Source organism: Anolis carolinensis, chromosome 3 (assembly GCF_035594765.1).
Source record: "Anolis carolinensis isolate JA03-04 chromosome 3, rAnoCar3.1.pri, whole genome shotgun sequence".
Lineage (NCBI taxonomy): Eukaryota > Metazoa > Chordata > Lepidosauria > Squamata > Dactyloidae > Anolis > Anolis carolinensis.
This window is the reverse complement of record NC_085843.1, coordinates 8,723,911-9,272,733: the sequence shown is the minus strand read 5'-3', so window position 1 is coordinate 9,272,733 and position 548,823 is coordinate 8,723,911. Positions and strand designations below refer to the sequence as shown.

At 41.7% G+C, this 548,823-nt stretch overlaps 4 protein-coding genes across 9 annotated transcripts; all 4 read right to left on the bottom strand.

Annotated features, from left to right (window-relative positions):
* Window positions 1–66,747: 66,747 nt before the first annotated feature.
* Window positions 66,748–69,792, bottom strand: LOC134297291 (inverted formin-2-like). The gene is made up of 2 exons (XM_062974340.1): window positions 69,760–69,792; window positions 66,748–69,337 (listed from the first exon to the last, which is right to left on the bottom strand). Exons 1-2 carry the CDS (start codon window positions 69,790–69,792, stop codon window positions 68,015–68,017), a joined length of 1,356 nt encoding a protein of 451 aa, XP_062830410.1. The 3' UTR covers window positions 66,748–68,014.
* Window positions 69,793–71,248: 1,456 nt separating this feature from the next.
* Window positions 71,249–161,871, bottom strand: relt (RELT TNF receptor). 4 transcript variants are annotated; one of them, XM_062974489.1, is made up of 12 exons: window positions 161,664–161,871; window positions 157,869–158,002; window positions 110,006–110,076; window positions 101,443–101,556; window positions 98,355–98,533; window positions 93,219–93,304; window positions 89,912–90,169; window positions 83,884–83,964; window positions 81,615–81,696; window positions 81,033–81,281; window positions 77,700–77,880; window positions 71,249–73,475 (listed from the first exon to the last, which is right to left on the bottom strand). In XM_062974489.1, exons 2-12 carry the CDS (start codon window positions 157,909–157,911, stop codon window positions 73,464–73,466), a joined length of 1,356 nt encoding a protein of 451 aa, XP_062830559.1. In that variant the 5' UTR covers window positions 157,912–158,002; window positions 161,664–161,871; the 3' UTR covers window positions 71,249–73,463. The 4 variants fall into 4 exon arrangements, with proteins under 4 accessions (XP_062830559.1, XP_062830561.1, XP_062830558.1 ...); XM_062974491.1 differs by lacking the exon at window positions 157,869–158,002 and having other exon boundaries at window positions 161,664–161,868; XM_062974488.1 differs by lacking the exons at window positions 157,869–158,002; window positions 161,664–161,871 and adding an exon at window positions 141,807–145,639.
* Window positions 161,872–172,992: 11,121 nt separating this feature from the next.
* arhgef17 (Rho guanine nucleotide exchange factor 17) lies at window positions 172,993–435,203 on the bottom strand. 2 transcript variants are annotated; one of them, XM_062974485.1, is made up of 22 exons: window positions 430,396–435,203; window positions 260,977–261,054; window positions 242,192–242,374; window positions 233,074–233,190; window positions 230,575–230,667; window positions 220,174–220,350; window positions 218,950–219,045; window positions 217,168–217,218; window positions 211,430–211,539; window positions 210,696–210,781; window positions 207,994–208,112; window positions 204,769–204,982; window positions 204,493–204,566; window positions 201,554–201,747; window positions 199,944–200,197; window positions 196,002–196,251; window positions 195,181–195,267; window positions 187,252–187,319; window positions 185,718–185,866; window positions 184,232–184,406; window positions 181,674–181,931; window positions 172,993–179,684 (listed from the first exon to the last, which is right to left on the bottom strand). In XM_062974485.1, the coding sequence occupies exons 1-22, from the start codon at window positions 434,461–434,463 to the stop codon at window positions 179,509–179,511; spliced, it is 7,077 nt and encodes a 2,358-aa protein (XP_062830555.1). In that variant the 5' UTR covers window positions 434,464–435,203; the 3' UTR covers window positions 172,993–179,508. The 2 variants fall into 2 exon arrangements, with proteins under 2 accessions (XP_062830555.1, XP_062830557.1); XM_062974487.1 differs by lacking the exon at window positions 218,950–219,045 and having other exon boundaries at window positions 430,396–435,202.
* A 9,657-nt stretch (window positions 435,204–444,860) lies between these two features.
* p2ry6 (pyrimidinergic receptor P2Y6) lies at window positions 444,861–526,367 on the bottom strand. 2 transcript variants are annotated; one of them, XM_008117764.3, is made up of 2 exons: window positions 526,278–526,367; window positions 444,861–450,324 (listed from the first exon to the last, which is right to left on the bottom strand). In XM_008117764.3, exon 2 carries the CDS (start codon window positions 450,277–450,279, stop codon window positions 449,287–449,289), a length of 993 nt encoding a protein of 330 aa, XP_008115971.1. In that variant the 5' UTR covers window positions 450,280–450,324; window positions 526,278–526,367; the 3' UTR covers window positions 444,861–449,286. The 2 variants fall into 2 exon arrangements, with proteins under 2 accessions (XP_008115971.1, XP_008115972.1); XM_008117765.3 differs by lacking the exon at window positions 526,278–526,367 and adding an exon at window positions 464,662–465,450.
* Between the last annotated feature and the right edge of the window lie 22,456 nt (window positions 526,368–548,823).

Sequence of the window (548,823 nt, the reverse complement as noted above, 5' to 3'; positions counted from 1 at the left end):
CTCCAGAAAGTTCTGAGGAGAGAAGCTAGTTTGGAGTAAACAAGTTAGGTCACTGATATCACTCGTGCCAAAATAGGTGTGAAAGTGAGGTGAAGACCACCAGCAATTGGCCAATTTTAGATAAGCCAAGATATATATTCTTTGTTCACTGCGGCCATTTGTTTATACAGACCTTTGTGTGTGTGTGTGGCTGTTTTGCCTTATCATAGCTGTGATAACAATAAATACTTTGCTTTTGTACTCTCACGAGACAGGGTTTTCTGCCTGATTGCCTCCTGGGCCAGAATCCTTTGAGGTAATTGTCTTACAAAAGCACTCCTGAAAGAAGGCCATCCAGCCTCTGCTTAAAATCCCCCAGAGAAGGAGACTCCATCAGACCCCCAGGCAGCATATTTCATTGTCTAATAGCTCTTACTTTCACAAAGTTCTTCCTAATGTTAGGTTTTTTTTTCCCCCCCATGTCAGGAGTAACTCGTGAAACTGCAAATTGCTTCTGGTGTGAGAGAATTGGCCGTCTGCAAGGACATTGCCCAGGGGATGCCCGGATGTTTGATGTTTTACCATCCTCGTAAGAGGCTTCTCTCATGTCCCTGCATGGGGAGCTAGAGCTGACAGACGGGAGCTCACCCCGCTCCCTGGATTCGAACCGCTTCAGCCAGCAGTCCTGCTGGCACAAGGGTTTAGCTATATGCACAGATGTCTATTATATACAGTAAAAAGGAAAAAAGGAAAAGTATGGTATATAATCTATCTATCTATATACAGTAGAGTCTCACTTATCCAACATAAATGGGCCGGCAGAATGTTAGATAAGCGAATATGTTGGATAATAAGGAGGCATTAAGGAAAAGCCTATTAAACATCAAATTAGGTTATGATTTTACAAATGAAGCACCAAAACATCATGTTAGACAACAAATTTGGCAGAAAAAGTAGTTCAATACGCAGTAATGCTATGTAGTAATTACTGTATTTATGAATTTAGCACCAAAATATCACAATATATTGAAAACATTGACTACAAAAATGCATTGGATAATCCAGAACGTTGGATAAGCGAGTGTTGGATAAGTGAGACTCTACTGTATATATATAAAAGAGTGATGGAATCCTGGCGACCGACAAAACAACAAAACTAAACACCCCACATCCTCGAAAATTGACAGCACAACCTCTCATCCATGCCTCTAGGTTGATACAACAAAAAGAAAAGAAAAATAAAGTCCTAATTAGAGGGAGAGGAATAATTGTTTTTATCCAATTGCTGCCAGTTATTTATTTATTTATTTATTTATTTACAGTATTTATATTCCGCCCTTCTCACCCCGAAGGGGACTCAGGGCGGATCACATTATAACACACATAGGGCAAACATTCAATGCCCATAAACACATCAAACAGAGACTGAGAGACACACACGCAGAGGCAAGTTAACCTTCTTCTGAGGGGATGTTCGATTCTGGCCACAGGGGGGAGCAGCTGCTTCATCATCCACACTGAAGGCACTTCCTCATTCCAGGTCGTAAATTAGTTAATCTTGCCTCCCCACTTTATAAGTGGTACCTTATCTCCTACTTGATAGATGCAACTATCTTTCGGGTTGCTAGGTCAGCAACGAGCAGGGGCTATTTTTTATTTTTAATTGACGGGTGCTCACCCCGCCACGGGCTGGCCTCGAACTCATGACCTCATGGTCAGAGTGATTTAAGGCAGCTGCTCAACAGCTGCGCCACAGCCCGGCCCCTTAGAAGGCTAAGCTCTGCCCACTTGGTCTCCTAGCAACCCACTCAGCCCAGGGGACAGGCAAAGTTAGGCCTCACTTAGGCCTCTTCCACACTGCCTATAAAATACAGACACCACCAGACAAGCCACAGCAACGCGTGGCCGAGCACAGCTAATATAATATAAAGTAAGTTATGTTATAGTTATATACTTCTATAGTGATATAGTCACTTATATATTAGGATTGTAGTATCAGTTTATATATCCCAACTGTACAGGTAAATACATATGGGCTTAACCCATTGCGCCAATGGAGGCTCCAATGTTTAGATGGAATTAGTTTTTCTGGAGTTTGAATCCATTGCTTGCTGTCCTAGTTTCAAGAAAGAACAAACTGGATATATTTAAAATCCAGCAGCCCAAGATACATTAAATATTGCTTGGCAATGCTTTTTCCTTGCAGGCCTTCGAATTGTTAAGGAATTATTATGTTTATTATACAGGTTGCATAGGACTTATCCCAAATGCTTGGGACCCAGGTGTGTTTTGTATTTCAGATTTTTTTGGATTTTGGAACGCTGCATGTCCATCTACCTAAAAAGACATCTTAGATATAGAATCTGAGACTAAAGAACAAATTCCATTATGTTGTATAGACATATTATGCACACAGGATTTTGTACACAATCTACAGTATTTAATAATTTTGTGCATGAAGCAAAGTTTGTGCGCATTGAACCACCAGAAAACAAAGACCGAGGCTGTTAGGAATGGTGGGAGTTGAAGTCCAAAACACCTGGAGGGCCCAAGTTTGCCCATGCCTGATCTGCACTGTTTTCATTGATTTATGATATTGCCCAGTGATTGCCCCCATGGTGCAGCTTGGGGAAGACTGTTTTCGTACATCTCAGGGCAATGCACACCCCAGCATTGCAAACAGATACATTGCAAACGGCTATCAAGAGCAGCATCGCGAGGCAGGCTTTAAATAATGCAACAGTGATTTCCATTCCCTTCATTTTGTTTACCAAACAACTCCTGATACTAGAAGGACAGAAGGGGAATCCACGATAGAGACAGAGCTGGAACTAAACCCTGGGTAGTTTACTTTTTAAGAGCACCACCATAATTTGTGTACAAAACCAACCCAAATGATAGTATTTTAATGTGATATTTCCCCAATTAAGGATAGGTAGGTAAAGGTAAAGGTTAAGTCCAATCGTGTCCGACTCTGGGGGTTGGTGCTCATCTCCATTTTTAAGCCAAAGAATCGGCGTTGTCCATAGACACCTCCAAGGTAATGTGGCCGGCATGACTACATGGTGTAGTCCCGCCAGAGCGGTACCTATTGATCTACTCACATTTGCATGTTTTCGAACTGCTAGGTTGGCAGAAGCTGGTGCTAACAGCAGGCGCTCACTCCACTCCCCGGATTTGAACCTGCAACCTTTCGGTCTGCAAATTCAGCAGCTCAGCGCTTTAACACACTACGCCACAAGGGGCTCCTAAATTAAGGATAAAGACCCTTGAAAACTAAGACACATGAACGCAGTTAATAATGAGGAAGAACATATAAGCTCCGAGTTTGCTTTTGCCTGAGATGGAATGATTCTGCCTTCTCCTCTTCTCCTTTTGCAATTTTCAACTCAACATCTCACCGAGCTGTGGCTCAGCTGGTTAGTAGCCAGCAGTAATAAATCACTACTGACCGAGAGGTCATGAATTCAAAGCCAGTCTGGGTCAGGGTAAGCTCCTGACCATTAATAGTCCAGCGTGCTGTTGACTTATGCAGCCGAAAGAGAGTTGCATCTGTCAAGTAGGAATGTAGGTACCGCTTATGCAGGGAGGCTAATTTAACTAATTTACGACACCATAAAAAAATCTCCAACAGTGTGCAGAAGATAAGGAAGTACTCCATCAAGGACTCGGTGTCATAGTGGATGATGAAGCAGCAGCTCCCACTGTGGCCGGAATCGAACATACCCTCATGAAGCCAGAAGCTGGAATGTTAAATTGCCTCTCTGTCTGCCTATATGTGGTTCTCTATATATGTCATTTGTCTAATGGCGTTGAATGTTTGCCATGTATATGTACATTGTGATCCGCCCTGACTCCCCTTTGGGGAAAGAAGGGCAGAATATAAATATTGCAAATAAATAAATAAATCTGTGCTGCCTTACAATGCGCTTTAACTGCACTGAACTGCATTATAAGAGTCTACACTGACCACATATTGCAGTTTCAGACTGCATTATATGGCAGTGTAGATAAGGGGCCTCAATTTTCAGCCGCTGAGGACAAAGTTGGAAAGTTGGAATAAAAACTTGGATGTATTAAAAGCTGCTGAAAAAGTGGGTTGATAGAGGAATAATTGGAACTGTCCACTTGATGTGTTGTCAAAGGCTTTCATGGCTGGAATCATAGGGTTGTTGTGTGTTTTCTGGGCTGTATGGCCATGTTCCAGAAGTATTCTCTCCTGACATTTCGCCCACATCTATGGCAGGTATCCTCAGAGGTTGTGAGGTATCTTGGAAAAAATAAGCAAGGAAGGTTTATATACCTGTGGAAGGTCCAGGGTGGGAGACAGAACTCTTGCCTGTTGGAGGCTAGTGTGAATGTTGTAATTAATCACCTTGATTAGCATTAATGGCCTTGCCAGCTTCATATCCTAGCCAGGTTCGAATCCCACCCGGGGAGAGTGTGGATGAGCTCCCTCTATCAGCCCCAGCTCCATGCGGGGACATGAGAGAAGCCTCCCACAAGGATGGTAAAACATCAAAACATCCAGGCGTCCCCTGGGCAACGTCCTTGCAGACGGCCAATTCTCTCACTCCAGAAGCAACTCCGGTTGCTCCTGACATGAAAAAAAAAAATCCTGGCTTCTTCCTGCCTTTGTTTGGAGGTGTTAGCTGGCCCTGATTGATTCATGTCTGGAATTCCTCTGTTTTCAGAGTGTTGTTCCTTATTTATTGTTCTGTCCAATTGTTGTTTTGAATACCAACTATTAGGCTTGTGCATTTGCTGCGGATGTTCTCGGAAGTTGGATCTAATTCGGAAGTTTAGCACTTTCGAAGACAGTTTCCAAAACTGCCCCTGTCCAGTTCCCTACACAGATCATCCACGAAGGCAACCAGGGCTGTTTCAGTTCCATGTCCCAGCCTAAAGCCAAACTGCAACAGATCCAGATAATTTGTTTCCTGCAAGAACACCTGGAATTGTGAGGTCACCACACGTTCCATGACTTTGCTCAAAAAGGGGAGATTGGAAACTGGCCGAAAGTTGTTCAACTGAGTGGAGTCCAGTGATGGTTTCTTCAACAGCGAATTTATTGCAGCTTCTTTTAAGCTGGCTGGAATCTTGCCAAACCCCCTCTGGCCTCTTTTACCAGCCAGGATGGGCAAGGCTCTAGAATGCATGTGATCGGTCTTGTTTCTTCAAGGATCTTATCCTCATCCTCAAACTGCACCAACTGAAATGAATCCATCAAAACCAGACAACCATCCTCAGAGGCTGTCGTTAATATGATGTCCAGGTTGGAGCAGATCAGAGCGACTCTGTCCACAAAGAACCAAGCAAATGCTTCACAGCAAGCTGCCGAATGGTCTCACCATCCAAAACAATGCTCTGACCATTCAAAACAGGTCCACTGGACGGTTCCTTGTGGACGCAATATTAGCGGCAAAGAGAGAGAGAGAGATTTTTTGTAGTGTCTATTGCCATGCTGTATGCTCTCAGAAGGCACACAGCTATGTTCAGCCTGACTCCTTGCGCCTTGAATGCCAAACGTGCTCTAGTATTTCTCTCTTGCTCTTTCTTTTTCAGGCAGCGAAGAAAGGAGAGCTTCGTCTTTTGTGTTCCAGCACACTCTTCTGGTAGTATGTACAAATGCCAATCTCACATTACCAATTGTTAAAGACAATGGCCAAGGTAGTGACACACACTGCCAGGAAGATTAGTTTTAAATTATGAATTTTAAGCTCTTACGCTTTGGAATGGCACATACTTTCTAAACTGATGTTATGCATTTGAATTGGTTATTTGTTTCTAACTAATGTTACATGTGGTGTTTTAGGGCCCTTTCAGACAGGCTCTATATCCCAGGAACGGACCCCAGGTTTTCTGCTTTAAACCAGATTGTATGAGTCCGCACTGCCAGGTAATCGGGGATAAAGAGAAAACCTGGGATTAGATATCCTGGGATATAGGGCCTGTCTGGAAGGACCCTTAATCTGTCATTGTTATTCTTTTCAATGCATGGGGAAAACAGGTATTGTTTTATTGTATGACACAGCAAACAAGATAGATATGCTGGATTTTGTTTCACAAAGTAATAATAATAATAATAATAATAATAATAATAATAATAATAATAATAAAACTTTATTTATACCCTGCCACCATCTCCCCGTGGGGACTCGGGGCGGCTCAAGTCGAACACTTCCCAAGTGTCTAGGACTGTGTGATGTATTTTCGGATGATGCTACAGATCCCAGTAGAGTGGCCTTTTGCAGCTGGCAGATCGTAATTTTGTCAATGCCTATTGTTTCCAAATGCAGGCTGAGATCTTTTGGCACGGCACCCAGTGTGCCCACCACCACTGGGACCACCTGTACTGGTTTCTGCCAGAGTCTTTGAAGTTCAATCTTGAGGTCCTGATAGCGGCTGAGTTTTTCCTGTTGTTTTTCGTCAATGCGACTGTCACCTGGGATGGCAACATCAATTATCCAAACCTTTCTCTTTTCCACGACTGTGATGTCTGGTGTGTTGTGTTCCAGAACTTTGTCAGTCTGGATTCGGAAGTTCCACAGTATCTTTGCGTGCTCATTTTCCAATACTTTTGCAGGTTTGTGATCCCACCAGTTCTTTACTGCTGGCAAGTGGTACTTGAGGCATAAGTTCCAATGAATCATTTGGGCCACATTTGTGCCTCTGTTTGTAGTCTGTCTGTGCAATTTTCTTACAGCAGCTGAGGATATGATCAATGGTTTCCTTACACAGTCTGCATTTTGGGTCATCAGCTGACTTTTCGATCTTGGCCTTAATTGCCTTTGTTCTGATGGCTTGCTCCTGGGCTGAAAGGATCGGGCCTTCTGTCTCCTTCTTCAGGGTCCCATTTGTGAACCAGAGCCAGGTCTTCTCCTTATCAGCTTTTCCTTCAATTTTGTCAAGGAACTTTCCATGCAATGTTTTGTTGTGCCAGCTGTCAGCTCTAGTTTGTAGTGCACTTTTCTTGTACTAGTTTTTTTGTCTGCTGTGCTTTGAGGAGTTTCTGATTTTTGACTTCAAACAAAGCAGGTTCTTCACTTTGCTTTACATATTCTGCCAGGGCATGTTCTCCTTCTTTGACTGCTTGTTTTACTTGTAAGAGTCCTCTACCCCCTGATCTTCTAGGCAGATATAGCCGGTCAACATCACTGTGAGGGTGCAGTGAATGATGAATGGTCATGAGTTTTCTTGTTTTTCTGTCCAAATTGTCCAGTTCTGCCTGTGTCTAGTTTATAATGCCAGCAGTATATCTTATGAGAGGTATGGCCCAGGTGTTTATGGCCTTGATGGTGTTGCCTCCATTGAGCTTTATTATTATTATTATTATTATTATTATTATTATTATTAGATTATGATCTGAAACTGGGAAAACTGGGTTCACCATTTAACTAAACTATAACTACGTTATCAAACAGTTCTATACAAGCCATGATAGATTAACAATCTACCGGCATCTCAATTTAAGGCCACAAAAATGTAATGTATTTTTTAAAGAACAAGGAGTCAAAATTGTGCCAGATTAGGACTGAATATTGTTACACATGGGTATGCTGCTTAAGAGGTTCACAAATCCTACTCTAGCTCATAGACAAGATTCAAGAGACATTTGCATCTAAGAGCACTTTCACACTGTGCAATTATAGTACCATGATTCCTCTTTAATGGCCATGACTCTATCTTAAGGAAACTTGGGAGTGGATTGTTTCATAGGTTATTTAGATTTCCTAATGTCTTCTAAACTGCAAAGAGTCAATGGCATACACCATTGCAGTTAAAGAGCAACCATAGGGTTATGACATATGAAATGCTTTAACTTCTGTAGTTTGTGTAATCACCATCCAAGCTTCAAACTGGTTCCAGGATTAACTATGTAATCATTATGTAATCACAGCAAAAACATGGTCTTTGGTACCAGTTTAAAACTGATTTGAGTGGTCAGTATAGATGTGCCCTAAGACATGGAGCAACAGAATCAAACTACAGGGAATGAAATTCCATCTAATTAAGAAGAACTTTCTGATGGGAAGAGCGGTCCAACAGTGGAAGATGCTGCCTGGAAGTGTGATGGAAGTTCTTTCTCTGGAAGTTTAAAATCAGAGACTGGGTAATCATCTGTCAGGAGGGGTTAGATTATGTATTCCTGCATGGAATTTCATTGGAGAGGCAGAATTCTTATTTTGAGCCTCATTTTGCTCTTCCTGTAGCTGCACACCATGGGTATTTAAAGTTTCTTTCAGCTGCAAGTGATGTCCTCATATATCTTAGAGATGACTTGAATGCAAAAAGGAAACTTGCAATTTATTTAATGTAGGCCATTGGTTTGCTGCAAAGAAATGTGCAATGAAATTGTATTGGCTACAGCAAGGCACAAACTTTTTTTAAAAAAATTATTTGTATAAAGACATCACTGGCACCAAATCACTGAAATCACCTTGAAATGTTTCCCAACATTTTCCGTCCTCAAGCTATAAGGAACTATGGGTCCCCTTGCAGGGTATCTATGGGTGCATCTACACCATAAAATTAATGCAGTTTAACTATCATGATTCACTGCTACGGAACTTGGGAGTTGTAGTTTGGTGAGGCACCAACACACTTGGGCAGGGAGAGTCAATGATGCTTTAAAACTACAAGTGACATTGGATCATGTCCATTAAAGTAGCATCAAACTGCATTAATTCTGCAGTGTAGATGTACCCTATATAGAAATCAAGTATCTTAGTGTGATTTGTGAGTGTTAGAGCTAGGATAAGTAACTCAAAATGTTTGGAAAATGTCTGAAAAACTAGATCCTTTGAGTGCTGAGGGACGTCAACTAGACAATAATGTTCACAATTTGGGATCTATTCTGCACTAAATTCCCATGCATAAAATATAAGCATATGTGTAAGTGAACCGGTTTTCTGCACAGAAAATATTTCTGCACAAAAAATATTTTGTCTCTGCAGATAATGCTGACTTTTGGCCATAAGTGTCAAACCTCAAAGTCTTCCAAACTTTTGGCTGTGAGAATTGTTAAAATCACTTATTCTTTCCATGGAGAAAGAATTACATCCTTTATGGATGCTGAAACTCTAGCTTTTGTGACCCAGAGAGCCGTGTTGACAGGGGATGGTGCTGGCAAACAATTGAGCTGCCCTCTTTCTTGGCAACGGCTGTAAATAGCTGGCATTCCAATCTCCCTGGTGGCACAGAAAGGTCCGCTGAACCAAGAGAAGCAACAGACTGGCTCTATTTTGTGCTGTTGAACCCAGGAGTGATTTTGTGAGTTTATAATACCTTAAAAGCACCAGATTCTGCCTGATCTTGGAAGCTAAGCTGAGTCAGTTCTGGTTAGTGCTTGGATGTGGCCACCAATGAATACAAGGTGCAGTACAGTAGGCTATTTTGCAGAAGTAAGAAGTGACAAAATCACCACTGAGGATTCCTTACCTAGTTCCTTTGAAATGAATGGGGTTGCTAAGTCAACATGATACATGAGAGCACATAAACACATATGTACCTTACTAGCATATATTATTGTTATTGTTTTTTCATTATTACTTTATTGTATGACCGAGCAAACATGATAGATATGCTGGATTTCGTTTCACAAAATCACAAGTCAAACACTTCCCAAGTGTCTAGGACTGTGTGATGTATTTTTATTATTATTATTATTATTATTATTATTATTATTATTATTATTATTATTATTATTTTATTATGACACAGCAAACAAGATAGATATGCTGGATTTCATATCACAAAATCACAAGTCGAACACTTCCCAAGTGTCTAGGACTGTGTGATGTATTTTCGGATGATGCGTGCAGATCCCAGCAGGGTGGCCTTTTGCAATTGGAAGATCGTAATTTTGTCAATGTCTATTGTTTCCAAATGCCGGCTCAGATCTTTTGGCATGGCACCCAGTGTGCCGATCACCACCGGGACCACCTGCATTGGTTTCTGCCAGAGTCTTTGAAGTTCAATCTTGAGGTCCTGATAGCGGCTGAGTTTTTCCTGTTGTTTTTCGTCAATGCGACTGTCACCTGGGATGGCGACATCAATGATCCAAACCTTTTTCTTTTCCACATCTGTGATGTCTGGTGTGTTGTGTTCCAGAACTTTGTCAGTCTGGATTCGGAAGTCCCACAGTATTTTTGCATGTTCATTTTCCACGACCTTTGCAGGTTTGTGATCTCACCAGTTCTTTACTGCTGGGAGGTGGTACTTGAGGCATAAGTTCCAATGAATCATTTGGGCCACATAGTTGTGCCTCTGTTTGTAGTTTGTCTGTGCAATTTTCTTACAGCAGCTGAGGATATGATCAATGGTTTCGTCAGTTTCCTTGTACAGTCTGCATTTTGAGTCATCAGCTGATTTTTCGATCTTGGCCTGAATTGCCTTTGTCCTGATGTCTTGCTCCTGGGCTGCAAGGATCAGGCCTTCTGTCTCCTTCTTCAGGGTCCCATTTGTGAACCAGAGCCAGGTCTTCTCCTTATCAGCTTTTCCTTCAATTTTGTCAAGGAACTTTCCATGCAATATTTTGTTGTGCCAGCTGTCAGCTCTAGTTTGTAGTGTGGTTTTCTTGTACTGATTTTTTGTCTGCTGTAATTATTATTATTATTATTTATTTATTTATTTTCCATTATTATTATTATTATTATTATTATTATTATTATTATTATTATTATATTACAAGATTAGTACACAGCAAACAAGATCACTATGTTGGCTGTTGTTGGACACTTCCCAAGTGTCTAGAACTAAGTAATGTATTGGCGAATAATGCATGCAGATCCTAGTAGGGTGGCCTTTTGCAGCTGACAGATGGTAATTTTGTCTGCACTGATTGTTTTTAAGTGCTGGCCAAGGTCTTTAGGCAGTGCACCTACTGTGCCGATCACCACTGGGACCACCATTACTGGCTTGTGCCAGAGTCTTTGCAGTTCTATCTTTAAATCCTCATATCATGTCAGCTTTTCCAGTTGCTTCTCGTTGATTCTGCTGTCACCTGGGATTGCAAGATCGATGATCCATACTTTGTTTTTGTCCATGATTGTGAAGTCAGGAATATTGTGCTCCAAAACTCTGTCAGTCTGAATTCGGAAGTCCCAGAGTAGTTTGACATGATCATTTTCTGTAACCTTTTCAGGTTTGTGATCCCACCAATTTTTGTTGCAGGCAGATGATATTGTGGCACAAGTTCCAATGGATCATCTGAGCAATGGTGTTATGCCGCTGCTTGTAGTCCATCCACCAGATCTTCTTGCAGCAGCTGACGATGTGATCCATCATTTCATCTGCTTCCTTGCAGAGCCTGTACTTGGGATCTGTCCTGGACTTTTCAATTCTGGCTTTGATGGTCTTTGTTCTAATGGCTTGCTCTTGGGTTGCAAGAATCAGGCCCTGGGTCTCCTTTTTCAAAGTTCCATTTGTGAGCCAATTCCATGTTTTTTCCTTGTCAATTTTGCATTGTATTTTTATGGCATTCACTCTTTGTCTTTTGCAATTTAAGCAGTTTTCTATTATTGATTTCCATCACCCTGGACTCTCCACAGATATATATTTTTTTCCTTTACTTACCTAGTTTATCCATACATCACAACCTCTGAAGATGCCTGCCATAGATGTGGGCGAAACGTCAGGAGAGAATACTTCTGGAACATGGCCACACAGCCCGAAAGACATACAACAACCCTGATTTCCATCAATGTTGGTTCTTGACTGTCTTTCCCATAATCTGCCAGTGCAGGTTTCTCTTCTTCTACCGTTTGTTTCACTTGCAGAAGCCCTCTTTCTGCCTCCTGATTTCCTGGGCAGGTAAAATCTGTCAACATCACTACGTGGGTGTAACGAGTAGCGAATTGTCATCGGTTTTCTTGTTGATGTTGTTGTTGTTGTTGTATTATTATTATTATTATTATTATTATTATTATTATTATTATTATTATTATTATTATTATTATTGACTTTCCAATGGTTCAATGTAGACAAGCTTTGTTTCATACCCAAAATGATTAACAATCGTGTGAATGAAATTACCTGTAGGCTGTGCTTATAAGATGCATATGAAACATACATGAATTTCATGTTTAGAAATGGGTCCTATCTTCAAGATATCTCATTATGTGTGTTGGCCTTTGTTGTCTTTTCCACCTCTATAATTCTATGATCATGTACAGATATGTACAGGATGTATCCAACATCCAAAAAACCCCCAAATACCACGCATTTTGATCCTAAGCATTTCAGAGAACAAACACACAACCTGAACCAACAAAGCTGAACTAAAATCCTTCTTCCGCCCATTTCAATTTCTCTTTGTTCAATGCTCCATGCATCTTCTCCTACCATCTTGGCTTCCACTGAACAATCACAGTTCCTGTGGAGTATTAATTACACCATAAATTCATTTGAAGGCAAGGAATTAGACACTGAGTGCCATTAAAATGCCAAATGTCCCAACTGCCGCAGTTAATGAGCGGAGGAGCAGTGATTCACGTTTCAATCTATATGCAAATAGACCATCCAGTTGGCATTCAGAAGAGTTCGTTGTGATTGCAGTTGGGAAGGATTTCAGGTTCATATATCCATCCCAGATGAGATAGAAATGGAGGACAGCTTGATTTACAAGGGAGAAATTGCCACCAAAGCAATTATGCTTGGAGGTCTGATGGCCTGGATTCACCTCCATCTAAATGCATGGTGAGCCTGGTATTGTCTCATGATGGAAAAGGGAATCTGTACCATTTCGTGTGATTCAAGGGTTCCCCAAAATGTTTACACAGCAGGATATAGGCCAGTCATTGGATCCTAGATACTTAGGGATTTGTAGTTTTGTGGCAGAAAAGGCTAAAATGGCCCGGGCTGTGGCGCAGGCGGGAGAGCAAGCCAGCTGCAATTAACTGCAATGAATCACTCTGACAAGGAGGTCATGAGTTCGAGGCCCGCTCGGAGCCTATGTTTGTTTGTCTTTGTTCTATGTTAAAAGGCATTGAATGTTTGCCTATATGTGTAATGTGATCCGCCCTGAGTCCCCTTCGGGGTGAGAAGGGCGGAATATAAATGCTGTAAATAAAATAATAAATAAATAAAGACCTTATAAAACTACAACTCCCATGATTCCATAACAGTTATATGGTGTCAAGCTGCAGTGTAGATGGACCCTTGGATGAATTAAGACTCTATGTTTAGAAATATTGTATCTTTGCATAAATATGGACAAATTGCACGATTTTATATTCTCCTACATCCCATTTTTTCTAATTCTGCCCCTTTCACATTTATACAGATATTTGTACATTTTTTGGAAAGTCCTGAATGAAGTTTGCAACCATCTGCACCAGCCAAATGCAATAGGTACAGCAATTCTGCCTATGCAACACAAAGAGGACAATAATATACTACATGCCTGCCATGAAGTTGTGGGGAACCCTCATAGACAACAACAGGGAGAAAAACAACAAAGGTGAAGCCCTTATTTAGCACCATACCTATCACTGAATGCACAAGGATCCAAAGCCAAACCTTTAAGAATTAATGCACTGAAAGCCCTTTATTTGGATGGGTAAATACGTCAACATCCATTCATTAAAAAAATTCAACTTCAAGCTACATAAAGCTTCAAAGCCGAACTCTTAAGCATCAAGCCCTGAAAGTCTCTTTGTTTGGACAGGTGAGTGCATTAACATCTATTCAATTTCTTTTAAAAAGTAACCTTAAGCCACATATGGATTTGAAAACAAACTTAATGTAAATTAATCTCTGGAAGCCTTTTATTTATATAGGAAAGTGTGTGGATTTTGATTACTTATCTAGGGGGAAAAACAGTTTAGCTTCTGTCATTTCACCTATGAAGAAAATTGTAAATTTGCTATGGTTCCAATACTTGAAACAACAAAAACAGGAAAACAATTCAACCACAATGGTGTCACTGAAAGCAGGATTCTGAAAACTGTGGTTGGTAGTTTTTTGGAGCTTGACCGAAGGGAGCCTTCTTTGCTGGTCTCGTCTACCGGTATCTACTCTTCAAAATTATACCATTTATGGTTCCACTTTAAGTATCATACTTCCATCCTTTGGAATCGTGGGATTTGTAATCCAGGGAGGGATATTTAGAACTCTCTGCCAGAGAGTCATTAAATGATTGTGAGCTTTGCATGAACAGGTGTGACTCTGAATAGCTTCACTCTAGTCTCTCATCGGATTGCAAAAAGGAATTGCTATTCCATTTGTCTGATCTTGAGTGTGACAGAGAGGTCATGTGTGGGGTGCAAAATTGAGCCTGGTTGTAATTTTTCCGTTTTTCAAAACAACATTATTTACATCATTCCCTTGTTCTCCCGCCTTCTTTGTTTGTGCAGAAAAGGGGTTGCCATGACCAATTTGCAAGACACTAAAGATGACACGCCTGGCTCGCCACCGCCTGATACTGCACAACAATATCTGCTTTTCTCTGAATTTAGAAAGCAGAAGAGGAACTGGACATGACAGTTTTCTCGTTCCCTCCCTCCTTTGTGGCATGCCATGAAAACCACTAACACAAGGGTAATACAGTAGAGTCTCACTTATCCAACATAAACGGGCCGGCAGAATGTTGGATTTTACAATTGCATTATTTTACAAATTAAGTACCAAGACATCATGTTATACAACAAATTTGACAGAAAAAGTAGTTCAATACGCAGTAATGCTATGTAGTAATTACTATATTTACAAATTTAGCACCAAAATATCACGATGTATTGAAAACATTGACTACAAAAATGCATTGGATAATCCAGAACGTTGGATAAGCGAGCCTCTACTGTATTACCATATTCATTGTTCAAGGAGTGGGTTGCTGTGCATTTCCCAGGCTGTATGACCATGTTCCAGAAGCATTCTCTCCTGACATTCCGCCCACATCTATGGCAGGCATCCTCAGAGGTTATAAAGTCTGTTGTAAACTAGGTAAGTGGGCTTTGTATATTTGTGGAATGTCCAGGGTGGGAGAAAAAACCTCTTGTCTGTTTGAGGTAAGTGTGAATGTTGCAATTGGCCACCTTGATTAGCATTGAATAGCCTTGCAGCTTCAATGCCTGGCTGTTTCCTGCCAGGATGCCTGCCATAGATGTGGGTGAAACGTCAGGAGAGAATGCTTCTGGAACATAGCCATACAGCCTGGAAAACTCACAGCAACCCAGTGTTTCTAGCCATGAAAGCCTCCAACAACACATTGTTCAAGGAGTTTGGAGATGATGTACACAGGAATTTCTCCCATCTTCCCAATACTAATCCATGTTATGGGATAACCTAAGCCAAAAGTCAATTCAACATCATTGTGAAAGTGACATATACTTTATAAACATATTCTTTATCACTGAAAAAAGCTATTGCCCCAATAACTTTACAAGTAATAATTATCCTACATAATCCCCAGAGCTTGGAAAGTACCCTTGAAAAAGTAATTTGTTTGCATTTCTCCTAACAGTGTTTGGAAAGTATAATAATAATAATAATAATAATAATAATAAGAAGAAGAAGAAGAAGAAGAAGAAGTATTAGTTCTGGAACACAACACACCAGACATCATAGTTGTGGGGGGAAAAAAGGTTTGGATCATTGATGTCGCCATCCCAGGTGACAGTCGCATTGACGAAAAACAACAGGAAAAAGTCAGCCGCTATCAGGACCTCAAGATTGAACTTCAAAGACTCTGGCAGAAACCAGTGCAGGTGGTCCCAGTGGTGATGGGCACACTGGGTACCATGCTAAAAGATCTCAGCCGGCATTTGGAAACAATAGACATTGACAAAATTACGATCTGCCAACTGCAAAAGGCCACCTTACTGGGATCTGCGCGCATCATCCGAAAATACATCACACAGTCCTAGACACTGGGGAAGTGTTCGACTTGTGATTTTATGATACGAAATCCAGCATGTCTATCTTGTTTGCTGTGTCATACAATGTCGTTGTGTCAATAGTAATAAAATCTCAACTACATAAAACCCTATGGAAGGCATTGCTGAATAGTGAATCTAGGTTAATGTGTATTTTAAATGACTTTCTTTGTATTTTGCTTTAAAAGGCATTGAATTACTGTCACATTGTCAAGCCGCCCTGAGTTGCTTACGGGGCGAGAAGGGCGGGGTAAAAGTATAGTAAATAAATAAAACAAATAAAATAGGTCAGGCATGGGCAAACTTTGGCCCTCCAGGTGTTTTGTACTTCAACTTCCACAATTCCTAACAGCCAGTAGGGAGTTGAAGTCCAAAACAACTGGAGGGCTGAAGTTTTCCCATGCCTGGTCTAGATAAATCGCATTGATTCAAAGAGGTTTTTGTTGTTGTTATATTTATTTATGCTGGAAAATGCCAGCATTCTCTCTTACCTGCCTCTGCTGCTGTTAGAGAAAATTGGGGTTTAGATAGGATGAAATTTTCTACATCTCAAACCCTTCTGTTTTTCTCATCTAAAGTCTCTGTATTTGCTCTTCCTATCCATTGAAATGCATGGTCATATATACCTTTAGTGTATCCAGCTAACTAGAATGGATCCTACATTTTGCTAATTTGACTATTCACAGACTATTGGCTGCAAACTCTGCAATTGCCCTATGCGATTTTAATAGGAATGGCAAGCTTCACAAGAGAAAGGAATACTATGAATGTGTAACAAGTGTCATGATCCAGGGCTCTCCTGGTATCTAGGGCTTATCAAACACAAGATAAGCCAAAACCATATTTATGTATTGAATCTTTAAAAAAAAATTTATTCAGGTTTTCATAAGTGTATACATCTAAGGTAGTCAGGAATGGTGAGAAGAGGGTATTTGTGTATCAAATCTTGAGTCTTTCATGGTTTGGCCAACATAACAGAATTGTAGCACACAGCCAGAGTAACGACAAACACAAGTCAAAGTGAAAAGTCCAATTAATGCAGACAAGCTGAGTCCTATGGAGTCAGGTCAAGAATAAGAACAAACAATAGCCAAGGCAGAAGTACAGTAGTCAGATGCCAGGAATTCACTTATCAAAGTTCATAAAACTAAACCAAAGTCAGAGTTGCGAAGTCAAGCCAGATCGTCAGGGATACAAACTCAAGCCCAAGTCCATCAATCAAGCCAGAAAGTCAGTCCACAATTCAGAGTCAAGTATACAACAGAATCCAGAACTGGATTAAAAGGATCAAGGTCAGAATGCAGAATTCAGAGGCAGCAGAGCCAAGATCCAAGACAAGAGTATGAAGGTACGACAGTATCTGCTACCAAAGAGCTATCTCTTCCAGACCCCTTTTTATCATGAGGTCTCAGATGCAAGCCTTCACAGATCATCCCAGAAGCCTATGGTGCTTTCTTTGAGGAGGTGGTCAGATTGACCCCTTCCAAGCTTGCTACAATAGAGAAGAGTCATTTTCTGCTGCAGATCTTCCCCTAGAAGCAGCCAAGCCAGGCTGTGCAAATTGATGGCCATGATACTGAGGCTTGTAAACACCTATGAAAAATGGCATATAGAGAAATCGAATGCCGAAGTGGAGGGAGTCAGCAATCAATTGGGCAGGCAGGGAAAGAAAGGGGCACCTGGTTCCTCCCTTCCTACCTTGCAACAGAAGCATTGGCAACGGTAATCCATGCAACAGTCACCACTAGGCTGGATTATTGTAACGCCTTATATGCCGGCCTTCCAAAGACAAGAACCCAGAAGATCCAAATGGTCCAAAATGCGGCGGCCAGGCTGCTTGCGGGATCATCTATAATTACACTGATTCTGAAACAACTGCATTGGCTACCAATAGAACATCGGATCTCTTACAAGATACTGATCCTGACATTTAAAGATCGAAATGGCCAAGGACCATTATATCTTAGGGACCGCCTCATTCCTTTTTTCCATCCGTGGTCACCTCGATCCTCCCAGGAAAATCTCCTATACGTACCGGGCCCTAGGGAGGTACACCTGGAAGCTACAAGGCGTAGAGCCTTTTCGACCGATGCTCCAATTCTGTGGAACTCATGGCCTCCATATGTTAGAGCAATATCGGAGTTGCGACCTTTTGGAAAAGCGCTCAAGACTTGGCTGTTTGGTTGTGCATTTAAGTAAATCAGATCTAATTTGCCAAATAGTCACTGTTGAATGTTTTTATGTTGAATGTTTTTATATTGTGGAGTGATATTTTAAATTGTAAGTCGCTCGGAGCACTCTGGTGGAGAGTAATTAAGAAAAAAGGGAAGTGAAGTGAAACAGACATGTATGGCACAAAGAGCCAGGGACTGGCCAGCAATTGAATGCTGGAAGTGAAGAAGCATCAACGTTTGTTCGTATTTAGAGAGCAATTAAGGATAGAGGGAACCCTGTGGTGTACACCTGCTAAGCAATTCAAGGATTCAAGGATTTTGGCTTCTTGCCTGGATATCGAGGTCACTTCTCTCTTCTTCCCAAAAGTCTTTGGTGTCCTTTTAACCCTTGGTTTGAGAAGGGAGCACCATGAGGCTTCCTTGCTTCAAGATGCCTTACATATAGACACGAGAGTCAGCATTAGGGACTCTTCCATTAAAGATAGGTTACTTTCTTTTGTCTGTGAGATGTACTACCTGCAACAACAACAACAACAACAACAACAACAACAACAACAACAAACTTTCAGGTTTTCTGGCATTGTATATTTCTGCCACTTCTGTGACTGTTCATTTGTATTTTGATTCCGTAGCCCACTTGTCGATGGATGTCCAGAATCAGCAGCATCCATCATGATCCTTTTTATCCTGGGCAACAACCGAGCCAGTATAGACTTCGTTTTGGTTTGATTCTCCATAATGCTAATGGAGCTCTTAGTTCTGCTCCTCAGCTGAGGCCCTGCCAGAGTCCAACCAACTACCGCCAGCACAGCCCTCAGTCATCATTGGAGCAGTTAACCCCCCCCCCCCACCACCACCACGTCAAGGTGGCACCAGACATCACAGTTGTGGAAAAGAAAAAGGTTTGGATTATTGATGTTGCCATCCCAGGTGACAGTCGCATTGACGAAAAACAACAGGAAAAACTCAGCCGCTATCAGGACCTCAAGTTTGAACTTCAAAGACTCTGGCAGAAACCAGTGCAGGTGGTCCCGGTGGTGATGGGCACATTGGGTGCTGTGCCAAAAGATCTCAGCCGGCATTTGGAAACAATAGACATTGACAAAATTACGATCTGTCAACTGCAAAAGGCCACCCTACTGGGATCTGCGTGCATCATCCTAAAATATATCACACAGTCCTAGACACTTGGCAAGTGTTCGACTTGTGATTTTGTGAAACGAAATCCAGCATATCTATCTTGTTTGCTGTGTCATACAATAAAATAATAAACTTTATTTATACCCTGCTCCATCTCCCAAAGGACTCAGGGCGTCTTACACTGGGACAAGCCCAAAACAATATTACATTAATAAAAACAATAACACAATAAAATCACAGTATAATAACACATCTTATAAAAAAAAAACTTAAAACATAGACGGTAAATCCCAATCAGTAGTCAAATGGACATGGGCCATTTTACGGGGAAATGGAAACCTGAAAGTGCCTATTCTTTGGTGACTAGGGATGGGAGCGAACTAAAGGTAATAAAGTGCATGGAATGGCCAAAGCATAGCTCAAGCGCATGGACAATTTATTATCAGTTACGAAATGGCACCTGTGAACATCCCCGTTTTCAGATAAATTGAAGCTTTCGCCTTTATTAAACCTTTCCCATGTATCCTGCATATTTTCTCTGCTATTTCCTATCATAAGCTTAGTGTAAATTAGGCATGGGCAAACTTCGGCTGTTTAGGAATGCTCTGAGTTGAAGTCCAAAACACCAGGAGGGCCAAAGTTTGCCCATGCCTGGTGTAGATGCACTCTCAGCCACTACTATTCCACTTCTAATTCTCTTCATCCATGCTTCATTTTCCAGTCAACAAGAAGGTGAGTTAAAAATGAAGCCTTTACCTTTATCTAAGCTTTTCGTTAGCTAATTAAGATGCAGACTCCACGTGCACACGTAAAAATAAATTAGTAAACTTTTCTATGTGTGTAAACTGAAATTGCCTTTTTTCCATTTTCGAGAAGGGAATGTGAGATGGAAGCATGTTTAAATCCTGCTCTGCAGAAAGGATCCTGATTCCTAACAGTTTCAGCTTTCCTATTTCCTCTCTCTACGAGGGCCAGCTAACACCCTGGGAAACTCCCAACAATTTATATCCCACCTCAAAGCAGCTTATGCAAGTTGAAACAGGTACACAGCTAAGACGTTTACATTGTACCAAAGTTAAAATACGTGTTAAGATAGCAACAAAACTAAAAGCAATTAAAAACAAACCATTTAAAAAGAACAAATATACACAGCAAAGCACATGAAAGGTTTTCAAGAGCCTGCAGAAACAAAAAAACGATTTGTAGGTTGCTGTGAGTTGTCTGGGCTGTTTTCTGGCCATGTTCCAGAAGCATTCTCTCCTGCCGTTTCACTCACATCTATGGCAGGCATCCTCAGAGGTTGTGAGGTCATCATGGACAGGATTTCACCTGTCTATGATGAACCAGCAAGGAAGATACCAACCTGCTTTAACTTGGATAGCTCAATGCTCATGGGAATGGTAGTTTCACAAGACGTTTAGCCTTCTTTGCCAAAGCGTACTGACACTTCCCTAAACTACAAATCCCAGTATTCCATATCATTGAGCCATGGCAGTTAAAGCAGAATCAAACTGTATTAATTCCACAGTGTAGATGCACCCAAGAAAGTGGTTCTAAAGTCTGGAAACATCCACCACAACAAATACTTTAATTTATTTGTGTATTTGTTTATTTACCATACTTGTATTCCACCATACATACATACATGGCAGGCAACTAACTTTCGCCAGTTGCTTGAGAGTGATTGCTATACATACATACATACAGTACATACATTACAGGCAATAAATTTCTGCCAGTTGCTTGAGAGTTCCGGTTAACTGAGAGTTTACCCCTTTCAGAGTGATTGCTACACACACATACAGGGCAGGCAATAAACTTTTGCTGGTTACTTGAATGTTCTGGTTAACTGAGAGCTTACCCCTTTCAGAGTGATTGATTGCTATATATATTGATTGCTATACACACACACACACACACACACACACACACACCACATACACACACACACATACATATGACATTATAGGCAATAAAATTTTGCCGGTTGCTTGAGAGTCCCAGTTAACTGAGAGCTTACCCCTTTCAGAGTGATTGCTATACATACATACATACATACATACATACATACATACATTACAGGCAATAAACTTTTGCCAGTTGCTTGAGAGTTCCGGTTAACTGAGAGTTTACCCCTTTCAGAGTGATTGCTACACACACACACACACAGGGCAGGCAATAAACTTTTGCTGGTTACTTGAATGTTCTGGTTAACTGAGAGCTTACCCCTTTCAGAGTGATTGATTGCTATACAGTATATATATATATATACATACACATACACACACACACACACACACACACACACCACATACACACACACATACATATGACATTATAGGCAATAAAATTTTGCCGGTTGCTTGAGAGTCCCGGTTAACTGAGAGCTTACCCCTTTCAGAGTGATTGCTATACATACATACATACATACATACATTACGGGCAATAAACTTTTGCCAGTTGCTTGAGAGTTCCGGTTAACTGAGAGTTTACCCCTTTCAGAGTGATTGCTACACACACACACAGGGCAGGCAATAAACTTTTGCTGATTATTTGAGCATTCTGGTTAACTGAGAGCTTACCCCTTTCAGAGTGATTGATTGCTATACAGTATATATACACACACACACACACACACCACACACACACACACACACACACATATGACATTATAGGCAATAAATTTTTGCTGGTTGCTTGAGAGTCCCGGTTAACTGAGAGTTTATCCCTTTAAGATTGATTGTTATATATATATATATATATATATATATATATATATATATATATATAGCAATCAATCTCTCTCTCTCTCTCTCTCTCTATATATATATATATATATAATTATATATTATATTTTACATGTAATATTACTAATAATATTACAATATATTGATACAGTACAATATAGTAATTTATTACCAGTGTTGTACTATGCTAATATAATATTGTATTTAAATTTAATTTGTAAGCCGCTCTGAGTCCCCTTCGGGGTGAGAAGGGTGGCATATAAATGTAGTATATATATATATATATATATATATATATATATATATACACATACATATATATATATATATATATATATATATATATATATATAGAGCGCGCGCACGCACAGGCAATAAACTTTTACCAGTTCTGGTTAACTGAGAGTTTACTCTTTTCCAATATATATATATATTCTGCATTTCATGATGTCGAACATACAAACGCTGTTCGTTAATCCTCTGAACACACTCCAGTGATTCCCTTTAAGCCAATCAAGGGCTAAGACCGATGGGTTCAAGACGCATATTGTCAAGAAATAAAGAGTTGGTCCAAAACAACCTGGATAAATCTACCTCTTTGTTTAGAACTTAGACATATTTTCCAACCAACGTTTCAAAATGAGAAAAGGATCGGCAACCTACCTGCCGTAGAATCACCATGGCTCCTATGTAAACACATCAGTGGACCTAAATATGGAAAAGAAGCAAACAGTCAGGGACAATCGGTCGATTTCTCGGACTCCGGAGAAGAAGGCGGCCAGTGAGGAAAGGTCGCTTTGCGGAAGGCATGATCCCAACCCCGGCGCTCAACGCCTGGCTGTTACAAATGTCATGGCTATTCAGCCATTCCTTCTAGACAGTGAGCGATAATCCTCTAATGTATCCAGGTTAATACCCACAGGGCCAGGCTTTAGACACAGCAGCCCCCCTGCAGCGGCCAGCACGTGTTCTCCCCATGAATCATCCTGGACAAAACCAAAGGCATGGCCGGCAAAAGGCTACATTTGGACAAAAAAAAAGAACAATAAGTGGGTAACAGCAGGGCACATACATTGGGACTTTGCAGAAGCATTGCAAGAAAGGGCACCGGGAATCTGGAGTCCTACAAGACTCACCGCTATAGAAAAAAGAAACCCTTCCATTAAAAACTTATTTCTTATCCAAAGCTTATGGAATATTCATCTGAATACTCTTTTGGAATGCATACATATTTTCACTTGTATTGCATTTATTTATTTACTGTATATACTCAAGTATAAGCCTAGTTATTCAGCCCTTTTTTAAAGACTGAAAATGCCCCCTTCGGCTTATACTCGGGTGAGGGTCCTGGTTGGCTTATATTTGGGTCAGCTTATACTCGAGAATATATGGTACATTTATTATTTTTCTCTATTATTATTGGTATAATAATAATAATAAAACTTTATTTATACCCCGCCACCATCTCCCCGTGGGGACTCGGGGCGGCTCACAATGTTACAAAAGTAACAGCGCAAATACATTAACAGTATACAAAGTTTAAAACACAAGAAGATGATAAAACAGAAGTTAAAACAAAGGTTTATACAACAGTAATAATATCAAACAACCACATTTATTATTTTACTCTATTAATTATTATTACAGTAGAGTCTCACTTATCCAACATAAACGGGCCGGCAGAATGTTTGATAAGCAAATATGTTGGATAATAAGGAGGGATTAAGGAAAAGCCTATTAAACATAAAATAGCTTATGATTTTACAAATTAAGCACCAAAACATCATGTTATACAACAAATTTGACAGAAAAAGTAGTTCATTACACATTAATGCTATGTTGTAATTACTGTATTTACGAATTTAGCACTAAAATATCACAATGCATTGAAAACATTGACTACAAAAATGCGTTGGATAATCCAGAACATTGGATAAGTGAGTGTTGGATAAGTGAGACTCTACTGTATTACATTTATTATTTTATTATATTTTTTATTATTATTATTATTAATACATTTATTATTTCACTCTGATCTTATTATTATTATTATTATTGCATTTATTATTTTACTCTATTTATTATTACATATATTATTTTACTCTATTATTTATTATTATTATTACATGTATTATTTTACTCTATTATTATTAAAAGGATGCATAAGCACATTTACATTGAAGAAGATGAGAATAATGATTTGATCAGATTTGGACAGTCTTATCTTAAATTTGGGCTTTATATAAATATTCAAAAACATTTATCCTACTGATGCCTCAATTAATGTAATTTTATTAGAATCTATTTTTATTTCTGAAATTTACCACCCTCGGCTTATACTGGAGTCAATGTTTTCCCAGTTTTTTTGTGGTAAAATTAGGTGCCTTGGCTTATATTTGGGTCGGCTTATACTCGAGTATATACAGTAAGTACCCTCATTTGGATGGCCTCTGATATCTGAAGGTTGTCTAATGCACCTGTTTTATAAGGGAAGATGGTTTCTATATTTTAGTTTCTACCAAGAGTCAGTTCACCAAATCAAACCTTGAGGTAATTGAAATTTTTCCCCCATTTTCGCTGGTTATTCCCCCTCCCATTTCATAAAGGAAGGTTGCTTCCATGACAAGGACATGGTGGGGGGAATAAGAGGAAAACGGGGGGAATGGTTTTACTACTTCAACCCACTCTCCATCCCCACAACATGGACTATCCCTCTCTCTCTAGTGCCCCCTTGTGGCCTCCGCCCAGATGATGGAACAGGACCCACAATTCTTATAGAGAAAAAATATCATTATTTTCTGTATAGAAAACAACAGCTGAAAAATGGCAAAGAACTCTCAATACCTCAGGCTGATGAGACAAATGTGGGAAACCAATCCTGTTTCACTGGCAACCTAGAAAGGGTACACATTTTGCAGCACTCTTCTAGAATGTGTACTGGACACATCATAAAAGAAAATGGGTTCCTGTCAGGACCCTGGCTGCAGAGCACCAATAACCTTACACAAGAGGCCAGTCTCTAAATAATATCTTTATTAAAGAAATATATAAAATCAATAAAAACAAGTGAAGAATATAGTTCAGAAGCAGACCTTTCAGATAAGGTCAAATATAGTCCAGAAATGTATTGTCCAATATAAGATATTAGAGTTCAAAGTTTTAATCCACTTGACCGAAACACACACTTTGCCAAGCAATAGTGTGGGGAAATAACAGAGTCTTTAAAGTCCAATGAAGCTTGACAACAAGGCTGGAAATAAACTTGATTCTCGACTAGATCCGTGACTGGAGGCAAGACGAACATGAAGCATGAAACAGAGTCTGTGGTAAGACCGTGAGACAGGGCAAGGCTTGAAGCTTGATCCGGGAAGCAAGGAACGGGGATTACGAAGTCCACACACGATCTCTCTCCTCAAGCTGATCAATTGACTCCGCAAAGTATCCCTCGCGCCAAACACCTATATTGGGTCTCGTTTTCCCGCCAACAGAACTCTTTCCCTAGAGAACGAGAAGCGAAACCCAACTCTGTCCAGATGCAAGACTCCTTAGAATTTCCCAAGGGAAGCAGGCCTAATCAGCCATTTGTTTGGCAGCGATTCTCAGGCTTCTGCAATTAGCCTCCCTGACTCCCCTATCTTTAGAATAATTTTCCCTCCTGGAAAACGGGGGGGGGGGGGGGGGGGGAGTTCTGCCCAAGGCCTGTTTGGCTGAATTCTTGAGGGCAAACATCAACATCCTGCAGGTGAAGAGACTCCGGCTCTTGCTGAACTGGCGAAAACCCCATGTTTTCCTCTTCATCTGCCACAATAGTACTAGGAACAGGACTACAAGGCCCATGAGTCATCACAGTTCCCTGGAACTACAAAGACAAGTGTCCACTGTTACAGTGATACAGAAATTGTTTTAGATGTCATTAAATCTATATTTAGTTCAATGCATCAATATGACTGAATAAAAGTAAAGGTAAAGGTTTCCCCTGACGTTAAGTCCAGTTATGTCTGACTCTGGGTGTTGATGCTCATCTCCATTTCTAAGCCGAAGAGCCGGTGTTGTCCATAGACACCTCCAAGGTCATGTGGCCAGCATGACTGCATGGAGCGCCCTTACCTTCCCGCCAGAGCGGTACCTATTGATCTACTCACATTGGCATGTTTTCGAACTGCTAGGTTGGCAGGAGCTGGAGCTAACAGCGGCCGCTCACGCCGATACAAAAAAGCATTGCTATACAATAAAACAAAGGACTGTTACATTCACAATAAAAAGAATATTTTTCTCCTGAAAGATGAATTGACTCCCCTTCTCAAAAACAATAATTGTTCTTTACTGGGAAGTAGTAGACTCTAAATGCACGAATCGACTCATCTTCTTATATATACAGTAGAGTCTCACTTATCCAACATTCTGGATTATCCAACGCATTTTTGTAGTCAATGTTTTCAATACATCATGATATTTTGGTGTTAAATTTGTAAATACTGTAAGTACTACATAGTATTACTGCATATTGAACTACTTTTTCTGTCAAATTTGTTGTATAACATGATGTTTTGTGCTTAATTTGCAAAATCATAACTTAATTTGATGTTTAATAGGCTTTTCCTCAATGTTTCCTTATTATCCAACATATTCGCTTATCCAACATTCTGCCGGCCCGTTTATGTTGGGTAAGTGAGACTCTACTGTAATTGTTCTTATTTCTTTACTATGGATAGTAGACTCCAAAACCACAACCGGTTTCAAGTCAAGAGAGTCTTCATCAGGTGGATTGTAGCTTATTCTTTAAGTTGTTTTTCTGAGTCTACTGTACACATTATGCCAGTATAACCTCTTTTGCACAACCCAAACTATGCTATGTTTGTATTTACATAAATACAATAACATAAATACCATAAAAGCATCAGGTCCTGCTTGATCTTGGAAGCTAAGCAGGGTCAGCCATGGTTAGTTCTTGGATGGGGGTCTGCCAACAAATACTAGATAAGCTATATTTGAAAACTAATCTTGGAAGTGGACTGGGTAGATGAAGTTGGAAAGAAATTTAGAAACTTGTGTGCAGAGTCCCGGGAACACCAAAGCCATGCCCCTTCTCTGTTAGTAGCAAGACTTGGCATTTTTACTGAGTAATCTCTCCCAATTTGGCTCTCCACATTCCTCGTCTGCTGATTTAAAATCCCATGACCCGTCGGGCTGCCAACTAATCCACAGACGCACCGGCCTGCATGGGATGCTAATTCATCCATTTATTAACAATTAATTCACGCAAATTCAAAGCATACCTTCTCTGTCAGGCTCAGTGCCTTATCTCTTCTCTTCAAGGAGTTTTTTTTTCTTCAAAACAGCAAATCTATCAAAAGACTACTGATGGAATCCTACCTAAGCATTGAGTTCTACATAACACTGGAAAAACTTTGCTATGTGGTGAATTCTGGCATTTATCCCAATCCTCACTTACCAACCAACAGCTATATAGGGATCATGAATACATAGCAGTTGCAATGTGTAACTATACAGAAGTCCTAGTGCTACTCTATTCTGCTCAGACCTCACCGGAAATAACTTGTGTCCAGTCCTGGGCAAAGCAATTGGAGAAGGAAATGGACAAGATAGAAGGTGTCCAGAGAAGGGCCACCAAAATGGCCAAAGCTCTGGAAATGATGAAGACCTGGCCCCAAATCCACCAATATCCTCCAGTTAGGACAGAAGAGTACATGTTTTCTAGTTTTTGGAGATAAGAAAATGGGAAGAGAGAGAAAGGAGACCTCAATCCCATTCGCTTTCCTGTTCCTATCCTTCCATGTGACTGGATTCAGCCATTCCACCAGTTTGGTTTTCTCCCACCCTGGCATAGGGCACTAGCTGACATGCTGGCAAATACAGAAATTTGTGAACAATCACATTGTCAAATGTTTAACCCATAAATATGGAAAGTTAGCTGACTGTGGTTCGTTATTTGAAAGATAGGACTGTCTGCTGTGTAACACGATTTTTGTTCCTGGGTTAGAAATGTCATTTCCTAATTGGTTCTATCATAAAAATATCGGAAAAGATTATTAAACGGCAAAAACAAGCACTTCCTCCAACACATTTTGCTGTGGTCTTTCAATGAATATCTCATAGAGTCTCAACCAATTCAACCTAGTTGGTGGCAGCCACAAAAACAAAGTTTCTGTAGTATAACAACTACTTTCAAAGTAAATACAGTAGAGTCTCACTCATCCAACATAAATGGGCTGGCAGAATGTTGGATAAGCGAATATGTTGGATAATAAGTAGGGATTAAGGAAAAGCCTATTAAACATTAAATTAGGTTATGATTTTACAAATTAAGCACCAAAACATCATGTTATACAACAAATTTGACAGAAAAAAGTAGTTCAATACGCAGTAATGGTATGTAGTAATTACTGTATTTACAAATTTAGCACCAAAATATCACGATGTATTGAAAACCTTGACTACAAAAATGTGCTGGATAATCCAGAATGTTGGATAAGTGAGACTCTACTGTAACACACAATTAAACAGGAAATAACACTTTCAAACCAGGAACAGATTTTCTTTTTCAAATTTTGTTACATAGTGTTAATGAAACCTTTCAAAACACTAGCATGAGCTTTTATGACAGAATTGTATTTGATGGTTGACTGATATTATTAACTAATATAATACATTTGTTTTATATTATATTTTGCTTTTATCTTTTTATATTGTGAATTGTATGTATGTTGTTTTTATTTGATTATGCTGTCCGGGCTCTGCCCCATGTAAGCAGCCCCGAGTCCCTATTATTTATTGGGACTTTTAGCTTTGGGGACTATAATTCCCATAATCCCCAAGATTGGGGGTTGTGAGGATTGTAGTAGAAAACAATTCTGAGTTCTTTTTTGAAGATATAAGTACAGTAGAGTTCTGGTTATCTGACTTTCCGCTTATCCGATACACCGTATTATCCGACACACCAGCTTCTCGCCCCTCCCCATGGGTGCCCAGTGCTTGGAGAGGCCTGCTGCACATTGCTGTTTTTCTAGGCAGCAACACGCAGCAGCGTGGAGAGGCTTGGATAATAGGGTTTTATTATTATAGGGTTTCCCTATTATCCAACAGTTTCAGTTATCCGACATTCGGCCCGCCCCTTTATGTGTTGTGACTCAGCTGGAGTCTCAGAGTGACTTTGATGGGGATTGTGGGATTCAGGTTCCAGATGTTCAAGATGATGGGATTCAGATTCAAGATGACTCTGATGGGAATTATGGGATTCAGGTTCAGAGTGTCCCTGCTGTGAGAGATGAGGAGCAGGAAGGCATTCCCACAGCAGAGAATGGTGTTGATGATACTGGAGATGATACTGAGGCTAGCCAGGTGCAAAGGGAAGATAGCTCCCAGTTAGATAGCATCCAGACAGAGGCTGCTGCTAACGAGCTGTCTGGCCTTGATGAAACGGCATTTCTAGATCGAGCTGGCCATTTGGAATTCCGGGTTCACAGGAGTGTCAGAATAGCAAACAAGAGAGAGGTCGAAGGCCAAAGGAATGCGTTCATGCTGAAAATAGTAAAAGGGTGTGCTGAGAGAGAAACATTTGTCAAAAGCAACGTCTCGTTCGGAGTCAAGAAGAAATCTCTTGCTTTCCTGGATTATCTTGCAGCTTTGTGTATTCAAGTTCATGGGACTTTGTCATGCACTGATGGAACCTTGTTTTATGCCTAATGTTTTCTTGGATTATTCTTTATAGTCTTGGTTTTGCAACAATCTTTTGGAACTTTACTTTTGCTTTTAAGAACTATTTATTTCTTTCTCACCCCGAGTTTTAACTTAGTGTACATGTGGCCCGCCCTTGTTTTTATTGTTCTTCTGATTTTGCGTTGTAATGTATATTTTCATTTATTGTATTGTTCAATGTGTTATGATTTGTTGTTCTTTTTATATTCTGTTATATTGTATTGTTCTGGGCCATGTAAGCCGCCCAAGTCCCCGTTGGGGAGATGGTGGTTGGGTATAAATGGAGTTTTATTATTATCAACACAACAACGTTGTATGGCACAGCAAACAAGATAGATATGCTGGATTTCGTTTCGCAAAACCACAAGTCAAACACTTCCCAAGTGTCTAGGACTGTGTGATGTATTTTCTGATGATGTGTGCAGATCCCAGTAGGGTGGCCTTTTGCAGTTGGCAGATGGTGATTTTGTCAATGTCTATTGTTTCCAAATGCCGGCTGAGATCTTTTGGCACGGCACCCAGTGTGCCCATCACCACCGGGACCACCTGCACTGGTTTCTGCCAGAGTCTTTGAAGTTCAATCTTGAGGTCCTGATAGCGGCTGAGTTTTTCCTGTTGTTTTTCATCTATGCGACTGTCACCTGGGATGGCAACATCAATGATCCAAACCTTTTTCTTTTCCACAACTGTAATGTCTGGTGTGTTGTGTTCCAGAACTTTGTCAGTCTGGATTCGGAAGTCCCACAGTATCTTTGCGTGCTCATTTTCCAATACTTTTGCAGGTTTGTGATCCCACCAGTTCTTTGCTGCTGGGTGGTGATACTTGAGGCATAAGTTCCAATGAATCATTTGGGCCACATAGTTGTGCCTCTGTTTGTAGTCTGTCTGTGCAATTTTCTTACAGCAGCTGAGGATATGATCAATGGTTTCGTCGGTTTCCTTGCACAGTCTGCATTTTGGGTCATCAGCTGATTTTTCGATCTTGGCCTTAATTGCATTTGTTCTGATGGCTTGCTCCTGGGCTGCAAGGATCAGGCCTTCTGTCTCCTTCTTCAGGGTCCCAGGTCTCCTTCTTCAGGGTCCCACTATTATTATTATTTCCTGTTTCCTAATAAACTACAAAAGACTACAACTTGTGTACAGCCTGGTGTATTTAGCAAGGTGAAGCTAACCTGAGGTGCGACATTACTGCGACTGCTGTCAATTCATTTAATCAAGCTATTCTGCAAGATGCGTCATTCTCTTCTAAATTGCATTGTTAACTTAAATATTTCCATCTGGCATTTTGTCCTAGCCTTCTGCAGCTTTCTTGATGCTTTAGGAAGCCTCACTTTCTTCATTTTTAAAAATAAAAATTCCCTTCTGATCCCTGAGCCAAGAATTTCTCATAGAACCTCTGCCAGGAAAGCATAATTGTAACTGTACAATGGAAGACTTCAGTTTGGGATTCCAGACTCTCAGCCAGCCATGCCCTTTTCTCAGGTCTTCTATTCTATCCTTTGGTTTTCCTTTTTCCAATTTGCATATAACATTTCATGGCTGTGGAGCATTAGGCAGGTTGTAGATAGATTCCACCAAACGTTTGCATCTTAACTGTAACCAAAACCCTACACTGTGTTTGCATAATGTAGATGAGAGAGAATATTTTAAATCACATCTGTGGATAACCAAATCCTGCAAAAAAATAAAACCCACAAATGGCAATGGAAACACTATGATAACTGTGGAAGGTGAAAGAGAGAAAAATGAGAAAGTTTTCAAGTTCTACAGAACTTTGGTAAGACTAGACGGTTTAAAGGGGAAAAAAAACAAAGCGGCCAAAACTTTATTAAAAAATAATTGTCTAGATGTCATTGAGGTCTGCAATTAAAATAAATCCCAAAATAGGATTAGGGCACTTGATGAGTCAGGGAGCTTATGCACATATCATATGACTTTGAGGAAAGCCCACGGCGAAGGGCAATATGATTACTATTTTGTACACCACCAACACTCAAGACTTGGCATGGGCAAACTTTGGCCTTCCAGGTGTTTTGGACTTCAACTCCCACAATTCCTAGCAGCCTTCCGGCTGCTAGGAATTGTGGGAGTTGAAGTCCAAAACACCTGGAAGGCCAAAGTTTGGCTATGCTGCACTAGACACTGTATTGAGTTAATAATTCTCTTTTTAATGTGAGAAAACAACTCTTAGGACTCTCTATGTACTCCAGTGCGACTTTATGTCAACTTCCACTGGAAGACCTTCAAATGCCTAGAGAAGTTTTCTCCTTAAGAATCTCTCAGTCCTCCAGCGGGAATGTAAGGTCAACTTCCATATAAATCAAAACTCCAAATAATTTCAGGGTAGTTTCTCTAGTATGGAGGGATGGGTTTAGCTTCTTTGTCCTTTGACTGCAAATCACTTGGAGAAGAGACAGAGACTTTCATATATGCTGATGATCATGCCATCACCACCCAAGCAGGGAGCTTTGAAATGGTTGAGCAGAAGCTCTAGGTGCTCTTAATGCCTATTACAGGGAAAACCAGCTATTTCCTAATCCATCTAAAATGCAGACATATGCTTTTGACCTTAAGAACAGACAAGCTTCTCAAGCTCTGAGGATTACCTGGGAAGGAATCCCACTGGAGCATTGCAGCACATCAAAATACCTGGGAGTCACTCTGGATCGTGTTCTGACTTATAATATCAAGCAAAAAGTGGGTGCTAGAAACAATATCATATGAAAGCTGACTGGCACAACCTGGGGATCACGACCAGATACAGTGAAGACATCTGCCCTTGCGCTTTTCTACTCTGCTGCTGCGTGCACATACCCAGTGTGGAACACATCTCACCACGTTAAAATAGTGGATGTGGCTCTAAATGAGACATGCCACATTATCACAGGATGACTACACCCATCACCACTGGAGAAATTATACTGTTTAGCCAGTACTGCACCACCTGACATCTGCCCGGAAATAGCAGCCAACAATTAAAGGACCAAGGCAGTGACATCTCCAGCCCATCCCCTGTTCGGATATCAGCAAGCACACCAGTACCTTAAATCAAGAAATAGCTTTCTAAGATCTACAGAGATACTCGTAGGAACACTTCAACAAGCAAGAGTCCAAAAGTGGCAGGCTAAAACCTGGAACCTCAACCCATGGCTGATACCGAACGAGAGACTTCCTTCTGAGCACAGAAGACTTGGAAGGCGCTGAACAGGCTGCGCTCTGGCGCCATGAGATGCAGAGTCAACCTTAAGAAATGAGGCTACAAAGTGGTCCACAATATGTGAGTGTGGAGAAGAGCAAACCACAGACCACCTGTTACAATGCAGTCTGAGCCCTGCTATGTGCATAATGGAAAACCTTCTTATAGCCACAACAGAGGCACTCCAAGGGGCCAGCTGCTTGTCAAAGGTCATTTAGTATAATGCCAAGTTTTTAACTTTGTTTGTGTTTTTAAATTCTTTATAACTGTATCCCCAATTCGCTTCTGACATGATAAATAAATTAACTGCTTTACTAACTATACAATGTTCCCTTTTTTGTGCTTTTCCAACGGCCAGGGGCTGCAGAAGCAGAAGGTATTACATCCCTATTACGCACCTGTAATAAAGTATGAATTTTTGAGTTTACAGATGTTATGTTTAATTGTGTGTTTCTGTTTTAAAAGGGTCAGTATTTCAGTTATTGCATCTCTGCACTCAGGAGTTGGTTGCAATGGAGAAGTAGGAGGAGCCAACTGCCATTTTGTTGGAGAAGTGCAGGTTAAAAAAAAACAGTCTGTGCTCTGATGAGGCACAGAAAAGACTGATCCTAGGTTGAAGGGATCAGGGAAGCTCAATTGCTTATTTTGAGTCAGTTTAAAATAAGTTTGGTGACTTATTTAATGCAGTCTGTGTCCTGATAAGGAACAGAGAATCTGTGATTGCATATCACAGGGTGACTGTGGATTAAAAGCAGCAGAGAAAGAAGTTTTAAATACTTTAAGTAAACAAAATGACATTTTAGGAAGTTTGAATCACCTCATTCTAATATTGTAACTGTTAATCAAAGTGCCTCTAAAGAGAAACAATATTGTAACCATTAAGCTCTGTGCCTGAATAAACTTGTTATTGTTCCTCAAACATCTAAACCTCTGTCACATATACTATGGACTGAGTTGTGTTACCATCTAAGTGAATAAGAAGAAGAAAGAGAAACAAAATTTAAAAAATTGGTGGCTGAATCTTTCCAAAGTGGTGCCAAGCGTTAATAATCCCCTTTGCATTGGTGGCAGCCTTATAAAGACTTTACTAATTGGTGGCAGCGTTTAATAAAACATCGTTACATTGGTGGCAGCGGTGGGATTAAAGGATTCCCCCCTGCCTGAAAGAGCCTTAGAGTTCGTAGCTCTTCACAGCACCTATTCCCTATCAGAATAGTAGTAGTAGTTATAGTAGTAATTTTGATTTTACATCCGCCTGTCCTCTAGGCCTGAGTCAGGGCACCAAACAGTTCTCCTTTCTAGGAAATACTGCCTTTCCCTTTTCTCTGTGCTCTAACTTGTTTATTTTCCCTTTTTTAAATTTCTTAATGGCGAGTCATTTGTAAGTCAGATGTTTGTAACTCGGGGACTGTCTTGTCCTGAAATGAAACCCTGTCTGTTTTGCAAAACGATCTTTACTTTGTTTCCCAGGACAGCGTAGACACTGTAGCCTTCGGAGGTGTGGGAACAAAAGGAAACCACCTGTCTTTGGGGGCCTTGCCCTATCCCTTTGCAAGCAACCTGTATTGAATTCCTCAGCTGCCATATAAAGAGCTAGACCAAAAGCCGAGAGCAAACGGAGAAGGCCAGGCAATTCATATTGCCCTTTTGTCTGCCGCATAATGAGAGACAAAAGTTAGGAGAGGCTGCATTGTGCTTTCTTGGAGAGGGTTAAAAAATTGATGCGCATTCCCTGATAGTCCAGAAATCTCATCAAACATTTATCATATCTGCATGCAGATGACACAACATCAAGAAGGGCTGCAATCATTTTGGAGCAATGGCTAAAAATCCCTTAAATCATCAGACAGGCCCTTTATTTATCCCAGGATCTGATCCCAGGTTTCCTGCTTTAAACTGGATTATACAAGTCCAGTGCGATCTGGGATATAGGGCCTGTCTGGAAGGGCCCTGAGTTAGAATGTGGGACAGAATGCAACCGGATAAACTTTTGCATGGAACAAAGAAAATTATTGCAGTATAGTTATTGCTGCATGCCTTCAGGTCATTTCTTACTTACGCTAAACCTGAAGCACAGGATTTTCTGGGGCTGAGAATATGTGACTTTCCCAGGGTCACACATGGACTTTCATGGCTGAACAGGGATTTGAACCCTCTAGGTTCGCTAAGTCCTACAATACAATTTTATAACTTCCAGGGAGGTCGTCTATAGAATTGCGTTTAGTAAAAGGTAAAGGTTTCCCCTGACATTAAGTCCAGTCGTGTCCGACTCTGGGGGTTGGTGCTCATCTCCATTTCTAAGCCGAAGAGCCGGCATTGTCCATAGACACCTCCAAGATCATGTGGCCGGCATGACTGCATGGAGCACCGTTACCTTCCCGCCGGAGCGGTACCTATTGATCTATTCACATTGGCATGTTTTTGAATTTCTAGGTTGGCAGAAGCTGGAGCTAACAGCGGGCACTCACTCTGCTCCCCGGATTCAAACCTGCGACCTTTCAGTTTGCAAGTTCAGCAGCTTAGTGCTTTAACACACTGCACCACCAGGGGCTCAGAGAATTGTGTTTAGATCCTAGCAAATTTCTAGAGATGTATTGAGTACAGGTAAAAGAACCTGTGGATATAGATTCTGTGATGATGGGGGTCTTACTGTACTGTCCAGAACTATAATCTTCGAGAGTTCTTGGAGAACGGGAGAAGTCCCAGCAGATTGGAGGAGGGCAAATGTGGTCCCTATCTTCAAGAAGGGAAAAAAGAACGACCCAAACAATTACCGTCCGGTCAGCCTCACATCAATACCAGGCAAAATTCTGGAAAAGATCATCAAGGAAGTGGTCTGCAAACACTTAGAAACAAATGCGGTCATTGCTAATAGTCAACACGGATTTACCAAAAACAAGTCATGCCAGACTAATCTGATCTCTTTTTTCGATAGAGTTACGAGTTGGGTCGATACAGGGAATGCTGTGGATGTAGCGTACCTGGATTTCAGTAAGGCCTTCGACAAAGTCCCCCACGACCTTCTGGCAAACAAACTAGTAAAATGTGGGCTAGACAAAACTACGGTTAGGTGGATCTGTAATTGGCTAAGCGAACGAACCCAAAGGGTGCTCACCAATGCGTCGTCTTCATCATGGAAAGAAGTGACAAGTGGAGTGCCGCAGGGCTCCGTCCTGGGCCCGGTTCTGTTCAACATCTTTATTAACGACTTAGACGAAGGGTTAGAAGGCACGATCATCAAGTTTGCAGACGACACCAAACTGGGAGGGATAGCCAACACTCCAGAAGACAAGAGCAGAATCCAAAATGATCTTAATAGACTAGGGAAATGGGCCGAAACTAACAAAATGAAGTTCAACAGGGACAAATGCAAGATACTCCACTTCGGCAGAAAAAATGGAATGCAAAGATACAGAATGGGGGACAATGCCTGGCTTGACAGCAGTGTGTGCAAAAAAGACCTTGGAGTCCTCGTGGACAACAAGTTAAACATGAGCCAACAATGTGATGCGGCAGCTAAAAAAGCCAATGGGATTCTGGCCTGCATCAATAGGGAAATAGCGTCTAGATCCAGGGAAGTTATGCTCCCCCTCTATTCTGCCTTGGTCAGACCACACCTGGAATACTGTGTCCAATTTTGGGCACCACAGTTGAAGGGAGATGTTGACAAGCTGGAAAGCGTCCAGAGGAGGGCGACTAAAATGATTAAGGGTCCAGAGAACAAGCCCTATGAGGAGCGGCTTAAAGAGCTGGGCATGTTTAGCCTGCAGAAGAGAAGGCTGAGAGGAGACATGATAGCCATGTACAAATACGTGAAGCCATAGGGAGGAGGGAGCAAGCTTGTTTTCTGCTGCCCTACAGACTAGAACACGGAAGAATGGCTTCAAACTACAGGAAAGGAGATTCCACCTGAACATCAGGAAGAACTTCCTGACTGTGAGAACTGTTCGGCAGTGGAACTCTCTCCCCCGGACTGTGGTGGAGGCTCCTTCCTTGGAAGCTTTTAAGCAGAGGCAGGATGGCCATCTGTCGGGGGTGCTTTGAATGTGATTTCCTGCTTCTTAGCGGGGGGTTGGACTGGATGGCCCATGAGGTCTCTTCCAACTCTACTATTCTATGATTCTATGATTCTATGATTCTATGTAACCAGAAATGATTTTTCTCTCTTTCACCAGCCTCCAGTTTTCATTTCGGTTGCCAAACCTTTATTTCTATATGTCTTTAACATGCTGGAAGCTAGCTAATGAGGCAGGCTTATAGGCTTCTATGTTTTCTGATAGATTTGCTATTCATAGGTAAAGATTTTCCCCTGACATGAAGTCTTGGTCGTGTCCAACTCTGCGGGTTGATGCTCATCTCCATTTCTAAGCCGAAGAGATGGCGTTGTGCATAGACATCTCCAATTGTCATGTGGCTGGCATGACTGCATGGAGCGCTGTTACCTTCCAGCCAGAGCAGTACCTATTGATCTACTCACATTTGCATGTTTTCGAACTGCTGGTTTGGCAGAAGAAGGGGCTAACAGCAGGAGCTCACCCCACTCCCTAGATTCGAATTGCTGACCTTTCCCTAAGCAAGTTCAGCAGCTCAGCGGTTTAACCTGCTGCTCCACCGGGGACTCCCTTTGCTATTCATACCTACTCAATAAGAGATTCTGGAGGCAACTACCATTTATCTTGCCTGTTTCAGGCTGGCACATATAGCTGCAGCAGTATATAATCCTATTCCAGCTGAAAATTTGATTCCATTATTTAATACAGATACAGGATACTAAAAGTCTGTATTTCCCCAGTTTTGTTTGCCACCTTCTAGTGCTTTTTAACCAGGACAAAAGATAAGGAAGAAAGGGGTTTGATGGACACAAAAAGGCTTGGTAAAAATCCAAACTTGGGACATTACTGCATGGAAACTGCTATCTCGCAGCATTCCCACAACATGGGATAGAGCTAAACTCACAGCAACCCAGTATTGCACATTGTTGTCACTAAAGATAATGGTCCTACTTCTGTGTCTGTGTCCTTGTATTCCTGAAACTCCGCAAGAAGTGTGATATATCTTCTCAAGCAAGACATCGCAGGAGATTTCTTCTGTGAAAAAATGAACTGTTTTATAAAACTTAGATGTCCAGTCATTTCTAGTTTTGAAATCAAGAAGCGCCAGATGTATTTATCCAAGGCAGATGGTGTCGGCACCCAGACTCACTGATTTTGCCCCGTGCTCTGTTGCCGTATGAAGGTGTCACCTTTCATGAACTCAACGTTCATTTCATCAGATGAGCGAAATGATATCCTCAATTGTCAAGAATACATCCGGATAAGAGTACAGCGGGTGGGAGGGAATATGTTGTGGGTTTAATATGGCAAATACTTGTAGTAGGTTGTGGGTGGGATTTGGAGGGGGATGTTTAGCTTTTGATGTAATTTTAATTGTATATTTAACTTTTATATCTGTGACACAAATATTTAACTGTTTTTTCTAAATTTCTGTATATGCCTCTTTTTAAAAATTGTATTGGGTTGCATAGTTTGAATAATAAATAAATAAATAAATAAATAAAATAGTGTTGTTGTTAGGTGCCTTGAGTCCCTATGGAAAGGAGCCGCAGTAGCACAATGAGCTGCTGACCTGAAGGTTGCTGGTTTGAAGTCGCGAGATGGGTGAGCTCCCATCTGTCAGCTCTAGCTTGCGGGGACATGAGAGAAGCCTCCCAGCAGGATGGTACCACATCTGGGTGTCCCTTGGGCAATGTCTCTATAGACAGCCAATTTTCTCACACCCGAAGCAACTTGCAGTATATTCCTGATTTGAATCTGTGAGACGGGGTGAGCTCCTGTCTGTCAGCTCTAGCTTGCGGGGACATGAGAGAAGCCTCCCAGCAGGATGGTACCACATCTGGGTGTCCCCTGGGCAACATCTCTGTAGACGGCCAATTTTCTCACACCCGAAGCAACTTGCAGTATATTCCTGATTTGAATCTGTGAGACAGGGTGAGCTCCTGTCCGTCAGCTCTAGCTTGCGGGGACATGAGAGAAGCCTCCCAGCAGGATGGTACCACATCTGGGTGTCCCCTGGGCAACATCTCTGTAGACGGCCAATTTTCTCACACCCGAAGCAACTTGCAGTATATTCCTGATTTGAATCTGTGAGACAGGGTGAGCTCCTGTCCGTCAGCTCTAGCTTGTGGGGACATGAGAGAAGCCTCCCAGCAGGATGGTACCACATCTGGGTGTCCCCTGGGCAACATCTCTGTAGACGGCCAATTTTCTCACACCCGAAGCAACTTGCAGTATATTCCTGATTTGAATCTGTGAGATGGGGTGAGCTCCTGTCTGTCAGCTCTAGCTTGCAGGGACATGAGAGAAGCCTCCCAGCAGGATGGTAACACATCTGGGCGTCCCCTGGGCAACATCTCTGTAGATGGCCAATTCTCTCACACCAGGAGCAACTTGCAAGTCGCTTCTGACACAATTCTTTAAAGTCCCTATGGAGAGCAAGGCAGAATAGAAATAGAAAGAAGAAGAGGAGAAGGAAGAGAAAGAAGAAGAGGAGGAAGAAGAAAAGGAGGAAGAAAAGGAGGACATAGTAGCTGTAGTACAGACTATATCAATTCTGTTATCACTTATAGCCAAGATAATAGGGGCCAGGCTGTGGCACAGGCTGGCTAGCAGCCAGCTGCAATAAATCACTCTGACCAAGAGATCATGAGTTCGAGGCCAGAACCATGTCAGGGTGAGCACCCGACAATTAAAAATAAAATATAGCCCCTGCTCATTTCTGACCTAAGCAACCCGAAAGATAGTTGAATCTATCAAGTAGGAAAATTAGGTACCACTTATATGTGGGGAGGCTAATTTAATTTATTTATTCCAGCCGCTGTTGGAATGAGGAAGTTGCCGTCGCAGTGGATGATGAAGCAGCTGCTCCCCTTGTGGCTGGAATCAAGCATACCCTCAAGAAGCTGGAAGCTGGAGAAGGTTTAAATTACCTCTGCGTCTGTCTCTGTCTCTGTTCTATGTTATATGGCATTGAATGTTTGCCTTATTATGTGTACAATGTGATCTGCCCTGAGTCCCCTTCGGGGTGAGAAGGGCGGAATATAAATACTGTAAATAAATAAATAATATAATATAATATAATATAATATAATATAATAATTATTTTGTTTTTGCACCCCGCCTCCATCTCCCCGAAGGATTCGGGGCGGCTTACATAGGGCCAAGCCCGAACGCCACCATTTAAAATGTAATACATTAAAATGTATAACAACCATATAAGACAAAATAAAACAGCAACATTATTTATTTATTTATTTATTTATTTATTTACAGCATTTATATTCCACCCTTCTCACCCTGAAGGGGACTCAGGGCGGATCACATTACACATATAAGGCAAACATTCAATGCCTTTTAACATAGAACAAAGACAAGACAAACATGGGCTCCGAGCAGGCCTCGAACTCATGACCTCCTGGTCAGAGTGATTCATTATAACAATATGTAAAAAGGCATCGAACTAACAAGCAGTAACAATTTCACTTTATCATCATGGGTGGGTGGACTAGCGCAACAATAATTTAAAGGATAGGCTAACAAGTAAAGTGCATAGTTCATATGGCAGCGGTGAGGATAAGAGCTTTAACTCTTTGCGGAAAGTGGACAGGGAGGGTGCTAACCTAATCTGTGGGTAATGCACAGATATCTATAACAACAAATAATAACAATGTATGTGCATATACTCTTATTTAAGTCACAAGTAATGTAACACGGATCTGTTTTCTACAACTCTGCCTGAGAGTAAGTTACCTCAAACTATATTATTTATAAAGAAATTACTTCCAGAGTAACAAAAGTAAAAGTACAAATTTCATATCATGATCCCACAGAGGGTATAATGTTCAAAGAGTAAAAAACAGACATAAAGAGACAACCAAGTCTATATTTTCCCTGGAGTTGCGTGAAATCTGGAGTCAAAGTCAATTGTTGTACACCCGAAGAAGTGATAATTTTTTTTTCGTGTCAGGAGCAACCTGAGTTGTTTCTGGAGTGAGAGAATTGGCCGTCTGCAAGGACGTTGCCCAGGGGATGCCCGGATGTTTTGATGTTTTACCATCCTTGTGGGAGACTTCTCTCACGTCCCCGCATGGAGCTGGAGCTGATAGAGGGAGCTCATCCGCGCTCTCCCCGGGTGGGATTCGAACCTGGCAGCCTTCAGGTCAGCAACCCAACCTTCAAGTCACAAGGTTTTTATCCCCTAGGCCACCGGAGGCTCCAAAGTGATAATGAAACAAGGGGAACAAACCGGGGGACCTTGTTGTCTGTCAGTTCTTGGCGTTGCAAATCAAACAAAGAATTCCTTGGGATATAGTTGTTATCTTGGAGGCTGAATTTCTTGACAACAATTGACTTTCTTGCTAAGTATTGTTCAGAAAGGATTCCCTGAGGTTAAAAGAGTGTGAGTTACCCAAGTTCACCCAATGTCTTTCTGAGTAAGGTTTCCCAGAGTCTGACACCAATCTGGCTCAATACCTCATGCAATGAGATTGCAAGTAAAATGAGATGCTTACTTACAACGCAGAACTGTGCTCTACTTCTGGGAGCATCCCAATTGCAACCTAATAGGAATCTCACTCAAGGAGTCTTTACAGACGAATATCTGTTTTTGTCACGTACTGGTTGCACACACACATTCTGGCTTAATTGCATGCAAAACCTATGCAGAAGTAATACAAGCTTTCCTGCTCAGGTGTTATTAAGGGTGAGAATACGTTTCTTCTAACTTAAGTGGGACGTATTCTGGGAATGTTTACAATGTGCCACATCTGTTTGCAGAACAAAGTGCAAATCAAGAATGGCGCAGGTAAAATGTGCCGATGTTCAGCAGATACCTGAGAAACCTGCAATCTGGAAAGAACGGATCCTTAGCTGGATTCATCAACAGCTTCTCTCCATTTCATCTGGAGGCAGGGAAGAAATACCGTATATACTCGAGTATAAGCCAACCCGAATATAAGCCGAGGAACCTAATTTTACCACCAAAACTGGGAAAACTTATTGACTCGAGTATAAGATGAGGGTGGGAAATGCAGCAGCTACGGGTCAAATTCAAAAATAAAAATAGATATTAATAAAATTGCATTATTCGAGGCATCAGTAGGTTAAATGTTTTTAAATATTTATATAAAACTGTAATTTAAGATAATAATAAGACTTTAATAAGATAGGACTGTCCAACTCTGAATACCTATATACTCAAGTATAAGCCGACCTGAATAGAAGCTGGCCAGGACCCTCACTCGAGTATAAGCCGAGGGGAGCTTTTTCAGCCCTAAAAAAGGGCTGGAAAACTAGGCCTATACTCTAGTATATACAGTACATTTGCCAGGGGCAGAGTGAGACATGGCAGCCTCTCTTCATTGCCATGGCAACTAAAGTGAGATCAAACTGCATTAATTCCATAGTGTAGGTGCACCTCAGTAGGATTTATGAAAACCAGCACTTCACGAATCTCCTTGGAGATGAACAGAAAATACTATGCATACCCATTTTGGTAAAAGGATCGACGATATCAGTTTAATTCCTACATGGTGGGACCAATGATAACTTCTTTCACCTTTTGAAGCTGGTGATTTCTTTGATCCCTTCCCCAGTTGCCCCATAAACAAAGGAAGGTCCTTATCTCTCTCTTTGCAAGGGGGTCAAGCATTTGGTTTCTACCTTGATCTCTTCCCCCTCTTTCCTGGGCTGGATTGCCATTACTCAAATGGACTTTTTGGCTGCATTGAGCAACGGGGGATTATGTCCCAAATCAAATTATGTCCTCAAGTTACATAGCACCTCTTAACAGACCACCTCTGAGTTTCTCCTGGCCTTTCAGCCGGCAGGCATTAAAATTTCATCAAGCGTTGAAAACGATTGCTTATGCTCTTCTGGTGAAGGAGACAGTGTAGGCTCTCTTGGATCCATCTGAAAATTTATTCTATAAACTTTTTCTCATATTTAGCACTAGGTTACAGGTTGAGCATCCCTTATCTGAAAAAATCCTTTTGGAAAACGGAAATCTCCATAACCTTTTGGAGATTTTATGATCTTTGGAAAGGCATGACCTAGTTAGAAGTCATAACTCTTTGGAAAAATGATACCATAACCTTTTGGTCAAAAGCATGACCTCTTCAGAGTCAGAACTGTTGAGGATTGTGGATGATAGATGGAAGTTCTTACATGTGTCCATGAGCCCAGAGATACCCTGCAGAATGATGCACTACTCAGCTTTGCAGAACAAATAACACAGGAACTTTGACTGAATTCAAAAGATCAACAGAACGATGGTATTTACAATAGTCTCTCTGATTGCTTACAGAAAACAGCAATTATAGGCAAATCCTTTCTTAGTCCATGAATCTGCTTCAGAGAAGATCAACAGCAAACAAGGCCCCAGAAATAGTCAGGCCTCTCTGAGTACAGAGCCATCTTTTCAGCCAGTACTCAGTAGACTCACACACAGAGAGAGAAACCTGTTCAAACTGGTTCTCCAGCAGCAGGATAGAAACAGTTACAAAAGAATTCCCAGGTTCTTGCAAACGCAGCCAATCAGCTCTATGCATTTGATTTTCCAGTTAACACACATATAGTATCTTTGCAAACCATGACAAGAACCTTTTGGAAAATGGCATTCATGCAAGGCAACTAGGTTTCTCAGCTGTTAAACTGATGTATCTGGATATGTCTTTGAACGGTTAGGAACAAAGATATGCCAATTCACAGAACACACAAACACATATCTCAGAGTTTCAGAAGTGTTATTTTAGTTGCCCAAAACATCGACTCTCCCTTAAAATAGATTTGCCTTTAAATCATACTCTTAAGAGACAAAAAAGCAGATTTCTTTAAAAGTAACATAGTTGGTTTACTCACAAACTTCATGTATTCAGCATACAGGTACTTTGCTTATCGGTCCAGTTACAGATAGAATATGATGTAGTTTCTCTGTGTAGGTAACATAGGACATCTTTCTTAGAATCAACAGTCCATAATCTAAAGCATCTCTCTGTTCTGAGAGTCTAATAGAGTCTCTGTCTAGTCTGAAAATCTAATGTCTTCAGCTTCTACTGAAGTCTCTAAGCATACATATTCTACAGCCTTCCAAACTGCACTGTTTCTAAAAATGGAGTCTGAATCCTGGACAAGCCCAGATCTGATCACATGGTCTGCAGCTCCTCCCACAGCATGGAGTTATAGAAAATTGCAAACCAATATACACATATACAATACAGTAAGCAATCTGAATTATATACATAACAAACAACTAGTGGAGGCTTGAAGAAGGTTGCTATTTCCAACAAATCTGAAATCCATAATTGCCCGCAAATGTGGTTGAAATAGTGAGTGACACCTTTGCCTTCTGGTAGTTATACAAACTTTGCTCCATACACACAAATATTAATGTTTATAAAATGATCTTCAGGCTCTGTGAGCAACAAGGTATATATGAAACTTAAATGAAGTTCATGTTTAGACATTATGTACATATTTGCCAATACAGGCAGTCTCCGAGTAACGAGTTTAGTCTTAAGTTAAATTTGTATGTAAGTTAGAACAGGTACATTTTTAAAGTGTAACATATACTGTATATACTCGAGTATAAGCCTAGTTTTTCAGCCTTTTTTTTAAGACTGAAAAAGCCCCCCTCGGCTTATACTCGGGTGAGGGTCCTGGTTGGCTTATATTTGGGTCAGCTTATACTCAAGAATATATGGTACATTTATTATTTTTCTCTATTATTATTGGTGTTATTACATTTATTATTTTTCTCTATTATTGTTGCTACTATTACATTTATTTTACTCTATTATTATTATTATTATTATTAATAATAATACATTTATTATTTCACTCTGATCTTATTATTATTATTGCATTTATTATTTTACTCTATTTATTATTACTTGTATTATTTTCCTGTATTTGTTGTTGTTATTATTACATGTATTATTTTACTTTATTATTATTAAAATGATACATAAGCACATTGAAGAAGATGGGAATAATGATTTGATCAGAGTTGGACAGTCTTATCTTAAATTTGAGCTTTATGTAAATTATTCAAAAACATTTAACCTACTGATGCCTCAATTAATGTAATTTTATTGGTATCTATTTTTATTTCTGAAATTTCCCACCCTTGGTTTATACTGGAGTCAATGTTTTCCCAGTTTTTTTGTGGTAAAATTAGGTGCCTTGGCTTATATTCGGGTCGGCTTATACTCAAGTATATACGGTATATATGCTTTGGATAGTATAGGGAAGGGTTAACACCACTGTGATGTTTGCAGTGCTGTCCATGTTCCTGCTCAGAAGATTTCACCTCACTTTCTGCTCCTGTGAAAATTGGATTTTGAAAAATTTGGCTGGTTGTGGAAACAAGGATTGGTGATAAAGCTCCATTCGAGACACCCTTTCCCATGATAAATCTGAAATCCAAAGTACTTTTGGTCCCAAACATTTTGGATAAGGGATGCTCCACCTGTCCTCCCTCCTTCCCATACATATGTGTGTATATGGTCAACCCACTCTATCCACAGATTCAGCTATCCGTTGTTTAACCATTCCAAGAGGCAGATCTTGATTTTGCCATTCTATATATATAAAAGAGTGATGGCATCACGGCAATTCACAAAACAACAAAAGTACAGGCCCCCCAACCTCAAAATTTGACAACACAACCCATCATCCACGCCTCAAGGTTGATACAACAAAAAGAAAAGAAAAATAAAGTCCTAATTAGAGGGAGAGCAATAATTTTTTTTATCCAATTGCTGCCAGTTTAGAGGGCTAATCTCTGCCCACTTGGTTGCCTAGCAACTAGCCAAGGGAAAGCCAGGTTTCAGTTAGGGGACAGGCAGATTTAGGCCTCACTGAGTCTTCTTCCACAGATTATCTAATTTGCACTGGATTATATGGCAGTGTAGACTCATGGCCCTTCCACACAGCTATATAACCCATTTATAATCTTATATTATCTGCTTTGCACTGGATTATCTTGACTCCACACTGCCATATAATCCACTTCAGTGTGCATTTCATACATCGTGATATTTTGGTGCTAAATTCATAAATCCAGTAATTTCTACATAGAATTACTGCGTATTGAACTACTTTTTCTTCCAAATTTGTTATCTAACATGATGTTTTGGTCCTTAATTTGTGAAATCATAACTTAATTTGATGTTTAATAGGCTTATCCTTAATCCCTCCTTATTATCCAACATATTCGCTTATCCAACATTCTGCCGGCCCGTTTATGTTGGATAAGTGAGACTCTACTGTACTGTATTTACAAATTTACCACTAAAATATCACAAGGAATTTAAAACACTGACTACAAAAACATTGATTATGAAAAGGCAGACTGCGTTGGATAATCCAGAACATTGTATAAGCGAATGTTGGATACGTGAGATTCTTCTTTAATATGAAATAATTACTGGGATAGAATAATGCAGAACAATATAATCTCTAAAACCAGGACAGTAAATAAACAGGGGAATTCCAACACAGGAAACAATCAGGGCCAGCTAACACCTCCCAACAAAGTATTTCCATCATCAAAGTCTGGCAAATCCTCTGTTTTCTCAGGGCCACAGACAGTAGAAGCACATAAAATATCGCAAACAACACCACTCTGAAAACAAGGGAATTCCAGACAGGAAACAATCAGGGCCAGCTAACACCTCCCAACAAAAAATTCACTCAGGGAGGAAACAGCCAGGCTTTAAAGCTGCAAGGCCATTACATCCTAACCATTTTTCCTAATTGCAGCATTCATACTTGCCTCCAACAAACAAAAAAAACCAATCAGAAATATTGTATATTGTATATTCACAACCTTTAGGAAATAATATCCCCTGATGGCGCAGCGTGTTAAAGCGCTGAGCTGCTGAACTTCTGGACCGAAAGGCCACAGGTTTGAATTGGGGGAGCGGAGAGAGCCCCCACTGTTAGCTCCAACTTCTGCCAACCCAGAAGTTCGAAAACATGCAAATGTGAGTGCATCAATAGGTACTGCTCCGGCGGGAAGGTAACGCCGCTCCATGTAGTCATCCCACATGACCTTGGAGGAGTCTACGGACAACGCCGGCTCTTCGGCTTAGAAATGGAGATGAGCACCAACCCCCAGAGTCAGACACGACTGGACTTAATGTCTGGGGAAAACCTTTACCCTTGACCTTAACTACCACCAATTCCTCAATACTTTATTTCCCAGACCACCAGACTTCGCCACAGCAACGCGTGGCCGGGCACAGCTAGTTCTATATATATAAAAGGAGAATGGCATCGCTCCACCGGACAAAACAACAAAACTAAAGGCCCCCCAACCTAGAAAATTGACAACACAACCCCTCATCCACGTCTCTACGTTCTTACAAACAAACTACACATCCCTAACCTCCATGGGGCCAAAAAAAACCACAAAACAGGAATGCAGCCCTTTGTGACCCACCTTGATTGACACTAAACAGCCTTGCAGCTTCAAAGCCAGGCTGCCTCCTCGGCCACAGCAAAAACGAACAAACAAACAAAAAAACACCACTTCAGTGTGAATTTTAAACCATTGTGTAGAAGGGGCCTCATATAATCCTGTTCCAGGCAAATCATATAACATTATCAATATAATGTATAATAATTACTGTGCTCTAATAACAATACACAACAATATAATCAGGACACTAAATAAACAACAACACTCAGAACACAGAGGAATTCCACACAGGAAACAACCAGGCCCAGCTAACACCTCCCAACAAAGGATTCCCTCACGCAGGAAGCAGCCAGGCTTGGAAGCTACAAGACCATTCAATGCTAAACAACTTAAATAATCACACCCAGCTAACACGTCCCAGTAAAGGATTCTTCCAAGTACTAACCAGGCAGACCTTGAAGCTGCATGCCTATTCAATGCTAATCAAGGAGATCCATGGCAACACCTGCCTCAACCAGACAACAGTTCTTTCTACCACACTGCACGTTATTCCACACATATATCAACCCCTTTGTGGCCCACCTTGATTAACACTGAACAGCCTTGCAGCTTCAAAGCCAGACTTTGGAAACCACGAGGCTACTCCATCTCATTCAACCTGGCCTAGCAAGTATACCCTATGTAGAAAACGGCCAGGCTTTCAAGCAGCGAGGCTATTCACTGCAATTCCAATTGGCCACAGCAACGCGTGGCAGGGCACAGCTAGTTTCATATAAGGTTTGTAGAGCTGGAATGTGTCCACAGAAGGGCAACCAAGCTCTGAAATGATTGAGGGAGCTGGATGTACCTAACTTGGAGAAGAGAAGACTGAGAGGTGAAATATCTTCTGCAAGAACCTGGAGATCTTTTCTATCTTCTCTCATCATAGCTTTGCTAATCTAATAGGTCAAACCCAGTCCAGAAACTATAGGATGCTGCAGATTCAAATTCCAGCATTCACATTCCCAGCTTGTGAGAACTGGAAGTCAATTCCCACCTTTGCTTTATGGGCCAACTGGGCTTTGGTCGATATTCAAGTCACCTGGCCTCATGGTTCATAACAAACCTATGGTCTATTCTATGGAGATTATAGGTGCTACTGTTGTTCATCAAAGGAAATAATCAAGATCAAGAGCAGGAAATGTTCTAGTTTTCTTTAAAATCAAGAAGAGAGACCAAGAAGCAAAAGAACTAGAAGGTTCCTTCTCTCCCGCCCCCATTTCCTTTTTTGTCTGCGAAAGCCAGTCGCTGCCGCTCTAGAAAAAGGCTTTGAAAGTGGATGAACTAAACAGGCTTTCTTTCACACTAGACTAATCCCTTCCATGGTAACGGCCGGCCGCAAAGTCACAAGTTAGTAAGCACGAGCTGGAGAGGACCATGTAGACAGGCAGAAGCTTTAGAGCAAGTGAGAGAGAACAGGTTCTTTTTTCAGAGCCAGATTGATTTGTGGAACTCACCGCCACAAGGGACGGGCTTTCAGGCCTTTGGTCATTGTGGTCACCCTCCTCTATTTGCCAGCAGGCCAAAGAGCTACTTGAAGCAAAATATCCCCACTGACATGAAAGCGAGCATTACAAGATGGCTGCATTACAAGAAGGTTTCCATATGGCTGTTGGCCTGAGATTTCTCTAATTTTTCACCACAGTTACTTAATATCTCTTTGTATCATAAAACTGGCCCTGATCTGTTGCTTTCATCTTTCATAGAATCCTAGAGCTGGAAGAGACCTCATGGGCCATCCAGTTCAATCCCCTGCCAAGAAGCAGGAAAACCACATTCAAAGCACCCCTGACAGATGGCCATCTAGCCTCTGCTTAAAAGCCTCCACCACACTCCAGGGCAGAGAGTTCCACTGCTGAACAGCTCTCACAGTGAGGAAGTTCTTCTTAATGTTCAGGAGGAATCTTCTTTTAAAAAGTATGTTTGGATCTTATCATATTGAAGGGACCATAAGCCAGAAAATAGTAAACTTTTGCCTATGTAGCTTTGCCTCTGCATATGCCCCTTCCTTCCTGTGAGCTGGTGCCTTTCTCCAGAAAGTTCCAAAGCTCAGAGTAAACAAGTTAGGTCATTGGTATCACTTATGCCAAGTGGGTGTGGAAGGTGAGAAAGACTCTCAGCCATTGGTCAATTTTAGATAAGTCAAAGGTATATATTCTTTGTTTGCTACGACATGTTTTTGCGACGGCCATTTTCATGGTACAGCCCTCTGGGGTATGTATGGCTGTTGCCTTCTCACAGCTGTGGTGAAAATAAACTTTGCTTTTTGCATCTCTCATGAGACTGGGTTTTCTGCCTGATTTCCGTCCTGAGCGAATAATGCACAATATCTATAATAATGCAAAGCAAAATGTATGTGTATATACACACTTGAAAACTCCCAAAAATTATAATACAAATCAAGATTCTACAACTCTATATTAGAGTACTTCTCATCAAAAAATGGTTTTCAAAGTATCATCAACAATGGTACAATTTCTATGAATTTCAATAATTCTTGGCATTGCAAATCAAACGAAGAATTCCTTTGAACTTAAAAACTATTATTTTGGAGACTGAAAATCTTTACTTCAACTGATATTGGTCTAAGATTCCACGCAACTCCAGGAACAATATGGACTTGGTTGTCTCTTTATGTTCTTCAATAGTATACTGTGTTAAGATTATGACATGGAAATTGTACCATTGTTGATGATACTTTGAAAACCATTTTTTGATGAGAAGTACTCTAATATAGAGTTGTAGAATCTTGATTTGTATTATAATTTTTGGGAGTTTTCAAGTGTGTATATACACATACATTTTGCTCTGATTTCCCTCCTGAGCCAGGACCCTTTGAAGGTAATTGTCTTACAATACGTCAGCAATGCATCTTCTGCTGGCCTTCTCCAAGGTATCAATGCTGTCTACTTTAGTGGGAGCTATTGGGAGACATCTTTTTATTAGAAGCTGTCCTTCATTTGAAGGATTTCTAGTCCAACTCTGGTTTAAATGCAAGGATTCCTGCAAAATAGAAACATAGCAACCTTGAAGATGCCTACCATCATCTTACCAGCATCTTATCAGCATCTTACTTATGTCTTACCAGCATCTGGGCCAAACAACAGCTTCCACTGTGCTGATCAGCCCAAAGAAATAGGGGTGGTGCTGGGCTCTGTCTGTATTGGAATCAGGTTGAATCAGATCTGAACCTGCTTTCCAGAAAGCCACAAAGCCCTGGGATACTCCAAAGTTTCCAGCAAACCATTAGGGAGATCTCCCCATCGGTAATGCTAGTCCATCAGACCTACTCTTGATCTCCAGAGCAGAGGTTACAAGCGAGCCATTTCGTGTCTTGGCCTCCTTACGGCACAGGCCAGACGGGCAGCAAGGAATTACACTGCTGTGATTCCTGTGTAATTCACGCTTCTGCAAACAAAGTCACAGCCAAGATCTGATACTGGGTGGTGTGCAAAGCTACATTACTGAAGAACAGAGGCTTATGGTAGCTAACTGAACCACAGGGTTGATTGCAACAGCATAAAGAATCCCAAGCCATTGTTTGAGGTGCTGAGCTTGTTCGGAATAAGGTCGAAGAGGGATACTTGGGATGGTCCATGCCATCGTATTCTCTGTTTATGTGTATGGTTGTAAAAGCTTAACAGCGATAGGAAGAAAATCAATGTCTTTGAGATGCAGGGATGGAAAGTTCTATGGATACAATGGACTTCCAAAAAAGACAAAAGAATGAGCAAATCGAGCCTGAACTCTCCCTAGAAGCCAAACGGAAACGATTGTAGTTCGGCCACAACATAGAATCATAGAATCATAGAATAGTAGAGTTGGAAGAGACCTCATGGGCCATCCAGTCCAACCTGAGAAGACAGGACTCAATAAAAAAGGTAATAATGCTTGGTAAAGTGGAGGGCAATAGGCAAAGTAGAAGATAGTATCCCAGATAGATGTGGACTCAACCAGCCCTAAATCTGCAAGAGCCTCGCAGGGTTGTTGAAGAGAAGGTGACTTTGAGGTCTCTCATTGATAGGATTTCCATAAGTCAAAGTTGCCTTGAAGACAGTGAACATGAACAACAACCTGAGACTCGAAGGGGATGCCGCTAAAGATGTTGTTGTGCTTCTCCATAGTCTGGAAATCGCACACTTTCATCCTCAACGACATGGCAAGCAGGAATGCAATGCTTAGCAATTCATTCATCGTTAGTAAGCAACAGACATATAGTAGTAGAATTCTTCTCCTGCTTTTAGCTACAAGTTCTATTTCATTTGTATACTGTAGAATGGACCTCCAGTGTCCACAGATTCTGTACCCAAGGATTCAACCATTTACAGCTTGAAAATATTTCCCTCTCCAAATAAATAAATACATCCCAAATGTAAAGCTTGATTTTGATACTGTGTTTCCCCGAAAATAAGACAGTGTCTTATATTAATTTTTGCTCCCAAAGATGCGCTAGGTCTTATTTTCAGGGGATGTCTTAGTTTTCCATGAAGAAGAATTCACATTTATTGTTGAACCAAAAAAATGAACATTTGTTATATACTGTACAGTAGTTTTCATCACAAACCAGCCTAACCAGACAAACTGTGAATCCTATCAAGAATTTCTTGTTACTACCAATATTTCCATGTACAACACTCTATGGTACGTGCATTTACCAATCCTGCATGCTCTGGTGTTCTGTTCATTAGGCATGCTTCCAAACAAAAACTTTGCTACGTCTTACTTTCGGGGGAGGCCTTATATTTAGCAATTCAGCAAAACCTCTACTAAGTCTTATTTTCTGGGGATGTCTTATTTTCGGGGAAACAGGGTATAAGGGAAACCATTTTCTCTGCCATTGTAAAGAATGGGACCTGAGCATCCACAGATGTTGGTAATTATGGGAAGTCCTAGAACCAGAACCCAAGGGATACTGAACCATGTCTGTTGGGCAAAAAAAATGTCTTTGTTTGCTGGTGTAAAAAGGGAACTATCTAGTTTCTAGTAGCAGGTAGTTCCTCAGATTGGGAGCAAATTATATTTCCCTTGTCCTGTTATGATGATGGGACCGAAAGAAAATAATCTCCTGGGGATCTTAAGACTTGGGTAGTTTTAGACAGTGAAATATAGTATTTCAGATAGTCTGGGCAGTTTTGGACAGTGAAATATAATATTTCAGATAGCCTGGTTCTTCTTCACTAGGCCATAACTAGTGACCTACAATTCACCTCTTATAAAAAAGTGAAGAGGATAAAACACTTTAAAAGAATTTGCATCAGCCTCTTATCCCTTCTCATAGAAAAGGATGCAATTTTGGATAAATCCTGCAAGATACCTATTATTCTTTCAAAACAGGAGGCTTGCACTTTAGCTTCCAAACTTTCTAACTACCGTATATTTGAACACAAGCACCTTTAGGGAATTGATCTACAAAAATCACATCCAATTAATTTGACAAAGGTGTAGTTAACATGACAACTGCACAAATTACAAGAGAATTTGTAATGTACAGAGAATGCAGGTTGAGTATCCCTAATCCAAAATCCTTCGGACAAATATTTGGAGTATTTTCATCTATATAGCTATTTTGGAGATGAGATCCAAGAGTAGACATGAAATTCATATACAGAGAGCCTGAAGGTCAGTTTATGCGCACTATTTTTAATAATACTGTCTATGAAACAAACTTTGTGAACATTGCAAAGGTGTCATTCTCTCAGCCACCCAGGTGGACAGTTTTGGAGCATTTTAGATTTCCGTATAAGGGATATTCAACCAAGGAAGCATAATATCTTTGTAAAACTATTGGTAAACTTCAGTAGGCTATGTTTGCCAGCAAAGGCATCTACAGTCAGGTCTCCATATCTACAGATTCAGTCATCCATGGCTGCAAAATATTCCACCCTCTCAAAAATTAAAAAAAAAATCCAAACAGCAAACTTTGATTTTACTATTTTATATGAGACGACCATTTTACTGTCATTGTATACAACAGAACTTCAGAACCTATGGATTTAAGAAGCCTGGGAAGTCTTGGAACTGAATCCCAGAGAATACAAATGGCCCATTATATTCTATATATGCAAAACTATTCTGTTCTGTTATTTTCTTTTGGACAAAACCCCCCTGAGAAACAAAAGCACACTCCCTTCTCAGTCAACAAACAAATTATAACTTGGAAAGAGCAACAAGGGATGCTCTCAGCCAGGCTTTGGGAACAAGGCAAAGCACGGAGCTTGCCACAAAATAGCAGCACTGGCCCTAAGAAGCTTTAGAGCAAATCCAGATGAATTAAAAGGAAAATCCAAGCAACCTGGACTGCATTGTCGAAGGCTTTCATGGCCGGAATCACAGGGTTGTTGTGTGTTTTCCAGTCTGTATGGCCATGTTCCAGAACGTCAGGAGAGAATACTTCTGGAATATGGCCATACAGCCCTGAAAACACACAACAAACCTGTACTGCTCTTGCACAAGCTTTGCTTCTGTCTTACCTTTCTGATGCAGGGAACCCTCCTCTCCAAGGCCACACAGTTGACAGATAGAAATCTCTAATGGTTTTTAAAGCAAGAGCTGTCTTGAATGGACATGGCCCAGTGGAGAACTGGGTGCATTGCTCAGAGGTCCACTTGTTCCTCTCCACCAGCCTGCCTTCGCTCCCTCTCCCCCTTCCTTCCCATTTGTTTGCTGCCCAGAGCTGCTTTGCCCACAGTACCTGATTCACTTCAATAGCCGCCCATTCATACCCGCTGATCCTGCTTACAGAGGGGAGGAGCAGCCGAGAGATTACAGCGCAAACAGAAAAAGAGAGCAAGAACTGAGCTGGACAAGGCGGCTTCTCCCTCCTGCCTTCATTATTTCACAAATGGAAACCAGGGCACTGTCATGGGCAGGCAACACCTGAGTGTGGTCAAGATGGCCAGATGAACAGGTGTATATTTGTTGTACAGACTTGCATACAATGTTTTCTTTCAAACTGAAGGCAGTGCAGGATTGTTGCAACCAGGCTGGTACTTATTTGCTCATCTGGGCGTCTCCTGGGCAACGTCCTTGCAGATGGCCAGTTCTTTTACACCAGAAGCGACTTGGAGTTTCTCAAGTCACTTTTGACACAATCTATATATATAAAAGGGTAATGAAATTTCGGCCTAGGACAAAACAACAAAGCTACACATCCCAGAAACACTAAACTTGGCAGCACAACCCCTCATCCATGCCTCTACGTTCATACAACAAAAAGAAAAGAAAAATAAAGTCCTAATTAGAGGGAGAGGAATAATTGCTTTCATTCAATTGCTGCCAGTTAGAAGGCTAAGCTCCGTCCACTTGGTCTCCTAGCAACCCACTCAGCCCAGGGGACAGGCAGAGTTAGGCCTCACTTAAGCCTCTTCCACACTACCTATAAAATACAGATTATCTGATTTTAACTGGATTATATGGCAGTGTAGACTCAAGGCTCTTCCACACAGCTATGTAACCCATTTATAATTTTATATTATCTGCTTTCAGCTGGATTATCTTGACTCCACACTGCCGTATAATCCACTTCAGTGTGCATTTTATCCAGTTGTGTAGAAGGGGGCTCATAGAAGGGCTTAATGTCAGGGGAAAACCTTTACCCTTTACCTTAACTAACATCAATTCCTCAATACTTTATTTCCCATACCACCATACTTTGCCACAGCAACGCGTGGCCGGGCACAGCTAGTCTATATATATAAAAGGGTAATGAAATTTCGGCCTAGGACAAAAGAACAAAACTACACATCCCAGAAACACTGAACTTGGCAGCACAACCCCTCATCCATGCCTCTACGTTCATACAACAAAAAGCTCCAGCTACTCCAGAAAATGGCCAGGCTTTGAGGCTGGAAGGCTATTCTCTGCTATATTCACCTGGCCAACAAAGGATTCCCATAAGCCACAGCAACGCGTGGCCGGGCAAAGCTTATATATGGTGCAGCAGGTTGCTTTTGCCTTAACTTACTAGGAAAGGCCAGATTCAGTGTCTCCTCTTTCCTTCATCCTGATGAAATAATAATAATAATAATAATAATAATAATAATAATAATAATAATAATAGTAATAATAATAATAATATCTCCTCTGTCCTGCTGAAAACATCATCATCATCATTATCATCATCAACAACAACAAGAATAACAACAACAACACTATTTTTGTTCCTGGGCATTTATTTTATTTGTAACTCTAAAATGCTTATAGCCACTCTTTGTTTCTTTGGCCTAATCCCATAGTGTATAAAACCTGTATCTCTAAGGAGAAAAAGTGTTAAGTTTGGAAATTTGTAAGTACTTTGAAATGTGTTTTTAATATGTGATGTTTAATGGATATATTTGTAGCATATGTTGATGCATAGGAGCCTCCGGTGGCACAGTGTGTTAAAGCACTGAGCTGCTGAACCTGCAGACTGAAAGGTTGCAGGTTTGAATCCGGGGAGTGGAGTGAGCGCCCACTGTTAGCTCCAGCTTCTGCCAACCTAGCAGTTCGAAAACATGCAGATGTGAGTAGATCAATAGGTACCGCTCTGGCGGGAAGGTAACAGTGCTCCATGCAGTCATGTTGGCCACATGACCTGGAGATGTCTACGGACAACGCCGGCTCTTCGACTTAGAAATGGAGATGAGCACCAATCCCCAGAGTCGGACACAACTGGAATTAATGTCAGGGAAAACCTTTACCTTTACCTATGTTGATGTATATAATAATTTCAGACCACCAGAAGAAGGCCTGGAGAAAAGCTGAAACCGGTCGTGGTGCGGCTGATTCATATTCAACTCGGCACAAGAACACACTACGCCAATACTATTTCAAAGTGATTGTACAAAATCCATACAATATTGTTTGTGATTACTGTGAATTCGAACAGTATAACTAGTTTAATATTCAAATTATTCACTGAACTTGTTTATTTTCTATTTTGTATATAAGTAGGCTATTTGTGTCGAGTTTACCATTTATTTTATTAATCATGTCAGAAGTGAATTGAGGATACAGTTACAGTATAATGTATTTAAAAACACAAAGTTAAAAACTTTTATACTAGATTTCCTTTGAAATCTTGGAGTGCCTCTGGTGTTGCTGTGAGACGGTCCTCCATTGTGCATGTGGCAGGGCTCAGACTGCATTGTAGTAAGTGGTCCATGCCTTGGTCTTCTCCACACTCACATGTTGTGGACTCCACTTTGTGGCCCCAATTCCTAATATTGGCTCTGTATCTCGTGGTGGCCGAGCGCAGTCTGTTCAGCGCCTTTCTAGTTGCCCAGTCTTTTTTTTTTTAATAGTGATTTTTATTGTGATATATAAGGAATGTATACAGTGAAAGCGAGGAAAACATTAGTGAAGGATTAGAGAGGTTAAAGTACAAGATGAAAACCAAGGATTGAACAAGTAAGAGAGATAGTTCAACAAAATAATAATAATGATAAAAAACAGAAAAAATAAATAAAAATAAGAAAAAGGACTTCCCATTGTTGTCTTGAGATCTATGGTCGTAATTTTCTTTTTCAGTAGTCTTTTCCAGTCTTGCCATCTTAATGTCATAGAAGTATTTCAAACGTTGGATGTCTATTATTAATGTGTATCCTTCTTTTCAAATAAAGTCTTTAAAACCTGACCAGTCTGTTGTTTCCTTTTTATCTTGTAACTTTTGTGTTAGGCTGTCCATTTGGATTATATCAAAAAGCTTTAAGAACCAATCTTCTATAGTGGGAACATTTTTTTGTTTCCAAACTCTAGTTGCCCAGTCTTTTGTGTGCCCAGGAGGGAGTTTCTTATCTGGTCTCAGCCACTGATTGAGGTTCTGGGTTTTAACCTGCCACTTTTGGACTCTGGCTTGCTGAGGTGTTCCTGCAAGTATCTCTGCAGATCTTAGGAAGCTGTTTCTTGATTTAAGTCGTTGGCATGCTGGTTGATATCTGAACAGGGGATGGGCCAGAGATGTCAATGCCTTGGTCCTTTCATTACAGGCTGCTACTGCCCAATGGATATCAGGTGGTGCAATACTGGCTAAATAGTATAATTTCTCCAGCAATGTGGGGTGTAGACATCCTGTGATAATGCGGCATGTCTCATTAAATGCCACATCCACTGTTTTAACATGGTGAGATGTATTCAACACTGGGCATGCATATTTAGCAGCAGAGTAGCAAAGCACAAGGGCAGATGTCTTTACTGTGTCTGGTTGTGAACCCCAGGTTGTGCCAGTCAGCTTTCGTATGATATTATTTCTAGCACCCACTCTTTGCTTCATAGTCAAGCAGTGTTTCTTTTAAGTCAGAGGACGGTCCAGAGTGACTCCCAAGTGTTTTGGTGTGCTGCAATGCTTCACTGGGATCCCTTCCCAGGCAATCCTCAGAGCTCAAGATACTTGTCTGTTCTTAAGATGAAAAGCACATGTCTGTGTGTTTTAGATGGGTTAGGAATCAGCTGGTTTTCTCTGCAATAGGCAGTAGGAGCACCTAAAGCTTTCGTGAGTACCTGGGTTATAAGTGTCATTTCCTAATTGGTTCTATCATAAAAGCATTGAAAAAAGTTTATTAAACTGCCACAACTTTGTATTTGTGGTCAGAACATCCTGCAGCACATTTTGCTCTAGTTTTTCAAGGAATATCTCATCAAGTCTCAACCAATTCCACACACTTCGCGGCAGCCACAAAAACAAAGTTTCTGGAATATAACTACCACTTTCAAAGTAAGTACCACACAATTAAACAGAAAGTAACACTTTCAAATTAGGAACAGGAGTTTTTTCAAATTTTTCTTATATAGTGTTTCCTCTCCATCCTGCTGAATAATAATAATAATAATAATAATATAACCTCCTCTCCATTCTGATCAAAACCACAACAATATCCCCCTCCGTCCTGCTAAAGTAATAATACTGATAATAATAGTAATAATAACTGGGATCTGTGGCATCATCCGAAAATACATCACACAGTCCTAGACACTTGGGAAGTGTTCGACTTGTGGTTTCGTGATATGAAATCCAGCATATCTATCTTGTTTGCTGTGTCATAAAATAAAGTAATAGTAGTAGTAATAGTAGTAATAATAGTTAACTGATTATAAGCCACCCTCCCTCCATTGTAGGGGTTCCAATTAATGTTGCCTTTGATTCATGGGTTTCTCTGAATTTCCCTGCACTCAACTGTTGACATGATATTTGTAGTTTCAGAAGGGAAACCCACTCTTGCTATTGTACTTTGAGAAACTTAGTGCACTTTGTGACATGGAGTAAGACATAGGCTGGAATACTTTGGACAGTTGAGGTTCTGAAGCTGTCCATCATTCATTGCAATCCCATATATTGTACCGCAAAATGTCAAAAAGATTGCATTACGAAGCTGCACTCAAAAGGAAAGTAACTAAATGTGCAGAAGAACATGGTAATAGAGCTGCTAATTGACATTTTAACGTAAGTGAGGCAAATGTTTTGTCATTAGAATAAAAACACATTTGAATCCATTGCTCTATTGTGTCCTAGTCTCTGGAACAATATATTTGGAACACAGATACTGTATCTGTAACTAAGGTACACATAGTATTATTTTGTGTAAGTAATAAATAAATAATAATAAACTTTATTTTTATATCCCGCCCCATCTCCCCGGAGGGATTCGGGGCGGCTCACAACAGGGACAAGTCATGAGAACATTACTTTGATTATGTTGCATTCAGTTATGTATTGATTTAATGTTAATACAGTGCAATAATAGGCGTGCTATGGCATATATAAGAGGGTTATACAGAAAGTAGATTACGTTTTGGAATTAAAAATGAACAAAGTATGGGAGAAAACATTTACCATATGCAGTTGAAAGCCACACCCAAATACCACTTCTCAACATAGTCGCCATTCAAATCTAGGCATTTATCATAGCGATGAAGGAGCTTGGCAACTCCTTGCCCACAAAACTCTGCTGCTTGCGTCCTCAACCAGCCGGTAACCCGTTACCACAGCTGCGCATTGACGAGCGTGGGGGAAAGTTGAGCGCGGGGATTTTGCTGTTTCATGGGGATGCCTGGCCCCACACGGCAGGTCGCACAAGTGAAGTTCTGGAGTCTTTTGGGTGGGAGTTGTTTCCTCAACCGCCATGTAGTCCGGGCCTTGCACCGAGTGACTACCACTTGTTTCCAACAATGATGCATAGCTGCGGGAAGGGGTGATCGGCTGGTTGAGGACGCAAGCGGCAGAGTTTTGTGGGGAAGGAGTTGCCAAACTCATTCATCGCTATGATAAGTGCCTAGATTTGAATGGCGACTATGTTGAGAAGTGGTATTTGGGTGTGGCTTTCAACTGCATATGGTAAATGTTTTCTCCTATACTTTGTTCATTTTTAATTCCAAAACGTAATCTACTTTCTGGATAACCCTTGTATTTTATGTATTTTATGTGGCACAGCTGGTTAGTAGCCAGTTGCAATAAATCACTACTGACCAAGAGGTCATGAGTTCGAAGCCCGGATCGGGTTAAGCCCCCGACCATTAAATAGCCCGGCTTGCTGTTTACCTAAACAGCCCGAAAGACAGTTGCATCTGTCAACTAGGAAATTTAGGTACGCTTTATGCGGGAGGCTAATTTAACTAATTTACAACACCATGAAACTGCCAGCAGCATGGGGAAAGGAATGAGGAAGTACAGCACTCGGTGTCACTTGTGGACAGTGAAGCAACAGCTCCCCCTGTGGCCGGAATCGAGCATACCCTCATGAAGCTGGAGATGTTAAAATTGTCTCTGTGTGTGTCTATACTGTATGTTGTTCGTCTGATGGAATTGAATGTTTGCCATATATATGTTCATTGTGATCCGCCCGAGTCCCCTTTGGGGTGAGAAAGAAGGGCAGAATAGAAATACTGTAAATAAGTAAATAAGTAAATAATAAACTCAGGGAAACCTACAATTCGTTGTTATTTTTCTCCTGATTTATCGCTCTTAAAAAGAGACCCAAAGTGGCTAACAATAAAAGCAATGCAATATATAACTTAAAGCCTTTAAAATGGTTGTTGTTGTTGTCAAAGTGGATTAATTTTAGTGTAAATCAGGCATGAGCAAACGTCTGCCCTTTCTGTTGCTGTGGTGTGGTCCTCAAGCACGGCTCCGTAAGCATCAACCCTGACTGCAAGAGAGCATGCCATTCAAATGAACAACAGCACAAGTGTGATGAGACACATTTCAAGGCATGGCTCTTGTGCATCCTTTGACTTTGCAGCATTCATCACAGGTCTCCTTGGTCTTTTCTCAGAGAGGCTGCAATGCCTTCTTGGCCCAGGAGAGGGCACCAAATCCCCACCTATTAAAAACATTTATCCCAAATTCCTCTTGATGCAAAGTCTGACCAACCGATGACAAATCCTCATGTGCCTTTGCAGTCATCAAAGTGGGTCATAAAAGATGCAGGATACAACTGATGGCCCGGCCTTTTGTTAGAAGAACATGAGGAATTATTTTATTTTATATGCAGCTAGAGTTGCATCTGCACTGCAGCGTTACTGCAGTTTGATACCACTTGTAATTGTTATGGCTCCATGCCATGGAATCCTGGGATTTTGTAGTTTTGGTTTGGCAAGGCTACAGCACTTATTGGCAGGGATGGCCTTGGGAAACTACAAATCCCAGGATTCCCTAAAGTGGCGTCACACCACATTCATTCCACAATGTAGATGCACCCCTAGTCCTTGCCAAACTGCAAATCCCAGGATTTCATAAGCCACATTAGTGAGAAAGCGGAATTGTTGTTGTTGTTGTTGTTGTTGTTGCTATTATTATTATTATTATTATTATTATTATTATCATTATCATTATTATCATTACTACAGTAGAGTCTCACTTATCTAACATTCTGGATTATCCAACGCATTTTTATAGTCAGTTTTCAATATATCGTGATATTTTGGTGCTAAATTCATAAATACAATAATTACTACATAGCATCACTGCGTATTGAACTACTTTTTCTGTCAAATTTGTTGTATAACATGATGTTTTGGTGCTTAATTTGTAAAATCATAACCTAATTTGATGTGTAATAGGCTTTTCTTTAAGCCCTCCTTATTATCCAACATATTTGCTTATCCAACGTTCTACCTACCCATTTATGTTGGATAAGTGAGACTCTACTGTATTATTATTATCCCACTTTATCTCTCTAAAAAAGAGGTTCATCATTGAACCAACAGACTATAAATAGAAATCATGATCACCTTTAAGTAAATATTATTAATCATATTAATTATATTGGCTAATTAATTACCATATATACTCGAGTTTAAGCCGACCCGAATATAAGCCAAGGCACCTAATTTTACCACAAAAAAACTGGGAAAACATTGACTCCAGTATAAGCCGAGGGTGGTAAATTTCAGAAATAAAAATAGAGATACCAATAAAATTACATTAATTGAGGCATCAGTAGGTTAAATGTTTTTGGATCTTTACATCAAACTGTAATTTAAGATATGACTGTTCAACTCTGATTAAACCATTATTTTCATCTTCTTCAGTGCAAATGTGCTTATGTATCTTTTTAATAACAATAGAGTGAAATAATAAATGTAATAATAATAATAATAAATGCAGTAAAATAATAAATGTAATAATAAATAGAGTAAAATAATAAATGTATTAATAATTATAAAAATAGAGTAAAATAAATGTAAAAGTAACAACAATAGTAGAGTAAAATAATAAATGTAATAATAATACTTAACAGAGTAAAATAATAAATGTAACAATACCAATAATAATAGAGAAAAATAATAAATATACCATATATACTTGAGTATAAGCCGACCTGAATATAAGCCCATCAGGACCCTCACCCGAGTATAAGCCGAGGGGGGGTTTTTTCAGTCCTAAAAAAAGGCTGAAAAACTAGGCTTATACTCGAGTATATACAGTATATAGTTATCAGAACAATTTGACACAATTATTTCTTAATATTGAGTTATACAATTACAGTATAGTTATCCTCAAAGAGGATACTATTATTTAATAAGAAATCCTATTAAATATACAATGGGTTTATGGTACATATATCACTACTTAACCATAAAATCTGTTAATTATGCCTGTTTCTTATTCAGTATTGCATAATTGAAACATAATAATGCTTTGTCTTCCTTTAAGGAGAGCAGTTCAATTACATAAGTTTTGTACAGTTAATGGGTCTGCTCTAGTCAAGATAAACCCACTGAATCCCAGTCATTATTATTATTATTATTATTATTATTATTATTATTATTATTATTATTATTATTATTATTATTTAAACAGAAGATTAATGGCCACCTGTTGGGGGTGCTTTGATTGTGCTTTTCCTGCAATGGCAGGGGGTTGGACTAGATGGCCCATGTGGTATCTTCCAATATTCTATTATTACTGTTATTTATTTATTTATTTATTTATTTATTTATTTATTATTATTAATTATACCCCTCTTCTTCTCTCCAAAAAAGAGACTCAAAGCATAATAAAGAGGGCTTGGACTAGGAGTAGGAGTATTAGAGGGTTGGACTTTAGCACAGCAGGTTGTTTAATATACTAGTGGTTTTATTTTGTGTTGCACTGTGTTTATTTTATGTGTTTTTTGTGTTACATATGGCACCTTGTGCCATATGTAATCCGCCCCGAGTCCCTTCGGGGAGATGGAGGAAGGGTACAAAAAGAAAGTTATTATTATTATTATTATTATTATTATTATTATTATTATTATTATTATTATTATTAACCACCAGCTTCATTAAATCTTGCCATTCAAAAGATTGACTGTTCGAAGCCTGGGTCAGGGTGAGCTCCTGGCCTTTAGCCCAGCTTCCGCCTACCTAGTGCTTCAAAAGCAAAATGTGAATAGATAAATAGGTACTGCTTAAAAGTGGGGAAGAATGTAAAGTCACCCATAAGAAAGTGCCAGAAAAATGCTTTCGGATTTGATCAAAGGAGGAAGTTTATGAACAAGGTTCTTCAGCAGGGAAATGGAGCGACAACACTCACCCGTGGCCAGAACCGAGCACAAGCCTTCAAGATGCCGAAGATGGGAAAATCCTATATATATACCACTATCTATGTACAATTGTCTTGTTAATGTATAAACGGCATTGGATGTTTGCCACATATATATGTTATATGATCTGTCTTGAGTCCTCTTCGGGGTGACAAGGGCAGAATATAAATACTATAAATTTCACAAAAGACTCTTAGACTAGGATTATCAGACCTTGTAAAGCTCTCACAATTCCGTAGCATTGAACCATGGTACTTAAAGTGGTGCCAAACTGCATTAATTCTACAGTATAGATGTACACTGTCTCTCTAGACATGTTTCTATCTATCAGCTCTTCTTCCCCCCCCCCCCCCTTTAAAGGGAGTTGTAGAGTTTTAAAAGAAGATTCTGGTTTTGAATGGGCCGTGTTCCTGACTTTCACAGCTGGCCTTGCCAAAAAGTTAACTCAGTGAAAGCTTATAAACAAGATGGCAAGAGACAGAGAGAGTGAGAGAGAGTCCTTATAGTTTATTCCCTTTGGGACTGACCTAGATTTCTATTTAAAAATCCAGGAGCGGCCTAGAAAGCTGGACATAAACAACACGTTTGTCTGTACGTAACTCTTATAGAATCATAGAATAGTAGAGTTGGAAGAGATCTCATGGGCCATCCAGTCCAACCCCCTGCCAAGAAGCAGGAAATCGCATTCAAAGCACCCCTGACAGATGGCCATCCAGCCTCTGCTTAAAAGCCTCCAAAGAAGGAGCCTCCACCACAGCCCGGGGGAGAGAGTTCCACTGTCGAACAGCCCTTCTCACAGTGAGGAAGTTCTTCCTGATGTTCAGGTGGAATCTCCTTTCCTGTAGTTTGAAGCCATTGTTCCGTGTCCTAGTCTGCAGGGCAGCAGAAAACAAGCTTGCTTCCTCCTCCCTATGACTTCCCTTCACGTATTTGTACATGGCTATCATGTCTCCTCTCAGCCTTCTCTTCTGCAGGCTAAACATGTCCAGCTCTTTAAGCCGCTCCTCATAGGGCTTGTTCTCCAGACCCTTTATCATTTTAGTTGCCCTCCTCTGGACACATTCCAGCTTGTCAACATCTCCCTTCAATTGTGGTGCCCAGAATTGGACACAGTATTCCAGGTGTGGCCTGACCATGGCAGAATAGAGGGGGAGCAGGACTTCCTTAACCTTACCTTTGGTAGGATATAAAAAGTTGGATGATAGTTGGCCATATCTGCAGCAAAAGGAAGGGGCCTGAGCCTGTTAGGAATGCTGGGAGTTGGAGTCCAAAACACCTGGAGGGAGGGTCCAAGTTGGCCCATGCCTGGTTTATAGTATTTATTTATTTATTTACAGTATTTATATTCCGCCCTTCTCACCCCAAAGAGGACTCAGGGCGGATTACAATGAACACATATATGGCAAACATTCAATGCCAACAGACAAACATACATTAGACAGACTCAGAGGCATTTTTAACATTTTTCCAGCTTCACGATTCCGGCCACAGGGGGAGCTGTTGCTTCACCATCCAGTAGTGGCTGTACTTCCGCATTCCTTTCCTCGTGTTTTGCTGGCAGTTTTATGGTGTTGTAAATTAGCCTCCCACATAAAGCTTCCCTAAATTTCCCTAATTGACAGGTGCAACTGTCTTTCGGGGCTGCAAAGGTCAATAGCAAGCCCGGGCTATTAATGGTCGGAGGCTTAACCCGACCCGGGCTTCGAACTCATGACCTCTCGGTCAGTAGTGATTTATAGCAGCTGGTTACTAGCCAGCTGCTCCACAGTCCGGCCCCCAGTATGCAGTAGTATGGTTCTCCACCAAATGCAGGTGTGTTGCAAAGGTATGTGCATAATATAGGTCTTGTGTTGATAGATGAGCTTTGCCTTCCTGCATATAGATTCCCATCAGAAGCTTTGGCTTTCCTCTCCTTCTCAAGGTCGCTTTGAAGACAGCATTGGTCAGGCGGCAACGAGGAAGGAGATGCCCAGGAGGGACGAGTGCCAGGCAAAGGAGCAAAGCATGGAGGCTAAATATACACAGTGCCACTCAGCAAGAAGTAAGTGAAGGTCCCCTTCGTCTCCTGGCTCCGCTGGGGAAACGGTGACGCAAGGCGAGGAGGAGATGCACAACTCCTTCTTCCTCTGTTGCTGCTGGAAGGATAAGGTCCTAGAGTCGTCAGAGTTCCCAGTTGGGTCCTAGAGTCCCAGAAGACACAATTAAAGTACTCCTTACAGATGGCCATCTGTTAGGGATTCTTCTTCTTCAAAAGAGGAAGGGGAGCAGGAAAGAGTTCATGTGCTGCACCTCAGAATAGTTCACCTTGCTATAGATATCCAGTCAGACACAAAAGGCAGTCTTTTATAGTTTTATTAAGCAAAACAATAATATAAATCAAAGCAGGCAGTTGAAAAAGGTTGCAAGGAAAGAGTCAATAAGAATCCAAATACATCATAAGTCAGGAAAGGTCCATAAGTCCATAAAAGTCAGCAAAACTAATAATCCATGAGGCAAGGCAATAGTCAATAATAATAATCCATGAAGCAAGGCAGTAGATCCCCAGAACCAAAGGCCCAAAAGCACAAAGATCCAAGAACTCTCTTCTTAGGCGTGAAACTAGAACATCCACACAGATGAAGCCAGGATTTGCTTTGACAAAGAGCTATCTGCAAAACACACATTTAAAAGCAACCCAGAAAGGCATTCCTTTTCCCAGAACTGGCCTCTTTCTTTCCCGCCAGTCTCTCACTTCTTCGGACCTGAGAACCCCTCCAAGATAGACGGTCCTCCCAAGATAAATCAATGCTTATACTATTGTTATCTTGCACCTGAGATGGAGCTGAGCTCTCCCACTCATTAACAAGGACTTGAGAATTCTCTTGCTCATTATTTCCCATGGGAATGTCAGCCTGTCTGTTATCTATAGTTTCTGGGGTCAACAGTTCATTCTGCTTAAACTGCAATTCTCCAGCCTGCATTTCTAAGCCATCAACTTCTGACACTGCTGGCTCTTGAATCTGAAATCCAAAATCCCCTTCCTCATCTTGACTCTGGCTAGCCTGTGGCTGAGTCACAACATCATGAATCTGAGGGTGAGTTGGAATCTGAGGAGGAGACTTTGCAAGTACCCACTTTTCAGGAGAGGCGAAAGGAAACAGAGCTAGAATAGCTGCCAGAAATGCAGCTGAGTAATTAGAAACTGCCCTAGCAGCTGTGAGGAGACTCAGGACTATAAAGCAGAAGCAGGTGCAGACAGCTCTTGCTGGTAACAAACTGACTCTAATGCCTTTGCTCCCCGTGCGCCTGCTCCGAGCCTGCATCTGGATTTATTGCTGTTTCTTTGTCTATATAAATAAAGTATTATTATTATTATTATTATTATTATTATTATTATTATTATTATTATGAAGTAAGACTGCTATTTGATTTGGGAGTTTACCAGAGACTAAGAACTGTGCTTGCCCTATGACTTCCTTGCTTCCTTTTGTATTATTCCACCAAGTGTGCTGTACTTTATGTTTTGCTGAAGTAAAACAGCTTTCATTTACTTACCACAGTGTTTTAAGGCTGTTCTTGAAAGGCAAAACAGGACACCATCCAGCCTCTGCTTACACACCTCCAAAGGAGGAGACTCCTCCTGATTTCCCCAGAAAAAGCAGATTCCACTCTTCCCATCACAAAGGTCTTCCTAATTTGAATCTATTTTCCTGTAGTTGGAAGTCATTGCTCTGTGTCTCTGGACCAGCAAAAACCAAGCTTGTCCCCTCCTTAAAGTCAAATATTTCAACCTGGCTCTCATGTCCTCGTCTCTCAGCCTTCTCTTCTCCAAGCTAAACATATTCAGCTCTCCAGACTTCTCTTTAGAGTGATTAATGGCTTCCAGACCTTTGATCCCTTTGGTCTTCCTTCTCTGGACACCTTCTATCTTGTCCATCTCCTCTTGAAATTACTTTGCCCAGAACTGGGCACAGGTTATGACTCCAGGTCAGGTTTGACCAAAGCAGAACAAAGTATGACTATGACTTTCCTTTATTCAGACACTATAGTCCTATTATTGCAGCTAGAATCACATTGGCCTTTTCAGCTGCTGCATCACAATGTTAACATGTTGAGTTTGTGGTCTGCTAAAACTCCTAGATCCTTTTCATATGGATTGTTGCCAAGGCAGGTGCCGTGTTGCTAGTCATACCTAAAGCCAACCCGATCCATTGACTCTATGGGATCTACTTTTGTGTTCAATAATCCATTTACTTTTTCAGGGAGTAATCAATAGGATTCCAACTTGCACTCAGTGAGGAATAATGAGGATTGCACAAACTCCGTCCCTTCCCAATTAGGCTCAGGTCAAAGCAAACTGCTGCAGCCTTTCCTAGTTCTCATGCTCTTCCTAACAGAAGATAATAACAGTTGCCATCTTGTTCACACATGTCTTTATCTTCATTTGTTAAGTGTTGGAAGGTCTGTTCTGTGAAACGTGGGATTCCTCTTTTCCTATCACTTTTCTGAACATGTCGGCCATCCTATTGCTGGGGAAAACGTTCTCTGCCATTGTGTGCTTGGATCAACTTTCCCTAACCTTATGCTGTCTGGATCGTTTGGACTGCAACTCCCATAATCCCCTAACCCTCATAGCAATTCCTTTACAAACCCCATGGAGAGAGTAGAACTGAGCTTTGGGTCTCAGTCAGAAGATAAAAGCAGAAGAAGAGGAGGAGAAAGAAGAAAAGGAAGAGGAGGAAGATGAAGAAGAAAAGGAGGTGGAGGAGGAAGAAGAAGATGAAGAGGAGGAGGGAGAAGAGGAATAGAAATCGAATAAGTGGAAGAGGAGGAGGAAAAAGAAGCCAAAAAAGAGGAAGAAGATGATGATGAAGAGGAGAAAGAAGAAGAGGGGGAGGAGGAAGAAAAGGAGGAAGATGAAGAAGAGGAAGAAGAGGAGGTGGAAGAAGAAGAAGAGGGGTAGGAGGAAGAAGAGAAAGATGAAGAGGAGGAGGATGAAGAAGAGGAGAAAAGAAGAAGGAAAAAAGATGAAGAGGAGGAAGAGGAAGAAGAGGAGGAAGAAGAAAGGAGTGAGGAAGAAGAGGAAGATGAAGAGGAGGAGGAAGAAGAGGAAGTAGAGGAGGCGGAAGAAGAAGATGTAAAAGATGAGGAGGAGGATGAAGAGGAAGAGGAGGAAGAAGAAGAAGGGGAGGAGGAAGAAGAGAAAGAGGAAGAAGAGGATGAAGAAGAGGAGAAAGGAAGAAGGAAAAAGTTGAAGAGGAGGAAGAGGAAGAAGAGGAGGAAGAAGGGAATGAGGAAGAAGAGGAGGAGGAAGAGGAGGAGGAAGAGGAAGAAGAGGAAGTAGAGGAAGCGGAAGAAGAAGATGTAAAAGATGAGGAGGATGAAGAGGAAGAGGAAGAAGAGGAGAAAGGAAGAAGGAGAAAAGATGACAAGGAGGAGGAGGAAGATGATGAAGAAGGAGAGGAGGAGGAGGAGGAGGAGGAGGAAGAAGAAGAAGAAGAAGGGAATGAGGAAGAAGAGGAGGAGGAAGAGGAGGAGGAAGAGGAAGAAGAGGAAGTAGAGGAAGCGGAAGAAGAAGATGTAAAAGATGAGGAGGATGAAGAGGAAGAGGAAGAAGAGGAGAAAGGAAGAAGGAGAAAAGATGACAAGGAGGAGGAGGAAGATGATGAAGAAGAAGAGGAGGAGAGGAGGAGGAGGAGGAGGAGGAGGAAGAAGAAGAAGAAGAAGAAGAAGAAGAAGAAGAAGAAGAAGAAGAAGAAGAAGAAGAAGAAGAAGAAGAAGAAGAAGAAGGGAATGAGGAAGAACAGGAAGATGAAGAGGAGGATGATGAAGAAGATAAGGAGGAAGAAGAGGAGGAGGAAGAGGAAGAGGAAGAAGAAGAAGAGGAGGTAGAAAAAGAGGAGGGGAAAGAAGAAGAAAAGTTAATGGTGGGTTTTGTGGAAAGGCAATGCTGTGGGTATACATGCAAAGCAGCCAACAAATGGCTTGTAAGGCAAAGGGGGCAAAGGTGCTAGTCCTCAAGGAGAGCCCACACTTTTCCTACTTAATGCTTTCCCAGTCATTTGGATCTGATCCCATCAAAGCCGACATAAAGAACTCAGCCATGTTGGCTGGGGATCCTTGGAGCTGCGGTTCAAAAATAAACTTTTCTGCAGCCTTGCCAAATGATTTAATACATTTCTTTTCCTTTTTGAATGTGATGCAAGAGCAGGGAGGATTCAAGTTTATAAGAGGGGAAAGCGAGGGATAAGCCGCGTCAGGGATTAATATCATTGCTGCAGGTTGAGCTTCCTTCATCCAGAAATCCAAAATGCTCTGAAATCTGAAATTGTCCACATAGCTGGCTCTGATAGTGAATGCTTTCCCTTTCTTGTGGTTTAGAGTGCACACACTTTGTTCCAAAATGATTACAGTTATTGTGTATAAAACTACCTTCATATAAAACAGGCTGCTGCGTGCCTCCATGTCCTTATGCCAAAGCAACAGGATAATAATAATAATAATAATGTTTATTTGTATCCCGCCACCATCTCCTCCGGAGGGGACTCGGGGCGGCTCACAGAAATATCAAATACAAAAGAATAACAATATACAATACATCAATAAACAATAACATGCACCAATTGTAATATTTGCACATTAACCAAAAATATTAATATATTAATAACCACTTATTAAAAACATAGAATTTAAAAACAGTGAGGTTGTAATAGTAGATTAGCAAAGGATGAATGAGGAGGGCCTGAGCAAGCGGCCCCATGCCTTGGGGACCGCATTTGGCCCCTGGGCCTGATCTAGACACTAGACTTCTATTGATCCAGGCCAAAATCCCATTGGCTTTTTAGTCGCTGCTTAACATTGTTGGCTCTTGTTCCCTTCCTCCCCATGAGGACTCCAAGATCGTTTTCACACATACTGCTGTTGAGTCAGGCACTGTCCCCCATTCTGTATCTTTGCATTTCATTTTTTCTGCTGAAGTAGAGTATTTTGCATTTGTCCCTGCTGAAGTTCATTTTGATAGTTTTGGTGAATCATCTCTCTAATCTGTGAATTCTGCTCCTGTCTTCTGGAGTCTTGGCTCTCCCTCCCAATGTGGCCCCGCCTGCAAACTTGTTGATCATGCCTTCTAACCCTTCATCAAAGTCATTAATGAAGATCCTGAACAGGGGCCGGGCTGTGGCGCAGGCTTGTTAGCAGCCAGCTGCAATAAATCACTCTGACCAAGAGGTCATGAGTTCGGGACCAGCTGTGTTGGGGTGAGCACCTGACAATTAAAAATAAAATATAACCCCTGCTCGTTGCAGACCTATGCAAACCAAAAGATAGTTGCATCTATCAAGTAGGAAATTTAGGTACCACTTATATGTGGGGAGGCTAATTTATGACACCATAAAAATAATCCAGCCCCCGTTGGAATGAGGAAGTGCCGTCGCAGTGGATGATGAAGCAGCTGCTCCCCCTGTGGCCAGAATCAAGCATTCCCTCAGGAAGCTGGAAGCCGGAGAAGGTTTAAATTGCCTCTGCGTCTGTCTCTGTCTCTGTTCTATGTTATATGGCATTGAATGTTTGCCTTATATTTGTACAATGTGATCCGCCCTGAGTCCCCTTTGGGGTGAGAAGGGCGGAATATAGATACTGTAAATAAATAAACAAACAAACAAACAGAACCGGGCTCAGGATGGAACCAGTACCTTTCTTTGGGAACAAGTGTCCTGGGGCTTCCTTTTGAAACTTATGTGCCTTTCATACTTTCACAAAGAAACAGTAAACCAGCCAATATATAATATATAACATATTTTTCCAATATACTTCACAACCTCAGAGAATGCCTGCCATAGATTGGGCGAAACATCAGGAGAGAATACTTCTGGAACATGGCCATACAGCCCGGAAAATGCACAACAACCCAGTAAACCAGTCCTTTTGTTTTCCAGATTGCTTTTATTGATCAATAAATACAGAAACCAAAACCAACAGACTGAGAAAGCCACCCGAGGACGGCTCCTTGAAGTAATGTCCAACAGCAACAACAACAAAATCCCAACCCCAACAGAACACAATAAATGGTCAGTAATAAATAAATAACACAAAGGAGCAAAAGCCAGGTGGGAAGGAGAGAGCCCCCCGCCCCGCTTTGCCCACATAAATAACACTTGATGTAGAAAATAACAATAATACCGAGACAAAAACGCTGCGTCGGCAGACAGGGTGGGTTAAGACCACTGTAATTACAGGCTGCTCTTGGTGTAAACAAAGTGGGGAGAGGAAAGAGTTGGCATCGTTAGCCTTCCAAATGCCAATGAGATACCACGTTATGGTCCTAGAAAGCTGATCTCTGTCATGGCTAAGACGTGCCAGAAGTCTACACTGATTCCTACCAATTCCTAGTAACTGGGACTAGCAGATTCCTTCTTAGTAGAGAAGCCAGTCAACCCCTTTCAAGTCCTTCCTACAAAGCCTATTTTCCTTGGTCCTGTGGTTGTATTCCCCTTGTGTTCTAGTCTGAACTTTAAAGGAACTGTTCAGGTTACTAAATATCCCACCCACTAGCACCAGCCACCGTTCATTCCTTTATGTAGTGTTTTACCAAGCTGTTGGAAATAAAGATTAGAATAGAATCCAGGTTGCTCAAATATATGGCGAAGAGGAAGTGTTAAAACCATGTCTCCCAAAATCCCAAGAGGCTTGCAGGACTTCACGTCATTAACACCAACATGGGGAATGGTGGATCTGCCAGAGGTTGCTGGATTTCAAGTCCCAGCAGCCACGGCCAGCATGGCCAACAGGGAAGGACAATGGGGTTTGTAACCCAAGTCGTTTGAGAGGCCAGATAGCCCAACACTTTTGGATGAAGGTATCCAAACATATGTTTCTTGAGGAAGCTTTGGAGTTCCTTCGCTGAAGGTTTTGGAAACAGAGGCTCAATGACTGACGTCTCATACAATGGCAGCGAGAGGGCTGGACTAGATGACCTTTGAGGTCCTCCCCAATTCTAGGGCTCTCTGAGCTCATCTATGGACAAACTAGAGATCAGCCCTTCTTATGAACGTTTTCAGAGGCACGTGGATACTTTGAAGAGGACATGGAGTACTCTCAGGAGAGCATCAAATCCTGTTCTTCCAAACTGTATCCAAATTCTGAGCTGGCCTGCTCTTCCTAGAATCAGAGTCAGAAGAGATCCCCAAAGGCCATCCAATCCAACCCCTTTCTGTATTCAGGAAAAGCACAATCAAAGCACTCCGGACAGATGGACATCCAGCCTCTGCTTGAAAGCCTCCAGAGAAAGAGACTCCCAACTTAGTTGGAGATGCTTCCCCTTAAGCAATGTTTGCTATTGTGACTCACTCTGACCTTCCTCGGCCACTCATGTTTCACCTGTGAATTTTTTGGAAAGTATACTATCTGGATCCTAGACCCTAGCTATAGAGAAAAAGTAGATCATCGAAAGTACAGAGGTCCCTTTCAAACATTTAATCTACAAACCCAAACATTAAAACCAAACACAAGGGTGAGATCTGGGTCTGCGTATTATGCTGACGCCCATAGAAAAAGAAATAAGCTCCCTCTCCTCTTCTTCCCTTCTGTAGAAAAAAGCTACCTGGCCTGGCTGGCGCTACTAAGAGAATATACCATGCCATAAAAGCATAGAGTTGGAAGAGACCCCCTAGGGCCATCCGGTCTGACCTTCCCTCGGCCAGGCAGGAAGACACAATCCAAAACCCTCCCGACAGATGGCCATCCAGCCATGTAAACAAAAACCTGTGCCAAGTGGTCCTCCAATTTGGCAACTCAAGGTCCCCTTTTCCCCTCCCAACCCCATCCATCCATCCATCCATCCCACCACCCCATTTCAGTCCTTTCTCCAAGAAGGCGTTTAAAAGGTCTTTGCAATGCCAAGGGTGTCCTCCGGAGCTTGGCTCTCCAGCTGGCACGGGTGGCGTTAACAAGGGCGAGGCTTCGGGGGGCCAGCCCCACAAGGCGATCCCCCCCTTGGAAGCGGGGAAGGGGAAAATAAATCGAGGGCTCGTCCTTCACCTCCCACGATGCCCACGGTGGGGCCATGTCTCTGGTGGGCTCTTTGGCCTGGCACCTCCAATTGATCCGCTGTTCCGTCGTTCTGCCTCGGTCCGGCGGAGTCAGATGATGACCTACGGGTCGGAAGAGAAAAACGGTTTAGGGAGATAGGGAAGATTACTATGGAATACGATAACTGCAACGAGAATCATTTATGCTCAGATGGAAGGAACCAGTGATCCCAGTGCAAGGAGCCAGTGACCTTAATGCTAGAAACCGGTGATCCCAGTGCAAAGAACCTGTTATCCCAATGTAAGGATCCAGTTATCACAATGCAAGGAACCGGTGATCCCAATTCAAGGAGCAAGTGATCCCAGTGCAAAGAACCAGTGATCCTAATGCAAGGAAGCAGAAATCACAATGCAAGGAACCAGTGATCCCAATGCAAGGAATCGGTTATCCCAGTGGAAGGAACCTCTGATTGCAATGCAAAGAACTAGTGTTCCCGATGCTAGGAGGCTGTTTATCCAGTTCAAGGAACCAGTGATCCCAATTGAAGGAGTCAGTAATCTCAATGCAAGAAAGCAATGATCCCAATGCAAGGAACCAGTGATCCCAATGCAAGGAACTAATTATCTCAATGCAAGGAACCAGTGATCCCAGTGCAAGGAACCAGTGATCCCAATGCAAGAAACTAATTATCTCAATGCAAAGAACCAGTGATCCCAGTGCAAGGAACCAGTGATCCCAGTGCAAGGAACCAGTGATCCCAATGCAAGGAACTAATTATCTCAATGCAAGGAACCAGTGATCCCAATGCAAGGATCTAATTATCTCAATGCAAGGAACAAGTGATCCCAGTGCAAGGAACCAGTGATCCCAATACAAGGAACTAATTATCCCAATGCAAGAAATCAGTGATCCCAGTGCAAGGAACCAGTGATCCCAATGCAAGGAATCAGTGATCCCAACGCAAGAAGAATGACTGACTAAGATCTGCAAAGTAGCTAAGATGGACAAACTGATGACACTGATTAGGGGCAGATCTATGACCAGCTTCAAGAAAGACTGGGATTTGTGGATTACCTTTTCACAGCAACAATGAGGGCAAATTTCAACTCTTGGACTTATGAATTAGAGGCTGTTAGGAACTGTGGGAGTTGCAGTCCAAAACACCCAGAGGGCTGAAGTTTGCCCATACCTGGTGTAGATGCACCCTAAGTGCCTTTCAGGCTTGAGAGAAATAAAGTTGGTAGTCTATGTCTCTCTGCAAGGAGCCGAAAGAGGCCGTGCACATCCCCAAACAACGTCACATCTGCAAAGCTGAGTCCACTTTGGCCACAGCACTGTTTTTAGATTTGCCACCTTGCATTGCACCTCCATAAAAGGACAAAGAGCAAGCCCAGAATCCCAGGGAAAGCCCAGAAGGGCCGTATCCTTCAAAGTCCCAGAATAAAAGATGCAACAAAGAAATGACCCAGCACCCCAAAGCAACATCCGATCCATCAGCAGAGCCTTCATCCCGGGGAAAGCAGACAACCGGAAATCAACAAACAAAAGAATTACCTTCAGATAACCAGCTTACTCTCACCAACTCTAACAATGAATGGGCTGTCCTGGGGAAAAGGAGGGATTGCATCAGGTTGTGATCAAAAGAAGGGAAGTGTCCAGATCCAGAGAAGTCATGGCTCCACTCTCTTCAACTTTGGCTAAACTTTACCTGGAATAATCCTTTGCCTGGCATCATGATTCAAGACTGATATTGACCAGCTGGAAGGTGTCCAGAGAAGGGTGACCAAAATGGTCAAACCATGAATCCTTCTGAGGAACAGCTTAAGGAGCTGGACGTGTTTAGCTTGGAGAAGAGGAGGTTGAGAGGAGACTGATAGACAGGTTTCAATACTTGAACGGATGTCACATTGCGGAGGGAGCAAGCCTGTTTTCTGCTGCTCTGGAGACTGGGACACAATGGAGCAATGGATTCAAAATTCAGGAAAAGAGATTCCAACTAAACATTGAGAAGAACTGCCTGACAGTAAGAGCTGTTTGATGGTGGAATATATGGCCATGGAATCTGGTGAAATGCAGAAGCAAAATAGCCATCAGTCAGGAGGGCTTAGATAGTGGATTCCTGCCTAGCAGAAAGAGCTTGGCCCTTAGGGTCTCTTCCAGCTACAGGATTCCATGAGAAGTCCGTCATCAAAGAATGATAGGGAGCCAGCAGCCCTGAACAGGAGATGGGACCCCTTGAGATAATCTAAACCAGCATTTCTCAACCTGGGGGTCAGGAACCCTGGGGGGTTGCTAAAGACCAGTATTTTCTGTTAGCCATGTGGGTTATGTGTGGGAAGTTTGGCCCAATTCTATCACTGGTGGGGTTCAAGGCTCTTTGATTGTAGGTGAACTATAAATCCCAGCAACTACAACTCCCAAACATCAAGGTCTATTTTCCCCAAACTCCACCAGTGTTCAAATTTGGGCATATTTAACATTCGTGCCAAGTGTGGTCCAAATCCATCATTGTTTGAGTCCACAGTGCTCTCTGGATGTAGGTGAACTACAACTCCAAAACTTAAAGTCAGTGCTCTCCAGACCCTTCCAGTATTTCCTGTTGGTTGTGGGAGTTTAGTGTGCCAAGTTTGTTTCAATTCCATTGTTGGTGGAGTTCAGATTGCTCTTTGATTGTAGGTGAACTATAAATCCCATCAACTACAACTCCCAAATGACAAAATCAATCCCTCCAATCCCACCAGTATTCAAATTTGGGTATACTGTATTGGGTATTTGTGCCAAGTTTGAAATACATCCTGCATATCAGATATCTACATGACGATTCATAAGGTAAAGGTAAAGGTTTCCCCTGTCATTAAGTCCAGTCGTGTCTGACTCTGGGGGTTGGTGCTCATCTCCATTTCTAAGCCAAAGAGCCGGCGTTGTCCGTAGACACCTCCAAGGTCATGTGGCCGGCATGACTGCATGGAGTGCCCTTACCTTCCCGCCGGAGCGGTACCTATTGATCTACTCACATTTGCATGTTTTCGAACTGCTAGGTTGGCAGGAGCTGGGGCTAACAGCGGGTGATCACTCCGCTCCCCAGGTTTGAACCTGGGACCTTTCGGTCTGCAAGTTCAGCAGCTCAGTGCTTTAACACACTGAGCCACCGGAGGCTCCACTATTCATAACTGTAACAAAATTATAGTTATGAAGTAGCAACAAAAATAATTTTATCGTTGGGGTCACCACAACATGAGGCACTGTATTAAGAGGTTGTGGAATTAGGAAGGTTGAGAACCACTGTATTAAAGGGTTAGTAAAAGTTCAGTCATAGAAAACACTGGCTATCCAGTCTGGGTGAAAAGAGCCACAGCATTGTGTAGCTTTTGCGATTTGTGCTGGGGAAAGCATTTAATTTCATTTTGCAATAGTACAATGACAATAAAGCTATTCTATTCTACCGTGTTTCCCTGAAAATAAAACAGTGTCTTATATTAATTTTTGCTCCCAAAGATGTGTTAGGTCTTATTTTTAGGGAATGTCTTATTTTTCCATGAAGAAGAATTCACATTTCTTATATACTGTACAGTAGTTGTAATCATAAACCAGCATAACCAGACAAACTCTGAATCCTATCAAGACTTTCTTGTTACTACCATTATTTCCATGTACAACAATCTATGGTACGTTCATTTACCAATCCTGCATGCTCTGATGTTCTGCTCAGCAGACATGCTTCCAAACAAAAACTTTGCTAGGTCTTACTTTCAGGGGAGGCCTTATATTTAGCAATTCAGCAAAATCTCTACTAGGACTTATTTTCTGGGGATGTCTTATTTTCGGGGAAACAGGTTACTTCATAGACTCCTAAGATTGGAACAGATCTCCCCAAGGTCCATCCTGTGCAACTCCCTTTTGTGAGGAAAAGCGGCACAACCCAAGCCCTCCCAGCAGATGGCCATCCATCTGTTTCGAAACCTTTAGAGAGACTCTGCTGGTCTACTTCTCAATTCCACTGCTGAACAGCAACTATTGTCAGGAAGTTCTTCCTAATGTTTAGGAGGAATCTCTCCATCGTGTCCCAATCTTTGGAGCAACAAAAAACAAGCTTAGCTCCTCCTCAATGTGAAATCCTTCTGATGGCTTTGCTCAATCTAGACCAAGAATGGGCCAACTTCGGCCCTCCCTCCAGGTGTTTTGGACTTCAACTTTTGAAGTCCAAAACACCTGGAGGGAGGGCCGAAGTTGGCCCATGCCTGGTCTAGACAGTATATCCCTATTGATGCATCCTAGAATTGCATAGGCTGTTTGTGCTGCTGCATCACATTGCTGTCTACTCCGACTCCTCAACCTCTTTCAATTACCTCTTGCTGGCCGTCCTCCGTCGTCAGCCATCTGGGCTTCCCTCCGCTGCCGACCAGTGGCTTTTGCTCTGGAGCGAGGCAGGCGTAGAGTTGCTCGGTCGGTCCTTCTCCCACGCTCTCCGAGATGCTTTTCACTTCGGGAGGGTTAGGCTTCTGCTCGGGGATGCGAGCCACACGGAACCTAGCCCAAAAAAGGAGAAAACAATGACATATTGATGAATAGATGGAGGAAGACCATCTTTCAGCCCCACCTGCACAACTTTAAAGAAAAATGTGATCTTTCCCTCCACATTTCAGGTAGTTTTGCCTTGGATGGTCCACTCAGTCATAGTTTGGTGCAAGCATCTCACAGGATTGCTCAGAGATCTAGAAAATGCCTATAAAAGACATATTTCTCTAATGTGGGTAAATGAAAGCAGTCAATGGATATCAATGGATATCCATTGTATTTCTTTTATTATTATTTTATTATTTTTATTTATTATTTTTATTATTATTTTATTATTGTATTTCTTTGGAGATACAGTCATTAATTAATCAGCCCCAGGGGTTTTTTAATAATATATCCTGTATTTATTATGGTCTTACCTTTTATGTGTTTTTAATGTATTTTTTTATCCTGTATTGTTGTTTTAATTGATATATTGCATTACTGTTTTATCTGTTTTATATTGTGATCGTATTATGTTGCTTATATTTTGTCCTTATGTTGTTTGGGCCTCTGCCCCATGTAAGCCGCCCCGAGTCCCCACAGGGAGATGGTGGTGGGGTATAAATAAAGTTTTTATTATTATTATTATTACAGTAGAGTCTCACTTATCCAACGTTCTGGATTATCCAACGCATTTTTGTAGTCAATGTTTTCAATACATTGTGCTATTTTGGTGCTAAATTCCTAAATACAGTAATTACTACATAGCATTACTGCATATTGAACTAACTTTTCTGTCAGATTTGTTGTTAAACATGATGTTTTGGTGCTTAATTTGTAAAATCACAACCTAATTTGATGTGTAATAGGCATTTCCTTAATCCCTACTTATTATCCAACATATTCGCTTATCCAACGTTCTGCCGGCCCATTTATATTGGATAAGTGAGACTCTACTGTATTATTATTATTATTATTATTATTATTATTATTATTATTATTATTTCCAAAGTGTACACATTATAACATCACAATTGGTACATAAAGCCACCAATGAACAGTAGTAATTTTACACCTTCTAATAATGATAAAACATATACTATTTGAAAGAAAACTTCCTCACTCTACACCGGGTCTTATAATATTTTGTCTTATCAAAGCTCTTTACAAGCAGTACACACACACACATATATGCAACATTTACGTAAAGTATACAAAGGTGACCTAATTGTATAACATTTACCACAACCTTACTCTCCTTTCTGTCAATATATTTTTAATCACTCAACGCCATTATGGACCAGTCCATTTTACCTATATTCTGCAAAAGGCTTTCAATTATTTTGAAAACATTGTGTTGTTTTATTTTTAAGGAGACAAGTTATTATTTATTTATTTATTTCTATCCCACTTTTCTCCCAAATCGGGACTCAAAGCGTTGGGTATTGATAGACAAAGTGTAATACATTCCATTCTATCTCCCAAGGGGATTCAGGACGGATTACAGAACACATACGGCAAACATTAAATGCTGTTATACAGTTAATAAGGACAGACAGTACTTAGACAATACATAGAGGCAAAGGCTTTCCCCATCTATTGCATTTCCGGCATCTGGAGGCTGTGCTTGACTCTGGCCACAGGGGGTGCTGTTGCTCCATCTTCTATGCCAAGGAGTTTTGTCATCATTAGATGTCCTCGGGATCAATTACCTTATGGATGCCTTTTATAACTGCCACAGTTTTTAAAGCAGTACCTATTTATCTACCTACCTTTCTGCTTTAGATCTGCTAGGTGGGCAGAGAGCTGAGGCTGATTGGGGGGGGGGGGGTGCTCACCCTGACCCAGGCTTGAATTGCTGACCTTTCGATAGGCAAGATTTTCTGCAGCTTAAAGATTTAAACTACTGAGCTAGGTCTGTTGCAAAGTTTACTAATTTGGTCAACCATTCACTTGCAGATGGAATAATACCTTTTTCCCAGTGTTTGGCAAATTGTTTATGCCAAACACTGGATTTTGAAAGAAAACCATATTATCCTTATTGGCATATGTAATGCATCTTGCCTACCTTACACGGTTGGTGAGTGGCTTGCCTTGCAGGGCTGGTGTGTGGCCATTTGCAGGCCTTGTTTGCAAAAGCTCAGCAGAGCAAAGGGGAGGAGTGATAAGGTAGCCATTACTGTAGGTGCAGTCTGATTGACTGATGCAGCTGAGGGGAGTTGCTTAGCAACTGGAGATGGGCGGAGCCAAAGTGAGAATTGGAACTAGGCAGTCAGGAGAATTCAGTTGGAGTTTGGAATTCAGTCAGAGAGTTGGAGTTTGAAATGTGAAGATAGAGATATAGTTTTGGGAACTGTGTTTTAAAAGTAAGCCTCTTTGAGGAATATAGTTAAAAGCCTTCAGGAAAGGAAGGGCTGAGAACTATATTGTAACTCTATAGTCTGGAGTGTTGGTGTTAAATCCCAGGAGAAGTGAATTTAAAAGTTGAAATTGTCCTGTTTGTATTTCCTGAGTGAAGGAACATATTTTCACAGAATCCAAGTTATACAACCATCATTTGTAAGAGAAAAGCCTAAACCTTTAATCAAACCACTACGCATCTTTACTGTTCAATATTATTGAAACCGCTATGCTTCTTTACTGTTCAAATACAAATAAACAACAACTACTTGTTTTTCCTTACATAAAGTGTCTTGTGTGACTCTCTCAATATCCTAACATTGGTGTCAGTATTAGTAGAGGTAGCGAGTTTGAATCCTCTATATTTTGGTGGCAGCTGAAACCGAAGCCTTAGCAATTTTGGCAATTCTGAAAAATCCTCTAAATTCTATATTTTTGAAAGCAATCCTCTATAGCTTACATCATTCGCCACTCCCAACAAAACTATCTCTGGTCAAAATGGTATATTGTGTTGCAAAATTCTTTGGATTGTTTCCTTAACAGTTGTCCAATATGCATGGGCTTGTATAGTAAAGACAAGTTTGTCTTGTATAGTAAAGCTTTGTATATATTTTTAACATCGTTTCTGACGTCTCTTCGTTCTGTGCTCCATTGACAACATACAACTGCTGCTACGCTGCGATTTACTCTGACATTTATGACAGCTCCATTTCCCATATTTATTATTGATTCTTTTGTTTTGATTCTGAACTAGAAACCTCCAAACCCACACGGAGGCTCACCTGCCGACAGAGAGGATGGTGATTTCTCCCGGTCTTCCTGCCTTACTTCCAGGTTTGACCAGTTTGGTGGCAGTGCCATTGGACGTGAGGGCGGCTTCGGCCCCTGCCTCTGTGGACGGGAGCACCTCCGGCCACTTCTTCTGGCTGCACCGGGTGCAGGAGGGTCCGGAGCGGGTGGCCAAGCCTTGGACCGTGTGCAAGTGGTGCTGGTGCCGGCAGATGTGTGGGAGCTGCGGCAGGAGATGCAGCCTGAGGGCAGAGGCAGGAAGAGGACAGGGGAGAGATTAAGTGAGCTATGATTCTATGGTTCTACTCCAAAGTATCAAAGTAGTTGGCACTAGATCAGGCATGGGCAAACTTGGGCCCTCTGGGTGTTTTGGACTCCAACTCCCACCATTCCTAACAGTCTCAGGCCCCTTCCTTTTCCCCCTCAGCCGCTTAAGCGGCTGAGGGGGAAAAGGAAAGGGCCTGAGGATGTTAGGAATGGTGGGAGTTGGAGTCCAAAACACCCAAAGGGCCCAAATTTACCCATGCCTGATCTAGGAAAGGAATCTGAACAAAAATAAAATCCCAATGTCCTACTTGTTGATGGGTTTGTAGATGGGCTGTGCAATCTGCTTGCTGTGATAGTCCTTCAGCATCTCTTCCAAGACCGCGGCGTTTTCTGTTCCCGGGAAAGAAGGATGGTGGAAGTCATGGAGGGAGGATTCAGAGAAAGAATACAAACCATTAGGAAAACAAGGTCCCTACTTACACTGCCATATAATGCAGTTTCACAATGCGTATTGAGTCTATACTGCCGCATAATACAGTCCAATGCAGTTAAACTTGGAGCCTCCAGTGGCCTAGGGGATAAAAGCCTTGTGACTTGAAGGTTGGGTTGCTGACCTGAAGGCTCCCAGGTTCGAATCCCACCCGGGGAGAGCGTGGATGAGCTCCTTCTATCAGCTCCAGCTCCATGCGGGGACATGAGAGAAGCCTCCCGTAAGGATGGTAAAACATCAAAACATCCGGGCGTCTCCTGGGCAACGTCCTTGCAGACGGCCAATTCTCTCACTCCAGAAGCAACTCAGGTTGCTTCTGACACGAAAAAAAAAAAGTTAAACTGCATCCTGAAACTGCATTTTATTGCAAGTTGGAGTGTGGATCCACACAAATCTGCTTTTCAATGAGACCACTCTCCTTTTAGAAGCCTTCAGAAACCAGAAAAGAGATTCCTCCAACTAAAAATGGACTGGGTTGCTGCCTGGTGAAGAAGGATGACACAATTATGTTGCAGAAGGCTTTCCTGTCCGGAATCACTGGGTTGCTATGAATTTTCCAGGCTGTACGGCCATGTTCCAGAAGCATTCTCTCGTGACGTTTCGCCCACATCTATGGAAGGCATCCTCAGAGGCTGTGAGGTCTGTGAGAAACTAGGCAAATGAGGTTTATATATCTGTGAATATAATGTCCAAGGTGGGAGAAAGAACTCTTGTCTGTTTGAGGCAAGTGAGAATGTTGCAATTGGCCAGCTTGATTAGCACTGAATGGACCACTCCAACAACCATCATGTCAGACTACACAGAGAAGCCACTGAAATTCAGAAGAAAGGAGGAAACCATGAAAATGAACACAATCTGTATACCAGTATTTAAAACACTCCAAAATCAGGACAGTAAATAAAGAACAACACTCAGAAAATAGGAATTCCAGGCATGAAACAATCAAGGCCAGCTAACACCTCCCAACAAAGGATTCCCCCAGGCAGGAATCAGCCAGACTTTAAAGCTGCGAGGCTATTCAGTGCTATTCAAGGTGGCCAATTGCAATGTTCACACTTGCTTCCAACAGACAAGAGTTCTTTCTCCCACCCTGGACATTATTCCACAGATATATAAACCCCACTCGTCTAGTTTCCAATAGACCTCACAACCTCTGAGGATGCCTGCCATAGGTGTGGGCAAAACATCAGGAGAAAATGCTTCTGGAACATGGCCAGACAGCCTGGAAAACTCACAGCAACCCAGTGATTCCAGCCATGAAAACCTTCGACGACACATAAAAATGGACTTCTCATCACATTCCGTTTAGGAGAATACATCTTACCTTCCATATCCACGGATTCTGCATCACAGATTAAATAACACTATGTAACACGATTTTTGTTACTGGATTATAAATGTCATTTCCTAATAGGTTCTATCATAAAAACATGGAAAAAGTTTATTGAGCTTTAAAAAATTTGTTTTTGAGGGAGAGACATCCTGCAGCACATTTTGCTCTAGTTGTTCAATGAATATCTGATAGAGTCTCAACCAATGCAACCTAGTTTGTGGCAGCCACAAAAACAAAGTTTCTGGAGTAAAACAACTACAGTAGAGTCTCCCTTATCCAAACTAAATGGGCCGACAGAAGCTTGGATAAGCTTGGATAATAAGGAGGGATTAAGGAAAAGCCTATTCAACATCAAATTAGGTTATGATTTTATAAATTAAGCACCAAAACTTCATGTTATACAACAAATTTGACAGAAAAAGTAGTTCAATACGCAGTAATGTTATGTTGTAATTACTGTATTACGAATTTAGCACCAAAATATCACAATATATTGAAAACATTGACTACAAAAATGGCTTGGATTATCCAGAGGCTTGGATAAGCAAGGCTTGGATAAGTGAGACTACTGTATTTTCAAAGTAGGAACTGCACAATTAAACAGGAAATAACACTTTCAAACCAGGAACAGAACATTTTTCAAATTTGGTTACATACCGTAGTATAAACCATGGCTTGAAAATATTTCCCCTACCAAAAACAATTCCCTAAAAGCAAACCTTGATTTTGCCATTCTATATAATAGAAAACTCACCTTTTTTCTCCGTGATCAGACGCACCAAGACCCCAATGGTGTCTTCATTGGCATCTTCGATCCTGTACGCATTATTGCTCCCTGGAAGAGACAATAATTAAAATTGAAACACAATAAAAATTGCTCTGTTTTGCAAAGTTAACCAACTTACTTTATTTATTCATGAAAATGCTACGTTTCTCTGGAATCTCTTTGAAACAGCAATGTCTTTTGGCATCATTAAAAAGCTTTAGTTTTCTGGAAGCTCGGTCCTTTGGCCAAAGTTGGCTTCGGGCCGAGGACAGTTCATCCCGAAGTGATCCTATTGTATTGCCAAAGTACAGGGAGTGCTGTTCATATTTATTTATTTATTTATTTACAGTATTTATATTCCGCCCTTCTCACCCCGAAGGGGACTCAGGGTGGATCATATTATATACATATAGGGCAAACATATACACATATACACATAGAACCGAGACAGAGACAGACACAGAGGCAATTTAGCCTTCTCCTGAGGGGATGTTCGATTCTGGCCACGGGGAGAACAGCTGCTTCATCATACACTGTGACGGCACTTCCTCATTCCAACGTCGTAAATTAGTTAAATTTGCCTCCCCACTTTATAAGTGGTACCTAATTTCCTACTTGATAGATGCAACTATCTTTTGAGTTGCTAGGTCAGCAACGAGCAGGGGCTATATTTTATTTTTAATTGACGGGTGCTCACCCCGCCATGGGCTGGCCTCGAACTCATGACCTCATGATCAGAGTGATTTATTGCAGCAGGCTGCTCACCAGCCTGCGCCACAGCCCATATTCATGTAGGGTGTCTAAAGATGTTAGTAAAAATAATTAGACCTTAAAAAAACTGGGTCGACTTATCCAAGCATTAATGTAAAGGTAACGGCGCTCCATGCAGTCATGCCGGCCACATGACCTTGGAGGTGTCTACGGACAACGCCGGCTCTTCGGCTTAGAAATGGAAATGAGCACCAACCCCCCAGAGTCAGACATGACTGGACTTAACGTCAGGGGAAACCTTTACCTTTACCTAATGTAAATGCTATTATTTATTTGTTTATTTACAGTATTTATACCCCACCCTTCTCATCCTGAAGGGGACTCAGAGCTGCTTACAGAACATACATACGGCAAACATTCAATGCCAATGATTATACAATTAGCAAGGACAGATAAACAGAAGTAAAAGCTGTTTTTCTCATCTTATTTCTGGCATCTTGGAGACTGTGCTCAACTCTGGACACAGGGTAGTGCTGTCACTCCATCTTCCCTGCCAAGGAGCTTTCATCCCAATCAATGTCCTTAAATACACTTTTAATTAGGTAAAGGTTTTCCCTTGACATTAAGTCCAGTCAGTCCGACTCTGAGGTTTGGTGCTCATCTCCATTTCTAAGCCAAAGAGCCGCGTTATCCGTAGACACCTCCAAGGTCATGTGCATAGCGCGCCATTACCTTCCTGCCAGAGCGGTACCTATTGATCTACTCACATTTGCATGTTTTCGAACTGCTAGGTTGGCATAAGCTAGGGCTGACAGCAGAAGCTCGCTCCGCTCCTTGGGTTTGAACCTGGCAACCTTCCAGTCAGCAAGTTCAGCAGTTCAGTGGTTTAACCCACTGCACCACGGGGGCTCCACTGTGCCTTTTATTACCTCTCCACTAAAAGTGGTACCTATTTATCTACTCGCATTTCTGCTTTTAACCGACTAGGTGGGCAGGTGAACTGGAGCTGACTTTGGCCCTCCAGGTGTTTTGGACTTCAACTCCCATCATTCCTAACAGCCTCAGGCCCCTTCCTTTCCCCACTCAGCCGCTTAAGCGGCTGAGTGGGGAAAGGAAAGGGCCTGAGGCTGTTAGGAATGGTGGGAGTTGAAGTCCAAAACACCTGGAGGGAGGGCCCAAGGAACAGAGGATCACATCTGCTTTGATCCTCGGATGAAACTAGCTCTCAAAGGAAGACTAAAGGGAATTTTCCCTTCCCCGACTGAAAAGCTGACGTTTCCTGCTTTGCACAGAAAGATCCTAAAAATATACCAGAAACACAGGAAGAACTGCTGAAGAAGTAGTAAAGGCTCAGGCACCTGGCGCTTCCTTTGCCCCTTCCTGAGCTACAAAGGGGATACAATTACACACAAGCTTCCCGTCCGCACTGGGACCAGAATGGTGCCAAATCTGCCAACCTCTTTCCCTCTCCGAGTGCTGGTGGAAACAAAACTTTTCCCACAAAGGCAATGCAATGCTTCTCTTCAAATGACATCATGGTCATCAACTTGAAAGTGTGGAAATTCACCCGTCACTTTCAAATCTCTATTTTGCAAAGGTTGGCATTCTCTTCCTCCCTCTGCGGCAACCAAAGCTTTGGAGCACATTTAGTTTCTTTTGCGCCCTCCATCTACTGTGGAGGAGAGCAAAGGCACAAAACAATGCAGTGAGTATTTCCCTTGTAGATGTTAAGGTAAAGGTTTTCCCCTGACATTAAGTCCAGTCGTGTCTGACTCTGGGGGTTGGGTGCTTATCTTCATTCCTAACTAAGCCGAAGAGCCGGCATTGTCCGTAGACACCTCCAAGGTCAGGTGGCCGGCATGACTGCATGGAGTGCCGTTACCTTTCCGCCGGAGTGGTACCTATTGAACTACTGACATTGGCATATTTTTGAATTGCTAGTTTGGCAGAAGCTGGGGCTAACCGTGTGAGTGTGATGACTCATGGGCCATGTAGTCCCGTTCCTAGTACTATTGTGGCAGATGAAGAGGAAAACTTGGGTTTCCCACCGTTTCTGCCAGATTTGGAGCCCTTGCACCTGCAAGATGTTTGCCCACAAGAAGTCAGCCAAACAAGTCTTGAGCAGAAATCTCCCCCATTTTCTCGCCGGGATTATTATAATCAAGATAGAAGCGCTCGGGAGTCGACTCGCCGGAGCGCCAGGATAGCTGCCAGACAATTAGCTGATTAAGTCTGTTTCCCTTGGGAAACTTTAAGGAGTCATGCATCTGGACACAGTAGGTTTCGTTTCTTGTTCCCCAGAGAAAGTGTTCCTTGGCGGGAAAACAAGATCCTATATAGGTGTTTGCCCGCAAAGGAATCCTTGCGGAGTCAATTCGTCAGCTTGAGGAGTGAGTTCGTGTGTAGACTTCGTACTCCAGTTCCCAGTTTCCCGGATCAAGTTTCCAGCCCAGCCTCGTACCATAGACTTCTATGGACCCAGTTCTTGAATTCATGTTTGCCTTGTTTCAAGTCTTGCCTTGCCTTGCGTTTTAAACCACGGACCTTGTTTCTCAGATTCAAGCCTTGTTTTCCAGTTTCATTCGGATTTACCTTAAGCCTCAAAGACTATGGACAGTTCCCCACACTATTGCTTGCTAAATAGTGTGTGTTTCAGTGAAGTGGATTATAACTTTGGACTTTAATATCACATATTGGACATTGTTTTCCTGGACTATATTTGACCTTTCCTGAAAGGTCTACTTCTGAACTATATTCTACACTTGTTTTTATTGACTTTATATATTTCCTTAATAAAGATATTAGATAGATTCTGGTCTCTGCGCATGGTTATTGGTGTTCTGCAGCTTGGGTCCTGACAGTGAGCTCACCCTGCTCCCCGGATTCGAACCACCAACCTTTCAGTCAGCAAGTTCAGCAGCTCAGCGGTTTAACTCGCTGCACCACCAGAGGCTCCTTGTAGATGTTATCAAGGCAAAAAAGAACACAAAACAGCCATCACCATACATACTGTATATACTCAAGTATAAGCCTAGTTTTTCAGACTGAAAAAGCCCCACTCGGCTTATACTCGGGTGAGGATCCTGATTGGCTTATATTTGGGTCAGCTTATACTCAAGAATATATGGTACATTTATTATTTTTCTCTATTATTGTTGCTACTATTATATTTATTTTACTCTATTTTTATTATTATTAATAATACATTTATTATTTCACTCTGATCTTATTATTATCATTGCATTTATTATTTTACTCTGTTTATTATTGCATGTATTATTTTCCTGTATTTATTATTATTATTATTATTACATGTATTATTTTACTCTATTATTATTAAAAGGATACATAAGCACATTTACATTGAAGAAGATGAGAATAATGATTTGATCAGAGTTGGACAGTCTTATCTTAAATCTGAGCTTTATGTAAATATTCAAAAACATTTTACCTACGGATGCCTCAATTAATGTAATTTTATTGGTATCTATTTTTATTTCTGAAATTTACCACCCTCAGCTTATACTGGAGTCAATGTTTTCCCAGTTTTTTGTGGTAAAATTAGGTGCCTCGGCTATATTCGGGTCGGCTTATACTCGAGTATATACGGTATATTAAATACTGATTGGGGGGCAAATTGCACAATCAATTGGAGGATATGGGGAAGTGTTGCCTAAAAATGTTGGAAATGCAACAACCGTTAGCACTGAAGAGTGCCTTGAAGCAGGCAGTAACAATAGAGTTAGAAAATCTGTCTGGCCTGTAGCATCCTCCCTCTCTTTCTACCTATCCTGATCTCTCTGTGATATAAACTCATACCCCAGGGATTTTTCTCAACTTCTCATTCTTCCCAAGTGTCTCTTCTAGATCTTCCAAGTTGTAACTTTCCTATCTTAGAATGGAGTTTCTACAAGAAAGATTTAGTTTCTTCAAGTCATTGAGGTGTTTTCTCCTTAAATCAAGATCTCCCAGCGATGAGGAGATTTCCCATCCCACCAGGATGCTGCCTTGGCTTCCAACCCCATGCCATCTTGGCTTCCCATCCCACAAGAATGCCATCTTGGTTTTCTATCCCATAAGGATGCCACCTTGGCTTCCCATTCCATAAGGATGTTGTCTTGTCTGCCATCTCACAAGAATGCTATCTTGACTTCCCTTCAACAAGGGCACCATCTCGGCTTCCCATCTCACAAGGATGCCACCTTGGCTTCCCATCCAACAAGGATACCATCTTGTTTCCCATCCCACAAGGATGCCATCTTGGTTTTCCATCCCATAAGGATGTCATCTTGGCTTCCCATCCCTCAAAGATGCCACCTTGGCTTCCCATTCCATAAGGGTGCCCTCTTGTCTTCCCATCCTGCAAGGATGCCATGTTGGCTCCCCATCCCACACAGATGCCCTCTTAACTTCTCATCCCATAAGGATGTCATCTTGTTTGCCAATTCACAAGAATGCTATATTGACTTCCCTTCAACAAGACCACATTTTGACTTCCCATCCCAGAAGGAGGCCATCTTGGCTTTCCATCCCACAAGGATACCATCTTGTTTCCCATCCCACAAGGATGACATCTTGGTTTTCCATCCCATAAGGATGTCATCTTAGCTTCCCATTGAGGAGGAGGCCACCTTGGCTTCCCATCCCACAAAGATGCCACCTTGGCTTCCCATCCCACAAAGATGCCACCTTGGCTTTCCATCCCACAAGGATACTGCCTTGTTTCCCGTCCCACAAGGATGCCATCTTAACTTCTCCTCCCACACTAATGTCATCTTGACTTCCCATCCCATAATGATGCCATCTTGGCTTCCCATCCCATAAGGATGCTACCTTGGTTTCCCATCCCACAAGGATACCGTCTTGTTTCCCGTCCCACAAGAATGACATCTTGGTTTTCCATCCCATAAGGATGTCATCTTAGTTTCCCACCCCACAAGGATGCCACCTTGGCTTCCTATCCAACAAGGATACCATCATGTTTCCCATCCCACAAAGATACCATCTTGGTTTTCCATCCCACAAGGATATCATCTTGTTTCCTGTCCCACAAGGATGCCATCTTGGCCTTCCATCCCACAAGGATACCGTCTTGTTTCCCGTCCCACAAGGATGCCATCTTAACTTCTCCTCCCACACTAATGTCATCTTGACTTCCCATCCCATAATGATGCCATCTTGGCTTCCCATCCCATAAGGATGCTACCTTGGTTTCCCATCCCACAAGGATACCGTCTTGTTTCCCGTCCCACAAGGGTGCCATCTTGGCTTCCCATTCCACCAAGGTGCCCTCTTTCTTGCTCACCATTCCGCTCGGACTTGGCTCCCTCCTCATCGGCGTCCTTATTGGCAGTGCAGTGGTACCCCCTTTTCATCAGCAGATTGCAGAAAAGGATGCCCAAGAGGCCCATCACGCAGAAGACAGGGACGATGGCCAGGACAGCATACTGTGTGGCGCTCTCCTCTGCCTTCCCGTCCCGGGTCCCGTTCCCTGGCATCTTCTCTTCCCGCCGCTGTACGGACTCTGCGTTGCGGGCAAGGCGCGTCAGCCATTTCTTGGACCCTGAGATTTGGGAGACAGAAGGGTTATTCACACATGAGCCAGGCTTTTGGAAGGATGGCATCTTCCCATATGAGCCACACAAACCCTTTCCAACCAGTTGAATGTTTTTTAGTGCATTTTTAGTCTCCTTGTGGAGAAAAAAGTGGAGTATGAATAATAGAGATGTGCATGAATTTTTTTCTTCATTTCCTTCGTTCTATCATTTTGTTTCGACTGTTTGTCTACACAAAACGAATGAGGACATTTTTGTACGAAACGATAGACATGATAATGAAAGCCGCAGCCATCATGCTTGCTTTCGTTTTCCTTTCGTACTGATAGAGAGCTGCATTCCATTACAGCTGATGTGTACCAATGGGTGTTAATAGTAATATTCATATTAATAAAAATAGCTACTCTGGGACTCTAAGCTGAGCCTGGAAAAGGAAAGCCTCCGCATTACATCTGATCTGTGCCTGCCAAATGGGTGTTAAGGAAAGCCCTGGTTTTCCTTTTTTGTTGTGACTCAGCAGCAGTTCCAGAGTGAAGATGAGGAAGGGGATTTTGGATTACAGATGCAGGTGTCAGATGATGGGATTTAAGATGAGTTTCAGGATGATGCTGTGGGGAATTACGGAATTCAGACACAGGCTGGTTCAGAAGTGCAGCCTGTTGATGAGCTCCAGATGTAGCCTGTCACGGATGAGAACCAAGGAAACATTCCCATGGGAAATAATGGGCTTGATCAGGCTCAGGTGCGAGATAATGGTAATTAGGAGTTTGGCCTTGATGCTCAGGGCGAGTCTGAAGGCCCGTTGCTCTCTTGGGCTGATTGTTTACAATGGAAAGGAATGCCACAGCGAAGTCTTAGATTAGCTGGTAAAAGGGAGGCCAGTGAAGGGGAAAAGAATGCATTTTTGGGTTGCTTTTAAAACAGTGTGTTGAAGGGCAAATCTTTGTCAAAGCAAATTCTCGCTTCATCAGGGAGGATGGCCTATGTCTTCATGCTACTCCTGCTTTGGATATACTCTTGTTCATGAATCCTTGTAACCTTTGGATTTGTGTATCTTTGGGAATGGACTATTGCTTCTTGTCTATGGATTATAGGATTTACTGACTCTATTTTGAGACTACTTTTGGAACTATATTTCTGCCTGCTTTGATACTATATATATTCTTCTTTTGCTCAATAAAATTACAAAAGACTATCTACTGTGTGCTGCCTGGTGTCTTCAGCAAGGCGAACTAGTCTGAGGTGCGACATTTTCCCCCTTTCCCACCCCTTGCTTCTACAGGGGAAAAAAAGATGATTTGGGCAATGGGAGGAATGAAGAATGGATTGGAGAAGGATACCTTTCCTCCCTTGAATGGAAAGACTGTGAATCACAATAGTACTCTGGGGAAGTCACAAATGTTTTAAAAATTGGTGGGCTAAAAAGGGTCGAAATGCCCTCAGTGTGTGGCGATTTTCACCCCTCTAGCCCAAAAACCGAGCCGGGAAGGGGGGGGGGAAGCCTCGCAAGCCCTCCCATTGCAGCCAATTTTCGTTTTTTTTCGTTAGCCAGATGAAAATTTGTGTTGTCTAGGCAACCCATTATCGTTAGCGGGACATGAATACGAAAATGAGACGACACGAATGAAACTAGACAAAACGAACAGCAATTCCACACGAACGCACAACACTAATGAATACAGTAGAGTCTCACTTATCCAACATTCTGGATTATCCAACGCATTTTTGTAGTCAATGTTTTCAATATATCATGATATTTTGGTGCTAAATTCATAAATACAGTAATTATAACATAGCATTAATGCGTAATGAACTACTTTTTCTGTCAAATTTGTTGTATAACATGATGTTTTGGTGCTTAATTTGTAAAATCATAACCTATTTTGATGTTTAATAGGCTTTTTCTTAATCTCTCTTTATTATCCAACATATTCACTTATCCAGCATTCTGCCAGCCCGTTTATGTTGGATAAGTGAGACTCTACTGTAATAATAATAATAATAATAATAATAATAATAATAATAATAATAATAATAATAATATAAAACTGGAAGATGTTTCCTGAGACTCAAATCAGCCAGTCTCTTGACAGCAAATCCTGCTTCTTGTTGTTTTTCCCTTTTGCATTTAAGACAGAGATTATTTCTATGATTGGTTGATTAAGCATTCATTTTAATTGCCCTTCCCAAAAGTGCCTGACTGTGCTCAGAGGAGGCCCAATGTGAGTCAGTCCCAAATGAGCCAAATTTAGGGATTAAAAGCATAAACAGGATTAACAGCCCCAATAATAAGATCCCTCCCTACAAATATTCTCATTGCAACAGCTCTGTGAGTAGGCGCAGAATTCTTCTATTCCATCTTTTGAGTTCCCAAATCTTGAGCTTGAAAGGTTCCTTTTGGAGTAATTTATTTCTTTTCATTATTCAGAAGTGACCTACTGCCGTTACATAACAACTGTTGAGAAAAACAACTTGTTATGTTGCTTGTTATTATTTATCCACAATTCTCTGGTTTTGTTTTGGGGTATTTAGAAGGGAAAATATCTTGGGATTTGTAAGACGGTGGCCATAAGTTGGAAAGAACCTATTACAATATCTCTAATACTGCCTTTAAACGTAAAGCGAGATCTCAAAATTAACTTGGATCTATTCCTTGTCATAACATCAATGTAACTTCATTCTTATATTACTATGGAAAAAGATACCGGAACTTGTTAAAATAACTGACGTAAGTTGAAAAATTCCTTTTGCAATCTCTCTGCTACAGTAGCTTCTGAAAGTTAATCTGTAGGAGAATATAATTTGAAAAAATCCTGTTGTAATTTCTAATTGTGTTTAAAAAAGTAACTTCTGTAGATCAGGCATGGGCAAACTTGGGCCCTCCGGGTGTTTTGGACTTCAACTCCCACAATTCCTAACAGCCTACCGGCTGTTAGGAATTGTGGGAGTTGAAGTCCAAAACACCCGGAGGGCCCAAGTTTGCCCATGCTTGGTATAGACGCAGGAAATGATTAATAAGGGATTATTAATTAATATCTCCTCCATTTCTATCCTCACCTGGACAACCTGGGACTCCTCTGTGGGCGGATGAACAAGGCCGGCAGGTGGCACTTGGGTTTGTTTCACCTTCAGGGCTGTAATACCTGCAAAGAGGAACAAAGGAGAGAAAGACAGGTGAGTGGCTGAAGCACAAAAGAAGAATCTGAACACATCCATTCTCATTGAATGGTATAGATGTCTTCAAGTTCTCTATTATCTTATGGGTTTTCGTTAAAACTTGGAATCTCTTGACACAGTCAATACATTAATGCCAATGAAGTCCCTCTAGATTTTTGGACCACAAGTCCTCTAATTTCTCCCTACTGGCCATACTGGTTGCGGATTCGGGGAACTGAAGTCTGAAACTTCTGCAAGGTCCAAGATAGCCCATCCAATCACTTATGCCATAATAAAACCTGTTTGGCTTTAGACAGTTGGATACTTTTAATCTGCTGATATCAGCCTCTTGATTTTGTTTGCTGATTTATTATTTGGATATCTTTAAACAAAGCCTATAGGAGCCCCCCCAGTAGCACAGTGGGTTAAACCGCTAAACTGTTGAACAATGGGTTAAACTCTTGCACCGGTTGGACTGGTTGGGTTGCTGACCTGAAGGTTGCCGGTTTGAAGTCCCGGGACAGGTGAGCTCCCATCTGCCAGCTCTAGTGTGCAGGGATGAGAGACGTTTCCCAAGCAGGATGGTAACACATCCAGGCATCCCCTGGGCAACGTCTCTGTAGACAGCCAATTCTCTCACACCCGAAGCAACTTGCAGTATATTCCTGATTTGAATCTGTGAGACGGGGTGAGCTCCCGTCTGTCAGCTATAGCTTGTGGGGACATGAGGGAAGCCTCCCAGCAGGATGGTAAGACATCCGGGCGTCCCCTGGGCAACGTCTTTGTAGACGGCCAATTCTCTCACACCAGAAGCAACTTGCAGTATGTTCCTGGTTCGAATCCAAGAGGCGGGGTGAGTTCCTGTCTGTCAGCTCTAGCTTGTGGGGACATGAGAGAAGCCTCCCAGCAGGATGGTAACACATCCGGGCATCCCCTGGACAACGTCTCTGCAGATGGCCAATTCTCTCACACCCGAAGCAACTTGCAGTATGTTCCTGGTTCAAATCTGTGAGACGGGGTGAGCTCCCGTCTGTCACCTATAGCTTGTGGGGACATGAGAGAAGCCTCCCAAGCAGGATGGTAACACATCCAGGCATCCCCTGGGCAACGTCTCTGTAGACAGCCAATTCTCTCACACCCGAAGCAACTTGCAGTATATTCCTGATTTGAATCTGTGAGACGGGGTGAGCTCCCGTCTGTCAGCTATAGCTTGCGGGGACATGAGAGAAGCCTCCCAAGCAGGATGGTAACACATACAGGCATCCCCTGGGCAATGTCTCTGTAGACGGCCAATTCTCTCACACCCGAAGCAACTTGCAGTATATTCCTGATTTGAATCTGTGAGACGGGGTGAGCTCCCGTCTGTCAGCTATAGCTTGCGGGGACATGAGAGAAGCCTCCCAAGCAGGATGGTAACACATCCAGGCGTCCCCTGGGCAATGTCTCTATAGACGGCCAATTCTCTCACACCCGAAGCAACTTGCAGTATATTCCTGATTTGAATCTGTGAGACGGGGTGAGCTCCCGTCTGTCAGCTATAGCTTGCGGGGACATGAGAGAAGCCTCCCAAGCAGGATGGTAACACATCCAGGCGTCCCCTGGGCAATGTCTCTATAGACGGCCAATTCTCTCACACCCGAAGCAACTTGCAGTATATTCCTGATTTGAATCTGTGAGACGGGGTGAGCTCCCGTCTGTCAGCTATAGCTTGTGGGGACATGAGAGAAGCCTCCCAAGCAGGATGGTAACACATCCAGGCATCCCCTGGGCAACGTCTCTGTAGACAGCCAATTCTCTCACACCTGAAGCAACTTGCAGTATATTCCTGATTTGAATCTGTGAGATGGGGTGAGCTCCCGTCTGTCAGCTCTAGCTTGTGGGGACATGAGAGAAGCCTCCCAGCAGGATGGTAACACATCCGGGTGTCCCCTGGACAATGTCTTTGTAGACAACCAATTCTCTCACACCAGAAGCGACTTGCAGTAGGTTCTCAAGTCGCTTCTGACACGATAAAAAACTACCCATAGATCAAAAATATTTCAAATTTTGCCATTTTATATAAGGGGTGGCATTGTATTATGCCAATGTATATAAAAGGATTGAGAGACTCTGGATTTTGGTCTCCAAGACAATCAAACCCCAGGGGATACCAAGGGCCCACTGTAGGTAGGTAGGTAGGTAGGTAGGAAGGAAGGAAGGAAGGAAGGAAGGAAGGAAGGAAGGAAGGAAGGAAGAACACAACACAAAGAAGGGAGGAAGGAGGGGAAAAATTGTGCTCATCATGTTGTCAAAGGTTTGCAATACAATATTTTGGAGGTGGAATTGGAGAGAGAGCATTTCTGCCCGTAATGCAGAGTCTGACACTTCGGGAAGGAGCAAAGTGTCCCGTTGTTCACCTTTGCCAAACCAGTGTGGGGAATTCGCATGAGTCAGGCTGACTGGCTCTTGACTCAGCAACGGAGCCCAATGGGACTAAGGGCTGGCACAGTCTCTCTCTTCCTCTTTCTGGAGCGCAAAAGTTTGGTGGAGTTCGGCCAAAAGTTCATTGTGACTCATTGCAACCCTTCCCACCTTTTCTTTCCCCACCAGTTTCCTCTCCAGAAGTTGAGATTCCGGCTGTTCCGGGTGTGCGGAAGTTACGCAATTCACAGAGCCTTTGTTTTTTATAACTTGTCACTGAACCGATTCGTTGCCATCACTTTGGATGGGTTCAAAACCAGTTGTCGGACAACAACTCCAGCATTCTGACCCTTTAGCTAGGGTCATTCATAGTATGAATGGCTGTTTGCATTCATACTATTACAAATCCTAACCCTATTGCTTTTTGGTCAAGGATACATGGATGCACAGCTGGGCTGTGGCGCAGGCTGGTGAGCAGCCAGCTGCAATAAATCACTCTGACCAAGAGATCATGAGTTCGAGGCTAGCCTGTGGTGGGTGAGCACCCAACAATTAAAAAAAAATAGCCCCTGCTCATTGCTGACCTAGCAACCCGAAAGATAGTTGCATCTATCAAGTAGGAAATTAAGGTACCACTTATAAAGTGGGGAGGCTAATTTAACTAATTTACGACTCCATAAAAATCACCCAGCCTCCGTTGGAATGAGGAAGTGCCGTCGCAGTGGATGATGAAGCAGCTGCTCCCCCTGTGGCCGGAATCAAACATTCCCTCAGGAGAAGGTTTAAATTGCCTCTGCGTCTGTCTCTGTCTTTGTTCTATGTGTATACGGCATTGAATGTTTGCCTTATATGTATACAATGTGATCCGCCCTGAGTCCCCTTCGGGGTGAGAAGGGCGGAATATAAATACTGTAAACAAACAAATAAATAAATAAATAAATAAGCAGGAACAAATACAATACATTTTCCGTACCTTCAGCAAACACATTCCTAGATTTCACATAGCAGGAGGAACAGGGCAATGGCAATGAGAAGGGGCTGTGGCAGCTGCTCTTACTACAGGTCTGGGCTGAATGCAAGGTGAGACTTTACAAGTCCCTCCTCCCATTTCTAAATGCTTGCCTACAGATTTAACTTACTACAATGATAATAATGGCACACATTGCTGGAAGTGACGAAGCATCCAGTCTTGCATATAGAGCAATTAGGGACAGAAGGAACTATGTGGTGTGGGGATGACTCTCTTATTTCTCATTTCTGTTTCCTAGATCTATGTAACTTTTAAAGGTCACTTCCCCCTTCTTCCCATGTGGCCGGCATGGCTGCATGGAGCGCTGTTACCTTCCCGCTCACATTTGCATGTTTTCAAACTGCTAGGTTGGTAGAAGCTGGAGCTAACAGCAGGTGCTCACTCCGCTCCCCGGATTCGAACCTGGGACCATTCAGTCTGCAAGTTCAGCAGCTCAGTGCTTTAACACACTGCGCCACCAAGGGCTTCTGTAATTCCTAACATAGATATTGCAAAATTCCTAACTTAGGAATTGTGGGAGTTGAAGTCCAAAACATCTGGAGGGATGTTCAGGTTTAAATCTGGTTTAATCTAATTCAGTCTCTAGTCTTAAATCTGGTTAGGTAATATAGTTTCTGGTTTTCAATACAGTCCTATCGTCGTCTTGATAATAATCTCAAAATCTGTTGTAGTGTTGTCCAAGGTGAAATCATTCAAAGCAAAATAAAATGCAGAATAAACAAAGTGGATTTACTCAATGGTGGAAAAAGTTCACTGGTAGGTCCCAGGGCTTGTATGGTCGATTACATTCCTTAATGGTGAAACGAATTCACTGGTGGGTACCGGAGATTGTGTGGTCGATTATGACTGGTTTCCCGGGTATATGTCCAGTTTCGGTATATAAGAAGTGTGTGTTAATAACATAACTTACCTTATATTATATTATATAATACTAGCCTTGCCCGGCCACGCGTTGCTGTGGCGAAGTATGAGGGCCTGTATAAAATGCACACTGTGGATTATATGGCAGTGTGGAGTCCAGATAATCCAGTTCAAAGCAGATAATATAAGATTATAAATGGGTTATATAGCTGTGTGGAAGGGCCTTGAGTCTACACTGCCATATAATCCAGTTAAAATCAGATTATCTGTATTTTCTAGCGGGTATGGAATAGGCCTAAGTGAGGCCTAACTCTGCCTGTCCCCTGGGCTGAGTGGGTTGCTAGGAGACCAAGTGGGCGGAGCTTAGCCTTCTAACTGGCAGCAACTGGATAAAAACAATTATTCCTCTCCCTCTAATTAGGACTTTGTTTTTCTTTTCTTTTTGTTGTATGAACGTAGAGGCATGGATGAGGGGTTGTGCTGCCAAGTTTAGTGTTTCTGGGATGTGTAGTTTTGTTGGTTTGTCCTAGGCCGAAATTTCATTACCCTTTTATATATAGAGATAATATATATTTCCTTTTTTGCTGTATATAATAGACATCTGGGCGTTTTGCTATAGCCAAGTACAACCTAACTTCCGGTGCTACTAGACTTGATTCCATGTCTAGTGGACATGCAGAGTAATGACGTCTTAACCCTAGTGCAGTTGAGAACGGAGAAAGGAAACAATAAGCCGTGTTAGTTACCCTGGCATACAGTCCCCACACAAGGTGTCCACCGCAGCCGTTCCGGGGCTGACCTGGACCCTCTTCTTGCTCTCGCAGTGGGAATGCGGCCAGCAGAAGTCCAGCCCGAAGCCTGGAGAGAAGGAGCCCGCCGGGCAAGGCTTGCAGACCATCCCCAGACCGGCCCCAGAGCCACATTTCTGTGGGGAGAATCAAGGAGAAGGTTAGTCAGGATGGATCACACATGCCAGAGGATGTTTTTGAAATGTTTACAGGTATGGGCATGTTGCAAATGCAGCAATACATCGAGATCCACTAGAACACCTTCTGGCTCTATTGTCATCACTATTAAACAATGAAAGCAGTTTTCAATACAGAGACTTACACATGTAGATGCCAGTTTGGGTGTATATTGGGATTGGAGACTGCATATAGCTTGCATAATTCTTTTCTTAAAATTTTAAAAGGAAAAGCAGGGAGAATTAGCTATGTTTGGCACTGAAACCGTGTACTTGGTCCTGGGAAATCTGATTCAGGTAGAACGCAATTCTGCCTCTGGAAACTCCTTGAAAGTATGGCTCACAAATTGTCTAAAGCAGTTTCCCATCAATAAGGGCTAGAAACTTGATTTGAAACAAAGAAATGTGGAAAGAAAGATTATTTGAAAAGTGACTTCTTTATTATCATTACTTTGCTTCAAATTTTGCGATATCTACAGCTTAGCTATATAAGGAAAGGGGTTTATACTTGACATACATGGTGCTTTTCATATTAACAGTGGAGTGAATCCACATAGGACTTTAGTCTGAACTTTAATTACTGTATATACTCGAGTATAAGCCTAGTTTTTCAGCCCTTTTTTAAAGACTGGAAAAGCCCCCCTTGGCTTATACTTGGGTGAGGGTCCTGGTTGGCTTATATTTGGGTCAGCTTATACTCGAGAATATATGGTACATTTATTATTTTTCTCTATTATTATTGGTATTATTACATTTATTATTTTTCTCTATTGTTGCTATTACTACATTTATTTTACTCTATTTTTATTATTAATAATACATTTATTATTTCACTCTGATCTTATTATTATTATTGCATTTATTATTTTACTCTATATATTATTACATGTATTATTTTCCTGTATTTATTATTATTATTATTATTATTATTACATGTATTATTTTACTCTATTATTATTAAAAGGATACATAAGCACATTTACATTGAAGAAGATGAGAATAATGATTTGATCAGAGTTGGACAGTCTTATCTTAAATTTGAGCTTTATGTAAATATTTATGTAAATCATCTGATGGATGATTGGTATATATATTTGGTGTTGCATTGTTTTAAATCTTATATATTGTATTTTATTATGTTATTTAATTATTTTAACTGTTTTATTCTTATTTTATTGTATTATGATGTACTGGTAGTGATCCTACCAGTTGTGTAAGCCGCCCTGAGTCCCCTCGGGGAGAAGGGCGGGGTAGAAATATTGGAAATAAAAAAATAAATAAATAAATATTCAAAAACATTTAACCTACTGATGCCTCAATTAATGTAATTTTATTGGTATCTATTTTTATTTCTGAAATTTACCACCCTCGGCTTATACTGGAGTCAATGTTTTCCCAGTTTTTTGTGGTAAAATTAGGTGCCTCGGCTTATATTCGGGTATATACGGGTAAGCTATTTATAGAGCTCAACCTGGGGTGCTATCTAGACTACCGAATTGATGCAGTTTGACACCACTTGGTCTGTCATGGCTCAATGTTATGGGATCATGGGAGTTATCGTTTTGCAAAGTCTTCCACCAATGAGTGCTGGTGTCTCAACCAAACTACAACTCCCAGGATTCCATAGCATTGAGTCGTGGCAGCTAAAGAGGGGTCAAACTGCATTAATTCTAGAATATAGATGTGCCTTAGAAGATTTGGAAAAAAAATCTGTTCCTGGTTTGAAAGTATTATTTCCTGTTTAATTGTGCAGTACTTACTTTGGGAGTAGTAATTACTGTATATACTCGAGTATAAGCCTAGTTTCGGCTTATACTCAAGTGAGGGTCCTGGCCGGCTTCTATTCAGGTCGGCTTATACTTGAGTATATAGATATTCAGAGTTGGACAGTCTTATCTTATTAAAGTCTTATTATTATCTTAAATTACAGTTTTATATAAATATTCAAAAACATTTAACCTACTGATGCCTCAAATACAACAGAGTCTCACTTATCCAACACTCGCTTATCCAACGTTCTGGATTATCCAACACATTTTTGTAGTCAATGTTTTCAATACATCGTGATATTTTGGTGCTAAATTAATAAATACAGTAATTACTAAACATCATTACTGTGTATTGAACCAATTTTTCTGTAAAATTTGTTGTATAATATGATGTTTTGGTGCTTAATTTGTAAAATCATAACCTAATTTGATGTTTAATAGGCTTTTCCTTAATCTCTCCTTATTATCCAACATATTCGCTTATCCAACATTCTGCTGGCCCGTTTACATTGGATAAGCGAGACTCTACTGTAATGCCATTTTATTAATATCTATTTTTATTTTTTAATTTGACCCGTAGCTGCTGCATTTCCCACCCTCGTCTTATACTCAAGTCAATAAGTTTTCCCAGTTTTTGTGGTAAAATTAGGTTCCTCGGCTTATATTCGGGTTGGCTTATACTCGAGTATATACGGTATACTGAAGAAACTTTGTTTTTGTGGCTGCCACAAACTAGGTTGGATTAGTTGAGACTCAATGATGAGATATTCATTGAAAAACTAGAGCCAAATGTGTTATAGCAGGATGTCCCTCCCGCAAGAACAAAGTTTGTGCAGTTTAATATACTTTGCCTATGTATTTATGATAGAGCCAATTAGGAAATGACATTAATAACTCAGGAACAAAAATTGTGTTATATAATGTAATCAATCCTGATTTGCCTTGGAGACAGATTGGCAGCAGTGTTGGTGCCTCCAAGAGCACAGAGTTGATCCATCACTTATATGCATAACCCACAAGGTGGGTCTCTTGGAGAGATAAAGCAGACTACTACTAACAACAACAACAACATCTAGAATTGTTACAGGTCAGTTTGCTTACTCTATCTGGCTCCTCTCCCGGCGGACATCCTTCGCAAGGGACGCAGTGGCCTTTGACGTTTTGGTACTCTTCTGCTCCGCAGCCTTGTGCCCAAGTCCCATTCCAGCAAAAGGCCTGAGACAAGGAAAAAATAGGATTTCAAAATTTGACCTTTTTTGTTGCTTTTATGCTGTTTGAAAAAAGAAGGAACATTGCAATCCATTTGGATCTCCACGACAATCTGTTGGAACTTGGAGTGGAGGTTGGATCCAATGAGTCATGGGTGGCAATATGCCTGGATTTTCATATTTTTTTGGAATGCAGATCCAGCAAGTAAATGCACAATTGCAGGATGATGGCAACTGCAGTCCTGCTTTATCTACAGATCGCTTGCCCTTGCTTTAGATCAGGCATGGGCCAACTTGGGCCTTCCAGGTGTTTTGGACTCCAACTCCCACCATTCCTAACAGCCTCAGGCCCTTTCCTTTCCCCCCTCAGCCGCGGCTGAGGGGGGAAAGGAAGGGGCCTGAGGCTGTTAGGAATGGTGGGAGTTGGAGTCCAAAACACCTGGAGGGCCCAAGTTGGCCCATGCCTGCCTTAGATGGAGTTGACCATGTACCATGTTAGTGCCTTTGCCTTTAAGACTGTGCCTTTGCCTTTGGAACCAGAATACTGTAAATGTTTGCTGCAAATTACAGCTCAGCCGACCATAAAACCCAAACATCCCATTCTGTGACTCAGTTAACAAATACACACTGGAAAAATGCCTTTGTGGGGGACGCAGAGGCCTAAAAACAGAGTTTTCTCCTTAAAGTGGTGAAACCAAATCACTTGCTTCCTTATCATTCATGTCACAGGCTAAAAGACTCTGGAGACCTTTATTCACATCTATGGAATAGAAGGGGTTTGTAGTTTTACAAGACCCTTGGCTTTCCCTGCCTAAGAGCAATGGTGCCTCACCAAACTACAAATCCCAGGACTCCAAAGCATTTTGAGCAATGGCAGTTAAAGCCACGTCAAACTGCATTAATTCTACAGTTCATTTAATTTCTACCAGGACCGGGCTGTGGCGCAGCCGGTTAACTGCCAGATGCAATAAATCACTACTGGCCAAGAGGTCATGAGATCGAAGCCCGGTCGTACTGCGCTCCAGACCATTTAATAGCCTAGCTTGCTGTTGACCTAAGCAGCTCGAAAGACATCTGTCAAGTAGAAAATCTAGGTACCGCTTTATGTGGGGAGGCTAATTTAACTAATTTACGACACCATAAAAACTTCCAGCAGTGTGTGGAAAGGAATGAGGAAGTATTCCATCAAGGACTTGGTGTCACAAGTGGTCGATGAAGCGGCAGCTCCCCTGGTGGCCGGAATCGAGCATACCCTCATGAGGCCGGAAGCTGGAAAATATTAAATTGCCTCTGTGTCTGTCTATATGTCATATGTCTAATGGCACTGAATGTTTGCCATGTATACGTGCATTGTGATCCGCCGTGAGTCCCCTTTGGGGTGAGGGGACTCACAATATAAATACAATATAAATATAAATACTGCAATATAAATACTGCAAATAAATTAATAAGTTTTGGCTGTTAGAAACTGTGGGAGTTGAAGTCCAAAATACCTGGAAGGCTAAAGTTTTCCCATGCCTGATATAGAGTATACATGAAACATGAATGAATGTTGTGTTCATCACCAAGATATTCCATTATGTACTTTTACACATATATTCATATCCCAAAATCCAAAACATTTCTGGTCCCAAACATTTTGGGACAAGGGATTCCCAACTTGTACCATCATGCCTGACTGAATTATATGTTATAGGGTTATATTCATATCCACAGACAGGGTGGGTCAATACCAGAGATGAATTAAAGGGCTGGAGAAAATGTTTGGCATCCTTTTGCTGCTGTATTAAAAAAAAACCACTGAAATATTGACTTGAAATAAAGCGGCACCTGTCACGGTCACTTAAACGCCAGGCCAGCTGAGATTGACCTTACTCATAGTTAGTGGAAATAAGCCAACTTTAAACCACAACTGACCAGGAATGCATCTGCACTGCTGAATGTCATGCACAGTGACAAAAAGTGTCCTCTTTGTAATATGGCCATTACAATTGATGGAAAATATAGATATTCATACATATTGTATGCACATTAGAAGCACTGAAATATAGAAAAATCAGACTCTCTCTGTGTTAGATTCTTAGGGATGCAAAAGCTGGCAGGACAGGGAAAATGCTGAGACATGCCCTTATATGCCCTATGTATGTAGAAAAGGTAAAATGAGCTTTCTATGATGTGTAAAGTGACGTAGTGATGATGATACGTATGCAGAAGCATTTATTTACATTATTATTTATTTACAGTATTTATATTCCGCCCTTCTCACCCTGAAGGGGACTCAGGGTGGATCACAATGTACATATACATAGCAAACATTCAGTGCAACACACACAAAGACACAGAAGCTATTTAACATTTTCCAGCTTCCGGCTTCATGAGGGTATGCTCAATTCTGGCCACAGGGGGAGCTGCCGCTTCATCATCCACTGTGACACCAAGTCCTTGATGGAGTACTTTCTCATCTTCCAGCATTTTTATGGTGACATAAATTAGTTAAATTAGCCTCCCTGCATAAGCCGTCCCTAAATTTTCCTACTTGACAGATGCAACTGTCTTTCAGGTTGCTTAGGTAAACAATGGGCTGGGCTATTTAACTAGGCTATTTAATGGTCGGGCACTCAACACGATTGGGCTTCGAACTCATGACCTCTCGGTCAGTAGTGATTTATTGCAGCTGGCTACTAACCAGTTGCACCACAGCCTGGCCCAAAGTATGTTCTTTGTATGTCTGTATTTTGAAAATGTATAAATAGAGGAGAACAGCTCTTTGTCCTCCCTCTAGTAACTTTTGGAGTAATCTACACTAGAGTCAGTTCCAGCTGGTTTTCCTTAAAATAAACCATTTCCTTTTTAAAGGATTTCTTTTGGTATTATTTCTCCTATTGCCCACAACACAATTGCTGCCTGCTTAGGACTCCTTCTTTAAAAACAAAAGCGTTAGGATACTAAAGCTTCCAGCAATTGAAAGGAAAGCCTTGGGGTGCATCTATGCTGCACAATGAATCAACTTTAATTGCTTTGGTTCAATGCTATAGAGTCATGTAGCTGTAGTTTGATAAGACTTCAAGCATTCTCTGCCAAAGAGTGCTAATGCCTTACATAAACTACAATTCCCAGGATTGTATAGCAATGAGCCATGGCCATTAAATGAGAGGTGGGTCCTCTAAATTGGAGCTCCACATGCAGCCCTTTGGTTTTGGCTCAGCACGAAGGCTCAGCTGTGTTCCAGAAGTCTTATTCAATTGCCAAGAAATGGGAAGAACTGTCTCAAACCCACACTGTCTCAAACATTCACACTGGCCTCCAACTGATAAAGAGTTCTTCTCTCACCCTGGACTTTCCACAGATATATATAAACCTTCCTTGCTTAGTTTCTCCATACCTCACAACCTCTGAGGATGCCTGTCATAGATGTGGGCGAAACGTCAGGAGAGAATACTTCTGGAACAAGGCCATACAGCCCGGAAAACATACAACAATCCTGTCTCAAACCCAGTTGAATATTACAAAGCAACAGCTTTGTGCGATGACCATATCTTTGGCGATCAAAACTGTTATTTTTAGACCACAGCAAGTCCTACCATTACGGCTCTCTTGGCTTTCCCCTAAGATTTCTTCCCCTTCGTTGGCTGGGATTTCATTTGCCACGTGTTTTATTTTATTTATTTTGGGGGGAGAAGGAACGAGAGAAGATTTTAGCTCCGCCGGTCCGAAGTGATATTTAAGTGCAATGATGTTCATATTGCCACACTGGGGGAAAAAAGTAATCCTTCTCTCTTGGGTTCGTTTAAGGTTACCATCCCCGCCTGTAATTTCCAAACCGTTTGCCAAGAAACGTTTCCGAACAAGGAGATAACAGAGGGAGCCCTGAGGAAGATTTAAACACTTCTGCAGGCAGAAAGGAGATGCCGGCAAAGAACCCAATGTATGATTTGCATGATTGTTTGGGGGAATGGATGCTTGCAATGCGTCTGTGTTAATGACCGAGCAGTGATGCAGAGCCACAGTTTATAGAGTTGGGACATAGAGGGATTTTAAAGAGCGGAGACAATAATAATGGTCCGGGCTTCAGAACAGCAGATTAAACCACCAGCTGCAGTAAATCTTGTCAATCAAAAGGTTGACAGTTTGAAGCTCGGGTCAGGGTGAGCTCCTGGCCTTTAACCCAGCTTCTGTCTACCTAGTAGTTCGAAAGCAAAATGAGATTAGATAAATAGGTACTGCTTAAAAGTGGGGAGGTATTAAAGCACCCATAAGGAAATGCCAGAAAAATGCTGGCAATTCGATCAAGAAAGAAGTTTACGAATAAAGCTCTTCGGCAGGAAGATGGAGCGACAGCACCCCAACGCTGCTGGATCCGAACACAAGCCTCCAAGATGCTGAAGATGGGAAAAGCCTATACACACACACACATACACACACACACACAGTCTTGTGAGTGTGTAAACGGCACTGAAGGTTTGCTGCACATGTATGTTCTTTGATCCACCCTAAGTCCCCTTCAAGGTGAGAAGGGCAGAATATAAATGCTGTAAATAACTAAATAAATATAGGATGAGCATTCCTTATCTGGGGTAATAATCCTAAATAATCCAAAATTGTTAACATGGATGGACGGATGTACAGTAGAATTGCAGTCCTTCAACAAGGAAATTGCAAAGGAATCATAGAGATGGAAGAGACCCCCAAGGCCATCTAGTCCAACCATCTGACAGGCAGGAAAACACAACCAAAGCCCTCCTGACAAATGGCCACCCAGCCTTTGTTTAAAAATCCTCAGCCTTCTTTTCTCCAAGAAAAGCTAACTAAGCCACTTCTCAGAAGGCTTGGTTTGCAAACCTTTGATCCTTTTGGTGGCCCTTCTCTGGACCCTTTTCCATCTTGTCCGTATTCCTCTTGAATGGCTTTGCCCACAACTGGATACAGCGTTATTCCAGGTAAAGAGGTCTGACCAAAGCAGAAGAGAAGGGGACTAGGACTTCCCTTGATCTATCTAGACCAGGAATGAGCAAACTTGGGCCCTCCAGGTGTTTTAGACTTCAACTCCTACAATTCCTAACAGCCTACCGGAACATCTGGAGGGCCCAAGTTTGCCCATGCCTGGTCTATAGCCATATCTATCTATATCTTCAATAACTGTGACCCCCACCCAATGATGAACCTGGATCAAACTTGGCACACTGAACTCCCATGATCAACTTGAACATACTGGAGCGGTTTGAAGGGAAGTCACCTTAATTTTAGGGAGTAGTATTTCACCTATATAGAGGATTGGCTTTTAAAAATATATAATTTAGAGGATTTTTCAAATTGCCAAAAATTGCAAAGGCTTTTGTTTCAGCTGCCACCAACAATATGGTGCATTTGAACACACTACTTCTACTAAGGCTGCCACCAATGTTATATTCAGGAACCTCCTCTGTAATTAGGACATTGAGAGAGTCACACGAGACACTTCATGTGACGACAACCAGAAGTTGTTGTTTTTTCATATTTGAGCAGTAAAGAAGCGTTTTCAGTAATAGTAAAGATGCGTAGTGGTTTTCAATAACAAGTTAGGCTTTTCTCTTATAAAGGAAGGTTTTATAACCTGGATTCTGTGTAAATGTGTTCCTTCACCAAGGACAATTTAAACTTTTAAATTCACTTCTCCTGGGATTTAACACCAAAAAATAGTCACAAAATAGTTCTCAGCCCTTCCTTTCTTGAAGGCATTTAACTATATTCCTCAAAGAGGCTTCCTTTTCAAAACACAGTTCCCAAAACTACTCTATCTTCACGTTTCAAACTTCAACCCTAAAGTGAAAAAGAATTCTTTGGCTGCCTAGCTCTAACTGTCACTTTAGCTCCGTGGATCTCCAGTTACTAAGCAACCTACTCATTTGCATCAGCCAATCAGACGGCACTCACTATAATGGCTTCCTGATCACTCCTCGCCCTTGCTCTGCTGAGGTTTTGCAAGCAAGCCCTGCAAGGTGGGACACTCACCAACGCTGTAAGGTAGGCAAGATCCGTAACAACCTACATCCAGATAAACTGTGACCTCAACTGACAATGGACAATGGACAAACTTGGAACACAGAACTCCCATGATCAACTGGAGCAGTTTTGGGGAAACTGACCTTGATTTTTGGGAGTTGTGGTTCTCCTAAATCCAGAGACATTGTGATCCCCACCGACAATAGACTTGGACCAAACCTGGCACACAGAACCCCCATGACCAACTGAACATACTGGAGGGGTTTGAAGGGACTGACCCACCATAGTGGGAATTGTAGTTTATCCTGAGCACACTAAACCCAACTGATGGAACAGACTTGCCACACATGCTCAACATGATCAAATTTAAGTACTGATGGAGTTTGAGGGGGCTAATGTGAGTTGTAGTTCACCCACAACCTTATGCATTTTCTTAATGCATAAAATGCAAAATAATATGGCTTTGTCAAAAATCCAGGCAACGCCAGGTTCCCAAGCTAGTATATATAGAAAAATACAGGTATGTATGTTTGTTTGCTTGTTTGTTGTTATTACAAAGGTTCCTCCGTGGCTTGATGGATCTGGACCAAACTTGGCACACAGACCCTTCATGATCCAACTTAAAAGAATTGAGCAGTTTCAGCCACACAAGACACCTAATTTTGGAACAATGGCAATATACAGATAGAAAGGATTCGCAATTGGCCTAAAGTTAAGACTGACTTCCCACCTTAAAGACACAAGATGAAAGTATCATTGTCGTCCTGCTAACTTATCTTATTCTGTTTCATATTTTGATGTTTTTCTTACTCTTTTGTATGTTTTTAATTGGTTAAAATATTATCTGATTTTAGTTCAGCCCTAAGGAGAGGCAGCAATAATAATAATAATAATAATAATAAGAAGAAGAAGAAGAAGAAGAAGAAGTAGTAGTAGTAGTAGTAGTTTTTGGGTTGCTCTGATTTTTCCAGGCTGTATGGCCATGTTCCAGAAGCATTCTCTCCTGAAATTTTGCCCACATCTATGTCAGGCATCCTCAGATGTTGTGAGGTCTGTTTGGAAACTAGACAAGGGAGGTTTATATATCTGTGGAATAACGTCCAGGGTGGGAGAAAGAACTCTTGTCTGTTTGGGGTAAGTGTGAATGTTGCAATTGGCCACCTTGTTTAGCATTTACTGACATTACAGCTTCAAAGCCTGGCTGCTTCCTGCCTGGAGGAATCCTTTGTTGGAAAGTGTTAGCTGGCCCTGATTGTTTCCTGTCTGAAAACACTCAGAAGACAGGGGAATTCCAGTTTTTGTTTTATTTAAATTTTACAAACCAGGAGAAATCTTTGATGAACTTCAAGAAAGACTGGGATTTGTCTATTCCTTTTTCACATCAAAGATGGGGGCAGATTTCAGTGGTTTTTGGGCTGGACTGTTATTAAAAGCAGATGTGTGGTCATATGGAAATCAACAGAAAATGAGTTAAGAGGTTCACTGAATACTGTAGTTTTTGAAGTTATATGCATGTTAGTGTAGCCATGTATTAGGTTACTGTATTTTTTTGAGATTTTGTTTTGTGAAACATCATAGTGGCTACTTGGATAGCTGCTTAGTTTTAGTAATATACTGTTGCATATCAGCCACTGCACTTTCTAATTTTATGTATTAAAACACTCATTGTTAACTTCAAATTATCATCATCATCACCACCACCACCACCATGAATAGTCCCATTAGAAAATGCATACTCGGGGCTAAACCGGACCCATAACCTCATGTTTCATAAATGTTTCAGTACTCAGTTTATCAGCACAGATTAATTATTCCATCCATGCATGAAAAATACACTCCTTTGAATATAGTATTCTGGTTTTCCATTGGCCATCTCTCCTTCTGAGATGGGTTTTCTATCTCTATATTGCCCTCCTGTGGCTGCATCTCAGCTCTGCACATATACATACCCATTTATTCATTTATGTGGCCCTAGCCCCAAAACAGAGTGGATATTTCAACTGAAACACCACCAGTATTTTAAGTTGGACAATGAAGGATATACATGCCAACTTTGGCCGAGATCCATTGAGTCATGTAGGAGCCTTTGAGATACAAGCTTACAAACATATTTTCACATACATACATATCTGTTTACTTATTTACATGGTCCTAGCCCCAAAACAGGGTTGATTTTTCAACTGAAACCCCACCAGTATTTTAAGTTGGGCATGGAAGAATATATGTGCCAAGTTTGGCTGAGATCCATCAAGCCATGTAGGAACCTTTGGGGTACAAACATATATATGTAGATACAGATATAAATCTGCTTTGTGTATGGTCTTTGATTTTTTTATTATTTTTCCTTTACTTTTAAATTAGTCTTTAAAATTGCAAACCAATACAAATTGTTGAGGGATGAGCTATATAGGATAGAAAACAACCAGGGTAAAAAAGTCATAGATTTTTCCTTATTTAATAAGAAAATTTATACTTACTATTAAGAGGCCAATGATGGAATAGAAATTCAGAGTCTTCTTCATCTTGCAGCAGTCCAATTTCAAAGCAGCTGGAAAGATGGGGAAAAAAAGAAGTTGCCTTATTAGCGACGGAGGTTCAGCTAACCTGGCATCTCTCATGAAAACTCTACTTCCATTGAGTCTCTGCTTTTTAATGATCTGCCTCTCCTTCCATCCCACAGACGTTCCAGCAAGAGCACTGTTTATTTCTGCAAATTGCAGCCAATTGCAGAGGAAACCTATCATCTATGATTAAGTCCAAGAGAAAGGATATGAAGAGGAACACAAAGGCTTCCTCTCCAGTGGGAGGCATCCCGTTTCCCCTTCTGTGTTTATTTATATGGGGTCGGATGCTGTCGGAAATCACATAAAGTGTTGGATATTGTCCACGCTTCTTCCGACTTTGAAAACACAACAACAATAGGTCCTCGGCCGGAACAAGGAACGTAAGAAACCAAACTTCATGGCTATGGATAGGAAATGGTATTCCTTTCTAATGTTATGAGCCACTTTGTGCCTTGATTGAGATATAGAAGAGGTGTGTGTGTATACACACACACACACAAATACACACACACACACACACATATATAAACACACATACATACATACATACACACACACACACACACTGCAAGTCCTTTTGGGGAGAGAGGGTGGAATACAAATAAAGTTTATTATTATTATTATTATTATTATTATTATTATTATTATTATTATTCTGGTGTGAGAGAATCAGCCGTCTGCAAAGACTGCCCAGGGGATGCCAGAATGTGTTACTATCCTACGGGGAAGCTTCTCTCATGTGCCATCACCACTCAAGCATGGAGCTTTGAAATGATTGAACAGAAGCTTTAGGTGCTCTTACTGCCTATTACAGGGAAAACCAGCTAATCCTAATCCATCTAAGATGCAGACATGTGCTTTTCATCTCAAGGACAGACCAGCATCTCAAGCCCTGAGGATTACCTGGGAAGGAATCCCACTGGAGCATTGCAGCACACAAAAATACGTGGGAGTCACTCTGGATCATGCTCTGACTTACAAGAAGCACTGCTTGAATATCAAGCAAAAAGTGGACGCTAGAAATAATATCATATGAAATTTGATTGGCACAATCTGGGGATCACAACCAGACACAGTGAAGACATCTACCCTTGCTACTCTACTCAGGGCCGTAGCCAGAAAAAAATTTCGGGAGGGGTTTTGAAAATTTCGGGGGGGGGGGGGGGTTGACCCCTAGCACACACCCCTCCCTGCTACAAACCTGTCAATATCTGCTTGAGATAGTGCCTGGAGGGACTCTTAATGCTTTGCATCTCATAGATTTAGCATGGGGATTTGGTTAACCAGTTAAAATTCATGAGTAAACCAGGGTTTTTTTTATAACCTGAAAAATTTCGGGGGGGGGGGGGTTGAACCCCTAAAACCGCCCCCTCGCTACAGGCCTGACTCTACTGTTGAGTATGCATGCCCAGTGTGAAATACATCACACCACGTTAAAACAGTGGATGTGGCTCTTAATGAGCCTCATTATCACAGGATGTCTACGCCCTGCACCGCTGGAGAAATTATACTGCTTAGCTGGTATTGCACCCCCTGACATCCATCGGGAACTAGCAACCAGTAATGAAAGGACCAAAGCATGGGCAAAGCACGGCACATCCTCTGTTCAGATATCAGCCAGCAAGCCAATGCCTTGAATCAAGAAACAGCTTCCTAAGATCCACAGAGACACTTGCAGGAACACCTCAGCAAGCAAGAGTTCAAAAGTGGCAGGCTAAAACCTGGAACCTCAATCAGTGGCTGAAACTGGATGAGAAACTCCCTTCGGGGCATACAGAGGACTGGGTGACTTGGAAGGCGCTGAACAGGCTGTGCTCTGGCACCATGAGATGCAGAGCCAACCTTAAGAAATGGGGCCACAAAGTGGAGTCCACAACATGTGAGTGTGGAGAAGAGCAAACCACAGACAATGCAGCTTGAGCCCTGCCACATGCACAATGGAGGACCTTCTTACAGCGACACCAGAGGCACTCCAAGTGGCCAGCTTCTGGTCAAAGGAAATCTAGTATCATGCCAAGTTGTTAACTTTGTGGTTTTTCTACACATTATAAGTACATTCTCAATTCGCTTCTGACATGATAAATAAATAAATCATTCTCCCCAATGGGGACTCAAAGTGGCCTGATATAAAAGCATTAGTATACAATTGAAAACATACAAACATACAAACATTAGGAGCCCCAGTGGCGAAGTGTGTTAAAGCGCTGAGCTGCTGAACTTGCAGACCGAAAGGTCCCAGGTTCAAATCCCTGGAGCGGAGTGAGCGCCCGCTGTTAGCTCTAGCTTCTCCCAACTTAGCAGTTCGAAAACATGCCAATGTGAGTAGATCAATAGGTACCGCTCCGGCGGGAAGGTAAGGGCACTCCATGCAGTCATGCCGGCCACATGACCTTGGAGGTGTCTACGGACAACGCCGGCTCTTTGGCTTAGAAATGGAGATGAGCACCAACCCCCAGAGTCAGTCATGACTGGACTTAACATCAGGGGAAACCTTTACCTTTACCTTATACAAACATTAAAACAGAATTAAACACAAACAGCATTAAAAATTCACAGTTAAAATCCATCAAAAATATATATTCAAAGACAGCAAAAAGGGCAGAACACCCTTGCAGAATATGGCCCTTTCCCATCAATTTGCCTAGTTTCCTTTAAAAAAAAGAAGAAAAATCATGTCTCCTTCAAAATACTATCTGCATCAAACCAGATAAATAAACAGGTGGGAATGGCTTGGCTCAGATGTCAATAGAGTAGTGTATCCATTCTGGGTTTAAGTCCAAACTTCGTGAAATTATTTTGCAGATTAAATAGCTGTCAGGTTCTATGTCGGAGAAGTGAGCAAACCTTTCCAGATTTTAGTCTGAACTTTAACGGAGCTCTATTGTTTGCTGAGCTCATTTTGAGAACTGTGCGCCATTAAAACGAACCAAAGCCATTGCAGCAGTTGTAAAGCCTGACCCAAGGGAGGCTAATGAAATGCTGGAGATTCAATTATCTCGATCGATTAGTCCCTTGGAGAGTCCCAATCCATCACGCTCCTAACGCCACTGCCTTGGATGTGCAACCTTGGAGGAGGGCCAAGTGCTGGCTTTCTTTCCTGTTACACCTTGGCATCAGCTTTGTGTTTCAATCAAGAGATAAAAGTAGGATAGATATACACAATAAAGGATTTAGAGTCTCTCTAGAGCAGGCATGGGCAAACTTTGGCCCTCCAAGTGTTTTGGACTTCAACTCCCACAATTCCTAACAGCCTACTGTGAATGCTGAATATAGAATCATAGAGTTGGAAGAGACCACATGGGCCATCCAGTCCAACCCCCTGCCAAGAAGCAGGAAAATCACATTCAAAGCACCCCTGACAGATGGCCATCCAGCCTCTGGTTGGATGCAATACAGTATCCTTTTTGTTTTTGTATCCAATGTAGCTATATCATCTGTGTGTCTACCTTCTTTCTCTGTGGACTTCGGGAGGCTTCAAAGCCCAACAATCATCCAATCCAACTGAATACATCCGGCTCAAAATCTTATTTTTTCAAAACTCCAAAAGGTATGACTTTAGAACTAGCCTTCTCCTGCAAAACAACAAAAAATAGCCCCCCAAAATTGCCAGAAGAAACTTCCTTTTCTTATAATAGTGGTTCTCAACCTTCCTAATGCCACAACACCTTAATACAGTTCCTCATGATGTGGTGACCCCCAACCATCAAATTATTTTCATTGCTACTTCATTAACTGTAATTTTGCTACTGTTATAAATTGTAATGTAAACATCTGGTATGCAGAATGTATGTTCAAACTTGGCACAAATTTGGCACAACCAAATTTGAATACTGGTAGTTCACCTACAATCAAAGAGCATTCTGAACTCCACCAATGATGGAATTGAACCAAACTTGGCACGCAGAACTCCCTTGACCAACAGAAAACACCAGAAGGAATTGGTGAGCATTGACCTTGAGTTTTGGAGTTGTAGTTCACATACAGCCAGAGAGAACGGTGGGCTCCAAACAATAATGTATCTGGACCAAACTTGGCACTGAATATTCAATATACCCAAATTTGAACACTGGTGGAGTTTGGGGGAAATAGATCTTGACATTTGGGAGTTGTAGTTGCTGTGATTTATAGTTCACCTACAATCCAAGAGCCCTGTGAATTCCACTAATGATAAAATTGGGCCAAACTTCCCACACAGAACCCCCATGGCCAACAGAAAATACTGGAGGGATTCATCTTTCAAAGCCGGAATATGGAGCGACTTTAAAAGTCCTTGGAGAAACCCAAGGCTGTTTTCTGGCTCCTTGGCCAGCTGGCAAAGCCAATCTTGTCTTCTCTGCCTTCAAGGTGTTTCAGAAAAACAGGGCTTGCTGAATCCTCTCCTTATACTGAGAAAGTGATCATTTAAGTGACATTATAAGTTTCTGCTCAGTGGCCTTATTGCTCAGGGTATTTTTGAAGCATTCTTAATGGGATTTTTAAAGTAGGATTACCAAGGAAATAGAGAGAGAAGGAAGGAAAAAATGACAAAGATATTCACAGGGTATGAACATGGATTTGGCATGTACTGTTTCCTGTTTTGGGAAGAAGGTGGTATATCAATCAAGGCGACGAGGATGATGCACTGCAACATGTGCAAAAAACATGATTTGCAGAACACAAAGGACCAGTGGAAACGAAATCAAGACAAAATGGTCAGGCATGATGTTGGAAAAATCAAGCGTTATCTCTCATGGTCCCTCTTCGTCAGTCTTAGAGTAATTGGGAATTTTAGATAATATAATAATAGGAAAGTCGAGTGGATGAGGAACATAAAGACGAATCTCTCAGCTGTTAATAATTCTGTGCAAAAGACCCAAGAAAAAGCATAATACATGAGACGGTTAAAATACCCAATAAGCAGACTCCGTCCAGCCAGGAGACCCAGGAGAATTGGTCCTTTTCCAGCTAGTGGTTCCTAACAGCCTTGAGCTTTAATTACTTTCTGCAACCTCAGCAAATCGGATGCAAATGGCTCCAAATTAATTACACTTCCAGCACTCATTGAGAAGGAGAAATTCAGGAACAGAGGGCAAATCACTCTGTAAAATGCATCTTGGAGATGTGACCCAAGTTTAAATATGACTTTCATTCATGTTTCGTATATGCCTTATATACATAGCTTTAGGGTAATGTTATAAATTATTATTATTATTATTATTATTATTATTATTATTATTATTAATTTTGTATTGCTTGATTTATTCCCAGGGCCCTTGATGGCACAGCGGGTTAAAGCACTGAGTTGTGGAACGTGCGGACTGAAAGGTCATAGGTTCGAATCCGGGCAGCAGAGTGAGCTTCCGCTGTTAGCCCCAGCTTCAGCCAACCTATTTATTTATTTATTTATTTATTTATTTATTTATTTATTACAATATTTATATCCCGCCCTTCTCACCCAACAGGGGACTCAGGGCGGCTTACAATAAAACTAGCAGTTTAAAAACATGCAAATGTGAGTAGATCAATAGGTACCACTCCAGCAAGAAGGTAACGGCACTCCATGCAGTCATGCCTGCCACATGACCTTGGAGGTGTCTAAGGACAACGCTTGCTCTTTAGATTAGAAATGGAGATGAGCACCAACTCCCCATGTCGGACACAATTAGACATAATGTCAGGGGAAAACCTTTAACCTAACCTTTTTATTCCCTTATTATTTATTGGGAAACAAAGGTGTCACTCCAAACTTCTGGAGTATTTTGGACTTCAAATAAGGGATGTTCGATTTGGATCAAATTCCTTTGTTAGCCAACACTAGAATCCCCCATTTACAGTCACATCTAAGCATTTCAAATTCATTGTGCTGAAAATGACATTTTTTTAAAAAAAGCAGAGAGTGGAACAACTCTGCTGAACTACAACTCCCAGCTAGCATGCTGGATGGATAAATCTGGGATTTGCAGTCCATCAGGGTAACTATTAAAGCAACAATGATGCCAAGATTTTTTTATTTAGGCAGGCTAGTAGACTACCCACTGAGTGCTATACTTTTATTCTCTTCATATTTTGAATGCCTATAAATGTTTTTAATGAGCACTATTTTAAATGGAATAGTTTACTGTACATCCTTAGTATCTGATGCTTATTTTAATTAATGCTGTAAGCTGCCCTTAGAGCAGGCTTGGGCAAACTTGTGCCCTCCAGGTGTTTTGGACTCTAACTCACACAATTCCGAACAGCTGGTAGGCTGTCAGGAATTATGGGAGTTGGAGTTCAAAACACCTGGAGGGCCCAAGTTTGCCCAAGCCTGCTCCAGAGAGAGAGAGAGAGAGAAAGAGAGAAAGGAAGAAAGAGCAGAGCAACCCCCTGGGATGTTGTTACTTTGCCATCAACACACCTGGCCTCTCCCAGCAGAACACAATCTAAGGAAAGAACAGGGCCTCGCCAGGGACCTCTGTCAGAAGGCTGCTCCTGGACTCACCACAGATGCCTTTAATTAGGCCAGAACCAGCAAAGCTCCTCATTAGTCCCTTGTCGGGATAAAGCTCTTCTTTGCAAGCCGGGAAGAGAGTCCTTACTTCACCTGTGCAGGAATGGCTTCCTTGCCAAGAATGCAAAGAATATTTCCTTCTTCATTGAGATGGGAGGGCAAGGAAAGGACACTAGTTTTAAACTCCCCTCCATTCTTTAAACTCCATCTGTGTCCTAGACTTTGCATTGATTCCTTGGAACTCTGACCAGAGTTTTGGCAGTTCGAAGCTGCGAGTCGGGGTGAGCTTCCTCTGTCAGACCTAGCTTCTGCCAACCTAGCCGTTCGAAAGCATGCAATGCAAGTAGATCAATAGGTACTGCCTTGGTGGGAAAGTAAAAGAGCGCCACATGCAGACATGCCAGCAACAAAATTGGAGATGTGTGTGGACAACAGGCTCCTCAGCATGGAAAAATGGAACAAGAGCACCTCCCCATGGCCGGAGTTGAGTATTGCCTACAGACGGTGGAGGTGAAAGGGGAAGGTCTTCACCTTTGTCTGTGTATTATATGTCGTTGTTGTTCACTGTGTAAAAGGCATTGAATGTTTCCTTTATATGTCTATACTATAATCCATTCTGAATTCCTCCGGGGAGATAAAGCAGAGTATAAATAAAGTGTATCCCACACCTCGGTTTAGTATCTAAAAATGTATCCACTTTGCAAAGCTAGAAGTGGATTCCCACCCGTTTCCATTCTGGGTGCACAATGGGGAGTTACACATGAATGCAACCCTTGTGATCAAAGGCAATGTTCTGCAGCTTAATGATTAAGGGTCTGGAGAACAAGCCCTATGAGGAGTGGCTTAAAGAGCTGGGCATGTTTAGCCTGCAAAAGAGAAGGCTGAGAGGAGACATGATAGCCATGTACAAATACGTGAAGGGAAGTCATAGGGAGGAGGGAGCAAGCTTGTTTTCTGCTGCCCTGCAGACTAGGACGCGGAACAATGGCTTCAAACTACAGGAAAGGAGATTCCACCTGAATAGTAGGAAGAACTTCCTTACTGTGAGGGCTGTTCGACAGTGGAACTCTCTCCCCCGGGCTGTAGTGGAGGCTCCTCCTTTGGAGGCTTTTAAGCAGAGGCTGGATGGCCATATGTCAGGGGTGCTTTGAATGTGATTTCCTGCTTCTTAGCAGGGGGTTGGACTGGATAGCCCATGAGGTCTCTTCCAACTCTACTATTCTATGATTCTATGAATGCATACCCCAATGCAAAACTGATTTAAAGTTTATTAAAGAAATGAGTGTTCTATAGAAAAAAGCTATTTCAAAAATACATTCCAAGGTACACATAACAGCTCAAAGCAACTGTACATCTAAAGCAAAGGATTCTAAAGTCATTCCAAAATGTTTCCAATAGTAATAGTTCCATAACACTGAGAATAAAGCCAAAGTCCTCAAAAGTTAAACAGAACTGTATCCAAATGAGATTCCTCAAACACAAACAGAAAAACATGACATGAAACCAAGGCAAGCATCTCCCACCGTGGAGTTCAAGGAAAAGGCGACTTTCTCCTGAAAATACAATGTTACAATACCTTAAGAAACCATTTTTTCCCCATGGAGACACTATCTGTCTGACACCTGGAATCCCTCTGTTTATTTTTCAAATGCTGCGAAAACTGTAATTGCCTCTGCTTGGCACTATCTTGTCGTAATTGAAGGCACTCAGTTATGAGCAACAAGCCAGTGTCTTCCATCTCCCTTACTTTCATCTCAGGGTCAGGAAAAGTCTCTGGCAGAGTCTCATGGGAAACATTCTTGCTAAGATCCAATCTGTCTGTAAGGCAATTCCCATCATCCAGGGAAGAACTACTTTCTTCCTGTGGCACAACAGAATCAGCTGGCTCCAATTCAGGAACACAAGGTCTCACAAAAGGGTCTCCTACCTTCTCAAACCAGGGATCAACAGACAGCAAACACAATGACACCTCATGGAAATGACACCAGCCTAATGGAAAAGTAGAAAGAGGCCTCATGACTTGATAGATGGTCTGAAAATGTAATGTTTATCTATAGAGCCTACTCTTAGAAGAACTAATGTATGAACCATATGTTGAGAGGGTTAAATGTGTTATGTAGAAATGACCATGCATGTAACTTTGCCTTATAACTGAGGTAACCAGGAATGTATAAAAGTGGGGGATTTCCTTTGTTCTTGGCTCTGCTCTCTTTTGGAAAAAGGTTTCCTAGCAGGGTCTGTCAGCTGGTAAATAAAAACCGTGTTACTTTTCAAGCATCAAGAAAGGGTCTCGGTTGGTTTCTCTCATCATCCCACATCAAGATAAGAAACATCCCTCCATTTCTGCGGGGGAGCTTTCCCATACATAAATCACCAACACTGAACATGAGTCAACGGTGTGATGCAGCAGCTAAAAAAAGCCAATGTGATTCTAGACTGCTTCCATAGGATTATAGTGTCTTCATCATAGTCCCTGGCAGAAGGGGGTTGGACTTGGGATCTCTTGTGTTTCTATATCATTCTATTCAACTCCCTGAATCCTCAGTCAACAGGCCTCACTTCCAGAAGTTGTAATCCCCAAAGGTCAATTCAAGAGGGAGGAATACTTCAACACACACACAATAGACTGCTCCAATGAGCCCCTTTCCCCCATTCGATGCCCAGCTGTGGCATTTCTCAATCCGCCCCTCTGCGCTTGTTTCTTTGCCATTCAAAGCCAAGGGAGGAAACACAGACAGCTCTTTTGTTGTGTCCGCAGGAGGCAAAGTGCGTGCCAATGGGGAATGTGTGGGTTCCCCCACCCCATTGTTCCCAAGCAAGAAAGTCTCCCTTGTCAGAAAGACGACCGAAAAAACGTCAACAGGGATCGGCACATTATTGGAACGAAGCCAGAACACATGCAGTGGAGATCCCTGTTCCTTCTAATGGATGTATAGGGAAACAGTGCTCAGAAGCATAGTGGATTTAACACCTCTTAAATAGAATGTGTATATTGAAATATATAAGCTCTGTGTAATGTTAAGGGGACAAAAATGATAGTCATAGTGATACATAGCAAACTTTGTTCTACATTACTAACTTACTAACAGACTATCTTGAATGTTTAGATTCCTAAGGTAATACGTTGATTAAGATAAAGATTTAAAAGAAACTTGTAAACTTTTCCCCCTTGTATGTGTGGGGAAAAATTGGAAATCTCTCTCTCTCTCATATATATATATATATATATATATATATATATATATATATATATATATATATCCACAAACACACACACACACACACACACACATATATATCTATATCTATATATATGAGAGAGATTTCCATCGCCGGCTCTTTGGCTTCGAAATGGAGATGAGCACCAACCCCCAGAGTCATTCACAACTGGACTTAACATCAGGGGAAAACCTTTACCTTATCCATTCACACACACACATATACATGTGTGTGTGTGTGTGTGTGTGTGTGTGTGTGTGTGAGTGAGTGATAGTGGACCCTTGGTATCCACTTGGGTTTGGTCCTGGGACTTACGTGGATATCAAAATCCCATTATATACAATGGCATAATATAGAACATGGCAAAATCAAGATTTGGGATTTCATTTAAATATGTATGGTTGAGTTCGTGGATACAGAATCCATGGATATGGAGGTCCAATTGCCTTGGGAAGAGGGAAAAGAAATCTGTTCCATGGAAACAACTAAAGCCCCAGTCATCATCATCATCATCATCATCATCATCATCATCATTATTTGATACACAACAAGATGAATACACTGCATCACACATCGGACACTTCCCAAGTGTTTAGGACTATGTGATGTATTCGCGAATAATGTGTGCAGACCCAAGTAAGGTGGCTTTTTGCAGCTGACAGATGGTAATTTTGTCAGCGCTGATTGTGTTTAAGTGCAGGGCAAGGTCTTTAGGCACTGCACCCAGTGTGCCGATCACCACTGGGACCACCTTTACTGGCTTGTGCCAGAATCTTTGCAGTTCGATCTTTAGATCCTCGTATCGCATCAGCTTTTCCAGCTGCTTCTTGTCAATTGTGCCGTCATCTGGGATTGCAACATCGATGATCCATAACACGATAATGAGGTCAGGAGTACTGTGCTCCAAAACTCTGTCTAAATTCGGAGGTCCCAGAGTAGTTTGACGTGTTCATTTTCTGTAACTTTTTCAGGCTTGTGATTATTACTATTGCTACTACTAGTAGTAATATTCCTATCATCATCATCCGAGTCTTTCCCCAAAATTGGGACTCTGTGGGTGCATCTGCTTTATAGAATGTATGCAGCCTGACATCACTTTAGGTGCCATGGCTCAATGCTATGAAATCTTGGGAGTTGTAGTTTCAGGGGTTCTTTCGCCTTCTCTGCCAAAGATTGCCAGGTCCTCTCCAAACCACAATCCTTGCATGCATTTTCCTTCACACAGTCACCAACCACTACGGTTGTGCCAATTGCCAGCTTGGCACTGGTGATCCATCGACACAGACGGTTCCTCCCAGAAAGCAACTACTCATCATTGCAGAAGAAGGGGAGAAAACCTGCTGACTTGTCAAAAGTAGGTTATTTTAGTGGAGCAGCCTGAAACATACGAAACACTTCACCCTATCTGTTTCAGCATACAAAAAATCCTAATTCTTCTCAAAAGATGTTGCATCTTAGCCCGAAAGAGCTTCATCATCCTTCATCTTAGCCATTATTTTCTATATGACAGCTTGGCATGGAAAGGCATTTTAGCATCATAGAGTTGGAAGGGAGGCACCCAACCCACACACACCTCTTCTAAATGCAGGAACAACAATCAAAGCCCTCCTGACAGATGAACATCCAGCCTCTGCTTAAAAGTCTCCAGAGAAGAAGATGCTACCGAACTCCCAGGCACCACATTGCAACAGCTCTTAAGGTCATGAAGTTCTTCCTAATGTTTAAGTGGAATGGAGATTGGAAAAACTTTAAGAGGAATCTCTTTCCCTGCAATTTGAATGCTTTGCTCCGCTGTGTCTTAGTCTCCATGGCTGTCAAGTCCCCACTCAACCTTCTCTTCTCCAAGCTAAACATACCCAGTTCCTTAGGTCTGTCCTCACTGGGATACATAGTTTCCAAATCTTGGACTATTTTGGTCGCCCTTCTCTGGACAGATTCCACCTTGTCCATACCCTTCTTGAATTTTGGTGCCCAGAACTGGACTTAGGAATATTTCAGGTGAGGTGTGATCAAAGTAGAAGAGAGTGGAACTATGACTTCTCTCAGTCCAGACACAAGACTGCTATTGACACTGCCTAGAATCACATTGGCTTTTTTAGCCGCAGCACCACCCTGTTGACTCACGTTTAGCTTGTGCTCTACTAAGAGTCTTAGATCCCCTTCACATGGACTGTTTTCAAGCCAAGTGTCTAAGTCGTACCTTACTGTTTTTTCTGCTGAAGTGTCCTACCTTAGATTTCTCCCGATTGAAATCCATTTTGTTAGTCTAGTCTTAGTTTTTGTTAGTCTTAATCTATTAAGACCATTTCGGATCCTGACCCTGTCCTTTGAGGTAGAATATAATAGCTTTATTCTCATTGTACATTGTACAATGAGATCAAATGCCTTCCGCTTCATACATCACAAAAACAACACACTCCCTCCGCCACTTCACAGCCCCCAATGTCACATCAGTGCGAAGCCATGGAGTTCAACATAGCCACAGCTCTAGGATAAAAGTTCTCACAGTCTGTTTGTCCTTGTCTTTGTCACCCTGTACTGTCTGCCAGATGGTAATAATTCAAAAATATATATGTTGGAATTCTGGTCTGTTCTTTCCATAGCCCACTATGAGCTCCTTGGCCTTATTGATGTTTGGAATCAAGCTATTGTCTCTGCACCACAACCGATCCACCTCATCCCGACAGGCAGACTCATCACCTTCAGAGATATCATCTGCAAATTTGGTAATGATATTGCTATGATGGACAGAAGTGCACTGATATGTGCAAAGAGTATAAAGCAGAGGACTCAAGACACAGCCCTATGGCATCCCAGTGTTGAGCGTGAGAGCTGACAAGGTAGGATTACCTAATCTAACATCCAGACAAAAAGTCCATCATCCAGAAACAGATTGAATATGGTATTAGCCATTGCTTCCCATTTGGTGTCATCTGCAGATAAGTATCAAATTACTTCTATTCTACATTCAAAGTCATTGACAAAGATGTTGAATATAGCCCTGGAAGATTGTGGACAGAACCTTCTTTATGGTCCAGGATAAATGCGCACAGACCTACAAACCACACTAAACACCTTTGCAGAAGCATATGAGAAGCTCGGCCTCTCACTGAACATCGAGAAAACCAAAGGGCTCTTCCAACAAGCACCAGCTAACCCCTTTGCAATGCCAGGAATACAGCTTAATGGTGTAACATTAGAAAATGTTGACCATTTCCGCTACCTTGGCAGCCACCTCTCCACAAAAGTCAACATCGACACTGAAATACAACACCGCCAGAGCTCTGCGAGTGCAGCATTTTTCCATATGAAGCAGAGAGTGTTTGATGATCGGGACATCCGTAGAGATATCAAGATGCCCTGGCCCTTGAGCGCTCTAATTGGAGGTCAGCTGTGACCAGCAGTGCTGCAGAGTTCGAAGAGGCACGAATGGAGAGCTTAAGGGAGAAACGTGCCAAGAGGAAGACCCGGCAAGCCAACCCTGACCGAGACCGCCTTCCACCTGGAAACCGATGTCCTCACTGCGGGAGAACATGCAGATCAAGAATAGGTTTCTTCAGCCATCTACGGATCCATCCCCAAGATAGTGAAGACGGAGGATCATCATTCTTGAACTATGTAAGTCCAGGATAAAAAACCCAAAGGGTGCATGTATCTAATGCAGTGGTTCCCAACCTTTGGTCCTCCAGGTGTTTTGGACTTCAACTCCCACAATTCCTAACAGCTGGTAAGCTGTTAGGAATTGTGGGAGTTGATATCCAAAACACATTGAGGACCAAAAGTTGGGAACCACTGCATTAGATACATGCACCTTTGGTTTCGTCCAGGGAACCAATTCCCAAACCACGTAACATTAGCATTGTCCAGGCCAGATGTTGTTCACTCCTTTGAGAGAATATCAAGGCCTTCTGAAATCAATGCATGTTATATCCACAACACTGGAAGGCAACAGGGCAGCACCGCTTGTTGCAGAGAAAGGAAGGGAATACAGGGCCATTGCTATGCTGTTTGGCGACATCAGGCCCCTTGGTGCTGACTTGCGCAGAAGCACAGCTGTGCCGCCGAAAGGGACCTCGTGTTCCAGTCAAGTAACTGAGATTTCTAGTAAAGCAGAACTAATGATTGCAGGCGGCTGCTAGAAAACAGGCTCCAACAGCCTGACAGGGGAATATTTTATCCTTATTTGCTTAGCACTTCTATTTATATCCCACCCATACATACTTCTTTAAAAACATAACACCCAGGATGGATAACGGGTGCATCCATGATGTGCCACTGCACAAGCATTTTGTCTCTCTAATATTTGTTATGGATCAGAATAATATATCTTGGCAGCAGAGCAACTGCATCGATTTCTCCTAATAAATCAACCAAGCTGCATTCAGATCTCTAAGGGAATTTATCTAAGAGAGATTTAATATGCCTATTGGCTTGTCTTTTGCAAAAGAAAAACACAAACAATAAGGACTTGAGTAATCTGTCTTCATGTGGATAAAGATCCGGTGGTTTTTTCTCCTCTTAATTATACTATGTTTATCATCTTGTATTATCATTATTACTATCCCACTTGCATCTCTTAACAAGACTCAAATAATTACTGTGTTGCTCCTTGCTCTGTTTTTCTATTGTATCATTCGGCATTGTGTTTGTATGATGGATGTCTCACATTCTGAAAATAAATACAATACAATCAGCCAGTGTTTTTCTCTGAACCCGATACGCAAACACATAAAGATATATTCACATACAAACAGAGAGAGAGAGAGAGAGAGATTCTAACAATGTAATGAATCTGCAACAAAGACTATGAGTCATTAATGCCTTGCTGAACAAGTAGATCCAGAAACTAACCTGGCACCAAATTGACTGTGAGGTTGGCACCAACTTAGGGTGCAGCTGCACTGCAGAGTTAATGAAGTTTGATACCACTTGCACTGCTATGGCTCAATGCTATGGAGTCAAAGGAGATGCAGTTTTACAATGTCTTAAACCTTCTCTCCCCAGGACTGCTGCTGCTTCACCAAAGTACAACTCTCAGGATTCCATAAGATTGAACCATCACACAAAGTAGAGAGGGGCCGGGCTTAGCACAGCTTGCTAAACATCCGTGCTGCAGAAAAATCCTGCAGATTGAAAGATCAGCAGTTCGAGCCCGGGCAGGGTGAGTACTGGCCGTTAGCCCCAGCTCACCTGCCCACCCAGCAGGTCGAAAGCAGGAATGCGAGTAGATAAATAGGTACCGCTTTTAGCGGGGAGGTAATAAAGGCGCACTTAAGGACATCAATCGGGAGGAAGGCTCTTCGACATGGAAGATGGAGCGACAGCACCCCTCTGGGCTGGAGTCGAGCACAGCCTCCAAGATGCCAGAAATTAGATAGGAAAAACTGCCTTTACCTCTATTTCTGTTGTCTCTCCTTGATAATATAATCAGCATTGAATGTTTGCCATATGTGTGTTCTATAAGTCGCTCTGAGTCCCCTTCGGGGTGAGAAGGGCAGGATATAAATACTGTAAATAAAATAAAGTGATGTCAAACTGCATTCATTCAATAGAGTAGATGCTGTCAGAAATATTAAAAATTAATGAGGTATTTTTAATTACAAAAATGTGGGTCTAGAACTGAAAGGGCTAAATGGGTGCAATGACTACCAAAGCTACCATTAGAACATCAGATCTCTTACAAGATACTGATCCTGACATTTAGAGCTTGAAATGGCCAAGGACCATTATATCTTAGGGACCACCTCATTCCTTTTTTTCCATCAGTGGTCACCTCCCAAGAAAATCTCCTATACGTATCGGGCCCAAGGGAGGTACACCTGGAAGCTACAAGGCGTAGAGCCATTTCGACCGATGCTCCAATTCTGTGGAACTCATTGCCTCCATATGTCAGAGCAATGTCGGAGTTGCGACCTTTTGTAAAAGCGCTCAAGACTTGGCTGTTTGGTTGTGCATTTAAGTAAATCAGATCTAATTTGCCAAATAGTCATTGTTGAATGTTTTTATGTTGAATGTTTTTATGTTGAATGTTTTTATGTTGAATGTTTTTTATATTGTGGAATGATATTTAAATTGTAAGTCGCTCGGAGCACTCTGGTGGAGAGCGACTAATTAAGAAATAAAGTAAAGTGAAGTGAAGAAGTGAAAGCTGCCGTTCAATATAAGCAGGTGTGCCTGTAGCTGAGTAGGCTTCAGTGTGGTAGGCCTCAGTGTGAGAGAGGCCTCAGTATGGTAGGCCTCAGTGGGAGAAGGCCTCAGTGTAAGGCGGCCTAGTTTGAGAAGCTTCAGTGAGAGAAGCCCTAGGTTGAAAGCTTCATGTGTGAAGCTCTGGTGTGAAAGCTGCTGTGTGTGAAGCTATCAGTGAAGCTCCTGTCTAAGTTAGTGTGAGAGGAGGCTCTGTGAGAGCGAAGCTGTTTATCTGCATCAGAGAGAAGCCCAGCATGGAAGCAAAGGACATATAAAAAACTTGATTTCTATTGTGGAAACTTTGTTTTTGTAAACAGTGTAACCATATTTTTTTGTTACAAAGAAAAGCCCCCAAAGGAAGAGATAACATTGGTCTGTGTGTTTGTGTTCTTTTTATCACTTTTGGCTACTGGTGCTGGGTCACGCTGCTGCTAATAATTTACTCTGCTATACATTTATAGAGAGGGTCTTTTGTTAATAAACCCACTCGCCCAACAGATGCAACCTATGACAGTGTCACTCTAGGTTTGCCAGAAATAATGTGGAAGTGCACCACGGCCACCACAACACTGAAAGGAAAGACCACAACGACACACTGGGCATAGTTTTTGGGATTATACTTTCATCCTTTTTTTCAGATGTGGCATACTTTGAGCGTAAACATGGATTTTCGGGTTGATCTTTTAATGCTTCACTGTATCTCCGCATAGTAGTCATTCCACTACAATACTTTTCATTGCATTAGTTTGTAACCTAATGGGAGGTTCTGATAAGTTTTTGGCAAAGTTACTTTCATGAAATACATACAATTTCCACAGTCCCCATAACAGTCATTGTTATAAGACAGACAGGCAGACAGACAGAAAGGAAAAGGAGGTGAAGAGAAATGTTCAAGATTCCTACTCCATAGAGAATATAGTTGCTAGGTCAGGAATATATAGGCCACGAAACTTCATAATCAAGGCATGAGCCTTAAACACCAGACCTAGTTGTCTTCATTTTGCACACACTTTCATTTATATCTTGCTTTTCCCATTAACTCTGTACAACATACATGTGGGAAAATATGGGTTTGCTCGAACTGGTTTTGGCGAGTTCACGAAGCAGAAAATAGGATGGCTTCACTCAGCGATGCAAACAGAGAAGGTTAGCATGTGTAACAGTGTTTTTTAAAAGCACTTTCTTGCTTTTAACCTAGTTATGTATACAGTATGTGCACATCTAATAAAACTGTCTTCTTTGTTGCATGGATAGAGGAGAAGCACTACAAAAATAGAGTTTATTTCATGGCTATAATCCTTCAGACTTCTAGAAAGGAGAAAAAGAAGGATTGTCTATTCATAGAGGCAGAAACAGCATTGTTATTTCTTGCAGTTGGGCGAAGAAAAGACAATTGTCCATGAATACATGGGGGACGAAGAGTCAACCCACTCATGCTGAGAAATTTTCCCAGAGAGATTGTCTTTTAGAAAAAGGAGGGATGACAAAGAGTTTCCATTGCAGTCATTTCAGTCAAATGGTTGGCAAACACGTCCTCGGTTGTGGGTTTCAATCTTTATAAGGAAATTGCCATTCCAGAAGGGCCTGATTTGGCACCCCAAAAATGCATTTGTTGATTAGGGAATTTCTGAGGCCACATTGTTATGGTAGATTCTTAGAAAACACAACAAACCTTACTTTAAGTGGGAAAAGAAAAATACAGATTTATTTCAACTGGCCGGGCCTCCAAGTAGATCACTCCAACACAATTTCCTGAAGACCCCGTACAGCCTTTGAACAAAGCATTTATACTGTTGGCATATATTCAAGGCATTCCAAGGCACTACATAGTTTTCATTGGTACAGAAACATCAGCCGAGGTGATGCGAGCAAGATGAAGTATAAAAAGGACCCCACTTCTTTGTATGTACTGTTCATTCCCTGATCACATGGCACACTGTACTGTCTCAAACAACATCATGCAACTGAAAATGTCTGTATGCTGTTACTGACCCCTTCACTCCCCCCTTTGATGCTCCAACTCCTGCCGGAGGAAGCATCACCCTTGTTTGGAAAACATTGCAACTAGAGCTCTCCTCTCATGGTCCTGAGCAATAAAGTGATTCACAGTATTTTGAAGGAATTTAACAAAAATAGGTGAGCAGCACAATGCTATCACTAAGCAATCCCAAGAAGCAGAACAACAGAAAGAGGTCTTTTATCCATTGAATGGAGGGCAACCAGCCAGTTAACCAATAAAAAAGGGGGAACTTGTCCCTTCAGTATTGTGCTCTATCGTCTTTTGCAAACTTAACAGTCCATTTATTATTTTATTTATTTACAGCATTTATATTCCACTTTTCTCACCCCGAAGGGGACTCAGGGCGGATCACATTACACACATCAGGCAAACATTCAATGCCTTTTTAACATAGGACAAAGACAAACAACAAACATAGCTCTGAGCGGGCCTCGAACTTATGACCTCCTGGTCAGTGATTCATTGCTCTCCCGTCTGCGCCACAGCCTCGGGCTATCCTCCACAGAGGTTTCCTCCAGTTAGGGCCAGGCAGTCCAAATTGAATACAGTGTACTCAGGGTACGGTTGGGCCATCATGGTGCTATTTAGAGTACTAATAGACACATAAGTGGGAGTATAACTACCATGTTAATAGAAATAGTCACTACATGCCATATAGTTTCTCGCGGGCGAAAATGTCTGTATGATCTTACTGAACCCGTCAACATGAAGGAGGAGCATTGAAGGAGACATCATTTTTAGGTCACAAAAACAAGAGAGACATGCACACATAGAAATGACATATAGGATCTTTGTCACAGTTCCCCAAAGACACTCATGAAGCTGGACACGAAGCAGCTTATTTAGCACTTGGTTATGTCCTCTGGCCAGCAGAAGCCTTGAGACAGCCTCCAAGGGCCAAAATCAGAAGCCAAGTGACAGGCAGCAAAGTGACGAAAACATGAGAAAAGGCTGTGAGATGCTTAAAGGAGGAAATGGAAGCACATGATGGAGATCATTGGACCCAAATTGGAGCTGGTTTTCATCTCCAATTGCAACTTTTTCAAGGACAGACTTGGTAAAGACACCCTGGGCCAGTCCAGTGTGGAAACACAGAATCCTAGAGTTCAAAGGGAGCACAAGGATCATCTAGTCGAACCCAAAAGGTGCTTCCCAATGGCTCTCTGTCATCCTGGAAAGAAGGGCCTTTAAGAAGGTTTAGCCCTGGGCCTTTCAGGGCTATTCAGCGTCTTTATGACTGGGATGATGGAATAGAAGGCATGCAGATAAGATTTGCAGATGGGACCAAATTGAGAGGGGATAGCTAAGGAGACTCTGCAGCCTATTCCAACTGCATCCAGCAGTAAAGGCTAAAAAGCAGCAGTGTTTTTTAGCCTATTTTGAAACACACATCCGCAGCCAGCCGCTCCATAAAGAACCAATTACAAAATGCAAAACGTACCTTGCTGACAAACCCTCCCAGCCTGGTTTCTCCCCAGCAGTCAGTCATTCTTACCTACTATACTGCAATGACTCATTTCCCCGTCTTCCTCAATTCATTTTCTCTCTATCTCTTCATGCAGCCTCATCAAACGTGTGCCAACAGACCTGACTTTCATGGTTCTTTTGTTCTAGATTCCTAATCCTCTGCATGCTTTTAATGTTCTGTGCTCCTGAATGTCTATTGCAATATACCCACACCATGAGGAACACGTGACCTGATTTGACGGGAAGAATCTCAGTCAGTCCTTTGCAATCCCACTTTTTAAAAGACCCAGTTTCTTTCTCCTCCTCCCACATTCCCCCTTCAGCAGCCTTCCATTGCTGCAAACTGGGTTCAATGACAAAAACAGCCCAGTTCATTCAGTAGTGGGAGGAATCATACTCCTCCCAGTTGGATGAGACAAAAGCAATCTGCCACAACATCTCCTCCCTTTTGGCCTCTTGACCACACACTGATGGTGCTCGGCCACTCGTGCCTACTTTTCATAGGTTTGTGTATATGTGAATGGCAAAACTATGCATTAGAATGACATTTTAATAATAATAATAATAATAATAATAATAATAATAATAATAATAATAAATGATAATGATAATAATAATAATAATAATAATAATAATAATAATAATAATAATAATAATATACTGTATTTATATTCTGCTCTATCCCCCCCACCCCATGGGGGCTCAAGACGGATTACAGAACACATATATGGCAAGCATTCAATAACATTACACAACTAACAAGGACAGACAATACACAACAGAGGTAAAGGCATTTCCCATTTTATTTCCGACATCCTGGAGGCTGCACTCAATTTTGGCCTCCCATGGAGGGGTGCTGTCACTCCATCCTCCATGCTGAGGAGCTTTGCTCCAGATTGACGTCCTTAAGGGCGCCTTTATTATCTCCCAGCTAAAAGTAGTATCTATTTATCTACTCGCAATTCTGCTTTCGACCTGCCTAGTGAGCTGGGGCCAACAGTGGGTGCTCACCCCAATTCAGGCTCAAACTGTTGACCTTTCGATTGGCAGGATTTTCTACAGTTAGTGGTTTAGCCCACTGTGCTAAGCCCAGCCCCTGAAAGTATTACAAAATACTCAATCTAATGTTCATTTCATGTGCATGCTCCACTTTTTGAGTGTATTTTATGCACATCCCAATACAAATATTCCACATCATGCAAACAATTCCAACTGCTTCCATAGAGGAACTGAGAGATGCCTAAGACACAAACAAGATTCCAGCATAACATGGGGATTGGGAGCTGTTTCCGGTCAGGAAATGAATATCTCCAATTTAGATCTACATTTGGATTCTTTCTGATGGCGGAAGAGTATTCCTCGGCACCTTGGGCCCTTCCTAATATCACCTATATACCCAACAGGTCATAATTTGTCCTGGGTAATCTGTGATATATCCTAAATATTACATTGTCTTGAGAATTAGGAATTAAGTGCCAGGGATAGAGACAACAGAGCCCATTGTCCATTAATGCAAGTTGGCATCACTTTAACTTCCATCGATCAGTTCTATGCGATCATGGAAGTTGTAGTTTCTCAGGGCCTTTCACCTTTTCTGCCCAAGTGTCCTGCTGCCACATGAAACTACAACTCTCAAGATTCCATAGTACTCAGCCATTACCATTAAAGTGGAGTTCAACTACATCAATTCTACAGAGTAGATGCATTCTTAACACTGGCAGAGGGTGAAAACACGTGATATATATATATATATATATATATATATATATAGAGAGAGAGAGAGAGAGAGAGAGAGAGAGAGAGAGAGAGAGAGAGAGAGGAGAGAGAGAGAGAGAGATTTTCAACAAATTACCAGATTAACAGCCACTGCTGGGAAATAATGAACATTTCTGAGTCAGAGACGGTTTGGTTGTCAAGCGGGCTTGAATTCCCCTGAGGAGATCATTAACTCTCCTATGCTGAGGGTTTAAGCCTTTATAAGGGATTTATTTTTAAACTTTAGGCAAGAAAAGGAGACGACACTTTTCCACCCTTCCCAGCAGGTTTTCTGAAATAAAGCATGCAGAACTCAACTATCTCCATTGCTCTTCACACAAATACATGCACAGGTTCCGAGAAGGAGAGCACAAACTGGAAAGACAGACATATGGAGGTCTTTGAATGGCTTCTTTGCTCCCTTCTTCTTGCTCTAACTTTCAGGACAAAAGGAATTGTGCAGGATTGGACCCTGTTGACTGAAAGAGATTCCACCTCAACATTAGGCAGAACTTCCTGATGCGAATCTCTGTTCAACAGTATGCGGATGACCTAATGGTGATATTAACTAACCCTTTAATACTGTGATTCTCAACCTTCCTAATGCCGCAAACCCTTAATACGGTTCCTCATGTTGTGGTGACCCCCAACCATCAAATTATTTTTGTTGTTACTTCATAACTGTGATTTTGCTACCGTTATGAATCGTAATGTAAATATCTGATATGCAGGATGTATTTTCATTGCTACAAACTGAACATAATTAAAGCATAATGATTAATCATAAAAACAACACATTTGGGAGAGTAGGGATGTTAAGGATGGATGGGAGTTTTTCAAAAGTGAAATACTCAAGGCGCAAATGCAAACAGTGCCAACAAAGAAGAAAATAAGACAAGTGCAAAGAAGCCAGAATGGATGTCCAAAGAACTTCTAACTGAGCTAAAGCTCAAAAGTGACATGCACAAGAAGTGGAAAAGGGGAGAAATCACCAAAGAAGAATTCAAACGTATAGCCAACACCTGTAGGGAAAAGGTTCGCAAGGCTAAAGCGCAAAATGAGCTCAGGCTTGCCAGGGACATAAAAAACAACAAAAAAGGCTTTTTTGCTTACGTTGGTAGAAAAAGGAAGAAAAAGGAGGCGATAGGGCCTCTGTGAGGAGAAGATGGGGTGATGGTGACAGGGGACAGGGAAAAGGCAGAACTACTTAATGCCTTCTTTGCCTCGGTCTTCTCACAAAAAGAAAGCCATCTTCAACCTCAGCAACATGGAATGGACGAATGATTGGGGGAAATCCAACCCCAAATAGGGAAACAAGTTGTCCAGGAACACCTGGCCACTCTAAACGAATTCAAGTCCCCAGGGCCAGATCAGCTACACCCAAGAGTACTGAAGGAACTAGCGGAAGTTATTTCAGAACCACTGGCAATTATCTTCGAGAGTTCTTGGAGAACGGGAGAAGTCCCAGCAGATTGGAGGAGGGCGAATGTGGTCCCTATCTTCAAGAAGGGAAAAAAGAACGACCCAAACAATTACCGTCTGGTCAGCCTCACATCAATACCAGGCAAAATTCTGGAAAAGATCATTAAGGAAGTGGTCTGCGAACACTTAGAAACAAATGTGGTCATTGCTAATAGTCAACACGGATTTACCAAAAACAAGTCATGCCAGACTAATCTGATCTCTTTTTTCAATAGAGTTACAAGTTGGGTCGATACAGGGAATGCTGTGGATGTAGCGTACCTGGATTTCAGTAAGGCCTTCGACAAAGTCCCCCACGACCTTCTGGCAAACAAACTAGTAAAATGTGGGCTAGACAAAACTACGGTTAGGTGGATCTGTAATTGGCTAAGCGAACGAACCCAAAGGGTGCTCACCAATGCATCATCTTCATCATGGAAAGAAGTGACAAGTGGAGTGCCGCAGGGCTCCGTCCTGGGCCCGGTTCTGTTCAACATCTTTATTAACGACTTAGACGAAGGGTTAGAAGGCACGATCATCAAGTTTGCAGACGACACAAAACTGGGAGGGATAGCTAACACTCCAGAAGACAGGAGCAGAATTCAAAACGATCTTGACAGACTAGAGAGATGGGCCGAAACTAACAAAATGAAGTTCAACAGGGACAAATGCAAGATACTTCATTTCGGCAGAAAAAATGGAAATCAAAGATACAGAATGGGGGACGATGCCTGGCTTGACAGCAGTGTGTGCGAAAAAGACCTTGGAGTCCTTGTGGACAACAAGTTAAACATGAGCCAACAATGTGATGCGGCTGCTAAAAAAGCCAATGGGATTCTGGCCTGCATCAATAGGGGAATAGCGTCTAGATCCAGGGAAGTTATGCTCCCCCTCTATTCTGCCTTGGTCAGACCACACCTGGAATCACACTGTGTCCAATTTTGGGCACCACAGTTGAAGGGAGATGTTGACAAGCTGGAAAGCGTCCAGAGGAGGGCAACTAAAATGATTAAGGGTCTGGAGAACAAGCCCTATGAGGAGCGGCTTAAAGAGCTGGGCATGTTTAGCCTGCAGAAGAGAAGGCTGAGAGGAGATGTGATAGCCATGTACAAATACGTGAAGGGAAGTCATAGGGAGGAGAGAACAAGCTTGTTTTCTGCTGCCCTGCAGACTAGGACACGGAACAATGGCTTCAAACTACAGGAAAGGAGATTCCACTTGAACATCAGGAAGAACTTCCTCACAGTGAGGGCTGTTCGACAGTGGAACTCTCTCCCCGGGGCCGTGGTGGAGGCTCCTTCTTTGGAGGCTTTTAAGCAGAGGCTGGATGGCCATCTGTCGGGGGTGCTTTGAATGAGATTTCCTGCTTCTTAGCAGGGGGTTGGACTGGATGGCCCATGTGGTCTCTTCCAACTCTACTATTCTATGATTCTATGATTCTATGAGTATGGACAACCGATGATGCGATCTGCAGTACCTTCAATTGATTAAGTTCTGACTTCCACAAACTACTGAGACCTCCACCAATGACAGAGATGAATAGATGATATAGAAATATTTCATTATTTACTATGTGTATACACAATACCCTGTTTCCCCGAAAATAAGACATCCCCTGAAAATAAGACCTAGTAGAGGTTTGCTGAATTGCTAAATATAAGATCTCTCCCGAAAGTAACACCTAGCAAAGTTTTTGTTTGGAAGCATGTCCATCGAGCAGAACACCAGAGCATGCAAGATCAGTAAATATGCATACCATAGATTGATGTACATGGAAATAATGGTAGTAGCAAGCAATTCTTGATAGGATTTCACAGTTTGTCTGGTCATACTAGTTTGTGATGACAACTACTGTACAGTATATAATAAATGTTCATTTTTTGTTCAACAATAAATGTGAATTCTTCTTCATGGAAAAATAAGACATCCCCTGAAAATAAGACTTAGCACATCTTTGGGAGCAAAAATTAATATAAGACACTGGGTTGTTGTATGTCTTTTGGGCTGTGTGGCCATGTTCCAGAAGTATTCTCTCCTGATGTTTCGCCCACATCTATGGCAGGCATCCTCAGAGGTTGTGAGGTATGGATAAACTAAGTAAGGAAAGGAAAGAATATATATCTGTGTAGAGTCCAGGATGCCCCCAGGCAAGAGACAAAACATTTCCAATGCTAATTAGGGTGATTAACTGAAACATTAATGCTGGCTCCCAGTGACAAAGGACTCTTGCTACACCCTGGACTCTACACAGATATATATTCTTTCCTTTCCTTACTTAATTTATCCATACCTCACAACCTCTGAGGATGCCTGCCATAGATGTGGGCGAAACGTCAGGAGAGAATACTTCTGGAACATGGCCACACAGCCCGAAAGACATACAACAACCCTGTGATCCCGGCCATGAAAGCCTTCGACAACACAATATAAGACACTGTCGTATTTTCAGGGAAACGTGTTAGCTGTGTATTTCCTATTCACAAATTATGTTGTTATGTATCTGATAAAAATATTTTTAAATATATCTGTTCAATAGTGGAATATGTTGCCATTGAGTTGGGCAGAAATCTCCTTCTCTGGAGGCTTTTAAGCAGAGGATGGATGGCCACCTATCTGGATGGCTTGAATTGTGTGTCCTTGCTATGACAGAACCGGGTTGCACTTAATGGCCCTTGTGATCTCTTCCAAGTCTATGATTCAAAAACACCCATGATTCAGGTACATGGAACAAGAAAATACTTGTGATCCAGGTACATGGAATGACTAAAATGAGTCAAAGCTTTCTGATCTAGCAGGGGGGTTTCCCTTTGAAAGAATGAGGGGAGGAAAGAAACCTTTTCTCTCTCTCTCTGCCCCAGGGAGATACTACATCTCTTTTCCTCTTCCTGGCACAGCCCTCTTTCCTCTTGTGTGGCCACATTCCTGGGCCTGGTTTGAGACATAATGGAGCTTCGGAGGCCCAGCGACAAGGCTTTGAATCAGCAAGGTTCTTGCAAGCCTTTGAGGCATTATCGTCTCCTCCGCCTCCACCTCAATTCCCATGGAAATGTGACCCATGAACTGATTCAACCAGAGAAGTCAGCCATAGCAGGGCAAGTGATGAACCCAATAGTATAGGAAAACACAGAAATGCTGGACCACTCCCACAACCACCATGTCAGACTACACAGAGAAGCCACTGAAATCCACAAGAAGCACGTGGACAATTTCAACAGAAAGGAGGAAACCATGAAAATGGACAAAATCTGGTTACCAGTATTAAAAAACATCAGAATTAAAGCAGTAAATAAAGAACACCACTCAGAAACAGGAGAACTCCAGATAGCAAACAACCAAGTGCAAGTCAATACCTCCCAAACAGAGGCAACAACAGCCAGGTTACCTCAATGCAAATACCCCACTGGTTGACTTTGCAGCTATAAGGCTACTCAATGTTAATCAAGCTTTTTAATTGCAACATTCACACTTGCTTCAAACAGACAAGGGTTATTTCTCCCACCCTGGACATTATTCCTGTTGGGAATGGATGAGCCGTTAAGCTCTAATCACCCTCTTAATGAGGTAAATTCCCATTAAAATAGCAGAGTAAAAATTGCAGCGGTGAGACTTACGCAGTGTGAGTTTTAGAAGGCCTCTGTGTCTTCAGGAAGGCAAAGGGATGCAAAGTTAGCTTTAAAGTTAAAAAGCATTTATTGAGGTAAAAAGAATTCCATTGGTGGATAGAAAAGGTTTGGACCTAACTATCTAATCTATCCTGTTCTAATACACATAGACGGATCAAAATAACAAAGCTCTAGATAGCTACATCTTGACTAATAGAGGACAGAGGTGCGTCCTCTCTGGAACAAAGCAGGAAGCTGGAATGGCAACCAAGCCTCGTGGGTCGCTTCTTCTCTAGGGCCATAAATATTCCAAAGGCCAAATTGGGGAAGTTACGTCAAAGTCTTAGGACAGATCACATTTTTAGAAACATCAAAGGGTGGGCTGACCAAATAGGACGAGAAGCAGGAAACAATGGTGAGCCTATTTAGGCATGCTTTGGAAACGGGGAAAGGATTCACTCAATCTAACTCTATCATCTATCTGACTACATTTAGACTCGAGTAGTCCAGGATGAATCCCAACAATTCCACAGGCATGTATACACTCCACTTCCCTCACTACAACAGAACTTCTGAAGATGTCATTAGCCACAAATGCAAGCAAAACATCAAGAGAGACCGCTACCGGAACATGGCCATACAGCCCTAAAAACTCACCGCAACCCAATTCACCCATCTTCTCAAGAACCTCATTGCCAGGACCACACTTGTTTGAAGCTGCACATCTCCAAGAGAACAGACCCATTGTCCTCTATGTGCTTCCCTTTCTCTGAGCACAACCTCTATTGAGGATGGAAATGAGATGCATGACCCCTCATTGAGACTGAAAATGAGGACTAGGTTTGAGCATCTCTTATCCAGAACCTGAAATGCTCCAAAATTGCCCACAGGGGTGGCTGAGATAGTGATACCTTTGCTTTCTAATAGGTGCAAAGTATGCAAACTTTGCTTCATCCACAAAATGATTCCATGTATCGTGCCCAACATTACCTCCAGGTCGTGTTTCTAAGGGGTATTTCGATGATTTTGGTGTTTAGATCTGGATTACATCTCCAAGATATCTCATAATGTATATGTATCCAAAGGCATTCCAAAATCATTCCGGTCCCAAGCATTTGGATAAGGGAGACACAATCTCTAAAGGATTCTAGCTACCAAAGAACTAGTTACTTGTAATTAATTACTATCCCATCTTCCCAAATCATGTAGGGTCTTTTTGATGACTGCTCCTAGACTGTAAAGCGTCTTTCCAGTGGAGAATTGGCTGGATTCCTGCTTTGACTTTCTCATCAGCAAGTTAGGAGAATTGTATGAACTCATTATCTTGCCACCTGTCAACTAAGGCGGAGATTTCCATCAAGAAATCATTCTTAAAAGGAAAGGCTCAAAAGCATCTACATTGTCTCTTCCCATATGAGATATTAAGCTTATGCATTCTGGCCTTAAGTGAGGGAAGATCCAATTCAAGCCTTAACAAGGCAGATGGTGTCCTGGGGGAAGGGCTAAAACAGCTCTGGGTACATTCATCCCTCTTTGTATTACCCTGTCTCCATATTTTTGCTCCGTATAGCAACTGTATTTTTTAGAGGCAAAAAAATCTTAATTGTGGGACATGCCAATGATTAGAATTGATTCTGCTGACCTCCAGATGGATAGTTTGTCTGCCTCTATATGACTCGTTCAGTTACCATTATATGAGAAGGGTATGCCTAAGTATTTAAAGCTCTGACATGTGTCTCCATCCAGTTGCCATTTATGTTTCTGTTTCCTCTTGAAGAATACCATCACTTTGGTTTTAGAATGATTAATTCTCAACTTCTTTTGGTCATGAATTCTACTTGGTGTCCTCAAGAGTCTCCTAAGTCCTATTTGTGTAGTTGACAGGAGGACCATATCGTCAGCATATAATAAGACTTGAATTCTCCTGATGGTGGGAAGTGATCAGGGGGAGCTAAGTTAGGCCACGAGATTGTTCAGGTAGAAATTGAACAGAAAAGGTGCCAGCAAACAACGTTGTCTAACTCCTCTTCTTGTTTCAATGTTGTTTGAGAGCTTAGCTGACAGACCTAATCATACTCTTAGGTCTGTCCCCGAATATAACTGGTGCAATAATGACAACAGTCATCTATCCACATTAGTCTTTGCCCACAAACGCGGTCTATCAATTGAGTCAAAGGCCAAGGTAAAATCTATCAGCATCCCTTTGGTTTCTTCAGACTGTTTTGGATTAAGTCTATTGGTCAATTGTGCTTCTGCCTTATTGAAGTTCTGGCTGTTCCTCTGCAATAATACTATTCTCCTCTGCCCAGCTATGTAATTTATTTAACAAAAACCTATCATAGCATCTACATTGTAGAATTAATGCAGTTTGACATCAGTTTAACCACTATGACTCCTATGGAACCCTGGGAGTTGTAGTTTGGTGAGGCACCAACACTCTTTCGTCGAGAAAGTTAAACGGCAAGTCCCATGAATCCATAGCTTTGAGACATGATTGTTAACGTATCAAAACTGTATTAATTTTACAATGTAGATGGCTCCCTTGGAAAGGCAGCAATGAAGACCCTTTGACATGTTCTTGTTTTTGTGCCTTCAAGTCATTTTTGACCTGAGATGACAGTGTTTCAGATTAATGCCAAACTGCATTAATCCCACCATGCAGATGCATGCCTAGCGTAGCAATGCTAATTTTTGAGCAGATGCCCAGAATTCCTTTTCTGTTTTGCTTGAATTTGACACCCGCATGAAGACAAAAAAAATTCACCATTAGAAAAAGGGAGATGTTTCAGCCCACCCAGTTAAGAAATGCTGCAAAAGAAAACCTTAATTTAATTTAAACGGAGACAGGGACGGTAACTTAAGACGCCCAAATGGCTGGAGCACATGAAATAAAAATAGGTCATGCTCAGCCCTGAATATGTTCCGTATTTTTGCTCCATTTCCCAATTTTGCTATTAGTAGGAGTAGTAGGAATAATTAAACAGTATCTTGCATCTATCCTTAGATAGGTAGCAGGGTGGTTTACAGGCATGTAAAAATAGCGAGGAACTTGAAACATTATTCCTTCAAGAACATTATGTGACCCACCCCTTGTGCAAAATACTCCAATATCCAAAAATGTCCACAGGAAAGGCTGAGAGAGTGGCACCTTTGCTTTCATGTGATCTAATGAATGCAAACTTTGTTTTGGGGATAAAAATATTACGAATATTGGATAAAATTACTTTCAGGTTATGTGAATACAGTATGGAATGCAAGGTAATAATTTTCCTTTTTAGTTGTAGATCCCATCTGCAAAATATCTTATTATATACATAGATGCAAGTGTTCCAAAATTCAAGCTCTAAAAACACTTACAGTACCAGGCAATTCAGATAAGGGTTGTTCACCCCTGGGTGCCTCTACACTGGAAAATTATTGCAGTTTGACACCACTTTCACTGCTATGGCTCAGTGCTATGGAAGAATTGGAGTTATAGTTTGGAGTGGCACTCTCTGGGAGAGAAGGCTAAAGGCCCTGTAAAACTACAACTCTCAGGATTCCATAGCAGTGAACCAGGGCAGTTAAAGTGGAATCAAACTGCATTAATTCTACAGTGTAGATGTAACCATGGACCATGTAACCATGTAACCATATGACAAGAAAAAGAGGGGGGGGGGGAAACCTGCCATTCTTGTCAAAGCCAACTGATGAGAAAGAGGAAACTATGGAAACTAGTCTCAACCTTCCACCTCCCCATTCAAGGTAATGAGTTTATCTGTTTCCCATCTTGCCAATTATGAAGGCCAACAGGGCTGAAAGAGAAGCTATAGATTAGTGTAATAATCAGTCTATCAATTACCATATATACTCAAGTATAAGCCGACCCGAATATAAGCTGATTTTACCACAAAACAACTGGGAAAACATTGAATCCAGTATAAGCCGAGAGTGGTAAATTCCAGAAATAAAAATAGATACCAATAAAATTATATTAATTGAGGCATCAGTAGGATAAATGTTTTTGAATATTTACATAAAGCTCTAATTTAAGATAAGATTGTCCAACTCTGATTAAATCATTATTCTCATCTTCTTCAATGTAAATGTGCTTATGCATTCTTTTAATAATAATAGAGTAAAATAATACATATTATTATTATTATTATTATTATTATTATTATTATTATTATTACAGGAAAATAATACATGTAGTAATAAATAGAGTAAAATAATAAATGTAATAATAATAAGATCAGAGTGAAATAATAAATGTATTATTAATAATAATAAAAATAGAGTAAAATAAATGTAATAATAGCAACAATAGAGAAAAATAATAAATGAAATAATACCAATAATAATAGAGAAAAATAATAAATGTACTATATATTCTCAAGTATAAGCTGACCCAAATATAAGCCAACCAGGACCCTCACCTGAGTATAAGCAGAGAGGGGGATTTTTCAGTCTTAAAAAAAGGGCTGAAAGACTAGGCTTATATTCGAGTACAGTAGAGTCTCACTTATCCAAGCTAAACAAACCGGCAGAAGCTTGGATAAGAGAATGTTTTGGATAATAAGGAGGGATTAAGGAAAAGCCTATTAAACATCAAAGTAGGTTATGATTTTACAAATTCAGCACCAAAACATCATGTTATACAACAAAATTGACAGAAAAAGTAGTTCAATGCACAGTGATGTTATGTTGCAATTACTGTATTTACGAACTTAGCACCAAAGTATCACGATATATTGAAAACATATTGAAACTACAAAAATGGCTTGGATAATCCAGAAACTTGGATAAGCGAGGCTTGGATAAATGAGACTCTACTGTATATACAGTACTTAAAAGCCTATGGAAAGTAACCTTAATCTTTCCTTTCCTAAGTTAAGAGAAGTTGTCTATCAGCTATAGATTAGTGCTCAAAGTTAATCAATCAATACAGTAGAGTCTCACTTATCCAAGCCTCGCTTATCCAAGCCTCTGGATTATCCAAGCCATTTTTGTAGTCAATGTTTTCAATATATCATGATATTTTGGTGCTAAATTCGTAAAAACAGTAATTACAACATAACATTACTGCATATTGAACTACATTTTCTGTCAATTTTGTTGTACAACATGATGTTTTGGTGCTGAATTTGTAAAATCATAACCTAATTTGATGTTTAATAAGCTTTTCCTTAATCCCTCCTTATTATCCAAGATATTCGCTTATCCAAGCTTCTGCTGGCCCGTTTAGCTTGGATAAGTGAGACTCTACTGTATATCTTAAAAGTCTATGCAAACTGACCTCCCAAGTCAAGAAAAGGACTCTATCAGTTACATCAGTGCTAAAAACCAATCAATCTTTTTCTAAAAGTCTATGGAAGCTGACCTCAATCTTTTCACTCCCAAGTCAAGAAAATGGGTCAGTCAGTTCCCTCTCTTGCCTAACTCCATGGCTAAAAGAGAAGCACAGACAGAAATACCCAAGGCTACGCTTCTATCTAGAAAACACAGCTGTCCTGGTCAGCAGCTGTGCAAAGAAATGAGTCCAGATTTATTTACTTGCTTGACTAAGACCTCCCGCTGCATCGCATGTGGCTCCCGTCCAAAGTGCTCTCATAAGAGCGCATAGTATTCATTGTTCTCCTCGGCACAGGTTTCTTTTGTTTGCTGGGCGAGGGACCCCCTTCCCTGGTTCTGACCCTTCTCTGAAGCATCTTTGTTGCCAGGACGAGGAAGCAGATGAGGCACACGCAGAAGGGGGGAAGGCGCACGCTGGCGTAGACGTGAGCCACATCATCGGGCGCATCCTTTTGCCAGAAGAGTGCCCAAGTAGGTCACACGGACGCACGCTGTCATGACAGAGAAAAACAGGGCGGCTGCGAGGAAGGATGAGCAACGTTAGCAATCGGGGAGCGAGTGCGAATCCAGGCCTCTTGATTGCAAGGCATGGCTTGAACACATCAATGTGTGCATTGACCACCTCTGGACCGTGGAAGCTGGGCATTAAGTTGCACTGGAGCTTTCTAATTTTTCCATGTCGGTGATATGCTTTTTAAGGCCTCTCTGTAGGAGGGTGAATGGCCATCCTGGGGCCATGCTTTGATTGTGTTGATCCTGGTTGAAAGGGGTTGGACTAAATGCCCTCTGGGGGTCTCTTCCAGTGGATTCTCCTTCATTGGAGATGGATGTTTGTCGAGATGACTTTGACTGGGCCTTCGCTACTTATAATGTGCACTTTGCTAATCTACCATGACAACTTCACTGTTTTTAATTCTATGTTTTTAGTAAGTGTGTTTCTTTCTTTTCTTTTTCTTTTTTTGTTTAAATATTTAATGTTTAAATATTATAATTGGTGTATGTTATTAGGAGCCCCCGTGGCCTGGTGGATAAAAGCCTTGTGACTTGAAGGTTGGGTTGCTGACCTGAAGGCTGCCAGGTTTGAATCCCACCCGGGGAGAGCGCGGATGAGCTCCCTCTATCAGCTCCAGCTCCATGCGGGGACATGAGAGAAGCCTCCCACAAGGATGGTAAAAAATTCAAAAAACATCCAGGCATCCCCTGGGTAACGTCCTTGCAGATGGCCAATTCTCTCACACCAGAAGCAACTCAGGTTGCTCCTGACATGAAAAAAATAAAAAAGGTGCATGTTATTGTTTATTGATGTACTGTACATTGTTTTGTTTTGGTATAGCTACTCACTGACAAAGCAGCAGGTTGGATTAGATGACCTTAACGCCCCTTTCAATTGTATGATTTTAACATCTTGATTTAAAATACAAAATCCAGAAAAGTTACTTTATAGTGTCCCATTTCTAAATTAGACGTGGGAACACTTAGCCCTCCCTGTTTTGGACTACAAATCCCATAATCCTCTTCCCTTGCCTGCATGGTGTAAGGGATGATGGGGATCAGAACACAGAACATTTGGAGAATTGAGAGCTACCTTGCTTCATGACTTTTCTCCCATAACTCCTCAATTTAGCTCATCAAAATATTCTTCAATGTTTTGACTTAGGCAATGGGCGTGCAATGTGGAAAGGACTGATGATGGGTGCCAGGCTAAGCCAAGTGTGCCAATGCCCATGTGCATAATCTGGATATTTCCAGTTTGCATAACCCAAGTCCGCCATCCACTCTGGTATTCTGGGCTCTGCTTTGAATACAGTTCAGCCATCGCTGTAAATGGCATGAAATTCAAAGAGAAGTCAGAAAACCCTGATGTTACTGAGGTTCGCTGTTTACATTCTGTCCAGCATAGCCCGGGCTGTGGCGCAGGCTGGTGAGCAGCCAGCTGCAGCCAGCTGCTACAAATCACTCTGACCAAGAGGTCATGAGTTCGAGGCCAGCTTGGAGCCTATGTTTGTCTTGTCTTTGTTCTATGTCAAAGGCATTGAATGTTTGCCTTATATGTGTAATATGATCCGCCCTGAGTCCCCTTCGGGGTGAGAAGGGCGAAATATAAATACTGTAAATAAATAAAATAGATAGTTTTAGTGGAAGTAAACACATAAAGTCTGCCCTGGATTTGAGTTCAAACTTCAGAGGATATAGGATGCATCCACACTGCAGAATTAATGCAGTTTGATCTGTTTTAAACTGACACGGCACAATGCTATAGGACACAAAAGTGTGAAGTTGGAAAAGTTCATTGGGGGAACTATGGAATTGGTTCTTTAAACATCAAAGTTTGGGGTTTGGAAAGTTTTTTAGAGGGACCCAAACTCCCCAAAATCCTCTGCTCAAGGATGCTGGGAGTTGCAAAAACTGTCTGCTTCTGAATGATGTATGCTGAGAAACCCAGCTAAGGACAGACTTCAGGAAGAAATTGCACAAACCCTCCTGTTCTTCAATCTATTCATTAGCCCGTGTTGCTTCCTTTCCGGAGGAAATGAGCCCTCCTTGCCCCCTTAAACAACAAAATCAAATTGCAGGTGCTGGAGGGGAGAAAAAGGAGCAGACAATATATTACAGACCATAATTTGGGCAAATTGCAAGTCTCAACGGCTCCAATTACACAGGGCTTTGCATTTCTCAAAGAGACTGCAAAGGGCAAGGAAGGGGGAGAGGCGGGGAGACACCTGTAAGGTTCAAAACCCTTTCGAGAAGGAGATATAAATAGATTGTGCGTTGCAATAAGCACCTGGGGAGAGGCAGGAGTCAGCTTTTTTGGGACAGAAAAGAGACAGGTTAGAGTCGTACAGCATTTGCTTTGGGCATAGCTCCCAATTTGACTGTAATAGTTAGGGTACATTTGAAAAAACAAAGCTGAGATTGAGAGAGCGGAGTGCAACTTTATGCTTGAGTTGTTATATTGAGGTTGTGCATAAGCTCCTTGTTAGTAAATGGTGAAACTGCACGAGCAATACATGTCAGTATAGGGTTTCATATGAGGTGAAACATTGCTTATAGTTCAAACCATGTGTTAAGTAATGCATTAGTTAATACATAGAGTTGTGATGTATTTCTAGAGTGTAACTTTAGGAGGTTCCTGTGTAAGCCAGATAAAGAAGAATAGATAAGATTGGAGCGTGCTCCTTGTGGTGTGCTCTGATGTGATTGGCGTGATTGATGATGCTCTGATATATATAGTGTATAGTTGCAATAAAGTTAAGTGCCGCTTCGATAGCTGAACTAAGGAGTCCAGTGTCGTTGGTGCTTTTCAGGCAGATGCTTGAAAGGTTGAAGCCGATTGAGATCAGAGAGAGGTAATTTATCTCAATCCAACCAACAATACACACCACACTAGCAATGCACAGGATTCAGCTATATGCCCTTTGTGCATTTCATAGAATCACATCATTGGAAGGAACCCAAGGGCCATCCAGTCTAACCTCAATCAGATATTACTTGTTACATGAAATTTCCTTCCTGAATTGCTCAGAACTGGACATGGCCTTATTCCTGGTGAGATCTATACAGCAGGCATGGGCAAACCTGGGCCCTCCAGGTGTTTTGGACTTCAACTCCCACCATTCCTAACAGCCTACCAGAAAAAGAAAATGAAGATGGTACTTAACCCCACAAAAACTATCCAAAATCTATTAAAAAAAACCCCTCCAACAAATGTTGGAAATGCGGGGAGCATGAAGGTACATATTACCATTGTTGGTGGACCTGTGGGAGAGCCAAAGAGTTTTGGAAAGAAATTCACCAAAGAACACAAAAGATTTTGTCAATCAAGATCAGCCTAGACCCGAAGTTCTTCCTATTAGGGATGCTGGGCTTAGAAGATAGGAATAAATAAATTTTATTTAATTATTTAACAACGGCCGTGAGAATAACCTACGCAAAAGAATGGAGGATGAAAAATAGACCAGATATAAATTTCTGGTTTAATAAAATCTTGGAAATTATGAACATGGATAAATTAACATATTTATTATCAAACACTCAGGGCAAACCAAAAAAACAGACAGATTGGGAACAGATTAAAAATTATTTAAGAAATGAAAAATGTAAAGTTATAATATAATATATGTGCAGTAATATTCAATAATATAAAAATTGTTTAGCTGAGTAAGAGGGGCAATAAGACTGTCTCAGAAGAAAGGATGAAGAAGCGATGCAGGAATAAGATAGGAGATAGAAGGGTATTGGAAGTACCAAGAAAATAATATAAGGAACACCATATAATAGATGGAAGTCAAATTTAATATATGTGTATATTGGTTATGTAATTATGTTTTTTTTTAATGTATTTTTTTCCTCTTTTTTTTCCTTTCTCTTCTCTTTCGCTTTTCTCTCTCCTTTCTTTCTTGCGGGTTAGATCAGTTCGGGGTTTTTTTTTGGGGGGGGATGTATTTACTTTTTGTTGAACCTTCGTCATGTCATTGTAAATTACATTATTATAAAAGTTTGCAATAAAATTTTACTTTAAAAAAAGAAAAGAAAAAGAAAATGACGGACAAGTGCCATTTCTGTAAACTCTTGTATGTTATTCACTTAACAGCTATGGGTCCATGGATCGTAATAAAGCTATGTATGTATGTATGTATGTAAAAAAGTGCCATTTCTAGATGTCCTGGTCATCCGCAAACCCAATCAACAATTGGGCCACACAGTTTGCAGAAAACCCACACACACATACCGTAGATAGATACCTACATAAAAACTCCAACCATCACCCGAGTCAAAAAAGAAGTACAATCAAAGCCTTGGCAGACCGTGCAAAAGGAATCTGTGAAGCCTATCTACTCCAAGGGGAACTGAACCACCCCAACTGGGCTCTACAGGACAATGGAGACTCCACCATGGACATCAGAAGAGCTGCAAGGCCAAGAACAAGCCATGAGAGTCAAGACAAAGATCCACCCAGAGGAAAAGGGTTCTTGCCATACATCAAGGGAACCACGGACTGCAAAGAGAAGGTGATAGAGAAACACAACCTGCAAACTATCTACAGACCCACCATGAAAATCCAACAAATTCTACGTTCAGCATAGGACAAGAAGGATCCTCTCATCTCTGCAGGAGTCTACCCTATACCCTGATGCTGTGGACAAGTCTACATAGCAACCACCAAGTACAGCATTGCCCAGACACAAATCAAGGAACATGAAAGGCACTGCAGACTCACTCAACCAGAGAAGTCAGCCATAGCAGAGCACTTGATGAACCAACCTGGGCACAGCATATTATCTGAGAACACAGAAATGCTGGCCCACTCTCACAAGCACCATGTAAGACGACACAGAGAAGCCACTGAAATCCACAAGAAGCAGGTAGACAATTTCAGCAGAAAGGAGTAAACCATGAAAATGAACAAAATCTTGCTACCAGTATTTAAAAAAAAAAACTCTAAAATCAGGACAGTAAATAAAGAACAACACTCAGAGGACAAGGGAATTCCATACAAGAAACAATCAGGGTCAGCTAGGTAAAGGTAAAGGTTTCCCCTGACGTTAAGTCCAGTCGTGTCCAACTCTGGAGGTTGGTGTTCATCTCCATTTCTAAGCCGTTGTCCGTAGACACCTCCAAGGTCATGTGGTGGGCATGACTGCAAGGAACGCCGTTACCTTCCCGCCGGAGCAGTACCTATTGATCTACTCACATTTGCATGTTTTCAAACTGCTAGGTTGGCAGAAGCTGGAGCTAACAGCAGGAGCTCACTCCGCTCCCCGGATTTGAACCTGGGACTTTTCGGTCTGCAAGTTCAGCAGCTCAGCGCTTTAACACACTGCGCCACCAGAGGCTCCCAGGGTCAGCTAATAGCTCTCAAAAAAGGATTCCCCCAGACAGGAAGCTGTCAGGCTATTCAATGCTGATTGAGCTGGCCAACTGCAATATTCACTTGCCTCGGGCAGACAAGTGAACATTCCTCAGATATATAAACCCCACTTGTCTAGTTTCCAACAGACCTCTCAACCTCTGAGGATGCCTGCCATAGATGTGGGTGAAATGTCAGGAGAGGATGCTTCTGGAACATGGCCATACAGCCCAGAAATCTCACAGCAACCCAGCCTACCAGCTGTTAGGAATTGTGGGAGTTGAAGTCCAAAATACCTGGAGGACCCAAGTTTGCTCATGTGTGTTTTCAGGAAACTCTCCCTTTGGCTGCAGTGTTGCTCTAGGTGAGATGGTATCTCCTGGTTTATCTGCAATGCAGCACCAGCCGCTCTGCCTGCTGCTGCCTCCTCCTCCTCCTCCAAGTCTTGGATACAAAGCAATTCTCTTGTCACCCATTTGTCCTTGAAGAGTCCATTTAAGCACATTCAGAGTTGTTGTCTTTTTGCCATTCTTATTACATTAGATTAGTTCTTCTTTCTCTGCCAGTCCCAAATGTCACCTGGGTTGTTTGGTTGTTAGGGGCATCTTTAGAAAGGGCTTTTACATGCACTACTTTGGGATCTAGCACAGAGCTAGGAAAGGTTTCCAATTTGAGATGGATATGGACAACCTGGAAGGGCTTTGGTTGCGTGTTCCTGCATGGCAGAAGGAGGCTGGACTAGATGGCCTTTGGGATCCCTTCCAGGCTTATCTTTGTATGAGTCTACAACAGGGGTCCCAAAACTAAGGCCTGGGGGCCGGATGCGGCCCTCCAAGGTCATTTACCTGACCCCTGTCCTAAACTTTAGACTTAGAGTTGACCTAAGTCTAACTGGTCTTTGGAGGTCTTTTTGCCTACCTATGGTCTTATGAGATCGTCTAGATCAGGGGTCCCCAAACTTTTTAAAAAGGGGGCCAGTTCATGATCCTTTGGACCGTTGGAGGGCCAGACTATAGTTGGCCACCGAGCAATAATAATAATAATTATAATTATAATTATAATAATAGACCCTTGGGCCATTGAGTCCAACCCCCTTCTGCCTTTGTGCACCGAAAGCACAAGCAAAGCACCCTTGACAGATGGCCTCCCAGCCTCAATGTCAATAGTAATAACAACAACAACAACAACAACAACAATAATAATAATAATAATAATAGGGTTGGAAGAGACCCCTTGGGCCATTTAGTCCAACCCCTTTCTGCCTTTGTGCACCAAAAGCACAAGCAAAGCACCCCTGACAGATGGCCACCCAGCCTCAATGTTAATAATAATAATAATAATAATAATAATAATAATAATAATAATAATAATAATAAGGGTTGTAAGAGAAAAAGAGACCCCTTGGGTCATTTAGCCCAACCCCCTTCTACCCTTGTGCTGTGGGGGCCGGATAAATGGCTTCGATGGGCCGCATCCGGCCCCCGGGCCTTAGTTTGGGGACCCCTGGTCTAGATGGTCTTTGAAGGTCCCTGTGCTTAGCTACGGCCTTATGAGACAATCTGGATGACTTTTGGAGGTCACTTTCCTTACCTATGGTCCTATGAGACTATCTAGATGGTCTTTGAGGGTCCCTTTCCTTACCTATGGTCTTATGAGACCGTCTAGATGGTCTTTGGAGGTCTCTTTGCTTACCTATGGTCTTATGAGATCGACTAGATCAGGGGTCCCCAAACTAATCTTAATTTTGGACTATTTCATCATAGTCCGGTCCCCAACAGTCTGAGGGACTGTGAATCGGCCCTCCATTTAAAAAGTTTGAGGACCCCTGGTCTACAACATGCAAGGCTGTCATCCTTAGGTTTTCTACTTCTTGGGAGGACTGTCTTTACAGCAGTCTTTCCAGGCGTTATTATTATAATATTTATTTATACCCTGCTTTATTTTTTCTGAAGGAGACTCAAGGCGGCATTGAATCCAAGCCTTTCCCGGAGCAAGAAGTTCGGAACAGCCTGAGTTGCCTTTCCTGCAACCACCATCCCAGCCAGTTAGTGAGGATTACACAAGTGAGAAGATAGGCAGATGCAAATGAGAGATTCAAGGCAGGAGACGGGTCCAGAACGAAAGTCAAAACAAAGGTTGTAGTGGGATTGTGCAAAAGGAAACGGATGTCACTCCCAGATCAAGTCACTGCAGGCTTTGCTAAAGACTCACCATACTTTCGAATCACAAGGACATGACTACTGGGAAATCCTGTAATTGGAAACAATTCACTGGTTTAAAAAGTCCAGGTGTTGGACTACAACTCCCATCATGCTGTCCAGAACAATGGGAGTTGTAATCCAACATGTTCCAAGAAAGTTGCTATAGAAGTAACTCATGAAGTAGGAATCCCATGGTCCTTGTTAGACTGCAGTATAGTCCACGGTGAGGAATGATGGGATCTGTAGTCCAGCAATGCCAGGAGGGATCAGATTTTCTACCCATCTAGTCACTAATTTCCATCATTGTTTTTCGTCATATATCACAGGCAGACAGAGAGATTTGGTTTCTCCCCAAACTATGCAGGGACTACAAGTCCCAGCTGCTTTAGCCAAGATAAGCAATGAGGATGAATGCTGGGATATGAAGTCCAAAAAATGCAAGGAGTGAATGAGTCCCACTCTTCCTCTACTACAGTATATTGTCTTTCTACCATGAGAAACTTCCCCTCTTTTTAAGCCAAAAAATACATAAACAAATAAATCCCTGCACATAGAAATCTAGTGAGTAAGGGAATGTTCATATGCTAGCTTACTGCGAGTAAAGATGTTGGTCTCTTTCTATCTTTATGAAATCCTAAAGCAAACCTATTTCATAGCTTTATTTTTGCTTCCACACTACAGTGATAAATCTATTCATCCTAGTGATTATAATAAGGATGATGATTGTAAGATCACTGTAACCGAGTTTGCATTTTCTCAGTGCATAATTTGGATTCTTGGAGAGGGCGGGAAGCTCTGACACATTTTCTCCATATGCTTTTGCAACGTGTTTCCAGGAAGAGAAAGGCATTGCAGGCCCTGTAATTTGGCGGCTTGCAAAACTAAGCGTTTCTTCCCAAAACCACTTCACAAAAGCCTTTTCTCCCCACCAACATCCCTTCGGATACAGCCTCTCATTTGCTCAATTTCTCACTTTGTGCCAGACAGCCGAGGCTGCAGAAGGAACCAACAGAATGGTGTTAACTACACTGTAGAATGAGTGCAGTTGGACACTGTTTTAACTGTCGTGGCTGAAGACTTTGGAATCCTGGGAGCTATAGTTTTACAAGGACTTTAGGCTTATTGGCTGGTGCATTACCAAACTCTAATTCTCACGATTCCATAGCATTGAGTCATGGCAGTTATAGGGACGTGAAACTGCATTCATTCTACAATGTAGAGGTAGACTGGCTGTTGTTGCCTGGAGGCACCCTCTGTTTGGGAGGTGTTAACTGGCACTTGAGTGTTTGCTGTCTGGAATTCCCCTGTTTCTGAGTGGTGTTCGTTATTAATGCCTTGATTCTGATGGTTTTTTTAATACTGGTAGCCAGATTTTGTTCTATTGGGCATACACCCTCACTAATGGACTTTGCAGCTTCATGGCTACTCAATGCTATTCAAACTGATAATTGCAACATTCACACTTGCTTTAAACAGACAATGGTTCTTTCTCCCACCTGGACATTATTACATACACACACACATATATACACACTCCATTTGCCTCACCTCCAACAGACTTCTGAGAAGGCTTGCCACAAGTGCAGGCAAAACATCAGGAGAGGATGCTGCTAGAACATGGCTATACAGCCCAAAACACTCACAGCAACCCAGTGATTCCGGCCATGAAAGGCTTTGACAGCACATTAGAAATAACTTCCTAATACAGTAGAGTCTCACTTATCCAACGTTCTGGATTATCCAACACATTTTTGTAGTCAATGTTTTCAATAATCGTGATATTTTGGTGCTAAATTCATAAATACATAGCATTACTGCATATCGAACTAATTTTTTTTGTCAAATGTTGGATAACATGATGTTTTGGTGCTTAATTTGTAAAATCATAACCTAATTTGATGTTTAATAGGCTTTTCCTTAATCCCTGCTTATTGTCCAACATATTCGCTTATCCAACATTCTGCCGGCCCATTTATGTTGGATAAGTGAGACTCTACTGTAGTAAGAACTGTTCAACAGTGGAATATGCTGCTGCCTGGGATTCCAGTGGAGTCTCCTCTGGAGGTTTTTAAGCAGAGGCTGGATATGAATATACATGAATACATATGTATTCTTATTTTGCACATACTCAGGTCCTTGTTCCAAATTTGTTAGCAGCGGCCACAGGTAGAAGGAAACCTGTATTTAGCCAAATTCTCCCCAGAAACATTAGTTATAACCTTATTGGTTGGGTCTGAAGAGTCCCATTCAATCCACTGTTGAATGTTGTGTTGGTATAAAACAAGAATTAAGGATTCAGCTGTTTGTTGATCTATTTTAATGAGGCTGATCAGCTCCATTTGGACAATAGCTGACATCTCCCCATAGCTTGCATTGTTTGCTAAGCTCTGTCGTGGATGTTTTGCTAGAAATGCTGTAACTGCAAAACGATGTGCTCGGATATTATGGCTGCACCCAGTGCCAGACGCTGAGAACATCCTCTTAAACAACAAACAAACTCTGACAACACTCTGTATAAGTCACATCGATTCAGATAAGGGTTATTATGTATACATTAGATATATTGCTCATGCACACTTCGTCTTTGTTTGCATATCTCTGAAGCTCTCTAAAATGCTCATGCTTGGAATTAGCTACTCATTGAGGATTGAAGACTTGGTGACACAAGAGGCGTGTGCAGTCCAAGGATGAAACCCAACAGATTGGAATAAAAACAGCATTGGGTCAGGGATGTCACATTCATTTTTATTATGGGCCACGGCAGTCTTATTATGGTTGCTTTCAAAGTACAATTGAATCCATGGATGGAGATTCCATGGATACAGAGGACCAACCTTTGTGGAGTTGTAGATATAAATAAATAGAAGCTTTACCACTGCTTCTGAACCAAAGCATACCCTGCAGTATAATAAAGTGTCACTCAGGTTTGTGTAACAAGTAACAGTAACTTGACTTCAGTTCAAAAGATCAAATATGGCAACAATATATACAGCAGTCTCTCTCAATTCTTACAGAGAACAGAAGGAATAAACAGTCCTTTTAAACAGTTTTTAAATATGCCTCATTTGCCTTAGAATTAATCAGGCTTCGAAGAGTTGGGAGCCATTTCCTTCCTGACTGTTTCCAGTCAACACTTTCTTCACTCTCTGAGGTGAGAATGGCAGTTAAAACTGTTTCTCTCAGCAGCAAGCCAGAAGCAGTAGCCAATCAGAATTCTGGCTCTTGACTGGCTCAGCCAATCAGCTGCCGACACATGCCTTTCCAGTCAACCCATTACATCATAGTGTCTTTTACAAATCCCCACACATCTATCTATCTATCTATCTATCTATCTATCTATCTATCTATCTATTTATATATACACACACAAATATATATATATATATATATATATATATATATGTATATGTAATGAAATTTCGGCCTAGGACAAAACAACAAAACTACACATCCCACAAACACTAAACTTGGCAGCACAACCCCTCATCCATGCCTCTACGTTCATACAACAAAAAGAAAAGAAAAATAAAGTCCTAATTAGAGGGAGAGGAAGAATTGTTTTTATCCAATTGCTGCCAGTTAGAAGGCTAAGCTCCGCCCACTTGATCTCCTAGCAACCCACTCAGCCCAGCGGACAGGCAGACTTAGGCCTCACAAATGAGAGTAGATGAATAGGTACTGCTCCGGCGGGAAGGTAACGGCGCTCCATGTAGTCAAGCCACATGACCTTGGAGGAGTCTATGGACAATGCCAGCTCTTCGGCTTAGAAATGGAGATGAGCACCAACCCCCAGAATCAGACACGACTGGACTTAATTTCAGGGGGAAATCTTTACCCTTTATCTTAACTACCACCAATTCCTCAATACTTTATTTCCCATATCACCATACTTCGCCACAACAACGCGTGGCTGGGCACAGCTAGTGTGTGTGTGTGTGTGTGCGTGTGTGTGTGTGTGTGTATATATATATATATATATACATACATATATATATATATATATATATATATATATATATATATATATATATATATATATTGCTCTTAGTTTTTACCCAGTTAGAGTCCACAGATGATATTTAATGACAACTCCTAATCCTTTTGATGATCCACCATGCAGACTGGGGATAATGAGAATTGCAACCCACTTGTGGCTTTGAGGTTGTTTAAAGGAGAAAGGACATTTCAACTTCAGGCATCATATCCAGAAGCCTTGTACCTCAATTCAAGCTTCACTGTTCTTGATGAAAGAGAACAAACTGCAGCCTTCCAGGTCACAACTCCCACCAGCTTTGGATCACAACTCCCATCAGTTCTAGTCATCATGTCTAATGATGAAGAAGACAGGAGTCGTAGTCCAGCTTCTGGAGGGCCAATAAAATGATATGGTAGGTCAGTTTGACACATGTGGGTTTGGTGGATCCTTCGGACAAAGTTTATTTATTTATCATGTCAGAAGCGAATTGATATAAATCGAGCTCCACGATAAAGACGCATTTAGTGAGCACAGAGCATTTTGTCCTCCATCTCTGAAGCCAAGACAAAGCAGTGGATAAAGCTGATAACAGGAGTCAGTATGGGCAGAAGTAGCCAGAAGGTGTGGACGCTGTTGAGATGGTTGAGCAATGATCAAACTAATACCCATGCCAATATGAAGGCAGAGCAGATAGCGCATCAACTTCTGAAGAATGGGAAACCCAACCTTGACACCAAACTAGGAAGGAAACCACTAGTCAGACAACAAGAAAATGAGAACAACAACCTTTATGAACCTTTAACATTTACTGAATTGGAAACGGCTCTCAATAAATGTAAAAAAGGCAAAGCAGCTGGCCTGGATGGAACAAATTAAGAACTTTGGCCCAAAAGCAAGGTGCTGGCTGCTGAAGCTGATGAACAACTGCATTACATCCTGTCAGATTCCAAAAATCTGGAGGAAAGCAAGAGTCATAGCCATCTTGAAACCAGGCAAAGACTGTAATGATCCAAAAAGATATAAACCAATCTCCTTGTTGTGCCATCTTTACAAGGTTCTAGAGAGACTTATTTTGCATAGAATTATGGAAAACATGTATCATTCCACAGCAAGGTGAACAAAATTATTGTTTGTTGTCTATTTTCCCTCCTGCTCAGATTCAGGACTCATTCTGGCTCTTTCACTTGGAAAATACAACAGGGCTGATATCTCAGTCCTATCCAACAGTTAGGACATAGGTAAATATAACTATTCAATGGGTCGACTCATTACAGAATCGAAAGAGACCAAAGGGCCACCCACTCCAAACCCTTGCCATGCAAATTCCTCTGTGAGTATTCCTTGCCTTAGAAAACTAAGAAACTCACGAGATTGCCTTAAGTCAACAGCAATAACATGATACAGACTGGGTTGCATATAAGTTGGCCTCAGAGGGATGGTAGAACTAGAATTCCCATCTCCCAGGGCCTGGGTAAATATCTGAAGGGATGTCATGTAGGACCGGGCTGTGGCGCAGGCTGGAAAGCAAGCCAGCTGCAACAAATCAACAAATCACTCTGACCAAGAGGTCATGAGTTCGAGGCCAGCCCGGTCTCTGCGTCTTGTCTCTGTCTCTGTTCTATGTCATGGCATTGAATGTTTGCCTTTCTGTGTGCAATGTGATCCGCCCTGAGTCCCCTTCGAGGTGAGAAGGGCGGAATATAAATGCTGTAAATAATAAATAAATAATAATAAATGTAGAAGATGAAACCTAGAGACCAAGGGATTCAAATGAGAAGGAAAGAGATCCCACCTAAAACTTAGGAAGAACTTGCTGACTGTCAGAGCTGCTCAATAGCAGGACAGATTTCGTCGCAGGATGATGGGCTCTATCTTTGGAAATCTTTAAAGTAGATACGGGATGGGCATTGTTTAGTTGTGTATAGTTGGCCCTCCGTATCCACGGATTCCGCATCCACGGATTCAACCATCAAAAGGAGATTGGATCAGATGTCTTTAGAGTACAGATGCCTAATGTCTCAGCCTTAGTTTCAGGTTCTTTCCGAAATCCCTTTCCTAGTGATGTATAGAGACAGAAGAGGCCTGCGAGAGTCTCCTTCACACCCGGCTGCCCTCATAAGCGCCTATTTGAGTCTGCACAGTTTCACTCTGTCACCATGCAAAGCGGCTACTTCCAGCTCGTTGCTAAAAATACCAAGCCGCATGGACAAAAAAGCGCAACCCCAGAAATATTAACACAGTCACAGGCTTCGGCTGTCAAGTTGCCCACATCCCTCCCCAATAAAGCTCCAGCGTTTTAAATAACTGTGCAGCAGCGAGGCCAAATGCAGCAGAGGAGAAGAAAATAAACAAACCCACAGCTTTCTCCCTGTAGTCTGTGTATCCCAACGAAAACCCTGTCAATTGTGTAACAAATGCAGTTTGATACCACTTTAAGTGCCATGACTCAATGTGATATGCAATGCTAGGGTCTGTAGTTTGGTAAAGCACCTGCACCCTTTGGCCGAGAAGGCTAAAGACCTTGTAAAACTACAGCTTCCAGGATTCCATAGCATTGAGCCATGGTAGTTCAAGTGTTGCCAAACTGCATTAATTCTACAGTGTAGAGTCAGCATGGATTCTTATAGACTACAACTCTGATTTGATTCCCTACTTGGCTACAGAAACCCACTGGATGACTTTAGGTGAGTCACACTCTCTCAGCTTCAGAAGAAAGCAATGGCAAATCATACCAACAACAATATCAACAACAGCAGCAACAATAATAACACTGTCAGTGCCGTAAGCATGAATTTTAAACTCTCACCCCATTCAGCTCCCACAGACCACTGTGACCCCCACCAATAACAGACCTGGACCAAACTTGGCACACAAACTCCCCATGACCCACTTTATGTCCTGGTGTGGTTTTGGGGAGGATGGACCATGGATAATGGGATTTTCAGTACCTTCATCCACATCCAGAGACTACTGCAACCCCCACAAATGAAGGACCTGGACCAAACTTGGCACACAGACTCCCCATGACCCACTTTATGTCCTGGTGTGGTTTTGGGGAGGATGGACCACGGATGATGGGATTCACAGTACCTTCGCTCACTTCCAGAGACCACTGCAATCCCCACAAATGACAGACCTAGACCAAACTTGGCACACAGACTCCTCATGACCCACTTTATGTCCTGGTGTGGTTTTGGGGAGGATGGACCACGGATGATGGGATTTTCAGTACCTTCATCCACATCCAGAGACTACTGAAACTCCAACAAATGACGGACCTGGACCAAACTTGGCACACAGACTCCTCATGACCCACTTTAAGTCCTGGTGTGGTTTTGGGGAGGATGGACCATGGATGATGGGATTTTCAGTATATTCATCCACATCTAGAGACTACTGCGACCCCCACAAATGACGGACCTAGACCAAACTTGGCACACAGACTCTCCATAACGTACTTTACTTCTTTGTGAGTTTTGGGAGAGGATGAACCACGGAAACTTGGCACACAGATCCAACATGGCCAACTCTGAATATTGGCAGGGTTTGGGGATGATTGCCCTGGGAATCTGGGAGTTGTGGTTATCCCTTATCCAGAGAGCACTAAACCCAGCCAACGACAGATCTGGACCAAACTTAAGTGATATTATCTAACATCCCAAAACAAACCTTCTTCTAATAACCCAGGCATCACCAGGTTTCTAAAATAGTATAAATATAGTGGAACTATCTTTTAATATCTGCATTTTATATAATAATTATGTATTTCTAGCTATGTTGTAACCTGCCACGAGGAGAGGTGGGTTTGGCCCCACTTTAACTTCCCTGGCCCAGTGCTATGGCATCCTAGGAGTTATAGTTTGCTGAGGCACCAACACTTAACAAGAGGAAGACCATGACATCAAAGTGGTGTCAAACTGCATTAATTCTACACTGTAGATACACCTGTAGAATTCTATCCCTCTTCTTTCCATGTTATTTCATACCCTGGAACTCTGAGGGTTATCTGTATTAATTTCCACAAATAATTGAAATAGTAATATTGAACTCTTGTGATACCCCCCCCCCCCCAATGAACAAAGGATTCCCCCAGACAGGAAGCAGCCAGACTTTGAAGCTGCAAGGCCATTCAATGCTAATCAAGGTGGCCAACTGCAAAATTCACACTTGCCTCAGTCAGACAAGAGTTCTTTCTCCCACCCTGGACATTATTCCACAGATATATAAACTCCACTTGCCTAGTTTCCAACAGACCTCGCAACCTCCGAGGATGCCTGCCATAGATGTGGACGAAACATCAGGAGAGAATGCTTCCAGAACATGGCAGTACACTTGCCTAGTTTCCAACAGACCTCACCACCTCTGCGGATGCCTGCCATAGATGTGGGATAAACATCAGGAGAAAATTCTTCTGGAACATGTCCATAACAGCCCGAAAAACTCACAGCAACCCAGTGATTCCAGCCATGAAACCCTTCCACAACACAACTCTTGCACTTTTGTCCATCACGCAGTGAAGAACCCAGCAAATGTTTGTGGGGTGAACCATGCACGACCCATACTTTCGTTTGCATTTTTTAATAAAAATGTTAGATAAATGCATGAAAGAGAATGTACTGATTTATATGGCACACGCATCGTGCATCAGGAGGAATATTTTAACACAGAGGAGGCAATCCTGGGCCTTTTGTGTTTCGAAAGCGTTGTCATAAATCTCACTTGATGTTCTCAAGTACAGCAGCTGAATATAAATGACACATTATGGGAATGCTGGTGCTCTTCTATGAATTCTGAAACTTTGCATTTCCAGGTACTAAATGATGAGCTTAAGCGGCTGAGGGGGAAAAGGAAAGGGCCTGAGGCTGTTAGGAATGGTGGGAGTTGGAGTCCAAAACACCCGGAGGGCCCAAGTTTGCCCAGGTCTAGTCTTTGTTGTGTATACAGAATTTTACGATATCCAATCCAACACAAGGGAAATGTCATTAATGCAGTTTGGCACCACTTTGATGACCAGGACTCAATGCTATGGGGTCCTGGGAGTTGTAGTTTTACAAGATCTACAGCCCATGAGTGCTTGGGGGGTGGATGGGTTGTGGGAGTGCGAATCCATAAAAACAAACCTTCCTTGAACACAAAATGGCATCAAAATCATAATGAGAGTTGGAAGGGGGCTCCTAAAGGTCATTTAGACCAACCTCTGTGTATCATTCCTTTACCTGGTATTCCTTCTCTCTCTATCTGTGTATCTACCTCTCTCTCTCTCTCTTTCTCTCTCTCTCTCTCTCTATCTATCTATCTATCTGTGTATCTTGCTCTCTCTACCTCTATCTCCCTCTCACTCTATCTGTCTATCTGTCTGCCTGTCTGTCTACCTATCTATCTATCTGTGTATCTTGCTCTATCTACCTCTTTCTTTCTCTATCTATTTGTATATCTATCTCTTCATCTCTCGATCTCTCTATCTCTCTATCTGTGTATCTATCTATCTATCTATCTATCTATCTGTGTATCTTGCTCTCTCTACCTCTATCTCACTCTATCTATCTATCTATCTATCTATCTATCTATCTATCTATCTATCTATCTATCTATCTATCTATCTGTGTATCTTGCTCTCTCTACCTCTATCTCCCTCTCACTCTATCTGTCTATCTATCTATCTATCTATCTATCTATCTATCTATCTATCTATCTATCTATCTGTGTATCTTGCTCTCTCTACCTCTATCTCCCTATCTATCTATCTATCTATCTATCTATCTATCTATCTATCTATCTATCTATCTGTATCTTGCTCTCTCTACCTCTATCTCCCTCTCACTCTATCTGTCTATCTATCTGTCTGTCTATCTATCTATCTATCTATCTATCTATCTATCTATCTATCTATCTATCTGTCTGTGTATCTTGCTCTCTCTACCTCTATCTCCCTCTCACTCTGTCTATCTATCTATCTATCTATCTATCTATCTATCTATCTATCTATCTATCTATCTATCTATCTGTGTATCTTGCTCTCTCTACCTCTATCTCCCTCTCACTCTATCTATCTATCTATCTATCTATCTATCTATCTGTGTATCTTGCTCTCTCTACCTCTATCTCCCTCTCACTCTATCTATCTATCTCTCTCTCTCTCTCTCTATCTATCTATCTATCTATCTGTGTATCTGTGTATCTTGCTCTCTATCTCTATCTACCTCTTTCTTTCTCTATTTGTATATATATCTCTTCATCTCTCTCTCTCTCTCTATCTATCTCTATATCTGTCTGTCTATCTATCTATCTATCTTCCTCTCTATCTATCTATCTATCTATCTATCTCTATCTGTGTATCTATCTCTAACTCTCTCTCTTTCTTTATCTATTTGTATATCTATCTCTTCATCTCTCTATCTCTCTATCTCTATATCTGTCTGTCTGTCTATCTATCTATCTATCTATCTATCTATCTATCTATCTCTCTCTCTCTCTCTCTCTTTCTCTTTCTCTCTATTTATCTATCTGTCTCTCTCTATCTGTGTATCTATCTCTAACTCTCTCTCTTTCTCTCTCTATCTGTAGATAGATAGAGATAGTAGAGTCTCACTTATCCAACATAAACGGGCCGGCAGAACGTTGGATAAGCGAATATCTTGGATAATAAGGAGGGGGAAATTAAGGAAAAGCCTATTAAACATCAAATTAGTTTATGATTTTACAAATTACGCACCAAAACATCATGTTAGACAACAAATTTGACAGAAAATGTAGTTCAATACGCAGTAATGTTATGTTGTAATTACTTTAATTACGAATTTAGCACCAAAATATCACCATGTATTGAAAACATTGACTACAAAAATGCGTTGGATAATCCAGAACGTTGGATAAACGAATGTTGGATAAGTGAGACTCTACTGTCTATATATCTCTCTTTCTTTCTCTCTATTTATCTATCTGTCTCTCTTTATCTGTGTATCTATCTCTAGCTCTCTCTTTTTCTCTCTTTATCTATCTCTCTGTATATATCTCTCGCCATCTCTCTGTCTCTCTATCTGTGTATCTCTCTCTCCTGTCTCTCTATTTAACTATCTCTATCTATCTATCTATCTATCTATCTATCTATCTATCTATCTATCTCTTTCACTCTTTCTATCTCTCCCTCTCAATCTATCTCTCTATCTACATCTCTCTCTCTCTCTCTATCTATCTGTATATCTGTCTGTCTGTCTATCTATCTATCTATCTATCTATCTATTGATGCCATTCTACACACTCTGTGTCTCATATTTCCAAGTACTAAACTGGAGATGGACAGTTTGGTCCAGAGGGGTGTGAGTGTTATTAGACTAGGGGTGCATCTACACTGCAGATTTGATGCAGTTTAATACAATGTGAGTATTACTGGACTGATGCTGTTTAATACCAAGATTGAACGTGATGGGAGTTCTGGGAGCTGCAGTTTTGCAAAACCTTAATTTTTTTCTTAATTTATTTTCTTGATTTTTTCCTTGCCTCTTCAAACTACAACTCCCAGGATCTCCTAGCATTGAGCCATAGGCCTTCATTTGGAGGGCATTTACAGCCAAGGTGCCCTTAAATCCCTATTAGAAGGGTAAGGGGAAAAGAAGGCTTCCAAAAGGGGTAAAATTTGCATAAATAAACAGGAAAGGCTACCTAGAATACAATGGGCAAGGCACTGAGGCAGAACACGCATCTTGCACGCATTCACACGTACACGGAGTACACGTGTCTAACTAAATCTGCCCAAAAACCAAAGATGCATCTTCCCCCTCCTTTATGCCCTCAATCCCTACTTTTGGTTTACGTATTAGAGTAGACCCATTGACTATATAGAACTTACACGCGTGTAAAATACTTTTAATTCACCCATTAGAGTACAAACATTGACCCAATGGGGTTTACTCGAGTGTAAATCTCCCCAATCCTATATTAGGGGGGAAAATAACTGGATATAACAAATAATCTCACCATTCTAAGGCAATTTTGAGTTAAAACAGAGCTAAAATTATATTAGATGGAGTCCTTACCTGGCAAAAAGAAACAGGATCTGGTGCCCAGGTATACCCCAAACGCGTTCTCTATAAAGGATCCTCAAAATCCGGCTGGAAAATCACTGATATGGGAGTAATTCATTAATTTTTTCTCGCTCTGCTTTCTCTTCTCCTTCCAGAATGAATGAATGAAGCCATCAGCGCCGGTGGGAAAAAAAGTAGCAGCTGGCTGCGGAAGCCACGCCCCTTCGAAGGCGCATCACAATGGAGTCGGTCACGCCCACTTCTGCGCGTCACGCCTCGGCCACGCCCACATTCCAAAATTCGGACCCGCCTTCATTGATTTCAGTAGACTTTAAGGACAGTGAATGGAGAGAAGAGTTCAGCTCCCTAGCGGCACCTAGCGGTGCATGCTTGAATTGCAGGTTTTTAGAATTAGAAGAGTAAGATTATTATGGAGGGATTTTGAATCCCAAGTAATAAAAATAATAAAAACATTATATATTATATTACATTATATTACATTATAGTACTGGTATATTATATTATATTATATTATATTATATTATATTATATTATATTATATTGTATTACATTAATTATATTATAGTACTGGTATATTATATTATATTATATTATATTATATTATATTATATTATATTATATTATATTATATTATATTATATTATATTATATTATATTATATTATATTATATTATATTATATTATATGCTGAACACTGTCTGGCTGGGGGTTTCTGGAAATGGTAGTTTATTCATTTATTTATATCCTGCTTTATCTCTCCATATGGAGGCTCAAAATGGCTCACAATCAAATTACATTACAAATTAAAAAATACAATAATAAAACAATATTTCATTGTATATTATCACCAGTATTACATTTAACGTATCATTATTATATTACAATATTATTATTGTATTACAATATTATTATTGTATCTTTAGTAGTCTATTGCATTACATTATATTATTATTAATATTAATATTATATGTATATATATTATATTATTAACATTGCACAGTATTAGTACAGTAGAGTCTCACTTATCCAAGCCTCGCTTATCCAAGCTTCTGGATAATCCAAGCCATTTTTGTAGTCAATGTTTTCAATATATCATGATATTTTGGTGCTAAATTCTTAAATACAGTCATTACAACATAACATTACTGCATATTGAACTACTTTTTCTGTCAAATTTGTTGTATGACATGATGTTTTGGTGCTTAATTTGTAAAATCATAACCTAATTTGATGTTTAATAGGCTTTTCCTTAATCCCTCCTTATTATCCAAGATATTCGCTTATCCAAGCTTCTGCCGGCCCGTTTAGCTTGGATAAGTGAGACTCTACTGTATTGGTATATTATTATATATTATCAGTAGTATTATATATGACATATTAGGTTCATTATATTACAATGTTATTATATATTATTATATTGTATTATTATTAGTATAGTATGATATTATAAATAATATTGTATATATATATATATAATATATCATTAACATAGCACAATGTTAGTATTATATATTATGATATTGTACTATACCACTATACTGCAATATGATTAGTAATATTGCATGTAATATATAATATAAGGTAAAAAGGTAAAGGTTTTTCCCTGACATTAAGTCTAGTTGTGTCAAACTCTGGGGGTTGGTGCTCATCTCAATTTCTAAGCCGAAGAGCCGGCGTTGTCTGTAGACACCTCCAAGGTCATATGGCCGGCATGATTGCATGGAGCGCCATTACCTTTCCGCCAAAGCGATACCTATTGATCTACTCACATTTGCATGTTTTCTAACTGCTAGGTTGGCAGAAGCTGCAGCTAACATCAGGTGCTCACTCCGCTCTCCAGATTCGAACCTGCGACCTTTCAGTCCGCAAGTTCAGCTTTAACACGCTGTGCCACCGGGGGCTCAATATATAATATATGATTATTATATTATTATATTGTACTATATTATATAAACTTCACCAAGCTTGGAAGGACTGCCAATTAATATAAGGTGCTGTAAGGTGTATTTCAGAAAAAGGAATAGGCTTAAGAAAACCCTTTGAAATTCATGGGGTCACCATTCATTTACCAAGCAAACTGAAGGTACATTTTTAAAGGGCTATCATGTATTACAGTAGAGTCTCACTTATCCAAGCTAAACGGGCCGGCAGAAGCTTGGATAAGCAAATATCTTGGATAATAAGGAGGGATAAAGGAAAAGCCTATTAAACATCAAATTAGGTTATGATTTTACAAATTAAGCACCAAAACATCATGTCATACAACAAATTTGACAGAAAAAGCAGTTCAATACACAGTAATGTTATGTTGTAATTACTGTATTTACGAATTTAGCACCAAAATATCACGATATATTGAAAACATTGACTACAAAAATGGCTTGGATAATCCAGAAAATTGGATAAGCGAGGCTTGGATAAGTGAGACTCTACTGTACTTATTTATTCAAGTATCTCCCAAAAATCTTTCTATCATCATCATCATCATCATCATCATCATCATCATCATCATCATCGCTTTTCTATCTTGAGAGAGTCTAGATATTTGCACTGATCAAACTTTACTCATTATTTAGAATTATTATTATTATTATTGACACAACAATGTTATATGACACAACAAACAAGATGTATATGCTGGATTTCGTATCACAAAATCACAAGTCGAACACTTCCCAAGTGTTTAGGACTGTGTGATGTATTTTCGAATGATGTGTGCAGATCCCAGCAGGGTGGCCTTTTGCAGTTGACAGATGGTGATTTTCTCAGTGTGTATTATTATTATTATTATTATTATTATTATTATTATTATTATTAAAAGATATGTAATATACCATCGAAATATTAAAACCTAAAGATTATAAACATTAAAATAAAATTAAACCTAAAGAAGTCAGAGGCATGAAGAAAAAGATTGGTTTCAAATGTATTTGGGTTAGCTATATTGTATTTATGCTACATACAATATAGAGTAGTGTATCTATAGTATATACCAGGGGTCCCCAAACTTTTGAAGCAGAGGGCCGGTCCACAATCCTTCAGACTGTTGAGGGGCCGAATTATCATTTGAAAAAAACAAAACAAATTCCTATGCATACTGCACATGTCTTATTTGTAGTGCAACAACAACAACAACGAAAAAACAATACAATATTTAAAAATGAAAACAATTTTAACCAACATAAACCTATCAGGATTTCAATGGAAAGTGTGGGCCTGCTACTGGCCAATGAGATAGTCAAGTTAATTAGGATTGTTGTTGTTGTTGTGTGCCTTCAAGTCATGTCAGACTTTGGCCGAGCCTAAGTCTAAAATTTATTATTTATTTACTGCATTTATTTACTACATTTATATCCCACCCTTCTCACCCCGAAGGGGACTCAGAGCAGCTGTATGTACATACAATATATTATATTATTAGCATAACACAATATTAGCATTATATATTACTATATTGAACTATACCACTATACTATTATATAATATGTAATATATAACATACAATTAATATTAATATATGGTATTACTATTAGTATTATATTGTATAACATAATATTATTATCAACATTATATGTATATACAATATATTATATTATTAAAACTGATATAAAAATATTATATTATAAAACTGAGGGCGGGGGCCAGGTAAATGACCTTGGAGGGCCGCATCCGGCCCCCGGGCCTAAGTTTGGGGACCCCTGGTATATACTATAATATAGCATATATAATAAATACATAATTAAATATATTAAAAGATATTATTATTACTTAGCCTGCGTTTTACCTGTGAATTTTTGTTATATGTATTTTAATAGTGTTGTACCTAGGTAATAAATTATTATATTTATTATTATTATTATTATTATTATTATTATTATTATTGACACAACGACATTGTATGACACAGCAAACAAGATAGATATGCTGGATTATTATTATTATTATTATTATTATTATTATTATTATTATTATTATTATTATTTGTGCCATGCCTTTTTCTCCTTAACCCTAACCCCCCACCCCATTAACAATAAAGCCAACTTCCTCGATTGTCTCCACTTGCTCAGTTCACAAACATGTTTGCCACCCGTCCGTTATCTAACCACTAAGCCCAGGTCCATAACAAAAAAACACAGCAAAAGGTAAGCAGACACGCAGAGGAGGCAACAGCATAAACAAACCTCAGGATATTAAGGCAAAACAACAGCAACACAAAGGCACCAGACAAAGAGGCTGGGCTCTTAATGGCCGAACCCACAATGGTTTGTGTCTCAAGTCCCTTCTGAGTCAGCAACCTGGCCAGTCCTCCATTGTTTGAGAGTGAGATGCTTTTGAAAATAAACATCCTTTGCCCAAACTTTTATTAACCCAGTTTGGGTATGTATCGTAAAATCTCGCTCTCTGGTTGCATCTACATTGTGGAATTGATACAGTTTGATACCACTTGAACTGCCTTGCCTCAATGCTATGCAGCAGGTACGGGCCAACTTTGGCCCTCCAGGTATTTTGGACTTCAACTCCCACCATTCTTAACAGCATATGTAGTTCGCACGTGCCAAAGGCTTTTTGGCCCGCGATGTCATTGGATGTGGCCCACAAGGCTTTCAATGCCAGGGAAACGTAGTCATGTTTAGACAGTCTTGTAATGACAGACAGCCCTTTGAAGGCAACCATAAGGCTGATGTTGCCCTCAGTTAAAATGTATTTGACATTTTGCGATAGATAGATAGATAGATAGATAGATAGATAGATAGATAGATAGATGGCCATCTGTCGGGTGTGCTTTGAATGAGATTTTCCTGCTTCTTGCAGAGGGTTGGATTGGATGGCCCGTGAGGTCTCTTCCAACTCTACGATTCTATGACTCTATGATAGATAGATAGATAATAGATAAATAGATAGAGATGATAGATAGATAGGAATAGATATTAGAAAGATAGATAGATAGATAGATAGATAGATAGATAGATAGATAGATAGAGATAGATGTTAGAAAGATAGATGATAGATAGATGACAGACAGACAGACAGACAGACAGACAGACAGATAGATGGATAGATGGATAGCGATAGATGTTAGAAAGATAGATGATAGATAGATATAGATGACAGATAGATAGAGATAGATAGATAGATAGATAGATAGATAGATAGATAGATAGACAGATAGATAGCAATAGATGTTAGAAAGATAGATGATAGATAGATATAGATAACAGATAGAGCTAGATGATGGATAGATAGATAGCAATAGATATTAGAAAGGTAGATGATAGATAGATGATAGATAGCGATAGATGTTAGAAAGATAGATGATAAATAGATGACACATAGATAGATAGATAGATAGATAGATAGATAGATAGATAGATAGATAATAGATAGATAGCGATAGATGACAGATAGATAGATAGATAGATAGATAGATAGATAGATAGATAGATAGATAGATAGATAGATCAGGGGTCCCCAAACTTTTTAAACAGGGGGCCAATTCACGGTCCCTCAGACCGTTGGAGGGCCGAACTATAGTGTTTTTTTTAAACTATGAACAAATTCCTATGCACACTGCACATATCTTATTATGAAGTAAAAAAAACAAACAAAAGGGAACAAATACAGCCTCAATGTTAATCATCATCATCATCATCATCATCATCATCATCATCATCATCAAAATAATAAAGAGGGTTGGAAGAGACCCCTTGGGCCATCTAGTCCAAATCCCTTTTGCTTTTGTGCAACAAAACATAATCAAAGCACTCCTGACAGTCACTCAATAATAATAATAATAATAATGGGATCTGCGCACATCATCCGAAAATACATGACACAGTCCTAGACACATGGGAAGTGCTCGACTTGTGATTTTGTGATACGAAATCCAACATATCTATCTTGTTTGCTGTGTCATAATATAATAATAATAATAATAATAATAATAATACATCACACAGTCCTAGACACTTGGGAAGTGTTCGACTTGTGATTTTGTGATATGAAATCCAACATATCTATCTTGTTTGCTGTGTCATACAATGATAGTAATAATGATAGTCGAGGAAGGAGTGCACGGCGGCAGCGGCGGGAAAGGAGCGCGCAGGGCGAGCGAGGAGGCAGGGAAGGTGAGTGGCTTTCTCTCCTCGCTCGCCCCGCGCACTCCTCCCTCGACAGCAGCGGCGGCGGGAAAGGAGTGCGCGGGGCGAGCGAGGCGAGAAAGGCACTCAACTTCCCTGCCTCCTCGCTCGCCCTGCATGCTCTTTCCTCGGCGGCAGTGGCAGCAGAAAAGGTGCACGTGGGGCGAGGGAGAAGGGAAAGGGCTTTTCCTCTTTCTCCTTGCCACACACACCTTAATTGGCAGAGGAGGAGGGAGCTACCGCCCCGTGGGCCGGATAAATAGCTCCGACGGGCCGCATGTGGCCCGCGGGCCGTAGTTCGGGGACCCCTGTGATAGATAGATAGCGATAGATGTTAGAAATATAGATAGATAGATAGAGATAGATAGATAGATGACAGATAGATAGAGATGATAGTTAGTTAGTTAGTTAGATAGATAGATAGATAGCAATAGATGTTAGATAGATAGATAATAGATAGATAGATAGATAGATAGATAGATAGATAGATAGATAGATAGATAGATTAGATAGATAGCTTCTTGTGTTGCCAAAGGCTTTCATGGCCGGGATCACTGGGTTGCTGTGAATTTTTTGGGCTGTGTGGCCATGTTCCAGTAGCATTCTCTCCTGACATTTTGCCTGCATCTGTGGCTAATGGCATCTTCAGAGATCCTGTTGGCAGTAAAGCAAGTGGAGTGTATAAAGCAAGTGTGAATGTTGCAATTGGCAAGCTTGATTAGCATTGAGTAGCCTTGCAGCTGCAAAGCCAATCAGTGAGGGTATCTGCATTTGAGGTAGCCTGACTTTTGTTGCCTGGAGGCATCATCTGTGTACTGTTTTGGACAAATCTTCATAGGGACCACCAAACACAACGCAAAGAACATGAAAGTCACTGCAGACTACCTCAGACAGAGAAGTCAGCCATAGCAGAGCACTTGATGAACCAACCTGGATACAGAGTATTATTTGAAAACACAGGAATGCTGGACCACTCTAACAACCACTATGTCAGACTCAATGCTATTCAACATTGCTAATCGCAACATTCACACCTGCTTCAAACAGACAAGGGTTCTCACTGTGTATGACAGAGCTGTTCAGCAGTGGAACTTTCTGCCTTGGAGTGTGGCGGAGGCTCCGTTGGAGGCTTTGAAGCAGAGGCTGGATGGCCATCTGTCGGGGATGCCTTGAATGTGATTTTCCTGCTTCTTGGCAGAATGGGGTTGGACTGGATGGCCTGTGAGGTCTCTTCCAACTCTATGATTCTATGATACTATCCCACAGATATGTATACAGTCCACTTGCTTCACTGCCAACAGAACTCTGAAGATGTTAGCCACAGATGCAGGCAAAACATCAGGAGAGAATGCTGCTGGAATGTAGCCGTACAACCCAAAAAACTCACAGCAACCCAGATAGTCCCATACGTTCCAATATAGAAATGTGGTTCTTTCAATAAGTCTTTTGTAACTTTTCAGGCTTGACTATGTACCGTATATACCCGAGTATAAGCCGACCCGAATATAAGCTGAGGCACCTACCACAAAAAAAAAACTGGGAAAACATTGACTCCAGTATAAGCCGACGGTGGTAAATTTCAGAAATAAAAATAGATACCAATAACATTACATTAATTGAGGCATCAGTAGGTTAAATGTTTTTGACCCAAATATAAGCCAACCAGGACCCTCACCCGAATATAAGCTGAGGGGGACTTTTTCAGTCTTAAAAAAGAGGCTGAAAAACTAGGTTTATACCCGAGTATATACAGTAATTTGTAAGCCATTCTGAGTCTCCTTCGGGGTGAGAAAGGCAGGATATAAATGTAGTAAATAAATAAATAAATTTTAGACTTAGGCTCGCCAAAGTCTGAAATGACTTGAGGACACACAACAACAATCCTAATTAACTTGACTATCTCATTGGCCAGGAGCAGGCCCAAACTTCCCATTGAAATCCTGATAAATGTATGTTGGTTAATTTTTAAAAAAAATATTGTATTGTTCTTTCATGGTTGTTGTTTTTGTTGTTTTACATTACAAATAAGAGATGTGCAGTGTGCATAGGAATTTGTTCATATTTGTTTTCCAAATGATCATTCGGCCCCCTCTGCTTAAAACGTTTCAGGACCCCTGACATAGACTGTTTTCAAGCCCATCCTCGATCTGTACATTTCATTTCTATTGCCAAAGTGTTGTGATGGACCTTTCTCCCAGTTGAAGTTCATTTTTGTCCGTTTTGGCATGGCTCTCTAATCTGTTTGGATTCCAATCCTGGGTCTTCCTGGGATTTCCTTTTACTCTGGACTTTAGGATGAATCAGGGCTGTGAAGGAGGGCCGTTGTTTTGTTTCCGAGCGCCTTTGCTTGTCAACAGAAAGCAGAGCTATCCCACAAACACCAAACAATTAGGCTCAATGCTGGGCATCAACATCCCTCCAGACGAGGCTATTACTACTTTGCCAAGTTGTTTTCGCCCTTGGCCGTGGTGCCGGGAACAAAGGTGTTTTTGTTCATTCGAAGCTGTTGACAGGTTTAATATGCCAATGGCAGGCTTTATTATTATTATTTTTAATGGGTAAATAGATACCTGGACAGACATGCCTGCTGCTTGAGAAAGCGGTTTTGTGCAAAACACTTGCCAACTTTGCAAACTGGCATTTAGCTGGCAGACTGGCATCATTAGATTCTTGCTGCGGGAGGATTGCTTGTTTTGCCAGATGGATATATGGTTGCTTCTGTTCGTTGCCAAATCAGGGAAACACCAGTAAGTTGCAATAATAATCTCTACACATAATAAAAGTGAAAATATGTATGTATGTGTATGGCTGGGGTGTCACTTACACAAACAAGCTCCCACTTCCACAATTAGCTATAGCTCCCACTACTTAGGAGACACCAATGGCCCTCCTTCCAATGACATTGCAGGTTATAGTGAGCGCCGTGAACATGTCCAAGAGTCCTGCCAATGTCCTCCACAAACACCATCCTACCCACCACCCAAGTTGAAGGCTTTCATTCAGGGACAATTTCCTCCTAGATTTTGTTTTTCCTCCACCACAGGCATCCCAGTGTTTCCGACTTTCTCAATTGTTGTGGAATTTGCATGACCCCGCCCACTGCCTCTCCCATAACCCTTTCCTATTCTTTTCTATGGCACACAGCAAACAGAGGACTTGATCAGCAACTGAACATACTAGAGAGGTTTGGGGAGAATATACCATGATTTATAGGAGTTGCAGGGACTGGGATCTTCTGCCAACCTAGCAGTTAGAAAACATGCAAATGTGAGTAGATCAATAGGTATCGCTTTGGCGGAAAGGTAATGGTGCTCCATGCAATCATGCCAGCCACATGACCTTGGAGGTGTCTACGGACAACGCTGGCTCTTTGGCTTAGAAATGGAGATGAGCACCAACCCCCAGAGTCAGACATGACTGGACTTAACGTCAGGGGAAACCTTTACCTTTACCTAGGTCAATGATGGGCAACCTTTTGCGCTTGGTGTGTCAAAATTCACCAAAAAACCTAGCATGACTTGGGTGGTGAGTCACTTCGAGAAAAAATTTCACAATGTATATAGTTTAAATAACAAAAATATATAATTGTAATATATAACTGTATTTAATAAATGAAAAACTATTTACTACCATTATTTCCATGTACAACAATCCTCTTGCAGTTTCCACGCTGATTTCTCTCGGTTGTAGTTTCAATGTAATCATGAATAATGAATAATATAATAATAATATAATAGTAATAATATAATAATTTACTACAATAATAATATAATAATAGAATGAGATATATATAAATGTGCATAATTCCCATGGAGTAAACAACAAAACCACTGGACCAAATCACACCAAATTTGGCCACAAAAGGCATTAGTCATCCAATCAATCTGCATGCGGCAGCGTGTCAGCAAAAATGGCTAGGCATGTCAGTGCTGACACGTGTGTCATAGGTTGGCCATCACTGACCTAGGGACTGGGATGTATAATTCACCTGAAATCCAAGAGCACTCTGAACTCCACCAACGATGGATTTGGAACTAACCTGGCACACAGAACCCCTACAACCAACAAAAAATACTGGAGGTTTTTGGAGGAATTTATACGAGTTGTGGTTCACCTACATCCAGAGCGCACTATGAACCCAAACAATGATGGATCTGGACCAAACTTGGCATGCAGACCCGATATGCCTGGACATTTTGTAGTTGTAGGGACTAGGATGTATAGTTCACCTGCAATCAATGAGCACTCTGAACTCCAGCAAAAATGGAATTGGACCAAACTTGGCACACAGAGCCATGACCAGCAAAAAATACTGGAGGTCTTTGGGGAAAATTCACCTTGATTTAGAGGAGTTGTAGTTCACCTACATCTAGAGAGCACTGTGAACCAAAACTGATGGATCTGGAGCAAACTTGGCACACAGACCTGATATGTCGAAATTGGATTACTGGAGGGATTTGGGAGGAACTGAACTTCCTTTCTGGGAGTTGTAGTTCACCCATAACCAGGGAAACTGTGACCTCCACCAATAATGGACCTGGACCAAACTTGGCACGCAGAATCCGCATGACTAACTCAACTTACTGAAGGGGTTTGAGGGGACTGACTCACCATAGTGGGAGTTGCAGTTTACCCTACAGCCAGAGAGCATACTGAACCTGACCGATGATGCATCCAGAGTAAACTTCATCACAAACTTTAAGATGGAGTTTTTTGGGGTTAACCTGACATGATGTGAGTTGTAGTTCACCCACAATTGCATTTTGTACAAGTAAAAATGGCTTTTTGAAATAACCCAGGCAATGCCGGGGACCCAAGCTAGTAATACAGTAGAGTCTCACTTATCCAACACTCGCTTATCCAACATTCTGGATTATCCAACACATTTTTGTAGTCAATGTTTTCAATATATCGTGATATTTTGGTGCTAAATTCGTAAAGACAGTCATTACTACATAGCATTACTGCCTATTGAACTACTTTTTCTGTCAAATTTGTTGTATAACATGATGTTTCGGTGCTTAATTTGTAAAATCATAACGTAATTTGATGTTTAATAGGCTTTTCCTTAATCCCTCCTTATTATCCAACATATTCGCTTATCCAACGTTCTGCCGGCCCGTTTATGTTGAATAAGTGAGACTCTACTGTAATAATAAAATACAAAACACACAGAAAAAAAGTCCGGATTCTGACACCAGTGATTTTTAATGACTAAGAACCCACAGTGACGGAAAAAAATAAAAAAATCAAACACAACCCCAGGAATCATCATTGTAACATTTCCCTGGAATTGGCAAAAATTTTGGCAAAGGAATGCACTTTTTTGTTTTGCTTTTCTCCTTCTTCGTCCCTGTTTCTCGTCTTTAATGCAACGTTTAATAGTTATTATAACTTAAGCGGTGAGGGGCACCCTCGCCGGTGTGCCCTTGATACCTTAAACAAGTATATAAAAATATGCCATTAAATTCATATCGACAATCAAAAGGACTCAAGGGCGTTATGTACAGAGGAAAGCGATATATACCAATATGTACAGAAAGCCGTCGGCGGCCAAGGAGGTCAGTTGAAGCCCAAAGGGGAGAAAGAGAGTCAGACTTTAGAGATTGGCTAGGTCTTTTTGCCAAGACAGTCATATATTCGGAATAACTTCCATCATTACATCAGCGGCTGGTATTTGTTGACGAAGTCGGAGACGCATTTGACATTCATATCTTGGCTTCCGTTTGGGGTCAGGTTTCAATTCTCTTTGCAACATGCAGAGGATGAGTAAGACCTCTGAGCATGCGCAGAGTGCTTTCTCATCATGTTTTCAGAAGGGAAAAAAAATAACCCAACTCATTCCTATAAATAGGATGAAGGAGCGGACCTTGTGATGCTGGGTCAGCAGCTATTTGTTGACGATGTTGAAAATGCATTACATGAAGTTCATATCTTGGCCTCCGTTCCGCATCAGGTTTTAATTCTGGGATCTATACAACATCGTGACTATAAATAAGGCCTCTGAACATGCACAGAGTGCTTTCTCGTCACCTCTTGATACTCTGTGATACTTTTCTCCAAACGGCTCAACAGCCTGGCAAAAGAGACAACCCATTTATTCTGATTTGGATCCAGGTAAAGTATAATTAGGCAGGGCAACGTATGCAACGGGGAAATTAATAAGTGTTACGTGCACCCAAAAGATCTTTGATTTCTTCATCCAATGGATGTTTCTCTATATAATATATTATCTATATTCATCAAAACACCCTGAAGGCACCAGATCCCATCTGGTCTCCAATGCTAAGCCGGGCCAGGCCTGGTTTGGATTTGGATGGGAGACCGCCAAGGAATCCCAGGTGCTGTAAGCTCCATTTCAGATGAAGAAACTGGCAAAACCCCACCTTGCCATAATAAAAACCCTGTAAAATTCATGGAGCCACCATATAAGCCAGGCATGGGTAAACTTCGGGCCCTCCAGGTGTTTTGGACTACAACTCCCACAATTCCTAACAGCCTACCGGCTGTTAGGAATTGTGGGAGTTGTAGTCCAAAACACCTGGAGGGCCGGAAGTTTGCCCATGTCCGATATAAACAAACTGGTGACTTGAAGGCACACATACATACACATGCAAACGCCAGGTATTTTGGGAATACGAATCTCACACGAAATCCAGGCCAAGAGGTATACTTTCATGAACTATTTCTCTGCTCTAATACTGTGATTACGAATCTAAATCCACTAAAGAATTCTAAGCAAAACTACACATCCCAAGATCCCATAGGACAGTATCAAATGGCTCTAATTATGTGGTGCATGCACAACTGTTGTAACGATCTCTAAACACACATTCCTTCTGTGGGTTCCCAGCATTAGACTGCAAACCAAATGTGCATCTACACTGTAGAATTAATGCAGTTTGATGCCACTTGAACTGCTGGGGATCAATGTTACGCAATCCTGGGAGTTATAGTTTGACAAGGACTTTATTTAGCCTTTCTTTGCCCAAGAGTGCCATTTCCTCACCAAACAACAAATCCCAGGATTCCATAGCATTGAGCCATAGCAGTTAAAAGCGGCATCGAACTGCATTAATTCTATAGTGTAGATGCACCCCAGGAAAGTTCTAGCTAAAATAAAAGTGCTGCCAGGCTCCCTCCTCCCTTTCCTTTGGTACTGCAATAAATTCACTTTTTGGAGAAAAAAAAATGGTTTTCAGCATCAAGTCACTTCTAACTTGGCATACCCTGTTTGTAGCAATTTCCTTCCCAATAAAGTGAGAAGAGAGCATTTGGATTTAAATAGATTTAAATAGATCTCTCACCTGCTTCTTCTGTAGAAGAGTCTCATGGGTATGGACCCAAAGTTAATTTTTCTAAGCTCCACTGACATCATCCCTCCAGATCTAATGGTTACTTTACCATTGTATTTTTTTCCATAGAGACCTTATTGAGTAGACACTGGGACTTCCTTTTGAAAGTACAGGAGGGTAGATTTCAATTGAGAATCACAAGGAACCTTTTGAAATGGGGCATGAAAGGTTTCCTGAACAGGTGGCAAGGTCTCCTTCTCAAGACATCTCCAAAAATAGTCGGGATAAGTATGGAGTGTGGTGGAGGCTCCTTTTTTGAAGGCCTTTAAGCAAAGGCTGGATGTCCATCTGTTGGGGGTGCTTTGTGTTGTGACTCAGCCTTTGTGTGACTCTGATGAGGATTCTGGGATGCAGTTTCAAGATGATGGGATTCAGGTTCAGGATGAATTTCAAGATGACTCTGATGGAAATTATGGGATTCAGGTGCAGAGTGTTCCTGCTGTGGGAGATGAGGAGCAGGGAGGCTTTCCCATGGGAAGAAAAGATGTTGTTACTGATGATGGTTTTCAGGTGCAAGAAGCAGAAAGGGAGAGCGGTTCCTAGCCTCAGCCTGATAATACTAACGAGCCCTGTGGCCTTGAAAGCGATGAGGCCACGTCTCTAGATCGGGCTAGTCATTTGGAATTTCCTGAGTTGCGCAGAAGTCTCAGAATAGCAAATAAGCGGGAGGGCAAAGAAATGCCTTCATGTTATGCTATTAAAACAGTCTGCTGAGAGGGAAATCTTCGTCAAAGCAATTTCCTCGCTTGAATCAAGAACCAAGTCTGCTCTCCTGTATTATCTTGTAGCCTGGATGTATTCTCGTTTCTGGGACTTTGGCTTCTTTTGAAAGGACCTTGTTTCATGGCTAATGTTTCTATGGATTTGTTTTTTCCAGCCTTGTTTTTGTAACTATCTTTTGGAACCGAACTTTTACCTTTTATGAACTATCTTTTCCCTATTTCCTAATAAACTACAAAAGACTACGTTCTGTGTGCAGCCTGGTGTCTTTAGCAAGGTGAAGCTAACCTGAGGTGCAGCACTTTGAATGTGATTTTCCTATTTCTTGGCAGGCGGTCGAACTAGTTAGCCCACGAGGTCTCTTCCAGCTCTTTGATTATATGATTCGAACTCAGGATCCTGCATTGAACAGAGATTTGGATGGCCTTTGGAGGTCCCTTACAGCTTCTGTAGTCTATGAATGAACTCAAATAATTTGCATTTTGGGGGTGGAGATGGAGACTCTAAGAGAGCTGTGCTGCAGGAGGAAACAAGGATAAACAAAGTCAGAAGTTCCTGAAGTAAGGGAGAACTGGTGGAACATGGAAGAATGGTGATGGGTAGGACAGTTTAATGAAGAACAGCTGGGAAACCTGGAGGAATGTGCGAAGAGAAGATGAGACCGAGGAAAAATGTTTGGTATCTGACTGCCTGACATTGTTCGTTTAGTAATGGAGTCCCTGTTTTTGTTGGAGCCGCTGAATATAGCTGCTAGTTTTCCAAAGCTTTTCTAGGCTGCGTCAAGATGCAAGCCAAGGGCTTTCAGGTTCCCCTGCTGAGGAAAAAATTCACGGAGACAGAGACCTTACCACCTCTTCAGGAAATTAGTTGTACCCACATTTTGACTGCAATTATCAGCATTCCCAGCCAGCACAGTCAATGGTAAGTGCTAATTGGAAGTTGCAGTTGTGTGCTAACACTTCTTCTCTTGACATAGACACCATGACATTTGTCAATCTGTTCAAATTGTTAGCACTAGGCAACAAGATGCATCTCTCCCCTACTTTTTATTTTCAGAATCCAAAGGACTGTCATGTTTAATTGAGGTCAGATCCATCCCCGTATTTTCCAAGTGGAAACCCTATTCAAAACAAAATGAAAGCAAAAGTGTCTTGCTCTCATTGTTTCGGAGATTTGCTTGAAAACTAGGGATAGTAGAAGTAATTTAAAAGAATGGAAATAAGGATGCCATCAGTAAGGGCTAATCAGGGATTTTGTTTTATAGTTCATGGAAATACTTTCAGAAAAATGAAGTGTGCATCAAGGACAACCATGAGGAAAGTTACATTCAAATGAAGACCATTTACACAATGGATGAGAACTTCTGGTCTAGGCAGAGTGCTTTGTGAGCCGCCCCGAGTCCTCTGGGAGATGGTGGTGGGGTATAAATAAAGTTTATTATTAGATAATAAACTTGGGTTGTCTGACAATTTGGGAAGATGGAAGCAGCCCACCCAACATGCAAGATCCTCCTCAACTAGCAAATGGTACAAGAAAGACTTCTTGCAAGAGAAGAGGTTGGCTAGCGAACCCACCGACTTGATTTCTAGAGACCAGAAGCCCATTAACCATATGATCCTATTCACAATAACCTGGGAGTAAACATCACTAAAGCTGAGACTACCTACAGAGCAAATCTGAATAGATTTGGGATTGCTAGATATCTATTGATGGATAAGAACCAAGTCTACCTTGCCCAGCAAAACTGGCAGCCTTCCGTTGACTAGCAGGGATTAAGCTAATCCCCAAAATGGGATCCCCAAGGAATGTGACTTAGTTTCCCTTCATCTCTTATAATAGAAATGCTTTCACCTTAATCCCCATGCTCAGAAGCAACCTATGACATCAATGGTGATCTCATTTCAGTTTGTGATAGGAAGATACTTCTTCATGTGAACTTGCTGTCTTTCTGCTTTTCAGTGGACCAATTTCTTTGTTCATACCAGGGAAAGGCAAACCCAATGAGCTCCTTTCTCTGTTCCCAACTTTCCTGAAAGTCCTCTCTTTCAATTTGGAAAAAATAGGTAAATTAGGCGCGACTAACAGTCCCCTCTTTGGCAGGGTGATTTGTACAGCCAAGAAGGTGGGACGTCTCCGCAGCCGTTTCGAAGCAAGGCAACCCCATACCAGCCACTGGCAGTGGGTTTTTAAGACGAGAAAACATAAATACTGTACAAGGAGACTCAAAGGACAGATTTCCACCCACATCCTGGGACAACACGGAGCGTGGCAATCCTGCTGACCAAAGAGGCCTAAAGAAAAGCATCATGGTGAGGACTTGGCCTCAGGAAGCATGTGCTGAAAGTTGTTGCAAATCTGCTCAATATTGCACAATTCCTCTGTCTAGAGACCCTCATTTTTGTCTTTTTCACAGAATCCAAAAAAGTAAGCTTCCTTCCACCCACAACTTTTTTTGCCCTACATGCTCACACACACCATACATACATACATGCACACACCAATGATCCAGAAGCCATTTTGGCCGGTGAATGTCATCAGCGTCACGATATGATACTGCCTACATACAGAACCGTCTTTAATATCAATGTGTGGTAACAACCCCTGCGCTCAACACGCACACACAGCTATTTGTGATAAAAGGTCCACAACCTTTCTCCAGCACCCTGCTGTTCATTTGCTCCAAAATGGTACAAAACCATCTCCTCCCCTTTCGGCACAATTCCTCACCCCAGTCAACAATAAATAAAGGTTATTTATACATATATTTTAAAAAGACACACACACACACACATACACACATACACCCCCAAGTTGTCCATATGCTGGTGACATGGGGGCAAATCCATTAGGTTTGTTGAGACGACGGTGCAGCTGATTCTTGTGAGGATTATTATGAAGGTCACTGTGTGCTTTCTGGAATACAATGGTGACACTGAGCTGAGTTTTCGACATCCGTATCCGGTTGGGAAGTGCAAGGGTCAGGAAAAATAATGGTAAATGTTCCTACTTATATTGGGAAAAGACTGCAGTGGAGTCTCGTTTATCTCGTTTATCTCTGAGGATCAAAGTGGAGATGGCAAAATACCTAAACGCTCCTGGGTTTGGTTTGGGGGTTCCTTACCAAGCAATACACACAAAGCAGTCAATCCCATCCAAAGGAAGGCTGGGGTCCTGCACTGTTCTCTCTCTCTCTCTTAATCTAGGTTTGTATTTATATTGGGAATAGCTTGCTGTGGAAGTCTTGTTTGTACAAGCCAACTTCTGGACTCTGAGGACCAAAATGGAGATACCGAAACACCCAAATGCTCCTGGCAATCCACACAAAGCAGTCGATCCTGTCCTAAGCAAGGCTTGTTGTCTCCCTCTCTTCCGGAGTGCCTAGTTGATGCCCACCTGTGCTTTCCAGACAGGTGACCATAGCAGTGGGTGCAGGGCGTGCATGATGGAGGCGAGAGAAGAGGCTGTACAGCATCCGTCTCAAAAGGTCTCACTCCTCCCGTGCGGTGGATCCAGGAGACATTCAAGACGGACGGTGAGACACGGCCGAGAGAGCGGTGGACAGCAAGGACGGACGGGACTGGAGCGTTCCCCTTCTCTCCCTTTCCCCCCCTGGGAGCAACTCCCTCAGACCCTCCAGAGGAGGAGGTGGTTCGTGCTGTCGTCCCGGCCCACCGTCTCGCTGCTGTTGGTGAGCCTGAAGTCCTCGTAGCCATCTCCACCGCTGATCACCAGCATCTTGGACTTGGATGGCCGGTGCCTCACTGAGTCCCGCTTCTCCAAGTCGTTGGACTTTTCTGTACCTGGGCAGCAGAAGGACAGCAAAGGGCTAGTGTTATTTTGTGCATTAGACTAATCTATGCTTGGAGCTACATAAGCAAAGCATATATAATTTGCAGGTAAATACTTAAGAGTATCAGAGAGCTAACATGATGTAGAGGTTTGCCACTGTACCACGGAAGACTTGTTAACCTTATTCCTCGCCCTTAGTCTGAAGATTGAAGTACCAACTATACCGCTCCAGAACATCGAACATGTTTTAATTGTTTTAAAATTGTTGTTGTTGTATGCTTTTTCTTGATGTATTTATTGCTGTGTTTGGATTTGTTTTTACTGTTGTATTTTTATATTGTTTGGGCATGGTCCCTTTGTAAGCCGCCCCGAGTCCCCTTGGAGAGATGGGGCGGCATATAAGAATAAATTATTACAGTAGAGTCTCACTTATCCAAGCCTTGCTTATCCAAGCCTCTGGATAATCCAAGCCATTTTTATAGTCAATGTTTTCAATATATCGTGATATTTTGGTGCTAAATTCGTAAATATAGTAATTACAACATAACATTACTGCATATTGAACTACTTTTTCTGTCAAATTTGTTGTATAACATGATGTTTTGGTGCTTAATTTGTAAAATCATAACCTAATTGGATGTTTAATAGGCTTTTCCTTAATCCCTCATTATCCAAGATATTCGCTTATCCAAGGTTCTGCCGGCCTGTTTAACTTGGATAAGTTTAGCTTGGATATTATTATTATTATTATTATTATTATTATTATTATTATTATTATTATTATAATATTATGACACAGCAAACAAGATAGACATGCTGGATTTTGTATCACAAAATCACAAGTCGAACACTTCCCAAGTGTATAGGACTGTGTGATGTATTTTCGGATGATACGTGCAGATCCCAGTAGGGTGGCCTTTTGCAGTTGGCAGATCGTGATTTTGTCAATGTCTATTGTTTCCAAATGCCGGCTGAGATCTTTTGGAACAGCACCCAAGGTGCCGATCACCACCGGGACCATCTGCACTGGTTTCTGCCAGAGTATTTGAAGTTCAATCTTGAGGTCCTGATAGTCTTTGATCATGTGGATTATATGTCAGTGTAGAAGGAACCTGAGAGTCATTATTATTATTATTATTATTATTATTATTATTATTATTATTATTATTACAGTTGTGGAAAAGAAAAAGGTTTGGATCATTGATGTCACCATCCCAGGTGACAGTTGCATTGACGAAAAACAACAGGAAAAACTCAGCCGCTATCAGGACCTCAAGATTGAACTTCAAAGACTCTGGCAGAAACCAGTACAGGTGGTCCCAGTGGTGATGGGCACATTGGGTGCAGTGCCAAAAGATCTCAGCTGGCATTTGGAAACAATAGACATTGACAAAATTACGATCTGCCCACTGCAAAAGGCCACCCGACTGGGATCTGCACGCATCATCCAAAAATACATCACACAGTCTTAGACACTTGGGAAGTGTTCGACTTGTGATTTTGTGATACGAAATCGAACATATCTATCTTGTTTGCTGTGTCATAATAATAATAATAATAATAATAATAATAATAATAATAATAATAATAATAATGATAATTTTCATCTGCTTTGAACAGCATTATGAGTCTATACTGCCATATAATACAGTTCAAAGCAGATAATCTAGATTTTATATGGCAGTGTAGAAGGTGCCTCAGTTACCCCATGGAACCCATTGGGATTGGCTTCCTATCTCCTGATATCTATGAAGTCCCAACTTTTCAAGTTCTTTACATCACCTGTAAAGAGATTTCTGAACCTTCTGCTCCCCATACTAAGCTCAAAAAGTATGAACACTGTGCAGGATTCACCCAAAAAGGGAATCTGATCAGAAACAAAACTTCCCAGCCAACCAAAGCCTGCCTTAACATTTAATCCAACTCTAATCCAAACCCGAGAATGCAACACCTACCACTTTCTGTCGTCCCCTGTCCATGTCTTTTCTATGCCAACCTACCTGGATCTCTTGGCAAAGGAAAGAGGACATCGAAGCCTTCGGGCAGTTCGATGGACGTGAGGAAGCGGACGTGCCCTGTGTGCCCTTGGGAAAGGCCCACAGGCAACGGAGGAGTCTTCAAGGAGGCAGCATTGGCGGTGATGGAAAGCGTCAGCACCACTCCGGCACTGGTGCCAATCCAGAGAAGGTCCTTGCAGGCCAAGAGGGCAGTGATGCGCAAGCAGGCGGCCTTGTGCTGGCGAATGATGGCATCCGATCCTGTGATCCGAAAGAGGAGAGAATGCTGACTGCCTGCATCCTCGCATAGTTTTATATTATACCATATGGCTTTGCTTATACCCTGCTTTCTCTCCAAAACTGACACTCAAAGAGGATGATTAAATGAAAATACACTCTTATTTGGGAATCCAAAAACCTCCAAATCCAGAATCTTTTTGCCATCAGCTATTGGATTATGTCCTCAAGGTGGCAGCTAATTTATCTCTTGGATCCTCTATCTCTCATTTGTCTCTTGGAGCCTCTGTTTCTTATTTGTCTCTTGAATTCCCTCCTCTCATTTGTCTCTCAGATCCTCTGTCTCTCATTTGTGTTTCAGATCTTCTGTCTCTCATTAGTCTCTTGGAACCTCTGTTTCTTATTTGTCTCTCGGATCCCCTTCTCTCATTTGTCTCTCAGATCCTCTGTCTCTCCTTTGTCTCTATGATCCTCTGTCTCTCATTTGTGTTTCAGATCTTCTGTCTCTCATTTGTCTCTTGGAGCCTCTGTCTCTCATTTGTCTCTTGGAGCCTCTGTCTCTCATTTGTCTCTTGGAGCCTCTGTCTCTCATTTGTCTCTTGGAGCCTCTGATTCTTATTTGTCTCTCGGATCCCCTTCTCTCATTTGTCTCTCAGATCCTCTGTCTCTCATTTGTCTCTTGGAGCCTCTGTCTCTCATTTGTGTTTCAGATCTTCTGTCTCTCATTAGTCTCTCGGATCCCCTTCTCTCATTTGTCTCTCAGATCCTCTGTCTCTCATTTGTGTTTCAGATCTTCTGTCTCTCATTTGTGTTTCAGATCTTCTGTCTCTCATTTGTCTCTTGGAGCCTCTGTCTCTCATTTGTCTCTTGGAGCCTCTGATTCTTATTTGTCTCTCGGATCTTCTGTCTCTCATTTGTCTCTCAGATCCTCTGCTTCTCATTTGTGTCTCAGATCCTCTGTCTCTCATTTGTCTCTAAGATCCTCAGTCTCTCTCAATTCTTGTGTTGAGACTGAGATCTGAGAGATGAACAATTTATTTATTATTTATTTCTATCATTTCTATCCCGCCCTTCTCACCCGAGGGGACTCAGGGCGGCTTACAAACAGGAGTCCTGCTGTTGCTACCTTGAAGTTGGTGGCAAAAAAGTTTTTGTTTTGGAGGTTTTCAGATATTGGACTGTGGGAAAAAGGAAATTCATCCTGTATGGGGAAGTCTTACACCGTGGCTGAATTGTTAACTGCAGGAGACCATCTATAGCAAGCATGGGCAAACTGTGGCCCTCCAGCTGTTTTGGACTTGAACTTCCACAATTCCTAACCGCCTTCCAGCTGTTAGGAATTGTGGGAGTTGTAGTCCAAGACACCTGGAGTGCCGAAGTTTGCCCATACAGCCTTATAATGTGGCTAAAATGAAGTCAAATTTAGGGAGAGAGGGGAGACTTAAAATGATTCCAATGTTGAATTAATGCCATTGTCCTTTGGCACTCAAAAGGGATGACAACAAAAATTGTATTAAGAATAATAATGATTAAAGCAACGCGCTTATGTAAAATTTCTACGTCAGTGCTCTTAATATAGCAAATGGCATCACCTCTCCTGGGACAGTTCAGAAGGTGACATGTCACAATGTCCAAGGAATGCTACATCACAATTTTATTTTATTCGGAGTATCATCTTGAAGCCTCTCCCAGCATTGTGTCCTTTGATGTCTGTCTTCTTGATTCTTTTCAGAGTATCAATCCTGTGCTCAACTTTCCCCAAAGACACAAGAAGCTCAACCAAGATAAGAAAGGTCAATCCAAAGTGGGTCAGTCTGGATCAAAGATGCCCAAAGATGACTAGGGGTGTGTTTACACTGTAGAATTAATAGTTTCACACCAATTTAATTTCCATGGCCCAATGCTATGGACTCCTGGAAATTGTAGTTTGGTGAGACACAAGCACGTTTTGGCAGAGAAGACTAAAGATCTTGTAAAACTACAACTCCCAGGAGTTCATAGCATTGAGCTATGACAGTTAAAAGTGGTGTCAAAGCACATTATAATTCTGTGTAGATGCACCCTTAGTGGGGATTAGAACCCAAGTCACCTTGACTTATTCTTGGCACTTTATTCAGTGTAGACTAACTCCAACATTATTCTGAATGTGTAAGAGAGCTCCAGAAGAGAAGAGTTTTTTTTAATAAAAGTATCACATTAGAGTTGAACTCAGGGTAGTTTATTTGAATGCAAAAAAGAATTCCTAGTGTTATATTAAGATCTGAACTTAGTTTGTTTTCATGCAGAAGAATCCCTGCTGGTGATGGTAATGTTCTGGTCCTTACCTGCCAGCATCTTGTGGACCGGCGGAGTGATGTCCACTTCAGCCAACTGGTCATAGCTGGACGGGTGGTACAGCCTCACCTGAGCGCTGCCTTGGAGCGTGACCCAGACCCCGACGCTGGAGCTGACCAGGCAGGTGACACTGCGGTTGCTGTCCTGCCCAACCTGGAAGGTGTGCTGTGGAAGAAGAAGGAACCAAGATGAAGCTTTTTAGCAGAGCCAAGCCAGAAACAAGACGGCTGGTTCTTTAGGGAAAGCATGGGCAAACTTCGACTCTCCAGGTATCTTGGATTTCAACTCCCACAATTCCTAACTGCCAGTAGACTGTTAGGAATTGTGGGAATTGAAGTCCAAAACACCTGGAGGGAGGGCTAAAGTTTGCCCATGCCTGTTCTATAGAGATTATTTTATTGTATGACACAGCAAACAAGATAGATATGCTGGATTTCGTATCGGACACTTCCCAAGTGTCTAGGACTGTGTGATGTATTTTCGGATGATGCGAGCAGATCCCAGTAGGGTGGCCTTTTGGAGTTGGCAGGTCGTAATTTTGTCAATGTCTATTGTTTCCAAATGCCGGCTGAGATCTTTTGGCACGTCACCCAGTGTGCCGATCACCACCGGGACCACCTGCACTGGTTTCTACCAGAGTCTTTGAAGTTCAATCTTGAGGTCCTGATAGCGGCTGAGTTTTTCCTGTTGTTTTTCATCAACGCGACTGTCCCCTGGTATGGCAACATCAATAATCCAATTTTTTTCTTTTCCACAACTGTGATGTCTGGTGTGTTGTGTTCCAGAACTTTGTCAGTCTGGATTCAGAAGTCCCACAGTATCTTTGCGTGTTCATTTTCCAATACTTTTGCAGGTTTGTGATCCCACCAGTTCTTTACTGCAGGGAGGTGGTACTTGAGGCATAAGTTCCAATGAATCATTTGGGCCACATAGTTGTGCCTCTGTTTGTAGTCTGTCTGTGCGATTTTATTACAGCAGCTGAGGATATGATCAATGGTTTCGTCAGCTTCCTTGCAGAGCCTGCATTTTGGGTCATCAGCTGATTTTTCGATCTTGGCCTTAATTGCCTTTGTTCTGATGGCTTGCTCCTGGGCTGCAAGGATCAGGCCTTCTGTCTCCTTCTTCAGGGTCCCATTCGTGAGCCAGAGCCAGGTCTTCTCCTTGTCAGCTTTTCTTTCAATTTTGTCAAGGAACTTTCCATGCAAAGTTTTGCTGTGCCAGCTGTCAGCTCTAGTTTGTAGTAGTAGTAGTAGTAGTAGTAGTAGTAGTAGTAGTTGTTGTTGTTATTATTATTATTATTATTATTATTATTATTATTATTATTATTATTATTATTATTATTATTTGAGCTATGGATGGCAAAGGGAAGGACTGACACCCCTCTGGTGTTTGTTTTGCTGTCTGTGCCCCTGTTCAGAAGGACAGTCTGTATAAGAAAGTGGGTTTGACCTAGGAGCTGCCAGCCTTCCGTCCTACCTCCTGCTGCAGGATGGATGTGTTGAGGATGATGACTCTGTTCTGGCATCCGCACCACAGCTTCCCACTCACAGCCACCATCTTGGTCACGGGACTCCCGGGAGAGCCCAGCGAGAGGGACTTGGAGTTCTGAGCATCCCAAAAACGCCCTGCAACAGAGATGGGATGAAGGTGAGAGATGGATGTAAACAAGGAATCACCATGCCATCCCTATCATTGTATTCCCAATCTTAAGGTAAAGGTAAAGGTTTACCCTGACGTTAAGTCCAGTCGTGACCAACTCTGGGGCTTGGTGCTCATCTCCATTTCTAAGCCGAAGAGCCGGCGTTGTCCATAGACATCTCCAGGTCATGTGGCCATAGGCATGACTGCATGGAGCACCGTTACCTTCCCGTCGGAGCGGTACCTATTGATCTACTCACATTTGCTTGTTTTCGAACTGCTAGGTTGGCAGGAGCTGGGGCTAACAGCGGGCACTCATTCCGCTCCTGGGATTTGAACCTGGGACCTTTTGGTCCACAAGTTCAGCAGCTCAGCGGTTTAACTCACTGCGCCACCACGGGTCCCTTATTCCCAGCCTTAGAAACATAGAATAATAAAGATGGAAGAGACCATATGGGCCATCCAGTCCAACTGCTTGCCATGCAGGAAAAGCATAATCAAAGCATCCCTGACAGATGGCCATCCAGTCTCTGTTTAAATGCCTCCAAGGAAGGAACTTCCATCACACTCTGAGGCGTAGAGTTCCACTGCGGAACAATTCTTTTTACAATGTGTCGTTGAAGGCTTTCATGGTCAGGATCACTGGGTTGCCGTGAGTTTTTCGGGCTGTATCATCATCATCATCATCATCATCATCATCATCATCATCATCATCATCTATTTACTTTTCTCCCACTTTTCTCCCATGAATGGGACTCAAAGTGGCGTAGAACATGTATGACCATGTTCCAGCTGCATTCTCTCCTGATGTTTTGCCTGCATCTGTGGCTGGCATCTTCAGAGGTCTGTTGGCAATGAAACAAGTGGAGTATATATATCTGTGGAATAATGTCCAGGGTGGGAGAAAGAACCCTTATCTGTTTGAAGCAAGTGTGAATGCTGAAATTAGCAAGCTTGAATAGCATTGAGGAGCCATGAAGCTGCAAAGTCAATCAGTGAGGGAATCTGCATAGAGGTAGCATTCCCATGTTTGGGAGGTGTTAACTGGCTGCTCAATGCTATTAAAGCTTGCTAAAGGCAACATTTACACTTTCCTTAAACAGACAAGGGTTCTTTCTCCCACCTTAGGCATTATTCCACAGATATATATACTCTCCACTTGCCTCACCTCCAACAGACCTCTGAAGATGCCAGCCACAGATGCAGGTGAAACATCAGGAGAGAAGGCAGCTGGAACATGGCCATACAGCTTGAAAAGCTCTTCTTGCAGCCAGGAAGGTCTTCCTAATGTTCAGACAGACTCTCCTTTCTTGTCATTTGAACATATGGCTCCCTTGAGTCCTTTAATCAACTTTACAGTCAAATATTTTACCTGCTTCTCTTTGGTAGGCGATGAGCTCTCCATTGGCCAGAGACACAAACACCTGGTTATCAAGGTACCTGCGGGGAAAGAGATAGCTTTGTGATATCAGTTGGAATGAGCAAAGTGACACTAGACGTTGTTGGGGGAGAAACTGGAATAAGGGCTTCATTGACAATGTCACAATTCCCAAAGTGTTTTCCTACTTCTCCAAAAAGTCAGTATCTGGGAAAAAACAAGGTTGAAAAGATTCATACTTGTCCTGAAAATCAAAAAGTGGGGATCTAAACCTTATCTTATTGCTTTTGCATGTAAAAATGAAATATTTCAATACATTATTTCCCTATTGGGTGGCATTATAAAACCACTAGCTGTGCCCGGCCATGCGTTGCTGTGGTAAAGTCTGGTGGTATGGGAAATAAAGTATTGAGGAATTGGTGGTAGGTAAGGTAAAGGGTAAAGGTTTTCCCCTGACAATAAGTCCAGTCGTGTCTGACTCTGGGGGTTGGTGCTCATCTTGAGTCTACACTGCCATATAATCCAGTTGAAATCAGAAAATCTGTATTTTATAGGCAGTGTGGAAGAGGCCTGATTGAAGTGGCCCTGGGCTGAGTGGGTTGCTAGGAGACCAAGTGGGTGGAACTTAGCCTTCTAACTGACAGCAGACCAAGTGGATGGAGCTTAGCCTTCTAACTTTATGTTTCTTTTCTTTTTTGTTGTATGAACGTAGAGGCATAGATGAGGGGTTGTGTGATGACCCATGGGCCTTGTAGTCCTGCTCATGACATTGTGATGCCTGATGAAGAAGAAAACTTGGGTTTTTTACCTTCCCAGTCAGAACTGGATTCTTCCCAGACAGATTCTTCCCAGCCAGATCTGGGAACCTTGCACCTGCAAGAGGATTATGTTCCAGAAGTATGTCAAACAAATACTGAGGCTACATCTCCAGTGTTTTCTCGCCATGAGTTTTGTAAACAACAGAGAGGCTTGGAAGCAGCCTCGCGCAGGAGTGCGAGAATAATTGCTAAGAATTTGCCAATTAAGCCTACTTTCCATGAGAATCTTTAAGGAGTCAAACATCTGGTCTCAGAGATTAGCTTTCGTTTCTGGTTCCCAGAGAACTGCTCTCGGCGGGAAAGTTAGACTCTTTATAGGTGTTTTACCCGCGGAGTAGCTTTGCGGAGTCAATTCGTCAGCCTCCGGAGCGAGTTGTGTCTGGACAGCGCGCTCCGTTTCTAGCCTCGTTCCTGCTCAAGCCTTGCCTTGGTTCCAGCCTTCGCTCCTGTTTCCCAGCCTTTGTTTACCAACGGACCTTGCCTTGTTTTCCCAGGACTAAACCTTGCCTTGTTTCACGGATTTTACCAAGTTATTCCACGGACCTTGTTCTTGTTCCTCGTTACCTTGTTCCACGTTTCAAGCCTTGTTTCAAGTATCAAGTTATTTCCTAGCCTTGCTCAAGTTCATGGACTAAAGGACCTTGTCATCTCCCCTCACTTTGCCTGGCAAAGTGAGTGTTTCGGTTATTGGATTACAACTTTGGACCTTAATATTTCATATTGGACATTGTTTCTTTGGGCTAATTTTGACCTTCCCTGAAAGGTCTACTTCTGGACTAACTTTTTCATTTGCTTTTACTAACTTTATATATTTCCTTAATAAAGATATTAGATAGAATCTGGCCTCTGCGTATGGTTATTGGTGCTCTGTAGCCTGGGTCGTGACAGTTTGACTCCGCCAGCCTAAGCACCAATTAACCTCGGCCAGAATGTCTACCGGAGTCGTACCTGGGCCGAGCGGCCAGCCGATTACCTACACCATCGACAAGGAAGAGGTGGACCGAATCCGTGATAAGCTCAATGCACAGGATGGAGAAATAAAGGGTTTGAAGGAACGCGGAATCCGTCTTCCGGCCATGGCGTTGCCAACCAAGTTTACTGGAGAAGCTTCTAAGGTTCATGTTTTCCGTCGCCAATGCCAAGCTTATCTAGAGGCCCGTGATGCCGAGTTTCCCCAGGAAGACATCAAGGTGGCGTGGATTTACAGTCTCCTAGACGGGCCAGCGGCTAACTGGGCGACGGCTCTGTTCGACCAAGCCTCCCCACATCTAAGGTCAGCGCAACATTTCTTGGACCACCTTAAGGCGACCTGGGGAATCGAGGACAATTTGGAGGCAGCCGGGCACAAACTCCGCCGCCTCTTCCAAGGAGACAGACCCATGTCTCAGTACATAGCCGAGTTCCGAGTGCTGGCCCACAACACCGGCTGGAACGATGTTGCCCTCAGAGGACAATTTCGGGAGGGTCTCAACATTGAAATGCTGGAGGAAATCTCCAAGGTGGGTCCTCCCCAAACGCTGGAAGCACTCATCGATCAATGTTTACGAGCTGAAGTCATGATTGCCAACAGGAAGCAGTGGGTACGAGGCCAGAGCGGTAGAGCTGGGGCAAAACCCCCCGCTCCCGCCAGCGTTCAGCCGCGTCCAGTGTGGAGACCCCCACCACCATCCCCATACCCCAGAGGGAGCGAGGAGGTGCCGATGCAGTTGGGCAATGTGCGTCCCAGATTAGATGCCGCCGAGAAGGCCCGCCGCCAACGCCTAAATCTCTGTTGGTATTGCGGGAATGGGGGCCACTTCGCCAGAGAGTGCCCAGCCAAAGGGAAGCCCGCCGCCCGTCTTGCGGCGGCGTCCTCCACGGAGACGAAGACGTCTGAGGCGGCTGGCACACAGCCGGCGGGGGAAGCCAACGACCGGGCGTAGAGAGGCTCGCCAACCCGGTCAAGAAACCCATTCAAGAGCCGCCAACCGGGGTCCTGTTCCTTCTAGTGGTCACCTTATGGTCAGCAAAAAAGGGACCCGTCATGATCCACGCCATGATAGACTCAGGAGCTACCAACAATTTCATTGATAGAGAGTATGCCGACTCTCTGGGATTACAATATCATGACTTCAAGAATGCCCGTGTGGTGCAAGCCATCGATGGCCGCCCTCTCAAGACGGGCCCCGTAAGCCAGTGGTCGGAACCCACCAGGATGTGGATAAGGGAACATATGGAAGAGATTTCCTTCTTTGTTACTGAGGTTCCCCATTTCCCTGTGATTTTGGGGATTCCATGGCTGACACTTCACGACCCAAGCATCTCCTGGTCCAACAGAGAACTGCAGTTTGCTTCAAAGTACTGCCAAAACCATTGCCTCGTAGCCAAGGTCTGCCATGCCACAGACACCGAGCCCATTATCACCTTGCCAAAGAAGTACTCCGAGTATTGGGATGTATTCAATGAAAAAGAAGCCGAAAAATTACCCCCACATAGACCTTATGACTGTGCCATTGACTTGGTGGAGGGGGCCCCGATCCCGCGAGGGCATCTCTACTCCCTGACTGAACCAGAGCAAGAAGCTCTCAGGGAATTCATAGAGACAAACCTTCGCAAGGGATTCATCAGACCCTCTCAATCCCCAGCCGCCTCCCCAGTGATGTTTGTGAAGAAGAAGTCAGGGGAATTACGCTTGGTGGTGGACTACAGAGCATTGAATAATATCACCAAGCGGAACAGCTATCCCCTGCCCTTAATCTCGGATCTACTAGACCGACTTCGAGGAGCCAAGGTTTACACCAAGCTGGATCTTCGGGGAGCTTACAACTTAGTTCGCATCAGAGAAGGGGACGAGTGGAAGACCGCCTTCCAGACTAAATTCGGATTATTCGAGTCCCGAGTTATGAATTATGGATTATGCGGAGCTCCCGCAACGTTCTAGCATTTTGTCAATGACATTTTCCAGGACTATCTAGATAGGTTCTTGATAATCTACCTGGACGATTTTTTGGTGTTTTCTAGATCACAATCAGAACATGAGAACCACGTCAAAATGGTGTTGCAACGATTGCGGGATCATGGACTTTATGCCAAGCTAGAAAAATGCGCTTTTGATCTACAAGAGGTAGATTTCCTTGGATACCGTATCTCGCCTCTAGGGCTCTCCATGGATCCAGCCAAGGTTTCAGCAGTATTGGAATGGCGGGCGCCAACTAACAAGAAGGAGGTGCAGCGATTCTTGGGGTTCGCGAACTATTACCGTAAGTTCATTCCAGATTTTGCCCGCTGGTCTGACCCAATCACTAGCTGCATCCGTGGAAAGCAGCCCTTCCGCTGGACTGATCAAGCAGAGAAAGGGTTCCAGCAACTAAAGAAATTATTCACATCCCAGCCAATCCTTCAGCATCCAGATCCTGAAACCCTTTTTGTGGTGCAAGCGGACGCCTCTGATGTGGCAATTGGGGCTGTGCTCCTACAACCGGTGGGAGATCACCTTCATCCTTGTGCCTATTATTCTCGTCAACTAACCGCACCAGAGAGAAACTATACCATTTGGGAAAAAGAACTATTAGCCATAAAGGCAGCTTTTGAAACTTGGAGACATTGGCTAGAAGGGGCCAAATTTCCCATTGAAGTCCACACTGATCATCGGAATCTAGAACATCTAAGAACTGCCCGCAAGCTAAATCAGAGGCAGCAACGTTGGGCTTTATTCTTTGAACGTTTCAACTTCCAGATTCATTATGTGACCCCAGCCCAAACCAAGCAAGCAGACGCCCTGTCACGTAAACCGGAATACGCTGCAGGACGCAAGGAGACCTTTGAATCCCAACTACTACAACCCGAGAACTTTGCCACGCTCACAGTGGGGAACACCAAATCCACTCCCATTGATTCAACTCCCTCTACTCCAGGGCCCATCTGTGCTCAAGAAATCAGGGCTAGTCAGCAAGCAGATGCCTGGGCGCAGGATCAACTTCGTCAAGGTCTGCATTTTCCCTTTTCGCTTAAAGATGGACTGCTTTGCTATAGAAATCATGTTTATATCCCACCCGGACCGGGCAGGGAAAAAGCACTTCGTCTGTGTCATGACTGCAAACCAGCAGGGCATTTCGGACTATTTAAAACCATGCATTTGATCCTAAGAGATTTCTGGTGGCCCAAGATCCGCAAGGATGTGGAAAAATATGTTAACACCTGCCCAGTATGCCAGCGCTCCAAGATAAGAAGGGAGAAGCCCTCAGGGCTTCTACACCCCCTTCCTAACCCATCTCGCCCATGGGAAATAATTTCTGCGGATTTTATCACTGACTTACCACCTTCCTGTGGATTCACCACGATCCTAGTGGTGGTGGACCTTTTCACCAAGTTAGCCCATTTCATTCCCTGTGAAGGTCTTCCCACAGCCCAAGAGACTGCAGATTTATTCCTCCAACATGTTTTCAGACTACATGGATTGCCCAAGAGTTTGGTCACAGACCGTGGATCCCAATTCACCTCTCGTTTCTGGAAGGCACTACAAAAACTATTGGGCATAGACTCTCGTTTATCTTCAGCTCATCATCCCCAAACGGATGGGCAAACGGAGCGCACCAATGCCACTTTGGAACAGTACCTTCGCTGTTATGTAAACTACCAACAGGACAATTGGGCTTCTCTGTTACCACTGTCGGAATTTGCCTACAACAATGGAGTCCAGGCTTCTACAAAAGAAACGCCGTTCTTTGCAAACTACGGCTTCCATCCACGTTTCTTTCCCCCTGTCATTGAAACTTCAGAAGTTCCCGCAGCAGAAGATTGGCTGCAGGAACTCACAGCGGTGCAACAACTTTTGCTCCAGCAACTGGAACAAGCCAAGGAGGACTATAAACGTCACGCGGACAAACATCGCCAGCCGGGCCCCGAAATCAAGGTAGGAGATCGGGTTTTTCTGTCCACTCGCTTTTTGCCCTCCCATCGCCCTTGCCGGAAGTTAGATGCCCGTTTCATTGGCCCCTATCCAGTGGTGGCGCAACTTAACCCCGTGACTTTCAAACTCCAACTTCCGCGCTCAATGCGCATTCACCCAGTGTTTCACCGCTCCCTGCTCCTTCCGGCGGATGGTGTGCGGCCAGATGTAGACCGGCCGGCCCCCGTCCCTATTTTGGTGGATGGGGAGGACGAGTTCGAGGTTCAGGACATTTTGGATTCTCGCTTTCACCGCCGCCGCCTGCAATATCTCATTGACTGGGTGGGTTTTGGCCCTGAGGAACGCTCTTGGGAAGACGCTTCCACAGTTCACGCTCCTGATCTAACCCGTCGCTTCCATCAGACCTATCCCGCCAAGCCACGACCTCGCGCCTCGGGGAGAGAGTCCCAGTTTGGGAGGGGGCTTGAGGAGGGGGATAGTGTGATGACCCATGGGCCTTGTAGTCCTGCTCATGACATTGTGATGCCTGATGAAGAAGAAAACTTGGGTTTTTTACCTTCCCAGTCAGAACTGGATTCTTCCCAGACAGATTCTTCCCAGCCAGATCTGGGAACCTTGCACCTGCAAGAGGATTATGTTCCAGAAGTATGTCAAACAAATACTGAGGCTACATCTCCAGTGTTTTCTCGCCATGAGTTTTGTAAACAACAGAGAGGCTTGGAAGCAGCCTCGCGCAGGAGTGCGAGAATAATTGCTAAGAATTTGCCAATTAAGCCTACTTTCCATGAGAATCTTTAAGGAGTCAAACATCTGGTCTCAGAGATTAGCTTTCGTTTCTGGTTCCCAGAGAACTGCTCTCGGCGGGAAAGTTAGACTCTATATAGGTGTTTTCCCCGCGGAGTAACTTTGCGGAGTCAATTTGTCAGCCTCCGGAGCGAGTTGTGTCTGGACAGCGCGCTCCGTCTCTAGCCTCGTTCCTGCTCAAGCCTTGCCTTGTTTCCAGCCTTCGCTCCTGTTTCCCAGCCTTTGTTTACCAACGGACCTTGCCTTGTTTTCCCAGGACTAAACCTTGCCTTGTTTCACGGATTTTACCAAGTTATTCCACGGACCTTGTTCTTGTTCCTCGTTACCTTGTTCCACGTTTCAAGCCTTGTTTCAAGTATCAAGTTATTTCCTAGCCTTGCTCAAGTTCATGGACTAAAGGACCTTGTCATCTCCCCTCACTTTGCCTGGCAAAGTGAGTGTTTCGGTTATTGGATTACAACTTTGGACCTTAATATTTCATATTGGACATTGTTTCTTTGGACTAATTTTGACCTTCCCTGAAAGGTCTACTTCTGGACTAACTTTTACATTTGCTTTTACTAACTTTATATATTTCCTTAATAAAGATATTAGATAGAATCTGGCCTCTGCGTATGGTTATTGGTGCTCTGTAGCCTGGGTCGTGACAGGTTGTGCTGCCAAGTTTAGTGTTTCTGGGATGTGTAGTTTTGTTGTTTTGTCCTAGGCTGAAATTTTATTACCCTTTTATATATATAGATTGATATGTTTTTGGATGACTTTATTTTACTTTGGGGTTTTTATGTGGGTGATGCTGTCCACATGACCTTGGAGACGTCTACGGACAATGCTGGCTCTTCGGCTTAGAAATGGAGAAAAGCACCAACCTGAGTTGGACACGACTAGACAATGTCAGGGAAAAACCTTTACCTTTACCTTATGTATGTGAAAGAAATATTTTGTGGATTTTTTGGAGTGCAAAATCTCCAACTCCCATGATTTTTGGGAGAGGCCAAAAGTTCCAAATTACTAACATTATCATGGCCTTTTTGAAATGGAAGTGTTTTTCCCTACCCCTTTTAATGGGGTATTTCCATTGTGTGAAGAGACATGGAAATGTGAAAATATTATCCATATCTCTACTGTAAAACAGGCACTGGATTCCTCTGGAAAGGAAATTCATTATGTTTGCCTTTCACTTGCCTGCTAACCTATGGTGCACAATTTTCTATATTTTCCCTTATGTGTCTTGGTTTTACTAGTAAATGGTAGAGCAAGGATCACAGTCTTTCATCCTATATATTTTCAGCCACATGGACTGGAAACCGGCTTTCAAACAACAATGAAAGTCCATGTTCTCCTGAAGCTGGATTCTATGTCCAATGCTACTTTTTTTCCAATTCGGAGTAATCCCAAATGTAGTTTGACACTTACAGGATACATGTCACAGAGGCTGAATGCTGCATCTTCATGCTGTTCTTCCTGTTGCGGATATTATCTGAAGACTGGTAGACGTGGATGCTGAAACCCAAAGGGAAGGAAGGAAGACGTGAGATCCCTTAAATGGTTCAAAGACAATGAACAGAGACTAAGTACTGTGCCAAATTAACAAAGTAACACATTTTTCGTTACTTTTTTCGTTAAGTAATTCAGCAAGTGAGGCTTATTTCTCCATCATTTTTAGAGCTATTGTGATGAAACTTGCTACAATTGTACCACACATTTTCCACTGTTAGCCCACCATGTTTCAGAATGTTAGGCTCATCCGCTAATTTTTGGGGAACACTTTTGGATTTTTTTTACAATTTTTTTTTTTAAAAAAAACAAATGACAAGAACCATCTACTTGAATTTTATATATAGATAAACAGGGCCAGGCTTTAGCCAGCAGATTAAACCACCACCTGCCGTAAATCTTGTCAATCAAAAGGTTGACAGTTCAAAGCCCGGGTCCAGGTGAGCTCCTGGCCTTTAGCCCAGCTTCTGCCTACCTAATGGTTCGAAGGCAAGATGTGAATAGATAAATAGGTATGGCTTAAAAGTGGGGAGGTATTTTAAGACATACAGTAGGAAATACAGTAGAATTTCGGTTATCCAACTTCCGCTTATCTGACACATTGTATTATCTGATGCATTTCCCTTTTTCTGCCTAAGTGCCAGTTCAGTGAGTATACCATTTTGTTTTTGCTATTTACACAAAAGTTATTCCTCGGGCACTGAGGTCTGACAAGACACCAAGGGGCAATGTCCACCCACCATCCATCTTCGGTGCCCAGCCACATGGAGCTCTGATAGGCCTCGGGGTCGGTGCTCAGCAGGTCCTCCAGGCTTCCTCTGGTGAAGGACCCTCGGCTCGACCGCCGCATCGCCCGGCCGTCCATGGGGCTCTCACTGTTCCGGTTCTGGGCACAAGCGGAGCTGAGAGGAAGGAAGGCTCCGGGATCTTGCTCTTCTTCGGAGCTGGTGGTTTCCGCTGTTGCATCTTTAGAGCTTGGGATCTCCTCGTCTGGCAAACAAAAGGAGAGGCACACATCAGTTGGGCTTGGTTTTCAGCATCATGAAAGTGCCATAGTTGGGAATATTCCGCCCCATGTTGAGCCAGAAACACATTGGAACTTATGGAATGGCATTTATACTGCACTAGCTTTGCCTGGCCACGGGTTGCTGTGGCTTAAGTGGAATAGCAGTGAATAGCCTTTTAGCCTGACTGAATTAAAAGAAAATAATTTTTTAAAAGTAGGAAAAGGGGAAAGCTCCCCTTCACCCTTTTCTTCTCTGCCTCGTTCGCCTCCACACTCTGGAGGACTTGCCTGATGTGGTTGAGTAGGCCTAATGTCCTCTTCCCTCGCATTACACAATCCGCCTGCCCCGGCCAGTGCAGTAACGGTTTTCAAAGTTCGGTTGGGATGCACATGCTACTGCCTGTCAGTGACGTAGGTATTCCAAGGGTGGTGGCTCCCCCACACATGCGCAGAGAGCAGTATTAGTTTTTTTTAGTGTTTTGAGTGACTTCCCAATTGAATGGTTTTTGTTTTTTGATGTCTAAACACAGTCCGGATGACCATGTCTTTTGTGGCCAAATTTCGTGTGTTTTGGTTGTTTAGTTTTGCTGTTTACTTTAAAGCAGAAATAGTCAGAACATTTATTTATATATACAGTAGAGTCTCACTAATCCAAGCCTCACTTATCCAAGCCTCTGGATTATCCAAGCCATTTTTGTAGTCAATGTTTTCAATATATCATGATATTTTGGTGCTAAATTCATAAATACAGTAGTTACAACATGATTACTGTGTATTGAACTACTTTTTCTGTCAAATTTGTTGTATAACATGATGTTTTGGTGCTTAATTTGTAAAATCATAACCTAATTTGATGTTTAATAGGCTTTTCCTTAATCCCTCCTTATTATCCAAGATATTCGCTTATCCAAGCTTCTGCCGGCCTGTTTAGCTTGGATAAGTGAGACTCTACTGTATAGATTTACTTGAAACTAATGCTCACCTTTTTTGGCTGACTGACCTCGCCAAAACTGGGATGCGCATTAGGTTTGCGTCACATAGCAGCAGGAAACATTTGTTTTGGTTTCAGGGTTTTGAAAATTGAGGTGCACATTGTATTCATTGGCACATTAAACTTGAGTAAATATGGGTATTTATGAGAACCAGGGGTTTGATTTTGGACTCTCTTTTATACGCAAAGCAAACTTCGGAATCTGGAACATCACCAATTCAGGTGACATTCTGGACCACATTGTGAGGCATTGGGAATATGTGCATCTCAGCCAGCAGTTATTTCCTTCCCAAAATTGTTACTCCCCTTTTCTGAAATTTTCAGCCCAAACTCTTGGAACAAGAATTCCTTCACTGTGAGGCATGTTTTGGGAACTTTGACAGGAGTGTGGTTTGCCTTATACCTATCAGTCTCTAGCCAGATTTCCCAGAATTTACACTTTTGGTCAGTCAAGTTTCCAAAAATGCAAAGATGGGTTTCATCTTAGATCCACAGCTGCATTCTTTGTTTTCCTCTTATATCTTTATGTCTGATGGATTCATCTTTAGAACATATATACAGTGTTCCCTCACTACTTCACAGTTCACTTTTCATGGATTCGCTGTTTCACAGTCTTTCAATAAACTCTAAAAGACTATTATAAATAATAAAAATTACAATTTACAGCTTAAGGAAGGGAGGAAGGAGAAGCCGAAGGGAGAGAAAAGGTGCCCAAGCAGCAACAGGAGGAGAAGGAGGCGATTTATCAACACACAATTGGTTGATAAAGACTTAAAATAGTGTATAACTACTAAAATAATGTATAAATATTAAATAAACATAGTGTCCCTACTTCGCAGATTTTCACTTATTATGAGTGGTCCTGGAACGTAATCCCCACGATAAATGAGGGAACACTGTAGAGCATTTTAGCATCCAGCCTGTAACAACGTCTACATTGGTATGTTAACTATATGGTGAATAGATCTTGGAAAATTTAGTTTTTGAGACCTCAGTTCCCAAAAGGCTACAGTTAAGTGTTTGAAAGGATTATTAGCTGACAGCAGTCTACAACCTATGGTCCGTGGACCACCAGCGGTACCCAAGAATTAAAACATGGTCCGTGGCCTCACCGTTACTACACCATTGCAATGAGAGTGACTGGTCTCGCAAAACCCCTCTTATAGTGCCGAGGCAACAGGGATGTTAGGAGGGGAGAGGCTGACTACCCACAAAAGGCACAACAAGCCTCCTGACTGTTGCTTCTCCTCCTCCTCCCTCCCCCTGAACGGAGCCATTCCATGTGTCGCCTGGAAGTGTCTTCATTTTGAGGCCTGTTCCTGGGTTATTTGTGATGCAGATTCAGAAAATTGCATTGGATAGACCACGTCAGCGCTAGATTATTAAATATGGTTTTCTGTGGGCGAGCAGATGGCGACTACTTGATGGTATAGGGTTTGTATCAGAAACTTGAGCTGATGTGGTCTATCCGATGCAATTTTCTAAATCTGCAACCCAATTAACCAAACCAAATCTAAAGTTGACCAAAAACTGATTTGTAACCCTTTTGGTACTAATGTTGGAGAGTGGTCCCTGGTCAAAGTGGTTAAGTGGTCCCTGGTCAAAAAAAGGTTGGGAACCACTGGTCTACAGCTAATATAGAATTATGTTAGCATTATTTTATCTTCTTCTCTTTTAAGATGGTTGCTACATGACATGCTTCTCTCTTCTCTGTGTCTCAACCAAAGAGATAAAAGCAGGATATCAATACATTTAGTAATAACAATAATATTTTCTCTTAATAAGTTGTAATTTTAAGTGGAATCTCGATGGTATGTTTTAGACTGCCTTTGGTGTTTCACTGCGTCTGTTTGCGGTAATCTAAACTGCACACCAACTTGCTCCATTTTGACACCTTATTCAAAAACGAAAGATAAAATAAATAATAATATTTGGTCACAATATTCTACTGTGTATAGAAGGTGTCAAATAATTCTGCGTAAAATACAACAGTTACTCTTAACCTGGCAAGCTGAATAAGCAACAGCAGCTACTGAGTAAACCATTCTTGAACATTTACAGCTTATCCATAAATGTTTAGTTTCTTAGGAACTAAAAGCTAATTACAGCATGTGTTTAAACATTTTTACCCTGACTTCCTAAATATTCCGGACTCCAAGACCTGCTGCTTTTCTGGTCAATAGAAACATATGATACTTCCAGTACTAACAATGTACGTTTTTAATATATTGCAACATCCTCAGTTTAAAAAAAAAAACTGGGTTGCTTCAGCTTTTAAAAAACTAAACATGTAACTGTTTAGGTTGTAAAAACGGAGGCAAACCAGGCTTTTTTTAAAAAAAATAAGGAATTTCTACTGGACACTTCTGGAGGCTTTTATTTGGACAAGAGAGGCATTTTTGGCATTGCATGCAGTTTCTGGAGAAAATGGGAGATAGTGAAGGGATATTATCACCACGCAGAAAGAAATAAAACAAAAAATTAGACCCAGAATATCTTCTGTTGCATATTGTTGTTCTGAATGATTCAGATTTGGGTCTGGAATAGGGAGGTATTTGGCCACAAATGACAAAGCTTTCTGAATTGTGGGAGTTGAAGTCCAAAACACCTGGAGGGCCGAAGTTGGCCCATGCTTGGTATAGTGGGAAAAGTGGCATATACATCAAGGGATGGACTGGGACTCACTTCCAAAGCTGGAGGAGATGGTGGAGTGGCTGGCTTGGCTCTGGAGGGTCCCGGAGGGGCTGGGCGAGGACTCGTCATCGGTGTCATCGCTGTCAAAAGGCACCAGGTCCCGATTGGTGCTGTCCATCGGCTCTGAAAGCTCCAAGGAAGACCCCGAGATGGAGATATGCAGGCATTGCTGAGGTCCAGGCTCCTCTAGGTTCGCCGTCTGGACCGGTTCTGAGGACGGACTGGTCAGAGATGTGGGACGCTCTCTGGGGTCAAAATAAAGGAAGAATAATAGAATAATAGAGTTGGAAGAGATCACATGGGCCAGCTAGTCCAACCCACTTCTGTCAAGCAGGAAAAGCACCATCAAAATACCCTTGACAGATGGTCATCCAGCCGCTGTATGAAAGCTTCCAAGGAAAACAGTCATAACACAAGTGTGGGGCCAGATCCCACAACAAGAAGCAAGAGTAGAAGGAAATAACTATATATATGTAGGTAAAGCTAAAGGTTTTCCCCTGACATTAAGTCCAGTCGTGACCGACTCTGGGGGTTGGTGCTCATCTCCATTTCTAAGCCAAAGAGCTGGCGTTGTCCGTAGACACCTCCAAGGTCATGTGGCCACTGGCATGACTGCATGGAGTGCCGTTACCTTCCCGTCGGAGCAGTACCTATTGATCTATTCACATTTGCATGTTTTCGAACTGCAAGGTTGGCAGGAGCTGGAGCTAACAGCGGGCACTCATTCCGCTCCAGAGATTTGAACCTGGAACCCTTCAGTCTGGAAGTTCAGCAGCTCAGTGCTTTAACACACTGCGCCACCACCAGTGGCCTATATATATATATATATATATATATATATATATATATATATATATATATACTACTCTTTTCAGCAATTTAAGTATTGGCATGCAATTTGTAAAGACAATAATTTTCCAATGTGTCACTAATATAGCACCAATATACTGATCAAAACTAGCTCTCACTGCCTTTACCATCAAATATAACACGATGTAAGTAAGTAAGGAAGTAAAATTTTATTTCTACCCAGCCCTATCTCCCTATGCAGACTCAGGGTGGTTCACAACATAAAAAGCAAACATTCAATGCAGTTTTTTTATTGTGTCAGAAGCGAACATACTGCAAGTCACTTCTGGTGTGAGAGAATCTACAGAGATGTTGCCCAGGCTGTTAGGAATTGTGGGAGTTGAAGTCCAAAACACCCGGAGGGCCCAAGTTTGCCCATGCCTGGTGTATATGCACTATTCTAAATGAAATCATATCAGCAAGAATTAATCAGTCAAATATATTCCTTGGGATCTACCTGCTCCCACATTGCTACTCAGTCAGGTATGAAGTGGCTGGGCAGATCAGGGGGTGCATCTCCACTGTAGAATTAATGCAGTCTGATACCACTTGAACTTCTATATCTCAATCCTATGGAATAATGGGAGTTGTAGTTACACAAGGGCTTTCACCTTCTCTGCCAAAGAGAGCTGGTGCTGCGCCAAACTACAATTCCAGTATTCTGTGGCATTGAGGCATGGCTACTCCAAGTGGTGTCGAACTGCATTAATTCCCAGGGATCTGCAGTCTCGAAAAGCATCTCCTTTCCCCACCTGTATGTCCTCTTGAGTCCTGGCACGGAGGCGATGCAGAGGATCCTGGCAGAGCAGACGGCAATGCAGGTCTCGACGATGGGCTCCTTCCGGATGCTGAGGAGGCAGACCTGCCCCACGTAGCCGTCGCTGTTGCAGACCCAGACTTCGTAGGCATTTTCAGGGCTGCTGTGGCTGGGAGAGGCACAGGAGAACTGCAGGAGAGAACAGAAGAAGAAGGGTCAGGTTCAAAACATCTTCTGCTGCTTTAAAGACTAGGTGTTGTAGCTCAGCAAGTGGCTGGGGATTTTTCTGATTTCTCTGACATGTCAGAGGACGAGGGATTTGATGGATTTCAAAGTGAAGAGTCTGTCAGTGTTAGGAGAGAATTACAGCTAGATGAGACCAATGTTTTGGATTCCACAGAGGAAAGTGATAGTCCCAGGTCACTTGCAAAACAGCCCTTGCTTGATAGGGAGTTTTCACAAGAAGCTAGATTAGGCTTGAGAATGGAGGGAGTGAAAAATTGACTAATTAGATGTTCTGAGAGACTCCATGAGAAGATCTTGAAGCCTATGTGCATTCAACAGGATCTCATGGCTACTTGATAGGGCTTAAATTAACGGGTGTGGGCTTCATGCCTTTCAAGGGAGACAACATTGCAAAAGAGATGGCTCTCCTGTCTCTGCTCTCAAGTTCAGATTTATGTTTGAAGTACTGCTGTGGATTTTGGTTCTCTTGAGTTTATGTACTTTGACATTTTTGGATTACTGCTATTTTGTATTCCCTATTCTGCTGATCCCTTTTGGAATTGCCCTTTCCCCCTTTTTACCTGCTTTCTTCAATAAATATTTTTAGATATGACTACTGGACCCAGTGTGGTGTTGGGTGAAAAGGTGTTATCTGTGCTAGAGTGCAACACTAAGAAACAATGGAGAAATATTTCCAGGCTACAGGCAATCTCCAAGTTACAGACGAGATTGGTTCTGGAGATCTGTGATGCCTCAGGCACCTTTGGCCCCTGACCCTGTGGCCATTACTGACCAGGACGAAGAAGACTTGGGTTTTTTCCCACGTCAGCAAGATTCAGCTCCTTTCCATATGCCTTCTGTTGACATCTCCGAGCCAGAGCCAATTAAGGATGCCCTTGAAGCAGTGCCGGCTCTCCCAGATTCTCCTGAAGGGTTAGTGTTTGATCGCAGGGCTTTTTTGAAAACAGAGAGATCGCAGAGACAAAGCTTGAGGAGAAGCGCCAGATTAGCGGAGCGTGGTGACAATGGCTAAGCCCAGTTCTCTTGGAAAGAATTTGGGAGTCAGACACCTGGCACGGTGACTATGACAAGCTCAGTTCTCCTGGGAAGTTTTAGGGAGTCAGGCACCTGGTTTGAGAGAGCTTATGAACTTTGTGCTGGGAACTTTATTTGCTTTAATAAAGATATTATATTGTTATTGGCCTCTGTGTTGGTTTTCAGTGCTCTTGCTGCCTAGGGGTGTAACAATATCTGTTATTAAGCTGAATCTGTATGCAGGTCGTAACGGGGACATTTTTAAAGTGAAACTCCAGCCAAATATCTATCTATCTATCTTTGGATAGCATAGATAAGGGTAAATAAACAATCTTTGTTGTCTGTGTCCCTGTTCAGAAGATTCCACCTCACTTTCTGTCTATGTGAGAATTGGATTTTGAAAAATTTGGCTTGTGGAGACACCATTTCCCCATGATAATAACTCTTCCCTTCTTTTCGAGGGGAATATTCCTCACACTTCCTGTTGTCTCTCCCCTGTTCTTAATTATGAATCATTTGTAAGTTGGATGTCTATAACACAGGTACTGCCTACACACAAAAAGAGATTCCATTTAAACATTAGGGAAAATGTCCTGACAGTCAGAGCTGTTTGACAGTGGAATATGCTGTCTGGGAGTCCAATGAAGTTTCTTTCTCTTGAGGTTTTCAAGCAGAGGCTGGATGGATATCTATGGGTAGGGCTTTAATTGTGTCTTCCTTGCTGGAGGAGGGTTGGACTGGATACTTCCAGGTGTTCTGGACTGCAACTCCCACAACTCCAATAGGTACGGGATATAAATAAAACGTTGTTGTTGTTGTTGTTGTTGTTGCAGTTAGCCCTCCATGATTGCGTGTTTACCTTTTGTGGATTTGATTTTATTAATATGTTCTCTCTTTAAGAAATCTCTAGATCCTCCAGCAGAAATTGGCCCTGGAGAGTCTAGAGATTCCTCGAGAAAATACTGTGCTACATTAAATTAAATTTGCCTTTATTTGCTTGTGTTTAAATATTTATATCTAGTCAAAACAGAGTTCATGGGATGGCATAGCATAGTATTAAGCTTATTTTTAATGGCAGAAAAGGTACAACTGGATGCAAAAGAGAACTTAAATGTGCATCTGTATTGCAGAATTGTTGCAGTTTGACACCACCTTAACTACAATGGCTCAATGCAATGGAATCCTGAGAGTTGTAGTTTGGTCAGGCACTGGCAATCTCTGGCAGAGAAGGAAAAATATCTTTAGAAAGTACAACAGTTCCAGTGTTAAGACATGGCAGTAAAAGCAGGGTCAAACTGTATTAATTCTACAATGCAGATGTACCCTTTGGTGTTTGCAAAACACCAACAGTAAGGCTGGTTCTACACTGACCACATAATGTCATTTAAGCTGCACTGAATTGTAGTATGTCATCAGTGAAGATCAATATAATGTAATTTAATGCAGTTCAAACAGCATTATATGGTCAGTGAAGAAGTTTGATATACTTTTAAAATACTCATCTAAGAAAATATTGATGGTTCCAACAGGCTTCATTTCAAGTGCAATGGAGTTAAATGGCAAAGTGCCATGTGGGTAGCGGACAACGGGAACAAATGTTTTGCTCAGTGCTGAATTAGCAACTAAAAACAAACAACTGACTATGTGAACAGGATTGGGAAAAAGGAGACCTACTTGCATCCCGCTCCTTGTCTTCATGATGGGAATGGCCTTCAGGAACTCGGGGTCCAGGCAGTTTTTGTTGGAAGCTGGTTAGGGAAAACAACAAACAAACAAGCAAGAAAGTCAAGTTTTAATAATGGTGATAATAATTCCTTTTAAACTTCTGCACTTGCAGTGGAAGTTGATTATAGAACAGGCATGGGCAAACTTTGGCCCTCCGGGACTCCAACTCTCACAAACCCAAAACGACATCCGAAGTTTCACACACCCCTACTCCAAATGGGCTACCTAGTTTCTTCTTGGTGTCCTCAAAGGCCTGCTCGAAGGAGTGTCGGGCGTCTGGGTTGGGGAACTCGAAGATGTAGGACTCGGTGCTGTCCGCCTTGGTGGCCGTCAGCTCCATCTTGTTCGGCGGGAAGGACATGGTGAAGGACAGCGACTGCTTCTCGGCCAGCTCCCGGTGGATGGACGCCATCAGGTCCTTCAGCACGTCGTCCAGGCCCTGTGGATTGTGCAAGCAGATAGGCATTGTCAGAGGGGAGACATATGGGTGTTGTTGCTATCAAGCAGGCCTGGGCCAACTTCGGACCTCCAGCTGTCTGGGAATTCAACTAAATGTGTTGTCGAAAGCTTTCATGGCCAGAATCGCTGGGTTGTTATTCATTTTCCAGGCTTTATGGCCATGTTCCAGAAGCATTCTCTCCTAACGTTTCGCCCACATTAATTTTTTTTTAATTTATTTACAGTATTTATATTCCGCCCTTCTCACCCCGAAGGGGACTCAGGGCGGATTACAATGAACACATATGTGGCAAACATTCAATGCCAACAGACAAACAATATACAGTATATACAGACACAGAGGCATTTAACATTTTTTCAGCTTCACCGGGAAGCTGTTGCTTCACCGTCCACTAGTGGCTGTACTTCCTCATTCCTTTCCTCGTGTTTTGCTGGCAGTTTTATGGTGCTGTAAATTAGTCAAATTAGCCTCCCATATAAAGCGTACCTAATTTTCCCTACTTGACAGATGCAACTGTCTTTCGGGGCTGCATAGGTCAACAGCAAGCCGGGCTATTTAATGGTCGGGGGCTTAACCCGACCCGGGCTTTTGAACTCATGACCTCTCGGTCAGTAGTGATTTATTGCAGCTGGTTACTAGCCAGCTGCGCCACAGCCCGGAAGGCATCCTCAGAGATTGTGAGGTATATTGGAAAACTAAGCAAGGGAGGTTTATATATCTGTAGAAAGTCCAGGGTGGGAGAAAGAACTCTAGTCTGTTGGAGGCAAGCATGAATGTTGTAATTAGTCACCTTGATTAATGGCCTTGGAAACTTCATTCCTGCCTGGGGGAATCCTTTGTTTGGAGGTGTTAGCTACCCCTGATTGATTCATGTCTGTAATTCCTCTGTTTTCAGAGTGTTGATCTTTATTTACTGTCCTGATTTTAGAGCTTTTTAATATTGATAGCCATATTTTAGTTCATTGTATAATAGTGTAACAGCATCAATTGCCACTTGTAAGCCGCCCTAAGTCCCTTCGGGTGAGAAGGGCGGGGTATAAATAATTGAAATAAATAAATAAATTTTTTTTGTTCATTTTCATGGTTTCCAGCCTTCTGTTGAAATTTTCCACATTTGTGGATTTCAATGGCTTTTCTGTGTAGTCTGACATGATAGTTGTTAGAGTGGCCCAGCTTTTCAGTGTTCTCAAATAATATTCTTCAACTAAAGCTGCAAATTCACCCAGTGAGGATATCTGCACAGAGGTAGCCTGGACTCTGTTGCCTGGAGGCATCCTCTGTTGGGAGGTGTTAACTGCCCCTTGATTATTAGTTGACAAGACAATAAATTAAGAACACCACTTAGAAACAGGGGAACTCCAGACAGCCAACTATCAAGTGCCACCTCTGTTGCCTCCAGGCAACAGAGGCCAGGCTATTTCTATGCATATACCGTCAATGAATGACTTTGCAACTTCATGGTTACTCATGCTATTCAAGCTTGGGAACTGCAATATTCACACTTGCTTTAAACAGACAAGGGTTCTTTCTCCCACCTGGAAATTCCACAGATATATATACACTCCACTTACTTCACTGACAACATAACCTCTGAGGATGCTATTAGCCACAGATGCAGGTGAAACATCAGAAGAGAATGCTGCTGGGACATGGCCACACAGCCCGAAAAACTCACAGCAACCCAGTGATTCCAGCCAGGAAAGCCATCAACAACTCACTGAACATTTATATGGAGAGTTTTAAAACTTGAGACCACTCTTTACAAAAAAATACAGGCCACTAAGGACAATAATACACTTTTGGTGAGTCAGAGGAAGCTCCACAGAGATGGGGATCTGAATATGATTTTAACTCAATTGTTTTTAATACTAATGATATCTAATTCTGTTTTAATATTTGCATTTATTGATTTATTTATTTACCCCATTAATACCCCGCCCTTCTCCACCCTGAAGGGGACTCAAGGAGGCTAACACGTGGCAACTATTCAATGCCTCAACACATACATAAAATTTAAAATAAATTAAAATTAATACATATTAACAGTTAAAAAACAATACATTCAACATTTGAATTGTATTGACATGCTTTTAATTAATGTAAGCTTCTTTGAATCTCCTTTGTGGAGAGAATAAGCGAGACATAAATAAACATAATAATAATAATAATAATAATAATAATAATAATAATAATAATAATAATAATAATAATAATAATAATGTTGTTGGAGGCTTTCATAGCCAGAAGCACTAGGTTGCTGTGAGTTTTTTGGGCTTCATGGCCCTGTTTCAGAAGCATTATCTCCTGATGTTTTGCCTGCATCTGTGGCTGGCATCCTCAGAGGTTCACAGATGCAGGAGAGAATGCTGCTAGAACATAGCCATACAGCCCAAAAAACTCACAGTAACCCAATTATTATAATAATAATTTGGAAGGAGATTTCACAATCCAGAATTGCTTTCCATGTTCACCAGATTAGCTCTCCAAGGTTGGTGGAATATGTCAAGTGCTGGGCGACACTTGATGGATGTGAGGTGGATATATTGAGACACTTACGGCCGTCTGTCTCAATTCTCCCCTCCATTTGGCAACTCAGCATCTGCTTAGTAGCACGAACAAATAGGACTGCATAGCTGTCTGCCGATCCCAGCGGTAATTAGCCTTTATTTACAGGTATATACACAAATAGCTCGGACACATGTTCTAGCAGAAAGATTAATGGCAACTAAAAGAACTCTTATCAGTAAAGAATAGCGCCTCCCAAATTCCATTGTCTGTGACACATTTCCTTCTAGCAGGCAAAAGCGGAAGTCACATTCCTTTACCCTCTAGGCAGTAAATCATTGCTCTATGCAATTAACTACTTCTGTCCTGGATCGCTTACCGAAGCAAACACACACTTACATTGAAACAATGAGTTAAACATTTCACTATATTAGCCATTACTCTGACAGGTTACATAAGAGGGTGTCAGCTGAAGATATTCTTACCTGATGGGGAAAACTGAGTGTTTCGGAAAGCTTGCTGACTTGGCCGAGGGTGCTGAGGTCTTCATCCAAACGGCAAATGGCCTTCTGGATGCTTTCGCGGTTGGTGGACTGAGAAGCCCCTAAAGCCAGGCAGAAACCACAGAGATGCATCAGACAAAAGGAGTCTTGCAAGTTAGTAAGCTATGTTTTACTGCAAATACAAATAATGCTGTATTTTTTGCAAGGGAAGTTTGTGAAACACCAAAAATCTGTTTAGTTTTGAAATATAAAATCCATATGCCCCTCCTTTTTAAATTTTGTAAGTGTTTTGAAAAATTTGGAAGGGGAAATTTTGTTTTGAATCTGAAATTCCAAAATTATTTCATTTTGTTATTCTGCCCATTCATGGCAATAGGAAAACTTCCCGGGCTCACTTCTCTTTCATTTTTACAGCTATCAGGAGGAAACTTGCTACACTTGTAGGACACATTTATGACTGTAAGCCACCCAAGTTTCAGAAAGTTTTGCTCATCCACTGATTTTTGGGAAATTTGTAAAGTTTTAAAGAAACTACAGGAGCTATCCTGTTGAATTTCTCTACACTGACACAACATAACCAGGGCATCGTTTTCCCATTGTTTCAGAAAGATTCACACATCCACTGATTTTTAGGAAATTTTTAAAGTTTTTACAAATATCTTTTTAAAAACAACGACAGGAGCTATGCTCTTGAATTTTTCTACACTGACACAACATAACGAGGGCACAATCCCTCTGAAGTTTCAGAAGTACTTACACATCCACTGAATTTTAGGTTTTTATTTTATTTTAAGCAATTTAATCACCTTGAGAAAATCACACTCTCTCAGCTTCAGGGAATGTTGGGCTTTCAAATTTTTTACAACTTTCTGGATGAAAGATTATTTGATTTTTAATTTTATGATTTGTTTCAATTATAGCCTTTTGAGTTGGGTTGGACTACATGCCCTTAAGGGGTCCCTTTAAGGGAAACTTTAGAGGCTCGTTCCTCCACCATTTTTATGGCTATCGGGATGAAACTTGGGACACTTGTTTTGATTTTAATGATTGTGTTTTGGGCATTAAATTTTTGCCAACTTCTGTAAGCCGCCTTAAGTTCCTTCAGGTGAGAAAGGCGAGGTAAAAATGCTGTAAATAAAAATAACAATAAAACTTGTAGGACACATTTACACCTGTAAGTTTGCCAAGTTTCATGAAGTTTCACTCCTCCACTGATTTTTGGAAATTTTAAAAAGTTTTTACAAATAACATTTTTATAAAAAACTACAGAAGGGATCTCTTTGATTTTCTGGGCAATGAGACAATATATTTAGGGACAATATATTCCACCTAAGTTTCAGAACATTTTGCTCATGCACTGATTTTTTAGATTTTTTTTTTAAAAAAATTCTCTCCTAGATTAAGTTATTTGGAACAGAAGGCTTGATTAAAATGTTTTAATTTGGGTCAGAATGAAGACAATGCCCATGCCAATCGGCCTACCAAAGGGAGTTCATTTGCAACTACAATGCTTGTTTCTGTGATGTCCCATGGGCCATGGAGTCCTGATCCCAGTGCCATTGTGGCTGATGAGGAGGAAAACGGGATTTTTGCCGGCTCAGCAAGAGCCGGAATCTTTCCAGATGCCTGTTGTTGATGTTTCTACCCGAGAGCCCATTACGGAAGACCTTGACCAGGCCTTTCCCACAGCCTCCCCTCCTTTTCCCAGGAAACAGTCCTATGCGGCGGGCAGGAGCGAGAAAGAGCAGGTTCGGAGGAGCTTGAGAATAGCAGCTAAACAAGACGCTAATTAGCCATGTTCCCCTGGGAAATTCTAGGGAGGAACGCATCTGGAGGGAGATGTGTTTCATTCTCCTTTCCCTTGGGAAAGGAAGCTGGACACCTGCTTTGCAGAGAAATGAAACCGGGATAAAAGTGCTGGACACGGAGAATTCCGTGCGGAGTCAACAGATCAACTTCGGGAGTGATTTCGAGGTTCCAGACAAGTGCGGACTTCGCAAAGTCCGCAACTCCAGTTCCTTGCCTTGCCTTGTCTAGCCAAGTATTCAAGAACTATCTTGCCTTGTTTCCAGCCTTGGACCTTGCTTCTAGTATCAAGCCTTGTTTCTAGTTTGCCGTGGACTTACTTTGAACTTTGGAAAGATTTTGGACGTTCCCCCACTCTATTGCTTGTAAATAGAGTCTGTTTCGGTTTGGATTTACAACTTTGGACTCTAATATAAAATATTGGACAATATAACTTTGGACTATTTCTGACCTTTCCTGAAAGGTCTTATACTGGACTATATTTCTTACTTGTTTTTATTATTCTTACATATTTCCTTAATAAAGATATTAGATAGTTTTTGGCCTCCGTGTGTCAGTTCTTAGTGCTCTCGTTGCCCTGGGCGTGACAGTGTCATAGCTAAAAAGGCTCTGTCCCATGTTCTCACACAATATATTACTCTTACTGATGGGACACAGAGGAGGCTTTCTGCAGCAGGTGTCTGTTCTCACATAAACATATGTAAGGAAAGACGTTTTCCTTCATGTATCCAAAGCAATTCAATTATGCAAGCGACATCCTTCCAAGGTGCAAGTTTGACACTTGGGCTATGAATTGCCATGACCAGTTTAGACAGATCTTAATTTGAGCTGGCATATCAACTATTTGATTGATAACAACAGTAGGAACAGCAACAAACCTTTCACAATGTCGACATCTTCCAAGGGTAACTTCCAGAGCAATTTGTACTTGCTGGCTGTGTCTATCACACTGGCGGCTGTGTAACTGGAGAGAAAATAAGACAAACAAAAATTGAGACATTGTGGATTGCAATATTCAATGGGACCACTAGGTGGCCAAGTTGACACACTTTTAGAAGGGAAATGCATGCTGCAAATACAGTAGAGTCTCACTTATCCAACATAAACGGGCCGGCAGAACGTTGGATAAGCGAATATGTTGGATAATAAGGAGAGATTAAGGAAAAGCCTATTAAACATCAAATTAGGTTATGATTTTACAAATTAAGCACCAAAACATCATGTTATACAACAAGTTTGATAGAAAAAGTAGTTCAATACGCAGTAATGTTATATTGTAATTATTGTATTTACGAATTTAGCACCAAAATATCATGATATATTGAAAACATTGACTACAAAAATGCGTTGGATAATCCAGAACGTTGGATAAGCGAGTGTTGGATAAGTGAGACTCTACTGTAATAACAAAGACTGGATGAATATTGAAGACAGTCAAAACAGAAAGTGCAAAAATTGGTTTACAGCTAGGCTTCATTTAGCGCAGGCATGGGCAAACTTGGGCCCTCCGGTAGGCTGTTAGGAATTGTGGGAGTTGAAGTCCAAAACACCCGGAGGGCCCAAGTTTGCTCATGCCTGGTTTAGATTATGGGTTTTGTAATAGTTCACTTACAGACTCATGGAGCTTCGGCGCAGGGACCCTGACTTGCGCTTCAAAGTGGTGCAGACCAAAAGGTCTGTGAAGAGGAAAAGGGAACGGTCTTTCTTTCCACCGATGGCTTTCTGCAACGAGACAGAGACACCGTCAACAAACAAAAATTATCATCATCATCATCATTATCTGTATAAGGGTGAACTACAACTCCCAGAGCAAGAAGTGAGTGAAGCTACTTGGTCCATCCTCCCCCAATCTGCCCCAGGACAGAAAGGGGTTTATGGTGGTTCTGTGTGCCAATTTTGGTCCAGTTCCGTCACTGGTGAGCGTCACAGTGACCTGTGGAAGTCGTAGCGATTGAAAGTACTACAAATCCCATCACCCATGGTCCATCGTCCCGCGAATGGCACCAGGATGTAAAGTGGGTCATGGGGGTTAAGCGTGTCAAGTTTGGGCCAGGTCCATCGTTCCTGGTGATCACAGCGGCTTGTGTTAGTGGTGGCCAATCAGAAAGCTGCCACATACACACATACAAACATACCCCGCCCGCCCGCCACATACAAACATTGACTTTTATTATATAGATAGATATCCTGTTTTTTCTTCCATATCCGACAGTTACCCTTGTACTTGTACCACTTCTCTCTCAATAATAATTTGAATCATTTCACCCTATTATGGCACCTCGGTCGAATGAGCAACCTCCCTTCGTTGTGGAAACCCATTGCATAATACGTAGCTGGATTCCCTGCCACTGGGGAGCTGCGCCTGCTAAGGAACGCCACTCGCTCATTACCCCGTTGTATAATTAAGGTAATAAACCTTGCTCGTCACCCTGGGGAGTATTCCCTTTATTTAAATAGATCCAAATTAAACACACTTAATTCTACTAAGAATCCACACAAGGGATGGGAAGGAGGGGAGCATTAGGGGGAAACGTGTGTTTTTAAAACGGCAGCAAGATTATAGCACTTTGAACTGCTTTAATTGTCACAAAACACTGCCATATAATCCAGTATCAGAATATATATATATTATCTGCTTTGAACTGGATTATATGGCAGTGTAGACTCCTATAATCCAGTTCAGAGCAGATAATATTGATTCAGAAACTGGATTATATGCTAATGTATGAATCATATGGCAATGTAGACTCCTATAATCCAGTTCAAAGCAGATAATATGGATTCAGAAACTGGATTATACGGTAGTGTAGTTCCAGCTTTAGCCTCAGAGGAAGGCAATGGGAAGCCTCTTCTCAACAAGTCTTGCCAGGAAAAATATGTGATATGGTTGCCTTACGGTTGCCATTGGTGGGAAATGACTTGAAGATACCTAACAACAACAACAACAACAACAACAACAACAACAACAACAACAGAAGCAGCAACACCATCACTACCCTCTGCAAGAAAATTCATGTAATCACTTTCTAACCATGATGTATAGGAGTAGTTCCAACTAGCCAAATCATGAATATAGATAATACAAGAACTCTTTCTCCTCTACATTAGATGAACAGATAGATAGATCAGTAATTAAGGCAATTAAGTCTTGCCAGGAAAAATATGTGATATGGTTGTCTTATGGTTGTCATTGGTGGGGAATGACTTGAAGGTACACAACAACAACAACAGAAGCAGCAACAAGATCACTACTCTCTGCAAGAAAATTCATGAAATGACAAACGCCAAGATTCCATAGGATGGACCTATGGCAGTTAAAGTGCTATCAAACTGTTATAATGGTCTGTCTGTCTACTGATCTATCAATCGGTTCATCTAACTGTAGAAGAGAAAGAGTAGAAATATTCATGATTTGGCTAGTTGGAACTAACCTATAACTCCCTATAAAAATGGTTAGAAAGTCTTAGATATAGAATATAGCCATATATATATATATATACACACACATATACATATAGGTAAAGATAAAGGTTTTCCCCTGACATTATGTCCAACTCTGGGGGTTGGTGCTCATCTCCATTTCTAAGCAGAAGAGCCGGTGTTGTCGGTAGACGTCTCCAAGGTCATGTGGCCAGCATGACTGCATGGAGCGCAATTACCTTCCCACCAGAGCGGTACCTATTGATCTACTCACATTTGCATGTTTTCGAACTGCTAGGTTGGCAGAAGCTGGGGCTAACAGTGGGTGCTCACTCCTCTCCCCGGATTCGAACCTGCAACCTTTCGGTCCACAAGTTCAGCAGCTCAGCACTTTAACATGCTGCGCCACTGGGGGCCCCACATACACATATAGATACAGTAGAGTCTCACTTATCCAACACTCGCTTATCCAACGTTCTGGATTATCCAACGCATTTTTGTAGTCAATGTTTTCAACACATCGTGATATTTTGGTGCTAAATTCGTAAATACAGTAATTACTACATAGCATTATTGTGTATTGAACTACTTTTTCTGTCAAATGTGTTGTTCAACATGATGTTTTGGTGCTTAATTTGTAAAATCATAACCTAATTTGATGTTTAATAGGCTTTTCCTTAATCCCTCCTTATTATCCAACATATTCGCTTATCCAACGTTCTGCCAGCCCGTTTATGTTGGATAAGTGAGACTCTACTGTACATCTATGTCTGTTTGATGCTGTGATATATATTTTGTTATTATTTTTTGCTATTCCTTTTTTGTTTGATTTCATCCCTATATATTAAATGCAGTTTTTTGTAGTATAAAATGTGTATTAATAAACATGTATTTTTTAAAAAACATTAGAATTGTGTAATGTAGCTGCACCCAAAATTATTTTCGCCAGTTTATAAAGGGACATAGACCTCCGTTTTGTGGTCTGAATTTAACCAAAGTAAACCCATTGAATTAGTGGTTTTTACTCTGGGAACTCTATTCCAAGGCTAGATCTAAACTGCCATATAATCCAGGATCTGATCCCAGATTATCTGCTTCGAACTGGATTATATAAATCTCGGGTGAGAAGGGCGGGGTATAAATGTTGTACATAAATTGTAAATAAATACATTATCAGATAATCTGGGATGGGAAACTGGATTATATGGCAGTGCAGATGGGGCTAAAGCTTGGATCTACACTGCCAGATAATCCAGTTTAAAGCAGATAACATGGATTTTATATGGCAGTGTGGAAGGGGCCTAAGTTGCACTGAATGGACAGTTATAAAATGCCTAATGCCAAGAGACAAACGAATTTCAATGCCATCCCTCAAAATCTGCAAAACTGTATTAAAAAAATAAATATGACAAAATTTATGCAGATTTACTCTATTTGTATAATTGTCAAGGATGGCAGAATTCAGTTTTTCTGCAGGCAGAACATAGAGTGACTCTGGCATGGCATTTCCTTCCTACTTCCTTTGCACAGCCAGAAATACCCATTCAGACTATGCATTTATTCAAATTATTCATTAAATATTCATCTAAGGCGTCTTTGATCACCGACTTCCCTGAGGCGACATATAGTAAATAAAGGCATAAAAACAAAAAACATTAAATAAACCATCAAAACCACTTAAAACGCCTTAAACTCTCGTATGGAAACTCTGGTCGCCACCACAGAGTACTCAAAGCACAAAAGCCAAGCCAAATTTCATGCTGGGCCCTTTCTAGCTGCCTATGATAGCTTTGCTAAGCTTTTATGGCTTTAATTATATTTTATTGTTTTACTCTATTTATGCCCTGCTGCGGCATAAAAGGGTAAAAATAAAAACACGGCTCTCTGAAAGAGTTTTGGTTTCCATCAACTACAATGTCCCAGATTTGGACAAAACAAGGAAATGGGTATTGGTTGCAAACTGTAAACAGAAGCTTCACATTTCTTCACTTGGATGTGAAAGGAAGACCACAGGATGAATCAGTATTGAAGTCAAATACAAGCCAGAACCCTTCCCTATGCTATCCAAAGCATGCATGTATGTGTATCTATATATGTATATATGTATGTTTGTATGTGTATGTATGTATGTGTATATGTGTGTGTGTGTATGTATGTGTGTGTGTGTGTGTGTGTGTGTATGTGTGTATATATATATATATATATATATATATATATACACACACACACACACACACACACATATACACACACACACACACACACACACACAGAGTAGAGTCTCACTTATCCAAGCCTCGCTTACCCAAGCCTCTGGATTATCCAAGCCATTTTTGTAGTCAAGGTTTTCAATATATCGTGATATTTTGGTGCTAAATTCGTAAATACAGTAATTACAACGTAACATTACTGCGTATTGAACTACTTTTTCTGTCAAATTTGTTGTACAACATGATGTTTTGGTGCTTAATTTGTAAAATCATAACCTAATTTGATGTTTAATAGGCTTTTCCTTAATCCCTCCTTATTATCCAAGATATTTGCTTATCCAAGCTTCTGCCGGCCCGTTTAGCTTGGATAAGTGAGACTCTACTGTGTGTGTGTGTGTGTGTGTATATGGCTGGAGTTACACTTAAAAATGCACCTGTTCCAACTTACATACAAATTCAACTTAAGAATAAACCTACAGAACCTAGTCCCAACACTAGGTACAAAGGTGACCTATAATAATATAAGGAATATTTTTATTTATTTTTATTTACAGCATTTCTCATCCTGAAGGGGATTTAGGACAGATCAAGGAACACATATTAGGCAAACATTCAATACGCTATACCCAGACAGAACAGACAACAGATAGAGGTATATAGGTATTTCCCATCTTCAGCGTCTTGGAAATTGTGCTCGATTTCGGCCACGGAGCGTGTGTGTGTGTGTGTGTGCGCGCTGTCGCTCCATCCTCCATATCAAAGAGCCCTGTTCACAGACTTCCTTCTTTTTTTGATATCCAGCATTTTTTCTGGTATTTCCTTTATGGTGCCATTAAAATACCTCCCTGCTTAAGCAGTACCTATTTATCTACTCACAGCTATTTTCAATCTGCTAAGTGGGCAGTGAACTGAGCTAATGGTCAGGTGCTCACCCCGACTTGGGCTTTGAATTGCTAACCTTACAATTTGTAAGATTTATTGCAGCTGGTGGTTAACCTGCTAGCTAAAGCCTGGCCCTAGCCAAGTTTTCTATCTTAAACAGAATTTAAGACTATTTTGAGACCATGGCTAAAGTATTTTAATATCTTGTGCCTTTTTGATTGGCTTAAACCAAGGTATTAACACAGTATGATCTTTGGAATGGGTTAGAATAACAGCGCTCCATGCAGTTATGCCTATGGCCACATGACCTTGGAGGTGTCTACGGACAACTCCGGCTCTTCAGCTTAGAAATGGAGATGGGCACCAACTCCCAGAGTCGGAGTCGACTAGACTTCATGTCAGGGGAAATCCTTAACTTTACCTTAAACCAAGGTATTAACACAGTATGATCTTTGGAATGGGTCAGAATTAAGGCTGGTGAAAGAAACATGTCAAAATAAGAACAGAAAGGGGATATTAGACTAGAGTGTGTTAAATGTGTGACTTCCTTTTAATTTCCTATCCACTGTAAAACGAAACAAAACAAAACCAGAACGGTTACATCTATCACAGGACATGACGGCTTTAGCTTGAAGAACTTTTTAAGCTTTCTTATCTCATCTGGCACAAAAGGGAGGAGTTGGTGCCTCTCATTCTATAATGCATTCACATGTCCTTTCATTTCAAGCTTGCCAACAGATCAGAAGTTATATCTCATCAACCGTCGAGATGCCTTCTGACTGGCCCCACCCTTGGTCTCTGCCAGAGATGCCCACTTTGAGAAGGGCCACAGACTTACCACTTCCACCACCATCTCCTGGCGCAGGAACCTCCGCAGCGGGGCCTGGAGCTGCAGAGAGAAGGCGTTACATCCGTTAGAGAAGTCACCAAATGCTCAAGGGAGACCAAACAACTAATGTCAAAACTGCTATGAAGAAGGCTAGATGGTGGTGCTGCAGGGACAATAATCTGGTTTGTAACATCAATAACAACAAGGAGCTTATAGTAGATTTAAGAAGGAATAGATAAGTAATTCAACTGTTGGTTATAAATGGAGATCAAGTGGAGCGGGTGGCCAGTTTTATGGTGTTAAGGAGGACCTGACCTAGGGCACTCATACTGTGGTGTTGGTTAATACAGCCCAGGAGAGATTGTATTATCTGAGACTTCTAAGGAACCAACACCTGAATTAAAAACTGCTGGTGACTTTCAACTGCTGTGCTCTAGAGAGTGGCTGAACCTACTGCATTTGCAGATTTGGTAACTGCACAGAGGCAGACAGGAAGGTGCTCCAAAGGGTCCCCACTTCTGCACAGAAAACCATTGTTTGCTCTCTTTCTCCCTTCTTTGGATGAATTTTACAGGTTCGCAGCCTTAAGAAAGCTCAGAGCATTCTTGGGGATCCATCTCACTCTGGATATTCTTTTTTTTTTTTGAATTATTGCCATCTGGCAGACAGTACAGGGTGATAAAGGCAAGGACAAATAGAATGGAAGATGGCTTTTATCCTAGAGCTGTGGCTGTGTTGAACTTCGTGGCTTCACATTGATGTGGCATTGGGGGCTGTGCAGTGGTGGCTGGAGTGTGGAGGGATGGTTGTGCTGTTTTTGTGATGTAAGCTGGGGAAGGCTTTTAATTTGGTGGTACAATGTACAAAAACAATACATTTATTCTATTATATTCTATTATTCTAAATGAGACGTTGGCTGGAGATGACCTCCAGCCAAAGCATCTCAGTCTATACAGTCAGTCCCTGAGTTATAAACATCCAACTTACAAAAGGGAGCAAGCTTGTTTTCTGCTGCCCTGCAGACTAGGACACGGAACAATGGCTTCAAACTACAGGAAAGGAGATTCCACTTGAACATCAGGAAGAACTTCCTCACTGTGAGAGCTGTTCGACAGTGGAACTCTCTCCCCGGGGCCGTGGTGGAGGCTCCTTCCTTGGAGGCTTTTAAGCAGAGGCTGGACGGCCATCTGTCGGGGGTGCTTTGAATGCGATTTCCTGCTTCTTAGCAGGGGGTTGGACTAGATGGCCCATGTGGTCTCTTCCAACTCTACTATTCTATGATTCTATGAAAAGATTTCTACTTAAGAATGGGGCTGGGACAACAGGAAGTGAGATAAATCTGCCCTTTGAAAGGAAATTAATTCTTGGGAAAAGGTGTCTCCACTGAAACATTCTCACCAATCCTTAGATTCACAAGAAGCCAAATTTTCCAAAATCCAATTATCACAGGGAGAGGGGCACAGACAGCAAAACCAACTCAACAAGGGTGTTAACTCCTTCGCTATGCTATCCAAAATGTGCATGAGCATATATATATATATATATATATATATATATATATATATATAGAGAGAGAGAGAGAGAGAGAGAGAGAGAGAGAGAGAGAGAGAGAGAGAGTTCGGAACTTGGGGACCGCTTATATATGTATTTTGGTGTATTTATTTTATGTTGATGTGCTTTGATTGTGTTGCACCCTGCCTTGAGCTGGTAGGGGAGGCAGGTAACCAATGAATAATAGTGATAACAGTCACAACAACAATGACAACAACAGCAATAATAACCATCAATCACCTGAGGATTAAGGTCTATTGGAGAGGCCTTTGTGTTCCATCGCTGGGAGAAAGACGCTTTATGAGGATATACGCATCCCTCTCCTAGAAGACCCACCTGGAACCAATACTCTTATCACTTTGCTACCAAGTCAGAACATGGCTTTTCACAAGAGTCTTTGCAGATATAATTCCTTTCCTCCAACTTATCCATGCACAATTTTATCAAATGGCTTAATATGTTCCTAGTCTGTCTTCAGAGAACTGGCATGGTGGAACGGTTTAGTATCGGACTCTGGAGGCTAGCGTTTGAAACCCTTTCTTGACCACAGAATCCCAGTAGATCACTCTGAGCAACTGACTCTCCCTTCCAAAAACCCTTTTGAAGCAATGTGTGGAGGAGGACTGGACCTCTGTGCTTGGGGGTAGGTGACCTAAAGAGGTTGATCACCCTAAAAGAGAGGTGTAAGAGTATGTCACTTTCCAATTCCTATGGAGATCCTTCTTCCTCATCTTTGACAAATCTGTTTGGGGTAAGCAACAAGGATCATACAACTTTATTGCAATAGCCCTTGGCTGTCCATCTGCTTCCTGTCAAGGTTATGGTTTTATTTAGTGAAATGTTTAATTCATTGTTGTAATGTAAGTGTGGAAATTTGCTCCGGCAAGCATTCCAGTGCTGAAGAAGTTAATTGCATAGAGCATTGATTTACTGCTAGAAGGGCAAAGGAATGAGACTTTTTTACATACATAGCAGGAAGACATGTCATAGACAATGGAATGTGGGAGGCGTTTTCTTTACTGATAATGAATGCTTTCAGTCGCTATTATGAACTGCTTGAGACAAGATGTGTTTAGTAGTTTCTCTTTATGTAAATAGTTGTAGATAATGTCAATAATAATAATAATAATAATAATAATAATAATAATAACAGGCTTGGAATTGCCGAGATTGACTGATGACAATTTACTTTTCCATGAGACTGGATAAGCATGCCATGTCTTCGGAAGGAGAGGAGTCTGAGACACAGAATAGGTATTTGTCTCAATTAACCTCTCATCATGCACTGACACTTCCAGACAAAACTCAATGGACTGATGACTAATAAAGCACTCTAGAAAACAGGTCCAGATTATCAGAATAACCACATTATCCCATATGAGACTCTTTTGAAATCTTTGGGGGAGTCCCTTCCCTTCGTCCCACCACCGTCACACATTTCCAGGCAGTTTTGGAGAAACCTACGTCTTCCATTCCCTCGATGTGGGACTCGATTTCCTGCACGATCCGGGCGTTCCTCTCCACCTCCTCCGCACTCTTCATCCCTTTGTTGATCCTCTCGGCCACCTGCTTGATGCTCCTCTGGGCTTCTAGTAAGAAGGGATGGTCAGGGTGTTCTTCTGGGGTATGTTTCAGGAGGTCCTGATGGCAGAGGAAAGGGGGAGAAAAGCCACATGTAACACGAGATTTGTTCCTGGGTTATAAATGTCATTTCATAATTGGTTCTATCATAAAACATTGAAAAAGTTTATTAAACTGCAAAAACTCTGTTTTTGTGAGAGGAACAGACTGCTATCGCACATTTTGCACTAGTTTTTCAATGAATACCTGTTGGGAATCACCCTGGACTACTCAAGTCTAAATGGAGTCAGATAGATGATAGAATTAGATTGAGGGAATCCTTTCCCTGTTTCAAAGCATGCCTAGATAGGCTTTACTGTGTTTCCCTCTATCCTGTTTATGTCACATCCCTTACTTTGAAGTTAGTAGAAATGTGACTCTCCAGGGACACTAACTTCTCATTGGTCAGAATGTCTTTTATGGCCCCAATAAACTGGACCATGAGGTTGGAACCATTTTGGTTCTCTCTTCTCCCTTTGTTCTTCAAGCTAACAACAACACCTTGCCACTCCTCCAGGCAAGATGTAACTATTTAGATGTTTGTTATTTTTCCTTTCTTATTTTTCCTAGAAACCAGTCTAGAGTAGACTAGACAGCTCCCAAGCCTTTCTATCTACAATGGAATTCTTTTTACCTGAATAAATGTTTTTGAACTTTTACTGAGACTCTGCATTCCATTGCCATCCTAAGTTGAAAGGCTTCTCTTTGCTCGCCCCGTGTAAATAACTGTTGCATTTGAAAGCTTTTGCTTTGGCTACTCTGCTGATTTTGGTGGAATCTCTCCCAGAGAGGGTTAAATTGAGTCTAACCGCTCAGAGATTACCACAACAAATGTGACATGTGAAAAGGAGGAAGGAAGGAAAGGAAGGAAGGAAGGAAGGAGAATGAGAGGAAGGAGAAAAAGAAAAACAAAAAAGAAAGAAAGGAAGAGAAATGAAAGGAGAAAGGAGATAAAGTAGTCTGACAGGGGTCTCAATGACAATGACTATGCAATTTTCCCAACAATAATCACATAGTTTTGGTAATTAGTTGGGCCATGAGCAATGGTGCTCTCTTTTGGGTATCATTTAGAACGGGCATGGGCAAACTTGGGCCCTCCAGGTGTTTTGGACTTCAACTCCCACAATTCCTAACAGCCTACCGGCTGTTAGGAATTGTGGGAGTTGAAGTCCAAAACACCTGGAGGGCCCAAGTTTTCCCATGCCTGTGTTAGAAGCTGCCTTCCATCAGAACAGTTCCAGGCAAGATCTCTGGAAGCACAAGGCAGGCAGCTGCGTGAGGCCAGCCTCTTTCCTCTAACCACCTCTCCAGGCTATTCATCACAGCGAAAGCAAATAAAACTGGCTGGTTAATTGGCCAGCAGTCAGGGAAGGATGGCTGAGCTCCCAAGTAATTGGTGGTAATTTAGTGCCAACCCGGTGGTACATGCAAACATCCATCAGGGCTGGAGGAGGCACGGAAGAGGCTTCGGAGTGGGTGGCTTGTTCCTTCTGTCGGTGCCGTTTGCAAAAGGAGGCTGCAGCAGCCAAAAAGGGTTTAAAACTCCCAGGAACCTCACCCATGGTTTAAGGCATGCTCGAATATTTTCTTGCATACTTAAGTCTCTGGGAAGAATATGTCTTTGATTAGTCATTTGGGTAGCCTCCTCTCTTCTTATATACAGAGATCGAAAGGACAAGAAATAGATAGACAGACAGACAGAAGGTCTAAAGCACTCTCTCTTTACTTGTGGGTCTAAAACACTATATACAGTAGAAAGAAGGGAAGACGAGGGGAAGGAAGAAAGGAAAGGAAGGGACAAGAAAGGAAAGAAAAAGAACTGTGGGAAGGTACTGTATATACTTGAGTATAAGTTGGGGTTTTCAGCCCTTTTTTTTACGACTGAAAAAGCCCCCCTCGGCTTATACTCGGGTGAGGGTCATGGTTGGCTTATATTTGGGTCAGCTTATACTCGAGAATATATGGTACATTTATTATTTTTCTCTATTATTGTTGATACTATTACATTTATTTTACTCCATTTTTATTATTATTAATAATACATTTATTATTTCATTCTGATCTTATTATTCTTATTGCATTTATTATTTTCCTCTATTTATTATTACAGTAGAGTCTCACTTATCCAACATAAACGGGCCAGCAGAATGTTGGATAAGCAAATATGTTGGATAATAAGGAGGGATTAAGGAAAAGCCTATCAAATTAGGTTATGATTTTACAAATTAAGCACCAAAACATCATGTTATACAACAAATTTGACAGCAAAAATAGTTCAATATGCAGTAATGCTATGTAGTAATTACTGTATTTATGAATTTAGCACCAAAATATCACGATGTTTTAAAAACATTGACTACAAAAATGCGTTGGATAATCCAGAATGTTGGATAAGCGAGTGTTGGATAAGTGAGACTCTATTGTACTTGTATTATTTTCCTGTATTATTCATTATTATTATTATTATTATTATTATTATTATTATTATTATTATTATTACATGTATTATTTTACTCTATTATTATTAAAAGGATACATAAGCACATTTACATTGAAGAAGATGAGAATAATGATTTGATCAGATCTTAAATTTGAGCTTTATGTAAATATTCAAAAACATTTAACCTACTGATGCCTCAATTAGTGTAATTTTATTTGTATCTGTTTTTATTTCTGAAATTTATCACCCTCGGCTTATACTGGAGTCAATGTTTTCCCAGCTTTTTTGTGGTAAAATCAGGTGTCTCGGCTTATATTCGGGTTGGCTTATACTTGAGTATGTACAGTATATATATATATGTGTGCGTGTGCGTGTGAAAATATGTATGTTTGTTTGCACCACAAAGGCGGTTAACTTTGGACATGGTTTTGAACCTTGTTTTATTGTTTTAATGTTGTGTGTGTATTTGTGTTTTATTAACTTTTATGATGATTTATTTTATGATTGATTGTTTATATTGCCTATTTGCTTGTTTATCATTTCATGTTGTTAGCTGCCCTGAGTCACCACGGGGAGATGGGGTGGGATACGAATAAGGTTTTGATTGATTGAAGGAAGGAAGGAAAGAAGGAAGGAAGGAAGAAAAAGGAAAGGGGAGAAGAGAAGAAAGAAAGTAATTGGGCCCCAATGGCACCCAGGTAACACCAAAAGCAGCTATATCATATTTATATTGCAAGATACATACAGAACTCAAGATACATACATACATATCACAAACTAAGAGAGCATGAGATCTAGATAAACAGCTATAGATAGAAAGACAGCACAACATATCTATCATCCATCCATCCATTCGTCAGCTGCAGATCAGCCACCAGAAGCTGATGGTTTAACTGGTATGATTTAGAGAGGATTGTGCGCTTTCCTGGGCCCTCAAGTTGGGGAAATGATGGTTCTCTCTGAGAAAAACAGCTCAGAAAGTACAGGGTGTCAAGGGCAGGCAGGAGAGTTAGAAGCAGCAACAGCAAATAAGGAATTGAGTGAGGAGCTGAGTGATAAGGAGCGTTGTCATGGAAACCCACCTGCAGCCACGGAGATCAAAAGAAGTTTACAAATCAGAGCCGAAAATAGACTGCAAAGGTTGGAGAAATTATGTGGGAAAGTTGTGGGAAAAGTTCACAGGAAACAGAATGCTTTCATGGGTGTCTATTAAACAACAAGTTGTTCACCTTAAGGTCAGTTCAGGCAACACTGCATTAGAGTGAGAAGATAAGCCTGAGTTCTCTTGTTCCTGGTCCAAGTAAAGCTTTGATTTTGGATGTAATACAGTAGAGCAGGGGTCCCCAAACTAAGGCCCGGGGGCCGGATGCGGCCCTCCGAGGTCATTTACCTGGCCCCCACCCTCAGTTTTATAATACAATATATTGTATATACATATAATATTGATAATAATATTATAATGTAATACAATATAACACTAATAATAATACCATATAATAATATTAATTATATATTCTATAATACATATAATATTGCTAATAATTACAGTATAGTGGTATAGTTCAGTATAGTAATATATAATGCTAATATTGTGCTATGCTAATAATGTAATATATTGTATGTACATATAATTTGTAAGCCACTCTGTGGTCCCCTTTGGGGTGAGAAGGCTGTGATACAAATGTAGTAAATAAATGCAGTAAATAAATGAATAATAAATAAATACATTTTAGACTTAGGCTTGCCCAAAGTCTGAAATGACTTGAAGGCACACAACAACAACAACAACAACAACAACAACAACAACAACCCTAATTAACTTGACTATCTCATTGGTCAGAAGCAGGAGCACACTTCCCATTGAAATCCTGATAAATGTATGTTGGTTAAAATTGTTTTTATTTTTAAATATTGTATTGTTCTTTCATTGTTGTTGTTGTTCTTGTTGTTGTTGTTTTTGCACTACAAATAAGACATGTGCAGTGTGCATCGGAATTTGTTTGTATTTTTTTTTTCAAATGATAATCTGGCCCCTCAACAGTCTGAAGGATTGTGGAACAGCCCTCGGCTTAAAAAGTTTGAGGACCCCTGCAGTAGAGTCTCACTTATCCAACATAAACGGGCCGGCATAACGTTGGATAAGCGAATATGTTGGATAATAAGGAAGGATTAAGGAAAAGCCTATTAAACATCAAATTAGGTAGGTAAAGGTTTTCTCCTGACGTTAAGTCCAGTTGTGACTGACTCTGGGGGTTGGTGTTCATCTCAATTTCTAAGCCGAAGAGCCGGTGTTGTCCATAGACATCTCCAAGGTCATGTGGCTGGCATGACTGCATGGAGCGCCGTTACCTTCCCGCCGGAGCAGTACCTATTGATCTACTCACATTTGCATGTTTTCGAACTGCTAGGTCAAATTACATTATGGTTTTACAAATTAAGCACCAAAACATCATGTTTTACAACAAATTTGACAGAAAAAGCAGTTCAATACACAGCAATGCTATGTAGTAATTACTGTACTTACGAATTCAGCACCAATGTATTGAAAAGATTGACTACAAAAACATTGACTACTAAAAGGCCGACTGCGTTGGATAATCCAGAAAGTTGGATAAGCGAATGTTGGATAAGTGAGATTCTACTGTATATCCTGGAAGTTTTCTATGTTTCTGTTCAGGTTTTACTAGTTATACCTTCCTGTTTGTGGACTTTTGCTATATCTGTGATTTCTGGTTGTTCCTGGACTTTGTCCTCTCAGGAACTTTATGAGATATCTGGATTATTGTTTGGTTGTTCCCTTTTGCTCAACCTTTTTGGATTATAGATTTTCCTTTCTTCTTCCTTATTTTTATATGATTTTTATATGATTTTTGCAATAAACTGTCTGCTTATATTCCCAGACTCTTGTGTGGTGGTCAAAGGTCTTCCTAGGCCTGGTGTGCAACACCTTCCATCCATCCATCCATCTTTCCATCCATTCATTTATCCATCTTGTGTGTTAAGCCCACAATTCTGGGCTCTGTCTCTTGTTCAGCAAACCTTTCTGCCTGTAAACCTCAGCCTCTTTCTCCCCCACCCCTATTTAATTTGCCCATTTTAAGAGATATTACTTCACCTACATCCCTGTTGCTTCCAATGTCAAGAATTTGGTGGTTGTTTGACATTTACTGGCAACTCTTAATATTTAAGGAGGCCTACAGGGAAATGTTAGGAGATTCTGACATTTACTGGCAACCATAAAGAAGAAGAAAGGAGGATAAAATCTACATCAGCATCCTGTTTGCAACACTGGCAGGACAGATGCTTTTTCTGGGAAGCCCGTAAAGATGGCATATGGGCATGGGACTATTGCGAATGTGCAATAGTGTAAGCTGCATCTGGACAAGAAGTTATGACCATTGGCTGCAAATACAACAAGCTGGCAATATAGTTGGCCTTTGTCATGACCCCCTAAAAGTCATGCCATAAACATCTCCATCAGTGGCATAGATGTGTTGGAGATAGAGTGAACTATAGAGCTTTGTATGTATACTATTTTGCTAGATGTTTATGTGATGGGAGTATGAGTGCCGAAGTGTGAAAAATGCATTAAAAGCATCCGACTTACAATCAGCAGAGGCACAGACAGAAAAACAAACACTGCAGGGGTGTTAGCCCTTCACTATGCTATCCAAAGCTTATATTGTGTGTGTGTGTGTGTGTGTGTGTGTGTATACATACATACATTATTTATTATTTATTTTATTTACAGTATTTATATTCCGCCCTTCTCACCCCAAAGGGGACTCAGCGTGGATCACATTACACATATAAGGCAAACATTCAATGCCTTAACATAGAACAAAGACAGAGACAAACGCAGCTCCGAGCTGGCCTCGAACTCATGACCTCCTGGTCAGAGTGATTTGTTGCAGCTGGCTACAGCTGACTGCTCACCAGCCTGCGCCATAGCCCGGGCTGTGCATACATGCATACATATGGCTGGAGTTACACTTCAAAATGTCCTGTTCCAGCTTACCGGTACATACAAATTCAGCTTAAGTACAAGCCTACAGAAATTTGTTTGTAAGTTGGGTACTGCCTATAAATCATGTAATTATTATTCATTTCTCAGTCCTGTCAACAAGCAGAGCATAGTTCAGTTTTGTTGTCTATACCAATACAGCTATCAACTGCTTGCAACTGAGACTTTGATTTGGACAGACATTGAACCTGGCACCTTTCAATACATAACAGGTTTTATTTTTGCAGATTTGATTACACTATGTAAAACTATTTTTGTTCCTGGGTTATAAATGTCATTTCCTAATTGGTTCTCTCATAAAAACATGGGAAAAGTTTATTAAACTGCAAAACCTCTGTTTCTGCAGGACATCCTGCCGCACATTTTGCTATAATTTTTCAATGAATATCTCATATAATCTCAACCAATTCAACATAGTTTGTGGCAGCCACAAAACAAAACTTTCTGGAGTAGAAGAACTACTTTCAGAGTAAACACTGCACAATTAAACAGGAAATAACACTTTCAAACCAGGAACAGATTTTTTGTTACATAGTGTTATTCTTGGTTTTCATTAATATGCACTCTTTAGAAATCTCTAGGTTCTCCAGGATGACTACTTGGTTAGTTTCCCCTATTGATTATCCCCAGAGGATCAAAAGATTTCTAGAGTTGGCTTCTCACCGTTTAAGTAATTTTTTCTAAAAAAAAAAAAAAAAGTGATTTGTGATCATTTTCTGTATATCCATGTGTTGGAAATAGCAACCTTCTTCAAGCCTCCACTAGTAACTTGTTTGTATATGATTCTGTTTTCTTACTGTATTGTATATGTATGTTTTTGTTTCCAGCTTTCCCTTTACTCTATGTTTCTTGAAGTTGTGGGAGGGGATGCAGACCACATGATCAGATCTGGGATTGCTCTGAGCTCAGATTCCATTTTAGGAGACAGAAATGAGATGCTTTGGACTTCAAACTCCATTAGAGCAAAGACGCCATGTAGACTTTGGACTGTCAAGAGCAAACCCATGTTGCTCTTAATTATAAGAAAGATGCTTTGTGTTATCTGCACAAAGAAACTACTCCAAATCCTATCTGTAACTGGATCGACAAGTTGTGTACCTGTACGCTGAATACATGAAGGTTGTGAGTAAACCAGATATGTTACTTTTAACAAAATCTACTTTATTTTTGTCTCTTGAGAGCATGGTATGAAAGCAAGATGTTTTATGGGAGAGTAGATATTTTTGGGCACTGAGAAGGACACTTATGAAACTGCTGAATATATATATATATATATATATATATATATATATATATGTTTATGCATTGACATATCTTTGTCCCTAACAGTTCAAAGACATACCTGGGTACATCAGTTTAACAGCTGAGAAACCTAGTTGCCTTGCATGAATGCTGGCAAATACCATTTTCCCAAAAAGGTTATGACTCTAACAGGTCATGCTTTTACCAAGAGGTTATGGCATCATTTTTCAATAGATTGTGACTTCTGACAAGGTCATGCTTTTCCAAAGATCATAACATCGCCAAAAGGTTATAGAGATTTCCATTTTCCAGTTTTTAAAATAGTGTTTATATTTAATTCTGTTTTAATGTTTCTATATTTGATATTTTAGATTGTGTACTAATGCTTTTATGTTTAAGCCGCTTTGAGTCCCCTTCGGGAGAGATAAAGTGGGATATAAATAAATATAACAACAACAACATACAACAATACCATATTGTATTGTAGTACATATATATCCATGAGTGATTTTACATAATCTCTGTTCCTAACAGATCAGAGACAACCAGGTTATCAATCTAATAACTGAAAGCCAAATTACCTTGTATAAATACATGTGGATGCATACCACTGAAGAGAAGATCTAACTCAGATGGGTTTTTGGCTCTTCTCTGGAAGATCATACTTTTACAAAAGGTTACAATTTTCAAATGGTTGTGAATGCCATTATTTTCCAATGGGCTATGGAGATTTTGGTTTTCCAAAAGGTTATGGTTTTTAAAGCGTCGTGCCTTTCCAAAACCATGCATGCTTATTTCCAACATATGTGTGAAAAATGACCTCATGTAGGAAAGTAATAGTCTGAATTGGTCCATTTATTTATATGTAAGAAAGAACAAAGTCATATTTTCTGTTTTGTTCCACTGACAGAAAACCAGAAAGAAATAAAGAAAGAAGCGCATTTCCACCATCAGTCTGGAAGATAATATATTGTATAATTTCTAAAAGAAAAATCTCGATAAAAAATCCAATGAATGTGAATGCCTTTGTCATCCTGACACGAGTATTCCTGTCATTTCCCACTCAGCCGGCTCAAAACTGAAGAGCTTCCAGTAAATGTTTGTTTGTTTATTGTTGAAAGCATCTCCAAGGATACATACGGTGCTCCACCAAACACACAGGTCTCTGCCCCAACCGGTTGACAATCTAGAATCCATCCGAGGGTGAGAAGCAGGGCCAAGGCAAGGATAACAAAAAAGCAATAAACCCAACTGAATTAAGACAATGTACAGTAGAGTCTCACTTATCCAAACTAAATGGGCCGGCAGAAGCTTGGATAAGCGAATATCTTGGATAAGGAGGGCTTAAGGAAAAGCCTATTAAACATCAAATTAGGTTATGATTTTACAAATTAAGCACCAAAACATCATGTCATATGACAAATTTGACAGAAAAAGCAGTTCAATACACAGTAATGTTATGTTGTAATTACTGTATTTACAAATTTAGCACCAAAATATCACAATATATTGAAAACATTGACTACAAAAATGGCTTGGATAATCCAGAAACTTGGATAAGCGAGGCTTGGATAAGTGAGACTTTACTGTATACTATAGCTGATATAATTTCTTATTTTAACAAGCAAATACCTGCTGAAACAGATTGACAGTTAGTACCTGCCGAAACAGATGCTGGTACAGTAGAGTCTCACTTATCCAACGTAAATGGGCTGGCAGAACTTTGGATAAGCGAATATGTTGGATAATAAGGAGGCCTTAAGAAAAAGCCTATTAAACATCAAATTAGGTTATGATTTTACAAATTAAGCACCAAAGCATCATGTTATACAAAAAATTTGACAGAAAAAGTAGTTCAATACACAGTAATGCTATGTTGTAATTACTTTATTTACAAAGTTAGCACCAAAATATCACGATATATTGAAAACATTGACTACAAAAATGGTTTGGATAATCCAGAAACTTGGATAAGCAAGGCTTGGATAAGTGAGACTTTACTGTATACTATAGCTGATATAATTTCTTATTTTAACAAGCAAATACCTGCTGAAACAGATTGACAGTTAGTACCTGCTGAAACAGATGCTGGTATAAGCAAAAGGCATCACAGGTATGCAAATAAAGGCTATATTGTAAGTAAACAGGCAACAGCTACAAGCTAAAGAGATGAATTGCTGCCTCAATGTGCAAAAGTGCTGCCATAGGCCTAATGCCAAAGGTAGGCTGTGAACTCAATGATGCCTGAAATGGAACATTTATTGCCTCATCAACTCCGTTTGCACAAACAGCAGCTTTGGGCATTTGTTTTCAAGACTGTAATCAAAAGCAGAGAAATATGGTGGGAGAAGGCCTTCTGCCACCATTCTGCAGGTGCAGTTAAACCTGTGGATTGGCATGCCTTCACATGCACTTATGTACACATGAGTCTGGGTTTCATTTTTTAAAATTTGTTGAGATATGTATAACAACAACAACAACAACAACTCCAGACTTACCACAAATCAACACACAAAAAAGTTTGTTGTGTTTGGCTCACCTTGACCAGGAGCTCGTAGCGTGGGATCCGCTGCACCGGCTTGATCATGAGGTCCGAGAGGGCCTGCTTCTCTTTGTTTTCCCTCATGCTTTGCTGAAGAAAGAAGAAGGAAAGGTGAGATGCAAAATGACCCCTCCGCATAAGATATAGGAGGATGTTTCACAGGCATATGAGGAAATATAGCTGAAACACCGGTTTTAACTTGCATGGTTTTCCCATAACAGTGGCTTCATGTTTATGATTGGAGTTTCCACTACTCAGCTCTGGAAAAGGACAAGACATGGCTGTGGATGATGGGAGTTGCAGTCCAACACTTTTTCCGTGCCAGGAGAAACTTGAAAAACTGCAAGTCGCTTCTGGTGTGAGAGAATTGACCATCTACAAGGACGTTGCCCAGGGGACGCCTGAATATTTGGATGTTTTACCAATGTTTTACCATGTCCCCACATGGAGCTGGAGCTGACAAAGGGAGCTCATCAGTGCTCTTCCTGGGTTGGATTCGAACCGGCAACCTTCAGGTCAGCAACCCAACCTTCAAGTCAGCAGTCTGCTGGCACATTGTGCCACCAGGGCCCATAATAATAATAATAGTACAGTAGAGTCTCACTTATCCAACATAAACGGGCCGGCAGAAGCTTGGATAAGCGAATATCTTGGATAATAAGGAGAGATTAAGGAAAAGCCTATTAAACATCAAATTAGGTTATGATTTTACAAATTAAGCACCAAAACATCATGTTATACAACAAATTTGACAGAAAAAGTAGTTCAATATGCAGTAATGCTATGTAGTAATTACTGTATTTACAAATTTAGTACCAAAATATCACGATGTATTGAAAACATTGACTACAAAAATGCGTTGGATAATCCAGAACTTTGGCTAAGCGAGTGTTGGATAAGTGAGACTCTACTGTAATACTTTATTTTTATACTCTGCCTCCATCTCCCCAAAGGGACTCGGGTCAGCTTACATGGGGCCAAGCCAGCAAACCAAAATAAAATATCATCAAGAAATACAAACATTAAAATTTAACACTCTGAACACAGTAAAAGCATAAAATGATAATCATAGTAAAAACATGGATTTGGCACCCAAGTAGAGGGGGTAAAATGAACTGGGCATTGTGCCACCGGGGGTTAGAAGAGGTGAGTAATAAACAAACATATTATTATTATTATTATTATTATTATTATTATTATTATTATTATTATTATTAGGGTGGAGCCCCCAGATGGCGTAGTGGACTAAGTGACTTGAAGGTTGGGTTGCTGACCTGAAAGCTGCCAGGTTCGAATCCCACCTGGGGAGAGTGTGGATGAGCTCCCTCTATCAGCTCCAGCTCCATGCGGGGACATGAGAGAAGCCTCCCACAAGGATGGTAAAACATCAAAAACATCCGAGCGTCCCCTGGGCAACGTCCTTGCAGACGGCCAATTCTCTCACTCCAGAAGCAACTCCGGTTGCTCCTGACACGAAAAAAAAATTATTAGGGTCAGGCTTTAGCACAGCAGGATAACCACCAGCTGTAGTCAATCTTGACAATTGAAATATTGACAGTTCGAAGCCTGGTTCAGGGTGAGCTCTTGGCCTTTAGTCTAGCTTCTGCCTACCTAGCAGTTTGAAAGCTAACTGTGAGTAGATAAATAGGTACCATTTAAAAGTGGGGAGGTATTAAGGCACCCATAAGGAAATGCCAGGAAAATGCCGGCAATTTGATCTAGGGGGAAGTTTACAAACAAAGCTCTTCTACAGGGCTGGAACTGAGGACATGCCTTCAAGATGCCGAAGATGAGAAGAGCCTATATATATCTCTATCTATGTGAAATTGTTTGTCTTGTCAATGTGTAAATGGCATTGGATGTTTGCCGTATATGTGTGTTCTGTGATCCACCCTGAGTCCCTTTCGGGGTGAGAAGGGTGGAATATAAATATTGTAAATAAAGAAACAAATTCATGATTTATTTTATTGTCTTCATTGTCTACTCTTATACAATCTCTATGATCAGTGTTGCTGGTTCTAGATGGTTTATATCCATTTTCTTATATATTGTGACAGGCATGATCAAATAGTTACCAATAGTAACAGTGAGGAAATAACTGCATTTCTGTTGATACACATAAACCAGACCTTCCTATTCCTCCCTTAGTGATTGAGAAAAGTACCAAGTAGGTACCAGTAGTCTTTGGCAGAGAAGGCTCAAGACCTTGTAAAACTACAACTCCCACAATGACATAGAAGTGATCCATGGAAGTTAAAGTGGGGTCAAACTGCATTCATTCTACAGTGTAGATCAGGCATGGGCAAACTTCGGCCCTCCGGGTGTTTTGGACTTCAACTCCCACAATTCCTAACAGCCTACCGGCTGTTAGGAATTGTGGGAGTTGAAGTCCAAAACACCCGGAGGGCTGAAGTTTGCCCATGCCTGATGTAGATGCACCATGAGTTGCCTCTTATTTTCACCAACACAGCCGGAAGAGCTGAGTTCATATCTTACCTCCAGAAACTTCATAAAGGCTGGCTTGGCTTCCTTGGCAATCCTCACAGCATCTTTGGCATTGAGAAAGTTATCTATGTAGGCAGAGTAAATGTTCACCAGGATGTCCTTGGAAAACTGGAGGAGGGAAGGAAGGAGAGAAACATTAAACAAATGTAGGCATTTCTCTCTTTGTAAGAGAAGGAAATAGAAAGTTACATCATCGGCAAGAGAGATCCCTCCCAGTCCAGGCACCTGGGAAATGACATTTACAAACCATTTAATCAGGAGGGCACAGCTTCAATAATTAGTACTGGTTTGTGTCCAAGTTTTGAACAAAAAATAAATACATCAGGCAACTACAAGTGGGGCTATTATTTACAACTCTTTAGGCCATCTCTATATATAAAAGGGTAATGAAATTTCGGCCTAGGACAAAACAACAAAATTACACATCCCAGAAACACTAAACTTGGCAGCACAACCCCTCATCCATGCCTCTACGTTCATACAACAAAAAGAAAAGAAAAATAAAGTCCTAATTAGAAGTAGAGGAATAATTGTTTTTATCCAATTGCTGCCAGTTAGAAGGCTAATCTCTGCCCAATTGGTTTCCTAGCAACCCACTCAGCCTAGGGGACAGGCAGAGTTAGGCCTCACTTAGGCCTCTTTCACACTGCCTATAAAATACAGATTATCAGATTTTAACTGGATTATATGTCGGTGTAGACTCAAGGCTCTTCCACACAGCTATATAACCCATTTATAATCTTATATTATCTGCTTGAATTGGATTATCTTGACTCCACACTGCCATATAATCCACTTCAGTGTGCATTTTATACAGCTGTGAAGAAGGGGCCTCATATAATCCAGTTCTAAGCAGATAATATAAGATTATAAATATAATATGTAATAATTTCTGTGATATAATAATGCAGAACAATATAATCTTTAAAATCAGGACAGTAAATAAAAAGCAACACTCTGAAAGCATAAGCCACAGCAACGCGTGGCCAGGCAAAGCTAGTGGTTTTATAAAATGCCTGGCTTATAAGTCCAGTTCTGCTGCTCCAAGGACTAAGACATGAAGCAAAGGAATCAAACTACAGCAAAAGAGGTTCCACATAAATTTATTTATTTATTTACAGTATTTATATTCCACCCATCTCACCCCGAAGGAGACTCAGGGCAGATCACAATGTACATATATACATATTTGAAGTGCTGCTTCTTCTTCCATTCTCAATTTACTTAATCTTTCTTTCTCTCTTTTATTTATGCCCTTCTCAATTGTGATACATTTTCCTCTGATTACTGCCTTAAAGGCATCCCAATCTATATTTTCATTCATTCCTGGGGTTCTATTCAGACGGAAATATTGAGTAGATGAAAGAAGGAAGGACTTTGAGGGTTCACAATGCCTTAGGAACAGAGTTAGAAAAAAAACTCTTCCGATATTTTTATGACCAAAAAATGTTTGGGAACTGCTGGATTAATAACAACTCCTGGATCCAGTTTCGAGGTCTGGATGGGTCTTACACTTCTCTGTAATGCGCATGTGCAGATCATCAGAGCACCCATTGCGTAATCAGTTTCACAACGCAATGCTGGTTCACACTACAGAGCACTGATGTGCATTAAGGGCTTTACAGCTGGGTTGTGTTGCAGGCTAGTAGCCAGCTACAATAAATCATTATGAGTTCGAGGCCAGCCCGTGTCGAAGTGAGCACCCGACAAAATAAAAAATAGCCCCGGGCTGTGGCGCAGGCTGGTGAGCAGCCAGCTGCAGCCAGCCGCAACAAATCTCTCTGACCAAGAGGTCGTGAGTTCGAGACCAGCTCGGAGCCTGCGTTCGTCTTTGTCTTCGTTCTGTTACGACATTGAATGTTTGTCTTATATGTGTGATGTGATCCACCCTGAGTCCCCTTCGGGGTGAGAAGGGCGGAATATAAATACTGTAAATAAATAAATAAATAAATAAATAAATAAATAAATAAATAAATAGCCCTGCTCGTTGTTGACCTAAGCAACCCGAAAGATAGTTGCATCTGTCAAGTAGGAAATTTAGGTACCACTTATATGTGGGGAGACTAATTTAACTAATTTATGACACCATAAAAATCGTCCAGCAGCGTTTGGAATGAGGAAGTTGGCATCACAGTGGATGATGAAGCAGCTGCTCCCCTTGTGGCCGGAATCGAACATACCCTCAGGAAGCTGGAGAAGATTAAATTGCCTCTGTGTGTCTCTGTCTCTATGCTCATATGGCATTGAATGTTTGCCATGTATGTGTACATTGTGATCCACCCTGAGTCCCCTTCAGGGTGAGAAGTAAGGGCGGAATATAAATACTGTAAATAAATAAATAAATAAATACATTGGAGCATCCCTCAGCTGTTAGGAATTGTGGGAGTTGAAGTCCAAAACACCGGGAGGGCCGAAGTTTGCCTATGCTTGACTGAGAGATTTCTAGAATGGTGAAATCAAAAAATCTGCAAATTATCAAACTTGCCAATATGAAACTCGCAAAAGCTGTGCTATACGGCAACCCCTCCTTTTCCGGCGAGGAGGATGTGCCTGGCATGCGAAGTGCCTCCCCCAGAAAGCCTCCTTCCTTCCTTGCTGCTTGTTGTTGTGCTCTCTGTCTCCCTGTTTTCAAGCGCCGGCATCTGTTCCGTGCCCTTTCCAAGAAAAGTACTTTCAAGGGAAAAGGGATGGGAGGGAGAAGCTGATAGATCGTGCTCACGGGCTTCTGGGGATTGATGAGAGCGAAGGAAGGCGGCCATCTCTCCAGGCGCAAGGCTCTTGGATTCGCTCCCAAGCCACCCCCGCAGATCTCCTTGGCCTGTGCGTTTGCAACGGAGGGCTGCATCATGCAACCGGAAAGCCCTTGTGTGCCGTTACAATTGTACTGTAGCATGTCGCGCGTTATGAAGATAAGAGAGCTGGGTCAAAACTAACCAAATGAACTTCCAGCAGGGAGAGATGTACAGGGCTAAACTTAAGCAGAAAAAGCAGAATGCACAAATACCTGAATTGAAAACTGTACGTATGAGTGAAAAGGATCTAGGAGTCTTAGTGTTGTGGTAATCTCTGAGTGGTTAGACTCAATTTAACCCTCTCTGGGGGAGATTCCACCAAAAATCAGCAGAGTAACAAAAGCAAAGCTTTAAAATGCAACAGTTACTTACACGGGGCGAGCAAAGAGAAGCCTTTGACCATTTAGGATTGCAATGGACTGCAGAGTCTCAATAAAAGTTCAAAAAGTATTTATTCAGGTAAAAAGAACATTGTAGATAGAAAGGCTTGGGAGCTGTCTAGTCTACTCTAGACTGGTTTCTAAGGAGAAATAAGAAAGGAAAAATAACAAACATCTAAATAGTTACATCTTGCCAGGAGAGATGGTGAGATGCTTCTTGTTAGCTAGAAGAACAAAGGGAGAAGAAGGAAGCAAAATGGTTCCAACCTCATGGTCCAGTTTATTGGGGCCATAAAAGACATTCTGACCAATGAGAAGTTAGTGTCCCTAAAGATTCACATTTCCACTAACTTCAAAGTATGGGATGTGATGTAAACAGGATAGAGTGAAACACAGTAAAGCCTTTCTAGGCATGCTTTGGAAACAGGGAAAGGATTCCCTCAATCTAACTCTATCATCTATCTAACTACATCTAGACTTGAGTAGTCCTGGATGATTCCCAACACATAGGAAACCACAAGCTGAACAAGAGTCAACAGTGTGATACAGCAGATTAAAAAGCCAAGGTGATTCTAGACTATGTCCATAGGAGAATAGTGTCAAGACTGAAGGAAGTCATAGTCCCACTCTGTTCTGCTTTGCTCAAAAATCACCTGGAATAATAACCCTATGTCCAGCTCCGGGCAAAGCAATTCAAGAGCATACACAAGCTAGAACATGTCCAGAGAAGGGCAACGAAAACGATCAAAAGTTTGGAAGCCAGGCTCTTTGCAGAGTGGTTTAGGGAGCTGCGGATGTTGAGCTTGGAGAAACAAAGGCTGAGAGAAAGGGACATGAGAGCCAGGTTTAAATATCTGAAAGGGTGTCACATTGTGGAGGACAGGACAAATTTGTTTCCAGAGACTAAGAAATGAAGCAACAGATTCAAGTTCCATGAAAATAGATTCTATCTGAACATTCCTGACAGTCAAAGCTGTTTGAGAGTGGAATATGCTGCCTAGGAGTTGAGTCTCCTTCTCTGGAGGTCTTTAAGCAGAGGCTGGATGGTCATATTGTCAGGGAATTGGTGACCCCGACTGATTGATGAGCCAGGTCTCACCTCTGTCCATCCGTCAGACCACTCTGCAAACAGCGAAAGTGGCACTGACCAAGGAGGACAACTTTGCTGTTTATATCTGCTGATCCCAGCGGCACTGAAGCTTTATTTACATTAATATATACAGTGCTAATTGACCAAAGCTGTCAGGACACATCTTGCATCTACAAGATCAAACATGGAACTTTTCCGTCTCTCTCAGAGTCTGTTCTCTGTACACTGAAGAACCTCCATTTCATTCCACACCCTGAGATGTATCTTCCTGTCATGTAGCACAAACGGAAGTCTTTTGTCATTTGCTCTTCCAGCAATCAATCAAGGCTAGCTGCAATTAACCTCTTGACTGCTGGAATGCTTGCCGGAACAAACTACATACATTTCCACAGCAACAATACATTAAACATTTCACTTCATATCACAAAAACACTAACACATATGTTGGGAGTGCTTTAGTTGTATTTCAGCATGACAGCATGGACTGGATGGCCTCTGCGGTCTCTTCTAACTATGATGGTTCCATGATGCATTGGAGGTCTTTAAACAGTGGCTATAGGGCCATCTGTCAGGAGAGCTTTGATTGTATCTTTCTGCCTGGTAGAACAGGGTTGGTCTAGATAACCCTTGTAGTCTCTTGCAACTCTAGAATTCTAAGAACTGGCTCATTATATATTACAGGCCTTTGTGTTTTCTGGAGGTTATACAGCAGGCATGGGCAAACTTTGGCCCTCCGGGTAGGCTGTTAGGAATTGTGGAAGTTAAAGTCCAAAACACCCAGAGGGCCGAAGTTTGCCCATGCCTGCTATATAGACAATGAAAGAAATGTAAACAAATGCAAAGAATCCAGCAGACATTTAAAACTTTGGTCTTCAATATATGTTTAGCATTATATTCTGGGAGATTAGTGTGCAACTCCCTAATTGGCTATGAGAACCCAATGGGTGAACTTGGGCAAGGCACACTCTCTCAGCCTTAGAAGAAGGTGATGGTGAACCTCTGGGCTGTGGTGCAGGCTGGTTAGCAGCCAGCTGCAATAAATCACTCTGACCAAGAGGTCATGAGTTCAAGGCCAGCCCGTGTCGGGGTGAGCACCTGACAATTAAAAATAAAATATAGTCCCTGCTCGTTGCTGACCTAAGCAACCCGAAAGATAGTTGCATCTATAAAGTAGGAAATTTAGGTACCACTTATATGTGGGGAGGCTAATTTACGACACCATAAAAAAAAATCACCCAGCCGCGTTGGAATGAGGAAGTGCCATCACAGTGGATGATGAAGCAGCTGCTCCCCCTGTGGCCGGAATCAAGCATATCCTCAGGAAGATGGAAGCTGGAGAAGGTTTAAATTGCCTCTGCGTCTGTCTCTGTCTCTATGTTCATATGGCATTGAATGTTTGCCTTATATGTGTACAATGTGATCCACCCTGAGTCCCCTTCGGGGTGAGAAGGGCAGAATATAAATACTGTAAATAAACAAATAAATAAATTTGGAAGAAATCTCGCTAAGAAAAGCCCAGAAGTGTCTTGAAAGCTCGCAACAATTACAGCAATGCCTCGCTGTGTACCTATGAGATACCCTTTGATTGGATTTCCTTGAAGAGCAATTTATTCTAGGAAATTAGAACATTTGGAGCAAGAAGAACAGGTGGAAGGAAAGGTTAAGAGACATACATTCGGTCGCGTGAAGTCCACGGAGGCTGCCTGGTCTCAGATGCAAACATGTGACAGAATATAAACTGGGTCAACAAATCCCCCGTTTTTCTCCTTTTCCCCCTGGTAATTACCGGCCATCATAACAGCCAGAACACGTGCATGCGAGCCAAGAAAGCCACGTTTCTACCTGAAAACACCATGGCGAAAACCCAGTGTTGCTCCCCTCCCACGTATGGCTTTTTTGAGCTGTTTGTGCAATAGATACATTGCACAGGTACAGTTCTACATGTGTTACTCTTTCACATGGCCCTCAGTCCTATCAGTGTTCCCAACTGGACGAGAGTCGTTGAATCAACTGGGTTTTACGTCCAGGACGAGTCACCATAAAAGAAGGGATTACATGCTTTTGTTCTTGAAGATGACACAATCATTATTCAGCATTGCGTTCAATTCCCCAGGATTGCGGAAACAACCACAGTGGTGTTCTCATTACACCAAAGGACAATAAGTAGGCACACTGGGAAATACATAACATTATGTAAGGAAATTTTTGTTCTGGGTTATAAATGTCATTTCTTAACTGGTTCTATTATAAAAACATGGGGAAAGTTTATTAAACTGCAGAAACTTTGTTTTTGTGGAAGGGGCATCCTGCAGCACGTTTTGCTATAGGTTTTCAATTAGTGTCTCACTGAGTTTCAACTAATTGAACCTAGTTTGTGGCAGCCACAAAACAAAGTTTCTGGAGTAGAAACAGTAGATTAAAGTCCTACACAATTAAACAGGAAATAATACTTTCAAGTCAGGAACATATTTTTTTTTTCAAATTTTGTTACACAGTGTAATCAGTTACTCAATGTTGGTACAGTAGAGTCTCATTTATCCAACACTCGCTTATCCAACATTCTGGATTATCCAACGCATTTCTGTAGTCAATGTTTTCAATATAACATTATATTTTGGTGCTAATTTTGTAGATACAGTTATTACAACATAACATTACTGCGTATTGAACTACTTTTTCTGTCAAATTTATTGTTTAACATGATGTTTTGGTGCTTAATTTGTAAAACCAACCTATTTTGATGGTTAATAGGCTTTTTCTTAATCTCTCCTTATTATCCAACATATTCGCTTATCTAACGTTCTGCTGGCCCGTTTATGTTGGATAAGTGAGACTCTACTGTATTCTGCAAAAAGAGGCAATAGCACCACCACTGAGGAAGTACATAGGTGTAGATCAGGCCTGGGCAAACTTGGGCCCTCCAGGTGTTTTGGACTTCAACTTCCACAATCGAAAGTTTGCCCAAGCCTGGTGTAGATGGATGTAGGATATCAGCTCAGATCCTTGATTGTGTGGAGTTTCAAGGGGGAAATTTATTGACCCTTTTAACTACCACAATACACAAGAGCACAAGTCAACAGGGTGATGCTGCAGATAGAAAACTCAATGTGATTCTAGTCTGCATTAATAGGGTTATAGTGTCTTGATGTAAGAAAGTAATAGTGCCAAGAAGAAAAGTGTTCAGAGAAAGGCACCCAAAATGGTTAAAGGTCTGGAAACCAAGCCCTTTAAAGAGCGACTCAGGGAATTAAGGATGTTTAAAATCTTGGAGAAAAGAAAACTGAGAGATTACTGTACATGGTAGCCATATTTAATTATCTGAAAGGAGGTCCCATTAAGGAGAAGGGGGCAGGCTTGTTTCCTGCTGCTCTGGAGACTAGGAAACAATGGAGCAATGGGTTCAAACTCTGAGAAAAAAGATCCAACCTAAATATTATGAAGAACCTCCTGACATTAAGAGCCGTTTGATAACAGAATATGCTGCTATGGGAGTCCAACAGAGTTTCCTTTTCTGGAGGTCTTTAATGCGTGACCGAATGGCCATCATTTGGGATGGCTTTACTTGTGGTTTCTTGAATGACATAAATCGGTTGGACTGGGTGGTCTTTTTGATCTATGATTATATGAATTAGTAATTCATCATTAATTTTATATTGTCCTTTGCTGATATGGTTGTATGAAAAATGTGTTTCGGCAACAAAAACCCAATTCTGGTTGCCAGCACTTCAATATGTGTATTTTCCCCCAAAAATCATTTGCCAGAACACTTTGTTATGTGCAAATGACAGGCATAAAATCGCGTTTGTGTTACGTTTATGTTATTTTAGCAATGCCGGTAGGCTCTTGGGAATTGTGGGAGTTGAAGTCCAAAACACCTGGAAGGCGAAAGTTTACGCAAGCCTACTATATACAATACTTTAATATTGCCTGAAACTCTGCTTCAGGTTGAAGAAATACTTGACAGGCGGAGGTCATGGGTTGTGGTTCATGGGTAGAAATGGGGAAATAATACAGTAGAGTCTCGCTTATCCAACCTTTGCTTATCCAACGTTCTGGATTATCCAATGCAATCTTCCTCCTACCCAGATCCACAGCTATTTCTCTAGGCAGCGAGGACTGAACTTGTTATTGATTTAACTTCCGACAATGTTGTTACTGTAAGTTCATTTTATGCAATTCTGTCTTTATTTGTAGTCTATTTGTTAGTAGTTAATGTTTTTGTAGTCAATGTTTCCAATACATTGCAATGTTTTGGTGCTAAATTCACAAATACAGTAATTACTACATAATGTTACCATGTATTGAACTGCCTTTTCCATCGATTTGTTGTAAAACATGATGTTTTGGTGCTTAATTTGTAAAATCATAATGTAATTTGATGTTTAATAGGCTTTTCCTTAATCCGTCTTTATTATCCAACATTTTCGCTTATCCAACATTCTGTTGGATAAGTGAGACTCTACTGTACTTGTATTTTAATTGTTCGATTTCATAGGTTGTATGCTATTTCCATTTCAATTTAAATGCTTTAGTCCAATGGATGCAGCCTAGAATCGCATTGGCTTTTTAAGTCGCCGCATCACACTGTTGGCTCATGTTCAGCTTGTGGTATACTAAGACTCCAAGATCCCTTTCACCTGAACTGTTTCCAAGCCAGGTCTCATCCATGCTATATCCGTGCATTTTGTTTTGTGTATGGCATTGTGCTTTCCTCCGTGTCTGAATCCATTTGCTTTGTTCTTTCCTCTCTCCTCCCTTTCCTTTTTCCACCAGCCTAGAGATATGAGCCCACGAGGCTCTTGAAAAGGCACATTGCATGCGCACGGGGTCCAGGCAGCTGTACTCACAGACTGTACCAGGATGTCTCCCACTTTCTGCTTCTCGTGCCAGTTCTGCATGCACTCCGAGATCTGATCCAGGAACTCCTCGTGATGCTCCAAAAGCTCAGGAATCTGGTCAAAGATCTCATCCACCAGAGAAGGGTCGCAGAGGATGGAGTTTTCTGGCTGCTTCAGAGGCTTCATATAGCCCTGCAAGGAGGAAAACATATACAATAAGTATTCTAGGCTTGGTAATAGCATGGGGGCTGATTTTTCTTGGTAGCATTGTTGTTTATTAATGCCTAGACCAGGCATGGGCAAGCTTGGGCCCTCCAGGTGTTTTGGACTTCAACTCCCACAATTCCTAACAGCCGGTAGGCTGTTAGGAATTGTGGGAGTTGGAGTCCAAAACACCTGGAGGGCCCAAGTTTGCCCATGCCTGGCCTAGACCATAGCTACAGATCTTGCCTTTTAAATACCAAAATACAATATACCAAATTAACATTTAGATTAGGTAACATTCAACGAGCCAAAGCATTCCCCATAGCAGTCAGCTGCAATATTAGAAATCAAATAAAAACAATGTTTTTGCCACTTGCTTGAGAGTTCAGGTTGATTGAGTTCCAGTTAATGGAGAGTCTACTGTATTTGTTGGACTTCTTAAATTGGCTTTTTTCCTTAAAGTTGTGAGCCTCTTTGAATCTCAAGCAAGAGATAAAAGCAGTATAATAATAATAATAATAATAAGAAGAAAATTGCACAGACAGACTACAAACAGAGGCACAACTATGTGGCCCAAATGATTCATTGGAACTTATGCCTCAAGTACCACCTCCCAGCAGCAAAGAACTGGTGGGATCACAAACCTGCAAAAGTATTGGAAAATGAGCACGCAAAGATACTGTGGGACTTCCGAATCCAGACTGACAAAGTTCTGGAACACAATACACCAGACATCACAGTTGTGGAAAAGAAAAAGGTTTGGATCACTGATGTCGCCGTATCAGGTGACAGTTGCATTGACGAAAAACAACAGGAAAAACTCAGCCGCTATCAGGACCTCAAGATTGAACTTCAAAGACTCTGGCAGAAACCAGTACAAGTGGTCCTGGTGGTGATCGGCACATTGGGTGCTGTGCCAAAAGATCTCAGCCGGCATTTGGAAACATTTGGAAACAATAGACATTGACAAAATCACAACCTGCCAACTGCAAAAGGCCACCCGACTGGGATCTGCACGTATTATCCGAAAATACATCACACAGTCCTAGACATTTGGGAAGTGTTCGACTTGTGATTTTGTGAAACGAAATCCAGCATATCTATCTTGTTTGCTGTGTCATAAACTAATAATAATAATAATAATAATAATAATAATAATAATAATAATAATAAATATTAATAATAATAATAATCCTTGCAGCCCAGGAGCAAGCCAACAGAACAAATGCAATTAAGGCCAAGATCGAAAAATCAGCTGATGACCCAAAATGCAGACTGTGCAAGGAAACCGACGAAACCATTGATCATATCCTCAGCTGCTGTAAGAAAATCGCACAGACAGACTACAAACAGAGGCACAACTATGTGGCCCAAATGATTCATTGGAACTTATGCCTCAAGTACCACCTCCCAGCAGCAAAGAACTGGTGGGATCACAAACCTGCAAAAGTATTGGAAAATGAGCACGCAAAGATACTGTGGGACTTCCGAATCCAGACTGACAAAGTTCTGGAACACAACACACCAGACATCACAGTTGTGGAAAAGAAAAAGGTTTGGATCATTGATGCCGCCATCCCAGGTGACAGTCGCATAGATGAAAAACAACAGGAAAAACTCAGCCGCTATCAGGACCTCAAGATTGAACTTCAAAGACTCTGGCAGAAACCAGTGCAGGTGGTCCCGGTGGTGATGGGCACACTGGGTGCCGTGCCAAAAGATCTCAGCCGGCATTTGGAAACAATAGACATTGATAAAATCACCATCTGCCAACTGCAAAAGGCCACCCTACTGGGATCTGCACACATCATCAGAAAATACATCACATAGTCCTAGACACTTGGGAAGTGTTCGACTTGTGGTTTTGCGAAACGAAATCCAGCATATCTATCTTGTTTGCTGTGCCATACAACGTCGTTGTGTTGATAATAATAATAATAATAATAATAATAATAATAATAATAATAATAGCAACATTAGCAGTCACCACAACAATATACTGAAAACTTATGTAGCTGAGCAGGAGTCAGGTGATGTTTTGAGGATGCATCTTCACTGTAGAATTAATGCAGTTTGACACAGCTTTAACTGCCCTGGATGAAGGCTATGGAACCCTAGGGTTAGGGGTGAGGCTAATATAGGCATTGCTATTTTATAAAACATGTAATAACACATCTCTAGGAATTTCTACATCTTCCAACATGACTCTGTAGTTGACATCCATCCATAGAACCACACTGGAGGACCTGGAGATTCTTGAAGAGAATACTTTTAAATCAAATCCACATATAATTAAATCTGAAAAAGTCGAAACTGCAAATGGGGAGAGATGACCGTAATTAGATGTAACCACAACAATATTTCGCATAAGACCAGCTCATTTATGCTGTACCAATAGAACTACAAGGCTAAAACTCTGTGCTATTTTTCTTTTTGGACTTTCCATTATATTTTGACTGCATTTTGACACAGAGAGGTGGGTAAGAAACAAAACAACAACAACAATAATGCTGTACCCCTCCCTTAATCTTGTGGAGAGTCAGGTAAGAAAGTAAACGTAATAACTTATAACAATAATTTTATTTTTGTACCCCGCCTCCATCTCCCCAACAGGACTTGGGGCGACTTACATACGGCACAAGGTGCCTAAAACAACGCATTAAATAAACACACAGTACAATACAAAATAAAGCCACTAGTATATAAAACAGGGGTCCTCAAACTTTTAAAGCAGAGGGCCGGTCCACAATCCTTCAGACTGTTGAGGGGCCGAATTATCATTTGGAAAAAAAAACCTGAACAAATTCCTATCCACACTGCACATATCTTATTTGTAGTGCAAAACAACAACTATAACAATGAAAGACCAATACAATATTTAAAAATGAAAATAATTTTAACCAACATAAACCTATCAGGATTTCAATAGGAAGTGTGTACCTGCTTCTGGCCAATGAGATAGTCAGGTTAATTAGGATTGTTGTTGTTGTATGTCTTCAAGTCATTTCAGACTTTGGGCGAGCCTAAGTCCAAAATTATTTATTCATTTACTACATTTATTTACTACATTTATATCCCACCCTTCTCACCCCGAAGGGAACTCAGAGCAGCTGTAGGTACATACAATCTATATATATAAAAGAATGATGGCATCAGGGCAGCGGACAAAACAACAAAACTACAGGCCCCCCAACCTCGAAATTTGACAACACAACCCATCATTCACGGCTCTAGGTTGATACAACAAAAAGAAAAGAAAAATAAAGTCCTAATTACAGGGAGAGGAATAATAGTTTTTATCCAATTGCTGCCAGTTTGAAGGCTAAGCTCCGCCCACTTGGTCTCCTAGCAACCTACTCAGCCCAGGGGACAGGCACAGTTAGGCCTCACTTAGGCCTCTTCCACAGATTATCAGATTTGAACTGGATTATATGGCAGTTTAGACTCAAGGCCCTTCCACACAGCTATATAACCCATTCAGAATCTTATATTATCTGCTTTGAACTAGATTATCTTGACTCCACACTGCCATATAATCCACTTCAGTGTGCATACTAAACATAAAGACAACCATACAACAGACATTCAATATCACCACTACCTCAACAATTTCTCACCAGCACCACCAGACACCGCCACAGCAATGCGTGGCCGGGCCCAGCTAGTATATTATATTATTAGCATAGCACAATATTAGCATTATATATTACTATACTGAACTATACCACTATACTGTAACATTATATGTAATATATAACATATAATTAATATTATTATATGGTATTATTAGTATTATATTGTATAAAATGATATTATTATCAATATCATATGTATATACAATATATTATATAATTAAAACTGATATAAAATATTATATTATAAATGAGGGCGGGGGCCAGGTAAATGACCTTGGAGGGCTGCATCCGGCCCCCGGGCCTTAGTTTGGGGACCCCTGATATAAAACAACCATTTGAACTCAGAACAGCGACCAATCACCTATAGTGTCAACTGTTATAGAAACATGGCCAACTGTAAACAAGAAGAAAGGAAAGGGATAGTGCAAGTTGTAGCTAAGGAGCACGGGCATGGGATGAAAGTACTGAGCTGTATCATAACTGCAGACCATTGGGCTGGACATTCTCTAAACATCCAAGTCTTCAATTCTCTCCAGAAGGAGGACAGGATGGGGGCCCGCCTAATCTTCCTGGGAAGATTTTTCTATTTTATTGTATTATGGTGTATCGGCATTAATTGCCAGTTTTGTAAGCAGAAATGATGGAAATAAATAAATAAACAAACAAACCTGGGCAATGTCAGATATGTATGCTAGTCTAAAAAGGTAAAAGGTTTTATTTATTTATTTATTTACTTATTTACAGTATTTATATTCCGCCCTTCTCACCCCGAAGGGGACTCAGGGCGGATTACAATGAACACATATATGGCAAACATTCAATGCCAATAGACAAACAACATTCAGTTTTAGACAGATACAGAGGCATTTTTTAACATCTTTCCAGCTTCAAGATTTCCGGCCACAGGGGGAGCTGTTGCTTCACCGTCCATTGGTGGCTGTTCTTCCTCTTCTTTTCCTCGTGAGCAGTTTTATGGTGTTGTAGATTAGTTAAATTAGCCTCCCGCATAAAGCGTCCCTAAATTTTCCCTACTTGACAGATGCAACTGTCTTTCGGGGCTGCTAGGTCAACAGCAAGCCGGGGCTATTTTTTTTTTAATGGTCGGAGGCTTAACCCGACCCAGGCTTCGAACTCATGACCTCTCGGTCAGTAGTGATTTATAGCAACTGGTTACTAGCCAGCTGCGCCACAGCCCAGCCCCATGACGTTAAGTTTTCCCCTGACGTTAAGTCCAGTCATGTCTGACTCTGGGGGTTGGTGCTCATCTCCATTTCTAAGCCGAAGAGCCAGCGTTGTCCGTAGACACCTCCAAGGTCATATGGCTGGCATGACTGCATGACGCGCTGTTACCTTCCCGCTGGAGCGGTACCTATTGATCTACTCACATTGGCATGTTTTCGAACTGCTAAGTTGGCAGAAGCTGGAGCTAACAAGTTCCGCAAGTTCAGCAGCTCAGCACTTTAACACACTTCGCCACCAGGGCTCCTGTATGCTAGTATAGCTATAGATATATAGATACAGTAGAGTCTCACTTATCCAAGCTAAACAGGCTGGCAGAAGCTTGGATAAGCGAATGTCTTGGATAATAAGGAGGGGTTAAGGAAAAGCCTATTAAACATCAAATTAGGTTATGATTTTACAAATTAAGCACCAAAACATCATGTTATACAACAAATTTGACAGAAAAATTAGTTCAATATGCAATAATGTTATGTTGTAATTACTGTATTTACAAATTTAGCACCAAAATATCATGATATATTGAAAACATTGACTACAAAAATGGCTTGGATAATCCAGAAGCTTGGATAAGCGAGGCTTGGATAAGTGAGACTCTACTGTACACGCAAACACATATGCTTATATATATAAATACAAGCCTATCTACACAATAATGCACATTCCAAAAAACACATTTTGACTGTGGAATCTAGGAATCTAGCCTTGCCAACAATATGATGTCATCACTTGGCTTCAAGCAATACTGAGCATGCCCAGAAGAGGTGGATTGTGGGAATATCTTTAGTTGCCATAGAAACCAGAAGTGATGGAGGCAGTGGGGAATGACATCTGCCAGGGAAATGGGTGGCTGAGAGGAGCAAGAACTCATTGTGTGTGGAAAGAGGGTTTAATCACCGCCATAGGCTGCTGTTTTGTTTATTTCATCCTCACTCCGTACTTTTATTTCCACTCCGCAAGTCGCAAACAAAATTATAAATACAATTAATCAAAGACACAATCAAAGCCCTCCCAACAGAAGGCCATCCAATCCAATTCCATCCTGGTATATAGGAAGGCACAATCACAGCTCTACCAACAGACGGTCATCCAGTCCAAGCCCATTCTGTTACACAGGAGGACACAATCAAAGCCTTCCCGACAGGTGGCCATCCGGTCGAATCCCATTCTGTTACACAGGAAAACACAATCAAAGCCCTCCCAGCAGATGGCCATCCAGTACAACCCCATTCTGCTATACAGGAAGACACAATCAAAGCCCTCCCAACAGATGGCCATCCAGTCCAACTCCATTCTGCTATACACGAAGATACAATCAAAGCCCTCCCGACAGACGACCATCCATTCCAACTGTGTTCTGCTATACAGGAAGACACAACCAAAGCCCTCCTGACAGATGGCCATCCAGTCCAATTCCATCCTGGTATATAGGAAGGCACAATCAAAGCCCTCCCGATAGATGACCATCCATTCCAATCCCATTCTGCTATGCAGGAAGACACAACCAAAGCCCTCCTGACAGACGGCCATCCAGTCCAACCCCAATTTCCTATGTAGGAAGATACAACCAAAGCCTTCCCGACAGATGGCCATCCATTCCAACTGTGTTCTGCTATGCAGGAAGACACAACCAAAGCCCTCCTGACAGATGGCCATCCAGTCCAACCTCATTCTTCTATACAAGAAGACACAATCAAAGCCCTCTCAAGAGATGGCCATCCAGTCCAATCCCATTCTGCTATACAGGAAGACACAACCAAAGCCCTCCTGACAGATGGCCATCCAGTCCAACCTCATTCTTCTATACAAGAAGACACAATCAAAGCCCTCTCAAGAGATGGCCATCCAGTCCAATCCCATTCTGCTATACAGGAAGACACAACCAAAGCCCTCCTGACAGATGGCCATCCAGTCCAACCTCATTCTTCTATACAAGAAGACACAATCAAAGCCCTCTCAAGAGATGGCCATCCAGTCCAATCCCATTCTGCTATACAGGAAGATGCAATCAAAGCCCTCCTGACAGATGGCCATCCAGTCCAACTCCATTCTTCTATAAAGAAAGATACAATCAAAGCCCTCCCGACAGACGACCATCCATTCCAACCCCATTCTGCTATATAGGAAGATACAATCAAAGCCTTCCCGACAGATGGCCATGCAATCGAACTCCATTCTTCTATACAAGAAGACACAACTAAAGCCCTCCTGGCAGACGGCCATCCAGTCCAACCCCGTTCTTCGATACAAGAAGACACAATCAAAGCCCTCTCAAGAGATGGCCATCCAGTCCAATCCCATTCTGCCATACAGGAAGATGCAATCAAAGCCCTCCTGGCAGATGGCCATCCAGTCCAACCCCATTCTTCTATACAAGAAGACACAATCAAAGCCCTCTCAAGAGATGGCCATCCAGTCCAATCCCATTCTGCCATACAGGAAGATACAATCAAAGCCCTCCTGACAGATGGCCATCCAGCCCAACTGCATTCTGCTATACAGGTACAATCAAAGCCCTCCTCACAGATGGCCATCCAGTCCAACCCCATTCTGCTATACAGCAAGACACAATCAATGCCTTCCCAAAAGATGGCCATTCAGCTGAACCCTATTCTGTTACACAGAAAGACACAATCAGAGCCTTCCCAACAGATGGCTATCCAGTCAAAACCCATACTACTATACAGGAAAGCACAATCAAATCCCTCCCAACAGAAGGCCAGCCTCTGTTTACAAAAGCCCAGAAAATATTCAGAGGTTTGTTACTGCTTCCCTCTCAGGCTGGATAGATGTGAAGACTGCCAGATAAATACCCTAGGGTGTGTCTGCACTTTCGTATGAATGTAGCTTGACATCACTTTGCCAGCCGTGGCTCAACAGTCTGCAATCAAAGGAGTTATAATTTTAGAAGCTCTTCAGTCCTCTCTGCCCAACAGCGCTGGTGCCTCACCAAACTATAAATCCCAGGATTTTGTAGCACTGATACATGGCAGCTAAAGTGGTTTCAAACTGGATTAATTTCATTGTGTAGATCCACCCAAAGTGAAGAAATGGGAGATCAGGGAGGAGTAATTTAAAGCAAGGTGAATGCATCTACAATTTGGAATTAATACAGTTTGATACTTCTTCAAAAGCCATGGCTCAATGATATTGAACCCTGGGAGCTGTCATTTTACAAGGTCTTTGGCATTCTGTGCCAAAGAGTTTTGGTGCTTCACCAAATTACAATTCCCATGGCTTCCTAGCACTGAGCCAAGGCAGCTAAAGTAGTGTCAAACTGCATTAATTCAACAGTACAGATGCACCCACAGTCAAAGGAAGGGATTGTTACTGTTTTTGTGGTATTATAGTGAAATGTTTAATCTATTGTGGCTGTGGAAGTGTGTGTATTCGTTCCGGCAAGCATTCCAGCAGTCAAGAGGTTAACTGCAATGAGCCCTGATTGATTGCTAGAAGGGCAAAGGACTAAGACTTCTGGTTTGTGTGCAACTGACAGGAAGATATGTCACAGACTGTGGAATGCAAGGGAGGTGCTTCAGTTCACTGATAACAGACTCAGAGAGAGACAGAGAAACTCTATGATTTGATCTTGCGGAGGCAAGATGTGTCCAGACAGCTTTGGTTATTAGCATTGTAAATTTTAGTGTAAATAAAGTCTTTAGTGCCGCTGGGTTCAGCAGATAAGATCGACTGTGCTGTCGTTCTTTGTCGGTGCCTCTTTCACCGTTGCTAAGTGGTCTGACGGATGAGCAGAAGGTGAGACCTGACTCATCAATCAGTCAGGATGCCGGTTCCCTGACAGGGATGACTAGAAGGCCATCCATTTATACTGCAGAATTATAGCAATTTGGCACCACTTTAACAGCCTATAGATTGTTGGGATTTGTAGTCCACTGAGCTCTCCAAAGAGAAGGGAAAATATCTCACTAAACCACAGATCCTAGGATTCCAAAGCATAGAGCCATGGCAGTTAATGTGGTATCAAACTGCTCTAATTTTGCAGTGTGGATAACGGTTCAGAGGTGACAACGAGCATTAGACAGTGTTCTTAGAGGTCTGAAAATGGGAAGTGCTCCTACGTGACGAAAAGCAAGTTTGCGTGGAATTAAATCACTGCCTGAGTTGACATTTCGCAACAAAATCTCTTTTTGAGGCTGCCAAAAAAACCTCACAGTTTACACCTCCTCTTTCACTTTGAAAGCAAGAGGACAATGGGATTTTAATTGGAAAGGACAAAGGGAGTGTTTCCAGTCCTTTTGCAAAGCTTAGAGAGCTCAAGGATAGGCAAGCCAATTAGGGTGTGTGCGCGTGTGTATGTGTGTGTGTGTATAAATCTTTAATTTGGCACAAGGGCATTCTTGGAAGGACTTCTGACTTCTTCGCACCCTTGAAGAAAAAAGGAGAGCTTTATTTCAAGTCATAATTGAATAATTACGGCCAAATTATCGAGGGACGTGGAGGACGTGTCGCCGAGAAGCAATCTGATTTGACTTGGCTTTTTTGCACTTGAACATTTTCCGTACCGGGTTGCTGTGAGTTTTCTGGACTGTCTGGCTATGTTCCAGAAGCATTCTCTCCTGACGTTTTGCCCACATCTATGGCAGGCATCCTCAGAGGTTGTGAGGTCTGTTGAAAACTAGGCAAGTGAGGTTTGTGTATCTGTGGAATAATGTCCACGGTGGGGGGAAAAACTGAGGCAAGTGTGAATGTTGCAATTGGCCAGCTTGATTAACACTGAATGGCCTTGCAGCTTCAAAGCCTGGCTGCTTAAGCAGCTGAGGGGGAAAAGGAAAAGCCCTGAGGCTGTTAGGAATGGTGGGAGTTGGAGTCCAAAACACCTGGAAGGCCAAAGTTTGCCCATGCCTGTTCTACAACATTGACCCACAGCATTTGAAGAGGTGCCAAACTGCATTAATTTGACAGTGTAGATGCACCTTTAGTCTCCATGCTGTAGTTAAAACTCACTCATCGGACTCTGATCCCAGTCTGTCCAAATTACTGCTCTTGGTTTAAATTCTAAATGGTTTAAATGGATTTTGCTTGTGATCCCATGATCCAGAGCTGAGTATAAATATTTTAATATGGAGAGGCAAGCGACCTTGCTGCTAGAAGTCAAGTCTATCCATCGCCTTCGCTCCATGCATTTGTCTAATCCCCAATTAAAGCCATCCATGCTGGCAGCCATTACTACGTCTTGTGGTAGCAAATCCATCCCATTTAAATATACAAAAGGTGAAATTATAGAATCATAGAACTATTCAGCTGGGAGGGAACACAAAGGCCATATAGTCTGACTCCCTGTTATGCGGGAATGCACAATTTGATGTCTATCCACCCTTTAAACAAAGACCTTCAAAGGAGAGTCCAGAATTCTTTGGAAATAGTCTCTTCCAAAGTCCAAGAGCTCTTTAAAGTCATTTCTAAAATTTACGTGGCATTTAGTCGTCTTGGTGAAGGCTTTCATGGCCAGAATCATTGTGTTGCTATTAGTTTTCCGGGCTGTATGGCCAGGATCCAGAAGCATTTTCTCCTGACATTTCGCCCACATTTATGGCGAGCATCCTCAGAAGTTGTGAGGTCTGCTGAAAACTAGGCAAGTGGGGTTTATATATCTGTGAAATGATGTCCAGGGTGGGAGAAAGAACTCTTGTCTGTTGGAGGCAAGTGTGAATGTTGCAATTGGACACCTTGATTAGCATTGAATTCCATGAAAATGAACAAAATCTGACTACCAGTATTTAAAAAACTCTAAAATCAGGACAGTAAATAAAGAACAACACTCAGAAAACAAGAGGAATTCCAGTCAGGAAACAATCAGGGCCAGCTAACACCCCCAAACAAAGGATTGTCCCAGGCAGGAAACAGCCAGGCTTTGAAGCTGCAAGCCTTTTCGATGCTAATCAAGGTGATTAATTGCAACATTCACACTTGCCTCCAATGGACAAGAGTTCTTTTTCCCCCCCAACCTGGGCATTATTCCTGCTTGAGGGAATCCTTTGTTGGGAGGTGTTGGGTGGCCCTGATGGTTTCCTGTCTGGAATTCCCAATTTTTTTTAGTGTTGTTCTTTAGTTACTGTCTTGATTTTAGAGTTTTTTTAATACTGGTAGCTAGATTTTGTTCATTTTCATAGTTTCCTCATTTCTGTTGAAATTGCAGCCAGGCTTTGAAGCTGCAAGGCCATTGAATGCTGATCAAGGTGGCCAATTGCAACATTCACACTTGCCTAAAGCAGACGATAATCTCTGGACATCATTCCACAGATACAGTATGTAAACCCCACTTGCTTAGTTTCCAACAGACCTCACAACCTCTGAGGATGCCTGCCATAGATGTGGGCGAAACGTCAGGAGAGAATGCTTCTGGAACACAGCGATATAGCCTGGAAAACTCACAGCAACCCAATTTAGTCGTTTCTTGAAACAGCCACTAGGCTGTTAGGAATTGTGGGAGTTGAAGTCCAAAATACCCGGAGGGCCAAAGTTTGCCCATGCCTGTTATAGAACTACATCTCCCAAGGCTGCATAGCATTGAGCTATGACTATTAAAGTGGTGTCAGACTGCATTAATTCTGTAGTGTAGATGCATTCCAAGGTCAGCTAAAATGAGTAGAGAAACCTTCCCTATATGGCAAGTCTGGTGGTGCTTTTCAGGCTTTTAGAAAAAGGATGAAGTTGAAGCATGCGTGATAAAATCCAAATTGAATTAAGCATGGTGTGCAAAAAATTTAAAAAAGTCTTAGAAAGAACATTTTAATCCAATCCGTGAGTAATAATCACATCTGCAAAAGATGAAACTGCAAATGTTGAGGGATGACTGTGTATTATACCACCCATCTTGACATTTTTAGATGGGAAACAGCGGGGAAGAAAGGATGGGGTGCATCTACACTGCAGAGTTAACACAGTTTGACACTTTATCTGCCACGGCTCAGTGCTATGGAATCCTGAGATCAAAATACATATAGGGAAAAATACATTTATTATGTGTTTCAATATATACGCACAATAATAGCCTCATTAAACTACAACTCCCATGACTCTCTGTATTGGTTTCCCTTCCACTCCTTTGCGGATTGTGGATTCTATTAAGGTACCGTATATACTCGAGTATAAGCCGATCTGAATATAAGCCTAATTTTACCACCAAAACTGGGAAAACTTATTGACTTGACTATAAGTCGAGGGTGGGAAATGCAGGAGCTATGGGTCAATTTCAAAAATAAAATTTCAAATTAATAAAATTGCATTATCTGAGGCATCAGTAGGTTAAATGTTTTTGAATATTTATATAAAACTATAATTTAAGATAATAATAAGACTTTAATAAGATAAGACTGTCCAACTCTGAATACCTATATACTCAAGTATAAGCCGACCTGAATAGAAGTCAGCCAGGACCCTCACTCGAGTATAAGCCGAGGGGAGCTTTTTCAGCCCTAAAAAAGGGCTGAAAAACTAGGCTTATACTCAAGTATATACAGTATATGGATAAGTTCTTGTGGGATCACTACTGGATGTATGTGTTAAAAGAAAAAGACTCACCCTGGTTACTGTGTGTTTTCTGAGCTGTATGGTCATATTCCAGAAGCATTCTCTCCTAACGTTTCGCCCATATCCTCACAACCTCTGAGGATGCCTGCCACAGATGTGGGCGAAACATCAGGAGAGAATGCTTCTGGAACATGGACATACAGCCAGAAAACACACAACAACCCTGTGATTCTGGTCATGAAAGCCTTCGATAACATATATTCACCCTGGTTAATTACAACCCACAGGCTGAGAAATTGGAGTAATTAAGGTCAGCAAGTTTTGTGGCCACTCCCAAAGGGGTATTATAACTGGGGAGTTCTTGTTGTATGTCTTTGGGCTTACCTGATCTGGTCATGTAAGTATTATTTATTGTTCTAATTGTATTATTTTACTATGTTTAATAATGTGTTAATACGTTGTTATGTAATGTTTGTGTTGTTTTTATGACTGGAAACCGCCCTGAGTCCCATCCGGGAGATAGGGTGGTATATAAATAAAGTTTTTTTTTAATTATTATTATTATTATTATTATTATTATTATTATTATTATTATTACTACTACTACTACTACTAAAGGTTTCCTCCTGGGCTTACTTGATGTAAGCTCCTGGCTTGCAGCCTATTTAATGCTGGCAAGTTCATTTTCCATGGTCGTCTCCATGAACCAGAAATGAAGATTGAAAGATGTATTTTCTGATGGAAAGCAAGGACTACACATGAGTTTGATACAGCAAAGGAACTGTGAATGTATTGTTATTAGGAAGTTTGTATTGAGATTATTGTTTTTCCATGAATTCTGCTCCATAGGAGTAAAAGTTGGGTTTTGCATGTGCATCAAAGTGGTTTGTCTCCATGTTTCTGTCTCACCTCACTTCCTTCCTGTCAGTTTTATGATACACTCAGTTGACATTTGCATGGGGCTTCGAGTATCTTCTAGTCACTTACGCCATCTTTTGACGTTAAGGTTATAAAAGAGGGGTCCTTTCCTTTGTTCCCCACTCTGTCTTGAAGAAGTTGCTGTAGAAGAAGTGATCGTCATCATTGCCATGGTTTGCAAAAGCACTGTGTTGTGTGTGTTAACTGGAAAATGAAGTGCATGAAACCGATCTGCTGAGCCTGCAAAGACCTGGGGATTGATTTGATATTGTTTCTGTTCTGCTGCTGCAGAACCAGTTTGGACAAGTTTTCAGTGCTGACTGAGTACTGAGGGAGCAGTGTACTCATAAAGGCCTTGGTATTTTGAGGCCTGTTTGCTGTTGAGAAAAGAGGAAGAAGAACCAGGACTGTATTCTTCTCTGAAGCAGATTTGTGGACTGAGAAAGGACTGTTTATGACTGGACTTCTGTAAGCAGTCAGAGGGACTATTGTAAATACTACTGTTTTGATCTCTTGGAATCAGTAAAGTTCTTGCATTTTTGTTCTGCAAACCTGAGTGGCACGTTATTGTTTTGCAGGTAACTCTGGATCACGGGCACATTTCAGAGCTTCAATTTATCATCATCAATCCGTAACAATCATTTCCAGTTAGGTAGCTTGCATGCCTAGCATGGCCTGCTTTGTTAAGGCTATGCTCAAGCTTAGCAATCTACCTTTTACTATCTATCTTTTGGATTATATCTTTTGATATCCTACAACCAAGATACTTGTATTTACATGATCTTTTACATTAGCTTTTTGTGAGTAAACTGCTTTATTACATCAACACATTGGCGTGCTATTTGTTTGATTTGGTGTACTGAATACATTCCTTTTTATGTGCATGCTGTGATCAACCATTTAGTAAGCTTAACACTGCCTGTCTCTCTTATAAAAGGCAAACTCTCCTATACTTTATACTCTGCTAATATTGTGCATGGAGCCCTCAGTGGTGCAGCGGATTAAACCGCTGAGCTGTTGACCTTGCTGACATAAAGGTTGGCGGTTCAAATCTGGGGAGCGGAGTGATCTCCTGCTATAAGCCCCAGCTGCCAACCTAGCAGTTCGAAAACATGTAAATGTGAGTAGATCAATAGGTACTGCTTCTGCAGGAAGGTAACAGCTCTTCATGTAGTCATGCCAGCCACATGACCTTGGAGGTGTCTACGGACAACGCCGGCTCTTCGGCTTAGAAATGGAGATGAGCACCAACCCCTAGAGTTGGACATGACTGGACTTAATGTCAGGGGAAAACCTTTTCCTTTACCTTAATGTTGTGCTAAAGAAAGGTTAAACGTTTTCAAAATGAATTTATTTGCATCAGGTTAAGCGACTTGAGCCCTTTCATATATTTTGCACTTACAGTAGAGTCTCACTTATCCAAGCTAAATGGGCCGACAGAAGCTTGGATAAGCGTATATCTTGGATTATAAGGACGAATTAAGGAAAAGCCTATTAAACATCAAATTAGGTTATGATTTTACAAATTAAGCACCAAAACATCATGTTATACAACAAATTTGACAGAAAAAGTAGTTCAATACACAGTAATGTTATGTTGTACTTACTGTATTTATGAATTTAGCACCAAAATATCACGATATATTGAAAGCATTGACTACAAAAATGGCTTGGATAATCCAGAAGCTTGGATAAGCGAGGCTTGGATTAGTGAGACTCTACTGTACATCTAATATGAATTTCTTCTACTTGTGTTGCTCAATTTTGAATAGGCCAATCTTCAACTTGTCTGCATGCATCATCAAATCGTAACAGATTCTGGGACTTGTAGTCCAAAAATGTAATGCAGACTGGATGGCCTCTAGGGCCCCTTCTAACTCTATGATTTTATCCAGCTTCTCCTCAGATTTAGCCACACCGTTTACAATACTGAGAGTTTTATTTTCAGCCTCTATCTAATTATCCCGTTCACGGGACTTGTGTTTTTCACGGCCGCCACTTCGAATTAATGCTTCTGCGGGGAAATGCGCCACGAACTCTAGCTGCCCAATCAGACCCCGGGATGTGAAGCACTCCAAGGGAAAGGACTGAGAACAAAGGGCATCCAAGGTCGGAGCAAGAAGAGAACAGCGAGGAGAAGCAGGAGGGGGCAGAATATGACAGGGAAATGGGAAGAAAGGAGGAAATACACAGAGCTGTGTTGCAATGGGTAAGAGTCGAGAAGGACTCTAGTGAACGACATAATATCCTGCAGACATCTTACATTTGTGTTAAATGTATGCTGCAGAAGATTTGGATGGCCATCTGTCAGGAGGGCTTTGATTGTGTCAATTCTGTCTGACAGAATGGGGTTGGACTAGATGGCCCTTGGAGTCTCTTCCAACTCTGTGATTTCATGCTTCTAACATTCAGGACCCCCCTGCATTTAAGTACCGTATATACTCAAGTAAAAGCCAACCCGAATATAAGCCGAGGCACCTAATTTTACCACAAAAACTGGGAAAACTTATTGACTCGAGTATAAGACGAGGGTGGAAAATGCAGCAGCTACGGGTCATATTCAAAAATAAAAATAGATATTAATAAAGCTGCATTATTTGAAGCATCAGTAGGTTAAATGTTTTTGAATATTTATATAAAACTGTAATTTAAGATAATAATAAGACTTTAATAAGATAAGACTGTACAACTCTGAATACCTGTATACTCAAGCATAAGCCAACCTGAATAGAAGCCGGCCAGGACCCTCACTCGAGTATAAGCCGGGCTGTGGCGCAGCTGGCTAGTAACCAGCTGCTATAAAGCACTACTGACCGAGAGGTCATGAGTTCGAAGCCCAGGTCGGGTTAAGCCTCCGACCATTAAAAAAAAAATAGCCCCGGCTTGCTGTTGACCTAGCAGCCCCGAAAGACAGTTGCATCTGTCAAGTAGGGAAAATTTAGGGACGCTTTATGCGGGAGGCTAATTTAACTAATCTACAACACCATAAAACTGCTCACGAGGAAAAAAAGAGGAAGAACAGCCACCAATGGACAGTGAAGCAACAGCTCCCCCTGTGGCCGGAATCGTGAAGCTGGAAAGATGTTAAAAAATGCCTCTGTGTCTGTCTAAAACTGAATGTTGTTTGTCTGTTGGCATTGAATGTTTGCCATATATGTGTTCATTGTAATCCGCCCTGAGTCCCCTTCTGGGTGAGAAGGGTGGAATATAAATACTGTAAATAAATAAATAAATAAATAAATAAAAATAAAATAAGCCGAGGGGAGCTTTTTCAGCCCTAAAAAAGGGCTGAAAAACTAGGCTTATACTCGAGTATATACAGTACATTCATTGGGCAGCAATGGCGCAATGGGTTAAACCCTTGTGCTGCTGAACTGCTGACCTGAAGGTTGGCAGTTCGAATCTGCAGGACAGGGTGAGCTCCCGGTGTTAGTCGAGCTCCTGCCAACCTAACAGTTCGAAAACATGCAAAGGTGAGTAGATAAATAGGTACTGCTTCAGCGAGAAAAGGCAAAAAGACGCTCCAAGCAGCCGTGCTGGCCACACGACCAGGAGGTGATAATGCAGGCTCCTTGGCTTGCCAGAGAGGAACAACACCTCCAGAATCCAGAAATGAAAGGAGAAGCCTTTGCCTTTGTAAATGTATCTCATTGTAACAAGGCACTGAATGTTTGCCTGTGTTTGTTTATATACGGTAATCCGCACTGAGTCCCCTTGGGGAGAAGGGCAGAATATAAATAAATATAAATAAAGTGCCATTATATTATTGTTACGTTGGGTATTTTTCAATATTGCTTATCCAATTTGCTGATGACGGGACCAGAATCCAAAATTAATGACAACATATCCGAAGGCTGGGCCAGAACTAACAAAATGAACTTCCACACAGCCATATAACCCAGAATATCGAGGCAGATAATCCACAATATCCGCTTTGAACTGGGTTATCTGAGTCCACACTGCCATATAATCCAGTTCAGTGTGGATTTTATAAAGCTGTGTGATGATGCGGCAGCTAAAAGGCCAATGCAATTCTAAAATGTACCCTCAGACTCCAAATTTCAAGTATTTCAATTACTTCAGACATCAACTGAGCATTGGGAGATGCAGTTTAGGCATCCAAAGGGAAGGATCAGGCAAAATGACCAAGGGAAAGCAAACATGGCTAATATCAGCATTCTAGGCATTGATTACCGTATATACTCGAGTATAAGCCAACCCAAATATAAGCTGAGGCATCTAATTTTACCACAAAAAAACTGGGAAAACATTGACTCCAGTATAAGCCGAGATACCAATAAAATTACATTAATTGAGGCATCAGTAGTTTAAATGTTTTTGAATCTTTACATCAAACTGTCATTTAAGATATGACTGTTCAACTCTGATCAAATCATTATTTTCATCTTCTTCAATGTAAATGTGCTTATGTATTCTTTTAATAATAGAGTGAAATAATAAATATAACAACACCAATAATAATAGAGAAAAATAATAAATATACCATAGATACTTGAGTATAAGCCAACCTGAATATAAGCCCACCAGGACCCTCACCCGAGTATAAGTGGAGGAGGTTTTTTTTTTTCAGTTCTAAAAAAGGGCTAAAAACTAGGCTTATACTCTCTGCAATGCTAGACATTATAGAAACTAAAGGGAAATTGCAGTTAACCCCTAGCATTTGGTAGTGTAATAACTGGTTTGATCGCAGCCCGTACAAATGAGATTTTGGATACTAAGGCCCCTTCTACGGTGCCATATAAAAATCACATTATCTGCTTTGAACTGGATTATTTGAGTCTATGATATAATATAATCCAGTTCAAAGCAGATAATTTGGAGTTTATATGGCAGTGTAGAAGGAGCCTTAGTGGACCACAAGCAACACAAGTCAACAGTGTAATGCAGCAGCCAAAAATCCAATTCTTTTCTAGGCTGCATTAAATAATGATAGTATCTGGATTAAAGGAAGTCATAGTCCCACTCTGGATTCAAATGGCAGGAAAAGAGATTATGAACATTAGGAAAAACTAGTTACAGAAGTTCGACAGTGGAATATGCCGCACTCTTTGGCAGATAAGGCTAAAGAGCTTGCAAGACGTCATGGCAGTTCAAGGGGTGTCAAACTGCATTCATTCTACAGTGTAGATGCACCTTGGAAGTCTCCCACTCATACGACAAAGTCGGTTTGGAAGCAGCTGACAAGAAGAAAGCTACCAAGAGTTGGGTTGTGTGTTTCACTGAGAGAACATTGACTCACAACATTGGATTCTTCCTCTAGCCTTTGTTCATGGAAAGTCTGCTTACCTGCATTAGGGTCCGGAGAGACTCCACGTAGGACTGTTCTGTATCCAGGAGAGTCATGATAACATGTTTCCGCATATCCTGCAAAAAAAAGAAGAAGAGACAACGGCTTGTGAGAAGCAATGTTCTGAAAAAATTACCCTGATGCATCTGTGCATAAATCACTTCAAAGAAAGTCCTCTCTCTAGGAATAGAGAGGTAAAGAATACAGGTAAATCGTAGGGAACCAAGTGGATGAATTACTAATCAGTCTTTCTTTAACAAACATTTGATACCACAGGCAAAAACTAGCATGGAAGAATTAAATACTGAAGAACAGCAGGCCCATAAGCATCAGGAAATCTATTATGCAAAACGAACAATGTGCACACATCAAAGACAGCAAACTGATCAAGTAAGCATTTCACGAGTAAATAAAAACACTTTGAATGTTTTGTCAAATACTTTTATGGCTGGAATCAATGGGTTGCTCTGTGCTTTCCAGGTTGTATGGCCATGTTCCGGAAGCATTCTCTGCTGAGGTTTTGCGCACATCTATGGTAGGCATCCTGAGAGGTTGTGAGGTCTGTAGGGAACTAGGAAAGTGAGGTTGTCTGTTTGAACTCTTGTCTGTTTGAGGCAATTGGACAGCTTGATTAGCATTGAACAGCCTCACAGCTTCAAACCCTGGCTGCTTCCTGCCTGGGGGAATCCTTTGAACGTTGACTGTTCTATTATTATTATTATTATTATTATTATTATTATTATTATTATTATTATTATTATTATTGTTATTATTATTGACACAACGACGTTGTATGACACAGCAAACAAGATAGATATGCTGGGTTTCGTTTCACAAAATCACAAGTCGAACACTTCCCAAGCGTCTAGGACTGTGTGATGTATTTTCGGATGATGCGTGCAGATCCCAGCAGGGTGGCTTTTTGCAGTTGGCAGATCGTGATTTTGTCAATGTCTATTGTTTCCAAATGCCGGCTGAGATCTTTCGGCACGGCACCCAGTGTGCCCATCACCACCGGGACCACCTGCACTGGTTTCTGCCAGAGTCTTTGCAGTTCAATCTTGAGGTCCTGATAGCGGCTGAGTTTTTCCTGTTGTTTTTCGTCAATGCGACTGTCACCTGGGATGGCAACATCAATGATCCAAACCTTGTTCTTTTCCACAACTGTGATGTCTGGTGTATTGTGTTCCAGAACTTTGTCAGTCTGGATTCGGAAGTCCCACAGTATCTTTGCGTGCTCATTTTCCAATACTTTTGCAGGTTTGTGATCCCACCAGTTCTTTGCTGCTGGCAGGTGGTACTTGAGGCATAAGTTCCAATGAATCATTTGGGCCACATAGTTGTGCCTCTGTTTGTAGTCTGTCTGTGCAATTTTCTTACAGCAGCTGAGGATATGATCAATGGTTTCATCTGTTTCCTTGCACAGTCTGCATTTTGGGTCATCAGCTGATTTTTTGATCTTGGCCTTAATTGCATTTGTCCTGATGGCTTGCTCCTGGGCTGCAAGGATCAGGCCTTCTGTCTCCTTCTTCAGGGTCCCATTTGTGATATTATTATTATTATTATTATTATTATTATTATTATTATTAAACTTTATTTGTACCCCGCTAGCATCTCCCGAAGGACTCGATGCGGCTTACAAAGGCCAAGGCCTCAACACACAATATAACAATACAAAACAAAAGGCAAATTAAAAACAATTAAAACAGTATAAACAACAAGCAATAAACAATATGCTAAAACACAGTAAAACTGGGCCGGGCCAGAGTAATGGGTACAAGATTAAAAGTGCTGATGTGACAGGTGATATATAAGGCTTATAGGGCAAGTGCAGAGTGTGATATACGATCTTAATTCTAATAAAGTGCTTATGGGACTTGGTGTTGGAGATTTCCTATTAATCTGGGAAGGCACATTGGATATAAGTAATATTGGATATAAGTAGCACATAGGTGCTACTTAAAGGCATCTTCCAAAGTAAGTAGCACATAGGTGCTACTTAAGTAGCACATAGGTGCTACTTAAAGGCATCTTCCAAATACATACACTGCAGAAGGAATGCAGTTTGACACCACTTTAATTGCCATGGTTCAATGCTATGGGATCATGAAATGTGTAGTTCGGTGCAGCACCAGCTTTCTTTGTCAAAGAAGATTAAAGACCTTTGAAACTACAACTCCCAGGATCCCATAGCATTGAGCCATGGCAATTATGATGTCGAAGTGTATTAATTCTACAGTGGATATGCAATTTTAATCTTTGCTAAATGTGTTTATATGCAGTGTAGATCCACACTCCACTTTTCCTATTACAGTAGAGTCTCACTTATCCAAGCCTCGCTTATCCAAGCCTCTGGATAATCCAAGCCATTTTTGTAGTCAATGTTTTCAATATATCATGATATTTTGGTGCTAAATTCGTAAATACAGTAATTACAACATAACATTGCTGCATATTGAACTACTTTTTCTGTCCAATTTGTTGTATAACATGAAGTTTTGGTGCTTAATTTGTAAAATCATAACCTAATTGGATGTTTAATAGGCTTTTCCTTAATCCCTCCTTATTATCCAAGATATTCACTTATCCGAGCTTCTGCTGGCCCGTTTAGCTTTGATAAGTGAGACTCTACTGTATTTCAATTCTGGTGACTGATATATCATGAATCCAAGGCTATTAGTAGGATTTCTTGCAATAGTTTGGGAGAAAAATCACTTTTCTGATTTGCCCATCAATCTGTGCAGGAGAATTTCTAGTTCGCGTCTCTTAGTTATTGGCATGACCTTGGCCTTGTCTTACTCTACTGCTGAGTATGCCTGCCCCGTCTGGCACAAATTTGCCCACACAAAGCAGGTGAAGATCGCCAGATGAGCTAGCTGGCATTGCCCCCCCCCCCCCCCCCCCCGGGTTGGAAATACAGTAGAGTCTCACTTATCCAACATTCACTTATCTAACGTTCTGGATTATCCAACATAGTCTGCCTTTTAGTAGTCAATGTTTTCAATACATTGTGATGATTAGGTACTAAATTCATAAATACAGTAATTACTACGTAGCATTACTGCATATTGAACTACTTTTTCTGTCAAGTTCATTGTTAAACATGATGTTTTGGTGCTTAATTTGTAAAATCATAACCTACTTTGATGTTTAATAGGCTTTTCCTTAATCCCTCCTTATTATCCAATGTTCTGCCGGCCCGTTTATGTTAGATAAGTGAGAATCTATTGTAGCAACCTTCCAAGCCTTTCACTATTTATTTGTTAATTTATATATTTGCTAACCTGATTTGCCATTTTGACTGTACCTCTTTGGTGTGGGAGGGGTTATAGATATGTGATTGTACTGAGCATGTTCAGACTCAGGACTCCATTTTGTATTCAGTCTGCTTTACACCTCAGTGTATTATATCTATATATATAAAAGAGTGATGGCATCATGGCGACCCACAAAACAACAAAACTACAGGCCCCCCAACCTCGAAATTTGACAACACAACCCATCATCCACGCCTCTAGGTTGATACAACAAAAAGAAAAGAAAAATAAAGTCCTAATTAGAGAGAGAGGAATAATTGCTTTTATCCAATTGCTGCCAGTTAGAAGGCTAAGCTCCTCCAACTTGGTCTCCTAGCAACCCAATAAAAAATAATAAAAAACACTAAAAATAATTAAAAACACTAAAAAATTAATACAATAAAATACTGTAATAACAGAAAATAACTAAAAATAATACAAGAAAATAATAAAATATAATAAATAAAAAGATAACTTACAATAAAATTAATTAAAAAATACAAATAACGTCAAATAAAAATTACACAACAATTTTTAACCAATACCACCACCACTTTGCCACAGCAACGCGTGGCAGGGCACAGCTAGTATAATATATAAAGAGTGATGGCATCACGGCGACTCACAAAACAACAAAAGTACAGGCCCCGCAACCTCGAAATTTGACAACACAACCCATCATCCATGCCTCCAGGTTGATACAACAAAAAGAAAAGAAAAACAAAGTCCTAATTAGAGGGAGAGCAATAATTTTTTTTTATCCAATTGCTGCCAGTTTAGAGGGCTAATCTCTGCCCACTTGGTTGCCTAGCAACCAGCCAAGGGACAGCCAGGGTTTAGTTAGGGGACAGGCTGATTTAGGCCTCACTTAGGCTTCTTCCACAGATTATCTAATTTGCACTGGATTATATGGCAGTGTAGACTCAAGGCCCTTCCACACAGCTATATAACCCATTTATAATCTTATATTATCTGCTTTGCACTGGATTATCTTGACTCCACACTGCCATATAATCCACTTCAGTGTGCATTTTATACAGCTGTGAAGAAGAGGCCTCATATCATCCAGTTCTGAGCAGATAATATAAGATTAGAAATATACAGTAGAGTCTCACTTATCCAACGTAAACAGGCCAGCAGGATAAGTGAATATGTTGGATAATAAGAAGGGATTCAGGAAAAGCCAATTAAACATCAAATTAGGTAATCGTTATACCAATTAAGCACCAAAACATCATATTATACAACAAATTTGACAGAAAAAGTAGTTCCATGCGCAGTAATGCTATGTAGTAATTACAGTAGAGTCTCACTTATCCAACACTCGCGTATCCAACGTTCTGGATTATCCAACGCATTTTTATAGTCAATGCTTTCAATATATCGTGATATTTTGGTGCGAAATTCATAAATACAGTAATTACTATATAGCATTACCGTGTACTGAACTACTTTTTCTGACAAATTCGTTGTCTAACATGGTATTTTGGTGCTTAATTTGTAAAATCATAACTTAATTTGATGTTTAATAGGGTTGTCCTTAATTCCTCATTATCCAACATATTCGCTTATCCAATGTTCTGCCGGCCCGTTTATGTTGGATAAGTGAGACTCTACTGTACTGTATTTACAAATTTACCACTAAAATATCACAATGAATTTAAAACACTGACTACAAAAACACTGATTATGAAAAGGCAGACTGCGTTGGATAATCCAGAACATTGTATAAGCGAATGTTGGATAAGTGAGATTCTTCTTTAATATGAAATAATTACTGGGATAGAATAATGCAGAACAATATAATCTCTAAAACCAGGACAGTAAATAAACAGGGGAATTCCACACAGGAAACAATCAGGGCCAGCTAACACCTCCCTACAAATAATCATCAAAGTCTGGCAAATCCTCTGTTTTCTCAGAGCCACAGACAGTAGAAGCACATAAAATATCGCAAACAACACCACTCTGAAAACAAGGGAATTCCAGACAGGAAACAATCAGGGCCAGCTAACACCTCCTAACAAAAAATTCACTCAGGGAGGAAACAGCCAGGCTTTAAAGCTGCAAGGCCATTACATCCTAATCAATTTTCCTAACTGCAGCATTCATACTCGCCTCCAACAGACAAAAAAAAAACCAATCAGAAATATTGTATATTCACAACCTTTAGGAAATAATATCCCCTGATGGCGCAGTGTGTTAGAGCGCTGAGCTGCTGAACTTCTGGACCGAAAGGCCACAGGTTTGAATTGGGGGAGCGGAGAGAGCCCCCACTGTTAGCCCCAGCTTCTGCCAACCCAGAAGTTTGAAAACATGCCAATGTGAGTAGATCAATAGGTACTGCTCCGGCGGGAAGGTAACGCCGCTCCATGCAGTCATCCCACATGACCTTGGAGGAGTCTACGGACAACGCTGGCTCTTCGGCTTAGAAATGGAGATGAGCAGCAACCCACAGACTCAGACATGACTGGACTTAACGTCAGGGGAAAACCTTGACCCTTTACCTTAACTACCATCAATTCCTCAATACTTTATTTTCCATACCACCATACTTCACCACAGCAACGCGTGGCCGGGCACAGCTAGTATATATATATAGGTAAAGAGATAAAAGTTTCCCCTGATGTTAAATCCAGTCGTGTCCTACTTTGGAGGTTGGTGCTCATCTCCATTTCTAAGCCAAAGAGCCGGCGTTGTCCGTAGACACCTCCAAGGTCATGTGGCCGAAATGACTGCATGGAACGCCGTTACCTTCCCGCTGGAGCAGTACCTATTGATCTACTCACATTGGCATGTCTTCGAACTGCTAGGTTGGCAGAAGCTGGAGCTAACAGCGGGCGCTCACTCGGCTCCCGGGATTCAAACATGTAACTTTTCGGTCTGTAAGTTCAGCAGCTCAGCGCTTTACACACTGCACCACTGAGGGCTCCCATATATATATAGATAGATAGATAGATAGAAAGATATAGATATAGATAGATATAGATATTACAATCTATGACTAGCAACAAAAAATGTACAAGTATCAAAATAGAATAGAAACATATACATTTAGGTATTAAGAAACACTGTAAATGCAAGGTTAAAACCCAGTATTGAATATGGTAGTTAAAACGGTATTAAACATTTATATACCAAGATGACAAAGGTAAATGCTGAAGTAAATATTAAAACCTTCTAAGACTGTGACAACATCTTGCGCTGACAGGCGATTGCTGCTTGCCCACGATGCCATGCTTCATGCACAGACTCAGACCTGTTTCAAGCTATAGATAATGCAGTCACTGTTGCCCGTTTTCGGTCTAAAACTATTTAGCTGCTTGTGATCCCTTTATTTGATCAGTTTTAAACTTATTTATTTATGTAATGCTTATGACACAAAATAAATGTTAAAAAAGGTATTGACAATGTTCCTTCCCTCCTTCCTTTCCCTTCCGCCTCCTACTCATTTCTTTTCCAAAAGACGCCACACGCTAATCAAATCTATCTCTTAACAGAATTGAAACATGCGACCGCAATCGATTTGCAGGGCAGGAGGAGGACCGTGAAATCGCAGCGCCGCCAGAGAGGCGGATTCTAAGAATAAACCTTTGGGAAACCAGATCGGATCTGGGGTCGACCTCCAAAGCAGAGTCCCTATGGCTCCAGCCGTATCCCATCATTCTTGCCCGACCGAGACCCAAACAAGGCCAGAGCAAAGGAATGATTGGCTATTAGACTAAGGAGGCATCTACACTAGGCATGGTGTTTTGGACTCCAACTCCCACCATTCCTGACAGCCTCAGGCATGAGGCTGTCAGGAATGGTGGGAGTTGGAGTCCAAAAACACCTGGAGGGCCTAAGTTTGCCCTTGCCTGATCTACACTGCAGTACCCATGTAGCTTGATACCATTTTCGCTGCCGTGATGCAATGCAATGCAATGTAAAGCATTTTGCAATGCAATGCAAAGATTTGCAATGCACTGCAAATGCAATGCAAAGATTTGCATTTGATGAGGCACCCTTCGCCAGAGAAGGCCAAAGACCTTGCAAAACTACAAATCCCATTATTCCACAGGTCTGAACCATGCCAGTTAAAAGTGGTGTCAAACTGCATTAGTTTGAGAGTGTAAACACACTGTCATCTCTGCTCCATTCGCCGCCTGGGTTCACATCCTCCCCCGCGACTCCCTTGAGCGTAGCCATTGTTTATCTTAGCCATTAAATCAATTAACTAGCTCTTAATTGAGTTAGTGAGTAATACAAAAATCAATTCAACCCGAGATTAATTTGGAGGGGAAAGAGCTTCACTGTTTCCCTTTCTGGCAGCGGTAAGGAGTCCAGTAAATCCGTTACAATCTGGGATGATGAGATGTACTGAACGTGGTTCGGATTTCCCTCTTTGGGACAACATCCAAGGGAGCATTGGGAAACAGCAATTCAGAGCCATGCATGGCTAATAGGAGCCGTATTGGGCAAGTCACAATCTCTCAGCAACAGAGGAAAGCCATGGTAGCAAACATCCCTTGCCCCAAAAACCCCACAATAGGTTCACTTTGGGGTTATTATAGGTCGGAAGGACTTAAAGGCACACAACAACACAACTTATGATCATAATTGGAATAAAACAACAGTTGTTATTACCGTATATACTTGAGTATAAGCCGACCCGGATATAAGCCGAGGCACCTAATTTTACCACAAAAAACTGGGAAAACATTGACTCCAGTATAAGCCAAGATACCAATAAAATTACATTAATTGAGGCATCAGTAGTTTAAATGTTTTTGAATCTTTACATCAAACTATAATTTAAGATATGACTGTTCAACTCCGATTAAATCATTATTTTCATCTTCTTCAATTTAAATGTGCTTATGTATGCTGCAGACCGAAAGGTCCCAGGTTCAAATCCCGGGAGCGGAATGAGCTCCCACTGTTAGCCCCAGTTCCTGCCAACCTAGCAGTTCGAAAACATACTAATGTGAGTAGATCAATAGGTACTGCTCTGGCAGGAAGGTAAGAGCGCTCCATGCAATCATGCCAGCCACATGACCATGGAGGTGTCTACGGACAACGCCGGCTCTTTGGCTTAGAAATAGAGATGAGCACCAACCCCCAGAGTCAGACATGACTGGACTTAATGTCAGGGGAAACCATTACCTTTACCTTATGTATCCTTTTAATAATAATAGATTGAAATAATGAATGTAATAATAATAATAATAATAATAATAATAATAATAATAATAATAATAATAATATAACTGTAAAAGTAACAACAATAATAGAGTAAAATAATAAATGTAATAATAATAATTAAAAGAGAAAATAATAAATGTAGCAATACCAATAATAATAGAGAAAAATAATAAATATACCATATACACTTGAGTATAAGCCAACCTGAATATAAGCCCACAAGGAAAGGAGGGGTTTTTTTTCAGTCCTAAAAAAGGGCTGAAAAACTAGGCTTATACTCAAGTATATACAGTACATACAGATTCCACACTATAGAATTAATGCAGTTTGGCACCACTTAAATGTACAAGGGTCAATGCTATCCTGGGAGCTGTAGTTTGGCGAGGCACAAGCACTATTTGGCAGAAAAGGCTAAAGAACTTGAAAAGCTACAACTCGTATGGCTATAAAATCCATGTCAGTTAAAGCGGTGTCAAACTGAATTAAATCTACAGTGTAGATTTGTTCCTAGAAGACCATCACAAAATAGATTCATTGGCTGTTCTGTACAATCCTACTGTGAGGCATCCCATGACACAGGCAGATCAATAGCTCAAATAACTATGTAACAAAATGTGAAAAAGTTTTTGTTCCTGGTTTGAAAGTGTTATTTCTTGTTTAATTGTGCGGTCCTTATTTTGAATGGAGTGGTTGTATTCCACTAATTTTTGTGGCTGCCACAAATATGTTGAATTGTGTTGTTAAAGGCTTTCATGGCCAGAATCACTGGGTTGGTGTGAGTTTTCCGGGGTGTCTGACCATGTTCCAGAAGCATTCTCTCCTGATGTTTCACCCACATCTATGGCAGGCATTCCCAGAGGTTGTGAGGTCTATTGGAAACTAGGAAAGTGAGGTTAATATATCTATGGAATGTCCAGGGTGGGAGAAAGAACTCTTTTCTGCTTCACAAGTTTGATGGTTGCAATTGGCCACCTTTATTAGCATTCAATGGCCTTGCAGCTTCAAAGCCTGGCTGCAATTTCAACAGAAAGGAGGAAACCATGAAAATGAACAAAATCTGGCTACCAGTATTAAAAAAACTCTAAAATCAGGATAGTAAAAAAAGAACAACACTCAGAAAACAAGGAATTCCAGGCAGGAAACAATCAGGGCCAGCTAACACCTCCAAACAAAGTATTCCTCCAGGCAGAAAGCAGACAGGCTTTGAAGCTGCAAGGCTATTAAATGCTAATCAAGCTGGCCCATTGCAACATTCACATTTTCTTAAAACAGGGAAGAGTTCTTTCTCCCACCCTGGACATTCCACAGATATATAAACCCCACTTGCCTAGTTTCCAACAGACATCACAACCTCAGAGGATGCCTGCCATAGATGTGGGCGAAACATCAGGAGAGAATGCTTCTGGGATATGGCCAGCCCGGAAAACTCACAGCAATCCTATGTTGAATTTGTTGAGACTCCATGAGATATTTGTTGAAAAGCTATAGCAAAATGTGCCGCAGGATGTCCCTTCTGCAGAAACAAAGTACAGTAGAGTCTCACTTATCCAACGTTCTGGATTATCCAACGCATTTTTGTAGTCAATGTTTTCAATATATCGTGATATTTTGGTGCTAAATTTGTAAATACAGTAATTACTACATAGCATTAATGTGTAATGAACTACTTTTTCTGTCAAATTTGTTGTATAACATGATGTTTTGGTGCCTAATTTTAAAATCATAACCTATTTTGATGTTTAATAGACTTTTCCTTAATCCCTCCTTATTATCCAACATATTTGCTTATCCAACGTTCTGCCAGCCCGTTTATGTTGGATAAGTGAGACTCTACTGTATAATAAACTTTACCCATGTTTTTATGATAGAACCAATTAAGAAATGACATTGATAATAACTCAGGAACAAATACCATGTTACACAGTGTAGTCTATGAATTTATTTTCATGGAGAGACCCGACACCTGGAATGGTCAAGGTTCTGACCTTCAGGTGACCAGCAGACCTCCGTCCTCATCCTCAGACTTTTCCATCTCCAATAATAAAGCAATTCATGCCATCTGCTGTGACTGTCCCAGCCTCATAAATAACACTGGGACACCAGCCACAATTGACACTGTTGGCCCAGAGTGGAGAACAGGGTGTTTTATTAGCAATGGCGTAAATCCCAGGCTTAAGGCCATGCGTGGAAGGGGATGACGGACGAAGGCAAGCGCCTGCCTTCTTCCATCACAATCAATCTTCCAGTGGAGGTTGAGTGTCTTTATGAAAAGGAGAGAACATGAGCCAACAGTGTGATGCGACAGCAAAAAAAAGCCAACACGATTCTAGGCTGCATTGAAAGGAATATAGTGTTGGGAAGGAGGGAAGTCCTAGTCCTACTCTCTTCTGATTTGGTCAGACCTCACCTGGAATAAATACAGTTCTGGGCAAAGCTATTCAAGAAGGATATTGATAAAGTGAAAAGTGTCCAGAGATCAGTGACAAAATTATTTTCTCGACTTGAGAAACTGCAAGTCACTTCTGGTGTGAGAGAATTGGCCATCTGCAAGGACGTTGCCCAGAAGACTCCTGGATGTTTGATTTTTTTTAACATTCTGTGAAAGGCTTCTCTCATGTCCCCACATGGAGAGCTGGAGCTGACAGAGGGAGCTCACCCACTCTCCCCGGAGTCAAACCACTGACTTGTCAGTCAGCAGTCCTGCCAGCACAAGGGTTTAAGCCATTGCACTACCAGCGGCTCCACCAAAACAGATAAAGATCTGAAAGCCAAGCCTTACAAGGAGAGTCTCAAGCCCCTTCCACACAGCTGTATAAAATCCACATTGAATCCACATTCCACACTGCCATATAACCCAGGATATCAAGGCAGATAATTCACAATATCTACTTTGAACTGGGTTATCTGAGTCCACACTGCCATATAACCCAGTTTAAAGCAGATAATGTGGGATTTTATACTGTACAACTGTATCTCTGAATCCACTGGCTAAGTCACACTCTCTCAGCCTCAGATGAAGATAAAGGCAAATTTCCTTTGACTACATCTTGACAAGAAAGCTCTGTGACAGAGTTGCCTTAAGGTTGCCCTGAGTCTGAAACGACCTGAAAGCACACAACAACAACAACAGCAACAACAACAACAACAACATTATAGTCCAGCCCCCAACAATCTAGGTTCTGAATCCACTGGCTAAGTCACACTCTCTCAGCCTCAGATGAAGACAAAGGCAAATTTCCTTTGAATACATATCGACAGGAAAACTCTGTGATAGAGTTGCCTTAAGGTCACTTTGAGTCTGAAACGACCTGAAGGCACACAACAACAACAACCTCAACAAACTATATTCCGACCCCACAACAATCTGAGGAGCTACCATTGTTTAAAAAGTTTGAGGACCCTTGACCTAAACATTGGTAGTACAGTAGAGTCTCACTTATCCAACACTCACTTAACGTTCTGGAATATCCAACGCATTTTTGTAGTCAATGTTTTCAATATATCGTGATATTTTGGTGCTGAATTAGTAAATACAGTAATTACTACATAGCATTACTGCGTATTGAACTACTTTTTCTGTCAAATTTGTTGTATAACATGATGTTTTGGTGCTTAATTTGCAAAATCATATTCTAATTTGATGTTTAATAGGCTTTTCCTTAATCCCTCCTTATTATCCAACTTATTCGCTTATCCAACGTTCTGCCGGCCCATTTATGTTGGATAAGTGAGACTCTACTATATTAACTGTTCAATAGAGGAATAGAGCGACTTCTTGGAAGTTTTTCAATAGAGGCCATCTATTAGGAGTGTTTTGATTGTGTACTTCCGAATGGCAGAATGGGGCTGGACTGGATGGCCCTTGGGGTCTCTTCCAACTCTCTATGATTCTAACACCCTCCACTTGTTTAGTTAGTGGTGATTAATTCTGGCTGATTGAGCTGTTATCATCTTCCCAAAATAGCTGTTTTCTGTGAGTTAGGTACATTTGTGCTCCTGACTAGCATCTGACGTCCTCCCCAAACAGACAATAGCAGAGGAATCTGCATCTCGCTGCTGCAATGAGCCAAGTGGGTGGAATGTATTAGTAGTGGCACCAGAGAATGACTGTCTCTTCTTTTCCTTGGTTCAAAAGTGCAGGGAGTTGCAATTGCCATGATTAAGAGCAATGCTGGGACTTCTGTGCCCATCCCCATAGATGGATGCCTGCCATAGATGTGGGCGAAACGTCAGGAGAGAATGTTTCCGGAACATGGCCATACAACCCAAAAGACGCACAGCAACCCAATGATTCCAGCCATGAAAGCCTTTGACAATACAGCTGCAGATGGAGTCATGGATCAATTGTGCGATCATTGATAGGTGAATGGCGGCGTTGCACAAATGAATATGCATCCAACATCTTCATCAATGATTTGGTTAATGGATTAGAGGGTATGGTGGCCACATTTGCAGATGACACCAAATTGGGAATGATTGCCAATACTACAGAGCGCAGGATCCGGATCCAAAAGGACATTAACAGATTAAAGAGCTGGGCCCAAAGTAGCAAAATGCATCTTGCCAGGGTGAAATGTATGGTGTGGCTACACTTCAGCAATAAAGATGAAATGCAGAGATATAGAATGGTCTTGAAAACAGTCCATGTAAAAATAACTTAAGAGTTTTAGTAGAGAATACACTGAACATGAGTCAACAGTGTGATGCTGCAGCTAAAAAAGACAATACGATTCTAGGTTGCATCTATAGTGTCTAGACAAGGCTAGTGTCTAGAGGTGGAAGGAAGTTATAGTTCTACTCCAATGTATCACAGTTTTGCTCTTTTATAACAACAACTTTGTGAATGCAGTCAACATTGATTTTAATTTTGATTTAACATACGATTTCTTCAATATTTTGCTGGTTGCATGAGACTTCCAATTGTTTGAATGCTTGAATTAACTGAGAATCTACTGTAATACAGTTGTATTATTATTATTTGATACATAACAAGATGAGTACACAGCAAACAAGATCACTATGCGGGCTGTTGTATTAGGTCAAACATCGGACACTTCCTAAGTGTCTAGGACTATGTGATGTATCAGCAAATAATGCATATTATTATTATTATTATTATTATTATTATTATTATTATTATTGACACAACGACATAGTCTGACACAGCAAACAAGATAGATATGCTGGATTTTGTATCACAAAATCACAAGTCGAACACTTCCCAAGCATTTAGGACTGTGTGATGTATTTTCGGATGATGTGCGCAGATCCCATCATCATCATCATCATCATCATCATCATCATCATCATCATCATCATCATCATCATCATCATTGTATGACACAGCAAACAAAATAGACATGCTGGATTTCGTATCACAAAATCACAAGTCGAACACTTCCCAAGTGTCTAGGACTGTGTGATGTATTTTTGGATGATGCGCGCAGATCCAGGTAGGGTGGCCTTTTGCAGTTGGCAGACTGTGATTTTGTCAATGTCTATTGTTTCCAAATGCCGGCTGAGATCTTTTGGCACGGCACCCAATGTGCCGATCACCACCGGGACCACCTGCACTGGTTTCTGCCAGAGTCTTTGAAGTTCAATCTTGAGGTCCTGATAGCGTCTGAGTTTTTCCTGTTGTTTTTCGACAATGCGACTGTCACCTGATATGGCGACATCAGTGATCCAAACCTTTTTCTTTTCTACAACTGTGATGTCTGGTGTGTTGTGTTCCAGAACTTTGTCAGTCTGGATTCGGAAGTCCCACAGTATCTTTGTGTGCTCATTCAATACTTTTGCAGGTTTGTGATCCCACCAGTTCTTTACTGCTGGAAGTTGGTACTTGAGGCATACGTTCCAATGAATCATTTGGGCTACATAGTTGTGCCTCTGTTTGTAGTCTGTCTGTGCGATTTTCTTACAGCAGCTGAGGAGATGATCCATGGTTTCGTCAGCTTCCTTGCACAGTCTGCATTTTGGGTCATCAGCTGATTTTTCGATCTTGGCCTGAATTGCCTTTGTTCTGATGGCTTGCTCCTGGGCTGCAAGGATCAGGCCTTCTGTCTCCTTCTTCAGGATCCCATTCGTGAGCCAGAGCCAGGTCTTCTCCTTATCAGCTTTTCCTTCAATTTTGTCAAGGAACTTTCCATGCAATGTTTTGTTGTGCCAGCTGTCAGCTCTAGTTTGTAGTGCGGTTTTCTTGTACTGGTTTTTTGTCTGCTGTGCTTTGAGGAGTTTCTGATTTTTGACTTCAATCAAAGCAGGTTCTTCACTTTGCTTTCCATATTCTGCCAGGGCATGTTCTTCTTCTTTGACTGCTTGTTTTACTTGCAAGAGTCCTCTGCCCCCTGATCTTCTAGGCAGATATAGCGGGTCAACATCACTGCGAGGGTGCAGTGAATGATGAATGGTGATGCGTTTTCTTGTTTTTCTGTCCAAATTGTCCAGTTCCGCCTGTGTCCAATTTATATGCCAGCAGTATATCTTATGATAGGTATGGCTCAGGTGTTTATGGCCTTGATGGTGTTGCCTCCATTGAGCTTGCTTTTGAAAATAATAATAATAATAATAATAATAATAATAATAATAATAATAATAATAATCAACTTCCACATCACACAGCTTCTGTAGGGGAATACATGGTAATCCATAGGCGTCTGGCCTAAGAGGTTGACATCCATTATGAAATGAAAACAGGCCTGTCTAGTCCGCACTCTGCTATCTTCCAGGATGACTCTATAGTCAAAGTATTATTATTAGTATTGTCAAAGTTTGGTGGAAATTGAACACAGAATCTCTCTGGAGGATCTAGGGATTCCTAGAGAGAGAACCTTCTTAATCAGAGAGCGCATAGTCAAATCTGCAGAAGTCAAATGCACAGATTGCAACAACCGACCGTAGTGAAATCAGCTCTTCCAAGGGCCCTATACTTTCTCCCTGTATCACCGCTATGGAGATCATGTTCAACAGGAAGCCTGGATCCCTTTGCAAATCATATTCTGGAGACTGCAGCATTGCCAGCTCGGATTGCCAGGTGCGCATAGAAATGCCATGGAACGATGGCACGCTGAGCACCGTTTGAGGTGGAAACACCTCCCGAGATGCATCTCTAAGGAATGAGATTTCTAGCTCAACCGCTGGAGCCAGGCAGCTGCTGGAAGGCTCCCTTAATGGCCAATTAAAGCCTTCCATGGCGGCACACTTCCCACGGGGTTAATTGGCCATAATGACGGGACTGAGTCCATTAAGGAGCACAAACCCTCAGGAAGCAGCAGCCCTGTTGCTGTTTTCAGCACTGGAAGCAGCAAAATGGAACTGGGAGTCTACCCTCTAGAATGAATGCAGCTTTGTACCACTCCCAATACTCAATGCTATGGAATAATAATGGGAATTGTGGTTTTCTGTGAGCTTTGGTGTTCCTTGACAGTTTGGAACGAAAACCACAACTCCCTAGCACTGAGCCACAACAATGAAACTGCATTCATTCTACATTGTAGATGCACTCTTGGTTTTGGATACAGCAAAAGCATGTCATTTTTAACACAATTTCACTTTGAATCATTTACAATCTTGGGTATTTAATTATATTCATTGATCATGTCTTAAGGAACACAAGGAGGCAACTTGACTTCAATGGTTCCAAACCTAGTGTTTCCATGTCATTGGACTGCATCTCCCAGAATCCTTCGGCAAGATAGAAAAGGAAGGAAAGACAAAGGGAGCAAGAGAAAGGAAAAGAAAAGAAGAGAAAAGGAAAGGAAAGGAAGGAGGAAAGAATGGAAGAAAAGAGAGGGGTCAAGAAGTAGGAGGGAAAGGTAGGAAGAAAAAGCTGCAAAGAGAATGCAAACCGGGGCAACGTTAGGTAAATATGCTAGTACAGTAGAGTCTCACTTATCCAACATAAACGGGCCGGCACAGTGTTGGATAAGCGAATATGTTGGATAATAAGGAGGCATTAAGGAAAAGCCTATTAAACATCAAATTAGGTTATGATTTTACAAATTAAGCACCAAAGTATCATGTTAGACAACAAATTTGACAGAAAAAGTAGTTCAATACGCAGTAATGCTATGTAGTAATTACTGTATTTATGAATTTAGCACCAAAATATCACGTTATATTGAAAGCATTGACTACAAAAATGCGTTGGATAATCCAGAACGTTGGATAAGCGAGTGTTGGATAAGTGAGACTCTACTGTATATACATGCATATATACATGCATGTGTGTGTGTGTATATAGTTTAATATATGCATGTTGGTATTTTTTTTTTAAAATTATGCTTTTTAAGAGATTACATTTTTCAGGTTTGGAGAACTAACTACATGTAGATATATGTATGTACAGTATATCTATATGTGTGTATGTGTGTATATGTTTGGGCATATACACACATATAGATTGTACAGTACATCTATATTTATATGTGTGTGTATATATGTGTGTATGCACGTGTGTGTGTATGCTCACACATACATATGCTCTCTCTCACACACATATATATACATAAACACATGTGTGCGCGCACACACATATATATTAAAACATGTATTGAAGTAGGCTGTATATTAGAAGACTAATCAAATGCTCCATAGATGCTAATGAGAAAGTTGAAAACCCTTGCAGCTTCAAAGCCTGGCTGTTTCCTACCTGGGGGGAATCCTGTGTTGGCAGGTGTTAGCTGGCCATGATTGTTTCTTGTCTGGAATTCCCCTGTTTTTTATTTACTGCCCTGATGAAAAGTTGAAAACCCTTGCAGCTTCAAAGCCTGGCTGCTTCCTACCTGGGAAAATCATTTGTAGGCAGGTGTTAGCTGGCCCTGACTGATTCTTGTCTGGAATCCCCCCCCCCCTTTTTTAAGTGTTGCTCTTTATTTACTGCCCTGATTTTAGAGTTTGTTTAATACTGGTAGCCAGATTGTGTTCATTTTCTTGGTTTCTTCCTTTCTGTTGAAATTGTCCACATGCTTGTGGATTTCAACATTAATTTGGAATTAAACATTAATGCATATAATTCAAGGTAACCTACATATATGTATGCATGCTGGTTTGTTATGTTAAGTTGCTTTAGGTGTATGTTACATTATGGTTATGTTATGTTGTTTTTGTTGTAATGTAACTTTGTGTCCTATATGTAAAAGGTTTTTTTGTTTGTTTTTTTCGTCTCAGGAGCAACCGGAGTTGCTTCTGGAGTGAGAGAATTGGCCGTCTGCAAGGACGTTGCCCAGGGGACGCCCAGATGTTTTTGATGTTTTGTGGGAGGCTTCTCTCATGTCCCTGCATGGAACTGGAGCTGATAGAGGGAGCTCATTGTAAAAGGTAAAGGTTTCCCCTGACATTAAGTCCAGTCGTGTCCGACTCTGGGGGTTGGTGCTCATCTCCATTTCTAAACCAAAGAGCCGGTGTTGTCCGTAGACACCTCCAAGGTCATGTGGCCGGCATGACTGCATGGAGCGCCCTTACCTTCCCACCAGAGTGGTACCTATTGATCTACTCACATTTGCATGTTTTCGAACTGCTAGGTTGGCAGGAGCTGGGGCTAACAGCGGGTGCTCATTCCGCTCCCGGGATTTGAACCTGGGACCTTTTGGTCCACAAGTTCAGCAGCTCAGCTCTTTAACACAATGTGCCATCATTTTTATTGTGACTTTATGCATATAAAGTCACAATAAAAATGATTTTTTACAAGTGGGCCTTTTGTTGCAAAGCCACATGCTTGGCCCTATTCTTAAACTGCTTGGGGAATTGTTATGTTTGGTAATCATAAGGCAATCAAGGAAATAAATCTCCGATTCGGATTCCGGAGCTGCAGGGGCTCCCCCTCCGCTTGCCGCCCCCTTGGACAGCAATGCCCACTTCCTCTCCATCCGCTGAGGTTGCAGAGATGGGGATCTTTGTGCCTCGAAAGGCTGATTAATCCTTCCTCAAAAGCCTCCCTATTTGCAGCAAAAAGAAATGCCACGGGCAGCCAAAGGCCACGGGCTAATTATATATTGTGAAGCAGACCAGATCCCTCCTTGCATTTCCCCAGATCTGATAAAACTCCTTTCATGTCCAGGCTGACCTCCAGCCACAGAGGCCAGGCAAGCTTTAGCGCTAGAAAAACACATTTTTTCTAGACCTAAAATGGGTGAATGAAGTGATGAAAAGACAGCAAAGAAGAATAGCTTTCTGTTGTTAGAACTATAGTCTTCGGATGCGTCTACATTGTAAAGCAGGCATGGGCAAACTTGGGCCCTCCGGGTGTTTTGGACTCCAACTCCCACAATTCCTAACAGCCTATCGGCTGTTAGGAATTGTGGGAGTTGGAGTCCAAAACACCCGGAGGGCCCAAGTTTGCCCATGCCTGTTATACAAGGACAGAATGTGACTTACAAAAGAGAGAGAAAATGCTAATCAAAGGCACATATGCTCAAACACACCTACACAAAGTCGGGACTAAAAATAGTAATGACCAATTTGAAGTCCTTATAAAGATATTACTTAGAAGCAAAGAATAAAAGCAAATGGAACTCCATAAATAAAAGACGCCCCTTGTGAAATAATCAGTGCTCAAAAAGCCATAAATTCTGGGACGAAAAGGTTTTCACGATTACTAAAAGATGGCAAACAAAGGAGATATCTTACCACCTTTTTGGAAGGAGATCCTAACATATAATATTTGCAACTTGGTGAGGAACCAGCTGCTCAATGGGACATCTTTTATTTATTTATTTACAGCATTTATATTCTGCCCTTCTCACCCCGAAGGGGACTCAGGGCGGATCACATTACACATATAGGCAAACATTCAATGCCTTTTTAACATTGAACAAAGACAAACAAACATAGGCTCCGAGCGGGCCTCAAACTCATGACCTCCTGGTCAGAGTGATTCATTGCAGTTAATTGCAGCTGGCTTGCTCTCCCACCTGCGCCACAGCCCGGGCCCATATCTTTTCAGATATTTAAACATGGCTCTCCAGTCCCCTTCTCTCAGGCTTCTCTTCCCCAAGATAGACATCCCCATCTCTATCAAGCTTGGCTTTCAGACCTTTGGCCACCTTTCTCTGGACACCTTTCATCTTGTCCATCTTCTTCTTGAATTGCTTTGCCCAGAACCGTACACAAGGGTATTTCAAATGCGTTCTGACCAAAGCAGAAGAGAGTAAGACTATGGCTTTTGTAGATCTGGCCATGATTCATCTTAGGATCATATTGGCTTTTATAGCTACTGCATCACACTCTTGGCTCATGTTCAGCTTGAGGTCTGCTAAGACTCCTAGATCCCTTTCCCATGGACTGTTTTCAAGCCAAGTGCCACCCATCCTATATCTGTGCATTTCATTTTCATTACCTAAACATTGACATTCATGTTGTTATCGAAGGCTTTCATGTTGTTAGTTTGGGGCCAATTCTCCAATATGTTAAAGTCATTTCAGATTCCAATCCTGCCTTATTTGTATCCCTCCCCATTTTGTTATCATTGGCACATTTGAGAAGTACAATTCTGGAAAGGGTCAACTTGACAAAGCACAAGGAATCCTATTTTTAAAAAATCCTGATGGATCATAGAGTTGGAAGAGACCACATGGACTGGATGCCCAACTCCTTGCCATGCAGGAAAAGCACAATCAAAGCACCCACAAAAGATGGGCATCCAGCCTGTGCTTATTGCATTTTATTTATTTATTTACTCTATTTATACTCCGCCTTTCTCTACCCCAAAGGGGACTCAAGGTAGCTTACATAGAAATTATTCATGCCTTAAAAACATATCGAGTCTCACTTATCCAAGCTTCACTTATCCAATGTTCTGTATTATCCAACGCAGTCTGCCTTTTAGTAGTCAATGTTTTTTGTAGTAAATGTTGCAATGTTTTGGTGCTAAATTTGTAAATATAGTAATTACTACATAACATTACTGTGTACTGAACTGCTTTTTCTGTCAATTTATTGTAAAACATGATGTTTTGGTGCTTAATTTGTAAAATCATAATGTAATTTTCGATTTTCTTAATCCCTCCTTATTACCCAAGATTTTCGCTTATCCAATGTTCTGCTGGCCCGTTTATCTAGGATAAGTGAGACTCTACTGTACAATACCAAAATTAAAATTAAATTAGAATAAAATCAGACATACAGTAGAGTCTCACTTATCCAACGTTCTGGATTATCCAACACATTTTTGTAGTCAATGTTTTCAATATATCGTGATATTTTGGCGCTAAATTCGTAAATACTGTAATTACTACATAACATTACTGTGTATTGAACTACTTTTTCTGTCAAATTTATTGTATAACACAATGTTTTGGTGCTTAATTTGTAAAATCATAACCTAATTTGATGTGTAATAGGTTTTTCCTTAATCCCTTCTTATTATCCAACATATTTGCTTATCCAACATTCTGCTGTCCCGTTTATGTTGGGTAAGTGAGACTCTAATGTATTAAACATTTAAAACATTACATTACATAAGATATCATGCCATCCATAATCATAGTCCAGGCCTTTCCATAGTCATTCCATATATTCCAGATCTGTCATTGCACTGCCTTCTTCACTAAAAGCCTGATCCCACAGCCAAAGACTCCAAGAAAGGAGCTTCCACCAGACTGAGAGGCAGAGAGTTCCACGGCTGAACAGCTCTTAAAGTCAGGAAGTTCTTCCTAATGTTCAGGTGGAATCTCCTTCCCTGTCATTTGAACCCATGGCTCCATGAGTCCTAGTCTCCAGGGCAGCAGAAAACAACCCCCTCCCTCTTCCTTATGATACTTTTTTCACATATTTATACATGGCTCTCATGTCTCCACTCAACCTTCTCTTGTAGAGGCTAAACATGCCCAGCTCTTTACAACGCTCCTCAGAGAGGTTCATGGTCTCCAGACCTTTGATCCTTATAGTCGCCTTTCTCTGGATTCCCTTCAGCTTAGAGTCAATATCTCTCTTAAATTGTAGTGACCAGAATAGGACACAGTATTCCAGGTGAGGTCTATCTAAAGAAGAATAGAGAGGCACCTTGACTTTCCTCGATCTAGACACGATACTCCTTTGGATGCAGCCCAAAACCCCATTGGCCTTTTTAGCTTTTGCATCACACTCCTGGCTCATGTTCAGTTTGTTCTCCACGAAGATGCCAAGATCTTTCTCACATGGACTGTTGTCAAGCCAGGTGTCACCCATCCTGTATTACATTACATTTTCCCCAACCTAAATGGAGTATCTTACATTTGTCTTAGATGAAGTTCCTTTTGTTAGTTTTAGCCAATCAGCTCTCTAATCTGTTGAGGTAATTTTGAATTCTGCTCCTGTCCTCTGGAGTATTAGCTCTCCCTCCTAATTTGGTCCCATCTGCAAAATTGATAAGCACGCCCTCTAAACCTTCATCCAAGTCATTAATAAAGATGTTGAACAGAACTGGGCCCAGGACCGAACCCTCTTTATGGCACTCCACTAGTCACTTCTGGTCCACGCCTTAGTTACCTCTAGATTGGACTACTGTAATGCACTCTACGTGGGGCTGCCTTTGAAGATGGCTTGGAAATTGCAGTTGGTACAAAGGTTCTTTTACTTGTAATGTATTATTACCCCTTGCATTTTTGTGCACCAGCCCTGTTCTGAAATCCTATTGCACAATTTCCTTCCCCTTGAATTTCAGTTCCCATTACTGCTCAGATTATTGGCTGTTGATGATGCTGTTTTTATGTTATTGTCTTCTTGTAATGTTGTTTATTTTATTGAGATGTGTTTTAATCTGTGTTTGGTTTTAATCTTTGTTGGATCAGGCTTGTCCCCATGTAAGCCCCCCAAGTCCCTTCAGGGAGATGGAGGCAGGATATAAAAATAAAATAATAATAATAATAATATTAATAATAATAGAATCACAGAATCATAGAGTTGGAAGAGACCTCATGGGCCATCCAGTCCAACCCCCTGCCAAGAAGCAGGGAATCACATTCAAAGCACCCCCGACAGATGGCCATCCAGCCTCTGCTTAAAAGCCTCCAAAGAAGGAGCCTCTACCATATTCCGCAGCAGAGAGTTCCACTGCTGAACAGCTCTCACAGTGAGGAAGTTCTTCCTGATATTCAGGTGGAATCTCATTTCTTTCCTGTAGTTTAAAGCCATTATTCTGCGTCCTAGTCTCCAGGGCAGCAGAAAACAAGCTTGCTCCCTCTTCCTTATGATTTGCCCTCACATATCTATACATGGCTATCATGTCCCCACTCAGCCTTCTCTTCTGCAGGCTAAACATGCCCAGCTCTTTAAGCCGCTCCTCATAGGGCTTGTTCTCCAGACCCTTGATCATTTGAGTCACCCTCCTTTGGACACATTCCAGCTTAGAGTCAACATCTCCCCTCAATTGTGGTGCCCAGAATTGGACACAGTGTGATTCCAGGTGTGGTCTGACCAAGGCGGAATAGAGGGGGAGCATGACTTCCCTGGATCTAGATACTATACTCCTATTTATGCAGGCCAAAATCCCATTGGTTTTTTTTGCTGCCGCATCACATTGTAGGCTCACGTTTAATTTGTTGTCCATGAAGACTCCAAGATCTTTTTTCACAGGTCCTGCTGTTGAGAATTGTCTCCCATTCTGTATCTTTGCATTTCATTTTTGCTGCCTAAGTGGAATATCTTGCATTTGTCCCTGTTGAACTTCATTTTGTTAGTTTCTTTATTCAATAATAATAATAATAATAATAATAATAATAATAATAATAATAATACAGATGGATCATGGCAATAATGAAAAGCAGAGGGGACAATGATTCTCCCTGCTTTTCATTATTGCCATGATCCCTCTGTATTATTATCCATTGATCCTATCCTCAGCTGTTGTAAGAAAATCGCACAGACAGACTACAAACAGAGGCACAACCATGTGACCCAAATGACCCATTGGAATTTATGCCTCAAGTACCACCTCCCAGCAGTAAAGAACTGGTGGGATCACAAACCTGCAAAATTATTTGAGAATGAGCACGCAAAGATACTGTGGGATTTCCAAATCCAGACTGACAAAGTTCTGGAACACAACACACCAGACATCACAGTTGTGGAAAAGAAAAAGGTTTGGATCACTGATGTCGCCATCCCAGGTGACAGTCGCATTGACGAAAAACAACAGGAAAAACTCAGCTGCTATCAGGACCTCAAGATTGAACTTCAAAGACTCTTGGCAGAAACCAGTGCAGGTGGTCCCGGTGGTGATAGGCAGATTGGGTGCCGTGCCAAAAGATCTCAGCCGGCATTTGGAAACAATAGATACTGACAAAATCACGATCTGCCAACTGCAAAAGGCCACCCTACTGGGATCTGCACGCATCATCCGAAAATACATCACACAGTCCTAGACACATGCGAAGTGTTCGACTTGTGATTTTGTGATACGAAATCCAGCATATCTATCTTGTTTACTGTGTCATAATAAATAATAACAATAATAATAATTATTATTTATCAGACCACTGAATTAAACATTCCTCTAGTGGCCAATGATATACTTATGGGAGGCCGCCAGCCATGCCTAATGCCCTAATGCCCACCATTTGTCCTTTAGTAACTTATAGAAGAGTTAAATAAATGAACTGAAAACCCATTGTTGGTGTTGGATGGCTGGATGCAGCATTCTCATGCTAATTTCCAGTGCGTGCTTCAAAAGCAAGGCTGTGAATCATGCCTGCCACCAGCAAAGCTAAAATTAATACATCCTTTCTCTTTGTCCTTTCTGGAATCCCTGGCCAAAGACCAAGGCCTGAGTCAGTCCCAGGAAAACGGAGCCCCGAAATGATGAGGGTTTGCCAGAAATACCAAATCCCTAGCAGAAGCAGAAAGGAATAAAACCTTGGAGCTTCATCAACAGGAATGTCAGGCCTTGTTCGCTCCCCTTTTGCAAAACAGAATTTGGGAATAATCTGATGCAAATATTCACATGGCAAATCAAGTCATTTCAGCATCACACTCAAGATTGCAATAGTCCAAAGCTTCTTTTTTCCCCCAAGTCCACAAACATCAAAACAGCAACTGAACTCAACAAGATGACTCTTTGGGCAAGAAAAATCGAAAGTACTATTGATTTGGGAGGAATTACGAAGGCAGGCGTTCTTTTGCTCCTTCTTAGAAGAGCTTTATTGGAGGTAATCATTTGAACAGGTTGTGATAACAAGAAGGTATGGAAGTAAAACAGGATCTAAAAGAAAAGGGAAATGGGTTTGTATATATATGTCCTGAAAGGCCACCATGGTGTAAATCTCAGCTCTGGGTTTAGCAAAGCAAAATCCATTTGCCCAGATAAATTCAAACAGAATCATCCCCATACCCATTTGAAAAATAGGATTTTCCTCGACCAAAGAGATAATAGAGATGTTCTAGGTCTCTGTGTGGATCACTGATTTTGTTCTGGGATCTAGTCCAAACTTTGAAAGGAGCTTTCTACAGTTCATTTACACCATGCATGGGCAAACTTGGGCTCTCTGGGTGTTTTGGACTTCAACTCCCACAATTCCTGAGGCTGTCAGGAATTGTGGGAGTTGAAGTCCAAAAACACCTGGAGGTTAAAGTGGTGTCAAACTGCATTTATTCTATGGTACAGACACACCCCATATTGCTGAAAGTACTCTGGAAGGAGATAATTATTCAGCACCTTGAACAGATCCTTGGAAGTTCAGACTAAAATCCTGAACATGTTCACCACTCCTCTGTTACAGCAGCAGTTGGTTTCCATTGCAAAGATAAATAACAACAACAAATGTATTTCCTTTCCCCAGATTGGAACTCAGAAGAATTAAAAATACTTTGTTTCATCCCATATTTGTTTTGTTTTAGATGGTGGTGGTGGTTTGGAGTTAGTTTACAATGCATTGGTGGTATAATTGGTATACTGTATTGGAAAAATTACTGCCTCTACAAATTGTATAATGATACTTATATTGCTGAAATACACACACACAGAGACACACACATACAAATATAAAATAGTTACAAAGACATTGTTACCCTTTTGTTTGTTTTTAGATGGAGACGGGTGAGGGAAGTTAGTTTTAAAGTTGATATAATTAAAGTACAGTAGAGTCTCATTTATCCAACATAAACGGGCCGGCAGAACGTTGGATAAGCGAATATGTTGGATAATAAGGAGGGATTAAGGAAAAGCCTATTAAACATTAAATTAGGTTATGATTTTAAAAATTAAGCACCAAAACCTCATGTTTAACAACAACTTTGACAGAAAAAGTAGTTCAATACGCAGTAATGCTACGTAGTAATTACTGTATTTGCGAATTTAGTACCAAAACATCACAATGTATTGAAAGCATTGACTATAAAAACATTGACGACTAAATGGCAGACTGCGTTGGATAATCCAGAATGTTGGATAAGTGAATGTTGGATAAGTGAGACTCTACTGTATTGGAAAAATAGTTTACAAATTGTATAATAGTACTTATATTGTGTATATGTGTATACACACACATATACACAAACACGCGCATGCACCCCCCACACACATATATAAAACTCTCCAATACTCATTGTTGTCTAGTTTGTTTGCTTTCATATGTGGAGGGTGATGGAAATTAGTTTTAATGGGTGCACTGGCGATATAACTGATAGATTGGAAAATTACTGACATTACAAATTGTGTAATGATACTTATATTGCTGGAAAAATACATATACACACATATACATATAATTGTCATATATGTATATATGTGTGTATGTATGTATATGTATATACACACATAGTGTGTGTGTATACATATACATACATACACACACATATACATATATGACAATTAAAATGACATTGTTAAAATCCACAAGACACACATTAAATCAAGATTAAACATCAAAAAAAATAAAATAAAACCAGATGACATCACTGAACACACAGACAAACATAAGTGCAAGAATTAGCAATAGCAGTGCTTTGTGCAAAACAGGCTTTCCATCATCACTTGTCAAATGCCCGATGAAATAGTAAAAATCTGTTTATTTGCCAACACAAAGTAGGGAGGGTGCCAGTCTAGCCTAACTGGGGAAGAAGCTCAGAGAGGAGAAGACCCCCATCTCCAATGTTTCTACCAAATGGTGAGATAGAAAAAAGGGTCTCCCGAGATCTCAAAGTATGGTTTGCATCATCAGGGAAAATGCGGTCCTTCATGTAACCTGAATGCTGCATGCTTTCGAATGCCCAGCAATCTCTCACTCATCCAGGAGAGAGCCCAACAGGTGGGCACTTGTAGCAGGAGACCCGCAAGAATGGAAAATACGACAATGCCCCCGTTTGTATGGCCTGCACGGCTGCCATTTCCCTGGGATGACAGCGATGCTCTTTCCAGCTCCAAAAGCCACCGGTGGGAAGGAGAATCCTCACCCTCCAAAACATACATGGAGGAGCCTCTCTGGACACATGTCCACCCCTGTGTGTTCTCCATGTGTCAGCAGTGCATGGAAAATGGCTGCTGTAGCTGGAAGATTCATGCCATGGGGCAGTCCTCCAAAGAATGCCATGCGACATGCCTCCCAAGAAGGAATAATACAATCACAAGAGTTGGAGAAGATCCCAAGGGCTATCCAACCCAACCATATCCTGCCATGCAGGAAGACACAATCAAAGCATTCGCCTTTGGAAAGAAGGCCAGGTATAAATAAAGTAAATACTAATAAATAAAACGGGCCCCTGGTGGCACAGTGTGTTAAAGCGCTGAGTTGCTGAACTTGCGGACCAAAAGGTCCCAGGTTCAAATCCTGGGAGCAGAATGAGCACCTGCTGTTAGCCCCAGCTCCTGCCAACCTAGCAGTTCGAAAATATGCAAATGTGAGTAGATCAATAGGTACCGCTCCGGCGGGAAGGTAACGGAGTTCCATGCAGTCATGCCGGCCACATGACCTTGGAGGTGTCTACGGACAATGCCGGCTCTTCGGCTTAGAAATGGAGATGAGCACCAACCCCCAGAGTCGGTCACGACTGGACTTAACGTCAGGGGAAACCTTTACCTTACCTTTAATAAATAAAACACTCTTGACAACTATCCAGCCTCTGCTTAGAAACTGCCAGAGAAGGAGACCTCACTGGACTCCCAGGCAGCCCATTCTGTCAAACAACTCTTCACAGTTTTTTTCCTAAGATCTCCTTTACTTCAGTTTGAATCCATGGCTTCATTGTGTCCTACTCTCTAGAGCAGCAAAGAAACATGTTTGCCCCTTCCGCAATATGACATCCTTTCAGAGATGGCTATCATGTCCCATCTCCACCTTTTCACCTCCAAGTTAAACATGCCCAGCTCCCTATCCTGTTTCTCATAGGGATTCATGGCTTCCAGAGCTTTGACCATTTTGGCCACCCTTCTCTGGACATCTCTCTGCTCGTACTTCTTGAACCGTGATGCCGAGAAAGGAACACAGTGTTATTATCCTAGAGGAGGACTATGACTTCAATTGATCTAGACCAGGGGTCCTCAAACTTTTTAAGTGGAGGGCCGATTCACAGTCTCTCAGACTGTTGAGAGGACCAGACTATGATGAAATAGTCCAAAATTAGGATTGTTGTTGTTTTGTCCCTTCAAGTCCTTTCAGACTTAGGTCAACCCTAAGTCTAAAGTTTAGGACAGAGGCCAAGTCAATGACCTTGGGGGGGGGGTGCATCCAGCCCATGGGCCTTAGTTTGGGGACCCCTAATCTAGACCATCTCATAAGACCATAGGTAAGCAAAGAGACCTCCAAAGACCATCTAGATGGTCTCATAGGACCATAGGTAAGGAAAGTGACCTCCAAAAGCCATCTAGATGGTCTCATAAGACCATAGATACATAGCTAAGTAAAGGCACCCTCAAAGCCCATCTAGACGGTCTCATATGGGCATAGCTAAGCAAAGAGACCTCCAAAGACCATCTAGAATCTAGATGATCTCATAAGGCTATAAGTAAGCAAAGAGACCTCCAAAGACCAGGTAGACTTAGGTCAACCCTAAGTCTAAAGTTTAGGACAGGGGCCAGGTAAATGACCTTGGAGGGCCGCATCTAGCCCCCGGGCCTTAGTTTGGGGACCCCTGATCTAGACCAAGTATGGGCAAACTTTAGCCCTCCAGGTGTTTTGGACTTCAACTCCCACCATTCCTAACAGCCTCAGGCTCCTTAAGCGGCTGAGGGGGAAAAGGAAAGGGCCTGAGGCTGTTAGGAATGGTGAGAGTTGAAATCCGAAACACCTGGAGGGCCAAAGTTTGCCCAAGCCTGGTCTAGACACGCTATTGATGCTGCCTAGAATTGCACTGGCATTTTCAGCTGCCACATCACACTATCTCGACTCATGTTCAACTTGTGGTTTACTAAGACTCCTAGATATACTTTCACATGTACCGTGCTCAAGCCAGGTCATGATGCCTCTCTATTTGGCTTTGCTTAGACCTCACCTAGAATACTGTGCCCAATTTTGGGAACTACAATTTAAGAGAGATATTGACAGGCTCGAAGGTGTCCAGATGAAGGCAACTGAAGTGGTCAAACGTCTAGAGACCATGAATAATCCCTATGAGGATGAAGGCAACTAAAGGTCAGACCATGAATAATCCCTATGAGGAGCGTCTTAGAGCTGGGCATGTTTAGCCTCAGAAGAGAAAGCTGAGAGGAGACATGACAGTCATGTATGAATATGTGAAAGGGTGTCGTAAGGAAGAGGGAGCAGGCTTGTTTTCTTCTGCCCTGGAAACTGGATTCAAACTACAGGGAAGGAGATTCCACCTGAACATTAGGAAGAACTTCCTGACTGTAAGAGATGTTCAACAGTGGAACTCTCTGCCTTGGAGTGTAGTGTAAGCTGCTTCCTTTGAAGCTTTTAAACAGAGGTTGGATGGCCATTTTTCAGGGGCGCTTTGATTGTTCTTTTCCTGCATGGCAGGGGGTTGGACTAATGGGTCTTCCAACTGTATGATCCTATGACTTCAATTGATAGGCACTCGAGTCCTGTGGATACAGCCTAGAATCACACTGGCCTTTTTAGCTGCCGCATTGCAATCTTGACACACTTATGTTCAAGTTGTGGTTTAGCAAGACTAGATTTCCTAAGACTTTCACATGTACTGTTTTCAAGCCAGGTGTACCCATCTGTATCTGTGCATTTCATTGACAGAACAGTGCAAGGTGCATTAAGGGAGCCTTTCTCAACCTGGAGGTCAGGACCCCAGTGGAGGTCGCAAGGGGGATGTCGGAGGGGTCACCAAAGATCATCTGAAAACACATATTTCTGATGGTCTTAGGAACCCCTTTCTCAGAGAAGGATGGATGTAGGTGAACTACAACTCCAAAACTCAAGGTCAAAGTCTACCAAACCCTTCCAGTATTTTCTGTTGGTCATGGGAGTTCTGTGTGCCAAGTTTGGTTCAATTCAATCGTTGGTGGAATTCAAAATGCTCTTTTATTGTAGGTGAAATATAAATTCCAACAACTACAACTCCCAAATGACAAAATCAATCCCTTCCCAACCCCACAAGTATTCAAATTTTGGCATATCAGATATTTGTGCCAAATTTGGTCCCGATGCATAGTTGTTTGGATTCACAGTGCTCTTCGCAGGTAGGTGAACTACATCTCCCCTAAATCACAGTAAGTTCTTCCCAAATCCCTCAAGTATTTTCTGTTGATCATGGGGGTCCTGTGTGGGAAATTTGATCCAATTCTATCATTGGTGGGGTTCAAGGGGCTCTTTGATTGTAGGTGAACTATAGATCCCAGCAATTACAACTCCAAAATGTCAAAGTCTATTTTCCTCAAATTCCACCAGTGTCCACATTTGGGCATAATGATTGAGTATTTGTGCCAAGTTTGGTCCAGATCTATCATTGTTTGAATCCACAGTGCTGTCTGGGTGTAGGTGAGCTACAACTCCAAAACACAAAGTCAATGCCCACCTAATCCTTTTTCTGGTTGTTGTATGTTTTCCGGGCTGTATGGCCATGTTCTAGAAGTATTCTCTCCTGACGTTTTGCCCTCATCTATGGCAGGCATCCTCAGAGGTTGTGAGGATGCCTGCCATAGATGTGGGCGAAACGTCAGGAGAGAATACTTCTAGAACATGGCCATACAGCCCGGAAGACATACAACAACCCTGTGATCCCGGCACTGAAAGCCTTTGACAACAAATCCTTTTTCTGTTGGTCATGGGGGTTCTGTGTGCCAAGTCTGGTGTGATTCCATCACTGGTGGAGTTCAGAATGCTCTTTGATTATAGGAGAACTATAAATCCCAGCCACTACAACTCCCAAATGACCAAAAAAAAAAAAAACAATCCCTCCCCAACCCCACCAAGTATTCATATTTGGGAGTACAGTAGAGTCTCACTTATCCAAGCCTCGCTTATCCAAGCTTCTGGATTATCCAAGCCATTTTGGTAGTCAATGTTTTCAATATATCGTGATATTTTGGTGCTAAATTCATAAATACAGTAATTACAATATAACATTACTGCATATTGAACTGCTTTTTCTGTCAAATTTGTTGTATAACATGATGTTTTGGTGCTTAATTTGTGAAATCATAACCTAATTTGATTTTTAATAGACTTTTCCTTAATCCCTCCTTATTATCCAAGATATTCGCTTATCCAAGTTTCTGCCGGGTATTGGGTATTTGCGCCAAATTTGGTCCGGCGAATGAAAATACATCCTGCGTACCAGATATTTACATGACGATTCATAACAGTAGCAAAATTACAGTTATGAAGTAGCAATGGAAAAATTTTTATGGTTGGGGGGTCACCACAACATGAGGAACTGTATTAGGAACATTGCATTAAGGGCTTCAAAATGGGATAAGCAATGCTCTTATGGATGCTGCCTAGAATCATAAGCTCCCCATGCTGCTCCTCATAGGGATTCATGTCCCTCTCAATTTTCTCTTCTCCAAGCTCAACCTCTCCGGCTTCTTAAGGCCGCTCCTCAGAGGGAGTCCTAGCTTCCAGACCCTTGACCATCTTGGTGGCCCTTCTCTGGACACCTTATTACATGCCCATAGCCATCCCCTTCCCCACCCTTCCTTTCTTCCTTCCCCCATCACCTCGGTGCCCCCATTCCGGGTGGGGCTGCTCCGGTTGCTGCTGCTATTTTTCTCCAGAGTCTCCTCCGAAGCCCCTCCGGCCGGAGACGAGGGGTGGAGGTTGGTGTCGCCGGCGTCCCCCAATTCCCGCATCTCTTCCAATGCGATGGTGAACTGGGCAAGTGTCCTGACCATTTGCAGCATACGGTCCCTGGGGTGGGTGGGCCGTCCGTCTACTCAACGGCACCGATTCACCCGAGGAAAAAAAAAATCAGGTCCAAAAAAAAGAGAAGAGGTTTCTCCCCTCTCTCTATCTACACACAATGGAAGGAGAATCTCATATATTTGTCTATCTATGCGATTTCTGAAGGGGTGTGAATAGATCTTCCTCCTCCTCCGGCTCCCTTCTCGCGGCGCTTTTGTCCTTCAGCGCCTCTCCCAGGCTCTTCTTTCCACATTGATATGCCGTATCTATATTAATAAGCAAGAGGGTGATTACTCCCTAGCAGGTGTAACGGCCCCTTTGCATCGCCGTGGCTGTTGTTGCATAGAGCAGGCGAGAGCAATCGTCGGCAGAGCCAAAAGGGAGAAAGCATCTGAGAAAGAGAGAAAAAACAGGAGACGGAGGCTGCGCATTGTCGTGGAAACGGCACACACAGTGGCACCTGCCTTGGGGACCAGATCCGGGATTCAAAGCGGAAAATGGAAAACGGCCTTTCGACCCTGGCAAATTCACAACAAGGAGAAGGGAAGAGGGAGATATGATTTCTTGCACAGCTAAAACTGCACCCAGATAATTCATTCTCTATTACAGCAATCAGCCACAGAGAAGGCTTTCTAAACCTAGCCCCTCCCAACCAGTAAGTCCCATCATCCTCATCTAGTATAGGCATCCTACTCTGACCATGCATACTGCACCCATGGGTGACATTTACGCCTTGAAAATGTTCAAGAAATTGCAAAAAGCATTAAAGCACTGAGCTGGAGACTGAAAGATCCCAGGTTCAAACCCTGGGAGCAGCGTGAGCAGCCGCTGTTAGCTCCAGCTCCTGCCAACCTAGCAGTTTGAAAACATGCCAATGTGAGTAGATCAATAGGTACTGCTCCAGCGGGAAGGTAACGGTGTTCCTTGCAGTCATGCCAGCCACATGACCTTGGAGGTGTCTACGGACAATGCTGGCTCTTCGGCTTAGAAATGGAGATGAGCACCAACTCCCAGAGTCAGACATGACTGGACTTAACGTCAGGGGAAAACCTTTACCTATAAGGGATGTTATAGATTTCATTGACATCTGAGTCAGGATTCCCAAACCAGGCCCTTGCCAATATGTGAGACTATGAAACCCATAATCACCGTCCCTCTCTCTCCATGCATCCTGCATCCAGGTATGCCATCATCTATGTCCAAAAAAAAATCTCCAAAAGCAAGCCTTGGTTTTGTCATTTTATATGAGGGATGTTACAGACTTCACTAATGTCATTGTGCCAGGCTTTCCAAACTAGATCCTTCCCAATATGTGAGACTACAAACTCCATAATTCCCATCCCTCTCTCTGCATCCAGGGATGCCACCATCTAGAGCTTGACAATATCCAAAAAATATCTCCCAAAGCAAGCCTTGCTGTGCCATTTTATATGAGGGATGTTACAGACTTCACTAATGTCATTGTGCCAGGCTTTCCAAACTAGATCCTTCCCAATATGTGAGACTACAAACTCCATAATTCCCATCCCTCTCTCTGCATCCAGGGATGCCACCATCTAGAGCTTGACAATATCCAAAAAATATCTCCCAAAGCAAGCCTTGCTGTGCCATTTTATATGAGGGATGTTACAGACTTCACTAATGTCATTGTGCCAGGCTTTCCAAACCAGGCCCTTCCCAATATGTGAGACTACAAACCCCATAATTCCCATCCCTCTTTCTCCATGCATCCTGCATCCAGGGATGCCACCATTTAGAGCTTGACGATGTCCAAAAAATATCTCTCAAAGCAAGCCTTGTTGTGTTATTTTATATGAGGGATGTTACAGACTTCACTAATGTCATTGTGCCAGGCTTTCCAAACCAGATCCTTCCCAATGTGAGACTACAAACCCCATAATTCCCATCCCTCTTTCTCCATGCATTCTGCATCCAGGGATGCCACCATCTAGACCAGGGGTCCTCAAACTTTTTAAGCAGAGGGCCGGTCTACAATCCTTCAGACTGTTGAGGGGCTGAATTATCATTTGGGGGGAAAAACCGAACAAATTCCTATGCACACTGCACATATCTTATTTGTAGTGCAAAACAACAACAACAACAACAACAATGAAAAAACAATACAATATTTAAAAATGAAAATAATTTTAACCAACATAAACCTATCAGGATTTCAGTAGGAAGTGTGGGCCTGCTTCTGGCCAATGAGATAGTCAGGTTAATTAGGATTGTTGTTGTTGTTGTGTGTCTTCAAGTCATTTCAGACTTTGGGCGAGCCTAAGTCCAAAATTATTTATTGATTCATTTACTACATTTATTTACTACATTTATATCCCACCCTTCTCACCCCAAAGGGAACTCAGAGCAGCTGTATGTACATACAATATATTATTAGCATAGCACAATATTAGCATTATACTATACTGAACTATACCACTATACTGTAATATTATATGTAATATATAACATATAATTAATATTATTATATGGTATTATTGTTAGTACAGTAGAGTCTCACTTATCCAAGCTAAACGGGCCGGTAGAAGCTTGGATAAGCGAATATCTTGGAAAATAAGGAGGGATTAAGAAAAAGCCTATTAAACATCAAATTAGGTTATGATTTTATACATTAAGCATCCAAACATCATGTTATACAACAAATTTGACAGAAAAAGTAGTTCAATACGTAGTAATGTTATGTTGTAATTACTGTATTTACGAATTTAGCACCAAAATATCACGATATATTGAAAACATTGACTACAAAAATGGCTTGGATTATCCAGAAGCTTGGATAAGTGAGGCTTGGATTAGTGAGACTCTACTGTATTATATTATATAAAATGATAATATTCTTATCAATATTATATGTATATACAATATATTATATTATTAAAACTGATATAAAAATATTATATTATAAATGAGGGCGGGGGCCAGGTAAATTACCTTGGAGGGCCGCATCCGGCCCCCGGGCCTTAGTTTGGGGACCCCTGCTCTAGCGTATACAATTCTCGCGGCAGTAATAATATAGGTGAAAAGCTTGTCTGTGTTTGTACTCCAATCAGTGTTAGTTAAGCCTAGTAGGAAGAATTCCGGTTTTAGAGGGATTTTTATTTTCAGAATTTTCTGACTGATCTCATGTATCTCTTTCCAGTAAAGTTTGGCCTTATTGCAGTTCCACCAGAGGTGGTGAAAGGTTCCTTCAAATTGGGCACATTTCCAACAGTTTCCATTCAGGTCTTTCGACATTTTGGCCAATTTGTGTGGGGTTAAATACCATTGATGGGTCATCTTAATTAGATTCTCTTTTAATTCGTAGGAGTATGTATAGTTCATTTTTCTTTTCCAAATTGTTTCCCATTCCTCTAGTGTAATCGATCTACCTATATTCCTAGCCCAATTTATCATATATTGTTTGACAACTTCCGTCTCGGTGCTCCATTCAAGTACGGTTTTGTAAATTTTTGTTACAACTTTCTTTTTCTCTTTAATTATCACATCCCAATAGGATATCTCTGTAGCGAATCCTACTTTTTATCCTTGTTGAAGTACTCCTGCAGTTGGTAGTATTGGAGCCAAGATATCTTGGTGAGGTTTGTGTTAATTTCATCGTGTGATTTCAATCTGAAGTCTTTGTTTTCTTTTCTCAGTATGTCCTTGTAGACTGGCCACATATTCCACCCCATCTCTCTTCTTTGGAACGATTCAATTGGTGAGACCCACAATGGGGTTTTGCTGTAGAATCTTGTTTTATATTTCTCCCATGTTCTCAATAGGGTGGACCGGATAAAGTGGTTTCCAAAGTTCTTCTCGGTTTTTTCCCCCCCGTACCATAGGTACGCGTGCCACCCAGCTCTAAGATCGTGACCCTCTATTGTGAGTAGTGTTTTATTTTGTAGTACGGTCCAGTCTCTGACCCATTCAAGACAGCATGCTTCTGCATATAATTCCAGGTTAGGCAGGCCCAGTCCTCCTCTACGTTTGTCATCTGTTAAAATTGTATATTTGATCCTTGGTTTTTTATTGTTCCATATGAATTTTGAAATATCCTTATTCCACTGTTGAAAGGTTCTTTTATTTCTGATTATCGGTAAATTTTGAAAAATATACAGCAGTTTGGAGAGAATGTTGGATTTTACAGCGGCTATCCTTCCTAGCAAGGAAAGTTTTAAAAATGACCAGTCAGATAGACTCTTCTTTATTTCCTTCCACTTTTTTTCGTAATTGTTTTGAAAAAGCTGGCAGTTTTTTGCGGTGATGAAGATTCCAAGGTATTTTAGTTTAGTGGTAATATCTAGACCCGTAAGTTCTTTTAATTTTTCCTTTTTTTCCTTCGAAATGTTTTTCATCAACATCTTTGATTTGTCTTTATTGATTTTGAAGCCTGAGACCCTTCCAAAGTCATCAATTTTTTGGAGCCAATTGTGGATATTATTTAAAGGGTTCTCAATTGTGCAAATTAAATCATTAGCATATGCTCTAAGTTTGAATGATTCTTTGTGAATTTTTGTACCTGTCAGCTGTGGGTCTTCTCTGATCGAGTTTAGTAATATTTCCATAGCTAAAATAAAGATCAGCGGTGAAAGGGGGCAACCCTGTCGGGATCCCTTTTCTATTTTAATTTTCTTTGACCCCTGGCCATTAATTTGTAATTTTGCCTCTTGCTTATTGTAGATGGCTTCAATTGCATTATAAAAATAATGGCCTATATCCATTTCCTTTAGGATCATTTTTAAAAAGTTCCAATCCAACTTATCAAACGCCTTCTCAGCGTCCACTGATAATATAGCTAGTTCCTTCTCATTGTGGGCTTCATAGTATTCAATGGTATTAATAATACCCCTTAAATTGTCTCTGATGTTTCGGTGTGGGAGGAAGGCTTCCTGCCTGATTTTTTTTTAATTGTTTCAGAAGCAAATTGAGAACATACTGCAAATCGCTTCTGGTGTGAGAGAATTGGCTGTCTACAGAGATATTGCCCAGGGGACGCCCGGATATGTTACCATCCTGCTGGGAGGTTTCTCTCATGTCCACACAAGCTAGAGCTGACAGACGGGAGCTCATTCCGGTACACAGATTCAAACTGGCAATCTTCAGAACAGCAACGCAACCTTCAGGTCAGCAGTCCAGCCAGCAGAAGGGTTTAAGCTTCCTGAGGGTATGCTTGATTCCGGCCACAGGGGGAGCAGCTGCTTCATCATCCCCTGCAACAGCAATTTCCTCATTCCAACGGCGGCTGGGTGATTTTTTATGGTGTCGTAAATTAGCCTCCCCACATATAAGTGGTACCTACATTTCCTACTTGATAGAAGCAACTATCTTTCGGGTTGCTTAGGTCAACAACAAGCAGGGGATATATTTTTATTTTAATTGTCGGGTGCTCACCCTGACACGGGTTGGCCTCGAACTCATGACCTCTTGGTCAGAGTGATTTATTGCAGCTGGCTGCTAACCAGCATGTGCCACAGCCCGGCTAGATCAGGTGGGAACTGCAATCCAACAGTGTCTGGAAACCTGAAGTCATGGGTACTATTTTTCCGAATCTATCCAATGCCAAGTTATTTGGCATTTCTTGATGGAAATAAATTGGAATAAACTGGGTGCAGAATTGTGAATTTGTCCAATGATATAGGTATGGACACAATGATGTAGGTGTGGGTAGAGTTGTGGATTCTTGACACCAAAACTTTGGCATTGAATTTCTCCACCTTCCGGCTCTCCAACTCCTTCACAAAAGGCAAATATATATATTTTGTATTACTAATGCCAATTTTTCTGCAGCTGGCGCTTGCCTTGCACCCACCTAAAGTGGGAGGGCAGGAGGCAGCTGCAACTGCCTGACTTACCTAATGCATGGCTCCGTCTCTTAGTTGCTACGCTACCTTGGCCCCGCGTTGGCGCAGACAGCATGAGACATGACTGCAAAGCCCTTCAGGTGCTTCCAAAAAGCCACTTATTAGCCTTTCAAGGCATCTTTTCCCGTCCCGCTCTCCAGCTGCTTTAAAAGTGGGAGAAAGCACAATTGCACCTATTCTTGGCACCGCAGATTTCAATAGTCTTTCCATTGTACCTCTGCTGCGAAAACGCCTTTAAGCTTTTAAATAAAACCCAGGCATACTCCCCAAACGCCCACGGATCTGATCTTAAATTGGGTGGAAATCAGCCTTCATTCTTTACAAGCTATTGAGGACGGAGAAGCTTAACAAACATTCATTTTTTGTGGGTCCGCTGAACAGCTGTGAAGCAGGTGAGGGCAAGCAGGACTGGCCTTGCATTCGCACTGTAGAATTAATATAGTTTGGCACTGTTTTCCAAGCCATGGCTCAATGCGATAGAATCATGGGAGTTGCAGTTTTACAAGGCCTGCTCTGCCAAAGATTCCTGGTGTTGTTAGTGGGATTAAACTGTGTTTATTCTACAGTACGGTACTGTACTGAGCTGAGCTGCTGAACTTGCAGACCAAAAAGTCCCAGGTTCAAATTCCGGGAGCGGAGTGAGCACCCGCTGTTGCTCCAGCTTCTGCCAACCTAGCAGTTTGAAAACATGCCAGTGTGAGTAGATCAATAGGTACCGCTCCAGAGTCGGTCACGACTGGACAGGGGAAAAACCTTTACCTTTTACAGTATCTTAACTAAGACACCACATCTTGCCTGATCTTGGAAGCTTATTAGGGTCAGGTCTGGTTAGGAATTGGATGGGAAACCACCAATGAAAACACCAGCATTCCATAGGAATTGAAGATTCCATAGCATTGAACCATGGCAATTAAAGTGGTTTCAAAGTGCATTAACTCTACAGTGTAGATGCACCCTTGCTTTATACAGATGGGAAAGAAGTGGTGTTTATCATTTTCTGCTATGTGAATCATTTTCTGCTATATCAATTTATTTATTTAAATCGTTTATATTCCGCCCTTCTCACCCCGAAGGGAACTCAGGGTGGAGCACCACATATATACGGCAAACATTCAATGCTGGAATATAAAATAAACCATAAATATACATAAACACTAAAATCAGTTATCTTCACATTAAAACCATCGCAAGACAGCTGCACTGTATCTGGTCAGCAGAGTGAAATTTCCTATTGCTGCCATTATTGCACTGCCCCAAAGGCTTGGTCCCACAGTGTCAGGACCCAGGCTGCAGAGCACCAATAACCATGCGCAGAGACCAGAATCTATCTAATATCTTTATTAAAGGAATATATAAAGTCAATAAAAACAAGTGTAGAATATAGTTCAGGAGTAGACCTTTCAGGAAAGGTCAAATATAGTCCAGGAAAACAATGTCCAATATGTGATATTAAAGTCCAAAGTTATAATCCACTTCACCGAAACACACACTATTTGGCAAGCAATAGTGTGGGGAACTGTCCATAGTCTTTGAGGCTTAAGGTAAATCCGAAGGAAACTGGGGAACAAGGCTTGAATCCGAGAAGCAAGGTCCGTGGTTTAAAACGCAAGACTAGGCTAGACTTGAGTCTTGGCAAGATCAAACTTAAAGCAAGGCAAACATGAATCAAGAACTGAGTCCATAGAAGTCCATGGTACAAGGCTGGGCTGGAAACTTGGTCCGGGATCTGGGAACTGGAGTACGTAGTCTACACACGATCTCACTCCTCAAGCCGACGAATTGACTCCGCAAGGACCCCCTTGCGGGCAAACACCTATATAGGATCTTGTTTTCCCGCCAAGGAACACTTTCTCTGGGGAACAAGAAACGAAACCTATACTGTGTCCAGATGCATTGACTCCTTAAAGTTTCCCAAGGGAAACAGACTTAATCAGCTAATTGTCTGGCAGCTATCCTGGCGCTCCTGCGAGTCGACTCCCGAGCGCTTCTATCTTGATTATAATAATCCCGGCGAGAAAATGGGGGAGATTTCTGCTCAAGGCTTGTTTGGCTGACTTCTTGTGGGCAAACATCTTGCAGGTGCAAGGGCTCCAAATCTGGCAGAAACGGTGGGAAACCCAAGTTTTCCTCTTCATCTGCCACAATAGTACTAGGAACGGGACTACATGGCCCATGAGTCATCACACACAGCCAGGTCATTACCATCTTTCTAAAGGACAGGAGGGAAGGGGCTGATCTAATCCCGCCAGGGAGGGAGTTCCATACCCGATGTCGCACCTCAGGCTAGCTTCACCTTGCTATATACACCAAACTGCACACAGATTGCAGTCTTTTTAGTTTATTAGAAAATAGATGACAAAAAGTTCTTAAAAAGCAAAAGTAAAGTTCCAAAAGTTGGTTACAAAATAAAGCCTTAGAGAATAATTCAGGAAATCACAAAGTTCCATTAGAGCATGACAAAGTCCCAGGAACATGAACACATAGGCTGCAAGATAATCCAGGAAAACGAGAGCTTGCTCTTGGTTGAACGAAAGTTGCTTTGACAAAGGTTGGTCTCCAAACACATTGCTTTAATACCCTTTGAAAAACATGAAAGCATTTCTCTGGCTTCTAACCTCCCTCTTGTTTACGATTCTCACACTCCTCTGAACCCTGAATTCCGCTTGATCTAAAGAGCCCATTTCATCAAGGTCAGACTGCTCGTTAGTTTGCTGAGCCTCGTTACCAGACTGAGAACTGTCCTCCTTTTCTAAGTTAATTTGCACCTGGCTAGTTTCAGTATCATCAACTTCATCCCTTGCTGTGGGAAAATGATCTTGCACACTCTATTCCTCATCTTCCAAAGCAGGGACATTTTGAACCTGAATCCCAGCAGGGACATTTTGAACTTGAATCCCATCATCCTTATCAGAGTCAATCTGAGATTCTAACTGATCCAGCTGAGTCACAACAGCCAAGGGGCAACCTCTGAGAAGGCCCTGTCTCTCGTTGCTGCCAAACGCACCTGTTACAGTGGCGGGACCAAGAGCAGGGCCTCCTTGGAAGATCTTAATCTCAGCGGTGGTTCATAGAGGGAGATATGTTTGGACAGGTAAACTGGGCCGGGGCCATTTAGGGTTTTATAGGACAAAGCCAGCACTTTGCATTGTGCTTGGTAGCAGACTGACCACCAGTGGAGCTGACACAACTTGGCAGTTGTGTGCTCCCTGTACGCCGCCTCAGTTATTAACCTGACTGCCTCTCATTGGACTATTTGAAGCTTCTGAACAGTCTTCAAAGGCAACCCCACGTAGAGCGCGTTGCAGTAGTCTATCCTAGACCGTGGCCAAATCTAACTTCCAAAGATACGGGCGCAACTGGTGCACAAGCCCCCATCTCTTCCATTCACACCAACCTATTATAGTGCTATGATCAAACTTTGCAGTTTAGGGAGGAGATCTAGAGTTTGCAGCCAGAGAGGTGTAATTCTTCGCCAAACCACAAAGACAAGGATTCCATGGGAGGACAAAGTGGAAGGATAGTGCTTATTTATACATCATGTCAGAAGCAAATTGAGAATACAGTTATAATGTATAGAAAAACCACAGAGTTAAAAACTTGGCATTATACTAAATGTCCTTTGACCAGAAGCTGGCCACTTGGAGTGCCTCTGGTGTTGCTGTGAGAAGGTCCTCCGTTGTGCATGTGGCAGGGCTCAGGTTGCGTTGTAATAGGTGGTCTGTGGTTTGCTCTTCTCCACACTCGCATGTCGCGGACTCCACTTTAGAACTCTATTTCTGCATCCCGTGGTCCCAGAAGGAAGTCTGTGCACCACTTTCCAAGTTGCCCTGTCTTCTGTGTACCCAGGAGGGAGTTTCTCATCTGGTATAAGCCATGGATTAAGGTTCCAGGTTTTAGCCTGCCTCTTTTGGACTCTCACTTGCTGAGGTATTCCTACAAGTATCTCTAAGATCTTATTAAGCTATTTCTTGATTTAAGGAAGTGGCTTGCTGGGTGATATCCAAACAGAGGATGGGCTGGAGATGTCAATGCCTTGGTCCTTTCATTGCTGGCTGCTACTTCCCAGCGGATATCAAGAAGTACAATACTGGATAAACAGTATAATTTCTCCAGTGGTGTGGGGCGTAGACATCCTGTGATGATGTGGCATGCCTCATTTAGAGCCATATTCACTGTTTTAATGTGGTGAGATGTATTCCATACTGGGCATGCGTACTCAGCAGCAGAACTTAAGAACAAGATAATGAGAACAACAATCTTCATGAACTTTTTAAATCTACCGAATTGAAAACAGCTCTCACACAGTATCTTTGCGTGCTCATTTTCCAATACTTTTGCAGGTTTGTGATCCCACCAGTTCTTTACTGCTGGGAGGTGGTGCTTGTGGCATAAGTTCCAATGAATAATTTGGGCCACATAGTTGTGCCTCTGTTTGTAGTCCGTCTGTGCGATTTTCTTACAGCAGCTGAGGATATGATCAATGGTTTTGTCAGCTTCCTTGCACAGTCTGCATTTTGGGTCATCAGCTGATTTTTCAATCTTGGCCTGAATTGCCTTTGTTCTGATGGCTTGCTCCTGGGCTGCAAGGATCAGGCCTTCTGTCTCCTTCTTCAGGGTCCCATTCGTGAGCCAGAGCCAGGTCTTTTCCTTATCAGCTTTTCCTTCAATTTTGTCAAGGAACTTTCCATGCAATGTTTTGTTGTGCCAGCTGTCAGTTCTAGTTTGTAGTGCAGTTTTCTTGTACTGATTCTTTGTCTGCTGTGCTTTGAGGAGTTTCTGATTTTTGACTTCAATCAAAGCAGGTTCTTCACTTTGCTTTACATATTCTGCCAGGGCATGTTCTTCTTCTTTGGCTGCTTGTTTTACTTGTAAGAGTCCTCTGCCCCCTGATCTTCTAGGCAGATATAGCCGGTCAACATCACTGCGAGGGTGCAGAGAACGATGAATGCTCATGAGTTTTCTTTTGTTGTTGTTGTTGTTACACTGTAGAACTAATGCAGTTTGAGAATGCCTGACTGGGCTGGCTCAATGCTGTGGAATCCTGGGAGTTTCCAAGGTCTTTCGGTCTTCATCAAACTGCAACTCCCATGCTTCCATTGCACTGAGCCATGACAGTTAAAGTGTCAAACTGCATTAACTCTACAGTGTAAATGCACCCTTTGTGCCTCTAAATGGGATATATTTGCAAGTTAACCCATAAGACACAGAAGGGAGTCCAATGGGAGGCTTCTGCTATGCTTGGGAGGGGAAGACATTTCAACCTGCACTTGTCCCCCCCTTAGAAACCCAAACCTCCTTCTGCTTAGTTAATTAATCCTCATTAGATGCTGGCAGGTTTCTATGGCAACTTGGAGTGGCAACCTCTCTTTCTGCAGATTGCTTCCAGCGCTGGTAAATTTCCTCTCCTGGAGGCTTGAAAATGGAAGAACTTATATGAGGGGGGGCATCCATACAGCATATTTAATGCAGTTTGATACCCCTTTAACTGTCATGGCTTAAGGTTGGTGTTTTAATAAGCTAGAAACCCTGGGAATCCAGAGCAATGGGCCACAGCAGTTAAAGTGGTGTTGAACTGCATTAATACCACAGTGCAGATGGATCCCTGAGTACTAGGTTATGTTATGTTTATTTAGTATTAAATCTTGGGAATTGTAGTTTGAGGCACAAAGCTTTTCTGACTGAGAATTCTCAATGCTATCCCTCTAAACCAGGCATGGGCAAACTTTGGCCCTTCGGGTGTTTTGAACTACAACTCCCACAATTCCTAACAGCCTACCGGCTGTTAGGAATTGTGGGAGTTGTAGTCCAAACACCCGGAGGGCCAAAGTTTGCCCATGCCTGCTCTAAACTGTAGCTCCCAGGATTCAATAGGATGCAGCTATGACTCTAAAAGTGGAACAACAGCACTATAGTTAGCTGTCCACATTTGCAAGTTTAGCTGCTCATACAGAACTCATTAAATCTTGAGAATTGTAGTTTGACAAGGCCTTCAGCCTCCTCTGCCAAAGGTTGCTGGTGCCTCACCAAATTACAAATCCAACAACACCACAGCACTTAGCATGAGAGTTTAAAGTGGTAGGAAACTGCTTTAATTCTACAGTGTAGATGCACCCTAATTCTGACAACTAGCACAGGACCATGGAAAACTGTCATTCCAAAAAAGTAACTTACCAAGGCTCCCAATGTTTTCAATACAGTAGAGTCTCGCTTATCCAACCTTCGCTTATCCAACGTTCTGGATTATCCAACGCAATCTGCCTCCTGCCGGGATCCACAGCTGTTTCTCTAGGCAGCAAGGACTGAACTTTTTATGGATTTAACTTCTGACAATGTTGTTACTGTGTGTTCATTTTATGCAATTCTATCTTTAGTTGTAGTCAATTTTTTTGGTTTTGTAGTCAATGTTTTCAATGCATTGTGATGTTTTGGTGCTAAATTCATAAATACAGTAATTACTACATAACGTTACTGTGTATTGAACTGAGTTTTCTGTCGATTTGTTGTAAAACATGATGTTTTGGTGCTTCAATTGTAAAATCATAATCATTGTCTTCTGACAATGTTGTTACTATATGTTCATTTTATGCAATTCTATCTTGATTTGTAGTCCATCTGTTAATAGCGCCAGTGTTTTTGTAGTCAATGTTTTCAATGCATTGTGATGTTTTGATGCTAAATTCATAAATACAGTAATTACTACATAACGTTATTGTGTATTGAACTGCTCTTTCTATCGATTTGTTGTAAAACATGATGTTTTGGTGCTTAATTTGTAAAATCATAACGTAATTTGACGTTTAATAGGCTTTTCCTTGATCCCTCCTTACTATCCAACATTTTCACTTATCCAATGTTCTGCCTGCCCATTTATGTTGAATAAGTGAGACTCTACTGTACCTTGCGTTTCCTTGGATCTCCATCAAAGGAGAAAGCAGAATATAAATAGTAGTAGTAGTAATAACAACAACAACAAAACAAATATGATGATGACAATGGCAATGATTTCATCCCCATTTCCCAGCTCATTATTTCTTAAACTAACTCCGAATCCTATTCGCTCCAGTAGGTGGAAGTAAAGGAAAAGGAATAGGAGGCAGATGGAATCCCTTACAGATACAGATGGAGTGGTTTCCTTCACACAAACAAGCAGAGAAGAGAGAAAAAGATTATGCAATGGATTTCAGAGTTGCCAATAGAGAGTAGGTGTATTGGATGACAGGATATGCATGAAGTTGCAATGGAAGGAGTATTCTGGACTGGTGCTTGGTAGAATCATACCGCTGGAAGGGGCTTTAAAGGTCACCTAGTCTCACCCTGATGTGGTTCCCTAACCCATTTCCACATCCATTCTTTTCATGCTTTTAAGGCATTTTGTATTATTTTTCAAGCACAAAAGTTGCAAAGGAGTAATGCAACCTCGGAGAGCCCTCAGTGGTGCAGCGTGTTAAAGCGCTGAGCTGCCGAACTTGCAGACCGAAAGGTCGCAGATTTGAATCCAGGTTCGAATTCGACTCCTATGACTGTTTTTTATAAATCTGTTGTATTTCTTTAAATGCGACTCATGAGTTCAATGTTACACACTGCTTTGTAGAATACCTGTGTGAGTTTCTTGGCTATTTAAACAACAGGTTAAGCCACTTAGGCTCATATTCGCAGTAGAATAAAACCTTATGCAGAGTATCTTTGATTTGAAACAGAACACTTTGTAAGTATAGGCATAATATCTTTTCATTATTTTATTTTATATCCATTCTGTGCTTAATGTATCAAGAAAACAACTTGTAAGCCACTGTATGTTCCCAATAGGTTCCACGACATCGATGAAAGACTGTATGGTTTATTGGGTACTTGCTTGAATTGTTTGAACTAAATAACAAAAGTAAGTACAGTAGAGTCCCACTTATCCAACACTTGCTTATCCAACGTTCTGGATTATCCAACGCATTTTTGTAGTCAATGTTTTCAATACATGGTGATATTTTGGTGCTAAATTCGTAAATACAGGAATTCCTACATAGCATTACTGCATATTGAACTACTTTTTCTGTCAAATGTGTTGTATAACATGATGTTTTGATGCTTAATTTGTAAAATCATAACCTAATTTGATGTTTAATAGGCTTTTCCTTAATCCCTCCTTATTACCCAACATATTCGCTTATCCAACGTTCTGCCGGCCGTTTATGTTGGATAAGTGAGATTCTACTGTAGTATGTATTAATAGCTGTTAATTGTACTAAGCCAGAAAACACTTTGTACAATTGTATTAATGTTACCCAATACTTGCAGACCCTACCACCAGATGAAGACTATAAGTAGTTAAAAACCGGTTGTGGATCAGGGTCTACTCTTCTCTGAAGAAGAAACAAGAAAATAACCAAGAAAGTTGATTACCATTCATCATACTGTGAATGCAACAGTTTGATTGGCTTTTGTAACAATTTATCTGAAATTTATATTTCTTTATTGTGTATAATACAATGTTTAATGATATTTAATACATTGTTATTATTCCATTTAGTGGCTCCATGCAGTCATGCCAGTGGCCACATGACCTTGGAGGTGTCTACGGACAACGCCGGCTCTTCGGCTTAGAAATGGAGATGAGCACCAACCCCCAGAGTCAGACATGACTGGACTTAACGTCAGGGGAAAACCTTTACCTAAGGCAACCTCTGCCCCAACTTTGCATAAGTCAAATACAAATCATAGGATTCTGTAGCATGGAGCCATAGCATTTAAAGTGCGGTGAAACTGCATTAATTTTACAGTGTAGATCCTTTGAGGTCATGGAGTTGGTTTGGAAGGCAATCTAATACTGTATATACTCAAGTATAAGCCTAGTTTTTCAGCCCTTTTTTAAGGACTGAAAAAGCCCCCCTCGACTTATACTTGGGTGAGGGTCCTGGTTGGCTTATATTTGGGTCAGCTTATACTCGAGAATATATGGTACATTTATTATTTTTCTCTATTATTATTGGTATTAATACATTTATTATTTTTCTCTATTATTGTTGCTACTATTGCATTTATTTTACTCTATTTTATTATTATTAATAATACATTAACAGTAGAGTCTCACATATCCAACATTCTGGATTATCCAACACATTTTTGTAGTCAACGTTTTCAATACATCATGATATTTTGCTGCTAAATTTGTAAATACAGTAATTACTACATAGCATTACTGCATATTGAACTACTTTTTCTGTCAAATTTGTTGTATAACATGTTTTGGTACTTAATTTGTAAAATCATAGCCTAATTTGATGTTTAATAGGCTTTTCCTTAAACCTTCCTTATTATCCAACATATTCACTTATCCAACATTCTGACAGCCCGTTTATGTTGGATAAGTGAGACTCTACTGTATTATTTCACTCTGATCTTATTATTATTATATTTATTATTTTACCCAATTTATTATTACTTGTATTATTTCCTGTATTTATTATTATTATTACATATATTATTTTACTCTATTATTATTAAAAGGATACATAAGCACATTTACATTGAAGAAGATGAGAATCATGATTTGATCAGAGCTGGACAGTCTTACCTTAAATTTGAGCTTTATGTAAATATTCAAAAACCTTTAACCTACTGAAGCCTCAATTAATATAATTTTATTGGTATCTCTTTTTATTGCTGAAATTTACCACCCTCGGCTTATACTGGAGTGGATGTTTTCCCAATTTTTTTGTGGTAAAATTAGATGCCTCTGCTTATATTTGGGTCGGCTTATACTCAAGTATATATGGTAATTCATTTTAATTCATGCAAATCATCAACCAGCACGTTAAGAAAGGTGTGGTGATACTAGAGATCCAGACATGGCAAAATTAATTTTGATTTTTTTAAAATTTCCTCTAGTAATTCAAATGTCCTGTTTTATAAGTTTGCAAATTTCCAGCAGATGGCAATATTTGCAATTTCTATCCCATTCTCTATGGCACTTCATTGCACAGGAAGGAGGCTGGGCAGAAAGCAGATAACTCCTTGTCATCACAGTTTTGCAGAGTGTGCCATCCGCTTTAACAATCTGTAGTGCTAACTCTGAAACCTTGTTACTAGTTCTGTTCCCATCTATATTGTAGGATTAATGCAGTTTGAGGATACTTGAACTGCCATGGCTCAATGCTATGGAATCCTGGTATTTGTAGTATGGTGATGCCCCAGTAGTCTTTGGCAGAGGAGGCTAAAGACTTTGCAAAACTACAGCTCCGAGGGTTTCCACAGAAGTCAAAGGGGTATAAAAGTGCATTTATTCTATAGTGCGGAAACACTTCTCTAGAGTACCAAAAAGTAACTTTTTCAGTGTTCTCACGGACCATCTTGTTTTGTAGCTGCAGATCTGCCAAACTAATGAAAACATCACGCTGCATCCTATCAGATGTACTGCAGCATCAAAGCTGTACTTTCATTTTCAAATTTGCAATACAGCCGAGTCTCCCTTATCCAACATAAACGGGTTGGATAAGCGAATATGTTAGATAATAAGGAGGGATTAAGGAAAAGCCTATTAAACATCAAATTAGGTTATGATTTTACAAATTAAGCACCAAAACATCATGTTATACAACAAATTTGACAGAAAAAGTAGTTCAATACGTAGTAATGCTATGTAGTAATTACTGTATTTACGAATTTAGCACCAAAATATCACAATGTATTGTAAACATTGACTACAAAAATGTGTTGGATAATCCAGAACGTTGGATAAGTGAGACTCTACTGTATTTCTCAATGTTCTGCTCTTTTTTAATTTATTTATAAAGTAAGGGAAACATAAATTAAGTAAATGAGTGTGGCAAGAACTTGCTCTATTAATGTTGAAATGCAGGAGTGGTGGTTAACTTGAATATGTTGTTGGAAATAGCAACCTTCTCAAGACTCCACTAGTTACATGTTGTGTATATAATTCAGATTACTTACTGTATTGTATATGTGTGTATTGGTATGCAATTTTACCTTAACTCTTTGTTGTTGGAAGGGCTACAGACCATGTGATCTGAACTGGGCTTGTTCAGGACTCAGACTCCATTTTAGAACAGTTCAGTTTAGACTTCAGTAAGAACTGTATGCTTCAGATTTCAATGCATTAACAGTACGCTGTACAGACTATGGACTGTTGATTCTAAGAATGATGCCCTGTGTTACCAAAAACAGAAACAATTTCAAATCCTATCCTGGATTGATAAGCAAAGTACCTATATGATGAATACATGAAGTTTGTGAGTAAACCAACTATGTTACTTTTAAAGAAGTCTTCTTATTTTTGTCTTTTGAGAGCATGATTTAAAGGCAAATATATTTTAAGGGAGAGTAGATGATTTGGGGCAACTAAAAATAATACTTCTGAAACTCTGCCAAATATATCAGTTTAACAACTGAGAAACCTAGTTGCCTTGCATGAATGCTGGCGAATGCCATTTTCCCAAAAAGGTTATGACTCTAACAGGTCATGCTTTTACCAAGAGGTTATGGCATCATTTTTCAATAGGTTGTGACTTCTGACAACATCATGCCTTTCCAAGGATCATAACATCTCCAAAAGGTTATGGAGATTTCCATTTTCCAATTTTTTAAATAGTATTTATTTTTAATTCTGTTTTAATGTTTGTATATTTGATATTTTAGATTGTGTTTATGTTTAAGCCGCTTCGAGTCCCCTTCGGGAGAGATAAAGTGGGGTATAAATAAATATAACAACAACATACAACAATACCATATTGTATTGTAGTACAGTAGAGTCTCAGTTATCCAAAACTTGCTTATCCAAGGTTCTGGATTATCCAAGCCATTTTGTAGTCAATGTTTTCAATATATCGTGATATTTTGGTAAATTCGTAAATACAGTAAATACAACATAACATTACTGCGTATTGAACTACTTTTTCTGTCAAATTTGTTGTATAACATGATGTTTTGGTGCTTAATTTGTAAAATCATAACCTAATTTGATGTTTAATAGGCTTTTCCTTAATCCCTCCTTATTATCCAAGATCCAGCCCATTTAGCTTAGACAAGTGAGACTCTACTGTACATATATATCCATGACGCCTGCATTTTCACATTAACAGAGCAAGTTCTTGAAACACTCATTTATTTATTTATATCTCCCTTTTCTCCCGATATGGGACTCTAGGCAGCTGATTGCATTTAAATAAAATAATGTCTACACAGTAGAATGAATGCAATGTGTCTCCAACTTTAACTGCCATGTCTCAATGCCTTGGTAGACATAGTTTAGCAAGGCACTAGCAATCTTTGACCAAGAAGGCTAAAGACTTTGTACAACTACTCCTCCCATGATTCCACTCCATTGAGCCATGGCAGTTAAAGCGGTGCCAAACTATATTAATTCGATTAGGAAGATGCACCCTCGAGTCAAGTAAATGCCATAAACTTTTACCAAGGGCTTCTGTTCACCTGGTGCCTAGTGTGCAATTGCACAAGTGGGGCTTTATCTGCGGTGTTGCTCTCTTTCACAAGTTAAAGCAGAAAGAATGGCAAATACAGCCTCCCACTGCGCAGGCATCCATACAACGTCCCACTCACCAGCGGGGACTGTGTTCAGTGAACCACTAAGGCAACACTCTCAGGTTTGTGCAACAGGGGTTGAGCAACGCTGAGCATGATGTGACCTTCATGCAACCCCCGAGAAAGCCAGATTAAAGCCTGATAGCATCTCTCTATCCCAGGAGAAATAAAAGCGCCTCCAGCTGCCATGGAAAAGACCATGAAATCTGGTCCAGGTGAGTTACCTGGAGAAAAGAGGCTTCCACAGAATCACAGAATTGGAAGGGACCCTCAAAGGCCATCCAGTCCAACGCCTGCCAAACAGGAAGATACAATCCAAGTCCTCCTGACAGTTGGCCATCTAGCTTCTGCATCCTCCCCCCCCCCCCCCCCAAATTCATCTTTATTTAGACAAATTAGAACAAAACCTACATACCAGCATACAAACAAAATAAAAACAAAAACAAAGTTTCTTAAAGTGAGCCTCTGCTTAAAAGCCTCCAGAGAAGGCGACTCCAACGGACTTCAAGGAAGCATATTCCACTGACAAACAGCTGTTACCCTCAGGAAATTCTTCATAAAGTTTAGAATAGAATAGAATAGAATAGAATATTGCTCCAATATGTCCTGGTCTCTAAAGTAACACAAAACAAGCTTTTCCCCTCCTCAATGTCATGCACGGAGGAGTTATTTAAAGCTACGGACAATGCGATTGCTGTTGCCTGCTTTTGGTCCAAAACTATTTAGCTGTTTGTGATTCCTTTATTTTATCACTTTTAAACTTATTTATTATGCAATGCTTTTGACACGAAGTAAATAATAATAATAATAATTATTATTATTATTTTATTACGTCACAGCAAACAAGATAGATATGCTGGATTTCGTATCACAAAATCACAAGTCGAACACTTCCCAAGTGTCTAGGACTGTGTGATGTATTTTTGGATGATGCACACAGTTCCCAGTAGGGTGGCCTTTTGCAGTTGTTGTTGTTGTTGTTGTTGTTGTTGTTATCTTGATGTAATTATAACTTATACCATTATTTGAGCCTTGAGTATTAATGTATTTTAATAATAATAATGTTATTAGTTAAATAGCTTAATATTGTGTCCTCTGAATTGTGAGGCCAGAGCTGGACACAGTCTTAGACCCCTTCTACATGGCTATATAAAATACATATTACAGTAGAGTCTTGCTTATCCAACATAAACGGGCCGGCAGAACATTAGATAAGTGAAAATGTTGGATAATAAGGAGGGATTAAGGAAAAACATATTAAATGTCAAATTACGTTATGGTTTTACAAATTATGCACCAAAACATCATGTTTTACAACAAATTGACAGAAAACGCAGTTCAGTACATGGTAACGTTATGTAGTAATTACGGTATTTACAAATTTAGCACCAAAACATTGCAATGTATTGAAAAAATTGACTACAAAATCATTGATTACTAAAAGGCAGACTGCGTTGGATAATAAAGAATGTTGGATAAGCAAGACTATACTGTACCTGATTTTAACTGGATTATATGGCAGTGCAGATCCAGCCTTATTCTGGGTGAGACCTGACCAAAGCAGAATAGAAGGGGACTATGACTTCTTTAGATACAGTAGAGTCTCACTTATCCAAGCCTCGCTTATCCAAGTTTCTGGATTATCCAAGCCATTTTTGTAGTCAATGTTTTCAATATATCATGATATTTTGGTGCTAAATTTGTAAATACAGTAATTACAACATAACATTACTGTGTATTGAACTGCTTTTTCTATCAAATTTGTTGTAAAACATGATATTTTGGTGCTTAATTTGTACAATCATAACCTAATTTGATGTTTAATAGGCTTTTCCTTAATCCCTCCTTATTATCCAAGATATTCGCTTATCCAAGCTTCTGCCAGCCCTTTTAGCTTGGATAAGTGAGACTCTACTGTACTATCCTCCTATTGAAAGTTGAGAGTTGAAAGTCCAAAACATCTGGAGGGGAAACAAGGTAAAACTGCCCTCCCCAGCTTCCCAGTGAGCACTTCTTTCTTTTTCAGCCAAAAAAGAATGATCCGGGAAGTTGGAAAGAGTGAGGTCCACCTGGGCTGCTTCAACACTGTAGAACTGATGCCGTTTGACACCACTTTTATTTCCATGGCTCAATGCAACATATTTGGAAGGCCAAAGATACATGGCATTGTGTTGAATCCCAACAAGAAGTTCTACTTGGAGGTCTTCTATCCATCTTCCTTGGACCAGGTTCTACCTTGGGGTCGGAGTGATCCAAATGATATCTAGTTTCCCCCATGAATGATGTCAGAATGGGTTGATCCCTTGCGTCATTCCAAGATGCTCATGCCAATGCCAGCGCATGGAAACTTGGACCAAGGTTGTGGGCAGACAGCTTCCTGCAGAGCATGATCAAAGGCAACCTTTTGGCTCCTTCGCAGAGAGACTTTTGGCCAGGTTTTGCACTCCACATCCTATGGAGCAGACCTCTCAAGATGATGGATTGATCCAACTGGGTACGGCTAAGAAAGGCATGTAGCCTCCGGCACCAAGAGGCCTCATCCGGCCCAAAAAAGGACAGCCAGATTGCTAATTGGGGCTGGCTATGGAGAGCACAGTCATCTTGCCAGTCTATTTCTCAAAGTTCTGCTTATAACTTATAAACTCCTACAAAGCTCTAGCTTGAGCTCTAAGGTCTTCTCTGAGTGGTGAGACTTCTTCTCAGAGTTTCTTCACCTTCTCAAGTTTGTTTGTTTGGGATGCAAGAGATGACCTCCATTGGGGTTGAAACTCACTCCCTAGTAGACTCAAGGTGCATCTACACTGTAGAATTAATGCAGTTCAATACTACTTTAAGAGTCATAGCATGGAATCCTGAGAGTAGTGGTTTTGCAAGGTTTTTAGCCTTCTCTGCCAAAGCGAGTGATGTTGCCTCTCCAAACTACAACTCCAAGGACTCCATAGCATTGAGCCATGACAATTAAAGTGGTATCAAACTGCATTCATTCTACTGTGTAGGTGCAAACCTAAAATAGCTCCCTTCTTGATGTCCTTCCATTAGCAAATCAACACTTTTCTGAAACAATAAGTCCTTTAAGAATGGCATGGTATTTACTTTGTGTCCAGCTTTTGTCTTTCAATGGATATGTTTCGTATTCTATATGAAGTATGGCCCTCTTGTATGTGGGACTAACATCCATGGTTTCATTTATCCACATTTAATCAAATACCGTATATACTCAGGTATAAGCTGACCCGAATATAAGCTGAGGCACCTAATTTTACCACAAAAACTGGGAAAACTTATTGACTCGAGTATAAGACGAGGGTGGGTCAATTTCAAAAATAAAATAGATATTAATAAAATTGTGTTATTTGACACATAAGTAGGTTAAATGTTTTTGAATATTTATATAAAACTGTAATTTAAGATAATAATAAGACTTTAATAAGATAAGACTGTCCAACTCTGAATACCTATATACTCAAGTATAAGCCAACCTGAATAGAAGCCGGCCAGGACCCTCACTTGAGTATGAGCCAAGGGGAGCTTTTTCAGCCCTAAAAAAGGCTGAAAAACTAGGCTTATACTTGAGTATGTACAGTATGTTCTCTACAAGCATTTTCAAGGTCCTCCAGTGCAGCTCTATGAGTCCATCTCCACTGCAGAATTAATGAAGTTTGACCCCACTTTAACTGCCACGGCTTTATGCTATGGAATCAAAGGAGTTGTAGTTGTAGCCATAAGTAGATCACTTGATGAACCAACCTGGACACAACATATTATTTGAGAACACAGAAATGCAGGACCACTCTAACAACCACCATGTCAGACTACACAGAGAAGCCATTGAAATCCATAAGCACGTGGACAGTTTCAACAGAAAGGAAGAAAATGAACAAAATCTGGCTACCAGTATTTAAAAAACTCTAAAATCTTCACAGTAAATAAAGAGCAACACCCAGAAGACAAGGGACTTCCAGACAAGAAACAATCAGGCTAGGCTAACACCTCCCAACAAAGGATCCCCCCAGCCAAAGTACTGAGCCATGGCAGGTAAAGTAATGTCAAAGTGCATTAATTCTACAGTGTAGATGCAACCACAGAGTAGATTTTTTATGTCTGTATTTGTCCACAGAATATTTTCCTAGTAATAGTAAATGTGAAATTCGAATTGCAATTAATTATTTCCATTAGGAAGTAGTAGAGCTATCTAAGCTCCCTGGTATTCTGAAATTACTTTTTGGTGGCTCTGTTTGCTCTCCTTTAAGATTCTTCTCCCTTCCTCTGGCTTATAATCTAAATAATAGGGAGGAAGTGTTTGCTGAAAGTGTTTACAAGTCTTGCAATGAAAATACAACCAAGCAAAGCCCTGGATTGGACCGAATTCAACATTTAGGCCCGTAAAGGGCGATTTATGGAGCCCAGAACCCGCATCATGGAGAGGGCGAATTTCAAAATATTTATGCTGTATATAAAATTAATGTGGCATTTTTAAAAAAATGGTTTTTAGTTCACATAACTTGGATAAACATCCTACAGCCATCCCTCCATATTTTTTCGGTTTTCACTTCTGCAGATTTGATTATATATGATTTTGATTAAAAATGTTCTTCCTAGGAATCTCCAGATCTTCAAATGCAATTCCATTGTCCATTTCTAGTGGATGGCTGGATGGCCATCTGTTGGGGATGCTTTGAATATGATATCCTGCTTCTTAGCGGGGGGTTGGACTGGATGGCCCATGAGGTCTCTTCCAACTCTATTATTCTATGATTCTATGAATTTCACCGTTTGAGTCATGCTGGGAAACCTAGAAATCCCTAGAGGTTGAAAAAAAATATATAGCAATTTCTTTATTGACCAATTTCAAACTAGCTTCAGAGCAGGATACAGAGTTGTGACTGTGATAGTCTCTCCCACAACCTCAGACAACATAGAATTACTATATTATATACATATAATATAGTGATCAATCTCAATTATATACATAACTAATAACTACGGTAGTATAGGAGGCTTGTAGAAGGTTGCTATTTCCAACCCGTTTTGACCATTAAAGCCATACATGGTTTGGGTCCAGGTTGTTGTGGTTTGTAAAGACACCATGACGTATGGGTTAACTGGAAAAGTACATAAAGACACAATGATGTATGGGTTAACTGGAAAAATAGTAAAGACACCATGATGTATGGGTTAACTGGAAAAGTACGTGTCAGAAGCTGATTGGCTGAGCCTGCGTAGAGCTGGGAATCTGATTGGTTACTTTCTCTGCCATGCTGCTGGGGAGCCAGTTTGAGCAGGTTTTACCTCAGTGTGTATGCTGACTGAAAACAGCCAGGAGAGAAGATGGCTGCCGACTTATTGCGCCAAATTGCTATGTGTGTGTGTGTGTGTAAAGAAATCCTTGCAAAGATGTTTGCAAGAGATCTCTGCAGAAAAGGGAGCTAAGTTTTGCAGAGGCAAGCCACGCCTCAAACAATGTATCAGTTTGCTGGCAGATGGCTGGATTTGGCAGTTGGGAATTTGAGCTTGTAGGGAGAGCACAGAAATAGACAGGCTCTCTGGCTACGGTCAAGTAGCAGTTTAAATATGCTATGCTGTATATATTGAACGCTGATTGATTAGTTATTGATCCTATGCAACGACAAGGACATTGTACGATTGCTGAACTGTTTATTTGACTTCAACTCAACAAGTAAAGTTTCCTTTTGTTCTTTTAATTCCTTTGCCTGGTCTGAGTCTTTTGCACATGGTGTTAACTAGACACTGCTGGTTCTGCTACACACACTCCCTAACATGACTCTCTGAGGCCTTGTTATTTCCAAGGCACTGGGGCAAATTTATGGACTTTAAAAGGACTGTTTATGCCTACTGTTCTCTGTAAGCAATCAGAGAGAATATTGCATATACAGTAGAGTCTCACTTATCCAACACTCGCTTATCCAACATTCTGGATTATCCAACGCATTTTTGTAGTCAATGTTTTCAATACATCGTGATATTATGGTGCTAAATTCGTAAATACAGTAATAACTAAGCATTACTGTGTATTGAACTACTTTTTCTGTCAAATTTGTTGTACAACATGATGTTTTGGTGCTTAATTTGTAAAATCATAACCTAATTTGATGTTTAATAAGCTTTTCCTTAATCTCTCCTTATTATCCAACATATTCGCTTATCCAACATTCTGCCGGCCCGTTTACGTTGGATAAGCGAGACTCTACTGTATCATTGCTCTGTTTGATCTCTTGATGTTAGTAAAGTTCTTATTACTTGTTCTACAAAACTTAGTGGCACATCATTATCCTGCAGGGTGACTTTAGATTCACAGGCAGACGTAAGAATTTCCATTTTACATCATCTACAATTTGCAACACAGGTAACCTAAAGGATCGCCCCTCTGGACACTGGGGTCCTCTGGTGAACACTTACTCCAAGCAGCCAGAACCCGACTGGCGATGGTAATCCAGAGGACCTTTTCATCGGCCGCCCTATGACTGTGAAATGATTTGCCGAAAGAGCTCCAACAGCTAGACCAGCTGTCTCAATTTAAGACACAAGTGAAGACCTATCTCTTCCGGCATTATAAACTATGTTTCTCCCTCCCCAACGGTCTGATCAAAAAGTTTGAGGGCTCGTGTTCTACAGTGTTGATACATCCTATGTCTCATTCCTGGCTAGACTTATGAAACGGAACATGATAAATCTTCAAAACGTGGGCATTTTATTTTTCACACTTGAAATCTGGGAAGATCTATGATCCTTCACTTCTATTTTTAGCCTTTCCCCCAAACTGATTCAGTTATTATATATTAATAGTGGTTTAGTTCTTAAAGAATAAGGGCTGTTTCTTGCACAACCTGCGATCGCTCCCACAAATATTTCCAGTTAATCTTTGGGGCAAAACACGCACAAAACTAAATAGAACAGCATGTCCCTGGGATTTCCTCAAAAACAGGCTCTGCTGGATCATGATTTTTGAGTTTCTTCCCAATACTCCAAATGCTGAGAACCTGGGTTTTGGGTGGAACTGATGTGTCTTTTTGAATATACAGGTTTTTTTACATTTGTGTTTTTCCTTATATTTGCTTTTATTTCTTTAGAAGCTGTTTCAGGCAAAAGCTGGGATATAACTGAATTTAAGAACAAGAGCCAAAACAGAAGCAACAAAAACACAAAAGAATAACAGTTCAACTCCTGAGTACATGCATACAAAAAAGGGAATATGAAGAATATCCCATGCCCATACAAAAGTGAATCCGCTCCAGGTTTTACTTTGAGTTTCAAAGGCATTAATCACAGTACTGAACTTACAAGACTTTGGATAAAATCCCAAGGAAAACCTGGAGTGGAATTCCATGGGAATCCTCAGCTGTTATGGTCCAACAACTAGAATTTCTTTAGCATCCAATGATCAATGATAATACTAAAGGAATGTATGCAGGGCAAACTTGAAAGCACAGAGAAAGTGTACATTACATCCATACTTACTCTTACATACATAACAACTCTCAAGGGTTTGGAAAAGTTACTTTTTGAAACACTACAACTACCAGCATCCTTTGGACAGCGATATCATTGTTTTGAAAGTCCTTCCATAAAATGTACTGAGAATGTTTGGGCTCTTGCCTCTGGGCTCTTGTTGATGCAGCCTGAAAAAGGAGGTGCAATATATATGCTTATATATAAAGGCGCATCTACACTTTAGAGTTAATGCAGTTTGATACCACTTTAACTACCCCTGGCAAAATATTTTATTTTTAGGGATCTTCTAGGCCAGGGGTCCCCAAACTAAGGCCCGGGGGCCGGATGCGGCCCTCCAAGGTCATTTACCTGGCCCCTGCCCTCAGTTTTATAATAAAATATTCTATATCATTTTAAATAATATAATATATTGTATATACATATAATATTGATAATAATATTATAATGTTACACAATATAATACTAATAATAATACCATATAATAATATTAATTATATGTTATATATTACAGTATAGTGGTATAATTCAATATAGTAATATATAATGCTAATATTGTGCTATGCTGATAATATATTGTATGTACATACAGCTGCTCTGAGTCCCCTTCGGGGTGAGAAGGGCGGGATATAAATGTAGTAAATAAATGTAGTAAATGAATAAATAAATAATTTTAGACTTAAGCTCGCCCAAAGTCTGAAATGACTTGAAGGCACACAACAACAACAATCCTAATTAACTATCTCATTGGCCAGAAGCAGGCCCACACTTCCCATTGAAATCTTGATAGGTTTATGTTGTTACAATTGTTTTCATTTTTTAAATATTGTATTGTATTGTTCTTTCATTGTTGTTGCTGTATTGCACTACAAATAAGACATGTGCAGTGTGCATAGGAATTTGTTTGTTTTGTTTTGTTTTTCAAATGATAATTCGGCCCCTCCACAGTCTGAAGGGTTGTGGACCGGCCCTCTGCTTTAAAAGTTTGAGGAACCCTGTTCTAGGCATTTAACTGCCCTGGTTTGATGCTGTGGAATCTGGGGAGTAACAGTTTGGTAACACACCAACACTCTTTGGCAGTGGAGGCTAAAGACCTTGTAAAACTACATCTCCCAGGTCCCCGTAGCATAGAGCCATGGCAGTTAAACTGGTGTCAAATTGCATACAGGATCCAGGGGAAAGTGGTGGGGATGTAACCCCCCTTTTATGGGATGAAAAACTCATTATAAACTGACTGTGGAACCAGAGAAAAGCAAAAGGGATTCTGAAGCAGGAAACTTCCAAATTGGAAACTTGTTCCACCTGCAAGATTAGTCATGGAAATCCATGCACATTTCCTCTGAAGCGCATCAGGGTGACCTCAGTAAGGCAGGCTTACTTCAAAGTAGATGAGCATTAAAGTGGAAAGATGGACTGTAAATACTTGGATTAAACCAAGCGCCGAGGCAAAGGCACTTCTGAGTATTCCTTGCCTAAAGGTGCGTCTATATTGTAGAATTAATGCAGCCTGACACCACTTTGGTCCCACGGCTTGATGCTATGTAATCATGGGGAGTCATGGTTTTGAAAGGCAGCAGATTACAGGAGCCTATGACACTGTAAGGGGCCCCTGGTGGCACAGTGTGTTAAACCTCTGAGCTGCTGAACTTGCGGACCAAAAGGTCCCAGGTTCAAATCCTGGGAGTGGAATGAGCGCCCGCTGTTAGCCCCAGCTCCTGCCAACCTAGCAGTTCGAAAACATGCAAATGTGAGTAGAACAATAGGTACCGTTCCGGCAGGAAGGTAACGGCGCTCCATGCAGTCATTCTGGCCACATGACCTTGGAGGTGTCTACGGACAACGCCGGCTCTTCGGCTTAGAAATGGAGATGAGCACCAACACCCAGAGTCAGTTACAACTGGACTTAACGTCAGGGGAAAACCTTTACCTATGACACTGTAAACCATCTCCTCCTCCTGAGAAAAACAAAGGACTACCACCTCAACCGCTTCATAGGAAATCTGCTAGAGAACAGGAGCTTTTTGTTGAATTCCAGGGCCAGAGAGGCAGATGGCGAAAACATGCTTGCTCTATCCATGTTTAACATTTATACAAATGACCAGCCACTGCTAAAAGGGGCAGAGAGTTTCATCTATGTTGACGATTGTGCCCTCACCGCTCAAACAAGAGAGCTTTGAAATGGTTGAATAGAAGCTCTCTGAAGCTTTAGGTGCTCTTACTGCCCATTACAGGAAAAACCAGCTGATTCCTAATCCATCTAAAACACAGACATGTGCTTTTCACCTTAAGAACAGACAAGCATCTCGAGCTCTGAGGATTAACTGGGAAGGAATCCCACTGGAGCATTGCAGCACACTAAAATACATGGGAGTCACTCTGAACTTATAAGAAGCACTGCTTGACTATCAAGCAAAACGTGGGTACTAGTAATAATATTATATGAAAGCTGACTGGCACAACCTGGGGATCACAACCAGAGATAGTGAAGACAATTGTCCCTATGTATTTTCCCCTATATATTTCCCCTACTTTCCCTATGTATTTTTCCCCTATATATTTTTTCCTATTTATTTTCCTTATTTAGGGTTTTAAAAAAGAGTATGAAAAGAAATGTATAAATAAATAAAACCATGGGTTCCTATGGATAGGGGGTTTATACTGTACACAAACTAATGGTAATCTAACAAGGGGATGTGCATCTACACTGTAGAATTAATGCAGTTTGGAACCATTTTAACTGCCATGGCTCAAACCTAGGACATCAAAAGAAGTTGTGATTTTAAGAGGCACTTCTCTGCTTGCGACTGCTTGTGCCTGGCTAAACTACAATTCCCAGGATCCCATAGCATTGAGTCATGGCAGTTCAAACTGAATTAATTCCCCAATGTAGATGCACCCAGGGTGACGATGTAAGTCAGCAAAGCAAACCAGCACCAGACTCTTGTTAATCCCAGGTCATAAATCATGACCAACAGCAAGAAAAATAAGTTTATTTCCCTCTTCTTCTGTCTCACCCTTTCTTTTTTCTCCTCCTTTCACCAATCTCACTCAAGGAGGAAATTCCTGTAGTGTTTGGCCACTCTCATCATGCAGACCTATTTTTAGTCCCAATCTAAAATATGGATGGGGCTATTTATAGGAACATTCTTGTGCAAACACCTTGAAGCACATGCGTATGGACAACGCATCGGGCAAAAATGCATCCTGCAAAATCTATGAGTTTATATATATAAATATCTAAAGAAATTAAATAAAAATAACCCAGACGCGTTTCACTTCTCTGCCTCCAGACAGGCGAACGGGGGATCTGCATTCCTGCCGACTCATAAATAGCCCTTTCCCTTGATCCACCGAACACAGGCTCAGATGCTTTTTGGCCTCCATTATCCTGGAATGCATGACATTGGCATGGCCCACCTCCCATGAAAGGTCGAAAGAATCCAGAAAAGAAAAACGGAATGGAACAGAGGGAGAAATATCTGGCGGTTGGGGGAAGATGAGAATTTAAGGCTTCTCTTTGGAGCCTGCCAGGGAATTACAAAACCAATGGTTTTTGCAAGAGAGGAGCCACCAACAATGACCCAAGGGGCTTCAAAACAACGGAAGCTGCCTATCTTTGCCTGGAAACAATAATAACAATAGTAATAACTATTATTATTATTATTGTATGACACAGCAAACAAGATAGACATGCTGGATTTCGTATCACAAAATCACAAGTCGAACACTTCCCAAGTGTCTAGGACTGTGTGATGTATTTTCGGATGATGCGTGCAGATCCCAGTAGGGTGGCCTTTTGCAGTTGACAGATCGTAATTTTGTCAATGTCTATTGTTTCCAAATGCCGGCTGAGATCTTTTGGCACGGCACCCAATGTGCCAATCACCACCTGGACCACCTGCACTGGTTTCTGCCAGAGTTTTTGAAGTTCAATCTTGAGGTCCTGATAGCGGCTGAGTTTTTCCTGTTGTTTTTCGTCAATGCGACTGTCACCTGGGATGACAACATCAATGATCCAAACCTTGTTCTTTTCCACAACTGTGATGTCTGGTGTGTTGTGTTCCAGAACTTTGTCAGTCTGGATTCAGAAGTCCCACAGTATCTTTGCGTGCTCATTTTCCAATACTTTTGCAGGTTTGTGATCCCACCAGTTCTTTACTGCTGGGAGGTGGTACTTGAGGCATATGTTCCAATGAATCATTTGGGCCACATAGTTGTGCCTCTGTCTGTAGTCTGTCTGTGCAATTTTCTTACAGCAGCTGAGGATATGATCAATGGTTTCATCGGTTTCCTTGCAAAGTCTGCATTTTGGGTCAACAGCTGATTTTTCGATCTTGGCCTTGATTGCATTTGTTCTGATGGCTTGCTCCTGGGCTGTAAGGATCAGGCCTTCTGTCTCCTTCTTCAGGGTCCCATTCGTGAGCCAGAGCCAGGTCTTCTCCTTATTGGCTTTTCCTTCAATTTTGTCAAGGAACTTTCCATGCAATGTTTTGTTGTGCCAGCTGTCAGCTCTAGTTTGTAGTGTGGCTTTCTTGTACTGATTTTTTGTCTGCTGTGCTTTGAGGAGTTTCTGATTTTTGAATTATATTATTATTATTATTATTATTATTATTATTATTATTATTATGACAACACAGACAACAATGCTAAAAGCAATATAGTAGTTACAGGGTGCATCAATTAATGCAGTTTGACGTCACTTTCCCTGCCATAGCTCAATGCTATGGAATCATGGGAGTTGTAGTTTTACAAGGGATGCAGCTACACTGTAGAACTAATGCAGTTTGACACCATTTTTACTGCCATGGCTCAATGCTATGGAATCTTAGGAATTGTAGTTTTACAAGGGATGCATCTACACTGTAGAACTAATGCAGTTTGACTCCACTTTCACTGCCAAGGCTCAATGTTATGGATTCATGGTAGCTGTAGTTTTAGAAGGGACGAATCTACACTGCAGAATTGATGCAGTTTGATGCCACTTTCACAGCTATGGCTCATTGCTATGGAATCATGCGAGTTGTAGTTTTACAAGGGATGCATCTACACCATAGAACTAATGCAGTTTGACTCCACTTTTACTGCCATGGCTCGATGCTATAGAATAATGGGAGTTGTAGTTTTAGAAGGGACGCATCTACATTGTAGAATTAATTCAGTTTGATGCCACTTTCACAGCCATGGCTCATTGCTATGGAATCATGCGAGTTGTAGTTTTACAAGGGGTGCATCTACACTGTAGAACTAGTGCAGTTTGACACTACTTTCACTACCAAGACTCAATACTATGGAATCCTGGGAGTTGTAGTTTTACAAGGGATGCACTTACACTGTAGAACTAATGCAGATGGATTCTACTTTTGCTGCCAAGGCTCAATATCATACCATCATGGGAGCTGTAGTTTTGTAAGGTCCTTAGCCATCTCCGCCAAAGACTGCTGGTGCCTCACCAACCTAAAACTAGACGCATCCCTTGTAAAACTACAACTCACAGGATTCCATAGCATTGAAAGTGGTGTCAAACTGCATTAATTCCACAGTGTAGAAGTACCCGAGTTTCCTTGGGGCAAGGACTTTGCTTGTTGTGTTGTCGAAGGCTTTCATGGCTGGGATCACAGGGTTGTTATATGTTTTCTGGGCTGTATGGCCATGTTCCAGAAGTATTCTCTCCTGACGTTTTGCCCACATCTATGGCAGGCATACTCAGAGGTTGTGGTTACATTGCCTTTTCAAACTACAACTTTCAGGATCCTTGAAAACCTCTGGGAGACATAGTACACACACACACACACACACAAGCATACAAAAAGGAGAGGCTACTTCCCTATCTTTTGTTGCAGAACTTATGCAAGCCATCGCAACCAGGCCCTTAATAACCATTAAAATAATAACAGCGTTTAAAAGCTCATGGGCTTTGGATAATCTATATATAGTCAATAAAGCAGGGGCCCGCACGTCCCTCAAAACATTTCCACTTCCTGAACCTACAATGTTCACATTTACAGCTCTCTGATTTGTGGGCGCAACTGGAGAAAAAGCTTATTATTAGATGTTTTCTGTGGTATTTTACTGCAGGGTTTATTTTTTTGTTTTTGTTTTAAAAAACGAGAGCCTTTCACCCACAAGCAGACGTTGGATTCCAGCAGCTCCTTTTGTAGGATGGCTATTTATACACATTCCTCCCTCCCTTTCCAAGGGTCACTCTTGTGCAGATTCCCTTGCAGTGATTCAAGGAGATGGACTCGGACCACGGGATACATAGAAGGCCTGCCAATCAAGTTTGAATTGCACTGACATACGAGGGTTGAATGAAAAGTAATGCCTCCACCTTTGTTACCTGGGTTTGGATGGGAATATTTTAATAAATCAAACGCAGAAATCATCCTTAGCATGTGCTCTTTAACTACCACTATTCACTTTTCCACATCATCACCAGACAATTGGATACATTTCTGCCAACAGTGAACACGTTTTCTGAAGCTGTCGCTGAAGAAGTCAACACTCTGTTTCCACAACCAGCGTCTCACAGTCCCCATCGTGCACAGATCTTCCCAAAGCCAAGCAAAGCAATAATGTGACCCACACATTCTTGTGAAATGCCGATTATGCTTGAAATTGCTCTCTGAGAGATATGACAATAATCCTGAATCAATCTGTCAACCTTTTGCTTGTGAAACTCAGTTGCTGCTGTCACAGGACGTCCAACTCTTTGTTTGTCATGCAATCAGATGTTCCCACGTCAACATCTTTAAACTTACTCGCCTAACGATGCACAGTACTCACAACAACACCATCACCATAAACAGCTTGCATTCTCGGATGAATCTCCTTTGGGGTGACACGTTCTGCTGTCAAGAATTCAATGACTGCACGTTACTTTAGTCGCATTGACCGACCGTCTGTGCAGGGTTCCATACTTCGCACTTTTAACAACACAACCATTCAACGCTAAGTCTTGGGGAGCCGAGTATCTTTAGCTTGGAAAAGAGAAGGCTGAGAGGGGACATGATAGCAATCTATACACATAATACAAGTGAAAATCTGTATGTGTGTATGTGGCATGGGTGCCCGCTCACAGACAGCCTCCAACCTCCTGTTGCACCTCAGGTTAGCTTCACCTTGCGAAAGACACCAAGCCACACACACAGGAAGTAGTCTTTTGTAGTTCATTTAGAAAATAAGCAAAAGATAGTTCATAAAAGGGTAAAATATTAGTTCCACAAGATAGGTACAAAACCAAGGCTGTAGGCAATAAGCCCATAGAAATATAGAGCATAAAACAAGGTCCTTTTCATAAAAGCCAAAAGACCCAGCAAACAGAGCATATCCACGAGATATTACAGGAAAGCAAACTTGGCACAGGAAAGCAGACTTGCTTCTAGATCAAGCAATGGAGTTGCATTGACAGAGAGCTCTCTGCAAACAAACTGTTTTAAAAGTATAACATAAAGGCGTTTCTTTGCCCTTTGAATTCTGGTTTATTGGCTATGTGAAGGCTTCTCCACAACCCTCTAAATTCCAGTCTCGTAGCCCGATGGAGATCCCCAGAGTCAAGGCCACTGGGCTCATTATCAGGCGGCAAAGCGCTATCCTCCCTTTCTACTCCCTGCACCTGAAATTCCTCATTAGAAACAACATCATGACTTATTCCCATGGGAACAATTCCCTGCTCTTCATTTCCCACAGCTGGAACGCTGCTATAACTCCCAGCATCAGAGTCAACCTCGAATTTAATACTGGGAGTTATCGTTCACCTGTATTCTGTGAACCCTCTAAACCCCACCAATGATGGACCTGGACCAAACTTGGCATACAGACCTAATGCGGCCAACTTTGCATATTGGTGTCCTTTGGGGTGATTGACCTTGGCATCAGAGAGTTATAGTTTACCCGTATTCAGAGAACACCGAACCCAGCAAATGAGGGATCTGGACCAAACTTGGAACACAGACCCAACATGGCCAACTGTGAATACTGGAAGGGTTTGGGGAAGATTGACCCAAGATTTTTGGGAGTTGTAGTTCACCCACATCCTTATGCATTTCCTAATGGGAGCATTCCTTAAAAACATCAGGAAAGACTGAGTTTTTTCTAAGACATATTGTAATGTATGACCAAACTGCTACTACCTAACATCCAAAAACAAACAAGGCCCTTTTCAAATAACCCAGGTACCACCGGGTACCCAAGCTAGTGGTAAATAAAATTTCTTTCAGAGAAGGCTAAAGATCTTGCGAAACCACAATTCCCAGGATTGCATCATATTGAGTTATGGAAATTAAAGTAGTGTCAAACTGCATCAGTGCAGATGCAGCCCTGCTAACAAATATATTGGTTCAGCATTCCCGCAAATACCAGATTCCAAATCCCAAACCCACCACAGGCCCCCGAGTGCCAAGCAATGGTTATTTGCTCATCTGCAATTACTATTTTCAAATTGAAGAAAAGCGATGGGCCGGCTTGGCCTCTCAAAATGCCCGAAGTATCTTTGCGGGTGGCTTTGACAATTTAAAACGTATTTAGTTGCTTTGGGTTTTGTGCAATTTGCATCTCATTTGCATCGAGGGGGGCAATGCCAAACCACATTCTGCTGGCCCGTTTTCTTTTGCTTTCCATTGTTCCTATAATTACGTAGAAAGAGATGTTTTGCTCAAAAAAATATCACAAACATCTGACCTCCAGGTCTCTCAAATTCTGAAATCTTTGTTTAGTCAGAGCCTGAAAATTTGGTGCTGGGTGCTGTTAGTTAACCGCCGAAGTCATTATTTAAATTTTCCTGCAAGAAGAAAGCAAGCATTTCAAGGGAAAAGCCAAACCGAATAGGCAGGAAAATTCAGCCATCCCTTATAAAGGCCAAAAACTGGAAAAGTCCCTTGTTAGACTTACTCCAAGAACCTACTAAGAAGTGGTCCAAATAAAATATACAACACAAATGCATTTAACCTTTGCGTCTCAATCGAGAGACAAGCTGGATGCAAATCTCTCTATATATCAAAGTCAAAGTATGTATGTTTGTTCCAGAATGGCTCCTACCTTGCCCGATGGATCAGAACCAAACTTAATACAAAACTGCATCATGATCCGACATAACAAACTGGTAGGTTTTGGGGGGGGGGGGGGTTGATAGGATGATGGGAGTTGTAGTCCACCCAGATATATACATTGGAAAACAACAACAAGAACAACAACGTGTTGTCGCAGGCTTTCATGTCAGAATCACTGGATTGCTATTTTTTTGGGGGGGGAGGCTGTATGGCCTTGTTTCAGCATCATTCTCTTCTGACATTTCACCTGATTTTGTGGTTGGCATCTTCAGAGATTCTGTTGACAGTGAAGCAAGTGGAGTGTGTGTGTGTGTGTGTGTGTGTGTGTGTGTGTGTGTGTGTGTATGTATGTATGTGTATGTGTGTGTGTATGTGTATGTGTGTGTGTATATGTATGTGTGTATGTATCTCTCTCTCTCTCTCTCTCTCTCTCTCTCTCTCTCTCTCTCTCTCTCTCTCTGTGCAATATCCAGGGTGGGAGAAAGAGCCCTTGTCTGTTTGAAGCAAATTTTCATGTTGCAATTAACAAGCTTGAATAACACTGAGTAGCCATGAAGCTGCAAATCAACCAGTGAGGGTATCTGCATAGAGATAGCCTGGCCTCTGTTGCCTGGAAGCATTCTGTGTAGGAAGTGTTCACCGGCACTGTCTGGAGTTCTCTTGTTTCTGAGTAGTGTTCTTTGTATATCCGCTGTCTTGATTCTGGTGTATACAATACTGCTCCCTACCTGTGGGAATCCTTTGTTGGGAGGTATTAGCTGGCCCTGATTGTTACTGGTCTGGAATTCCATGTTTTTGAGTGTTGTTTTTTTTATTTACTGTCCTGATTTTAGAGGTCTTCAATACTGGTCACCAGATTTTGTTCATTTTCATTGTTCCCTCCTTTCTGTTGAAATTGTCCACGTGTTTGTGGATTTCAATGGCTTCTTTCTGTCGTCTGACATGAGTGGTCCAGCATTTCTCTGTTCCCAAATAATGTTCTATGTCCAGGTTGGTTCATCAAGTCCCCCATTATGGCTGACTTCTCTGGTTGGCTGCTTGACTTTGCAGCTTCGTGGCTACTCAATGCTATTCAAACTTGCTAAGTGCAACATTCACACTTGCTTCAAACAGACAAGGATTATTTCTCCCACCCTGGATATTATTCCACAGGTATCTGTGTGTGTATGTGTGTGTGTGTGTGTGTGTGTGTACATACATATACACATATATATACACACACACACACACACACACACTCTGCTTGGCTCATTCCCAAAGACCTCTGAAGATGCCAACCACAGATTACAGAGAAATGTCAGGAGAGACTGCTACTGGAACATGGAGATACAGCCCGAAAACTCACAGCAACCCAACAGCAACAACAACAACAGCAATAACAATAACTGCTTACTGCTACTATAACACTATAAGGAATACCTCCCAAAAATGACAAAATGTCAACACACAAATAATACACACTATATACAGACACATAACACACACTATACACCGATATACAAAAACACAAAACTAACAAACACATCTGCAAAGCCTTTACTCCTTTTTGGATGATTAAGATCAATGTTTCTCATACTGGCATTTTGTATTTCAGCTCGCAGAATCCCTAATGAGTTAAGGCTTCTGGGACTGGAAGTCCAACAAAACCTTGAGAACTAGCGATTTGGAACCACTGGCTTAGAGAAAATATTACGAAGTCACGCTTTAACTATGTTTTACTTTCTCCAATATCAAATAATTGCTTTAGTAGGTGATGGAGAAGGTGGAGAGGGAATGTGGGATCCAAGAAGATCATAGAATCCGAGAGTTGGAAGAGGGCCCCAAAGGCCATCTAGTCCAACCCCAATCTGCCATGGAGAAGGAGACAACCTAAGCACTCCTGACAGATGACCATCCAACCTCTGTTTAAAGAGGAAACACCAAAGTACAACTCCCAGGATTTCATAGCACAGGTATGGGCAAACTTGGGCCCTCCAGGTGTTTTGGACTGCAACTCCCACCATTCCTAACAGCCTACCGGCTGTTAGGAATGGTGGGAGTTGCAGTCCAAAACACCTGGAGGGCCCAAGTTTGCCCATGCCTGCATGGCATGTAGCCACAGCAGTTAAAGTAGTCTCAGACTGCATTAATCTTACAGTGCAGATGCATGGTAAGACCCCAACTAGAATCCGCACACAATCCGCCTCCCATTTGGAGGAGCAGAACATCTCCAGCTCCGAAAATTGCCTCTTGGCTCCAAAACTCTGCCGTTCCTTTCCCTCCGAATGTTATTCCTGCTCCACACATGGTTTCGTTTTGGGACCGATCCTCCCGCCGAGCCTAAGAACCACTGAAAGGCTTTCTGTTTACAGAGGCCAACAACTGCAGCAAGGCAAGATGCTCCTCTGGCCGTTCACGGTTGAAGGATCTGAACAGCCGTTTCTGTAAACACGGGCCACTCTGATTCAGAAATGAATCAAATACTAATTACCAAGAAAAAAGGGAGGAATATGAAACAGAAGAATATTGCTGCCAGCGCTGGTGACCTCGGTTGCCAAAGTTCAGTTCAAAGCAATTGCATGGTTGAGCTTTTTTTTCCCAGCTTTGTTCTTTTACGCTCTCTCCAACTTATCCATGATGGGGGAACAAAAATAAAATTGTTGTTGAAAGCTTTTATGGCCAGAATCACTAATTTGCTGTGAGTTTTCTGGGCTGTCTGGCCATGTTCCAGAAGCATTCTCTCCTGACGTTGCACCCACATTGATGTCAGGCATCCTCAGAGGTTGTGAGGTCTGTTGGAAACTAGGCAAGTGGGGTTTATATAATCTGTGAAATGTCCAGGGTGGGAGAAAGAACTCTTGTCTGCTTGAGGAAAGTGTGAATGTTGCCAAAGGCCACCTTAATTAGCATTCAATGGCCTTGCAGCTTCAAAGCCTGGCTGCAATTTCAACGGAAAGGAGGAAACCATGAAAATGAACACCATCTGGCTACCAGTATTTTAAAACACTCTAAAATCAGGACAGTAAATAAAGAACAAGAGTCAGAAAACAGGGAATTCCAGGCAGGAAACAGTAAGGGCCAGCTAACACCTCCCAACAAAGGATTACCCCAGGTAGGAAGCAGCCAGGCTTTGAAGTTGCAACGCCATTCAATGCTAACCAAGGTGGCCAATTACAACATTCACACTTGCCTCAAACAGGCAAGATTTCTGTCTCCTACCCTGGACATCATTCCACAGATATATAAACCTCACTTGCCTAGTTTCCAGCAGACCTCACAACCTCTGAGAATGCCTGCCATAGATGTGGGCGAAACATCAGGAGGGAATGCTTCTGGAACATGGCTGAACAAAGAGACAAACCTTCCCAATGCTAATTAGGGTGATTAACTGAAACATTAATGCTAGCTTCCAACTGACAAAAGACTCTTCTCACACACTAGACCCTCCACAGATATATATTTTCTCCTTTGCTTGCCTAGTTTATCCATGCCTCACAACCTCTGAGGATTCCTGCCATAGATGTGGGCGAAATGTCAGGAGAGAATGCTTCTGGAACATGGCCAGACAGCCCTGAAAACTCACAGCAACCCAAAAATAAAACTCTACAAATGCAAAGTATGCTGGCTATTTTTAAACAATATATATTTATTATTAAATATATGATGATTATTATTATTATTCACTATGTAATATGATTTTTGTTCCTGGGTTATAAATGTCATTTCCTAATTAATTATATCATGAAAACATGGGAAAAGTTTATTAAACTGCAAAAAACTTTGTTTCTGCGGGAGGGGCATCCTGCAGCACGTTTTGCTATCGTTTTTCAATGAATATCTCATAGAGTCTCAAGAGGGGGAGGATTCTCAGGCTGTTATCTAAGGACTGAGCCTTGCTGGGATGAGAGTGCAAATCCACATCCATTTAAGGAGCTTCTGGGGTTTTTTCTTTCTCTTTCTCCCTCTCCTTCTCCAAAGAGTCAAGAGGAAGAGAATGACACATTCCCTTAACTCACTCATTCCCAAACCCATTGCCAAAGTGACACATGTGTGCAATCAGTACCGACACAAAGCCAGGACTTGCTGGGATTTTTAAATTTATTTTTAGTATGGACAATAACATCTGCGATCCCGCTCAGCATTTCTAATCATATTTGAACTTGGGTTCATGAAAACATAGAACTGGAAGAAGACTCATGGGCCATGGAGTCCAACATTTGCAAATATTACTATTATTAAGTTTATTTATACAGTAGAGTCTCATTTATCCAAGCTAAACAGGCCAGCAGAAGCTTGGATAAGCGAATATCTTGGATAACAAGGAGGGATTAAGGAAAAGCCTATTAAACATCAAATTAGGTTATGATTTTACAAATTAAGTGCCAAAACATCATGTTATACAACAAATTTGACAGAAAAAGTAATTCAATACGCAGTAATGTTATGTTGTAATTACTGCATTTACGAATTTAGCACCAAAATATCATGATATATTGAAAACATTGACTACAAAAATGGCTTGGATTATCCAGAAGCTTGGATAAGCGAGGCTTGGATAAGTGAGACTCTACTGTATCCTGCTTTTTCTCTCCATACGGAGACTCAAATTGGGAACAAATGGAATGCATAGATATAGGAAGGGTGACACCTGGCTTGAAAACAGCCCATGGGAAAGGGATCTAGCAGTCCTAGCAGACTACCAGCTGAACATGAGCCAATAGTGTGATGCAGCGGCTAAAAAAGCCAATGCAATAATAGCTGTGTCAATAGGAATATAGTGTCTAAATCCTATGGGATTATGGATCCTCACCCCCCGATTGGAACCTGTTGTGATTATCATTGATTGCTATTTTATCTGTGTGATGTATTTTCAAATGATGCGTGCAGATCCCAGCAGGGTGGCCTTTTGCAGTTGGCAGATCGTGATTCTGTCAATGTCTATTGTTTCTAAATGCTGGCTGAGATCTTTTGGCACGACACCCAGTGTGCCAATCACCACCGGGACCACCTGTACTGGTTTCTGCCAGAGTCTTTGAAGTTCGATCTTGAGGTCCTGATAGCGGATGAGTTTTTCCTGTTGTTTTTCGTCAGTGCGACTGTCACCTGGGATGGCAACATCAATGATCCAAACCTTTTTCTTTTCCACAACTGTGATGTCTGGTGTGTTGTGTTCCAGAACTTTGTCAGGCTGGATTCGGAAGTCCCACAGTATCTTTGCGTGCTCATTTTCCACGACCTTTGCTGGTTTGTGATCCCACCAGTTCTTTTCTGTTGGGAGGTGGTACTTGAGGCATAAGTTCCAATGAATCATTTGGGCCACATAGTTGTGCCTCTGTTTGTAGTGTGTCTGTGCAATTTTCTTACAGCAGCTGAGAATATGATCAATGGTTTCGTCAGCTTCCTTGCAGAGTCTGCATTTTGGGTCATCAGTTGATTTTTCGATCATGGCCTTGATTGCCTTTGTCCTGATGTCTTGCTCCTGGGCTGCAAGGATCAGGCCTTCTGTCTCCTCCTTCAGGGTCCCATTCGTGATCCAGAGCCAGGTCTTCTCCTTATCAGCTTTTCCTTCAATTTTGTCAAGGAACTTTCCATGCAATGTTTTGTTGTGCCAGCTGCCAGCTCTAATTTGTAGTGCGGTTTTCTTGTACTGATTCTTTGTCTGCTGTGTTTTGAGGAGTTTTTAGTTTTTGACTTCAATCCAAGCAGGTGCTTCATTGTGCTTTACATATTCTGCAAGGGCATGTTCCTCTTCTTTGACTGCTTGTTTTACTTTGTAAGAGTTCTCTGCCCTCTGATCTTCTAGGCAGATATAGCCGGTCAACATCACTGCAGAAGTGCAGTGAGTGATGCATAGTCATGAGTTTTCTTGTTTTTCTGTCCAAATTGTCCAGTTCCACCAGTGTCCAGTTTACGATGCCAGCAGTATATCTTAGACAATTATGGCCCAGGTGTTTATGGCATTGATGGTGTCGCCTCGATTGAGCTTGCTTGCTTATTATTATTATTATTATCATCAGCATTTATCAACCTGGGGGTGTCCGAGGGGTCGCCAGGGGTCGCCAAAGACTATCAGAAAACACATATTTCTGATGGTCTTAGGAATCCCTTTGGTAGAGAAGTCTGAATATCTCTTTGCCTGTCCTTCTCCTCCTTTTTGGAAACAGGGTGAATCCTCCCACCAAAAGCCCAATTTGCCCAATTCTATAATTGGTGGGGTTCAAGGAGCTCTTTGATTGTAGGTAGACTATAAATCCTAGCAACTACAACTCCCAAATATCAAGGTCTATTTTCCCCAAACTCCACCAGTGTGGGTATGTTGAGTATCCGTGCCAAGTTTGGTCCAGTTCCATCATTGTTTGAGTCCACAGTGCTCTCTGGATGTAAGTGAACAACAACTCCAAAACTCCAGGTCAATGCACACCAAACCCTACCAGTATTTTCTGTTGGTCGTGGGAGTTCTGTGTGCCAAGTTTGGTTCAATGCCATAGATGTGGGCAAAACATCAGGAAGCAATGCTTCTGGAACATGGCCATACAGCCTGGAAAACTCACAGCAACCCAGAGAAGGGAGCATTGCTTAAAGTAAAGGTAAAGTTTTCCCCTGACATTAAGTGCAGTCATATCTGACTCTGGGGGTTGGTGCTCATCTCCATTTCTAAGCCAAAGAGCTGGCGTTGTCCGTTGACACCTCCAAGGTCATGTGGCCGGCATGACTGCATGGAGCATTGCTTAGCAGCCGTGTTTTGACTGCAAGCAGACGCCGAAGCCTCCTGGCCGGGCTCCATGCAGGGAGGGTGGCATTTGCTCAAGAAGGCTCCCTGCCACACTCCCAGCTGTCAGCAAGGTGCCCACGCAACACAAGGAAAAGGGTGATCAATTGCACATCGAGGCCCAGAGAGCGTTTCTGGACGAGAGTCAACATGTTTGCACCTGCTTTGCACTTCGTCGCCTTTTCAAGCCAGGCACTGGAGGGGATGCAGAGGGCTTGTTGTTAGAGAGAAGAAAAAAATTGGTGTTCACTACAATGGGTTTGCAATGACCTCCACCACCACTCTATTACGGTGGCTCTCAATCTTCCTAATGCTGCGACCCCGCAATAGTTTCTCATCTTGTGGTGACCCCCAAACAATAAAATTATTTTCATTGCCACTTCATAACTGTACTTTTGCTACTGTTATGAGTCATAATGTAAATATCAGATATGCAGGATGTATTTTCATTCATTGGACCAAATTTAACACAAATACGCAATATGCCCAAGTTTGAATACTGGTGGGCTTGGGGGTGGGAATGATTTTGACATTTGGGAGTTGCAGTTGCTGGGATTTATAGTTCACCTACAATCAAAGAGCATTCTGAACACCACCAATGATAGAACTGAATGAAACTTGGCACACAGAACTTATATGACCAACAGAAAACACTGGCGGGGACGAGAGACAGGGCCTTTTCAGTAGTGGCTCCCCGCCTATGGAACGCCCTCCCCAGTGAAGTCAGGCAGGCTCCCTCCCTCCTATCCTTCCGTAGGAAGGTTAAAACTTGGTTGTGGGGCCAGGCTTTCGAATAACAATTAGCAGCATTAATTGGAACTCAATTGACAGACCCAGTCCTTTGAATTTGAACACACCCATTTTAGAATGTATTTTAGAATGTTTTTGTGAATGTTGACGTAAGTTATAATTTTAAAATTGATTTATAGTGTATTGTATAATTTTTATATGTGTGCTTATTGTAAGCCGCCCTGAGTCCCCTCTCGGGTGAGAAGGGTGGGGTATAAATGTTGTAATAAATAAATAAATAAATAAATAAATAAATAAATAAATAAATTTGGTGGGCATTGACCTTGAGTTTTGGAGTTGTAGTTCATCTACATCCAGAAAGCACTGTGGACTCAAACAAGGATAGATTTGGACCGAATGAAGACCATCAGAAATATGTGTTTTCTGATGGTCTTTGGTGACCCCTCTGACACTCCCCCAGGGGTCCTGAACCCCAGGTTTTGAAACACTGCTCTACTACCCCCAGAGGCTGCAAAACATCCCTTTTTTTGGATTACAACCCCTCAGGTGATCGATTGTCGCACCTCAGGTTAGCTTCACCTTGCTAAAGACACCAGGCTGCACACAGATTGTAGTCTTTTGTAGTTTATTAGGAAATAGGGAACAGATAGTTCATAAAAGATAAAAGTTCAGTTTCAAAAGATAGTTACAAAAACAAGGCTGTAGAATAAATCCATGGAAACATTAGGCATGAAACAAGGTCCTTAAAATGAAGCCAAAGTCTCAGAAACGAGAATCCATCCAGGCTACAAGATAATACAGGAGAGCAGACTTGGTTCTTGCTTCAAGCGAGGAAAATGCTTTGACGAAGATTTCCCTCTCAACAGACTGTTTTAATAGCATAACATGAAGGCATTTCTTTGCCCTTTGAACTCCCTCTTATTTGCTATTCTGAGACTTCTGCGCAACTCCTGAAATTCCAAACGACTAGCCCGATCTAGAGACACGGCCACATTGCTTTCGCTTTCAAGGCCACAGGGCTCATTAGTGTTATCAGGCTGAGGTTTCTTGCACCTGAAAACCATCATCATTAACAACAACATTTCTTCCCATGAGAAAGACACCCTGCTCCTCATCTCCCACAGCAGGAACACTCTGCACCTGAATCCCATAATCCCCATCAGAGTCATCTTGAAACTCATCCTGAACCTGAATCCCATCCTCTGGAAACTGCATCCCAGAATCCTCATCAGAGTCAAACAAAGGCTGAGTCACAACATAGATATAAGATGGTGATACCTGGCTTATCAACAGTCAATGTGGAAGGGATTTAGGAGTCTTAGAGGACCACAAGCTGAACATGAGACAACAGTGTGATGCAGCTGCTAAAAAGCCATTGTGATTCTAGGTTGCATCAATAGGAGTATAGTGTTGACATTGAGGGAAACCATAGTTTTATTCTATTCTGCTTTGGTCAACTTTCAGGAAGGATACAGACAAACTGGAAGGTGTCCAGAAAAGAGAGACCAAAATGGGCAAAAGTCTTGAAGCCAAGCCCTATCAGGAGAAGCTCAGGGAGCTGGTCTATTTAACCTGAATAACACTGAGAGGGGACAGGAGAGTTGTGTTTAAATATTTGAAGGGATGTCACATTGAAAACACAATGAAGCAATGGATTCAAATTGTAGGAAAAGAGATTCCACCTAAACATTAGGAAGAACTTCCTGATGGGCAGCAATATATGCTGCCTGGGAGTCCAGTTGAGTCTCCTTCTCTTGGTTTTCAAGCAGAAGCTGGATGGTCATATTTCAGGAGGGCTTTGATTAAGTTTTCTTCCATAGCAGAACAGGGTTGGACTAGATGACCTTTGGGGTTATCTTCCAACTCTAGGATGCTAAGCTCTGATCTAGTAATTCAGACCACCATGTTTCAAGATGATTAGGACTTTTCCTCTTCCATGTGTCTTATGCCCACTTAAATAAAGACACAGGTATATACCGTATATACTCAAGTATAAGCAGACCCGAATATAATTCGACACATTTAATTTGACCACAAAAACTGGGAAAATGTATTGACTTGAGTATAAGACGAGGGCGGGAAATGAAGCAGCTACTGGTAAATTTCAAAAATAAAAATAGAAACCAATAAAATTACATTAATTGAGGCATCAGTAGGTTAAATGTTTTTGAATACAGTAGAGTCTCACTTATCCAAGCCTCGCTTATCCAAGCCTCTGGATAATCCAAGCCATTTTTGTAGTCAATGTTTTCAATATATGGTGATATTTTGGTGCTAAATTCGTAAATACAATAATTACTACATAGCATTACTGCGTATTGAATTACATTTTCTGTCAAATTTGTTGTATAACATGAAGTTTTGGTGCTTAATTTGTAAAATCATAACCTAATTTGATGTTTAATAGGCTTTTCCTTAATCCCTCCTTATTATCCAAGATATTTGCTTATCCAAGCTTCTGCCGGCCCGTTTAGCTTGGATAAATGAAACTCTACTGTAGTTACATAAAACTGTAATTTAAGAAAATAATAAGACTTTAATAAGATAAGACTGTCCAACTCTGATTGCCTATATACTTGAGTCTAAGTCAAAGCGAATACAAGCCGGCCAGGACCCTCACTCGAGTATAAGTTGAGAGTATATACGGTAAGCTCCTTTTATGCCAGCCTAGATCCCTAGATCATAAGGTGGAGCTTGTTTCCAAAAGGTACCAAATCCTTTTTTTGCTATAATTTTCCAAGCCCTTTACCAAACTGATTTGATATATTTTGGTAGTTTTGATCTGGAAACAATATTCTGTTCCTAGACAACAATGTACTACCACTTATAACTCATTTTTCCTTTTGATTTGATACATTTTGGAAACAAACGTGACATTTGCTTCCTCGTCCTCTATCTACCTGGAAATTTGTTAGCAGCATCAGCAGAGAGGTTGTAATTTCACAGACTTTTGCTGTCTGGTGGTGTTTCCAGTAAATCATGCAACCTGGCTTGAGAAGGAAAGGACAAACCTCATCCAAACTGCTTACAACAGTCTCCATATCCATAAATCCATAACTGGATTTAAGCCTCTAGAATCCATAATTGGCAGCACATTGTGAACAAAAGGGACAGCAGATTAGCCCACCACAACGGCTGCCTCTTCTACCATATTAAAAATATAAATATTTATCCACTTTGCCAACTTAACATAACTCTAATAATGCCAAGGATATCTGGAATGTAAACTGCCAATAAACTCCAGCCCAATGTGACTAAGGCTGGATAATTGTCAATGTGGACTAATTATCAGTGTAAACTAAGGCAAGATAATTATCAAAGCAGATAATCCAGATCTTCTGCTTTGAACTGGATTATATGAGTCCACACTGCCACATAATCCAGTTCAAAGCAGATAATCTGGGATCGGATTCTGGGATGTAGGACCATGTAGATCTAGCCATAGATGGGCCTAGGGTTCCTTGTTCCCTTATCACAACAACAACAATCAACAACAACAATTTTATTTCTTACCCACATCTCCTCATGGCTGCGTCTACACTGTAGAATTGATGCAGTTTTATACTGTTTTAACTGCCATGGCTTGAGGCAATGGAATTATGGAATTTTTAGTTTGGTGAGGCACTAGCTGCACAGCTTCCACCATCCATAGCATTGAGCCATGGCAATTAAAGTGGTGTCAAACTGCATCAATTCTACAGTGTGGATGAACCCATAGACTAGGATTTAAACGTGTCTCTTATGTTTCACTATTAGATGCAGCGTTCCCAAAGTGACAATAGCTCCCCAATCGCTATGCCTTTGGCTCTGAAAGGAAAATGCTGACACTGAACATTTGGGAGCAGCCGTGCTTCTCTAACACAAACAAGGGACAAAAGAACAATTCACTGATACAGCAATTCACTCTATTCATGAAATGAACAATGCAAGTTGAATCGCACTTAGCCAAAAGGCTTGGGACCAGAAGTATTTGGGATTTTTGCTTCTAGAGTCTGCAATACCTGAATTTGCAAATAGGTTTTTGTTGTTTATTCGTTCAGTTGTTTCTGACTCTTCATGACCTCCTGGACCATCCCTGGCCAGAGCTCCCTGTCGGCTGTGGTCACAACCAGTTCCTTCAAGGTCAAGCCAGTCCTTTCAAGGATATCATTTATTTATTTTATTTATTTACATACATATAGGGCAAACATTCAATGCCTATAAACACATCAAACAGAGACAGAGACAGACAGACACAGAGGCAATTTAACCTTCTCCTGAGGGGATGTTCGATTCTGGCCACAGGGGGGAGCAGCTGCTTCATCATCCACTCTGACGGCACTTCCTCATTCCAAATCGTAAATTAGTTAAACTTGCCATCCACCTTGTCCTTGGACGGCCCCTCTTCCTTTTTCCTTCCATTTTCCCCAGCATCATTCTCTTCTCCAAGCTTTTCTGTCTCCTCATGATGTGGCCAAAATACTTCATCTTTGCCTCTAATATACTTCCCTCCAGTGAGTAGTCAGGCATTATTTCCTGGAGGACGGACTGGTTGGATCTTCTTGCCAAGGTCCAAGACACTCTCAGGATTTTCCTCCAACACCACAGTTCAAAAACATCTCTTTTCCTTTGCTCAGTCTTCCTTATGGTCCAGCTCTCACACCCATCGGTTACTATGGGGAATACCATTGCTTTCACTATGCGGACCTTTGTTGCCAGTGTGATGTCTCAGCTCTTCACTATTTTGTCCAGGTTGGCCATAGCTCTCCTCCCAAGAAGGAAACGTCTTCTGATTTCCTGGCTGCAGTCTGCATCTGCAGTCATCTTTGTGCATAGAAATATAAAGTCTGTCACTGCCTCCACGTTTTCTCCCTCTATTTGCCAGTTGTCAATCGGTCTGATTGCCATGATCTTGGTTTTCTTGATGTTTAACTACAGCCCGGCTTTTGCACTTTCTTCTTTCACCGTGGTGATAAGGCTCCTCAGCTCCTCCTCACTTTCAGCCCTCAGAGTGGTATCATCTGCATATCTGAGGTTGTTAATGTTTCTTCCAGCAATTTTAACTCCAGTCTTGGATTCATCAAGCCCCGCACATTGCATACAAGTTGAATAGGTAGGGTGAGAGTATGCAGCCCTGCCGTACTCCTTTCCCAATCTTGAACTAGTCTGTTGTTCCATGATCTGTTCTGACTGTGGCTACTTGGTCTTTATACAGATTCCTCAGGAGATAGACAAGGTGACTTGGTATCCCCATACCACCAAGAACATGCCACAATTTATTATGATCCATGCAGTCAAAGGCTTTAGAATAGTCAATAAAACAGAAATAGATGTTTTTCCAAAACTCCCCAGCTGTCTGCAGATAGATACCTTATGAGATATCTTGGAGACAGAACCCAAGTCTAAATACAAAATGCAATAATGTGTCGTATACACCTTATGTTTGTAATCATTTTGGGCATGAAACAAGGATTTTTTTTGCACACAGAAGCATCAGGAAGCAAAGGTGCCACAATTTCAGCCACATATTTGGGAGTACAATAGAGTCTCACTTATCCAACATAAACAGGCTGGCAGAACATTGGATAAGCGAAAATGTTGGATAATAAGGAGGGGTTAAGGAAAAGCCTATTAAACATCAAATTATGTTACGATTTTACAAATTAAGCACCAAAACATTATGTTTTAAAACAAATGGACAGAAAAAGAAGTTCAATACACAGTCATTACTATGTAGTAATTACTGTATTTACTTTCATGTCATTGAGCCATCCCAGTTAAAGTGGTATCGAACTGCATTTAATTCTACAGTATAGATGCACTCTTCATCAGCCACCCAATTTTGGAGCGATTAGGATTTCTGGTGGAATGACACTCCATCTCTATTCATCATTATATAACTATGTATTTATTTGTATTATTTCTTTATTTGGGAGACGTATTTCAGCCTCTCCTCCGAAGGCACCCTAACCTTTGGCTCCTGTGGCTAATTAGTCCAGGAAAGCCTAACGAGGGCAGATTACGCTGCAGCCGGCTGCCAAACCTAACCTCCGCTTCCTCATAAGGAAGGAAAAGGCATTCTTAATTAACTCGGCTTGTCAAAAAGGGAAAGAGGGCCAAAGTACTCCTGCCAAAACAGGATTAATCCCATTCCTCCCCCATTAACAGCCTGCCTTCCTTGTCTTGATCATTTAAGATAAATTGAGGCTGGATCTACACTGCCTTGGATCCCAGGATCTCTTTATCCCAGATTATCATCTGGCAGTGTAGACTCATATAATCCAGTTCAAAGCACAGAATCTGGGATCGGATCCTGGGATACAGGACAGTGTAGATCCAGCCTAATTTAGCATCTTTTCCCAACAACATATGAATAAATTCCCAGCATTGGTATTTAGATTATTTCAGCATTCAAAACCCCAGTTAGCTTTAGTTTTCCCACTATTTGCAACAGTTGTTGGGTTAGCCGGGGTGATAATACAGGCCGATACCACTTTAACTGCCGTGACTCAATGCTATGGAGTTATATGGTCAGTGTAGACCAGGCATGGGCAAACTTGGGCCAGCCAGGTGTTTTGGACTTCAACTCCCACAATTCCTAACAGCCGGTAGGAAAATCGTTTTCGTGGAACTTAGCAGAGTGAGCGAGATATACCACTACTTATTATATTATAATAATTGCAATACATTATTATTATATTTTATTATTATACGAGGGTTATCCAGAAAGTAGATTACGTTTTGGAATTAAAAAATAAACAAAGTATAGGAGAAAACATTTACCATATGCAGTTGAAAGCCACACCCAAATACCACTTCTCAACATAGTTGCCATTCAAATCTAGGCATTTATCATAGCGATGAAGGAGCTTGGCAACTCCTTCCCCACAAAACTCTGCCGCTTGTGTCCTCAACCAGCGGGCCACCCCTTCCCACAGCTGCGCATCATCGCCAAAACGCTGCATTGAGGACGCAAGCAGCAGAGCTTGGTGAGGGAGGAGTTGCCAAGCTCATTCCTCGCTATGATAAGTGTCTAGATTTGAATGGCGACTATGTTGAGATGTGGTATTTGGGTGTGGCTTTCAACTGCATATGGTAAATGTTTTCTCCTATACTTTGCTCATTTTTAATTCCAAAACGTAATCTACTTTCTGGATAACCCTCGTACTTAGTATATTGTTTTAGATTTTTTTGAAATACTGGTAGCCAGATTTTTACCATCCTGTGGGAGGCTTCTCTTTATATACCTGTGGAAGGTCCAGGGTGGGAGAAAGAACTCTTTTCTGCTTGAGCCAAGTGTGAATGTTGCACTTGGCTACCTTGATTAGCACTGAATAGCCTTGGAGCTTCAAAGCCTGGCTAGTTTCTGCCTAGGGGAATCCTTTGTTGGGAGGTGTTAACTGGCCCTGATTGTTTCCTGTCTGGAATTCCCTGTTTTCTGAGTGTTGTTCTTTATTTACTGTCCCAATATTAGAGTTTTTAAATACTGGTAGCCAGACTTTTTTTTTTTTTTGTGAGTAAACAGTTTATTAATGAAACGTTACATAACAAAACAGCAAATTATCGCAAATATAGTCAGATAACAATCATTTTGAAATGTACATGCATATCTACATTAGTCAACCAGCCTGCCAATTCTAACACAGTACGTATTATTATCTGTTACTCAAAACATATAGAACTGCTCTTTACTGGTAGCCAGACTTTTAATAATAGAGAGGGAGGCGGCACTAGGGTCGTTCCCTGATGTATTCTCAGTATGGAATACATTTCACCACGTTAAAACAGTGGATGAGACATGCCACATTATCACAAGACGCCTATGCCCTACATCACTGGAGAAATTATATAGTTTAGCCACAGAGGCTATTTAACATTTTCCGGCTTCCGGCTTCATGAGGGTATGCTCGATTCCGGCCATAGGAGGAGCTGCTGCTTCACCGTCCACTTGTGACACCGAGACCTTGATGAGAGTACTTCCTCATTCTTCCGCACGCTGCTGGAAGGTGTTATGGTGTCGTAAATTAGTAAAATTAGCCTCCCCACATAAAGCGGTACCTAAATTTCCTACTTGACAGATGCAACTGTCTTTTGAGCTTCATAGGTCAACAGCAAGCTAAACTATTTAATGGTCAGGAGCTCACTCCGACCCGGCCTGGCTTCGAAGTCATGACCTCTTGGTCAGCAGTGATTTATTGCAGCTGGCTACTAACCAGCTGCACCACAGCCCGGTCCTAGTATAATGGACCAAAAATCTAGTATAATGCCAAGTTTTTATATTGGTTTGTTACCCTCAAATCACTTCTGACACGATTAATAAAAATCATCCTATTTTCAAACACTTATCACCTGCAACATTCCTGATATCTGCATCCCTTTTAATAACAATAACAACAACAACAACAACAACAACAACAACAGGTGATCTTGCAACTTTCCTGATATCTGCATCCCTTTCCCTATAGTAACATTATCATATGAAAGAAAAATTTACCTATTGAATGTTTAGGCATTGACAGCCTGTCTTTTTAAGGACTGGAATCAATGAATACTTTAAAATTAAATACAGAAATATCAGTCCATAGAAGATCTTTCATGCCAACATGTGCAAGTGCACTTCCTGAAAACTCTATAAAATTGTAGCTCATGCTCTTATTAGGCTAGTAAAAATTTCCTTTCTAAGGGCAATATCATAAATCGAGTCACCTGGGAGTTATAAGGCTAGTTCCACGCAAAAGCCGTGTGAGCAGAACTGAATCTAAAATGCAAACAACTTTTTATCAGGATCGTTGGTGAAGTCATGAACAAATCGAGTTCAAAACCCTACAGCTGTGTTCAATATGGCCCTATTAGATAACACACCAAATTTGGCAGTTCTGTGAACTTTCTAGCATATGGATTTTATATAATACAACCCACAGGTTTTTTAAAAAAGAAAACAAAGCAGGCAAACATTGTCAGTTAATAGTAGTGTATTAATTGCTAAGCCATATTTGCTATGGTGATGCAACTGAGGGTGCAGAATTAATGCCAAAGTGGTGTCAAACTGCATTAACTCTACAGTTTAGATCAGGCACCTGGTATAGATGCACCCTGATTGTAGTTACACATTGCGGCAGCTACCAATGGATTCATATGCTTGGAAGATTACAGTCGGCGAGTTCCCTTTATGGTACTTTTAGGTGTTTAGATCTGTGAAGGCAGGCCAACACACATTTCTCTTTTATTAGCCTGGAAAATCCACGTTTCTAATGGAAGGTCACGGAGAAGAAACTGGAGACGCTAGCTTATGAAAACAGCGCTCACAAAATTTCCCATATTATTCAGGCAGAAACCCTTCGCCTGCCAGTTTTTAGTCTTATTTAAAGACCTTTGTTGGACACGCCAACGTGGAGAAAACAGAGAGAGGAGGGGTCTCTACATTGCAGAATTAATGCAGTTTGGCATCACTTGAACTGCCAGGGCTCAACGCTATGGAAATCCTGGATGTTGCAGTTTTACAAGACCTTTAGTCTTCTCTGCTTAGAAGGGTTGATGCCTCACCAAACTACAACTCCCATTATCCCATAGCATTGACACATGGCAATCCAATTGAACCCAAACTGCATTAAGGGCCAGGCTGTGGCACAGCTGGTTAGTTGCCAGCTGCAATGAATCACTACTGACTGGATTGAGTGCCCAACCATTAAATAGCCTAGCTCGTTGTTGACTTAAGCAACCCAAAAGACAGTGGCATCTATCAAGTAGGAAAAGTTAGGGACCGCTTATGCAAAGAGGCTAATTTAACTAATTTACATCACCATAAAAACGCATGATCAAATGGGCTAATGATATAGGCAGACCAATTCTAATGGAGGAATGGGAAGCCTGCTGGGGCAAGAAACTTAAATTTACAGATGCTTACCAACTAAAAGAAAATTGGATGAAAATGTTTTATAGGTGGCACATCACCCCTAAAAAATTAGCAATTATAAACAAAAGCAATAATTACAAATGTTGGAAATGTGGAAAAGAAGAAGGCACCTACCACCACATATGGTGGGGATGCAAAAAAGCAAAAGAATTTCGGTCAATAATTCATGAATGTGTTCAGACAATTATAGGTATTAAATTTATATATATATAAAAAAACCGAAACCTACTTATTGGGAATTTTTAAACCCCACCTAAATCTAAATGAAGAAAAATTAATGACCTACTTAAAAACAGCGGCCAGGATTACCTACACTAGATATTGGAGGCAAAAAGAAATCCCTATCAAGGAAGAGTGGCTAATCAAAATACTAGAAATAAAAAATATGGATAGACTAACCTATCTAATAGCAAAGAATCAGGGAAAATCAAGGAAGGAAACGAATTGGCAACAAGTAGAGAGATATCTAAATGCTAGAAAGATTACTAAATAAAAAGAAGAACAAAGTAAAATTTTAAGAATGGATACCCCAACACCCACATCTGCGATAAGAAGCAAGAACAAGAAATCCGAAGAAGCGAATGAAAATAGAGGATGAAGAAAAGGACTGTGGGAAACTTTCCCCTCCGGAACTGAAGTGGAAGTCAAACCACCCTATTTTTAATTTTCCCTCTGAACAACCCCATCCCCACTACCTCTCCCTGCTCTACTCCCCTCCCTTTTTACCCACAATTCTCCCTACCCCCTCCCCACCCTTCCAGCACAATCTCTTCCCACTTCCCTCCTCCCTCTGATTTTATATAATGTAATAAAGGAAAAAATCTTTAATAAAGATCATTTTAAAATAAAAACGCACAGGAGTGTGCGTACGGAAGAATGAGGAAGTACTCCATCAAGGACTCGGTGTCACAGTGGATGATGAAGCGGCAGCTCCCCCTGTGGCTGGAATCGAGCATACCCTCATGAAGCCGGAAGCTGGAAAATGTTAAATAGCCTCTGTGTCTCTGTCTGTATGTTGTATGTCTAATGGCATTGAATGTTTGCCATGCATTATGTGCATTGTTATCTGCCCTGAGTCTCCTTCAGGGTGAGAAGGGCGGAATATAAATACTGTAAATAAATAAATAAATTCCACGGTATAGATGCATCCAGGGAGGGGAAGAGAAGGTCAGTGCTTTCTTGGATTTCACCTCTGCCTGACTCATGTCCACGTTTGAAGGGATGTCTAGTATCGCCTGCCAAACTCTAATGAAAGGGAGGAGAGCGTGTTTGCTGTCAAGCTGACCGACACGCAGCTCATTTGGGCCACAACTGGTCTCACATTAAATTAGAAAGCAAAAGAAGAGGAGGAGGAGGAGACCATCAATTTTGAGCCCTGGTTTCAATATCTCAGAGTCCAGGCCAAGGGCAAAAGGAAATGGGCAATAAACAGAACGGGTTGGGAAGCAAAACAAACCCGGAGAGCTATTCATCTCTTTTGTGGCCCATCACCTTTCTTCATAATGTTAATAAAACATTGCAAAATGGAAGTGGCAAGCTGGAAGGTTGAAAGATGCAACTTGGACTTTTTTATTTTCCAAGATCCGACATGCTGAATGGTGGATTTTGGAAGCTGTTGTCCCAAATGGGAACTTTTCAGAACTCTTGGTAATGATGGAGCTAACTTGATGGATTAGATACTGCCATGGGATCGCCTTTGACCGATTTTAAATTAAATATTTTTTACTGAATCTTTTTTGAAAGGAAAAAATAAAAAGGAGGATGGGACAAAGGGGAAGTATAGGGTCTAGAAGGATGGGGGGTTGGGTGGTGTCAGAGGGGTGGTGGAGGTTCTTCTTTGGAGGCTTTTAAGCAGAGGCTGGATGGCCATCTGTTGGGAGTGATTAGAATGTGATTTTCCTGCTTCTTGGCTGAATGGAGTTGGACTGGATGACCCACCAGGTCTCTTCCAACTCTAGGATTCTATGATTCTATGAAAGTAGGGGAAAAGATAGGGGATGAAAAAATAAGTACAAGAAGATTGCACTACAAACTAGAGCTGACAGCTGGCACAACAAAGCATTGCATGGGCAGTTCCTTGACAAAACTGAAGTAAAAGCTGATAAGGAGAAGACCTGGCTCTGGCTCATGAATGGGACCCTGAAGAAGGAGACAGAAGGCCTGATTCTTGCAGCCAAAGAGCAAGCCATCAGAACAAAGGCAATTCAGGCCAAGATCGAAAAATCAGCCAGTGGCCCAAAATGCAGACTGCAAGGAAGCTGATGAAACCATTGATCATTTCCTCAGCGGATGTAAGAAAATAGCACAGATGGACTACAAACAGAGGCACAACTATGTGGCCCAAATGATTCATTGGAACTTATGTCTCAATTCTCACCTCCCAGCAGCAAAGAACTGGTGGGACCACAAACCTGCAAAGGTAGTGGAAAATGAGCATGCAAAAATACTGTGGGACTTTCGAATCCAGACTGACAAAGTTCTGGAACACAACACATCAGACCTCACAGTCATGGAAAAGAAAAAAGTTTGGATTATTGATGTCGCCATCCCAGGTGACAGTTGCATTGACGAAAAACAACAGGAAAAACTCAGCTGCTATCAGGACCTCAAGATTGAACTGTAATAAACCAGTACAGGTGGTCCCGGTGGTAATTGGTGTACTGGGTGCCGTGCCAAAAGATCTCAGACGGCATTTGGAAATAATAAACATTGACAAAATTACGATCTGTCAACTGCAAAAGGCCACCCTGCTGGGATCTGGGCGCATCATCCGAAAATACATCACACAATCCTAAATGCTTGGGAAGTGTTCAACTTGTGATTTTGTGATGCGAAATCCAGCATATACTTCTCATTTGCTGTGTCATACTCTGTCCTTGTGTCAATAATAATAATAATAATAATAATAATAATAATAATCTTTATATCCTACCGTTATCTCCCCAAGAGGATTCGGGGCGTTTTCTGACATACTTTAGCTTTGCTATATATGGATTAAAGCATGGGAAAGTAATACATTTTTGTATTGTAACACTCAGAATCTCCCCGCCAGACTGGCTGTGGCAACCTGGGTGTTTGGAAGCTATAGTCCAAAGCCTTGATTCTTCCAAACTGGGCTCTATTACAGTGTCATGGTTTAATCGTTGGATTAGGATTCAGGCAAACCAAGGTTCAAAATCACCACTCAGCCATGGAAACCGATGGGATGATCTTGGGAAAGTTACACCCCCTCAGCTTTAGAGGAAGACAAAGGCAAACCATCATCATCATTAGGCAATAGGACAAACTTTGCATGTATATGAGATGTTCCATCACTAACAACTCCATGATGCCCAATGCTATGCTTAGGTGCCCAAAGTTTGGGGTAAACGGACAATGTGCTTTAAAGCCAAAGTCAATCCAGAAATGTGCCGATTTATGGAAACCAAAGGTGATGCACATCTTGGTATGCTAGAATTTGCAAGCAAGGCTCAATCAAAGGCATGCAAAACTCACACAGTGCTGCTGATGGCTGGCTGATGCAAACCTTGACTCAGGGGTGCATTTACACTGTATAATTAAAGTAGTTTGACACCACTTTAACTGCAATGACTCAATGCCACGCAATCGTGGGAACTGTAGGCAGCAGCACTTTTTTGGCAGGGAGGGCTGAATAAAGATTTCGTAAAGTTGTGACGCGTGACCCACCTAAACCCAAAGTCATTTTAATAGCAAATTTCACGTTTTCAGATATAAGGAGCATTTGGAAGGTGCCACAATAACAAGCACGGGGCAGCTCCATGGAGGCCCTTAACTTGTCACAAATGTCCTTTTTTGATTTGTTTTGTTCCAAAAGGTGAATTGCCTCCTCTAGGAGTTTTTCATGCTGCACAGTCATAGGACTTTTCTGCTACCTTTGATTTCCACATTTGCATCCTATGGAGTCCTGAGATATATAGTTTGGTGAGGCATGAGAGCTCTGTAAGTGATACTTCTAAATTCCTCTTGCTAAACTACAAATCCCAGGAGGCCAAAGGATGAAAGTGAAAGTGGTATCAAATTTGGTACATCGAAAGTGACACTAAATAATGAGAGAAGAGGCAATTCACCTTTTCAATGAGACTCTCTTTACATTGATTAAGATATAGGTAAAGGTTTTCCCCTGACATTAAGTCCAGTCGTATCCAACTCTGGGGGTTGGTGCTCATCTCCATTTCTAAGCTGAAGAGCCGGCATTGTCCGTAGACACCTCCAAGGTCATGTGGCCGGCATGACTGCATGGAGCACCATTACCTTCCCGCTGGAGCAGTACCTATTGATCTACTCTCATCTGCATGTTTTAGAACTGCTAGGTTGGCAGAAGCTGGGGCTAACAGCGGGTGCTCACTCCACTCCCCAGATTTGAACCTGCAACCTTCCGGTTCACAAGTTCAGCAGCTCAGTGCTTTAACATGCTGTGCCACCAGGGGCTTCTGATTAAGATACACACATGCATATACCTCAAAAACCTGGCTCAAAGCTATGGAATTGTGGGAGTTGTAATCTTATACAATCTATAGAATCCTCTGCCAAAGAATGCTTGTGCTTCTCTAAACTATAAATCCCATGATTCCATATCATTGAACCATGGCAGTAAGTGAGATCAAACTGCAATCATTCTACAATGTAGATGCACTCCTTGAGAATTATTTCCTTTTTAGAGGCAGGAAACACAGCAACAAAATGACGACTGCATGAATACCTGTGAACCAAAACCTCACATGCGCAAATCAACTTGTTACATTGAGCTTTTCTGGGGAGTTCTTTCTTCCTTTCTTTCTATGCCACAGCTGCACTGCATCTGGCTCTGCCAGTCCAAATGTGGCTGGAGCAGTTCATTTCCCGCAGCCTCCTTCCCCAGACGTCCCTGCCTTCCAGGGCTTCCAGCTGCAAAGACGTCTATAATCGGATGACCAAAGCACTTCCTCCACGTTCCCAACCGCTCGTTTCCATCCAACTCCTGGCTGTTTCGCTTTGTCATCCTTTGTCTTCGTCTCCAATTGAGGCGGACACTTCTTGCTATTCTGAGCAAAGGCAGAGAGGCCGGGGAGCAGATCCAAGATACTCCACTTTCTGATAGGAAAACCTTTTCTCCTTTTCCATCCCAAAAAAGGGTCCCCGTTGGAATGAACATTCCCAAAAGCTGCTGCCATGACCCTGCTTTTTTGGGACAGAAACCGTTTGGGTGTTATTTGAAGTCTGCCATCAAGTCCACTTATGATGACATAAGTGGACAACATGTGATTTTGTTATTTGCTTCCTCTGAAGCACACCTACAGCATCTGGTAGAGCAATGGGTTAAACCTTGTGCCAGCAGGACTGCTGACTGACAGGTTGGCGGTTTGAATCCGGGGAGAGTGGGTGAGCTCCTTCTGTCAGCTCTAGCTCCCCATGTGGGAACATGAGAGAAGCCTCACACAGGATGTTAAAACATCAAACATCTGGGTGTCCCTTGGGTAATGTCCTTGCAGACAGCCAATTCTCTCACACCAGAAGCGACTTGCAGTTTCTCAAGTTGCCACTGACACACAAAAAAGCACCTGCTGTTCCTTCTGGACTTGCGGAAAGGTCTTATTTTTGGACTTCCACTCCCAGAATCCCCAAGGCATGCTGTGAGTGACGGTCCAAAAAGTTCTAGTCTGCACTTTGCAGCGTTTTGGGGGGAAAGGAAATCAAGGGTTGATCTTGTGTGCATAAATTCATTTGAGTTGCCTCTTGACTGATGGCAACTCTGTGGATTTAATAGGGTTTTCTTACACAAGGACTAGATGTGGGTGTAACATCAGGAGAGAATGCTTCTGGAACATGGCCAGACAGGCCAGAAAACTTACAGCAACCCAATGAGTTTGAAGTTCATGGAATTGTTTCTGTAGCTGCGTGGTTTAATCTGTGCATGTCGAAGTAGATGTATCTTTATTTTAGTTTTCTAGATTAGTTTTACTAGTAGGTAAAGGTTTCCCCTGATGTTAAGTCCAGTCGTGTCCGACTCTGGGGGTTGGTGCTCACCTCCATTTCTAAGCAGAAGAGCCGGCGTTGTCCGTAGACACCTCCAAGGTCATGTGGCCGGCATGACTGCATGGAACGCCGTTACCTTCCCACCGGAGTGGTACTTATTGATCTACTCACATTTTGCATGTTTACGAACTGCTAGGTTGGCAGAGGCTGGAGCTAACAGCGGGAGCTCACTCTTCTCCCCGGATTTGAACCTGGGACCTTTCGGTCTGCAAGTTCAGCAGCTCAGCGCTTTAACACACTGAGCCACCGGAGGCTCCAGTTTTACTAGTATGTTGTAGTTATTAGTTTTAGCAATCCATATTAGAAAAACCTGGAGGGGCTGTATTATTCCGGTTCTTTTACGATGTTTATTTCCGATCTTTTTTTCAAATTGTTTATTCAAACAAGAAATGGCTCTGCTACTGGGCTTGGCCTCCCGTTTGCCTGCAGAGCCGGTTGTTCTCCCACGGTTAAGGCAAGTTTAAGGCGTCACCTCTCCAAAGGGAACGCAGGCATAAATCAGAGGCGCTCTGATTCAGCTCCATTTGGGTTACTAAGAATACGCCAGTGTTTATCCTCTGCCCGCAGGCACTAGATGTTTGCTTTCAAGTCCTCCCTGCGTTTTTTTTTTTTTAACGATTTCCCAGGCTCTCAAGAAGCCTTTGCTTTAGGATGGCGGGAAGGTTTTCTAACTATCGGGCAGAGGATGCAAAGAGGCAGATTCGAGCTATACATTGGGCATGGGCCAACTTTGGTCTTCTTTCCTGGTGTTTTGGACTCCAACTCCTACCATTCCTAACAGCCTCAGGCCCCTTCCTTTTCCCCCTCGGCCGCTTAAGCGGCCGAGGGGGAAAAGGAAAGGGCCTGAGGCTGTTAGGAATGGTGGGAGTTGGAGTCCAAAACACCTGGACGGAAGACCAAAGTTGGCCCATGCCTGCTAGAGATGCACCCTAAATGACAAAGTCTTTGTTCAGCTGCAGAGCCAGCTTCTTGTGGGAGAGGGTGCCATATGGACTGATGCATGTAGGCACGGAAGGCCCACACAAAACACGAAGAAGAGGCAAGATTGACAGCAGATCCAGAGATCAACAAGCAGGCGTTGTTATCTATGCAAAATCAGATTAACACACAGAAAGAGAACCCAATAGGAGCCTAGGTGATGAGAATTGGACAAAAACAAATTAGCATTCAAGCTCTGTCCCAACACCAGCCCATTCAATTCTGTCTTGTCTTACTCTATTCTATCCTACAGTACACACACACACACACACACACATATATACACGAGGGTTATCCAGAAAGGTTAAATTGCTGTGAGAGCGCAAGGAAGCACTGGCCCTGTTTTTCCAGCTTTGAAACTGACTCTGTTAATAGTCCAGCAATATCATTGCCATCATACGAGGGTTATCCAGAAAGTAGATTACGTTTTAGAATTAAAAATGAACAAAGTATAGGAGAAAAGATTTACCATATGCAGTTGAAAGCCACACCCAAATACCACTTCTCAACATAGTCACCATTCAAATCTAGGCACTTGGTAACTCCTTCCCCACAAAACTCTGCCGCCTGCGTCCTCAACCAGCCACTCACCCCTTTCCGCAGCTGCGCATCGTCGCCAAAACGCTGCGCTGAGGACGCAAGCGGTAGAGTTTTGCGGTGAAGGAGTTGCAAAGCTCATTCATCGCTATGATAAGTGCCTAGATTTGAATGGTGACTACGTGAGATGTGGTATTTGGGTGTGGCTTTTAACTGCATATGGTAAATGTTTTCTCCTATACAGTAGAGTCTCACTTATCCAACATTCGCTTATCCAACGTTCTGGTTTATCCAATGCATTTTTGTAGTCAATGTTTTCAATACATCTTGATATTTTGGTGCTAAATTCAAAAATACAGTAATTACTACATAGCATTACTGTGTATTGAACTACTTTTTCTGTCAAATTTGTTGTATAACATGATGTTTTGGTTCTTAATTTGTAAAATCATAACCTAATTTGATGTTTAATAGGCTTTTCCTTAATCCATCCTTATAATCCAACATATTCACTTATCCAACATTCTGCTGGCCTGTTTATGTTGGATAAGTGAGACTCTACTGTACTTTGTTCATTTCTAATTCCAAAACGTAATCTACTTTCTGGATAACCCTCGTGTATATTTATACTCGCCAGTCTCCCATCATAGGACCCCAAAGAAAGGGAAAGAGTTTGGAAATACTGGGTTGTTGTGCCTTTTCCGGGCTGTCTGGCCATGTTCCAGAAGCATTCTCTCCTGATGTTTCGCCCACATCTATGGCAGGCAACCTCAGAGATTGTGAGGTATATTGGAAAACTAAGCAAGGGAGGTTTTTATATCTGTGGAAAGTCCAGGGTGGGAGAAAGATCTCTTGTCTGCTTGAGGCAAGTGGGAATGTTGCAACTGGCCAGCTTGATTAGCATTGAATAGCTATAATGTCAGACTACACAGAGGAGCTATTGAAATCCACAAGCATGTGGACAATTTCAACAGAAAGGAGGAAACCATGAAAATGAACAAATTTAGCTATCAGTTTTTTTAAAAAAAAACCATAATCAAGACAGTAAATAAAGAACATTACTCAAAAACAGGGAAACTCCAGACAGCAAACAATCAAATTACCAGTTAACACTTTGTAAGCAGAGGGTGCCTCCAGGAAACAGCCAGGCTACCTCTATATATACCCTTACTGACTGACTTAGCAGCTGCAAGGTGACTCAATGCTAATCAAGCTTGCTAACTGCAAGATTCACACTTGCTCTAAACAGACAAGGGTTCTTTCTCCCACCCTGGACATTATTCCGCAGGTATATATACACTCCACTTGCCTGACCTCCAACAGTTCTCTGAAGATGCCATTAGCCAGAGATGAAAGCGAAACATCAGGAAATAATACTGGTGGAACATGGCCATACAGCTGTTTAACATCTTTATTAATGACTTAGATGAAGGGTTAGAAGGCATGGTCATCAAGTTTGCAGACAACACCAAATTGGGAGGGATAGCCAATACTCCAGAAGACAGGAGCAGAATCCAAAACAACCTTAACAGATTACAGAGATGATTGGCCAAAACTAGCACAATGAAGTTCAACAGGGACAAAGGCAAGAGGCTCCACTATGGCAGAAAAAAAATGAAATGCAAAGATACAGAATGGGGGACGATGCCTGGCTTGACAGCAGTATGCGTGAAAATGATCTTGGAGTCATGATGCAGCTTAGAATCACATTACCTATATTGAATGTTCCATGCATAGTAAAAAATCAAGCTCTGCTTTGAGATGTGGGTTGATTGGACCCATGGATGCAAAATCCGAGGACACAGGAGGCTGGTTGCACTTGCTAAAACCCTGTCAGTGTAAAAAATCAGATTAGCTTTAATTTTCTCTCTCAGAGTGTTAGTGCACACATGGAGACTCTCTGGCGAGTGTTTATATGCCAAAGAGGCGGCTGGAAGGGAGGGCGCATGGGTTGTTTCCGTGTGACCTCAGCGCTTGGAAAGCCGAGCCCAGTCTTGGGAAGGGGCCGAAGTGACTAAACTGCAAGGCAAAAAACCTTCCATATTTGGCCAAAGCCGTTCTCAGGACGAGGCTCCAGCCGGTTTCGGCACTTGCCGGCCGATCTGACCAGTGAAGCCCTGAGACCCAAAGGTCTTTTATTTGTAAAGTTTTCCAAAGTTTTGTATGTTTTTATCTGGATCATAAGTTACATTGATTCTGCACTATGGAACGAATGCGGTTTGACATCTCTTTCACCGCCAGGGACTAGATATAGAATTATAGGAGTTGTAGAAGGCTAAAGGCCTTGTCAAACTACAACTCCCAGGATACCATCACATGAGCCCTGGCAATTCATGTGGGGTCAAACTGTATTAACTCCACAGTGTAGATGCAAACTTCCAGTTGGAAGAGACCACAAGCGCCATCTGAAAAGGTCCAACCCTTTTCATCTCTGCAAGAATACACAATCCAAGCATTCCTGACAGATGAACATTAGCTACCGCATTTTTTAAAAAGCTCCAGGAAAACTACAGTAATTTCTCTGTATGAATCCTCGGATTTTACTATTTTTGGCTTGTAAATATTAAAATAAAAACCCTAAAGGCAAATCTCAATTTTGCCATTTTATATAAGGAATTCCATTTTATCAATCCATCATATATACTGGGACTTGTGCATCTGTGGATTTTGGTATCCACGGTGGTTTGGGAACCAAAGCCACCCACTCTATTAACACCAATCCTTCAATATAGGACAGCATTATTATTGTGATTTACCTTGCAGGGATGTTGTTACGTTTGAGGATAAACCTAGGAATAATGTAGTTTGCCACTCTTTTAGGTCCCATGGCTCGATGCTATGGGATCATGAGTTTGGAGAACCAGCATTCTTAGGAAGTGAAGGCCAAAGATGTTGTAAAACCACAACTCCCATAATTCTATAACTTGCTCACATGGCAGTTAACGTGGTGTCAAACTCCATTAATTCTACAGTGTAGATCAGGTATGGGCAAACTTCAGCCCTCCAGGTGTTTTGGACTTCAAATCTCACAATTCCTAATAGCCTATCACCTATCAGCTGTTAGGAATTGTAAGAATTGAAGTCCAAAACACCTGAAGGGCCGAAGTTTGCCCATGCCTGGTGTAGATGCCAGGTAGGGAACTCATGGCACAGGCAAGATTCAAATTTGGGACTTGCATGTTAATACTTTAGTGGCCGTTGTGCTCTTAAATCGTATTGCGGTGTTGTCAAAATGTCACTCACAATACCATGCTGGATTTATTATTATTATTATTATTATTATTATTATTATTATTATTATTACTATTATAATTTATTCTGTGTCTGCCCAATATATATGCTTGCACTGCTCATTTTACACAGAATCAGTATCTTCGCGGTTGCAGAAACCATGATGCTGAACCCACACTAATTTCTCAGAGCTTACAACTTTGAAAAGTGGTCTTTTTGGGCTGCAACTTCTGGAGTTATAGTCCCCCCCCCTCCCCCAAAAGGCATTTTTCTTCATCTCTGCTGCTTCAATGCAGCTCAGTATTTACAGCACAACTTGAAAGACTTTGTACTTCACTTGGCTGCAAAACTGCATTGATTTGGCATGATTCTAGTTCAAAAAAATAGTATTGTGGAGCAATAGTCTCCCTCCAATCCAACTTCAGCAGTGAATATATCCTTCTTTGAGCATCCAATTGCCTTTATGATCCCAGTAATCCTTAGACGTGGTCTGCGGATGAAGCAATGCTTACAATGACAGCTCTTTAGGGCAGGTTAATACATTTATTTCCCCACCGAACCCTTCTTTTTGACAAGGAAGATCCAAACACACCCAAATATCTTTGTGTTCACAGGGGATTGGAGGTAAATCCGGTTGCCTCGCGCCCATCTTTTCCAGGTGTTCAAAAGTCACATTCAGTGAATAGAAGTATATACGAGGGCTATCCAGAAAGTAGATTACCTTTTGGAATTAAAAATGAACAAAGTATAGGATAAAACCTTTACCATATGCAGTTCAAAGCCATACCCAAATACCACTTAACATAGTCGCCATTCAAATCTAGGCACTTATCATAGCGATGAATGAGCTTGGCAACTCCTTCCCCACCAAACTCTGCCGCTTGCATCCTCAACCAGCCGGTCACCCCTTCCTGCAGCTGCGCATTGTCACCAAAACGCTGGTTGAGGAGGCAAGCGGTAGAGCTTGGTGGGGAAGGAGTTGCCAAGCTCATTCATCGCCATGATAAGTGCCTAGATTTGAATGGCGACTATGTTGAGAAGTGGTATTTGGGTGTGGCTTTCAACTGTATATGGTAAATGTTTTCTCCTATACATTGTTCATTTTTAATTCCAAAATGTAATCTACTTTCTGGATAGCCCTCGTATATATTTGATTGTAGGTTAACTATATTGTATATTGTAGGTTAACTATAAATCCCAGCAACTACAACTCCCAAATGACAAAAACCAATCCCTCCCCAACCCAACCAGTATTCAAATTTGGGTGTATCAGGTATTTGTGCCAAATTTGGTCCAGGGAATGAAAATACATCCTGCATATCAGATACTTACGTTATGGTTAATAATAGTAGCAAAATTACAGTTATGAAGTATCAAGAAAATAATTTGAATGTTGGAGGGGCTCCACAACATGAGGAACTGTATGAAGGGGTGACACAGTTTTGTGGGGAATTTTGCAAATTGCACAAGGCGCTCCTTCCTGCAACCCTCCTTTCCTTTTTGGATAGTTTGCAATTCCCAAAGTCACCAAAGCAAAGAAGAAAAATAACAAAAAAGGGGGCTGGCTCTATTTATAGAGGACATCTCAGAGCCCTTCATTTACTGTAGCTGTTGCCTTTGAAAATGCCTTTCTCATTTTTCACCATGGAAACTGGAAGAGTCAGGGAAACAGCCCCCCTGGGAGCAAACTCCAGGGCTTTATATGGAAGGCGGGTTGGGGGGTGGGGGTGGAAAATGCCTCCCTTTGTGTCTCAATTCTTCTTCTGACAAAAAATTGGGCAGAGGCAAAGACTGGGCAAGGAGGCAGCAAAAGGAAGGAAAGTTTTCAAACCAGGTAAAGAAGGTCCCCAGAAGAGCAAAGGTCCCCAGAATAGCAAAAATAGCGAGGGTCCATTTAAAACATTGGTTCTCAACCTTCCTAATGCCACAACACCTTCATACAGTTCTTCATGTTGTGGTGACCTCCCCGCCCCCCCATCTCCTTGAAGGACAACATAATTTTGCAAAGTCAGGTCTGCATGAGATCCATCATGTTCAGAAACATCAAAAAAGGCCCTTCCTGGATTGAAGGTGCAGGAAAAGGGATTCCACCTAAACAATAGGAAGAACATCTGGTGGAATTTCCTTCTCTGGAGGTTTTAAAGCGAAGGCTGAATGGCCATCTGACAGTAGGGCTTAGACCAGGCATGGGCAAACTTGGGCCCTCCTGGTGTTTTGGACTCCAACTCCCACAATTCCTAACAGCCTACCAGCTGTCTATGTTTCTAAGAAGAGGAGGAGGACAAAGAGGACCAGGAGGAAGAAGAGGAAGAAGAGCACAAGGAAGAGGAAGAAAAGGAAGAAGAGGAGGAGGATGACAAAGAGGACCAGGAGGAAGAAGAGGGAGAAGAGCGCAAGGAAGAAAAGGAAGAAGAGGAGGACAAAGGGGACCAGGAAGAAGAAGAGGAAGAAGAGGAGGAGGAGGAGGAGGACAAAGAGGACCAGGAGGAAGAAGAGGAGGAGGATGAAGAGGAAGAAGAAGAGTAGGAGGAAGGGGAAGAAAAAGAGGAGGAGGAATCATAGAATCACAGAATCATAGAATCCTAAAGTTGAAAGAGCCCTCATGGGCCATCCAGTCCAACCCCATTCTGGCAAGAAGCAGGAAAATCGCATTCAAAGCACCTCCGACAGATGGCCATTCAGCCTCTACTTAAAAGCCTCCAAAGAAGGAGCCTCCACCACACTCCGAGGCAGGGAGTTCCACTGCTGAACAGCTCTCACAGTTAGGAAGTTCTTCTTCATGTTCAGGTGGAATCTCCTTCCTTTCCTGTAGTTTGGAGCCATTGCTAGTCTCCAGGGTAGAAGAAGATAAGCTTGCTCCCTCCTCCCTATGACTTCCCCTCATATATTTATACATGGCCCTTGTCATGTCTCCTCTCAGCCTTCTCTTCTGCAGGCTAAACATGCCCAGCTCTTTAAGCCGCTCCTCATAGGGATTGTTCTCCAGACCCTTGATTATTTTAGTCTCCCTCCTCTGGACACATTCCAGTTTAGAGTCAACATCTCCCTTCAATTGCAGTGCCCAGAATTAGACATAGTATGATTCCAGGTGTGGTCTGACCGAGACAATAGACTGGATCTAGGCACTAGACTCCTATTGATGCAGGCCAACATCCTATTGGCTTTTTAAGCATCTGCATCACATTGTTGGCTCATGTTTAACTTGTTGTCCACAAGGAGAAAGCAGAAGAGGAGAAAGATAAGAAAGAGGAAGAGGAAAAAGAAGAAGAGGAGGAGATAGAGGAAGGAGAGGCAGTGGGCACAGCTCCATCATGCCTTGCCAAGAAGCATCCCCTGGGATACAAAAAGGAATTTCTGATTTATTTTCAGGCAGTTTTGTATCATCTTCTAATGAATTTCACATTTTAGCATTTATTTATTTATTTATTTATTTACAGCATTTATATTCCACCCTTCTCACCCCGAAGGGAACTCAGGGCGGATCACATTACACATATAGGCAAACATTCAATGCCTTTTAACATAGAACAAAGACAAACAAACATAGGCTCCGAGTGGGCCTCGAACTCATGACCTCCTGGTCAGAGTGATTCATTGCAGTGATTGATTGCAGCTGCTCTCCAGCCTGCGCCACAGCCCGAGCCCATTTTAACGGTACAACTTTTACATGCATACTTTTGCAAAGGTTTTCGGAAATGTCATAATCTCTATAACCGCTTGAAAAACAACTTTTATGCACATTCTTTTTTTCAAAGGTTTTTGTAACTGTTTTAATCTGTATTGCTTTCAATTGTGTTAGTATCTGCTGCAAGTCCCACGACTGGGGGGGAAAGCATGACATAAAGCAATAAAATAATGATAACAACAACCAATCGTTTTAGAGAAATATGCAGAATGAGAGAGAAGTTAATGGTTTGGCGACAGAGAAATACTGATGGAAACCTTTTAAAGGATAGATAAAAGAGGAAAATGGCCAATATGACTTTAATATGACCAAAGGTAATATGACAGATTATACCAGGCATGGGCAACCTTGGGCCCTCCAGGTGTTTTGGACTTCAACTCCCACAATTCCTAATCACTCCATATACATTGACACAAAAAAATCAATGTGTTTTGAACTGGATTATATGGCAGTGTAGACAGAAGCCCCTTCTACACTGGCATATAAAATCCACATTATCTGCTTTGAACTGGATTATATGGCAGTGTAGACTCATATAATCAAGTTCAAAGCAAATAATGTTGGTTATCTGATTTGAGAATCTGGATTATATGACAGTGTAGAAGGGGCTTCAGGCTGGATCTACACTGCCATATAATCCAGACTATCTGCTTTGAACAACGGTCCCTTCTACACTGCCATATAAAATCCAGATTATCTGTTTTGAACTGGATTATATGGCAGTGTAGACTCATATAATCCAGTTCAAAGCACATAACATAGATTATCTGCTTTGATAGTCTAGATTTTATGGCAATGTAGAAGGGGCCTGGATTATGTGAGCCTACATTGCCATATAATCCAGTTCAAATCAGATAATCTGGATTTTATATGGCAGTGTAGAAGAGGCCTTATATAATCCAATTCAAAGCAGATAATCTGGATTCAAAACATGGATTATATGACAGTATAGATCCAACCATAGTCTCAACTGGAATAGACCCATTAATCCAATTGAATGTATTATTACCCAGGCAGGAAGCAGCCAGGCTTTGAAGCTGCAGGGCTATTCAATGCTAATCAAGGTGGCCAATGGCAACATTTACACTTGCCTCAAGCAGACAAGAGTTCTTTCTCCCACCCTGGACGTCATTCCACAGATATATAAACCCCACTTGCCTAGTTTCCAACAAACCTCACAACCTCTGAGGATGCCTCCCATAGATGTTGGTGAAACGTCAGGAGAGAATGCTTTCGGAACATGGCTGTATACTTGCCTAGTTTCCAAAAGATCTCACAACCTCTGAGGATGCCTCCCACAGATGTGGGTGAAACGTCAGGAGAGAATGCTTCCGAGAACATGGCCGTATACTTGCCTAGTTTCCAACAGATCTCACAACCTCTGAGGATGCCTCCCATAGATGTGGGTGAAACGTCAGGAGAGAATGCTTCTGAAACATGGCCATAAGATCGGAAAACTCACAGCAACCCTATTATTGTTAGTAGTAGTAGTAGCAGTAGTAGTAGTAGTAGTATTGGTAGTACATTTCCATCCCTTCTTCCTCCTCAAAACAGCGACATGTGTCAACACATAAAAATTAAAACATACACACCAAACACTTGCAAAGGCATAAAACAAAAACTATACAAAAGGTTAGCACGTACGTTGTTATCGTTTGTTATTGGAAACTCTGCTTATAACAACCGTGAACTGAATACGGACATTACACCACGATTCTAAAAGGGCAGCCGCATTTGTGAACAAGTCTATACTCTTTCCAAATATCGCCTGGTTTTACAGACAGAGAGGAAAAAATAATGATTCCTGATACCAATCCTCCAACCCCATGGGCTACAAATGTACCAGAATAGAAATCAGATAAAATCAGAGCAAAGATTAATTTTATGTTTTGGCTGATAAACCCAATCTGCTTTCCTGATTGGGTGATGTTTAAATGCAATAATTCAGCAAAGCTTGAGGTCCTGAAGGAAGGAAAGAGATAATGCACTGTTTAATATAAACAATGGCCAGGATCCAAAGATTTCCTTGGGAGCACCCAAATCAGCCCCATCTAATCTAATGGTATATTTTTCAGTAATTTCCTTCTATGATCAGTTGACTTTTCCCATCTGCCTTCAACGCTGGCAACCTATAGCAACCTTCCTACATTTGGGGCCGGGCTGTGGCGCAGCTGTTGAGCAGCTGCCTTAAATCACTCTGACCATGAGGTCATGAGTTCGAGGCCAGCCCGTGGCGGGGTGAGCACCCGTCAATTAAAAATAAAAAATAGCCCCTGCTCGTTGCTGACCTAGCAACCCGAAAGATAGTTGCATCTATCAAGTAGGAGATAAGGTACCACTTATAAAAGTGGGGAGGCAAGATTAACTAATTTACGACCTGGTATGAGGAAGTGCCTTCAGTGTGGATGATGAAGCAGCTGCTCCCCCTGTGGCCAGAATCGAACATCCCCTCAGAAGAAAGTTAACTTGCCTCTGCGTGTGTGTCTCTCAGTCTCTGTTTGATGTGTTTATGGGCATTGAATGTTTGCCCTATGTGTGTTATAATGTGATCCGCCCTGAGTCCCCTTCGGGGTGAGAAGGGCGGAATATAAATACTGTAAATAAATAAATAAATTTGCTACAAAAAGTGGGTGGAAATGAACTAAAAATTGCTATTTTAGCAATTACTACATTCCCTAGGGACAGCAATACTGCATATTACGAGCATTGAATGAAAAGTAATGCCTCCACCTTCGTTACTTGGGTTTGGATGGGAATATTTTAATAAATTAAACGCAGAAATAATCCTTAGAATGTGCTCTTTAACAACCACTATTCATTTTTCCACATAATCACCAGACAACTGGATACATTTCTGCCAACCATGAACAAGTTTTCTGAAGCTGTCACGGAAGAAGTCGACACTCTGTTTCCGCAACCAGCGTCTCACAGGACCCATCGTGCACAGATCAGAGTTGAATGAAAAGTAATGCCTCCACCTTTGCTACTTGGGTTTGGATGGGAATATTTTAATAAATTAAATGCAGAAATAATCCTTAGAATGTGCTCTTTAACTACCACTATTCACTTTTCCACACAATCACCGGACAATTGGATACATTTCTGCCAACCATGAACAAGTTTTCTGAAGGCATCACAGAAGAAGTTGACACTGTTTCCGCAACCAGCGTCTCACAGGACACATTGTGCACATTATTTATTTATTTTATTTATTTCCGATATTTCTACCCCGCCCTTCTCCCCGAGGGGACTCAGGGCAGCTTACACAACTGGCAGGATCACTACCAGTATATCATAATACAATAAAATATCAGAGTTGAATGAAAAGTAATGACTCTACCTTTGTTACTTGGGTTTGGATGGGAATATTTTAATAAATTAAATGCAGAAATAATCCTTAGAATGTGCTCTTTAACTACCACTATTCACTTTTCCACACAATCACCGGACAATTGGATACATTTCTGCCAACAATGAACAAGTTTTCTGAAGCCTTCACAGAAGAAGTCGACACTCTGTTTCCGCAACCAACGTCTCACAGTACCCATCGCGCACAGGTCTTCCGATAGCCAAGCAAAGCAATAATGTGACCCACACGTTCTTGTGAAATGCCGATTATGCTTGAAATTTCTCTCTGAGCGATACGACGATTGCCCTGAATCAATGTGTCAACCTTTTGCTTGTGAAACTCGGTGGTTGCTGTCACAGGACGTCCAACTCTTTCTATGTCACACAAGTTAGATGTTCCCATCTCTACATCGACACACAGGACTCACATCAATACAATCACCATAAATAGCTTGCATTCTCTGATGAATCTCCTTTGGGGTGACACCTTCTGCTGTCAAGAATTCAGTGACTGCATGTTGCCTACGTTGCATTGACCAACCATCTGCGCAGGGTTCCATAATTCGTACTTTAACAACACAGCCGTTCAATGCTAAGGCTTCCCGCCAAATGGAACTGTAGAGGAAAGTCTACTGAACAAGCCAGGACCTGCCGCAGACCAGGACTGCCATCTGTTGAGGAGTTACGAAGGTGGAGGCATTACTTTTCATTCAACCCTCGTATCATCATCATCATCATATCATATATCTATATATAAACTTTATTATGGTTCATGGACCCATAGCTGTTAAGTGGATAACATACAAGAGTTTACAGAACATGATATTTATATATCATATATCAAAGGAGACTCAAATGTGACTCAGAGACACCTGATTGAACCGTTCCTTGGATCCTGCCAAAGGACAATTCTTTAAAATTACAAGCATACCATGGGGTGTATCTACACTGCAGGAGTTATTGCAGTTTGATACTACTTCAACTGTCATGGCTCAGTGCTATTGAAATGAATGAAACTTTATTTATAGCCTGCCCTATCTCCCCAAAGGGACTCAAGGCGGCTTACAACAAATTACAGTGGCAAACATTCAATGCCAACAATAATATATAAACAAATCAACAACAACTCAATAAAATATAAAACTTAAATAAAACAAGACATAACATAACCCACATGATTACAAATATATTAAATCCTTAAAATCTCATGAAAAAACTCTAAAATTAGGCTAAAATTGTTGGAGGGGAGATGGTAAACAGCAGGTTAACAGGGTGGATGTTAGCAGCTAGAGGAGGGTGAATCTCGATGTACTTAGTAATGGAAGTTGGAATTTTACAACATCTTCTGCCAAAGAATGTGGATTCCTTCCCAAACTACAATTCCCATTATTCCACGGCTAAAGAGGTGTCAACTGCATTTATTCTACGATGTAGACAAATTCTTTGTTAGTTGTGAAATATTTATATAATGGGTTAAAGTTTCCTAAGATCTACAGAGATACTTGCAGGAACACCTCAGCAAGTGAGAGTCCAAAAGTGGCAGGCTAAAAGCTGGAACCTCAACCCATGGCTGATACCAGGTGAGAGACTCCTCCTGGGCACACAGAAGACTGGGTGACTTGGAAGGCGCTCAACAGACTGCGCTCTGGCACCACGAGATGCAGAGCCAACCTTAAGAAATGAGGCCACAAAGTGGAGTCCGTGACATGCGACTGTGGAGAAGAGCAAACCACAGACCACTGACTACAATGCAGTCTGAGCCCTGCCACATGCACCATGGAGGACCTTCTTATAGTGACACCAGAGGCACTCCAAGTAGCCAGCTTCTGGTCACAGGACATTTAGTATCATGCCAAGTTTTTAACTTTGTGTTTTTAACGTTACAACTGTTCAATTGGCTCGCTTCTGACATGATAACACAAGTAAAAGTAACTGCCCACCCTGAGCATACGGTGAGTGGGTTTTTATACCTTTTCCCAAAGTAAGTTTCTAATTGGTCAAATGATATTTAGCTGCTTGTGCTCCTTCTATTTTTATCAGTTTTATACTGATTTATGCAAGGTTTTTGATACTAAATAAATAAATTAGGTGAAATGTTGCTCATGTGTGGTAGTAAGTATCTAACTTTCCTTTCTCTAAAGGCACATGACTTCTAGGATGTCAGATGGGTGCTTAAAGTCCAGTAACCTTGTGTCTGCATAAATATTCATTACTTATATACTCAAGTATAAGCCTAGTTTTTCAGCCCTTTTTAGGGCTGAAAAAGCTCCCCTTGGCATATACTCGAGTGAGGGTCCTGGTGGGCTTATATTCAGGTCGGCTTATACTTGAGTATATAGGTATTCAGAGTTCGACAGTCTTATCTTATTAAAGTCTTATTATTATCTTAAATTACAGTTTTATATAAATATTCAAAAACATTTAACCTCAAATGCCTCAAATAATGCAATTTTATTAATATCTATTCTTATTTTTGAATTTGACCCATAGCTGCTGCATTTCCCACCCTCGTCTTATAATCAAGTCAATAAGTTTTCCCAGTTTTTGTGGTAAAATTAGGTGCCTCGGCTTATATTCGGGTCAGCTTATACTCAAGTATATACGGTATGTGCTATATGATCCACCTATTAACACACCTTCCAAGCTGAATAATGAAGGTTTTCCTTTCAAGCAGTTTCTTAACTTAGCTTTACAAATATTTCTAAAAATAATTTATTTGAGCTTTCCAGGCTCCCTCACAACGGTATAGTAAAATGATGTCTATCTATATATATAAAAGGGTAATGAAATTTCGGCCTAGGACAAAACAACAAAACTACACATCCCAGAAACACTAAACTTGACAGCACAACCCCTCATCCATGCCTCTATGTTCATACAACAAAAAGCTCCAGCTACTCCAGAAAACAGCCAGGCTTTGAGACTGCAAGGCTATTCACTGCTATTCCACCTGGCCAACAAAGGATTCCCATAAGCCACAGCAACACGCGGCCGGGCAAAGCTAGTATATGTATGTATGCATGTATGCATCAGGTTGATTTTGGGATTTAAAAAAAAATGTTTCCAAGCTATGGGTGGTTGCATCTGTGAATATAGAATCCATGGATATGAAGAGCTCATTGTCTTCCTTTATACAGTAACACTCTACCAAACAGCCCAAAGGGATAATAAGTTCGTGTTTTTCTGGCTCACTGATGCAAATAAAGATTGCTGGATGAGGACGAGAGCACAGTAGTAGAGCGCATGCTTTGCATGCCAAAGATACCAGATTCATTCCCCGTTAAAAGGGTTTCAGGTAGCAGGGCTCCCAAAAAAGGTCACTATCGGCCTTAGTCTGCAGAAGCAAAAAATAAATGCAGCACAAAGCTTGGAAACTTTATTTTTCCTTAGACTGCAACACCCAGAATCCCCCAGTAAGCAGAGCCATTAACCATGCAATTAGGGGATTCTAGTAATCCCTTAAAGTGATACTTTGCAAAGCATGATCCTAAACTGCTGTGTTTCAATTCTAAAATGCCAGCAACTGTAAGGTCCACATTCATTTCAGTAACATCAATAGAAAAAAGGATCTATCTGCATATTTATAAGTATCATTGATTTTAAGATACACCCCATTTTTAGAGATGTTTATATAGGTGGAAAATGCATCTCAGAATCGAAGAAATAGGGCTGAAGGACTGGATTGGCCTGAAGACATCATAAGCCTGAGATATTTTTTCAACAGGAAATGAAAGTTGATTTCTGGGTCACTTGCTGCTGAAAACAAAACCTTCTCTTGGTCCCAAGAGGATGAAAACAGAGAGGATGAAAACAGGGCAAAATTGCCACGTTTTGGGGATCCAATGGGGAGAATAAGGGGACAGTGAAGATGTGATTTTACGTATTTCTAATGCATCTATCATTCATGCTATTTTATATCTTGTAAGTTTTAAACTGTTGTTATTTCCAGTGTGGTTTGCCACTTTGAGCCTCCTTTGAAGGACGAAAGTGAGATGATGATGATGATAATAATACTAATTTTTCAAGGTTCCTTAAAGGGCCAAAGTGTCCCTTTGACCGTTGCCTACTGCTGCTGAAAATTATTGATTTTGAAAATTATTTTTTAATTTATTTACAACATTTCTACCCCGCCCTTCTCACCCGAGGGGACTCGGGGCGGTTTTGAAATTAAAATAAAACATAACTTATGTCGTAGGTTATTAATGTTCCAATTAACATTCCCAGTTGTGCTGCCTCAACTATTATTATTATTATTATTATTATTATTATTATTATTATTATGTTGTTGTTGTTGTTGTTGTTGTTGTTATAGCATCCTGCTTTTATCTCTTGATTGAGACTCAAAGTAGTTACGATATTTATTTATTTATTTGCCGTATTTATACCCTGCTCTTCTCACCCCGAAAGGGACTCAGAGCAACCTTAGTAAAGGTAAAAGTAAAGGTAAAGGTAAAAGTAAAGGTAAAGGTAAAAGTAAAGGTAAAGGTTTCCCCTGACGTTAATTCCAGTCGTGTCCGACTCTGGGGGTTGGTGCTCATCTCCATTTCTAAGCCAAAGAGCCAGCGTTGTCCATAGACACCTCCAAGGTCATGTAGCTGGCATGACTGCATGGAGCACCGTTACCTTCCCACCTATTGATCTACTCACATTTGCATGTTTTCAAACTGCTAGGTTGGCAGAAGCTGGGGCTAACAGCGGGTGCTCATTCCGCTCCCGGGATTTGAACCTGGGACCTTTTGGTCTGCAAGTTCAGCAGCTCAGCGCTTTAACACACTGTGCCACCAGGGGCCCAATAATCATAGTGAAAACATGGATTTGGCACCCAAGTAGAGGGGATAAGACAAACTGGGTAAAGTGCAACGAGTAAATATTGTAAACATGGTAGCTGATTAAGTGCTACCATCAATAGGAGAGCAACTTGGGGTGGGGTGGACAGTGTGACTATAATACAGAGATGGGGCAAAATAAAGTGCAACAGATGAAGAAATGGTCATGTAGAGCGTGCTGTAGTAGTCTATTTGAGATGTAATGAAAGCATGGACCAACGTGGCCAAGTCTAACTTCCCAAGGTATGGGTGCAGCTGGGAAACAAGTTTTAATTGTGCAAAAGCTCCTCTGGCCACTGCTGAAACCTGGGGTTCTATTTATTTATTTATTTACAGTATTTATATTCTGCCCTTCTCACCCCAAAGGGGACTCAGGGCGGATCACATTACACATATAAGGCAAACATTCAATGCCTTTAACATAGAACAAGGACAAGACAAACATAGGCTCTGAGCTGGCCTCGAACTCATGACCTCTTGGTCAGAGTGATTTGTTGCAGCTGACTGCAGCTGGCTGGCTGCTCACCAGCCTGCGCCACAGCCCGGGCCCTAGGCACAGTGGTGAATCCAGGATCACTCCCAAGCTGTGGATCTGCACCTTCAGGGGGACTGTAACCCTATCCCCTGTTCGGCCTTAAGACTGACCAGGATTACCTCTGTTTTGTATTCAGTTTCAGTTTGTTCGCCTTCGTTCAGTCCAACACAGCTGCCAAGAACCGGTTCAGGACCCAAACAGCCTCCTTAGCGGAAGGTGTAAAGGAGTGATAGAGTTAAACATCATCTGCGTACAGATGGCATCAAAGTTCAAAACTCTGGATGATCTCTCCCAATGGCTTCATGTAGATGTTAAACAACATGGGGGACAATACTGAGCCCTATGGTACCCCACAAGACAACAGCTGTAGGGCCGAGCAGGTGTCCTCCAGCAACACCTTCTGGGAACGACCCTCCAGGAAGGACTGGAGCCTCCAAGTCCCATTCCCACGAGGTGTCTCAGAAGGATACCATTGTCTATGGCAGGGGTCCTCAAACTGTTTAAGTGGAGGGCCGATTCACAGTCCCTCAGACTGTTGTGGGGCCGGACTATGATGAAATAGTAAAAAAATAAGGATTGTTGTTGTGTGCCTTCAAGTCATATCAGACTTAGGTCAACCCTAACATAAGACCATAGGTAAACAAAGAGATGTCCACAGACCATCTAGATCAGGGGTCCCCAAACTAAGGCCCGGGGGCCTGATGCGGCCCACCAAGGTCATTTACCTGGCCCCCACCCTCAGTTTTATAATATAATAATTTTATATCAGTTTTAATAATATAATATATTGTATATACATATAATATTGATAAAAATATTATAATGTTATACATTATAATACTAAAAATAATACCATATAATAATATTAATTATATGTTATATATTACATATAGTATTATAATATAGTGGTATAGTTCAATATAGTAATGTATAATGCTAATATTGTGCTATGCTAATAATATAATATATTGTATGTACATACAGCTCCTCTGAGTCCCCTTTGGGGTAAGAAGGGTGGGATATAAATGTAGTAAATAAATGTAGCAAGTAAATAAATAATTAATTTTAGACTTAGGCTCACCCAAATTCTGAAATGACTTGAAGGCACACAACAACAACAACAACAATAACAACCCTAATTAACTTGACTTGCTCATTGGCCAGTAGCAGGCCCACACTTTTCATTGAAATCCTGATAGGTTTATGTTGGTTAAGATTGTTTTCATTTTTAAATATTGTATTGTTCTTTTGTTGTTGTTGTTGTTGTTGTTGTTGTTGTTGTTGTTGTTGTTGTTTTGCACTACAAATAAGACATGTGCAGTGTGCATAGGGATTTGTTTGTATTCCTTTTTCAAATGATAATTCGGCCCCTCAACAGTCTGAAGGATTGTAGACCGGCCCTTTGCTTTAAAAGTTTGAGGACCCCTGATCTAGATGGTTTCATAAGACCATCGGTAAGGAAAGGGACCCTCAAAGGCCATCTACACGTCTCATAGAAAAGTGACCTCCAAAAGCCATCTAGATCAGGGGTCCCCAAACTAAAGCCAGATGCGGCCCTCGAAGGTAATTTACCTGGCCCCTGTCCTAAACTTTAGACTTAGTCTTTGGAGGTCATTTTGGAGGTCATTTTGCTTACCTATGGTTTTATGAGATCGTCTAGATCAGGGGTCCTCAAACTTTTGAAGCAGAGGGCTGGTCCACAATCCTTCAGATGGTTGAGGGGCCAAATTATCATTTGAAAAAAATACGAACAAATTCCTATGCATACTGCACATGTCTTATTTGTAGTGCAAAACAGCAGCAGCAGCAGCAACAACGAAAGAACAATACAATATTTAAAAATGAAAACAATTTAAACCTACATAATCCTGTCAGGATTTCAATGGAAAGTGTGGGACTGCTACTGGCCAATGAGATAGTCAAGTTAATTAGGATTGTTGTTGTTGTGTGACTTCAAGTCATTTCAAACTTTGACTGAGCTGAAGTTTAAAATTAATTATTTATTTACTGCATTTATTTACTACATTTATATCCCACCCTTCTCACCCCGAAGGGGACTCAGAGCAGCTGTATGTACATACAATATATAATATTATTAGCATAGCACAATATTAGCATTATATATTACTATATTGAACTATACCATGATACTGTAATATTCTATGTAATATATAACATATAATATTATTATATGGTATTATTATTAGTATTACAGTAGAGTCTCACTTATCCAAGCTAAATGGGCCTGCAGAAGCTTGGATAAGTGAATATCTTGGATAATAAGGAGGGATTAAGGAAAAGCCTATTAAACATCAAATTAAGTTATGATTTTACAAATTAAGCACCAAAACATCATGTTATACAACAAATTTGACAGAAAAAGTAGTTCAATATGCAGTAATGTTATGTTGTTATTACCGTATTTATGAATTTAGCACCAAAATATCACGATATATTGAAAACATTGACTACAAAAATGGCTTGGATTATCCAGAAGCTTGGATAAGCGAGGCTTGGATAAGTGAGACTCTACTGTATATTGTATAACATAATATTATTATCAATATTATATGTATATACAATATATTATATTATAAACTGATATAAAAATATTATATTATAAAGCTGAGGGCGGGGGCCAGGTAAATGACCTTGGAGGGCCGCATCCGGCCCCCGGGCCTTAGTTTGGGGACCCCTGGTCTAGATGGTCTTTGAAGGTCTCTTTGTGTAGCTACAGCCTTATGAGACTATCTAGATGGCTTTTGGAGGTCACCTTCCTTACCTGTGGTCCTATGAGATTGTCTAGATGGCCTTTGGGGCCCCCTTTCCTTATCTATGGTCTTATGAAACCGTCTAGGTGGCCTTTGGAGGTCTCTTTGCTTACCTATGGTCTTATGAGATCGTCTAGATCAGGGTTCCCCAAACTAAGGATGCGACCCTCCAAGGTGATTTACCTGGCCTCTGTCCTAAACTTTAGACTTAGGGTTGACCTAAGTCTGAAATGACTTGAAGGCATACAACAACAATCTTAATTTTGGACTATTTCATCATAGTCCAGCCCCCCTAACAGCCTGAGGGGCTGTGAATCGGCTCTCCACTTAAAAAGTTTGAGGACCCCTGATCTAGATGGTCTCATAAGGCCATAGCTAAGCAAAGAGACCTTCAAAGACCATCTAGACAATCTCATAAGACCATAGGTAAACAAAGAGACCTCCAAAGACCAGGTAGACTTAGGTCAACCCTAAGTCTAAAGTTTAGGAGAGGGGCCAGGTAAATGACCTTGGAGGGCCACATCTGGCCCACGGGCCTTCGTTTGGGGACCCCTGGTCTATGGTATCGAAGGCGGCTGAGAGGTCCAAGAGAACCAATAGAGACTCACTCCGCCTGTGAAATTCCCTGCGTAGATCATCTACTAAATGCTTTTTATTGCAGGCACAACTGGCACCATCATTCAAACACTTTTTATCAAATTTCAGGGGAGTGTCTATTAGTTTAATTTCTAACTTGTTTATTTTTTTTAATAATTGCTAAATTTTTTAACATTTGCAATGTTGTTTCTCATTGTTTTAAATTCAGTTTGCTCTCAGGCTTAATCCGTATGCTACCCGAGATCTTGTGAAATATCAGCATCCAATACATAAATAAACACGATCTTGGGAGAGTTTATTCATAAATGTCCGAGAAATGCCATTTCCTGTTTCCATGCTTATCTGGGTTGTAAACATTTTTTCTGCTTCCCACTCTCGATTTGCTGAGTTAAACACTTCCTCTACATATTTATTATGTGTGCACAAGCTTGCATGTGCAAACACGGAAATGCACATTATAGTGGATTAGTTTTAAACAGGGTACACATATCCATTTTGCATCTGTTTTAGCAAACAAGCACAGTTAAAAGACTCATGGGGTCCATCCACACTGCAGTTTGACACCACTTTAACTGCCATGGCATCCTGGGTGATGTAGTTTGGAAGGCACCAGAAACCTTTGGTAGAGAAAGCTAAAGATCTGGCAAAATGACAACTCCTTTTATCCCATTGCATTGGGCCATGGCAGTTAAAGTGACGTCAAACTGTATTTATTCTGCACTGTAGATGCATCCTTAGAGATGCAATATTTGGGCCAGCCCTTGGGGTCCCTTCCAAGTCTATGATTCTATGAGGATGGTCTCATTAAGAGACTGCCTTGCATATCTTTCCCATCTGCCATGCCTGAACACAATTTTGGATAGACATTTTGGTTCATTTGCAAAGCTCAATCAAATGGGTCCATGCGCTCCATCCAAAAATGAGACATACTGATGCAAAATCAACTTGCATGCACTTGCGGCTACAGTATGACTCCATATTCACAGGGAATATGGTCCTGAACTTATCATAAATAATAGTGAACCCTATTGAAATTATTGAGGCATCCTCCCTAGGAATTTGCTACGTTCTCCAGAGCGACTTTATGGTAACTTTCAACAGAAGCACAATGTAGAATTGCCTGAAAGACCCAAAACATATTTGGTGGGATGTGATTCGGCGAAACTGCAAATACTGATCCCATGGGTATGGAAGTCATATTGAACTTCCTTATGCCCAAAATAGTTTCATACAGGAATAGACTGCATGCAAGAGTAGTGTCCTCTCCTTAGGATGTCTTAAAACAAAAGCTTTTCTATCAAGTTACAAGCTGGGTAGATACAGGGAATGCCGTGGATGTAGCCTACCTGGATTTCAGTAAGGCCTTCGACAAAGTCCCCCACGACCTTCTGGCAAACAAGCTAGTAAAATGTGGGCTAGGCAAAACTACGGTTAGGTGGATCTGTAATTGGCTAAGCGAACGAACCCAAAGGGTGCTCACCAATGCGTCGTCTTCATCATGGAAAGAAGTGACAAGTGGAGTGCCGCAGGGCTCCGTCCTGGGCCCGGTTCTGTTCAACATCTTTATTAATGACTTAGACAAAGGGTTAGAAGGCACAATCATCAAGTTTGCAGACGGGACCAAACTGGGAGGGATAGCTAACACTCCAGAAGACAGGAGAAAAATCCAAAACGATCTTGACAGACTAGAGAGATGGGCCGAAACTAACAATATGAAGTTCAACAGGGACAAATGCAAGATACTTCACTTCGGCAGAAAAAATGGAAATCAAAGATACAGAATGGGGGACACCTGGCTTGACAGCAGTGTGTGCGAAAAAGACCTTGGAGTCCTTGTGGACAACAAGTTAAACATGAGCCAACAATGTGATGCAGCAGCTAAAAAAGCCAACGGGATTCTGGCCTGCATCAATAGGGGAATAGCGTCTAGATCCAGGGAAGTTATGCTCCCCCTCTATTCTGCCTTGGTCAGACCACACCTGGAATACTGTGTCCAATTTTGGGCACCACAGTTGAAGGGAGATGTTGACAAACTGGAAAGCGTCCAGAGGAGGGCGACTAAAATGATTAAGGGTCTGGAGAACAAGCCCTATGAGGAGAGGCTTAAAGAGCTGGGCATGTTTAGCCTGCAGAAGAGAAGGCTGAGCGGAGACATGATAGCCATGTACACATATGTGAGGGGAAGTCATAGGGAGGAGAGAGCAAGCTTATTTTCTGCTGCCCTGCAGACTAGGACGCGGAACAATGGCTTCAGACTACAGGAAAGGAGATTCCACCTGAACATGAGGAAGAACTTCCTCACTGTGAAAACTGTTCGGCAGTGGAACTCTCTGCCCCGTGGTGCGGTGGAGGCTCCTTCTTTGGAGGCTTTTAAGCAGAGGCTGGATGGCCATCTGTCGGGGGTGCTTTGAATGAGATTTTCCTGCTTCTTGCAGGGGGTTGGACTGGATGGCCCGTGAGGTCTCTTCCAACTCTACGATTCTATGATTCTAAGCTACAGAAGATATAGTCCTGAACTTACCATAGAAACAAGAAACTGTAGATAGCAGCAAGCCCTTCTGAAATGAATGACTTCTGCCAGATGTGACTCCCTAGGAATTTTCTACATCCTCCAGGGTGACCATGATAAGCATACAATCATCTAGAAGGCCTAGCAATCTCAAAAAATGACTTCTGCCAGAAGTTATTGTAGAGTTGCCACTGGAGGACCTATAAAGTTTATGGAGAAATAACCTATCTAGGGATTTTCTAGGTCCTCTAGATGATTTCATAGTTTGCTTACCATAGATTCATCCTGGAAGACCTAGCAAATCCTTGGTTGGATGGGGACAGGTGTAACCATGGACACTGGAGTCATAATAGGATTCTGGCCCACGGTTCCCATCTCTACAATCCACAGGAACATGCATTGGAGCTTCTCTCCTAACTTTCTGATGTCCTTCTGGGATGCAAGATGTCAGTGGCTTCTTTTTCCTTGACTTCCTGCCAGGACAACGGAGGAAGCTTAGAAGACCAGACTGTTTTGGCAGAGCCCTCTCCTCTTAGAAATTTCAGATGCTTTGGTTTTATTGGGCCACTGGGATCACAACCGGAGTTCGCTTTCCCACCATCAGTCCGCTGATCTGCTCATTTTTCGTTGTTTTTTGGGGAAGAAGATGAGCGTGGAGGCACCGGGCTGCTTCATAAACAACAATGATCCTTTCTCCAAAAATGTGCCCTTTCTATTAAATCATAGAGTTAGAAGAGACAATGAGGGTCATCCAGTCCAACCCACTTCGGCTGGGAAGGAACATACAATCAAAGCACGCCTTGCAGATGGTCAGGCAGCCTTGGACAGGAGACTCAATTACAGACCGGGATGAAAATAAAGATGATGATGATTAGATGATAATGAGGATGATAATGTGTCCTAGTCTCCAGAGCAGCAGAAAACAAGCCTGCTTCCTCCTCCTCAATGGGACATCCTTTCAAATATTTAAACACAGCTCTCATGTTCTCTCCCAACCTTCTCTTCTCCAAGATAAACATCCTCAGCTTCCAAACCTTGGGCTTGGCTTCCAAATCTTTAACCATTTTGGTTGCCCTTTTCTGGACACCTTCCATCTTCTCCATATTCCTTGAATTCTGGTGTCTGGAACTGGACACAGGGTTATTCCAGGTGAGAAGGTCTGACCAAAGCAGACTATCTTGTCCCTCAGGTCTAGACACTAGACTCCTACCAATTAGGAGATGCAACCTTCAATTGCATTGGGGTTTTTAGTCACTGCATCACATTGTTGGCTCATGTTTATCTTGCAGTCTGGTAAGACCTTTAAATCCCTTTCATATGGACTGATTCCAATCCAGGTGTTAGCCATCCTTTATTTGTACAATTTGTTTTCTTCTGCCTAAGTGTGGTACTGTACATTTCTTCCGGCTGAAATGTCTTTTGTTAGTTTTGGCCCAGTTCTGTAATCTGTTATGGCCATTTCAGACTTTCATTCTATCCTCTGGGGTATTCACTGTCCCTCCTAATTGGTGTCATCTAAACAATGTAATGGGTATATTGGTGGCATAAGTCACTGCCTCTTAAACGGTGTGTCCCAACTTTACTTTTGTTTTTATGAACGCTCCCATCAGAAAATGCATGTGGGTGAAAAGGATGTGGGTGAACTACAATGCCCAAAAATCTGGGATCACTCCTCCCCAAATTCCGCCAGTATGCACAGTTGGCTAAGTTGGGTCTGTGTGCCAAATTTGGTTCAGATCCGTCATCTGCTGGGTTCAATGTTCTCTGAATACAGGTGAACTATAACTCCCTGTTGCCAATGTCAATACCCACCAGTATGCACAGTTGGCTGTGTTGGGTCTGTGTGCCAAATGTGGTGCAGATCCATCATTGCTGGGTTCAGTACTCTCTGGATACAGATGAACTACAACTCCCATATGTCAAGGACAATCACTGCCAAAGCCTGCCAGTATTCCCAGTTGGCCATGCTGAATTTGTGTGCCAAGTTTGGTCTAGATTCGTCATGAGATGAGTTCAGTGTTCTCTGAAAATGGGTGAAATAGAACTCCTGGATGTCAAGATCAATCACCCTCAGACCCCACCAATATGCAAAGTTGGCCATTTTGGGTCTGTGTGGCAAGTTAGTTCCAGGTCCATTGTTGGTGGGGTTCAGAGTGCTCTTAGACTGCAGGTGAACTATACATCCCAGTTCCTACAACTCCTAAAAATCACAGTGAATTCTCCCCAAACCTCTCTGACTAGTATGTTCAGTTGCTGTGTGCCATAGCAAAGAATAGGAAAGGGTTAAGGGTATGTGTAATGTGATCCGCCCTGAGTCCCCTTCGGGGTGAGAAGGGCGGAATATAAATGCTGTAAATAATAATAATAATAATAATAATAATAATAATAATAATAATAATAATAATAATAATAATAATAATGTTGTGGGTGGGGTCATGCAAAGGGTTAAGGGAGAGGCAGTGGGCAAGGTGATGCAAATTCCACACCAAGGAACACTGGGATGTGGCTCACTGTAACCTGCAATGTCCTTGGAGGGAGGGCTTTGCTTGCTCTTCAGCACTGGGTTAAAGTAGTTTGTGGAGGCGGGAGTAAACATCTGTGTAAATGTTGTGACTCAGCCTTTGTGTGACTCTGATGAGGATTCTGGGATGCAAGTGCATAATGATGGGATTCAGATTCAGAATGAGTTTCAAGATGACTCTGATGGGAATTATGGGATTCAGGTGCAGAATGTTCCTGCTATGGGAGATGAAGAGCAGGGAGTTTTTCCCATGGGAAGAAATGAGGTTGTTTCTGATGATGGTTTTCAGGTGCAAGAAGCAGAAGGGGAGAGTAGCTCTGATAACACAAACGAGCTCAGTGGCCTTGACGGCCTTGACAATGAGGCCACTGAGCTTGATCATACCAGTTGGCTGGAATTTTGGGGGTGCGTAGAACCCTCCGAATAGCAAATAAGAGGGAGTTCAAAGAGCAAGGAAATGCCTTCAATGTTATGCTATTAAAACAGTCTGCTGAAAGAGAGATCTTTGTCAAAGCAGCTTCTTAGCTAGAGTCAAGAACCAAGTCTGCTTTCCTGTATCAAGTCTGCGTTCCTGTATTACCTCGTAGCCTGGATATATTCTCGTTGCTGAGACTTTGGCTTCCTTTGAAAGGACCTTGTTTCATGCCTATGCTTCTATGGATTTGATGATTACAGCCTTGTTTTGTACCTATATTTTGGAACTGAACTTTTACCTTTTATGAACTATTTTTCTGCCTATTTCCTAATAAACTATAAAAGACTACGTCCTGTATGCAGCCTGGGGTCTTTAGCAAGGTGAAGCTAACCTGAGGTGCGACAGTAAATGGACACCTCTGCCACATACACACATACAGATTTTTTTACTTTTATTATGTGCATAGATACACCAGGGGTCAGGTGAAAATTTCTCAGGTCAAAAGGGGTCTTGAGTGGAAAAGTTTAGGATGCACTGGTATAAAGGATGTGTTGGAAAATTACTGGCTTTACAAATTATATGATGATCCTAATGTTGATGAAAACATTATACTGTACCTAAAGATTCTAGTCATTGGTGGCAAGCAACTCTGGACATAATTTGGCAAAATTGAAAGAGACCCTTTAGGAATACAGGCAGTCCTTAAGTTACAAACAAGATTAGATTTTGAGAAATTTGGCTTCTTGTGGGAACAAGGATTGGAGAGAATGGTTCAGTGGAGACACGTTTTCCCCATGATAATAACTTTTTCAGGAGTGAATTTCCCTTCCGAGGGATAGATTTTTTCTCACTTTCTGTTGTCTCACCCTTATTCTTAACAGTGAGTCGCTTGAAAGTCAGATGTTGTAACTCGGGGATTGCCTGTATAGGGAGCTTCCTTTCTGTCTCGGAGCACCCCAATTGCACATCTGACAAGCAGCTGGATCAGGGCGGATCTGTGCCCCAAAGCGGTTCCTGCAACTGCCTGGCTGCACGCAAGCCTGGTTGCTTCCCTCCCTTTTTTAATATCCGTGTTTATATCTGTCTACAGCATCGCAGCGGCAAAAGTAATCCGGCCGGACAAACAAAGCAGCCGAGCCAAAGAAGTTAGAAGAAGAGGAGTATGACAAAAAGAGAGAGAGGGAGAGGGAGTTGGAGAAAGGAAGGGCCTTGCAAGCCTGCCGGTGTTATGATTATTAAACTCATTCAGTCCCATCCCTGGCTTACAAATCCCAGACCACACAGCGGGAAGTAAGTACCAGCCCGAGGGCGACGGAGGAAGAGCCAACTCATCTCAAGCTCCCTCCTGAGCTGACAGAGCAAGGAAATATTCAGCCCCAGTCTCACAGAATCCTAGTTGGAAGAGGCCACAAGGGACACCCAATCTGTCATGTAAGAATACACAATCAAAGCCCTTCCAACAGACGGCTATCCAGCCTCTGCTTAAAAACTTCCAGAGTAGGAGGTGCCACTAGATTCCCAGGAAATATACTACACTATCAAATACCTCTTAGCAACAGGAACTTTTTCCTAAAGTTTAGATGGTATCCCTTTTTCTGCATTGTGGGCTCGGGCTGTGGCGCAGGCTGGAAAGCAGCTGTAATCAATCACTGCAATGAATCACTTTGACCAGGAGGTCATGAGTTCGAAGCCTGGCTCGGAGCCTATGTTTGTTTGTCTTTGTTCTATGTTAAAAAGGCATTGAATGTTTGCCTATATGTGTAATGTGATCCGCCCTGAGTCCCCTTCGGGGTGAGAAGGGCGGAATATAAATGCTGTAAATAATAATAATAATAATAATAATAATAATAATAATAATAATAATAATGTGAATCTATTGTACTGTGTCCTGGTCACTAGACCAGCAGAAAACCCACTTACTCCCTCCTTCCTCCCTTTGGTTAATTCTGAATTAACTAAAGGGAGGAAGGTTGCATGGTGGAGGTTCCTTCTTTGGAGGCTTTTAAACAGAGGCTGGATGGCCATCTGTCAGGGATGCTTTGAATGCTATTTTCCTGCTTCTTGGCAGAATGGGGTTGGACTGGATGGCCCATGAGGTCTTTTCCAACTCTATGATTCTATGATTTGCATGTTACAACTGCTAAAGCCTAGAATGGTTTTAATAATTGTCATGTTATGTTGTCTTATAACTACGTTATTATTATATTGTGTTTAAAATGTATGGATTATATGTTAACTTATGTTGTGGTTGGGTTACTTTCTCATGTAAGATGCCCTGGCTCCCTTCAGGGAGATGGAGACAGGGTAAAAGAATAAAGTTATTGTTATTATTTATTATTACAGTAGAGTCTCACTTATCCAACACTCGCTTATCCAACGTTCTGGATTATCCAACGCATTTTTGTAGTCAATGTTTTCAATACATCATGATATTTTGGTGCTAAATTCATAAATACAATAATTACAACATAACATTACTGCGTATTGAACTACTTTTTCTGTCAAATTTGTTGTAAAACATGATGTTTTGGTGCTTAATTTGTAAAATCATAATCTAATTTGATGTTTAATAGGCTTTTCCTTAATCCCTCCTTATTATCCAACATATTCGTTTATCCAACGTTCTGCCGGCCTATTTATGTTGGATAAGTGAGACTCTACTGTATTTCTCTTTTTGTCAGGTTTGTCAGAAAAATGATTGACCAACAGTACATTTGAAAGGAATTTGGGAGTCTTAGTAGACCACAAGTTGAACATGAGGCAACAGAGTGATGTGGCAGCCGAAAAGGCCAATGCGATTCAAAGCTGCATCAATAGTCTAGATCAGTGGTTCCCAACCATTGGTTCTCCAGGTGTTTTGAACCTCAACTCCCAGAAATCCCAGCCATCTTGGTGTTAGGAATTGTGGGAACTGAAGTCCAAAACACCTGAAGGACCAAAGTTTTGGAACTACTGGTCTAGATGGTAAAAAAGGTAAAGGTTTTCCCCTGACGTTAAGTCCAGTCGTGACCGACTCTGGGGGTTGGTGCTCATCTCCATTTCCAAGCCGGAGAGCCGGCGTTGTCCGCAGACACCTCCAAGGTCATGTGGCCAGCATGACTGCATGGAGCTCCGTTACCTTCCTGCCGGAGCAGTACCTATTGATCTACTCACGTTTGCATGTTTTCGAACTGCTAGGTTGGCAGGAGCTGGGGCTAACAGCAGGCGCTCATTCCATTCCCGGGATTTGAACCTGGGACCTTTTGGTCTGCAAGTTCAGCAGCTCAGCACTTTAACACACTGCGCCACCATGAAGTCAAAATCCCACTCTCTTCTGCTGTGGTCAGGCCTCACTTGGAATAACCCTGTGCCCAGCTTTGGGCAAAACAGTTCAAGAAGGAGATGCACAAGCTAGAGCATGTAACTCAACAGTGTGATGGGGCAGCTAAAAAAGCCAATGCGATTCTAGGCTGCATCTAGTGTAGCGTATGGATCGAGAAAAGTTATAATATAGTACCACTCTGGTTAACTACACTCTCTCCTCCTCAGAGGAAAGCAATGGTAAACTATCTCTGAACAAATCTGGCCAAGAAAACCCCCATGATAAGTTCACCATATGGTCACCATCAGACAGAAATAACCAGAAGGCTCAGAACATCATCATCATCAAGACAACAACATAGTTCTATAATTGTGTAGTAGGAAAAGGCCCTGGAGAAGGCATTTGCAAACCCATTTGCACCTGAAGCACAATAAACATGGCTCCTGATATCACAGAAATGCCTGCCTTGGAGGCTTCATCTCCACTAGCTCTTGAAGATGGAAGATGCGATGAAAGGCCTTTCACAAGACAGGAGACATTCCTGAGGTTTCTGGCCTTAAATCTCTGGAGTCTAGACAGTAAGAAGGCAAACAATGGCCCAGTTGGGTATGTGTACCGTCTTTTAGTCTCATGTAGTTCGGGATTGGTTGTGCTATTCCACCATTCTGCTGAGTATTAGCATTGTGCAATTGAGAGCATATCCAAGAACATATGAAAAGGATTTAGGAGTCTTAGTAGACCACAAGATGTACATGAGCCAACAGTGTGATGCAGCCACTAAAAAAGCCAATGCTATTCTTGGCTAGATCAACAGGAATACAGTGTCCTGATGTAAGTATTTGAAACAGTGTCACATTGAGGAAGGGGCAACTTTGTTTTCTCTTGCTTCAGAAACTGGGATACAATGCACCAGTAAGTTCAAATTCTTGGATGGAGGTTTGTTGGGAAGGTGTGGATTGCGTTTTTCTACATGACAGAAGGGGATTAGTCTAGGTGGCCCAGCAATATGGTTTCACAACTCTGCTTAAACAACAATGAACTGATGTGCAAATATTGCACAATAGTCAAAGAAGTACAATCAGTTGAGGTGCATTGAAACACCAATAGGATTCCGACAAAATAAATTAGGCTATCCTTACAGATTAGAGAGAATAATAATAATAATAATAATAATAATAATAATAATAATAATAATAATAATAATAATAATAATTTTATTTGTATCCCGCTACCATCTCCCCCGGAGGGGACTCAGGGCAGCTCACAGAAATATCAAATGCAAAACAATAACAATATACAATACATCAATAAACAATAACATGCACCAATTGTAATATTTGCACATTAAACAAAAATAATAAAAACACACTTATTAAAAACATAGAATTTAAAAACAGTGAGGTAGTAATAGTAGATTAGCAAAGTGCACATCACAGGTTGGAAACTCAAAACATAGATAAAGTGCTACAGATTTGTTTGAAAACATAACTCAACATGTGTATACATGTTGGTCACCTCTTATCCAAAATTCTGAAATTCTCCAAAATCCAAAACTTGTGTGGCTGAGATAGTGGCATCTTTGCTTTTTAATAGGTCAATGTACACAAACCTTAAAGCACAAAATTATAACGCTACTAACAGCGTATGTATATTGTATAACAGACATGGGCAAACTTTGTCCCTCCAGGTGTTTTGGACTTCAACTCCCACAATTCCTGGCCTCAGGCCCTTTCCTTTTCCCCCTCAGCCGCTTAAGCCTCACAACCTCTGAGGATGCCTGCCATAGATGTGGGTGAAACGTCAGGAAAGAATACTTCTGGAACATGGCCATACAGCCCGGAAAACATACAACAACCCTGTGATCCCAGCCATGAAAGCCTTCGACAACACATTGCCTTCAAGTTGTTTCTAATTTAAGGCAAACCTGTCTTGGGGATTTCTTGGTAAGGTGTGTTCGGAGGGAGCTAGCCTTTGCCTTCCCTTTGAGGCTGAGAGAGTGCTACTTGCACCCAATGGGTTTCCAGGGGTGAACAAGGATTCGAACTCTGTTCCTCTGAGTTGTAGGCCAATGCTCAAAACACTACACCATACTAGCACCAGTATTTACAAGTATGATTTGCACGTGTACATGGAGACATGGAATATTGCAGTTACAGTAGATTCTCACTTATCCAACATAAACGGGCCAGCAGAACGTTGCATAAGCGAATATATTGGATAATAAGGAGAGATTAAGTAAAAGCCTATTAAACATCAAATTAGGTTATGATTTTACAAATTAAGCACCAAAACATCATGTTTAACAACAAATTTGACAGAAAAAGCAGTTCAATACACAGTAATGCTACGTAGTAATTACTGTATTTATGAATTTAGCACCAAAATACAGTAGAGTCTCACTTATCCAACATAAACAGGCCAGCAGAATGTTGGATAAGCGAATATGTTGGATAATAAGGAGGGATTAAGGAAAAGCCTATTAAACATCAAATTAGGTTATGATTTTATAAATTAAGCACCAAAACATCATGTTTAACAACAAATTTGACAGAAAAAGCAGTTCAATACACAGTAATGCTATGTAGAAATTACTGTATTTATGAATTTAGCACCAAAATATCACGATGTATTGAAAACATTGACTACAAAAATGTGTTGGATAATCCAGAACGTTGGATAAGCGAGTGTTGGATAAGTGAGACTCTACTGTATGTCTAAATGGGCATCACAGAAAAATCAATTTAACAGTCAAAATAACACCCAGTTTGTAGGAAAATTGAAGGGAGCATCTTGCCCTGGGCTGAAAGCTCCATCTCAGGAGCTCGGCAGTTTCCATTCTAGGAAGAGACAACTCAGAAGCAACTGAGAGCAACCACAAAAGAGGGCTAACAACTCACGTTAATTCAATATTTGTGGACTCCTGCAAGGAAAACCGTGGAGAGCATTCTAAGAAACACCTTCAGATATTCTTGGAAGCAAAACAAGGACAGGACGGAGCGAGAGCGGCTGGCTATCAGCCTGGATCGTTTGGATCCTATTGAGAAAGCCACGTCTTCCCAAGATAGATACAGAAGGTAAAACGAATGACTTATCTCTTATGCCTCGGGGATTTTTCTGTGAGGAGCAAGCAAGAGAATAATACTCGGGCAGGCTCTTCTGCAAGGCTTGGACACACATCAAAGAGACCATGATATCATGAGGACAATTCTTGCCTGCCTAATGATGCGTCTGTGTGTCTCTGTGAGAGTTTTTATTATTGTAATAAATAGGGACTCTGCCTGTGCCGGATGGGGTTACATTCCCCCTGGAATCTCAGGTTCTCAGTTTGGATGTTCTTTGGGATTTGGATCTGAGCCCGGATGTCCAGGTTCAGCTCTATCCAGGAATACATCTGAAGGATTAAAACTAGTGTGCCATTTGCACTGGTTCCTTCACAAATTAGATCTAGCTACAGTAATACCGTGTTTCCCCGAAAATAAGACAGTGTCTTATATTAATTTTTGCTCCCAAAGATGCGCTAGGTCTTATTTTCAGGGGATGTCTTATTTATCCATGAAGAAGAATTCACATTTATTGTTGAACAAAAAAAATTGAACATTTATTATATACTGTACAGTAGTTTTCATCACAAACCAGCATAACCAGACAAACTGTGAATCCTATCAAGAATTTCTTATTACTACAATTATTTCCATGTATATGGTACGTACATTTATCGATCCTGCATGTTCTGGTGTTCTGTTCATTGGGCATGCTTCCAAACAAAAACTTTGCTAGGTCTTACTTTCGGGGGAGGCCTTATATTTAGCAATTCAGCAAAACCTCTACTAGGTCTTATTTTCTGGGGATGTCTTATTTTAGGGGAAACAGAGTATGTGCCTTGATTACCTCTTGTTTGACTATTGTAAGGCACTCTACATGGGGCTGCCTCTGGAAACTGTTCCAAAACTCCAGCACAATGTTGGGACATTTGATCATATGTGGTGGTCTTGCAAAAAGGGACCAGAAATAAGAATGCACTCAATGACATGTGATGCTGGAAGAATAACTCATGATGAAACCAGAGTATTGTTTATTAGGAATGCTGGATGATTACTAGAATATAGGATAAGAATAATAATGTACGCTCAGAGAAGGAAGGAGCCTACTATCCCAATCAAGAAGAATGGCTGACGAAGATCTGTGGATTAGCTGAGATGGACACACTGGCAATACTGTTCAAGGAGAAATCATTGACAACTGTAAGAAAGACTGATAATTCCTTATTACCTTTTCACAGCAGCGATGGAGGCAAATGTCAATTGTAGGATTGTACACTTTGGAAACTTAGCGGATCCAAAATGCCATGGCGAGGCTATTGACTGGGGCTGGCAAAAAGGGTTATGTGACCTGTTTCTTGAAACAACTCCACTGGCTGGCTATTCATTTCCAGGCAATTTTCAAAGAGCTGGTTTTGAACTTCGACCCAGACTATTTGTAGGTTCCTATCTCCCTATACAACCCAGTATACGGCTTTAAGATCTGCCAGAGAAAACTTCCTCTCATTTACCACACCTTTACCTTTGGGTTGCTGTGAGTTTTCCAAGCTGTATGGCCATGTCCCAGAAGCATTATCTCCTGATGTTTCACCTCTATCTATCTATGGCAGGCATCCTCAGAAATTGTGAGGTTTGTTGGAAATGAGACAAGTGGGGTTTATATACCTGTGGAATGATGTCCACGGTGGGAGAAATAACTCTTGTCTGTTTGAGGAAAGTATGAATGCTTCAATTGGCCACCTTGATTAGCACTGAATAGCCTTGCAGCTTCAAAACCTTCAAAGGCTATTCAAAAACTAATTTATTTATTTACAGCATTTATATTCCGCCCTTCTCACCCCGAAGGGGACTCAGGGCGGATCACATTACACATATAGGCAAACATTCAATGTCTTTTAACATAGAACAAAGACAAACAAACATAGGCTCCGAGTGAGGCTCGAACTCATGACCTCCTGGTCAGAGTGATTCATTGCAGTTAATTGCACTGGCTTGCTCTCCCGCCTGCGCCACAGCCCGGGCCATCTCTCAATAAGAGATGTCAGTTACAGTGGAGCCCTTGATGAACCAGCCTGGACACAGCATATTATTTGAGAACACAGAAATGCTGGACCACTCTAACAACTATCATGTCAGACTACACAGAGAAGCCATTGAAATCCACAAGAAGCATGTGAATAATTTCAACAGAAAGGAGGAAACCATGAAAATGAATAAAATCTGGCTACCAGTATTTTTTTAAAAACTAAAATCAGGACAGTAAATAAAGAAAAACAATCAGAAAACAGGGGAATTACAGAGAGGAAACAATCAGGGCCAGGTAACACCTCCTAACAAAGGATTCCCACAGGTAAGAAGCAGCCAGGCTTTGAAGCTGCAAGGCTATTCAATGTTAATCAAGTTGGCCAATTGCAACATTCACATTTGCCTCAAGTAGACAAGAGTTCTTTCTCCCACCTTGGATATCATTCTAAAGGTAAAGGTAAAGGTTTCCCCTGGTGTTAAGTCTAGTCGTGACCAACTCTGGGGGTTGGTGCTCATCTCCATCTCTAAGCCAAAGAGCCGGCATTGTCCATAGACATCTCCAAGGTCATGTGGAGTGCCGTTACCTTCCCGCCGGAGCGGTACCTATTGACCTACTCACATTGGCATGTTTTCGAACTTCTATGTTGGCAGGAGCTGGGGCTAACAGCGGGTGCTCATTCCGCTCCCGGGATTTGAACCTGGCACCTTTCAGTCTGCAAGTTCAGCAGCTCAGTGCTTTAACACACTGAGCCACCAGAGGCACAGGATATCATTCTACTGGTATATAAATCCCACTGGCCTAGTTTCCAACAGACCTCTATCTCTGAGGATGCCTGCCACAGATATGGGCAAAACATCAGGAGAGAATGCTTCTGAAACATGGCCATACAGCCTGGAAAACAAAACAGAGTGATTCCAGCTATGAAAGCCTTCGACAAAACCTTCTCCTCTGTTGGTGAAGACTTAGGAGAGAGCTTTATCAAAATGTGCTCCCAGAATGTGGAATTGTGTTCGGTTCTGGCCACCACAATTCAAGAACATTATTACAGACAACCTAGAAAGTGTCCAGAGAAGGGCGACCCACATGACAAAAGGTCTGGAAACCCATAATCCCTCAGAGGAGCAGCTTAGGGAGATGGGCATGTTATGTTTGGAGAAGAGAAGATTGAGAGCCAGGTTTAAGTATTGGGAAGGAGGTCCCATTGAGGAGGGGGCAGGTTTGTTTTCTGTAGCTCTGGAGACTAGGAGACAATGGAGTGATTATAAGTAAGAAGATGAAAAGCATTTGGTTCCAGAAGAAAGCTGCTTTTCAAAGAAGCATGAATCTAGTTGCCCTTATTTTGTAATTCCATTTCCCCCCAAAACTGGGACTCAAAGCCGGTTGAGATTAATAATATTTTCCCATTAGACAGCCAGCATGGGATTTATTATGAGTTGTAATCCAAAAGTGTGAGATCTAGCAATGGATAGTGGTTTGAGTACTAGACTTTAGAGTCCAAATCCCCACTGAGCCATGAAACTCATATTGGGATATTGGGGAAAGTCACACACTCTCAGCTTCTGCTGAAGAAATCTTAGCAAGAAAAGCCTGGGGAAAAGTCACCATAAGTCAAACCCTTAACTTCAAGGCAAATGATTCTGCTTCAGGAGAGAAAAAGAGGCACATAAACAACAACAACATCATCATCAACAACAGGAGGTCATCTTCATCTTCATCAAACATCATCATCATCATAAACAACATAAACAGCAATAAGTACAGTAGAGTCTCACTTATCCAACATAAACGGGCTGGCAGAACGTTGGATAAGCGAATATGTTGGATAATGAGGAATTAAGGATAACCCTATTAAACATCAAATTAAGTTATGATTTTACAAATTAAGCACCAAAACATCATGTTAGACAACAAATTTGTCAGAAAAAGTAGTTCAGTACACAGTAATGCTATATAGTAATTACTGTATTTATGAATTTAGCACCAAAATATCACGATATATTGAAAGCATTGACTACAAAAATGCGTTGGATAATCCAGAACGTTGGATAAGCGAGTGTTGGATAAGTGAGACTCTACTGTAACTTTGCCAACCCCTGCTTCCGCTGGACTATCCCAATTTCCTAGTTTCTCTCCTTTGTCCCCTTTTTAAAAGAAACCTTATACATTTTTTCCTTCCTTTTAAAACAGCATTTCTCAACCTGGGGGTCGGGACCCCTGGGGGGGGGGGGTCGCCAAAGACCATCAGAAAACACATATTTCTGATGGTCTTAGGAACCCCTTTTATTTATTTATTTATTTGCAGTATTTATATTCCGCCCTTCTCACCCCGAAGGGGACTCAGGGCGGATCACATTATAACACACATAGGGCAAACATTCAATGCCCGTATACACATAGAACTGAGACAGAGACAGACGCAGAGGCAATTTAACCTTCTCCTGAGGGGATGTTCGATTCTGGCTACAGGGGGGAGCAGCTGCTTCATCATCCACTGTGACGGCACTTCCTCATTCCAACGTCGTAAATTAGTTAAATTTGCCTCCACACTTTATAAGTGGTACCTTATTTCCTACTTGATAGATGCAACTATCTTTCGGGTTGCTAGGTCATTTTTTAATTGCCAGGTGCTCACCCTGCCACGGGCTGGCCTTGAACTCATGACTTCATGGTCAGAGTGATTTATTGCAGCAGGCTGCTCACCAGCCTTTGCCACAGCCCAGCCCCATCTCCTCTAAATCATTATCAACTCATCCTAAATCCCTCCAGTATTTTCTGCTGGAGTTCTGTGTGGGAAGTTTGGCCCAATTCTATCATTGGTGGGGTTCAAGGGACTCGTTGGTTGTAGGTGAACTATAAATCCCAGCAACTACAACTCCCAAATGTCAAGATCTATTTTCCCCAAACATTTGGGCATATTGCGTATTCGTGCCAAGTCTAGTCCAGATCCATCATTGTTTGAGTCCACAGTGCTGTTTGGATGTAGGTAAACTACAACTCCAAAACTCAAGGTCAATGCCCACCAAACCCTTCCAGTATTTTCTGTTGGTCTTGGGAGTTCTGTGTGCCAAGTTTGGTTCAATTCCATCATTGGTGGAGTTCAGAATGTTCTTTGATTGTAGGTGAACTATAAATCCCATCAACTACAACTCCCAAATGACAATATCCCCCCCAGCCCCATCAGTATTCAAATTTGGATGTATCGGGTATTTGTGCCAAATTTGGTCCAGTGAATGCAAATATATCCTGCATATCAGATATTTACATTAGTAGCAAAGTTACAGTTATGAAGTAGTAACGAATGTAATTTTATGGATGGGGGTCACTACAACATGAGGAACTGTATTAAGGGGTCGCGGCATTAAAAATGTTGAGAACTACTGCTTTAAAGCAACTTTCCCATGGCTGCTCAGATATGCACCTAAAAGGGAATTGTTAATGCCAGACACAGTAGGAGGAACCGTTTTAAGCAAGGTCAAGCATTGCAAGGAAAAAAAATTCATGAATATCATTTGCTCTCTTTGCTATAATTAATACCAAGTCAGCACATATATTTATTTATTTTGCGGTGCAAGCCTTGGCTCACGTAAATGTTAAGAAAGCATGCAAATCCCCGACAGGACCGGCAGTGATTGATTTGGGATGCTTTATTTTAGACCAAGCATTATTGACAAAAAGCCAGCGATCGGATGCCTGTTTTAGCCAGACTTTTACATTGCAGTTCCAATTTCGAGTTGAAACAGAAGGCTTCTTTATATTATGGAAATGTTATTTGAACTACCTACCTGGTCTTCCTTTACCTCTGCTAGAAAAGCACATGTTTCTTAAGGGATCAATATTGGAGATGTCCAAGAATAGATCTCCAGAAGTAAAAAAACAACAACTTTGTCTCAAAATGCTCCCTTATCACTAACTAAACTGACAATTGTGAGGTTTGTAGAATAGTTTCTGTAGTTAGGTGTATGTAGTGTACACGTATGTACACGTTAATGGAAATATGTATTAGGTTAGTTAGGTTAGGTTAAATGCAATTTGTGCCATGCTTGTATTGCAACTGATTACATCATCCAGAATGTACCATAGTGTGGAAAGAGTTAATTGCCAAGAAGCTATGATGACCTTGATGTGTGGCTGGAACTAGGGAGTATCCAGACACAAGTGTTTGTGCATAACGATTGCATCAGTTCAGTTGAGTTCTGTCTGCCTAGAGTTCGAGTCAAGTTCTGTTGGAGAACAGAGCAGTCCTGTGTTCGTCTGTTGTCTGCAAGTCTGTTTGTGTTGATTACTGCTGCGTACAGTAAAACTTTGTAAATAGTTTTACCAACGTCTCTGAGTGTCTCTTCGTTCTGCGCTCCACTGCTTCCATCCAACTACTGATGCGCTGCAAATACTGATGCAATGCAATGCTAAGATTTGCATTTTGGTGAGACACTCTTTAGCAGAGAACAACGAAGACCTTGTAAAACTACAAATCCCATGGTTTTGAACCAGGATGCCTGCAATTGATGTGGGTGAAATGTCAGGAGAGAATGCTTCTGGAACATGGCCATATAGGCCGGAAAACTCACAGCAACCCCGTGATTCCAGCCATGAAAGCATTCAACAACACAAAGTTGGGAACGTTATTTTTTTAATGGATTCCTCTTAATGTCACACTCGTAAGCAAGTTGCTCTATGGAAGCAATTCATTTTGCTTTCCTGGTGCACAGCTCCCTTACTTGAATAGAAATGCAGTGTGTGTGTGTATTTGTGCAGATTTGTGCTTTTGACTTGTACAACACAAGGTTTGTGTATGTACCCCAGTTGGTGCATGACTCCATATGCGGAGTTGTTGCTTTAGGTAAAGGTAAAGGTGACCGACTGGGGGTTGGTGCTCATCTCCATTTCTAAGCCGAAGAGCCGGCGTTGTCCATAGACACCTCCAAGGTCATGTAGCCGGCATGACTGGATGGAGTGCCGTTACCTTCCCGCCGGAGCGGTATCTATTGATCTACTCACATTTGCATGTTTTTGAACTGCTAGGTTGGCAGGAGCTGGGGCTAACAGCAGGCACTCATTCCACTCCCAGGATTTGAACCTGGGACATTTTAGTCCACAAGGTCAGCAGCTCAGTGCTTTAACACACTGTGCCACCAGTTGCTTTACAAGGTCTTTATAGTCTTCTCTGCCAAGTCGCACTGGTAACTCAACAAACTACAACTCTCATGATACCATAGCATTGAACCATGGCAGTTCAAGTGGGGTCAAACTGCATTCACTCTACAATGTGGATGCACTCTGGTGGAGAAGTTATGTTGGACCTTGGAGAAGTAGATTTGTTTCAATGGTAGATGTGCAAAAGACCTTCTTGCTAGATCAGGCATTGGTAAAGTTTGGCCTTCCAGGTGTTTTGGACTTCAACTCCACCATTCCTAACAGCCTCAGGCCCTCCCCCCCCCCCCAAAAAAAATCAGCCGAATCTTATTAAATCTACGCTAGATCCAGTCTGTTTGTTTTTCCCAAGCAACAGAGATTCTTCATCTAGGAAATCTATGAAATCCAAATTAATTACACCAGTTGTGCAGAAGAGCAGCTGTCAAGCGAAATCAGCTGTAATATCAGCAGAGGCATCATTTATTCCAGCTGCTATATTTGATTCTGTTTGCTCCCCCATTTTGCAAGGTTTGGAACATTTTGGATTAGCAGAGGTCTCTAATAAGGTCAGAATATGGAATGTCCAAGGCACAAAAAAAGGCCCATGTCCTGTCTCTAAGGCATTATAGACACACACACACACACATCTGACAAACATTTCCTTTTATTTGGATTAGGCACTTGGGAACTGGCTAGCCGAGGGAGGGAGCAAAACGGAGCTCCCAGGTCTATTTATGTCGCTGGCGCCTCCATGCCTCTGGTCCCCTCCAGCCAGGCAACAGCAGAGGAATTGTGATTGTGTGCCTACAAGTTCTCTCCAACTTAGAGCAACTCTGAGACAAACCTATCACAGGGGTTTCTTGACACCGATATGTTCAGAGAGAGCTTGCTCTGAAGCTGAGAGAATGTGACTTACCCAAGGTTGCATAGGGATAGTATTACACTATGCAACACAATGTTTATCCCTGGGTAATGTTGGGGCTCAGAAAGAAGCTGCGGAGGACGAAGGGGATGATGGGTTTCCAAGTGAGGAGTTTGTGTGTGATCAGGGTGAATTGCAGGGCTTAGATCAGAGAGACGTGTAGGCAGTTGAAGATGAGACAGAGGATGTTTTGGATCCTTAGCAACAGGGGAAAAGTCAATTTCTCTTATGAATCGGCCTTTAGCTGATGGGGAGTTTTCCATGATATCAGATTAGGTCTATGTAAGGAGGGAGTGATCCATAGATTAATTAGGCATTTTTCAGAATGACTCTGTGGGAAGTCCTTGAAACCCAGGTGTGTGAGGTATGATCTCATGGCTTCTTGGTCAGGCTTGGGTTTAAATTAAGGGATATTTACTTGGTGTCTCTCGGAGCAGACAATGTTGCCAAAAGGTTCAGGTTCCTGTTTCAGCTCTCAAGTTCATGATTCAAGTTTCCTGTGTTTGCCTATGTTCCAGAAAGAGTTTTGCCTTGGGAAAAGTTACTGCTCTCATGCTTATGGATCTATGCCTGTGATCTTCATTTCCTTGAGTTTACGTACAGTAGAGTCTCACTTATCCAAGCCTCACTTATCCAAGCTTCTGGATTATCCAAGCCATTTTTGCAGTTAATGTTTTCAATATATTGTGATATTTTGGTGCTAAATTCATAAATACAGTAATTACAACATAACATTACTGCATATTGAACTACTTTTTCTGTCAAATTTGTTGTCTAACATGATGTTTGGGTGCTTAATTTGTAAAATCATAACCTAATTTGATGTTTAATAGGCTTTTCCTTAATCCCTCCTTATTATCCAAGATATTCACTTATCCAAGCTTCTGCCGGCCCGTTTAGCTTGGATAAGTGAGACTCTACTGTACCTTGTCATTTTTGGACTATTGATCTTTTATATTTGGACTGCTGCTATTTTATAGCTCCCTTTCTACCGCTCTTTCGGAAAACGCCCTTTCTCTTTGTACATGCTTTTCTTAATAAACTGCTGTAGTGAGTACCTCTGGACTCTGATGAGGTGCTGGGTGAAAAGGTGTCTCAAGGCTAGAGTGCAACAGGTAATAAGTGTCGTTTCCTAATTGGTTCTATCATAAAAACATAGGAAAAGTTTATCAAACTGTTAAAACTTTGTTTCTGCAGGAGGGACATCATCCTGCAGAACATTTTGCTCTAGTTTTTCAATGAATATCTGAAAGGGTGTGTTGAGAGAGAAACTTTTGTCAAAAGCAACATCTTGTTTGGAGTCAAGAAGCAATCTCTTGCCTTCCCAGATTATCTTGCATCTTTGTGTATTCAAGTTCATGGGACTTTGCCATGCATTAACGGAACCTTGTTTTATGCCTAATGTTTTCTTGGATTATTTTTTATAGCAGGGGTCCCCAAACTCCGGCCTGGGGGCCGGATGCGGCCCTCCAAGGTCATTTACCTGGCCCCCGCCCTCCATTTTATAATATAATATTTTATATCAGTTTTAATAATATATTATATATATACTAGCTTTGCCCAGCCACGCGTTGCTGTGGCTTATGGGAATCCTTTGTTGGCCAGGTGGAATAGCAGTGAATAGCTCAAAGCCTGGCTGTTTTCTGGAGTAGCTGGAGCTTTTTGTTGTATGAACGTAGAGGCATGGATGAGGGGTTGTGCTGCCAAGTTTAGTGTTTCTGGGATGTGTGGTTTTGTTCTTTTGTCCTAGGCTGAAATTTCATTACCCTTTTATATATATAGATAATAATAATACCATATAATATTAAATTATATGTTATATATTACATATAATATTACAGTATAGTGGTATAGTTCAATATATAGTAATATATAATGCTAATATTGTGCTATGCTAATAATATATTATATTGTTTGTACATACAGCTGCTCTGAGTCCCCTTTGGGTTGAGAAGGGTGGGATATAAATGTAGTAAATAAATAAATGAATATTTTTAGACTCAGGCTCGCCCAAAGTCTGACATGACTTGAAGGCACACAACAAAAACAACAACAAGTATCCTAATTAACTTGACTATCTCATTGGCCAGAAGCAGGTCCACACTTTCCATTGGAATCCTGATAAATTTATGTTGGTTAAAATTGTTCTTATATTCAAATATTGTTGTTTTTTGCACTACAAATAAGATATGTGCAGTGTGCATAGAAATTTGTTCATTTTTTTTTTTCAAATAATAATTCGGCCCTTCAACAGTCTGAAGGATTGTGGACCGGCCCGCTGCTTTAAAAGTTTGAGGACCCCTGCTTTATAGCCTTGGTTTTGCAACAATCCTTTGGAACTTTACTTTTGCTATTTAAGAACTATTTATTTCCTGTTTCCTAATAAACTACAAAAGACTTCAACCTGTGTACAGCCTGGTGTATTTAGCAAAGTGAAGCTAACCTGAGGTGCGACACTATGTGCCATAGGAAAGGGTAGGAAAGGGTTAAGGGAGAGGGAGTGGGCGGGGTCATGCAAATTCCACACCAATGGAGAGAGAAAGGAACCCTGGGATGTCCATTCTGTTTATAAAGGCGGGAGGCTGTCTGTGTGAGTGGACACCTCCGACACATACACACATAGATATTTTCACTTTTATTATGTGTATAGATGGAACCACAGAGCCCAAATGTTGATAATTGTCCCGCCTTCATGCTGAGTCCTAGAAACCTCTGTCCATATTTAACCACCAGCCCAAAGGTGCTTATTCTATACCAGTCTTCCGATGGGCAAACAAATGGCTGGCATGAAATATGGCAGAAAGGAAAACCACCTCTTTCAGGGTCTTCCTGGGCTCTTAGGCTCAAAGGACAAGCTGGGAGTGCCTGAAAAGTGGAGCAGCTCTTACAAAATCACGTTGTTGTTGTTTACAGACTGCCAGAAACCAAACATAGCATCCCAAGAACCACGTTTTTCCCCTTCCAAGTAAATATAAGCCAATAAATCCTGCTCGGTTCCCATTGACGCATGTATGCCTCGTTTCCAAAAGGACTGAGTATATTTTCATAGTTTCACCAAGCATTTGACTTCGGTTTCCAAACAAGAGGCTGAGTTAAAAACTTATTTTTAGAGCACCGCTCTCAGAAATTCTTCTGGCCAGAGCAGACCAAGGGCCGGCCGTCTTAGGAGATGTGCACTTTAAAAATGTGAAGTTCTCAAAGCTCTGCAAAGAAGAATGTGTAGTAAGCGATGGCCATGGAGGGCTTTCTAATACAATCGTTAGCATATGCAGGCAGCACCTGAGTTACAAACAAGTCATAGTTAAAAACAGAGGTATATGTCTTCCGGGCTGTATGGCCATGTTCCAGAAGTATTCTCTCCTGACGTTTCGCCCACATCTATGGCAGGCATCCTCAGAGGTTGTGAGGTGAGACAACAGGAAGTGAGAGAAATCTACCCCTCGGAAGGGAAATCCACTCCTGGAAGAGTTCTTATCATGGGAAAAGGGGTCTGCACTGAAGCCTGATTTCCAATCCTTGTTCCCACAAGCCAAATTGTTCAAAATTCAATGACTACAGGGACAGAAAGTGAGGGAAATCTTCTGAACGGGGGCCTGGGTTATACCTTTCATAACGCTATTTGTTAGAAAACTAATGGTTGTTGCATGTTTTCCAGGCTGTATGGCCATGTTCCAGAAGTATTCTCTCCTGATGTTTCACCCACAACTATGGCAGGCATCCTCAGAGGTTGTGAGGTATGGAGAAACTAAGCAAGGAAGGTTTATATATCTGTGGAAGTTCCTGGGTTGGGGGAAGGACTCTTGTCTGTTGGAGACCAGTGTGAATGTTGTAATTAATCACCTTTGTTAGTATTAAATGGCTTTCCCAGCCTTGCATCCTGGTCTGGGGGAATCCTTTGTTCAGAGTCGTTAGCTGCCCCTGATTGATTCCTGTCTGGAATTCTTCTGTTTTCTGAGTGCTGCTCCTTATTTACTGTTCTGACTTTGGAGTTTTTTTTAATACTGGTAGCCAGATTTTGTTAATTTTCATGGTTTCCTCCTTTCTATTGATGTTGTCCACATGCTTGTGGATTTCAATGGCTTCTCTGTGTCGTCTGACATTATAGTTGTTGGAGTGGTCCAGCATTTCTGTGTTCTCAAATAATATGCTGTATCCTAGTTGGTTCATCAAGTGCTCTGTTATGGCTGATTTCTCTGGTTGAGTTAGTCTGCGTTTGATGTTCCCTATGTAGGCTTGTCCACGTCAGGAGAGAATACTTCTGGAACATGGCCATACAGCCCAGAAAATATACAACAACCCTGTGATCCCAGCCATGAAAGCCTTCGACAACACAGAAAACTAATCATTTGCATTCAGATTTTATTAATGGTCCCATGAGAAAATAGATGATGGTTTGGAATTCCCATCAGCTCCAGATGTAGTTGGCTAGAATTCCCATCAGTCCCAGATCTGGCTGGGTTGGAACTGGCAATCTCTGGATGTGAACTCCAACTCCCATCATCCTCTATCAGGCCTCCATTCCAAACCCCTGCTATTTTTTAAGCTGGATCATAGTGGGTATGTGACCAAGTTTAATCCACATCCATCAAGCCCCCGGTGGCACAATGGGTTAAACCCTTGTGCTGGCAGGACTGCTGACCAAAAGGTTGGTGGTTCAAAACTGGAGGGTTGGGGTGAGCTCTTGTCTGTCAGCTCTAGCTTCACATGCTGGGTCATGAGAGATGCCTCCCACAGGATGGTAAAACATCAAACATCCGGGCATCCCATGGGCAACGTCCTTGCAGATGGCCAATTCTTTCACACCAGAAGCAACTTGCAGTTTCTCAAAAAAATGGGAAAAAATCCATCAAGCCATCCTGCATCCTGGCCTCGAACTCATGACCTCTTTGTTGCAGCTGGCTGCAGCTGGCTGCTCAACAGCCTGCGCCACAGCCCGGGCCCATGCCTGATTGACAGATGATAGATAGATAGATAGATAGATAGATAGATAGATAGATAGAGGAGGTTATTTTAGGTAAAGGTAAAGGTTTCCCCTCACGTTAAGTCCAGTCATGTCTGACTCTGGGGGTTGGTGCTCATCTCCATTTCTAAGCCAAAGAGCCGCCGTTGTCCATAGACACCTCCAAGGTCATGTGGCCGGCATGACTGCATGGAACACCGTTACCTTCCCACCGGAGCGGTACCTATTGATCTACTCACATTGGCATGTTTTCGAACTGCTAGGTTGGCAGAAGCTGGAGCTAACAACGGGCGCTCACTCCGCTTCCCAGATTTGAACCTGCAACCTTTCGGTCCACAAGTTCAGCAGTTCAGCACACTACGCCACTGGGGGCTCCAAGGTTATTTTACAATATAATAAATACAGAGATTTTTTTCCCTGTATGTTTCCCATTGCATTCCTTCACACTGCAAGCACCTCCTAGCTCCCATTTCCGATAGGGAACATGGGATATAAATACATAAAATATAAAAATCATTATGGATTATTATTTCATGGGCCGAGGAACACGGCCCATGAAATGGCATGGATTAATGTTGTCTCAAATTACAGGTGATAGATTGGTGTCCAGCCCTATACACAACTGGAGTGGAAGCAGAAGCGAGAGTAATTTGTGGACTATGGAGGTATGAGCCGCTGAAAGAACTGGGTCAGACCTAGACCTAAACATGTCCGTCTGCTGTTGCCACATGTCGTTTGAGCCGCAGTGGGAACCAAACAGAGAGGGCAGGAGGCCGGAGGGTCATCAGCCAGGCCATCACAATTGTAAGCAGAATACAGGAAATAATATATTTATGTTTCCTCCCCACATGCCGCCTCCCTCTCCTGCTGACGGGCAATGCAAAAAACCCCAAGAGAAACAACTACACCAGGCAGGATTAGAATCACAAAGCTGGGAAGGATCCCAAGGGTCATCCAGCCCAACCCCCAGGAACACACAACTAAACCATTCTTGGAAGACGGCCACCCAACCTCTGTTTAAAGGTCTTGCCCCACTCTTGCGTGCAGTCCATTGCATAAGGAAATTTGGAATGACCACCATACCCATGGGACTGCTATCTGAGGTTTCACTTAATTGCATCGGACAAAATATTGATATTTAAAGGTCTTTTGGGAGATTCTATGGTATCCCTGACTGTTTCCTGTCTGGAATTCCTCTGTTTTTCTGAGAGGAGTTTTTTTTTTAATTTACTATCATGATTTTAAGAGTTTTTTTTTAATACTGGTAGCCAGATTTTGTTTATTTTCATGGTTTCCAGGCATGAAACAATCAGGGCCAGATAACACCTACCAACAAAGGATTCCCCTCAGGCAGGAAGGAGCCAGGCTTTATTTATTTATTTATTTAATACATTTATATCCCGCCCTTCTCACCCTGAAGGGGACTCAGAGCGGCTTACAAATTAAATTTACATACAATATTATATTATTAGCATAGCACAATACTGGCAATAAATTACCATATTGTACTATATCTATATATTGCAATATTATTATTAATATTACATGTAATATATAATTTATAATTAATATTATATTGTATTATTAGTATTATATTGTATTATAAAATAATATTATTAATATTATGTGCATATACAATATATTATAATATTATATATTACTGTAAATTATATATGTATATATTCATGTGTGTGCATGTGTGTGTGTGCAATATATATATATATATTCATATATATTGAATGGCCTTGCTTTGAAGCTGCAAGGCCATTCAATGCTAATCAAGTTGGCCAATTGCAACTTTCACTCTTGCCTCAAACAGACAATAAAAATAAAATAATAAACTTTATTCTTATACTCCGCTCCATCTCCCCAAAGAGACTCAGGGCGGCTTATACAGGGACAAGCACGAACAACAACATAATGTAGCATTACATGTATAAAATTTAACAGCAATTTAAAACATTCCAACAATAAACAAAAACAGCATAACAAGACAATTACTTTAAAAGCTTGAGCATCAATTTTGCACACGGCAAAAGGTGACTAGTGCAGAGCTCAAGGGTCTATAGGTAAAATCAGAGTGAAAAATGGAGGAATACGGAGACAGGTTCCATTAAAGTGCTATAACATATGGGATAAGGAACAGTAGTAAGGTGCCAGACGATTTTGTAAACACAACCAGCAACAGTATGAAGACAAGTCTGAAGGGCCTATTCATTCAAACATTCACCGGAACATCTTTGTTTCCAATTCCTGGCGAAAGATGGGCAAAGAGGGAGCCAACCTCCACCAGGCAGGAAGCAGCCAGGCTTTGAAGCTGCAAGACTATTCAGTTCTAATCAAGTTGGCCAATTGCAACATTCACACATGTCTCAAGCAGACAAGAGTTCTTTCTCCCACACTGGATATATACACCACACTTGCCTAGTTTCCAACAGACCTCACAACCTCTCTGATGATGCCTGCCATAGATGTGGGAGAAATGTCAGGAGAGAATGCTTCTGGAACATGGCCATACAGCCCGGAAAACTCACAGCAACCCAGATTATTTTTGGCCAAGAAGTCATATAATACAAAGAAGGAAGGGAAAAGGAAGAAAGGAAAGGACTCTTTTAAAAATGAGTAACGTATCTCAAAATCTCACCCACTGTGGAGGAGACTTCTGGATTTTCTTATTCATTTTGGCCTGTGACCATGATTTATTTCTCTAGAGTAGGAAAGGCTATGAAAGGAGGAAGAAAGAAGGGAGTGGATGGAGAAGGGAGAAAGCGGAGACCAAGATCCCTGCTGGGAATGTATTTTCATTCATTGGACCAAATTTGGCACAAATACCCGATACGCCCAAATTTGAATAATGGTGGGGTTGGTGGGGATTGATTTTGTCATTTGGGAGTTGTAGTTGCTGGGATTTATAGTTCACCTACAATCACCCACCAACAATGAATGATTCTATGATTCTATAAATTTAAACCAAACTTGGTGCACAGAAAATACTGTTGGAAGGGTTTGATGGGCATTGACCTTAGTTTTTGAAGTTGTAGTTCACCTCCATCCAGAGAGCACTCTGGACTCAAATAATGATGGATCTGAACCAAACTTGGCACAAATCCTCAATATGCCCAAATGTAAACATTGGTGGAGTTTGGGGGAAATAGGCCTTGACATTTGAGAGTCGTAGTTGCTGGGATTTATAGTTCACCTACAGTCACCCACCAACAATGAAATTGAACCAAACTTGGTGCACAGAACTCCCATGATAATCAGAAAATACTGTTGGATGGGTTTGATGGGCATTGACCTTAGTTTTTGAAGTTGTAGTTCACCTACATCCAGAGAGCACTCTGGACTCAAACAATGATGGATCTGGACCAAACTTGGCACAAATACTCAATATGCTCAAATGTGAACACTAGTGGGGTTTGGGGAAAATAGGCCTTGACATTTGAGAGTTGTAGTTGCTGGTATTTATAGCTCACCTACAATCGAAGAGCCCCTTGAACCCTACCAATGATAAAATTGGGCTTTTGGTGGGAGGATTTGCTGTCTTTTTCCAAAAAGGAAGAGAAGACCAGGCAAGATCTTCAGCCTTAATGATAAATACACACAGATGTCTATACTAGACAATGTCGAAGAGATAAGCAAACACTATAAAGGTTCAAAACATAAAAAGAGGTATGTATATTATTTACAACATACATATTAAATAATATATAATAATTATAATTATAATATTATATTGTAATACGATATAATACTAATAATACAATATAATAATATTAATTATATATTATAGTTTACATGTAATATTACTAATAATATTACAATATATTGATACAGTACAATATAGTAATTTATTACCAGTATTGTACTATGCTAATATAATATTGTATGTAAATTTAATTTGTAAGCCGCTCTGAGTCCCCTTTGGGGTGAAAAGGGCGGCATATAAATGTAGCTAATAAATAAATAAATATATTAGAGCATCATGCAAAGGCCACAGAAATAGTCAGGCCTCTCTGAGTACAGAGCTATCTTCTTTCTATGTCAAAAAGATAAGCAAATACTATAAAGGTTCAAAACATAAAATGCAATATGTAATTTAGAGCATCATGTACATACAATATTCACCTGAGAGTTAACAACAATAATGAAAATAATAATAAGTACAGTCAACTGTTGTAATACACAGTAGTATCTTCCAGACTGTAATGTTTTTCGATTTCCAATATAGCATCTGAGGTCTGTGTGGGGTTAAGAAATGCTGCCATACAGAATACAATCAAAGCACCCCTGACAGATGGCCACCCATCTCCCTACCAAATAATTTCCTTTAAAAGGTGCAGAGGCATTTTTCTTTGTTTCTCCATCCTTCAGTGCTAAAGCACAATTTATGATCTGCTGCATGCACTGCATGTAGTATCTGAACTTGCAGCCAACTTACATGTGGTTCCCAGCTACATCCAGTAACATCCTTCTCCATCCCAAATTCACCCCTTCCTTCTGATCCTTCAGAAGCCTAATCACCCACTGTGCCCTGGCTTGATACATCATAAATCAAAAGGAAAATAAAATACTGTTCTATGTTATGGCTGGGGCACAAAGGGGCCGAAAGGCTGGGGAGATATTCATGGATACAGTTGGAAAACTTTGCCCTTAAAAGGGAAACTCGGCACCCGCTTAGTTTCTTTTCTCGTCTGTCTCCCCTTTGCTGGCCTGGCAGCCCAGAGTTCAAACAAGGCAAGGGCCACTTCTCAACTGGCCGCTGGAATAAGCGCTTGCTCCCTGCTTTGAACGAGAATGCAAAAGTCAAGCCAAACCCTGCACCGGCTTTCGACAGGGAGAAATGCACAATACCACACTTAAGTAGAGAAAAATTAATGTTACCAATATAGGATGGGTTACACCTGACTTCAAAAGAGTCTGTGCAAAAGAGACCACAAGAGTCAAAAATGTGATGCAGCAGCTAAAAAAGCCAATGCGATTCTAGGCTGCATCCATAGGAGTATGAATCGAGGGAAGGAATATTCTCCCTCTCTTCTGCTTTTGTCAGACTTCACCTGGAATAACCCTGTGTCTGGGCAAAACAATTAAAGGAGGAGATGGACAAGAAGGAAGGTGTCCAGAGTAGGGCAACCAAAACAGTCAAAGGTTTGGAAATCACGAATCTGTCTGAGAAACGTCTTAGGCAGTTGCAGATGTTTCACTTGGAGAAAAGAAGGTAGAAAGGAGACATGAGAACCATGTTTAAATATGTGAAAGGATCCCAATCTGAGAGAAGCTTGTTTTCTAGGACACAATGGCACCATGATTGCAGGAAAAACTATTCCACCTAAACATCAGGAAAACCTCCCTGATGGTAAAAGTTGTTTGAAAGTAAAATGCACGGTTTGGGAGTCTAATGGTGCAAGTCTTCCGGGCTGTCTGGCCATGTTCCAGAAGCATTCTCTCCTGATGTTCCATCCACATCTATGTCAAGGCATCCTCAGAGGTGGTGAGGTCTGTTGGAAACGAGACAAGTGGGGTTGTATATATCTGTGAAATGATTTCCAGGATGGGAGAAAGAACTCTTGTCTGCTTGAGATATGTGTGAATGTTGCAACTGGCCACCTTGATTAGCACTGAATAGTCTTGCAGCTTCAAAGACAGGCTGCTTCCTGCCTGGGGGGGAATCCTTTCTTCTGTGTTTCTAAGGGCAGCCAGTTGCAACCAGCTGGAGAGCAGCCAGTTGCAACCAGCTGCAATGAATCACTCTGACCAGGAGGTCATGAGTTCGAGGCCTGCTCGGAGCCTATGTTTGTCTTGTCTTTGTTCTATGTTAAATGCATTGAATGTTTGCCTATATGTGTAATATGATCCGCCCTGAGTCCCCTTCGGGGTGAGAAGGGCGGAATATAAATGCTGTAAATAAATAAATAAGTTATTGGAATGATGCATCATTTATGTAATTCACTGTTTTAAAGAAAGAAGAAAAATGTCTGATGTAACTGAGTTGTTACAGCACCAACTTGTATTAATGACAGGCATCATGTTGGTAAAATAAACTAGCCTAAGCTGCTTTACGCATGACAAGTAATTATTTATCATGATGCAACTGACTTGCTGTGTAAATAGAAGCAGAAATGCATTTGCACATTCAGCAACTCTGTTTGCTTTAGTTGTGCAATGCAGTTGTGGAGAATGGATACTTTGCAGGTGCATGCCTTTTGTCTTTGACTTTCTACATTGACATGTTGGTGTGTGCTGTGAGTATTGAGATTACTCTCTGCCTGTGTGTCAGGAGAGATGTAATGCTTGGAGATTTTTTCCTCTCTCTTTCAACCCTAGAAGAGAGATGGAGTTTAGAGTAGCTAGGACCCAGTTCTTTACTATTAAGAAATGTACGTTATTATTATTATTATTATTATAAATAACCCTTTTGTGATTTTTACAGCCACATGGCACTTCACACTCTGCTTGCTGTGAGCTGAATGCTCAAGTATAGGTATCCTGTTTTTGCATATATTGGACGCTCTGCTCTTTTGGGGTAGTTTTCCCTCCTAATACCCAGAAAATCTTAACACTATATAGTAGCACCCTATCGTGCTATGTGTTGTGAAATATAGTTATAATAAATACGAGTAATATTACAATTATTAATTACATTATATAACAAAATTTGAAAAAAAAAATCTGTTCCTGGCTTGAAAGTGTTATTTCCTGTTCATTGTGCTGTATTTCTTTGGAAAGTAGTTGTTCTACTCCAGGAACTTTGTTTTTGTGGCACAAACAATGTTGAATTGGTTGAGACTCGAGGATGAGATATTGTCAAGAGTCAGACGCCAATTAGCGAACAAAAATAGAGTTTATTCAGCAGATAAGCCAAAAAGTAATGTTAACACAGAAAAAACCTTGAAACACTTCACTATCAGTGCTTCAAGAGCAGTTCAAACAAAAATATAATTCAGCAACACAAGCAGGTAAAAACAAAGCTAAACAAACTTAGTGCAAACTGCACTTTCTGAGTCCAAGCCCTGCCAGCCGGCTCTGTAGTTTTCAAAGGAACAGTTCCCAAAAGAAAACACCAAATTGGTCAGGAAACAAACAAACAAACTAAGAATGCAGTAGACTGCTTCCACAATGTGGATAAAGCCGAAGGCTCCAAAAGGATGGTGAAAAGACGTCGTCCGGGATTCCAAGGTCAGGTCAGGAGATAACAGCGGTGTCCAAAGAGCAAGCCAGGAGTCAAAAGCTGATAGTAGTCATCAATCACAGGGCGAAGGCAGTAGCAAGGTCAAATTCCGATCCAAGGTCTGAAGAGGGTGCAGTCATCCAAAACAGGTCCACGATAAGACACAGCGAGAGCCAAGCTAGGTGATAACAGCAGATTCAAATCATAGTCCAAGTCCAGTCTTCATGGAAACACAGAGATCCCAATGGCGCCTCAGCAACACCTTGCCACACGCAAAGTGCAGTGGCCAAACATTCCCATTTTATTCCCCTTCCTCCTGGGTGACCAAACACTCACACCCAAACACCAGGTGTCCCAAATCAGAGTCTGAGCTCCACACAGCTAGAGCTCGTGGATCTGGAGTACCTAGCAATTCGTCGGAGTCCCAATCATCCTGCCCACACTTAGCCCCATGAACACTTAAAGAACCATCCTCCCTTCTCCAAGCATCCCAATTGGGATCAGCTCCTGCAGAAACCCCAGGTTCAGAAGTATCCATAGACCCCAAATCCCCAGACATCTCCGGTGGCTGTGCCCATTCAGTGCCCGCTTCCCCAGCCACCACCTGTTCCTCAGCATCCATCTCCCCATCTGAATCTTCCTCAGAAGATCCCCCATATAGCTCTCTAAGTCGCTTCCTGCGCAACTCCTCCAGTGAACCCTCATCACGAGGGTTTTTTCTTCCTCTTCGAATTCCATCCCCATCAACCATAATCCCCGAAGGCGCAGTCACAACAGATATTCATTGAAAAACTAGAGCAAAATGTGCTGCAGGATACCCTTCCCGCAGAAATAAAGTTTTTGCAGTTTAATAAACTTTTTCCAAGTTTTTATGATAGAACCAATTAGGAAATGGCATTTATAACCTAGGAACAGAAATCATATTATAAAGTGTTATAGTACCAGCACAATACAACCCCCTGCAGAATATTTCTATTAAATATTAATAATCAATATATTAATATATTTAATACACCATACACCCTTAACAGGGGGTTGTTAAGGGTGCAAATGGGGAAAATGCAACATTTACAAAACAAATAATTTTTTAAAATGACAGTAGATACTTCTAGGAATTTCTACATCCTCCAGCAAATCTATATGGTCGCTACTGGAAGTTTACCATAAAATCACATTGGAGGACTTACAAATGCCTAGAGTTTTCACTAATATGATAAATGTTGATGATAAGAGTTGCTCTGGAGGACCGAAAGTTTCTAGAAAGAACATTATCCATACATATTAGATAATCAAATATTCAAAGTTAAACCCACCAATGTGAAGGGCTAACTGTATATCCTGCTTTATATCCTGCCTGATCTCCTTGTTGTGCCATCTTTACAAAGTTCTGGAGAGGCTTATTTTGCATAGAATTATAGAAAAATAGACCCATGTATGATTCCACAGCAAGCTGGTTTCAGGAATGGCAAAAGCTGCACATCACAAGTTTTGAACCTGACTCAGCACATAGAAGATGGATTTGAAAGGCAGCAGATTACAGGAGCTGCCTTCATAGACCTGTCAGCAGCCTATGATACTGTAAATCATCGCCTTCTCCTGAGAAAAATCACAAAGGACTACCACCTCGCCCGCTTCATAGGAAATCTGCTACAAAACAGCTTTTTTGTTGAGTCCAGGGTCAGAGAAGCAGATGGCGAAAACAGAAGAACAGCCTGCCTCAGGAAAGCCTCAGGGAAGCATGCTCGCTCCATCCATGTTTAACATTTACACAAATGACCAACCACTACCAGATGGGACAGAGAGTTTCATCTATGCTGACGATCGTGCCATCACCACCCAAGCAGGACGCTTTGAAATGGTTGAACAGAAGCTCTCCGAAGCTTTAGGTGTTCTTACTGCCTATTACAGGGAAAACCAGCTGATTACTAATCCATCTAAAACATAGATGTGTGCTTTTCACCTTAAGAACAGGCAAGCATCTCTTTTTTTTTTCGTGTCAGGAGCAACCGGAGTTGCTTCTGGAGTGAGAGAATTGGCCATCTGCAAGGACGTTGCCCAGGGGACGCCCGGATGTTTTGATGTTTTATCATCCTTGTGGGAGGCTTCTCTCATGTCCCTGCATGGAGCTGGAGCTGATAGAGGGAGCTCATCCATACTCTCCCCGGGTGGGATTCGAACCTGGCAGCTTTCAGGTCAGCAACCCAACCTTCAAGTCACAAGGCTTTTATCCCCTAGGCCACCGGAGGCTCCGACAAGCATCTTGAGCTCTGAGGATGACCTGGGAAGGAATCCCACTGGAGCACTGCAGCACACCAAAATACGTGGGAGTTACCCTGGACCCTGCTCTGACCTATAAGAAGCACTGCTTGAATATCAAGAAAAAAGTGGCCACTAGAAAAAACATTGTACGAAAGCTGACTGGTACAACTTGGGGATCACAACCAGACACAGTGAAGACATCTGCCCTTGCACTTTGCTACTCTGCTGCTAAATACACATGCCCAGTGTGGAACTTCTTCTTTACTCGTTCAGTCGTTTTCGACTCCTCGTGACCTCATGGACCAGTCCACAGCAGAGCTCCCTGTTTGCCGTCGTTGCCCCCAGCTCCCAGTGTGGAACACACCTCACCATGTTGGAACAATGGATGTGGCTTTTAATGAGACATGCCGCATGATCACAGGATGTCTATGCCCTACACCACAGGAGAAATTATACTGTTTAGCTGGTATTGCACCTCCTGACATCTGGCAGAAAGTAGCAGCCTGTAATGAAAGGACCAAGGCATTGACATCTCCGGCCCATCTTCGGTTTGGATATCAGCCAGCAAGCCAATTTATTTATTTACAGCATTTATATTCCGCCCTTCTCACCCCGAAGGGGACTCAGGGCGGATCACATTACACATATAGGCAAACATTCAATGCCTTTTAACATAGAACAAAGACAAGACAAACATAGGCTCCGAGCGGGCCTCGAACTCATGACCTCCTGGTCAGAGTGATTCATTGCAGCTGGTTGCAGCTGGCTTGCTCTCCAGCCTGCGCCACAGCCCGGAGCCCAATGCCTTAAATCAAGAAATAGCTTCCTAAGATCTACAGAGACACTTGCGGGAACACCTCAGCAAGTGAGAGTCCAAAACTTTTAGGCTAAAACCTGGAACCTCAATCCATGGCTGATACCAGATGAGACTCCCTGCTGGGCACACAGAAGACTGAGCAACTTGGAAGGCGCTTAGCAGACTGCACTTTGGCACCAAGAGATGTAGAGCCAATCTTAAGAAATAGGGCTACAAAGTGGAGTCCACGACATGCAAGTGTGGAGAAGAGCAAACCACAGACCACCTATTACAATGCAGCCTGAGCCCTGCCACATGCACAATGGAGGACCTTATTATAGCAACACCAGAAGCACTCCAAGTGGCCAGCTTCTGATCAAAGGGCATTTAGCATAAGGTCAAGTTTTTAACTTTGTGTGTTTTTAAATACATTATAACTGTACCCTCAATTCAGTTCTGGTATGATAAATAAATAAATCCTGCCCAATATGGGACCTAAGGAGACTCACAATATGTGTTTTAAAAAAATACAATAGCAGCAGTGGATAATACAGTAGAGTCTCACTTATCCAACATTCGCTTATCCAATGTTCTGGATTATCCAACACATTTTTGTAGTCAATGTTTTCAATACACAGTGATATTTTGGTGCTAAATTCGTAAATACAGTAATTACTATGTAGCTTTACTCTCTATTGAACTACTTTTTCTGTCAAATTTGTTGTATAACATGATATTTTGGTGCAAAATTTGTAAATTCATAACCTAATTTGGTGTTTAATAGGCTTCTCCTTAATCTCTCCTTATTATCCAACATATTCACTTATCCAACATTCTGCCAGCCCATTTATGTTGGAAAAGTGAGACTCTACTGTACAAAGATTTTAAAGTTAGAGAATCAATCTTGTTAAAAGTATTTATTTGTAACGTTTTTAAAATAATGTGAAAAAAAACACAACACATCCCAATAAAAGACTTTTTGCTTCCGAAAGAGTTAACAATACAGTACAGTCTCACTTATCCAAGCTAAATGGGCCGGCAGAACGTTGGATAAGCGAGCATCTTGGATAATAAGGAGGGATTAAGGAAAAGCCTATTAAACATTAAATCAGGTTATGATTTTACAAATTAAGCACCAAAACATCATGTTATACAACAAATTTGACAGAAAAAGTAGTTCAATACGCAGTAATGTTATGTTGTAATTACTGTATTTACGAATTTAGCACCAAACTATCACGATACATTGAAAACATTGACTACAAAAATGCATTGGATAATCCAGAACCTCGGATAAGCAAATCTTGGATAAGTGAGACTCTACTGTAGTGTTAAATAAACTTTGTTTTCCTATTGCCTCTCAATACCCTTAGGGCCACTAATGTAATAGGCAAAGAAAAAAATTACGTATATGAATAAACAACATTTAAAACCAGTTCGCCCCAGATAATTTTCTACAAGGAGGACAATGCCAAGGAATCATAATGATGTTGTTATTGCTATTTTATTGCAATAAAACATCATTTATTTTCATTGCAGTTGTTGAATTAATTCCCCACCTTTATCCCTACAAGTAATTGCTACTAGAAAATTCTGCTCTGAGGTGCAACGCTCAGAATAATTCAGCAAAAAAGAGTCAATCATCCGTTGGGATGGTGGATAATTGGACATCTGCTGACAATGCACTCTCTGCAAAAAAAGAAACTCCCTTCGTCTCTTTCTGTTTGCAAAAGACCAAAACAAGCTAGGAAGCATTGAGGCAATACGATCAAAGGTTCTCTCCTCGTTTGCTCAACCCTGAGAAAGATGACGTTCCGGCATTAATAAACAACATCAGCCCCAAATGCAATTTCAGGATACTGTTCCTGTAGAGTAGGCATGGGCAAACTTCGGCCCTCCGGGTGTTTTGGACTCCAACTCCCACAATTCCTAACAGCCTACCGGCTGTTAGGAATTGTGGGAGCTGGAGTCCAAAACACCCAGAGGGCCGAAGTTTGGCAATAAAAATGAAATGCATACATATAGGATGAGTGACACCTGGCTTGGAAACAGTCTGTGCAAAAAGGATCTAGGAGTCTTAGTGGAACACAAGCTGGACATGAGTCAAGAGTGTGATGCAGCAGCTAAAAAGTCCAATGTGATCCTAGACTGCATCAACAGAAGCCTAGTGCCTCATATCCCACTCTGTTCTGCTTTGGTCAGACCTCACCTGGGATAATAACCCTGTATCCAATTCTGGCAAAGCAATTCAAGGAGATGGACTAGTTGGAAGTTGTCCAGAGATGAGCAACCAAAATGATCAAGCCCTGTGAGGAGCAGCATAGGGATCTGATATGTTTAGCTTAGGAAAAATCACCACAACTATTATCAACATCAACGTAATCACCATCATTATCATTGCCATCTTCACCATCATCACCACCATCAGTAGCAGCAGCAGCATCAACATCACCATCACCACCATCATCATTATCAGCATCAACATCACCACCATCATCATCAACATCATCACTATCATCCCCAACACCACCATCATCAACAACTTCATCACCATCATCAACATCATTACTATGATCACCACCATTGTCATCACCATCATACAAGCTACTGGGGGGAAGGGGAGAGCCATGTATAAATAATATGTGAAAGGGTGTCATAAGGAAGAAGGAGCAAGCTTCCTTTCTGCAGCCCTGAATAGGTTCATATGATAGGAATGGAGATTCCACCTGAACATTAGGAAGAACTTCTTGACTGTAAGGAAAGCTGTTCAACAGTGGAACTCTCTGTGTCAGAGTGTGGTGGAAGCTCCTTCCTTGGAAGCTTTTAAACATAGGCTGGATGGCCATCTGTCAGGGGTACTTTGATGGTGCTTTTCCTGCATGGCAGGGGGTTGGACTAGATGGCCTATGTGGTCTCTTCCAACTCTATGATTCTACCGTGTTGCCCCGAAAAAAAGACAGTGTCTTATATTAATTTTTGCTCCCAAAGATGCTCTAGGTCTTATTTTCAGGGGATGTCTTATTTTTCCATGAAGAAGAATTCACATTTATTGTTGAACAAAAAATGAACATTTATTATATACTGTACAGTGGTTGTCATCACAAACCAGCATAACTAGACAAACTGAATCCTATCCAGAATTTCTCGATACTACCATTATTTCCATGTACAACTATCTATGGTATGTACATTTATCGATCCTGCATACTCTGGTGTTCTGTTCGTTGGGCATGCTTCCAAACAAAAACTTTGCTAGGTCTTACTTTTGGCAAATGCCTTATATTTAGCAATTCAGCAAAACCTCTACTAGGTCTTATTGTCTGGGGATGTCTTATTTTAGGGGAAACAGGGTATTATTCTAAGGGGTAAGATTGTTTTCTGCCGCTCTGGAAATGAGGGCACAATGGAGAAATAGATTCAAGATTTAGAAAAAGAAATTCCACTGAAACTTAGAAATAGCACCCTGGTGTTAAAAGCTGTTTGGTAGTTGAATATGCTGCTTTGGAGATATGGTATCTCCTTCTTTGGAAATTTGAAAGCATAGCCTGGATGGCCATCTTTCTGGAGGGCTTTGATTATGTCTCCCTAAATGGCAGAAGGAGGGTGGGTTGCATGACCCTTGGGGTTTCTTCCAATTCTTATGATTCTCTGAAGGTTTCCTTTTGGGATAAGGACGGGGAATTATTACACTGCAAGCGATTAGGATGCTCATAAACAGATCCAAGGCCCCGGATAACCGCTCTGTGGAACACGTCCGAACCAGTTGCAAAAATGAGATCAGCTGCCCTGGGGAATCCTGAGAACGGCAGTTTGATGAAATCTTGCTCGCAAAAGCATATCTTCCAGGACACACAACACGGACCGCTTTTAACCACCGTCTCAGGGATTCAGAGAAACAAACCATTAAAAAATAATAATAATATCCTGACCTTTTCCCCATTCAGGTTTTAAAAGGGACTTTATTATGCGCCTTCAAACATCTTCTGACTCACGGGAAGTTTGTGTTTTCTGAAACCTTATCTGATCTTTGGCAGCCTCACCAAACTACAACTCCCAGGATTTTACACCATTTTACACGAAAGCCACATCAAACTGCATTCATTCTTCAGTGCAGATGTACTCTTCAAGGAAATAGAGTTTGGTAAGACATTGGCAATACTGGACAGAAAAGGCTAAAGCCCTTGTAAACTACAACTCCCAGGGTTCCATAGCTGTTTATTCATTCCAAACTGCATTCATTCCAAAAGGTACATGCATCTTACATTTAATTTGGTTTTTATAAGCTACTTGGAGTCCTGGGATGATAAACAGGAGGAATATACATGAACAAATGATAATAATGTATAGTGTCTTGATGTATGTGGTAGTTTAGTCTTTATATTGTATATTGCATTGTTTTTAGCTCTATTCACCGCTTGAGCCTCTGTTAAGATAAAAAGCAGCGTACAAATAAAGTATTATTTTATTTTATGACACAGCAAACAAGATAGATATGCTGGATTTCGTATCACAAAATCACAAGTCGAACACTTCCCAAGTGTCTAGGACTGTGGGATGTATTTTCGGATGATGCACGCAGATCCCAGTAGGGTGGCCTTTTGCAGTTGGAAGATCGTAATTTTGTCAATGTCTGTTGTTTCCAAATGCCGGCTGAGATCTTTTGGCACGGCACCCAGTGTGCCCATCACCACCAGGACCACCTGCATTGGTTTCTGCCAGAGTCTTTGAAGTTCAATCTTGAGGTCCTGATAGCGGCTGAGTTTTTCCTGTTGTTTTTCGTCAATGCGACTGTCACCTGGGATGGCGACATCAATGATCCAAACCTTTTTCTTTTCCACAACTGTGATGTCTGGTGTGTTGTGTTCCAGAACTTTGTCAGTCTGGATTCGGAAGTCCCACAGTATCTTTGCGTGCTCATTTTCCAATACTTTTGCAGGTTTGTGACCCCACCAGTTCTTTACTGCTGGGAGGTGGTACTTGAGACATAAGTTCCAATGAATCATTTGAGCCACATAGTTTTGCCTCTGTTAGTAGTCTGTCTGTGTGATTTTCTTACAGCAGCTGAGGATATGATCAATGGTTTCGTCGGTTTCCTTGCACAGTCTGCATTTTGGGTCATCAGCTGATTTTTCGATCTTAGCCTGAATTGCCTTTGTTCTGATGTCTTGCTCCTGGGCTGCAAGGATCAGGCCTTCTGTCTCCTTCTTCAGGGTCCCATTTGTGAGCCAGGTCTTCTCCTTATCAGCTTTTCATTCAATTTTGTCAAGGAACTTTCCATGCAATGTTTTGTTGTGCCAGCTGTCAGCTCTAGTTTGTAGTGTGGCTTTCTTATACTGGTTTTTTGTCTGCTGTGCTTTGAGGAGTTTCTGATTTTTGACTTCAATCAAAGCAGGTTCTTCACTTTGCTTTCCATATTCTGCCAGGGCATGTTCTTCTTTGACTGCTTGTTTGACTTGTAAGAGTCCTCTGCCCCCTGATCTTCTAGGCAGATATAGCCGGTCAACATCACTGCGAGGGTGCAGTGAATAATGAGTGGTCATGAGTTTTCTTGTTTTTCTGTCCAAATTGTCCAGTTCCGCCTGTGTCCAATTTATAATGCCAGCAGTATATCTTATGACAGATATGGCCCAGGTGTTTATGGCCTTGATGGTGTTGCCTCCATTGAGCTTGCTTTTGAGAATTTTTCTGACCCTTTGTGTGTATTCTTTGCTGACCACAGTTTTCACATGTTCATGCTTGATGTTGTACAGCTGTAATATGCCCAGATATTTATAAGTATTATTATTACTATTATTGTTATTATTATTATTCTTTGATGGGGGTGCTAGGCAAGTCTTTGCCCCAATTGTCCTAAAGTCTCAATCCTGAGTGCCAGCTGCAAATGTTTTGGCACCTGGGAACTTTCCTGACCATCTGTAATTTGAAACTGAATGTACATTTTTAAAAAGCAATGCAATGGTAATTCTGCCAGGCCTTTCTCAGGCAAATGTGTCCTATTGCTTCCCCCTACCCCAGAAATATTTCCTGCGGCTCCTTTGTGAATTTCAGCAAGCGGATTTCCTGAATGACTTTCGGGACTGTTTGTATTAATGGCACCACTGCTTGACTCTTGTCTTAATGTTCTGCAACGGGATATAGGCTCTAAAAGCAGTGAGGCAGGGGAGCTCAGGAGGTCATCCATCCTGACCTCAGACCTTGGGTAGTAACTCAGCAAATGCTGCAACAAGGAGGAAAAAGCCAGACATATCTCCACTGCATCTCCATGTAGAATTAATGCAGTTTGGCTCCACTTTCACTGCCACGGCTCAATGCTATGGAACCCTGGGATTTGTAGTTTAGTGAGGAATCATAACTGCATTAATTCTGCAGTGTAGGTGCACTCCGAGACACATAACCCAAAACAAATCAACTTCTGTTTTGGCTTCTCTTTGGGTTAGGTGTGAGAGAGGAACCTGAGCACATCCCTGCCTAGGTGGCCTACATTCTGTAAATATTGCCATATCATGCAGTTTGGAAACTGCATTATGTGCTCAGTGTAGACTCATATAATGCAGTTCAATGCAGCTAAATTGCATTATAGGGGTCTAAAATGCAGTCCCCATCTACACTGCCATATAATGCAATTTGGAACTGCATTATATGGCAACATAGATGGTGACTCAGTTTCAAAATGCAAGCCTCATCTACACTGCTATATAATGCAATTTGAAACTGCATTATGTGCTCAGTGTAGACTCATATAATTCAGTTCAATGCAGTTAAATTGCATTATAGCGGTCTAAAATGAAGGCACCATCTACACTGCCATATAATGCAGTTTGAAAATGTATTATATGCTCAGTGTGGACTCATATAATGCAGTTAAGTTGGATTATATGGGTCTAAAATGCAAGCCCATCAAAACTGCCATAGAATGCAGTTTGAAAATGTATTATATGCTCAGTGTGGACTCATATAATGCAGTTAAATAGGATTATAACTTAACTTCCTTCTTGTTTACAAGTTACACTCGGTGCACTTTGCCCAGCTCATTTTATGTTTTTATTGCTGTGTTTCTCAAGTGTTTTATAATGATTGTGATTTTTATGCCTTTTAAATTTATTTGTGTGTTTTTGTATTTGATATTATTGTATGTTGGTTTTATATCTGTAAGCCGCCCCGAGTCCCTCTGGGGAGATGGTGGCGGGGTACAAAAATAAAATTATATTATTATTATTATTATTATTATTATTATTATTATTATTATTATTAGGGTCTAAAATGCAGGCCCATTAACACTGCCATAGAATGCAGCGTGAAGCTGCATTATATGGTCAGTATGGACTCCCATATTGCTACTGAACAGCATTATATGAGCCTATATGACCATAAAATGCAATTTCAAACTGCCTTATATGTGAGTTTAGAGGGGGACTCAGTTTCAAACAGCATTATATGGCAACGTAGATGGGGATTCAGCTTTAAACTGCATTATATAGCAATGCAGATGGAGCCACACTTTCAAACAGCGTTGTAGATGGGGCCTCTATTTTAAACTACGTTCTATGGCAATGTAACTCCAGCCAAAGTTTCAAACTGCATTATAAGGCAACATAGATGGGGACATAGTTTCAAACTGCATTATATGACAAATCAGATTGGGATATAGTTGCAAACTGCAATATATAGCAATGCAGATAGGACTGCAGTTTCAAACTGCATTATATGACAGTGTAGCTCAAGCCAAAGTTTAACAATCTGACGGATTTCCCCTTCGGCAGAGGGATGGGCAGATGAGCAGAAGCCAACTCACTCTTCCAGGCATGAGACAACTTTCGTTCCATATTTTCCCCGCTTCTCTGACCTTTCTGGCCTGGCCCCCGGCCACCACCACACCCCCGGCTGCCTCTGAATGGGGCCGGACACTGTGTCTCATTGTGAGCGCTAAAATACCAAACCGTCTGGGGCTGCGCTGCGCATTCCCCAGCCCTTTTGTGGCTTCGCAGTTTGATGGAGAAGGGGGGCTATTTAAGGGGGCAAGCTCCCAGCCGGCTCCTGTCCCCTCCTATTGCCGGCCTGTGTTTTAAATCAGATGGGTTTATCCTCCCAAAAACACTGAGAGGGGATGCTGGGAGTAGCAGTATGCAAAACGAAGGGGTCCTAATGTTGTAGTGATATAGCTTCTCCTTTCCATTTCAGCCAGTACTGCCTGTTTCCATTGCCAGCATTAGGTTTGGGGCATATGCAATTTCTTGTAATACTTCGTGTCCTACGATAGTTGTCATCACAGGTTTTGGGCGTTGTTCTGAGTTTTAAATTATTCCTTTATATGCTATATGTTTTACTGTATTGTATTGTACTGTGTGTTTATTTTATGCTCTATTTTAGGCACTTTGTGTCATATGTAAGCCACCCCGAGTCCCTTCGGGGAGATGGAAGCAGGGTAGAAGAATAAAATTATTATTATTATTATTATTATTATTATTATTATTATTATTATTACTACTACTACTACTACTGCTACAACTACTACTACTATTATAGAGCTGGAAGGAACCCCAAGGGTCATCTAGTCTATCCTCTGACCATGTGGAATGTCTTGGTTTAGGGAAGCATCTACATCACTTACTTGATGCAGTTCGATATCACTTGTACTGCCACGGGGCTACTACTACTACTACTACTACTACTACTATTATAGAGCTGGAAGGAACCCCAAGGGTCATCTAGTCTATCCTCTGACCATGTGGAATGTCTTGGTTTAGGGAAGCATCTACATCACTTACTTGATGCAGTTCGATATCACTTGTACTGCCACGGGGCTACTACTACTACTACTACTACTACTACTATTATAGAGCTGGAAGGAACCCCAAGGGTCATCTAGTCTATCCTCTGACCATGTGGAATGTCTTGGTTTAGGGAAGCATCTACATCACATACTTGATGCAGTTCGATATCACTTGTACTGCCATGGGGCCGGGCTATGGCGCAGGCTGGTTAGCAGCCAGCTGCAATAAATCAATCTGACCAAGAAGTCATGAGTTCGAGGCCAGCTCCTGTCGGGGTGAGCACCCAACAATTAAAAATAAAATATAGCCCCTGCTTGTTGCTGACCTAAGCAACCCGAAAGATAGTTGCATCTATCAAGTAGGAAATTTAGGTACCACTTATATGTGGGGAGGCTAATTTACAACACCATAAAAAAAAATCACCCAGCTGCAGTTGGAATGAGGAAGTGTCATCGCAGTGGATGATGAAGAAGCTGCTCCCCCTGTGGCCAGGATCAAGCATACCCTCAGGAAGCTGGAAGCTGGAGAAGGTTTAAATTGCCTCTGCGTCTGTCTCTGTCTTTGTTTGTAGGCCTGTTCTTGGGGTTATTTGGGGTGCTGATTCAGAAAATTGCATTGGATAAACCACATCAGCTCTAGATTATTAAATATTATTTTCTGTGGGCAAGCAGGTGGCGACTACTGGGTGGGATATATTCTGTATCGGAACTAGAGCCGATGTGGTCTCTCCAATGCAATTTTCTGAATCAGCACCCCAAATAACTAAACCAAATCTAAAGTAAACCAAACTGATAGGTAAAGTGATTCGTAACCCTTTTGGTACCAGAATTTAAAACACAACTAAAGACTCATCTCTTCTGGCAGACCTGTCATGTCAATTTTAAACCATAAATTTTAAATTTACTTTTTATTCTATTGAATTTTGATCTCTGTACTAGGTGTATTAGTGTATATATTTTTATTGTAATGTGTTTTAAGTGTGTTGTGCCCCACCTCAAGCTGCGAGGAGAGGCAGAAAACAAATAAATTATTATTATTATTATTATTATTATTATTATTATTATTATTATTAGGAGCCCCCGATGGCGCAGTGTGTTAAAGTGCTGAGCTGCTGAACTTGCAGACCAAAAGGTCGCAGGTTCGAATACGGGGAGCAGAGTGAGCGCCCACTGTTAGCTCCAGCTTCTGCCAACCTAGCAGTTTGAAATCATGCAAATGTGAGTAGATCAATAGGTACCACTCCGGCGGGAAGGTAACGGCACTCCATGCAGTCATGCCGGCCACATGACATAGGAGGTGTCTACGGACAACGCTGGCTCTTCGGCTTAGAAATGGAGATGAGCACCAACCCCCAGAGTCAGACACGACTAGACTTAACATCAGGGGAAACCTTTATTATTATTATTATTATTATTATTATTATTATTATTATTATTATTATCATCATCATCATCATTATCATCATCATCATCATCACTGTAAGTATTATTGTTGTTGTAAACTTCTATTAAAAACTAACTTTTAAAAAGTTTTTTTAAGTTTGAGGAAGTCTGAAAACAAAGCAATGGGATTACAAATATAACACCTCCATTCAAACATTCTTCTGTAACACTCAAAGAAATGCTGGGCTACGACTCCTCTACAGAAACCTATTCCTTGATCTTGAGCAGAATTCCTTGAGCAGAATTCAAAACGATCTTGACAGACTAGAGAGATGGGCCAAAACTAACAAAATGAAGTTCAACAGGGACAAATGCAAGATACTTCACTTCGGCAGAAAAAATGGAAATCAAAGATACAGAATGGGGGACGATGCCTGGCTTGACAGCAGTGTGTGCGAAAAAGACCTTGGAGTCCTCGTGGACAACAAGTTAAACATGAGCCAACAATGTGATGCGGCTGCTAAGAAAGCCAATGGGATTCTGGCCTGCATCAATAGAGGAATAGCGTCTAGATCCAGGGAAGTCATGCTTCCCCTCTATTCTGCCTTGGTCAGACCACACCTGGAATACTGTGTCCAATTTTGGGCACCACAGTTGAAGGGAGATGAAGAACTTCCTCACTGTGAGAGCTGTTCGACAGTGGAACTCTCTCCCCGGGGCCGTGGTGGAGGCTCCTTCTTTGGAGGCTTTTAAGCAGAGGCTGGATGGCCATCTGTCGGGGGTGCTTTGAATGCGATTTCCTGCTTCTTAGCAGGGGGTTGGACTGGATGGCCCATGTGGTCTCTTCCAACTCTACTATTCTATGATTCTATGATTCTATGATCTTGAGCAAGTCACACTCTCTCGGCCTCAGAGGAAGGAAAGGGTAAGTCATTCTACCAAGAAAGCTATGTGATAGGTAGCCATAAATCAGAAAATGGCTTGAAGGCACACCACAACAACAAACAACCACCGAGACCCAAATACAGTCTGAGCTTTCCTTATCCAAAATACTTGGGACCAGAAGTGTTTTAGATTTTGGAATTTAAAATACCTATATTTGCATATATGTGCATAATGGGATAACTTGAAGCAGTGACCCATATCTAAACAGGAAATTTGTGTATATTTCATAAGCCTAAAGCCTGTACTTTATACAACATATGTTTAATCATTTTAGGCATTTAATGCAATGCCATGGCTCAATGCTATGGAAGCATGGGAGTTGTAGTTTTACAAAGCCCTGAGCCTTCTTCTTCCAAAGACAGTGGGTGTCTTGTCAAATTACAACACCCAGGACAGCATATAATTGACTCATGGCAGTTGAAGTGGTGTTGAACTGCATTAATTCTACAATGTAGATGCACCCAAAGTGCATACACACATGATTGCTCCTAATGTCCTGAAAAATATTCATGATTCTGTCCAAAAATATAAGTTATGGAAAGTAGATGAATTAATTTCTGTGGCCCCAAACCTAATCATTTTCCTTCTTATCTTCAGGATATCACTCTATCAGCACATTAATCCATGGCTGCATCTAAACTGTACAATTAACACAGTTTGGTACCACTGTAACTGCCATGGCTCAGTGCTATGGAATCCTTGGATTTGTAATGAGGCACCTGTACTCTTTGGCAGAAAAGGCCATAGGACTTGTAAAACCACAACTACCAGGAACCCATTGCATTAAGCCATGGCAGTTGAAGTGGTATCAAACTGCATTAATTCTACAATACGGATGCACCCCATGTGTTGTATCCCTGAGTAAGGACATCTCTGTACTTAACCACCACACCAGCCCAGTATACATCAGCAAGTAGTTTATTGAAGAATATATAAAAGGCAAAGCAGTAAAAATGGTAAAAACAAGTTAGTCCAAAGATATGCAATAGTCCATTAACTTCAAAGTACAAAGGTAGAACTCCAAAAACCAAGAATACAAAATATCCAGATAAACAAGGCAGCATAAAATCCAATACACAGAACTCCAGAATAATCCCTTAGACTTGGAAAACAAGAACTTAAATAGCTGAAAACATGAAACTAGAAATTCCCTTCACTATGGCTTGATGCAAGATGTTCATAGAACTTCAACATTGTCCAGACTGATATAAAAGCATTGCCATGTCTCATATAAAGCTTTTCCTGTCCCATAGACTGCCATGAAATCATTTTGTTTACTTTTACAAGCAATTAAGCACAAAGACGGGCTTCAATGGGCTTGAGAACTCGCACAAAGTTTATGGAGGTTCTGTCTCCTATCTCCTGGCTCATTAGCCTCTTCACCTGGCAATCCATCTTCAGAACTTGCTTCCCTAGAGAAGGGCTGCTCTGGGCCACCTTCAGGAATGTGGCCTTCAGAAACTACAGGAGACACACAACGCTGGCTCACAGGCTCAGCAATTTATTTATTTATTTATTTACAGCATTTATATTCCGCCCTTCTCACCCCGAAGGGGACTCAGGGCGGATCACATTACACATATAGCCAAACATTCAATGCCTTTTAACATAGAACAAAGACAAGACAAACATAGGCTCCGAGCGGGCCTCGAACTCATGACCTCTTGGTCAGAGTGATTTCTTGCAGTTAATTGCAGCTGGCTTGCTCTCCCGCCTGCGCCACAGCCCAGGCCACAGCAATATCATCATTAGGCTGCTGAACAAGCCCAGAAAGCCCAGAATCCCCAGTGAGATCAGGTACAGACATGACCAAACGCCCAGTATCCCCAGTAAGATTAAGTACAGGCACAATCCAAGGTTGAATTACAACATCGTGTCACTACAGCGTGCCATACTTTAAAACATAAAATCGCAAGTGAGCGAACGTCACAACCCGATGAGCAGGCAGCCAACCTGTATTGCATTAAGTGCCTATATACTTTTTTATTTTTTGAAAGGAAAGGATAATAATGCCTTGAGGGCTGCAGAGGGAGTAATCTTCCACCGACCCCCTGCGAAGATCAGATGCGTGCCGTGCCCTCTCTCCCGGTGCCAACTGGGGGAACCGCCTCCACCGCCTGCCATTTCCCCTTCAGCCAAACCCAAAAAAGGCTCAGCCTCTTCCCATTAACATAGAGATGGGTGCAGCTGGAATCAAAGGAACTTCACAAAAAGTGTTTCCAAGCTTCTCCCTGTTCTGCTTCCCTTAAAGGAGCCATTAAAGGAGCCTCCGGGTGAGAAGGGCGGGATAGAAATATTTGAAATAAATAAATAAATTAATTAAGGAAACTTCTCCAAAACATGCCCTTTCCAAGCAGAACGTTTTGGCCAACGTTTAAATGTTTCAGCAGACTTTATCTTTGGGAATGATAGAATCATGTTAACATTGGTTGCCCAAGGTTAACGCTATCTAAATGTTCAACTCAACTGTAGACTGAATGCAGTTTGATACCACTTTGGCCCCATCCCCACTGCCATACAATGCAGTTTCAGAATGCAGTCTAACTGCACTGAACTGTATTACAGTAGAGTCTCACTTATCCAACATTCACTTATCCAACGTTCTGGATTATCCAACGCTTTTTTGTAGTCAACGTTTTCAATACATCGTGATATTTTGGTGCTAAATTCATAAATACAGTAATTACAGTAGAGTCTCACTTATCTAACATTCGCTTATCCAACGTTCTGGATTATCCAACACATTTTTGTAGTCAATGTTTTCAATACATTGTGATATTTTGGTGCTAAATTCATAAATACAGTAATTACTACATAGCATTACTGCATATTGAACTACTTTTTCTGTCAAATTTGTTGTATAACATGAAGTTTTGGTGCTTAATTTGTAAAATCATAACCTAATTTAATGTTTCATAGGCTTCTCCTTAATCTCTCCTTATTATCCAACATATTCGCTTATCCAACATTCTGCCGGCCCGTTTATGTTGGATAAGTGAGACTCTACTGTATATGGCAGAGCAGAATCAGCCCCCTTCTGCACTGCCGTATAAAATCCAGATTATCTGCTTTGAACTGGATTATATGGCAGTGTAGACCAAGAATGGGCAAACTTCAACCCTCCAGGTGTTTTGGACTTCAACAGCCGGTAGGCTGTTAAGGATTGTGGGAGCTGAAGTCCAAAACACCCGGAGGGCCGAAGTTTGCCCATGCCTGGTGTAGACTCATATAGTCCAGTTCAAAGCAGATAATGTGGAATATCTGCTTTGATAATCTGGAGTATATGGCAGTGTAGAAGGGGCCTTATATAATCCAGTGCAATGCACCTCAGATACATAATATGTGTAGATGGGATCTTTAACTGATGCTCGATGCTATAAAATTTTGGGAGTTGTAGTTCTAAAAGCTTTTAAGCCTTCTTTGATGAAGTGTACTAGTGTCAGACCAAACTACAACTCCCATAACTCCACAGAATTGAACCACAGTAGTTTAAAGCGGTATCAATTTTTATACCCTCTGCTAACCCAATAACTGTTGCAAATACAGTATAGTCTCACTTATCCAACATAAACGGGCCGGCAGAACGTTGGATAAGCAAATATGTTGGATAATAAGGAGGCATTAAGGAAAAGCCTATTAAACATCAAATTAGTTTACAATTTTACAAATTAAGCACCAAAACATCATGTTATACAACAAATTTGACAGAAAAAGTAGTTCAATACGCAGTAATGCTATGTAGTAACTACTGTATTTACGAATTTACCACCAAAATATCATGATATATTGAAAACATTGACTACAAAAATGTGTTGGATAATCCAGAATGTTGGATAAGCGAGTATTGGATATGTGAGACTCTACTGTAATAGGAAAAACTAAAGATATATGGCATTTTGAATGCTGAAATAATCTAATCACCACTCCTGGGAATGTATTCATATGCTGAATTAGATAGTCAGGTACTGACCCGAATAGAGTTGATTTCATGTTGCTATGGATAGTGCTGCAGGATAATAAAATATAATAATAACAATACATTTATTACCTGCCAAGTTCCGAAGGACTGCCAAGGAAAAGTGGATGCTGTGGGCTCTATTTCAGAATAGTTTGGGTTCTTTTCAGATGCTGGAATACCTGTATTTGCATGCATGTACCTAATGGGATATTTTGGAAATAGGACCCAAGCCTGTTCAATGATTCTAATTTTCTAATAACTTTGTACACTGAACAATGTTTGTGTGCATGCAACCACCAGAAAGCAAAAGTGTCGCCATCTCAGGTTGAATCTACACTGCCATATATTCCAGTTTCTGAATTCCAGATTAGCTGCCCTGAACTGGATTATATGAGTCTACACTGCTATATAATCCAGTTCAAAACAGATAATATGGATTCAGAAACTGGATTATATGGCAGTGTAGATGGGGCCTCAGCCATCCATGTAGACAATTTGCTCCTTTAAGTCTCATCCGTGGGAGAAAAGTAAATTATTATTATTACAGTAGTCTCACTTATCCAAGCTAAACGGGCCAGCAGAAGCTTGGATAAGCGAATATCTTGGATAATAAGGAGAGATTAAGGAAAAGCCTATTAAACATCAAATTAGGTTATGATTATACAAATTAAGCACCAAAACATCATGTTAGACAACAAATTTAACAGAAAAGGTAGTTCAATACACAGTAATGTTATGTTGTAATTACTGTATTTACGAATTTAGCACCAAAATATCACGATGTATTGAAAACATTGACTACAAAAATGGCTTGGATAATCCAGAGGCTTGGATAAGCGAGGCTTGGATAAGTGAGACTCTACTGTATTATTATTATTATTATTATTATTATTATTATTATTATTATTATTATTATTGAACTTCAAAGACTCTGGAAGAAACCAGTGCAGGTGGTCCCGGTGGTGATGGGCATACTGGGTGCCGTGCCAGAAGATCTCAGCCGGCATTTGGAAACAATAGACATTGACAAAATTACGATCTGCCAACTGCAAAAGGCCACCCTACTAGGATCTGCACGCATCACCCGAAAATACATGACATAGTCCTAGAAACTTGGGAAGTGTTCGACTTGTGATTTTGTGAAACGAAATCCAGGATATCTATCTTGTTTGCTGTGTCATACAATAAAATAATAATAATAATAATAATAATAATAATAATAATAATAATAATAGAGTCTCACTTATCCAAGCTTCACTTATTCAAGGTTCTGTATTATCCAAGGCAGTCTGCCTTTTGGTAGTCATTGTTTTTGTAGTAAATGTTGCAATGTTTTGGTGCTACATTTGTAAATAGAGTAATTGCTACATAAACATTACTGTGTATTGAACTGCTTTTTCTGTCAATTTCTTGCAAAACATGATGTTTTGGTGCTTAATTTGTAAAATCATAATGTAATTTTGTGTTTAATAGGCATTTTTCTTGATCTCTCCTTATTATCCAAGATTTTCATTTATCCGATATTCTACCGGCCCGTTTATCTTGGATAAGTGAGACTCTACTGTATTATTATTATTATTATTATTTTGGTGTACTTGGAGAATCCAGATAAGGGACACTCAACCCTTACTTGGATGGGTGACCGACAATGAATCCCAGGTTCAGAGAAAGGAACTGGCAAAACCACCTCTGAGGATCCCTTGCCTAAGAAAACCTTAGGAAATGTATGGAGTGCCCTATCTTGGCAGGCAATTTGGAAGCACATACAAAACGTGAGATCTGACCAAGGTTCACTTTCCTAAAATGCTGCAGGTGGACTACAAGGAAAAGGTGTCTTTTGGGACTGTCACTCCAAAAAACACTCCTGGCTTGGGGATTCTGGGAGTGGCAATCCAAAAAAAGAAGAGCTTTCCATAAGCACAGAAGGAGCATCACCAAAGAATGCCAGATACTTTGGTCTGTATTTCAGAAGAAGGAACTGGCCAAGCCACCTCTTTGCCTAAGAAAATTGTCTGGGGTTACTATAGGTCGACAGGTCACTTGGAGGCAAGTTAGACAGAGATGAATGGAAAATCAAGGAAAGAAATACAACAAGTATTTCTCTGTAAGGCTGGATCTACATTGTTATATAACCCAGTTTCTGAATCCTGATTATCTGCTTTGAACTGGATAATATGAGTCTACACTTCCATACACATAGTTTCTGTGTGATCCCATGTACAATCATAATAATAATAAAACTGTACTAGCTGTGCCCAGCCACGCGTTGCTGTGGTGTTGTCTGGTGGTGTTGGTGAAAAATTGTTGAGGTAGTGGTGGTATTGAATGTCTGTTGTATGGTTGTCTTTATGTTTTGTATGCATTTGGTTGTTTGTGTGCTGTGAAAGTGGTGAGGATAGAGAACACTGTTTATGTTGGATTAGTGAGACTCTACTGTATATTTGTAATCTTGTATTATCTGCCTAGAACTGCCCCTTCTGCACAGCTGTATAAAATGCACACTGAAGTGAATTATCTGGCAGTGTGGACTCAAGATAATCCAGTTCAAAGCAGATAATATAAGATTCTAAATGGGTAATATAGCTGTGTGGAAGGGTCTTGAGTCTACACTGCCATATAATCCAGTTAAAATCAGATAATCTGTATCTTATAGGCAGTGTGGAAGAGGCCTGAGGCCTAACTGTGCCTGTCCCCTGGACTGAGTAGGTTGCTAGGAGACCAAGTGGGCAGAGCTTAGCCCTCTAACTGGCAGCAATTGGATAAAAACAATTATTCCTTTCCCTCTAATTAGGACTTTATTTTTCTTTTCTTTTTGTTGTATCAACCTTTAGCCGTTGTTGTGTTGTCAAATTTCGAGGTTGGGGGGCCTGTAGTTTTGTTGTTTTGTCCACTGCCCTGATGCCATCACTCTTTTATATATATAGAAGATATATACCCTGCCACCATCTCCCCGGGGTGACTCGAGGCGGCTAAAAGGGTGCATCTACACTGTTGAATGAATGCTTTTTGACACCATTTTAATTGCCATGACTTAATGCTATGGAATCCTGGAGTCTGCAGTTTGGTGAGGCACCAGAAGTCTTAAGACCTTGTAAAACTATAACTTCCAGGATTCCATAGCATTGAGCCATGGCAGTTAAAGTTGCGCAAAACTGCATTCATTCTACAGTGTAGATGCACCCAAAGAAGCCTTGGAAGTTGGAGGGGAAAGAAAAAAATCACACAACCATATCCAAACAATCACACCATTGTTTCAGTACAATTCTTCCATGATCTGCTATCCCTAACATTTATATTTGGAATCCCGACGCTTGAGACGTGTGAAATGATTTGAAACCCCAGCTTATTTTCAAATTCCTCTGCATTATCACAAGGCTGGCTAAAATTAAAGTATCTGGAGGTTGGGAAAGGGAGAGAGAAAAAAGTGACACGGCACAAAACAAAACATGAGCAGCAAAGCACGCATTCCTTCCCACGGAAAATATACCCGTGCGCAAGAATGTCGAAATATTAAATGTTTTTTTTTTCAAACATAACAGAGCCACACACTTTTGCATTACTGAGACAACAGGCAGAACGTCAGAATATATATACATATATACACAAAACTCTACCAAACTGAGTAGGACAGCTATCTCAACCCCCCTGCAGAGGAACAGGAAACTTTTTCATCCAATGTTCTCGGCACGAAATCGACTCCAGACGGCCAAAAGATTAACACTTTATGGAGACCTTATATAGCAGTCTGGGGGACTATTGGCAGCATTCACACATGACGGAGTTAAGGCCAAATACTATACTGCTTGCATATTCAGGAGCAAATACTGTAGCTTGCATAGAAGACACAAATATTCAGCTCGAAAACTTATTTTAGGACTTACTCAACTGCAGGTGGGGGGACCATATGCTTGAATTATTGAGCAAATCTTGCAAGGAGAAAGTTAGGCCTAGAACCCTCTCTTCACTGATAGCTAGCTTTCTGCATGAAGGGAGATTTAGTAACTATTGCATGATGGGCCGAAGAGGTTTGTATGCCTTTGGGTGCATCCACACTCCAGATTTAATGCAGCTTGATGCCACTTCAACTGCCAGGGCTTAATGCAATACAATCCTAGGAGTTGCAGTTTTAATCAGGACTTTAGGATTTTCAGCCAGAAAAAATGTTGGTGCCTCACGAAACAACAAATCCCAGGATTGGGAAACACTGAGCTATGGCAGTTAATTTGGTGTCAAACTGCATTCATTCTACAGTGGAGATGCATGTATAGTCTAATGGTAGGGCGAACTGTGTATAGGATCACAAAGCCAATTTCGACAGCTGTCAGCCCCTTTTGCAAAACACAAACCAAAGACTTTGAACCATCCAGAATGACCTTATTTATTTAACCTGTAGGTACCATAATATAAAACCAGTTTCCTGAGTGAAAAGTGGATAATTAAAAGTAGATAATAAAATAATAAAAGTGGATAACCATTCCACCATGTCTCCTGTGTCAATATAACAATATCCATATATATAAAAGAGTGATGGAATCCTGGCACCGAGCAAAACAACAAAATTAAACACCCCCCAACCTCGAAATTTCACAACCCAATCCATCATCCACGCCTGGAGGTTGAAACCACAAAATATCATGTCACGAACCTCCACAGGGCCTAAAAAAACCCCAAAAACCGGAGCTATTCAGTGCAATTCCAATGGGCCACAGCAACGCGTGGCAGGGTACAGCTAGTAATAATATATAATACTAATATTATTCTATATTGATAATATAATATTTTGTATATGTGTGTGTGTATATATATATATATATATATTGATAATAATGTGATAATGTAATACAATATAATAATACATTATTATAATTGTATATCATATATTACATGTAATATTACTAATAATATTTCAGTATAGTGGTATAGTACAATATAGTAATATATAATGCTTATATTGTGCTATGCTAATAATATAATATGTTATATGTACATATAACTTGTAAACCACCCTGGTGCGAGAAGGGCGGGATATAAATGTTGCAAATAAATAAACAATAATGATAATGATGATGACAAATATTGGTGGTGTTGTTATTTATTTCTTACCTGTCTTTCCCCATAGATCAAAAAAAACAACAACAACCCAACAACAACATATTCTATCAGTGAACACACATAACCCAGTTATAGCACTTGTTTAAAAGGACATATACATTCAACAGAAATTAAAGTAGCCAATACATAATATAAGAGTAGAAATCCTATACTTTAATGGGTGTGTAGAAGAGGGAATTTCAGCAAGTATGGCTTGTTACCTAGGACAAGCAACATCTGCTGAAAGCATAACTAAAAGTACAGGAGGCTTCTCCATTTTTCATCCTGGGGTGCATCTACACTGTAGAATTAATGCAGTTTGATACTGATTTAAACTGCCATGGCTCAATGCTATGCATGGAATTGTGGGAGCTGTAGTTTGACAAGGTTTTTAGCCCTTTTCTGCCAAAGTGGGCTAAGTGCCTCATTAAGCTGCAACTCTTATGATTCTGAAGCTTTGAGCGATAGAATGAAGTGGTGTCAAACTGTGTTATTTCTACAGTCTAGATGCCTGCAAAGTGCCCTCCAGATGTGCCGTTCTACAATTCAACTCATCTGGTGGACACCAGATTGGAGAAGGCACTGGTGCCTTCTTTCATCATACCTAAAACTCTGGACTTCACTCACAATGTTTCACGATTACTTCTTTGCACACCGGTTACATTACATATACAATGCAGCCAAAGAGGGAAAAAAAACCCTGCAAAGCCTCTACTTGTAAACACCAAAGGGAGTGACAAGATCTCAAGATGCCAGGCGCTGTCTCCAATGTTTATTTATTAAGAACACCCATGCTAATACGGTTTTTAAAATGTATTTCCCAAAGGAGAAAAATGAGCCATTATTTACCGAGTAGACAAACCAGAATTATTCATGTCAACTAAGAATTATGATTGGGCACAGACTTGGGTTCAAGATTTCCAGACATTGGTGGTGACCAATACTGAATGCAGTTTGCACTTTAACTCTGGTGCCTCAATGCTATGGGTTCCTGGGATTTGTAGTTTGGTGAGATCACAGTGCTCTTTGGCAAATAAGTCTAAAGACTTTTCTAAACTACAACACCCAATGATTCCATTACTTTTTTTCTTCATGTCAGAGCAACTTGAAAAACTGCAAGTGGCTTCTGGAGTGAGAGAATTGGCTGTCTACAAGGATGTTGCCCAGGGACATCCGGATGTTTTGATGTTTTTACTATCCTTGTTAGAGGCTTCTCTCATGTCCCCACATGGAGCTGGAGCTGATAGAAGGAGCTCATCCACACTCTCCCCAGGTTGGATTCGTACCGGCAACCTTCAGGTTAGCAACCCAACCTTCAAGTCATCAGTCCTGCCGGCACAAGGGTTTAACCCAATCCATTACACTGAGCCACTGCAGTTCAGATGGTGTCAAACTACGGCACATCAATTTTATGGTAAGGGCACATCTTTGGAAGCAGTGTGCAAACATGGCAATATCTTTGAAATTTTGTAACTGAGCTTAGCAAACCAGACCACTGAACACACTATTGGCTTCTATATGTAATAATAATAATAATAATAATAATAATAATAATAATAATAATAATAATAATTTTCCAGACTGACAAAGTTCTGGAACACAACACACCAGACATCATAGTTGTGGAAAAGAAAAAGGTTTGGATTATTGATGTCGCCATCCCAGGTGACAGTCGCATTGGTGAAAAACAACAGGAAAAACTCAGCCGCTATCAGGACCTCAAGACTGAACTTCAAAGACTCTGGCAGAAACCAGTGCAGGTGGTCCCGGTGGTGATCGGCACACTGGGTGCCATGCCAAAAGATCTCAGCCGGCATTTGGAAACAATAGACATTGACAAAATCATGACCTGCCAACTGCAAAAGGCCACCTGACTGGGATCTGCACGCATCATCCAAAAATACATCACACAGTCCTAAATGCTTGGGAAGTGTTCGACTTGTGATTTTGTGATATGAAATCCAGCATATCTATCTTGTTTGCTGTCAGACTATGTCGTTGTGTCAACAACAACAATAATAATGTACAGTGCAATACACATAGCCACAGAACCAATATACATGAATTTCACTTATACATGGTTTCACTTATTCACTTAGGGACTCTTGTATACAATACATTCTCTTTCCACCATTTGTCCCATTGGAAACAACAAAACTTACTATTATCCACAGTTATTATCCATGCAAAGTTTGGAAACATATCCCTTGAATATTCGAGAACTTTCCTTCATGACTTATTCCCATTCCAGACTTCTAAGAGTGATACTACACTGGAGAATGGATACAATATGACAACACTTCAATTGGCATGGCTCCACGCTATGATATCTTGGAAGTTGTAGTTTTACAAGGCCTTTAGATTTCTCTGCCAAAGAATGCTGGTGCCTCACCAAACTACAATTGTATTATTTTCTGTTCTATGAATCCCATGATTCCATAGCACAATGTGGTGTCAAACTGCATCCGTTCTACAGTGCAGCTACACCCCATGACTGAATCCACTACAAGTCCCAGTCATGTCCAAAGAATTCACCACTGTGACACCCCACTGAAGAAAAGTCAGGGATTGCTTTTCAACCATAAAATACTGACCTCATTACACACCAGTTACGGCCTCCAGGACTGACACACTCATGAGGATTATTAGGGAGACACAAATCTGAAACTCAGCAGCAACATCACAGCTCCATGCTATAGTTTGCTCTCATGAGCTCATCTCTTCAGCTGGTTTTCTCCATATAATGTTTGCAAGGAGGAACAGTTTCATTCTAGAGCTTGGAAAAGTAGCTTTCGACAGAGCATAACTCCCCGGTTTCCACAGCCAGCATGGCCAGTGGCCATGTTGGAAAAGGCACTCTAATCCAAATAAAGTAAGTTTTCGAGCTCTGATTCACCCTTGAAATGTGATGGGCAACCATTTCCATAGCAAATCTTCATAAGTGTGTGCCCATTTGGGTTTTACAGTTGAATCAGAGTTCAGCCTCAGCAGAAATGGACATTAACTTTGGAATCTACACCAGTCACGCTTTCACAACTCTTGTTTTCAAAGGTGAAGTCCTGTCTACAAATATCACACGAAGACTGAAATATCAGATATAATAATATATAACACAAAGCAAGGATGAACCCTGAAACTGAGCAGGAAGACAAAGCAACAAACAATAGCTTTGGCCAAAGGAACTTCCAAGTCCCAGGAATGTCCAACCTAGTGAGAGCACTGATCAAAATAAAGCTTCATTTTAAATAATTTTAGAGTTATGAAGGCAAAGTCAAAGTGCACGCAAGCAGTATCTAATCATGCATACGTGCTGATCCTTATCTAAGGTCTATATGACCCACACAGAATGTAGACAGAGATTGTTTGTTGTTTACAAGGATGTTGTCAGGGCACTGAAGCCATAAAATCAAATGTGGTAGCCCTGGGCACATGGTATTGCAATCACAGCATTTCTAGCATAGTACAAATGGTAAAGTTCAGCAAAACAATACAGGCCATGGGGGGATTTGTCAGGTATTGCCAAAACAAGGTTAATTGAGCCAATTACAGCAGACCAGCTCAATCTGTAACTCATACTCTATGCCAACAACATTACAAGCACAACACAACTCAAACCAAAAGCAAGACTTCCAAGGTACTTCGTCAAAATATAAAAAACGAAAACACCAGGGGACTCACCACTTGTGGTTTGCTCCTGCTGATGCTGGTGCCTGGATCTTCATGGTGCTTTGGACATCTGGGCAGCTTGGGTTCAGACGTGGTCGGTGTGGCGGGTGAAGACCTGGGTGTATCCACAGTGCCAGCGGAGGGTGGCTCCCCCGAGGTAAGGGTCAACATGTAGTGCTTGGTGACATCCTCCAAGGACGGAGCTTGGAGAACAGGGTAGGGCTTCAAAGGAAGGCGGGAGAGACCTGGTGGTGGGCCAGCATGGAGGTTCTGGTTTGAGGACGCCGGTGGGCTGGTGGTATCCCCAATGGGGACAAAGGTGGTGGGCTCACTGGTGTGGCGGACATGTTTGGAAGATGGTCTCGCTCTATTGAGAGAGGGAGGGATGCCTGAGGTTTCGGGGGTCTCTTCATTTCTATGTTCCTGCCCATTGACTCTGTTAGTGCGTTTCTTGGAGCTTCGTCGGACTATCCGGGGAGACAGAACATCCGCCAGTTTGGGATCAAAGCTGTAGTTTTTAGCCTCTCCAACCATCTCGTCCTCTGACTGCAAGGGCAAAACATGCTCCGAGAGGGAGCCCAGCCGGCCTACTTCCGGTTCCCGTATCTGTTCCCTTTGTTCAGAGAGGATGGGCTCGCTGCTGGATGGAGGGATGCTCTGCTCCATCTCACTGATGGGTTCTCCAGGACCATCGAACCCTGCGCTGGCGAGCTCTCCACGCCGGCTGGGATCGCTGAAGGATTTCTTCTTGATGGTCTTCCCATTCCCTTTCTCATCAATGACTTTATCCATGGCCCCAGGTTGGCTGACGATGTTCTGTATCACAGTGTTGTAGTCCTTGACACCGTCACTGCAGACAGACAAGTCACTGGCAGCGCTGCCGGCACATTCGGACAGGGCCAGAGCTGAGGATTCTGGGATGCCAGACTTCGCATTCAGTGACCCAAGGAGGTTACTATCGACGGAGAAGTTCTTTGAGTCCTCCGTGATGGAACACCTTCTGTGGGGCATGGGGTCACTCAGGGATCGGTAGGTTTCGCCATTGGCTTCCCCATTGCTTCCATTACTAGACTCAGAGCCATTGTTTCCCACTGATGGAAACTTCCTCCGGCGTCGAAGGGCGCTGGGAGTCAGCGGTGCCTCTAGCAACCCTTGAGGAGCCATTTTGTTATTGGGAAGGGTCTCATCCTTCTCATTATTTGGTCTGCTTGTGTGGCTTGGAAGCAGGGCCTCGTTGGTCTCTAGCTGGCTGGTCTGACTCCCTCTTCTTTGGTTTGCTGCTTTCCATGCTTCAACTGATGGGTTGAGATAGCTATAAGGAGGGCCCGTCTCCACTTCGGTTACGATCCCCTCATCCGTCATGCTGGATTCGGGACCTGAGAGTTCTTCTGAGGATTTTCTAAAGGAAAGGTTGCCTTCAGAATCAACTTTCTTCAAGCCCTGCTCACAGCCCCTTTCCAAGACATCCTTCTTCTGCATTTCTGTATCCCCTCCTCCTGCTTTCACATTACCTCTGTCCTTTGGGTCTGAAGCAAAGTTGTAATCATGCTGGGAGCCAATCTTACTAATCTTCTCAAAGACCTGCCTTGCTTCTTGAATGTACTGGTCTTGGATGACGACTGGCAGACCATCTCCCTCTCTGCCTTTGCCTGTCTTAGAAACACCATCATTGTAGTCATTGGTGGCTTGCAGAGTGCTCAGGTACAGCTCCGAAGAGCTTTGCTTCATAGTATTCTGGAGGAAGAATCTACGGGGAACCTGAGGCTTATCAGAGCAGGTAAAAGATTTGGCCCGCCTCAGAGTCGCTGTGAGGTCTTTCAGAGTGGGACGGCTACCCACTGCACAACGGTTGAGCGGCTGAGCCTCGCTTTGGGATCTTCCTGCCATCTGGTGCCCTGCTACACTATGGTGGTACCTCTCGTATCTATGGCTGCTCCCCAAAGTCGCTTCCGCTGGTTCATTGGCCCGGCTGCCTTTCTTCCTGGCCTTCAGCTCAGACAGATCTGATTTCAGGAAGTTGAGGAGGGCTAAAGTCTCTGTTGCAATGTCCGGGTTGGACATGGACTTTCTGTGCTTGGAGGATTCAACCGCCTCCAGGCCGCAACGTTGCAGATTCTCAAAGGAAGGGAGCTCTTGCTTCATTTTCACAATCCCCAACGGCAGCTTTGGACGGGCCCGGACCTGCGATTGTAGCCTGGCGAGGCTACTGCTTTGGTTGAAGCTTGGAGAGCGAAACACCCCGAGACCCCCCTGAAAGCTCCTTCCTTGGCCGCCCCAGGAGCCCCCCAACAACTCTTCCTCTTTCAGCGTCTCAGTGCTCGAGTACCGACTGCTGCTTCGGGAGCCAGAAGGGCTTGGCACAAAAGGGGGGATGCTCACTTTGGAGACCCTGGAAACGTGAGGGAGGGGAGATGCCGAGGATAGGGGTCCTGAGGTGCTAAGCAGACAACCTTCTGACAGGCCCCGGGTGAAGAGCCTGTGCCCTTCTGTGTTGCCATCACAGGGCAAGGGTGCAGCAGGAGTCGGCTCAGTCTTTTCCTCAGTGGGCAAGGGGCAGATATACTGGCACAAGTCCTCCTGAGCCTTCAAGTGCCATTCCATGCCTGCCGAAAGGTCACCCCTTGAGGCCTGGCCCTGGATCCCTTCCTTCTTCCTCCGGGTGCAAGGTTTCCGGGAGGCCGACAAGCCTTCTTCTTCATCCTCACTCCCAGAAGATCTCTCCAAAGATTTCTGCCAATGGTTACCCTCAAGGGTGCCAAGGCTGGAACTCAAGAAACTTGGCTGGGAATCCTTTGGCCTGGACCCCACAAGCTCTTCCTCACTGCTGCTGGAAATCTCCCCAGTTGAAAAGGCAGGAGCCGGAGCCACACAGCTGGGACCAGATGCTTGCTGGGCAGAAGAAGCAGGGTTAGAATGTAAACCATCCCACTGAAGATGAGGGGCCTGCGTTGGTGGCCTTTCCCCCTCCCTTTGGGCAATGCCTCCTTGTGGAGCTGCCCGCCGGTGTCCTCGAAGTCCCGGGTAAGGAATGCAACTGCGGGGCGGCGGCGGCGGTGGGGTCTCCTTGTTGTGCTCTTCGGGGGGAAAGTGTGCCCGCCCTGAGATGTCCGTGCCGGCACCCCGTAGCTGCGATTGCGGGGTCAAAGGAGGAGGAGGGAAACCCCAATTCCCTGACCCCAAATCCCTGCCTTTGGGAACAATCCGGGGGCCTGACCCACCTTCCTGTGCGGCCTCTCCTTTGGAAGGGCCTGCTGATTGTGGCCGCCGAAAGCTCTCCCCAAAAAGTTTCCGCATCTCGGTGACTTTGGGCCAGTCGAGTGCTGAGGATGCCTCCAGGCTGCTCCTGGGGCTCAGTGTTTGGAGACCCCGAGGTGGTGGCGGTGGAGGAGGAGGATGGGATGCAAAGGGCACCTGCTGCAACTCTTTCCCTCCTGGGTCAGCCTCATGGGTGGCTGCAGGGCCGGGCAAGGAAGCTGGAGGCTCTGCGCAACCACAGCTGCCTCTCTTCCCCAAAATCCTGGCTTCCGAAAGGGGTTCATCAAGGGGGGAGGCAGCTCCGGCGAGCAGGGAGGGTCGAGGGTCTCCGGCAGAAGGGAGGGCTCGTTCTTCGTTGCGCGCCGGCAGCTGCTGTTCCTCTTCTTGCGCGTCGGAGCCTCGGGGCTCTCCAAAGCGCAAAGAAAGTTGGCGCACCGAGGGTGAGAGGCTCCTCACAGGCGTCCGGGGGGGCTCCGAAGCGGGGGAAGAAGTAGCCGAGGAGGAAGAGGAAGAGGAGATCTTGGCGACGTTGCGGGAAAGGAGGCTGAAAGAAGCCGCTCGGACGGGCGATCTGCGCCCCAGGATGGCCGGCGCGCTTGGCTGGTGCGCTTTTACGCACGGCGCTTGGCACGGAGAGGGCGCGTCGGGGTTGGGCAGAGGCGGCGGCGCTGCTGGCCGGGGCTCCTCCCGGGACCCTCCTCCTCCTCCTCCCCCTCCCTCCTGCCCCGGGGGCCCGATCCTCCGCCCCAAACGCTTGGCGGAGAGGCTGCGGTGCAAGGCGCTGCTGCTGCTGCTCCTCTCCAAAGGGTCCCTCCGCTCCGCCATTGTTGGGAAAGGGTCTCCAAAGCTCTCCAAAGGCCAGCCTCTCCCCCTCTCTCCTTCTCTCCCTCCTCCGGCCCCAAACGAAGCTCTTCAGCGATCCATGGGGGGCTTGACTCCCGGGTAAAGGAAGGAGACGAAGGGGCGGCTCCAAAAAGACACAATGAATCAAAGAGTTTGCAAGAAAGGACAAGGACGGCGCCGGGGGTGGCTTTGGAGAGGAACAAAGACCCAAAAGTGGGAAAGGGGGGAAGGAGAGACGCTTCTGTGGTTCTTCGCTTTGCAGAGACCCCCGAATGCAGACCCCTCGTCCCTCTTCCTTCTTCTCGCCCCCTCCTTGCCAAGGAGAAAGCAACGCCACACAAAGCCAAAGGTTGGAGCGAGTGAGGCAAAACTTTTGCGGCCTGGGAAAGGCAGAGGCTGCTGCTGCTGCTGCTGCTCAGGGGCCGAGGGGCGCCGGCATCCTCGGGGGAGGGGGCTCCATGCCGCCCGGGCGCCCTCTCCTCACCCCCAAGGCCAGGCCATCACAAGGTCCGAGGGTTTGGCCCAAGGCTGCCCAAGCCTGGCCTGCCCATCTTCCTCGCCGAGCCTGGGGTTGGCTGTCTTGGGGGCCGCCGGGCTCTCTCCTCCCCTTCCTGGGCTTCCTCCTTTCCTGCTTTCTCTCCTTCTTCTCCTTCTTCTTCCAATCCCCCCCGCAGCCAGCATTTCACATCAACTTTCCCCCTCAAGAGGCGTGGCTTCTGAAACAAGAAACAGGGGGGATGGTCTCTTGCAAGGAAGGAAGGAAAGAAGGGAAGGGGAAAAAGAAACTCTGGGAACCAGGAGGAGGAGGAGGAGGAAGAGGAGAGGAGAACAAGAACTTCTCTTCTCCCAGAGGATTGGGTCCTTAAAGGGAAAACAATTCATAGCTCTTGCAAATCCAAAGCTCTGCGTTCTCTACATTCTCCAGATGTTGGACTGCAGCTCCCAACATCCTTTCAACTCTTGCAGCCCAAGTCCCCCAAATATCTATATTTCTCAGATGTTATCAGATTGCAGTTCCCAACATCCTTCATGACTGGCTTTCAACTCTTGCAGCCCAAGTTCCCCAAATATCTATATTTCTCAGATGTTATCGGATTGCAGCTCCCAACATCCTTCATGACTGGCTTTCAACTCATATTGCCAAATGCCCCGGGTTTGAACCTGGGACCTTTCGGTCTGCAAGTTCAGCAGCTCAGTGCTTTAACACACTTCGCAACTCTGCATGTTGCAACCACCCAAGTGAAGGCTTTCATACGGTGAAAATTTCATCCTAGATTTTCTGTTTTTCCTCCACCACAGACATCCCAGTGTTTCTGGCTCTCAATTGGTGTGGAATCTGCATGACCCTGCCCACTGCGTCTCCCATAACCCTTTCCCATTCTTTTCTATGGCACACAGCAAGCAGAGGAATTGATCAGCAACTGAATATACTGGAGAGGTTTGGGGAGAATTCACCATGATTTATAGGAGTTGTAGGGACTGGGATGTGTAGTTCACCTGCAATACCAGAGCACTCTGAACTCCACCAACAATGGACCTGGAACTCACTTAGCACACAGAACGCCCATGACCAACAAAAATACTGGAGGGGTTTGTAGAAGCTGTAGTTCACCTACATCCAGAGCGCATTATGAACCCAAACAATGATGGATCTGGCCAAACTTAATATTCATACCCGATGTGCCCAAATTTGAATACTGGTGAGTTTTGAGGGAAATTGGCCTGGACATTTCAGAGTTGTAGTTACTGAGATGTATAGTTCACCTTCAATCAATGAGCACTCTGAACTCCACCAAAGATGGAATTGGACCAAACTTGGCACACAGAGCCCCCACGACCAGCAAAAAAATACTGGAGATCTTTGGGGAAAATTTACCTTGATTTGGGAGAGTTGTAGTTCACCTACATCCAGAGAGCACTGTGAACCCAAACACCAATGGTCTGGACCAAACTTGGCACACAGATCTGATATGCTGAAATTTGATTACTGGAGGGGTTTGGAGGGAACAGGCCTTTTTTTCTGGGAGTTGTAGTTCACCCTCAACCAGAGAAACTGTGACCTCCACTGATGATGAACCTGGACCAAACTTGGCACACAGAACCCCCACGACTAACTCAACCTACTGGAGGGATTCAAGGGGACTCAAATCCCTCCCATAGTGGGAGTTGTAGTTTACTGAACTCCACTGAACTCCACCGATGATGCATCCAGAGCAAACTTGTCCAACGTCACACACTTTAAGTCCTGATGGAGTTTCTGGGGGTTAACCTGGCATTATGTGAGTTATAGTTCACCCACAACTTTATGCATTTTGTACAATTAAAAACTGACTTTTTCAAATAACCCGTGAAACACTGGGTACCTGAGCTAATAATAATAATAATAATAATAATAATAATAATAATAATAATAATAATAATAAAAACTAGAGCTGACAGCTGGCACAACAAAACATTGCATGGGAAGTTCCTTGACAAAATTGAAGGAAAAGCTGATAAGGAGAAGACCTGGCTCTGGCTCACGAATGGGACCCTGAAGAAGGAGACAGAAGGCCTGATCCTTGCAGCCCAGGAGCAAGCCATCAGGACAAAGGCAATTAAGGCCAAGATAGAAAAATCAGCTGTTGACCCAAAATGCAGACTGTGCAAGGAAACTGATGAAACCATTGATCATATCCTCAGCTGCTGAAAGAAAATTGCACAGACAGACTACAAACAGAGGCACAACTATGTGGCCCAAATGATTCATTGGAACTTATGCCTCAAGTACCACCTCCCAACAGCAAAGAACTGGTGGGATCACAAACCTGCAAAAGTATTGGAAAATGAGCACACAAAGATACTGTGGGACTTCCGAATCCAGACTGACAAAGTTCTGGAACACAACACACCAGACATCACAGTTGTGGAAAAGAAAAAGGTTTGGATCATTGATGTCGCCATCCCAGGTTACAGTCGCATTGACGAAAAACAACAGGAAAAACTCAGCCACTATCTGGACCTCAAGATTGAACTTCAAAGACTCTGGCAGAAACCAGTGCAGGTGGTCCCGGTGGTGATGGGCACATTGGGTGCCGTACCAAAAGATCTCAGCCGGCATTTGGAAACAATAGACATTGACAAAATTACAATCTGCCAGCTGCAAAAGGCCACCCTTCTGGGATCTGCGCGCATCATCCGAAAATACATCACACAGTCCTAGACACTTGGGAAGTATTCGACTTGTGATTTTGTGATATGAAATCCAGCATATCTATCTTGTTTGCTGTGTCATAATAAAATAATAATAATGACCTCTGAAGATGCTGGTCACAAATGCTTCTCCAGATGTTGCTGGACTGCAGCTCCAAGCATCCACCACTGGCTTTCGGCTCTTCCTGGGGAATGCTAGGATTTGCAGTCCAAGCTCTTCAAAAGGACCACATACCACTGTCGATGTACATTGTAGTCCAATGTCCGCTGGACAGCTGCTGCTATTGGAATAAAGATGGGAAAGTTCCTTTTTTTGGATGGATTTCTCTTAGTACAGTAGAGTCTCACTTATCCAAGACTCGCTTATCTGAAGTTCTGGATTATCCAACGCATTTTTGTAGTCAATGTTTTCAATACATTGTGATGTTTTGGCACTAAATTCATAAATTCATAAATACAGTAATTACTACATAGCATTACTGAGTATTGAAATTTGTTGTATAACATGATGTTTTGGTGCTTAATTTGTAAATAATAATCTAATTTGATGTTTAATAGGCTTTTTCTTAATCTCTCCTTATTATCCAACATATTTGCTTATCCAAGGTTCTGCTGGCCCGTTTAGCTTGGATAAGTGAGACTCTACTGTATCACACTCGTAAGCAAGTTCCACTATGGAAGCCATTCATTTTGCTTTCCCGGTGCACAGCTCCTTTATTTGAAGAGAAATCCAGTGTGTGTGTGTATTTGTGCAGATTTGTGCTTTTGACTTGTACACATTTGATGGTGCATTCCAGTGGGCATTGTTGCTCTTCGACACAAGGTTTGTGTATGCACCCCAGTTGGTGCATGACTCCATATGTGGAGTTGTTGTTTTAGAGCAGGGATCCCCAAACTTTTTAAACGGGGGGACCGGACCGTTGGTGAGCCGGACTATAGTTGACCACCGAGCAATAATAATAATAATAATAATAATAATAATAATAATAATAATAATAATAATAAAAGAGGGTTGGAAGAGACCCCTTGGGCCATTGAGTCCAATCCCCTTCTGCCTTTGTGCACCAAAAGCACAAGCAAAGCAGCCCTGACAGATGGCCACCCAGTCTCAATGTTAATAATAATAATAATAATAATAATAATAATAATAATAATAATAATAATAAAGAGGGTTGGAAGAGATCCTTTGGGCCATTGAGTCCAATCCCCTTCTGCCTTTGTGCACCAAAGCACAAGCAAAGCACCCCTGACAGATGGCCACCCAGCCTCAATGTTAATAATAATAATAATAATAATAATAATAATAATAATAAAGAGGGTTGGAAGAGACCCCTTGGGCCATTGAGTCCAATCCCCTTCTGCCTTTGTGCACCAAAAGCACAAGCAAAGCAGCCCTGACAGATGGCCACCCAGTCTCAATGTTAATAATAATAATAATAATAATAATAATAATAATAATAATAATAATAATAATCAGGGTTGTAAGAGAAGAAGAGACCACTTGGGTCATTTAGCCCAACCCCCTTCTGCCCTTGTGCCATGGGGGCCGGATAAATGGCTTTGATGGGCCGTATCCGGCCCCCGGGCCTTAGTTTGGGGACCCCTGTTTTAGAGGGTATTTTTATAGCCTTTTCTGCCAAGTAGCACTGGTGACTCAACAAACTACAAGTCCCATGTTTCCATAGCATTGAACCATGGCAGTTCAAGTGGGGTCAAGCTGCATTCATTCTACAATGTGGATGAACTTTGGTGGAGAAGTTATGTTGGACTTTGGAGAAGTAGATTTGTTTCAGTGGTGGATGTGCAAAAGAGCTTCTTGCTAGATCGGGCATGGGTGAAGTTTGGCCTTCCAGGTGTTTTGGACTTCAACTCCCAGCATTCCTCACAGCGTCAGGCCCTTTCCTTTTCCCCCTCAGCCGCTTAAGCGGCTGAGGGGGAAAAGGAAGGGGCCTGAGGCTGTGAGGAATGCTGGGAGTTGAAGTCCAAAACACCTGGAAGGCCAAACTTTGCGCACTATTGTGCGAGATGGTGTCTTCTTTCTGCCAGTTTCCCCCTTCCCTCCTTCTCTCTCTCTCTCTTTTTCTTTCTGTGTTTATATTACGTATCTTTTGGCTCCTGCCCAAATCAATGTTCTTTCTCTGCTTCTCCCCCTTCTTGCCTCCCAGCCCCACATTCTCACAGATTCGGAGGAAGCAAAGCCGGAGTTCAAGGGGGAGGGAGTTGATCTTTGCTCCTGCTGAGGTCAGGACCAAAACTCCAAGAGAGACCGTGGAATGGGATGGGAGGCAAAGAGCTTTTGCACACCGCTTTTTGTGGATTTTTTTCCCTTTCTCCACTGAGGCCTTGAGGGAAACAAATGCCTGGTTTGGTCCAGAAAGGGATTTGGGCACCCTCTACTGATCAAAGGCTTGGAAAGAGAAGCAACAGAATTGTCATCTCTTAACACCCTCATCTGAAGCACTATGGGTTGGTGTTGTCGAAGGCTTCCATGGCCAGAATCACTGGATTGCTGTGAGTTCTTTGGGCTGTATGGTCATGTTCCAGAAGCATTCTCTCCTGATGTTTTGCCCACATCTATGGCAGGCATCCTCAGAGGTGGTGAGGTCTGTTGGAAACTAGGCAAGTGGGTTGTCGAAGGCTTTCATGGCCGGGATCACAGGGTTGTTGTATGTCTTTCGGGCTGTGTGGCCATGTTCCAGAAGTATTCTCTCCTGATGTTTTGCCCACATCTATGGCAGGCATCCTCAGAGGTGGTGAGGTCTGTTGGAAACTAGGCAAGTGGGTTGTCGAAGGCTTTCATGGCCGGGATCACAGGGTTGTTGTATGTCTTTCGGGCTGTGTGGCCATGTTCCAGAAGTATTCTCTCCTGACGTTTCGCCCACATCTATGGCAGGCATCCTCAGAGGTGGTGAGGTCTGTTGGAAACTAGGCAAGTGGGTTGTCGAAGGCTTTCATGGCCGGGATCACAAGGTTGTTGTATGTCTTTCGGGCTGTATGGTCATGTTCCAGAAGCATTCTCTCCTGACGTTTCGCCCACATCTATGGCAGGCATCCTCGCCACACAGCCTCTGTTGATGAGGATTCTGGGATGCTGATGTGGATTCTGGGATGCAGTTTCTAGATGATGGGATTCAGGCTCAGGATGAGTTTCAAGATGACTCTGATGGGAATTATGGGACTCAGGTGCAGAGTGTTCCTGCTGTGGGAATTGAAGAGCAGAGAGGCTTTCCCACAGGAAGAAATGATGTTGTTAATGATGATGGTTTTCAGGTGCAAGAAGCAGAAAGGGAAAGCAGTTCCCAGTCTCAGCCCGATAACACTAACAAGCCCTGTGGCCTTGAAAGCAAAAGCGATGAGGCCGCTTCTCTAGATCGGGCTAGTCATTTGGAATTTCGGAGGTTGCGCAGAAGTCTCAGAATAGCAAATAAGAGGGAGGGCAATGTCAAGACCCAGGCTACAGAGCACCAATAACCATGCGCAGAGGCTAGATTCTATCTAATATCTTTATTAAAGGAATATATAAAGTCAATAAAAACAAATGAAGAATATAGTTCAGAAGTAGACCTTTCAGGAAAGGTCAAATATAGTCCAGGAAAATAATGTCCAATATGTGATATTAGAGTCCAAAGTTATAATCCATTAACCGAAACACACACTTTGCCAAGCAATAGTGTGGGGAGATGACAAGGTCTTTTAGTCCATTGAAGCTTGACAACAAGGCTGGAGAACAAACTAGATTCTTGGCTAAACAAGACTTGATACGAGGCAAACAAGAAGCAAGAACAAGGTCCGTGGCGAGGTCCGCGGTCAAACGTGAAACAAGGCAGGCTTGGAACTTGGTCCGGGAAACAAGGAACTGGGATTACTAAGTCCACACACGATCTCACTCCTCAAGCTGACAAGTTGACTCCGCAAGGTTCTCTTTGCGGCAAAACACCTAAATAGGGTCTCGTTTCCTGCCAGAAGAACCCTTTCCCTGGAGAACGAGAAGTGAAACTCAACTCCGTCCAGATGCATGACTCCTTAGAATTTCCCAAGGGAAGCAGACCTAATCTGCTAATTGTTTGGCTGCGATTCTGAGGCTCCGGCGATTAGCCTCCCTTACTTCTCTATCTCTATTATAATTGTCTTTTCGGGAAAACGGGGGAGAATTCTGCCCAAGGCTTGTTTGGCTGACTTCTTGAGGGCAAACATCCTCCAGGTGCAGGGGCTCCGATTCTGGCTGAACCGGTGGAAATCCCATGTTTTCCTCTTCGTCTGCCACAATAGTACTAGGAACGGGACTACAAGGCCCATGAGTCATCACAGGCAAAGGGCAAAGAAATGCCTTCATGTCATGCTATTAAAACAGTCTGCTGAGAGGGAAGTCTTCGTCAAAGCAATTTCCTCGCTTGAATCAAGAACCAAGTCTGCCCTCGTGTATTATCTTGTAGCCTGGATGTATTCTCGTTTCTGGGACTTTGGCTTCTTTTCAAAGGACCTTGTTTCATGGCTAATGTTTCTCTGGATTTATTTCTTACAGCCTTGTTTTTGTAACTATCTTTTGGAACCAAACTTTTACTTTTTATGACCTATCTTTCCCCTATTTCCTAATAAACTAGAAAAGACTACCTTCTGTGTGCAGCCTGGTGTCTTTAGCAAGGTGAAGCTAACCTGAGGTGCGACAGAGCCTGTCTGTGGAAGTGGACACTCCAGCCACACAAACTCATATATATTTTCACTTTTATTATGTGGATAGATAGACAGTTGCACTGTACATTTTTCCTTATTGAAATTCATTTTGTGCGTTTTGGCCCAGCTCTTGAATCTGTTGCAACCTAACCAGTAAACACCCCCCACAACGGAGAGGGACTCCATTTATTGGCAGAGGGCGGTGCGAGTGCGAGAACCGATCCTCATCTTGCTTTTAATCAGTAACTTATATGTGTAACTCTCCGTGTTTATGGGACCATTTTTGAGCTCCTTCCAGCAAATGCTTTGCAGGGGGTCCGTCCCAGGTGCAGAGACTCGGCATAATGGACACAACTGCAGGAAGCATGACAGAATTACAGCCGTGCTTCCACATTTGTGTTTTTGACTTTTGCAGATTTGATTTTCCATGGAATTGATTGAAAATGTTATAAGGGATCAACAGAGTAGGCACATCCAGAATCCCCTTCTATGCTGTCTTTATATCCCGGGATCTGATACCATGATATCTGCTTTGAATTGGATTATACAGTACCAGTTAACCTGGGTTAATGTGTTGTCAAAGGCTTTCATGGCCAGAATCACTGGGTTGCTGTGAGTTTTCCAGGCTGTATGGCCATGTTCCAGAAGCATTCCCTCCTGATGTTTCACCCACATCTATGGCAGGCATTCTCAGAGGTTGTGAGGTCTGCTGGAAACTAGGCAAGTGGGGTTTATATATTTGTGGAATAATGTCCAAGGTGGGAGAAAGGACTCTTGTCTGTTGGAGGCAAGAGTGAATGTTGCAATTGGTTACCTTGATTAGTGTTGAATAGTAAAGGTAAAGGTTTCCCCTGACGTTAAGTCCACTCGTTTCTGACTCTGGGGGTTGGTGCTCATCTCCATTTCTAAGCCGAAGAGCTGGCGTTGTCCGTAGACACCTCCAAGGTCATGTGGCCAGCATGACTGCATGGTGCGCTGTTACCTTCCCGCCAGAGTGGTACCTATTGATCTACTCACATTTGCATGTTTTCGAACTGCTAGGTTGGCAGAAGCTGGGGCTAACCGCGGGTGCTCATTCCGCTCCCTGGATTCGAACCTGTGACCTTTTGGTCCACAAGTTCAGCAGCTCAGCGCTTTAACACACTTTGCCACCGGAGACCCCAGCATTGAATAAAAAACTCTAAAATCAGGACAGTAAATAAAGAACAACACTCAGAAAACAGGGGAATTCCAGACAGGAAACAATGAGGGCCAGCTAACACCTCCCAACAAAGGATTCCCCCAGGTAGGAAGCAGCCAGGCTTTGAAGTTGCAAGGCTATTCCATGCTAATCAAGGTGGCCAATTGCAACATTCCCACTTGTTTCAAACAGACAAGAGTTCTTTCTCCCACCCTGGACATTTTCTTACAGATATATAAACCTCACTTGTGTAGTTTCCAACAAACCTCACAACCTCTGAGGATGCCTGCCATAGATGTGGGTGAAGCATCAGGATTGTATGCTTCTGAAACATGGCCATACTCAGCAAAACTCACAGCAACCCAACCTGAGATAAACAATAGTCTGGGATCACATCTTGGAATATAAGGACAGTCTAGAAGGGGGCAGAGATTCCTATTGTTAAAGGCAGAAATGCTTCTCCAACCAAATGTCTGTGTTTTTCCTAGACTTCATTTGTTGATGCTTCTCAAAACACTTCCAACTGGACAGAGGATGTGGAAGAAAAACAGGCTAGCAGGCATAAGAAGCATTTGTTACCTTGTTAGCTGAGGTATCCCTATACTATAAACATTGGGAACACCTTGCTAGATGTAACAGCTGTTTAAAGATTTTAGAATTCAAATGCTACTTGTTTGTTTCGATCTGCATGTGCCTATAGCCTGGCTGAAAAATTATGGCATTGCTTCTATATTGCATGAGAAACAAGAGAAAGGCATTACAGTAGTATGCTAAAATTCCTCCCAAAAGAGCCCTAGATATCCTAAAGGCAGCAGATATCCTCTATTCTTGGAAGCTAAGCAGGGTTGGCCTTGGTTAGTACTTGGATGGGAGACCAACAAAAATGCCAGAAGAAGGAAATGGCAAAATCACCACAGGAGATTATTTGCCTTGGTATCATGAATATGAATTAGCACCATGGCCATGATTACACTGTGTATCATGAGTTTTGTTCCTGGGTTATACATGTCATTTCCGAATTGGTTCTATCATAAAAACACGGAAAAAGCTTATTAAACCGCAAAAACGTTGTATTTGCGGGACACCCTACATCACATTTTGCTCTAGTTTTTCAGTGAATCTGTCAGAGAGTCTCAACCAATTCAACATATTTTGTGGCAGCCGCAAAAAGTTTCTGGAGTATAACAACTCCTTTCAAAGTAAGGGTCACACAATTAAACAGGAAAGAACATTTTCAAACCAGGAACAATTCTTTTCTAATTTTGTTACATTTCATCAGATTACCCAACAGAGTTCACACCAAGCAAGCCCATATTTACCAATAAAATAGGACGCATTTGTCTTGTATCCCTTTTTTAATTTTATTAAAAGAAGTCAATAAATTAAACACATTTAAAACACATTAGACAACTTTTATATTATTTGAGGTTCCTCCCTTTTGGCTCACACATGCACTTAGGGACTGACCTTTTAATAATTTACTATTACGCTTATTACGTGTAGCATTTACCTTTGCAACCCACAGACCTACCGACTGGAAATCAGTATTTTAGAAAATGTGTTTGACCACATGCATTTATGCTTTCTACTAGTTTTATTTGCAATGTCTGTTATTTTGCTATATATATGCAGTCATGCCTACGAGAAAATTGTAATTATCTATCTATCCATGGAGCACCAATGAGAATGGCATAGGCCACAATACCAAAAGGTCTGAAGATACATCTACACTACTGAATTAACGCAGTTTGACACCACAGCCATGGCTCAATGCCATGGAATCAGTCAAAAAGGAGCCGTGGTGACACAATGGGTTAAACCATTGGTAACAGCTTGTAAACTGGCTGGGATTTCTGGGAGTTGTAGGCCAAAACACCTGGAAACTCACAAGTTGCGAACCACTAGATTAAACCTTTGAGTCAGCTGAATTGCTGACCTGAAGGTTGGGTTGCTGACCTTAAGGTTGGCGATTTGAATCCGTGAGACATGGTGAGCTCCCATCTGTCAGCTCTAGCTTGCGGGGACACGAGAGAAGCCTCCCAGCAGGATGGTAACACATCTGAGGGTCCCCTGGGCAACGTCTCTGTAGAAAGCCAATTCTCTCACACCAGAAACGACTTGCAGTATGTTCTCACGTTGCTTCTGGCACAATAAAAAAATGGGAGTCATAGTTTCACACGACCTTTTGCATTTTCTGGCAAACAGCCTTGGTGCTTTGCCAAATAACAACTCCCAGGATTCAACAGTCTTCTCTGGGCAGTTAAAGTGGTGTCAAACTGTGTTAATTCTACAGTGTGGATGCACCCTGTATGCACCTTTTAGGTTTCAGTAGTACAGTAGAGTCTCACTTATCCAACATTCGCTTATCCAACGTTCTGGATTATCCAACGCGTTTTTGTAGTCAATGTTTTCAATACATCGTGATATTTTGGTGCTAAATTCGTAAATACAATTCCTAAATTACTACACAGCATTACTGCGTATTGAACTACTTTTTCTGTCAAATTTGTTGTATAACAAGATGTTTTGGTGCTTAATTTGTAAAATCATAACCTAATTTGATGTTTAACAGACTTTTCTTTGATCCCTCCTTATTATCCAACGTATAAGCAGAGGCTGGATGGCCATCTGTCGGGGGTGCTTTGAATGCGATTTCCTGCTTCTTGGCAGGGGGTTGGACTGGATGGCCCATGAGGTCTCTTCCAACTCTAATATTCTATGATTCTATGATTCGCTTATCCAACGTTCTGCCGGCCCATTTATGTTGGATAAGTGAGACTCTAGTGTAATGGGAAGTTTGCCACAGTGTGTTTCTCTGAAACCAAGAATCTTTGGGTATTGTAGCCTTTTTACAGTCAACAAATTGGCACAGAAAACTGCGAAGTCCACATTTTGGACATTACATGTTGTATATGAAGATGAGTCCTCTAACATTTCCACAAAACACAAGAGACTTCCAGTTTGCCACCAAACAGATATCCTGGATTTCCACTGGAACAAGGCTACTCCAAGTGATGATCTTTGCAACAGTATCTGTCCCTGGTGAGTTTACAGAAAGCATACAATTGTAACATACTTCCCAATTGTCCCAGTTAGGCAATGATATCCCCAATTAATCCTCTGCCTTCCCACCTTCTCAGCTGCTTTTAAAATGCTCCAGTTTTCTTCTCTTCCTCCCACTTTATCGTACTTCAGTTGCAACAAACCAAGTCCAAAGTGCCAACGTCGAATACATTCAATTAATTCAGTAGGAAAGCGATCTTGCCTTTCCTAGTTGGCTCAGGCAAAAGCAAACCACTGTAGATTCTCCTAGCTAGTGTATTCTTCCTCAGTAATATATTTCTGCCATCTTGACCACACTCTGATGTTTCTTGGCCACATAGACCTGGATTATAAAACGTCAGAGGGTATGTTTTACTCATTGGGAACATATACAGCCACTAGCTGTGCCCTGCCACGCGTTGCTGTGGCCAATTGGAATTGCAGTGAGTAGACTCGCTACTTGTAAGCCTGGGGATAGGCGCAGATGGAGCGTTCCAGTTTTTGGGGGTTTTTTTAGGCCCCATGGAGGTTGGGAATGTCTGGTTTTGTTGTATGAACCTAGAGACGTGGATGATGGGTTCTGTTATCAAATTTTGAGATTAGGGGGGCCTTTAGTTTTGTTGTTTTGCCCGGTGGAGCGATGCCATTCTCCTTTTATATATATAGACTAGCTGTGCCCAGCCACGCGTTGCTGTGGCGAAGTATGGTGGTATGGGAAATAAAGTATTGAGGAATTGGTGGTTATTAAGGTAAAGGGTAAAGGTTTTACCTTACATTAAGTCCATTATAAATGGGTTATATAGCTGTGTGGAAGGGCCTTGAGTCTACACTGCCATATAATCCAGTTAAAATCAGATAATCTGTATTTTATAGGCAGTGTGGAAGAGGCGTAAGTGAGGCCAAACTCTGCCTGTCCCCTGGGCTGAGTGGTTTGCTAGGAGACCAAGTAGGCAGAGCTTAGCCTTCTAAATGGCAGCAACTGGATAAAAACAATTCTTCCTCTCCCTCTAATTAGGACTTTATTTTTCTTTTCTTTTTGTTGTATGAACGTAGAGGCATGGATGATGGGTTGTGCTGCCAAGTTTAGTGTTTCTGGGATGTGTAGTTTTGTTGTTTTGTCCTAGGCCGAAATTTCATTACCCTTATATATATATATAGATTGGGCACATTTTGAAGGAAAATCCTTGCCTTGTTTTCATGGTGAAATGTAGGAGTGTATGTTATGGTCATTGGCCAAATATATAAATCCTTGGCACGTTGGGAGGAAAACCCCTGCCTTTGTTATACATTAGATTATTTAAGACGCACTGGACAAGATATGAATCAAAGACTCATAGATCCAGTTCCACCCCTTGCCATTCATTGCTATTTTTAAAAAGTTGAACTCAAAAAGAAATGACACCATTTAGGCACGAAACACTGATTGCATTGAACAGAGTCTCTTCTGAGACATATATATACATGCACTAAGTACACAATTTCCTAAATAAGTAGCAATTTGTAGAACAGAAGTGCTATATTGTTTTGAGGGGCATTTGCTGCCACCCTTTCTGAGCAGCCTATAGGTATGTTGAAGATTTGTGACATACGCCAGCATATGTCGGCGGACAAAGGAGGGTTTTACCAGCTCCTTTGTGCAAACTTCTCCAATCCCTTGCAATATAGGACTCAGGCATCCCAGCAGGGCCATCTAGTGGTCATTCGAGCACAGGATTAGAGTACAAATGTCCAGCTATGTCAGGCATGGGCAAACTTTGGCCCTCCAGGTGCTTTGGACATCAACTCTCGCAATTCCTAACAGCCGGTAGGCTGTTAGGAATTGCGAGAGTTGATGTCCAAAGCACCTGGAGGGCCAAAGTTTGCCCATACCTGAGCTACATCCTTACCTATCCTACTATAGCTAGAAGCCCAATGATGGTGAGACCTTCAGGAGGTCTCAGAGAGTACCTTTGTTGTTGTTTGCCTGGCTATAATTGCATGTTTCTCTTCTCTGCTCTTCCTCTGCCACTAAATGACTGTGTGGATTGCATTCCCCCAACCCAAGAACCAGGTGAGTCTTACAGAAGAAGGTAGAGGAGACAGAATGGGCAGAACCTTACAGCTTGTCTCCCCATACAGTCTAGAACCTATTGATTTTTTACAAGCAGTCTGAACAACTGGGACAACTTGGTCCGATAGTCATAATACTGTGTCTTGCAAAAGCATGAGCTGGACCCTCTTTCTTTAGCCTTCCAGACCAAGCGTGTGCCATCGAACACCAAACCGATGAGCTTTCCTCCATAACTGTTCCTTTTCTCTTTTCTTGCTCACTGGAGACAGAATAGGCCGTCTCCCAAACCGGTATGAAATGGTTTCACCTCAGCTACAACACAAGACAATAACACACCGGTGATTCAGTATTTACAAGGTAACATTCTCCTTCTTGAAGATGCTGACACCAGCAGATGGAGGATTCGGCACAGATTCGGACTCAATCCTTGGCACCCCAAAGTCAATCTCTCTAGCAAGGCTTTGAACTCTTAGTCTTGTTTGGCCAAGGGTTAACAATGAGAGAGGTTGTGTACCAGGTGCCACAGAGCCCATGCATCGTCTCCCCTTCCTTGTCGCTTGCTTCAGCAATGAGGGAGAGGTGGTGTGCCATGCACCACGAAGCCCTCCTTTGCCTGCTTTCCCTTGAGCCAAAGGCGCACTTGCTTCCACACTCTGCCAACGAAGCTCCTTCAGGAACTGTGCTTCCATTTGGAGCTGACCTTGTCCAACAGTTGCCGGGTGCTTTCCCTGAACTTGCGTTGGGTGAAGTAGAAGAGGATGGGGTCCAGGACGCTATTCATGCTGGCAAAAGGCCGGGTGCACTTGTAGACGATGGCAAAGGTCTGCTGGGTGAGGCAGGGCGTCCCTTTAATGGAGCGGATGATGAGGTACATCGTCTTGGTCAAGTGGAAAGGGAAGAAGCTGATGGCGAAGACCAGCACCACGATGATGATCATCCGGACGGCCTTGTCTTTCTTCTTGCGGACGGCCAGCCCAATCAGCTCGTCCTTCTGGCACAGGATGGTGGCCATGCGGCAGTAGCAGCCCAAGACGACGATGAAGGGGATCAGGAACCCTGTGGCGGTCAAGGTGAGGCCGTAAGGGAAATAGTCGCCGGAGCTTTCCGGTGTGCTCAGGTCGTAGCAGACGGTCCGGTTCCTCTGGGTGCCGGTGGAGGCAAAGATGAAGGTGGGCACGCACTGGGCCGCCACAACTAACCACACCACGCCGCACACAATCCAGGTGAAGCCCCGGCCTCTCTTTTTGTGCCAAGCGGCCAGTGGGTGGCAGATGCCCAAGTAGCGCTGGACGCTGATGCATGTCAGGAACGAGATGCTGCCATGCAGATTAGTGTAGAACTGGAAGCGCACAAAGCGGCACGTGAAGTCACCAAAGGGCCAGTAGTCCTTCTGGACATAGTTGTAGATAAGCAGGGGCAAGGAGCAGACGTAGAGGAAGTCGGCCACCGCCAGGTTCAACATGTAGATCATGTTGCGGGTTAGCACCTTCCGGGACAGCCAGATCTGGACTATGACCACCGCGTTCAAGGGCAGCCCCAGTGCCATGACCACGGAGTAGACCACTGGTAGCAGGATTTGCTTAAACTCTTCATGGTAAGTGCACGAGTTCTTCCCCACATCAAAAGTGATGTTATCCATCTCTGTAGATGTGATGTTATCCATTTCCAGGGATTTCAGTATTCAGATCGCCCTTCAGGTAACCAGGATCTGTGGATAAAACAATCAGAGATTAGTTTGTTTGTGGTTTGGAAACTCTGTGGTTTGGAAAGGGATAGCTGTTGCAGAAATTGCATCATAAATTTATATTAATAAAATCTGAATACTCAGCTCTTCAAACCCACAGATATGTATAGAAGGGGCCGGGCTGTGGAGCAGGCTGGTTAGCAGCCAGCTGCAATAAATCACTCTGACCAAGAGGTCATGAGTTCGAGGCCAGCCCGTGTCGGGGTGAGCACCCGACAATTAAAAATAAAATATAGCCCCTGCTCGTTGCTGACCTAAGCAACCCGAAAGATAGTTGCATCTATCAAGTAGGAAATTTAGGTACCACTTATATGTGGAGAGGCTAATTTAAGACACCATAAAAATCATCCAGCCGCCGTTGGAATGAGGAAGTTGCCGTCACAGTGGATGATGAAGCAGCTGCTCTCCCTGTGGCCAGAATCAAGCATACCCTCAGGAAGCTGGAAGCTGGAGAAGGTTTAAATTGCCTCTGTGTCTGTCTCTGTCTCTATGTTATATGGCATTGAATGTTTGCCTTATATGTGTACAATGTGAGCCCTGAGTCCCCTTTGGGGGGAGAAGGGTGGAATATAAATACTGTAAATAAATAAATATTGGGGACTCCAACTCCTCAGATCCCTACCATTGCCTATGCTGGCTGGAACCATTGGGAGTTGTAGTCCAAAACATCTGGACAGCAAAAGGCTGAGAAGCCTTGTTCTCAGATAGAACAGCCCAAGTAAAGAGGAAAGCAATATTGAAGCCCTTTCCATATCGCTGCCGTCTCCCCGTTGTGTGCAGATCAGATGGAACTTGACCTGAATAATAAGCGAGTGGGAATCCTGAGATGAATAGCAAGTAAATCGGAGCATCCCTGCCTGTGCCTTGGCTGGTCTTAATTCGATGAAGGATGCTGGCCCAAAGGCTATTAAATCCAACAGCAAATTAACATAATTGGATTATTCTTTCTAAGCAATGGCTATAATGCGGTTCGTGCTGCAACTATAGGGTGCGAAAATAAATGCGCTTCTTATGGAAATAGGATTATTGGTTTGCAAGCATCTTTAGCACACTTTGCCTTCTCTTTACATCAATCTCAGAAAACACTGGCTGGGTTTTTACATTCTCTAATGTAAATTTACATTAACATAGTCATCATCATCATCATTTTTATTTGTAACCCTCCCTTCCTCAAGGCTCGAGGTGGGGTACAACACAATTAAAATCCATAAACAGAAACTGTTAAAACAAATATATTAAAGGACATATGCTGGTTCTCTATACTGAACATATAATGCAGTTTGGCCTGCACTGAATTGCATTATATTGGAATTCAAACTGCATTATAAGGTCAGTTTCTCAGCTTAGTTTCTCGCCAGCACTCTTGGGTAGAGAAAGCTAAAAACTTTGTAGAACTACAACTCCCAGGATTCCCTAGCATTGAGCCATGGCCGTTAAAGTGGTGTCAAACTGCTTCTCATTCTACAGTGTAGATGCCTCTATAGAGACAGTAGAGTCTCACTTATCCAACATTCACTTATCCAACGTTCTGGATTATCCAACGCAGTCTGCCTTTTAGTAGTCAATGTTTTTGTAGTCAATGTTTTCAATACATTGCGATGTTTTGGTGCTAAATTCATAAATATAGTAATTACTACATAGCATTACTGCGTATTGAACTACTTTATCTGTCAAATTTGTTGTAAAACATGATGTTTTAGTGCTTAATTTGTAAAATTATAATTTGATGTTTAATAGGCTTTTCCTTAATTCCTCCTTATTATCCAACATATTCGCTTATGCAACATTCTGCCGGCCTGTTTCGGTTGGATAAGTGAAACTCTAATGTAATTGACATCAGTGAGTATCTAAATATAAGCCTCCTGTAATAACTTTGACTGGCCTCTAGATGGCAGTCTTATGACACAAAAGGAATTAGTTCTTGGCCAGTTACAGTAGAGTCTCACTTATCCAAGCCTCGCTTATCCAAGGTTCTGGATTATCCAAGGCATTTTTGTAGTCAATGTTTTCAATATATCATGATATTTTGGTGCTAAATTCGTAAACACAGTAATTACTACCTAGCATTACTGCCTATTGAACTACTTTTTCTGTCATATTTGTTGTATAACATGATGTTTTGGTGCTTAATTTGTAAAATCATAACCTAATTTGATGTTTAATAGGCTTTTCCTTAACCCCTCCTTATTATCCAAGATATTCACTTATCCAAGGTTCTGCCAGCCTGTTTAGCTTGGATAACTGAGACTCTACTGTACTTTGGTAGGTCAGTTCAGGCTGCATGTACACTCCTATATAAAATCCAGATTATCTGATTTGAACTGGATTATATGGCAGTATAGACTCATATAATCCAGTTCAAAGCAGTGTAGATACAGGCCCAGAAACCTAAATCCCCTAAAGTCAACAGAACCTGTCATGATCTTGGATGCTAAGGAGGGTTGTCTTTGGTTAGTGCTTGGATGGGAGACTGCCAATGAATACGAGATGCTGCATATCTATTTGGGAAAACAAATCAGGGAAACCACCTTCGAAATCCAAAGAAAACCCTATGGAATTAATAGTTACCATAAGGCAACGTGGGTGCACATATACGCACAAGTCAATGCAATAGACTATTTTGAATATTCAGATACACACAACTTCTTATGCTTAACATCTTGCTATAATCCAGTCTATCACTATCTTGGTGCTTTGTAAGAAATGGTCAATGCTCAGAAATGCTCCTTTTTTGGATGACAACTCCCAGGATTCTCTATTGGCCATGCTCACTGAGAAGTTCTGAATGTTGTCATCATAAAAAAGTAAGTTTTCCCAGCTTTGTCCCTCCAGTGGATTATCTGCTTTTATAATCCAGATTATACGGCAGTGTAGATCTAGTAGAGCTCTTTTAGCTTCAGAGGAAAGCAAGAGCAAACCATCTAGGATAGGTTGCCATAGGTTTGGCTTGACTTGAAGGCACACAATAACAACACAAAAATAAACACTAAGGAAAACAATCAAGGTAACAAAATAGCAAAGGCCCTACAAGAAGGAGGAGAAGCATATAGACCAGGCATGGGCAAACTTTGGCCCTGCAGGTGTTTTGGACTACAACTCCCACAATTCCTAACAGCCTACCGGCTGTTAGGAATTGTGGGAGTTGCAGTCCAAAACACCTGGAGGGCCAAAGTTTGCCCATGCCTGATATAAACAAATATGTCACTTGTGCAATACTGTTTCATTAGTGAGTAGTCTTGTTGCAGAAATAAATTTGGAACCAAACATGTGTGCAAAACAGTGTGCATTCACATTAAGGAGCAAGCATGCTCAAGTGTGCAGACATGCACAACGGCACCACATTGGGAAATTCGTTTTCAAAAATTCGAACTGAATGCACGCGCTAGGTATTATTTCAATTCCTCTTTGGTGATTTCTCCCCTTTTCTGTTTCTTTTGCATCTCAACCCAATCGAAAGTTCCTTAGACATCCATTTTGCTGTTATCATAAGAAACAAAGAAATAATTACTGTATATACTCGAGTATAAGCCTAGTTTTTCAGCCCTTTTTTTAGGACTAAAAAAGCCCCCCTCGGCTTATACTTGGGTGAGGGTCCTGGTTGGCTTATATTTGAGTCAGCTTTTACTCGAGAATATATGGTACATTTATTATTTTTCTCTATTATTATTATTAGTATTATTACATTTATTATTTTATTCTATTATTATATTTATTATTGTACTCTATTATTGTTGCTACTATTACATTTATTTTACTCTATTTATTATTATTATTTTATTATGACACAGCAAACAAGATAGACATGCTGGATTTCGTTTCACAAAATCACAAGTCGAACACTTCCCAAGTGTCTAGGACTGTGTGATGTATTTTCGGATGATGCGTGCAGATCCCATTAGGGTGGCCTTTTGCAGTTGGCAGATCGTGATTTTGTCAATGTCTATTGTTTCCAATTTTTATTATTATTATTATGACACAGCAAACAAGATAGATATGCTGGATTTCGTATCACAAAATCACAAGTCGAACACTTCTCAAGTGTCTAGGACTGTGTGATGTATTTTTGGATGATGCGTGCAGATCCCATTAGGGTGGCCTTTTGTAGTTGGCAGATCGTTATTTTGTCAATGTCTATTGTTTCCAATTTTTTTAATTATTATTATTATTATTATTATTATTATTATGACACAGCAAACAAGATAGACATGCTGGATTTCATATCACAAAATCACAAGTTGAACACAAGTCGAATAATAACACATTATTATTATTATTATTATTATTATTATTATTATTATTATTACATTCATTATTTCACTCTGATCTTATTATATTTATTATTCTACTCTATTTATCATTACATGTATTATTTTCCTGTATTTATTATTATTATTACATGTATTATTTTACTCTATTATTATTAAAAGGATACATAAGCACCTTTACATTGAAGATGAGAATAATGATTTAATCAGTTAGACAGTCTTATCTTAAATTAGAGCTTGATGTAAATATTCAAAAACATTTAATTTATTTATTTACAGTATTTATATTCCGCTCTTCTCACCCCGAAGGGGACTTAGGGCGGATCACATTACACATATAAGGCAAACATTCAATGCCTTTAACATAGAACAAAGACAAAGACAAACACGGGGCTCTGAGCTGGCCTCGAACTCATGACCTCTTGGTCAGAGTGATTTGTTGCACTGGCTGCAGCTGGTTGCTCAACAGCCTGCGCCACAGCCCGGGCCTCAATTAATGTAATTTTTGGTATCTATTTTTGTTTCTGAAATTTCCCACTCTCAGCTTATACTTGAGTCAATGATTTCCCAGTTTTTTTGTGGTAAAATTAGATGCCTCGGCTTATATTCGGGTCGGCTTATATTCGAGTATATACTGGTAATATCCCTGATTTTCCTAAGCCAGCCATGGCTTAAGGATAACATCACCCATGTTTTCATCCTCAGCACATGGAACATTTCTTTGCATTTTTTAGAGGCAATGACCTGGGATCATGTGGTCCCTTTGCACTTACACCCCAGTGACCTTTATCCCTGTGCAAAAACCCCGAGGGTGTTGTGGTTAAGTTGTGCAATGTCGGGGAAGCAAAAAGGCCAGAGCAGTATTTGTGGCATCTGCATTCAGCTTTGTTTTTCATTCATTCCTTGTTGTAAAAAAGGAAAGACTTCGCAATCCTGAATGAGCAGCTAGACAAGAAGTCTAGCACCCAAAACCAGAGAGGTTTGGTCACTCAGGCTGCATGGATGCTGGAGGATGAATGCATCTTGACACCGCCATAAACATCATGGCTCAAGGCTAAGGAAGGCAAGGGTGAATGTTGCAATTGGCCAGCTTGATTGGCATTGAATGGCCTTGCAGCATCAAAGCCTGGCTGCTTCCTGCCTGGGGGGGAATCCCTTGTTGGGAGGTGTTAGCTGGACCTGATTGTTTCCCGTCTGGAATTCTCAGACTTTGAAGCTGCAAGGCTATACTTCAATACTAATCAAGGTGGCCAATTGCAACATTCTTCCAACAGATAAGAGTTTTCTGCCACCCTGGGTATTCCACAGATATACAGTAGAGACTCACTTATCCAACACTCGCTTATCCAAGGTTCTGGATTATCCAACGCATTTTTGTAGTCAATGTTTTCAATACATCGTGATATTTTGGTGCTAAATTCGTAAATACAGTAATTACTACATAGCATTACTGCGTATTGAACTACTTTTTCTGTCAAATGATGTTTGGGCGCTTAATTTGTAAAATCATAACGTAATTTGATGTTTAATAGGCTTTTCCTTAATCCCTCCTTATTATCCAACATATTCGCTTATCCAATGTTCTACCAGCCCGTTTATGTTGGATAAGTGAGACTCTACTGTATAAACACCACTTGCCTAGTTTCCAACAGACCTCACAACCTCTGAGGATACCTGCCATCGATGTGGGAGAAATGTCAGGAGAGGATGCTTCTGGAACATGGCCAGACAGCCCGGAAAACTCACCGCAACCCAGCTGGAGATGATTTATATAACTTTAGGTAGACATTGAAATAGTTCAAGGTTTCCTACCCAGTTGTTCTGCCATTCATCTGAATGGAGACTGTGGTCAAGAAATCAGAAGAAAACTGGAGCAGACAGCGATGGGGGAAGGTTTGAATAGTTATAAATTTTAAACTGTATTGAAATGCTTTTGATATAAGCCTCTTTAATTCTCTTTGTGGAGAGGAAAAAGCTGGGTATAAATAAACACAAACACCACCACCACCACCACCACCACCAACAACAACAACAGACAAAAGTTCCTTCTCTCACCCTGGACCTCTCACGGATATATAAATATCTCTTGCTTAGTTTACCAATATACCTCACAACCTCTGAGGATGCCCTCCATAAATGTGGGTGAAACGTCAGGAGAGAATGCTTCTGCGACATGGCCATACAGCCTGGAAAATGCACAACAACCGAGTGCTACTGGCCATAAAAGCCTTCGACAGCACAACCATAACAACAACAACAACAACAACAACAACAACAACAACAACATGGAGGAACTGATCAAGAACCTAAAGTGTCAAATAGCAAATGTCACAGTTAGGATGTTCCATGCTATCATATTTCCCATGTTGTATCATTGACTGGGACAAAATACAAATATATGGGTCTGGGATCAAATCAAATCAAATTGGCTGGTAGTAGATTCGGGCCAAAAGCAAAAAGTGCTATTTCACACAATGCATAGGCTAACTAGAGCAGTTCATGCTATGATAATCAACAGCTTCAATGCTTTTTACAGGCATTACCAGGATTTGTATGACATATACCTAATCATAATAATTTTGCAAAATTATTATGGTTAGATATATGTCGTACAAATCCTGGTAATGACTGTAAAAAGCATTGAAGCTGTTGATTCCAAAAGTTGAAGTCAACTGAGTGGCAATCGCCAATAGAGTTGGATAAAGAATAGAGCGTTATTCCCGTATCCGCAGGAGAGACAATGCAGGACTTTGTGTGAATGGTGTGAGTGGGATTCTGGAGGGTAGGTTTAAATGTATTTTTTTTTATGTTCCATGACACCAAATTTAATTTATTTTACATTCTTACATTCCCAACGTATTGTATTTGCTTTAATTATATGGTGCCACGTTTGCTGTTAGCTACCTTAGAGTCCCTATATCAGGATGAAAATAAATTAATGCACAGTAATCATGTGCATACATGAAACCCTGGTCAATAGTTAACATATTGAACATGAAGCTTCCAGGAGAAGAATAGCACAGAGACATTCTGGAGTGCCGGGCTGTGGCGCAGCTGGTTAGTAACCAGCTGCAATCACTACTGACCAAGAGGTCATGAGTTTGAAGCCCGGGTCGGGTTAAGCCCCCAACCATTAAATAGCCCAGCTTGCTGTTTACCTAAGCAGCCTGAAAGACAGTTGCATCTGTCAACTAGGAAATTTAGGAACGCTTTATGCAGGGAGGCTAATTTAACTAATTTACAACACCATAAAACTGCCAGCAACATGTGGAAAGGAATGAGGAAGCGCAGCACTCAGTGTCACTCGTGGACGGTGAAGCAACAGCTCCCCCTGTGGCCAGAATCAAGCATAACCTCATGAAGCTGGAAATGTGTCTGTGTCTCTGTGTCTGTCTATATGTGTCGTATGTCTAATGGCATTGAATGTTTGCCATATATATGTGCATTGTGATCCGCTCTGAGTCCCCTTCAGTGTGAGAAGGGCGGAATATAAATACTGTAATTATATATATATACTAGCTGTGCCTGGCCACACGTTGCTGTGCCTAGGACTTAATTTTTCTTTTCTTTTTGTTGTATGAACGTAGAGGCGTGGATGAGAGGTTGTGCTGTCAATTTTCAAGGTTGTGGGGCGTTTAGTTTAGTTGTTTTGTCCGGTGCCGTGATTCCATTACACACACACACACACACACACACACACACACACACATATATATATGAATGAAAGGGGGTCGTAAGGAAGAAGGAGCTGCCTTGTTTTCTGCTGCCCTGGAGACTAGGAGTTAATGGAGCCATGGGTTCAAATGACAGGAAAGGAGATCCCACCTGAACGTTAGAGTTATAATAGCTCACATTAGACATACTTACCGATATGTGCTTGTTGTAGAGGTTCTAGTTCTTTACCATCCATGCAATGATCCAAATCCTTTCAACTTGACTTTTCTCTCCTGATTGCCCTACAGATACCTATTGCGGCACATCCAACTACAGGAGAACAATTGCACAAATCTATGCCACAAAAAATGCCAATTTTTGGCTCTTTCACTTAAAAGGTGCTTTTTAGGAGCAGATATTGAAAGGTGCCAGGCCTTTGTCATCCAAGGCACAATTCGAGCCTATATACCAGAGTCAATCGGAGACTCTTATCTCATCACACTGGAAACCTCATTCCACCCAGACCAGATTGTCGAGGTTTTTCCGTCAGACATCGGTGGCACAAATCTTTCCCTGGACGTATCTTTCTCAGCCTGCGGGGTCAAGAAGCGGCTTTAGAAAAATACATAGGGGGAAGTGAGGAATCTTCACAAGCTGAGCCTTGAGCTTGGTGCAAACCTGGTGCTGCTCAAGGCTAAATAATATACAGGTATACGGAACAACAGACTGGTTCAAGATTGGGAAAGGAGTGTGACAGGGCTGCATCCCTTCACCCTCCCTATTCAACTTGTACGCAGAACACATCATGCGACATGCGGGGCTTGAGGAATCCAAGGCCGGAGTTAAAATTTCTGGAAGAAACATGAACAACCTTAGGTATGCAGATGATACCACTCTGATGGCTGAAAGTGAGGAAGAGCTGAGGAGCCTTCTCACCAAAGTGAAAGAAGAAAGGGCAAAAGATGGGTTGCAGTTAAACATCAAGAAAACCAAGATCATGGCAACCAGACCGATTGACAACTGGCAAATAGAGGGAGAAAACGTGGAGGCAGTGACAGACTTTATATTTCTAGGCGCGAAGATCACTGCAGATGCAGACTGCAGCCAGGAAATCAGAAGACGTTTCCTTCTTGGGAGGAGAGCAATGGCCAACCTTGACAAAATAGTGAAGAGCAGAGACATCACACGGGCAACAAAGGTCCGCATAGTGAAAGCAATGGTATTCCCCAGAGTAACCTATGGATGCGAGAGCTGGACCATAAGGAAAGCTGAGCGAAGGAAGAGAGACGCTTTTGAACTCTGGTGCTGGAGGAAAATCCTGAGAGTGCCTTGGACCTTGGCAAGAAGATCCAACCAGTCCATCCTCCAGGAAATAATGCCCAATGGCTGGTCACTGGAGGGAAGGATATTAGAGTATTTTGGCCACATCATGAGGAGACAGGAAAGCTTGGAAAAGATCACGATGCTGGCGAAAATTGAAGGAAAAAGGAAGAGAGGGCGACCAAGGGCAAGATGGATGGACGGCATCCTTGAAGGGACTGGCTCGACCTTGAAGGAACTGGGGCCGGTGACGGCCAACAGGGAGCTCTGGCCTGGACTGGTCCACTAGGTCACCAAGAGTCTGAAACGACTAAACGAATGAGCAGCAGCATTCCAATGCAAAGTCAGATTGTTTTCCCCAGACTCCAAATCTAGGCTTTTTCTGTGCCCCTCTGTTTCTGCAAGCAATCAAACCATATTTTTGGAAATTATAGAATCATAGAATCCTAGAGTTGAAAGAGACCTCGTGGGCCATCCAGTCCAACCCCATTCTGCCAAGATGAAGGAAAATCTCATTCAAAGCACCCCCGACAGATGGCCATCCAACTTCTATTTCAAAATCTCCAAAGAAGGAGCCTCCACCACACTCCGGGGCAGAGAGAGAGTCCCACTGTTGAACAGCTCTCTCACACAGTCAGAAAATTCTTCCTCATGTTCAGGTGGAATCTCCTTTCCTGTAGTTTGAAGCCATTACTCCACATTTTAGTCTCCAGGGCAGCCGAAAACAAGCTTGCTCCCTATGACTTCCCCTCATATATTTATACATGGCCCTTGTCATGTTTCCTCTCGGCCTTCTCTTCTGCAAGCTAAACATGCCCAGCTCTTTAAGCCGCTCCTCCTAGGGATTGTTCTCCAGACCCTTGATTATTTTAGTCTCCCTCTTCTGGACACATTCCAGCTTAGAGTCAACATCTCCCTTCAATTGCAGTGCCCAGAATGAGACACTTTGTGAATCCAGGTGTGGTCTGACCAAGGCAGAATAAAATAGAATAGTAGCATGACTTCCCTGGATCTAGACCAATGATGGGCAAGCATTTGCGCTTGGTGTGTCAAAATTCACCAAAAAACCTAGTGTGACTTGGGTGGTGTGTCACTTCGAGAGAAAAAAAACCATAATTTCGCAATATGTATAGTTTAAATAACAAAAATATATAATTGTAATATATAACTGTATTTAATAAATCAAAAACCATTTACCACCATTATTTCCATGTACAACAATCTATGGTACCTCTTGCAGTTTCCATGCTGATTTCTCTCTATTCTAGTTTCAATGTAGTCATGAATAATGAATCTCTATATATAAAAGAGTGATGGCATCAGGGCAGCGGACAAAACAACAAAACTACAGGCCCCCCAACCTCGAAATTTGACAACACAACCCATCATTCACGGCTCTAGGTTGATACAACAGAAAGAAAAGAAAAATGAAGTCCTAGTTACAGGGAGAGGAATAATAGTTTTTATCCAATTGCTGCCAGTTTGAAGGCTAAGCTCCGCCCACTTGGTCTCCTAGCAACCTACTCCGCCCAGGGGACAGGCACAGTTAGGCCTCACTTAGGCCTCTTCCACAGATTATCAGATTTTAACTGGATTATATGGCAGTGTAGACTCAAGGTCCTTCCATACAGCTATATAACCCATTTAGAATCTTATATTATCTGCTTTGAACTGGATTATCTTGAGTCCACACTGCCATATAATACACTTCGGTGTACATACTAAATATAAAGACAACCATACAACAGACATTCAATACCACCACTACCTCAACAATTTCTCACCAACACCACCAGACAACGCCACAGCAACGCGTGGCCGGGCACAGCTAGTAATAATATAATAGTAATAATATGATAATATATTACAATTATATATATATATATATATATATATATATATATATATATATATATATATGTAATGTGCATAATTCCCATGGACTAAACAACAAAACCACTAGACCAAATCGCATCAAATTTGGCCACAAAAGACATAGTCATCCAATCAATCTGCATGCGGCAGCGGGTCAGCATAAATGGCTAGGCGTCAGTGCTGACATGCGTGTCATAGGTTGGCCATCACTGATCTAGACACTAGACTCCTATTGATGCAGGCCAAAATCCCATTGGCTTTTTTTTAATGCCACATAGCATTGTTGGCTCATGTTTAACTTGTTCCCCATGGGAATTCCATGTAGAAGAGAGGGAGGACAAGAAAATAAAAGAAAGGAGAAGAGAGGAGTGTTGGAGAGGAGAAGCAGGGGAAGGAAAAGCAAGGAACGTAGAAGAGAAGAGAGGAAAGGGAAAGAAAAGAAAGGAGAGGGAAGGACAGGAGAAAAGGGATGGAGAGAGGAAGGAAGGAAGAAAAAGAGGTGCCAGAAAAGGGTCAATAGGAGAAAAGGGGTTGACAGTATTCACGTCTTTCTCTCATGTAAGTTTTCCAACTTCTATATAAACGACCGAATCAGAGATGCCCAGTATGCACAAGGGAACCCCTTCCTGGACTTCACATTTTTCCTGGAAGAATGGCTGGACTTCAGGATCGCTGCCTGGGGTGTTTCCCAACTCTATGACTCAGAATTTTGTTCAGCTCTTACTTATTATTTCATATGCCCCGATATTTCACAACGATGGCCAATTGACACCAGAATGTAGCCTAGATGGCAAAGGTTATTAATGCGGAGAGAAGCAACAAGATAGAAGAGATTGCAGCAGTTTGCTTTTGACTAAACCAGGCATGGGTGAACTTTGGCCCTCCTGGTGTTTTGGACTTCAACTCCCACAATTCCTAACAGCTGGTAGGCTGTTAGGAATTGTGGGAGTTGAAGTCCAAAACACCAGGAGGGCCAAAGTTCACCCATGCCTGTTGTAAACACCAAAACTCCCATAGTTTCGTAGCATCGAACCATAGCAATCAAAGTAGTGCCAACTGAATTAATTCCAGAGCGTATATGGACTCTGAGAGGTAACATGATAATTAACTGATGTCGTGAAGATGGAGTTGATTTGTTTTCTGCTTCCCTAGAGCTTAGAATAAGAACAGGTGGATTCAAATTGCAAAAAAAGAGATTCAAACTAATCGTTAGGAATAACATTTTAAACATAAGAGCTCTCTGACCATGAACCAGACTACCTTTGTAGGGTGTTGGGCAACCCTCCTTTAAAAAGTGCTTGGATTGACATCCTTCAGGAGAGCTTTAGAGGGTTGGATTAGATGACACTTGGGATCTGTTCCAAGTCTCAGATTCTACAATTTGATGGTCTAATCGAACATTGGATGGGCATCTTTCAAGGATGCTTTAGTTGGGTGTTCCTGCGCGGCTTTTGAGGGTTAGACTAGATCGCCTTTGAAGTCCCTTCCAAAACTAAGATTCTTTGATTCTTTGAAGATTAGATGGGCATCTTTCAAGGGTGCTTTAGCTGGGTATTCCTTCATTGTTTTAGAGGGTTAGATAACCTTTAAGGTCCCTTCTAAAGCTAAGATTCTATGATTCTTTAGCCCAATAGAAGGTTGGATGAGTATATTTCAAGGCTTATTTAAGTGGGTGCTCCTGTATGGTTTTAGAATGGCCTTTGAAGTCCCTTCCAAAGCTAAGATTCTTTGATTCTTTAGTCCAGTAGATGGTTGGATGGGCATCTTTCAAGGTTTATTTAGTTGGGTATTCCTACATGGCTTTAAAGTGTTAGACTAGATGACCTTTGAGGTCCCTTCCAAGTCTAAGATTCTTTGATTCTTTAGTCCAAAAGGAAGTTGGATGGGCATCTTTCAAGGGTGCTTTAGTTGGGTGTTCCCGCATGGCTTTTGCAGGTTGGACTAGACCAGTGGTTCTCAAGCTGTGGGTCCCCAGATGTTTGGTCCTTCAACTCCCAGTAAAATGGCTGGGATGTCTGGGAGTTGTAGGCCAAAACACCTGGGGACCCACAGGTTGAGAACCACTGGACTAGATGGCCTTTGAGGTCCCTTCCAACTTGGCTAAGGATCTTTGATTCCTTAGTCCAATAGAAAGTTAGATGGGCATCTTTCAGGGGTGCTTTAGTTGGGTGTTCCTTCCTAGTTTTAGAGGGTTGGACTAGATAGCCTTAGAAGTCCCTAAGATTCTATGATTCTATAGTCCAATGGAAGCTCAGATGGGTATATATGAAGGGTGCTTTATTTGGGCATTCCTGTATGGTTTTAGAGGGTTGGACTAGATAGCCTTTGAGGTTCCTTCCAACTCTTCTTTAGAACAATGCATCTGGAAGGAGGTCCAGCTGGATCACATACTAGGTAAAGGTTTTCCCCTGACGTTAAGTCCAATCGTGACCGACTCTGGGGTTGGTGCTCATCTCCATTTCTAGGCTGAAGAGCCGGCGTTGTCCATAGACATCTCCAGGTCATGTGGCTAGCATGACTGCATGGAGTGCCGTTACCTTCCTGCCGGAGCAGTACCTATTGATCTACTCACATTGGCATGTTTTCGAACTGCTAGGTTGGCAGGAGCTGGGGCTAACATTGGGCGCTCATTCCGCTCCCAGGATTTGAACCTGGGACCTTTTGGTCTGCAAGTCCAGCAGCTCAGCGCTTTAACACACTGTGCCACCAGGGGCCCCATGGATCACATATTAAAAAAAGGTAAAGGTTTCCCCTGACGTTAAGTCCAGTTGTGACCGACTCTGGGGGTTGGTGCTCATCTCCATTTCTAGGCCGAAGAGCCGGCGTTGTCCATAGACATCTCCAGGTCATGTGGCCAGTATGACTGCATGGAGCGCCGTTACCTTCCCGCCAGAGCGGTAACTATTGATCTACTCACATTTGCATGTTTTCGAACTGCTAGGTTGGCAGGAGCTAGGGTTAACAGCGGGCACTCATTCCGCTCCCGGCATTTGAACCTGGGACCTTTTGGTCTGCAAGTCCAGCAGCTCAGCGCTTTAACACACTGTGCCACCAGGGGCCCCATGGATCACTTACTAATCAGTTCCAATTGTTGCAGAGGTTTCAAGAAACCGTTTTTCCAAACTTTGCCTGGACTTCCGCACCCCAAAAGCACAATCTCCCCTATGGAGAGAAGAATGACACTCACCTATATCTAGCTGGGATAACCGCCTTCCCTTCCTTGGGGAACCTGCAATTTCCTGGACTAAATCGCAGCTCCACGCGGCTGATCTGACTGCTTCTGCTCCTGGCAAAACGTTGTCAAGTTTGGTGGGACGACTGCCCTCCGGCAAAACTCTGCCAACAACTGCACCGCGCTTTTATCCGAAATTGACACATCCATGGCTTCCTTCTCCTTTGTGAGTTGCATTATGAAGTGTCCCGAAGGGGAAATGGGGAGGCGGGGGGGGGGGGGGGGGCAGGAAAGGAAGTTGCAAGTTTATTCAGCGGCTGCCACTCCCTCCGGTCACGGCTGCGAGAGAATTACACAATCATTTCTGTGGCAATTAATCCCCCAATTCATTGACGCTTTTATGAAAGAAGAACAGACTTAGCAATCTGGGCACTTTTCGTTTTCGCAATGGCCCGGCTAACTGGCACCTTGGGAGGAATTCACTCGAAGGCTGCTCTATGCCTTCGTTGCTTTCCGGTCGTTTCTAATTTGTGGTGACCCGAAGGCAACCCAATCACGGAGTTTTATGGGGCTGAGAGAGTGTGACTCACTCACCCCAAGTCACCCAATGGGTTTCCGTGGCCAAGCGGGGAATCCAACGCAGAGTCATAGTCCAATGTTCAAACCACAATGGATAATAATGATAATAGCAGCCAATAGACATTTCCTGGCCTTCTTTCAAATAATTTTGGCCATTATTAGATGGCCATAGTCCAATGCTCAAACCACGATGACTCGCTTTTCTGTGTTATCTTTTACAAAACTGTGATTTAGACATTTTGTATTATGCAAGTTGGCTTGAAAGCCTCTGGATCAGCAATACAAAGAAACATCATCATTGTGTTTGACAACACAATGATGATGTTTCTTTGTATTGCTGATCCAGAGGCTTTCATGGCTAGAATCACTGGGTTGCTGTGAGTTTTCTGTGCTTTCTGGCCATGTTTCAGAAGCATTCTCTTCTGACGTTTCGTCCACATCTATGGCAGGCATCCTCAGAGGTTTTGAGGTCTATTGGGACCAAACAAATGGGGTTTACATATCTGTGGAATAATGTCCAGGGTGGAAGAAAGAACTCTTGTCTGTTGGAGGCAAGTGTGAATGTTGCAATTGATCATCTTGATTAGCACTGGATAGCCTTGCAGCTTCAAAGCCTGGCTGCTTCCTCTCTAGGGAAGGCCCACCATGTTGGACGACACAGAGAAGCCACTGAAATCCATAAGCATGTGGGCAATTTCAACAGAAGGAAAGAAACCATGAAAATGAACAAAATCTGGCTACCAGTATTTAAAAAAACTTCAAAATCAGGCCATAAATAAAGAACAACACCAAGAAAACAGGGGAATTCCAGACAGGAAACAACCAGGGCCAGCTAACACCTCCCAACAAAGAATTTCCCCAGGCAGGAAGCAGCCAGGCTTTGAAGCTGAAAGGCTATTCAATGCTAATCAAGTTGTCCAATTGCAATATTCACACTTGACTCCAACAGACAAGAGTTCTTTCTCCCACGCTGGACTTTCCACAGATATATAAACCCCACTTGACTAGTTTCCAAGAGACCTCACAACCTCTGAGGATGCCTGACATAGATGCGGGCAAAACGCCAGGAGAGAATGCTTCTGGAACATGGCCATGCAGGCCGGAAAACTCACAGCAACCCAGTGATTCCGGCCATGAAAGCCTTTAACACCATATATCGACAAGAATATATTTTCCCACACTTTGCAGAAATGTGTAATATTCCACTATGGAGAGGTGGGCAGTGCCATACACAAGGGAGAAAGACCATATTCCCTTCTGCTTTTGTGCTACTCTGCATGGTGTTATTGTTCTGCTGTTGCTTTTTTGTGGTCAAACAAATAGGGTCAGCTTGGATGGGAGACCACCAGCAATGACCAGGGACTGCATTTCAAAGGAAGAAATTGTCACCCGCCTTCGAGCATTCCTTGCCTTGAAAAAAACCTTTGAAAATTGTGGGTTCATTGTAAGTTGACTTGAAAGCATCCCTTTGGACACATTTTTTGGTGTGGGGAAGATAGGAGCAAGCATCGGTGCCTCTCCAAAATTACACCCTTTCCCCAAAATTATGGCTTGTTTCATCCATAGCCCAAAACCAGATGTCTGGTCTCACATCCTTTTGCAGAATGTAAATTCAGGGAAGGCATGTTTGTCTGTTCCTTGAGATTATTTTGAGACTGGTACATAATGAGAAGACAGCTTTTCCCAAGCATCAGCTTTTATGATTCAGTGCTTTTATTTCCTTTGATACGTCAAAAAAAAAAGTTCCTTCGCAAGGGAAGCTCGGATGGTTTCCCTCTTCATCTTGTACTTCAAAGGAATGGGACAAAGCTGGGAAAATGTATTTTATTTACTAAAACTGTCAGGGATATTCCAGGGAACTTTCCCATCACGGATGTGAGTTATTCTAACTCTATGGTGCTTCTTCTGTCCTTTTGTTGGTCCTGATGTCAGTTGCGGTAAATACACAAAAACATACAATGCGTTTTGTCAACTTTCATGGCCAGCATCACTAGGTTGCTATGGGTTTTCTGGGCTGTATGGCCATGTCCCAGAAGCATTCTGTCCTGATGTATCACCCACATCTATAGCAGAACCAACCTGAACACAGCATATTATTTGAGAACACAGTAATGCTGGACCACTCTCACAACCACCATGTCAGACGACACAGAGAAGCCACTAAAATCCACAAGCATGTGGACAATTTCAGCAGAAAGGAAGAAACCGTGAAAATGAACAAAATCTGACTACCAGTATTACAAAACTCTAAAATCTGGACAGTAAATAAAGAACAACACGCAGAAAACAGGGGAATTCCAGACACGAAACAATCAGGGCCAGCTAATCACCTCCCAACAAAGGATTCCTCCAGGCAGGAAGCATCCAGGCTTTGAAGTTGCAAGGCCATTTAATGCAAATCTAGGTGGCCAGTCAAACAGATAAGAGTCCTTCTCCCACTCTGGACTTTCCACAGATATATAAACCCATTGTCTAGTTTCCAACAGACCTCACAACCCATGAAGAGGCCTGCCATAGATGTGGGTGAAACGTCAGGAGAGAATGCTCCTGAAACATGGCCATACCACCCGGAAAAATCACAGCAACCCATACAATGTGTTATGATGCTATATGTAATGGGACCCAATGGGGGAACGTGTAATTTAATACATATATATTATTTATTAAACTCAAAGAACAACTCTGTGGGAGCGTCTAGATCAGGCATGGGCAAACTTTGGCTTTCCAGGTGTTTTGGACTTCAACTCCCACCATTCCTAACAGCAGGTCTGGATCCTCCTGTATAATTCTATGGACAAAGTTGAACTAGAGATTCCTAGAAAGAACATACTAATTAAATCCACGAACAATCAAATCCTCAAAGGTAAAAAGTGTGCCCTCAAGTCACTTATTGACTTATGGCAACATCATGAATTTCATGGGTTTCTGCAGGCAAGAAAGACTCAGAGGTGGCTTTCCTCCAATACAGAGCAGGAATGGGTAAACTTGGGATTTCCAGGTGTTTTCGACTTCAACTCCTACAATTCCTAACAGCTAGTGGGCTGTTAGGATTGTGGGAGTTGAAGTCCAAAACACCTGGAGGGCCCACTTTTGCCCATGGCTGCAATAATGCCTGGGATTTATTGGTTATCTGCCATCCTGACCTACCCTGTTTCCCTGAAAATAAGACATCCCTAGAAAATTAGACCTAGTAGAGGTTTTGCTGAATTGCTAAATACAGTATAAGGCCTCCCCCAAAAGTAAGACTAGTAAAGTTTTTGTTTGGAAGCATGCAGGATCGGTAAATGTACATATCATAGATCGTTGTACATGGAAATAAAGGTAGTAACAAGAAATAATAATAATATAATAATAACTTTATTCTTGTATCCCATCTCCATCTCCCAGAAGGGACTCAGGGCAGCTTACACAGGGACAAGCCCAACAACAACATAAATTTACATATGAACAGCTATTTAAAACAGTAATTTAAAAACAGTATAGCAATAAAATATAATATAGAAATTCTTGAAAGGATTCACAGTTTGGTTACGCTGGTTTGTGATGACAACTACTGTACAGTAGATAATAAATTTTCATTTTTAAAAAATTCAACCATAAATGTGAATTGTTCTTTGTGGAAAAATAATAAATCCCCTGAAAATAAGATCTAGCACATATTTGGGAGCAAAAATTAATATAAGACACTGTCTTATTTTCGGGGAAACAGGGTTAGCTTCCACGGTCAGGCAGGATCTAGTGCCTTTGGATTTAGTTTGCTTCCTCCATGATAATATAATCATATTACACATCAGAATGGCTGGTGAAACCACCCCAGTTATAAACTGAATATTGAAGGGGCTAACCAAGATGTTGAATTTGGGTGAGTCCAGCCTTTTAGATGACCACTAAAGATTTGGATTAGTGTTTCTCAAACAGTGCTTTTCCAGGTGTTTTGGACTTCAGAAATCCCAGCCATTTTACCAGCTATTAGGAACTGTAGGAGTTGAAGTCCAAAATACCTGGAGGGCCCATGCCTGTGCCAGAGGAGCCAAAAGCTAAACACATTGTACGTTTAGAAGGTTTATGGAAGACAAGACAAGAAAGGACACATTAGGAAGGTGAAAGAAGCAAGAACTACAGTTGAGTCAAACCTCTAACGTTTCCTATAAATTTTAGTTGTTAGTCCTAGGAGGAGTTTGAATTTTGACTTTTATTACCTTATTAAATTAAATTCCTGGTTAACTGTTCATCTGTGTAAATACAACTCTGTTCGTGGCAAGATTTGAGCACCTTAGCTCAGGAGACAGAACGATAATGGCTTGATGGTGAGATGCAGCTTCCACTGAGAAGAAAGAAAACTGTTCTGTAAACGTCAAAGCATGATGATAGCATCACAGAAGGAACTCCAAGGGCCATCCGGTCTAACCTCCTTCAGCCAGGCAGCAATGCACCACTGAAGCACTCCTAACAGATGGCCATCCAGCCTCTGCTTAAAACCTCCAGAGAAGGAAGGAGACTCCACTGGACTCCCAGGCAGTAAATGCCACTTATCAATTCCCTTAAGTGTTGAGTTCTTCCTCATGTTTAGGTGGAATCTCTTTCTCTGCAATTTGATTCCATGGCTTTGTGTCTAAAGCAGCAGAAAACAAACTTGCTCCTTCCACAACATGGCCTCCTTTCCAACATTTCAGTCTTCTCAAAGCTTAGGAACTTATGAATTCCCTCAATCTTGACACTTTCTTCCTATGGATGCAGATTATAAAAGCATTGGCTTTTTTAGCTGCCGCCGCACAGTGTTGACTCTTATAGTTTCTGGTCTATTAAGACTCCTGTTTTCCTTGGAAGAGCAGTGAATCTATTACAGGGTTTGAATGGCCTCTAAGGAGCTCTCCAATATGCTGAAACAAGGCAGAAATGGATTGCAAAACTTTGGAAAGCTCCTTCAAAACCTGGAGTGGATTCTCCACCCTACTGACACGGACGCTGCAAGCTGTTGCTGCAAAATTGTGAATGTGAGGAGTTCCTTGTCTCCATTCTAGTTTAGGAAAAAGTAGCGAGGGTATATTGTGGCATTTGTGTGAACACAGAAGTGTGTTTGATTTGACTATGTCTTGCCTTATACCATCTCCACACATTACATAGAGCGCAGGCAAAGTTCTTAACCATTAAAGAGATCCAGGGCAGGGGAAGAATCTCATGCAAATTCAACAGTCTCGTGAAAAAGAGGCATGTTTTACCTCCTGCAGGTGAAAGCAATGCCCCTTTAAATTGAATGTATTTCCGATGCTTGGAAGACACTTCAAAGAGGTAATGCGCATATAGTAACCCTGCTCTATTTGAAAATCCAACTGGTTAAAAATGCATACTGCTGGGATATATATATATATATATATATATATATATATATATATATATATCCATCTCAAAGATGGATGCAGCTGACAACTTGCAGATTAGCAAACAGCAAGGTTTCTCTACCTGGTATCCCCAACTGAAGAGTGACCAATATTGTCAACAATATCTTCAAGAGCTAACGTCTGCAGCCCTGAGGAAAGCATTCACAGCCCTGCGCTTCCAAACAATGCCATCCAACTAGCTAGAGGGAAGATACAGAGGGATCCCCTATGTCCAACAACTTTGCATTTGTGGCACGGAGGAAAAAGAAGATCTAACACACTATCTGTTACATTGTCCCTTGTATAATGATCCTAGGAAAAATCTCCTGGGAACACTCTTGGAAGAAAGGGCAGCATGGCAACAATCTGCTGCGATCTGTGACTTGCTAGCAGATCATTCCAAAAACATAACACATAAGGTGGCTACATTTGCAATCGCAACCCAAAAGTTCAGAGCTAAAGTAGCAAAATCCATACTTGAGGTCAGAAATGGAAATGGAAATGGTTTGGGATGATACAAATCAGACACTGTCCTTGTTATGTTTCTGCCATCATAATTTTAAGAGCTAGTTTTAATTTTTTGAATAAGTTTTAATGTTTATATTGGAAAGTGTTTATAAAGGTTGTATATTATTGATGTCATGGCCTATGGCTAGTACATTAAACAATTCATTCATTCATTAAATATATGCCAGCTGAATCTTCTTCCAAGCCTTAAAGGAATGTCCTCCAAGGGAAAATGCATACATTTTCAATAAATGTAGTCAGTATATATATATATATATATATATATATATATATATATATATATAGAGAGAGAGAGAGAGAGAGAGAGAGAGAGAGAGAGAGAGAGCGAGAGCGAGCGAGCGAGCACAATGGGGAAACAGCTGTCAATTTGGGGAAATCAATGCATGGATTAGAAGAAATGGCATTTTCAAAATGCAGATGTACATAATGGGAAAATCTCTGGGTTTTGCAATGCAGCAGAAAACAAGAACAGAAAGAAAACACAGGGGAGATGTCGAGAAAGATGACATCTGTGGGTGAGATGTTCTTGGACACTAGCTTGGAGTGCATCTATCTCCATTATAGAAGTGATACAGTTTGAGCTGCCAGGGCTCATGCGATGGATCCTGGGTGTTGTAATTTGGTGAGATACCTACACTGAGTCATGATAGTAAAAGTGGTGCTAAATGGCATTCATTCTACAGTGTAGATCTCCACAGGTTTGGCTACTCCAGCATCATATGATGGTGGAATTTAGGGGACTCTCATTCATTGGAGGCTTGGATGCCCACCAGACACGGATGGTTTCATTATAGTCCTCTTCATTGGAATTGGTTGCTTTGGAGTCTCAGTCTTTGCAGGCCTTTCAACAATATCCACACTGTACAATTAGTGCAGTTTTACACCACTTCAACCGACATGACTCAATGCTGTGGAGACCTGGGAGATGTAGTCCAGTCAGGCACTAGCACTCTTCTGCAGGAACCAGTTAGTAGGCTAACATCTATCATATACTGGCTACAGGCTCATGCTGGGGGACCTACAAATGGCTAAAGAAGTAAACCGTTCTCAACCTCATGGAGTGGACGAAGGATTCAGGGAAATCCAACCCCAAATAGAGAAACAAGTCATTCAGCAATACCTGGCTGCTCTAAATGAATTCAAGTCCCCAGGGCCAGATCAACTACATCCAAGAGTATTGAAGGAACTAGCTGAGGTTATTTCAGAACCACTGGCAATCATCTTTGAGAGTTCTTGGAGAACGGGAGAAGTCCCAGCAGATTGGAGGAGGGCGAATGTGGTCCCTATCTTCAAGAAGGGAAAAAAGAACGACCCAAACAATTACCGTCCGGTCAGCCTCACATCGATACCAGGCAAGATTCTGGAAAAGATCATTAAGGAAGTGGTCTGCGAACACTTAGAAACAAATGTGGTCATTGCTAATAGGCAACACTGATTTATCAAAAATAAGTCATGCCACCCTAACCCTAACCCTAACCCTGATCTCTTTTTTCAATAGAGTTACAAGCTGGGTAGATGTGGGGAACGCTGTAACTGGATTTCAGTAAGACATTCAACGAAGTCCCCCTTGACCTTCTGGCAAACAAACTAGTAAAATGTGGGCTAGACAAAACTACAGTTAGGTGGATCTGTAATCCTGGAAAGAAGTCGCGAGTGGAGTGCCATCAATAGGGTTCCGTCCTGGGCCCGGTTCTGTTCAACATCTTTATTAACGATTTAGACGAAGGGTTAGAAGGCACGATCATCTGGTTTGCAGATGACACCAAACTGGGAGGGATAGCCAACACTCCAGAAGACAGGAGCAGAATCCAAAATGATCTTAATAGACTAGGGAAATGGGCCAAAACTAACAAAATGAAGTTCAACAGGGACAAATGCAAGATACATCACAGAAAGAATGGAATGCAAAGATACAGAATGGGGGACACCTGGCTTGACAGCAGTACGTGTGAAAAAGATCTTGGAATCCTCATGGACAGCAGTTAAACATGAGCCAACCATGTGATGCGGCTGCTAAAAAAGGCAATGGGATTCTGTCCTGCATCAATAGGGGAATAGCGTCTAGATCCAGGGAAGTTATGCTCCCCCTCTATTCTATTCTGCCTTGGTCAGACCACACCTGGAATCACACTGTGTCCAATTCTGGGCACCGCAGTTGAAGGGAGATGTTGACAAGCTGTAATGTGTCCAGAGGAGGGCGACTAAAATGATCAAGGGTCTGGAGAACAATCCCTATGAGGAGCGGCTTAAAGAGCTGGGCGTGTTTAGCCTGCAGAAGAGAAGGCTGAGAGGAGACATGATGAGGGCCATGGATCAAGAGGTAAGGGGAAATCATAGGGAGGAGGGAGCAAACTTGTTTTCTGCTGGAGACTAGGACGCAATGGAGCAATGGCTTCAAACTACAGGAAAGGAAATTCCACCTGAACATTAGGAAGAACTTTCTGACTGTGTGAGAGAGCTGTTCAACAGTGGAACTCTCTCTCTGCCCCAGAGTGTGGTGGAGGCTCCTTCTTTGGAGGCTTTTAAGCAGAGGCTGGATGGCCATCTGTTGGGGGTGCTTTGAATGTGATTTCCTGCTTCTTGGCAGGGGGTTGGACTGGATGGCCCATGAGGTCTCTTCCAATTCTATTATTCTATGATTCTATATCTAGGAATATCTAGGTTTTCCAATGCAACTCTATGAAGGACCACACCAATCTGCCAAGTCAAATCCTGAAATCGTTCATGCCACAAGCCATGGTTAGATCTCACTTAGCAAAAGAGGGATCAAGTTTTTGACTTAATTGCATTGCAGATCGAAGCACAGAGACTCTATTTCAAAGGTTTATTGCATATTATTAAAACTGGAAATGCAATTTATCCCTAAATATATATGCATGATTTAATCTGAGTGGCCTTCTCCACCGGGTAATGCAACATTCCCCAAGGCTATGTATTACTCACCACTGTTTGACTTCAGGAGGTCTAGCAGCAAGCGGAGATCAAGGAGGGCATCCCAGCGATGGCAATGCCAATGACGCCTCTCATAGAAGCACTCTATATAGGCGGCCCAAGGAAGCCAAACAAGGATGTTGGCAAGTCGGGCACCAAGGCACGAAACCCAATGTTTGAGAGATAGAATCAGCAAATCTGACCTGTCCAGTGACCACATCCTTGTGCCACACAAAGCCTGGAACACAAGGCTCAGGCTGCAAGCAGACGCCAGGGGATAAAAGACCCAAGAGAAGGAAGTGGAGCCAAGCTCGGCTTTGAGATGAGAGACACAGAAACAATGGCAAAGGCAAGATAAAAGGAGCCATGTGGCATTAGAGTCGAGTTTCTATTTAATATTAATAAACAAAGGGTGAAAAATGATAGATTCTTATGTATCATGTTATTGGGTTGCTGTGAGTTTTCCAGGCTGTATGGCCATGTTCCAGAAGCATTCTCCATTGATGTTTCACCCACATCTATGGCAGGCATCCTCAGAGGTTGTGAGGTCTGTTGGAAACTAGGCAGGTGAGGTTTCCATATCTGTGGAATAATGTCCAGGGTGGGAGAAAGCACCCTTGTCTGTTTGAGGCAAATGTGAATGTTGAAATTGGCCATCTTGATTAGCATTGCAGCTTCAAAGCCTGGCTACTTCCTGCCTGGGGGAATCTATTTAATATTGATTAAAAAGGGTGAAAAATGATAGATTCTTATGTATCATGTTATTGTGTTGCTGTGAGTTTTCTGGGCTGTAAGGCCATGTTCCAGAAGCATTCTCCACTGACCTTTCATCTATATCATCAGTGGTTGTGAGGTCTGTTGGAAACTAGGCATGTAGGGTTTATATATATATATATATATGTGGAATAATGTCCAGGGTGGGAGAAAGACCCCTGGTCTGTTTGAAGCAAATATGAATGTTGCATTTGGCCATCTTGATTAGCATTGAATAGCCTTGCAGCTACAAAGCCTGGCTGCCTCCTGCCTGGAGGAATGGGAGGTGTTAGCTGGCCCTGAATGTTTCCTGTCTGGAATTCCCCTGTTTTCTGAATGTTGTTTTTTATTTACTGTCCTGATTTTAGAGCTTTTTATTCAACGCTAATCAAGGTAACCAACTGCAACATTTACACTTGCCTCCAACAGACCACAGTTCTTTCTCCCATTCTGGAAATTATTCCACGGATATATAAACCTCACAACCTTTGAGGATGCCTGCCATAGATGTGGGCGAAACATCAGGAGAGAATGTTTCTGGAACATGGCCATACAGCCCGGAAAACTCACAGCAACCCAGTGAGTTTTTTAAAGCCTGGCGGCTTTCTACATAGGACATCCTTGCTAGGCCAGGTTGAATGGGACAGAGTAGCCTCGTAGCTTCAAAGCCTGGGGGTTTTTTCACCTAGGGGAAATCATGGTTGGCCAGGTTGAATAGCACTGAATAGCCTTGCTGCTTGCAAGCCTGGCCGCTTTCTACCTTGCGGAATCCTTGGTTGGCCAGTTTGAATAGCAATTAATTGTCTTGGTGTGGCAGGTATGAATGCTGCAATTAGGCACCTTGATTAGCATTTAATGGCCTTGCAGCTTCAAAGCCTGTCTGCTTCCAGCCTGGGGGAATCCTTTGTTGGGAGGTGTTAGCTGGCCCTGATTGTTTCCTTTCTGGAATTCCCAATTTCCCTGCTTTCAGAGTGTTGCTCTTTATTTACTGTCCTGGTTTTAGAGATTATATTGTTCTGTATTATTATATCACAGTAATTATTTCATATTATATTTATAATCTTATATTATCTGCTTAGAAGTGGATTATATGAGGCCCCTTCTACACAGCTGTATAAAATCCGCACTGAAATGGAGTATATGGCAGTGTGGACTCAAGATAATCCAGTTCAAATTCATACTGTGGATTATCCTGCCTTGGCATTCTGGGTAATATAGCTGAGTGGAAGGGCCTTGAGTCTACACTGCATATAATCCAGTTCAAATCAGATAATCTGTATTTTATAGGCAGTGTGGATCAGGCCTAGGTGCACTCTGCCTGTGTCCTGGGTACCATTTTGGCTGAGGGAGTTGCTAGGATACGAAGGGGGCGGGGCCTAAAGGCAGCATGGGGGGGGGGGGGCTAAAGGTAGCGGAGCCCACCTTTCTAACTGGCAGTTAGAGGGAGAAAGGCTCTTCCTCATCCTCTAAGTTTTTTTTTTATTTTGGATGCCTATGTCTTTTGTGGCCAAATTTGGTGTGATTTGGTTCAGTGGTTTTATTGTTTACTCCATAGTAAAACAGACATTACATCTATATATATAAAAGAGTGATGGCATCACGGTGACCCACAAAACAACAAAACTACAGGCCCCCCAACCTCGAAATTTGATGACACAACCCATCATCCACGGCTCTAGGTTGATACAACAAAAGAAAAGAAAAATAAAGTCCTAATTAGAGAGAGAGAGGAATAATTGCTTTTATCCAATTGCTGCCAGTTAGAAGGCTAAGCTCCTCCAACGGTCTCCTAGCAACCCAATAAAAAATAATAAAAAACACTAAAAAATAATTAAAAACGCTTAAAATTAATACAATAAAATACTATAATAACAGAAAATAAATAAAAATAATACAAGAATATAATAAAATATAATAAATAAAAAGATAACTTACAATAAAATTAATTAAAAAATACAAATAACGTCAAATAAAAATTACGCAACAATTTTTAACCAATACCACCACCACTTTGCCACAGCAACGCGTGGCCGGGCACAGCTAGTTTATATATATATAGACTAGCTTTGCCTGGCCACGCGTTGCTGTGGCTTATGGGAATCCTTTGTTGGCCAGGTGGAATAGCAGTGAATAGCCTTGCAGTCTCAAAGCCTGGCCGCTTTCTGGAGTAGCTGGAGCTTTTTGTTGTATGAACGTAGAGGCATGGATGAGGGGTTGTGCTGCCAAGTTTAGTGTTTCTGGGATGTGTAGTTTTGTTGTTTTGTCCTAGGCCGAAATTTCATTACCCTTTTATATATATAGATTGTCAGTCAATGTAGATTCATACAATCCAGTTCCAAGCAGATCCTGGGATATAGGGCAGGGTAGATCCGGCCTCAGTTGCAATGGTCCACATGAAGGCATGCACTCTTTGAAGCAGCTCCTTGAGCACTTTTGTAGCCGCTGCAGGAAAGGGGAAAAAGTTTCTTTGTGGTTTTGATCAAAGCTGCACATTGTTTGGAATTGGCCTGACCCAGCGGTCACCCTGGATGTGATGCTTTTAACAGGCCTCCTCATCTCCCTGCTGACGATCTTGACAGGAAACAAGGGGCCCAAAGGGCTTTTAGAAACCTCTCCTTGCTCGCTGGACTCGGTGAAAACTTCCAACCACCTGCAGATGAAGTTGAAGCCTGCTTTTGGAGCCCCCAGAACGAAAACAAACAGAAACGTTGGTGCTTCGTGACGTTTTCTACTTAAGCCTCTTGAACAACAATGGGATATGTTGGCTCTCGAGAGTCACATTTCCTGCCAAAAGGAAGGATGCGAAATAAGGACATATGTTTTTGAGTGTTTCATATGAATCCGCAAGTAATTGCAATGGTTTTCTCCACGTTGCAGAACTAGAGTTGCACCTTCCTTGTAGAACCAGCATGGACAAAGTTTGTCTGTCCAGGTGTACTTTGCCTGTGCCTGTTTTAGAAGACCTGAAAACATGTAAGCTGGAGGACGGACCTTCTTTTATTACTTTTGTTTGTGTTCCTCCAGAGTCGCATCTTCTGCCCGAAGAAAGAGGAAGTCGAGGTATTGGATTCTTGGGGAAAGTTTTGAGTGCAAAGGCAAATATTTGCCTCTTGCCTATTTGCACAGTTTCACGTCAAATACCGAACGGCCCAAAGCACACCTGTCCGGTTGAGAAGAGGCTTTCGGAACATGTTATTTCTTGAGCAGGATGCTGATAACATCAATAAGGAGAAATTGAGGAAATTCACTTGGTTTGATCATGAGGGGGAGACACATAAATCAGTGGAGTTGAGTGGCACTCTGGGGATATATCTGCGTTGTAGAAAGAATGCAGTTTGGCACCATTTTAACTGCCATGGTTCAGTGCTATACAACTCTGGGAGATGTAGTTTTGCAGGGTCTTTAGCCTTCTCTGCTGGTGCCTCGCCAACGACAACTTTTAAGGTTTTTAAGCAGAGGCTGGATGGCCATCTGTCGGGGATGCTTTGAATGCGATTTCCTGCTTCATAGCAGGGGGTTGGACTGGATAGCCCATGAGGTCTCTTCCAACTCTACTATTCTATGATTCTAACTCACAGGACTCTATCACATTGATTCCTGGATGAGGCTGATTATTTAGATCGGTGGTTCCCAATATTTGGTCCTCCAGGCATTTTAGACTTTAATGCCCAGAAATCTCAGTCAGCTTGCCACCTGTTAGGAACTGTGGGAGCTGAAGTCTAAAACACCTGGAGGTCCAAAGGTGGGGAAACACTGATTTAGATATTTTCCAATCTAGCTTCAGACCAGGTTGCCTTGGTGGATGATCTACACTGAGAGATTGACAGTGGGAATGTGACCCTGTTAACTCTCCTGGACCTCTCAGCAGCTTTCAATACCATCGATCATGGTATCCTTCTGGGAAGGCTCGAGGGGATGGGGCTAGGAGGTACTGTGCTACAGTGGTTCCAGTCCTTCCTCACAGACTGTTGTGACTCAGCTGGAGCCTCAGAGTGACTCTGATGGGGATTATGGGATTCAGCTTCAAGATGATGGGATTCAGGTTCAAGATGACTCTGATGGGAATTATGGGATTCAGGTTCAGAGTGTTCCTGCTGTGGAAGATGAGGAGCAGGGAGGCTTTCCAATGGCAGGGAATGGTGTTGATGATACTGAAGATGATACTGAAGCTAGCCAGGTGTAAATTTACTCAGGAAGGGAGGACAGCTCTCAGTCTGATAGCATGTAGACAGATGCTAATGCTAACGAGCTATCTGTCCTTGACGAAACGGAATCTTTAAATCGAGCTGGGCGTTTGGAATTCAGGGTTTGCAGAAGTGTTAGAATAGCAAACAAGAGGGAGGTCAGAGGCCAAATAAATGCATTCATGCTGTGCAAAGGGTATTAAAATAGTGTGCTGAGAGAGGAACCTTTGTCAAAGCAACTTCTCGTTTGAGTCAAGAAGCCAGCTCTTGTTTTCCCGGATTATCTTGCAGCCTTTGTGTATTCATGTTCATGGGACTCTGTCATGCATTAATGGAACCTTGCTTTATGCCTAATGTTTTCTTGGATCATGGTGTTGTTTGTCTAATGGCACTGAATGTTTGCCATATATATGTACATTGTGATCCGCCCTGAGTCCCCTTCGGGGTGAGAAAGAAGGACGGAATATAAATACTGTAAATAAATAATTCTTTATAGCCTTGTATTGCAACAATATTTTGCTTTTTTGAGAACTATTTATTTCCTATTTCCTAATAAACTACAAAAGACTTCAACCTGTGTGCAGCCTGGTGTATTTAGCAAGGTGAAACTAACCTGGGGTGCAACAGATTGGTCCCAGAAGGTGGTTTTGGGGGAGTCCTGCTTGACCTCATGGCTGATGGGCTGTGGGGTCTTGCAGGGCTCATTTTATGCCCGATGTTATTTAACATCTACCTGAAACCACTAGGAGAGGTCATCTGGAGTTTTGGAGTTCAGTATCAGCTGTATGTGGATGAAGCCTACCCCTACTACTCCTTTTCACCTGGCGCCAAGGAAGTGGTTTAAAGGCAATGATGGACTGGATGAGGGTGAACAAGTTGAAGCTTAATCTAGACAAGACAGAGATACTACTGGTGTCTCAGAGGAGGGATTTGGGAAGAGCATTTCAACCTGAGATGGATGGGGTTGCATTTCCCCCTGAAATTTCAGGTGCACAGTTTGCACACTTCAAACCTGGAAGCCCAGGTGGTGGCAGTGACTAGGTTGGCCTTCGCACAACTTATTTATTTATTTATTTATTTACAGTATTTTTATTCCGCCCTTCTCACCCCGAAAGGGACTCAAGGTGGATTACAATGCACATATATATGGCAAACATTCAATGCCATTATTAGACATACAACCTATAGACAGACACAGAGGCAATTTAGCATTTTCCACCTTCTGGCTTCATGCGGGTACGCTCGATTCCAGCCACAGGGGGAGCTGCAACTTCATCGTCCACTTGTGACACTGAGTCCTTGATGATAGTACTTCCTCATTCCTTTCTGCACGCTGCTGGCAGTTTTTATGGTGTCGTAAATTAGCCAAATTAGCCTCCCCATATAAAGCGGTACCTAGAATTTTCCTCTCAACAGATGCAACTGTTTTTCAGGCTACTTAGGTGGGCAGTGAGCTAGGCTTTTAACGGTCTGGAGCTCAATCTGACCCGGGCTTCGATCCCATGATTTATTGGTCAGTAGAGATTTATGGGAGCTGGCTACTAACCAGCTACACCACAGCCCGGCCCCTTGTGCACCAACTGTGCCTATACCTGGAGACTCCAGACCTGACCTCAGTGGTGCATGCGTTGGTTATATCCAAATTGGACTATTGCAACGTGCACTATATAGGTCTGCCCTTGAAGAGCGTCCCGAAATTGCAATTCATTCAAAGAGAAGTGGCCAGGCTTTTGACAGATTCAAACGTCTGGGAGTGTATTACACCTATCTTGAAACAGCTCCATTAGTTGTCTGTCTGGTTCCGGGCTCAATTCAAGGTGCTGGTTATCGGGATGGAGGAGGATACATGCGAAAGGAGGTTATGGTTTTAACTGAAATGTGGGATTTTATTGACTGTTTTATCAAGATTTTATCTATTTTGTTCTCCTGATTGAAGGATTTTAATGTTTGTATTCTGCTTGTAAGCCGCCTTGGGTCCGCGTTGCAGAGAAAGGCAGGATAGAAATATCCTAAATAAATCAATAAAATAAATAAATTGAACCATGGCTGTTCAACTGCTTTTAAAATACCCCATAGAATCATAGACCTGGAAAAGATCTCAAGGGCCATCCATCATATCAACTCAAAACTACTACAGTTTAAAAAGAGACAAAGTCATGTTATCGCCCTATGTGAGCAATCTGCGGATGTCTGTGTTATCACTCAACAACGGTTTTGTGAATAGCCGTCGGTTGTTCATGCTCACTGTTTCTCTGTGCTGCGTTTCAACATAACATGGGTTGTTTGCAATGTGTTTCTGCAGAAGTGTGTGAAAGGCAGGAGTCATAAGCCTTTGTGCTGCAATCTTTGATGTTATATTATGGTTACCCCATAAACAGATTGGCTAGACTCTTCCTAAAGCTTTAGACTAGCAATGGTTCTTTCCGGTGTTTGCCGAGTGGTGGCTTGGTGCAGTTCAGAAACAGTTCATGCCCAACTAATCTTATCTCTCTTTCTCTTATTGATAGAGTTACGAACTTGGCAGATGGAAAGAATACTGTGAATGAAGCCTATCTTGATTTCAGCGAGTTCCTTCATGATATTTTTGCAGAGAAGCTAATAAAATGTGGGCTAGACGGTGCTACTGTTAGGAGGATTGGGCATCCGTTGACCGTCTGAACCCAAAGGGTGCTTCGGTCCAGTGGCTCCTCTTCTTCTTCTTCCTCCTGAAGAGAAGGGACTATTTGGGGGCCATAAAGAGGGGTCTATCATTTATATCACCCATATTAAACATAAGGCCCATAGGTCAAAGCCGGCCCTCAATGTGATTTTATGCTGGACTTACATCTCCTGTATTCCTCATTATAAGACATCATGACTAGACCTGATGCGAGTTGTGATCTGGTAACATCTCAGAGGCTGCATTTTGTTCTGTTTAGTCAAGATATTGTAGTTTGAATTTAGATAGAAGACTTCAGGATATGATGTGGGGCTGGGCTGTGGCGCAGGCTGGTAAACAGCTGCTGCAATAAATCACTCTGACCATGAGGTCATGAGTTCGAGGCCAGCCCGTGGCAGGGTGAGCACCCATCAATTAAAAATAAAATATAGCCCCAGCTCGTTGCTGACCTAGCAACCCGAAAGATAGTTGCATCTATCAAGTAGGAAATAAGGTACCACTTATAAAAGTGGGGAGGCAAGTTTAACTAATTTACAACATTGGAATGAGGAAGTGCCATCAGAGTGGATGATGAAGCAGCTGCTCCCCCCTGTGGCCAGAATCGAACATCCCCTCAGGAGAAGGTTAAATTGCCTCTGCGTCTGTCTGTCTGTTGTCTCTGTTTCAGTTCAATGTGTTTATGGGCATTGAATGTTTGCCCTATATGTACATAATGTGATCCGCCCTGAGTCCCCTTCGGGGTGAGAAGGGCGGAATATAAATACTGTAAATAAATAAATACTGTAAATAAATGTCTGATGTTCAAATCTCTAACTTTTCCCCATCCTCGGAGCCACAAGGGCTCTTTGGTTGCAATTCTCATTATCCCCAGTCCTCATAGCACATAATCAAAAGGGATGAGAGTTGTCGTTCAATAACATCTGAGTATAAACTAAAGGGAGCCAAACACTATGCAAATAATTATAGTTGGGGCTGTGATAGTGTAGTGGGTTAAGTTGCTAGCTGCAGGAAAATCTGTCAACCAGAGGGTTGGCAGTTCAAAGCCACGAGTTGAGATGAGTTTCCAACTGTCAGCCCCAGCTTCTGCCAACCTAACAGTTTGAAAGCATGCAATGCAAGTAGATCAATAGGTACCCGCCTCGGTGAGAAGGTAAAAGGGCGCCCTGTGCAGATATGCAAAACATGCCAGCAACATCTGATCTGTAGAGATATCTACAGATCACAGCTTCCTAGGTATGGAAAAATAAAGCAAGAGCACCTCCCCATGGCTGGAAATTGAGCATCACCTCTAGACGCCGGAGATGAAAAAAGGGGGAAGACCTTTACCCTTACCTCTGTTTGTAAATTGTATGTCGTTGTGTAAAAGGCATTGAATGTTTGCCTCATATGCATTCTATAATCTGCTCTGAGTCCCTCAGAGGAGATAGAGCAGAATATAAAGTGTATTATTATTATGAGGATTGAATGAAAAGTAATGCCTCCACCTTTGTAACTCCTCAGCAGATGGCAGTCCTGGTCTGTGGCAGGTACTGGCTTGTTCAGTAGACTCTCCTCTACAGTTCCATTTGGCAGGAAGCCTTAGCATTGAACGGTTGTGTTGTTAAAGTGCAAAGTATGGAACCCTGCACAGACAGTCGGTCAATGAGACTTAAGCAACGTGCAGTCGCTGAATTCTTGACAGCAGAAGGTAACACTATAAGGAGATTCATCAGAGAATGCAAGCTGTTTATGGTGATTGTGTTGATGTGAGTCCAATGCGTTGTTGGGCGAGTAAGTTTAAAGATGTTGAGGTGGGAACATCTGACTTGCATGACAAACAAAGAGTTGGACGTCCTGTGACAGCAGCCACCAGGTTTCACAAGCAAAAGGTTGACACTGATTCAGGACGATCTTTATATCACTCAGAGAGAAATTTCAAGCATGATCGGCATTTCACAAGAACATGTGGGTCACATTATTGCTTTGCTTGGCTGTCGGAAGATCCTGTGAGACGCCGGTTGCGGAAACAGAGTGCCGACTTCCTCTGTGACGGCTTCAGAAAACTTGTTCATCGTTGGCAGAAATGTATCCAATTGTCTGGCGATTATGTGGAAAAGTGAATAGTGGTAGTTAAAGAGCACATTCTAAGGATTATTTCTGCATTTGATTTATTAAAATACTCCCATCCAAACCCAAGTAACGAAGGTGGAGGCATTATTTTTCATTCAACCCTCGTAGTATTATTATTATTATTATTATTATTATTATTATTATTATTATTATTATTAGTTGGCCTTCTGTATTCATGGGTTCTTCTTCCATGGATTCAAGAGTCCTTTGAAGGCAGTCATAAGGTGGATGTGGCTCTCCATGAAAATGAGTTTGACAGCCCTATTAAGTGAAGTCATAGCCCCAAATCTCCTCTGAGAGTAAAGTATTACGGAAGTACATAAACACATGACCCAGCTAAAGTTCCATTTTTGAACTTCTAAGGAGATGTCATTCTGTTTCATTCTTGCTGTATAGACTGGATTTAAAGTGGACTTCTCCATTTTATCGCACAAAACCGGACAGTGGTTTCATTCACTCAACAGAATGGGCAGATTGGATCTCTAATGTGCTGGTTTGACACATTTGACAGTCAATGAAGTAATGCCTAAAAGACTGCAGAAATGACTGTCTGAAAGACTGCAGGGAGGAGGTAAGATAATTAAAATAGAATCATACGAACATCTGACTTACAAACAACTCCTAGTGAAGAACGAGGGTGAGACAACAGAAAGTGAGAGGAATCTTCCCCTCGAAAGGGAAATCCACTCTTGGAAGAGTCATTATCCTGGGTCTCCACTGGAGATTTCTCACCAATCCTTGTTTCCACAACAAGTCACATTTTCCAAAATCCAATTATCACAGGGACAGGAAGTGAGGTGAAATCTTATGAACAGGGAGGGACACAGACAGTAAAACAAACACCACAGGGGTGTTAACTAACTATATATGCTATCCAGAGCTCTATATCCCCTCATCAAATTTCTGACAGTGGCACAGCAAGAGCTGCTTGAAGAAAAAGTCCGTGGCTGCTGAATGTGTGACTAGCCCCCTTTCCCATCCCTCATTCACTCTGTATATGCAAAAATAATTGTTCCACACACACTCACCCAAAAAAACTTTTCCAAATAAGAACATCAGCCCTAGCCATTCTTACTCGACTGCTGGGTATGCCTCCTCATCTGGCAAAAATCTGCCCATGCGACGTAGGTGGAGACAGCACAGAATGGCTTAAATGGCCGACGTACAAAGAAATATTGAATATAACTTTGAACACAAGAAACCCCCCACAGCTAAAAGAAATGCAAGAAATCCAATTAATAAATAAAAATGTATCCTGGTACCAATATCTCCAAATCAAAGATATGTACAGAAATAATAAATCTGAAGGTTTTGAAACAGAACAGGGCTTCTGGGAAAGAGTTTGCCAGTTGAATAAGAATACTATATCTATAATGTATAAAAAAACTATTAGAGTGGGAATTAGAAGCAGAGGGAATAACCAATGCAATGCTCCAATGGGCAAAGAACATCGGCCGTCCGATTTACCTACATGAGTGGGAATCGATTTGGAGGAAAAAAATTAAATACACTTATTCCATGGACATGAAAGAAAACTGGCTGAAAATAATGCATAGATTGTACCTAACCCCCAAAAAGATAGGATTTATGTATAAAAATACTAATAATAAATGCTGGAAATGTAAATCTCAAGTGGGTTCGTACCACCATATGTGGTGGAGTTGCAGAAAGATGGCAAAATTTTGGACAATGATGTTAGACGAAAGTAATAAAATTCTAAACACAAATTTTGCAAAGACGCCTGAGCTCCTCCTGCTAGGGTTATATGATGAATTAGATAATATAGATTTAAATACAGAAAAACTATTTACATTTTTTATTACCGCAGCGAGGATGGTAATCGCAAAACAATGGAAAAGTGAGAAAGCCCCAACGAAAGATGCCTGGCTGACCAAATTGACTGAAATAAAGGATATGGTCAAACTTACCTTCTTAATGAGAAAGAGTAACCGAAGAGCTATAAGAGCCACGGACTGGTCAAACTTTGAAGACTACCTTAAGAAAAGATGATAAGAACTATCTAATTGGAACATAAATGATTAGTGACAAAGATCAAAAGTCAAACCCCACCCCCCATTCCTAGAGTATATCCCCTCTCACAATTCCTAATCCAGACACACTTTCCCTACCCCTGCCCTTCCTTCCCTGTTCCCCTGCCATATGTCGTGTTAAGTTTTATGTTTTATGTTTGATGTTTGATGTTTTAAAAGAAACTTCTCAATAAAAATGAATATACAAAAAAAAAGATAGCACAGAATGAGACATGCAGAATAATCACAAGGTGCCTTAAACCTACACCTGTTGATAGACTCTATAAGCTAGCTGGCATTGCCCCTCCTGATGTGCAATGGGAAGTTTCTGACAGTTGTGAGAGAAATAAAGTTGAACACTGTGAAAGCCACCCACCGTATGGCTGCCAGCCTCCTCCCAGTAGACTTAAATCAAGGAAAAGTTTTATGAAAACCACCACTCCTATCAATGTTTCCCCAGCAACAGCAAGAGTGTCCCTCTGGGCAGCTAAATCAAGCAATCCCAACTGGATGGCCCCCCCACAAGAGTCTTCCTCCAGGGGCAATCCAAGAATGAGGAAGTACTCCATCAAAAAGGACTCGTTGTCACAGTGGATGATGAAGCAGCAGCTCCTCCTGTGGCCAGAAATAAGCAGACCCTCAGAAAAGCCAGAAGCTGGGAAGTTAAATAGCCTCTGTGTCTGTTTGTCTGTGTGTTGTTTGTCTAACGGCATTGAACGTTTGCCATATATGTACATTGCGATCTGCTCTGAGTCCCCTTCGGGGTGAGAAAGAAGGGCGGAAAATAAATACTGTAAATAAATAAAAAATAAATAAATAAGTGGGCAACTTGGACGTCCCTGAACAGACTGAGAAGCAAAGTGGGCAGATCAAAAGACTTGGCAAAATGGCACAACCTAGAAGAATCCTCCACCTTGTGTGATTGTGGAGCAGAACAAGCAATTCCGCATCTGTATGCTTGCCCACCATGTCCTGCCTCGTGCACAGAAGAAGAATTGTTTAAAGTTACACACCATTCAGTCGATGTTGCCTGTTTTTGGTCTACAACTATTTAGCTGCTTGTGCTCCCTCTATTGTATCCGTTTTACGCCTATTTATGCAATGCTTTTGATATGAAATAAATAAAATTTACCCAAAGGATACTTGACTTCTCAATCTTTTGAGGCCGTTGCCGGTCAGTTCGTGCAAAGTCCAAACGTTTGTACCATCCTCAAACACAGCCTTCGAGCCTAAAACTGAAAAATCCTGCCCTTCTTCAGATACCAGCATGCACAGAACCGCTGCCAGGCATTACAACTTCCTCCATCCCTCAGCAAATTTCCCCCTTGACTTTGTTTTCCTTGAGAGCTTATCATCTGCTTTGACTGCACGGAACAAAACAAAATCTTCCTGTCTGTTTGATTCTCAAATTGAGGAGGATAAAGATCTGGGACTTTCCCCGACGCGTGCTTTTTGGAAAGGAACTTGGAGGCAAGCTTGGAGGGAAAAGATTAAATATGTGATATTCCGTTGACGGCTTTGTCACTTCTGATCCAAATCAGAAATGTAGAGAGCAAATGCTTCTCTAAACTCCCTAGGAATGAAGACAGGGAACATTCCAGGATTATGGGAGTTGTAGTCCAAAAGTTGAATGCTGGCTGAGACACAGAGTTCCTCTAGAAGTCCAACTTTTGAACCAATTCGAAAACACAAACTGACAATGCAAATCACTCCCCACAATCCTCAAAATAAATACAGCTACAGTAGAGTCTCGCTTATCCAACGTAAACGGGCCAGCAGAACGTTGGATAAGCAAATACGTTGGATAATAAGGAGAGATTAAGGAAAAGCTTATTAAACATCAAATTAGGTTATGATTTACAAATTAAGCACCAAAACATCATGTTATACAACAAATTTGTCAGAAAAAGTAGTTCAATACACAGTAATGCTATGTAGTAATTACTGTATTTACAAATTTGGCACCAAAATATCACAATGTATCGAAAACATTGACTACAAAAATGCGTTGGATAATCCAGAACGTTGGATAATCGAGTGTTGGATAAGTGAGACTCTACTATATTACTATTCAGCTCGCTGCCAAATAAGGCAAAGGAGAGAACGTAGTAAATGCTTTGTTCCCTTTGCACTTGCTTGCAAACACTGGTGCAGCAAAGCATAAAAAGCCTGCAAAATAGCATGTTTGCCTTACATGGGACTCTAGTGTTGTCTTCTTCTATTTGTAAAACTTGGTTGTTTGTCTTTTAATTACAGCTTCAAATTTTCAAAGTAATTGGTAACAGAGTCCTAAAGTTGCAAGAGCCTACCAGGGCCGTGCAGTCCAATTCCACTCTGTTATGCAGGAGTACACAATCAAAGCCCTCCCGACAGATGGCCACCCAGCATCTGCTAAGACATATCCAGAGAAAGGCACTATCACCCTCCAAAACAACATACAGTAGAGTCTCACTCGCTTATCCAACGTTCTGGATTATCCAACGCAGTCTGCCTCCCACCCAGATCCACAGCTGTTTCTCTAGGCAGCAAGGACTGAACTTTTTACGCATTTAATTTCCAGCAATGTTGTTACTGTAAGTTCATTTTATGCAATTCTATATTTATTTGTAGTCAATTTGTTAGTAGCCAATGTGTTTGTAGTCAATGTTTTCAATACACTGCAATGTTTTGGTGCTAAATTTGTAAATACTGTACAGTAATTACTATATAACGTTACTGTGTATTGAACTGCTTTTTCTGTTGATTTGTTGTAAAACATGATATTTTGATGCTTAATTTGTAAAATCATAACGTAATTTGACGTTAAATAGGCTTTTCCTTAATCCCTCATTATCCAACATTTTCGCTTATCCAATGTTCTGCCGGCCTGTTTATGTTGGATAAGTGAGACTCTACTGTAGTTCATTTTCCAACTCAGTTCTGCCGAAGGTTTAGGTGGAATCTCTTTTGCTGCAATTCCAAATCGATTGCTCTATTATGTCCAGAACTAGTCACAACTAGACCAAAGTGGAATAGAGTGGGATTGTGACTTCTCTTAATCTCACCATTATACTCCTAAGGATGCAGCCTAGAATCACATCGGTATGTTTTAGCTACACGTCAAACTGTTGACTCATGTTCGGCTTGTGGTCTATCAAGACTCCTAGATCCTTTTCACAGGAACTGTTTTCAAGCCAGGCAGGTATATCTGTGCACTGTATTTGGAGATCTAATACATCATAGTTTGTAAGGAGTCGGCGAAGTGTCGTGGCTTGAACGTTGGACTAGGAATGTTGGGAAGCCCTAAAATTCAGCTCTGAAAACCTACTTGTGCAGACTATTCTCCCAGCCTTAGAAGAAGGAAAGGCCAAGCCCTCTTTAATCAAGTTTTTCCAAGGACTTCCTCACCGTACGGTCACCATAAGTCAGAAATGAGTGCTGGAGCCTCCCTCCTTCTCTGAGCACGCAAACCAGGAGTGTGATGTCTCAATCAGTGGAGAAAACAATGGAAGAAATACTTCTTTGGCGGCAGACTTTTGTGTTGTATTTCCCCCAGCAAAGGCAGCCGGTCTGCTTTCGACCTCATGTTTCTGGAGTGATCAAGCCCATGGTGCAAATAGTAGGTCTAGTGGCAAAGGACCACAAAAGTTGCCCACAGAAGGCCAGCCACACTGGAGCCAACTTCTCTTGCATTCCATTCCTATGAAACCCCTTCACAAAATCTGGAAAGTCATAGTTTGTAATTCAGTGCGATGATGATGATGATGATGATGATGATGATGATGCCAACCAAGCCCGATGAGCAGTGGTTTATGGAGATAGGTATGTGTTAAAGTGGGCTCCGGGCTGTGGCGCAGGCTGGAGAGCAAGTCAGCTGCTACCAGCTGCAATGAATCACTCTGACCAGGAGGTCATGAGTTCAAGGCCCGCTCGGAGCCTATATTTGTCTTGTCTTTGTTCTATGTTAAAAGGCATTGAATGTTTGCCTATATGTGTAATGTGATCCGCCCTGAGTCCCCTTTGGGGTGAGAAGGGCGGAATATAAATGCTGCAAATAAATAAATAAATAAATAAAGTGCTGAGCTGCTGAACTTGCAGACCGAAAGGTCCCAGGTTCAAATCCTGGGAGCGGAGTGAGCATCCGCTGTTAGCTCCAGCTTCTGCCAACCTAGCAGTTCAAAAACATGCCAATGTGAGTAGATCAATAGGTACTGCTCTGGCGGGAAGGTAACAGCACTCCATGCAGTCATGCCGGCCACATGACCTTGGAGGTGTCTACGGAGAATGCCGGCTCTTCACAACCTCTGAAGATGCCTGCCAAGGACAAGGTGGGTGGATGTTCTCCTTGAAATGACTGGCTTGACCTTGAAGGAGGTGGCAATGGGCAGCAGGACACACTGGATTGGGCTGGCCCATGAGGTCACAAAGAGTTGGAAGCAATTGAACGAATAAACAACAATAGCAGAGGTTGAATGGCCATCTGTTGGGAGGGCTTGGATGGTGTTGCTGAAAACCAGAACCCCAAAATTTGTGACCAGGAGGGGTCTGACTGGATAGGGTCCCACTGGCTGATACTCAGGAGTGACTTTCCCCCCATGTACACAGTGGCATAAGCACCTCCACCAATCAGTGCACAGATCATAAACTGCACCAATCAGAGTTCGTCCATGACAGTTTGAAGCAGCTGTCAAACCTCTATAAATGCCCTTACGTCTGATTTGGGAGTGTTTTCTCTGTCTGACATCCACTTGTGGCCGAAGCGAATAAACCTCTGCTCTTTCCTTCTACTGACGTGTCTTCATTGGGAAAACTGGAGCTTCGGCACACTGGGGATTCCAGACCTGCAATTCAGTGGAGCTGCACAAGGCGACAATAGTGTCTTCCTGCATGGCAGGGTTTCACCTGGCCAGCAAATAGGATGTAAAAATTGGCCACCCGCCCTGCCAAAGCTGCCCGTTGCATCTCTTAAGGCAGGGGTCCTCAAACTTTTTAATTGGAGGGCCGATTCACAGTCGCTCAGACTGTTGGGGGGCCGGACTAGGATGAAATAGTCCAAAATTAGGATTGTTGTTGTTGTGTGCCTCCAAGTCATTTCAGACTTAGGTCAACACTAAGTCTAAAGTTTAGGACAGAGGCCAGGTCAATGACCTTGGAGAGCCTTAGTTTGGGGACCCCTGGTCTACATAATCTCATAAGACCATAGGTAAGCAAAGAGATCTCCAAAGACCATCTAGATGGTCTCATAAGACCATCACTTAGGAAAGAGACTCTCAAAGGCCATCTAGATGATCTCACCAGGCCATCAGAAGACCATAGATAATGAAAGGGACTCTTAAAGACCACTTAGATGGTTTCATAAGACCATGGGTAAGGAAAGGGCCCCCCAAAGGACATCTAGACAATCTCATAAAACCATAGGTAAGGAAAGTGACCTCCAAAAGCCATCTAGATGGTCTCATAAGGCCGTAGCTAAGCAAAGAGACCCTCAAAGACCATCTAGATGATCTCATAAGGCCATAAGTAAGCAAAGAGACCTCCAAAGACCAGGTAGACTTAGGTCAACCCTAAGTCTAAAGTTTAGGACAGGGGCCAGGTCAATGACCTTGGAGGGCCGCATCCGGCCCACGGGCCTTAGTTTGGGGACCCCTGTCTTAAGGGATCAGTGCAACAAAATTGCAAACTCCTCCAAAGGCAGGCATTCCACCGTCTTCTTTGGCTAAGGTTTGCACCTCCCTCCAATTGGATTTCTGGTCTTTGATGCAGGGCAAGGCTCCTTCCTTGCCTTGCATCAATAGCTCTCCTGCTATTATAATCGTGCCGGATCCCCTTGGGAAGGTGCGGTCATAGAGGAGGGAGCCAAATCTTCAAGGCACTTTGCAAACATTAGCTGATTAATCAATCTTTAGAGCACGCCCCCACCACGCTTTTGTGGGCCCCTTGGCAAATGCTGCAAGGCAAGCAGGAGATTGATGGATGCTGCAAACACATGAGACGGTCCATTATGCTTGGCAGCACTCAGCCGCCAGCGGACAGACTGGGAAAGGAGAGGAAACCACAACTGACCCGCTTGAAGGTGTGCGTTGACCAGGCTGTGGTTTCAGTTCCAGAATTCCTGGATCTCCGAAGCAGAAACCTGACCACAACTTTCCCTTGAAGCATGCATTAGCCATTGATTTCGTTTTTTGAGAGTGTGTTAGGTTACTACTACGAGATTTCGGTAAAGAAGATAAGCCAGTTATTCTTCTCTGGCTCCAAGGATGATTTCAAAAGAAAGAAAATCTTGTTAACATTTTGCACCTGGGAAATTGGCTGCTCTAGAGATTAGCGCAAGAAACGATTTGAAAAATGGATTCAAATTTCAGGAAAGGAGATTCTGCCTAAACATTAGCAAAAACTTCTTGAGGGTAAGTGCCGCTCAGCAGTGGAATATGCTAAAGTACAGCAGAGTCTCCTTCTCTGGAAGTTTTTAAGCAGAGTCCGGATGGCCATCTGTTGGGAGGACTTGATTTGGGTCTTCCTGTATGGCAGGGGATTGGGTCAAATGGCCCTTGGGATCTCTTCCAGATCTATGATTCCACAATTCCAAGTACTTTGGGACTGTTGCACCATGGACAAACTCATTGCATGGTTAGTTGAGCATGGTTAGTTCAATAGGAGGGTTACAGCTAAACCTTAAGACAACAAAAAATAATGACCATTTAATTCTAAAGTACACAGCACAATGGTTCAAGCTTTCCCAAACCTTGTCTCACTACTTCACCACACTAGATCATCTATCCACTTTAAATCCAATTGATCCCTCCTGCAGAATTCTGGGGCTTGTAGTTTAGGGCTACACTAGGTTGGACCAAAAACATTGGAGGGTGGGGGCCAGCCTAATTTCCCTTGGGAGGCTGTTCCAGAGCCAGCAGGCTACCCCCGAGAAGGCTTTATCCCTCATCCCCACCAACTGTACTTGTGAAGGTGGTGGGACTGAGAGGAGGGCCTTCCCGGTGGACGTCAGAGTCCACGCTGGTTCGTAAAAAGAGATGCGGTTGCAAAGATGGGCTGGACCCGAAATGTATAGGGACTTGTAGGTAATAACCTGCACTTTGAATTGGGCCCGGAAACTTATCAGCAGGCAGTGCAGCTGCTTCAATAGAGGTATAGCATTTTCCCTATAAGCAGCATTCTCCCTATAAGTTAGCAATCTGGCTGCCGACCTTTGCACTAATTGCAGTTTTCAAGCAGTCTTCAAAGGCAGCCCCACATAGAGTGCATCGCAGTAATCTATCCTGGATGTAACTAAGGCATGGACCACCGTGGCCAAGTCAGGCTTTTCGAGGTACGGTCGCAACTGGCACATATGTTTTAACTGTGTGAAAGCCCTCCCGGCTACCACTGACCTGAGCTTCAAGCATCAGCACTGAGTTCAGGAGGACGCTGAGACGGCAGACCTGTCCCTTCAGAGGGAGTGAGACCCCATCGAGTACAGGTTGCCACCCTATACTCCAATCGGCCTCGCAATTGACCAGGAGGACCTCTGTCTTGTCTGGATTTAGCCTCAGCTTGTTGGCCTTCATCCAGTCTGCCAGATACTGGTCTAGGACCCGGGGAACTTCCTTGGAATTAAGTGGAAAAGAGTAGTAGAATTGAGCGTCATCTGCATAGAGATGGCATCCAACTCCAAAACTCTGGATGACCTCACCCAGCGGTTTCATGTAAATGTTGAAAAGCATGGGGAAAAAAATAGAACTGTGTGGGACCCCAGAGGTCAAAGGCCCAGGGTCCGAGCAGACATCCCCCAGCATCATCATCTGGGTACGACCCCCTAGGAAGGAGCGGAGCCACTGCAAAGCAATGCCCCCACATCTGCTTTGAGATGTGGTGCTGGAGAAGAGTTGATTTGTTGGGTACTGTGGGTGCAGATCACCTAGGCCAATGTTTCTCAACTTTTGGATCCTCAGATGTTTTGGCCTTCAACTCCGAGAAATCCTAACACCTGGTAAACTAGCTGGGATTTCTGGGAGTTGTAAGCCAAAACACCTGGGGACCCACAGGTTGAGAACCACTGTCCTAGGCTTTTAGTCACTGATGAAGGTTCATGGTCCTCATTTCATCCATAAATCCACACCAGGATTCACCTGAAATCTTAAAGGAGCTATCCATTTATGAGTGTTAGGATTCAGCACCTTGGATAGCATCTTCCAATGACAACCAGGAATGGATTCATCGCCCTACTGACATGGAAGCCACTGACTGAAATGACTCTGATAACACGACTATAAAGCAAGGAATCCAAGCTGCCAGTAGAAGACATATGAAGTGGTCCATCTCATCAATAATGTCTCCAACTGTCCACTTTCACCACTCCTTTGGAGACAATCCGCAGCCTAATTATTTTTATACCTTTGAAAAATAAACCTGCCACCCATAGCTGCCATTTTAGATCTCGGTTGGAGATCCTTCAGCAAAGTTTAACATATACAGTAGAGTCTCACTTATCCAACGTTCTGGATTATCCAACGCATTTTTGTAGTCAATGATTTCAATACATCGTGATATTTTGATGCTAAATTCATAAATACAGTAATTACTACATAGCAATACTGTGTACTGAACTACTTTTTCTGTCAAATTTGTTGTACAACATGATGTTTCGGTGCTTAATTTGTAAAATCATAACTTAATTTGATGTTTAATAGGCTTTTCCTTAATCTCTCCTTATTATCCAACATATTCGCTTATCCAACGTTCTGCTGGCCCATTTACGTTTGATAAGCGAGACTCTACTGTATAAATGAACTTTATCAGAGCTCAGTCTACCAACATTGTGCTTTTCCAGAGAATTTGTGATGATTTCATCATTTTGTTGTTGGTGGGATTTTTCTAGTCGCCTTCTATCGTATTTTTTAAAAAACCTTTATTACAGTCAATGACCAGCTCATAAGAAGAAGGACACTGCCCTGAACAAACACATCAGGTCTAAGGGTTGGGAAATTTAAAACTTTAAATAAGTGCATTGCCAGGACATCAAGACAATTAAGCCAAGAATCTAAGCCAAACCCATATAGAGGATTGTATCAAAACCCAACACAATTAGTGGAATTAAAAGAAAAGGAGCCTGAAGGGAGGGAATTGGGGTGCTCATGTGGCACAGGGAAGGGAGCAACATCCATGCGATAATTAAAATACTATAATCCCAATTTCCTGCTAGTATGAAATCTTGACTTGTACTAGCTTGTGCTATTAGTCATTGGTTGCCGTATTTTAATCGCTGCCGTGCAGTACTTGGCGACATTATAAGTTAGAGCCAAGTCCGTATCTGAAAGCAGCAGGGCTAAGTCTAATTGGAGCTCAACATCAGTTATTCGTTGTTTAATCAGAGATTTGTCTTGGTCGTAGCCCATACTGGTTAGCAGTCCTGCAGAGAAGCCTAAGGATGAAATTTTGGCTGCTATTGCTTTTTCCCATCTGGATTGAAAGTCAACCGACACAGCAAAAGGTGCAAGGCCAAGGGGTGAGAGGGATAGTCGAAGCCAATAGTTCAGTATAACCACCCAGACCCTGGCCTCAATTCTCAGGAAGCCCGTCTCCAGATGTAGGGTGGCCTTGGAGACACACCTTGGTACCTGGAGGTCTGGTCTTAAGAAATTGGATTGTACATTCTCCAATGGGGTGCAGATAGAAAAGGGGCTTAACTGGGAACCATACAGAAGTTGTGCAACTGGCTTGGCATCAAATAGTTTGAGTGCTGCGAGTATGTAGTGTCCTCCTCTCGACCTGAGATGTTTTAGTATCACAGACAAGCTTCTTTGAGCAATCTCGGCCACATGGTCTCCATGGGCTTTTCTGCTGCTGGAGGAATGGAGGACTATCCCCAGATATTTGAAGCATGGGTCCTGCTCCATTTTATTTCCATCTATATTCCAGATGTGAAGCTTGGGTCTTTTGGCAAAGACCATGATTGTAGTTTGTGGGTAGATGAGTTGCAACTAGTTCATATTGCAATATTGTGCCAGAGCTCTCAATGCTCTTTTAAGCCGAATAGGTGTTCTTGACAGTAAAGCAGCGTCATCAGCAAGTTGTATTGTATCATGTCATTGTTGGCCACCCTGAGCCTCTACGGGGAGAAACGCAGGATAAAGAAATTCAACAATAACAACAAGAAGATGTGTTCAGGTTATAAAATTATCCCCTCGGGTTAGTTTTGACCTATTCTCAATTGAAAAAGCCACACATTTGCAAGTATCAAGACTTCTGTTTCCAAATTAGCCTTTAATGCATGAGGACAAGGAGAATAAACATAAAGATAAAGGTTTCCCTTGACATTAAGTCCAGTCGTGTCCGACTCTGGGGGTTGGTGCTCATCTCCATTTCTAAGCTAAAGAGCCGGCATTGTCTGTAGACACCTCCAAGGTCATGTGGCTGGCATGACTGCATGGAACACCATTATCTTCCCGCCAGAGTGGTTACTATTGATCTACTCACATTTGCATGTTTTCGAACTGCTAGGTTGGCAGAAGCTGGGGCTAATAGCGGGAGCTCACTCCGCTCCCCAGATTCAAACTGCTGACCTTTTGGTCAGCAAGTTCAGTAGTTCAGTGGTTTAACCCGTTGCGCCACCAGGGGCTCCTGCAAGGAGGACAAGGAGAGGTGGGTAATAAATAAAATATAAATAAAAATATATTATGATTGTGATTCCTTATCTATTAACACTTAGGATGTATAGTGAGTGGTTTGAAGGCACACAACAACAACGGTTTGGATAACAGAGCTGCACAATTCTTGCAAACTCCATGCATTGATAATAGACAGAGCTCAGGAAAGTTACTTTTGTGGACCACAACTCACCGCATCATCCAGCCAATGGGACCAATGCGCAATCTGCATTGTGTGGGCGAATAGCATAATGGCTTCATTTCTTTGTTAATATTGGCTCCGCTAATGAAAAAAAAGTCAACGTAAACAAATAAATTTCAATCTTGGGTAAAAACTGGCTCAGCTTCCAGATGGGCCATTGCTTTTTGTTGGATGTTAGCCACGCTTTTTTCATAATTAATGGAAGCCTTCACATCCATTTCTCTTTCACTGCATCAGCAAAAGCCTGTGTTAAAAATGGTCTGGATTGATCGTTAAGTTTCAACAACTGCTCCTTTGCTCCTCTCTCTTGAGTAAAGCAATTAGGTCCATTTTATTTTGCTTCTAGTTGCACTGGTTTGGATTCTGCTTCTTTCCTATAGTACGACCTCCACCTTATCCACGGATTCAATTGAGACTGTTACGTCCAAAGATACAAAAGTTTTGGTAAGAGATCTTAACTTGGATAAGATTAATAATAGGAGGAAAAAGTCCACATTAGAGTCCCATTGCTGCTTATCTCCTTACGTGAAATCCAAAAGAAAAATCTACCCAATAATACCATAAATTATTTCTGGTACAGAGATTGTCAAAGTATGGGAAAAATAGGTAATTCATTGATACAGAATACGGGCCATATCTTTTTCTGAAAAATTAATATACAAAGCACCACTGGGCTGTGGCATAGCACAGCAGGTTAACTGCAAGATACAGAAATATTTTGCTGACCGGAAGGTTAGCAGTTCAAGCCGTGGGTGGGGTGAGCGCCCACTGTCAGCCTAGCTTCTACCTACCTTGCAGTTCGAAAACAGCAATTGTGAGTAGATAAATAGGTACTGCTTTTAGCAGTGTGGAAAAAGGTGCCCCTGACGAATATCCTGGCAGTCTGATCAGGAAGGTGTCTATGAATGACAAAGTTACTCGGCATGGAAGAATGGATCAATAGCTCCTCCCCATGGCCGAGTCGAGCACAGCCACCAGATGCCGGAGATGGGAAAAAAGACGGAAGTCTGTCTCTGTGTATGTCTTGTTCTGTCTTTGTCAATTGTATAATGGCACTGAATGTTTGCTATATATGTACCTACAATCTGCTCTGAGTCCCCTCGGGGAGATAGAGCGGAATATAAGTAAAGTGTATGTGTGTGTGTGATATATATATATATATATATATATATGGATTGGAGAAAGGAGAAAAAAAAGAGAATTTGTTCAAGGTTATATGGAATGCATTTATCAGCTCTATGTGCCATAAAAATAGCAGATTAAATCATCATTAGATCTGGTGAGATTTTGGAAAAATAAGTAGATATAGCTATTATTAGACAACCAAGTAGAGGATAATTTATTAGTAAGAGGACTAACAAGCAAGTAGTTTGCACTATTTTAGTGTTTGGAAGTTTTTAGGTACTAAACTGTATATTCTATTTCTCTTAGTGTTAGTCACTTTGGATCTCTTTCTAGAGAGCTAAAAAGGAATGATGATGATGATGATGATAATAATAATAATAATAATAATAATGTTCGACAGTGGCATTGAAGAAGGGCAAAATCATTGAAAGTGAGGGCATAAATATGCCTAATGGCCAAACGATAAAGTGTCACCAGCGAGAGGCCTATAAATATCTGGGCATATTACAGCTGGACAACATCAAGCATGAACATGTGAAGACTGTGGTCTGTAAAGAATACACACAAAGGGTCAGAAAAATTCTCAAAAGCAAGCTCAATGGAGGCAACACCATCAAGGCCATAAACATCTGGGCCATACCTGTCATAAGATATACTGCTGGCATCATAAACTGGACACAGGTGGAACTGGACAATTTGGACAGAAAAACAAGAAAACTCATGACCATTCATCATTCACTGCACCCTCGCAGTGATGTTGACTGGCTATATCTGCCTAGAAGATCAGGGGGCAGAGGACTCTTACAAGTAAAACAAGCAGTCAAAGAAGAAGAACATGCCCTGGCAGAATATGTAAAGCAAAGTGAAGAACCTGCTTTGATTGAAGTCAAAAATCAGAAACTCCTCAAAGCACAGCAGACAAAAAACCAGTACAAGAAAACTGCACTACAAACTAGAGCTGACAGCTGGCACAAAACATTGCGTGGAAAGTTCCTTGACAAAATTGAAGGAAAAGCTGATAAGGAGAAGACCTGGTTATGGCTCACGAATGGGACACTGAAGAAGGAGACAGAAGGCCTGATCCTTGGAGCCCAGGAGCAAGACATCAGGACATAGGCAATTCAGGCCAAGATCGAAAAATCAGCTGATGACGCAGAATGCAGACTGTGCAAGGAAACCGACGAAACCATGGATCATATTCTTAGCTGCTGTAAGAAAATCGCACAGACAGACTACAAACAGAGGCACAACAATGTGGCCCAGCTGATCCATTGGAACTTATGCCTCAAGTACCACCTCCCAGCAGAAAAGAACTGGTGGGATCACAAACCTGCAAAAGTATTGGAAAATGAACACGCAAAGATACTGTGGGACTTCCGAATCCAGACTGACAAAGTTCTGGAACACAACACACCAGACATCACAGTTGTGGAAAAGAAAAAGGTTTGGATCATTGATGTTGCCATCCCAGGTGACAGTCACATTGACGAAAAACAACAGGAAAAACTCAGCCGCTATCAGGACCTCAAGATTGAACTTCAAAGACTCTGGCAGAAACCAGTGCAGGTGGTCCTGGTGGTGATGGGCACATTGGGTGCCGTGCCAAAAGATCTCAGCCAGCATTTGGAAACGATAGACATTGACAAAATTACGATCTGCCAACTGCAAAAGGCCACCCTAATGGGGTCTGCACGCATCATCCGAAAAAACATCACACAGTCCTAGACACTTGGGAAGTGTTCGACTTGTGACTTTGTGATACGAAATCCAGCATGTCTATCTTGTTTGCTGTGTCATAATAAAATAATAATAATAATAATAATAATAATAATAGTAATAATATAATGGATAGTGGATGAAATACTAAGCAAGGTGTTATGCTATGATATACTGCTGTATTGTAAAGCAATGGATGACCCTCAACTTATCTATGAAGCATATCAAAATCCATAATTTTGGCTCCCAAACCTGCCCTTGATGTTTATATTTGGTCGACTTACACATGGAATATTTCTATTTCTACTCTGTCTTTGGAATCAGAAGTCAGTAATTAGTACTGTAGTTCATAGTTTGCAATAGGTAGTAAGTATTATTTTGTATATATTTGAGTGCTGTTGTTTTGTGTGGACTTTATGTACTTTCATACCATCAAACAAAAAATAAAATAAAACCAAAACAGAGATAGTCAAGAGTGCATCAGGTCCTGAATCCTGTGAGAGATGGAGGCAAAATATTTGTTTTGGGTTGTAATATTTGTGCAATCACGTTTCTTTGGCTATGTGTGCCTTGCAACTGATACAGCTGGAATATGATTATGGCTGCGTTCCTACGCTATGTTTGCCTAGCAGTGCAAATTTACACTCACGTCGTCACAATGGACTGTGCCGTCACATTTTGGCACGGCAGAAGTGATGTGGCTACCTCTTTGGCACCTGTTTTTGGTAAGTTTGGGAAGTAAATTGCAGCATTTCTAGTAAGTTTTAGGTGTCCCAGAATTCCCTAGGGGTAAATAACAATAACAGCAACAATAATAGCAGTCTCAAATGAGTGATTTTGGGGGGAGGCTTCAGGCAACCCGTGGCTCATTTCCAGAGAAAGCTGACTTAAATAGTCAAAAGTTTGGAAACTCTGATACCCTCTGAGGAGCATTTTAGGGAGCTGAGCATGTTCAAATTGGAAAAAAGAAGGTTAAACAGGTACCTGATAGCCATGTTTACATATTTAATAGGAGATCACATTGAGAATGGATCCAGCTTGTTTTCTGATGCTCCAAGACACAACTGAGCAATGGATTCAAAGTGCAGAAGAAGAGATTCCACTTCAACCTTAGGACTCATTTCCTGATAGTTAGAGCTGTTTGACTGTGGAATATGCTGCCTGGGAGTTTGGTGGAGTCTCCTTTTCAAGTTTTTTTTTGAAACAGAAGCTGGATGGCCATCTGTCAGGAGGGCTTGGATTGTGCCTTCCTAGATGGCATAAGGAGGTTGGACTGGATAGCCTTCAGGACTTTTCTTACTCTATGACTAATGTCCTGGGGCTGTTTCTGCAATCCCAAAGTATAGGTTTCTGGAAAACTGGCAGAAAAACAAAACATATCCCAAGACAATGGAGAATCATAGAAACATAGAATCCTAGAGTTGGAAGAGACCTCACGGGCCATCCAGTCCAACCCCCTGCAAGAAGCAGGATAATCTGCTTTATATGAATTGTTGTTTTTACATTGTTTTTAGGCATTGAATTTTTGCCTATTTACTGTAAGCCGCTTTGAGTCTCCTCGGAGAGAAAGGCGGGGTAAAAGTGATGTAAATAAATAAATAAATAATCTCATTCAAAGTACCCCTGACAGATGGCCATGTCACTCCGATCAGGAGCAAGAGACAACCAGAATGTGCTGCATCCACATTGCATGTTAGAATTACCAGACATTTTACACACATGTCCAGTGTAAACTGGCTCTCCATCCACATCATCCCCTAAATGGAAAATAAACAGTAGCCATCCCTCCATATCCACAGGTCTTGCACCCACAGATACAACCGACCAGAGTTTGGAAATATCCAGAAAAGAAAGAATTCCAGAAAGCAAAGCTTGATTTTGCTTATATGATGTGTTGGAATACCCTACTGTAGTTTTGCCATTTCAGGGATTCTCTGGCTCTCTCCAGTTGAATCACACTATGTAATAACGTTTGAACATGTGGTGGAGTCTCCATTGGGCTCGCTAGGCCAATGGAGACTCCACCACAGACCTCAGAAGAGCTGCAAGGCCAAAAACAAGCCATGGGAGTAAAGACAAAGATCCACCCAGAAGAAAAGGGTTCTTACCAGACATCAAGGGAACACCTGGCCACAAAGGGAAGCTGAGGAAGAAACACAACCTACAAACTATCTACAGACCCACCAAGAAAATCCAACCAATGCTACGTTCAGCCAAGGACAACAGGGATTGTCTCACCTCTGCAGGAGTCTGCGATTTCCTGCTTCTTGGCAGGGGGTTGGACTGGATGGCCCATGAGGTCTCTTCCAACTCTACTATTCTATGACTCTACCGTAGCCCATGCAGCTGTGGACAAGTCTACAGAGGGACCACCAAAGACAACATCACCCAAACACAAATCAAGGAACATGAAAGACAGTGCAGACTGACTCCACCAGCGAAGTCAGCCATAGCAGAGCACTTGATGAACCAACCTGGACACAGTATATTATTTGAGAAAACAGAAATGCTGGCCCACTCTCACAACCATGATGTCAGACTACACAGAGAAGCCACTGAAATCCACAAGCATGTGGACAATTTCAGCAGAAAGGAGGAAATCATGAAAATGAACACAATCTGGCCCCCAGTATTAAAAAAACCTCTAAAATCAGGACAGTAAATAAAAAACAACACTCTGAAAACAGGGGAACTCCAGACATGAAACAATCAGGGCCAGCTAACACCTCCCAACAAAGGATTCCCCAAAGCAGGAAGCACCCAAGCTTTGAAGCTGCAATGCCATTCAATGCTAATCAAGGTGGACAATTGCAACATTCACACTTGTCTCCAACAGACAAGTGTTCTTTCTCCCACCCTGGACATCATCCCACAGATATATAAACCCCACTTGCCTAGTTTCCAACAGATCTCACGACCTCTGAGAATGTCTGCCATAGATGTGGGCGAAAACTCATGTTACAGAAGCATTCTCTCCTGACGTTTCGCCCATATCTGTGGCAGGCATCCACAGAGGTTGTGAGGTTTGTTGGAATGCATGCCTGCCATAGATGTGGGCAAAACGTCAGGAGAGAATGCTTCTGGAACATGGCCATACAGGCTGGAAAACTCACAGCAATCCACTGACTGTATTTCTTTCATTCAAAGATGTGTGTTTTCCCTCTTAAAAGCATCTCTAAACATGGGGTGCGTCTTATAATTGCAGGTCCTTTTTTATACATATGAATAGAGCTTTTTTCCTATTGGCCATATTTAAGTCGATGTGCTTCTTACAGTCGATGGCTTCTCAGAATTGATGAAGTATGGTAAAAAGAGAGGAGACAAAAAGCAACATCTTGCCTGTCCCAATTGGTTCAGGCAAAAGCAAAGTGCTGTCACCTCCTGCAAATTATGTGATTTTCCAAATGAATTATAATCCACATCCTGACTGCACACTAATGCGGCTTGGCTAGATCACAGTTTGGATCTGTGAAAAGTTATATAATAGGCAATGAAACCATAAGTCTACAAGGAGAATATAAACACACAGAATGGGTAAAGTCCAAACTTGGGAGGTCATGCAAATCCTCTGAGGACTGTTTTATGGCACCTTCAGCCTCTCCCCTGGATTGCCTTGAACTTTTTGTTTTGCCAGAAATTTCAGGCACCCTGCACCAATGTTTAACCTTCAAAACTAAAGAAAAAACTCCATAGCATTGAGCAGCGGCAATAAAAGTGGTATCAAACTGCATTAATTCTACAGTGAATATGCACCCAAGGGCTGAATGCAAATCAAGATAATAACAAGATGATGATGATGATAGATAGATCGACTCATCGATCGATCGATTGATTGATAGATATTGTTGAAGGCTTCAATGGCTGGAATCACTGGGTTATTGTGAGTTTTTTGGGCTGTATGGCCATGTTACAGAAGCATTGTCTCCTGACGTTTTGCCCATATCTGTGGCCGGCATCCTCAGAGGTTGTGAGGTTTGTTGGAATGGATACCTGCCATAGATGTGGGTGAAACATCAGGACAGAATGCTTCTGGAACATGGCCATACAGCCTGAAAAAGTCAAAGCAAACCAGATAGATAGATATAGAGAATGAGTATAACAACTTGATGCTGCTGGGGAAAGTTGGGAATGGTGAAATTCTGATTCATCCAAAAAGGGAACTTTTTCACATCATTTTACACCAGCTAAAATACTTTGTGCAGCCTTTTAAATCAGTTTCTTTATACAGTAGAGTCTCACTTATCCAACATAAATGGGCCGGCAGAACGTTGGATAAGCGAATATGTTGGATAATAAGGAGAGATTAACAAAAAGCCTATTAAACATCAAAACAGGTTATGATTTTACAAATTAAGCACCAAAACATCATGTTATACAACAAATTTGACAGAAAAAGTAGTTCATTACACATTAATGCTATGTAGTAATTATTGTATTTACGAATTTAGCACCAAAATATCACAATGCATTGAAAACATTGATTACAAAAATGTGTTGAATAATCCAGAACGTTGGATAAGTGAGTGTTGGATAAGTGAGACTCTACTGTATCTTGTCTTTCTCCTTACACGGGACTCAAAGGGTCATCTACACTGCAGAATTAACGCAGTTTGAAACCACTGGCATGGCTCAATGGAATTCGAAGAATTGCAATCTTTGTCCAGGAGTGCTGGTGCCTCACCAAACTACAACTTCTAATACATCCAAACATTGAGCCCTTGCAATTAAAGTGATATCAAACTGCATTAATTCTATAGTATAGATGCACCCAAAGTGACCCATTTTTATCCAGACTCACATATGTAAAAATACGAGTTGTGTTTGGAGATCAGTGTCTGGCGTGAGCATAGGATTCCACCACTGCTGTTCTTTTCTTTTCCTCTCTTTTCTCTCTTTGTTCCTCTTTATTTTCTCAGGTGCAAATGCCACCCATCTCAGACCATCGGACCCGTCGGACTGGTTCTCGTTGCTCTGCAACCTTATAAGCGCAAACCCCGAGGGGACGGACTGCTTTAGGGAAAACCAAAGCATTCCCCTCTTACCTTACCGCACCCATGCCTTGGACTTGCGGAGAGAAAAGCAGTAGTAATTTGAGGTTTGTTTGGTGCCGGAACTATGAAATCCTAGTTTGGATAAATTAGGGATTTGATAGACCTACATATCACTCTGTCACTCAGCCTGGCAGGAGGTTGAGCTAGATGTCCTTTGAAGCCCCTTCCATGTTTGATTATCGCATTTAACAGTGTCATAGTCCCTGTGGAGCCCCCAGTGGTGCAGTGGGTTAAAACCTTGTGTCTTGAAGGTTGGGTTGCTGATGTGAAGGCTGCCATGTTCAAATCCAACCTGGATGAGCTCCCTCTATCAGCTCCAGCTCCATGCGGGGACATAAGAGAAGCCTCCCACAACGATGGTAAAAACATCAAAACATCCGGGCAATGTCCCCTGGGCAACGTCCTTGCAGACAGCCAATTCTCTCACACCAAAAGCAACTTGCAGTTTTTCAAGTTGCTCCTGACATGGGAAAAAAATATATAGTCCCTGTAATGAGGCTCCGAACACAGGCCTGTAGCAGGAAAAAGAATGAAAGCTGCCTTGAAGTCTGGTGGAATCTCCTTCTTTGGATATTTTTAAACAGAGGCTGGATGGCCATCTGTCAGGAGTGCTTTATGTACTCTTCCATGACAAAATGGGGTTGGGCTGGATGGCCCTTGGCGTCTCTTCCGACTTTAGTAAAGGCAAAGGTTTCCCCTGACGTTAAGTCCAGTCGTGTCTGACTCTGGGGGTTGGTGCTCATCTCCATTTCTAAGCCGAAGAGCCAGCGTTGTCTGTAGACACCTCCAAGGTCATGTGGCTGGCATGACTGCATGGAACGTTGTTACCTTCCCACCAGAGTGGTACCTATTGATCTGCATGTTTTCGAACTGCTAGGTTGGCAGAAGCTGGAGCTAACAGCGGGCGCTCACTCCGCTCCCTGGGTTTGAACCTGAGACCTTTCGGTCTGCAAGTTCAGCAGCTCAGCACTTTAACACACTGAGCCACCGGAGGCTCCAACTTTGTGATTTTATTATTATTAAATCCCTCTGGATCCTTTGTAGATACCCAAATCCCTGGATGTTCAAATACCATTAATGTACAATGACATAGAAAAGGGTCACATTGTATATATAATGGCAAATAACACTACATAAAATGACTTTCTTCCTGGGTTATAAATGTCATTTTCTAATTGGTTCTATCATAAAAGCATAGAAAAAGGTTTATTGAACTGCAAAAACTTTGTGGTTGTGGGACATCCTGTAGCACATTTTGCTACAGTTTTTCAATGACTATCTCAGAGTCTCAACCAATTCATTGTAGTTTGTGGCAGTCACAAAAATGAAGTTTCTGGAATAGAACAATTACTTTCGAAATACGAGTGTTGAATGAAAAGTAATGCCTCCACCTTCGTAACTCCTCAACAGATGGCAGTCCTGGTCTGCGGCAGGTCCTGGCTTGTTCAGTAGACTCTCCTTTATAGTTCTATTTGGCGGGAAGCCTTAGCATTGAACGGTTGTGTTGTTAAGGTGTGAAGTATGGAACCCTGAGCAGATGGTCGGTCAACGTGACTTAAGCAACGTACAGTCACTGAATTCTTGACAGTAAAAGGTGATTGTGTTGATGTGAGTCCTGTGCGTCGTTGGGCGAGTAAGTTTAAAGGTGTTGAGGTGGGAACATCTGATTGCATGACAAACAAAGAGTTGGACGTCCCATGACAGCAACAACTGAGTTTCACAAACAAAAGGTTGACGGAATGATTCAGGACGATCGCTGTATCACTCAGAGAGAAATTTCAAGCATAATCGGCATTTCACAAGAACGTGTGGGTCACATTATGGCTTTGCTTGGCTATCGAAAGATCTGTGCACGATGGGTCCTGTGAGACGCCGGTTGCGGAAACAGAGTGTCGACTTCTTCCATGACGGCTTCAGAAAACTTGTTCATCCTTGGCAGAAATGTATCCAATTGTCTGGTGATTATGTGGAAAAGTGAATAGTGGTCGTTAAAGAGCACATTCTAAGGATTATTTCTGTGTTTGATTTATTAAAATATTCCCATCCAAACCGAATTAACGAAGGTGGAGGCATTACTTTTCATTCAACCCTCGTAAATACCACACAATTAAACAGGAAACAACACTTTCAAACCAGGAACAGAAAAATGTTCAAATGTTTTGGTGAAGGCTTTCATGGCTGGAGTCATTGGGTTGGTGTGAGTTTCCCGGGCTGTATGGCCATGTTCCAAAAGCATTCCCTTCCGACTAGAGCTAACATCGGAAGCTCACCCCAACTTACAGCTACAAACTGCCAACCCTCCGGTCAGCAGATTTCTTGTAGTTAGTGGTTTAACCCATTGTGCTACCGCGGCCCCTGATGATGGAGATCAGGATTCGAATCCCATTTGGTCATTGAAAACCATGGGTTGAACTTGGGCTAGTTACACTCTCTCAGCCTCAGAGAAAAAGACAATGCCAAACCCTTTGAACAAATCTATAACAGAGTCTCCATAATTCGGAAACACTGACACCAAGGACATCAGCAAGAAAGGAAGGAAGGGGGAAAGTAGAAAAAGAAATCTTGTTCCGGAATTTCTGCTTGTCATCAGCTGTCATAATTAATCAGGGGAAAGGATTTGAACAGCATTTAAATCCCAGCAGATTAATTGTCCTGATTTGATCTTCGGCTGAGTGATTATAGTATAGTGATTATAGTATACCTTTTTTTCTGGAAGCCTCTTGTAGAATCCTGAATCCTGAGAAAGTTACCCCCAAAAAAGTAACTTCCCCAAGCAATAATAGTTAACCAAGGCTTGGTCCATTTCTGGATTCAGATTTGCCAGGGTTTGGCTTTCATGCGCCATTTGTTGCCATGCCTCCCTGCTCCGCCAGAATTAAAGAGCCTCTTTATTACCCATTACTTTCACCCCTTAAAGAATTTTAATTACTAGACGGCCTCCAGCCGCATTTTAATTTCCACATTATTGCTGATAAAGAGGCAGGACTGAGGGTTTGCAGGCTGACTTCTGCTGTATACTGTCTATTTTTCATCTATTTATCAGGAAAGAGGTTCCTTTGGGTGCATCAACACCAGGCCTGGGCAAACTTTGGCCTTCTTTCCAGGTGTTTTGGACTTCAACTCCCATCATTCCTAACAGCCTCAGGTCCTTTCCTTTTCCCCCTCAGCCGCTTAAGCGGCTGAGGGGGAAAAGGAAGGGACCTGAGGCTGTTAGGAATGGTGGGAGTTGAAGTCCAAAACACCTGGAAGGACAAAGCTTGCCCATGTCTGATCTATATTGTCAAATTACTGTAGCTCAATGGCATGGGAACTGCAGTTCTATAAGGTCTGTTCCAACTCTAGGTGCCCTTGCTTGAGCCCTCAAACGATTCATGTTGTTGACTTTCAACCATTTCCAATGACGAAAAATTATAACACATTAATTTTTAACAAACCCAATCCATAACCTGACCTTTCCCAGGCAGGCAAGTGAGATATTTTCAATGCAAATGCAATGAGTGATACCCCCGGAGTCTCCGTCTTGAACACCTTTGGCAAATCACATATGCATACTCAGGAGTTATACACATTTAAAGGTCATTGTAGCTAGAGATATCCTACATGAATCCATTCCAGTTTTAATCCAGGTGTTAAAAGAGCTTTCCTGGGTCCTGAAGCCTATTCCATAGCCTTTAAAGCAGTGGTTCCCAATCTGTGGTCCGTGGATCACCAGTGGTCCCTAAAGAATGAAAATATGGTCCGTGGCCTTACTGTTACTACATCATTGCAACGGGAGTGACTGGTCTTGCGAAACCCTCTTATATGTCAGGGTATTGTGTATTGTGAAATGTTAAAATCAATCTGGGTTATTAGAAATGCCTTATGTGTTAGTTTTTTCGGCAAGGCATTTCAGCAGTTATGGAGTTAATGAGAGTCTGCTATGATTGATGTATCACAGGACCAATGGGGTCAAGTTTGTTTTGACCGGGATTTTCTTTCTTGTTCCTGTGGAATGCAGAGGAGTTTCCTGAGCAGTTGAGCAGTGTGCTGTGTGTGCATGAGTCGCTTCGGCAAGCACTCATGGAGAGACGGACTGATTTGCTCTGTTTGTATATAGAAATGTAAATAAAAGTTTATTGCCGTTGGATTTCCAACCGAACCCTCATCTGCTGGAGTGTGTTTGTCCAGTGCTGTATTTCCACACGGGAGACAGTCTGGAGGAGGTGAAGACCGGGATGGTGAATTTTGGATTTCACTCTGCTACCCATCATCCCTGCTGACATTATAGTGCCGAGGCAACAGGGATGTTGGAAGGGGAGAAGCTGACTACTCACGAAAAGCACAACAACAAGCCTCCTGACTGCTGCTTCTCCTCCTCCTGTAGTTAGAGGTATCCTACATGAATCCATTCCAGTTTTAATCCAAGTGTTAAAAGAGCTCTCCTGGGTCCTGAAGGCTATTTCATAGCCTTTAAAGAAGTGGTTTCCAAACCGTGGTCCCCAAGAACTAAAATATGGTCCGTGGCCTCACTGTTACTACATCGTTGCAACGGGAGTGATTGGTCTTGCAAAACCCTCTTATAGTCCCAAGGCAACAGGAATGTCGGGAGGCGGAGAAGCTGACTACTCACGAAAAGCACAACAACAAGCCTCCTGACTGCTGCTTCTCCTCCTCCTGTAGTTAGAGGTATCCTACATGAATCCATTCCAGTTTTAATCCAAGTGTTAAAAGAGCTCTCTTGGGTCCTGAAGGCTATTCCATAGCCTTTAAAGCAGTGGTTCCCAATCTGTGGTCCCCAAGAAGTAAAATATGGTCCGTGGCCTTGCTGTTACTACATCATTGCAACGGGAGTGACTGGTCTCATGAAACCCTCTTATAGTGCCGAGGCAATGGGGATGTCAGGAGGGGGAGAGGCTGACTACCCACAAAAGGCTCGACAACAAGCCTCCTGACTGCTGCTTCTCCTCCTCCTCTCTCCCTCTGAGCAGAACCGTTCTATGAGGTGCCTAGAAGCGGAGGCACCTTGGTGTGTTCATTTTTAGGCCTGTTCCAAGGGTGATTTAGGGTGCTGATTGAGAAAATTGCATTGCATAGACCACATCAGTTCTAGATTATTAAATAGGCTTTTTCTGTGGGCAAGTAGAAGGTGACTCCTGGATGGCATATGTTCTGTATCCCTTGGTGGTGAAAATTGTTTTTATGACCTTTCTGCTTCTATGGTTTTGTATTGTATAATTGTGCTTAAATCTTAAATGTTATTTGATTGTTATATTGTTATTATTATTTTCTTGTTTTCTTTATATTTTAATACAGTAGAGTCTCACTTATCCAAGCCTCGCTTATCCAAGCTTCTGGATAATCCAAGCCATTTTTGTAGTCAATGTTTTCAATATATCGTGATATTTTGGTGCTAAATTTGTAAATACAGTAATTACAACATAACATTACTATGTATTGAACTACCTTTTCTGTCAAATTTGTTGTATAACATGATGTTTTGGTGCTTAATTTGTAAAATCATAATAGGCTTTTCCTTAATCCCTCCTTATTATCCAAGATATTCGCTTATCCAAGCTTCTGCCAGCCCGTTTAGCTTGGATAAGTGAGAGTCTACTGTATGTCTATATCTTGTTTTCTTTTGGGCTTGGCCCCATGTTAGCCACCCTGAGTCCCTTCGGGGAGATGGTGGAAGGATAAAAATAAAGTATTATTGTTATTATTATTATTAATTATTAATTATTATTATTATTATTATCATCTCCATTTCTAATCTGATGAGCCAGCATTGTCCATAGACACTTCCAAGGTCATGTGGCCGGCATGACTTCATGGAACTGTTGGAGCAGTACCTATTGATCTACTCACATTTGCATGTTTTCAAATTGCTAGCTTGGCAGAAGGTGGAGCTAACAGCAGGTGCTCACTCTGCTCTCTGTATTTGAACCTGTGACCTTTCCTTTTATAGATTAAAATCAGAATGTCCACGGCGGTCAGCTGGTGTCAATGGAGAGGAGAAAGCCTGCCAATAGATAGGAAGGACTGGGGAGAGCAAAGAGTTAAGGAGAGAGTGAATGAGCCCAGAAAAGAGAGACCACTTCCATCCCAAACACCCCACTCTTCTCAGGGTTCTTTTCACATTACAAGTTATACAAAATAAATAAAAATGTAGCAAGAAATGGAGCAAGAAATCTGTGAAAGCTTCCAAAGCGCAATTGCCATATTCTGACATGGGTAAGTTCATATTTCTGTATGAGATTCCAAGACTCTTGATCCTTTTGGTTGCTCTCCTCTGGACACATTGCAGTTGTTGATTCACCCATTTATATCCATTTAAATTATATCCCAGAGAGGATCCAAAGTAGTTTCCTCAGATGTTGGTGAGGCAATGAATCCATTCCTGTTTTAATCCAGGCATTAGAGGAGCTCTCCAAGGTCCTGAATGCTATTCATAACCAAGGCACTCCCATGACCATCTAGTCTAGACATGGGCAAACCTTGGCCCTCCAGGTGTCTTGGACTTCAACTCCCATCATTCCTAACAGCTCAGGCCCTTTCCTTTCCCCCCTCAGTCCAAACCCATCCTTCCATGCGGGAATGCACAAGTACTCACGAAAGGCACAACGACAAGCCTCCTGACTGCTGCTTCTCCTCCTCCTGCCCACCCAGTTTTTACTAAAGGATCACCAAAGATGGAGCATCCATCACTCTGCAAGGAAATCTGATCCATTGCTAAACATCTCTTAACAGTCAAAAGAAGTTATTCCAAAAGCTTAGGTGGAATTTTTCTTCTTGTCCTTTGAATCTGTTTATTGGTATCCTACTCTCTGGAAGAACAGACAACAAGCCAGACCTCTCCTAATACGTCACTTTCAAATCCCTTCAAGGGACTTCTAACATTCAGGTCTGTCTTAAAATACTTTGTCAAAACATTCTTCAAAGAAGAAGGAAATTTGGAACAGATTAAAAGGAGCTGTTTCAAAAGGGAAAACAACTTTCCTGAAGCCTAGGTCCTTCTAATGATAGCTATCTCCATCATCCATCAGAAAAGTTTAGGTCCAAGGGAAAGCAGTTACTGTTATGTTATGAGAAGTTTTTCTGGCACATCGCTCTCACCAGAAAGATGCGCCAGAGAGCATTCACCTTTCCGAGAACAAGCGGCATTGGAGATAAACAGATTTTAATGAAAGATCTCTTTCTCTCTTAGCATTTGGCCCCCAAAGTTTTCTGAACCTCTTGTTGTGACTCCTGACTCTAAAGAAATCAAAGCAATTATTATATACATTGCAAGGCTTTTGGAGCAGAAATAATAATAAAAATAATACTTTATTTTTGTATCCCACCACCATCTCCCTGCAGGGACCCGGGACGGCTAACACAGGGCAAAGGCCTGAAACCAATAAACAAAGTACAACAAGTTAAGACACATTGCAATGGGTAAAAACATAGTAAAATCGACAAAGAAAAGTCTCTCTCTGGGCAATTAGGATTAACAAACACAAAGGATTGAGGATTGTGTCAACAAAACTCACCCGTTTTCTGAAGCTCTGTTAAGTGGTCCCAGGGTTCATCTACACTGTAGAATTAATGCAGTTTGACCCCACTTTAACCGCCATGGCTCAATGCAATGGAAAGCTGGGAGTTGTAGTTTGTTGAGACACCAGCACTCTTTGCCAGAAAACACAAATGACCTTGTAAAGCAACATATTCCAGGGTTGCATGGCATTGCTGCCAAACTGAATGAATTTTACTTTGCAGATGCGCCCTACATTTAACAGTAGAGTCTCGCTTATCCAACCTTCACTTATCCAACATTCTGGATTATCCAATGCAGTCTGCCTCTGGCCCGGGTCCACAGTTGTTTCTCTAGGCAGCAAGGACTGAACTTTTTACGCATTTAATTTCTGACAATGTTGTTAGTGTAAGTCCATTTTATGCAATTCTGTCTTTATTTGTAGTCAATTTGTTAGTAGCCAATGTTTTTGTAGTCAATGTTTTCAATATGTTGCGATGTTTTGGTGCTAAATTTGTAAATACAGTAATTACTATATAATGTATTGAACTGCTTGTTCTGTCGATTTGTTGTAAAACGTGATGTTTTGGTGCTTAATTTGTAAAATCATAACGTAATTTGACGTTTAATAGGCTTTTCCTTAATCCCTCCTTATTATCCAACATTTTCGCTTATCCAATGTTCTGCCGGCCTGTTTATGTTGGATACGTGAGACTCTACTGTATAAGGTAGCCTTCTCTTTGGTGTCTCACCAAACTACAACTCCCATGAGTCCATGGCATTGAGTCATAGCGGTTAAAGTAGTGTTGAACTCCATTCATTCTATGGTGACAGTTATTTCAGGTCACTGGTAGGTTTCTTGGTTGTTTTATATTTTTTTTTATAATGCTCCTGTTTTATTTTGTTTTATGTTATTGTCTATGTACTTGCTATACACTATGTATGTACTTAGTATGTTATATTTTAACAATGTTGTTCGGGTTCGTCCCCATGTAAGCTGCCCAAGTCCCTTTGAGGAGATGGAGGCGGGGTACAAAAATAAAGTTGTTGTTGTTACTGTTATTATTATTGTTGTTGTTGTTGTTGTTGTTGTAGATCAAGCATGGGCAAACTTTGGCCCTCCAGGTGTTTTGGACTTCGACTCCCACAACTCCTGACCTCAGTTTAAGTGGCTAAGGAGGGAAAGGAAAGGACCTGAGGTCAGCAATTGTGGGAGCTGAAGTCCAAAACACCTGGAGAGCCAAAGTTTGTCAATGCCTGGTTTAGATGCACTCCTATTCAACACATTTTCATGATTCGTGATTCATGCTTCATCAAAACTAAACTTAAAGATGGCAGACTGGTTGACTGATGCCAAGTTTAGGATAAACTACAACTCCCAGGATTCTATAGCATTGATCCATGACAGCTAAAGCAGTGCCAAACTGCATTAATCTTACATATAGATGCACCCTCCGTCACTTTTCAAAAATTCTGCTTTAATGCTACCATCTGGCTTACTCTGGTTTCGCAATATAACTCTGTTTTTGACTTTCCTCCCCACCTGCTTCTCATCTTTTCTTATCTGCGACAGTTTTAATCTTGTTCAGAGGCCCTTTGAGTCTCAAAATGGGGGAGAAAGTAGGGACATAAATCAAAGATAGAAGACGGAGCTGCAAAATTCAAAATACGCCTGGAACTGCAGCTAGAACACTCAAAGGCCAGGGCTTTCACAGTTTTAAAAGTTGGCTTTAAGCCCATCTTTCAATCTCTTTTCCTGCCCACCAACATTACATTTCCCGTTCCTGAGTTCGGAGTAGAGTAACTGCTTTGGGAGACGGTGATCGGGCATTCGGACAACGAGGCCAGTCCAGCAGAGTTGATGGTGCAGGAGCATCGCTTCAATGCTGGTGGTCTTTGCTTCTTCCAGCACGCCGACATTTGTCCGCCTGTCTTCCCAAGAGATTTGCAGGATTTTTCAGAGGCAACGCTGATGGAATCGCTCCAGGAGTTGAGTGTGACGTCTGTACACAGTCCACGTTTTTGCAAGTGTATAACAGGGTTGGGAAAACAATGGGTTTATAAACAAGCACCTTGGTATCCCTACGGATGTCCCAATCCTCAAACACTCTCTGCTTCATTTGGAAAAATGCTGCACTCGCAGAGCTCAAGCAGTGTTGAATTTCAGTGTCAATATTGACTTTTGTGAAGAGGCTAGATGGCCATATGTCGGGGGTGCTTTAAATGCGATTTCCTGCTTCTTAGCGGGGGGTTGGACTGGATGGCCCATGAGGTCTCTTCCAACTCTACTATTCTATGATTCTATGGTGGCTGCCAAGGGAGCGGAAATGGTCAACATTTTCTAATGTGACACCATTAAGCTGTATTTCTGGCATTGCAGAGGGATTGGCTGGTGCCTGCTGGAAGAGCATTTTGGTTTTCTCGATGTTCAATGAGAGGACAAGCTTCTCGTATGTTTCTGCAAAAGTTTTTAGAGTGGCTTGTAGGTCTTCTTCTGAATGTGCACAGACTACATTATCATCGGCATATTGGAGCTCTATAACAGATGTTGTTGTGACCTTGGTTTTGGCTTTCAGTCTGCTGAGGTTAAATAGCTTCCCATCTGTCCGATAGATGATTTCCAGATTGTTCTTAGTCGGGATCCTCCCGTACGGCTCCTCCTGGGAGTACATGACAGATTCATTGGAGCACGCAAGGCCCCTCACCACGACAAGGTGACAATCCATCAAGGGAAGAACATGCGGGTCAAGAATAGAGCTTCACAGTCACCTGCATATCCACCGCCAAGACACTACACTTGGAAGGCTATCATACTTGGACAATGAGGGATCACCTAAGTAAGTAAAATACCTAAGCAGACAATGGAGAATATGTAAAAGACCCAGACACAGCTTCACATGGAAAATCAAGTGGTGTCAAGCAGCATTAATTCTACAATGTAGATGAAGCCTAAGTCCGAGGCACAGCTGTGGTTTAGTAGTAGAACATAAGAATCCATTGTGCAAAGTCTCAGGTTCGATTCTTGACAATGTATGGATCTCAGCTAGACAAGAGACCCTGGACTCTAGTGCGAATTCAACCACAAGTCAAACTCATAGCTGAGATTTAAATCCTGTTGAGAAAGTCCCATGTTTTTCACTAACAATGCAACAATTCCAGCAGACATCATACTACTTTAGAATCACAGGATCCTAGAGTTGGAAGGGACCCCAAAGGCTATCTAGTCCAACTCCTGCTATGCCAGAAAGGTAAAATCAAAGCACTCCTGACAAATGGCCATCCAGTCTTTGCTTAAAAGCTTCCTAAGAAGGAGCCTCCACCACACTTTAAAGACATAATTTTGTTTTTTCTTGTCAGGAGCAACTTGAGAAACTGCAGGTCGTTTCTGGTGTGAGAAAATTGGCCGTTAACATCGTATGGATAACTATGATTTGTAGTTTTCTCCCCTGATCTGCGGCAATAGAGATGTCTATATAAACTTGGGATTTATAGTGAGAACTTTAGAACTTATCATTTGGAATGGACTAGTGCTCTGTTCCAGAGAATCCAAAGTGCTCCACCATACTATAAATCCCAGGATCCCACAATACAGAGCCATAGCAGTGAAAGAGGGATCAAACTGATTCAATGAGGCATCTTTCTGAAGCTAGATTTCAGTATCAGAGTATTACAAGGTCTAGTGCAACTTCAACAAGCAGCAACTTGCAAATCATTCCACAGGAATGAGTAACAAAGACAAGGTCCAGAAGCTTTGCATTGACCGAATAAATCAGCTTTGCCTCCAGTTACAAAACCCACCAACCCAGTTGCCTCCCTGGCTCAACGTTTAAACTCGTTTTGCCAAGCCCTGAGGCTGAAAGAGCGAGGAAATCTGATCACAGGACTGGTATAAAACCCACCCGGTTAGATCCCCTTGAACACTCTTCTACCCTGATGCCCTCCCTTGTTAAAGGTTCCTTTGATCCAAAGTGATACCCTATTTGATAACCAATAAAAGGACTCATTGGGGTATTTTTCTCAAAAAGCCACCTATCATGCATGGTATTGGGTGGTTGGAGCCTCCATGAACCCTAGGAGGTTCTGCAAACATTAGCATGTGTCAACATTGGGTAATGTAGCCCCAGAAGCCTGTTTGATCAGACCAAAACCTTTGCCAACCCAGTGCTGTATTTTCAGAAACCTAATGCTTCTCGGAAGCAGAAAGCAAGGCATGAAGGCAACCAACCTTTTCTATGGTTTGTTCCCCAGCAACTGTTTTGCAAAGATATACAGTTGCTGAACTCTGTGTGTGTTATATGTGTGTTTGTGTATATACTGTATTTCTTCGATTCTAAGACACACTTTCCCCCCCGTATAAACATTTATTTATTTATTTACATCACTTTTACCCCGCCTTTCTCCCCGAGGGGACTCAAAGCGGCTTACAATAAATAGGCAAAAATTCAATGCCTAAAAACAATGTAAAAACAACAATTCATATAAAAAAATCTACAAAACAACAATTCATATAAAACAGATACCATTGCAAAATAAAATCACATTATATAAAATTTTAAGTACAGTAGAGTCTCACTTATCCAACATAAATGGGCTGGCAGAATGTTGGATAAGCGAATATGTTGGATAATAAGGAGGCATTAAGGAAAAGCCTATTAAACGTCAAATTAGGTTATGATTTTACAAATGAAGCACCAAAACATCATGTTAGACAACAAATTTGGCAGAAAAAGTAGTTCTATACGCAGTAATGCTATGTAGCAATTACTGTATTTATGAATTTAGCACCAAAATATCACAATATATTGAAAACATAGACTCCAAAAATGTGTTGGATAATCCATAATGTTGGATAAGTGAGTGTTGGATAACTGAGACTCTACTGTATGTCCAAGATTAGAATCCATTCATCCAGAATCCTCAATAAATCCCTATAAACTCTTACAATCATCATCATCATTGGAGCCCCCGGTGCTGCAGTGGGTTAAACCCTTGTGCAGGCAGGACTGATGACTTGAAGGTTGGGTTGCTGACCTGAAGGTTGCTGGTTCGAATCCAACCTAGGGAGAGCATGGGTGAGTTCCCTCTATCAGTTCCAGCTCCATGCGGGGACATGAGAGAAGCCTCTCACAAGGATGGTAAAACTTCAAAACATCTAGGCATCCCTGGATAACGTCCTTGCAGATGGCCATTTTTTCAACACCAGAAGCAACTTGCAGTTTCTCAAGTCGCTCCTGACATATATATATATAAAAAAAATCACCATCTATATTGATATTAAATAGATAGATTAATATTAAGTCAATACAGAGTTTATAGTATGGTATTATATGGTTATAATATTAGTTAGGCCTACTTTTAATAGTAACTCTCAAGCAACCAAGTAACTCTCAACAAGGATCCATGGGGATTGGTAGATGCCGGATAAATGTAGTTTGTGGTTGCTTGGGAGTTACTATTAAAAATAGACCTAACTAATACTATACTCCATTGTATACCATACCATAAATGTTGTATTGACTTGATATTAAGACTGAAATGCAGTAATTAATAACAAGATAAGACAAATAAAGACAAACCTAACTTAACATAACACGGTTTTACGTATGCTATAAATAGCTTTGTAAATGTATTATTTATCCACTTGAATTCCGGTTAAAGTTGTACGTGTACATCTATATGTATATACAAATTCTCTATAGGAACTAATAGACCTGTCCAGCACCAAGTTTAGCCTCTTTAGGACAATTTGACAGTTACTGGAACACACAAGCATTGGATAGTCATCTTTCAGGGGCTTCTGAATATGCATTTCCTATAACAGCAGTGGGTTGACTAGATGACCCCTGGAGGTCCCTTTCTTTCTTGAGTCTCTTTATATGGAATCTGGTCTCCCTCCTTCCTTCCTACTTTTTGCCTTTCTAAGTATTATTGTCTTTTCATGTCTTCTGATGATATGTCCAAAGTATAACAGTCTCAGTTTTAGTTGTTTTGGTTTCCAGGAGTTGAGTGTGATGTCTGTAGACAGTCCACATTTCGCAGACATATAACCGGGTTGGGAGCACAATAGCTTTATAAAAAACCACCTTGGTATTCTTAAGGACGTCCCGATCCTCAAACACTCTCTGCTTCATTTGGGAAAATGCTGCACTCGCAGAGTTCAGGCGGTGTTGTATTTCTGTGTCAATGTTGACTTTTGTGGAGAGGTGGCTGCCAAGGGAGCGGAAATGGTCAACCTTTTCTAATGGAACAATTCCATCAGTGTTGCCTCTGAAAAATCCTGCAAATCTCTTGGGAAGACAGGTGGATAAATGTCAGTGTGCTGAAAGAAGGAAAGACCACTAGCATTGAAGCGATGCTCCTATGGCATCAACTCCACTGGACTGGCCACGTTGTCTGAATGCTCAATCACCGTCTCCCAAAAGAGTTAATATACTCCCAACTCAAGAACAGAAAACGTAATGTTGGTGGACAGGAAAAGAGATTTAAAGATGGTCTTAAAGCTAACCTTAAAAACGGTGACATAGACACAGAGAACTCTTGAGAGCTCTAGCTGGAGGTCAGCTGTGACCAGCAGTGCTGTGGAATTTGAAGAGGCACGCATGGACAGAGAAAGGGAGAAACATGCCAAGAAGAAGGCATGTCAATCAACCCTGACCGGGACCGTCTTCCACCTGGAAATGGATGTCCTCACTGTGGAAGAACATGTGGGTCAAGAATAGGGCTCCACAGTCACCTACGTATCCACCGCCGAGACACTACACTTGGAAGGCCATCATACTCGGACAACGAGAGATCACCTCATTTCAGCTTCTAGGGAGAGTTCCAGCATGATCTGATTTATGAATCTAGTACAGTTTTATAATTCTATAACTCTTCCCTTCCATGTTTAACTTCTGGCTTTATTCCCCCCGCCAGCCATATGGCCTTTGCCACATCTTTTGAGGCAGACAGAAATTACGACATCTTTCGAAGGTTGCAGGAAAGTCAACTTGAAAACACATAAAAACACATTCTGTGACTTCGTTGCACACAGTTTGGAGGTACAAAAAACTTTCTGCTGAGCTGTCTTAAAACAATTTCAACAGGTAAATACTGGCTCTATCCAATGTCTCTTTCCACGCTTGGAATGCTTTTCTAAACAGAAACATGTTACTTCTTAAACTGCACAAAACTCCCACCCATTCCAAAAAGAGAGAGCTTATCTTGTGAAATTACTACTCTCAATATTCCATACCATTGAACCATTGAACCATGGCAGTGCTCAAATTGTGGCAACTCTACAGTGTAGATACAAAGGTTCAATTATCAGCAATCAAGAATACAAAAGGGCATTTGCAGATGATGCAATTTGCATTGTAGAAGATCCAAGGAACAACATACAAAATTGGATCAATAAAATTAAGTGTCTTTGGCTGTTGTTGTTATTAGTATTACAGTGCTTTATTCCCTTAGCAAGACATTACCTTACATTAAAAATTACATATGAAAAACTATGACATATAAACATTGAAACACAACTTATTATAGACTTGTTAAAACAAATATCACCTCCAACCAAAGAATAGCATCAATCCAAAATTTTGTTTCTGTTTCCGATGCAATGGACTCACTTGTCCCAAGAGATTTTCACATTTCCATAAAAAAAACATACTGACTAGTTTATTCTCATCTCAACCCCTGTTATTACAATATCCATTCCTAAAGATATATTCCTAGATAAAATGCTTCATTGGTGTTATTAATATATTATTAATATATTGCATATTTTAAATTTATTATTGGAGCCCCTGATGGCAAAGTGGGTTAAAGCGCTGAGCTGCTGAACTTGCGGACCAAAACGTCCCAGGTTCAAATCCTGGGAGCGGAATGAGCGCCTGCTGTTAGCCCCAGCTTCTGCCAACCTAGCAGTTTGAAAACATGCAAATGTGAGTAGATCAATAGGTATTGCTCCAGTGGGAAGGTGATGCTGCTTCATGCAGTCATGTCAGGGGAAAACCTTTACTGTAATTTATTTATTTATTTATTTATTTATATTATTATGAGAAACACAACAAGATGAGTCCACAGCAGACACTCTGCTGGCTGTTGTATTAGATCACACGCCGGACACTTCCCAAGTGTCTAGGACTGTGTGATGCATCGGCGAATAATGCGTGCAGATCCCAGTAAGGTGGCCTTCTGCAGCTGGCAGGTGGTAATTTAGTCAGCACCGATTGTGTTTAAGTGAAGGACAAGGTCTTTAGGCACTGCACCCACTGTGCCGATCACCACTGGGACCACTTTGACTGGCTTGTGCCAGAGTCTTTGTAATTTGATCTTTAAATCCTCATATCGTGTCAGCTTTTCCAGTTGTTTCTCCTCAATCCTGCTGCCACTTGGGATTGCAACATCGACAATCCTTATTATTATTATTGAGTGTTGTGTCTTTTCTGGGCTGTATGACTATGTTCTAGCAGCATATTTTTGAGGCTAGGTTGCATTTCCCCATTAAGAAGGCAAACCCTTAAAAATCTCCCAGGCTGATTTTCCAATGAAGCTCTGGGAAGAGAGGAGATAGGATACAACAGTCTCTATTTGCAAATAAACAATCTGCGGTTAGCAGTAGAAAAGGAAGTGCCACCCTGAGATGCAGCTCGGTTAAGGCTATTATAAGATTTCCGAATGCATTTCACACCTTCAAACATCCTCTTGCCCATGACCCTTTTTGCTTTCATCCTGTACAACAGTGGTTCCCAACCTTTGGGCCTCCATGTGTTTTGGACTTCAGCTCCCACAGTTCCTAACAGCTGGCAAGCTGCCTAGGATTTCTGGGAGTTGAAGTCCAAAACACCTGGAGGCCCAAAAGTTGAGAATCACAAAATAGTCCAAGTAAGCAATTTCCCCACAATTTCCTGGTTACAATCATTCAATTTATCAAAGACCATTTGGATTTCCTGTGTCTTGTTTGAGGCTCTCTGTTGGTTCAGGCAATCAAAATACATCAACATACTTTCTTGTTTTGAACTTTCTTACATCTAAGACTGTTGCTTCGAAGGTTTATTGCCCTGCCCGCCTGTGTGAGTTCCCTGGCTAGACATTCCCATGCAAATCTTCAAATGATTCCTTTGCATAACTCAGGAAGACGATGGGTTGTTTATTGCTCTGCTTCATGTGTGTTTCTCATGGCAGACTCTTCAACTAATTTCCTCTAACACTAAGAAGACTAACGCTATTTATTTAATCAAACTTATTGTTCATACTATTGCTATTTATTAATCAAATCAGGACCTCCTCCCGTGTCCCCTTCATTATTATCGTGTTTCCCCGAAAATAAGACAGTGTCTTATATTAATTTTTGCTCCCAAAGATGCCCTAGGTCTTATTTTCAGGGGATGTCTTATTTTTCCATGAAGAAGAATTCACATTTATTGTTGAACAAAAAAATGAACATTGATTATATACTGTACAGTAGTTGTTATAACAAACCAGCATAACCAGACAAACTGTGAATCCTATCTAGAATTTCTTGTTACTACCAATATTTCCATATACAACACTCTATGGTACATACATTTACCAATCCTGCATGCTCTGGTGTTCTGTTCGATGGGCATGCTTCCAAACAAAAACTTTACTAGGTCTTACTTTTGGGGGAGGCCTTATATTTAGCAATTCAGCAAAACCTCTACTAGGTCTTATTTTCTGGGGGTGTCTTATTTTAGGGGAAACAGGGTATTATTATTGTCCATGTTTTTCTCGATTGAGGTGCGAAGCAGCTCACATCATTTAAAAAACAGTGCAATTTAAAACCCACAACATACAAATATTTTTTTAAAAAATAACCAAACCACTCCATTACAATCCCTTAAAATGCTTAGAATCTCAAAATTAAAATAGTCAAGTAACCTATTATTTCGGTTTTCTAAAAAGATGACCAAGCTGTGGCAAAGGAGACCTTTTCCAACTGTGTTCTCCAACATGATGTGGAGTACATATCCCATTATATCAAGGATGATGGGAGTTATAGTCCACCACCTTTGAAGCGTTTCTAGGCTGTATTTTGGGAATGACAGCCCTGCAAACCTAAAGAGTCCCAGATTGAGATGTGCCAAATATTTCAGGGCAAACTCTGTGATTGTAAGAAATCTCTGACGGAGAGAACGCCCATCTTTAGTTTAATGATTAAATTAAAATTATAAGGTTACTGTTCCATGGCCTGTATTCAAGACTAAACTAAATATTGACAGAACGAGAGACCGTTCAGAAAAAGACAAAAAAGGACGACCACAGATTTACAAACTTTAGAGCCGAGGAAGAAAATAATGAAATGAATATATCATGGCATTTCCAAGACGGAAGCTACTATTGTCAGAACTGCCAAGCTTTGCAAACATCATATATTCATAGGGAGTGTAATTCAAATATGATGGGACGCTGTTCCTCAATTCGTTAAAGTACAGTATACTTCTCCCCATCTTTTCCTCAGGTGATCAACCCCTCCCTTCATATCCTCTCTCCCTTCCTTTTCCTTCTTTTACTTTCTTCTACCCTTCTCATCTTTCCTTCTCCTCTATTACTCTTTCTTTCTTTCTTTCTTTCTTTCTTTCTTTCTTTCTTTCTTTCTTTCTTTCCTTCCTTCCTTCCTGACATTCTCCCTTTCCCTTATACATATATCACTTTTCTTTCCCAGTGACATCACAAAGGGCCACTTCACCTAGCAACAGCCAACCCAGTGACATCACAGAGGGCCACTTCTCCTAGCACCTGTTGTGACTCAGCCTTTGTGTGACTCTGATGAGGATTCTGGGATGCAGTTTCAGGATGATGGGATTCAGGTTCAGGATGAGTTTCAAGATGACTCTGTTGGGAATTATGGGATTCAGGTGCAGAGTGTTCCTGCTGTGGGAGATGAAGAGTTTTTCCCATGGGAAGAAATGATGTTGTTTCTGATGATGGTTTTCAGGTGCAAGAAGCAGGAAGGGAGAGCGGTTCCCAGCCTCAGTTTGATAACACTAACGAGCCCTGTGGCCTTGAAACCAAAAGCGATGAGGCCAGTTGTCTGGAATTTCGGGGGTTGCGCAGAAGTCTCAGAATACCAAATAAGAGGTCAAAGGGCAAAGAAACGCCTTCATGTTATGCTATTAAAACAGTCTGCTAAGAGGGAAATCTTCGTCAAAGCAATTTCCTCGCTTGAATCAAGAACTAAGTTTGCTTTCCTGTATTATCTTGTAGCCTGGATGTATCCTCGTTTTTGGGACTTTGGCTTCTGAACTTTTATGAACTATCTTTTCCCTATTTCCTAATAAACTACAAAAGACTACTTTTGGTGTACAGTCACCAGTCTTTAGCAAAGTGAAGCTAACCTGAGGTGCGACAGTACCTGCCAAAATAGTGACATAGCAGAGGGCCACTTCACCTAGTGATAGCCAACCCAGTGACATCACAGAGGGCCACTTCACCTAGCGACAGCCAACCCAGTGACATCACAGAATGACACTTCACCTACCAACAGCCATCTCAGTGATATCGCAGAGGGCCACTTCACCTAGCAACACCCAACCCAGCAACATTGCAGAGGGACACCTCACCTAACAACAACCAACCCAGTGACATCACAGAAGGACACTTCACTTAGCAAAAGCTAACCCAGTGACATCACAGAAGGTCACTTCACCTAACAACAGGCTTTGTGGTACAAATGGACAAACACACATACATGACAGATAATCAGATCAATCAATTGAGAGATGGTAATCACACTATAGTGTCTTATGTGCATATAACTGGACAGCTGATATATTTTTGTAGCAGTGCAGCCAACTCTGACCAGCAGCAAAGTATCTCAGGCTGTTTTGAGCATATCTGGAGGTCCCTTGTGCTTTTACAACAAATTCAAACTGAACCCTGATCCTTTTTTGTTATTATAATCAGATGAGGTCAGGCACTAACCAAAATTAAGGTACATTAAATACTATGCACTATAACATTTCCAATTTATACTAAGCCAAGGTGCAAAAGCAAACCCAAGCTAAACACTTGCACAAATACAGAATGCTAGTCATTCAACTCACATTCATAAGGGTTTGCCTATACTACACTGTAGAATCAATGTATGCAGTTTGATATCATTTGAACTGCTATGGCTCAATATTATGGAATGCTAGGATTTGTAGTTTGGTGGGATACCAGCACTCTATCAGATAAGGCTAAGGTAAAATGATGACTTCCGCGTTTCCAGTGCATTGAGCCATGGCATTCAAAGTGGTGTCAAACTGCATTAATAATACAAGGCAGATGCCAACTTTGCTTTGGCCCTCCAGGTGTTTTGGACTTCAACTCCCACCATTCCTAACAGCCTCAGGCCCTTTCCTTTTCCCCCTCAGCCGCTTAAGGGGGAAAGAGGAGTTGAAGTCCAAATGTTCTTCTGTTTTTTTGGATTGCCATTATCATCTTTGGGAGATTCTCCATTGCTTCAGAAGTTCTAACCCTGCAGCGTTTGGGGGAAAGGGATGTTGCATTTTTGAGCCTCCAAGCCAACACTTACGGCAATCCCATGCATTTCATCAGGTTCTCTTCGGCAAGAAATGACTCACAGGTGGTTTTGCCAGTTCTTTCCTCTGAAATGTAGCCCTACAGCACTGTCAATCATAGGTGGTCTCCCATCCAAGCGCTCACCAGGCGTTCTCTCTCTTTCTATGTCACCTGTTGATTTCTGGCGAACCCATGAGTTTCAATGGGCTTTCTTGGAGGAAGGAAGACACAGGCTCCATCTACACTGCCATACAGTCCAGTTTCCGATGACATATTATCTACTCTGAGTTTGATTATATGGCAGCGTAGGCTCATATTCAAAGCAGATTGTCTAGGATCAGATACTGGATTGTTTGGCAGTGTAGATTCAGCTTCAGTAGTGGTTCCACCAGCCCCTTCCTTTGAAATACAGATCCAGTAGCATTGGTGGCCCTCCATCCAAGTGCTCACCAGGGCTGACCTGAAATGAAGTCCTAGCAGCACGTGCCTTCACGTCATCTGTCAATTTATAGTGACCCAATGAATTTCATAGGACAGTGGCTCTTAACCTTCCTAATGCCGCCGCGACCCCTTAATACAGTTCCCCATGTTGTGGTGACCCCCCAACCATAAAATTATTTTTGTTGCTACTTCACAACTGTAATTTTGCTGCTGTTATGAATTGTAATGTAAATATCTGATATGCAGGATGTATTTTCATTCACTGGATCAAATTTGGCACACATTCCCGATATGCCCAAATTTGAATGCTGGTGGGGTTGGGAGGGATTGATTTTGTCATCTGGGAGTTGTAGTTGCTGGGATTTATAGTTCACCTACCCAATATGCCCAAATTTAATCACTGGTGGGGTTGGGGAGGATTGATTTTGTCATTTGGGAGTTGTAGTTGCTGGGATTTATAGTTCGCCTATAATCAAAGAGCATTCTGAGCTCCACCAATGATGGAATTTAACCATACTTGGCACACAAAACTCCCATGACCAACAGAAAATACTGGAAGGGTTTGATCTTGAGTTTGGGAGTTGTAGTTCACCTACATCCAGGGAGCACTGTGGATTCAAACAATGATGGATCTGGACCAAACTTGGCATGAATACTCAATATGCCCAAATGAAAACACTGGTGGAATTTGAGATTTATAGTTCACCTACGAACAAAGATCACTGGCAGTCTTCCATCCAAATACTAACCTGGGCGGAGCCTGCTTAGCTTCCAAAACAGCTACTATCTTATTCTGCTTTAAGGGATTCACATGGATGCCCAGATCAGTCCCATCAGTCTATCCCTGGACCATGCCCCCTTCTTTCCTGGTCTCCCATCCAAATACTCACCAGGGCTGGCCCTGCTTAGCCTCCAGGATCAGACCTGGCGCTTTTATATTGCACGGGTTCAACACCACTTAATCCTAAATGCTCCTGAAGAGTGGCTGAGTGAGTGATAGCTTGGCTTTCGGATAGTTCCATGTCCCTCCCTCACTAACAGCACCTACTATTCCTTGGCGGTGTCCCATCCAAATACTGACCAAGGCTGACCCTGCTTAGCACCCATTAAGAGACTGAAACCGGTGCCTTTGGGGGACCTTTCTGCCCTGGTGGTCAGTGTTGCCTATGTTGAACTCTACTCTTTATCCCTTCAACTCTTGGATCTAGAGAAGCAAGCAAGAGACCTTCTAGCTCCCCTGCTGCCTTCCAGGGCTGGCGGGACCCTCAAGAGCGAAGCCTTCGATACCGAATATTAAAAGGATCCCACTCCGAAGGCGCAAACTTACCTCGTTGTCGCTCCCGATCCACTCAAGCTGCGAAGACTTGCTGCTGTGCGCTCCACTTGCCAGGGAGGGAGGTGGGAAGGGAGGTGTCCATCAAAGGGCTGGACACGCCCCCTGGATTTGGCCCCGCCCACGCTTTGCTGTCCCTTGCTAAATCACAAGCACTCCAGTAAGTATTCTGCATCTAATGAATGCACCTTGGCAACACTTCAACTGCCGTGGCTCCCTGTTATGAGTGCTGTAGCTTTGCCAGAGCGTCAGCCTTCTTTGCCAAAAGGTGCTGGGCCCCCTACAAACTACACATCCCAGGATTCCATAGCAATGAAAGGCAGGCCAAACTGCATTCATTCCACAGTGCATATACACCCTACAAATGCAAGAAGGGTTTGGGTGTAAGATTTGGCCCCTTATGCACCATTCCTTTAACTTTCATGGCTCTGTGCTATGTCATCTTAGAATCTATAATAAATAAATAAATAAATAAATAAATAAATAAATAATATCTTAATAATAATAATAATAATAATAAATAATCTATTGTCTATTGGCCATCCGGGCCCCTGGTGGCACAGTGTGTTAAAGCGCTGAGCTGCTGAGCTTGCGGACCAAAAGGTCCCAGGTTCAAATCCCGGGAGCAGAATGAGCGCCCGCTGTTAGCCCCAGCTCCTTTCCCCTGACGTTAAGTCCAGTCATGTCTGACTCTGGGGGTTGGTGCTCATCTCCATTTCTAAGCCGAAGAGCCGGCGTTGTCCGTAGACACCTCCAAGGTCATGTGGCCACTGGCATGACTGCATGGAACGCCACTACCTTCCCGCCGGAGCGGTACCTATTGATCAACTCACATTGGCATGTTTTCGAACTGCTAGGTTGGCAGAAGCTGGAGCTAACAGCGGGCACTCACTCCGCTACCCGGGTTTGAACCTGGGACCTTTCAGTCTGCAAGTTCAGCAGCTCAGCGCTTTAACACACTGAGCCACCGGAGGCTCCTTATAATTAACAATTATAATACTTCCTAAAGTGGAAAGTGAGCCTAAAAGCCCTAGAAGTCCCAGATCACATTGGATCCTGGAAGCTAAGCAGGGCCAGCCCTGGTTAGGATTTGGATGGGAGATTGCCAATGAATATCAGATGCTAGAGATTTCTAGAGGGAACACCACTCATCCTCCAATGTAATTCTATGGTCAGCTTCCAAGCCACCAGTTTAACTGCCAAAGCTCAATATTATTAAATACCTGGAGTGTTTCTCTTGAAGAAAGATCCAGGAAAACCTTATTCTGCATACACACGGTTCCTTTTTGTCCGATAAACACTGAAGCCCCAACTCCCTCGTAATAGCATCTAAACAAGGTGACGGCTTTTTGCAATCCTTATAAAGTTAAAAGGAGGCATCGATCGGGTACACAGATGGCTTCTGGCTACGTCTGTCTTGGCTAATGGTCTTTCTAGCCTCATCTATCAAGGATGAGCTAATGTGTATTGGCTGCTGTGCAGAAGCCATTTGGATCCAGCCTCCATTCATCAAACGCCCAACTTGGCCCTTAGGTTTGTTGTAAATTGCCATCCCGTGGAGCGCGTTCGAGAGGAAGATTCGCCCAGAATTAAATATCGGAAGCATCCTGGCCCAGTGGATGAGAGAGAGAGGAAACTCCTCAGAAGAACCTTAATAAGTTCATAGACTTCATACAGCATAGAAGCATTTCATAGAATCGTAATGTTAGATCCAAGCACCCCTAACAGGTGGCCATCCATCTGCCATTTTTGCGCATTTGATGTCAAGTTCAATCTTCTCTGTGTGTGCCTTTCTGTCATTTATCAGCTGATGGAAGCCTATAAATTTCAGGGAATGCATAGAGATCGTTTTGCCAGTTGCTTCCTCTGAAATAGAGCCTAATGCACCTTGGATTCGTTGATGGTCCCTTATCCATGTACTAACCAAGGACTTCCAAGATCCAACAGGATCTTTTGGTTATTTATGCCTACAATCTTCTACCGGATGAGAAATCCAAAATATAAGGAGGAGTCATTGTTTTGGAGTAATCTCTGTAATATAAAGTTACTTTTTGGACTACTACTTCCAGAATCCCCAACAAGGAACACATATTTTTGAGATCTGTAAGTCAGCCAATCAAGAAACACCAATTGCTAGATCAAAGTGGATATGGTGCAGACTTATTGTGGAAAGATGCAGTACTTGATCAGGAGACTGAGATAACCAGGAATAACCCGGAATTCTAGTATAATGAAAATGTGTCCAGAGTAAATGGATACATATGGGGAGGTGGAATTGTAATCCTTTGCTGATATTCTTTCTAAGGATGCAACGAACCATTGTAGCCATTGTTGCAATTATTTCCTTATGGCGACTAAGACTTTAAACAGGGGTCCTCAAACGTTTTAAGCAGAGGGCCAGTTCAGGGATCCACAGACTGTTAGGGGGGCATGCTATAATTTGTTGTTATCGTTGTTGTTGTTGATGTTGTTGTGTGCCTTCAAGTCATTTCAGACTCAAGGCGACCCTAAAACTCTCACAGAGTTTTCTTGTTAAGCTTTATTCAAAGGGGATTGGCCTTTGTCTTCATCTGAGGGTGAGAATGTGTGACTTTCCTAAAAGCACCGACTGGGTTTAGAGTCAAAGACTGAGGTTAAAACCCCTATGTCAGAATCAATTCTAGACTGATTCTGTGCAAAATTCTTACATGCTGGTTTGTGTGGAAAGCAACAATTTCTATTCAGGGATATCATCATCATCATCATCATCACATCATCATCACTGGCAGATTATGTGAAAGACAGTCAAGAACCAACATTGATGGAAGTCAATAGTAGAAAACTGTGTAAAGTGCAAAAGGCAAAGAGTGAATACCATAAAAATACAATGCAGAGAAGAAGAGAAAACTGGCAAAGAACTCCATGGACAGTTCCTGGGGAAAAAAATTTAGAGCAAAATTGACAAGCAAAATTGTAGCTTACAAATGGAACTTTGAAAAAGGAGACTAAGGGCCTGATTCTTGCAGCCCAAAAACAAGCCATTAGAACCAATGCCATCAAAACCAGAATTGAAAAGTTGACAATAGATGCCCAGTGTAGGCTCTGCAAGGAAGCAGGCAAAACAATGGATCAGACCCTCAGCTGCTGCAAGAAGATGATGCAGATGGACTACAAGCAGACGCAGAATACCATTGCTCAGATGATCCATTGTCACAAATATCATATGCCTGTGACAAAAAACCAGTGGGGTCACAAGCCTGAAAAAAGTTACAGAAAATGAACATGTAAAACTACTCTGGGACTTCCAAATTCACATTGACAGAGTTTTGGAGCACAAGACTCCTGACCTCACCATCGTGGGAAAAAACTAAGTATTGATTGTCGATGTTGCAATCCCAGATGACAGCAATTGGAAAAGCTGACACGATATGAGGATTTAAAGATCGAATTGCAAAAGCTGTGGCACAAGCCAGTCGATGTGATCCCAGTGGTGATCAGCACACTGAGTGCAGTGCCTAAAGACCTTAGACAGCACTTGAAAACAATTGGTGCTGACAAAATTACCACCTGTCAATTGCAAAAGGCCACCCTGCTCGGATCTGCATGCATTATTCACCAATACCATCACATAGTCCTAGACATTTGGAAAGTGTCTGACGTGTGATCCAATATTACTGTTGTGACTCAGCTGGAACCTCAGATTGACTCTGATAAGGATGATGGGATTCAGGTTCAAAATCAGATTCAAAATGTCCCTGTGGTAGAAGATGAGGAACAGGGAGTGCAAGTTCATTTTCCCACAGCAAGGAATGATGTTGTTGATACTGAAACTAGCCAGGTGCAAATGGACTCAAAAAAGGAGGACAGTTCTCAGTCTGATAATGAGGTTCAGCAAGCTAATGAGCAGGCTGACCTTGACGAAACAGGTTCCTTAGATCGAGCTGACCATTTGGAATTCAGGGTTCGGAAGAGTGTGAGAATTGCAAACAAGAGGGAGGTTAGAGGCCAGAGAAATGCTTTCATGCTTTGCAAAGGGTATTAAAGCAATGTGTTTGGAGACAAACCTTTGTCAAAGCAACTTTCGTTCAACCAAGAAGCAAGCTCTCATTTTCCTGGATTACCTTGCAGCTTTTGTGTTCATGTTCTTGGGACTTTGTCATGCTCTATTGGGACCTTGTTTATTCCCCGTGATTTCTGGATTTATTCTCTATGACTTTATTTTGTAACCATTTTTTGGAACTTTGCTTTTGCTTTTAAAGAACCCTTTAGCTTCTATTTTCTAATAAACTAAAAAGACTTCAACCTGTGTGCAGTTTGGTGTATATAGCAAGGTGAAGCTAACCTGAGGTGCGACAACTTCAGCCAGCATAGCGATCTTGTTTGCTGTGTACTAATATTGTTGTGTATCATATAATAATAAAAATAAACTTTATTTGTATCCCGCCCTATCTCCCTGAGCAGGACTCGCATATTCTTCATAGAATAGACTTGCATATTCTTCATAGAATAGAACATGCAGACGATAACATATCATTTTTCTGCATATACTATTCTGTGGAGAATGCACAGCCTATTTCTGCACAAAGCAACCATGTTTAAAGAAAGATTGTGTGTAATTTTGTGTAAAAGAATGTCTTGAATTCTCACTTGTCGAGTATTCTTTCCTCCGGGGTTTCTTGGCACTTGAGAAACACACTTTTCAGCCACTTTTCCAGATATTGTCCCCTTCCTTAGAGAGAGGGCATTCTCAGCCTAGGATAACGTCACCTCTTTCTCATTTATTTTTTTTAGTTTACTGTAAAGCCTAATCTCCATGAGAAGTTGTCTCTGAGTGTCTCACATCTGATCAGTTCTGGTCTATGATCCCATTTGTGAAAAATGTAAGAATGTATATTATCACACTGCAAGTTGTGTCTGGTGCCCCTAAGCCCCTCTAAATCTCAGTCTATGAAGGATGAATGAGGCACACAAGAGCCTATTGGAATATTATCAGGGAAGGCTTCTTGGTTGAGATGAATGGAATAGTTTCCCAAGAAACGTGCTGAGAATATCGCTCCGCCAGCTGCAATAAAGTAAACTGGGGGCTCGATTGGAGATGTCACCGTGCAAAGCTGGGCATGCATCAACGATGGCCTTTTTGCGTCACCCTGCTTATGGTTATCTATGTTGAGTGTTTTTTAAATGGCATGACTTTTGGAGGCATTACGGAGTCACAAATTGAATTATGGACTAAAAGCTCTGCAAAAGTCACAGGGGTTTTGCTGCTCAGTGACTTTCCTTTGCCACCCTTCTATGGACTTCATGCTACACTTTTTGGGAAGGAGGAGGACAAAAGTATTTTATGACGCAAATCTAACTCCCTGCTTGCTGTGTCCATTTCATTATAATATTGGCGTGGATACCCAGCATTGCCCTCCCTTCCTCTCAGAGACATGTCACCCTTCTTTCTCAGGGGCAACACAGAGGGCCACTTCACCTAGTGATAGACACAGGCAGTCAGTCTTTGACTTCTATATTTATAGATATATTCCCAGTTGTCCAATATTCCAGTTCATAGATATGGCATCTCCATGGAGACTATAATAGATTCAAAGCCATTCCTGCCTCTCATACCGTGTTTCCCCGAAAATAAGACAGTGTCTTATATTAATTTTTGCTCCCAAAGATGCTCTAGGTCTTATTTTCAGGAGGTGTCTTATTTTTCCATGAAGAAGAAATCACATTTATTATTGAACAAAAAAATGAACTTTTATTATATGCTGTACAGTAGTTGTAATCACAAACCAGCATAACCAGAAAAACTGAATCCTATCAAGAATTTCTTGTTACTACCAATATTTCCATGTACAACACTTTATGGTACGTACATTTACTGATCCCGCATGCTCTGGTTTTCTGTTCGTTGGGCATGCTTCCAAACAAAACCTTTGCTAGGTCTTACTTTCGGGGGAGGCCTTATATTTAGCAATTCAGCAAAACCTCTACTAGGTCTTATTTTCTGGGGATGTCTTATTTTAGGGGAAACAGGGTATATATCTTGAATAATAATGGGACCCTAAAGCAGGAGACAGAAGGCCTGATCCTTGCAGCCCAGGAGCAAGCCATCAGAACAAATGCAATTAAGGCCAAGATCGAAAAATCAGCTGATGACCCAAAATGCAGACTGTGCAAGGAAACCGACGAAACCATTGATCATATCCTCAGCTGCTGTAAGAAAATCGCACAGACAGACTACAAACAGAGGCACAACTATGTGGCCCAAATGATTCATCGGAACTTATGCCTCAAGTACCACCTCCTGCCAGTAAAGAACTGGTGGGATCACAAACCTGCAAAGGTCGTGGAAAATGAACACGCAAAGATACTGTGGGACTTCCGAATCCAGACTGACAAAGTTCTGGAACACAACACACCAGGCATCACAGTTGTGGAAAAGAAAAAGGTTTGGATCATTGATGTTGCCATCCCAGATGACAGTCGCATTGATGAAAAACAACAGGAAAAACTCAGCCGCTCTCAGGACATCAAGATTGAACTTCAAAGACTCTGACAGAAACCAGTGCAGGTGGTCCCGGTGGTGATGGGCACATTGGGTGCCATGTCAAAAGATCTCAGCCAGCATTTGGAAACAATAGACATGGACAAAATTACGATCTGCCAACTGCAAAAGGCCACCCTGCTGGGATCTGCGCGCATCATCCGAAAATACATCACACAGTCCTAGACACTTGGGAAGTGTTCGACTTGTGATTTTGTGAAACGAAATCCAGCATGTCTATCTTGTTTGCAACTTTATTTTTCTATCCTGCCGCCATCTCCCTACGGGGACTCAGTGCGGCTTACACAGGGCCAAGCCCAAAAACAAATAAAAAGCAAAGTAAAATACATTTAAAATAGCAAATTCAACCAGGTAAAACACATTAAAAGAAAATAATACAATATAATAATAGTGAATAAGTTGAAATCATGAAGAAAGCTAGTGAGCATGTGGAAACTAGTTTGCCATCAACAGTTGCCATGGCTATGAGCTATACTTTTCCAGGGACATGTTTTATGGAGCAAGGGATAATGGTGTGCTTCCACACTGTCAAATAAGTACAGTTTGACACCACCTTAACTGCCATGGCTAAATGCTATGGAATCCAGGAGGCTGTACAAGGCATTTAGCCTTCTTTGACAAAGAGCACTTGTGCTCCACTAAAGTACAAATCCCACAATTCCATAGCCTTGTGCCATGGCAGTGAAAGTGGTGTCAAACTGCATTAAGACGATAGTGTAGATCCACCTTTAGGCAAGCTGATATTGCTGTAACAACACTAGAAGTGTACAGTGTAGATGCAGCCATAGTCACAAATCCCAATTTGTTAGTATATGTCTGAAAATGATGGTGATGATGACGATGATGATGATGATGATTTATTTTTAATCTTCAAAGGCTCAAGGCAAGGTGCAGCAACTCATATGTAGCTTAAAGCACATGAAACCATTTAAAGCACCTAGATTAAAAACATATGAAAATAAAATCAAACATGAACCATTTATCCATTAAAATCATATCTCACTATAAAAAACAACTTACATTTTTTTTAAATGACTGGGTGCATTTTTACAGGAAACTCGTACAAAATGCTGTAAAAGTTGCTCAGTGGTGGAATATGTTGCCTGGGAGTTTATTGAAGCCTCCATCTCTGGAGGTTTTTAAGCAGATGCTGGATGGCCATCTGCCGGGAGGGCTTTGATGGTGTCTTCCTACCTGGCAGAAGAGGGTTAGACTGGATGGCCTTTGGGGTCTCCTCCGCATTACAGTAGAGTCTCCAACACTCGCTTATCCAACATTCTGGATTATCCAACACATTTTTGTAGTCAATGTTTTCAATATATTGTGATATTTTGATGCTAAATTCGTAAATACAGTAATTACTACATAGCCTTACTGCGTATTGAACTACTTTTTCTGTCAAATTTGTTGTATAACATGATGTTTTGGTGCTTAATTTGTAAAATCATAACCTAATTTAATGTTTAATAGGCTTTTCCTTAGTCTCTCCTTATTATCCAACATATTCGCTTATTCAATGTTCTGCCGGCCCGTTTACGTTGGATAAGCGAGACTCTACTGTATTCTATGAAATCCTGGGTGGAATTTCCCCATCTCTCCAGCTCCAGACTGAGAGTGTCCCAGACTGATTAATGAAGGCCGAGCGAATTCGTTTACTGCGCTGTATTATTTAATCAAAGTGAAATGAATGCACACACATATATCTCTTTCATTTCGTTTTATTAGATTTTTCAAACAGCAGGTGGTTTGGCAGCTTTGCAAAAGCAGCTCTCCGGATAATCAGAAGTGATTCACTTCCAAAGGTTTATTTTCTTGGGGAAGGGGAGGTAGAATCATTCTAATTTTAAAAACTTTGGAACAACGTCCAAAGTTTGGAGTTGGCAGGAATTCTCAAATACAGTAGAGTCTCACTTATCCAAGCTAAATGGGCCGGCAGAAGCTTGGATAAGCGAATATGTTGGATAATAAGGAGAGATTACGGAAAAGCCTATTAAACATCAAATTAGGTTATGATTTTACAAATTAAGCACCAAAATATCATGTTATACAACAAATTTGACAGAAAAAGTAGTTCAATACGCAGTAATGTTATGTTGTAATTACTGTATTTACGAATTTAACACCAAAATATCATGATATATTGAAAACATTGACTACAAAAATGGCTTGGATTATCCAGAAGCTTGGATAAGCGAGGCTTGGATAAGTGAGACTGTAATTGGTAATTTAGCAACTGCATTTAAAAAATCTATTGGTTTTGCTAGGATAGCTATATAGAGTCCCGTTTTTCTTACTGAAGTCAATGGGGTTTAGTATTGGCTGGATTTTGTCCACTGCATGAAAAATATTTCATATTTCTCACATACTTTCATACGGCATTCCATGCAGTCATGCTGGCCACATGACCTTGGAGGTGTCTACGGACAACGCCGGCTCTTCGGTTTAGAAATGGAGATGAGCACCAACCCCCAGAGTCGGACACGACTAGACTTAACGTCATAGGAAAACCTTTACCTTTATCTTTCACATACTCATCATCACTTCTAATTATGTACATTTTTTATTTTGTGATATACTTTTATTGCTCCAGATACCATCAGATGGAATGCATATAAATAAGAAAAATGCAAATGCAAATGGGGGATGCCTGGCTCAACAGCAGGACATGTGAAAACGATCTTGGGGAGGAAGGGGAACATGAGCCAACAATGCTTTGGGGTGGCTAAAAAAGTCAATGGGATTTTGGCCTGTATAAATAGGAGTATGGTATCTTGATCCAGGGAAGTCATCCTATTCTTTTATTCTGCCTTGGTCAGACCACACCTGGAATCACATTGTGTCCAATTCTGGGCACCGCAATTGAAGGGAGATGTTGACAAGCTGGAATGTGTCCAGAAGAGAGCAACTAAAATGATCAAGGGTCTGGAGAACAAACCCTATGAGGAGCGGCTTAAAGAGTTGGGCATGTTTAGCCTGCAGAAGAGAAGGCTGAGAGGAGACATGATGAGGGCCATGGATCAAGATGTGAAGGGAAGTCATAGGGAGGAGGAAGCAAGCTTGTTTTCTGCAGCCCTGGAGACTAGGAACAATGGCTTCAAACGATAGGAAAGGAGATTCCACCTGAACATGAGGAAGAATTTCCTTATTGTGGGAGAGAGCTGTTCAGCAGTGGAACTCTCTGCCTCAGAGTGTGGTAGAGGCTCCTTCTTTGGAGGCTTTGAAACAGAGGCTGGATGACCATCTGTCGGGGGTGCTTGGAATGCAATTTTCCTGCTTCTTGGCAGAATGGGGTTGGACTGGATGGCCCATGAGGTCTCTTCCAACTCTAGGATTCTATGATTCTAAGTCACATGCATGCAAAAGTTTTTATGACAAAAACATGAATATATTTGGTTCCTTTGCTTGGTTTGTAATCTTGCCAGTGACCTTCTTGGATCTAGCCTTAAGTGGTTTTGTGTCTTTATTTTCCTTTTCATACATTTCTAGTTTAATGTTGGTTTAAATATGAACCAGAAGCACAGAAAAGTTCCTTGGCATAGAACTTGGTTCTTAATTTTGGACCACAACTTCCAGAATCCCACTCACTCCTACAATAGATAGGTTTGCTTGCAGAGAAAGAACTTTCTTCCTAAGGAAAAGAGAAACTTTCCCAAACTTTGGGTGAAAAAACATGCTTCAGTCTCACCTTGACCTTGGAGAAAATATTAAAATTGTGCAATACAAATGGCATGTTGCTTGTCAAGTCTTTTCTTCCAGACCTACTGATATTGTTCTTGCTTATTTGCTATATTCTCCATTATCTCTTCTTTTAAGATAATGTCTGGCAGAATCTTTTCAACAGTGTCTGCAACAGTATTATAGCAGCCCATTAATAAATAATTTACTGGAATTCTTGAAGATGTGTTGTCAAAGGCTTTCATGGCCAGAATCACTGGGTAGCTGTGAGTTTTCCAGGCTGTATGGCCATGCTCCAGAAGCATTCTCTCCTGACGTTTCACCCACATCTATGGCAAGCATCCTCAGAGGTTGTGAGGTCTGTTGGAAACTAGGCAAGTGGGGTTTATATATCTGTGGAATAATGCCCAGGGTGGGAGAAAGAACTCTTGCCTGTTGGAGGCAAGTGTGAATGTTGCAATTGGCCTTGCAGCTTCAAAGCCTGACTGCTTCCTTCCTGAAGGAATCCTTTGTTGGGAGGTGTTAGTTGGCCCTGATTGTTTCTTGTCTGGAATTCCCATATTCTGAATATTGTTCTTTATTTACTATCCTGATTTTGGAGTTTATTTTAATATTGGTGGATGCTCAAAGCTTTGCAGTTTGGGGCTGTTTTGTGCAAAAATCCATGCATGGATCATTTGGCAAAGGAAAGTGGGCATGTCCTGCTCAGAATGAAAATGCTATTTTATTTTTTCCAAAGACAAGAAAGTCTTTATGCTTATGTGCTTCCGCATAACCTGGTGGCTACACATTGGGAGGATCAGCACATACAATAGAGTCTCACTTATCCAACACTTGCTTATCCAATGTTCTGGATTATCCAACACATTTTTGTAGTCAATGTTTTCAATATATTGTGATATTTTGGTGCTAAATTCGTAAATACAGTAATTACAACATAACATTACTGGGTATTGAACTACTTTTTCTGTCAAATTTGTTGTATAACATGATGTTTTGGTGCTTAATTTGTAAAATCATAACCTAATTTGACTTTCAATAGGCTTTTCCTTAATGCCTCCTTATTATCCAACATATTCACTTATCCAACATTCTGCCGGCCCGTTTATGTTGGATAAGTGAGACTCTACTGTAGTTATTTTCCAACCTGGTTGAACAAACTGGGACTAGCTACAGAGAGAGGGAAATACGTTGTTGTTGTTGTGTGCCTTCAAACCATATCTGGGACTTTCAAGGCAATATTTGTTCAGACCAGCTTTGCTAAGAGAAGTGATCATTTCCAAAGTATTATGCCATTGGGTTGCTGTGAGTTTTCTGGGCTGTATGGCTTAAGCGGCTGAGGGGGGAAAGGAAGGGGCCTGAGGCTGTTAGGAATGGTGGGAGTTGTAGTCCAAAACACCTGGAGCCCCCAAGTTTGCCCATTCCTGATCTAAATTGCAGACGCAATACAGTTCAACATCACTTGAATGCCATGGCTGAATAATGCTATGGGATAATGGGAGCTGTAGTTTGGCAAGTCACTAGTAAGAGGTGTCTAAAGACGGTGCCAAACTACAACTCCCCTGATTCCAAAGTCATGGTAGTAAAAGTTTCTAAACACATCACAGATGTATCCTTCTGATTTTTGACTGTTGACTCTTCCTTATCTGTGGGGTCCCGCAAGGATCTATTTTATCCCCCATGCTTTTTAACATCTACATGAAACCGCTGGGAGAGGTCATCCGGAGTTTTGGAGGATGTTGCCATCTCTACGCAGATGACACACAAATCCACTACTCGTTCCCACCTGACTCCAAGGAAGCCCCTCAGGTGCTGAACCAGTGCCTGGCCGCTGTGGCAGACTGGATGAGGAGGAACAAGCTGAGGATCAATCCTGACAAGACAGAGGCCCTCCTGGTCAGTCGCTCGTCGGATCGGGGTATTGGGTGGCAGCCTGTGCTGGACGGGGTTGCACTCCCCCTGAAATCACAGGTCCGCAGTTTGGGGGTCCTCCTGGATTCAGCGTTGACGCTTGAAGCGCAGGTGTCGGCGGTGGCCGGGAGGGCTTTTGCACAACTCAAACTTGTGCGCCAACTGCGACCATACCTCGTGAAGTCTGACTTGACCACGGTGGTGCATGCCTTAGTTACCTCTAGACTGGACTACTGTAATGCGCTCTACGTGGGGCTTCCCTTGAAGACGGCCCGGAAGTTACAGCTGGTCCAACGTTCGGCCGCCAGACTAATAACGGGGGCGAGTTACAGGGAGAGATCTACTCCCCTGTTTAAGGAGCTCCACTGGCTGCCGTTCATCTTCCGGTCCCAATTCAAGGTGCAGACCATCATTTATAAAGCCCTAAACGGTTTGGGACCCGCCTACCTTCGTGACCGTATCTCCTATCATAAACCTGCCCGACCTCTCCGATCATCGGGGGAGGCCCTCCTGTCGCCACTACCTATATCTCAGGCTCGCCTTGTAGGAACAAGGGAGAGGGCCTTCTCTGCGGTGGCCCCTCGCTTGTGGAACTCGCTGCCCATTGAAATCAGGCAAGCCCCCACCCTTTTAGCCTTCAGGAAAGATTTAAAAACATGGCTCTTCCGGTGTGCTTTCGGAGAGTAAATGTTCTATGCTACTCCCCCCCGATATTTATCCTCTAGACTGGTTCACTATCTGATGTCCCGTCCCTCGAGGTTTTATTCTGATCCCTTTCTCACCCAGAGTTTTAATTTTTAATCTAGTTTTTAAATGTAGTATTCATGCGGCCCGCTCGTGTTATATTGCTGTTTTGATCTTATGTTGTACTGTTTTATTTTATGTAATGTATTATTTAATTGTATTATGTTATGGTTTATTGTATTGTCTTGGGCATGGCCCCATGTAAGCCGCCCCGAGTCCCCGTTGGGGAGATGGTGGCGGGGTATAAATAAAGTTTTATTATTATTATTATATTATCTGTTTTATCTTTTTATAGTGTGACTAGCTGTGCCCGGCCATGCGTTGCTGTGGCGAAGTCTGGTGGTATGGGAAATAAAGTATTGAGGAATTGGTGGTAGTTAAGGTAAAGGGTAAAGTTTTTACCTTACATTAAGTCCATTATAAATGGGTTATATAGCTGTGTGGAAGGGCCTTGAGTCTACACTGCCATCTAATCCAGTTAAAATCTGATAATCTGTATTTTATAGGCAGTGTGGAAGAGGCCTAAGTGAGGCCTAACTCTGCCTGTCCCCTGGGCTGAGTGGGTTGCTAGGAGACCAAGTGGGCGGAGCTTAGCCTTCTAACTGGCAGCAATTGGATAAAAACAATTCTTCCTCTCCCTCTAATTAGGACTTTATTTTTCTTTTCTTTTTGTTGTATGAAGGTAGAGGCATGGATGAGGAGTTGTGCTGCCAAGTTTAGTGTTCCTGGGATGTGTAGTTTTGTTGTTTTGTCCTAGGCCGAAATTTCATTAACCTTTTATATATATAGATTTGTATTATGTTACCTATATTTTGTCCTATGTTGTTTGGGCCTCTGCCCCATGTAAGCCACCCCAAGTCCCTGTGGGGAGATGGTGGCGGGGTATAAATAAAGTATTATTATTATTATTATTATTATTATTATTATTATTATTATTTTCAAGTTCTGTCAATATCAGCGGTCATTATTTTTGCTTTTAGTGTTGTCAGCCCACCTTTGACCTGCCTGCCTTGACTTTCTGCCATAACCTGTTCCAAGCCTTGGCTTTGCTCCTGCTCCTAGTACGGGTGTCGTGCCGCCAGCCTTTCCTTGACTAAGGCAATTTAATGAGCTCTTTCCACCCAGCCCCATACTGTACATTTCCCAAATGCATGCATTCTTCAAATGCTTCTGTTTTGGCTTTTTTGTACATTGCATCTCGAGGTCAGGAATGTCTGGCTTTTCTGACTGGAAATTGCCTTCAGGGACAGGGTCTCGTGCTAAGAGGTGTCCGTGTGGAAGACTTCCCAAAAGCCAAGCCCAATCCATTTCTCACTCTTCCCTGATGCTATACGAACCCACTCAGCGAGCAGAGAAGGATATTATGGGATATTTCAGGAGGGGCTGAAGGTTTTCTTGACTGTGTTAGATAAGCTGACAAGTTTATTGATAGTGGAACAAATGGTGGGTTTGGAGGAGAATCACAAAGCGAGACCTTGAGAAGTACTGTATATACTCGAGTATAAGCCTAATTTTTCAGCCCTTTTTTAAGACTGAAAAAGCCCCCCTCAGCTTATAGAGGGTCCTGGTTGGCTTATATTTGGGTCAGCTTATACTCGAGAATATATGGTACATTTATTTTATTTTTCTATTATTATTGGTATAATTACATTTATTATTTTTCTCTATTATTGTTGCTACTATTACATTTATTTTACTTTATTATTATTATTATTATTGTTGTTGTTGTTGTTGTTGTTGTTGTTGTTATTATTATTATTATTATTATTAATGCATTTATTATTTCACTCTGATCTTATTATTATTATTTTATTATGACACAGCAAACAAGATAGATATGCTGGATTTCGTATCACAAAATCACAAGTCAAACACTTCCCAAGTGTCTAGGACTGTGTGATGTATTTTCGGATGATGCGCACAGATCCCAGCAGGGTGGCCTTTTGCAGTTGGCAGATTGTAATTTTGTCCATGTCTATTGCTTCCAAATGCTGGCTGAGATCTTTTGGCACGGCACCCAATGTGCCCATCACCACCGGGACCACCTGCACTGGTTTCTGCCAGAGTCTTTGAAGTTCAATCTTGAGGTCCTGATAGCGGCTGAGTTTTTCCTGTTGTTTTACGTCAATGCAACTGTCCCCTGGGATGGCAACATCAATGATCCAAACCTTTTTCTTTTCCACAACTGTGATGTCTGGTGTGTTGTGTTCCAGAACTTAGTCAGTCTGGATTCGGAAGTCCCACAGTATTATTATTATTATTATTGCATTTATTATTTGACTCTATTTATTATTTAAAAGGTAAAGGTAAAGGTTTTCCCCTAACTTTAACTCCAGTCATGACTGACTCTGGTGGTTGGTGCTCATCTCCATTTCGAAGCCGAAGAGCCGGCGTTGTCCATAGACACCTCCAAGGTCATGTGGCCGGCATGACTGCATGGAGCACCGTTACCTTCCTGCCTATTGATCTACTCACATTGGCATGTTTTCAAACTGCTAGGTTGGCAGGAGCTGGGGCTAACAGCAGGCGCTCAAATAACCCTATTTATTATTACATGTATTATTTTCCTGTATTTATTATTATTATTACATGTATTATTTTCCTGTATTATTTATTATTGTTATTATTATTATTACATGTATTATTTTCCTGTATTTATTATTATTATTATTATTATTATTATTATTATTACATGTATTATTTTACTCTATTGTTATTAAAAGGATACATAAGCACATTTACATTGAAGAAGATGAGAATAATAATTTGATCAGAGTTGGACAGTCTTATCTTAAATTTGAGCTTTATGTAAATATTCAAAAACATTTAACCTACTGATGCCTCAATTAATGTAATTGTATTGGTATCTATTTTTATTTCTGAAATTTACCACCCTCGGCTTATACTGGAGTCAATGTTTTCCCAGTTTTTTGGTGGCAAAATTAGGTGCCTCGGCTTATATTTGGGTCGGCTTATACTTGAGTATATATGGTATTTTCTTCTTGACCAACTATTCAGTCTGCATGCACAATCTATTATAGTTTGACACCACATTAACTGCCATGGCTCAGTGCTATGGGATTCGGGGAGGATTTGCTCCTCTTTGACAGAAAACTATGATGCCACAATAAACAACAAATCCCATTCTATAGAATGAGCAAATGGCACTTAAAGTGATGTCAAAATCCAATAACACTAAGTAATAAAAAATTAAATATTTTCTGTTCCTGGTTTGAAAGTGTTATTTCCTGTTTAATTGTGTGGTCCTTACTTTGAAAATAGTTGTTACCGTATATACTCAAGTATAAGCCGACTCAAATATAAACCGAGGCACCTAATTTTACCACAAAAAACTGGGAAAACATTGACTCCAGTATAAGCTGAGATACCAATAAAATTACATTACCGTATATACTCAAGTATAAGCCGACCCGAATATAAGCGGAGGCACCTAATTTTACCACAAAAAACTGGGAAAACATTGACTCCAGTATAAGCCGAGATACCAATAAAATTACATTACTGTATATACTCAAGTATAAGCCGACCCGAATATAAGCCGAGGCACCTAATTTTACCACAAAAAAAAAATGGGAAAACATTTACTCCAGTATAAGCCGAGATACAGTAGAGTCTCACTTATCCAACACTCGCTTATCCAACGTTCTGGATTATCCAACGCATTTTTGTAGTCAATGTTTTCAATACATCATGATATTTTGGTGTTAAATTCGTAAATACAGTAATTACTACATAGCATTACTGCATATTGAACTACTTTTTCAGCCAAATTTGTTGTATAACATGATATTTTGGTGCTTAATTTGTAAAATCATAACCTAATTTGATGTTTAATAGGCTTTTCCTTAATCTCTCCTTATTATCCAACATATTCGCTTATCCAACGTTCTGCCAGCCCGTTTATGTTGGATAAGTGAGACTCTACTGTACCAATAAAATTACATTACCGTATATACTCAAGTATAAGCCAACCCGAAAATAATCAGGGGCACCTAATTTTACCACAAAAAAACTGGGAAAACATTGACTCCATTATAAGCCAAGATACCAATAAAATTACATTAATTGAGGCATCAGTAGTTTAAATGTTTTTGAATCTTTACATCAAACTGTAATTTAAGATATGACTGTTCAACTCTGATTAAATCATTATTTTCATCTTCTTCAATGTAAATGTGCTTATGTATCCTTTTAATAATAATAGAGTGAAATAATAAATGTAATAATAATAATAATAAATGCAGCAAAATAATAAATGTTATAATAAATAGAGTAAAATAATAAATGTATTATTATTAATAAAAATAGAGTAAAATAAATGTAAAAGTAACAACAATAATAGAGTAAAATAATGAATGTAATAATAATAATTAATAGAGTAAAATAATAAATGCAACAATACCAATAATAATGGAGAAAAATAATAAATATACGATATATACTTGAGTATAAGCCAACCTGAATATAAGCCCACCAGGACCCTCACCCGAGTATAAGCCGAGGAGGTTTTTTTTTCAGTGCTAAAAAAGGGCTGAAAAACTAGGCTTATGCTTGAGTATATACAGTATAGTCCAGAAAATTCATTTTTGTGGCTGCCACAAACTAGGTTGAATTGTTTGAGGCTCTATCACAGGCAAGGGCAAACTTCGGCCCTCCATGAGTTTTGGACTTCAACTCCCACGATTCCCAACAGCTGAAGTTGAAGTCCAAAACACTTGGAGGGCTGAAGTTTGCCCATGCCTACTCTATTAGATATTCATTGGAAAATTATTGCAAAACGTGCTGCAGGACGTCCCGTAACAGCAAAGTTTTTGCAGGTTAATAAAATTTTCAATGTTTTTATGATCGAACCAATTAGGAAATGGCATTTACAACCCAGGCGTAAAAATTATGTTACATAGTCTAATTCTGCAGTGGATGGTTTATCAGTGACTCAGGTGTCTGTTCCTTTAGATACAAAGTACAACTAAGAGAGATTCTGCACCAGGAGTGCTACACCATCTTGCTATCATTGCATAATAGCCACGTGTGCATTACTCACTAATGTGCAATGCTACACTATGTGATGAATGCACGATGTGTCATGATTCACAGTCTCTAAGGTGGAATGATTTGCAACGGGAAAACATGTATAACTCTGCTTTTATGACTTTCAACTTCTTTTAATCGTGTCAGAAGCAAATTGAGGCAAGTCACTTCTGGTGTGAGAGAATTGGCCATCTCCAAAGACGTTGCCCAGGGGACGCCCGGATATGTTATCATGGCTTTTCTCATGTTCCCACATGGGAAGTTAGGACTGACAGATGGGAGCTCACCCCATCTCATGGATTCGAACCACCAACCTTCAAGTCAGCAGTTCAGCCGGCACAAGGTTTTGACTCATTGCATCAGCGTGGCTTTGACTTTCAACTGAATGTAACAGATCAGCTAAGTACTGAGAAAACTTGTGGTTCAGTAGAAATCTAATAGGATGTGAGTGTATGTTTTACAAACTGAAATTCTAAAATCCAGGTTGCTGCCATGGACTCCCCTCTCGATCGCTTTCGAAATGGTCTTAACAGAATAGAGATTGAGGCCAAAATTAACAAAATTAGTTTTCACCATGGGAAAAGGTACAGTACTACGTGCCCTAGGACCCCATCAGATGCAGGATTTACTTATTTATTTATTTACAGTATTTATATTATGCCCTTCTCACCCCGAAGAGGACTCAGGGTGGGTCACATTGTACACATATAAGGCAAACATTCAATGCCATATAAACATAGAACAGCGACAGATGCAGGCATGGGCTGCCCTTGAACTCATGACCTCTTGGTCAGAGTGATTTGTTGCAGCTGGCTGCTATCCAGCCTGCACCACAGCCCTCATTTCTACACAGAAAGTTTAAAGATGGAGACCCACGAAGCCCATCTTATGATGCAAAGTTACTTCCAGCCATTCCCCTTGGGACTCTGTCTTTAAAATGTGTAGAAACTGTGGTTTTAGGAATTGGGTAGCAATTGTCTTCAGAGCTCCCGATTTGCTTAGAAACGGGAAATGGCACTTATTTACTCATGGGATGGGAACAGTCAATTCCATAATTTTGCAATTGTGTTCTACCATGGAAGTGAAAAAAAATGATTCTGTGCTGTCCCAATGACTTTCCAAGAGGATACACCTCAAAAGCGTCTCTCTGCTTTCTGGTAAGTGTCCACCTTGATAGCAGAGCCTGAGGTCAGATGGAGGCCAGAGCAGACATGGTAATCTTATTCAGAAGGGAGGACCTTTGGGAACCAGAGCAGGAAGGTTTATCGACCCTTTCCCGCAACGAGACCCTTGAGTATTGCAACACGATCCGCAGGCTTCCTCTACGCTTTCCCAGACACATCCTGCCCTGTCTTCTGGCAGCAAATGGACACTTCCTTTGGTCATTGTGACTTGGCTAGTTCTCCCGTTTCCATTCAATCCAAAAATCAATTATTAGAAACCAGAAAGCCACTATCTTTAGAACAGCTGACCTTTTTTGCCCGGCAAGGTTCTGTTTAGATTTTTGCCAGTCAGCGGAAGCTAAGTTGAGCAAACACAATTTGTGATTCCAGTAAAATAACAACAGGACTAAACTTCAAGCAAGTGGATAGCTGTGATCTACTAGCACCATAGTCTCATTGGTAGGGATGGACTTCCAGGTCCTTGGGCAACAGTTGGCCATTCGGTCCAGAATGGAAGATGAAGAATAAAGCACCAGTTTTGCAAGGAGATGGACCAACTTGGAAACTGCCTTGTCTTGAAGGAAATGCAAACTAACATGCCACACATTTTCTTTGGCTTTCAAATGTCTTCCAGGTTGCATAGGGAGCATTTCAGCCATGAGTTTTTAACTATTCCATCAACAAACTATTATGTAAAAATGTATAATTAGCTCTCTGTATCCACTGGTCCTCCAACGGTCCTTTGAAGGCAACCTTAAGATTGATGTAGACCAGAAGTTTGTTTTTTTTTTTCGTGTCAGGAGCAACCAGAGTCGCTTCTGGAGTGAGAGAATTGGCCATCTGCAATTGCCCAGGGGACACCCGGATGTTTTGATGTTTTACCATCCTTGTGGGAGGCTTCTCTCATGTCCCTGCATGGAGCTGGAGCTGAACGAGGGAGCTCATCCGTGCTCTCCCCGGGTGGGATTTGAACCTGGCAGCCTTCAGGTCAGCAACCCAACCTTCAAGTCACAAGGCTTTTATCCCCTAGGCCACCGGAGACCAGAAGTTGAACATGAGTCAACAGTGTGATGTGGCAGTTTAAAAGCCATGCAGTTCTAGGCTACATTAACAGGAGGAGTGTGTTGAGATCGAGGGAAGTTATAGTCTCATTCTATTTTGCTGTGGTCAGTACTGTGTCCAGTTGTGACCAACACAATTCAAGAAGGAGATGGATGTGATAGGAAATACCAGGATTGCTATGCTAAGAGATTTCCCACTACATACGAGGGTTATCCAGAAAGTGGATTACGTTTTGGAATTAAAAATGAACAAAGTATAGGAGAAAACATTTACCATATACAGTTGAAAGCCACACCCAAATACCACTTCTCAACATAATCACCATTCAAATATAGGTACTTATCATAGCGATGAATGAGCTTGGCAACTCCTTCCCCACAAAACTCTGCCGCTTGCGTCCTCAACCAGCCGGTCACCCCTTCCCGCAGCTGCACATCGTTGCCAAAACACTGGGGCTTTTGATGACAGTATAACCTAAAGGTCTCTCATTCATAGAGCTGCCATAAGTGCTTTTCTGACCCTGGGAAATTGGGAATTTTGTCTCTGTTGTAATTCTACGTTTTTGGTGTTTTTCATGTACATCCAGCTCCTTTCGCATACTGGATGTTTGGCCATGAATTGTGCTCTAGATGCACAAAATAAAGATAGACCACTGTCTTAGTCATTCCTATCAAGAGAACGTAGGCATGACTAACAACTTCCTTTGGATCAACGCCTAACTGTGTGATATATATGTGTAGACATACATAGGATTTTGGAAAAGTCTAAAACAGAAACAAGGATCGGGGAATACCCCTTTAAAAATAAATGTGATAGGAAAGAGGGTTGTAGATATTGTGGGAAACACAGCTTATTTAGCTCTAACGTATCTCTTTAGTGCTATGGAGGTATGACTGGCTGCTAATACATCTGGCACCTATTTGCATTCCTAATAGGATGGATCTGAATCATTAGTGGGCAGTTCAAACAACACTACAGTAGAGTCTCACTAATCCAACATAAACAGGCTGGCAGAATGTTGGATAAGTGAATATGTTGGATAATAAGGAGGGATTAAGAAAAAGCCTATTAAACATCAAATTACATTATGATTTTACAAATTAAGCACCAAAACATCATGTTTTACAACAAATTTGACAGAAAAAGCAGTTCAATATGCAGCAATGTTATGTAGTAATTACTGTACTTACGAATTCAGCACCAATGTATTGAAAAGATTGACTACAAAAACATTGACTACTAAAAGGCCGACTGTGTTGGATAATCCAGAACATTGGATAAGTGAATGTTGGATAAGTGAGACTTTACTGTAACTGGAAAAGTGTGAGAATGCCATTTGGAGTATGTCCACACTATTGAATTTATGCAGTTTGATAACATTTTAATTGTCGTGGTTCAATGCAATGGAAATCATGAGAGTTGTAGCTCTATGAAATCTTCAGCCTTCTCTGCCAAAGAGATCTGGTGCTTCCCCAAACTACAACTTCCAGGATTCCACAGCACTGAGCCATGGCAGTTAACTTGGTGCAAAACTGCATTAATTTGACAGCCTTTTAAAACTATACAATACTTTTTTCAAGACATTGACCCCCTTCCTGATTAAACAGAAACAAACAGAGATAAATTGAACATCAATTTATTTTATTTTTCCTTTTTACAAATTTTGCAATTTTGAAATTGCACTCCACCTCAGCTCCAGAAAAAATCACTAGCTACATCTCCTATTGTATATAAAATCTACTATATTTTTTCGAAAGGAAATCAAACTCTTAAAGCAGGGGTCCTCAAACTGTTTTTGTTTTCATAATTTTTATTGAGTTTCTACAACACATCACACTAAAATCAGTAAGGAATAAGAGAAAGAAAAAAAAAAAAAAGGAAAACCCCACACACACCCATTTACATACTTGTAGTACTTCCCATCCTCCCTTTTGGGGATCTGATTTTAGTCAGTTTTTATAGTTGTTTCCCTGTTCTGATTGTATTGGTATATCCCGGTTTTTTCCTTCTGTGACAAGGTCTGCTTCTTACTGCATGTCCATATACTTTTTATATTGATCCCAGTCTGTCCTTTTAATTGGTTGTCCTCTATGCGTCTTCAATAAAAATGTTAATTCATCCATGTCTCTTATGTCCTCAATTTTCTCAAGCCATTCTTCCTTTCCCGGAGTTAGTTGTGATTTCCAATGTTTTGCAAAGATGATCCTTGCAGCTGTATTGATATATGTGAATAGTTTATCGTCGTTTATATTAAATTGTGTTTCTGTGTCTGTCAGGTTTAGTAGATAATATTCTGGTTTCATTGGAAATTTTTTCCCTAATATTTTCTGAGACTCTGTATGTATCATTTTCCAAAATTTGCCCGCTTCTTGACATGTCCACCAAGCATGGTAATACG

What these genes read in the sequence shown, in the direction of transcription:
- LOC134297291 (XM_062974340.1), bottom strand. Translation starts at nt 69,792, where the DNA reads ATGGAGGCACGCAGCAGCCTGTTTTATATGAAG. An exon ending in GCAGCCTGTTTTATATGAAG is followed by an intron (nt 69,338 to 69,759) that starts GTAGTTTTATAC and finishes CTTGAGGACTAG; the next exon opens with CACCTTTGCCCCCTTTGCCT.
- relt (XM_062974488.1), bottom strand. Translation starts at nt 141,864, where the DNA reads ATGAGAGCACTTTGGACGGGAGCCACATGCGATGCAGCGGGAGGTCTT. An exon ending in CCATCATTGGCCTCTTAATA is followed by an intron (nt 101,557 to 110,005) that starts GTAAGTATAAAT and finishes TCCTTGTCTCAG; the next exon opens with GCCTTTTGCTGGAATGGGAC. An exon ending in ACCATCCTCTCTGTCGGCAG is followed by an intron (nt 77,881 to 81,032) that starts GTGAGCCTCCGT and finishes TTTTTGGGCTAG; the next exon opens with GTTCCGTGTGGCTCGCATCC.
- arhgef17 (XM_062974485.1), bottom strand. Translation starts at nt 434,463, where the DNA reads ATGGCGGAGCGGAGGGACCCTTTGGAGAGGAGCAGCAGCAGCAGCGCC. An exon ending in CCTTTATGAAGTTTCTGGAG is followed by an intron (nt 230,668 to 233,073) that starts GTAAGATATGAA and finishes TTCTTTCTTCAG; the next exon opens with CAAAGCATGAGGGAAAACAA. An exon ending in CATCCATCCTGCAGCAGGAG is followed by an intron (nt 184,407 to 185,717) that starts GTAGGACGGAAG and finishes CTTCTTCCACAG; the next exon opens with CACACCTTCCAGGTTGGGCA.
- p2ry6 (XM_008117764.3), bottom strand. Translation starts at nt 450,279, where the DNA reads ATGGATAACATCACATCTACAGAGATGGATAACATCACTTTTGATGTG.